General features: G+C 40.4%; 1 protein-coding gene and 2 long non-coding RNA genes across 6 annotated transcripts; 1 reads left to right on the top strand and 2 right to left on the bottom strand.

The window, feature by feature from the left end:
• Positions 1-133028: 133028 nt before the first annotated feature.
• LOC120406197 lies at positions 133029-146365 on the bottom strand. The gene is made up of 3 exons (XR_005599135.1): positions 146290-146365; positions 136889-137013; positions 133029-133095 (listed from the first exon to the last, which is right to left on the bottom strand). It is a non-coding gene; the product is annotated as an uncharacterized LOC120406197 (long non-coding RNA).
• Positions 146366-149957: 3592 nt separating this feature from the next.
• Positions 149958-540666, top strand: PCDH7 (protocadherin 7). Its single transcript, XM_039542047.1, has 3 exons — positions 149958-153113; positions 326083-326299; positions 536360-540666. Exons 1-3 carry the CDS (start codon positions 149958-149960, stop codon positions 536737-536739), a joined length of 3753 nt encoding a protein of 1250 aa, XP_039397981.1. The 3' UTR covers positions 536740-540666.
• Positions 363133-372047, bottom strand: LOC120406195. 4 transcript variants are annotated; one of them, XR_005599131.1, is made up of 4 exons: positions 371954-372047; positions 370750-370796; positions 370401-370530; positions 363133-363851 (listed from the first exon to the last, which is right to left on the bottom strand). It is a non-coding gene; the product is annotated as an uncharacterized LOC120406195 (long non-coding RNA). The 4 variants fall into 4 exon arrangements; XR_005599132.1 differs by lacking the exon at positions 371954-372047 and adding an exon at positions 371793-371930; XR_005599133.1 differs by lacking the exon at positions 370750-370796 and having other exon boundaries at positions 371954-372034.
• Positions 540667-576716: the final 36050 nt, after the last annotated feature.

Raw genomic sequence — 576716 nt, 5'->3', positions numbered from 1 at the left:
TCCCATCCCATATTCATGATCAGGGCCCCACTTGTTTTGGCTGTAGCTTCCTCCTTAAGAAATCACCACTCAGGATCATTTGCCTCTTTCTTTGAGGTGGCTCATTTTCATTCCATTCTTCTTGACCATAGGTCAAGTTTCTATCTGTCTTTTGCCTGTGCTTCACCTCCTCTCCTCCTCAAGGGCAATACATGTATTGTTGGAGACTCACTTGAAAGTCTTCATAGACATTTACTTTTTTCTCTTTTTGCTGTTTCTAGTTGCCACATTTTTCTATATCTTTCCTTGCTCTCCTGTTACTATTCTGTGTTCCTTCCTTATGCAACATCTGATTTTGATTCCTTGGTTTCTCTTGGACATGAGTTTGTCACCCTTTCACATCTACACACTGCACCCTGACACGGAAGCTGTGGATACTGGCCACAGAGACTCTGCAGAGCACATGGTAGAGTCCTCTTGCATAGGAGTTTTCCCTGATATCACAGGAGCAGGTAATTTAGGTTTCTTGTTTGCTTAATACAGGTAGTTCTGAATTCCTACTGTTGTGAGACTAGACCAGCTATCATTTGGAAATGGCTTTTGTAACATACAGTAAATTTCAGTCTTGGATTTGACACTTCTCTACTCAATAAATATAGTGCTCACGGCAAACTTTACAACAGTTAAATAAAAGGTTTGTTCAGTAACTTTGTACTTAGGATCTCCATAGGTTCATTAATTTGCAAGATTAGATACAGTTACAGACAGTAAATGTATAAAGGAGAGAATTTAAACTCTCCTTCCTGATAGTATTTCATCCCCCCTAGAACATATCTGAGACACATATCATGCCATCTTTGATTGAATTATGCAGCCTGGTTCAGAATGGTACCTTCTGGCCTTACTCTCACTACAGCTAAATTGCATGTCCTTCATTAAATCCTCCCCAAATCTGATGTAGTGCTTAAAACAACATATTCCATTTATTAATTTCCTTTCTTGGGCTTTTCCAGTTATCTTTTGAATTTATTCTTAATTAAAATTAAATAAATCTCTTCCAGTCTACAATACTTATCTCTTATCTGTAAGGATTTCATATATGAAGCCAGTACACAATATGCAAGAGACCCTGCACTGCAGATAAGAGATCAGTAATATGGACCAAAGAGGGAAATTCTGCCTCAAGTACACAACAAACAAGTACAGCAATAATAATAATAAAAAAACATGCTTAAGAAAATAACCCGTGATTTCAGATACCTGGAGACATTAAAAATTCCCAGGAACTGGATTCACCAAACATATTTTTCTTCTAATCTTTTTTATTTTTCAAGACATAAATAGGTTATAAAAAAAGACCCTAAAATACATGTATATGAATGTTAGTCACCAAATGTAAACACCTTTCTATTAAATTCAGACAGAAAGAATTCACTGTAGGGGATGGCTGTAGACAAGCTATCAAAGTGAGTTTTAGATTTCAATAAAACCTTGATAGCCTTAAAAAGTCAACACAGCAGCTTTCCATAGACTGACCACTGTTTCCATATTTAAAAGAAGAAAATAAACATTTAATAAATCATTTGGAAAAGAAAAATTGAAATAAGCATCACAAAAACCAACTGGCAATGGCATTTTTCTTTATAAAATGCATAATTATGACTGCACTTAGTTGAGACAAAGTGCATTATGCAGGATTCCAGCAGTTCTGTTATATGTACTTGTCCAAGTTCCAGTCTCAGATCACAGTAGGTAAAACATTAGGGGAAAATGTTTAAACATTTAAAACTTAAACTGTAGGGAAATATTTTGTTTGGGGGAGGAAGCATATTCTTTATAAACTGTAGATATCCTCGTTGGTGATGAAGAATATTGTTCTAGCAAATAAAATATGCAATGGCTCTCATCAGAATAAACAAATATATCATTTGAATTTGTTTGTATTGCACCAATATTAGGACAAGAAGCAATGGGCTTAAATTGCAGCAAGGGAGTTTTAGGTTGGACATTAGAAAAACTTCCTAACTGTCAGGGTGGTTAAGCACTGGAATGAATTGCCTAGGAAAGTTGTGGAAACTCCATCATTGGAGATTTTTAAAAACAAGTTAGACAAACACCTGTCAGGGATGGTCTAGATAATATTTAGTCCTGCCATGAGTGTAGGGACCTGGACTAGATGACCTCTCAAGGTCCCTTCCAGTCCTATGATTCTATATTGCAAAGGTATAGAACTTAAATGATCTGATTGTTGAGGCTTGATCCCGGGGTGTGTGATCTAGATAGACAATATATATACACATATGTGCATGCACATGTATGTGCATCCATCTGAAAATGCTGGCACTTATTTGTAACAACCTGCATAATTCATTAATGACTTTGCCATGTCTGAGTATTGCAGCTGTACCAAGCTCATGTTGATAAAAGCCTTCTATTACATCATAATATACTCTGCATATGCCACATAGATAACAGGAAACACATTTTAAGAATAATATAAAGAATTGTAACCATTCTTAAAGGTTTTGCATGCCTCTTCCTGTAAATCCAGACACATTGATTACCATGAGTCTAAATGTAGCTTTCGTAGCTTTTCTGTACTTAAAAATGTCATGATTTTAAAGTTCAAAATCTTACACCACTTCTGGGTCAGAAGTGAGTGCTGGAATCCATTGAGAAGCTGGCAATTTTCCATTTCCAGCCCTCTGATGACACAAGATAACTGACTTTAAAATCATGATAATTTTATGTATAGAAAAGATATCTCTGATACAGGATATTCTAGGCCTAGGGCACATGCAATGTTCATACAATTATAGAATCGTAGGACAGGAAGAGACCTCAAGAGATCATCTAGTCCAGTCCCCTGCACTCATGGCAGGACTAAGTATTATCTAGACCAGGGATCAGCAACCTTTGGCACTTGGCCCGCCAGAGTAAGCCCCCTGGCGGGCGAGGCCGGGCTGGTTTGTTTACCTGCCACTTCCGCAGGTTCGGCCGATCGCAGCTCCCACTGGCCCTAGTTCGCCGGTTCAGGCCAATGGGGGCTGCGGAAAGTGGCACGGGCCGACGGATGTGCTGGCGGCTGCTTCCCACAGCCCCCATTGGCCTGGGACGGTGAACCACAGACAGTGGGAGCTGCAATTGGCTGAACCTTCAGATGCAGCAGGTAAACAAACCAGCCCAGCTCGCCAGGGTCCTACCCTGGTGGGCTGCATGCCAAAGGTTGCCGATCCCTGATCTAGATCATCCCTGACAGGTGTTTGTTTAACCTGCTCTTAAAAATCTCCAACAATGTAGATTTTACAACATCCCTAGGCAATTTATTCCAGTGCTTAAACCACCCTGACAGTCAGGAAGCTTTACCTAATGTCCAATCTAACCGCCCTTGCTGAAGTTTAAGCCCATTGCTTCTTGTCCTGTCCTCAGAGGTTAAGGAGAACAATTTTTCTCTCTTCTCCTTGTAACAATCTTTTATGTACCTGAAAACTTATCATATCCCCTCTCAGTCTTCTCTTCTCCAGACTAAACAAACCCAATTTTTTCAACCTTCCCTCATAGGTCATGTTTTCTTGACCTTTAATCAGTTTTGTTGTTCTTCTCTGGACTTTCTCAAATTTGTCCACATCTTTCCTGATATGTGGCATCCAGAAATGGACAAAATACTCCAGTTGAATCATAATCAGTGCGGAGTACAGCTAGGGTGACCAGACAGCAACTGTGAAAAATCAGGATGGAGGTGGAGGGTAATAGGAGCCTATATATGAAAAAGACCCAACAATCAGGACTGTCCCTATAAAATCGGGACATCTGGTCACCCTAAGTACAGTGGAAGAATTATTTCTCATGTTTTGCTTACAACATTCCTGTTAATATATCCCAGAATGATGTATGTGTTTTTTGAAACAGTGTTATACTGTTGACTCATATTTAGCTTGCGATCCACTATGACCCCCAGATCCCTTTCCACAGTACTCCTTCCTATGCATTTTGGGGGAAGGAGGAGGAAACATTTCTCTTGCTGGCTTATTTAACAAAATGGTCTGTGCCACTTGATCAGGAATTCTGAGCCAGCAGCACAGGGGGTGTCAATGTCACTGTGCCAAGGTAGTGAAACTTTCAGCCCCCCCCCCCAGCACTGCTTCCTCAGCTCTTCTGTTCCCCCAGACAATCTGGGAATATTCCTTACACTATATTTTCTAGTGTTCTTTTCCAGTCCAGTTTTAAATGTTCTTTTCCAGTCCAGTTTTTTTTCCACTCCAGTTTAGAAGGGAGGGTAAGAAATTCCTTTTCATCCTTTGTGCACACAGCCTCCTCTGGGTAAATTGAATCTTTTCCCACACTCTGCAATTAAGCATGTTAATTACCTCCTTTACTGATACAAAAATTGTGTTCTGAACGTTTTGGGTTAATGGGTCAGTGGAGTGTTGAGCAGGTGGGGAGAGAAGAAGGGGAAGCACAGAGGACATAGAAAGCCTCTTCCTGTCATGTAAGCATCCAGCATATCTTCCTGGTTAACAAAAATATCCTCAGTGGTATGCAAAACGAATGTGCTAGAGTGTGTAGCTCATACCCAGGGCATGGGGAAAGTGAAAAAAAGTTGAATCTAGCCCCAAAGCCTGCATAAGAAGCTATCACCAACAAGTGCTGATGACAGCAAGCTAGTATGATCAGAGGAGCTGCAAAGGGATGCCTGTTCTGCATCCTTCCAGTGATTTGCTGTACAGAATCCTGCTGGGCACCAGCGTTTCTTTGACAGAGGATGCACCTGTCAGTGGCTTTGCTCATCTTTGCTGCACTGGCAAGATCTGACCCATAGTCCTGTAATGTTATTCATTGAAGGAACATATTCAGTACATGATGCTTTTTAAGCAGCTTTAATTATATTGATTTTTTTAAAGAATGTTTCTTTTCTAAACATTTACAATTATATGATGCCCTTTATGGTCCATAGATAATTTATTTGCTAAGCAGATAATCTTGTATTGTTATCCTGTATCCTTGTATTGTTATCCTCTATAAGAACTCCATGTCTAAATACCACAGGAGCTAGCTATTGTCAGTTATAAGAGACCCTACTCAGGATGACATTTCTGATCAAAGCTACAGTTTTAGTAGTGCTCTGCTGGCACAAGGGACTCCCTCGTATTGAATATCAGCGTGGCTATAATCACAACACATATTCAGAAGGCTGTAAGTTAACATCAAATGCTGGCTGCGTATTTGATTAGGGATGTCACTGAGTCTCATGAGTTTCTAAGAGGTGCACCAATGCATTAAATCTCAGTCACTTGAACAGCGCTGGCATATGCAGGACAAACTCCTGCTAGCACTAAACAGGGTGCTAGCTTGCATAAACTCTTGAGGTATGGATGTAAGAATCTGATACGAAAAACATATTCCATATAATTCTCTTTCCGTAATTTTCTTCCTCACACAGAGAAACTACCCTTACTGAGGCCCAGAACAGATAAGGAAGAGAATCTAGTGAAAAGGAAAAAAGTCCAAAGAAGCAATTAATTCCTGGAAGAAGCTTTCTTATTTTTCAGCAGGGGAGGAAGCATGTTCTGTGCCTAAAGCATAAGAAAGCTGAATTCTATTCCTCACTCAGCCATAGACTCCTTATATGACCTTGAGAGAGTTACTCAAGGATTCTGTGCCTCAATTTCCCCATATATATAGGCAGTGATAATATATGCCTATATCTTAGGAGTGTTGCAAGGCTAAATTAATTACTATTTGTATAGTGTTTTGAAAAATTCAGATGGGAAATATTATAGATGTGCAATTTACCATTTCAAAATTACTATCTCAGATGCCATGTTATGATTAAAAAACAAAAGAAAAAATAGAAGGTATTTAATGGTCACCCCTCCGTTTTCCACATAGCAGAGGAAATGCAGACAATGGACAAAATGCTTATTTAAGACTGTCAATCTAGTTTCAGTATTCTGCTCTCCCTGCATGTGTGAACATCTCCTATGCTGCCCTGCGTGGATAGTTTTTCCTTACTTTGGAAGGCCAGGTCACATGTAATGGAGAAACCGTTACCTAGATGCAAGACTTCAGGGTAATTATGTAATTATGTACAGGCTAACAAAATTCCTGACAAATCTTAAGGAATGTTCATCTGGGGTAACATTTGGAGTTTATTGAAAAATTCAAAGGGCAAAAATATAATGAAATGCTTAAACATGCTGTGGCTCACACAAGTTACTCTCACCAACCCCTCCAAGCCCTGATCCTGCTAGCAATAAGCGGTCTGATTCATCATTGCTCTGCAAAACAGAATGGTAATATTTGAAACCCACTTTGCACTGTTGTAAATGGCTATACAAGGTGTAGGACAATGATAAATCAGGCCCAGAGTGAATGGGAGTTATTTACTTCAATGGCAGCAAGACTGTGGTCATCATGACAACATTATAAAAAATGCACAGGAGAGAATCAAACGCTCCTATGGGCGTTATAGGACAGAAAGCCAATGGAATTACACAGATGTACCTCAGAGTTTTAGGCTAACATCCAGATAAGGTTATGTCTATGCAGGTGTACAGACCTGAGTACTGGAACATGCACAGTTTCCCATTCCTGCATTCAGTGTCCACATTATGCTGTGCTGGACACAGGTATAATGCTGTGTACAGATGTGCACTCACATCCACATTGATGCTGTTGTTATAAGATGTTAGTGCTTCAGGGTGGAATCCCAGGGTTTTCTACGGATAGGGAGACAGTCTAGGAATGACTTTGCTGCATGTTGTTGGTACTGCCCCCCATACATTTGCTGATGGCAGTTCCTGATCATGTTGACCCTCACTGTTATTCCCTGCAAAAGTGGATGCAACACGTGGAGTCATGGGATGATGAACTGGTTATACTCCTGCTCTTTATTGCAGGACAAATGTTTATGCAGTGGAGTAGGTGATCAGTGAGATGCTGGATGGAATTTGGGCAGAACTTTGACACATCAAAGATATCTGACCTTGAGAGTCAATAACAATTCATTCAGCTCACATGGTACAGAGATGGTGAATGCCAGTATTGACATGGTATGTCCCTGGGTGGACCATTGCTTCTGGTGCAGGATAACCAGCATGCTTTGGTGGGATCACAATGTTTTGGAAACCTGGAATGACCACCCATGGTTTCAGAACTTCCAAATGAGGTTCCAAATGAGGCAACTTCATGGAGTTGCATGAGGAGTTTGTACCAAACCTCTAGTGCCAGAACATTCAATTCAGGGAAGCCTGATCAGTTCAGAAGTGGATGGCTATTGCTCTATGGAAGCTAGCTACACAGACTGCTATCAGTGCATTGCATACCACTGTGGGGTTAGAAAGGCTACTGTCAGCATCATGGTCATGCAAGTTTGTGAGGCAATTAACACTGATCTACCCATGGGTGGTTATCATAGGAAAAGTTCCAGAAATAACAGCTAGATTTGAGAGGATGAAGTTACCAATCTGTGTGGGCCATCACTGGTTCCTACATCCTAATATTTTGCCCACCAAAAGGGGCAAGTGAGTATGTGAACCAAAAATGTTACTAACCCTTTGTTCTGAAAGGCTTGATGGACCACAGAGGTAGATTCATGAGTACAAATGTGGGAAACACAGGAAAGGTTCATGATGGTAGTGTGCAGAGGAGATCAAGATTGTACTTGAAGGCAACAGAAGGGACTTTATTCCCCAGAAAATGATATTGTTCTGTATAGTGGTCTGTAAAACTGGTATTTTGGGGGACCACACCTAGCTGCTCCTAGTTTGGCTCATGAAACTGTACCCAGACAACAATGACCCTCAAAAAAGGGAATTAAATTACAAGCTCTGTAACTGCAGAATGGTCATGGAGTGGGCATTTAGCAATCTCATTGTTTCTACCTACACACTCATCTAGATGTCAGTGTGCCAAACATTGTTTGTACAGTTGTCACCTGCTGTGCACTTCAGAGCATTTCTGAGTGTCATGGGGAGAGCTTCCATCCCAAATGGGCTCAGGACAAGTCTGTTTTACAAACTTTGAACTGGCAATCAGATCCCACCCATGTGCACCTGGTCCTGGTTCCCAGATGGCAAAGGAAATAAGGGAAGTCATATGTGCATACATCTTGGCACTGAGGGAGGCAGCAGGTGACACCTGCCTGTACAGCTGCTGGAAATACACATAAAGACACAACAGCCCCACAAGTATGTGCCACATAGTTTTGTGAGGGTTGTGTTTAACTGTTCATTGTCACCCATGCTAACCCCACTTCACAGTTGTTATACAGCCCTAATCCCTACTATGGTTGAAAATTATTATGGTTCAGTAAGCCTCCCCATTAGAGAATGCTCCTGATCACTATGATGTGCCTGCTGCTCCATCACTGGATCAATATCTCTGTCTGATGGAGAGACCACTGCTCCCATGTCCTGAGAAATTCAAACTGCTCTGGGTTTCTCCTGTCCATTCCTGTGAGCAGCTAGTCCTGGGTCCTTCTCCATCTGCCCCTGATGTCTCTGGTGTGTTGCTGCACCCCCCACCCCGGCAGAATGGTTTCCCTCTTGGGAGCTGAAGGTCCTGCCAGTTCAAAGGGAAGAGTAGCATTATGTATTTTTTCCTGTGGAAGAAACATAACTTTGCTGAAGATGGCCACAATTTTGATACTTGTCACCATTCCAGGAATGGGACTGTTTATCTTTGGTTCTCAGCCAAGTTTTGCAGCCCATAAAGAAGGAGCAGGGGCTGCTAATAATAAGATACATTAATTGATATTTTTAAAAATTCAAAATGCAGTTTTCATTTTCAATGGAAAAGAAAAGTGGCTTTCCAGTCCTGTGTAGGAGATCTAGCAGAAACATCTCTCTGGCATAGATTGCTGATGATCACCCTTCTACATACCGCTGAACGGAGGGGTTTGATCAGTTATGAAGGTGGACAAAACAGCTTTGCACTGCTACTCAACCTCAAGTCCCAGCGGGAGTTTCTACTACACCTGAAATTTGCTGAAATATGCTTACAGGACTAGGAAGCAATTTGACTGGAAATTGACTACACTGTCAGCTAGTATACAGAGCTTCTGTGAAAAGGGATATGTGAATCATGAACACCGCCCACCCAACCTGACTCCCGGTATTACCAGAAAATCTTGCTCCTGTGCCTGATTAACATGAGTGAAATGGACAGAAAAAGAAAGATGCTGCAGTTTCAGATTGGCACCACAAGTCCCCATCTGTCCATTGTAAAGGGACACTGCACTGTGTTTATTGAACCACCAGAATGGATCTTCTCCATGCCCATTCCCCCCAGCATATGCAGCATGGCTCAGTACAGGGAGCGGCCAGATACCAGGGTCAGAAATAATTTTGTAATCTTCCAAGGGAGAAAGGTCTGCTGTGATTAACTTTTTCTCACACAACCAAAATGGTCTACAACTCTGTTGTGTTCCCTTCCCCATTCCACACTTACTCACCTCCCTCCACCTGCAACATCCACCCCCATTCTGTGCAGCTCTTGTTTGTAAGGGGACAGGAAGATTGTGAATACGGGGTGTGAGAAGCACTGAAACTATGAAATCTTCCATGGGACAACGGACAGCTGTTACTAAGATTAGATAACCAACTATAGGTAAGTTTTTTACAACCATCCCAACCCAACAGGGAACTTTCTAACCCAGCCCATCCCTAAGTCTGTGTGGTGCTGGGAGCATCGCTGCCTGACTGCTGGCCAAGAAATGCACAGATGCTGGGACATAATGGTTTTTCATAAATAATTTGTTTCGAAGACATAGCTTTAGCCTTATGCACAACAGTGGTTCATCAGAAATCAATAGGTGATTTATACCTTTGTCTTGCTTAGGAACCATTTCAGGGTGAAGCAGAGTCAGATCTGGATGGAAGTAGGGAAGTTGGATGGGTTTGATAAGGGGATGATGCATGATGCACTGACTTCAGCACTGCAGTTCAAACTGCCAGAGACAGAGCAATGCATAGAATGTTATCCAGGGAGGAAAAGTCAGTTCACCCTACTTCAGGCAATCTTAAAATCAGGAATTTAGCATGAGAGCAAGATGGGATACTGGTGGGGAGTCTTCTGTAACTTACTAGCCTCAGATTCTGGTTTGTGCCGCAGTGGAGCTTCCTCCTTGGGTTTGTTGGCAGAGCTTCCTCACCTGGTTCCTCCACACAGAGGTACAGAATCACATGCTCTTTGTCCTCTGGGTATCCCTTACCATCACCTTTGCCTCCTTGCCCTGGACCTCATCAGCATCCCATTGGAAAACAAAGCTGGTAGGGTTAAAGAGGGGCTTCTGAGCCAGTTCAGGGCTCTGTACTGGAAGTCCTTGACAGCAACTAGTCAAGCTCCTTGTAGAAAGGACAGTTACAAAAAGCTCTCTCAGAGCAACTCTTGGAGCATTTTGTCCTCCTGTATTGTGTGTTCCTGGCACTGGACCGAAGTCCACTCAATCCTAACCTGCTCCAGCATCCAGGAAATTTTCTGATACAGGTGAAAATTCCTGCTATTCCAGGTGAAGTTCTGGAGGACAGTATATCTTGATCGGCACCCTGATGTGATTAATCGGGCCAGGTGGCTGCTTTTGGAGCAAGATTCAGGTTCACCTGTATTGATGCGTAAAAAGTGCAGTAGAAAGTTGTTCTGAAGTGGTCAGCACAGCTCACTATTACCAGTGTAAACGAGGGGAAAGGAACATTTATAGATCAGGTATGTCCACACTTCAAATTGGTACAGGCATGGGGCCATGCCATAACCTAAGATGTATTTATCCAGATCCCTCCAGTGTACTAGCTTATTCACCTCTACTCCTCTTCAGACACATGCTTCTGGGGTTTAGGCGTGAAAAATAGAAGGCTTATGGCACAAGAATGCACACAGACACATGTTTAGTCACTAGTGTAGATGTATCCTAAGGAAAGTGTTAGAAGCTGTCACTCCTATATTATTTGCTTGTTACTGATTGTTAACTAAAGTGGACCAACCTCATTGGTGTTTAAAATAATGAAGGGCCAGATTGCAGCAATACTGATATGTATGCCACTCCAGTCACTTTTGCAGTATCTCTGTCTAAAAACAAGGGTGACTTTTTGGACACAGGGAAGTCAATGACAAAACTCCCCAAAAGTTAAAATAAGTATTTTCGTCCTCACCAACTCCACCTCAAGAACAGTTTGAGGAACTTTGCCAAAACATTCTTTTTAAAAAAAAATCTTTAAAAAATAACAAGTATGGAAAAATTTCAGACTCCAAAATCAATGTTTGAGAACGTTATGAGCATATGAAAATTGGAGTTCCATTTGAAACTATTTTGCAGACTTTACTACTGAGAATGCTACCGTGAACCTGCTATAGTCTTAGCCATTTTATACTTGTTGTTAGTAGGTCTGTTTCAAATCAGAGCTTATTTACCATTGCAAGCAACTTGGTGGTGTGAAACAACCCTCACCTTATAGCAGAATACCAGAAGAAAACATTTAATTCTTTTGGGAAATGTGCAAAACATATATTTTAAAAAAAAGGTATAGATGTGTGTGTGAGTGTAAATGCTTCTTTACCCAATAGATTGCAACTCTGCCTCAGGTTTAAAAAAAAAGTACATGTATTACCTTCCATATAAGAATGGTTTTCTAGCTTCTGTCAGTTTCTTGTGCCTTTTCTAAAGGCAAGAAATTCAAGTATGATCACTGCACAGATTTGTCTTTTTTTTTCCTTTCCAGCAGTGTGAGTGTTAAGCATGGATTTTCACTTTTAAGGCTTTTGGCAGTTTGTGTCACAGCTTCTAACCATAGTTTGTTTTTTCTTTTATTTAATTATTTGGAGGAAGGAGGTAACTCAGAAATTGTAGCGTCTCCTTGAAAGCATCAGTCTTTCAATTCCTAGCAAGCAATCACAGGGTAGCCATTTATTTTCTGAGTGCTACAGGTCAATTCTTAAGCCCCTGGAGTGCTAAAGAAAAAATAAAAAGCATAGTTGGTTCTTGTACAGCAAAAATTGAACATTTTCTTTTTTGACAGCAAGGTTTTTAAATGGATCTAAAGTTTTTGGTGTTTCAGCATTAAACTGTTTGGGCCTGATTCTCAGGCTATGTCTACACTTAAAATGCTACAGCTGCAAAGCCACAGCGCTTCAGTGTATGCACTCACTACAGTGAATGGACGGGTTCTCTCATTGCTGTAGTTAATTCACCTCCCGTAGAAGTGGTAACTAGGTCAACATAAGAAGTCTACCATTGACCTAGTGCTGTCCAGGCTGGGGGTCGGTCAGTGTAACTAAGCCTCTCAGATGGGTGGATTTTTCACAACCCTGAGAGATGCAGCTATACTAATGTAAGTGTGCAGGGTGAATCAACCCTCAGCTCTAGTCTACACTAGGGTGGGGGATCGATCAAAGTTACGCAACTTCAGCTATGTGAATAACGTACTGATGTACTTAGATCGACTTAGATAGACTTACTGTGGTCTCTTCACCACGGTGAGTCGACTGCTGCCACTCCCCCATCAACTGCCTGCGCCTCTTGTGGCTCTGGAGTACAGGAGTCGACAGGAGAGGGCTCAGGGGTCGATTTATCACAACTAGACTAGGCTGGATCGATCGCTAAGTTACACTACCCTAAGTTACACTAAGGTCCCTATGCACTGCAGGCAGCCTACACAATATAAACTCTAACAGCTGGTGTGAAATATCCTGCATCAATCTTACTCCTGGCCCCCAGAGACAGCTCAAGGATGCAGCCAGAATGCACTACACTATAGCTATTCTGTATTTCCCATGTTCCTATGGCCCTATGAAACAGAGCACAGGTTAGGGGAACACTGAGGCTGGTCTTACTTACATGAGGTGCTGGCTAGTCCCAAAATTCTACAGTCCTAGAAGATAGAGAGGGAACAAGTGATTTAAAGCCATATTTTAAAGTTCCAGCCCTCACTAACTCATTCATCCTCCTATTCCTTTCTGTCTGCTCTGTATGAAAAAAAGTTGGTATCACTGACCACTTACACTATAAGACCTGCAGGAGACCAGTTTTTAAACAGCGGTGGAGAAGAATGCTCCTGGAGCCACCAGGCAAACCCAGAACATCCCTCTACCCCCTTTTCTGCAAGCTTAATTTGGACTATCCTGCCTTCCAGCTTCTCCATTCCCCTCTCCTCTTCAGAGGATTGTAGTAAAATATATGAAAATAAAAAAATTACTTTAAAGGTGCACATTCTTATTCTTTTTCTCCTTCCAGTTCTCTATTCATATATTTTATTCTCTGCTAAGGTAGTATTTTCCCTTTATTTCACTCTTTCCATCTCTTACTTTATTTTCCTAGCACGCTTTCTTGCTGTCTCTCTCTCTCTCATTGTTCTGCTTCCCCATGTTATTCTTCCTCTGCCCCTCTTCTGTCTAGTTATTTCAAACATGTCTATTAACATGGTTTCTAAGTTACACAAATCTCAATCTTTCTCTTCCTCTCTCCCCTTCAGTAGCTTTATTTCACCAGTCATCTCTCTTTTTTCAGCCATGTGTGCGTATGTTTCCCAATCCTTTTCTGCATTCTCCCACACCCTTTGCAGGTTGCGTACATTCCTCTTTTCTTTTCCCCAGCCCCTGTGTATGTGTGTTGTTCCTTTCTTGTCACTCACCATTCATGTGATTCTCTCTCTGCTCTCCCACCTCTCTTTGTCAGTCTGACCAGCACCTTTCACAAGACACCTTTTTAAAAAAAAATGCACTTCAGCATCACAACTCCTGCTAGTTGCCATGGTTGCTGCCTGCAGCCTTAATAAACTTTTTAAAGTGCTTTGAAAAGTGCACTAAAAGGCTGTCTGGGGCAAGCTGCCAGCTGGAAGGATATTGTAAGATACTGCACTTGCTCACTAGGTGTTTCCCATAATATCTATCCAGCTGGCTGCCGGCCCTGCTAGACAGGGGCCTCCAGAGGGCACAGCAGTACTTCTTTCTGACAAATTTAACAGCACCCTAGGGGCATGCGGACCCCAGGGGAAGTATTTTACACACTTTCTTCAAGACCGGAATTCCAAAATTTGGCAGAAAAACTACACAATAGCCAAATGCAAGGATGTTGTGAGTGCAGAATCTTGCCATTTTTCTACAAAAATCTTGAAAAGTGAGTCACGATTTTCTCACATCCCTAGTACCATAGCAGAACATTATCACATCTGCAGGTGCAGCACACCAGACACTTAAATATAAACCGGGTGCTGCTTGCCTGAGTTAGGAACATTGGACCTTAATGAAGGTCCTTAACAGACCCCAGCCAGCGTATAAAGTTCTAACTGGGATGCATGTCCATGGAGTAAGGCAAATATTTGGCTTAAAGTGTTCTGTGTTTAAACACAAAAGGAAGAGATTTTCAAAATTGTCCAAGTTACACAGGAGCACAAGTCCTGTTGAAAATAAATGGGACTTACGCTTGTAAGTCACTTAGCATGTTTTCAAAATCTCACTCCAAAACTAAAAGGAGGACTGACATTGGCCAGCTTTTCTGTGCATTCTCACAGTTCTTGATTGCCTTCAGAGTAGAATTCATGACACAAGAGATAGCTTCTTAGGGTAAGACTTTTCATAGGTTCCAATTCAGGACTGGTCCTACTCTATAAGCAGAACATATGACTGGCTGGAGCAGTAGAAGGAAATCAGTCTCCTACTGAGCACCTCCCTCCTACAGGCTGGTGGAGGCAGAAGTCTTGGTCCTGACTGGTTGAGAAGCTGGCTGCTCTAGGAGTAAGGAGCTCGTGGATGGACCAACCCACCAAAACCTGAAGTGTAAATTATTGAATGCTTACAACAAAGTGCTTGTATATGGTATTTATAGTATAAAACAATTCACTGACTAGTTCTGAATAGCTAATAAACTCAAGAAAGTTACCAATTCAACTAGATTTAGGACTCAAAATCTTCAATAAATTAATATCCTCCCCCTTTACATTTGCTACTCATAATGATTCCATTCTGAATCAGATGTACAGCCAGACAACTTTTTTGCTTTTTTTAATACTTATTTCCATCACTGATTCTTTATGTCAGAGCCAGCCTTAGCTCCCCCTCCCCCAAGTATAAACGATTTCTGTCCGCCATGCACTGGTCTAAGGTTTCTAAGGAGAGGTAGAGAGAGATTATTTGTGAGGAGGATATACTCTGAATTTAACACCATTATTTATATGTACATGTAGGTTCTCTGTGGCCTTGATCATGCAATGCATTGCACATCGGCAAAACCTTGCACCTACCAGAATCCAGAAAAAATCACGTGGGGTTCATGTGACTGCAGAGGTTCACCTGTGCAAAACACCTTGCAAACTTGGTGCCTAAGTGTTCCCAAGCCACTGACTGCAGAAAGTGGAGTACATCTGTTTGCTCTTTTCTACCTTAACATCTTCAACGGTATGTTCTCAAGGGAAAAGGAACTAGAAACTTACATCAGAAAGGAAAAAAAACAGAAATCAAAAGCTGAGAATGTATATATACTCAGGGCCAGATCCTGCAACTGGACTAGTGCAGGTATAGCAGGGCCACCCAATTAGATCTAGTTGCAGGATCAAGTTCCCCAGATCATGATGCCTGTGGCTGCCAGCCCAAAGGTGTCCAAACCCTGCCTCTGTGTGATGTATTATGACATCTTCATTTTATTTCAAAGAAGCTTTTTTCCTGCTTGTTACTATTGGACAGTCACATATTTTGTAGCTTCTGTAGAGCCAGGGCAAGCAGGGAGCATGCCTTAGCCCCACTGCACCACAGCTCGAACTTTTAACCGCCCAGTCAGAGCTACCGGAGTCCCTTTTCAACCTAGCATTCTGATCGAAAACCAGATGCCTGGCAACTCTGACTCAGAATAGCTCTCTCTTCTGTGGCTGTTGAATAAAGATTGGGTGTTACTTTCATTGTGGCCGGTAACCTGCCCATTTTTCAGTGAGAATGCAGGCTAAACCATCCAAGTACTGGTAGTCCTCCAGTGCCTTCCCACAATTTCCCTCTTCGTGCCCAGAAAGCAGACAGATTCTCCCACAATTCACGTGAAAGAATCACAGAGCAGCTCAGCTTGCTGCAGCACAAAGAACCAAGGGATCTGCCCACAGAAGTCCTAATGATGCACACATGTGAATGCAGCACCAGTAAGCACACAGTACCCAGGGTATAACAATGCAGTGTGGCTGCCCACAAATCTGGGCTAAGCTAACCTGGCTGTCAGTCACCTGTGTTAACCCTGCAGCAAAGAAATACCCATACTTATTTATTTATAAATATGAAACAATGTCTTAGAAACATCAGGACATGTACACTGTTAGTCTATGTGACCACCTATCCTTACCACTGTTACCCTTGTCCTCCCTCCCCCATTCTCCCTCCTGTTTGTTGCACCCATCCTGTTTTATATTAGATTTTAAACTCTGTGGAGCAGAGACTGTGCCCTGATCCTGACTGGAGCCTCAGCCCAGCTGTCTGTGGGGCACTAACTGTTGAGGGATCTAGGCACTGCATGAGCACTGTAAATAAAGACACTGGGGTGATTCAACAAAAGAAGTAGTGAACACTCTTTATTAAATCAGCCTAAACACAGGGTGCAGGCACAAAAGTGGGAGAGCCTGCGCTCACTCTGTGAGAGATGGTCATCACTCTACTACAATACAAATAGTAATAAGTGCTATGGAGAGGTTTCAGATATCTGGTGATTCTCTTTCAAGGTGCAGGTAAATGCATCTCACATTACGGGATTTCTCTCTCTCTCTCTCTCCCTGCTGTATGGATACTGTATGGATCCATTGAATGGACTGTGTATGGGGAAGAGAGGAGGAGGGAAAATGTATGTGAATAGGATGTTAACAGACTGTCACATTTCCAAGGAGTGACCCAATTAGTCAGCATCTCTAAGCACTTATTTTGTACAAAACTGTGAGAAAGGACACCACTGGTGCACATCTTCTCCTAGTCCTGAGTACTGCAGGGTGAGGTAGAAAGATCATAGGCCAAAAATAAGAGTCCTCCTCCTTACCTGACTGTTTTGTGTCACAGCATTACCCTGGGGCTTGCCAAGCATGGGGACAGGCATTGCACCTGTGCGCAGAATCAGAAAAAAGCAATCTTGAATATGTATCAAACTCCTGAGTTAATTCTCTGATGGGCTCTGTGTTTATAATTCTTTAATATAAAATAAAAGAAGAAAGGATTCTTTCCTAAAACCAACAGAGCCAGAAATGCTTTACTGGCAGAATGTGCTACAAAGAATAATGATTGTATATATCAGCTTCCTTAAAAAACACATCTGAAGCTGTGAGTCTAAAATGATGAACAAATCAAAGAATAATGTTATAAATCATGCAGACTAAGCAACAAATTATGTCTAATAACCAATACCAAAATAATTCTCCCACCCATATCATCAGGCAGAAGGGAGAAAATGTCTATCAGTGTCAGAACATAGATTCTGTAACAATAGAGCTTATTGAGGCAATCTGTATGGGTACTTTTCATCTTCACTATGTTGCATAGTTTTACACTAATTATAGGCAGATTAACTTAAAACAAGTCAGTTAAGGTTTAATAAATTATTAACGATGGTTCTTTCAGGCAGTCTCTTTTTCTATGATTGATTATCATCTTATACCCACATTTCTATTTATTCAACCATTAAAATTATATATTAAATGTACTTTAATCTCTTTGCTTATTAATGTGCATGTCCTCACACCTAAACATTCATTTAATGTTGACTCTATTTCATTCATTTCAGAAGAATTTTTGAGTAGATATTTTCAGGGAGTTGATAATATTGCTACAGTACATCTATTATAGATATAAATCTATATAATTATAGTTTTCTCACATAGCAAATACTGTAAAGTTGAGAAGGGGGTTTCATACTAATTCCCCTTTTTCTGTTGTTTATAACTTTCTCAAAATGATTTTTTTTGTTTAAATATTTCCATGTTTGTTTTTAACCTTAAGGTTGGGGAGGGAGTTAATGGAAAAGGAGGGAAAAGGGTGAGCTAAATCTGTGTAGCTATTTTGGAGTTATGGGAAGGTGATCTAAAAAAAAGTCTCACTTTTTGTTTTAGCTTCTTATAACTGAAAAATGGCAGAAGCCACAGTTATCAACATTAAACTAGGCGTAGTTATAGGAAGGAAAGATGGATTTAGTATTTTTAAAGTAATGACGATTTTAAAAATGTTTGCTGTGCATTGAATGAGATATGGGTCCTGTGTGGGAAAAACACTACAACCCATATGATCATGTAATTAAAGACTATGATAAGTGCATATGCACAGGCATTAAGGCTGTCATTTCTTAATGTTTGATTTTTTTCAACCCATATGTTAAAAGAATGTTAAGGTTGCAAAGTCAAGCACTCAATAGTTAAGAAATAGTTCAACCTTAATTCTGCACTGTTGTGTGCATACATTATAGTATGGCACCTGTCTGTCTCAAAAGATGATGTGTAAGTGCCAAAACAGTTCAGTTACTGCATGTCCTGCTGCAGCATCACAAGTGGCTAAAAGTCCAATTCTCAAGCAACAGTCCTTGCCATGGTTAACACAGGTGAAAAGCACAGGGACAGAAGATGAAGCTACACACTACTAGCACTTGAGACCTGCTGCTTCTCTTTCCTCTTTGCTCTCTTCACTTTCCTGTCTCTCACCCACATCTCTTCAGCCTCTTTGAATCCCTGGCCCAGAGAAGACTTCCAGTTTGTCTGTTGCTATCTGCATCATCCCAGTTTGTGGTGTTCATGTTGCAAGTTTTCAAGTCCCTCTTCCAAACATCCTTGAAGGTTGGTCCAGTAGCCTCAGAGCATCCAGAAGTTCTCCATACAGGAGATCTTTTGGAATGTGTCCATCGTCCATCCAGTGCAGGTAACCAAGCCAATAGAGACATCTGTGTTTGAGAAATAGTGATTAGACTTGGTAATTTCATTTTCTCAAGTTCTTTGATGTCAAGGACTTTGGTTTCTCACTTGGGTTTTAGATTACAGTGAAGATAGCAGATGTAGGCAGTCTAGGTCTTGCCACCATACACCAGTGTGCTCAAAACACATGTCTGATAGACCCATATATTGGAGTTCAGTGTCAGTTTCCTGTTATCCCACACACACTTGGTCACTTAGCTGAATGCGGTAGCTGCCTTTCCAATGCAAGAATTAAGCTTATCATCCAGAGATATGTTATCCAATGCAGTTGGTCCTAGATAGCAGAACTTGCACACAATGTCTAGTGTGGTGCTAGCTATTAAAACTTCTGGTGCAATGTACACACCATGTTCTATAACAGGGGTGGGCAACCTATGGCACGCGTGCCGAAGGCGGCACACGAGCTGATTTTCAATGGCACTCACACTGCCCGGGTCCTGGACACTAGTCTGGGGGATCTGCATTTTAATTTAATTTTAAATTAAGATTCTTAAACATTTTTAAAACCTTATTTACTTACATACAACAATAGTTTAGTTATATATTATACATTTATAGAAAGAGACCTTCTAAAAACATTAAAATGTATTACTGGCACGCGAAACCTTAAATTAGAGTGAATAAATGAAGACTCGGCACACCACTTCTGAAAGGTTGCCGATCCCTGTTCTATAATCATTACCTGCTTTAAACTGATGGTTGATCCAAATTCAGTAATACTGATCATAATATAATGAAATTTGACATCTTTGTAGCTGGAGAAATGCCAACAAAACTCAACACCATAGCATTTCACTTCAAAAAGGGGAACTGCACAAAAATGAGGAAGCTAATAAAATGGAAATTAAAAGGAACAGTCACAAGGGTGAAATGCCTGCAAGCTGCATGGAGACTATTTAAAAAAAATGCTAGAGACTCAAACCCTATTTACCCCAAATTAAAAAGAAAAAAAAACCCAGAAAGAACAATAAAAGTAACCATAAAAATACCACCATAGCTAAACAAAAGAGTAAAAGAGGCAGTTAGAGGCAAAAAGGCATTCTTTAAATCTGAAAGTCAAATCCTAATGAGGAAAATAGGAGGAGCATAAATGCTGGCAAGTCTAATGTAAAAGTATAATAAGCAACTAAATAAAGACACAAAAATTAACAGCAAAAAATTAAATCCATCAGAAGCAGGAAAACAGCCAGTTAGTGGGGCCACTGGACAACTGATGAGCTAAAGGAGCACCAAGGGATGTTGCAAAGGCCAAAAGTATAACTGGGTTCAAAAAGGAATTAGATAAGTTTATCGAGGATAGATCGATCAATGGCTATAAGCCAAGATGGTCAAGGCTGCAGCCCCATATTCCACATGTCCCTAAACCTCCAACTGTCTGAAGCTGGTTCTGGACAACAGGAGATGGATCACAGAAAATTGCCCCATTCTGTTCATTCCCTCTGAAGCATCTGGCACTGGCCACTATTGGAAAGACAGTATACTGGGTCAGATGGACCATTGGTTTGACCCAGTATGGCCATTCTTATGCCCAGATAATGAACTGATCTATTTTATTGATGTTTTTTTCCTTCTAATATGATGTCACTCCTCCTCACGTGAGTTTCAATGATTTTTTTGTTTATTTATTTAGGTGCAATTGATTTTGAGCCCTGTTTGGTCTGCTTTTTTTGCAAATCACACAATGGCATATTATCAGCAAAGTGTAGGTCTTCTAGGCATTTGCCATCCAGCCATGCTATCCCAGTGTTTGTATTGCTAATGTACCTCTTCATTATCTAGTCTATTGCAATGCCAAACAACAGTAGAGAGAGATTTCAGTCCTATTTCACACTAGTTTCCACACTGAATCACTCTATTACCTGGTTGTTCACTCTCACAGTGCACTTTGCATCACTGTACACAGCCTTGATGATGTTGATAACTTTAGCTGTAATTCCATAATGCTGAAGAATGTTTAACAATGTATGCCTATGCAGTCTATCAAATGCATTTTGGAAAATCAACAAAATTGATAAAGGGAGGCTGCCATTCTATACATTCTTCTATGATGGTCCTTAATGTGCATGTTTGAGCTACATAGGATCTCTTGGCCTTGAATTCAGCCTGTTCTTTCCTAAGCTTTGCATCTACTGCCTCTTTAATACCATGCAGTGTCATACTGTGACAGTACCCTGTTGTACAACCTGAAATTGGGATACCACTGTGCCCCCTTAACTCTCCAGCCTGGGCTGTCTCTCATGATGGTTTGCTAGTGTCAAGCAGCAAACCCCTCCAGATGCTATCACTCAGCCACCAGCTAAACACACCCAGCTAAATTGCATGAATGCTCTCTAAGCCACTCATGAACTATACAGAGGGAGACACCAGAAAATTCCCCCAGCCCCTAGTCTTGCGCCCCAGAAATGTACCATCTTACACTGATCAAGATCTTTTTTTGAACATTGCAAGCTCATTAATTAGTTCACCACTTCACCAAAGGATAGTGGATATGCACCAGCCTTTGTAATCTGAGCAGATTCCCCAAGCACTTTATAGACAAACTTGCTGGTAAGGATAAACCATTAAAATAAGTTTGTTTAACTACAGAAAGATAGATTTTAAGTGATTATAAGTGGTGGGCATAAAGGTTAGAGATAGTTACCTAAGAAATAAAAAAATAAACACACATTCTAAATCCTAAATTTTATCAGACACAGTAAGATTTGAATCAAGCAGCTTTTCTCACTCCACTGGATGTTGTAGGTAGGTTACAGTTTTTAATACACAGGCTGAATTCCCTTCTCAGCCTGGAACCAATCTCCTCAGTTCAAAGCCTTTGTCTTCCCAATGTTCTTGTTGCCTTTAGAGTAGGTGGGAGAGGAGATTAGGTGGCCTCATCATGGCACTGTCCCTTATTTTATACTCTCAATTCATGTGCTAGGAAAGATACTGGCCCAGACATGTCCTGGTGGGCCTTGCTGAGACACAGTGTTGAGCAATCCCCTTTGTGTGGTGGTTGTGCAACTGAGTCATAGAGTTGAAGTGTGTCTTGCATTTTCCTGTACTGGCACGGATGGAGGCTGAACATTGCATTAAATGAACCACTGCGCTAATACAACACAACAGTTTCTATGTTTTTATATGGGAAAACGGTTAAAGTGTCAGTTGCTGTTATCCTGTTCCAAGACCAACAGATTGCATCACAGAGAAATTTTGAAGTCAGGTAGTACACTTTTCGTGCAGGAGAAAAAGGGACTTCTTTGTCTCTACTGTTTAGTCTTTCCCTGTGGAACTGATCAATGTAATGGTTATCTGTGGTTAATTGGAATTATCAGGCTGTGATCGATTGGAATTATTAGTGAACTTTCACTTTCAGTCGCTAGATTTGAATGTCCAGGGACTGGGCTGTTTCATTGGGCAGCCTTAAACTCTGGAATTTACTTCCCCTTTTGGTCCAACAGTGCCTGAATTTACTGATCACTGGGTCATGAAGTGCATTGTCTCTGTTGACTTGAGGCTGCATGGTATGAAGTGTTGATGGTGTGCTATATTTATGTCTATACCTGGAGATTTGGGTCTGAGTTAATTAATATTTGACGTTTGTAAACTATTTTTGTATATTCCTCAAAGAAATTGTGCACTTATGTCAAGAGGTGGTAAATTAAAAACAAAAAAACCAAAAAAGAAATGCTAAACTAACATGAGTTTTTGCATTTAATACACTGTAAATCCACATTCTGCATTTACCAGCAGCCTCAGCAGAAAGACTAAGAACTTTAGGGCACTGAAACTCAACTCATTCAACCACAGAAACAGAAGTGATGTCACATTGGGAGGAAGACTACACTTGCACTTCAAAGCACTGCTGCGGCAGCGCTTTGAAGCGCTAAGTGTAGTCAAAGCGCCAGCGCTGGGAGAGAGCTCTCCCAGGGCTGTCCGTACTCCACCTCCCTGTGGGGAATAACGTACAGTGCTGGGAGCCGCGCTCCCAGCGCTGGGGCTTTGACCACACTGACGCTTTGCAGCGCCGCAATTTGCAGCGCTGGAGAGGGTGTGTTTTCACACCCTGCTGCAGCGCTGCAAATTTGCAAGTGTAGCCAAGGCCTAAGGAATCCTGCACTGCCTCAAGGCATATTGTACCTCTTTTGTTGGGAAAACAAAAATCCTCACTCTTTAGGGCCAGCAGTTCAAGACTCTTTGGGTAGCATAGCCATCACATAAATAGTTCAAAGTGCATTCATAAAGTAATTTTGGTGTCCAATGAAACATTGTTGCTTACATAAAAATCATGAATTCTTTTACACCTCAGGCACTTATAGTACTTCTATAACTAGTTCAAACAAATAAAATAAGAAGCTGGAAAGCCATAAAATGGGTATCTTGTGATATAAAATGGATGAACCTGGTAATTCATGTGCACAAATCTGGAGGGTGTTGGGAAATCTGTTGCAATGTGGACCTAATCCAAAGCCTACTGAAGTCTACGGGAAGATTTAATTGATTTCAGTGGGCTTTGGAGCACACATCAGATGATCAAACTATATCTAAATTCCAAAAAAACCCATATTTCCCTATTCTACAGTCACATGACAGATGCTTTCCATTTATGTTTTTATTATAGTATATAATGTATTTATGTGATTTATTGATATGATAATTTTGGCGTACACAGTGTTGGGTAACAGTAGGAATGTGCCAAACAAATAACAGGTCATTGACCCAATAAGCTTAGAGTCTAAACATGCACAAGGAAAACACAAGCCATCAAAAAGTTGATATTTGCTAACTGTTAACACCTTATCACCATGGATATCTCCTCTTCTAAGGAAAGGGAAAACTGTACTAACTGTTGGTTGAGTCTTCACATTTTTAATGCAGCCACTTTACAGTACAAACCACCGGCATTGGAAGGAACACAAAAAAATGTATGTATGTCGGAGGGAGTGCCAAGCAATCAAATCTGAGTGGCGTTGTGACCCCATGCATCAGCTAACAATGCCACTCACACAAATTTGGCCTATCCAACCATCTATTATGCCAGCAGGGAAAATGCTCTACTGTTACACACACACACACACACTGCTCTGTCCTTACACCCCTTGTCTCTGAGCTTTCAATAGTCCTTACTCCTTAAATCAGACAGTTTCATGCCACCTTCCATGGTGGCCAATAGGGGAACCCAGGCCCTCCTTCTACTCAGGGTTCCAATCCAGAGACCCTGTAGAGAACAACTACAGTCTGCTTCCTCAGAGTCTTGTTGGCTGTTTCTCCCCATAACATTTCATACCTTAGCCTGTTTCTAGGCTTTCTTCCGAAGCCTTTCCAACTCTGGCAGAAAGCAATGTCTCCAAGGAGCAGGGAGAGATTAACTCTCCTGTGGGCCTGGGGCTATTAGGCTATTAGGTTTTGTGGGGACCCTGTATACAAGTCTTTTTCCCAATTTAAACAATTTAAACAAAATGATCACAATTATGGCATCAAGGCTATTAATGCTATACTAAACTTGCCTTTTAATTAACATAAATCCATTAACATAAATCTGTGGTTACATTTGAGTCTTAAAACATGTAGCATATAGTTAAGTTAATTCAAAATAGCCTATTTCTTACCTTAGAATAGCTGGTATATTAGTTTCTGTGAGGGAGTTTGGGTGCAGGAGGGGGCTCCAAGCTGGGGCAGAGTGTTGGGGTGCAGGAGAGGGTGAGGGGTGCAGGCTCTGGGAGGGAGTTTGGTGCAGGAGGGGATTCTGACCTGGGGCATGAGGTTGGGGTGCAGGATGGGATACGAGGTGCAGGCTCCAGATGGGAGGCACTTACCACAGATGGCTCCTGGCCAGCAGTGCAGCAGGACTCAGGCAGGCTGCCTGTGTGCCACCATAGCCCCACGCCACTCCTGGAAGTGGCCGGCTGCTGGCACGTCTCTGCATGCCCCTGCGGTGAGGGGGACAGCGTGCCCATGCCCACAAGTGCTGCCCCCTCAGCTCCCATTGGCTGGTTCCTGGCCAATGGGAGCTGTGCGGATGATACTGGGAGCTGGGGCAGCGTGCGGAGCCTCCACTCCAGCCCACCGACAGGGGCTGAAGAGACATGCCAGCAGCCGACCGCTTCCAGGAGCAGCATGGGGTCAGGGCATTCAGGCAGCCTGCCTGTGTCCTGCTGTGCCGCTGGACTTTTAGCAGCCTAGAGATTGTGATCGACTGGTAGAGGCTCCAGGATCAACCAGTCAATCACGATAAACGGGTTGGTGACCACTGATTGTATATAATTATGGATTTATTTTTGCAGCCCTGGACTACAGACCCTAAAGCCTGCATTAACCCAGCCCTGCCAAGGAAGTCCAGTTCCTGCCCTTTAATCAAGACTCATCATAGGATATCATTCCCACTGTGTGCCTTCTCAGGGTCTTACCTGGCCTTTCGCCAGTGTGCCGCTCTTGGGAGATGATCCCAAGACCTACTCTTCCTCTCCCCCCTCTCAAGGCTTCCAACCCTCCTTCTGTCCTGAAGCCCAGCTCCTCCCGGGCTGGGTCTCATCCATTAGCCTTACACACACACGCATGCACACATACACACGTACGCACACACTACAGTTGCCATCACGTGTCCTAATTGAGCTCTCCGGTTCCTTTAGCCCTATCAGTGAGGTATTTAAACTCCATCACAGCATTTTATTTACTTTAAATTAGTGTTATACACTGTTGTATTGGATAACTGCTCTAATAGTTGACATTATTTTAAAGTCCCTCAATGACATCATAGGTATGAAAAATGTGACTATAGTATTTCACTGGCTGGCAAAGGGGTTGGTTTTAGTAATGTGAATATATATATATATAATATATATATAATATATATATATAATATATATATAATATATATATATAACAACATATGTTTCAGACACAATACCTGTGAGATATAACTTTATAGATAGTCACACAAACAATTCTTGCTTTATCTAGAGTTTGATTTAGTTGCTAGAAAAAGTATGTCTTTCCAGCAATAAAATCAGTTCTAATGTGGCACAATAGCACAATATAAAAAATAAAATTGGAGTAAAGTGTGTCTCAGGGCACCATATTCATTCAAATTTAGTTAAGATACATTCCTAGCCTGTGGTAACATAGGGCTTGTTTGCAAGAAATGTAACTCATAAACAGCTGTATCAAAACTATCACATACAATGCATTTCAGTAATATATAGTGAGTTTGTTTTAAACAGTTTCAGAATATTTTAGAGGAATATTTCTTTATATTTATATATATTTGATGGAATATCTCTTTTAGTGTTGTATCAATAGAAAGCGCTTCTGGTAATACTCTAAATGATTCACAGTACAGCGTATTTATTGGTTGTAAAAGTATGTTCAAGGGATTAACTTTACAACCTTAATGGAACAATAATTTAGAGGCTGCTCAAACCTAGGAAATAATTCATAGCTTGAGCCAGATTAAAGCAACAATTGATATTGAGAACACTTGGCAAAATCCCAGAACAGTTACTGATTGCAGATATCTGGAAGAGATCATGCCAATGTTTGTGGGAACAAACATAAAACAATGGTGGTTTTCTTTTCTACATCTACTAAAATGTACAAATGTTTGAGTCCACAAAACCCTGTAGTGATTTTAACTTTATCAAGTGTATAGTGACTATATAAACCTATATAACAGAGTTATAAATAACACTCAATTTGTCATAGATACAGACGGCAAGATCCTTATCTTGTGTAAATATTTCTAGTACAATAGATTTCATTGGCGTTATACTAATTTATGCCAGCTGGGGACCTGGCCCATTCAATATCTAATATTTATATTGTTTCTAATCTGGCAATAGATGGAAATAGTATTATCACTTAGAGCTTCATGGTATAGAAAATGCACATCGAGAAAGTGTAACAAAACAGCTGAGTGTATTCAAATATAATGAGCATCTTTTAGATTAATCCACTGATCCAAGGAGTCCCACCTTCTCCTCTCCACATGCCTATAGGAAGAGGGAAAATGGGGAGGCAATCATTACAGGGACCTGAGGATTTTCTTTCTCCTGCTGGCCCAGAAAAAGCCTCTCTACACCCATTGTTTCATGTTGTGTGTGTGTGTGTATATCTTCCTTCTGTATTTTCCCCTACATGCATCCGATGAAGTGAGCTGTAGCCCACAAAAGCTTATGCTACAATAAATTTGCTAGTCTCTAAGGTGCCACAAGTACTCCTATTCTTTTTGCGGATACAGACTAACATGGCGACTACTCTGAAACTTCTCTACTCTGAGTCTAGGAAGGGGTGGGCATTAAATTAAAAATGCTGGAAAATTTGGGGTCTTTGCAACTACAGAGAACTAGACATTCCTATAATGATAAAATAATTCATACACAACCAACACTGTCATGAGGCTATTATAATACTAAGAAGTTTCATATATAGTACCTTTCATAAAATATTTGAAGTCAGAGGTGGAAAGGATCAGTTAGATCATCAAACCCATCCTCTGCCCATGAAGAATTGTTCCTTGTATTCTTAAACTGTATTTAAAGGGTGGGGAATCCCTAAAAAGATAAACAAATTAGACTGACCTATCTATTCTATTATCTATCAAGGTACTTACACCTTTCTCATCACCACTGCATCTGACAGCTTCACCATTTATTACTGAGCGTATCCTCTTAACACCCCTCTGTGTTAGAAAGCTGCTATTATCTCTGTTTTACAGATGGAAAACTGAGGCATGGCGAGATTAAGGTCCTGATCCTGCAAATGGATCCGTGCAGGCATACTCCCCTTCACCGAAGTCACACAGCATGTTGGCACAAAGGGCTGCCCTCCAGGAGGCAGGTGTAGACTTAGGCTCTAACAATGGGATTTTCAAAAGCACCTAGCACCCACTGAAAGGTCATACAAGAAGTGTGTAGCAGAGCAGGGAACCGAACCCAGATCTCTGGGTGTGTCTACACCAGGGCTGAATGGTTAATGTCCAGGTCAAGCAGATATACTCACACTTCTTTTGATCAAGCAGTGCACTAAAAATAGCAGTGGAGCAGCAGCACAAGTAGTGGGATGGGCTAGCTACCTCGAGTACATAGCTAGGATCTCAGACAGGATCATACTCAGGGTCAGCCAGCCCACCTGCCGCTTGCGCTGCCACAGCTACACATCAATTTTTAGAACATTACCTTGATCAGAGCTAGCACAGGTATGTCTCCTCAAACGGGTAATTGTAATGTCCAGCTCCAGTGTAGACATACCCTAAGTCTTACTCCAGTGCCTTAAACACAAGATATTTCACTGCCAAGAAGGATTTACTAATATTCAGCTTATATTTTCTTTTTCTTAATTTCATTTCATTACACTTTCTTCTGTCACTGTGTACTACACTAAATTATTCCTTTCCTTGATATTTACATCTCTCAAATATTTGTAGCCTGTTACTTTATCCTGCCCTGAATCAATCTGAGCCAATCTATATATATTTAGCTCTTTCTTTGTAAATCAGTTTGAACTCTTTCCAGTTTGTTAATATATTTCTTGTTGTGCAGTGTCCAGCCCTGAATGCAGTATTTCAGCTACAGTCATACCAGGGCATAACAAAAAAGGACAGTTACCTCCCTGATTATTAACATGAGAACAAATTCTTTGGTGTCTTCCTGCCCCTTTGCATAGGCTATGTCACATATATGAAAGCTGTAAGGATCCTCCAGGGGAATTCCTCTCATTGTAGGGGGCCTTCCAACAAGTGTATAGCCGGCTACAAGCCATCCCACCCTACTAGGAGTCTATACAGATCCCTGAACATGGAGTGCATGTTAGCAGAGACCTCAGAACTACTTTCATCTGCACCAGAGAATGAAACAGACAGCAACACCACCATAGCTCATTGTCTGCCCTCTCAGTCCCTTTCTCAAGCTCAGCTCCAGAGCAAGGATGAATCAGGACCAAGGATTCACATACAGCCCAATATTCCATGGGCTTTTTGCAGCTCTTTCACACTGCAAATTCTTTCTCCTCAAAGCACTTTATAAACACTAACTAATTTGTCTTAATGACATTCCCGTGAGATAGGCAAATTATCTCCATGTAACAGACAAACTGAGCCAGAGAGGACAAATGCCACAAAGGAAGTCAGTAGAAGAGTTTGGATTGACACTCCAGAGTTCCTGGCTCCATGTCCTGCATGTAGACTTCTGAAGCACATCTCTCTGTGATTTATTATGTAAAAAAAAATTCAATAAAAATTGAATTACGATAAATAAATAACATGCTTTTATTTTCTGACACTAATTCACCACCTGTTGTAAAACAGAAAGAAAGCCTTGATGCAATTGAGTAAGTGCTGGGAAGCACTGATTTATTCAGTGATATTAACAAGGTAATTCAAAAGTTAACCTATGTTATCGCTTTTAGCAGTAATACAAAGTATTAATCATGGTAAAGGCTCCTCCTGTTGTGTGAGCTGCCCAAGGACACTAGGAAATGAACTCTTATTTGTCTGCTAAATAGACTTAGAATACTCTGCAGACTCATGCTTTCTGCCTAGGTTGGGTAGGTACTCTGCCTCAGCCCCCATTCGGGATAGGGAGTGTGATGGAGGTAGCAATTCCCTGCCTGAATTTCTACATCTCTGAGACTGGTGCAAAGAGAAAATCTCCCTCTCTGAATTGTCTATCAAACATCCATGTGCATGGAGATGCCAGACACACTTGGACAGGCCAGGGCAATTAGGGGTTTGTGGAACTCAGTTGGAGCCCCAATAGAGGAGCACCCACATACAGCTGGTCAGAACTTTTTAATTTTTTCTTTTGAAAAAGGCTTAAACAAACATGCTGGTATTTTACTAGCTGATAAAGTGGTTAAGATATTTTGAAATTGAAAAATGTGCCCAAAAAATGTTCATGAAAAAGTTTGAAAATGTTCCATGATCATTTTCTGACTAGCTCTAGCACATCTCGGCCTCTCTCTCTAATGTCCTCTCCTGGATGCCTTGTTTCCCACTTAAACCTGAAATGACCAAAAATCAAAATAATAGTTTTTCCTCCTATCCCTTCTCCATATTTCTCATGCTGCCACCATTGAACCATCTCCATATTCTTTGTTACCTGGCGACTGCCTTTCACTGCTTTCTTTCCTTTGTCCTACATATCTAGACTGTGTTCAAATCTTGCTACTTCTTCCTAGACATTTCTATGACCTTATCTATGTTCGTGCAGTCTGGACCCACCCCATGAGGTAGGAGGTTGAAATTTCTGTATCAGTGTGTCAAGATAAAGAGCAACCCCATATTCTGAATTATTTGTTGGATATGTACTATTCCTAGTCTGGATATGGGGATCTTTGGAGTTTAATCTCAATTATGAATTTACTGTAAACATAGATGGACATTTGGAGATGAACTACATCTGTGTCTATTTCAGAGAGATGACTGTTGCATTTATTGTTGTTGCTTTTTAATAGTTGCTGACTCTGTTGTAATGTATCTCCTGCAACTAGAAATAGGTTACAAAGATAGATAAGCTTTGGAACAATGGGATATATGCTTTAAAAATACATCACTACTACGTTATTTCACATTACATTCTGTTGAGGAAAATAAAAACATTAAAAATAGAGCCACTTCCTTCTCTCTCTGTACTGAGTCTGCTTCCAATTTGGATTTGTGTGTGTTTAATGATAGTATGACAGAAAAGAATTTGCTGTGGACTCAGTGGAAATGCCTTACCCTTAGCTTGTATTACTTCTTTGCTACTAATTTACTAAAGCCCCGTGTTTCTTTATTTCCCACCTGGAATCAGCTGCAGTATGTGCATATACATCAAATACAATGACAAAGAGGTATTCCTGTTGGGCTAAACAAACACTAGGAATTTAATTTTGTCCTTGCTCTCAGATAAATTTGTTTCCAACAAAACTTAAGTACAGTAGAAACCCAGAGTTATGAACATCTTGGGAATGGAGGTTGTTCGTAATTCTGAAATGTTCATAATTCTGGAAAAAATGTTATGGTTGTTCTTTCAAACGTTGCAAAGTACAGAAACAATTTCCTTACCTGGTCAAATCTTTTTTTTAAACTTTCCCTTTATGTTTAAGTAGTTTACACTTAACACAGTAGTATACTGTATTTTTTTTTTGGTCTCTCCTGCTGCCTGATTACATATTTCCTGTTCCAAATGAGGTGTGTGGTTGACCAGTCTCTTCCTAACTCTGGTATTCATATGTCTGAGGTTCTACTGCAATATTAGGATAGCAGGAATCTGTCACAGTATCCTTTTGTACTAAAACAGAAACACCAATGTACTAAAAAAACTGTTTACAATTGCAAGGAATATGAACATTAGCTACTGTCCAATAGGGTTGCAGGACAGCAAGAATGAAAACATACCTGGATCAGCTTTACAAACCATACACCCATGTGGGATTTTAATTAGGAAGATAATTACTGGTTAACAACTACAGACAAATCTGATAAAATAGCATTTTTTCATGCTACATGACAGTGAACATTTTGCTTTCTGATTTAGACAAAAAGATTCTTAAGCCAGAATAGAAGCCATCCTTGATCTAGGGAAGAACTCTTTGACAATATTCATGAATCTTGGAATCACTGACCACAAATAACTTAAATTGATTCACAGAATGCAGTAGCACAAGTGTACAGGTTTAACAGAGAGGAGGAGAGAAGATACTCTAGAAATAGGAGATGATTTCCAGTAATAATAGAGAATGCGGTAATAGAGAAGGGCCTTGCTAACTTGTCTGAGTAAGGTTACTTGAATAGGAGAGACTATGCAAATTTGATTATATAATGTTATTAAGGGAGTAACTAGCATATGACAGTGCTTGTGTTAAGTCTCTGAGCATACTCAGTGTGAACTAGATATTTTCAGACAGTGACCAGATGTAGACTGAGCGATGTTCTCATGCAGCTAATAAAGAGATGATTTTTCTTTTCTGCCAAACCCCAGACTTCTGAGGCATTACAAGTGCCTTTCTCCTCTTAATCGTGTGGAAATAAAATTGATAACCTCAGCAAAGGTGGTTTGCCTACACCAGCAAAAAAACTCTACAAATTGACCATGGGCTTTGCATTTTCTCTTCCGGAAATATACCATATGCAGCTGATGCTAAAAGGACTTGGAAGTGCTATAAGCAGTTTCTTGAGTGTTTCAGAGACTTGTGATGGCACAAGGGTGGCACTCAGATGCCCTAATAATGTGTGCATTATGAGCACCTGAAGAGTACATGATAATTTTCCACACTGTTCTCCCACTCTTTTTTTGCTTAATAACTGCACTTGCATTCTCTCCAGGTGTACACGAGAAAATCTCAATACTGGTATCAAAGGGGTTAAAAATTGAGCTTTTTTTGTCCTAATCTAGAAGTAATCCTACTCAGGTGGTCTAAAAGAACAACTCCTGCCAAGGCATGCAGATAGGTATAATGAAAGCAACATTACATTGAAGCAGACTAGGGAATGGAGCATAGGCTGTTGAAATAATAGTGCAGGGAGCATGATAATCAGCTGAAGATAAAGTAGCTTAAACGGAAAGCACTGCATTAGGACTCCTGCAATTATGAAACAAGGGGATGGAGTCAGAATATATTGCCTTTTTAAAAAGTCATTTGGAGAGAAAGCTGCTTCTATAGTTTCACTTTAAGGTACTTAAATGGAAGCAAACAGGTAAAGATTAAAGTGCTACAAAAATTGGAAAAGGGGAAAAGAAAATGGTGTGGCATCATTTTCTCCTTCCCTCCCTTTCCTGATGCAAATTGTCCAATTGTTTTGTAAGGTCTTCAGGTCAAGGACCTATGTCTGTAAAGCAGCAATCACACTTTCAGGAATCCTATGCAAATCCCCCCCAAAATGACTTTGTTAAAGTTGCTAGACTGTATATCCCAAACCGTAAAGATGAAATCTGGCCCCACTGAAGTTAATGGCAAAGGTCTGATTTCAATGAGACCAGGATTTCACTTCAACTATATAAGCCTTATTTAAATAAGGGATTCATTACATATTTTCCCTGCAGATGTTAGTAAGTAATTTTTCCATAAAAGTTAATTTGTCCTCTGAAGAGTTTTGCATAATTTGGAGACTAAATTCAAACATGGTTTAACTAGTCACCTTAACTATTGACACTCATAATGATAATAAATGCAAACCCTTGTGTCATTAGTTTCAGCCTATCACTGATTGAGTGTGCAAAGCTCAGAAAGCTACTTTGCCTCAGCATTTCCATCTATAGAATGGGGCTGATAAGTTACCTAGCAAGTAGTAGTGTTGTGAAAATTAATGTTTGCCCTGTACTTTGAACATATAAGTTGTTGATAAAGGGTTATTACTGATTTTGGTCGTGCTGCTTAAGAACCATAACTATGTTTATTTCAGATTTGAGGGTTGGTTCTTAATCTCTATAGCTGAGCTAGCCTATAATTTAGCTATCCCAAATGTCTTTATTTTCAGTTTCTCAGTCTTCCCAGGCAGGTCTTCCTGTAGTCAACTGGAATGAAAAGTTCAACTAGCCTGATCCTGCAAACTGCTGAGTGCTCTCAACTCCCATTAATTTGAATAATCTTTAGAAGAAGCAGGAGTTACAAGGCTGCTGCTCTTCCTAGGCACAAGAGTTTAGGAGGGACATAAGAATGGCCATACTTTGTCAGACCAGTGGTCCCATCTTGTCCAATATCCTGTCTTCCAGTAGTGGCAGGTGTCAGATGCTTCATAGGGAATAAACAAAACAGGGCCATTATGGAGTGATCCATTCCCTGTTGTCCAGTCCCAGCTTTGGGCAGTTAGAGGTTTAGGGACACCCAGAGCATAGGTGTCCATCTAAGCTAATAGCCATTGATGGACCTATCCTCTATGAACCTAATTCTTTTTTGAACCCAGTTATGTTTTTGGCCTTTACAACAACCCCCACCAATGAGTACCACCGGCTGATTGTGCACAATGTGAAGAAGTAGTTCCTTATGTTTGTTTTAAATTTGCTGTCCATTAATTGCATCAGGTAACCCCTGGTTTTTGTGTTATGTGAGGGGTAAGTAACACTTCCTTATTCACTTTCTCCACACAATGCATGATTTTATAGACCTCTATTATACCCTCAAAAACACACACACACAACAATGAGGAGTCCAGTGGCACCTTAAAGACTAACAGTTTTATTTGGGCATAAACTTTCATGGGTAAAAATCCTAACTTCTTCAGATGCATCCCTCCCTTACTTGTCTCTTTTCTAAGGTGAACAGTGTTTTTAATATCTCCTCATATGAATTCTGTACTATAGCCCTAATCATTTTTGTTGCCCTTCCCTGTACTTTTTCCAATTCTAATATATCTCTTTTGAGATGAAGTGACCAGAACTGAGTGCAGTATTCAAGGTGTGGGCATTCTTTGGATTTATATAGTAACATTATGATATTTTCTGTCTTATTATCTATCCCTTTCTTAATGGTACCTAGCATTCTGTCAGCTTGTTTCACTCTTCTGCACATTGAGTGTATGTTTTCAAAGAACTGTCCACAATGATTCCAAGATCTCTGTCTTCAGTGGTAATGCCATTTTAGATGCATCATTTCATATGTATGGTTGGGATTATGTTTTCAAGTGTGCATTACTTTGCTTTTATCAACACTGAACTCCATCTGATATTTTGTTGCCAGCCATCCAGTTTTGTGAGATCCCTTTGGAACTCTTCAGTCAGCTTTGGACTAAACTATTGTGTAATTTTGTATCATCTGAAAATGTTGCCACCTCACAGTTTTACCATTATCCAGATCATTTATGAATATGTTGAACAGCACTGGTCCCAGTACAGATCCTTGAGGGAACCTCTCTGCACTGTGAAAACACTGTTTATTCCTAATATTTGTTTCCTCCATGTTAACCAGTTACTGATCCGTGAGAGGATCTTCCCTCTTATCCCATGACTACTTAGTTTGCTGAAGAGCCTTTGGTGGGATCTTGTCAAGGGCTCTCTGAAAATCCATATACACTATATTGACTGGATCATCCTTGTCCACTGTCGGGTTACATCATCCCTATGCTGCCTTGGTGGAAAGTTACAGCAGCAGGACAACAAGAATAGAGGAGTTAGATAAAGTTGTTATGAGAAAGTTGAGAGCTAGCCCCTGGGAGACAGACGCCAGGTGGCCTAACTGGGATCAGATAAGTTGCATGGGAAATGGGAAACCAGTAAGCAAAGGGCCATGCATGTGAAAAGTGTGTGTATCAGACAAAGAACCAATCAGCAGCAATGTAATGTTGGTGTGTCTGACGTTTGCTAATATGGAGAAGCCTATATAATATGATGCATTGTAAATAATAAATGATTCAGCTTGCAATCATATTGGTTGTTGTGCTTTATCCGGCCCGCATGCAACGCAACAAATGGTGACCCCGACGTGATTCGTATCGAATGAAAGTGTCGGTGGCCTGACCCAGGCGGAGGAGCCTGAGCCCAGAGGCGGGGAGTGCTTATCCGACGTGACTCGTATCGAGTGATGATAGTGTCGGGAGCCTGAGCCCAGAGGCGAACGGCCAGGAGCCTGAGCCCAGAGGCGGGCAGCTGGGAGCCGCGGCGGGGAGTGCTTGAGAAGCCCCCGGACCCTGACGTGACTCATATCGAATGATGATAGTGTCGGGAGCCTGAGCCCAGAGGCGAACGGCCAGGAGCCTGAGCCCAGAGGCGAGCGGAGGAGCTGCAGCGGGGAGTGCTGGAGAAGCCCCCGGGCGTCCGAAAAGAGAGACGCACCTGAGCCCTGAGGAGAGCGGCTATAAGCCGCGGAGGAGAAGAGCGGCTATGAGCCGCGGTGGAGAAGGGCAGAGCAGCTAACGTGAGTACCGCTGTATCAGCTGAAGAAAAGATAACACAGAAGCTTTATTTGCACATTATGAACCGACAGGGGGAAAAGATTTCCCCTGCTGCACTGATTTACTCATTAAGAAGAGAGGGGGAGTTGGGGAGGCTCCTCCTGACCGGCCTTCGGGCACAGGACGAGGAGGTGCTCCGCTGCAAGCGAGCCCTGGACGGGAAAACTTTGGAGTGCATGGCACAGGCAGAGGCTCGTGAGCAGGCAGAGGCTCGTGAGGAGGTGCTCCGCTGGAAGCGAGCCCTGGACGGGAAAATTTTGGAGTGCACGGCGCAGGCAGAGGCTCGTGCCGTGGCCCCGGAGGTCGCTCGGACCTACAAGCAAGTAAGTTGTTTTGGCAGAGTAAAAGTTAACTCTGTGATTGCTAGAGGGAATAGCAGTTGAATTTTGCAAAGTTGCTAAAGAGTAAAGTTTTGGTGTTTTTGAAATGTTTGTAAATACATTTAGGTAAAGATATTAGTTTGTAATTGTTTGGCTATGAATAATTTTGTTGTATTAGCTGAAGAATGTATATAGTGCTATGTAATTGTAATTGTATTAGGCTTAAGGGCATATAAGTGGTGATTTTTTTTTTTTAGTGTTTAAAAGCAGAAGTTAATAGTAAGAACCCTTAAATTGTGGATAGCTTTGAATTTAGAAGTAAGCCAGGATGCAATTGTATTACTGTAAATGATTTAATTGATGAAGTGATTTCCCTGTTTTGTACGCCTTGTGCTATGAAGTTTGGAGAGGTTTATTGGATTTTTTTTTTTTTTAAGAAAAGAGGGGGAGATGTCGGGTTACATCATCCCTATGCTGCCTTGGTGGAAAGTTACAGCAGCAGGACAACAAGAATAGAGGAGTTAGATAAAGTTGTTATGAGAAAGTTGAGAGCTAGCCCCTGGGAGACAGACGCCAGGTGGCCTAACTGGGATCAGATAAGTTGCATGGGAAATGGGAAACCAGTAAGCAAAGGGCCATGCATGTGAAAAGTGTGTGTATCAGACAAAGAACCAATCAGCAGCAATGTAATGTTGGTGTGTCTGACGTTTGCTAATATGGAGAAGCCTATATAATATGATGCATTGTAAATAATAAATGATTCAGCTTGCAATCATATTGGTTGTTGTGCTTTATCCGGCCCGCATGCAACGCAACAGTCCACATGCTAGTTGACTCCCTCAGAGAATTCGAATAAATTGATGAGACATTATTTCCTTTTACAAAAGTTGTGTTGACTCTTTCCCAAAATATAGTATTCATCTCTATATCAGATAGTTCTGTTCTTTACTATAGTTTCAACCAATGGGCCTGGTACTGAAGTTAGGCTTACTGACCAGTAATTGCCAGTATTGCCTCTGGAGTTTTTTTTTAAATGGCATTACTTTAGCTACCCTCCAGCCATCTGGTATGGAGGCTGATTTAATCAATAGGTTACATACTACAGTTAGTAGTTCTGCAATTTCATATTTGAGTTCTGTCAGAACTCTTAGGTGAATACCATCTGGTCCTGGTGACCTACTAGTCTTTAATTTATCAGTTTGTTTCAAAACCTCTTCTATTGACATCTCAATCTGGGACAGTTCTTCAGGCTCAGATGTGGGAACCTTCCTCACATCCTCTGCAGTGAAGACCCAGTGCAAATAAGTAATTTAGCTTCTCCACAATAACCTTGTCTTCTTTGAGTGCTCCTTGAGCATCTCAATCATCCCGTACCCCCACTGATTGTTTGGAAGACTTCCTGCTTCTGATGTACTTTAAAAAAAATGCTCTTAGTTTATGTCTTTTGCTAGTTGCTCTTCTAATTCTTTTTTGGCTTGCCTTATTATAATTTTACACTCAACTTTCCAGAGATTATGCTCCTATTTTCCTCACTCAGATTTGACTTCTAATTTTTAAAGGACATCCGTTGCCCCTAAGTATCTCTTTTACTCTTTGGGTTAGCTATTGTGGCATAAATTTAATTACATTATGGTCACTGTTACTGAGTGATTCAGCTACATTCACCTCATAGACCACATCCAGTGCTCCATTTAGGACAAATCAAGAATTGCCTCCTCCCATTTGGATTCCAGGAATAGCTACTCCAAGAAGCAATCATTAATAGTGTCTAGAAATTTTCTCTCTTCATACCATCCTCAGGTGACATGTACCCAGTCAATATGGGAAGAGTTGAAATCCACCATTATTATTGGGTTTTCTGTTTTTGTAGCCTCTCTAATCTCCCTAAACATTTTACAGTCACCATCACCATCCTGGTCAGGTGGTCGATAGTATATTCCTACTGCTATACTCTTATTATTCAAGCATGGAATTTGAATAGGAGGAGGAGAGTTGAAGAAGAGACTTTGACTGTCATTCCACAGCCACCTGACTAAACTAGTGCTCTTGTCCAAAAATAAGATGTGGCAAGAGCCAATAGGAGACAGGTGCACAGGAACCTTGTACAGGGATGACCAAGGTTTGGGCCTAGGAGCCTGGATTATCTTAATCCATCACTGATCTCCTGGAAAGCCTTTTCTGGCATTAGAACTATATAGATCTAGTAGAGGTTTAAAGCTGCTCCCCCTAACAGAAGTTGGAAGGAAGGAAGGAAGGCAGGCTATGGTTCCCCTACCTTCCTTCTCTAGGGTGAATCTCTTCTCTGGCACATGTACCATCAGGTATAAGTAGTGTGATATACAACCCTTGTGGTTGTAGGCCAATACATGCCTCGATGTGTACATACATTATACTTTCTGTAGAGGAGCAGACTCACCCCTGCGGCGCCTCCTGCTGGTTGTCCTCAGGAATTAGCTCAATTCAGCTCTGGAGCGCCCTCTGAAGGTCAGTGATGTGCCTGTCCTCTGGCCCCCATGTCCCTCTCTGGACTCAGTGCCCTTTTACCTGGGGTGCTGCCCCCTGGCAGTAACCCCTCAGTCTTAAGGTCTCCCCTCCCCAGGGAACCCCCCACACACACACTATCCCCATCTCACTTCAGTATATGGCTACTGCCAGTCATCATCTAGCCCCCTGCGCCCTGGGGCAGACTGTAGTATCAGCCTACTCATCACTGGCAAGGTGGGGGGGGGGGCTGGACCTGCTGCCTTGGCCTATCCCTGGGCTGCCCTCTGCAACCCCCAGTACCTGTTAGCCCAATGCTCGGCCACAGCCTGGGGCTTTCCTAGGCCAGAGTTCCCCAGCTCCTCTGCCTTTCCCCAGCCCTGCTCCACTCAGGTACTTTGTCTCCAACTCCCTGCAGCGAGGCCCTTCTCCCTCTACAGGCAGAGGGAGACTCCTGTCTGCCCCTGGCTTCTCTGCCTTTATAGGGCCAGCTGAGTCTGTTTGGGGCGTGGCCCCAGCTGCAGCCACTTCCCCCAATCAGCCCAGCCTAAAGGCTGCTTTCTCCAGCCACAGCCCCCTCCCAGGGCTGTTTTTACCTCTTCAGGGCAGGAGCGGGGATCCACCCCACTATACTTTCCAAAGAGAAAACGACCAGACATTGAACAGGCCAACATCATTATATTTCACTAGATCTGAGATTCAAAAGACTGGGTCTGGACCCTTCTTTGTGGTCCATAGTATGAAATATTTTTACACCCATGCAATGGTGAAGGCTGGATATTGAGAAGGGAAGGAGAATCACAAGAAGATCTTTCTCTTATGAACTAGTCCACATAGTGAAAATACTGTAAAGTTCCTGTAGTCAATCATTTTCCCACTAAGACTTGGAAATAACCATAGCCATTTGCTGTATGGTGTTTGATGACAGAACATTATCTTTTTCTGAGGCAGCTTGAAAACGTCAAATCCTAATACTTTATTTTCATCTCTTCATATCTGAATACATCCATTTTCAGCTTCATTGCGCCAAACTCACAAGCTTCATTAGGATATAACAACCTTCATAAAAAACTTTTCCTCCTCACAGCCTTCTGTCAATTAAATTGCAAGCAAAGCAAAGGAGAATTAGATTGAATATGTGTTCAGCAATCAAATGCTGTCTCACACATGTATAAAGAATGAATGAAACCACTGAGATCTCATGAAATGGTAGCCCCTGTGCCAAGTGGCAGCAGATTTGTGGGCTTTGCAAGTGGTTTGATTTCTGGGTGGAAGAGAAATGGTGAATTGTGACAAAGCTCAGGATGTAATTTATTCACTTACAAGTTGTACAGAAGTACTGTTTATCTTCAGTAAGTGTCCAAAAGTGCATATAGACAATTCCATTTCTAGAAACACCATCTAAAAGACCACTTGGTCAAATCCTATTATATAGAAAACATGTCTTTTTCCATTTCCCTTGCTTTTAACCTCTTTACTTTTAGCACACTGCCTGTTCCTTTTTCCTGTTTTTGCCTGGTGTATCTCACTTTGGCCACATAGAGCATGTGTTCCAAAAATTAAGCATGAACTAATTCAAGGGGAAGGGATTGCTCAGTGGTTTGAGCATTAGTCTGCTAAACCCAGGATTGTGAGTTCAATCCTCTAGGGGGCCAGTTAGGGATCTGGGGCAAAAATTGGTCCTGCTAATGAAGGCAGGGGGCTGGACTCAATGACCTTTCAAGGTCCCTTCCAGTTCTAGGCAATTGGTATATCTCCTATTATTATAGGCAGGCCTGAGCATTAAGTCTCCTTTTGTGCAAGTGCCATGAAATGCAAAAGATCCTCAGACAGGTTAGACTTCACTCAGCATGTACTACAGTTAATTCTTCTTTAAATCCCCATCCAGACAAATGAGACACATACCCCCACCTCCCCAGAATTTCCTTAATAACTATCTGGATGCATAGATTCCAAGGCGAGAAGGGACCATTTTGATAACCTAGTCTGATCTCTTGGATAAGCACAGGCTATAAAATTTCCCCCAAATAATTGCTAGAGCATATCTTTTTTAAAAAAACATCCAATCTTGATTTAAAAAATTGTCAGTGATGGAGAATGCACCATGACTGATGGTAAAATGTCCAAGTGGTTAATTACCCTCACTGTCAAAAAATTAGAATTTATTTGCAGTCTGAATGTATGTAGTTTCAGCTTCTTGCCACTAGATTATGTTATACCTTTCTTTTCTAGCTTGAAAACCCATTCTTAAACACTTGTTGCCCATGTACCCCTTAACCTGCTCTTTGTTAAACTAAATAGATACATTTAAAGGATCTCAAACATTATAAGGCAGGTTTACTAATCATTTGATCATTCTTGTGGCTCTTTTCAAAATTCTCTCCAATTTAATAACATTCTTCTTGAATTGTGGACACCAGAACTGGACATGGCATTCCAGCAGCAGTCATGCTAGTGCACAGAGGTAAAATAATCTTTCTACTCCTACTCAAGAATGCATATTGTTTGCTTGTGCCCAACTTACTAAATGATCCAGATTGCTCTGAATCAATGACCTGTCCTTATTTACTCCCCCCCCCCAATTTTTATGTCATCTGCAAACTTTGTCAGTGACGATTTTATGTTTACTTCCAACTCACTGATAAAAAAAAATGTTATATGGCATAGTGCCAATCCCTGCAGGACCAAACACACCTGCTCAATGATTCCCCGTTTACAGTTATGTTTTGAGATGTGTCAGTTAGATAGTTTTTAATTCATTTAATAATGTGCCGTATTAACTTTGTACTGTTCTAGTTTTCTTTTTTAATTAAAATGTCAGGCAATACCAAGTCAAATACATTACAGATGTCTAGGTATATTACATCAATATTATTACTTTTATGAAACTTGTTGTAACGGAGCACTGTATCTACCTCACACTGACCCAGCGGGGGTTAACTGTACATTGTGCAAGAGGCCATGCCCCCTCGGCCCTGCTGGGCAGGCTCAATCTGGAGACAGGATATAAAAGGGAGTGGCCCGACTCATATTGGTGGAGGAGAGCAGATGTAACTTGCAGGCTCCTGTCAGGGAGTTGCTGATGTCACAGACCATAGAGGCCAAGCCAATGGGATCAACAATAGAACCCCCACTGACCCTGGAGGATGAGAGTGAGCTGGAAGGCTGAAACCCCAGGAGAACTGACAGAACAGGAACCAAGGGTAGGAAGCGACCCAGGGAACATGACTGTTAAAATAGGAAACCAAGTCAAACCACAGATTATCAGTTTCATAGGCCCTGAATCGGGACCCAGTAGAAAAGGGTGGGCCTGGGTCCCCGTACCACTGCAGGGTGTGGGCACTGCTCAAGGACTCTGGCCATTAAGCCATGTGGCCCTGAGAGCTAGGGCAACCCCAGGGACTCTTGCCTCTAAGCCAAACTGCCCTGAGAACAAGGGCAGTTCCAAGGACTCTGGCTGCTAGGCCAGGCTGCCCTGCTTTATAAGCTAGGAAAGCCACATGTACTCTAGCTACTTAACCCCCCCTCCTTATTTGTCACATGTTAACATGACACCCCATAATGAGATGCATCTACCCTGTGACAGGCACTCACTTCATGCTAACCATGGAAGGGTGAATAGAAGCAAGGGAGGCCAGTTAGCCATAAGCTGCACCTGGAGGGGAGCTACTATAGAATGAGCTTTAATTGAATATAAAGCTCACCTGGGCAGAAACAACCAGGGCTTCTATAAACCCAGGGAGCTGGCAATGGAGGGACAGCTGTAGTGAGGAAGCTTTAGTCTTGCTCCCTGATACAAACTGGCTGTGGGGGGAGTAGGAGAAGTAGTATTTTACTAATACCTCTCTACCAAGAAAGCTAACAAAACTGAAATAGTGCTGATTGAGGTGGTTGCTTGCTTCACCTTTGAATATCCTTTTTTTCTCATTGTGTCCTGACACTTAACATGGAACAAAAAAATGCCCAAAAAAATGAGAACTGAAAGTTACAATCTGGTGTTCTTCAGCCTTCCTCAGCACCCACATTTCACTTTTGTACCACAGAGATTTTATACATCCACAGCCTTAGAGCAAGCTAGATGTCACAATGTCCCTGCAGAGCCTCTGAAAAGCCTGAAGCATGGCAGCAACTTCTGCTATACGAGTGTCCACATCTTTTAAGCATCGTTCAGCACTGTCTATGATGCTGCCCAAGTATTTGAGAGTTACCATGTGCTCAGTGCCCCATCTGGACAGATTAACACTAAACGGTTTCTAATCTGGGGCTGGTGGCTGTTTGATGGATTTTGTTTTCACTGGCCTAATAACCTGACCAATGCATGCTGATTCTTTCCTGACCAGATTGTCCAACAGCTGCAGAAATTCACCAACTGAGCCAACAAGACAATGTCATCAACACATTAGAGATCTCAAAGAAGAATAGTATTCAATTCAACACCACCAACAACTGTTTCCTCAAACTTTTCTATCAGTGCTGATATAACATAGTTATGCCAAACTCCCATGGAGATAGAAAACCAGGTTCTGCATCTGCCGTTGACTTCAACTTGGGTTTCTATTGTAGTATAGAGCTCTTCTATCAATGACACTATCTTCCCAGAGATGCTGAATCATCTCATCAGATCCTAAAAATGTGTGATGGACTGAATCAAATTATGATGGAAGTTTATAATAAGGCTGCGCACAGCTAGTTACATTCAGCCATCTTCTCAAAAAGATGTCTCAAGATAAAGATCTGGCCAACAGTGGGATGTCCAGGTCTAAAGCTGCAGTATTCTAGCCTTTCCCATTAAGTGCATTGTTGAATTGAGATATTAACATGGAGGCAAAGACAACAGCATAATGTCTCTATAGTGGCAACATTCAGCCTTATCACCCTTTGTGGGCAGAGGTCCTTCCTTCAGTCATCACAGACAATAATAGTGTGCCAGATGGTCTGGAAAAGTCTATGCAGCCAATCACAAGATCTTGTATTCCCATACAAGTACCTTTGAATCTGTATGTACCCAATAATTTACAGCAGAGTTCAGGTTTTTGGCTGAATCACTGCAGTGCAGAGAGTACAACAATAACTTCACCTGTCTTCAGCAGCTCAGGGGTGATGTTACAAACCTCTTGTGCCTTCCCAGGCTTCAGGTTATGGACTGTGATCCATATCTCTCTCTGGTTAAAGGAAGGTGACTCTTGGAATTTCCTTCCCCTCGTCCATTTGTAGAGGGAATGCAGATGGAGGACAATTGAGAAGTGTCTTGAAATGGCCTTCCTATTGACGCACTGGCAATGCAATGCACTGGCAATGCAATGCACTGGCAATGCAATGGCGACTGATCTTGACTGATCTTGAAGATTAGGGATGACAGCATTAGCCACATTCTTTACTGGACAAGCTGGTGCCTCCTTCACCCACGAACACTGCAAAAAGCTAAAAAGAGGATAAAGTGCTTGTGCCAGGTGGCAGCCTGTTCTAAACTGGCTGCTTGAGTCTACCACCAGGATTAGTTATCTACCTTACACAATGACTGGATGACGGTCTAAAGTCAACTGGGGGGAAATGAAACATCAGTTTATAATACGTCAATGGGCTTAAGCAGTTCAGAAGAGAAAGCTGCCCCATAGCTTCCTTGTAGTAAGAGCTTTTGGTTACATTGGTCTAATTTTGGCTAGAGATGTGCTTGAATCAGCAAAAGCTGATGATCAGTGTCAAGTTCAGCACCTCTACGAACTTGAACTTCTATGACTGTTGGCCACAAATGATTGTTAATGAGGACATAATTAATGTGTTCTAGTGAAGCCATTTGGGCTGTACCAGATCTGCTGGTGAATGTTTACATGACAAAAGAGCATAGGGAGGACATATGTCCAGCTGAAATCCAGACAGTCCTAGTTTTGTGGAGCACTGTCCCTGTCCAGTAGGGACTTAGGGCTGGACATGGGTTTGTCTGGTGAAAATAAGAGGAGGAGACTGTGGATTCAGGAGAAGCCAGTGGAGGCAGAAGTGGGGATGATGCTTGTGTGTGGAGTGGAGCAGGGCAGGCATATCCTGTATTCTGGGAATGCACCACTGGCTACCTTAGAACAAGTCAGCTATCATGATGTCATTGACAGCTGCAAATTCCAGCCTGTTCCTGTTCTTCGGCCCAATACTAAACATTAAGCATTTGTGCCCAGTTGTCATTATCCTTTTCTAAGTGGACATTAAACTCAGCTCCAGGTTCAATATGTTTGCATCATGATGGTGATTTTACTGAAGCTGACCACCTGCAACAGTCTAGTCAATTGTCCTTTTAGCTGAAACAGCCAAGAGTTTCACTAAGGTGAAACCAACCAATAAAACCTTGTAACAGGGACATTCCACTATCCTGGTGGCAAATGTAACATTTATTTCTGGAACATTTAAATAGTGTCCGCAAAAGCTAAAGCCATCCTCCTCATCAGGCAGTTGAAAAGACTGAACATTGATTTCTGTGCTTTATTTGAAGTGTGCTAGCCAAGAAATGGTGAAAGAGTTGGGGATCAGATATTTTTATTCTCAGGCCATCCCAAAGGGTTGCTCCAGCAAGGAGTGGCCATTGTACTTTCACCTCGTGCCCAACAGGCATTACATAGTTGGCTGATGATTAATGAATGACTTATCAATGCCCGATTCTGTACTGGCTGTGGGCATCTTATCACTGTTGGCCTTACTGTTGGTGGGGCCATGCATTATGTGGCTAAAGATAGAAAGACTGCAGTTGCTGGTAAAAATTGTAATGAAACTCTAAAAAGACAAGTCATCATGAGCTACTATTTACTCTGCACATTAAAGAAAACTTGAGTGAAAATATGGCTGAAAGAATATTGAGTAGACCTTGAGTAAGTCTTGTATTCTGAAATAGGTGAGAAAACAACTCATGGAATCATAGGCTTCATGGGCAAATCTTCAGCTGGTGTAAACTGGCATAAATCCCACTTTTACAATGGAGCTATGCCAATTTGCTGAGGATCTGACCCACATGTGTTTGCTTTTTTTACATCTATTCTAGATATTTCTAGAACACCCATCCCCATTGCATGGGAGTGTTATGTGTAGTAATTAAGATTTACATAGGTGTCTGTAGTGGACTCTGTTGTGGATTTCATGACACCAACGTTAATCAATTTTTGCTTACTGTGGGCCTAATTCTGCCACCGAACCCCCAGGCACAGGGAGCAGTACCCATTTACATAAGTAGTCCAACAGTGTGAATAATGGTTGCAAAATTAAAACCTGTGTCTATGTTGCTGTTGTAATTCCCTCTCATCAGTTAGTCCAATGTCTTTTACAAAAGTCTTGCAGCATTCACTGAAAACAGTCTCAGGCAGAATAGCTGCACATTTTACACAAAGCAGAATTGTCCCCATTTGTACAATTGATAGCATTGTATCTAGTCCAGTTGGGAAATGTATTGAATTGGGAATATTCCCAGGATGTTTGACTTACCATTCAGCCAGTTTCCCCTTTTTAATATCCTTAATTCTAATTATAACCCATTTTAATATGCTAAATAATTCCTCTCCCTCCTTGGTGTTTGTCTTAAAATATTTGTAGACTGTTATCATATATATCCCCTTCGCTGTTGTTTAGCTAAGCTATGCATATGTAACTCATTTAATCTTTACACACAAGTCAACCCCTCCAGCTACCTAGCCATTTCTGCTGCTCTTCTCTGAATTCCTTTCAAATTGTTGCTCTTTATAGAAAAGAGGGGCCCAGAATGAAACAATATTCCCAATGCAGTTGCAGCAGATCTATATTTACTGGACTATGACCTCTAACCTCCTTGTCCTATGATGCTCTTTGCATAGCTTTTTTTACTACCATATCACAATGAAAACTGGAAAGGTGCCCTGTGGCTATGACAGATTTGAGTGAGTGACATTGCAACCAGATGCATGGGGTGCAGCACCATTCAGGATTGCATTGACCATGCCACTCACTGAAATTTGGACAGGTGCGGGGTCAGGCAGGAGGTGGGTATAGCCTATATTTGGCTAGGTGAAATATAGGTATAAGTCAATAATGCAATGATTCTACAAGCATCAAGGCCTGAAAAATAGCTTAGCCAAACTAATTAAGGCATAAGGCCCAAAAAGCCTTAAGCATAAGTAGCTAACCTACTGTAACCCTAAGTCATAAGCTATCACAAGATAGAATGCTGTAATAAAGCAACTGTGAACAAGTAACCATGAGATGCTAGTTTATAGAAGCTTGGTATATTTTTAGTTAGAGACATCAGCAGATGTCTGACCACAAGGATGCCATGGTAACTAATTGACGTATATGTGAATAAACTTGAGGTAAAACAATTAACTACCTATGGGAGAAAGGCACCCCAAGGGTGAGGAACTACAAATAAGGAAGAGGGGCTGAAACCTCTACCGAATATGCATTAGCATAGTGGCATCAGCATAACACATTATAAAAGTTGTACCCAGCCTGTGTGCTTCGAGAGGGAGAGATATAACTCTTGGGAGAGGCCAGGATGATGACCAATGGTGATGGGAATGATGAGGAAGATAACTAAAACTTCAGGTTGTTTTGCAAGGGACGGGGTAAGTATATGGATGTTCTGCTCATTCTCTATTATCTTTGCCTGCCTTGCTGAGTCGGAGTGTTTATGAATTTGCTAATTGTGTTAATGAAATAATTATAAATAGATTTCCTAAGTGTGAGTGTTGCAACCATGCTAACTGGGGCTCCAAACTGAACAGTAATTCTGATAATACTGGGCCTGATCTTGGACAAAAGACTACCACACTTCAGAACGCTAAATTGAACTAAATCAGTATATAATCAAGAGATAAGGCATCATGGGCAAATCTATGCTCCCCTTAAAATGGTTCTTGAGCTCCAGGACCCAAGACTAATATGAGAATGTAGTCACATATACATGGAAAATCCACGTGGATGTGAAAGTTTCAAATAACTGCGATCAGTGCAGTTCCTATCTATTTTACATACTTCATGGCCTCCCGTTACTCTAGTATCTAAGTACCTCACATACTATTGTATTTATCCTCACAACATCCTTGTGAGGTAGGAAATACTATTTCCTCCATTTTGCAGATGGGGAACGGAGGGACAAAAGGCTAACGCCCAGATCTTTTCCTCAAAGATATTTAGGCACCTAATCCCATTGTTTTCAATAGGAATTAAGCACCTTAATACCGTTCAGGAGTCAGGCCAAGTTCACATACTAAGACTATATTAGAGCAGGGACTTGAATATGGATCTCACAAGCCCTAAATGAGTGTGTTAACCACAGGACAATCCTTCCTCTATGTAAATCTACAGAAGGAAGGAGGAGTCAATATACAGAGGCTGTGTGTTTGGGGGGAGGGGGTGATGATTATGGGAACATGGCAGGTGCATGGCCCATGGCTCTGTGACAGAGTTTTTAAATTTTATGAGTTATAAAACAACTAGTTGAGCATGATATGATGGGGCGGAGACCCACAAACAGCTTGGTTCAACGAAGCTAATGCTTTCTCCATTCTGTTGGGATTCTGTGAGAGAATAAAATAGTAAATAACGAAAATTGGTAGTTATAATTCATTTGAGAAAACCTGTTATAGTGGCCCTCACCAAATAATGTTTGGGGGTGGGGGAAGACGTGTAGTTCCCTTATTGATGAGAAACACATTATGAGATGTAAAACAAAGAATAGGTATACACAATCAACTTTGAGCATGGAAAGAGGTTAATAGTGGGTGGCACAAGGATACAGACTAGCGTCAGTATGTTAACTTATTAATACAGGGCTCAACCATGACATTTTGGCAGAGCTCTGCACGGGGGGGCAATGTGGAGCTGCAATATCCCAGAGGAAATCACAATGTTTCCCTGTACTCTGTGGCATGCAGGGGACTAGGTGCACCATAGTGAGTATTGCCTGGGTCTTAACAGGTCATGAACTGCACCCATATAACAGCTAGGAAAGTGGTGAGTTGTGTTTACAGATCCTGATGTGAAATTTCCTTAAATTTTTGTATCTGTATTGCCTGCCCCACACTGTGCCCTACTTTTCTCTCTCTCATATTTTCGACTGTAAAATATTTGGGGCAGCAACTGTTGTTTTTCTATGTTTGTACAGGGCCTGGCACAAGGGGGTCCCAATCTGGTTGACCTCTAGGTGTTATTGCAGTTTGAATGCTAAATAATAATAAAGACAATAATACATAAACTCCAGCCTGCTCTACCCTGAATGGAGTAGAGGGGCATCTACTAATTTTCTCTCTGGCTCCTTGGGGGATGTGCTGTGTACACTTAGGGGAGAAGATAGTGTACACCCATGTAAAGACCAGACACATCATTCGGCCAGACTGTGCCCTCTCCCTTGACATTGTACATGCAACCTAAGGAATGCTGTGGGTCACAGAAACATAGTCCTTCTTTCTGTTCTCCTATGTAAAACATCAAATCACTTGATACTTAAGTTCTTCATCCATGATCCCTGTATATATTAAATATATGTTCAAGTGCAATAGCATTTGTTACTGTTTCAATCAATTTAAAGTGATTTTAGGAACATTACACATCTCCAGTTGAGCACCCACCACCAACACATCCTTGGAATGCAAATTTTAGTGTGAAAGAGCAGATATGAGGTATTTTTGAAATCATAATTTTCAAAATTATTCATCACAATACTACAGATTCACTGAGTTGCAAAGAGTGTTCAGAGCAGTGTGTAGAACTGAGGCAGTCAGCCTACATCATTACATTACTGTTTTGCATGATGCTTCTTTGGCCACAACTCTCACTGAAAAGCAGAACGCTGCTTTAAACTAGCAGTGGGAGAAATCAAAAGAGTTCAACTTAGGATTTTGGTTCCTGCTCTTCACCATAAAGTTCAGCAAAACTGAGGGGAGAGGAACCTACACTTGAGGGAGGCTAGAAATGAAGGTTTTAAGATATAGCATTACAAGCAAGGTTAAATGTGAGGGGACAGTGGTGGGAAAAGCCACTCTTCAACTGTGATTTTTCAAGAGAGCTTTGTACTCAACTTCCTTTGAATCATATTAGAAGTTGGATGCCTAGCCAGACACTCCAGCTGGTAGGAACTGGAGCAGCCAAGAGCAGAGATTGCTACACTGGGAAGAGCAGGTAAAATGGAGCGCCGCTGGGCCCACCACTTTCCCCAGCACCCTTCTGGACCGGAACTTTGCAGAGAATACCCCCCACACTTGGAGCACTAGGACCCAGGTGGTCTCCCCCATCCCCACTATGTGGTCTTGGAGGAAGAAGTGCAGAGGATCTACCCAGAGACTCCAGAAGGCAGAAGTAAAATGCATCCAAAGCAGAGTTGTCCAGATATTCCAGTAGAAGTTCTGACTTTCTCTGCCCTGTGCCAACTGGCTGTTTGCTCCAACCCTCTCTCTTCACCCCAGCCTCACTCCACATCTTACTTTCTTCTCTCCCGGCCCTGTCCTACTCCCCCCAGTCTTTTCCATTTAGTTGATCTCCCAACTAATCCCTCCCCAAACGAATTATTGTTGAACAAACATGCGGTTTGCCACCATCACATTGTTCACTCTGCTTGTGTGTTAGAAACATTCTCTGACTCTGTCTGTTATGTCTATTTAGACAATATTGTCTTATTGTTTCCTTGTACTCCCTCATCTGTCTGTATCCATCTGTTATCTTGTGTTTTATACTTAGATTGTAAGTCATTTGGGACAAGGGTTGCCTGTTTATTCTGTGTTTGTATAGTATCTAACATAGGGGTGTGGGATAGTATCTCACAATAGGGAGGAAGGATAGCTCAGTGGTTTGAGCATTAGCCTGCTAAACTCACACTTGTGAGTTCAATTCTTTAGGGGGCCACTTAGGGATCTAGGGCAAAAATCAGTACTTGGTCCTGCTAGTGAAGATAGGGGGCTGGACTTGATGACCTTTCAAGGTCCCTTCCAGTTCTAGGAGATAGGTATATCTCCAATCATTTTTTTTTAGGGGTTCTTGTCCATGACTGGGACTTCTAGGCACTATGATAATATAAATATGTCCCTGTGGCTCCTTTGCAAATCCGAGCCTCCATGCATATCACTGTACAGAAGATGTATAGCTCCACCAAACTTATTTCTATTTTTCAGTGCTACTACCCAGAAATATCTGTCATGTATTTCCAATATAAATATATTACATAAAAGCTACAAGGGTGTCCTGTGCCATGAAATGAGTATCTCCTGCTCACAGATGATGGGTTTGTTGTTGTGGTGGGTTTTGTGAACTCTGAGGACTGTCACACACCATCTACAATCCTACAAAGCTGGCTACTTGGGCTATCAAGCAATTAAAAAAATTAATTGTGATTAATCATGTGATTAATCACACTGCTAATTAATAATAGAATACCATTTATTTAAATATTTTTGGATGTTTTCTACATTTTCAAATACAGAAATCAATGACAACACAGAATATAAAGTGTATTTTTTATTACAAATATTTACAATAAAAACTGATATTTTTCAATTCACCTAATACACGTACTGTAGTGCAATCTCTTTATCATGAAAGGTGAACTTACAAATGTAGAATTATGTAAAAAAAACTGCATTCAAAAGCAAAACAATGTAAAACTGTAGCACCTACAAGTCCACTCAGTCCTACTTCTTGTTCAGCCAATCGCTAAGACAAACAAGTTTGTTTACATTTGCGGGAGATAATGCTGCCCACTTCTTTTTTACAATCTCACCAGAAAATAAGAACAGGCATTTGCATGGCACTTTTGTATCAGGCGTTGCAAGATATTTAGGTGCCAGATGCGCTAAAGATTTATATGTCACTTCATGCTTCAACCACCATTCCAGATGACATAAGTTCATGCTGATGACAAATTCTGCTCAGTAATGGTCCAAAGCAGTGTGGCCTGACACATGTTCATTTTCATCATCTGAGTCAGATCCCACCAGCAGAAGGTTGATTTTCTTTTTTGGTGGTTCAGGTTCTGTAGTTTCTGCATCGGAGTGTTGCTCTTTTAAGACGTCCAAAAGCATGCTTCACACCTCGTCTCTCTCAAATTTTGGAAGGCATTTCAAATTCTTAAACCTTGGGTCAAGTTCTGTAGCTATCTTTAGAAATCTCACATTGGTACCTTCTTTGCATTTTGTCAATTCTGCAGTGCAAGTATTCTTAAAACAAACAATATGTGCTGGGTTATCATCCAAGACTGCTATAACCTGAAATATATGGCAGAATGCAGATAAAACAGAGAAGGAGACATACAATTCTCCCTCAAGGAGTTCAGTCACAAGTTATTTAACACATTTTTTTAATGAGCGTCATCAGTATGGAAGCATGACCTCTGGAATGGTGGCTGAAGCATACGAATGTTTAGCATATCTGGCCTGTAAACACCTTACAATTCTGGCTACAAAAGTGCCATGTGAATGTCTGTTCTCACTTTCAGGTCACATTGTAAATGTGGGGGTAGCATATCTCCCATAAATTTAAACAAACTTGTTTCTCTTAGTGATTGGTTGAACAAGAAGTAGGACTGAATGGACTTGTCACTTTAAAGTTTTGAATTGCACTCAAAACCAAAACAATAAGGAACAAAAAAAATCTACATTTGTAAGTTGCACTTTCATGAAAAAGAGATTGCACTACAGTATTTGTATGAAGTGAATTGAAAAATACTATTTCTTTTGGTTATCATTTTTACAGTGCAAATATTTATAATAAAAATAAATATAAAGTGAGCACTTTACACTTTGTATTCTATGTTGTAATTGAAATCAATATATTTGAAAATGTAGAAAACAGCCAAAAATATTTAATAAAATTCAATTGCTATTCTAATAACAGTGCGATTAAAACTGCAATTAATTGCAATTAATTTTTTTAATCAGAATCAATTTGAGTTAATTACATGAGTTAACTAATCAACAGCCCTACTGTCTACATAGGTAACTATGCACTTGGGATGGGATTCCATAAGTCTCTTATCTTTCCACTTCCCCCATGGCCAATCTTCTGTTTCTGCCAGCACTTAAGAGATAGCATACCAGTTTTATCAAAGTGAATACTTTTGAATGCATGTTACTTGCCTTATTGAGGGGATCACTTACCATTTGATCACTGAGAGGCTTTTGTAATTGGGAGATGGTCAGGGTGGGGTGGGTTGCTCGTCAATGAAGGAGAGCGGAAAGGTTCACGAGGATGGGCAGCTTGTCAGTGGGGAAAACTAGCAAATAGACAGCTGGGAGTATCATAGCTCTTGTCCATGAGGAAATTATTTGGCAACTGGGAAAGAGAGTCTAGGCCATTTGTCATAAGTGAAAGACTCTTCTAAGCGAGCTATTATTTTGTGTTTGTCCTTCTCCCGAAGCCCATATTAGGGTTTCTGTCAAAAACACGATCATTTAGATAAGTGCAACCAATTTTAGTGACCTCTCCACCAATTCCTTCCTATTCTGCTTGTCCTTTTAAGTGTAGAGGTAGGACTAATACATTCTCAATCATAGCCAGCAACCCAACATATTAAAGTAGTTGCACCAGTATATAGGTAGATTGTTCCACAACTAGCTCAGTCATCTTTTTATCCATTTACTGGATGTGGTCCCAGTGCAGGGCTCTTTGCCTTCAGCTTCTTCAGGTGGTCAACCTTCTCTCCTCTCTTCTGCATATCTTTTACCAGTGTGACATTGCCATTTTTCATACACAAACGTGTACCCTCTTTGCTCACACAAGCCTCAGATTTGAATTAAATAGTATGTTCGCCATAAATGAGTGACATTTGCATCCAACCAAGTGGGTATTCACCCACAAAAGCTCATGCTCCAATACATTTGTTAGTATATAAGGTGCCACAGAACTCTTTGCCGATTTTACATAAATGAGTAGTATCTGATATGCTCACAACATCATGCCTAGCAGTGATTAAAATTAATATGAGCATTAAGGCTCATGCAAAGGTTCTTATTTTCTTGGAGGAGAAAAAAAAGAAGCAGCACTTAAATAAAGGACTATTTGAAAAGGGCATGATTTGTATAATAATGTAAGTATTCTCAAGTGGCTGATTTGACTGCAAGAAAGATTATACAATAGTTCATCTGTTATAATACAAACCTCTTCCTTTTCATATAGTCTAGTTTTAAAAAAAAATCTAGTTTCTGATCAGCAATATCCTGGCGTTCACATTTAAAATAAATTGCATTTGTGCTAGTTCCTAAAGGTTCAGATTCCATCATGCTTAATAGTTTTGTTTTTTTCCCTAAATCTAGCTAACCAAAATCCCAAAGAACTGTTTTCAGAAAAGTTTGCAGTATCTTTAGTCAAACAACTAAAGCTTGTTTATAGTTCAGCCTCCTGATAGCATTATTCTCAAAGGATATTCAGTATGAATCAATACAGTATGGCAGAGGTTCTCAGCTTATGGGTATGACCCTGAAGTTTTTGTGGGCTTGTGAGGGTGCTCCCTATTACCTGATGTCACCTTTCAGGATGCTACTAAACTGCATTCTTTGATCTCTGTATGCTATTAGACTGTGCAAGTGGAAAGCCAATTGCAGGAGGTAATCACAGTACAAACTACCACAGACTGGCCCAGCACCTTCATGGTACTGCAGAACTTTCCCCAACCTAACACTGTAACTTAAACATATTACACACAGAGGAAACAGACACATGGAGTTCCACCACCATCACAGCAGCGTGGAAGTGCTAGGACCTAGCCTGTCCAATTTAGACAGAAAGGATAGACAGAAAGAGAAAGTGAAAGTGTGTGTGTGAATAGAGCTCCACTCCAAACAGGAGTCTTTTGAAGTCATTGCAACTAACACAGAAAGTCTTGAGACATGGTGTCAGAAGTAGAAAGAAAAAAGTGATTAAATCTTGGATCAAGAGGGGAAAAAGTGTTAAGACACAATATAAAGAGCTGCAGAAGAAGCCAATTGTAGGCACAAGTTAGTAGTCCTTCAGAACCCAGGAACTATGCTACACATTTCTAGGCAACATCTTCTGGCATCTTATCTATTAGCTAATTACTTACAAAGACAAAAGATTTGAGAAAAACAGCAATACATAACTGTCATGGGGTCCCACCCTAGAGCGACACCCCCACATCAACAGAAGCAACTCACCAGCCAGCACACAGTAGTGGCTGGGTGTGGGGCTGCTGGACCTTCCCCTTGGTCACCTCCTCTTTTTGGCTGCCTCCATCTGGGTCTTCTGAGACCTAGTGCTACAAATGGGTCATTTAAAAGTCCAGTCCCAATCTGAGGTATTCAAGTCCAGCTGTAATTTGTCAGGCCACAGGTTGGCTTCCCTTACTGGCCTCTTCCAAGTCCCTTTAGCCAACTTCCTACACAGCAGTGATTCTAAATCAAACAGAATCACACATTCATTTTGCAGAGCTGCAGGTCTCAGGGTCCCTCAGTAGAATTCCAAAATTATAAACAACCCTAACCACTACCAAAACTTCTTTCTCCCCTCTCTGGTTTTGAGTTTCTCAGCCTTTTGGGCTTGGTCAGCGTTCTTCCCAGTTCAGGCAACTCTCCCAGCCCCCTTCCTGGAGGTAGGCTTGCACTTCAAATGGTTTCACCTTTAACAGGAATAACCAGCTCTCCTCCCTCAGAGGTGAATTGTGAATTATCCAGCTGCAGGGTCTTACACAGATTCCCTCAACTAGCCCCTCTTCCCAATTAATCCTGTGGCTCACTGCACTCAGCTGACCAGCATTACACTGCTGATGTCTGCCTTGCTATGAGGGAAAAGGCAATATTTATGCTAGTCCCCCTTTCCCAGATCATCCCCAATTGGTTGAGTGAGAGAGGAGCCTTGCCCCAACCCTCTCTGAAAGGCTCCTGGCTCCAGAGCCTTAGAGCGATTGGATTTTTCTCCCAAGCACCACTTATTCCCATAACCACTTCCTGTCTATCAGTATCCCCTATATAATTGAAAGGGTGTATATAATCACCTTTCAAAACATTAAAGGGCCATGCTGATCAAGGGGTTGGCTGATCACTAGGCACCAAGTATCCTTAAGGGCAGACTACTGGAGTTGGGGGATGATTTTGCTATGCTTTAACATTAGATTTTAAACAAAAGTTTGTCTACCAAGTAACAAAATCATAGTTAGTGTGAGGCAGGTGGATTATTAACAGGCTCAGTAGAAACAAATGGCCAGATTCTGAACTCCATTATACTGGGTTAAGTTCAAATTAACCTCACTAACACCTATAGCATTACTCTGGTGCAACTGGCCATATCTTCATCTGGTGTAAATCAATGTATCCAGTTTATACCATCTGAGGATCTGGTTTAGAATATGGTCCAAAGGTTCAGATTTAAGTCAGACCACAATAGTTGCAGCAAGAGTGTATATTCAGTCAATGGCGATACGTATTCAGTGCATTAGGCCTCTATGTTCTTTGCTGTCATACTCATAGATTCATAGATTTCAAGGCCAGAAGGGATCACTGTGATCAAGTCTGACCTCCTTTATAACACAGGCTATAGAACTTCCCCGCAATAATTCCTAGAGCAGATCTTTTTAGAAAAACATCCAACCTTGATTTAAAAATTGTCAATGGTGCCAAATTCACCATGACCCTTGGTAAATTTATCTTTGGTAAATTATTCCATTGTTAAACATTTTCATCATATTACCATTCTGAATTTGTCTAGCTTATACTTCAAGCCATTGGACAGTATTAACTTTCTCTGCTAAATTGAAAAGTCCATTCTTAAATATTTGTTCCGCATGTAGGTACTAACAGACTGAAATCTGTCACTGTAAGGCAGGTTTTCTAATCCTTTAATCATTCTCATGATCTTCTCTGAACCCTCTCCAGTTTGTCCACATCCTTGAATTGTGGACACCAGCAGTCCAGCAGGGGTCACACTAGTGCCAAATATAGAGGAAAAATAACCTCTCTACTCCTACTTGAGATTCTCCTATTTATGCATCCCAGGATTGCATTAGGTCTTTTGGCCACAGCATCAAACCAGGAGCTCATCATCAGTTGATTCTCCACCATGACCTCCAAATGTTTTTCAGAGTCACTGATTAAAAGGATTGAGAACCCCCACCTTGTAAGTATGGCCTGCGTTCTTAGATATATAGTTCCTAGATATATAGTTTTTAATTTACGCATATTGTTTACTTGCACCCATCTTACCAAGTGAATCAGCTTGCTTAGTATTAGTGACCCTATCCTCTTCATCATTTATCATTACCCCAGTTTTAGGATCATCTGCAAACATTATCAGTCATGTTTTTGTGTTTTCTTCCAGGTCATTGATAAAATTATTAAATTGCATAGGTTTAAGAACAGAGACCTGTGCAATCTCACTAGAAACACACTTGCTCAGTGATGATTTCCCATTTACAATTACACTTTGAGACCTATCAGTTAGCCAGCTTTTAATCCATTTAATATGTGCCCTGTTAATTTTATATTGGTTATGCTTTTTTAATCAAAATGTTGTGTGGTTCCAAATCAAACCCTTTACGGAAGTCTCAGTATATTACATAAACACTATTATTTTTATCAACCAATCTTGTAATTTCAGCAAAAAGAGTCATCAAGTTAAATTATATTAAATTACAGCAGATTGTTCAACTACTTTTTCAAATTGTTATAACACATACAGTGCCAGAAGTAAAGGGGGAAGGAACAGAATGAAAACAAAATATTCACAGGTATTTTAAAATGATCTTATGAAAAGCAAAATAAATTGTGGTTCATGCACTAAGTGATTCACTAGTAATTTGAGTACAGCAGTTTTTCATTCACTAGACTGCAAATCAGTGTCTGCAATTAAAAATATGTGATCTGTGCTGAATAATTCCCTTTCATCCCCTAGTTCTTCAAACAATGTTCTTCATGTTCATTGTTATACAAATTAAACAATATCCCTGCTGGCAAATTCTTTTATTTTCTAATCGTCTCTCTTGTTCTAACTTTTTTCTTTTAAATAACCAGGCATTTCTCAGTAATGTAAGTGGGGAAAAGCTTCATCTTTGACTTTGGGTATTGAAAGAGCTTCTGCTCAGTACAGGAAAGTGAGAAACAGATAGTCAGCAAGGTGTCAGTCTTCTGCTGATAGGCACAAGGAACAAGATTCTGTTACTCTCCCTTTTACGCCAAAACTTTTACTCGAAACATTGATGCAATGAGACCTCACATAAAGTAAGGGATAACTTAGCATGAGTAAGGGTGGAAGAATTGAGCTTTTAGTAAAGAGCCATATCTTCCTAATGGTGAAATTTGCTCCCAGAACAAAGCCTGAGTAACTGGATTTTGTGGGGCTACTCTGGGTTTTGATGAGACCATGAAACCAACATGGTTCAAGCCAGGGCCGGCTCCAGGTTTTCTGCCGCCCCAAGTGGCAAAAAAAAAAAAAAAAAAAGCCACAGCAGCGTGATTGCGCTGCTCCACTCTACGGCAGCAAATTGGCAGCAGTTCCTTCGCTCTGAGAGGGACTGAGGGACCCGCCGCCGAACTGCCGTCAAAGACTCGGATGTGCCGTTCCCTAGTATTGGCCACCCCAAGCACCTGCTTCTTTAGCTGGTTCCTGGAGCCGGCCCTGGTTCAAGCTGTGGTCAAGGAGCAGGGCTGTATACCAGGCTGGAACAGCAACCACAGTCCCTCTGTGACCCTATCCAGGATTTTAGGGCCATTGGGTCTGCACAAGTGACGATGCAGTAGTCCCCAGTGGCCTCCCCAATGGCCTCCTTTGATCCAGCCTCTTTAGGTCTAATTAACAGGACCCCTCTTTGGAATGGAAGTTATACAGAGGCTTCTCTCCAGGTCTGTTCTGGTTATTCTACTGCCTGCATGGAGAATTGATGATTAGCTTAATGATGCAGAGAGCTTTGCAAGGGTACAGAGAATCCTTCTAGTTTGAACTCCAACATAACACAGGACACTGGATTTCAGTCAGTAATTCCTGCTCAAACAGAAGTTATGCACTTGAGGCACCAGCATATATTTTAGAAACACAGCCATCTTGATTAAAGACTTAATATGATGGAGAACACCATGTCTCTTGGTAAGTTGTTCCAATGGTCAATTACAGCCACTGCAAAATATTTGCACCTTACTTCTATTTGGAATTTGTCTAACTTCAGCTTCCAACTATTAGATCTTGTTGTGTCTCTGTCCGCTAGATTAGCAAACCCTATCTTCTCCCAGTTCTTCTTCATATGGCTGATGTAGATATACAGCAGTGGTCACCAACTGGTTGATCACGATCTCTGGTGGCGCTGTGTGGCTGCTGCTAAGACAGGCTCCCTGCCTAACTTGGCTACACACGCCACTCCCAGAAGTTGCCAGCGTGGCCCAGCAGCCCTGGGGGTAGGAATTGGGAGCTGTGGCCAATGGGAGCTATGGGGGTGGTGCTTGCAAGGAGGAGCAGTGTGTGTTAGGAGACCTCCTACCCCCGGGGCTGCTGGGCCGCGCTGGCCACTTCTGGGAGTGGCATGTGTAGCCAAGTTAGGCAGGGAGCCTGTCTTAGCAGCAGCCACACTGTGCCACCGGAGATTGTGATCCCCACAGGGGTGTGTTGGCCCCTTCTGGGAGCAGCATAGGGCCGGGGTAAACAGGAAGCCTGCATTAGCGGCAGCCACACTCCATCACCAACCAGGAGCTGCCGGAGGTAAGTGCTGCCTGGTGGGAGGCCACACCCCAGTCCTGAGCCCGCACCCCCTCCTGCACCCTGAACTCCCTCCTTCACCCCAAGCCCCAGTCCTGATTCCCCTCCCAGAGCCAGCACCCTGTACCCCCTCCTGCACCCCAACACTCTGCCCCAGTCCAGAGACCCCTTCTGCACCCAAACTCCCTCAAAAAGCTTGCGCCCCTCACCCCTCCTGCACCCCAACCCCAGGCCCCAGGCCCAGCCCAGAGCCCGCATCCCGAACTCCAACCTCCTACCACAGCCCAGTTAAAGTGAGTGAGGGTGGGGGAGAGCAAGTGACAGAGAGACAGGGGGAAGGACTGAAAAGGTTGGGGCTTTGAGGAAGGGGCAAGGCCTCAAAAAAGGGGTGGAGTAGATCCTGGGTTGCCCTTAAATTCAAAAAGTGATCTTGAGTATAAAAAGGTTGGAGACCACTGATGTACACAACAACTATAAAATTTTACATTTAGATGAGCCAGATAATTGCGTCAAGAGTAGCAGAGTGTGTCGCTGTGATACCTCCTTCATATTTGTGAATTGGGCATCAAGTCATTATGTGTTTCATGTTCTGTTCTGGGTAGCCACAGTTGCATGCTGGAGAGTTTTACTTTTCCATTTGTGCATCAAGTATACACATCTCCCATGGTTTGTGCGGATGTGATTTAGGGTTGCCCATAAGCTTCGCAGAAGATCAAAGCCAGGGATCTTCCTCATCGGGGCTTTCACAAGGTGTTTGTGACTTCTTGTGAGCACCATTTGGCTTTCCAAGCTTCATCACAGGTTGAAGTCACATTGTCGAAGGTTAAGCATGTGGGTTGAAAAGGGCTTGCATGACTTCAAGTGATACTGAGCTTTGTCATTGAGGTCCTAGTGGATGGGAAGACATTCGTTTTCCTTGATTCACTGGACTTCCTGGAGAGTTGCAGCATTGTGGTGAATGGATGAGGGAGTCATGTGAGACAGCATGGGCAGCCAGGGTGTTGGGATCAACTTGAGGGTTTAGCTGAATATAAACAAGTCAAGTGTGGCTACTTCTGGTCCATACCAGTGCACAGTACTCGACTATGGAGTACACAAGAGCCATCACTGATGTCTATAGCACTGATGCTGATGCTCCCCAGCTTGTGCCTGCCAACGTATGGCCTAGGTTGGCCATTGTGTTTGTCTTGGCAGCTACCTTCTTCAGGCGGAAGTGGAAGGTTAGCGTGTGGTCCAGCTTCACTACAAGATAACTCAGGGTATGTCCATACTTACCGCCAGGTCGATGGGTAGCGTTCGACTTCTCGGAGTTCAAACTATCGCGTCTAATCTAGACGTGATAGTTCGAACTCCGAATGCGCTCCCGTCGACTCCGGAACTCCACCACCGTGAACGGTGCCGTGGACTTCGATCCCACGGCGTCTGGACAGGTAAGAAGTTCGAACTAAGGTAGTTCGACTTCAGCTACGCTATTCAGCGTAGCTGAAGTCACGTACCTTAGTTCGACCCCCCACCCTAGTGTAGACCAGGCCTCAGAGTGGGGTCATGTTGCACACTGTTGCCGCAGAAGGTCACTTTCAGGATCAGCATTCCTGTTATCAGGATGGAATGCAGTGACTGCTTTGTGGGGGTTTGTCTTGAGTCTCCATTTCCTTAAATATTCTTTCATGGTGTTTAGGTTCCCATTCAAGGTGGACTTGATGTCATTGAAGGTGGCTGCTTGTGTTGCCAAGGCAAAGCCATCTGCATATGCAAATTTGCACAACTTCATTGGTGGCATATCGCTCATGTAGACTTTGAAAACTGTTGGTGTGAGTACTTAGCCTTGTGGCAATCTGTTGTTGAGGAGCCAGGATAAGCTGACTTTGTCACCCAAATGGACACGTAGCCACCTATTGCTTAGCATCATCCATAGCAGGCATAGTGTTTTGAGGAAAAGGATGATTATTGCAGGCTTCATCATCAGGCCTTTAATCCAGACTGTGTCATGGGCCAATGACAGACCTACAAAAGCTGTGCTGGTCTTGGATTTCTTCTTGAATCCAGCCTCAATGTGCACTGCAAGGGCCAAAATGTTGTCACAGCAACTGTGTTTAGGCCAAAATCCCACTTGTTCTTTGGCACTCAATGAGAGAGCTGATTCTCCGGAGGATGACACATTCCAAAAGTTTGTAGGTTGTACACAGGAGTGATATCAGCCTATAGCTTCTCAGGTTGTCAGTCGGTTTGCCCAGTTTGAGTATGGCAATGACAATCACCTCCTGCAATGCTTTTGGAATGCATCCGGATTCCATGGTTTTGGTGTACAGTTTCACCAGCCACTGGAGTCCCTTAGGGCCTAGCTGATTAAGAAATTCCGGGGGGATTCCATCTCCACCAGCAACCTTCCCTTTCTTTATAATGGCTAAATCCTCCTTTACTTCATCAGTGCTGAGGTCTTGTGGGGCGACTGAGGTCATTGTCCAGTGTAATTGATGATGGATCTCTTGCTTGGTGTTTTTATCAAGTGATCCTTTTGTGCTCTCCACCAATTAGATTAGAATACTCTACTGAAAGAGGAAGAGATGAAACATGTACTTAAACTACACAAGGCAAAATTCAATTCTTTTTGTGAAATACCTTCTGTTTTTTGGCTTAGGCTCATAGCAGAAGAAGTCTTTTCTTTGTTGCAGCAGGGGAGGAACGGGAGTCTCAGTCCAACCTCTGATCAAACTCCAGTTACCACATATTTATATGAATAAAACCTCATCTCACCCACATAACAGAGATTTACTGGAGGGGGAATGTTCAGTGAACCTGTGAATGTGGTTAAGAAAATTTGACTAGGGAGGCTAGAATATCAAAAGGTCCCTAATATTAATATCAATAGTTTGACAGGTCTTGTTTTTTATATAAGAACTGCAAAGACAAAAGTGAACAAAAAATATTTGAAACGCTTGCTGGAATTTTTTCCAGGAAACAAACAGTAGAAATCCCAAATACAATTCTGCTCTTTGTTACTCATGCAATAAATGTACTGAACAAGAATTTGTCCCCTTCGTAGAGTGTTTCTCTTTTTGCTCACAGATCTGCAAAGCATTGAGGATACTGATAAGTGGTAATGAAATGTAGGGCCAAATGCTGATGTACATATCTGACCGTATAAACCAACACTGGACTATGGGACTCTCTCTTGTTGAAGCCATTCCACTTTAATTACATAATTGAATAATTGGGCCAAAGAAAGAGTGAGAATAACTTTATACTCCAGTAGTCAGGGGACTTTCCTGAGAAGTGGGAAATCCCTTTTTCTCATGAGGCAGGGGCAGAACTGAACCAGTGTCTCCCACATCCTAGGTGAGTACCTTTTCAGTGGGCTAAGTGTTATAATGGAAGCTTCCTCCTGCTTAGGGTGACCAGAGGTCCCAATTTTATAGGGACAGTCCCGATTTTTGGGTCTATTTCTTATATAGGCTCCTATTACCCCCACCCCCTGTCCCAATTTTTCACATTTACTGTTTGGTCACCCTACTCCTGCTGTTGTTTTGTGTGGAATTAGGTGCCTGCTGCCCTCCTTCCCACAAAATCAACGTAGGTTCTAAGACATCTCATTCCAGGAGAGGGGTTCCTGGCTGTGTATCACAAGCAGAAATAGGCACCCCCTGTAGCCTGACTTAGGCACTGAACACCATGGTAGGAGAAAGGCTTAGGACATAGCCTGTTTGTCAGCATCTGCCATGGGCTAGCTTAGGCAACTGCCTACCTAAGATATGTCTACACAGCAATTAAACACCCGCAGCTGGCCCAGGTCAGCTGACTCAGTCTCATGGGTCTCAGACTGCAGGTCTGTGAAATTCCTGGGTAAATATGGGACCCACTGAGGGGGGAGGGTCCGAGAGCTTGCACTCCACCCCAGGCCCAAACAGCTACACAGCAATTTTTAGCCCTGCAGCCCAAGCCACGCGAGCCTGAATCAGCTGAATTGGTCCAGCTGTGGCCATGCTGCAAGTCTTTTATTCCAGCGTAGAAGTATATGTAGAGTGCTGATTTTTGTGGATCCTATTCACAGGCACCTATATCTCCCCATTCATTGCACAGGGAACCTAAGTGTCTAACTCAGACTCCATGGATCCCATTATTGTTCCAGTGATTTTTTTAGGTGCCTAAAAGTTAGACATTGCAATGTCTAAGTCCCTTCATAGGTCTCCACCTCTGATCTTAACACACTAATTAGCTCCCTGCATGTCAGGACTATAGAAATTACAATGATTGTCAGCCACTAACTGCTGATTTGGGGAAATATTCAAATGCATACAAGGCCTGGGACTACTGCATTGACCTTAATGGAGTCTTTACAGATTTACACCAGTGTAGCTGAAATCAGAATGGTCTTTCTTTGGAATTTGTACTAAATTAAGGAATTACAGAATTAAAGTATATATAATAGAAATCATTTTTATTTACTGGATTCTATTCAAGTATGTTTGCATTATCATTATTTATTAAAAGGAGAAACTATCCAAAATTCTAGGCACCCAGGCAATAATTTCAAAAACAAAAATTAAATTACTCACAACAGAAATGGACCCAGTACTTCCTCATTGGTTTTTGTCAACCAGGAATGACATTGATCCAAATTTCCCACAGGTAGTGGGACAAAGCACACTCAAAGATCCTCTGTCAATGTCACTGGACTAAAATGAACATCTAACATTTGTCCTCTCAAGATCTCTTTCCACAACTAGGGAAATCTTATATTATGCTTATTATATATCATATAATCTGGAAACTGTGAATAAAATTTTATTTATGTGCTTAATAATAAAATAATAATAATAAATAGAGATATTATAGAAGTTGGAAAGACCAGCCAATTTGTACATGATGCATAACAATTTAAGAGGCATTACAGTTGTATCAAGCCAATTCACTTGTATGTGAATTTCAGACATGTACTAGACCAGCAATCACTAACCCATTCATTTGTAGTGATACAAGTCAAGGCTGGATAGTAATTATATTTGTCTGTGTTTACATATATTCTGTTAGAAGTTTATTAATGTAACCTGTCAAGGTTCCTTCCCCCACTCTGAACTTTAGGGTACAGATGTGGGGACCTGCATGGACACTTCTAAGCTTAATTACCAGCATAGATCTGGTCTGGCTGCCACCACCCCCAAGCACTCCCTTCACTGGGTAGCCTGGAGAAACTTCACCAATTTCCTGGTGAACACAGATCCAAACCCCTTGGATCTTAAAACAAGGATAAATTAGCCATCCTCTCTCCTTTCTCCCACCAACTCCTGGTGGATCCAGATCCAACCCCCTTGGATCTAAAAACAAGGAAAAATCAAGCAGGTGTCAGGTGTGAACTTCTTAACCCTTACAGGTAAAAGAGGCATTAACCCTTAACTATCTGTTTATGACATAACCAAATTAGCTTTTAGATGCTAAATGTTTTTCATGTCTTAATTGGACCTGTTTGCCTAGATGGGATCCAAGGGCTGGAATGCCTAAAGGGGACTGTGTTTGGCTTCTGGATTAACCAGAGTGGTAATACAGAATCTCTTTTGTTACTAGCATGGTGAATCTAATTATAGAATAAACCACCACATTTGGGGATTGTCTGCCCTCTTACAGTCTACCCTGAATGTGGCATTTTCAGTGTGGCCCATCCAGGCACCCAGTCACAATCTATATGGTACATTGCCAGGAAGTAGATGCCATATACTTCATCTAAACATTAAATTCCTTTTACTCAGAGTTTTGAGTATTGCTAACTTATTAAAAAATAATATCCAGTTCTTCAGTAGTCAGATAAGTAACAGAAACAATTTTTCTCCATCCAATATTAATGAATGGTAAAATAATGCAAACTGCTACAGTTTGGTTGAAAAGTATTTTTTTAAATCCATGCCAAGGCAAACCACTAGAAGCAATTATTTTCTAGGTCTTATAAGTATCTGATTGCTTGCAGCCTCATATCTCCAGATGTCTGTAATTATCCATAATAATTTGTTAGTTCATTTGATTAATTCAGAAAGGGCTTCTGCCTCTCCTTGTATGAAACATATAATGGTATGGACCTCTATTACCTACCACATTGTACTAATTGCTGAATTTCATTTTATTTAACAGTGTAAAGACATTTGAAGGTTCAGTAAAGAGATTAACTCTCACAGTCCAAAGACAGAATAATTAGTCTTGCAAATTAACTCCCCCCCCATGAGCAAAGAACCCTTATAATTTATGGTCAGTTTATATACAAAAGTTGACAGACTCTTCCACCCCAATCTGAGGATGTTTGCAGCAGCTAATACCATTTATCTGAATTTTAAATACAAAATGATTTCACTGAGACCACAGAACCTATTAAACATTCCATTCAAAAATAACTATGATTTATGGGAGGTCTTGTTAGGAGTATAATTCATAGTGAGAAATATATACACGCAATATAGCACATGGTGAAATTATATACATGATATAATTAAATACATATACATCATACTGAAATATTTATGGCTACAAACACATTAGTAGAAGGTGTTTTAGATGCTGATGCCAGGGTTATAAGCAACCTTATGGACTCTGTAATAAGGGACTCTGTATACATTATTTATAAATGGTATCTTAATATAAAGTATTATCAAGAAATTGCTGTAGACTTGTGGAAATCATAAATAGAGCTGGGTGGGTACATTCTGATGAAACATTTTTTTTCCTCAGAATTTGACAATTTGTCAAAATCTATACATATGTCAGAAATTGTTTGACTTTGAAAACTTCTGACAGAACCCTGCCTACCAGGTTCCTGACTCCCCGTGAGCCTGCCAGGCAGGCAGTCTAGGACCCAGTGCTTCCCAGTTTCCAGCCTCCCTGTGTCCCTGTCAGCCATTAGGCTAGCCGCCATGGAGGTGGTGACCCTGGAGGCTGCACAGAGAAATGGCATGATTGTTGTCAATTTCACTGTTGCCCACCACTGAATAGCAGTGATTAAACTGGACAGACTCTTGTTAACTTGACAACTCCATTAGATCCCTTTGTAAACCACAGCATTAATTATCTGCTAAATGTTGGTCCAGCTTTGCAGGGAGCTTCCCCACTTAGCTAGCTGTCTCCTAAATATCTCAGCTGAGGATGCATTGGATGGGGAAAAAAGTCATCCAGCCACAAGCTGATACCAGCAGAAAGAAGAAAGAACATTTGCCCAAGTTTGGATAGAAAAGAGAGATGGTGCCCCAGGAATTCATATAAAAATTTCAAAGTGTTTTGCAAATGTAGATAAATATTATCCTAATTTTACAGATGAAGGAATGTAGGGACAGAGAGTAAGGCCATAATTCAGCAATGCACTTAAGTATGTGGTCAAACTTTACTGCTGTGCTAAAGCACAGCCTAAATAACTTGCCCAAGACCAAAAAAAGAAATCATGAATAAAACTCAACAATTCTGATTCCAAGTTCTCTGCACTAGCCACTAAACACCTTACCTTCCAAGGTTTCTACAAGCTTATAGTAGGGTATTAGCTCTATTCTTGTCTTTAAAGGATATGCATTTCTTTTCTGAAGAAATCACATCTGATTGCACTTTGTTCATTCATTACACAATTTATACTGTTTCTGAAAGCAAGTCTTAGCCAGTGACGCTTTCAGTTCTTACCTTTGTAAACAACACTGTGGTTGTAATGCATGTCAGAAGGTTCAAACCACTTCAATACTCAAACTACTTCGGATAAAATGATCTAATAATTGAATGTCATCCAGGGCTATGATTTCTAAAGTGATTTGTAAAAATGATTTTTGATGAGTTAGGGGGTGTTTAGAGAAATCATATTCAGAAGGAAGTTGTTCAGGTGAAATGTTAACAACGTAGATTTTGACCTGGCTTTTTCTGATCTCATGAATTCCATATGTGAGTAAAAAGCACATTTGTATTATCTGGGGGGAGTGGAGCAATCGTTTCAAATGCTTGATGCTTAACACTTTCTAAAGACAGTGAAAATTATCATTTTTTAAATTTATTTATTTTTGAATTAAAAGAAGATGATTTTATTTGCTAGGCTAAGAACTCGTTCTAAGCCTAAATGCTGATAGTTCTTGCAAACATAAAACAGATTTTATATGCCACCACATCTAGATTAACATGGTAGCAAACATGTTTCTAAACTAATCCTTCTTTACAGCAGGCAGTATAGTCCAGTAGATAGGACAGTGGTTTCATCACTGACTTACTGGATGAGGTTGGGCAAGTCACTTCACCTCTGTGTGCATTGGTTCCTCCATCTGGAAAATGGGGGAGCTATTCAAGTGATTTTCCAAAAGGGAATGCCCTGTTAGATTAAAACAAAGACAAAAAAATTGAAAGAGGTCCAGCAGCTATGCATTACTTTCTTCAAACAGATTTAATAATGTAGCAGTGAACTTTGCTATGGAAAAATCTGCCTAGGTATATAAATATGGCTGTCTTCACTGCTTTTGTAAAGCATGCTGCTTATTTTATGTATGACTTACAACCCTTATTTTATAATAATTGTTCTTCCTCTGAATCCTTTGCATCACTTTCTTTCTGCAATGATGAAAACTACTACAAATACCAGTGATGAAATGCAATGCTTCTAATCATATACAATTTTTCCCATGTGATGACAACGACGTGTAAACATGTAAACATAGAAATAGCTCACTAGGAACTAAATTGCCAAGGTATATGTATAGCATATTCAAGTCAAGGAAAGCGGATCTGTGATAGTTTTCCTTTACTGGAGATGATTATCAGCTAAACAAAGAGTTATCCAACACTCTGTTTAATTTCCAAGACAGCCTTCTTTCAGACACATTTGTGTTTCAAAGACAAATTTCTGGCTGGCCCAGCAGTCTAAAGGCAATATAATGTACTGGAAGGAAAGATAGCTGCTATCTTGTTTACTATCAGATTTGGAGGTTCTCTCTTGTTGGCAAACTGGTGCTGGGAAAACTATAAAGTCACACCCTGGTGGAGAAGAGTGACTATTCTTGCTCTCCAGAAAACAGTCTGATGGATGAAAGGACAGAAACTGAAATGTTCTGAAAGCAACCAAATCCAGCCCTCCTTCTCTGTAGAGAGGATCCCAGCAATATGGTGCCTTTAGGAAGGGTAAAGCAAACAGAGGAGGTGGAGGGTGTTGTCCATCACTCTCTCAGAGGTGCCAAGAGAAATATCAGTTGAGTGGAGGTGGCACAATATCACTAGCCTAATCACCCGGGTATGTCTACACTGCCCGCTGGATTGTCAGGTAGTGATCGATCTATTGGGGATCGATTTATCATGTCTAGTGTAGACACGATGAAATCGATCCCCGATCGCTCTGCCGTCGACTCCGGAACTCCACCACAGCAAGAGGCAGAAGCGGAGTCGATGGAGGAGTGGCAGCGGTCGACTCGCCGCCGTCCTCACGGCCAGGTAAATCAACCTAAGATACGCCGACTTCAGCTACGCTATTCGCTATTTGCGTAGCTGAAGTTGCATATCTTAGGTCAACTCCCGCCCCCCAGTGTAGACCTAGCCTAACTACTGTACTTTAGGTGACAGCAATAAGCTATGATGGGGTATACATTAGGATGTTATTGGCATACACCATTATTGCACTGGGAGTACCAAGGCAGAACACCAACAGCTGACAATGCACTTCTCATGGCTTATTATCATTGAGTAATAGTGCCTTAAAAAGTTAGAATTTTCATTTCAATTATAAAAAAATTCTAATTTCTTTTTAGAGATCAGTTTTGTGAGGCCTATGACATATCCTTCTACTATGAAAAGTAATCCCTGAGTCAGGATCTTGACTGATATGTGAGGAGAACCAAACACTAGCCCAGAAGAGATGGTATATAACTAGGACTCCCCAGACATGTGTCCTGGGCCTGGACAAACACACACTAAATCAGAGAATAGGTATTTATAAATTTTTCCTCTTATGTTTTGAATATATTTCTCTGCTTACTTTTTTTCTGGCCCTTCGTCTCTTGTTTTAAGGTTTCATTTACTATACAGGCCCTGTCCCATTGCTTCTCTAAATCGCAGCATCCTGATTCCCCTTGTGACCCAGCAGGCAATTTCTCTTTTAAATACTAAATTTGGAATATTGAATGAATTCCTTGATTTTATAGATAGATAGAGATATAAAATTTAAAATTTGGTACTATAATGGAAGATTGTATCTCTCCTTTAAGAAGGTACCAGGGATGAACCTGGACATAAGACCAATGAGCTTTACTTTATTCCTAGGTAAAAGGCATTGAAACCGTTGTTAAAAATTAAATTATAAACCTCCTACATTAACTTGATCTGAGAGGGACAAACCCACGTGGCTTCTGTAAAGTCATTCACCAGAGGCTTTTAAGGAAATTTAGTGGTCATGGCTTGAGAACTGAAGTACTGTAATGGATTAGAAACTGGCTAAAAGATAGAAAACAAAGAGTAGGAATAAATGATCAATTTTCAGCATGAGAAAAAGTTAACAGGGTGCCCCAGGGTTCTGCACTAGGACTGCTTTTGTTTAATATATTCACTAATGATCTTAAAAAGAAGGTAAAGAGCTAGGTAGCAACATTTGCCAATGGCACCAAATTATTTGGGTTAGTTAAGTCTAGAGAAAGTTGTGAGAAACTTTAGAGAAAACTAATAAAGGTTGGTGGCTAGTATGGTGACATGAAATTCAGCATTGACAAATGCTGGGTTCTAATTTCATCAAGAGAAAAAGATGTAGCTATCACTATGGACTGTTCAATGAAAATTTCTGCTCAATGTGCAATGGTGGTTAAACAAACAAAATGGTAGTAGGATGTATAAAGATGGAGTAACCAGAAGTATTTCAGGTGAGGACATGCCAGATAGACAGATAGATATGGCATGTCCTCACCTGAAATACTTCTGGTTACTCCATCTCAAAAAATGATATCACAGAAAAAAAAGAGAGGTTCAATTTTCTGACTAAGATTTGGGTGGGTCTCTGTGAGAAACAGAGTTTAGAAGTCAGGAAGCTGGATTAGGCAGGGTTGGGAAATGGAAGTTGATGATGAGTATTGACAAATCCACTGGCTTTACATAGCATATGACAGTCAAGAGTACATGTATGTTTTCTTTTCAACTACAAGACTTTCAAAGTTGCCTGTGTCCAGTCTATGATGATGTATTTAGTTTTGAATTTGTGGTGCCTATAGTTGTTTACCTAAGGGCTGGGAAATAAAAATGAGATTTGCAGTCAAGTTCAAGTTCAAAAAGTGCATGATTTTTAATTATTTTATCTGGAAAAATTAGTAGCTATGAAAACAAAACAAAAATGTCAGAAAATAATGAAGAGTGATTTTGTAAAATTTGGAGACTAAATTCAGCATAGTGTGAAATAGAGGATATTAATCTTGCTGTAAGTAAAACGCTGAATACACCTTAACTTTTGCAGTTGCTACTGATGCTCCCTTTTAAATATAAATACATATAACATAATGTGTGTGTATATATAAGTGTGCAGTTATGAGTTTTGTAGCATGATCTTCTGCACTTTATCCTCTGAAGATATTAGCCTACAGGTGTCTGTTTATCTGCTCCAATTAATTGGTTATTACATAAGTGTGAGTGAAGAGAATTATTAATTGTATTGATTGCTGATTGGCTGTTTGATCTGGCTATTGTTCTTAAGTGGAAGCAATTAAACTACAGTCAGCTATAACCTTTCATGTTTTAAAGCTTCTGCTATTGCTAGCCATTTTTAGAGTCTATTACTGTAGTTCATCCAATGGGAGATATGCATTGTGCATTATTAGCTTATCCTAAACAACACTGTGAAAAATTGCATTAATGAGAAGCATGTAGGAATGATAAAGAAAATCACTACAGACTTCAAATAGGACAGGTTAAAAAAAGTCTTTTATTGGTATATAAAGGAACATTGCACATGTTTTGCTCAGATCAAGAGTCTGAAAGTTCATGTGAGGAAAAGTGTTTCTCAACATGAGTAAATTGCAAAATTTATATTTTTTGAGATTTTTAATTACCAGTGGTATCGCTGAGCTTGTTGATCATTTGTCAAACTCCCCAATTTCTGGAAGAATATTCCACATTTGGGCCACTATCTCCTAGATCACTTCTCAATCATGGATCACACAGTATTCATCATCTGTGTCCTCTGCTCACTGCATTGACTCCCCATAGAATATAGGGTCAAGATCATGGTCTAATTGACCATGGTCTATTTTCAATGTTTCTAAATAACCTCCTTTCACTGCTCTGGCACAATAGAATAGTCTCTAGCTAGTGTGAAATCTATTTGCATAGGAGAGAGAATATTTTCTGGTCCAAGGTTGTGGAACTCACATACACAGAAACTAAGAATTACCTCAAATTTCACTACTTTCTCTTCCTAGTGCAAAGCTCACTACTTTAATTCATCCTTCACAAATAAAAGCTCATAAAACATAATTTAAACTCCCTCTACATTTTCCCACGGAGGAAAGGAATGGAGAAGAAACCACATATGAGAGAGGCTAGTCACATTGCTTTATGCATCCCTGAAAAGAATTCAGATAACATGGTGTGACAGTGTGCACTCATCACTTGTGAGTGATGCCTGTCGGGTGGGTGTGAACCTGCACTCTCTTTCTCTCTTCACAGTGCCCCCTGTTGGCTGTTGCCCTCATCAGGTGAATCTTCAGTGACAGCTCTCTGGCTAAGTCAAACAAAATCTAAAATGGATGAACCCCTTCTGGGGTAACACAGTCCAACAAATGGTTGGCCATTTCCAGGGTCTTCAGCCCCATCTCTGGGCCTATTTAAATTCTAGCCCCTTTCTTGGACTTTTAGTGCTGAGTTTTATCCCCTTCTTGGGGGTTAGGCCACTTCTCCAGTAGCCAGTGGAGGGGCCCGGGCCTGCCCACCACTCCAAGTCTCAACCCAGAGACCCTATGGAGAGCAGTCACATATTACTTCCTCTACTTGGTTTTTGCTGCTATTCCATGGGCCACTTCCCACTCAGTCCTATCACCTTCACCCTGACCTCAGGCCTGAATTTCTTAAATCCTCTCCCTCCTTGATGCATGCAAGTACCTCCAGAATCTTCCTTCTGGTTCTCTTCTTGAGCACCTGTGACCAGCCATAGGCACTGATCCTTACTCCTCTGGTCCCAGCCAGAAACTGCCCAGCTTGCCCCTGCAGAGCCTTTTATCTGAGCCTACTGTGCTGTGATTGGCTGCTTCTCTGCAGTCTTTCTAGGCAGGGATGCAGAACCTACCCTCACTGCTCCTTTTCTGGGGCAGGGTGTGATAGGACTGTGAAGCCTCCAGCAGGGGGCCTTAAAGGGCCTGATACATCCCATCCCACATGGTGACGGGTGTGATATAAGAATCTGAATATAACATTATTCACTAGAATGCTAGCCATTTTCCCTTTGTGGCCTGCTGCACGTGTAAAGAACCTCATGTAGACAGAAACTTGTCAGTGAGTGTAATGTCTGTAGAATAAATATTTGTTCCAAACACATAAATAAATAGCTGGCAACTTGGCTGGAAAGCAGGGCACTTTCTGTAACTGGGCCAGGGCCGGCTCCAGACCCCAGCGCGGCAAGCACGCGCGGGGGGCGACCCTTTCCCGCGGGGGCGGCAGATTGGGCCGGCTGACCTGCCGCAGGCATGACTGCGGGAGGTCCACCGGAGCCCCGGGAGGACCGGACCTGCCGCAGGCATGACTGCGGATGGTTCGCTGGTCCCGCGGCTCGGCTGGACCTCCCGCAGGCATGACTGCGGCAGCTCAACCGCAGCCGCCGGACCAGCGAACCGTCCACAGCTGCGGGAGGTCCAGCCGAGCCGCGCGACCAGCGGACCCTCTGCAGTCATGCCCGCGGGAGGTCCGCTGCTCCCGCAGCTCCGGGGCGCCTCCCGCGCATGACTGCTTGAGGCGGCCAAAAAGGTAGAGCTGCCCCTGAACTGGGCTATGTCTTATTTTCATAAATTCATAATTTCCAAGGCCAGAAGAGATCATTGTAATAATCTAATCTGACGTCCTGTACAACATGGGCATAGAACTTCCCCCAAACAATTCCTAGAACACATTTTTTAGAAATACATCCAATCTTGATTTAAAAATTGCCAGTGATGGAGAATCCACCACGACTCCTAGTAATTTTTTCCAGTGGTTAATTACCCTCAGTGTGAAACATTTTCCATGTTAAAGAAAACCTTTTCCTTATGGCTTAGAATTATGCTACTACTTCTCACCTTCCTGGTCAGTTCTTTTCAATTTCTTGTGGAATGTGAATGAGCCAGTCTTGCCAATTATTTCCTTTTCTTTTTTCCAAAGATTTAATTTACTAACATGTATCCAGTTAGAAAGTGCTACCCTTCCCTTGCTGTACATCAGTGGCAGTGTTAATGTTATCTTTATACTGGGTTCATTCTTCTTTTTTTTCCCCTTAAAAGATATTGATGTCCACTGTGTGACAGCACCTGACTTAAGCATTCAGTGTTGGTAATGATTTCCTTAGAGGCCATATTAGATGGGTAGAGAGGGGAAAACCAAACCAGCTATCAGATTCTAATGAACGCAGATTAGTGTAACATCTACCTTGTCTATTTTTTACTTGTTTCTGTATCCATGCATAACATTCCTCTGGCCCAAAAGTTACTCAAGCATACAAGTACAGTTCCAATAAGCTGCGTCTTCTTTCTGCAGCTGATGTTGTGGCAAATTGTTCTCCTGTTGCTGCAGCCACTTAGACAGGACTTTTCTTAGCTTTCTTAGAGTGACTAAAGTAGCCAGAGATTGTGTGCACCATTTCTAGCATTACAATCCTCAGGTTAAGGTGCAGGATTTCAGTGATAATAACCAAGTTTAAGCCATTTGCGGAGCATGATACCTATGGCCTACTATCAAAAATGATATTATCTAACAGCTCTTTCAATTTGTACAGCAGGTCCTTTGCTCTTGTTTCACTTTTACTTTGCTGTTGGCACTGAATTTTTAAGATCCTTTTTTAAAAATCTTCTTTTATAATAGGCATCAACTATAATTCAACTTGTACATGTACTAAACCCTATTCCCATAGGAGAACTTTTGAGAGACTTCAAGAATGCCAGACTCCACAAAAGCACCTGTCTGTGTACCTGCAGGCTGCAGCAATATCAGTTCATATTTCACCTTCAGTACTACAGAGACTGGTAGAAGTTTTGAGCAAAGTGGAAGCAAAATTGGATGCTACAGTGAATGATATTTGATATCTAGTTACACTAACAGCTTTTTATTATTCACATTGCATTTGTTTAGTTTTGTATTTTTCATTTGTTTTAATGATCTGCACAAGGAAATAGGCAGAGTTAGAGTTAAAGGATAGGCAGAGAAGTAATTTAGGTATGTCAGAGAAGAAGTTAGTACTAAGAGCCAGTAACAGACACAGCAACACTAAGCACACTTGCGAAATATGTATTGGTATGGCAAGGATTGGTTGGATGAGATGCTTAGTACGTAGCCAGAGAGGGGTTTTGGTCTGTGGTTCAAATCCAGCTCCGGTTGGTAATCAAACTCATTATCTGATGGTTTATTTGAAAGGAGTGGGTTGTTTCAGTCTTCTTCTTACTGGGCAGGTATCCACACTACTAAAATCATCTCCACAGTGTGGCACCAATAGACACTATTGGCACTCTGATGAATGAAGCCAAGGACTGAATAAGCTTGAAGACTGAATTACCTAGGGTTGACCATTTCAAGTTAGGGATAAACCATATAAGTGGGGGAAAGTTAAGAAACTTAGAAAAATATTATATGATTCTGAACCATCTAGCTATGCATATTCCTACCTTGTTCTTATTACTATAACTCTCATCCTTTCTCCTCCTCCTTCATTATATGCACTTTTTTGTCTTATCTTGAATGAAATGATAAGCTATTCAGAGCCGAGACCTTCTCTGATGTCCCGATTGTGGCTTCTAGGCACTAATGCTATACAAATATTAACTAATAGGTATTTCTACATCCAATTTACAAATTATCTAACTAATCATAGTAAATACTAAAAATAATGCTGTTGCACTGCTTTGTAGACATTGTCCTTCAGTTTCAGATTGGCTCCTTCCAAAAGTATCTTAAAAATCCTAACATGATCAGACAACAGCCTCATAGATAGAAAACACCAAACGTGATGTAAAAAGCTAATCAGGTTCAGTGCATATAGTGACTACAACAAGGAAATGAGGAGAAATATTTTCTTTATTTCAGGATATTTTGATGGTAACAGCTTGGTGGTGCATCTGACACAGTTTTGGACTCTGAAGTCAAAGGCAAATACCAAAACAAAACCATAGTTGGCAAGACTTTGACACTTGACCATAATGGTCTCTTGTTGGAGAAGCAGAAAGGACAGTAACAAAATAGGCTTAGAAAATGAATTGACCTCATCCGTATGGGTGCTTGCTTCCAGGCAGAGCTGAAGCACATTGCCTCCATTAATGTACTTGCTGCTTAACAAATAAAGACAAAACTATTTCCCCCCAGAGAAAAAATATATTTTTTCTATCTCTATTTCCTTTCCATGCTACTCTGCAATACTAGATAAACAGGATATATATAAATCAGTGGTATGCCTTTACCTGGAATACTTGCTGGCATTCTGGTCATCCTGTGTAAAAGAAGGATTTAGAAGAAACAGATGGGATTCATAAATGGGTGATGATAAGAATGGAGAGATACTGAAAGAATTGGTATTATGTACCCCAGAGAGGCAATAAATAATAGAGAACATGATAAGAGTATACAAAATAGCATATGGTATAGAAAAAGTTGGTTAGGACATTCAATACAATGGAAAGGTGGCAAATTTAATAATCTGTGGAACTCATTGCCACAAGATATAGTTGAGGTCAAAGATTTAATGCATTTAAAAAAAAATTGACTTTTATATGGATAATAAGACAACACAGATTTATAATAGCAAAAGTGCAATAAACAAGAGTGTTAGAAGGGAAATGAACCCTCATGCTTCAGGGCATAAACCAGCCTCTAATTAATAGGAATTAAGAACACACTGTGATGCACTGAACGCCCACCCTTCTGGGGTGCCACTGGATGTGCTGGGGTCCCACTGAGCCCACCTTCCCAACCAGCCTGGGCTCCCCCTACTTCATGCTGCTGGGTAAAGCTCTCAAGCCCCTTTCCAGCACACACAAGTAGGGACACACCCTCCTGTAGAATCACACAGAGTCTGCTATCAGCTCTGTGTGGGAGGACTCAGCTATGGGATTGCCCTGCACTCCTGTCACACACCCTCTGGATTGTAAACCCAAATTATATTTTCTTTGGCCATATAGAGATCTATGTAGTGTAAACTCATGAAAATCGCTCCCTCCCTCATTGCGGAGGAAGATATGCACAACTTTTTACCCCCCTGCCCCATTTATGAATTGCATAAACTGCATTTTGGAATAAACAAAGAACAAGTTTATTAATTACAAAAGATAAATTTTAAGTGACTATAAGAGATAGCACACATAACAAAGCAAATTTCTGAGCAAATAAAACAAAACACACAAACTAAGCTTAATACACTAAGGGATACTAGCTAGAAATAATTATTTCTCACTCTAAATGTTGTTTCAAGCAGGTTGCAGAGTTTCTTGAAGATAAACTACACTGCTTAAAGCTTAGAGCTCCAGAGATTCTTTTAACAGGCTGATCTGTCTCACCTGGTCTCAGCTCCCTGCCCCCTTCCCCAGCTTAGTTTCTTTACTTCTTCAGCTGTTTTCAGCAGTCTTCCTTCTTGGGCAGGGAGGCAATGGAGAAGAGGCTCAATTAATTCACTCCCCAGCCTTAAATAGAATTTACATATGGCAGGAGCCTTTGTTTCCCAGTCTGACCCCCCACCTCCCTTTTTTAATGGAAAAATACTGGAAGCCCAAGATGAGGGTCTAGTACAAGGTGACATGATCATATGATTCTGCAGTGTCAAAGCAGCAACCCAGGAAACATATCAGGAAGGTGGAGATAAGTATCTTCAAGCTCTTATTGTTCTTCCTAATCTATTCAGGCTGATTGCCTACTGTCTGGTGGGCATTTCCCAGATGCAAATACTTTTGTAATTGTTAGTCATTATTCCTAACTTCAGATACAGAAATGATACATGCATACAAATTGGATAATTACATTGAGGAAAATCATAAGCTTTCCAGTGGTACCCCACATGACCCCTCTTGCTTAAAACATGTCATAGTTATGCCATATTCATATCATAACAATATTTCTATCAAGAATATGGGGTGCAGCATCACAGATACTTCCTTTGTAGGCAGATTATTCAATAGCTGCCTTCTGCAAGGTTTTTTGTGCCTTCCTCTCAAGTAGCTGGGAGCAGGCCCTGTCAGTGACAGGATACTGGACTAAATCCAGTCTGGTGATTCCTATGTTCCTAAAGCCAACATTCATTATCCCTTGGGTTTGGAGTGCTTTTTGGTCCTTTCCCATTCCCTAATTACTGTATTCCATCAGCTCATCTATGAAATTCTTTTGAAACCAACAATTAAACAAAATTCCTAGAAGACAATCTTAGTGTTATGATTATGAAAATTGCCAATTACATTTGAAATTTTCTACATCTTAAATAGACTATGAACCCTGGAGTATTTCTTTTCTGAGATCTCCTGTTCTGTCTCTCAAGTGGGGGAGAACAATCAGATGGAAATGTGTCAGCATGTGGTGTGCCAAAAGAGTTTTCGGCTCTTTGTGAAGAAACCTTTTTTTTTTTCCCTTAAGAGGGTCACTGTGTTTCAACATACAGCTAAACAATCCAACTCCACTGGATGTGAAGAACCTGTTAGTTTGGACTAATGCTGGAGTACTAAAGACTGGGAGTCATTGATTCATAAAGGGCAAGGTTGTACATGGCCCTTTTTTGTGATGTGCAGGGAGTGAGGAGAATGCAAAAATTCTCCCCCATCTCCTTACAAGAGTTCGGCAACCCCTGTGCTCCCTCCAGTGTAGGAATTGCTCCCTCCCAGCTCCAAGGAAGCACAAACCAACATGAAGGAGGTACATAGGAAAAGGGTGGAACTGTCAGAGAGCAGAGGGGGAGAAGGCATGTGACTTCCCCTTCCATGCCTCGAATCAGCGTGTAGTGATCAATCTATCGGGGATCGATTTATTGCATCTAGTGTAGACATGATAAAATCGATCCCCAATCACTCTGACGTCAACTCTGGAATGCCACCGCGGCGAGAGGCAGAAGTGGAGTCGACGGGGGAGCAGAAGTGGTCAACTCGTCACCATCCTCAAGGCCAGGTAAATCAACCTAAGATGTGCCGACTTCAGCTACGCCATTCATGTAGCTGAGTTGCGTATCTTAGGTTGACACCCCTTCCCCCCCAATGTAGACCTAGCCTAAGTCAGTGTAGCTAAGTAACACCTCATAGCAGGTAGAAACTGGTCAGGAACTTGTTCTGAAGTAAAGTTCACAAGGACCTGAAGAAGAGATTGGATGAGGCCTTTGAAATCTCTTTTTGACAGTGGAATATGTATAAAAGGAGAGGATGAGGAAAGAATGTTGTCATGGAGGAAAGAAGGCACTTCTATTTATTTCTTTATTTATTCTTTACTGGCCTCCCTAATGGCTGTGGCAGAAACTTCTCTCTCTTCAGGTAAAAATAAATAAATAAATAAATAAATTTCCCTTCTCAAATCATTAAATGAGCACTTCTTGAAAGGTCTGCTCCTGACAGAATAGCCAGGCCAAGAATACTAAAAACCACAAATACTACCCAACGTGAAAAGCAATGCTCTATGCCACTTCTGGAAACTGAATGGAGACTTCGGAGCCAAGAAATTTGACATATTGATTTTTGTGACATTATTGACATGAACTGTGACCGTATAAATCATTGTTGCAACCAGGTCCTATGGTTGTACCAGGTCTTGTACAGAGGAGGTCAAATGGGGTGTCTATGGAAAGGGTGTAGTTTGCTAGTTATGATTGTGCTGTCTGTATTTGTGTATCAGTTTTGTATTTGAAGTTATGAATATTGGCTATGCACTTGTGTCTCAATGTGTTTGATTCTAAGTAGCCTCAGTGGAGCATTTGGTCAGCTTCTTGAGAAAGGACTATTCTGAGTAAATGCCCAATCAAGAAACACTTAACTGACAATGGACTTTGAGAGACGCCAGTCCACATCTCTAAGGTGCCACAAGTACCCCTGTTCTTTTTGCAGATACAGACTAACATGGCTGCTACTCTAAATCAACCTCTGAGTTTTCCTGGGAACATTCACTTGCAAAAAGCTGAATCATTCATGGACATGTGACTTGTCTGGTGGCTACAAACTCCATCTTGTTGCTGTGACTTTGCACAGAAGAACAAAGGGGTTTCTGCCTGCAACAGAGAGAATATAAAAGGCCCTGAAAGCCTCTCCATTTTGTCTTCAGCTGGCTTAAGAGATGGCCTCTCCACCCCAAAGAAATACCTGAAAGGAAGTGGAACAAAGGACAGTAACTACAGGGGTGTGAGTGATTGCTGGACCCAGACTAGGAAGGAGTCCAGTCTGTGAAAGAAGCTTATTAGAATGTCTCTAGGGGTGAGATTTGATCTGTAATCAGTTTCTTAATGTATTAGGCTTGCATGTTTTGTTTTATTTTGCTTCGTAACTCACTTTGTTCTGTCTGTTATTACTTGGAACCACTTAAATACTACTTTTTATATTTAATAAAATCACTTTTTTGCTTATTAATTAACCCAGAGTAAGTAATCAATACCTTGGAGAGCAAACAGCTGTGCATCTCTCTCTGTCAGTGTTATTGAGGGCAGACAATTTATGAGTTTACCTTGTATAAGCTTTATACAAAGTAAAATGGATTTATTTGGGGTTTTGCTCCCATTGGGACCTGAGTATCTGGGTGCTGGAGACAGGAACACCTGCTAAGTGGTTTTTAGTTCAAGCCTGCAGCTTTGGAGGACATGGTTCAAACCTGGGTCTGTGTTTGCAGCAGGCTAGCATGTCTGGTTTAACAAGACAGGGTTCTGAAATACCAAGCTGGTGGGGAAAACAGGTTTAGAGGTAGTCTCAGCAAATCAGGTGTCAGTCCCAAGGGGGTCTCTGTGACCCAACCCATCACAATTTTATTTCTCCTTTGCTAATTAAGTCTCCCAGTAAGCAGGTTGGTGCAGGGAATGCTAAAGATCATAGCTGGATAGAAAGCTAAATTATGTTACTTTTTTTACAACAAATTAATGAATGATTACATGGGGTTACATAGTAACAAGTTATATACACTTTTACTCAAAATGACAAAATGTGTCAGTCTTTGTCATTCCAATGAGCTATTCTCAAAATGATTAAAATGAAATTAAAACCCTTGTGAATGATCATGTTTAAAAACAAATCCATTAATCTTTCCTTTGTTTTCCCACAGTATTTATTTGCTATTTAGACAGCATTTCCCTCCTTCCCTACGCAAGGACCTGCTCTGATGGCTGGCCTGGAGGAGCCCAAGGGCATAGGAAAGTAGTTGTCACCAAGCACTGAAGCTGCTAATAGCCCTTGTTCAGGGCACACAAAGGAGGGGAGAAGCTCTTTGCAGCAAACCTTAGTCACTCCACAAAGGCCAAGGACAATCTGTACTTAATTAACATACCTCACAAGGATGTTGTGAGGATTAAAGTAGTGTTATCTTCATTCTATTCTACAGTAATTTAATGAAAGACTACAGAGCAGGTGAATAGCTGACAGAGCTGGGATCAGAGCTCAGTGATTCCTCCTGGCTTCCTGCTCAATGCACTGGGGAGTGCTGTGTTTCAACAGTTTTTTGTACAGTGTTCATCACTGTATCAGAGCAGCTGTAGACTCAGCTCCCTCCTTATTTTAACAAAGATTTCCTCAACTGCTGCTGCCTATCATCTTCAGTATCAAGCAATTAAATTATAATGAATTTGTCATGGCACAGTCAATTCCAGGGCAACAAAGATGTCATAAGTACTGAATTATTACAAGTGGGTGCCACCTATTATTAAGGTTGTCCTACACTTCCCATTATAAGACCTTATTTTCATTTGCTTATAACTTTGCTAACCTTTAACTGCTTGGGCTGAAATTTTCCATGATGGATATCTGTCTCAGCAATTTTTTTGTATTTCAGACAAAAAAGCATCAGTCCTTTCAAGAAGGGTAGTGAAAAATACATTGGTATGCCTATATTGAAATAAAATTGTTGACCTATTATTTTAGAAGCTTTAGCACCCCCAGGTTTTGGAGGATGGACTTGAAATTTGGGAGAAGGATGGCCGTTTTATCATAGATGGGCCTTTCTCTATTCCTGTGAAAATCTGCCCATATTTACCTAAGTTATAAACCTTTGAAAAATTATAGTTTGCACATGCTCAGTACAGATTTTCTAGAAATTAATTGCTAAAAACTTCATAGACTGAACAGGACTTTCCCTCTAATTGCACCTGTGGCTTCTGTTGGCCAGGCTGGAGCCACACACAGTAACTGAGGACAGGTAGCATGTCTATCCTATGCTCGCAATGCTCCCTTACTAAGCGTGAAAGGGGAAACTACCTAATTCAACTGCAGAGGGGACAAGAGCTGGACCTAAGGCAGATGGTGAATAGATTGGGAAAGAAGTATGGGGTTAGGAGCGGGAGACTGGGACTGGAGGCAATAGAGGCCTGGAGAGATTAAACAGGGAACATAAAGAAGGGAGAGATTGAGACAGGGGTAGGAATCCAGAAAGTAAGACTATGATTGGCCAGGGAGACTGAGTCTGGGATGAGAAGCTTGAGGAGTCAAGACTGAACTGGCAAGGGAGAAGAATGGGAGTGAGCTGAGTAGGGTGACCATACAGCAAGTGTGAAAAATTGGAATGGGGGTGGGGGGTAAGAGACTTCTATATAAGAAAAAGCCTCAAATATTAGGACTGTCCCTATAAAATCGGGACATCTGGTCATCCTAGAGCCAAGAAGTCAGGGGAGGGGAAGAGACAGGACTGAGACAGGGACAGGTTAGAGGGTTTGGGGCAGAGAGGTCATGCTTGAGGGGGGAAAAGGCAGAAAGACTCAGTACTCACTAAAGCATACATGCCTACAGAGTCTGGAATGGAACCCAAATTCCTGCACATCACCATTCCTCTGCTTTCAGCAATGTCTGTGAAGCCTACTGGCAAAGTACTCCAGCCCCCTCTGGTGCTGGCCCACAAGGAGAATGACAACTTACTTCTGCTATAAGTTACTACATTAGCTCAAGTGATGGAGGTCTGTGTGGTGGATCTAAAGATTCCAACCATGCTGATGACCCATGTGAGTGTCAATATGACGACACATGACGGAATTTCTGTGTTTTTTTTCCAATATCCTTTTTTTAAAAAATCAGGAAATTACACACACATAACTACACGGAAAGATCATTCTCAAGGTTGCAAAGTCAAGCATAATAGTATGTGATCAAGCAAAATAGTTTGTAACAATTATCTCATAATACATACACACAAGGGAGTGGAATTAAGGTTGCTCAGACAACTTTTCTGGTATTTCTTGACTTCTGAGTGCTTGATTTTACAACCTTAGTAATAATTGTTCATTTTGTTTGTGTAACTGAAAAAGTTGTAAAGGAGAAAATTTCTATACAGATACAGAGTGCCTTCAGTATTTAAAATACTGTAGCAATAAAGAGAGCTAAAGAAAACTGCATATATAAAAAGTTGCTTTACATTTAAATATTATATTTTTCAAAGTTTGCCTGAGTGGGAAAGTTCCTTTTTTAGCATGAAAGCCATTAATATAATTAGCATTAACCTCTTAAAGGTATTTTCAAGTTGTTTACAAATGTCAGAACTAATGCCACATTCTTACTTATTTAATGTCACTTTCCTGAAGTATCATTCCGGTTTAATTCTTTTCACTTTGGAATTTTCTTCTTTCCAGAAGGTTATTAGAATTGTTCTTGCTACAGTAAGCCCAAATCATTGACATGATTTAGGCACCTATCTGCCTCTTTAGACACCTAAGACCACCATTTAGATACCACTGACATTTTCAAAGCTTCCACCCAGCTGTCACCTAACCCTGTAGATCCTAAGTCCTCCAGATGCCCAAGTTTCCACTGGTCAGCATTCACAAAGCTGCCTAATACACTGATGCCACCCCACAGCTAACAGGTCACTTAGAGACCTAACTCGAGCAGAAGCCCTGGATGCTCTGAAGTGAGATTCTCAAAATAAGCAGGGAAATGCCTCTCATTAGTGATGCCTGATCTCTCTGCATGCTCTGACCACACCTAATACCTACCACACTCCATAGCAGGCCACTGATAGGTGGAGTAAGAGCACAGCACTGCACAAAAGACAGCTGGGAGCACAGGGAAATATAGAGCAAGAAAGAGGTATTGAGCAGGAGAGATGGGTTTGACTGATCTGGCTTAGCTGTCTAACTCCAGAAGAGGATTCATGGCTAAGGATCCTGAGTGGAGGGATGTTCCTATCTCTGGTCCATCAGTCAGGTGCACCTGAGCAGCCAGGTAGGTACCTGGGGTCCTCTCCTCTCTCTGCTCTTGTCCTTAGCATTACACTCCCGGCTAGTTTAAGTGGGTATCCTCAGTTTGCTGGTTTCTGAGGATCACTTTCTTAGGAAGAGTTAGGGAAAGAAACTCCCTATGTGTTGGATGCGGAACCTGGGCACTTAGTTCAGGGCTGAGGACACCACTAAGTGGCAGGCCACGTCCGGGCTAGACATTGCAACACTGAGCAGAACAAGACCTAAGTACCTTTGAGGGCCTGGGCCCTAGTATCTCTCACTTAAATTTCTTAATTAAAATTAAATTAAATTTGATAACAAAATTCACTACAATTTGCAGACTTCAGTGCTTGTTGTGAAATAGAAGGTGTCACAGCATCCAGACAGGTTTCTGCCTTTTCACCCTGTGCTCTGTCCTCATACCTTCTTCTGCTGTTTCATCCTTATGCTTTATTTTACAGTGCCACCATGCAGTCCCCTTTATCCCCCCAACAGTTATCCCCTTTCCAACCCATTCCATGGTCTCTTGAGGCCCCTTTCCTGTGGTGAGGAGATAGAGCTGTAGCCTCCTGTCCCCTCCCAGGCTAGCCTCCTGACTGAGTTTGGTTCAGGGCTTTTATAGCCCTCCCAGCCTTCAGCCCAGCTGTCACTGCTTAGCTCAGTCTATTGCAGTGAGCCATCCCTCCTTAAGGCCCGCAGCTGGGCTCCCTGCTGTGTGCTTTGCACCTCTGCCCCGGCCTCTCTGCCTGAAAGCAGGGCTTAGCCAGAATTTTAGCAGGGCAGTTAAGGGATTTTACCCCTGCCCTGCCACAGAGGGGTTTGGAGAAGCAAGGAGTTATTCACCCTGGGGGCTAGAGAAGATAGGGCTAAGTGCTCAGCTTAAAAATCTATTGGCTTAGAAGGGCTATTGTCATCACAATGTTAGATTTATTTCCACATGCCAGCTGATAAACATTATATTATCAACAGCCCTTGCATTTTAGCTCTGCTCAGCTTTTGTTCCTTCCCTTGCTTCTGCCCAAGTGTTTCTGAGCATAGTACAGAGTTATTTAATAACAGTGCTCTCAGACACTGTGGCAAGGCAGCTCACAATACTATGTTAAAATCTGGTAAGCACCAACATACTATTGTGTAAGAAGCAATGGACACATTTAATTTGGACTGGGGTGATTGATTTACAAGACACAAATGTCAACATCTTTGCAGATATATGCTCTCTCTTCTTTTTGTAGTCAATGGGAAGGGTGAGTGAGAGAGCTAGAGCAAAATCTGGCACTGTGGGTCAAATTCACAGCCAATACCTATGCCTCAATATAATAAAGGACAGATTCTTCCCTTCCCACCCACCCCCGCAGCAAGAAGGTGAAAATTGCATTTCCCTGAACTAGAGCAGGCTGTTGCACTCAGAGGGGAGTCACTTTCAAGGTAAGATGCATTTCATTTAGGAGCATGCAGCATTAATCTTCACCAGAGGTTCCACAGGAGCAGCCCAACTTGAGGCTGCACCGGTGATGCACTGATTCAGCATCTTTCTTGGCCATGTCCTTCTCCCCAGCTTGTACTCACCCTGGTAGATGGAAGATCACAAGTCTTTGGAGGCATTTTCTCCTTCCTCTGCTGCGTGGGTCATGGGTCACTGGATATATCTCATCAAATCAGTTCCCTCTCACTGCAAGGGCCTAGGTCCTTCCTGTTCTCTGCCTGCGGCACCAATAGTTTAGCTTCCAAAGGGCTGTAATACTTTGGTCTAATTCAAGTTGTTGGCCTTGCAGGGGTGGCTGGGTGGGGCTTGGTGGTATGTAATGTACAGGAGGTCAAACTAGATGATCTGCTGGTCTCTTCTGGACTTAAACTCTTTGTTGTAACCTTGTACCTGCTGTTACCAGGGGCCCCCTCTCCCTGCACAGGCGTGGAATGAATCTGGTCCTAAGTCTGTATGTGAAATGTTACCCATTATTCAATTTTTATCTTTGCTCATAATTATTTGTGTTCAATAATGTTAACAAAAGAGATATTTCTACATGCATTAAGAAAATCCTGGCTTATTCTTGGCTGTAAACAGCAGGCCTGCTGACATGGAGGGGCAAAAGGGGCAATTGCCCAGGGGCCAGGCAATTTAAAATGGCCCGGGGCCCCCAACCACCACTGCTGCCACAGTAGCAGCAGTGGCAGCTGGGAGCCCCGGGCCCTTTTAAATTGCCCAGGCTCCAGGGCTCCTAGGCATAAGCCCCACAGTGCCTCCTGCCAACGTCGGGCCCCACCAGTCAGCTCATCCCCGTCCCCCCCAGTGCCTCCCACATGCCGCTGTCAGCTGTTTGGCAGTGTACTGGAGGTGCTGGGGAGAGGTAGAGGAGTGGGAGTGGGAAGAGGTGAGGCGGGGGCAGGCCTGGGCGATGCATGGCCCAGATGCCAGAAGTGGAAGGGGTGGGACCAGTCACTTCCAGCCACTGAGACCCTGCTCTGCAGCCCTGCCCAGCACCTGCCTGAGAGAGCCTGGTTGGGGAAGTGACTTCCGCTCCTTGCCCCAGCTTGGGTATCGGGGTCCCTGGCAGCCAAGCTGGGTGGAGAGCACAAGCCGCCTCCTCCCCGCCAGTCTCTCTTAGGCAGCTGCTGGGCAGGGCTGCAGAGCAGCGACTGGGAGAGGGCCAGCATTAAAAACGGCTCCCTCCTGCTCCCCACCAGGGCTCCTGCCCGCCAGGGAGAGTGGCAGAATGTGCCGGTGGGGGGCAGGCGCAGTGGGAGAACAAAGTGCCCCACCTCACTGCAGGTAACATGGGGCGGGGAGAGTGTGGTGGCCCTGGGCTGGGCATGGGTGTGAGGGACACCTGACCTGCCTTTTAGATCGTGCCCCACACACACACTATGTAAAGTTGGTGAGACTCTGATATTATAATAGGAAGACCAATAAATAAATATAAATAAAAATCTGAGATGGCCCAAACCAAGTCTCAAGACTTTAGGAAAGTTCCCATCTGAATCCAGGACCAGGGCCAAAATTACTTTCTTAAGTGCTAACATTGCTCTTAGAAACCATCAGTAGTTGTTCCCCTTCATTTGGGAGGTGTAATCTAGTATGGCACACCCCAATCTATTTGTATATATTATAAAGCAACATTCACTTTACAAGGTGCTGCCCAGAAAGGACGTACCTTAGGACATTGTAATAGTAAAGGCATAAGCAGTTTTCTTGTGTTTTTCCCAAATTCATCCAAAGATGAGAGATTCAGTATTTTTTTTGTCATGACACATTCAGTTTAATATCTTCAGGTGTGGTGGAGTCTGGTGTCTTATTATTTAATATTATAATCATTGTTGTTTATTATTGTATTATAATAGTATCCACAGACCCCAGTAAAGGTTATTCCCCCTTGAACTGGCACTGCACAAACACACCCGTGAGCAGTCTAAGGCCCAGATACTGCTAGCTTCTCAGAGTGAACAAACCCTTGCCCTTGTGCTCAGCCCTTTGACAGATTACATAGAAGTCCACCTGTACAGAGCAGCTTTAGACTGGATTCTACATCAAGACAAGATGCAACAAGTAGGTGTAACAGACAATTGGAGACCATGCACAGTGGGAAGAACAAAGATACAAGAGATAGGAACACATGGCTATGTTAGTTTGTGATAACAGGTTTTATGACAAAATAATATTTTGTCAAATATAAATCAGAAATATTCATGACATCAGTAATCCCTACTGGCTTCCTGCCTAACCTCTATCAGCTGGCAATTTGACCTGGCAATCACAATTAAATTGTCTTAATATTTTCATTAAGAACCCAGACTTCAGATGGATATTTTTACCTTTCTGATATGTTTCTAGCTTACTTTCAAGCCTGTACTAGAGACTTTTTACTTATTTAGGATATTAGCTAATTTAGACAAAGTATGTTGGTTTTTTGCAGTGCTTTCTTAGTCTAATTTCTGCCTGATTTCCCCTAAACAGCTCCTTATTTGTCAGTATCTATCAAATTCATGGCAATCTATATTATAATTGCAGTTTTTGACAGTTTGTGTTGCTCTATTTGCTAACATGACTCATACCCTTAAGTCTCAACTAGTTGTACCATGTGAAGAGAACCTTTAGTTCCCACAACCTGCAAAGATCCAAAAGCGGTCAAAAAAACAAAGAAAGGTGGGTTTGAAATATTTTTGTAGCCAAACTTCATATGTTAGAATCATAGAATATTAGGATTAGAAAAGACCTCAGGAGGTCATCTAGTCAAATCCCCTGCTCAAAGCAGGACAAACATCAATTAAATCATCCCACCCAGGGCTTTGTCAAGCCAGGCCTTAAAAACCTCCAAGGTTATCACTTCCCTAGGTAACTCATTCCAGTGCTTCACCACCTTCCTAGTGAAATAGTATTTCCTAATATCCAACCTAGACTTCCCCCACTGCAACTTGAGACTGTTGCTCCTTGTTCTGTCATCTGCCACCACTGAGAACAGCCAAGCTCCATCCTCTTTGGAACCCTACTTCTAGTAGTTGAAAACTACTATCAAATCCCCCTCTCACTCTTCTCTTCTGCAGACTAAATAAACCCAGTTCCCTCAGCCTCTCCTCATAAATCATGTGCCCCAGCCATCTAATCATTTTCATTACCCTCTGCTGGACTCTTCCCAATTTGCCCACATCCCTTCTGTAGTTGGGGGACCAAAACTGGACACAATACTCCAGGTGTGGCCTCACCAGTGCCGAATAGAAGGGAATAATCACCCTCAATCTGCTGACAGTTCTTCTACTAATACTGCCCAATATGCCATTGGCTTTCTTTGGCAACAAGGGCACACTGCTGACTCATATCCAGCTTCTCATCCACTGTAATCCCCACGTCCTTTTCTGCAGAACTGCTGCTTAGCCAGTCGGTCCCCAGCCTGTTGCGGTGCATGGGATTCTTCCTTCCTAAGTGCAGGACTGTGCACTTTTCCTTGTTGAACCTCATCAGATTTCTTTTGGCCCAAACCTACAATTTGTCTAGGTCACTCTGTACCCTATCCCTACCCTGCAGCTTATCTACATCTCCCCCATACTTTAGTGTCATCTGCAAACTTGCTGACGGTGCAATTCATCCCATCAGGCCCTGATCTTGCAGATAAACATGTCCTTAACATTATGCATGTGAGTAATCCTGTTGACTTCAGTGAAACTACTCAAATGAGTAAAGGTTAGCTTATGTGGTATGATATGCAGTATTGGGACCTTACTGTTTACCCTAGTGGAGTTAAAATCATCTCTCTTCGTGGATAGAGCAATCATAGCAGTTTTCTGGGCTTTAGGAGATATGCATCTTGCTTCTGCTTGTGATCATTTGGCTTTTCTTCAGTCATTTATGAATTGTCATATCATTGTTTGACACAGGTAGCATAGACATAGAGGTTAGGAAGATCCATATCTTCCTATTTAAAAGGAACTTGACTTTCTGAGAAATCCTAGGTTACTCACTGTCCGTATAAAGTTCAGTTCATTTGAAGATAAAATCAGGATCATCTAGTGGGTTCATGGGTGTTGATGCTGTTTTCATTTTCAACCTATTCACCTTTCTACATAGTATAAGAACTCTCTATGTTTCCATCTATCTATAGACTTCCATGAAGTTTCTAAATAAGCAAATTATTCTTATTTGATTCAGATGTTAAAATTAGTAACAAACTTTCATGCAGATATACTTCCTAATAACATTAATTTGCTATCATAAATGTATAATGAGATACATCAGCATGGTCATAACAATCCTAATTTTCCAAGCATGGAAAACAATTTGTAAAAATATGTATCATTAACTAATTCATTTTACAGTTGGTAAAGTGAATGTTATGGAAGACTTTTAGTTGTACAGTATCAGAAAAATGTTTTGTAAAGGATAAAACAATATATAAATTGCATCTAATTATTTTAGTACAATATATATCACTCTTGACTTTAAATGCTTGTATCTATAGACATATTAAGCCTGTACAAAGTGCACATCACTTTGTAGATTGCTGGATCCATTTTTAAAAAAAATTAAAAGCAAAGTTTTTCAGGCCTAAATAGTGAAATTAACTGATTATTAAGAACGATTACTTAAATATAAATGTGTATTTTTTTTTAGCTTACCAGTTTGCCTTGATAAATATTAAACAACATAAATTGAGTTCTGTCTTGAGGTTGACCTAAGCCCACAAAAACAATAAAATTCAGAGCAGAGACATTTGGGTGCGTAATGCATACAAACAAAATATTTTAAAGGACTGTTTTATATGCTTTCTTAAGAACATTTTTAGAGGTGCATTTTAAAAGTGGCACCTTTGGAACTTTTAAACAGACCTTTTCTACAATGAAGCCATTACAGTATTAATGTGAATAGGTATGTACAAATGTTGTTTTGGAAGTTACTTTACAAAAAATAGACATTTTTAAAAAGTAATAATTCAGCCATTTTTTAATACTAAAGGGGCCTACAACCAGTTCCTCAAAGATATTTAGGTGCTTCTCTGCATACTGCATAAATATCTTTGAGGAGTGGGAATCTAGTCTGCAACATGGAATAGGACCAGTGAATATTCATTAAAGAAAATATTTGGCTTCCAGTTATGGGACTCTGCAACTATATTGACTATAACTAATCAACTGTTGAAATAGCCAGTTTTTTATTTGTTTTTTTTAAATTATTTTACTTTTTTTTTTTAGTTCATACTTTCGAATATCTTACCAAGTTTAAAGGAGGAGTGAAATTTGTAGTTTCCTGACACTAAAGAGTCTCTAAAGGAATGGCTAGCACAGCCATAACTATAATGGTACTAACATGCTCCACTGTCAAGTGTTAATTATTTTTATTCACACCTGGTTCACAACTGATTTTAAAAAACCCTATTAAGGCCTGCCTTTGAAGACCTTATTATTGACATGTTTGTAGCTGTTGTTGGTTTGTTTAGTGTTTTTGTTTGTTTTTTTTCAAATTAGCACATTTTGTGTGAAAACCAAAAGGAAAAAAGAAAAAAACAGCTGCCATGTCTGAGTGCCTTGTGTTCCTCAAAACACCATGACTGGTGTAGAGAAAATAAATAAGGAAATGCTATTTACTCCTTCTCATAAAACAAGAACTAGGGGTCACCAAATGAAATTAACAGGCAGCAGATTTAAAACAAACAAAAGGAAGTATTTTTTCACACAATGCACAGTCAACCTGTGGAACTTTTGGCCAGAGGATGTTGCGAAGACCAAAGACTATAACAGGGTTCAAAAAAGAACTAGATAAATTCGTGGAGGATAGGTTCACCAATGGCTATTAGCCAGGATGGGCAGGGATGGTGTCCCTAGCCTCTGTTTGCCAGAAGCTGGGAATGAGAGACAGGGAATGGATTCTATTCATTCCCTCTGGGGCACCTGGCATTGGCCACTGTTGGAAGACAGGATACTGGGCTTGATGGACGTTTGATCTGACCTAGTATGGCTGTTCTTATGTTCTTATGTCCTTATTCAGTTAAAGACAATCTGGTTGAGGTGTTTTTTATAGACGTGTACATACTAGAATCTAGCAAGCCTGATGAGAGGGACTGGATACTGCCTATGACAGTGAATGGAACAATTATTCCATTGAAACTGGACATAGGAGATCAGGTTAATATTTTGTCTGAATAAGATTATGAGAGACTAAAAATAAGACCAAAACTGGGACCAACAAAAGTAAAAGTTACTGGTTATTCTGGAACAAATGTACCAGTGAAGGGGAGGTGCATTGCTAGCATCAGCAATAAAAACACCATGTACAGGCTCCTGTTCCTGTAGTGCCAAAAGAAGTGACACAATTCTAGGTTTGGCTGAATATGATAAACTCAGTCTGGTAAAATGGGTGCTCTCACTACAAGATCCCACTCAACCTGGATATGAGGTACCCTTTGGGGAATATCATGACCTCTTTCATAGGTTGGGTTTCTTGCAGGGTGAACATAGAATCCAGCTAACAAGTAGGCCCCTCCAGTTATCCATCCATGTAGAAAGATGCTATTTGCACTGCATGATAAACTCAAGGCTGAGCTTGGAAGGATGGAAGAAATGCGAGTAATACAAAAAAATTGAGGAGCCAACAGAATGGGTGAGCTCTCTAGTTATCAGAAAAGTAGCGGCCAGCTATGCATATACTTAGATCCCAGAGACCTCAACAAGCCTATAAAAAGAGAACATTTCAAACTTCCAATCAGAAAAGAGATTATGCTCAGATTGCAAATGCTCAATATTTCATTAATTTGGATGCATCCTTCATTTTTGGCAGCTAAAATTAACTGTAGAAAGCTCAAAGCTATGTACATTTAATACCCAATTTGGAAGATATAGGTTCTTACACTTACCCTTCAGCATAGCTTCAGCCCCAGAAGTGTACCACAAAACCATACATAGGATCTATAAATATATCAATGGTGTTGACACCTCAATGGATGACATCATCATCTGGGACTCAGCAAAAGAGGAGCATGATCATAGATGTCAGGAACTCCTGGATTCAACTAGAGCTGCAAACCTCAAACTAAATAGGGAGAACTGTGTTTTAGGGGTTACAGAACTGACTTTTGCTGGGGACATTATTTCCAATGAAGGTGTAAAAACCGATAAGAGGAAGATTTCAGCCACTGAAATGATGCAGTCAAAGAAAGATGTTCAACAATTCCTGGGAATGGTTAATTATCTTGGAAAATTCATACCTAATCTATCTACCAAAGCAGCAGCTTTGAGAAAACTCCTAGAGAATAAAAATAAATGGTACTGGGATGCAGAACTGGAGAAATCATGGTAAGATTTAAAACAACAACTGATACAAGAGCCAATGTTGAAGTTCTATGCACCAGGAAGACTTATTACAATCTCAGCAGATGTTTCACAGTCTGGGTTAGGTGCAGTGATTTTTACATAAGCATAAAGATTGTTGGCAACCGGTGGCATTTGCATCCAAATCACTGATTGAGGCAGAAACCAGATATGCACAGATCAAAAAGGAGCTTTTAGAAATATTGTTTGCTTATGAGAGATTTAATCAGTATATTTATGGACAGACAGTGGAAGTTCAAACAGACTACAAGCCCCTGATAGCATTATTTAGCAAACCGCAAAATGACCTTAAAGATTCAAAGAACGATGCTAAACATGCAAAAGTATGATTTGTTTGTGACTTACATGCCCAGTAAATTCATGTGCACTGCAGATGCACTTTCCAGGGCAGTGGCTTCCACGAAACCAGAGAAGACTTTAGAAACAGAGCTGCAAGCCTATGTAGATCTGATTGTGAAGTCAATTCCCATAGGTAACAGGAAACTGCAACAAATAAGAGAGGAAACAGACAACGATGAATCATTGGGAATCCTTAAAGAACTGATAATTAAAGAGTGGCCTAAAGAAATAAGCAGTTTCTGTCCAAGTATAAGAGACAATTGGAACTGCAAACTTGAACTTACTGTGATAGATGGGGTGATTTTCAAGGACAGTAAGGTTGTAATTCCAATGAGCCTCCAAAAAGAAATGCTACAGAAGATCTACGAGGGTCATTTAGGAATTGAGAAGTGCAAACAACGAGCACAAGAGCTGCTGTATTGTCTGCAGATCTATTACAACATTACTAATGTGGTACGAAACTACTTTTCATGCTTGAAATGCAAACCATACCAACAGGCAGAGCCACTGAGATCTCATCCAGTTCCTCAAAAGCCTTATGAGAAGGTAGGCACTGTTTTATTTACAATCAAGGGATTAGTTAATAGTCACAAATTATTATTCTCTGCATCCAAAAATTTGCACACTGCACAGTATTAATAGCAAGATACATCATAAGACTGATACATCACAAAACATCAAGTCCAAATTACCCCCAATCAAATGGACTTGTAGAAAGGTCTATACAGACAGTAAAGAACCACATGAAAAAGACTTTTTACAGTGAGGGTAATTTGTATAAAACATTACTGGTTTACCGAAGTACACCCCTGGAGAATGCTTTTCTCCAGCTCAGCTGGTAATGGGTTGAGAATTTAATGCATGTGTTATTAGATAGGTGTTAGCTGCTTTATGTATGTGTATATGAGTTAATTTGTTTTTCTCTTAAGAGGGAATTTGTAGAGATTAACATTTAGAGATGCTCCCTCCTGAGGGACATTATTATGAACACACGAATTTGGAGATGTGCCCTGAACGCAGGGATTGGGAACACCACATGGTTGTGTGCAGCAGTTCACAAGAGACGCTCTCCAGTTTGTTTTTATTGACGTTTTATTCCTTTCTCATTCACTGATTTGTTATTTAATGAGCCTCAATCAGTGATTTGGATGCAAATGCCACCGTTTGCCAACAATCTTCATGCTTTACAGTGGAGGTGTACACACTACAATGCTCCTCCAGCTGACAAAACTCTCCTGTTTTGTTGACAAAATAAAACCATCTTGAAGAGAGGCATAGAGTTTTCGCAGTAAAGTTAGATCAACAGAGTGTCTATGTGACACTGTGCTTGGTTATGTCACCATAAATAACTTCCAAAAGGTGTCCCACAATGCCCATTGTGACTCTGGTCAGCAGTTTGAACACTGCTACACAGACAGCTGCCCCTTCCTCCTTAAAGGACCAGGATTTTTTGAAATTCCACTTCCTGTTTGCTCAGTGTGGAGTGCTCACATCTCATCTTCCTAGTGACCATGGCAGCTCCATGCAGCAAACACACTCCCACTTTGAGCACACCAGAGTTATTGGATTCATACAGTCTGTGGAAGAGGAAGCTGTGCAGTCCCAGCTCTGCTCCAGCTGTAGGAACTTCAAAACATACAGTCAGATTTCTCATGGCATGTTGGATAAGGACTACGAATAGCACATGTATCAGTGCTTTGAGAAGATAAAGGAACTGAGACAGGTGTACCAGAAGGTAAGGGAGTCATACCATCGCTCTGATGCTGTACTGAAGACGTGCCACTTCTATAAGAAGTTGGATGCCATCCTCTGCAGCAATGCCACCTCCACCAACAACAGACCCACGGATACTTTCGGGGGGCTGGAGACAGTGGACTCAACCCTGAGGATGAAGCTGTGGACGAGGAAGTGGAGTTGAAGGATGAGATGGGACAGGCAATGAGGTCATCCGGTACCGTGAGCCAGGACCTCTTCTTGACCCTGGAGGGTTCAAGCCAGCACTCCATCTCTGGCACGCATGATGCAGCTCTGGTAAGTGCTCATTTTGAGTTTGTGCTGCTTGGTTACATGAAGCAGAACTGTCCTTTGCTTTGTTATATGCTAGAAGTGGGTTAAGGGATAGAAATGTACAAGACTAGCTCTGCTTGTGTCTACTTCATATTCCCCTGTGCAGCTACACAGTGGGGGCCCTGCGGAACAGAGTGTTAATGCATACTGAGATTTCATGGGAATCCTCCAGAGAGATCTCTAGGAAACTTTCCTGGAGGTACTTGCCAATCGTCTGCAAAAGGTTGCTTGGCAGAGCTGCGTTGTTCCTTCCCCCATTGTAGGAAAATTTCCCATGCTAGTCGGCAATCATTTGTGCAGGGACCAAGTGGGACACAGGTGAGCAGCATAGGGACCCTGTCCCACCCCTTCCATCCCTCCACCCCCCAGCTGAATTCACCATGTTTAAGGCATTCGTCAATCTGTGTGCTTGCCAAAAGACAGTGAGAAAGAGGTGTATTTTACTATTATGATTTGATGCTGTCAGTGCACTAACAATCATGCTACTGTTTATTGTTTGTTGTGCTTCTGCAGATGTGGCCTTCAGGGGAACCCCCTTCATACCAGAAGAGCACCTCCACCAGATAAGGAAGTGACCAAGGAGGAGCAAGGAGGACATGTTTCCAGAGGTGCTCCAATCCTCTGATGCTGCAGAACAAGAACACAGAGCATGGAGAGAGACAGTTAATGAAAAATGTAAAATAACTAGGCAGAAGAGGAAACAGGGTCAAGAGAAAATTTTAGTGGGCCAGGAGCAGATGATAAAAGTGATGGGGGAGCAACCAGATATGCTGAAGTCTGTAATCATGCTGCAGGCAGAATACATGCATGCTCACCTCTCCCCCTCCCCCTGCAGCCCATACAGAACTGCTTCCCAGGCCCCCTCAAACTCCTCCCACACTGCTGGAATAGCCATGGTATCTGGCTGCTCATACTCAGCCACCAAGTGATCTGCCTCCACATGCCACCCCCTGGGGAAACTTTTCACCCTTAAACTCACAAATACTGTGCAATGCACAGCAGGCTGCTATGACCATGGGAATATTTTTCTCATTTAGGTCTAACCTGCCATAAAGGCAGCACCAGCAAGCTTTTAATCTGCCAAATGCACATGCAATGGTCATTCTTCACCTGCTCAGCCTGTTGAAGTGCTCCTTGCTGCTGTCAGGTTTCCTGTGCAAGGCTTTATTAGCCATGGGAGTAAGGGGTACGCTGGGACTCCCAGGATCACTATAGGCATTTCAAAATCTCCCACTGGAATCTTCTAGTCTGGAAAGAAAGTCTCTGCTTGTGGCTTTCTGTACAGGCCAGTGTTCCTGAAGATGTGTGTGTCATGCATCTTCCCGGACCACCCCAAGTTGATATCAGTGAAATGACCTTGGTCAGCCACAAGCACCTGCAATACCATAAAGTACCCCTGTTATATTGATTTATTCCATCGCAAGTCTTAACTCTGTAGTGTAGACACAGGTTCAGTCACAGATACAGACACATACCAGAAACACGCACACGCAGCAGTGAAACCTTCTCTCTCCCATTGCATTCCTCTGCATTAAGTCATAGGAGCTGCTAATACTTTGTGAAAATGATACAAAATCACAGAAAGTCACATTCTTCCAATACTGAACAAGAAGCCTGATTGGAAGAAGGAAAAAAAAATGTCTCTAATGCTACTCTGTCTCTCTGCTTCAATGCAGAGATTCTGCACAGAATGTTCCCCAGCTCCTCCTGCCTCATTTCCTGCTACAGCTTTAAAGAAACTTACCTTACAAGTAGCAACACAGAAGGATAATTCTGGTAGCTAGCTCACTCTCAGGTGTTGTCTTTATGCTTTTTTTCTCCCCACTTTTCCAACTAACTGAGGTGTTTGTACATGTATTCTCCAAAGACGACTTTCTAAGCACACTGCCACACTCAAAGGAGATCAGAAGTATCTCTACACCTCTTGACCTATAGAATTTTTTCTTTTGCATTCCCAGTCTCTCCTCAGGATCAAGAATATGGAGGATGGGCACATAGCTCCTTTTTTTAATAACTGTACATATTAGAACTTAATGTCAAAGGGTACCTACAAGATCACCTGAAGTTCTGTGATGAGGACCTTGGTGGACAACTCCACTTCTCTAGTCCAATGAAACTTTCTACAACAAGAAAGTGTGTTTGTGTGGGAAAGCTTTCTATGGGACCAGAATAAGGCTGGAACAAACTTCTTTACAGTCTAAGAACCATCACAAACATCACCACTTTCCATTACAAGCACAAGGCATACTTCTTCAAATAAACACAAACAAATGAAATCCGTATGCAATCTCAACCCAGGGCAGAGGAAGATAGAAAGAAGGAACCACAAATGGCAGATGCTAATCACGTAACATAATGCACTACTGTAAAGCACTCTGATACCAATGAGTCTGAATGCAGCCACTCATGTGTTTAAAGTTATACATGTGCTTAATTACCTTGCTGAACCAAGACCATAATAAATCACTGTCTTTCACATTGACCTTTACAAAAATACTTTCAAAAGATGAACTAGCAAATTAGAATTTCCTGCACTGAAAGCCCATACTGCTGCTTAAAAATCAAAGCTATTTTCTTCTTTTTGTTTTGCATTCAATGGTTATATGATTTCTAAAAGAAAGCTCATTTTTAAACGTCATGGCTTTTAACACAAGAATGATATTTGAAATCACCAAAAATTGAACTGGAAGCTAAAATGTCTGCATTACAGTAAACATCTTTGTTTATTATTAAATAAAATAGAAAATATATCTTTTCTAATGCTGAAGACTTTATTCATGATATTAGACTACAAAATAAGCCCAACCAAATCTCTGTTTCTGTTCTTCAGTCTAGATTAGGTTGCAGGCAAGAACAAAGAAATATAGTCCAATTTCTAGGTATCATCAGGCCATGAGCACCATGAGATTAAGCATTTTTTGTGGTTCAAAATTGTACTGAGGTAGTGGGTTTTCTGTAAATGATTTTTTTTCCTGTCTGTAGCCAAGTGCCAGTAGCCTTGCACAGCCTTAGAGCCAAGAAATGATGCACAGCTTGCATAATCCTGTAAGTGCTATCTCTACTTCAGGATGTCCCTCCTGTGATATTTAAGTGCCAAAAAAAGATGATCTGCAAAGTGAAGACAAGTACATAAGAGTTCCTGAGTATCTGAGACTGCCAAGAAGACAAATTGTTTTTGTAGTAGGTGCCATTAATACCACTTCCACTTGGAAATCAAAATGAATGCAACATGAGAATGCAGTCTGCTTGTAAGGCAAGCCTATGGCAGACAATGACATTGTTGGCAACTGAAGCACAAAGGAGTAAATTGTGTAAAGCCCTCCTGGTTGTGAAGATAACTGATTCAGTGTTATTAAAGAGAGCTGCATCCATGGCTGGATTAAGTTTTACAAATACATAGACACACACACAAGTACTTCAAAGTGCACAGCAAGAGTCCAATCCTTATAACACAGCACTTTTACCCACATTTTTAAAGGCAGGCATCTCAGTTATTGGCATTCACAATAGCAGGCAGAAGTAGATGTCTCCATTATTGGCATTCAGGACAGTAACTGAGACTCAAATATGTTACTTACATATTCAGAACTTGTAGCCTTTTTCTTGCGCAACATCCTTTCAAATGAATGGAATGTCAGGTTGCAACAAGTACATCCTGCTCCAGCGGATAACTGCCTCAGCTTGATGTGTCTGATACAAGTGTCAGCTGTGAAATGGTTAATGTGGAATGTAAAAACTTCATATTCCTCTTAGAATTTTATGTCATTTATGATTTTTTACTGATTTTGTTAAATGTTAATCACAACATTCATGCATATTTAATAGTGATTAAGATCCAAACCCTCCAGTCTTTACTCAAACGTCTTTAGAAGTTTTGCCTGAATGAGGCCTGCACAAATCAACTCCTTTCTCTCTTATTTGTTTTGTTGTAAGGAGCCCATATTACTCTTTATAAATTGCATTAGCATTGCTGTTGTTTCAACTGGTCTGGCTGCAACTGGAAAAGGATTCTATATAGCCACTGTTTACATTCAGAAGTTATCTTCACAGCCAGGAAGGCTAGAAATTTCAGGTTTGATCCTGTAGATTTTCCTACTGCCAAACTCCCTATTCAAGGATCAGATCCTGTGTTTTTTATTTTAAATTGCAAGCTTACCCTCAAGCTGTGGTTGTTCACCACCGTCGAAAATCAGGCTGTTTATTTAGACATCCAAGTTTGAAATTGTTGGCCTTGCATTGGGGAGGTGGAGGACCAATAAAATCTGCAAAAAGACCCTGACCCCACAAAATTTGCAAATTTTTGACATACAGTGATTGCTTTTGTCCCTACTTATAATTTCTTCAGTTGCTTCCATCTCTACTCCCAGAAATAGCAATAATAATTATATTCTCTTCTTTAGTTCCTAGGATCTCAAAGCATTTGAGAAACTTTAATTAGCTAAACTGTGTACATGCCTGGGAGGAGGGTATGTGTGTGACATCCTGTAACCCGTCTGTAGCCCATGTTCACCACTTCTGTATGGTTATGATATGTTTTGTATAAATATGCCTTGTGGCATATCAACTGAAAACACGAGATCTACTGAACGTTGATGTGCTGTTAATGTGTGTGTATCATCATTGTATAGGGAGTTATGAGATTTTGCTATATGTTTGTTATTGAAACATGTTGTGAGTCTGGGGAATACCCACAGACTAGGTACTTAGAAATAACAAAATGACTGTAAAACAAAGACTTTGCATGTCATCCCTGAAGATGCTTCAAATATCATGTACACAAAAGGTATGAGAAAGAAATTTACAGTTCACCTGAAAGATGCTTTGAATCTCCCATACACCATAGATTGATTGTCTGCACACCATTGAGAGGAAGGGGGTATTCCTCAAGGAGAGGAGGAGGGTATAAAATAAGAGACAATGGTTTCCTCATGACCTTTCCTCCCCCCGATTTCTACACATGTTGGCAAGAGCATTTGGAAGACAAAAGGAACCATCATTGAATAGTGTGGGGGTGGTCTCAGGCTGAAAGGAGACAGCCTATGAAATGTATTGCAAATTATGGTAAGACAACCTATTTTGCTTTTAGAACTATTAGCCATGGTAAAGTTTAGAAATTGGATTGTGATTTTATCATTTTATTTCTTTTTGTAACTAATTCTGATTTCTATGCTTTTATCACTTATAATCACTTAAAATCTATCTTTCTCTAGTTAATAAACTTGTTTTAATATTTTATCTCAACCAGTGTGTTTTGACTGAAGTGTCTTGGAGAATCCCTACTCAGGTTAACAAAGGCTGTAGCATGATAATTTCCTTTGATGAAATGATGAAATAATTGATCCATTTTCTCCAATCAAGGGGGTCTCAAGCAATGTAAAACACACATTTCTGGGATGCAAGGATGGGCTGAAGAATTTGCAGGTGTTACCCTGCATACAGTTCCTGAGTAGCTGGGAAAGCATTCATGTAACTTTGCTGGGTATTTCTTTGCGTGAGCAAAACCTGAAAAGGCTGCTTTTCACTAGCAGAGCAGTGTAAGAGACACTCTGGGCTGGGAATTAAGGGGATACCTCTGTTCAAAAGTCCAGCTAGTACCCTGAAGGATGTCACAACGTATACTTTCTCTGTTTCATAGATGATAACATTTAAGCAGAGGCAATAACTGACTTGCCCAAAGTCATAGAGCAAATTTGCAGTACCGTAAGATAGAACCCAGCCCTCCTGATTTTCAGTCCTGTATTTTAACAACTAGATCAAGCATTACATAGTAAAACTTGGTGTGGCATAAATGATACAACAAATACACAAAAATAGTGCACTGTTGCTTTATACAGATTAGAATGTGCCTTTCCTGAGTGGTTTTCTGGGTCTTGAAGCAAAAAACCATTTTCTCTTTGTTTCTAATGGATAAATGTCTGAGAAGCCAGAGAGGAGGATGTTGTAGTAGTTGAGAGAAGAAATAATCAAGGCTAAGACAAAGGTCTTCATACTGGGGATGGATCACATGGCTTATGCTAAGAAGGAAAGACAGAAATTGGGTTTAAATTAAAATTACAGGATCCATCTTTGTCATCAACAATCCCACTACTTCCCTGCTGAAATAAATAGAGTTAAATATATGTAAATTAGGTTAGAATATGTGGTCCTTAAGATCACATCTTAGTGTTTGATCTCCAGACATGTTTGGTAAAATCATTGGCCAGGATTTCACTCTTTTTTTTATTATATTTTCTTGGAGTAATATTTCTCTCAGTAAGCTCAGCAGAAGTAGTGTTACAGTAGAGGCGGGGCGGAGCGGGGAACGTAAGGGAACCAGACAGTCACTTCACTGTCAGGAAAAAAACCACTGTACATCCTCCTCCTTGAAAGAAAGTCCAGCTGTAACTTCATATTGCTGCATACTCAGTAGCTAGAATTACACAGTCGACACAATGATATATTTTAATTTCAAGTACATGACTGCATGGCCTCCCACAGTAGCTCAGTTCTTGGGGAAAAATGTCAGAAATAAGAGATATAGATGAGTAAATATTAGAAGAGTGGATGGAGGATGCCTTAGCAGCAACTTCATCAGTGACACCATAACTTCCAACATTTAAGAGTAAAAAAAATTAATTTTGCTAATATTGGCGAGTATAGCAACTGTGTGATTCCAGGGATGCTAAGTTAGCAAACAATCTCTTTTTTTAAAATGAGAGGCAAAGCCCTCACTGGAAAACATACTAAAAATTCAACTCAACATATGCAATTTCCTAGAATAAAAGATTTAAATTTAGTTATTGGAATCTGTGGCATTGTCTAAACTAGGATTTAAAGGTATGTAGTTAGAATGTGTTACCTAACCAGTTCTAACTAACATACCAGAGAACTTGGCAGTCTATACTTTAACACAACATTTCTCAAACTGGGGTTCGCGGACCCTGGAAGTCCCCGAGGGTCCTCCAGGGGCTCCATGGGGCCTGGTGATCAACTCTTCCCTCTCCCTTTCTCAACTCCCTCCCTCCCTCCCAGCATCTCCCAGAATCAGGCTCTATCTCCCGGAAGCTACTGAAGCCAAACTGGGAGATTTTAGGCGCTAAAAGTCTGGTGGAACTCCCTATGTGCCCTGGCTACACTACGCTCCTAGAAGCAGCCAGCATGTCCCTGCAGCCCCTGGGAGGCGGGGGGAAGAAGGGCAGGGGGTCTCTGTGCACGTCCCCTGCCCCGAGCACTGACTCTGCAGCTCTCATTGGCCGGGAACTGTGGCCAATGGGAGCTGCAGAGGTGGTGCCTGTGGGCAGGGGCAGCGCAAGAAAACCCCCTAGCCCCCTTGCCTAGGAGCCACTGCCAGACAGATGTGCTGGTCACATTCAGGAGCTGCCCAAGGTAAGCACCCCTGGCAGAAGCCTGCACCCCTCACCCCCTCCCACACTCCAACTCCCTGCCCCAACCCAGAGCATGCACCCAAAGTCCCTCCCAGAGTCTGCATCCCACACCCAGTTCTGCACCCAAACTCCCTCCCAACACCTGCACCCACTCCCACTCCCAATCTCCCTCCCAAAGCCTGCACCTCGCATCCCCTTCTACACCCCAACCCTCTGCCCCAGCCTGGTGAAAGTGAGTGAGTGTGGGGGAGAGCGAGCGATGGAGGGAGGGGGGGATGGAGTGAGCGGGGGCGGGGCCTTGAAGAAGAGGCGGGGCAGAGGTGTGATCTCTGGGAAGGGATGGGGAAGGGCAAGGGCTGAGTGGGGTGCTTGGGGGTCCCCAAAATTTTTAAATCAAAATGGGGGTCCTCAGTTTTCTAAAATTTGAGAACCGCTGTTTTAACATATGCTAAATTGGTTTTAAATCCTGGGCTCTCCCATGGCCTTTAACTCAACTAGTTTAGCACATGTTGAATGCAATGTGCTTTTTCAAACATGTTAGTTAGAATGTGTTGGTTAACAACTCACCTTTTATCCTAGTCTACACAAGGCCTGTGAATCTCCGGACAGGTAGATAAGGGGACTAGATAGATGGCACTGAAAAACAGATAATTTTCCTGAGGTAACTGGAACAAGCCACACAAAACATAAAGGTATTAAAACCTATCTCATAGAACTGGAAGGGACCTTGAAAGGTCATTGAGTCCAATCCCCTGCCTTCACAACAGGACCAAGTACTGTCCCTGATAGATCTTTGCCCCAGATCCCTAAATTGCCCTCTCAAGGATTGAATTAACAATCCTGGGTTTAGCAGGCCAATGCTCAAACCTCCCCCCCCACCTGGGTATAAGTCAAGTGTATATAATACCTGTTCTTCACCCTTATTACTTGCCTCTTTGAAGAAAATAAATAGACTCACCTCACACCACAGCACCAAATTGCACAACTAAGGACAGGCAGCTACAGGAGATTTCTGGTTTTTTCATCTGGCACCTGGGAAATCAAGTTGAGGTAGGTGGGGGACCAGTAGCCAGAAAATAAATGAAGGCTGCAAAGGTGTGATGTTGATGATATTCAGCTTACTCCTTCTTTGCAGACTGCAGTAGAAAGAGGTATTAAGTTGATCAGTGGAGACTGCTACGGCAGTATGGCCAGGGATGCACCATATGTGGTTTGAGGAAGTAGTCCCATGATGGCCAACACAAATTGCATATGGGACTGTGTGTGAGAGCAGAGGTTCTCAGTGGTTTAGAGACTGGGCAGGGGAGGACAATTGGGAGCAGCAGACACCAGACTGTTGTACAGTGTTGTCTGAGCACCTGCCTGACTCATGGCAGCACACTGGAGAGGAGCAGCAGAGATGTCCATCAATGTGCACATGCCCCCAAAGTGAAACAGACAAGCAGTGGGAGCCATGCTGGTGTTACCCCAAAAATGGATTTTGGGACACTGCTATAACACCCTGCCTATCGCCCCCTTAGTCTGTTCTTCCTGAGGTAAAAGTTTCCTGGGTTGTTAAGGAAACACTAAAAGACCCAGATATAGCCTTCCAATAAAGTAATTGACAAAAGCAGCATTTCTTCCAAAACAAAGTATCTTTTATTAAAGTAACTAATAATCTCCATTCTTCTTCTTGGTAGTCCATCGATCCGATGATGACAAATCTGTGCAGATCATCTATTGTTGGTCTCATGGTGTGCCCTCTGATGACTGTACAAGCCAATTCTAGAGGTGCACATTTTGCTGCAGATGATACATGGGAAGTTCGCGGTCAGTGGATTGTGCGCTGCTGGTGCTCTGTGACATCGTTCGCGTGCCTCTTGTAGACGCCGGCAGCAGTCTTCCTCAAAGGCGATGCAGGTATTTCTAACTGTTGCACACCACTGTGTTCTGTCGCTAGCGGCGTCCTCAAGGTCCCTAGGTTTGATACTGCTGTACTGCAGATTGGCTTTGATGGTGTCCTTGTAATGTTTCCATGGACGACCTATATGCTGGATGCCCTGGGAGAGCTTACCATACAGAAGCTGGCGGGGGATTCTGTTGGCATCCATGCGGCTGACATGACCGGTCCAACGTAGCTGTGACTTCATGATCATCATTTCGATGCTTGTCATCTGGGCTCTCTTGAGGACCTCGAGATTGGGCACTTTGTCTTGCCAGTGGATCTTCATGATGTTGCGGAGGCAGCGCATGTGGAATGCTTCAAGCTGCTTGATGTGACACCTATATAGTGTCCATGTTTCGCACCCGTACAAAAGAGATGAGAGCTCTGTACACAAGCAGTTTTGTTGACATCTGGATGTTGTGGTGGTTTAAAACTTTGACACGCAGACAGCCAAGTGCCTGGCTTGCTTTGGATATTCGTGTGTTGATCTCATTATCCAGTGATCCATCACTGGATATGACACTACCCAGGTATTTAAAGTTCTCCACTACTTTAAGCTGAGTGCCATCAATGGAGATACTCAGGACAGAAGCATTTGATCCAGGTGCAGGTTGATGAAGAACTTCTGTCTTTTCGAGGCTGATAGTCCGAAGAGTTGCGAGGCCTCAGCAAACTTGTTGACAATGTGCTGAAGATCATTTTCAGTGTGAGCCATGAGGGCACAGTCGTCGGCAAAGAGTGCCTCAAGAAGGAGTTTCTGCACTGTCTTAGTCTTTGCATTCAGGCGACAGAGGTCAAAAAGTGAATCATCGTGCCGGTATTTCAAGTATATACCTCGGTCCAGATCTTTCATTGCATGGTTAAGGACGCATGCAAAGAACAGGTTAAATAGGACAGGAGCGAGAACACATCCTTGTTTCACGCCATTGGTGATGTTGAAGGGGGCTGATGTGGCTCCATCAGACAATACTTCGCCTGTCATGCTGTCATGAAAAAGGCATATAATCTGGACAAATTTTCTTGGGCAGCCAAGTCGTGTTAGAATGGTCCAAAGGGCATCCCTGTTGATGGTATCAAACGCCTTTGTCAGATCTATGAAGACAGCATACAGGTGCATATTCTGTTCAATGCACTTCTCTTGTATTTGTCTGACAGCAAACACCATGTCGACTGTGCTCCGGCCAGGTCGGAAACCACATTGACTTTCAGGTAGATTTGCCTCGGAAATACTGGCTATTAGGCGGTTCAAGATGATGTGGGCAATGATCTTCCCGCCAACGGAGAGGAGGGATATGCCTCTATAGTTTCCACATTCTACTTTGCTGCCTTTGTTCTTGAAAAGAGAGACAATAGTAGCGTCGCGGAGGTCCTGTGGTATGTTTTCGTCCTCCCAGATGCTGATGATCACGCTGTGAAATGCTGCTAGTGCTGCTGGACCTGCTGCTTTGTATATCTCTGCTGGTATCCCATCTTTTCCAGGAGCTTTTCCTGAACTCATCTGGCTAACAGCTTTCTTAATCTCATCTATAGTGGGCAGAAAGTCAAGCTCTGTCAGAGCAGGTTGTTGTGGAATTTCGAGGACATTATTATTCATGGTTGATGGTCTATTGAGAAGGTTGCTAAAGTGTTCTCGCCATCTTTCATTGATGCCTTCTTTATCTTTAATCAGCGTTGTGTTGTCTGATGAGAGCAATGGGGTGGTCTTTGGTTTAGAAGGTCCATAGACAGTCTTAATAGCACTGAAGAACATCTTTGAGTTGTGACTGTCAGCATAGTGCTCAATTTCTTTGGCTTTGCTCTCCCACCAGTTGTCTTGTATCTGACGGAGGTCTTTCTGTGTTTTGCTCTGAAGGTACTTGAAATGGTCCCGTTTAGAGACTGAGGAGGGTTCATTCTGCCATTCGATAAAGGCTTTTCTCTTTACTTCCAGTGCTGAGCATATTTCTTCTTGGTTCTCAACAAACCAATCCTGATGTGTTCTTTTCTTTGGTCCAAGAGATGTTATTGCTGTGTCAGTCACTATCTGCTTGAACTGGTCCCACTTTTCGGTTACAGTACTGATCAATTGTCCGTGGGATGTCAGTTTGTCATCAAGACTCCTCTGGAAATTGTTGAAACACTGAGCATCCTTCAGTTTGGCTATGTTGAAAGCAGGTCGCACATGCTTAGGGCGTTTGTGCCGAGAGGGAGCGATGTGAAGTTGAAGAGACATCCTGACTAATCTGTGATCTGTCCAGCACTCTGCGCCTTGCATTACTCTGGTGATCAGTACGTCTCAGATGTCTCGCCTTCTGACAATGGAATAATCTATCAGATGCCACTGTTTGGACCTACGGTGCATCCATGTCGTTTTGTATTTGTCCGCTTGTTGGAACAGAGTGTTGGTTATGGTCAGGTCATTTTCAGAACAAAGGCTCAAAAGGAGTAGTCCATTGCTGTTAATTTTGCCTACACCATGTGGCCCGGTTACTCCTTTCCAGTTCTCGCTGTCAGCCCCAACTCGGGCATTGAAATTTCCAAGTAGGAGTAGTTTGTCTGTTACAGGTGTGGCCTTGATCAGTCTGTCGAGATCTTCATAGTATTGTTCCTTTGAGTTGTCAGAGAATGTTAGAGTGGGTGCATATGCACTGATGATGGTGGCATGACGTTTGGCATTTACTGGGAAGCGTAGTTTCAGCAATCTTTCATTGATACCCACTGGAAGGTCTGGGAGTTGATGCATCAATGAGGTTTTTATTGCCAGACCAACTCCATGTATTCTGTCCTCTGTCTCACTCTTACCCTTCCAGAAGAAGGTGTAACCACTTCCTGGTTCGCTCAACGAACCTTCCCCAGGCAATCTTGTTTCACTTAATGCCGCTATATCGATGTTGTAGCGGGCTAGTTCTCGAGCAATGAGAGCTGTCCTTCTCTCAGGTCTTGCAACAGCTTCTCGATCCATGAGGGTACGAACATTCCATACACCAATGGTAAGTTTCCTCAAATTTTTATTTTGGTTTCGGCCGCAGGTTGGGTTAAACTGCCAGCCGCAGCTTGCTGGCCAGTTGTTGTAGGGCAGGAAATTTTTAGGCCACCTTTTCTAGGCCCCTCCCTAACTAGGGTGAGCAGTGCTGTCCTGAAGAGGGCTGCTCAGACATCTGGGATGCTGCCGGGCAACTCTGCTGCCCCAGGTACAGAGCTGGATGACCACAGGCTGCCTGCGTGCAGTGGTAACCTCCACCTGTCGCTTTTCCCCTCCCCCATCGCCGCAGGACTTGGGTGGTATGATGATGATGTTTGATGATTTGCACAGAACCTGTGCGTGAAAGCTTTTTAAGTGGTAGAGCCGTGTTTCCAGGAGCACGTGAAGACCTCTGAACAGTATAAAGGGTGGAATAAATATGTTCTGAAAGTGCTTGTTCTGAGCGGAACACTCTCTCGACCTTAGAAGCCAGACACTATAAGAGATCGACTAATTCAATCACTGGAAGATTTTAGGAAATTCAAAGGGCCTTTTGGAACAATACATATAAAGTGACTTTACTAGGATTTCCTGGGTGGTGTAAGGAGAATGCAAATGATCCACTTTGAATCCACCCTTTTGAAGCTATGCCCCAGTGAGGAAAATCCATTGTTTACTAATTGATCTGGAGTTTCGTCATGACTGGTAACTTCTTTGGTTGCAGTGGATGGCCTTGACATCTTTCATGCCTCGTCAAGCCCTTTGCTGTCCACAAAGCGTTGCAGAACCATCTTCTTGGCCGTTGGATCTTAGTGATCTCTTTCACCCAGTCCGCCGGAGCTGACGTTGCATGCAGGGTAGGCATATCCCTAATTCACTGACGGTTCGAGTCCCATCAGTTACACTCACCTGGCTTAGCCGCCCTGTCGAAGCCGTTGCCCGGGGTGTGGCCACTGCGCATGCTAATCCTAAACAAGGCACAAAATCCCTGACACCAATCCCATATTGCACATTAAAGAGCATTCAAACTACAATAGCATATAAGTCAAATGATTCTAAGCGAAGCAATTTGGTACAAGTGCCCAGTTTGCAAAAAAATCTCTGACAGCAGTTCTTAAATTATACTTTAAGTTTTACATAAATAAAATACAATTAAAACACACACATATACTCCAAGTATACACATATATAATATTATACTAAATTATACTACACTAAAAATCATATAAAACATTACAATCTTACATTTTTAATCCATTGGTATGCCTTTAAAATCACTGTTGCTGCTTTGTAAATCTTTGCTCACTGTTGCTGTTCAGCTCCTGGTTAGTCAGCTTTGCTGTGCTCTGGTTTCTTCTGTCTCTCTGACACAGCTTTTCTTATTTCTTTCCATCCGCTTTCTCTTTGCTGGTTTCCAGTTCCCTGTCTTCTCCCAATCTAATCTCTCTCTCTCTTTCCAATCCAGATCTTCTCCATCTGCAAATCTTCCTGCTGGCAGCTGGCTTTTTATGCTGCACTCTGACTCTCTCTTAATATACCTTTCTATTCTTAGAAGCAATAGCGTCATTCGTACATGCTCAGTATTAACCATTACTTCAGAATTATCATTGACAGTTCTGACCTTTAGAACAAGTTGTGACTGGTATGAGTGGGCTACAACCAGCTAGATGGTCAGTTAACTGACCTCTCTGTCACTCCTTACTGCACATGCTCAGTAGCCACCAATATTGCACATGGTTACTGCTGTCATTTACCTCAGAGCTGTGATTTTGCCGACCCACACACACATATACTTGGCTCTTTGCCAGGGTACCATTTTTAGAAATCCTGGGTTTTCACTGAGTATTCTCAGGGTCTGGAGCATTCATCTCAAGGTGGAGTGACTTTTGCTTATTCAGAATAAAGATTAGAAAAGCAAAATGGAGACTGGCGAATTTCTCTAGTAATACTGGGGTCCATCTCATTAGTAATTGCCCATTTGTTCACTATGTCATTCTGATAAGCCTTAGAAATAATGTGTATATGTCATGTATCATGGGTAAATTGCTCCTTCTGAGACCCTGTTCCAGTTCTCCGTGTACACCCCTTTCAAGTGTCAGGCCTGTGTCTCCACTTATCTTTGGGTGAGACCCTGCTACTTAATTGCTCTCTGACTAAGTCTCCAGGTTATACCCCTGCCTGTCTGCCAAATGTGATACCTAGCAGCAAGGGCGGTAGTTATAATAGGCCAGAGTAGGCTAAGATTGCCCTGGCACAGCTGTGGCCACCGGACGCTGGTTGCAGGTTTGGCGGGGGAAGTTTTTGGTTATTATTATGCCCCATGCAGGCTCCGGAGTGGCTGAGGAGGCAGTATTTGCTATTCAACTTCCTGGGTTCATCACTAATCTCCCTGGACTCCAGGTTCTCAGCTTTGGCAAAACAGCTATGTAACTATGGGTGGGACCAAGGCATTTCCTCTTCACAGCTATTAACTTGGCCATTGTGTTTGTTAGGATGTTCCTTATCTAGGCTATTATGTTGCCTTTCCCCTGCTTGGTTCCCTTAACAGCCTCATTTTCATCTAACTCCATAAAAAGCAACCCATCATAAACACACAAAGGCAAGCACAATATTCATAAAAATAAATCAGTTATTTCTCAGTTCTTCACATCCTGGAAATGGGAAAACATTCTAGCTATAATAAAGCATTTATTAATGTTAACAATAACTTCTTTAATTTATGCCAGTGATAATTACAATTAACTGAAAACAAATAACCATACAAAGGTAAACTATTACATAATTTATTCTACTTCATTAAAAAGATTTTCTCAAGAAAAAAGACTCATACAAACAATTATTAGTGCAATGAATAGGTCTCAGTTTTAATTAAACAGTGATGAGCCAGTATAACTGGAAGATAATTACATATCTTGATTAATATAGCACAATTAAATATAGTTAAGCTCATATGGCAGGGAAATATTTTATTGTGCATATCTCTAAGCATAAAACATTGTGCTTACTCACAGTATAACATATGTATTTTGTACCTGGACTGTAGTCCACATAAAAGAAGGCAAACTACCTTTAGAAGTTTTAGTAAAGTTTTAAAAAATATATTAAAATAAATTAAAGCATCAACATTATGTACATGCATATTTCCAGGGTAGAAGTAAATATTATAATACAAATAACTACAGATAATGTTATTCTGCTAAGCTCTGAATTCAGGAATCTTTGTTTCCTGGTAATGACTGGTATCAGTTAAATAAAAGCCAAGCAAGGGATGACAATAGAAAACTTTCTTGTTCAGTTTTCTGTTTTTCAAAGATATGCAAAGCAACTGTCATGTGCTGTTTTAAAACTGGACATAACTAGACACAATACATTTTGGGCCAAACTCTGCCACCTTTGCTTATGTTGAGTAGGACTTTACTCCACACGTAGGCCCATTGACTTCAGCTAAACTACACATGGAAAAAGGTACTAATGAATGTAAGAATGGCAGAAATGATCTATCGATGTCATACTCACCACCTAATATCTGAATGCCTTTTCCCATCCCAAGTACGTCACTGTACAGATTCCACATCCAATTTCTCCTGAATTTTCTATTTAGGGATTGATATTGATCCCTGGTGAGGACCTACAGAATAGATTTTTAAAGGCTCTTCCTATGAGCTCTTTTTTCCTTTTAACTACCATTAATAAAAGGAAATTAGTATAGAAAAAATTCATTAATGTTGTTTTAATGGTTTGACTTTAACCCAAGAAAGTAAGAAAATTCAGTTATAAGGCTTCCAATTAATCTTTAACTTATAACATAAAAGCATTGATCTCTAGCCTTTGCAACTCTGCAATTACTGAGGCACAGGGGAATGTGCTGTGGACAGAACTAAAGTCTTAATCCTAAATGTGTTTGGCTTTGTTGAGTTTATCAGAGCCTTACAATTTAACATAATTTCTGTATGTGTTAGAAACATATGTGTTCTTGACCCACTTTGAAAAACAACCATCAATGAAATACTGGTTGAATAAATCATTCAAGAGCTCTGTAAAAATTGCTTCTCATGAGAACTGTTTTCTATTGAAGTTCACACCATTTGGTTTAGTTTCTCCATTACTTTTTACGTGCATTGCATTAAAGATACTTGTTTGTCTGAGCATTAGCTTTAGAACTTGTTCCCATTATTTCATACTGAAAATGTGTATTGTAAACCTGAAAAGCAAAATATATTTGTATTTATATATATACACTTTTAATCACACTTGCTATATGAAAATACCATAAGAACTGACTCTTTATACTGTGTACAAATAGTAACGTAAATCTAATAAAAACTGAACACAGATAATCCCCCTACAGAGTCGACAGAATTTTATCTGGGAACAAAAGTCCACACTAGTGGGTCCCCTTGAAGGATCAGAGCCTAATATAGTTTTATATGTGTACAGCTTAATTAGATTTTCTTTATGAACATGTAATATTAGAAAAATGCAAAGACTTGTTGAGACTGAAGCCTCATTTTACTACACTCTGTAAAAAACATAGTGAGAGACAGTCCTTGCCTCTAAGGCCTGATCTACACTGGTGGTATGGTAGCAATCTAAGTTACACAACTTCAGCTATGTGAATAACGTAGCTGAAGTCAATGTACTTAGATCTACTTACCGCGGTGTCTTCTCTGCGATAGGTCAACTGCTGATGCTCCCCCGTCGACTCCGCCTACACTTCTCACTCCAGTGGAGTAACGGAATTGACAGGAAAGCATTCAGCGGTCGATTTATCACGTCTTCACTAGACGCGATAAATCGACCCCCGCTGGATCGATCACTCCAGAGGTAAATGTAGACATGCCCTAAGAGTTTACAATCTAAATAGACATGGCAAAGGGTCGGAGGTGAAAAAAGGAACAAAAAGGTGAAGTAAATTGTCTGAGGTTGCACAGCAGGTTAGAGGCTAAACAGGGAATCAAACCTATGTCTTTTGGCACACTAGCCTGTGCCCTAGACCACACTGCCTTTTATGGGCATATGCTATTATAGAAGTTTATTTGATATATGTGAAATATTACACAGACACACACACACAGAGTGAGCTTTGGCTGCTTGACAGCTAGTCTAGTATTTGGATACAGCATAAAGATTTTCTTCGTATGTAATCTGCCTCCAGTAGTTAAGGTTGAAAAGAGACCTCCACTCTGGAGTAAAAGTCCATGTCTGAGAAACCTTTTCAAGACTGGGGTGTCATTTACCTTTTCTTTTATGTGGATAGAAAAATAATTTTTAGGAATTCACCTACTCCTTGTTTATAGCCTTTGGAGATCCCTGTAAAAAGAATGTCTGTCTATGTGGATTAGGCTATGTCTAAGCCATAGTGATAGTACTTCAGAGCCTTAGGACTCATGAGCTAAAGGAGTGTCATTTAGTATAACTTTGTAATGTTTCTATTTTATTTTTGTAGGAATGCTACCTTCATTGCTATACAGATTTGTTTATTACGCCCTCAACTTGATATATAGATCTGTTGCTAAATCTTCCAGGGCATTCCTGCAACGTTTGATTAATTAGAGCTCCTGAGTTCAGCACTGCTTTCTAGAAGGTTCTAAAGCATACCCTAAAAGTACGAATATGCAGAGACAATACATTTGAACTAAGTTACAAGGCTATAACCTTCATTTGTCACAAGCTATAATTCACAAACACACACACATACATACACACACATCAATATAAATATAATCAGGGCCGCCCAGAGGATTCCGGGGGCCCCGGGTCTTCGGCGGCAGGGGGCCCTTCCGTTCCGGGACCCGCCGCCGAAGTGCCCCGAAGACCCGCGGCGGGAACCCCCCGCCACCGAATTACCGCCGAAGCGGGACCCGCCGCTGAAGTGCAGCCCGGTCTTTGGCGGTAATTCGGCGGCGGGGGGCCCCCACCGCGGGTCTTCGGGGCACTTCGGCGGCGGGTCCCGGAACGGAAGGGCCCCCCGCTGCCGAATTAGCGCCGAAGAACGGGCTGTGCTTCGGCGGCGGCGGCCCCCGCTTCCCCCCTGTCCCGCCCCGCCCCCGGCTCCCTCCTCACCCGGAGTTTCAGCGCCTCGCCGGAACAGCCGCAGTGTGTGGCCGGCGGGGCCTGAGCTCCGTCCCGCTCAGAGCCGCGTGGGGGGGGGCAGGGCTGGGAGCTCCATGCCAAGCGGAGGGAGCCGAGCTCAGCCCAGAGCTCCCAGCCCCGCCCCCTGACGACGCAGCTCGGGGCGGGGCGGGGCGGGGTTCAGGGGCCCCGGCGGAGACTTGGCGCTTGATGCACTGAGGCTCCAGGAGAGGGGCGGAGGCGGGAGCCCCCGCTGTTGTCTTGGGGGCCCCTGCGGAGCCCGGGGCCCGGGGCAAATTGCCCCCTTTGCCCCCCCCTCTGGGCGGCCCTGAATATAATTGTTCTAATTTTTCTAAAATATCACATCTTGAGATTTTGTTTAGAAAAAGCACTTACCACTCAATGCCTGATTTATGTCACATGCCTTGAAAATAAATATACATGGGAAAAATGTAATAATTGCTAATTATATGATACATAATATTTGTTCATAAAAGCCAGCTGTGCTTTTATGTCAGACAAATGCTATGTCTTTAAAATTCAACTGACATTTTTAGGATTACATGTATTCTGGGGAAATAAACTTTAAGCCCAAAATGGTTAACTGATTTTTCCTCTACAGAGATACAGCAATCCAAACAGAGTGTACTAAAGTCAGAAGGGTAGCTAGTTGGGATTTTCAAAAGTACTCAGTGTTGGCCAAACTCTTATCCCATTGAATCAATACTATTAATAACATTGACTTCAGTAGGAACAGAATTAGACCAATGGTGAGAATTTTTGAAATCCACTCTCTGTGTTTTGCTGCCTATTTGTGCAACAAAGGGTATAATCAGGCTGACACCTCGACATTTTTGTTAGATAAGAACATGATGCTTGATCTTTGGAACTAAATATTAGAAGTTCATGCTGTTCACTTAATAGAAAATCAGGTAAATAAGCCAGAAAGGGTACATGGTGCAGAAAAAATTAAATTAAATATAAAAAATTAAAATTATCAGGCATAAGACTTTGCTATTAACCTTGATTTAATGAAGCTGTGCCTTGAGAAGGGCCTCTAACATGCGTCAATTATTTCAACATTAGTTGAGTATGTTTCATAGAAGAAGTAGCCCTTTTTAGAGGGTTTTTTTTTCAGTGCTCAGTAGAATCCAAAATGTATTTGCCACCCAAGCTATGGAAAATTATTACTGATGGGGCTCAATACTTCCCATTATACAACCCTGTTTTCAATTGTTTATAACTTTTCCAAACTCTAACCATTTGGGATGAAATTTCCCATGTTGGGTGTCAGCCTCAGGCTGAATTTTGTCAGAAAATTTCAGAAACATTGGTTTAGTTGTTTTCAGGAATGAGGTGAGGGAAAAAGCACGATAAAAAAAATCTTTAGCTCTTTTCTTTTAAATGTTTTTGGTCTCCCTCCTTTGGAACAAAGACCTAAAATTTGTCCTTTGTGTCTGAGAGGTGCCTTTGCTGTCCCTGTGAAAATCTGCCCTAATTTGGCCAAATCAGGCAGGGATCCCACAGATAATAGGCTCCTTTATTAAACAACCCTAATTCATCTCCGGAGCAGATCCATCCTGTGCACTGAAAGAAGTAGGGGTCCTGCAGAAGAAACAGTATGTGATCATACAATGAAAGACTGTATCATAATGCATACATACAAGTTGTCTAATTAAGGTTTCATTGGCAATCTGAATTCTGGCATTTCCTAATTATAGAGTGCTTGACTTCGCAACCTTAATAATGTTCTTACACCATATTTTTGTGTGCAATTTAAATATGGAGAGAGGCCATATTAAGATAGAGTATGATCAAGTGTTAACAATAAAAAGCATTTTTTCTATTTTTGGCATGCTCTATTATAAAGCAAATTTTGTAGTAAAATCATGCAGCTTTGTTATAAATTATGACATACGAGATATCCACTGTAAACCATTATGAACTAGTTGGCTCAAATTAATCTCCAACGTAACTCCCTGGGTTTCAGTGGACATAAGAACATAAGAATGGCCATACTGGGTCAGACCAAAGGTTCAGTTAGCCCAGTATCCTGTCTTCCAACAGTGGCCAATCCAGGTGCCCCAGAGGGAATGAACAGAATAGGCAATCATCAAGTGACTCATCCCCTGTCACTCATTCCCAGCTTTTGAAAAACAGGGGCTAGGGCATGGATGGGCAAACTTTTTGGCATCGGGTTTCAGAAATTGTATGGAGGGCCGGTTAGGGGAGGCCAGGCCTGGCCTGGCCCCCTCCTCCTATCTGATCCCCCCCACCGCTTCTCGCCCCCTGGCACTCCCCCCAGGGACTCCTGCCCCAGCCAACCCCCACCAGTTCCCTGATAGCCCCCCCGGGACCCCTACCCCATCCACCCCCCCTGCTCCCTGTCCCCTGACTGCCCCCGGATGCCCCACCCTGACTGTCCCCACCGCCCCATCCAACCCTCCTCTCATTCCTGACTGCCCCTGGGACCCCTGCCCCATCCAACCACCCAGTCTTTCTGTCCCCTGACACCCCCCAGAATCCCTGCCCCTGACTGCCCCCAGACGCCCCCCTCCAACCCCTCTCTCCTTCCTGACTGCCCCCCCAGGACCTCTGCCCCCATTCAACCCCACTCTTCCCCGCCCTCTAACTGCTCTGCCCCTATCCACCCCGCCCCTGACCACTCAACAAAACTCTTCTGCCCTCTATCCAAACCCCCCTGCTCCCTGTCCCCTTACCACACTGCCTGGAGCACCAGTGGCTGGCGGCGCTACAGCTGCACCACCCAGAGCACCGGGACAGACAGCTGCGCTGCCTGGCTGGAGCCAGCCATACCACAGCGCAGCATGGAGCACCGGGTGAGGCCAAGACTCTGCAGCTGCGCTGCCCAGCAAGAGTGCACAGCTGCGCCACCCACAGCATTGCTCCAGTGGTGAAGTGAGCGAGCTGAGGCTGCGGGGGAGGGGGAACAGCAGGGGAGGGTCTGGTAGCTAGCCTCGCAGGCCAGGAGCTCAGGGGCTGGGCAGGAGGGTCCTGTGGGCCGTAGTGTGCCCACCTCTGGGCTAGGGACACCATCCCTGCCCATCCTGGCTAACAGCCATTGATCCACCTATCCTCCATGAATTTATCTAGTTCTTTTTTGAACCCTGTTCTGGTCTTTGCCTTCACAACCTCCTTTGGCCAAAAGTTCCACAGGTTGACTGTGCATTGTGTGAAGAAATACTTCCTTTTGTTTGTTTTAAATCTGCTGCCTATTAATTTCATTTGCTGACCCCTAGTTCTTGTGTTATGAGAAGGAGTAAATAGCATTTCCTTATTTATTTTCTCTACACCAGTCATGATTTTATAGACTGCAATCATATGCCCCCTTAATCATCTCTTTTCCAAGCTGAAAAGTCCCAGTCTTATAAATCTCTCCTCAGATGGAAGCTGTTCCATACCCCTAATTATTTTTGTTGCCCTTTTCTGAACCTTTTCCAACTCCAATATATCTTTTTTGAGATGGGGCAACCATATCTGCATGCAGTATTCAAGATATGGGTGTACCACGGATTTATATAGAGGCAATATGATATTTGATATGATATGATATTTTCTGGAGAATAACTAGGAATAGTATCTGACCTTACATGTTTAAATGAAAACTGCATAACTAACTCATTTAGGCCAAAACTTGCTCTTGCACCCTTATGACATGAATTGAGGTGAAGCAGAGTGTTAGAAGTTAACTGATGGGGTTCTGAGCCATGCTGCTTATTCAGGGTAACATGGCTCAGGAGTTTAGGGGAGCTCACTCTACAATGTCCCCTATTGCTGCTTGATAAAATGTGCAGAGTGCACTGCCCCAACATTTGTTGAACCGTGACAGCATGTGTGCAGGAGGGTCAGTTGTCTTGTCAAGAGGTATATGTCCCCTCAGCATTGCAAAGTACCTTAGTCAGGCATAGAACCTCGTACTAAAGGGGTAGCACTAAATCATGCCTAGTCCTGTTCTCTTAGAGGTGAATTGAAAGGAAGACGTTCTCTGCACCATCTTCTCCAGACAGGGCAGAATTTTGCTATTATTTGCTAATTCTGTCATCAGTGAGTGCCAACACTTTTGCCCTAGAGTTATATTCATCTCAAAGAAAAAATAGTGGCCACTGTGAATGCCATTTTAGCCCTGATTTTGAGCTTCCTGAGATTAAAAAGAGAGCGGTCTTGAGTAACAAGAATTAGCAGTGCTGGCACCAGAATTCACTTCACCTGATGTCATCCCTTCAGTACCTAAGTGAGTAGAGTTAGTAGCACTCTTACTTTAAACTGCAGTGATGAAACAGAAAAGGCTCCTGCTCAAGATAATGACCCCCTCAAAGAAAGATAACCTCACAATAAAACCAATGACATTTGTTTGCCTATTCTGCCAGTTGTAATGAAATATGCCATTATTACCTGATTTTAGATTATGAGGAATACTGTTTAGGTAATATTTACTTCTTTTGGAAAGCTTATCAGGTACATAATGAGATAAACAAGAGGTTTGTCTTTTGTGGCTGCTGCAAACTTCCTGCATGCAACAAATTCCCTTTTGTCTTTTTCAAAGTCATATACCAAGGAAAATACTACTTTCTGACTCCATTAGAGTGTGAGCATATGATTCAACTTCCAAAGCTGAAGCCATAAATATGGGGTTCATTTAGTATTAAGAAAGAAAGAAAGAAAGAAAGAAAGAAAGAAATTGCACAGGGTTACCAACTCTGAAGCAGTGAAAAAAAGGACAAATGTGAGATATACACATCATAATATATACCAGCAAAATTACTGGAGGATATAGAATACAGAAGGAAAATTATGTTGCCTCCCTCCAAGCAAAACCCTGATTTTTCATAACTCATAAGAAAAAGAATTGCATCAGTGATCCCTTCCTTTCTCTGCTTTTCAGAGAACTGGTCATCAGAAATGTTGCAGCAATTTTCTATTTGCAAGCTATATATTAGTGCTGTGTGAAATAGTCACTCCTAAAGGGAAAAGATTCAAAAGTTCCTCCTTTTTAATTTCATGGAGCTTCCAACATTAGAGTTAGTCAAAGATTTCTTTTGTCCACTGAAATGCACAGAAGAAGAATATATTTCTTATACACATTCAGAATTTTCTTTTGACCTTAGAGAAGTTTTGAACATAGACATAGATTCCTTTTAGAAAACTACTTTTTTCCTCTCCCAGATAAAAACTGATTTTGACTTTCAGGAAGGAAGACAGATTGCTGAACTAACTGGTCAGAACACAGATGTTATTCTTCAAAATCAGAAAGCCCTCTGGGGAACCCTGGGATGCATTTTGCATTAATTTCAGGGTTTTTTTTAAAGAAAACTAAGAAAAGAAACATGATAGGCATTAAAGGCCTGATCCAAAGCCTCTTGAAATCAATGAGATCAAGCCCTAAACCACTTTGAAAAGGAAATAAAAGAAGAACAGAAGAAAATGAAAGGAAACAAAAAATAAAGTTTAACAGTTGGTTGTAAAGATATTTTGGACCAAAAAACTAGCTCATTGGTGGAGAGGGGTTTGTCTCTATAAAACAAGACAGTCAAATAATCCATTAGCATGAAAGAAGGAGGATAGGGGTGACAGAGAGAGTGAGGATGAAAGACTGAATGAAGGATTCTAGAATAGACTTGGGGAAAAACAGGAGAATTTCAATGCATATTGTAATAGCTTCTGGCCATCTACTTGCTCACCTGCATATGACTCCCCAGTGTGCATATATATTTCCATGCTTTCACTTTGATGCAGTATCTGGTCCTCTGTTTGATAAGGAAATACATTAGAGATCCAATTAAAAAGGGAGGCATATTCCTCTGTCATTCCTATACCATCGAGTCAGCAAAGAAAATGAATGAATGAAAAAAGTGTCAGCAGTAAACAATATTTTATTAAATATTTCTCCTTGACAGTAATTTAAATATGCACCTTTTTTAATAAAAACGAAACCTGCAGAGTTCTACTTTATCATGCAGTAAGTTCCAAACTTAATAGATAAATAAAAGTTATGTACCTGAGTTATATATAAATTTAAATTAAATATTATATATATGTATTAATGCTCCAAAGTGACCTAAATGCTCTTGAAAATCTCACCTAATATTTCATTGCTGTTGTTAACAACAAATGTGAGGTGGAAAGTGTGTTTCACTGGAGTACAGCCAACTCTGATAATAGCTATTGCACTTTCTTTGAAAAAAAATCTACTCCTGTTAAAAAAAAAAAGCCAAATGTTAGCATGTCTGACAATGAAGAGCTACAGGATACAGCCAGTTCCCTGCTGCCATATAAACCTTCATCACATGCCTGACTTATGCCCCTAAAATGTGTAAAAATGTACACAAAAGTCACAATAACAACTTACTAGGAGATTGATTGCTTGAAATGTAAGCTGAGAATGGGAAATGGCTTTTTATTATCCCTCAGGGCTAGATATTAACCTTAAAATCAAGCTTGAGGAGGGGACAATGCTGCCCCAAGAGCAGGGCAGGAATCAGACTGACTCTGCCTGTAAGCCTGCACTTCAGTTAAACACCTGTGGATGGCCCATATCAGCTGATTCAGGCTCCAGTGAGGGGCTGTAAAATTGTAGTGACTGTAGATGTTTGGGCTTTGGGCTGGAGCCCAGGCTCTATGACCCCACAAGAAAGGAGGGTACCAGAGCCCAGGCTCCAGCCTGAGCCCAAATGTTTACACTACAATGTTACTGCCCCCACAGCCCAGGCTCCACAAGACTGAGACAGCGGGTGTTTAACTGAAGTATAGACATACCATGAGTATCACAATCAGCTTCCTGCTTCCCTATTTCTCCCTTTTGCTAATTCAGTTTACTTTACCCTCTGCTCTGGTGAACATGTTGGGTGGGAGGCAGAGCCAAGCCCTCTGTCTTCCCCCTTCCTCCTTTAGGCTCTGGTGTTGTCGGCAGCCTGGTCCGAGGAGTAGGGGGATCTCTATTTCCCTTACCCATTGTATGGGCACAAAGCCAGGCTCTCACAACTGAGCAGGAACTAATTTATAATTTTGACATTTGGGTATGTGACCCTGTCTTCCATATGCACAGCAGTAGCCATTACTACAAGATGACACAAATGTGTATCAAATATTTTTGAGGGGGAGGAGGGATGATATTATACTGGATTACCTGAGAATACCTGTAATTGATCACTAACAGCCAGACTGTGGCAGGAGCTGTGTACCTGTACAGGGGGTAATGTCCCCTCATGGCCTCCACTGACCTTAGGTTTGGGTCTGTAGTGATAAGCTGGTGGTGCATATCCACTACTATCCTCCCTTTCCCAAAACAGTGCATAAGAGGGGTGGGGATGATAATGTTGGCTAGGAGCAAATTATTATGCTTCTGTGGTAACTGGCGTGGCCCACAATATGATGTCCCATACCCAGGGCTTATGGTAAAACTACAATTTAGCCCTAAATCATACTAGATACTGTGATGGAGCAAGGCCGGATGGCTACAGGAAAGTATTGAGGAGCAGGTATGTTAGCTCCAGGCTAAGCAAATCCCTAGGACCATGGGAACCAAAATGGCAGTTGCTCCAGGCTAATCAAGGCACCTGGGGCCAATTAAGAACTTTCTAGAAGGTACCGGAGAGAGCTACATTAATTGGAGCACCTGCAGCCAATCAGGACAGGCTAATCAAGGCACCTGGTATAAAAAGGGGAGCTCACGCCAGTCTAGGGAGGAGGAGCCAGAGGAAAGAAGTGTGCATGAGGAGCTGAGAGTAAGAGACACAAGGAACTAAGAACTGAGAGGGGGTACTACTGGAGGATTGAGGAAAACACCATACAATCAAGCAGCATCAGACACCAGGAGGATCCTGTGGTGAGGATAAAGAAGGTGTTTGAAGGAGGCTATGGGGAAGTAGCCCAGTGAGCTGTAGCGGTCAAGCAGCAGTTACAAGTAGCACTATAGAGACTGCTGCAATTCACAGGGCCCTGGGCTGGAACCCGGAGTAGAGGGTGGGCCCGGGTTCCCCCCTAGCCCTGCTACTCCTAATCAGACATAGGAGTAGTTGATCCAATCTATGGGTTTCATCCAAGGGGAAAACCACTGAGGGGAAGAAATCTGCCAATAAGCACAGGACTACTAGAGGAGAGGAGGAACTTTGCCACAATACACAAAGGAGGGCAGAGTTAACATTATTGTTACAATCCTAACTTCTGAGTGCAACCATAACATTCTTTTAATGTTATCTTTTGTATGAAATTTCCTGTTATTGTTTTAAAGAAAATTAAACCACAAATTCCATCAGGTACAACTGTTTATAATCAATAGAGCAGAAACCCTGTTTCTTTCTCTATTTACTTTTGCTCTTTGAATAAAAAGAGACAGGACTTGAAGTCCTGTCTCCTACCCAGTGCATATTTACTTATGGTATGAACTACTTCTCTACATACGTTCAGCCTTCCCTAGACACCTTCACATTTTGTATAGAAATTGGAAACACGCCCTATAAACACTTTCTATAAACTTCCCTAACATGTCCATGAATGTGCACTGTCTGTGGAACATTGACAAACAGATACTTGATCATAGTTAAAAAGACAATGTGAATACATAAAATATGTGTTTGGAACCTTTTCTTTTTAACTTTCACAGGTCACAATTAGTTCTTACGAAACCCCCAGAAAAGCACATTACCACCTAGAGACTACATACCTGCAGTGCTTCAGGATTCACAGAGACAAATGTTGAGACATTATTTTGTTCAAAATATGTATATTCAGGAGAAATGCATTTTCTCTCTATATATATCTTCATTTTTTAAAATGGCTGAACTAATTTTGCTCAAACTTTTATTTAAAAAAAATCTCCTGGACTGAAAACAAATGTGCTCAGTTTCAACCTGAAAGGTAAACCATTGAGAAAGCTTCAGAGTTGGCAATACTTCCTTTCTTTCTGTGAGAACAGAAACACCCATGAAACTGAACTCCTTAACTATAGGTGCCACAATGTGCCATCAAATTATTTTATTGGCTCTATTTTTTTTCTCTCTCTTTTTTTATAATATTTAGCTTTTTTCTTACTGAGTCAATAGCCTCATATCTAATGGGAACTTTATACTTTTTCTAGCCACAGTGCTAGTTACTAATCAAGATGATATTTGACTAACAATAGGATTTTGATTAGTGGTTAGTAAGAGTTACTCTACCAAAGTTCTGTTTTCACTTTCCAAAATACTGTTTTTCATGTACTTTTATGTTTGCTTGTATGCATGTAAGTAGCATACTGTACTTTGCAATCAAGAGAACAAAAGAAAATCAAAGAAATGCCCATCTTACTCAGTGTGGCTTTTTCAATTTTTATGTTACACATATCTCCCACTATGGTTCTGATTGATAGATTTTGAACCTAAGATTGACAGCATGTAGGATGTAATCAGTAGGAAGAAGAGTGGAGTGTTCAGCTTACAGAAGAGTAGCCTGCCTGCACAATAGCACTAGGAGTTGTCACAGTTGCCTGCCTGTTAGTGCACTTGAATGAGAAAATGATAAACAGTGGCTGTGAAACAGACCCAAAAAAGTGATGTCAGTGCTGCCTTTTTTAAATTATGACTTGCAATGTGGGTTCCTGCCTTCAGGAGCTTGATTTCTTAGCTTTAATGTTGCATTAAATGCTAGTTTCTTACATGAGATGGGTGGGTAGATAGGGATGGAGAGACAACATTGTTATGGCTTCTGAGCAGGCAAGTTTAGGCCACAAGAGTGGATTTTTTCCTTGCTGGGAAAGAAACAAGTTAGAGCTACATTGTTCTTGCTCAATTCCTAAGCAAGGGACAACATACACTTAAGCTGCTCTCAGAATACACTAACAGCTTGCCTACACTCACAGTGGCACTGAAAGATGTACATATGTAAACCAATTGTATTTAAATTGAAATAGAACACAGACTTGCACCAAAATAACTAAGGATGTGCATTGCAACCAGTTTAGTTATTTCAGTTCCTCTGTGTATAGACAAGCCCCAGAAAACAGACTGTGATTCAAGCCACATTTTGCTCCCCAGTACTCTCCCTTGCTCCATGTGAGAAAGTATTCTGTGCCAGCTCTGTACCTAAAGCCGATTATTTCTTCTGTTGCACCTGTTCAGCTGGAGAGAAAGCAAAAACTCCATTCATTCCCTGCCACCTGTGTCGGAGTGGGAGTGACAGTCCCACAGAAGCTGTTTTCTTTCCATTCTACTCATTGCAATATAGGCAGGAAGCACAAGAAGCAAAGGTGCAACCCCTGACTTCCTGGAATGGATGCACAGCCAGGATCACAATCTGTCCCTTAATGAAGTGACACATTGTAATATAATGTAATTTATTAATAGACATGTGTACAGGCTTGAACAGGGATATCATAGAATAAAACCAGAAGGCATTTACCCTAATCCACAATTGAAGCATGCCACTTTCAGAACTCCAGCAACCATGTGTGTACTATATATCTGTAAGACCCCAGTGCCCAAGCCACCTATTCACATGGGTTTTGCTGCTTTCAAATACAAACAGAAGTGCACCTGAATTCAGATTATTAGTTATCAGTTATTATATTTTATTTTTATCTTTACAGCTCCCAAAAATGTCCCTAGGCACTTTACAGAATAAATAGGCTAAATCCCTGTCCCAAAGAATTTACAATCTGATTTTAGATATGATATGGCAAGTCCAAATTTAAAAAAATAAAAAATAAAAGACAATAAATAAGGGTGTGATATCAGGCTGCCAAAGTAAGATTAAGGTTAGGCATGTGCATGGATATCAGGAATTCAGGGGTAAACCTCTGCACTTAAAACAAGGCTCCAGTGTCTGCTTTGATAGCATATCAAGTTTGGAGGCACCATTTGTTGTCTATGGATAAGTGAATTTATTACGGAGAGGTCATTCAGTCCAGTCCCCTGCACCCATGGCACAACTAAGTATTATCTAGAGTAGACCATCCTTGACAGGTGTGTTTGTTTAACCCACTCTTACAAATCTGCAATGATAGAGATTCCACAACCTCTTTAGGCAATTTATTCCAGTGCTTAACTACCCTGGCAGTCAAAGTTTTTTCCTAATGTCCAACTTAAACATCTCTTGCTGCTCATTTAAGCCCATTGCTTCTTGTCCAATTGTCAGAGGTTCACAAGAATAATTTTTCTCTGTCCTCCTCATAACAACCTTTTATGTATTTGAAAACTGTTATCATGTCCCCTCTCAGTCTTCTCTTCTCTAGACTAAATGAACCCAATGTTTTCAATCTTCCCTCAAAGTCATGTTTTCTATAGTCACCTTATAGACTAACAGACATATTGGAGCATGAGCTTTCATGGGTGAATATGGCAAGTCCAAATTTAAAAAAATAAAAAATAAAAGACAAATAAGGGTGTGATACCAGGCTGCCAAAATAAGATTAAGGTTAGGCATGTGCATGGATATCAGGAATTCAAGGGTAAACCTCTGCACTTAAAACGACCTGCATCTGATGAAGTGGGTATTCACCCACGAAAGCTCATGCTCCAATACATCTGTTAGTCTAAAAGGTGCCACAGGACAATTTGCTGCTTTTACAGACTAACACGGCTACCCCTCTGATACTATCTCTGACATGAAATTCTATGTTAGTCAGTAGTATTAATCTGATATGATAGCAATATTGATATCACTTTTAAAAAGTATAGTTGATTTTAAACATTGACAGTTGAGCCATTCCATTATTATGATTAATATTTTATAAGTGGCCATGGCAGATTACTTCACATTATGAACTAAGGGCAAATTTCTGCTCTCTGATTTGCAAGCTGGATTTCAACTCTGTTATTGATCACTGACAGAAGATCCATGTATGAAGTTTGTGTGGGAACTCCTTGTTAAAATATTTGCAGTGCATCATTACTGCCAATTCCCTCATGTAGTCTCAACAAGTTTGTCTACTGTCAATAAATCATGAGCAATCTGGAGCACTTAGAAAAATCCCATAAGGCACTGTGTTCTTCTGAGTCTAGAAAACCTTTGATTGCATGAAATTCAAAGTCTACCAGACCTGCTAAATTGTTTTGCACCATATGCACTAAGAACTGACCTCAGTGAATTGTTGCTTAACTGTTGTTGGAACCAGTTGGTTGCCAGTGTACACAGGACAGTTCAACAAATTTTTGAAAATGTGAATTCTACCACAAAACCAATCACCCTTGGTGTCAAAAAACATTTTCTCCTGTCTTCCCTGGCAGCTAAACCCTGATTCGGGAGGACCAGTTGCTGACAGTTGTTGTCAGTAAGAGGACAATTTCCAAGCAAAGATAGGGTTTCAGATGGATTTTGTGGGATATTAGAGAAGATAAGTACTGATGTGGTGATTTATTTTTTCCACATTGCTTTGCCCATTCAGTTTGAAACAGCTGATTTGCAAATGTCTGATAAATGTTGGTTGTAATGAAAATACGTACAGACTTGTAAAGTTGAACTATAATGTGACTGTTGGATGCTGCTATATTATCAATGTTACTCAGCACTACAGGCAACACTGGTAAATTCTCAGCTACAAGCGAAATAGGTTTTGTGTTTCAACAAACTTCTTATCTGGTATAGCAGCTCACATCTCTAAAACTTCCTTCCTTGTCAGGAAGCTCTTTCCAATGGTTTCAAAAGCACTGACTTTGTTCAATGGGGTGTTATCAGTTCCCTTCCAATCCTGTCACAGAGGATGCCTGGAGAATAGACTAATTTCCTACTTATCTGACTACTGTTTTTTGCAAAGACTCTGAAGTGTAATCTATTTTGAGGCTAATCCTTTAGTTTAATTCTCTATTTATGGGCATAGCCAAAGAGGGAGACGTAGCAAAATAGCAATCTAACCCCCTTGCACCGAGGGACAGAGGAAGAGACATACCCAGAGCATGCAGATTTCATCTACATTCTCTTTGATACTTAGATTCTTCTGACACTGTTATTAGGAGTTTGTCAGCATTTTCATCAGAAACTTTGATTTTCAAGACTTTTTTATTGCATAGGCTGGTGACAAAGCTTTTGACTTCAATGGGAAGTTGATCCATATTCCCTGCTCCAGTCTGGCAGATTTAAAAAATCTCTTGCCTCTGCCTTTGCGCCACCTATCTTCACTGTTATGAAATGCCATGAATCAAAACACAGCTCATGTCTGTCAATGTAAATTCAGTATGAAAGTGCGCTAGCAGCCCCATCAGCCGCTGCAATGTGCAATGTAGGGGAAATGGGTTAGACCAGACTTCTGAGCTACAGCTCAGAGGAGAACACCTTTGGGGTTTTGAAGCACTGCTTCAATGTCTGCTTGCCTTGGCTTTAGTCATACTTTCCAGCCTTGGTAAAGCACTTGGAGATATTTGGAATAAATGTACTTTATAAGGGTTAGATTGAGACTTGGGTGACATGCTTGCGCAGAGGAGAAAGGGTGAGTAAGAACCAAACTACCAACACCGCACATTGATAAAACAGTGAGCAGGAGTAAGTAGATGCTACACACCATCTGACACTCTCTCACCAAAGCAGATAGGTGGGGAGGAGTAGAGATGATAGGGCCTTGGTTACATCCCTGTTCACTGTCCAGCATGGCTGAGCCAGTGCAAGAGTGGGATGGAGGGTTGCAATCTGCTGCTGGCATAGGTCAGTAGGAAATTTCTATCTGCTTTAAGGCAAAGGGCAAACAGAGTATTGACTGAGGCTTCCTAGAGCCACAATTCCTTCCCTGGGATGCCCCTAGTGTGGAGGAGCTACTCACCTTCCTTTACTAGGGATGTGTCCGAGAGAGACAATGTACAGTAGAACCTCAGAGTTACGAACACCAGAATTACGAACTGATGGACCTCATTTGGAACCAGAAGTATGCAATCAGGCAGCAGAGACCAAAAAAAAAAAAATACTGTACAGTATTGTGTTAAACATAAACTACTAAGCAAATAAAGGGAAAGTTTAAAAAAAATGATCTGACAAGGTAAAAGGAAACTGTTTCTGTGCTTGTTTCATTTAAATTAAGATGGTTAAAAGCAGCATTTTTCTTCTGCACAGTAAAGTTGCAAAGCTGTATTAAGTCAATGCTCAGTTGTAAACTTTTGAAAGAACAGCCATAATGTTTTGTTAAGAGATACGAACATTTCAGAGTTAGGAACAAACTCCATTCTTGAGGTGTTCGTAATTCTGAAGTTCTACTATAGCCCTAAATAAGCAGTTATCTGTGTTTTTGAAATGACACTGTTTCTCTAGAGGAGGAATTATGAAAATCTATATAGAATGAATAGAAATGCTTCAGAGTATTTTTTGAATCAATAAAAAGTATTTTTTACTTATTAAAACATTTCCCTGCAAAGCTGAATTGCTAGATGCAAGCAAAATTGAACATGAACAAAAGGAGTAATTTACCAGACTTGTTTCACTGTCTGAATGAAAAGATGCAAAAAGTAAACAGTGTGTGTGCACATATGTGTATGTCTTAATCTAAAGAATCCTTAGTAACACAGGGAAGGATTATCTTTAAATGTGATTTTTATCTTTAGTGCCCCTTTTCATTTGCATCTTTATAATGTGCTTCCACTTTGCAGTTTTACATAAAACAGCTGTTGAAAGGTGTTAATTTATTTCATATATCTTAATTCTAGGAATGTTTTGTTTCTACAATTTTTATGTATATTTTATAGGGTCTCTAAAGTTAGGCTTCTACATTTATATGTAGGCACCTAAACAAAAATGGACTGATTTTCAGAAGGTCTGAGCACTGTAGAGTTAAGAGGAGAGGCAATGGTAAAGACATTTTAAAATTGTAATAATCCATTGGAAAACATGTAGTTGGACACTGATCAAATCATGCAAGCAACAAGATGGATTTAGCAATTCTTTAAAATTTCATATTTATAGCATAATCCTTCAGTGCAAGCAACTTAAAATCCTTGCCAAATCACTCTTTTAGCAGCTGAATAGACTATGAAAAAGGTGTCTCATTAATGCAGAATGTATGATTCTCAACATTTATTTTTTACTATGACAAAAGTACCAAAGTAAAAGAAGATTCCCAAGTAATACATGGTAGTCTGTGATACAAAAATAGGCAAAGTGGTGAAATATGTATGTGCCAGATGGCTATGTTTGTCAAGTACCGATGAGAGTATGTCATAATTCCATTCTTCATTTCACTCTTTATTACATGACAGAGAGGCACCAAAACAGAATGCATGGGAACTCAGTGCCTTACTGAAGAAATCTGAAGGTTCATATGATATTAACAAGCAAGGCTGCTCCAATAATACTATGAAGAATATAGTATAAAAAGATAAACAGAGAAGCCCTTCCAGAGTATTTAATATTTCAAATCAATACTTCAAAGACAAGAGCCAATGATCCTTCTGATACTCAGAAAATGCTTTCTTCTGTATAAGAAAAAGAGAGAGAGAATTCGTAATGGCATGTTCACTAATTCCTACTACCAGACTTCCTTTTTCCCCAGTAGCACTAGTTAATTTCTACAAAGCTAATATATCAAATAGTAGTTATGATTCAGACCACAGAAGATGAATAGCCATGCCAATCAGCTGCTATTTTCTGTTATTTTTGATGGAGATAAACTTTCTGAGGAGACTTTTGGAAAAGGTGGTGATGACTGGACAAAACAAGAAACAAGCTAGAGGTTTTGGCAAAAGTATGGGAAAAGACAAAGTCAAAAACGTATGTTGGAAATTATCAGATGTGTAATCACAAAGCCAACACTGAGGTTCTTACTGTATCGGAGGACACACAAATAAGAGGCTTTGAAAACAATACCCACCTCTTTGAAGAACAAGCTTCAGTAGAAAAGGGTCTCCTGGTGTTATATCTGATTTTCTTAGTAGTAACAGAGAAACATTTCAAAATGGAAAAGTCAGAACTATTCTAAACCTAAAGGGCTGAACAAATATTTGAGAAGTGATAGATTTTGTCACTCGGATTGTCTTCAATAAAACACAAGGTATATGACAGGGTTGGACGAGGCAGGAGAGGCTGTGTGTGAGAGAGAGTTCAGGGGTGGCAGTGGAAATTTTGTGCATCCACACGAGGTGGTAGAAATTTGAAGTTTGGCAGGGACATAGTTCCTAGGTCACAGATGTTCTTTTTGATGGTCCTGTGAAAAATGGCTCTGAACGAGTTATATAAGGTTCCGAACTGACGATTGTGCATATACATGGCTTTTTTTCACATAACACACTAATGATTTGCTAGTGTTCCATTGGCAATGCAAATGCTACCTATGTAAGAGGAGTAAAAATTCCCTTTTAAGCTGTCACCATTCTATTGCAGTTGCACTGCATTCCTAAGCAAGTGGAATGGAATTTCATTTTTAATTTGTAGGTGCATGTGAAATATGATCTGATGTGTGTGGAATGAAGGGGCTGCAAAGGAACTCTGTTTCCTTTCATATAATATACAAAGGTTCTTGTGGAATGAGACAAAGTAGTTGAGGGAATGAAGCTGTAGCACTCATGCCTTATTCATTCTAGAAGTTGAACTGTGTGTAATAAACGAAGCACATATGCACAGGAGCCTTCTCATTTCATCTAGGGTTTATGTACTGCACAGTGTACAAAGCATAAGGTCACAAACTTAGCAGTGAGGATAAATATATTGAACAGCTGTCTCATTCACTGAGCACTGTCTCTCAGAGTTAAGAATGTGCATTGAATTAGCAGGCATCCTGTGGAAGAAAAAGTATGTAATCGTTTAATTAAAGACTGTATCAAAAGGCAAACACACAAGGGGCTGAATTAAAATCGTGGGGCATTTCTTGACCTATGAGTGCTTCACTTGGAAACCTTAATGTTGTTTTCATGTTATGGGATTTTTGAATTGTTTGGTTTTTTGAAATGGATACATTACACTTTCTGCCAATAGAAATGAAAATCCTGATACCTATCTGAACTGGGGACTCTTATTTTTATAACAAGTATTGTATATGGTATTTCATAAGGATAAGGTGGCATTACAGAAAACAGCATTATTTATGTCTAAGGTCCAAGAATTAGTTTTCCTTTCATTTTATAAAAATCCCTCACATAAAAAGGAGATAACTTGAAACTAGTTAGATGTCTAGAGAGCTGCCAGAATTTACCTCAAAGGAACCAAAAATCAGCAGCATTATTCATCTCTCTTCATCCATGTTGTAGGGAAAGAAAGCCTATACGATCTAGAGAGCAAAGCAGATCAGGAGACGCATATAAATCAAGAGAAGTTGCTCCACCTCATGGGAATAAAACCTACTCTACTAGGGTAACTGCATCTTTATGCTGTGCTTGACATGAAGGGCATGTGAGTTGGATATAGAAAAATATCAGGCAACATGTTTGACAACCACTATAAGCTAGACATATTGCCTTCTTTGGGTAGAAATATTCTCTGAACTCTCTTAGAAGGCTGAAAGCTAGCTCCCCTCCCCCCACCACACACAAAAATTGTGTTTTAATAGTATTTAAAGGAATAGTTTTATTTCCTCCATAGAATTACTGTAATCCTCACTGCTAATATTATCCCTCTAGTGATGATTTGCAGACATGTTTTGGAAAGAGAAAATTTATCTGTGCTTGTTAATTTCTTTTCTTGGAGAAAGCTTTGTCCACTAATTTACCCCATCTGGAGAATTAGTTTTGGGTCATTGGATGCTTCATATAAAAATTCCTAATTATATTCAGATTAGAACTTCTGATTCAGTTTACCAATACATACTAACCTACAGTATTAATGAATTACATCTCAGAGAAAAGTGAATGTTCTGGGGAAAGTTATCAGTTTCTAAAAACACAAATGCAGATAAATTGAGAACTGGGCATTTCCAAACCTTGACTTAAAAATGGTTTGTTTCCAGGTACTATTTAAGTGTATTAAATAGTGACAGTGTGTTTGCATTAAGATGAACTCATGAAGCACAACTAATAGTGATGCAGGTTTTGAAAGGGTTAATGTACTAACCCTGTATGCCAAAACATTTTCACCTGTTTCAGTTATGCTATGTTGTTCACTGTCATTATGATTTCCAAGTATGGTTTGTACATAGTGTGTGTATTTTCAGATAAATGACTTTTCTTGATTTTGTCTGAAATACATGGAGTAATATTAATGGATGCTATATATGTATCTAAGCTGGTAGAAAAAAGTATGATATATGGTATTTAAGAAATGGTATGTGATTGATTATGTAATTAAAGAATGTGTCCAAATGCACCCACATGAGGGTCAGCGTTAAGGCTGCGCATAAATTTTGGTGTTTATGGCATTTTAGTGTATTTAGCATTGCATGAATGTAGATCTTTTGCATTTCATATTCAAGGGTTTTCTTAATGAAAAAAGAAGGATGAGAGTGGGAAGGGACATAAACCTTCAAAGAAGTCCTCATGGCTTTGAATTTCTGTTGGTTTGTACTCAGGATGCTGCATAACAGTGTGGGGAAGGGAATGTTTATACAATGACACCAGTGCAAGCCTCTGCTCTTCAGAAGCACCTCAGGACTTTGTGACAATGGCTGGGCACAATTTTTCAACCAAAACTTTTTTCAGCCAAAAATGCAGATTTGGATTGACCAAAATATTTTGTGAATTTTAGAGAGCTGCCAAAACAAAGCTGTCAGAAACCAAACCAAACCAAAAAATTCTAAAAAAAAAAATAAAACATTTCATTTGAGCAATTTTGAAGTTTAATATTTTGACTTTTTATTCAAAATGATTTTTCTCTTTGAACTTCAGTTCAATTTTATTTTTTTAAAAGGTTAAAAATATTCAAACAAATCAAAACATATTGTTTCAGGTTGAACTAAATGTTTTATGTGACCTGAAATTAATTAATTACTTTATGTATTTCTTTATTTCTTTATTTTACTTTTTTGGTTTACTGGATCATTTCCATTCCAGATCAACCCCAAACTATTTTTGTTAATGTTCTGGTTCAGCCACTGAACCAAAAAAAAAAAATCAGTTATTTACATAGCTCTATTTGTGATGTCTTAACACAGCCAATGCAGCTTCAGTTTTTGAGGTCTGATCTGAAAAATCTACACATAAATCTACAGTGATATCAGTGTTTCCATCTTGATGAAGGTATGAGCCAACTCTGCCTTGATTTAAATCACTGGCTCAGGGAAAGTAAACATTTCCACTATGTTTAGATTAGTAAACCACTCCCTCCAGCAGAGCCTGAAAGCTCCATTCCTGCTGCGGGTACCTTCTTTTTCAATTTCCTTTTAAATCAGCTTCTCTCTCTATAGAAAATATGCAGCCAAATATTCCTCCCCACTAAATAAGAATGGTAAAGTGCAAATAATTATTAAGATCTGTTAGTGGAAGAAGCGGGAATAGAATTTAGAGACTTCAAGCCTAATTCGCATTCCCTGAGGCTAAGGGAGAATTACGGAAAACGAGGCTTCTTCTTCCAGGCACCCACTATAATAATTACACAAGAAGATTCCTTTCAGGAATATTTTTGATAATACTATTTCTTTGTTTGGCAATGTCAAGATAGAAGCATCTTTTTTAAAAAATGGAAGAAATAAGAAACTAGTTTATATTTTATGCATCTTAAGGTCTAGATCCATATAAAAAATTCACCACGTTTACTGTACCATCTGGTTGATTTGAAGGGGGAAGGGGAATTACTGAAACTAAGAAATCCAGTGAGACAACCTGTCTCAAACTAGCACAACTACTTTCTGAATTACTTGTGTTGTCACTCTAATGATGAGATTTGAAATAAGCTCTATTGTGATCAGAAATCTGATTTTTTTATCTCAATCAGTGGGAAGTGTAAGAGGTTTGCTATATTCTGTATTCAATACTATCTTTCCCAACAAAATTTGTTACAACTTTAGTGCATCAGGAATAAAAAGAAAAAGAAAGTGACAGAGGAAACTCTCACCAAAGCAGCTGTTTCTGATCATTCATACTTAGCACACAAAGCTATTCATCTTCAAGAGGTTTTGGCACAACCTAGAAAACATTATAAAGCATTAGATACAGAAGCAGTTTAGTGACTTCATCATATTTTATATTTTCTTCCTTCTTTTTCATTATCAGAGATATTTGTATTAATATGTAAACTATGTGGCCTGAAGCTATAAAGGGTAAGCAGCTCACCATCTGTTGGTGAACAGGGGAAGGAGTGGATCAGAACTCTAGAGGGAAAGGATCTTTCTGCCACCAACTTCTGGTGAACAGGAATAAGAATGGCCATGAGCTTGCTAAGCTGATTACCTAGAATGCCAGATAAACAGAAGCTCTATAGGGAAGGAACTCTCTACCACCACCTACTGGAGAACAGGGGGAAATATGACTACAGAGAGTATTCGTGTGCATAAGTTTTCCACTCAGAAAGCCTCCAAGTGACACTTTTGCATCTCAACAGAACTGTACATGACCTCCAAATTGGTGAGGTAATAAAGTCTATTGTTTTGCATTTCCCGGATGGCAGAACCATCATTCTCACAGGGTCCATCTGAAAGTTCTCTTCTGTTAAAATATATTTTAAAATTACTGTATTGTATTCAGTGTGCTCTGCCCATTTTAAGAGCATTGTTGAAACTGAACTGAGAGTTAGCTCAGGTGGTGTTAAACCTACTTTCTTTGGGGAAGGGAAATGAAAGGTGCTGCAGGAGGTGAACACAGCATTGTGGGGTGGAGTTGGGAGGACCAGGTGCAATTCTGCAGCTGTAATGCCTGTTGTTCCTATATTGCATGAGTGTGCAGTGAACCAGTACAGGCTCCAGGAAGATGATCTCACAGTGGTACTGCCAAGGCCTGTGGAGTGTCAACAGCTTTTTTGTGTGTGGACATGTGTGTCAGTCCTCAGTTGCAGTCAAAATACACTTAGCTTAACTGGGTGGAAAGGCTCAACGGAGAATTCATCTCACTTTTGCATATCAGTGATCCTGGGGCTGGCAGGGTACCATCCTGACCACCATCATAATTTAGGACACCCTCAAGGATGCTGCGAATTATATCCGACAGCCAGGAATGTTCCAACAGCCAGCGATAGCTGAAGCACAGTGGTATTCTGGATGTAGCTCCTTTCTCTTACCTATACTCCTACCCCGGAGCCTCTGAGGGCAGTTCTGGGCCACCTAGCTATCTCAGGGAAGATCCACTAGGTTACTAGCTTCCTTGTGCTACCAAGCAGCATAAAGCAGATGGAATGGTGCCAAGGACCTGGTACAAAGATTCACTGTGGGTGCTGAAACCTGCAATGACTTTTATTTCTAGTGCAAATAGTCCACTGGTGTATTCCTCTTCTCCTACTCCAATACCCACCCTCTGCCATATTTCTCTTCTCCTACTCCAATACCCACCCTCTGCCAGCCTCTTTCACTGTGTTGTACCTTTTGCCTCCTCCTCTTTGTTTCAGTCTCTTCCATTTTTTTGTTTGAGCCCCCCCACCCTTCTTTTTGTGTGTGTGTGAGGGGGGGCTGTCTTTGAGGATCCTCATTTAGTTCCTTCCTCACTTCTACATCCCACAACACTGTAACCCTCCCACTGATTGAGAATGGCTGGGACCTGGCTCCTTTCATAAACTGTCAATTACTAGTAGTTGAGTTGGCCAGAAGGGGTGTCTAGAGAGCAATGCTTCCCCTTACTGGGTAAGTGTACCCCCCAGAGTTCCTAGCCCCTGCTCATTCAGGGAATGAGGGACTGAAACAAGTTGTACAGTTTCACCTTCTTTTGTCACTCTTCTTTTTCCCCTGCTCTTTTGCTTCCTCCTACTCCCCAGGATTGCATCTGTGCTGCTATTTCTGAGCATAGCCCTTCCCAGATCCTAGCTACAGATTGAAACTGATGCAATTCTTGTCGATCTCAGTATAATCCCTTGTTGGGAAAGTGCTAGGTGGTATAGGCCAGACACATATGTGATGCTTTGCCAGCTACAGTGTCTGGTGAGAATTTAAATATCATCACAGTACTCTCCCGTCAGCAGTGGAGGACTGTACTGTGTATTTCCCCAGGAACAGCAGCAGAGTGAAATTGCTGAACCATCAGTTGCTTTCTGCTCTGACTGATTCTGGCTAAGCACTAAGAGCGGGAGCTGAGGTGTAATTCTCCAAGAGAGGTATTAATAAGACAATATGAGGGTACGTAATGAAGAAAATATGAGATTTAAACCCCTTTATAAACAGCACTGTCTTTAAATAGAATATTCTTCAAGTCTACCGCTAGGCACCAGAGGGTTTTAAAGTCTTGCAACCATATTCATTAACCACATTAAAGTGCAAGAAGGTCTCATGATTTTATACGACATTTTTAACATGTATAACCAGTTGGCTCTAGAATGCCTTTAAAATAGTATTTGGGAGTTTTTCTAAAGACTGGAGGGCTCTACTTAGAGACAGAAGAGAGGGAACAAGGCCTTCTCAAGAGGAAGCAGGATATCATAATCCAGCGGGCTTCTTGCCTTACTATAAATGTACAGCAAATCTGACAGGTTGGTTCTCTCTCACATCCTTATTTAAAATGGAAATGTGTCCCTTTTTAGGCATCTATGCTTTTTCAATGTACAGACGTCTCAATTCTTGGTAAATCAACTGTGAGAGCAGGGTGTTTTTAGAAACTGTAGTTTTCAGTCAGCAACTGGAATCTGAGCATTTTACAAGGGGGTCAAGAGTAGCAATTGAAAAGCTTTTTTTCCTCAGAAAGAAGAAAGGATTGTTTTAAAGCAGTGTTTTGTGACTGGTTAGTCCCAGGTTTAATCTAGAAGTCAGAGTTTTTCTAGTCAGCGACTCAGGTCTCACAGAGAACCCGAGTTATGATTTCAATGGGACTACTTGCATGGTCAATAAGCAGTGACCACTACTCACATGAGAAAAGGTTTGCAGGTTCAGAACTTTAACTTTCAACTTGCCTGAAGAAAAGTAAAGATGCTTTCACCCTTGAGTGGGCTCAAATGGAGGGTAGAAGCAGATTACCCCTACTTACTAGTTAAAAACAAAGCTGTTTATAATGAGTTACTGAGCATATATTAAATGTACATATTCTAGTCAGACTCCAGTTGCTGAATGACTACAAACTGGAGAGCTCTAAAAGAAGACAATGAAGGAACGTAAATGTATAGTCTAGACTCAGCTACCCAGTCCCCACATTTGCAGTACCCAGGCCTCATCCCTCACCCTTCTAAACAATCCTTAAAACCTGCAGCAAACTCTAGTACCCTACTATTTAATATATCCCTCACAGCACTCCCTCAACCTTCCACCCAGCATCTCTCCACCTTCAGCATTGCTCACCCCTCAGCATGGAGTACATTCCCAACAGCACCACCCAGGTCCCCATGACTTAGTATAATATACCAAATCCTGCAGTTGCTACTCACCACCCTCCATCCATCAGCCCCACAGTGCTGTTTCTTGCTGTTACCACATCCAGCAATGGATTGTTGGGTGCAGCCACAAAGAATAGTGACAGTGGAGTCAAGGCCAGTTCATTTTGGGAGAAGATTGAAAATCCCTGGGCCAGAGTGAAAAGTGCAATAGCTCTTCCATTCCAGTGTTCCTCTCCCACTCTTGTCTTTGTGCCTTTCTCAGTACAGTACCCTTTGCTTGAAATTCACTTCATGCTCTGGTCTGCCACACCACCATCGTCATCTTCACACTCCCTCCTCCAAATCACAATTCTTCTGTGAAACCTATAAACCCTAGGCATTCCCCTTAAGAAACCGTATCGTACATTTAGTAAAAAGTGTATAAAACACCAAAACCCTTGAACGTCTATGTCACCTATTAAAGCTCATTGGATTTACCTTTATCTTCTGTTTTCCCCTCCTCCAGTCCTTGTATCCACAATTGCATCTCAGTTTAGATTTTTATACCCTTTAGGGCAGGGATCCTGTCTTTCATCCGTCTATTAAGCACTATGGATTGTAAGCTAAATAAATAATTACAAACACAAAAATACATTAAAAGATGCCCAGTCATCCATAATTCTGGTATTTCTTTTGAGTGATTGACTTTGCAATAATAATGTTCTTTTAACATAGTTTTATGTGGAAGCGCCTAAGGTTGTTTTTTTTAAACATACTGAAAAAACAGAAATTCTATCATATGTCATCGTATTGATATCCATGTTTATCATCAACAGTGCTGGAAATTTTAGATCCACCACACAGATCTCTGCTATTTGAACTAATGGCGTACCTGACAGTAATAGTGGGTCATCATCCAAATGGAGAGCAGCACTTTTACAGTGGGTTTCACAAATGTTTGATGACAGACAAGAAATGGTGAAATTAAGGAATTGTTGGTTTCATTCCAGACTGTGGAGGTCAGTGAGCTCTAGTGGGCAGAGTCTTCTGTCTGTTCCTCCCACCATAACCTCTTTTGCCCCCTCCCTTCCAAACTGTCCTTGTCCCGGTCTCTCTTCTCCTGATTTCTGGTCCCAGAAATATTCTTGAACCCTACCCGGTGCCAGTCACCACCTCACAGGTTTCTCATGCCCAGTAAGTCCTAGTCTCTCATCACATTCCCATTTCCTATTTACATGCCCAGCCATCCCCAATTTCCCCCCTCCTGGCTTCAATATCTCTCTTTCCCCCTCCGTAGCCTCCAGACATCTCCCCTCACCTGTTTCCCTCCCTCCACTGGCTTTCAGTTCCAACCTCCATCACTGGGCTTCTTGTTTTCCCCTTCCCCAGCTACTTCACCCTTTATCCAATCACTCCCAGTTCTTTCCCTGAACACTGGCTCCTCAAGTTCTTCCCCTGTCCCCTAGTTCTTATTCAGTCTCCTCACCCAGACAGCCTCAATCTCCCCCCAGGCTCCACATCCAACCTGTCTCCCCCCATGTGTGACTTCCAATCCCCCGTTTCCAGTTCCCAGTCTTAGTATCCTTGTCCAACCAATCTCAGTCTCCTCACCCACAACTCCCAGCTCCAGTTTCCTTATCCCCCACAACCAGCCTCTGTCCTAGTCTCATCCCCCAGACTCCTTGTCCCAACCTACTCTTCCCATTTCCTCCTCCCCGTCTTTTGTCCCCTCGTCATTCAGATCAGGAAATTAGGCAGTTTCCTCCTCTGCGCTGCCTGAGCCCAGCTGAGGGAGGGGATGGGGGGGGTGTCATAGAGTGTACAGGAGAGATAGGATCTCTTCTCACAGTTTAGGTCCCTGGACCCAACCCTGCCTGCAACATGTCAGAACTACAATTGCAGAGAAAGTCCTTACCAGCTCCGGAATGGGCTGACCCACTGTGGATAGAATCTTTGGGGAATATAGCTACTAAAATCTAAGACTTCTCTACAGAGCATGTGTAAACTGAGATTTTTTCAAAGACTTATAAATTTGTCACGTTTGGATGGATTTTAAAGACACACCCTTTTATGCTAAATAATTGAGAATGGAACCTCCTTCTCTCACTCACACAATTGTGTCTTGGACTAATTTCCATCTTGGTTCTTCTCTTGCCTTAGCATGAAAACCTGTGCATCTTCTCCGTGCATTCAGCCTCATCCTTTCTGCTAGTGACCCCTCCCTCATTGTTTTAGTTGATCTTTGCCATTTTGGATAATTCTGTCCTCCTTAAATGCCATAGCTATGCATCTTTCTCTCCTCCCTTCCCTTCTGTTTCAACCTACCTAATCATTGACATTCTCTAGAGATATTACTTCCCTTTTGCCAAGACCCCTCTTCTTTTGATCCTGAAGTTGCCCTCTGTCTACCTACCATCTCTCTCACACTCCTTTTCTGCTTGTGAAGCACTTAGTTGTGAAAGTAATGGATACTGCATACGGTAGGTAGCTACTCTCAGTGAATGCACATCTTGGGTCTTAGTCAATGGACAATGATGCTACCAGGGCAATGGGCTGGCTTTATAAAGGCATCCTTGAAGCAAATAAATGTCATCCCAATAGAAAAATCATAAAGTAATGTTTATACTCCAAATGATTTAATTTTATTTATTTTATTAAAATTAACTTCATTTATTGTTTTCAGGTTTGTGATTGTGATCATCCTGCAAGCTTTGTCTATCATTCAGTCACTGTGGGCCTGGTGCAAAGCCCATTGAAGTCAATGGAAAGACTCCCACTGACTTGCATGGGCTTTGAATCAGACCCCAAATCCTTACGTATCAACTAGCGGCTGTGATCTTCCTATTTTATTACATTGCATGTCTCCTTTCTTCATGGTCTTACAATGCAAAGAGAGGTGTACACCTTTGGTAGCTCTGTGTGTTCTTGAAAGCACATAGATTGCAGTTATGTCCTGCCTGGTCCTGGATGATTTTTAATTTGTTGAAGAGCAGCTCACACAATGAACACACAGGAAGATATGTCAGCCTTCTATCAGAAAAAGAAAAATGTGTAAACTTATCAGTAAGTATCTCTCTTCCTCTGGATATATTGTAGGTCGTAAACACTATGTACAGTATTTATTACTGTTGAAGTGTGCTATAAAAGTAACTGAGGGATGAGTCCCAGACAATTTGGAAATAAGTTAATAGAGAGTTAAACCAGACATTTTAAAGTGTGTGCACCTGTGCAGGGGAAAGAGGGAAGGAGGAATGGAGGTAGTAGGGGACTCATTCAAGGATTTTTTTGTACATTTACAATCCACTCAGCATAAGGGGCAATGTATAACTCCCCCATGGGCCTACCCTTTTGGCTCTGACCCATAATGATCCCGCAATTGGAATTTTGATAGCAGGGGGATAGGGTGACCAGATGTCCTGATTTTATAGGGACAATCGTGCTTTTTGGGTCTTTTTTCTTATATAGGCTCCTATTATCCCCCACCCGCTGTCCCGATTTTTCACATTTGCTCTCTGGTCACCCTACAGGGGGAACACCTCCCAGAGCTGCAGGGGCAGCAGCCTTGAGCCTCCTTCTTTCCCAAGAGCAGCAGCAGTGACCCTCTCACCCTCATGGAGAGGCAAAAGTGGCAGTCAGGGAGTCCAGTACTTACCTCAGTAACCAGAGTGAATCTATTTGGGTGAGTGGGATGGGCCTGCTGCACTTTTTTCTTGACATACACAGAATCCTATTTCAGGGTGCTATTGGCAGGGCCCCTCACTACTTCTGGGTGTAGTTTATACCCAACTGGGATGAATGGGGGAGTTCACCCCTCAGAGCTATTGTATCTATTGTCTGCAGACTTGGGCAGATGTCACTACATCATTTACACTGAGACCATTTTTTCAAACTTTTCTTCTTAACCACAATGGCTAGAAATTTACTTCATTTCAAATTAAAGCTGAGATTCTGATCAAATCACTTGGGAACTTTGGGTCCCAGGCATAGGGTTATGCTTTAATCAGGCCTTGAATAGGGGCAGAACCAGGGTCCCTCCCACTCCCTGCCCCCCTCTCTCTATCTTGTGTCCTTGCATACCTGTTAATAGCCAGTGCCATCAGGTGAGTTGCCCTTGCTCTCCCTATTGTTTGCAGTCACATTCTGATTAGGGCCAAACACAGGAGTAAGGTCAGGACCTTACTCTCCCTTATTCCACTGCATGGCTAAATAACGGTTCTGACAATCTAGTCCTTAATGGTTCTAATATTGGAGTTCCCATATGAACAGTGAAGCAGAATATAGGGTTATAAGATACATAGTAAAGTAGTTTTGATCACTGAAGACCGCAGCCAAGCTGTCTAAGAAGCAATTAACAATTTGGCCTTACTTGAACTTTTTTCTCTTGTTGTCATATTTGCTTTCTTAATTTACAGCAAGAAAAGTATGTTCATATTTCCCTTATTTCAGCGGGAGAGCAATAATTATTTTTGACAGGTGAACTACAATATTTTTGTAAAGAGAAAGCGAAGGGAGACCCCTAAAGTTCCCAAATAAGTAAGGGAAAAATAGGTGTAGGCCTAAAAATAAAATAAGAGCACAGCCAATAACACATATTGAAGAGACCATTCACAGGAGAGTGGAGTCCAGCAAACATAGTATATAAACTGGCTGTCTGTAACAGCATTAGAATTTTAAAATCAAAGTCCCCCTTTCCCCCCTCTCTGTAGAGATGCTATCTTTTTGGGGATATTTTTTCTTCTATCCAACAGGCAACAGACACAGTGGATTCAGGCAGACATGCCAAATCTTTTGCTGCCATCCTGAATTATATTGATCGTAAATTAAGCACCGCATGGGATACAACAGGACATCAGACAAGAAGTTTTATGATATGCCAGTCTAATTTGAAACAAACAAAGAAAAACTTCAACTCACAGCAAAACTATTTGCAGCCTCTCAAGAAGACAATAAAATTATGGAATACAAAACTGAAAGCCTTGGACATACATTAGGTTGAGAAGCCCTGCAGCGGGAGTAGAGACAAACGATCTTACAGTGTTTGTGTTCGATTCTGGATGTAAAAGATAGCTGGTAGAAATGTCACTTGAGAATAACGTTATTGCAATAAGACTGGAACAATCATAGTAACGTCTTCTGTTTCCCCTCAGGTTTCCTGGTGCAGGACTTTTCTTTGTGCACAGAGCTCTTCTGAACCCCAATTTGCTCTGAACTTTCCTTGGACTGACCCTCTTTGCACTGTTGGCCTTTCCAACTGTTCATCAATTAAAGAGGAAAAGTCTCCTAGATGCTTCCTCACTAAATTCTCCATCCTGCTCCCTATTTTTTTTCTTTCTGAGGCAGCTTGTTCTGTCCCCATTCACTCTTCTACATACTAGACTGGCACTGATAGTCTTCTACATGGGAGCCACAAAGAACAACTGCACTCTAACATTTTCTGCCATGCTAAGAAATGTTATTGGTTCTAGTGGCATTCTCCATTTAAGGATAGGAAATATTTCTCAAACCAGTAGAAACTTTAAAAATATTTTTTTAAATCAATTGTGACCATTATATATATATATATATTTAGTGGAATAAAGATCTCCAAAGAGAGATCTTAAAGAGAACACATGATATCTTAAGCAAGCATAGCAGTGGAAGACAGTGTGGGCTAATGGATAGAACAGTGGAGTGACACAGGAGATATGGGTTTTATTCCCTGCTTTGCCTCTGGCTTTCTGGGTGACCTTGGGCAAATCACTTCAGCTCTGTCTTTCTCATGGGCATAATGATACTTATCTCCTTTGTAAAATGCTTTGAAATCTACTGATGAAAATGATGTCTAATTTCTAGATATTATTATAATTACTAATTTACAAGAAGATCCATGCCAAAAATTAGGATATGGACCCGCAGTATGACGATCATCTTAATACTTTCAGACATTAGTGGTATGGTCACAGGCAGAAAACTTCAAAATATTGCCTGGAAAAAAAAAACAGTTCCTCCTCCCTTCAAACAAACTCCCCTAGCCTTGCTCACCCCAAGAAGTCCCAATGAAGTTAATGGGCAGGGCCTTACCAAATTCACGGCTATGAAAAATGTGTCATGGACTGTGAAATCTGGTCTCCCGCAATGAAATCTGATCTTTAGTGTGCTTTTATCCTATACTATACAGTTTTCACGGGGGAGACCAGTGTTTCTCAAACTAGGGGTCCTGCCCAAAAGGGAGTTGCAGGGAGGTTACAAGATTATTTTAGGGAGGTCATGGTATTGCCTTCTGCGCTGCCTTCAGAGCTTGGCAGCCAGAGACCGGCGACTGTTGGCCGGGCGCCCAGCTCTGAAAGCAGTGCCCCACTAGCAGCACAGAAGTAAGGATCACATCCTTACTCCTGCACTGCCACTGGCTCTGCCTTCAGAGCTGGACTCTCGGCCAACAGCCACCACTCTCTAGCTGCCCAGCTCTGAAGGCAGTACTGCCGTCAGCAGCAGCACAGAAGTAAGGGTACCAGTACCTCAACTCCCCCTCCCCAATAACTTTGTGACCCCCCCCCCAAATCCTTTTTGGGTCAGGACCCCTACAATTACAACACCATGACATTTCAGATTTAAATAGCTGAAATAATGAAATTTACTATTTTTAAAATCCATGTTAAATTGACCAAAATGGACCGTGAATTTGGTAGGGCCCTATTAATGGGACTACATATGTGGGTCAGTCATGCAATATTTTGCCCATAATATACCTTTTGTATTGGCATCATTTTTTAAGGAAACATAGAATCCTAAACTCAAGCCTCAATGAGCAAGTGAAAGAAGTGAATTGATTTTTAAACATTTGAAAATGCATTTGTAATTGATATGTTTGCACCTGTAGTATGTTACAATTTGTGATCTTACACAATTATTTATTTTGTCATTTACAAAAGCTTTGTTAGATAATCCTGGATTCTGAGACAGCAGGGGAAAATCATCAGAATGTATCTGACTTTAAAAAAATTCAGAGTGCTCAGCTGTTGTTTTACTCCAATATCTTTAGGATACCGATGCACATTTCTGTCACCTACTTAAAAAAATATTCCAAATGTTGAATAGTGCTAGTAAATTGAATGGTTATGAGTTCTTGTGAAAATCCACATTCTAAAAAAAATTGACAATGAAAAGCATAATATATTTACTTACAAATAAGGAAACTCCTTTGACTGCTATAAATGCCATGCAAATCATTATAACATGATCAAGTAATTTTGAAACTTTAATATTAATTTCTGACTGATAAGATCACTATCATAGCAACATACGTCAGATTATTTCATCAAAGGACCTACATTATCTAAGTTCTTTCCAAAAATGACAGCAACACTGTGAAGTATTCCTATGGTAGTGGTATTAGCATATATGCAAACTGTCCCCATTTATTATTTTTATGAAAAAATTACCTTTTTTCATTCTGTTTCTCCAAAATTATATTTTAGTCTCTGATATTTTATTTGAATCCTACTTTGTTTATCTCCTTGATATGTCCTTATGATTTATTTCATATGTAGAGTACTAATAATTCTGAAATCTCTTCCAGTTTTGACATGGAGATACTTATAGGTTTGCATCACTCTAATTTGTCCTCTTCAATGTCCTTTTCCTATAACTTATTTTGGATTTCCAGGAATGGAAATGTAGTTTAATTATAAATAAGAATATAAAATTATGGGCCAAATTCAGCCCTTGCAACTCCAGTGAAGTCAATGGGGTGCATAAGAAGTGTAAATCAAGGCAAAATCTGGCCCACTACGTAAACCCATTTACATTAAAAAAAAAAAAAAAAAAAAAAAGCTTTTACTAATGGCCTTGAGATTTTAAAGTAAATCTACCTATATCTCTTGCAGCCTAGCTAAACAAACTAGACTTCCTTTTTTTCAAATAGGCACATTTCATTGTCTCTCTATGGATGATATTTTAAAACCAATACTATATGGAAAGATTTTTATTTAGAAAATTATCTTCAGGCTAAATCACTGTGATTTGTAAAGAATAATAATATGAACTGTCAAAATCTTGCTAAACACAAATAGACTGGGAAACCACATTTTGCTAAATGTTATTCTAAATCTCAAAGCAACCCCTATAAATCTGAAATTCAGAAAGGGCAATGGGATCATCCCTGGATGAAAACCATTTTTTATTCCTTTTAATAAGACAAGTTCAAATGTTGTCCTAGGGATGTAAAGTTTTAATTAAACACTTACACAGTTTAACTACAGCTACCTATTCCCTGTTGCCAACAACCAACAATTATTGTTCTATCTAGTAATATTTGTTTAACCCTAGTCTTTCCAGAATATAACAAACAATGGTAGAGAATTGTCTGATTTAAACAAGCTGCTTTATGTTTGGCTAGTGCCCAATTAAATAGCCAAGAAAGCAAGCAATTATAAGCTGTTTAAAAGGAAATCACTGGTTTCCTTATTTAAATTCTTAAGTTTTTACTGTCCATCACAAAGGCTATTATTGCAATGAATAATTTAATCACTTCTGTCTATTACATGTCACTATACTGCAAACATGGTTTCAAGGCTGTGAAAGACACTGGCAAGTGTCAGCATTTGTTCCAACCCAACCCAACTAAGCTCCTAGTATATTCACTTTAACAAACTAAGGAAGCTTTGGCAGGGGAAGAGGGTGTTGAAGGGAGGTGGGAGACCAGGACAAACATGAAAAAAAAATCAGCAAGACACTTTTAAAAGATGAAAGGTCAACACAGATTTGGTGCCGTTGTGGTGTCATTTCATCTGTTTGTCCCTTGGTGGAGTTCTTGAGTCAGTTTCTCCTTTCCCGTCAAACTGCTTTAACTGCTTTATATTTTTCCCTAGAATTGGCTATCATGTTTACTGTATTTAACCTTTTCCTTATATTATTGTGACTATGCCACCTCCTTTCAGTGAAAACCCACCTGAGATTCTGCCTTCAGGACCTACTTTATTTTCCGGATACTGCCTCCCCCCCCCCCTTGATTTAGTCTCTTTTCTTCGAGACTGGACTCCATTACTGATCCTAAATGCTATTTTCCAGTGTGACATCGACATTCCCGAACTGCAAAAAAACAAATTGTGCTGGGGAGGGAGGAGGAGGAAAATAGCCAACTCCAGCGGAGAGTTGGTAGGCACGAAAGATGAAATCGGGCTCCGCCGAGAAATTGCAATAAGCTAAAGATTCATTATATTTGCATATTTACCAAAGGACTTTAACTATTCTAATCAACAGATACAATTACACAATCTGTAAGCTACCGCAGAGGGAACCCTGGAGCTGCAGGGGAGAGGAGAGAAAAGCCCAGTGATGGCGTTAAAGGGATTTCCCGTGCATAATAAAGGCTAGAAATGTCAGATGGACGTTAGTCCCCACACAAGCTCCCTTCTCGCCAGTATGATGAGATGTTCCCTTTAAAGACACAAGCTCTCAGTTGCTTCTTTGAGTGCGGTCGCCAGCCTCTTGGGCTATTTTATTAATTGCAGCCCATGACACGTGCGATCCCACTTCCCTAGACTCAACCCCCAAATGTGTCGCGGCGGGGGGGGGGAGGGCTCCCTCGCTCATCAGTCTTGGCCAAAGGGGCAAATCTCCACCGCCTGAACTAGCCGGCTCGGTCCTGCGGAGAGTGAGGCAGTGGCCACAAGTGGTGGGGACCTAACGCTACCGAGCTGGGGTACGAGACGGGGAGCGGAAGCAAGGGGCTCCGATTCCTTCTCCCCCCAGACAAACGGGCAGCACACACAACGTGGACCCGACTTCCTTCTCCTCGCCGCGTAGCCAGGGCACGGCGCCCAAAGGCAGCGCTGCCCATCCACCATGCAGAGCACGTCAGATCCATTTCCCACGCCGCCCGCCCGCCTAGGGGAGAGAAGGGGGTGGGGGGGGGCTGTTACCTCTGCTCCGAAAGAGGAACCAATCCGCTGTGAAGGACGCTGCGCTCCCGAGCAGGCAGGCATTGCACACTCGGAGACATTGCACGTGAAGGGGGAGGAGAGAGCGTGGGGGGATAATACACCCGGGGGGGCGGGGGTGCGCGCGCGCGCGCATGGGGCAGGTTGCACAGGGCAAGAGAAAGAACCCGCTTATTCGTTTGAAACGCGCTCCCCAGCAAACCAGACCGCGGTAGCAGTGTGCCCATGAGACACGATGCGGTGGGAGGGAGAGGCTGTGCTGTGCAAATGTTTCCACACACAGGAAGCCGAGTAAAGTTTATGGCGGGGAGGTTAAAAGCTTTTTCGCCTCACCCCTCCCACAAGGGAACGCGTTAAGTTTTCCGGACGCGTTGAAAAGCAGGGAGGGAGGCAGCGGCTGGAGCGAGGGATGGAAATGTGTAGCATGTGCAGGGACCAGTGCAATGCAGCATGCCGCCGGTATTCCTATTGGCATGGCGGGATTAGTGCGGACAAGATTCCTCTTCCCGGACAGCGAGGGGGAATTTCGAGACAGTCAAGTTGCTTGGCAAACATAATGGGGATTTCGTATTAATCCCACTTAACCCTATGCGAAGATGCCGAGCTCCTGGAGCCCCCTCCTGCAGCCCGGACTGCGGCGGTGAAAACTGAGCCTGCGCCAAACTGGGCTTTCTAGCTGATGCTGCAGATATAAAGCTGAGCAGTTCCTGGCATCAGCACAGCAGGAGGAGGAGTCTCAGAGCTGGGCCAGCCAGTGAGCGACGCAGGAGCTGTAGCATCCACTTACACAGGAGAAAGAGTCCTCTTTAGCCCTGGCACGGCAGGGAGTGGGGAACACTCAGGCACTCATTCCCCAGCTCACACGCCGCAGATACACACACTGTCTCTGGGGGTGCCTACAGTTCGCACAGGCAAGAGGTGGAAACCTCGCTTTCTCCTCCCCACATGAAATAGACAGCAAGCTAGACTCATTGTGATCATTGCTCTGAATCATATGAGCACATCCGGCTGCTTTAGCATAAATGTGTCATCAGTATAAAGAAAGACGTTTGGGCATATTTGTCTTCATGTTTTTATTTAAAATTAAATACCTCGGGGGTTTGTTCTCCTGAACGTGTGTGCAGGACTGGGAAAGCAGGATTCCCCACTTCCTGCCCCATGCATGCCCTGGTCCGTCCTCTCCCACCAGCCTGAGTCTCCCTCCCTGCTTTGTTGAATGCGAATGGAAGGGACAGGTCTGAGAGTCAGACATCAACCAAAAGAGCAGAGGCATGCAAATGCCATGGGCAATTAAGTGGCACAAAGTCAAAAGAAGGAGAAAGTGAACTAGAGACGCAAGGATAAGCAAAGTTGTGTCGAGGTCTTTCACATTAAAGTTGATTTCTTACTTACCCAGGTAGGCGACACTACGTTTTAGCAATCACTGAAGCAGCAAGTCCCTATTCAGAAATAAATCTATTACTTCTACTTACATGTGTTTATTCTCCTAACCCTCCCCCACCCTTCCCACACACATTCTCTCTTTCTCTGAGGGTCCATTTTCCCAAGAAACACACAGACGCCGTTGAAGATGTGCATTCAAATCACTGAAAGAGGCACAATAAAGACAAAACCCCCAGCACTGGGGAACAGACCAGCGAAATCCTGAGATCTCTAACGCACTCCCCTTTCCTCCCTGGAGTTTGATCCTGTTACAGTCACTGCAGCTCATCATCTAGCTAGAAAAGCACCAGCGGACAGAAAAGGTGCGAATCTATGCAAAATGAATTGTTTGACCAACATGATGCCACAAAATGCCGTCCCCAGCGCACGGAGGGACTCTAAAATAAGAGGAAGAATAACAATTTGCTTAACGATAATTGATCATTGAAGAGTCAGAAGGTGGTTGTGGTGGTGGCGGCTTGAAGGGGAGGAAATCACGGGAGACCATGGGTTAGAGAGAGCAACAGCATCAGCCAAGGATGGGTTTGAAGACTGGGCTGGTGTTTTGCGATCAGCAGCTATCCCACTTGCAGCAGCAGAGGGTAAGGCTGGGCTTTCTGGAGTGCAGCGCTTGGCTCGTCCTCCCTCCCTCCCTCTCTCGGCGTGTGTAGCGCAGGCGGCTCTGCTGCTGCAGCGTCAGGGAAGAGCCGCCGAGAGAGGCTCCAGCAGCTCCCACCACTTTGGGCAAACTTGCTGGTTTACTGCTTTTTTCCGAGTGGGAAGCGGCGCCTCAGTTGCCATTCAACATTTTAAAGCACAAGCCGCTTTGCTGTGAAAGCGCCTGAACCACACTTCTCTGAAAGGCACAAGAGGGGAGGCACAACTGCAGATTTCACCCGCCGAGGCGGTGGGGTTCAGAGGAAACAATTGACTGGTATTATTTTCTTTGCAAAGAGGACTGCATTTTTATAAATCGCAAAGCGGTTCGTCCCCCCTCCCCTTTGCCATTCCGCTTATATGGATGTAATTCAGAATCTGTTAATTCACGTGGGGGATCCAGTTACATCTCGTTCTGCTCCGGGTATATTAACGAGAGAGCAAAGCAATAATCGCCTTTGGACACATAGCCTTGTTGCTAACCTTTGAACTGAAAGGATCAAGTTCAGATCTGGTTACCTGCATTGGGACGGAAAGGAAGAGAGAGAGAGAGAGAGAGAGAGAGACTGCAATCTCATTTGTGAATCGCTCTCACAGTGCTGCAGATCCAGATTGCTATAACACATGCAGTGCAAATGCAGGTAAGGCACACACACAAACTGCGGATGCAAAAACAAACTTGGGACTGTTTTGTGTGTGTGTATGTGCATTGCTCCAGCTTTGGAAATTCTGGGCAAACGGCTTCTGCAGTTTTTGTATCGTTGCTTTGTGACTAATGACCTTGCGCAGAGTTATTTAAAAAAATCCTCTACGGAGAAAGAACTGAACATTTTAGGCGATCTGTGAAGATGGATTTGGGTGCTTTTCTGCTAACCGAAGGGGATTTTCTGTGGACTGCTCTGTGATATAAGGGGTTCTCGCCTACCCACTGTACAGCTACCGCTATTATTGGGGATTTTTTTGTATTTTTCTTTGTTTTTTATTTTATTTTTAATCAGTTATTTAATTGTATTTTTTGCCCATTGCTAAGAGGATTGGGAGTTTTCCGGACACAACCCCTTTGAATGAGACGATTCACATTTTTTTCCCGTGTGCGTGCAGAGTGGGGAAAGAAAAGAGCTAATACCCTAGTCGTAAACGGCTGAGAGACAGAGGGAGAAGAGTGTGAATTGTACTTAACTCTAGGAGCGAAGAAGACGACCTGGGGAGGGGAGGGGGGGCTTCGAATAGCACCGCGCTGCTCCTGCTTTTATTACAAACCTTGCAAAGTGATTACAGTAAATCCAGAGAGGAGGAGGAGGAGGAAAATCCCGTCCTATCTGTTGAGCTGAATCTTTAAAAAGCAAAATACACTGTCCCATGAACTGTAAGCATATTGCAACTGGAAGGAAGGGAGGAGAAGAGCCAACACCAGGGTTTTGCTCACCGATTGCACCAGTTATGAGACAATAAGTTTCCCGGAAGAGAAGGATTTTATAATTGATCATCCGCACGCTGAGCATTTTTGTTGGCTTGTCAGGGGAGTTGGTGGGAGAGAGGAGGGGGGTTTTGGTGCGAAGAAGATGAGGAAGATGCGGACTCTCTTTGGCTTTGTGCATTGCTGCTGCTGCTGCTTCTTGCTCCTGCTGCCTCCTCCACTCTGGGTCAGCCTGGCCGCGGCCAAGCAGCTGCTGAGGTACCGGCTGGCCGAGGAAGGACCTGCCGACATCCGCATAGGCAACGTGGCTTCGGACCTGGGCATCGTAACGGGCTCTGGAGAGGTGACATTCAGCCTGGAGTCGGGCTCCGACTACCTGAAGATCGATAACATGACCGGGGAGCTGAGCACCACTGAGCGGCGCATAGACCGCGAGAAGCTGCCGCAGTGCCAGATGATCTTCGATGAGAACGAGTGCTTCCTGGACTTCGAGGTCTCGGTAATCGGCCCTTCGCAGAGCTGGGTGGACCTCTTCGAGGGCCGGGTCATCATCCTGGACATCAACGACAACACCCCCACCTTCCCCTCGCCTGTCCTCACCCTTACCGTGGAGGAGAACCGGCCCGTAGGGACCCTCTATCTGCTCCCCACTGCCACCGACAGAGACTTCGGTCGCAACGGCATCGAGCGCTACGAGCTGCTGCAGGAGCCCGGCGGCGACGGGGGCAGACGCGGAGGAGGGGGGTCGGCTTCTGCGGCTGAGAGCGCCCTCTACCCCGGCGGCAGTAAGAGGAGGCAGGAGCCGGACGGGGCGGCCCGCAGCAGCGTGTTCGAGCTGCAGGTGGCCGACACCCCTGACGGGGAGAAGCAGCCGCAGCTGATTGTCAAGGGGGCGCTGGACCGAGAGCAGAGGGACTCCTATGAACTGAGCCTGAGGGTGCGGGACGGCGGCGACCCGGCCCGCTCCTCCCAGGCCATCCTGAGGGTGCTGATCACCGACGTGAACGACAACAGCCCCCGCTTTGAGAAGAGCGTTTACGAGGCGGACCTGGCGGAGAACAGCAGCCCCGGGACCCCCATCCTGCAGCTGCGGGCCGCCGACCTGGACGTGGGGGTGAACGGGCAGATCGAGTACGTCTTCGGGGCCGCCACCGAGTCGGTGCGGCGCCTGCTGCGGCTGGACGAGACCTCGGGCTGGCTCAGCGTCTTGCACCGCATCGACCGGGAGGAGGTGAACCAGCTCCGCTTCACCGTCATGGCCCGGGACCGGGGCCAGCCGCCCAAGACCGACAAGGCCACGGTGGTGCTGAACATCCGCGACGAGAATGACAACGTGCCCACCATCGACATCCGCAAGATCGGCCGCATCCCACTGCGGGACGGGGTGGCCAGCGTGGCCGAGGACGTGCTGGTGGACACCCCCATCGCCCTGGTGCAGGTGTCCGACCGCGACCAGGGCGAGAACGGGGTGGTGACCTGCACGGTGGTAGGGGACGTGCCCTTCCAGCTCAAGCCGGCCAGCGAGGGCGAGGGGGAGCCTCAGAACAAGCGCAAGTACTTCCTGCACACCTCGGCCCCGCTCGACTACGAGGCCGTCCGTGACTACAACGTGGTGATCGTGGCCGTGGACTCGGGCAGCCCCAGCCTGTCCAGCAACAACTCGCTGCTGGTGCGGGTGGCGGACACCAACGACAACCCGCCGGTGTTCGGCCAGGCCGTGCTGGAGGTCTCCTTCCCGGAGAACAACTCGCCTGGGGAGAGGGTGGCCACGGTGGCGGCCACGGACGCGGACAGCGGCAAGAACGCCGAGATCTTCTACTCGCTGGAGCCCTCGCCCCTCTCCTCGGAGGCGCCCGGCGGCATCTTCAGCATCGACCCGGACTCCGGGGACGTGCTGGTGCAGGCGGTGCTGGACCGCGAGCAGCGCGACACCTACGAGTTCCAGGTGACGGCCCGGGACAAGGGGGTGCCGGCCCTGCAGGGCTCCACCACGGTGGTGGTGCGGGTGGCCGACCGCAACGACAACGAGCCGCGCTTCATGCAGGACGTGTTCACCTTCTACGTGAAGGAGAACCTGCAGCCCAACAGCCCCGTGGGCATGGTGACAGTGATGGACGCCGACCGGGGCCGCAACGCCGAGCTCAGCCTCTCCATCCAGCCCGGGGAGCAGGACCAGGCCGCCGGCATCTTCTCCATCGAGAACGACACCGGCACCATCTACTCCACCGTCTCCTTCGACCGGGAGCAGCAGACCAGCTACACCTTCAAGGTCAAGGCGGTGGACGGAGGGGAGCCGCCCCGCTCGGCCACCGCCACCGTCTCCCTCTTCGTGATGGACGAGAACGACAACCCGCCCGCCGTCACTTTCCCCAGCAACAGCTCCTACACCGTGCTGCCCCCGTCCAGCAACCTGCGCACTGTGGTGGCCACCGTGCTGGCCACCGACGCGGACACGGGCCTCAACGCCGACCTCAACTTCAGCATCATCGGGGGCAACCCCTTCAAGCTCTTCGAGATCGACCCGGCCAGCGGCGTGGTGTCGCTGGTGGGCAAGCTGGCCCCCAAGCACTATGGCCTGCACCGCCTGGTGGTGCAGGTGAACGACAGCGGCCAGCCGCCCCAGTCCACCACCGCCTTGCTCCACGTCTTCGTCAACGAGAGCCTCTCCAACGCCACCGTGGTGGAGAGCCAGGTGGCCCGCAGCCTGCACACGCCCCTGGCCCAGGACATCGCCGGCGACCCCAGCTACGAGCTGAGCAAGCAGCGGCTCAGCATCGTCATCGGGGTGGTGGCCGGCATCATGACGGTGATCCTGCTCATCCTGGTGGTGGTCATGGCCCGGTACTGCCGCTCCAAGCGCAAGCACGGCTACGAGGCGGGCAAGAAAGACCACGAGGACTTCTTCACCCCGCAGCAGCACGACAAGGCCAAGAAGCCCAAGAAGGACAAGAAAGGCAAGAAGGGCAAGCAGCCCCTCTACAGCAGCATCGTCACCGTGGAGGCCTCCAAGCCCAACGGGCAGCGCTACGACAGCGTCAACGAGAAGCTCTCCGACAGCCCCAGCATGGGCCGGTACCGCTCGGTCAACGGCGGCCCGGGCAGCCCGGACCTGGCCAGGCATTACAAATCCAGCTCGCCGCTGCCCACTGTCCAGCTTCACCCGCAGTCCCCCACCGCCGGGAAAAAGCACCAGGCCGTGCAGGAACTGCCCCCGGCCAATACTTTTGTGGGGGCAGGAGACAACATCTCCATTGGATCGGACCACTGCTCCGAGTACAGCTGTCAGGCCAGCAGCAAGTACAGCAAGCAGGTAAGGGTGCTGGGGTCACCCCCTAACCACTTCCACACAGCTAGCCCTCCCATCCCCAGCAAGTAGCTGTGGGAGCTGGGGACCCTCCCTGTTACACACAGACAGGGGCAGCGCTCTAGCCAGCACCAGGTATTGTAAGCGAAGGAGAGAGTCAGTCAGGGGATCCCCTTTGTACTCTTCCGTACTCCTCCCTGCAGGCAGCCAGTGTAGCCAGCGGCAAGTACAGCTGGCAAGTAAGGAAACCAAAGATACCCCAATCTCCTCCCTCACTACACACAGCCCGCCAGCTAAGTGGCAGTAAGTAATGAGCAGATAGAGGAGTCGGGGACTCCCCACTAAAATTACTCCTCCTCCTATGCTTCACAAACACAGGAGGCAGCCGGTAGAAAACACTGTATAGGTCATGAGAGTGAGGGCAGAGGGCCCCCTCCCTCCAAGCCAGCAATCGAGTAAACCCCTAGAAGGGAATCTGAGACCTCCTTATCAGCCCCCAGCACACATATCCAGCTAACAACCAGAACAACGTGAGAGCTGCAGACATCCTCCCCCTCACCACACAGTCTTCAAGCCACAGATAACCAGCCGGTAGTAAGCACAACAAGCAGGTAAGGGAAACAGACACATCCCCATTATCCACTGCCACCACCACCCACATATACTCAGCCAGCCACTAGAGTCCCTTTGAAACAGGCAGCCATCGTGTCTTTCTTTCAGAGGGAGGTGCATCCACTAGACAACAAGGTTCCATTGAGAGAGTGAATTCTTTCCTGCCACCCAGGCAGCAGGGTACTACTGAGAGAGGGAGCTGTCCTCTGACTTCATTCACACTCTCTATGGCTTTGTGTATATATGTGTATGAATTTGCAGCCACCATGTTTAAAGGTTGTGGGATCTAATTATGGGTAATTCATTAAGATTCAGATCTCTCTATAATATATGTGCCTGATTGTGATCCCACTTATATATTTTTCTTTATACCACTAGTACCATTAATTTCAGAAGACTGACTCTTGATAAGTGAAAGTGAGCTCAGAATTGGCCCCTACTTCTATAATAGTTTAACTGGTTTGGAGGATATTAGGTAATGTTTTCACCTCTATTAAATTCATAAGCCCCCAATTGTGCCACCCTCAATCACACTGAGTAGTATCTGAATGTCAGTAGTGGTGGTACTGACTTCTGTGGTATCACCAACTCAGTAAAATATTTCTGAACTTAAGGGTGATACAAGTGACTGATTCTGATCTTAGTTACATTGATGTAAATCAGTCATTGAAGTCAATGGAGTTCTGCCAGTATAAAAGGAAGATGCCAGTGTAATACCTGGCACCAAATTGGTGTAACATAGTGGAGAATCAGGCCATTATAATAATTCAAACCTATATTTTTATTTTATAAAGCATATGTTGAATTTTGAGCTGAGATCATTTTCCTTGACTTACTTTGTTGGGAGTTTATATGCTGAGAAAAATGTTTTGCAGTTGGTACTGTCATTGGGGGGGGGGGGGGGGAGGGGAGGATCTGTTTAAGATGAACATGATGAAAGTTTTCTCAACTACTATGCACATTATGCATGATACTATAGATAAATGAATGCAGATTCATGCAAATATGGTGCCAAGTCTGGAACATGGAAAATCTGTCAAATTTGACAAAAATGCTTTCTTTCCCACTTATTAACATGCAGATATGGTACACAACTACATGTTTATACTTTGAGATGTCTGTTGGTGTACTGAAATTGACTTTTATAATATGCAACCAGTATTTGCATTCTGCATGGTGGAATAATATATTGTAAGTAGAAGTGAGTTTCACGAGCCATTCATTCTTTCAGCTGAGTTACAAAACTGATGTGATTGATGTAATATTTGTTAATATTTTTGTGTATGTTGTTTTACCAGTCATACTAATGTTTTACAGAACATTTGACATAGTAGTTTCTTGGCAAAACATTTCTTTAACTTTCTCCCAGGGAGACCATTATAAATTTACTTTTGAAAATATTGTCTATATAAAATGTAAAATACTATAAAAGTTCACAAGCTTCCATCCACTAAGGTTTATTAAACACATAGTAGATGATGCCTTTTTAGTGATCATTATGCCAACACATGAAGTATAATCCATGCTAATCAGATACTAAATCTTTCTTGCTGCCAGAATTCATCTCAAAATATGAATTAAAGACTGTCAAAAGTATAATTTGTTTTTAGTGAAAAAAATGGCTTGTGTGTGTTAAATGTAGGAATTGGTAAGAGATTAGACTATACAAATGACTACTTGTGCTGATAAGTGCTTTCTTTGAGGTTATTGTGCAAAAATATATTGATTGTATCTTGTTTAGTAAATTATTTAGAATATTTTCCCAGGAAATATTTTTGATGTACAATACATTACGAGATGTCCTTGGAGAAGAAAATAGCTTACTACACTTTTACATACAACAATCAAAGTGGAAGGAACACATCAAGAAAAAACTCTTAATTTATCTAGTTTAAAACAGCTCCCTTCCCCCCAACCCCATGTCTCAGTTAAAGTCCGACAGCTTTTTGTGATAGTAGTTTGGTTATAAAGCTCAATATAATTGAGTAATTTATGGGTGATATTTTAATGTTTTAACACAGGATTTATTTAAAATATACTAAAAAGTTGACATTACTCAACATTTTGGTTTAATATCTTTATAAGTATTGTAACTGAAGTTTTCTTTGGATAAAATAAATAGCTTCTCAGAATGGTCAGCATACACACACACACACAAACATGCATATAAATTAAAGACAGGACAGTGGGCATTGACTCAGAGGACAGTAAGAATAATGTTAAATAAAAGCCTACAGGATAGATTTTTTTGGCAGACTATTTCTGTTACAGCCATCCTATGGGCACTTGCTAACTTGCTGCTGAGTGACATTTATGTGCTCTTGTGCTTTTATTTTTTTAAATTTTATTTTAACATAATAATGAGTATATAAGGTGGAGGTTTATATAAATAACCTGAACTTTTCATATCTCAAACATTAAAATTTGAGCATTGACTGACTCACCACAGTAGGTATTCATATTCTTGAACACTTAAACCAGGTGATATTCATGCTCAGTATCTTGTTTAGAAGGAAAGGTGACACATTTAGAAATCAGCTACTATCAAATAGTATTAATTTTATCATAGTTTAATTGTACATGCAAGGTAAAACAAGTGGAATATTAGCATGCATATTACAGCAAGAGATTAGCTGAAACTTGCATGTCTTTCCTCCTTTACTCATTGACAGTTGCCTTTATTCCATGGAGAGATTAGAAAGTGCATAAAGTTTTAAAGACAAGTAAATAGACAAACCAGGAAGTGCCCTTCCTGAAGTAGATGAGGGTGATATCCATTATCCATTAAGGTAATTAGACTTGGTAATTGATACATCTTCATACCCACAATATTGTTGTCAGGGGAAAGGTCTCCATTTACAGTACCAAATGGTGTGCTCAAGTTAGTACACAGGTAATGTTTTTCTATTCTGATTTCGTGTTGTGGTGTCTTTTTTTTCTTTAAGGCAATATATATTTAGTTTTAGAGTTTAGTACCTCATCCTTAGTTCTTCAGGGCATTTTGTTTGGTGCAGTACCATATGAGACACTATAAACCTCAAAAATCAACAACAACAAAAACACCACTTGGCATAAGTATTAAAAATAATAGATTTTAAAACTAAATTTTGTATTGGATACACTACTTACTTTTAATAAAGTTTAGTTAGATATTAAAGCATTAGACACATCATATTTAACCTTCACTTTACAACAAATCTCTATGTTTCCCCCCTGAATTACCTTAAAGGAGCTTCTTTCAAGGCTGTTCTTGTCTTATTAATATGAAGTTTCTGTCCAAAATTGTATATTATTTTAGACCCTGATTTAGCAGTCCATCCCTATTCAGCAAAACACTTAACCATATGCTTAACTTTAAGCAAATGCTTAAGTCCCATTATCTTCAGTGGGATTTAAACATTTGCCTAAAATTAAGCATATGCATAAGTGCTTTGATGAACAGGCCTGGATTTAGGCAAGTGCTTTGCTCAATCGGGACCTGATGACCTGATCTTCAAGGTGCTAAACACTTGAAGAGATGATGTGAGATGATGAACAACACCCTTAACTTCCAGCAAAGACAATAGATGTTAAGGCAGCTCAGCACATCACAGAAGCAATCAGCAGCTTGGAGGATTGGCTCCCTAATCATAATTGTAAACTAGAAGTAATAATTGTCTATTATGCAGTATCGCTTGTCAATTAATCTTTGTAAGTTATATTCCACTTTGCTTTATAATGCAAAATAATAGAGAGACACATGAAAAAAAGATATTTGGGCAGATTTCATCCACTGATGGCATGCATGTGAGATTTTCTTGTTAACCTCTGCTAGAGGTCCCCCCCACTTTTTTTTGTTTGGTCTGTTGATGTCCACTGGTTTCTCTTTTATTTGCTATGCAGAGATGATGTCTGAAGAATGGGATCTTTAAAATATTCTGGATGCTTTTTCAAATAAATATATGTCACCTTCAGTGTGATTAGAAAGAGCTATGTAAGAATCTGTGAATGCCATTATCCCTTTGCTTGAGGTACATTGTTGCCTATCCAATTCTATAATCCTTTATGAATTACCCTCATGCTTTTGCTATTTGGAAAATGTGCTGCTTAGTGAACAAAACTGTTATCACACCTAAGTGTGGTGACAAGCCTACCTAGTTGCATCTCTATAACAATACAATTTTTAGAAATTAATTTTTAAAAAATCTTCTGAGTATGCTATTCAGTTAATCGGTTTACACAGGTATGGTACATTAACAGTCTCTTGGATTGTGGAAACATTGTATATGGCTGGTTATCATATATGTGAGTTGTAACTATAAATTAAAGTATCCATTCTCCCATCAGTATGTAGGTGTAACTCCTGTTGAAGTTAATGAGAGGTTATGCCTGGTGCATCAAGGAGCAGTCAATCTTAAATGTACAGTTTAAGCAGCCACGCAAACATCCTCTTTCTTCATAATAATGTATGTAAAACAGTTTATAAAAATACAGACTAATCCCCAAGAGTAAAGTTGGTCATGATTTGTGCCTTGACTAATTTTTTTGAGCCTAATCAATGTTTTTAAAAAATCTTACTAGCACTAGCTCAATGTAGAAAAGAAGTGTGGCGCTTTGGGATGAGGTGTAACATTTTAACATTTAACATGGATACAGTTTGGAGAGAAGTTTCTAAAAGCATAGGTAAATGTTCTGTCTTCAGTTTGCAAAATAGTAAATATTCTACAGTTGATTTTAGAAATGGCCCATATTTGTCACGTAGTAACAAATCATTTTGGAAACAGGGACTAATTAAACATGGTGATACATCTTTTGAAGTTTTTATTAGCTCTACTTAACACAATGTGTTCAATTAACAAGTAAAGGCTTTATTTTCCTGTTCAGTGAAATCCTCATGTCCTGTGTGCAAAAAGCTAATTTACTACAACAATCATCCCTCACTCCAAAGGGATGGAATCTGAGTAGAGGTGGAGTGTCATGCTTTGAAGGACTAAAGAATGCCTATTGTTGAGGGCAGGCGGGAAATCAGGCATCTTCAAAGGGATAGGATGTGATTTACTAACTTCGACAGCTCCCTGACTGTATGTATGGATATTTGTCTAGACCAGTAAGACATTCAGCAATTTGATTATTGCTGCATCAGTCTTTGTATCATGACCCACTGATACAAACATTCTCAGAACTCGTATTTCCATTTCCTTCCTGAGCATATTCAAATACTCCAAAAATTAAATATCTGAATTAAAGAAATATATATATATATATATATATATATATATATATATATATATATATATATATATATATATATATATATATATATATATATATATGGATAATATATAATGATTGGGTTGGAGAATATTGGTCCTTATACACTTGTGATACTGAAGCATATATATATATATATATATATATATATATATATATATATATAAATGGTTATTCTTTTCTGCCTGCTTAGATACCTTGTGCCCCAATATTTATTGCAGGTTTGACTGACTAGTATTTTTGCAGACAAACTTCTGTCCTGAAATGACAGGCAAATTTCCATGTAAATTTGATTGGTGGAAGTTTTAGAATGTTTGTGCGGTTAACTTTTCAGCGCATTGCCCTTAAATAGAAAACTTGGCCATGATTTGGTTTTGCAGTAAAACATAATCATAAATCATCACACTTCAGAGTTCAAATCTTGTTTGATATTTTCCTTGTTAGCTAATTACCTAAATCCTTTAGAAGCACTCTAAATTCTTTACTATAATTAGTTTAAACATGTCATGTTATTTTCTTTTACTTATGGAAATACTTAAAGTACATCTTTGTTACACATATTTGAGAAATACAGTTCAGCATCTTACAGCCAGGCTTCTAAAGCATGTTTTCAGAACTTCTGTTTATAGTAAATGTTAAGGAATTGTTAAAGCTGCAAAATGAATTCCCTGTATTCATTCTTAGAATGGGTAAAATATATTGCATATAAATTACAACATAACCTTCTCCATATCTTTTTACTGTTTCATACGCTAACAAAGGAGTTTGTATGTCATATGTCTGGGAGATGTGCTCAGTATCCTTTTTATTTGGCTTGATTTCTCTTATCTAAGCGAGAGATTCGGTTGTCCCTAGTTATATCATGTTTTGTACGTTTGTAGTGTTACTCTAAATGTTGCATTCTGCAAATATTTTGAAATGACATTATTAAACTCAGTCTTAATTATCACCCACATTAATGAATTAATATCTAAAAGGAAACAAAAATTTACATTGCATAATATCTCTTTTGAACCAAAAGATAGTAAGAGAAAAATTCCAACTTTTACACAGTAAAGTGTAAGTAAATGTAAGTGACACCCTAATATTTATTGACCATGCCACGCAAGGTGACTTGCAAAAGTAAATTACCCAATTCATATATCTTTACCAATATGTGCTGAATGCCCCCAATAACCAGTATAAGAAGGGCATTCAGAGTGTTATTATGCAAAAATATCTTTATTTTCGCTTTCAGATTGATCCCACAATGCCCATTCCTATGTTGCTTTGTTAACTTCCACTCTGACCTGATACCTTAACATGTACTATGTTGGTATGTCATATATACCACAGAACCAGTCTTGGGGTTTGTTACTATTTTTATGATTTTTGAAATTTTCAAAATTATTTAAAACCAAATACCATAATATGTAAATGTACAGCCTGCGACATGCTGGAGGTCAGATAAAATTATCAAAATGAGCCCTTCTGACCTTAAAAATCTGAATATAAAAGAAATTTGGAAAAACACTCTACATATGAAAAAAAAACCACAATACTTACTTACACATCCCTACTGTGATGGGGCAGCTGCAGGTGCAGGAACCAGTGTGTTTCTGAAGTCGCTATTGTATCAGTGTGATGGCATATCAGATTGGAGGAGAGCCAGCTGAGAGTGGTGGGGATGGATATAATGAGAATTTCATGAATGAAAGAAAATAAAGTAAGCTTTAAGGTATTTTGTGTTCTTGGTTCCTCTCTCAGCCTGGGAGAAATTCAGCAAATATTGGTAACAGAATTTTGTACTTTACTTTTGTAGGCCACTTATAAGTATCAAAAATCCAAAACCACATTCAGTACCGAAGTGCCAGTTCAGCGGGCTACTTAAACATGTTCCTAACTTTAAATATGTGAGTAGTCACAAGCACTTTACTGAATCAGGGACCAAATTCTTGTGTTACACCAGTGCAAGTTCAGGGAAGCTGACTGATTGCATAGTTGTACTTGAGAGTAGAGTTTGTCCCACACTTTTCAGAAAACAGGAGACATAATTTAATGCAAGATGTATACACTGAATAACCAGAGTTCCTTAAAAAGTTCAGTATTTTTTCCCTAAGGGGGAAAAAAAACAACCAACCAACCAACCAAACACCTGGAACCAGTAAAATCTTATGGATTCTTGACATTGGCTATGCAGTCTTGTTTGAACAGAACTGGGCTTTTGAGTCAGATTCAGAACAGAGAAGTTTAGAAAATTATCTGATTTCTTTTTCATTGTTTACATCCTTTAAACCGATCATTTTCCCACTCAGAAACTTGTTCTACTGCCATCCTTACATTAACTTGTACAGATATTGTTGTGGCATGACTTCCAATGCATAATTTTATTATTCTCACAAAGGATCACAAATAGTACACTAATTATTATCTTATAAATGAAAATTAGGAGCTCAAAACGAGCATTTTATACTTATTTTTTCCTAAAACTCAACTTGGTCTATCCTGACACTGGCAAGCATAATCTATTATGTAGTAAGATTTTATTTTATTGGCACTTATTCAACAACTCAAAAAGAAATACCTCAAAACCTCATCTTTTACATGATTAATGGTTTAGAACCTTGACTGTGTTGTTCAATATTACTTGCCTGACTATAGTGAGCAGGATTTGGCCCTATATCAAATGCAAAATGCAGAACCATTGTTGTAACAATATTCCCAGAAAAAGCAGCAAAGAGTCCTGTGGCATATTATAGACTAACAGATGTATTGGAGCATGTATTCACCCACGAAAGCTCATGCTCCAATACGTCTGTTAGTCTATAAGGTGCCACAGGACTCTTCGCTGCTTTTACAGATCCAGACTAACACGGCTACCCCTCTGATATTCCCAGAGTTATGTTTCTTGGTTCAGGAGAGTATAACTCCATTCTTAAGTATGTTCTTGATCGTACTAATGGGCAATGCTGGCTATATATGCTCAGACATCTTTGTTAAATCTACTGGGCAGTCCGTTGTGCGTATTTGATCATGCAGTTGTGTGCTGTCCCCTATAGTGCATACAAATGAGACAGATTTGACCTAAAATGCTTGCCTACTTTTGAAATTAAAACTTTGCCACCCAGTTGAGGTCATGCATGTTGATTGACCAAATCTGGCCTAGGCAAATCTATGTAATTTACTAAGTTTAAAATTCTAATTCTGTATGCTATTTCTCATTGAAATCTATGTCTCCTAAAATGAATATTAAAAACAAAAATGGAAACATAACTAATGAAGCAATAGCAGGTGCAAATATAATAGACATTTAATTAAATTGTTCTTTTTTCAGTGTTTTCATTATAATAGTGTCAGTTAATATTTTATTATTTTTACCTCCCCTAATCTTTATTTTTTGCTGCTTTTAACATGCATTTGGCTTGATTCTCTGGAGGGTTACTCCAGTTTTATGCTAGTGCAAGTCCATTACTTTCAGTGGCGTTACATGGACATAAAATTTGAATAATACAGTGGTGAATAAAGCTCCTGATCTCCCTCTATGTGCACTAAAGAGGTTGTAGTGACATTGTGTGTATGTACTTCATTATATCAAAAAAAGGAGATTTTAGTTGATGTGAAAACAAAATCATTGATTCTTTATGAATATATAATTATGTTACAGTTGCCTTATGAGTTTACCAAAAGGCAGTAATTGATTCCTTTGAAATAAAAGTTATTTTTTCTCCAAGTAATTTTGTGAATTCTTCTTCAGTGGGAATAATTGTACTGGAAATTGCAAGACCTCTATTTAATTACAGGTCACTACATGCTCAACCAATGAACTTTCCATTCTGATCTTGGGATATAACTGTTTTACAGATTTAGAAAACTCATTCATAAGACTGATTTGAATATGTACTTGCAATTTCATTCTGCTGCCTGCCATCTAAGGGACTGAATCTGCCACCTTTACTCACATTGAGTAATGTTTTACTTCACAAGTAGTTCTATTGAAATAAACTAGATTATTCATAGAACAGGTAATGCTTAGTGTACATAAGGATGACAAAACTGGGTTCGAAATTAAGCAGCATCCATTTTCTTTGTGGCTTTGAACCATCAGCAATTTTTTTCAGCAATTATAAAACATACTGTGCATCTTGTAACTTAACAATTAATACACAGAGACAAAGGGGATGATTCTGATTTCATGTACATCAATAACTCACTTGAACAGGTGTAAAACAAGTAGAAGTGAGATCAGAACCATTCCTACTTATTCTTCTTTATACTTCTTGGCCTTTATGAGAGCTATGAGTTGGGGATCCTACTCATGTTTAAGTTAATAACAAAACTCTCAGTGACTGATGAGAGCAGGATCAGATACCACTGGTTTATTTCACTGCTATGAAACACCAGGATATACCCTTGTTACTCTTTGACTTCAGGGGAGTTATTAGCCATAAAGCTGTAGTTACACAGTGGTACATCAGGTCCCACATTTATAATTTGTTTGCATTTTTGTAAACAAAAAAGGGTATTATTTGAATGACTATATGATATGTTTGTCCTTTACTATATTGAATTTAGAAAAAGATGACTTGGAGGAACTCATATTTAGTCTACTAATAAGGAAAACAAATAAGATTAACTGTGCTTGCAAAACTATGATAATTCTAAATATATATTTATTAAATATGATTTAAAAGTATGCTTTTTCTAGCACTAGTTTTTCTTTTGTGTGGAGGAAAAGATAAAGAGCAATATGAAATTCCCTGCATGTAAAACAGATTGAACAGATTTACTTAGCCTGCTTATTCAGAGTATTGCAAAATAGATTTTGACTTGTGTGGTATTCAACAGGGAATGGGTTTTGTGATATTCCGTTGGCTGTGCAGATTTTGCTGAATGTACTGATAATTCATCTTGAACATTTTAACACTGAAATTCAGGGTACTTCCATAGAAATCTAGTGTGCTGAATTTAGAGTGTATGTTTTTACTTGTTCTTCATTAAGTATAGAAAGTGACTGAAATCTTCAAGTTAAATGGTAACCTTCCTGGAGAATTAATGTTACATAAATATAAAAGGGCTAGTTAAAGCTTCCCTCTACCAAATGTTTCTAAAAAGCTTTATGTATTTATAAGACTTCATGATCTACTATTGATGCAAATTACTAGGGATAAAAGAAAATCCATCTGTTATCAAAGAAAAAAAATAAATGAAATAAGTCCAAGGATTTGAAAGACTTAACATTAAGAACTAGGAATTCATACTTTGTGATGGGTTTATAGTAATTGACAGAAGAAAAGACTTCTTTTAGCATTCACAAAGTTTTTTTCTTCCAACTAAGGGAAAATGACTTTGCTATAAAAGCCTCTCTTATAACATATCCTGTTTCATTTTATAATTTTGTATGCTCTACTAAAGAATCTCAATTAAAATTTGACCTAACACCATTTCATGTAGCGTTGGGAATTATTAGTTTTGTTATTACTACCCTTACATCTAATCAAATTGTCCGTAGCTAAATAAATAGCATTTCATCAAGAGACACCGGTTTCCAATCTACTAGGATTCAGATTACCAGCATGAGAATGTATCTAAGGCTAGTGTCTTCAATCTGCAACTAATTGTGCACTGATAATGGTATTGCCCACAGGCAGTTCTCTTTTGCTGTCTTGATAAATGATAGATTTTTCTGTGAGTTAATGTTAAAATCAGATGGAGACATATTATAGTGCAGTTACTACTCTTAACCTTTCTTCTTTGCTAATTTGAAATATGCACCATTTGGAGAGATCTATGTATTTAATTTCCTTAAGAATAATCTCAGGAAAAATAATAATAATTTAAAAAAGAATCATACTCACATTAAAATAGAGCTAGTTTTGTAGAAAACTTGTATTGTTAAAAAATATGACATGTATGCAGAGTCCCTTGCCAAGATTTCTGGGAACAGAAGTGGGTAGCCAACAGATGAGCTCAAATTGAACCATAAAACTTAGCGCGCTGTTAGCCTATAGTAGCACATATTTGTTATTGTTACCCTCTTTCTTCCTTCCTTTTCCCTCCTACTAGTTGTCAGTCACTTGTTAAGTTTTGTCTTAGACTGTATTATAAACTGTACAGGGCAGGGACTATATATAACATTTTTACTCATGAATCTCAAAGCACTTTACAAAAGAGGGTTTGTGTAAGTCCTAGCACAAGGGTAATAATAGTAATCTGCAAAATGAGGAAAATTTTAATGTTTTAAAAATTATTAGTATATTTGTATTATCGTACCACCTTGGATCCCTTGTAATGGACCAGGACCCCATTGTGCTAGGTGCTGTACAAACATAGAACATGTTAGATATGAATGGTAGCTATGAGAGAAGCTTTTAAAGAAGGGAATGAATAAAGGTTAAAAAGCCTAGTGGGGCAACCACTGTTTTGGGAATTGAAAGAAGGCTTTGCTATGATCCATGTAATTTTGTTCCTGCAAAATGATTCCAACAGTTTGAAATCTATTCTTCACCTTACTGGTTACATGTGAACAGCTCTTCGCTTTTGCACTAAAGCAAGTGGGAATTGTTCGCTGTCACAAATAATAAATAACAAGAGTACCCAATCTGCACAGCATGGAAGTGATAAAAACACATGCTTATGAGTGCTTGAGATTTCACAGCTATTAATTTTGAACTTTTTGATTGCAGTTCTGTTTTACAAGAATAGATGCTGTTAGGGCTGCAGTACACCGTGACAGTGAGAAATTATGACAACATGCATTTATCATTATGAACCTGATCTATTCTGTCTAAGAGGGGATAAGATAGTGTCCCTAGAGCCAAACTCATAAAATGTTTCTCACCTTTATTGCATGTTTAACTCTTTTTAATACTAATAGTTGTTAAAATGTTTCATAGCACTGGCTAATATTAAGTACTAATTTATTCTAAGGCGGATTACTTTGTACATGGTGAACATGTGTAACTCATCAGTGTTAATGGGAGCTGTATGTATACACTGAGGGCCCCCAAGTATAAGTGTCCTGTATGCTATTGCATATACAACTTGTTCTCTCATTCACATGGTCATAGAAGATACTCTGTCGCCTGGTTAAAACCCCTCATAATGCATTTTTGGGAAGAAAAAAATAATGGACCTAAAAGGACTGTGTTCAAGCTGAAAAAAGTGTTACATTGTAACTTTAGTAAAAGACACCTTAAAATTTTAACCAGTACAATACATGATGTCTCTAAAAAGTGTAATTTCCAAATACAGAGGTATTATTAAAGTATTGTAGCTAATTTTATTTTCCAGTCTATGACATGCAGTATTTACTTCACAATATAGAGCATGAATTTAGCAATCCAAATTTTATTTTATGGACCCCTTGTGGACAATGCTATTAAATATGAGTAAGGCTATGTTTCTTTCATGGAGGTCACGGAAATCATGGATTCCATGAGCTCTGTGACTTCCACAGTGGCTGTGTGGCTGACTTCAGGGCCACCCAATCAGCTGGCCCTGAGCAGTGGTCCTGGGGGCGTCTTCGGGGAGTGCCTGAGCAGCAGTCCTGGGGGCTGCCCCGGAGTTAGCTGTACCAGCCACTGCTCTGGCAGCCCCGGGCACCTGGCTCCAAGGACCATGCAAGCAGTGGCCAGTGTGGCCGGTCCCAAGGACTGCCCAAACAGCAGTCCTGGGGAGGGGGGCAGACCCAGGGAGCATCTGAGCAGTAGCCCGGGGCCAGCCGCACCAGCTACTGCTCGGGCGGCCCAGGCAGTTGGCTCCAGGGACCACCGGAACAGTGGCTGGTGTGGGTGGCTCCAAGGAGCGCCAAAGCAGCACTCCTGGGGGTACCCTGGGGACTGCCAGAGCTGTGGTGGTCTGAGTGCAGCTGGAGCAGCAGTCATGGGGTAGTTGGAGTAGTGGTCCCAGGGTGGCTGGAGCCATGGTCCCGGGATGCCTGGAGGCCGTCCGGAGAGTGGTCCTGGGAGCAGCCGCCAGGGGGCACTCAACCCTCAGTGGCCCCCAGTGGGGGCCCGAGAAGTAGAGATTTTTGGTCAAAGTCATGGGCAGGTCACCAGCCATGAATTTTTATTTATTGCACGTGACCTGCCCATGACTTTTACAAAAAATACCTGTGACCAGGGGCGGCTCTACAAATCACGCTGCCCCAAGCAGCGCGGGAGCGCCGCGCCGCCCTTCCCAGTCCCGCGGGCGGGTCCCTCCCTTCTCGGCGGCATCCTGGGAGGGGGCTTTTCTCTGGAGCTTCTCCGCGCCCGCGGCAGGCCGCGGGGGGTCGGAGGAGCCCGGACCGGGACCTGCCATGCCTGCCGCCGCGCTGCGAGCGGGAAAGGAGAGAAGACGACCCCGACCCCCCGCAGCAGGCGGCAGGTCCCCGCCCGCCGCCCGACCCGCGCCCGCATGCTGCCGCGCGCAGCCACACCGCAGCCCTCCCCCCCTCCCCCCGCCCCCCCCCCGCCGGCGCGCTGCCCGCTGCTGGCCCCGCCGCCCCCCTGCCTGTGACTAAATCTTAGCCTTAAATATGAGTAATTCCTGAAGCTTTCCCTGTACTGTGAAACATCAGGAATCTGAATTCTGATCATCTATGGTATTTTCATACAGGGTATGATAGCACAGTCTTTACACAGACAAAACTGCCAGTGACTTCAATAAGAAATTATCCAAAGTAAAGATAATTGGCTTGGGCCATTAGAAAATGTCAGCGGTAGGTTGAGGAAATAATGAAATGGATAAGACAACAGCAGCCATTTCTTTTCAACTTATTACAATACAAAAAGAGGTAATTATTTTACTTAAAATAACTTTATTGTTTATTTTCAATTTAAATACCAAAAAATAAAATAATACCTGTGAATCTTAGTTACATTACAACAATTACAGTTAGAATCACAACAGATCCCTAACAGCATTAACATAATCATTCAGATAGGTACTCAGTCAGCTAACCACCTACACGAAGCTCCTTTCCTCCCTTTTGTTGTTCCAGGAAGCATACCCTCTGCCTCCTCCAAAACCCCTATCAAGCCGTGGTATATTTTTCAGCATGCTCAGAATGTCATCAAATTCAGATTCCTCTGGACTAAGGGTAACAAATTCAAAAGTCCTTGAGCCCTCACAGACAAGACTCTCCCAGCAGTTACCTCTCTTTTATAATGAGGGGGGATTCACCTGGAGCTCCTCTGCTCCTGTGGCAGCATGGTGCCTGGAGAGAGGTAATCCCACAGGTAGGCCATCCTCAAGCCATTTAGGGCCTTAAATGGCCAACACCTTAAACCCTGCCCAGAGACCAATAGAAACACCATGCAGATCCTGGAGCAGTGGTTTTACGTACTCTCAGTGAGATGTCCTGCTCAATATGTGAGCTGCTGTGCTCTGCATCAGTTTCAGTTTCTGAATGGTTTTAAGGTGTAGCTGTTACCCAGGGTTCTTTAAACCCAAAGCTCTTGGTAACTTTTACTCTGTGCGAGGAGGTGTCAGGAAATAAATCAGGGGAGACACAGCCGTCCAACCGATAGATGGCTGGCACAAACAGGACAACACAAGAGTGCTTTCACTTAAAGCTAAACTTTACTAGTCTCAAGCACTTACACACGTATACAACAAGATTAGTAAAACACTCCCAACCCTTGATAATTACCAAAGCTGAGTGTGGCTTTCGAGTGACACAGCGCTACCAGTGGGGAACACAAGATGCATCCAGAGGGGGAGACGAGTCCTGAAGAGTCCCCAAATGAGTCCCACTGTCTCAAGCTTTTTCCCCTTATTTATACATTAGTAATAGAATGGCATGTCCATTAAAGTAACCTTGTTAAGTAAGCATTTCAAAGATCAAGCAAGAGGTTCCTTCTGATTATTGATTAACCAGGTGTGGGTTTTTCCAGAGCCTGCAGCCTTGAGACCCCAATAGACATTCCTGGGGCACATCCTGCTCTTCTAAAATGTATCAGCAACTTCAACACAATTCTTATCAGGAAGGACACGGGGTCAAGCTGCCCTTTCTGTGGCAGCCAAAACTCTCTCCCCTCCTGCCTTGGTCAAGCTGAGATTGCTGAATGGCCAATTTACACTTGCTGAGTAGGCCGCCTTTAACAATAAGCTATAGTGGTTTCAAGCACTTTACTGGTTTGCCAAAGTCTCCCTGTACAGAGCCACCTGTAGAACATATTGCGATAGTCTGATCTTGAGGTTAAAAAGGAACAATGTCATAGAAAAAGAGAAGTCCAAGTTATATTAGTCAAATTTTTGTTCTTAATAGTTTTTTTCTATGGTAGAAAGTTGCAGATATTTATTTTCTCTTCCAGGGGAAAAATCTAGCATTTTAGCAAGAATTTTCTTAAAGATAAAAAGGAGAGCAGTTAGAGAGAGTTCAGTCCCCCCCAATAAATTGCTACAAACTCCAAAGGAAAGGTGGGGTTTGCTTTTTTTTAAAAAAATAATAATTCCAGCATTGTAGTTTTTGGCCAGGTCTTTTATTAAACATTTGGGAAAAATATTTTTGGCAGGTGGGGGGACTTAGGAGAAAATGATTTTTCTTTACCTTCCTTTTCTTCAAAAGCAATATATACTAAACAGGCCAGGAGATATAGATAGGAAATTTGCATCTTTTTGTGCTTTCATGATTGCCTGAATTTTTGTAAGCTTATATTTGGAAAGATTTGAAAGAATTCTTACACAAGGCATAGACTAGCAACTAGTATGAAGAAATGAAGACAATATAACATAAAGAAAACCTAAGATGGAAACAATTGTATCCAAAGATTTTTCTCATTCTCAGTTTCTTTATTTAAACACAAAGATTCTGATTAAATAAATCCATCTGGTGAGCCTTAAAATAATCACTGTATGTTGCTTTTATGGAAAGCTGTTTCAAGAACCAGATACATTGAACATTGCTGTAAGGTTTGTGTTTGGAGGGAAATATTTTTCTAGTGATGCAGTAGAACAGAGATCAAAAGCATAGTACTCATATATAGGGGAATCTTGACCTCTTGTGGCATTTCCAATGTACCCTTGGATTCTTCAGTATCTATGTATGTCAGTCCCAGGTCTTCATGGCCTGAATTTTTGGTCTCTCTTTCCCCAGTGACATCCTGAAGGTTTTTACACTTTAACTCCAGACTTCATTCTTCCCACCAAACAGGTTTAGTTTTCGCACTATCTCACTGGGAGGCAGATGTCAGTGAGCACCAAGCAACCAAGCGATAAGAAAATTTTGAACACTGAACGTTTTTCAAACTTCATTCTCTCTGCTGGATTGTGGAAAATGTTGGAAGCTCAGCAGTAGTGGACTCATTTTTTTTTTAACCCGAGGCTTCTTTGAAACACTAGGTATTTGAAGCTTCATAAGCAAAAGATAAGACAGAGAGAGCAGAAAAATGCTTCAGTTGCAGAGTTTCCCTAATATGTAACACTGCAATGTCCTTATGTCTTTATGCCCTTTTGGACCTTGATTTCCTATAGAGGAATCCGTCCTTTGTCATAATAATGGCAGAAAGAGTCTCAAATTCAAGCTGATTCTGTAACTGTGGATCCACATCAGGAGTTAAAATGAGAATCAGTCTAGCACACACCTGTGTCTGACCTAACTTGTAGAAAGTAAACAATGGAAATGTCAGTATTATAACTAATCCTCTGGTTTTCATGAACCTTTTTCTTCCAAAAAAGGCTTAAGCATTTCAGACCTAAATGAAATAGTACTCCTCGTCCCTACCCAGCCATAATGCAAGAGTGAGGAGTCCTTTTTTGTGAGAGGCTTAGACAGAGAGTTTTTGTATAATTGGCAGTGAAGGGGAAAAATGAGGCAAAGAAGACCTCTGCATGCTCTTTGTAAGGAAAGCAAAATATCTCTTTATGCATTAATGACCCCCATCTATATTTAGACTCAGGTTTCTGGCATAATTTTAAAGAGGGGAAGGGAAGCTAGAAGATATTTAGGATATAGTAGGAGCTCAAGTAGGAAATATTTAGAAAGTTAATTGCTTGGGAAGTCTTGTATAAATATCTGGCTTCAATAGGAGTTGTAGATGCACATTATATTACAAAATTTGTATGACAAAGTTAAATTTTTTAGTATAGAATTACTTGATGCCAAGTTGAAGGTATAAGGAGGATTTTGAGGATAAGGAATATATGGAGGAAGGAAAGAAAGCAGAGTAGGATCATCAGCCTTAAGAGTTTAACAGGAAACAAAAGAAGTACTAGCTAATATATTGAACACAGCTGGTCAAACAACTGAGAGAGCCTGTGTCTTTCCTATAGTTCAATTCCAGCTCCTCTGATGTAATACTATTGTGCCTGTCCTTGCATTCTATATATCTTTTGAAAGATCATTTGAACCAATTCCCAAAATATGGTTGCTTTAACATGGTGTTGGAAAGGAATTAATTAACATTATTGTTGAAACCACATTAATCTGTTGTTAAAATATATTGTGATTTATGTTGAGCATGAACAAACCACATGGGAAAGGAAGCATGGTCCAGTGATTAGGGTGCTAGCCTAGGAGTTAGAAGATTTACATTCAAGTCCCTTCTCTAGCAATCCCCAGTTTGACTTTGGGAAAATTACTTAGCCTCTCTGTAAAACAAGGATCTGTAAAAACTTACGTACCTCATCGGGGTGTTGTGATGTTCTCTAGTACTACAATGATGTAGTACTCTGTGAGTACCTAAGATAGGCAGATATTCCTTTGTCTTCATTATCTTTTAAGGGAAGTTAAATAGCTTTAAGAAGTCTCATTTGGAAGCAAACTGAAAATAAATTGGAGTTAATGGAAGTCTGCCTTTCCCAAGTCTGTTTCCTAAGAACACTGAAGAAAAAAGTGATATTAAAATCTTACAGCTCCATAATGGTGCCTTGTATATTGTAGATCACTCAGACAGAACAACAGGCATCTCTGTGTGGTCCAAAACAAATATATTTTCTATCAATACAAGGTTTAGGGCAAAAAGATATAGAATTAGTGGCCACATTTTCCAGCATTGTACCCTACAGAATTTATTTGCAGCCTGAAAATACTAACTGGCAGTTCTGCAACTTGAATAATAACAAAAAACATTTAAGTACTAGTGACTACATGACATGTGAGTTTGTGATTTCAGTAGCTGTTAGGTAGTATTGTCTTCCTATCTCTTATAACTGGAGAAAAAGCAACTTACAAGATCAAGAAGGGGAAAACCAGCATCACACTCGTTAAACCATTTAGGGCTAGGTTGCCACAAATCTTTACTACCCTACTCAGTACTGCTTAGTTTGTGACACTGGCTGCAGTAAGGCGACCATGTGCTTGCCCAATATACTCTGTTAAAAGCAAGTGAGTGAAGAAGGGAGTGGGTTGTGGGAGGAGCACTGGTTTATCCCATCTCTTTACCAGCCAGGGTAGCTGAGTGGATGTACAGGAGGAGTAAACTGCTCCATGAAAGGGGATGAAATAATTTACTCCCTCCCCAGAGCTGGGGGGAGCAGCAGAGCAATTGTGATTCTCTATTCATTCTCTTCTGTGCTTCCGGGAGTCAGGCAGCTGTGCATTTCCCTTACCCAGGATAGGTTGTAAAATTACAGTTTAGCACACTGAGATTTGAGAGATTTTTGATCAGATTATGAGTTCTGTTTTATTCCAGATTTACATGAGTGACTTTGATGAAGTCAATTTATATTTAATATAAATACATATCATTTTACATGTTTACAATGGTGTAACTGAAGTCAGAAGTGTTACTGAGATTTACAGTAGCATAACAGTTGTTGTTGTTGTTTTAAGGATTCCATATAAGGTTCCTTTAAAATATTTTGTTAAGACATGGGACTATTGAAAGATCCTATATATGAATTTTGGGTTGGTAACAATGGTAAAAATGAGATACATAAGTCAGATATGGATTTGAATTAAGGGCTCGATTTAAAAGGTATTTGGGCATCTAAAGATTCAGCTAGGCATATGTGGGATTTTGAGAAGTGCCTGGGATTTGAATGGGAGTTGACATAGGTGCTTCTAAAAATTCCACTAGGTGCCCATCTGCATCCTTAGACACCTAATGATCTTTAAACATCTAGCCCTATATTTTTAATATGCAGCATAATCTACATTTCATAACCAAAAGCTATCTACTTCTTTTACACTTTTCTTGTCTACTGAAGTAGGTAGTAATTGATGAGTCTTAGAATAGGAGTTTTTATAGTGGATTGATAGTGTCACAATAGTTAAGTTTGTACTAGAACTTCCATTTTAACATGGGTGGAAAATGCCTATACAGAATTCTGTGGCTTCTGTCCCATGAGACCAGCTGGGGTTGCAGAACTGCTCCAGTTTGGCCTGGCCCCCCAATGGTGGGACTGGACAAGCCAAATTCATGTGAATGGTGTTATGACCTGGTGCAGGGGGGTTGCAGTACCACTCACTCAAATTTGGTCTGGCCAGCCCCCTGTAATCATGATGAAATGGTGGCTGGGCCAAACCTGAGTGGTGTGGCAACCCTGTGCACCATGTCTCAACTCCCAGAGCAGGGAGCTGAGCCCAGCTACCTTATGGGACTGGAACCGCAGAAGCTGCCATTGCTGGGTAAGTGGATAAGAGACTCTGCAACCACACCCCCAATGAAGTCTTCCTACCACCCCTAAGTGCAGGATCCAATCTCCTTCTGTCCCTTATGAGGGAGTGTCTCCAAATCACAATCTTTCATAAACACATCTCTACATCTTGCCTCTTAAAGAAAAATGAATTACTCTTAAATACATATACATATATATAAACTGTTAACAAGTGTTTAGTAACACATACATTAAATTTGCAACCCATCTAGTACATTTCCATAAATCCAGTGTGTCACTACCTAGAGAGGAGAGGTTACTAGAGCATCACTCTCAATAGAGCCTTTAGCACTCACTTTCCTCAAACATCCCTTCTCCAGGCAGGTTAGCAAGTCTCTATGGGTCTTTCAGGACATTTTTAGTCTCCCACTCTGATCTTCTCAGTATCAGCCTTTCACTAGAGTCTGAGTTGTTCTCTTGTTCCTTGTCAGTTTTCTCCTTTGTGCGTTGATGATAAAGAATCAGCCAGATGTGAAATGCTATAGTCCACCTCAGCTGTCAATGTTTTGGAACTTTCTGGGATTACTTATAGATCCCCTCGATCCCTGGTCTGTCTGGACTACATAAGTCCTTGATTACAGCTGTTCTTTAATGGTACCCTTTTGGTCCCAAGTATTAGAAGTGTGATTCATCAGGCACACTCTATAACCTGGGTTAAGAGATGGGAGATCACAAGCCCTTTTGTTAGAATAATATTTCTGTTTCTGATTTTCTTGCATCTTCCATATGATTGCATTGTTATAAGTTTTCAGTAGGTTACCATTAATTGGTAAATTAGATCTGATCCTTCTTCCCATTAAGAGTTGAGGTAGAGAAAAGCCATTCTCCATGGGTGTACAATAAAGGTTTTACAAATCACACCCACTATCAAAAGTCTTTTTCATAAAGTTTCTTTGCTGTCCGTATAGACCTTTCCACATTTACATTTGATTGAGGATAATTTGGACTTTGTTTTGTGATGAAAATCCCAATCTATGGCTAATTGCCTAAAATCTGCATTGGAAAAACCCAGCCTATTATCGCCAAAGGCATCATCTGGAATTCCATATCTGGAGAAGATTCCCTTCATGCCAGCTATCAGTGACTTACTGTTAGTACTGTGCAGTGTGCAAATTTCTGGATACAGAATATAATAGTCTGTGACTATTAAGTAATCCTTTGATTGCCAGGTAAATAAGTCAGTACCTACCTTCTCATAAGGCCTTTGTGGAACTGGATTAGGTCTCAGTGGCTCTGCCTGTTGGCATGGCTTGTATTTCAAGCATGAAAAGCTGTTTCCTACCACATTAGTGATGTCTTGATTGATCCGCGGCAAATACAGCACCTCTCGTGCTTGTTGTTTGCACTTCTCAATTCCTAAATGACCCTCATGGATCTCCTGTAGCATTTCTTTTTGGAGGCTCATTGGAATTACAACCTTACTGCACTTGAAAATTGCCCCATTGATCACAGTAAGTTCATGTCTGCAGTTCCAATTGTCTTATACTTGGACAGCAACTGCTTATTTCTTCAGGCCACCTTTTAATTATCAGTTCTTTAAGGATTCCCAACGATTAATCTTCTCCATTTCCTCTCTTATTTGTTGCAGTTTCCTGTTAGCTATGAGAATTGACTTTACAATCAGATGTACGTATACTTGCATCTCTGCCTTTAAAGTCTTCTCTGGCTCCATGGGAGCCACTGCTCTGGAAAGTGCATCTGCAGTGAATATGAATTTTCTGGGTGTGTAGGTCACAGCCAAATCATAATTTTACAGATTTAGCATCATTCTTTGAATCCTTAAGGTGTAGACATTTAGTGGTTTTCTTCATAACATTATCCGGGGCTTGTCGTCCATTTCAACTTCCACTGGCTGTCCATAAATATAATGATTGAATCTCACACAGGCAAACAATAATCCTAAAAGCTCCTTCTCGATCTGTGCATATCTGGTTTCTGCCTCAGTCAGTGATTTGGATGCCTATGTCACTGGTTGCAACAACCCTCATGCTTCTGTAAAATCACTGCACCTAACCCAGACTGTGAAGCATTTGCTGAAATTTTAATAGGCCTTCCTGGTGCATAAAACTTCAACACTGGCTCTTGTATCAATTGTTTTAAACCTTCCCATGATTCCTCCTGTTCGTCACCTCACTACTTAAGGCTAAGATTTTGTCACCGTTATTTTTTAGTAAAAGTCACGGACAAGTCATGGATAATAAACAAAAATGGACGGAAGCCCCTGTTCCTGACTTTTACTAAAAATAACGGTGACAAAATGGTGTGTGTGTGTGTGTGTGGTGGGGGATCCAGCACCCACTGCTACTGCGGCTCTGAGGTCCCCCAGGTGCCTGTAGTGGCTCAGAGATCCAGAGTCCTCCCACTGACTGTGGTGTCTGAGTGCTGGGGTTCCCACCACCACCTGCGGCATCTGGGAGCTGCAGGGTCTCCCTGCTGTCTGTGGCATCTCAGAGTTGTGTGAGGCCCCCACTTCAGCTTGGAGCTCTGGGCTGGTGGCTGAGAGCTGTAGGGGGCCCACACCACTGATGGCTGCTGAGAGCTCCATGGTCCCCACTGCCTGTGGCAGCTGGGAGCTCCGGGCCCCACTGGCTGACAGCTCCAGCCCCGCTGCCCCTGGCTGAAGTTGAAAATGTCACTGAGATCTCTGGAAGTCATGGCACCTTTCTACATGGATGGATAACTTGAGGGACCTGTTTGTTTATACAGATTGTATGTTTACCTTGCAAACAATCTAACCCTGGAAAAAGGTCATGTTATTCCCCAAAGAGTGCCTTATAGCAAGGTTCAGTATGATATCGTAGTGAGAGCACCAGTTTAGTTTCTCACATGCAGCTAGGCCTAGAATCGGGATTACCTCCTTTGGCTCTAAAATGGACAGGAGCCTGTATATGGTGTTTTTATGGTTGATGCTAGCAATGCATCTCCCCTTCACTGGTAACTCATAACCTTTATTTTTGTTGGTCCTAGTTTTGGTTTTATTTTCGGTCTTTCGTAAAATTTGTTCAGGCAGAATATTAGCCTGAGCTCCTGTGCCCAGTTTCAGTGAAATAATTATTCCTTTCCCTGTCATTCTCATCAGGCTTGGTAGATTTCAATAAGTCTGTGAAAAACTCCTCAGCCATATTGTCTTTAACTGAATGCATTTGAATTTTCTGTATTTGGGATCTGCAGCATTTTGCAAAATAATTATTTCGCCCATATTTATGATAGACTTTCCCAAAGTCCACACACTGTTTGGGGCCACACTGTGATGCACACCTTCCATGTGACTGTCTGTACCCAGCAGTGGCTTTTATAGCAAGTGGTTCCACTTTTTGATGTGGCCTATTCTGGCCAAAAAAAAAAAATTGTACTAAGGACATGAATAACCCCTTCTGGTTAATTCAGCAGTTTGCTGGCTTCTGTTTTTACGGTTTCTGTTGCCCTGCATATTTGGAGAGCTTTTTCTAAAGTTAAATCTCCTTCACAAAGCGCTCTCTCACTTAACACATTGTCTTTAATGCCACAGATGATCCTCTGCCAGCTCACCGAAGTCACAGGTTTTACCAAGTTTCCTAAATTCTGTGACATATTGCTCTATGGTTTCATTAGTTTTTTGCATGCATGTAAAAAAAAAAAGTCTCTCAAAGGTCTTATTCATTTTTGGCATGCAATGTTACTCAAATGTAGTTAGTATTTTATTTAACTTCATGCTTTCACATTCGTCAAACTTAAAGTAGTTATAGATATCCAATGCTTCCTCCCCAACAATATGCAAAAAAGATTGATGATTTCACTTTATCATTTTTCTCCTCTGCCCCTATGGCTGCTAAAAACAATTCAAATCTCTGAATATTTTCCAGTTATCTTCAACATTGCCTGACAAATGCAGACTGGAAGGAGGTTGCAACACATCCATTTTTGGCATCACTCCCCTCTTCCCCCCTTAAGCTAGTCAAGCTACTATTGTGCTCACCAAACATGCAAAACCCTCTGTGCCTGGTATTCCATGTGCTTCTCTGGTGCCTCTCTTTGTGTCCGCTTTGCAAACAGAGGAGTTAACTTCAAAATCACTGCAATTTCCTTCTCATTCAACCCCTCTCACGCTCTTTAGTAATCTTGGGGTTAATTAAATAAAAAAAACAGTGAATGAGAAAGGAATAAAACTGTAATAAAACAAATTGGAAAGCTTCTATGGTGACCGGCTGCACAAATTCACGTGGTGTTCCCAACCCAGGCCTCCAGGGCCATCTCCAAATTCCCACACTCACAACATTATCCCTTATGAGGGAGCATCTCCAAATCACAATCTTTCATAAACATATCTCTACAATATCCATGCTTCTAAATTCAGTTAGTGGAATTGTTTAGATACCATACAGATGTCAAAAGAAACCTATAAAAGGTCTTTACCCTATTTCTATGGGAAGTAATATGAAGTGAAAAGTAGTCTGTGTATAACTGACTCTGTTGTGTGGTAGCACAATATAACCTTTGCTATGATTCCAGCAGATCTCTATATATTCTGTGACTTTTTTAAGGACTGCTTCCTGTGTTGAAGTTTCACCATCTTTAAAAATAAGTTAATTTGTTTGAGAAAATATTAAGTTAACTGAAACCACAAATCTAGTTAATCACAATATTCAAAGCTTTCATTTGGGAAATGTTATCCAGTCTCCTGATTGGTGAATAACCACCAAGTCTTTTGGAGTGGCAGAAATCAAGGGGTGGATCAGAGGAAATGAGCAGCACACATAAGTGGAGTTTTCAATGAGAATGGAAATACATTGGGCATATTTGCAGTGTGCATGAATACGCTGGGCTGCCCCAATGGGGCCAAAGAGGCATGTCAGGAGTTTTAATGGAGTTTTAAGGAGTGCAGGAACCTTTTTATAGAGCCTCATTGGAGCTTTTAGATCTAATGCGAGTGCTGATGGGTTTCGATAAAGGGAGCATGGAAGCTGATATGTGGTTAGGGCAGCGTGGGAGAGCACTGAGTATGGCTGCATAAAAAATGAGATTCCATATCAGGAGAGTCCCTACAGGGCAATGTAGTAACATGTGGAGTTTCTACAGTTCCAACAGTCCTTACAAGGGTGCTAGACAGATCTTTTTCAATGCTTAGCCAGACAGTCATAGCGATTGATCACCAGTTGGTCCATTCCTGCGCAACCGCAAAGGCTTGACGGCCTGAGAGTCCAACTTCCGAACAGACTTGATGAACCACGTAATAGGGGATCTGCCTCTGGGCCGCCTCAACCCCTTGGTTGGTGGAATTTTATCCCGGATGTTACAAGTCACCCGGAGAACGGCATTCGCTGGAACGTCCTGTAGCATCCTTGCGACATGTCCGAAAAGTGTAAGGCGCCACCTACAGACAATGGCCCCGGTAGTCTGTAGACCCGAATGATCATACACATCTGCATTACAGATGAAGTCATTCCACAGAGGCACAAAGCATCTGTAAGGGGAATGGCTGAATGGCATAGAGCCAGTTAGTAACTCTACACCTTCTTAGCCTGTGGGCTGGCTTAACTGATGAGGCCAGGGAAAAAGTGGTTCAACTGGACTAGTTCCCAGAGAAAGTTAGAGTAGCCTCATACTGCTCTAACCTACACCTGGCTGCCTGTTACCATAAGGTTCATTTTGGTTGCTGTGGGTCACTGAAGCATAGCTGTTGCTGTAACAAACTGGGGCCTGGACACATGCAGCCACAAGATCAGAAGAATTTAAAGGTGGTTAAAAGCCACCTTGCCCCTCCCTCTGGTCCTGTTGTTTGCTCATTTTGGACAGGGTAGAAAATCTGAATATTTTTATCTCCCTTTTAGCAAAATATTTAAAACAAATGAACTGAGTTCATCTGTAAACTAGTTGATATAGAGTCTTTAGTCTACTACAAATAAAAGGCATTCATAGTAAGTGCAGGATTGAGCTCTAATATCATTTATAAACACCAAGTATCACATGATATATTATAAAACTGTGAAAGTTGGCTTTTTCAGTGCTTGAAAAACTGCTTTTCCAGTGACTGACAGTTGTTTCCCATGCTAAGGTGATTTCCTTGTACAATCACTGATTTATTTTGAGTCTTTTTAATTTTTTTTTAAATGCATGGTAATTTTGTAAAACTGTATTACAATAAGTTTTATATTTAATTTGTTTAAAGGTAAAAAAACAGGGCTTTGGAGCAGAGGCTGGAGCTGGAGCGCGGAGCGCGGAGCAGCTCCGGAGCAGTGGAGCTGCAGGTTTTTGCCTGGAGCTGGAGCGCAGCCAGAGCACAGCTCCAAAGCCCTGAAAAAAAAGATGCCAGGTATTTGTCTCTGAGAGCATAAGATCACATAACAAGAGAATATATTATTGTGAGATTTAGTAGCCTCTAATTCAAATAAAGTACATTTGCATATGTTATTATCCACTTAGAGCAGTAAGAAAAATAGCTGTCATGGGGTAAGCTATTCACTGATGTTGTACCTCCTTATGGCCATGTCTGGAGATTAGCTCTCAACCAGTCTGACATATCCTTCTTTGATTACTTACCCCTTCTCATCCTCTCCCCTCCCCTGGTCTCTCTGGACTTGAGTGTTCTGTCTTTGTGACTCAAGGTATTCGCTCTTTGTGGCTTGGTCTTCTAGCCACGTCACTATAGCTTTCCCAAGGTTACAAAGTCCTTCTGGACAAACTGTCTAAGTCAGTCTTCTGCTCCACCACCCAGACTGTGCCACTTCCCCAGTAGCTGATAGGGAAAACTAGTCCTGCCCACTACTCCAGGTTCCATCCCAGAGACCCTATTTCTTGCAAACATGGTCTGCTTGCCAGTCGCTATCTCCCTGGACTTCTTCCTACCTTTCTTCATTATCTTCTGGCCCAATCCTGGGTGGAACCTCCTTTGTTCCCTGGGCCTATTTCACCCTGTCTTGGGTTCTTGTCAGAGTTTGTAGGGAGTGACTGCAGAGCTTCCTGCAGCCTCTTTTTACTACCAACTTTCCCTCTTTATGCCTATCCAAACTCCTTCCCCAGCTGGGCTTCATCAGCCATTAGGCCTTATCAGTCCTGACTCTCCTTCAGGTGCAGCCTATCACAGGATTAAATGGCCCTTTTTTTCTACTCAAGCCTCATGTGGGGTAGATACCTCTGCATAATAGTATACTGTGTCTATTCTGCAACAGTGTATTATTTTCACTCACCTGTTTTCATATTTTGCAAAGCTTATATTTTTCATGAGGGACGACATGTCAAATGTGAAACCTTTGAAGAAAACAGTCATTAAGCTTCCTTTAAATTAAAAAAACAAACAAACAAAAACCTCCAAACCAAAACAAAATAAGAACAAAACCTAAAACTTTGTAAATTGAGAACAAGCATGAGAAATTTAAACCCAAGAAGTATTTTAGAGGGAAAAGCGTGTAGCTGAAAAGTGGTGCAAGTACATTCTCAACTATAGCTCTTAGTATCATGATCACTGGTGCAATGTATATTACATTAGCATATTCAGAAACTGTTTAATAATATAGCTGTGAAAGTGAAACTTGCCTGGTTTTATAATTCCAGAGAAAGGATATGACATACAATTTTTTCCTGTAATTTTGTAAAGAAACTTGGGAAGGGTGTGTGTGTGTGTGCACACATATGTGCACACAGGCATGCTTTTTAAAACTAGAGGCCCATAAACTCATGTTCCCCACATACAGTATATATTTTGGTTGACTCAAAGTGTGTTTGTGGCCAATGGAAATTTTTTCAGATGTGTAATCTGCCAGGGACCAACAAATTCTGTAATTCGGTGCATATAACATTCATCGTGACCACTGCATAGTGATTTTTTCCATTGGTTACTAGTAGCGTAATCTCAATACAATAAATTAAAATAATTCATTACATTACTAGCAGCTATTGAGAGATGACAGTCTTTGATGTTGCTTCCTTGGTTTACATTTTTAGAGACCAGAACTCTTGCTGACCTACATAAGGAGAATTTTCAATGTAAGCAATATAACTATATTAGCCATTTTATTCACCTATTGTGAAAAGATCGGAAGAATCTCATAGCTACATTATTTAAGTATCACTCTGTTGGCTATCAAAAGTGATCAGTATTCATGTGATATACTCAGGAGTATCCCATTCTTCTCCAGGAATCTCAGCAGACAGAGCCCAGTAGCAGAGAATAGCAAATACGGTATCTGTGATAAGGCGTTACAAATGTCAGCAGAGTCTCCTTGTAAGTTATCTCATCCCCAGAGGATGTGAGACAAGTTAGTATATTACTTGTTGCATCTCCAGCATTTATCATCTGATGAGACCTACTTGAGGATAATCTTTATACATTCTGTGTGGTGTTATATAATACAGTGTCTATTTAGAATTTTATTCTGATACTATCTAGGTAGAAGAGAACTATAAATTTTCTTAATGTTTATTTCAAGTATTCTAAATCAGTGAGATCTGAAACTGTTTCCATTTTGTCTGAAATTTCTGTTCCTATAGATTAGACCCATTTCCTTAATCTATTTATAGGATTATGAAAAACTATGTTCATTTTAATAAAAATAAGAGACTATGCATATATTTGATACCAAAACATATGTAAATGTATGTGAAATATATGCAAATGAGGAGTATTCACTGTGTATGCAAATTAGGTGTGGTCCGTAGGCTACTGGTAAGTATTTAGCAAATGCAGCATTTATTGCTGCAAAGTTTGGACATCCATTTCTTTTATTGGAGGAAAGGAAATTAATTATTTTTCATTTTGTGTTTGCTTATAATGTTCTTTTTTTCAAAGGAGATTTATACTGCTTTTTTGAGGCAAAAAGACATTTTGATAGATTATTTAAATTAATTTATTCACCTAACATAAGAAAGGCCATACTGAATCAGACCAATGGTCTGTCTAGCTCAGTTTCCTGTCTTCCTATAATTACCTGTACTAGATGTTTCAGAGTGAATGAACAGAACAGGGTAATTAGTGAGTGATCCATCCCCTGTTGTCCAGTCCCAGCTTCTGGCAGATGAAAGTATAGGGACACCCAGAGCAAGAGCATGTGATTGTGTTCCTGGCCATCTTGGCTAATAGCCATTGATGGACCTGTCCTCCATACATTTATCTTTTTTTTTTTTTCTGAACCCAGTTACACATTTGGCCTTCATAACCTCCCATGGCAAGGGGACATAAGTTGGCTGTGCACGTTTTGTTTCCTTTAAACGTGCTGCCCATTAATTTCATACTAACTTTGGATATACGTACACGAGTTTATTAAGCTGTGAAAAGTTTCTTTTAGAGATTATTTCCTCATTTAAGACTTGATTTAGGTGAATACATAAGCATACACTTAACCTGAAGCCCATTGACTACAGGACTAATCACATGCTTAAAATTAGGCATATGCAAAGTACTTACTAATTTGTGGCCTAAATTTCATAGTATGTAATTTAAAAAATAGTGACTGAAATGTGTAAAAAAAAGTTTCTAAAAATAAGCCCCATGAATCCTTAGCTATCATTTTAAGTTTGTTGCAGTCCATTCTGAATGTTGTTAATGTATTAAAGAACCTCTCTTTTAAAAAGGAGGAAGATTTAAGGCTGCATGCAAAAATGTGCATGTACACACACACCTTATTTCTGTATAGAATTAATGCAACTGCACATGTACATCAGGTATCTGCATGTTCAGTTGGTTGTTTGCATGCACAAATATCTGATTTGTGCACACATTTGTGGTAATCATGTTTGAAAATTAGGCATGCAGCTGTGTGCATACTATTGCATGTGGCCCTAGGCTTCTGCTCATTTTAATTTCAGACCTCAAATATTTTAAAAAAAACCACCGTGCCAACTTGGTATACTGTAGGAAGAGTTATTTTTATCTGAAGTGAGGTTGACTTTCTGATACTGTAAGAACTAAAAAAAATCTGGTTGTATTTAAAATCTTTCTAATACAAATTTCTTCATGCTCTTTGCTATACTTCTCTGATAACCAGGCTATACACCATCAAGGATTTTCCCCTATTATTGCTATATAAATATTAAACAAAATCTCATGGGAAGAAGCATTTCCGCTAAACATTTGAAAGCACTTTTGTGGGGATAGTATCAATAGAATTATGGGCTCAAATTCTACTCTCAGTTATACATATTGTGGCAGAGCTCTGACCTTGCTCCTGTGGGTCCTGCGCTTCTAGGCAGTTTATGCTTAGCCTCAGTGGCTCACTGTGACCCTCCACGTAGCCCTTGTCTCTCTAGGGCCAGGGTTACAGTCTACTGAGCCCTTTTCATCATAGGCTGCAAGGAGGTTGGTGAGAGAACTCCCACAGTCTCTGTTCAGCCTCCTGTCCTGACAGGGACCTGACTTCCCCTTCCAGGAGCTGTTCCTGTAGTGGTGGGTTGGGGGGAACCCGGGCCCGCCCTCTACTCCGGGTTCCAGCCCAGGGACCCTAATGGTAGCTCCTTTAACAATGTTTTAGGGTGTCTTCAGTAACCAGCCCTTCAGTCGCATTTCCTCTCCTCTGCCTGACTGGAGTGAGCCCTTTTTATAGTAACAGCAGGGCCTTAATTAGAGTCAGGTGGTCACATTAACTGAATGGCCTCACCTGACTCTTTACAGGTTAATTAGAGTCAGGTGTTCTCATTAGCCTGGAGCAGCCCCTGCTCTGGTCAGTCAGGGAACAGAAAACTGTTAATCCAGTGGCCAGTATATCTGCCTTCAGCTATTCTGCTGTACCCAACTGTCCTGAGTCTATCACAATATGTAAACTTCATTTCAGCATGTTACCCTAGGTTTATGCCTATGTAAACTGAAGCAGTAGTTGCACCATTATGTCTTCACCATATATCGCTTCGGATTGCTAACTCAAACATTTTTTGATTTAACTGTGAAACTTAAACTCCTTACAATAGTTGTTGGAACTCCCTTGGCTCAGAATGATTATGGGTTCCACAATTACCTAAAGCCACCACTCAGTAAAGTATTGATAGCTAGCTATCAGCAGGCACAGACTATGTTCGGTGAACCCCAGAAAATTCTGGCATTGTACAATTCTTAAAGACCATTGTTCACTTCTTGAGGCAAGGATTGCAATTTCCCATTGCAATAAGCTACTAAAAATGTATTAGGGCTAACAGTGGGAACTCTGGAAAGGCTTTTGTTAACCTCTTGATGCTAGAGATCCTCATTAAAATGTGCTAATGCAGATACAAAAACTCTGGAGTGGTCAGTATCAAGGGATAAAATACCACAACTGTGAACATCATGGTTTGGTGCATGCTTAAATGATGGAGAGGAAAGTACTGCACATTTTCTTAAGTGCAAAAAAGCACCTAAACACCATTCTCACATGCATGGATAACTCCCAGATTGTTGAAGGAATATTATTGAAGTTTCTAAAAAAAAATAATCTTATGGGACAAGGTCAAGTATGAGAAGTTTTAGCACCAAAAATAAACTATTTGAGAATTTAATAAGAAGTAGATATTTTAGAAAGGAAGTGCCATTTCAACCTTTACTATAACTTACTAAACTCATATATATATACACACATATATGAATGATGTGGATTATTCCTTCTATAAAAAATGTCACAGTGAAATTACTGTAGCATGTTATTCCCAGGCCTTTGTTACTGAAATTCAAATTCTCCTGGTATCAATCGGTCCTTATTATCAATTTAAATGATTAGGATCGATTAAAACATGGTGTAATGCTTGAAAAAAATGCATCAGGTGTGAGTTGCTATTAGCTTTTAATATGGTTCATTAGAATAAGTCCTGAAATGAGTTTAGCTTCCTACAAGACGTGATGCTAAACAGATAAGTCATCTATCAAATGGCTTGGAAGATGGTTGTCATATTGCAACTGCAGTAGTGATGTGAGCAGAAATGCATCACTTCATTCTTTTTTCTATGTGGAAAATATGATGTATTGATTAATTTCAAATTGTTTGGGATCTGAGGTGTTTTGTGCTTGTAAAAGTTATGAATTAAAGGCCATAAAATATAAGCTTTTAATATGAATGAAATTCTCATACAGTGTAGGAACTATTAGTCTGAAACAATAAATCTTGTCAAGCTCAAGGTACTCTTGTGGCTGTAAAAATGAAGGTCACACGATAATACTGTCCTGGGAAGTGTGTAAGACATTTAAAAAGATTGATTGTAGTGAGTACTGCACCTAAATATCTTTTCAGGAATCCTAATATTTTTGAGGTTTTCAGTCTTAACTCCATTTTGTCTTTAATTACAGTAGATTATTTTTGCCACCTTATTATTTCATTAATCGATTTGGAAGGTTGTTTCCAATTAGATTGGTTTGCTAGGTGGATTATCATGTTTTTTCCCCCCTAATTATTAAGTTTATATTTTTGGAAACTAATGTTAATGGCAATACTTAATAGTTATACAGGACTTCACAGCTTCAAAGTAGGGTAAAAAAACTGGACCAAATTAAATGTTATGGCTGCTTTGAATCACAGAAGTCTGCCTCAAAAATGAATAGAGGGCCTAATCTTACACTCAGTGAAGTCATTGGGCATTTTATCATCGAGTTTATAGGCAGTGGGATCAACCCATAATTAACAATTCAGCATGAGCTCAGAGAAAGTTGTCTATGGCTGCATCCACCTAATCAGGACCATAAAAGATGAACCAGATGTTTCCTTTTTGTAATGCTCACTAGATTAACCTCGAGTGCATTTTTCTTTTCAATTTGCTCAACGAGTGCGGATAGCTGCTACAGCATGGGATAATATAATCTACAAGCAAATAGTTGTTTCTGAAATTATATCAAATCTCTTTTTGTCTGACTCTTTTGTAACAGAATTCTTGGAAGATTCTGAAAGAGATGCAGTTAGTCAGAGAAACGTATAGCAATCATATACAATTTAGCTAGAAGACAAAGAGAAACATTTTGTACCTTATTTTGAACAGCCAATATGATGATACCTTAGAATGTCAACTTGTTCTCTGCATCCTTGGAAGAGTCTACGCTAGAGTCAGGCAGCTAGATCATTTTCTACTAGATGTGAATATTTGACCTTTCAGAGAATGGACTATTCAGTCATCCTAGAATGAGCACTGTTTTATCCCTTGTGCACGCAATGGTCTAATTTGAGGAACCTGAAATGGTTGTCATTACTTGCCATTTTAAACAGCAGCTTCTAGTTCACAGCACGAATGATATATTGTATTTTATGGTAGATATTTTTAGGTGTTTTTAATCTTAGTAATTATGCTCTTCTCTAGAAAAATGTGTTGTAACATTAAACATTGGGTATCATACCAAAGAGCTATTTTTTGTGTGGTTCCAATCAATTGAAAAGTGTTGAAGTTTGCTCTATGTCTTTGTGGATAGCACTGCCTACTAGCCTATGTAATACCCACTGTTGGGAGTCAACACATACTCCTTTTGGGTTGCTGGAAATATTATAAAGCCAATAATCTAATCATACTTCTTGGATAAGATGCAGAGTTTCATGCTCTTTTGCATCTCTTTCATGGTATATTATGAACAGTAGTTAAGGTTGTGAGCCAAATCAGCTGGCTGCAGATTGTATTGGTGGCAGTAGTTCATGGGATAGACAGGGGGTAATGGAAATATCTGGTGAAAGAGTAGTGAAAGCCAAACTATGCCCAATTGGTCTGGCTTTCTCTGTGTTATAATCACTACCTTGGGGAGATATATAACCTCATGGCAGATATGCTTGTTAGAATTGATGACTTAAGGTAAAAAACAACACTAAGATATCAAAGGCCCTTTTAAAATAACAATACTACTAATAATATTAATAATATTATTAATAACTGTCAGGGTTCCCTCCCCGTGCTGAACTCTAAGGTACAGACGTGGGGACCCGCATGAAAGACCCCCTAGGCTTATTTCTATTAGCTTAGGTTAAAAACTCCCCAGGGCACAAATCCTTCCTTGCACCTTGGATTAGGTAACGCTTCCACCATCAAGTAATTTAAACAAACATTTAGGGAGGGCCACTTGGAGCCCTACCTTCCCCAAATATCTGCCAAAGCCCCCTTTTCCTGGGCAGGCTTGAGAACAATCCCCCTTTCTTGGGGAGGCTTGAGAATATATCCTCACCAATTGGTACACATACCCAAACCCTTGGATCTTAAAACAATGAAAAATCAATTAGGTTCTTAAAAGAAGAATTTTAATTAAAGAAAAAAGGTGAACGGAGTACCTCTGTAAGATTAGAATGGAAGATAATCTCACAGGCAATCAGATTCAAAACACAGAGGGTTTCTCTCTGGGCTAAACTTTAAAGTTACAAAAAGAAAACCAGCAATAGCCTCCCTCTCAGCACAGAGAAAATTCACAAGTGAAAATAAAAGTAAATCTAATGCATTTCCTTGCTAAATACTTACTAACTGTATAGGAGTTGGATTGCTTGCTTCTTTGATCTTGCTCCGGCCAAAGCCACACGGAACAGACAGAACAAAAGCCCCCCCCACCCCAATTTGAAAGTATCTTGTCCCCTTATTGGTCCTTTGGATCAGGTGCCAGCCAGGTACTTGAGCTTCTTAACCCTTTACAGGTAAGAGTATTTGGTGCCTCTGACCAGGAGAGATTTTACAGTACTGTATACAGGAAGGTTATTACCCTTCCCTTTATATTTATGACAATAATAAAGAATAATAAGAATTAATAAAAAGATACAAATGGTACTGATCTTTGTTAAGAGCTGAGTGGTGAACCTTTTCATCATACATTGATTTCTTATGTTCTGGTTATATGGTACAACAGTATCTTTAGCTTTCTCCATTAGTGTTTCCGATTCAGAGTTTTCACCTTTAGTTACTGGTTAGTCTCTACCTGACGGTAATACAACTATTGTTAAAAAATCCCTTTAAATGAACAGATCTGCTTACAGATAATGGCTATTAACCAAAGCAGACTAGGTTAGTGAAGCAATTAAATAAAAAAGAGAGCAGATTGGGTTGTGCGGATGGCAACTTGGGTGAGTTGCCCAACTAAAATACTGTCTGGGGTCCTAAATGTGTACGTGGGCAGCTAACTCCCCTTTATAGCCTCCTGTCTGTTGTAGACTAAGGCCTGGTCTACACTAAGCGTTTAAACTGATTTTAGGAGCGTAAAACCGATTTAACGCCACACCTGTCCACACTGAGAGGCCCTTTATATCGATATAAAGGGCTCTTTAAATCTATTTCTGTACTCCTCCCTAACGAGAGGAGTAGCGCTAGTATCGGAATTACCATATCGGATTAGGGTTAGTGTGGCCGCAGATCGACGGTATTGACCTCCGGGTGGTATCCCACAGTGCACCACTGACCACTCTGGACAGCAATCTGAACTCGGATGCAGTGGCCAGGTAGACAGGAAAAGCCCCGCGAACTTTTGAATATTTCCTGTTTGCCCAGCGTGGAGCTCCGATCAGCACGTGTGGCGATGCAGTTAAAAATCAAAATAAAGAAAGAGCTCCAGCATGGACCATTCAGATGTGATTGCTGTAAGGGCAGGCAAATCTGTTCTATCAGCGCTCCGTTACAGAAGACGAAATTCAAAATCATTTTTAAAAAATCTCCAGACAGACGCTATAGCAGGGACTCAGCGCACTGCTGCGTGACAAGCGTAACAGAAAGCCAAAGAATCAAATGGACGCTCATGGACTGGAGGACTCAAGCTATCCCACAGTTCCTGCAGTCTCCGAAAAGCATTTGCATTCTTGGCTGAGCTCCAAATGCTTCATGGGTCAAACACAGTGTCCGCGGTGGGTCAGGGCATAGCTCGGCAATTTACGCACCCCCCACCCACCCCCAGAAGTGAAAGGGAAAACAATCCTCTCTTGACTCTTTTACATGTCACCCTATCTTTACTGAATGCTGCAGATAGACGGGATGCTGCAGCACTCAACACCAACATCCTTGCTCCCCCCCCCCCCCCCCGCCATGGGTGGCTGATGGTGCAATATGACTGATATCCATCGTCATCATCAGCCTATTGGCACATGGGGCAGTGTAAAAGGACTGGTAACCATGCCAACTAGCATCAGCTAGGTCGATCAAGGGCACCTGCTTCTAATTTTTCCTGGTAGATGGTGCAGTATGGCTGGTAACCGTCTTCATCATAGCAACAGGGGGCTGAGCTCCATCAGCCCCGACCCTTCATGTTTAAAGAAAAGATTCAATTGCCCCTGGACTAGCAGTGGGATGCTGGGCACCTCTTCTCCACACTGCTAAATGTCCTGTCTGGACTATCATAGCAGCTGGAGGCTGCCTTCCACTCATTTCTCACTAACAAGTCACTGTGTCTTATTCCTGCATTCTTTATTACTTCATCACACAAGTTGGGGGACAATGCTACGGTAGCCCAGGAAGGCTGGGGGAAGAACGGAATCAACAGGTGGGGTTGTTGCAGGAGCACCCCCTATGAATAGCATACAGCTCATAATTTCTGCAGGATCTGACACAGAGCAGCTGTGCTCTCTGGTTCTATGATACAGTGGTTCTCTAGTACACTTGCCCATATTCTAGGCAGAACTGATTCTATTTTTAAATACCAAAAAGGAGGGATTGACTCAGGGAGTCATTCCCAATTTTGGCTTTTGCGCCCCTGGCTGATCTCAGCCAGGGGCACTTACGACAGCAGCAAATGGTACAGTGCAAAAGGACTGGTAACTATGATCATCTTATTACCAATTTATGGTATGGTACAGTATGGCTGGTAACCATCTCTGCTGTCATGCAAAAGCAAAAGCATGCTGCTGTGTAGCGCTGCTGAATCGCCTCTGTCAGCGGCATCTAGTACACATACGGTGACAGTCACAAAAGGCAAAACAGGCTCCATGATTGCCATGCTATGGCATCTGCCAGGGCAATCCAGGGAAAAAAGGCGCGAAATGCTTGTCTGCCGTTGCTTTCCCAGAGGAAGGAGTGACTGACGACATTTACCCAGAACCACCCGCAACAATGATTTTTGCCCCATCAGGCACTGGGATCTCAACCCGGAAATTCCAAGGGGCGGGGGAGGCTGCGGGAACTATGGGATAGCTACGGGATAGCTACCCACAGTGCAACGCTCCAGAAATCGACGCTAGCCTCGGACCGGGGATGCACACCACCGATTTAATGTGTTTAGTGTGGCTGCGCACACTTGATTTTATACAATCTGTTTTGCTAAACTGGTTTATGTAAAATCGGAATAATCCCGTAGTGTAGACGTACCCTAAGGGTGTCCATTAATCTGCAACTCCTCTAGACTTCTGCTGCTGTCAGGAAGGGAGAAGGAAAAGGGTTTCACTACTCTGTCTTTCCACCAGCCTTATTGGAGCCTACGGATAACCCCAGTGCCTGCCTGCCTGCCTTTGCTGATGTTCAAGCAGGGAATGGCAGCATAGCAGAGTATAACTTCTGATATGATTTTAGCAATGCTATTTGTAGCACCAGAGGCACTGGATTTGTGTCTGCAACACTGCATTATACGTTCAGACCCCAATCCTGCAAACCCTTACACATGTGATTGACTCTAAAACTTCAGTGAAGCTCCGCAGATGCTTGAAGTGAAGCACATCCTTTTTTTTTTTTTTTTCAGGCCCTAATTCAAATTTACATTTGGAAAGTAATCTTTACAGCCACATTGGCTAGAAATGTAAGTTTTTATTTTGCTTTTTAAATAAGTGCTGAACATCTGCAGAAATTGATGGCTTAGTCTTCCAAACTCAGGAAAAGCTTCCCACTGAATGTTATTGCGTAGGTGGGTGGATTTTTCAAGTCCTATGTATAAGATTTACAAAACAGCTTTATTTTTGCAAATGAAACCCAAACATATAAATGTTACATTTCTGTACCTTCTTTGTTATTTCCTGAGGATAAATACAGCCAGTAATATTATAACTCTTTTACTTTTTTGTAGTTCATTATATGCTGAAATAACATAGCTGTGATTTGTTCAAGAAAAAATGAAAATATCTGCTTTGTTTCTTCAGGGGAAATGCTTACAATTTTCTGCATAATGGTCATTTTCAAAGTTATTTACTCTTTTAGCCTTGCTACGTGATATGACTGCTTATATTGATTGTTTTTATTTTTATTCCAGTTGATTGCACAAAGCCCCCTGCTTTTATTATAATGGAATATTTGCAAATCAATGGAAGCTGTTAAATTAAAATGACTTACCCCCAGAGGACATTCAAAGACCAAAGAAAATATAATTTTGCAGGGGAAAAACTTTAGTCTTTGGCTTCTTGCTATCATAGTACTGCTATCATGTACTATGACTTGTTTGAGGGTCATTCTAAAAGCCCCTTTGCTCTGGAAATATAAGTCAAACTGAAATTAGAAGTCACAGAGAATAAAATAAAATAAAATAAAATAAAATAAAATAATAATAAATAATAATATAATAACAATATAATAAATTAATAATAATATCTGCAAAATAAGCTTTGTTCTGCCTAATAATTCAGAGCTTGATTTTCAGGAGATCCACATACTGACAACTCCCAGTGAAATCAGTGAAAACAGTGGCTGTTCAATGTCTCTGAAGATGTGGTCCTAAGGATGAATCCTGGTCCATCTTTGATCACTGCCTGAGCAAGTGGACTGTGGAGAAAGGGAGAATACATACTTCCTTCCATGGCTGCAGTAGCCCTCACAGAGACTGTGCATCCCCTATGTATAGGGGAGTTTGGCCAGTGGATCTGCACAGACACAAATATTGCCTGAGGAAGGTATTTCAAAGTGCCCTGAGGGATAATTTGTTATAGCAATCTAATGAGAAGTAGGGAGGAGAACCTAGAATTATTCCACAGTCATCAGATTTTGAGACCAATTTCACATTAATCCTGTGATGCCAAAATCCTTCCTTTCTATTGATTGAAGAAGGAGTTGACTGTGCCGGAGTGGCTTCTTAGTATGCCAGTGCTGTTGCTTGGGGAGGAGAAGGTGAGTGCAGATTCCTGGCCACAGCCCAGCTGTCTGTCAAGGTTCCAGGACATGTTCCTTTTCACTTCTGTTTGCTCTCTTCACTCTTGTTCATTTTCACAAAATCATGAAACAAGCAATGGTAAAATCTTGGGATCTGCTGATTTAAATATACTTGGGGATCCCTGGCTGGTATTCCCGAGTTGGAAATGATTGTCTCAGTATTTGTAATGACACACTTCATGAAGGTTTTTTTTTTAATTTAATTTACACAGCAAAAGCTGTTTTTATCCAGACACTTGAATTCACCATATAAAGCAGAAAAACTGCTCCAGAATTCCTGTTATGTAGATACATTTTATTTATAAAGTAAAAGCTTGAAATGAAAACAAGATATACATTGTAGTTGAAATCCAGAACATAGTGCCTCGCCTAAGTAACCAAATAGGCAGAATAACTTCTATAGGCTTCTAGCCAGCCCCATTCCCCATGTTGATGATGAGGGTGATGAAGGATCTTCAAAGAACCAGCTCCTCTGATCCTACCTTTGCCTCCTCTCTGGTCATGCTTTTCTGCTCATCACGCTCAGGGTACTCCCACAGAACTGAGTTCCATGCCTGATGGAAAATGCACAGCCCTTGCATGGACTCCCTACAGCCAGATCCCTCACTAGCTGCAGATAGAGGAGACTGCATTTGTCCATGTTTGAATAAACACAGTAAGTCAAATCCTATGGTCTGTACTTAGTTCTTTCTGATTTAAATGGGAAATTAGACCACAGGATTTGACTCAGTGCTAGGTCTGAAGCATTGATGGATGGACTTGGGGAAGCTTGGGTGCAACTGAATCATAATTCCCACTCAAGAGTCTGACAAAATTCTAATATTTAACACGTGAAATTCAACACTTTCTGAATCAGCAAATACATCTTTGAGATGGTAAAATATAGGATAAAATAGGGTTATTCATCTGGTTTGAGTGCAAATGTGAGTGAATGTGGAGGCCTGAGAATAAGAAAATAGAAGGAGGATCAGTCTACCTTGGGTGAGGGAAATGGATGTCAGTGTATTTTTAAATCCAGGTTTACAAGGTGTACAAGATCCAGTCCATACACTGCATTTTTTTTTCAGGAGGTTATTTTCTTGGATTTTCTGAACTTGTAGAACCAAATCCAAAAGTGATTTATGAAATCCAAACCTGAGGGAAACTAAACAGGTGTAACATAGAGCTTCTTCCTGTCTCAGAATACTCACTCCACTTTTCTTAGATACAGACTCACACCCACTTAACATCCCTTTATACATCAAGATCACGTCTGAATTTGGCTGACTGAGTCTAAAGGAGTGGAATTTGATGTAACACACACTGATAACCTGGAAGAAAGAAGCATATCAGGAAAAACTGTAAGGTATAAGTTGGTGTAAGTGAAGATAGGCCAGCCCTTAATTAAATTTTCTTACACCTTTTGTTGGCTTCTTGGTGTATAGGTCCCCCTCAGTTAAATTCCCATAAAAGTATTAACACCCAGTAACTAATGTGTAACATAAATCATCTTGCATATCATCTTGAATTCAACCTTTAATATTTCTGTTTCATTCAGATCATATAAAAGCACAGTAATCTGATGGGTTCTAGTTTTAGTTATAACTGTTTGGCCAAATGTAGTTTTAAATTCATGTTACTTTACAACCCAGAAACTGTTATATTTTAATTTATCTCAATTTAGAATTTTTTAAAAGGTATCTTATATCCAAACTTAAAATTATTCAGGGCTCTCCAAAGTCTTTAGTCTTTAAAATACAGGACTCTTTCCCTAAATAAATGAGGGATCCATAAAAAATTCTAAATGCTTTTATAGTAGAGGCCTTGTTGAAGAGTTCAAAGAATCCCATGGGTGTTTAAAGAAATTATCCTTTTACAATCTTCAGTCTGTTTAATTAGAACCTCTTTGTTCATGTTTTGTGAGAAAGTCTCTCTGTCAGCCTAGGGTTAAACCATTAATGAAAAGGGTATGTTAATTAAACAACTTGTATATTTCTAATTGGCAAAAAATATCCTAACTCTCCTGAGACTTACAACAGAGCAGAGCGACGTCTGCTAAGAGACACCAGTGGATTGGAAAGAGACGTCATAGAAAATATTAGAGTGTCTTGGGGAAATAGAAGTAATGAAAATCGTGTGTACTGAATGTTGCAAAGAGGGTAAACGACGTGGATATCCACATTCTCAAGAGCCCTCACATTATTTACACAAAGCAAGAGTGATATCAGAGTTACAACTGAAGTCCAATATTCGGAAACTATGATGCAAACAGTAAGAAATTGGCTGTGATGCTTGAAATTTTCAGTTTGCATTGCAGCATGTGGAAACAATACCTATCGCTCCTTCTCTTTTCCTTCCTTCTTGTTTGCTGTGGCGAAAAATTGATTGAAAGAAAAACAGACCTGGGCTATGAAAGAAGCTTCTGGATATGATGCATTGATTCACATAGTAAAGTGACAACATTACATCTGTTGTGTGAGTTTTCTTCATTGACAACTTCTTTAATGTATTAATAGAAGGCCTGATGATTTTCCACTCAATTTAGGTAATGATACATGAGTGTAAAGTTGAAGTTTCATTAAGATATTGTGCTGCAAGAAGTGCTAGCATTGAAAATTCTGTTATGTTGATGAACTTCTGTGAAACCCACTTATCATATTACTTAGTATAGTAGGAGTCTAAAGGAAAGAAAAATACTTACAAAATTCTACGTGTCCCCATAAGGTTGTAGAAAAAAAATTAATATAGAACATAGATAATGTTTACATTACACATGCTTTTAAAAAAATCTTTCAGTGGTTATCATGAAATATCAAAACTAACGTGTTTTTTTACTGAAATATTAAAGTGCCCATTTAGGAAGTCCCTTTTATAAATACTTAAAATTATGCTGAAGTGTCAGCTTTCTTCTGTATAATTTAGCTATTTATTAGCAGACGTCGTAGTAAACTAATACAAACTGAAATTCTTAGAAACCTAGATTTGATATTCAGTTTGGTTCACTTCTTTATAAATGTTAGTCCACAACATTCAATTGCCACTGAAATAAATAACATACAATATAATTTCATATACATTTGTTACAGGTGCTCAGCACCTCCCAGGATTTGGCCTCTATACACTTCGCTTGCCAGGTCACATGATAAATGCCATTTTTTCTAGCACAGCTTGCTAGATACTTTGCTATGCTTTGCTATATTGCTAAAGGTATATTTTTTATTATTAACTGAGAATAAATTAAACTGATCTAGGGTAATATCCTTTAGATGTGAACTTTTACATAATAGACTCCTTTGGTTTGGCATTTTAGGTTTTATGTCCCAGACGTGCTATTAACATGTTAGCTGGATACATTTTGATAACAACTTGGGATATCTTTAGCTTACATGCTTCTTGTCCAGTTTCAGTAAATTCTGTCTTTAAATGAGTGCCAACTTGCATGTAATCTAGCTATTAGTAATTCCCAAAGTACTAGCTATGTGCTTGTAAGCGTCTGCAGTAAGTGTCTGAACAGCATTGTTTAGCCTTAGGGTTTATACGAGGGACCTAATACTGCTCTCTTTACTAACATGAGTAGTTCCACTGACTTTAGTATCACTAGCTTTGTGAGTAAGGTGAACAACATTTTGATAAATCATTATTAAGATGCAAGGGAGAAAATGAATCTAAAAATACATGATATTATCAGAAAACATGGCTAAGCAATCAGGGCTGAATTAAGTCTCTTACAAAGCCAAGCTGGGCTGTGGAGGGAGAAAGGCACATTATGCTTCCTGGAAATGTCAGGGTGGGGAGTGTGTTCAGCTTATGGACTTGCTGCACTTTAGAAAAGAGATAGTCAGAGCCCTCATGTTGGCATAAAGAAATGCTGAATCGATATTGATGCACTTCCCTATTTGTGTTTCAATATCATTGACAATCTCAGGAATCAGGTTGGTTCATTAATATCTAGCCATTGGTGGCTGGTTGGTTCTGCGGCAGCAGAACACAAAATATTGTGAAGGTCCATCAGCTGAACAATATGAGATACACTAGACACTCTGAGGAGAAGGAATGGAGGAAATTAGTTTCTTACTTGAAATTTTTGTTTCTCATAGTAGGTTTCTCTGTTCTTGCACTGGTTTCTGGTGTTCTGCTCAAGTAAATCCTTTGCATGCAACTACTGTGTGCAGTGAAAGGATGCTTGGGCTTTTGACAAAACAATAGGAGAAAAATTGGCTGATTCAAATGAAAATTTGTATTTTTCTTGGACACCCAATCACAGGGAGACCTGAAAGCTGGCTGGTCTGGGAAAATGTGCAAGAACTCTGGGTTTGCTGACTCTCCTTGAAGAGATAATAGTTCAGGGAAAGGTGAGCTTTGGGGAACATAGTGAAGAGAGAAACCTCTGAATTGGGCTTGAAGGGGAATTGTTCCACTGTCTGTCTGACTGCAGGCCTTTCCTAGGCAACCGTGTTAAGTTACTGATAAATGTATTGATGCAAACATCGATTGGTGTTTGAAGCCTTAGATGTTACACCTTTGAGAGGTGAGGGTTGAGGGCTTAACTTTCAGGAAACTAAGTTTAAACCTTAAGGAAAACCATCTAATAAGAATTACAGGATATAGGGATATGGTCTGGTGACAGCACCAAGAAAAACAAATTTTCCAAATGAACAAGTATGAACAAGTAATCAAAACTCGTATTGATTTCAGGAGAAACTTCACTAAATCGCGATAATACCCATGCCAAGGTAGATTTGTTCTCTAAGGTTCCAGGTTTCTTTTGGCTTTGGGAAGATTAAGGCGAAAATATGAACCTTAGTGAAGAAAGTTTTTGGTCAAAGGACCTATTTGTACATTGCATATTGACATCTGAATCATTCTGGGAAACCAGGGTCTCAAAGAGCCAGTAAGAATAATCAGTTTGACTTGTCCAGATTTATTTTTCGGACACATTGGTTATCAATGGGAACCCAAAAAGGGTGTATCCTCAAGGCAGGTCTGTAAAAATGAGAAAGTATCCACCCTTGTCTTTCCAGTTGTGAATGCCAAGAGCAAAAACATCAGACTTTCTTGTTGGTCTATATAACAATCAGGTCCACCTAGCGCACAAATCATGCAATCTGTTCAGAGATCTCATTCTTTGTTCTAATTTTTCTGGTCTACATCAGACAATTTAGGGTCAGTGTTTAAGGTTCATCACAGGTTCTCTTGGTGACAATGAAGAGTTTTGAATACTATCCCCTAACTTCTTTTTTGGAAGGTACACAAATAACAATCTCTGAACACAGAATTGAACATACTGAGTTTAGTATTGTTTAGTTCTTGTCCAGATCTTGAGATGCAGGGGATTCAAGGAAAGCTACAGCGGAACAGTTGTGAAACTCTGACAGGCCTTATTATATTATTTTTTTACTCTTTCTATCAGTTGTGGGTACTGTTGGGTTGGGAAGATTATGTTGTGTGTGTGTCAAAAAAGTCAGCTAGCTCCTCCTTCCTTTTAGAATATGTTGCAGCATTGTTTTATTGAGGTCTGAGGCAGGGCTGGATTTCCAGTTAGGCACAGTAGGCATGTGCCTAGGGACACTGGCATTTTAGGGGTGCCTAAAATTTAAAAGTGGGTTATAAGTTTCATTTTTTATGGAAAACACAAAGGTCAGCTGTAGGTGGGAGGAGGAGAGGAAGGTGGGGCTGAAGATGCTGTGCCTAGGGGTGCGTAAGGTGTAAATCTGTCTCTCGTCTGAGGAATGCTTCAGAGTTTGCTCTTGGCATGCCTAAATGCAGTAGCTAAATGATATCACAAGTTGCCTGGATGAGGTTACCTTTGGAAGGTTCAGTGTTCAGGTTTTGGGGCAATATGTTTCTTTGTGCTAGAGTAATTTGTTTACTTGTTTGTTTAGTTTACTTTTGTATTTATAGATTCCTTCTTGGAGGAAGACTTGGCCTTTTTGAGGTGCTTTTTGTGATGGATCACTGGGCTTGGGAGGAGGAGCTATCAAAGGAAGTTACTGAGAGAATGCTGGCCCAGGGGTAGCCTAGAAGTTGTGGGTGTGCAGCTGCATGTGGTAGGTGGTCAGTATCTAGGTAATCTAATGACTGGTGCTTTATAAATACCAAAAATATATAGAGTTGGAAACCAGTCTGAACACTTCTGAGGTGCCCTTCTTGCTGTCCTAGTGTGAAATAATGCATCTGAACAACTTTGACCTTTATTTTGATTCCTATGCTGCATTGAATGTAACTTGAACTAAATCTTTTATTTGTCTAAGGCTATTTCCTGCTTAGTAAGGAACTTGAAATTGATTTTAACTTGACACTTTTCTTCTCTGAAGTAATATAAAATCTTTGTCTAATAAATGTATACCAAGGCTTTGTGGGCCATCAGAGTACCATGACATTCCAGTGTATTGATTTTGCAGTGTTAAAGGCTGACGGATTTGGTGTTAACGGGCCATTAGAGAATTGGGATTCGAATTGTACCCCATAAGCTGAACTGAGTTTCCTGTAACATGACAGGCTTTCTAAAGCAGTAATTGTAGTCTAATGTAATTCCTTGTGTGCAAACTTGGAAGATTAATTTAAACAAGTTTCTGTCTAATCATGCACACAAAAAAATGTGGAATGGTTAGAAAAGTATTAAGAAATCTATGAAAAAAATTTATATTGACCCGAAACAGGGACATTTGAAAATTTGCTTTAAAACTATTGTTTGTACACACTCTCAACATAGTTTAATTTTCTTCTTAAATATGATACATCATTTCTATTATCCATTAAAAGCTAAAATAAGATACATTTATTTTATCTGAAAAATATAGCTATTGTTGTGGTAAGAGTTCCTGACTTTTGGACAATGTAGGTCACTTTAACACACTGTATTTCTTTATTTTTTCTTAGTTTTTGCTGCTTTTCATTCTTACTGTATTTTTTTGCATGCATCCAACGAAGTGGGTATTCTATTCACCCATGAAAGCTCATGCTCCAATACGTCTATTAGTCTATAAGGTGCCACAGGACTCTTTGCTGCTTTTACAGATCCAGACTAACACAGCTACCCCTCTGATACTTGTATTTTTTCGAGTTCTGATACATGCAGCAAAGCATGGCCAAAGGTTTACAAGTGTAATACTGTAGCAATGTTGTGTTACCCTACAAAGCATCATCAGTTGACAAATAAAGTATAATAACAACCACAGATGTGGACTAGAGAGAAGTACTAATGGTCATATTTCATTGTACTCTTCTTCCATTGAACTGTTATTTTTCAGTTTAATGACCTTATAGTGGATGCATTGAAAATAACATTTTGATTATATGATTATTATGTAGAAAAATTCAAGGAGCTAAGTCCAACTGTATCTTTGGAAACTAATCATAGGGGTACTAGATTTATGGACTTATAACCAATCTATCATAGTCAGCTTTTAATTTATTTTTGAACGTTCTTGCTATTTTGTGTGCTTGAATAAGAGTCTGACCAGTAAAGGAGTATAGAAAGCATTTTATAATATATGTTTGCTCTGTTTTCTAACAACATAAGTATTTTGCTTAAGCAGATTTGCTAGGAAGTGACAGCTCTGAAAAATTGGACACAGTGGTTGCTGGAAGCATTTCAGTTCTAGGCAATCTAAATAGTGCAGAAGGGGAAAATGAAATATCACCGTATTTTAAAGATGACAGTTTTGTCAAAGATTTCTTTCCACTCTTCAGCTTAAAACAAATGGAGTAAATCAAGTATATCTATTTAAAATGTGTGTGCACTCATTGGGGAAAGCGCCACCTTTTAGATGCTTTCCTGCAGAGAACACCAATGATAAAGTTGACTTAATAAATGTAAAACAGAGTGTGAAGAATATAATTCTCCCAGTTTAATTACTAGTTCAAAACAGTTTCAGATCATAACAAGATTTCATAGAACATAGGTATATCTTGAGGACATGAGTAAAGTTGGAGAGATTAGACTACAGCTCACTATATTATTTTGCACACACCTATATAGCTGCTCAGAAGTTAGGATTTTTATGTCTAATAAATGTTCAATTAAATTCTCATAACCTAGAAATAACTACATGATATTAATGAACAAAAAAAGAAACATACTTCATTTTTTATTCTGGGATTTCTCTGCCAGGACCCCCTTCCATTTAGCAGTGTGAGAAGATCAGGATAGTTATGACTCCATGACACCTGTTCATGGCCCTCCAGGGGACTGAAAACCTCCAGATCAATAGATTTTTCTAGAGTATATTGTGTATGCATATTCATGTCTAGATATTTTTTATTCAGTGACTTGGCCTGCTTTGGACAGGCTGCAGTTTTCCTCTCACTGGTAGCAATAGGCAGGGGGAGGGCAGCCAGCCAAATTGAAATACCTCCATATGTCTCAGTGGCTTTTATTTCACTCTTTCTCAGCTCCACAGTTTGACTCCTGCCTCACAGTAGTATAGAACTGGGAAGGTGACCTGTAAGGCCCACTTGTATCCATCATCTTGAATTTTACCATGCAGCATGGATTCAGGCTCAAAGGCTTTAGAAAAGCCTAACCTTAAAAAGAAAAAAAAATAACACATTATTCATGCTGCAACATATATCTTCCCTCTTTTACTGCAGATAATGTTTGCTCATACTGTAATTCTTGCCATTCTTGCCATCAAAAGGGGCAGCAGCTGCTCTTGAAATAATGTCTGTCATGCCTGCTGCAGACCCCAGCCTTTTCTGATAGACGGGAAATGAGTAACTGCCATATGAAATGTGGATTCAGATAGGGGAGAGGCCAATGGAAGTGTCCATCTTTCTGCCCTCTTGTTTGCAGTACTTGCCTAAATAAATCAACCCTACTTGGTAGCAGAGTCTAAAGCCAAGAGTTTTTCATTCTCCCCTCCCTAAACACATCACTAAAATATAGTCAAGGATACTCTCATTGCCTTCCTCCTGTTTCCAGAGATTTGTTTGCTCATCTTAAACCCAGTAGGGACCACCAAAAATTCCAGAGCCTTGACTTTTTAAAGTCCTTCTCATTTTTGTCTATACATCTAGTTTCTCAGATTGGTCTTTGGAAGAAGGAGAGGTTTCCTCAGAGTCTGAGATTGAGATCTGTCCCTTGGATCCAGCCAGGAGTGTGCCTCAGGAAAACTGGACGTATCTGTTCAGAAATGTTTTTCTGCTATGTAACTTGCAGGCTCTTAGGAAAAGGGAGAATACAAAGGTCTTCCTCAGTTCTTAGGATTTGGGAACTGAGAGAGATGCTGTTCTAGGGAGTGCCTGTCCTGTAGTGCTCCCTGCTGAGCAATACAGGAACTTCTGCCTCAGTTTCCCTTCTCTTGGGGCCCTTGAAGAACTCCACACAGTCAATATAGCTGTTGACAAAATTCCCATGCTGGCTTCTACTTTTTAAATACAAATAAACTGGAACTAAAGTCTCTCTCCTTGGGTTCAGGGGTTACACAGCTCTACTCTTTTGGGCCTGCAGTTCTCAGTCCTGGCCTTCCAGGCCTGTAGTATCTCCCCTTGACTCTAGGGTTAGACAGCTTTCCTCCTTAGGGTTTGTGGTTCTCAATTCTGGGTGTTCCTCTACCTTAGAAGAGCTTCTTTCTGTGAGCACCCGCTTCTACTGACACTTGATGGTCTTTTGTCAGGTGCTTGTTATCCAATTAACTGCCTAGATGGACTGCTTAAATTAGGTGGCCATAGGTAGCTTGAGTTCAGACTCACCTTAAATGGGCCAGCAACCTAATGACAGAAGCCATCCTGTCCATCCCGCATTGGCCTGATGCCAAACTGGCTTCCTATAACTGCACAGCAGCTAAACAAGCTTTCAAAGGATTTTTCTGAGAAATGGCTTAATTGCCCTAAAGAGGATTCTGTTATGTCTAACTCTGAAGAAGTGGACTTGGAACTCCATTCTAAAAACAGCCAGTGGTCACCTCCCAGATAGGACGAGTGGAAGCTACACTAGCAGAACTGTGTATGGTTTTCGTTACATGTCTTTGCCAAGCTTACAGTTTGTGCTACCTGCAGATAATGGGTTGTTTAGAGCAGAAGCAGTGGTATAATAGAGTCCTCCTTTTATGGTGAAGGTTCTCAAGTCATTTTATTTATTTGAGGAATATCTAGCTATCATTCAGACTGAAAATGATGCGCTGGTCATGCAGGAATGGAAATTCTTAGATGTTATTTCTTTTTTCAGTATTCCAATTTGTGATTACCCACTCTCAGAAGGCTCAGTTCAGAATTGTTAGTTCAGATTTTCAGTTAGTTTGCTCCAATCAGTTACCTGGATTTGGAGGGGAGGGGATATTTATTTAGTTAGTTAGTTGTTTATTCCTTTTACCAGTTGATGCAATAATCCACAAAGTTAAACCTCTAAAACTGGCATGTTGGTATTTCCGGAATAAATACAAGATATGCTTCAGCTCTGGAAAGATCAATTGAGAGGAAGTTGCAGCTGAAGAGAGGTCAGAAATAGGGTTCTTAAGATACTACTATAGCAACTGCTTACCAGTTAGTCAGGAAAGGAGGAGTATCTTTTCAGTTGCAAAATGATGTACTATGATGCAAAAAATCAGTCAAAGGGCTCAAGTTTCTAAATTTTGTATCCATGATTATTTTCTGTGGCATTTTACAGTTGGAAAGAGAGAAGCTAAATAAATATTTAGAATTAAGTCACCTAGCAAACTTGGTTATTGACTCAATGTGCCCAGTCAGCATATAGCATATGCTTAGTGTGCATGTGTCTCTGTCAAGGCTTTCCTTTTATTTTGAAAATAAGCAATAAAAACATATTTTAATTATTGTATTTTATTCATCAATATATCTACCAACATATTCTTAAGCTAGTGTAGTACTGAGTATCGCTAGTGATAAGCGTACTGAATATGGATACTAGTATACAAATAAAACTGATTTTGCCTCCTTGGCCTAGATTGAAATAGGCATTTCCATAGTAGATGAATATTTCTGGTATTTGTAAATCTGAAACATTGCCAAAGGAGCTGGAAATGTCTGGTGATACATATAAGGAGTTACCTCCGGGCACTTAACTCTCATATACATTTAAAATTGATTATTGATTCCAAAATAAATATTATGTTATTCCATCAGAAAGAAAGATGCTTTTCTTTCATGTGTCAATTGAGATTGTAAACTTAAGTCATCATTCCCCTGCAGGAAATCTGTATGTAATTTAACTTTTTATGAAGGTGATGAGTATCTTAGGTGAGATGCTAAGCACCTAAAATATGTATCATATAATGTCTTAGATGTTTGGTCATAATTTTACATATACCTAGGTTGACCAGATATCCTGATTTTATAGGGACAGTCCTGATTTGTTGGGGCTTTGTCTTATATAGGTGCCTATAACCCCCACCCCCATCCCAATTTTTCACACTTGCTTTTGTCTGGTCACCCTACATATACCATAACTGTTAGCAAACATCATTATTTAATCACATCGGGGTTAATCTAAATGGATGCCCAAGAAACTAAAGGTGAATTCATTAACTACCCTTGTTTTCCTTTCCTTCTTGTTTTTTATTTATTCTGGATCATAACATTTGCTCTGTTTCCATTAACAAAAAAATGAGTAGAGAACAATTATTTGCAGCACATAACATCCATGTGATAATTTGAAAGACTTTAATTAAACCAATATATATCAGTGGGCTTATAAGACAAATAGTACCTGGTAAACTTTTATTTGTTAAGAAACACCATATCACTTATTGATTAAGAACTTCAACACATGCCACTTATTTTAAAGCACAAGATTTATAGTTTCTTTGAACAATGAGACATATATTCAAAATCCCTTTTGCATTGAACATAATTTTTGAGAAAATTATTAGTTGTAAAATATAAAGGTCAAACTGGTTTGCCTTGCGAATACAATAATTTCTCTGTTAAACCTCCTGCATATTACTTCACAAATATATAGCAAGGATATAAGGAACAAAATGTGCATTGGGAAAGTTAATTAATTTATCCTCACAACACCTCTGTGTGAGAGGCAAATTTAAGGATACTCACTCAGATGAATACTGAGTCACAGAGAAGTTATGAGTTCCTTATAATTCCTTCGACTGCAAATCAGTGGTAGATTTAGGAGGAACTTAAAAGCCTAGATCCAGTTCCTTGGTCTATACACTAGACTGCATTGATCTTTAAGAAAATATCATTTCTTGAATCTTTAGTTACTTATGACCATATTGTTCTTGATCTATGCACACAGTGAGAATCTGCTTATATCAGGGGACACGTACTGTAGCTGTTAATTCTTGCACATCCTTTAAAAATTGGCATTTCCATTTGTGAGACAGTTATCCATTCAATGCATTGCTGTGTCTCCTATGCCCGTGAAATGAGAGGTAATGCTTTATAGTATATCGAAAACAACAGCTGTATCATCCTTGTCTTGGCACTTCACTAGCCTATTTGCAAATAAATTTACAGAACATCTAGTTTCATGAATAATGTCTTTCTCGCAAAATCACTTCTCTAGCAATCTCTGGTGACCTTGAGTGTGTAAATGAAGATTGTAGTGAGCAAAGAATTTAATTGACAGACAAAATTCCTTGGAGTTTTAAGTTATCCAGTTAGCAATAAATTCCATGAAAAATGACAGAACACATGTTTTGGCAGTTCTAATGCCTTTTAAAAATACAGTTGCATTACCAAATATATAAATTTCAGTTCCATCTTAGTTTTTGCACACTTTAGATTTGGAAATCTTGTCTTGTTTCAGGTTCTTTTGTTTCAGTCTCACTTAGAGATAGACAATGGCTTGATAAACCACTGCTATGCTAGTGGGATATTAGTGGCATAGAACAATTGGCACTTTGTCCAGAGAATACAAACAGGCAGGACATGGGTGAACATACTCCCTTTAACATCATATAGTGAATATTCACCCAGCAGTGACCCTGGAGGCTGGCGTGAAACAGGAGCGGCTCTAGGAATTTGGCCGCCCCACGCACGCCGGTCCCGCGGCTCCGGGGGACCTCTTGCAGACGTGCCTGCGGAGGGTCCACTAGTCCCGTGGCTCCGGTGGAAGGTCCGCCAGAGCCGCCTGCCGCCCTGCTGGCAAAACGCCGCCCCAAGCGCGTGCTTGGCGCGCTGGGGTCTGGAGCCGGCCCTGGCGTGAAAAGGTCGGGGGACTATGGTCACATTTCATACCCTTGTGTTGAACTGTAATTCCTTCATTGTACTTCCAGAGCATAAGAGGTAGGATTTTGCATTCCTTGGAATCTGCTACAGCAGGTATGACAAGGGGGAATGGCTCCTTTCACCATTCCCTTGTACATCCACACAAGAGAAGCCAAAAATATGGTTTGATTATCCTACTTAGCTCACTCTCTTATTTCTTGTGGCATTGGCTTTCGTCACCTGCAGGTAGTTCAAACAATTAGTTGCTTTAGCTGTACCTAGAGCCATCTTGATTCTATATGTTGTTTACAGAGAAGCACAAACCTCTCAGTATGGATGATTACAGTTTCAGAGGCATATAAGGCCATCGGTGCTTGTTGTTCATTTCCCCTTATTCTTGTCAGGCATTTTATTTCGTTGGGATATGAATGCTGGCCAGTATTGTTACAGTTTTCAACAAAGACCATGGGATTGGAGTCTGAAGAATATAAGGAAGATGTGTTACATTTGTAGCATTTTTCATTCTTATTATATTCTTTATGAGACAAGATTAATATTTGTACTGTTTTCTACTGCAGTTTTTGTTACCAGGGAGGGGTGACAGAATTTTAATGTACATATTATGTAAGCATAAATATATCAGTGAGCTCTAGTCTCACCTTCCCAATAGAATCTAGTTGGGTTAGTGTGTTATTCCACTCCGACTTGCATTGGAGAAATTATAACAAGGTAAATTGCTTACAGTAAATCAATGTATATAAAATGAAAACAGAGAACAATACTGTGATAATTCTCTGTTGTCATACCGATAGTTCTTGTAATTGATTCTTATTACATTTTAAAGTTTGTGATGTTTACATACTTTACAAATGTTTCCGTTTGCCTTCTCTGTTTGCAAATTATAGATTCCGTCTCCATTCCCACCCCTACCCCCATGCTGGAGGCAACTTTCTAAGTGAGAATACTTTTTAAAGTTGTTAATTACAATCTAAGGTTAATGAGTTTATTTACCCTTATAATCTGGAATGTTGTCTTAGTCAACTAACAACTTGAACATCTGGGTCTAAATAATCGGTTATTGATTTTCATGTAGAGTAATTAGGGATTCTGTTTGTTTGTTTGTTGGGTGTTTTTGATTGTTTTGTTTATGTCTTCCTCTATTATTATAAAACCTGGTTTCTGTAGGCATGCTTAATTTTTCACTACAAAATTTTGACCTGTAATGTTAGAGTGGCCAGGTGCCTGGTTTTCCACTGGAGAGTGTGATCAAAACAAGAATTTGACAGTATCTGGTCAGATCTACTGCGTGGACATCCAAAGTCAAGTCAAGTTACTGTGGGAGGTGTGGAGGTGGCAGGTCATCATCCATGCCAGCCCTTACTCAGCCAGGGCCACCTCCTATCTGTGTCAAGTGGCTGCAGCTCAGAGCCGCAGCTCCACAGGCGAGGTTCTCTTGACCTTGAGGGGGATAAGGGGAAAAGCACTGAGAGATGTGGGGAGGGGGAAATAGGAGCAAATGGGGACAGGGCCTTGGGGAAGGGGTGGGTCTCAAGGGCAGGGACAGGGCCTAGGGGAAGAGGCAGGACAGGGGTGGGGCCCTTGGGAAGAAGTGGGGCACGGGCAGGGTCTCAGAGGGGGAAGAGGTGGGATCGGAGAGGTTCTGGCACTCTTCCTGGAGTGTCCAGGTTTTAAATATGAAATTGGCAACCCTAAATGGATAATTTCGTTATCCCATGAGGATGACAAAGTTCACTTTAGAGCAATGTCACTCAGGTTCTAGCCACTCTCTTTAGAATATATGTATAGCATGAAGAATGCGTCCTGTTTCATTCCACACTATTGCAAAGTGTGACTCAAGGTGAATGACAGCAGACAGTGATCCTGATCCTGTGAGACGCTGAGTGCCTCCTCAGAGGTGCTAAGCATATGAAACTTGTGTAGAGTTCATAGGGTGTGGATGGTGCTCAGAAACTTCTGTTGGACACTTGGAATTAGGCCTAGTGTGATCAGGAAGTGAATAATAAAGGAGAGCATGAACAGGGATTGAATGATATTTAAATGTCCCTTTCAAGGAATATTAATCTTTCCCTTTTTATACTCTCATTTAAAGTTGAATTTTAGAGATAATTAACTTGATTACCTTTCACTTAACCAGTGTAAATCAGGAATAACTACATCAAAGTCAATTGGCCAGATACTCATTGGTGTAAATCAGCATTAAGTATAAAATGCTGATTTCAAACAGCTGGGAATAGAATCATAGAATCATAGAATCTCAGAGTTGGAAGGGACCTCAGGAGGTCATCTAGTCCAAACCCTACTCAATGCAGGACGATTTCCCAACTAATTCATCCCTAGGTAACCCATTCCAGTGCTTCACCACCCCCCCAGTGAAAAAGTTTTTCCTAATATCCAACCTAAACCTCCCCCACTGCAACTTGAGACCATTGCTCCTTGTTGTGTCATCAGGTACCACTGAGAACTGTCGAGATCCTTCCTCTTTGGACCCCTCTTTCAGGTAGTTGAAAGCAACTATCAAATCCCCCCTCATTCTTCTCTTCTGCAGACTCAACAATCCCAGTTCCCTCAGCCTCTCCTCATAAGTCATGTGCTCCAGCCCCCTAATCATTTTTGTTGCCCTCCGCTGGACTCTTTCCAATTTCTCCACATCCTTCTTGTAGTGTGGGGCCCAAAACTGGACACAGTACTCCAGATGAGACCTCACCAATGTTAAATAGATGGGAATGAGCACGTCCCTCAATCTGCTGGCAATGCCCCTACTTATACAGCCCAAAATGCTGTTAGCCTTCTGGGCAACAAAGGCACACTGTTGACTCATATCCAGTTTCTTGTCCACTATAACCTCTAGGTCCTTTTCTGCAGAACTGCTGCCTAGCCATTCTGTCCCTAGTCTGTAGCAGTGCATGGGATTCTTCTGTCCTAAGTGCAGGACTCTGCACTTGTCCGTGTTGAACCTCATCAGGTTTCTTTTGGCCCAATCCTCTAATTTGTCTAGGTCCCTCTGTATCCTATCCCTACCCTCCAGCATATCTACCACTCCTCCCAGTTTAATGTCATCTGCAAACTTGCTGAGAGTGCAGTCCACGCCAGCCTCCAAATCATTAAGGAAGATATTGAACAAAACTGGCCCCAGGACCGACCCTTGGGGCACTCTGTTTGATACCGGCTGCCAACTAGACATGGAGCCATTGATTACTACCCGTTGAGCCTGATGATCTAGCCAGCTTTCTATCCACCTTATAGTCCATTCATCCAGTCTATACTTCTTTAACTTGCTGGCAGGAATACTGTGGGAGACCGTATCAAAAGCTTTGCTAAAGTCAAGGAATAACAAATCCACTGATTTCCCCTCATCCACAGAGCCAGTTATCTCCTCATAGAAGGCAATTAGGTTAGTCAGGCATGACTTGCCCTTGGTGAATCCATGCTGACTGTTCCTGATCACTTTCCTCTCCTCTAAGTGCTTCAGAACTGATTCCTTGAGGACCTGCTCCATGATTTTTCCAAGGACTGAGGTTTAAACAAGTTTAAATGAGAGGACAATCAACCCCAACTAATGTTGAAGCTCTGTACCATACTCATAGTATCTCACTCTTTTGTATTTTTCTTTAAAAAACAACATTGTTTATTTATTTATTTAAGGTGTTTTAACAAGTTTACAAATATTTGACATGTAAATATCAGAAACAAAATATTAATTGCAACGGTTAGTTTTTGTTTAAAGAGACATTGTACAGGAATGCAGTCATCAGATCTTTCCATATAACCCGGTGTTACCATATAGCAAAGTGAGCATCATTACAACACCTACAATAAGTCATTTCTAGTTATGTTATTAAATTGAATGAAATCTCTATATACATGTATTTAGCTGATCAGGCATGTCTATCAAATATTAATATTAAAAATCTTTAAGGTTTTTTATTTTTTTCGACATCATCAGTAAGAGTATTAATATATTTTATTATATAAAACTGAGTGGTTGGGGTCCAGCAGCCGGAGCCCCACCACATGGGGCTGACAGCCTGAGCCCCACTGCCTGGGGCTGAAACATCAGTTTCCCATATTCCTGTGTGTGTGCTGGTGGTTTGGATAATCCGGAGAGCTGGAGGCTTGGATAAACGTTTCCTACTGTATATATCACCATTTTTCATATCCTGTTTGCTCTTACGGTTGTAAACTGCATGTGTAGTTGTATGTATTGCAGAATTTTATAAGTATGCTTGCAGCATTTTGTGGCATATGACAGAACATACATCACAAGCTACATTTTTGTCTGATACTTGCTTTAGTGATCAACAATGAGTGTGCCATGACTTCACTTAGAGCTATCACCCTGCATGCTACAAAATTCTGTAGTTCTTTTTTACATTTTAAATAATATTCATTGTTGTTAATAATCATTTTTGATAGTGCTTGAGCACCCCAATCAGGGGTCAGAGCCACATTGTACTAGGTTCTGAGCAAGCAAATTACACAAAGACAAACTGTCCCAAATTACTCACAAGGAATTATTTAGATAATACGCAACTGGTGAATAAAGTAACATGGGCGGAGTAGGTAGGTAGAGAGGTCAAGGTAACAGTAAAGAAATGTGTGCTTGCATAAATTAATAGTTCCATGGATTTAGTAGTCATGTGTGGTTGCCAGCTATCTATAATCTATTTCTGTTAAATTGTATTCTGTTACATATTCTGTTATGAAACAATTATATGAAATAGACCTATACTTCTAACCTATTCAAGTTGGTAGAAATGCTCACATGCCAGTTGCAACCCATATTCCTGATAGAGTGAGTCCAGCCTTGCAGAGAGCCATAAGGGTCTTGTTCTCACACAGAGCAGTCACTCTAATGGTTGCTTTGCATGCATCTGTCTGGTTGTAGACAGAGCTGATTGAACCTTGGGCACTCTTTGCTGTTCTCAATATATGTGACCTCCCATACTGAGAAATGTGGAAGATTGGGAGACAATAACATTCACTTCCCAGAAACTGTAAGAGAGGGAGACTCCCTAGGCCACTGTGAGCAGAGAAGAGAGAGGAAGCGCAGTTTCCCCCACTTCCGTGAAGGAGGAGAAGAGAGAGAGAGAGAGAGAATGGAGTTTCCTAATCTTTCCTAGCAGTCATTAGAGGGGCTGGAGGAGAGGGGTTGAACTCTCCACTATGGCTTTGTTCCTGGAACCTTTTGAAGGTCCCATGAGGACCCATCTTTACTCTCATTATTTGTTTCATGGGTTTGGCTAGTGGATTCATGGTAAAAAAAAAATAAGCCCTGCTTTTATTTTTATCTTGCACTGAATTATAGTTTGATGACTTTTTTTTTAAATTGAAGAATATCATTAACATAAAACACATCTGTCACAGATGAAAAACACTCTGCATGTGCAAGAGTGTATTCAGTTCATTTTTATGGATCTCCAGTTCTCCAGAGAATCTTACAAATGCACGATACTCAATTTTGTGTTTGCATCTTGGAGTTAACTGAAAGGTTCTTAAAATCACAAGTAGGCAGAGAGATCCCTTCTGATTACACATTGGAGGAGACTGAAATGCTTTGCTCATTCCAGCAGACACATGAAATATTTTGTGCTCAAAAAATGTAGCACAACTACATATATTCCATGTGAATACATAAATAACTGATGGGTAAGGATGACGCTTCCTACTTCTGGGGAAAACCATGCCCTTTTGATATATCTCTGTTTTGGAAAGTCCTGTATTTTTGCCCATAGATGACACCTCTGACGTGGGGGAAACAGCACAAAGAAACATGCTTGATAACTGGACTAATGGCAGTGAAGGGTCTTACTGAGACATTGTAAATATATTGCTGCTGAAACCAAGGCAGAATGTTTTGCATGCTTGTCCCAGATGGCTTCCTGTGAGAAGATCACATTTAGATTGGGGAACAGACGTTACTTATTTGAGGACATTTGGCAGCTTTTTATGGATTATCCTCATAAAGCAAATGTTGCTTCTTATACATACTTGATATTGTTGTCTTGTACTTGTGTAAATTGGGACTAACCTTGCATTATGTGGTGGATCCGGAAGAGTTCCACAATCCATCAACATGATGGAGAATAAGGAACAAGCAGTGATGGGTGCAAATGAGGAAATAATGGTAATTAATAAAATAAACAAACATTCAGAAAATTACCTTATAAAACCTAACTGCCCTTTTTGTGTAACAGTCTTGTACATGACAGCATTGCAGTATTTTCATGAAGATGCATTGTTCTTGAATAATATTTTAAGAGCTGTTCTTGAACAACGCATTGGAAAGCTGCTTTCTTTTAGCATTAGGCATGAATGTCTTTTTACTGCATCATTTATCTCATCAACATATTGATCACAGCACTTCAAGAAAACCATTAATGCTTCATTTTCTTTATGTCCATCCTGTAGTATAATAGTGATACTTAAGAGCCAGCACTTTCACAGTGGTTTACATGTTCACAGCATTGTACTAACAGCATCCCAGGATATTGCTGCTTTTCAGACTTTGTCTTGTACCACTGCTTTTTTTTTCCCCTGTAAGAGTCCCATTCTAGATTTTGCTAATCTAAGACAACTGGTATTATTAAGTTAATCATTTAGGGAGAACTGTGTTTGTCACTGATACTTGGAAGATTCATATTGTTTCTTGTTCCATGACGAAGCGTGTTCAATGACAACAACAACTAAGGATATGAAGGAAACAGATTTTAGTATATTTCTCCTATCATTCGCCATAAAACCAACCTAATACTGGACTTTGTGCACTTGATTTAAATTGCCAATGTATTGGTAAATAGAATGCAAATTGTTATAACTGTTTTCATTGTGATATAGTTGTCTTATGAAATATGCTTGGACCTAATGGAGAGAAGAGGATTCTCTCTGCTCAGGTGTAAAATCCATGCTATAGGGTTAGGTTAGCTAAGCCCTGCTCACATCCCGGTAAGCAGACATATATTTTTGTATTTTTTGTAGGTGGATACAGTGCAGACTACGCAGCCCCCTGGCCACATTGAGGAATCGTGTAAAATGAATGTATGTGCTCGTAAGTGAAACATTTATAAATAAAGCTCCAACTTTAATGTATGTTGGATCATAAAACATGTAAAACCTGCTTACTGTCATATTAAGAAATCGATTCCCAGGGGGCAGGGTGACTGCAGAACTGAGAAGATGTGCAAAACAAAGTTCTTTTTTAAAAATAAAAATGAAAACCTGAGAACTTTAGTATTCAAAACAGATAAACAAACATTGTCCAAACAAGAGATTCAAATTACCTCTTGGATGTATTTAGAAAGGCACTGAACTGATTCAAGATTCCAAAACTGAAAAAAAGAAGGGATGTGAGAAAGGTTTTGTAAGCTGAAATCATCATCCATCGAGGAACAGGATCAAATACCTTCTTACTTAGGAGTATGAAATGGAGGACACAACGTTTTCCCCTTCAATCTGTGTTTGAGAGGACAGACATTTTGAAACTGAATTTGATCAGATTATTGCTTCAGTTAATAACTGGGAGAGGAGTGCGGATGGGATTGAATTTTCAATGCTTGACGTAAGCAATCAGTTATATGTAGAGAAAAAAAAACCTTGAGCATGTGCTAGATGAACAAAGAACATGGAAACTATACCTCAGAATTGAATTCTTGGAAAACCAGACACAGTCTCATCATTTAGAAACCTGGAGCTACTTGAGGAGTTGAGAAGACTCAGACTCTTTGGATTTTGCTGAAAAATGACTTCATCAGGCATTTAAAGTAGATATGCAGAAGAAACCAAAATCTGTTAAATGGTCCTATCACAGAACTTAGAAATCAGCCATCAACCTGCATATAGAAAATTTGTACTTTAATTAATAAACATAGGCTAATCCAAATGGATAAGAAACTCTTAAGTATTGAATATGAAAGACCTCTCCTTGATTTGAATAAGTGTACAAAGAAAGGCTTTTCATTTTGATTAAATAAAAACTGCATGATAGGGAGATCCCCTTTGCATTTCTAGTCCCTATTAAGATAAATATATCAAATTAAAAAAAGGCTATATTTTTTGGTACCCAAGAGATTAAAAAAAATATTGGGACACCACCAAGTTAGTGCATTGATTTATGTCTTTTAGAGGATGAAGAGGCTGAATACTCTGTTCCTAAGTAATATTTCATTCATATAACCCATCTTCACCACAAATAACAGAAAACAGGGATATTTAAGTATTAATGAATGTTTCAAAATGTTTGCTTAACTCTAAGGTGTAACTTTGACTTTTTCGAATGTCTGGTCTAAATCTGGTGCAGTTGTATGCGGAAACTATGTTGTATTCAGTAATAAATGGTACATATATTCTAGCTCTTGCTTTCACAATATGCCTTTTCTGATATTGAATTACAAAGCTAAAGATCACATTTTCCCTTTTGATTGCTATGCATTTAGCTCCAAATTATATCACCCTTCATGTTTGTCTTTTAGGAACTGGTGATCTGCCTCTTTCTCCACCTGTAGTCAATTTCAAGTGGTAGAATTTATGATTTGGGAGAGGTTTTGACCTCTTTATTGTATTAAGAATATATTATCAAACTTCAAAGTCTGTAAACTTCTACTGTATTGATTTTCTTCTGTGAGCAAAATCAATAGGCAAAATTAAAATAAAAAAAATCAATTTCTTCATTTTTGAATTGCTTCATATTTTTATATACATATTTTGTTTATTTAACCTTGAAGCTTTTTTTGTGAACTCATTGATATGGAAACACAACAAAAGCTTAAAGTAATGCTGAATAAAACGTACTGATGCAAATAAGTGAAATACAAAGGGAAATATATGGTTCTTTTATCTGGGAAGAAGAAAGATAAATGCTGAGGACCTGTGACCAGATTCTGATTTCTGATATAGCACTGTAAGTCTGGAATAACTCTGATGACCCCACTGGAATTATGCTGGATTTACACCACTATATCTGAGTTCAGAATTTGATCTTTGGTGTTTAATGCTCTTCTGTTTTTCTAGTCTTAATTTTGTGCTCAGGAACAATTACCAGCAGAGGAGTTTTGAAGAAATATTGCACAACTGTAATTTTCAGATTCACAGTGTTTAGCAGCTAAGTGCCTCACAAGGAATAAAACCACTTTTATTTTTGCCTCCTGCTACCACTCCAATGGGGAAAGGTCAGCAAAACAGTGGGAGGCCAAATGAAGGAAGATTTTTTCCCTGTAAGACATCAACTTGCAAGACACTGTGAATTTCAGAATTACAAGTGATACAGCTTTTTTTACAACTGCTCCTTTCCTTTTTGCCTCCTACTGCTGCTTCATTGTTGGATAATGTCTTTTTCTTGTCAGAATGAGCAAGCAAGAGCTTATTTGTGACAAGTGAAATTCCACTTTCTACCTAGTATTGTTGCAGATGGAGGAAAAAAGAGCTTGGTTTATACCTATCTAATTTTCTAGCTTTTGAGGGTTTCAGTTAGGGCTTTTAAAGCCAAATCTAATCTGCCTTGTACACATGAGTAATCCAGTTGATGCCAATGGGACTACTTGTATGAGTAAAGTGAACACGATGTAGCTATACATACCATTTTATTTGTATATTTATTTTCGCCTCAGGCCATACCATTGAGGAAAAATAAGTGTCACTAACAGGTTGCCAGACAAGTTGGGATACACCATTGCTACAGACATTCAAAAGTAGGATAGATAAGCCACTAGTGGGGATGATACGGGAAGTTGTGTTTGGTGGGGAAGTCAGGTTGGCTAGCAAAAGATTTATTTCATGTCCCTACTAGCTATCATTCTATGGACCTTATTCTGCCCTTAGTCCACAGAGACAATCCCATTGATGCCAAAGGCAATTCTTTGTGTGACTCAAGAAAAAAAAAATGTCCTTAAGTGTAATAGTCACTTTGCCAAGTCATCCATCAAACCTAAACTAAAGAGTTAAATGAGACAGAACACCACCAATTAGACTGAATTTTAGCCTAGAAATGAACAACATAATTTAATTTAAAAAAAACTGTGAAAGTTAATTAAATATCTGAAAAGCTCATATTGAGATTTATCTGGTTTATTAAAAAGTCTCTGTCCCAAACCTTATTACAAGCTCCATTGTTGGATGGAGGAAGGCACATAAGCATAGAGGCTTGGTTCAGCCACTCATCACTTCAACCCACCACTGATTTTACTTTGGAAATTATATGGTATACTACGTTTTGCTGAGCTAGTAAATAGCTTTTCAATCTCTCATGCAGGAGCTACATTTATGCAAGATATACTTGTTATGCCTGCTTATGAGCTCAACATTATCTCTCTTCTCTAGAGGAGAATAACTTGAACCTATTGTGCCATGACACTGACATTATATTTGACTTTTGACATTGCATTTAGGGAACATTTTCCATTACATGAATAACTATTTCCAGTTTCTACACAATTCTAAAAGTTAAAGGGTAACTTGCAAATATGAAAAGTCCCTAAAATTACCACATTAATAGTATAGTACTGTATATGATGGATGCCCCAAATTACCCTGTGTTAAACTATCAACATGCCTACACAATTTCAGTGTTTAAAATTAAGCCATTTATTTCAGATAGAATAGATCAGAAAATATCTGAAATCACAATCAAATTACATCATACATTGGTTTATGATACTAGCATTGGGTTTTCCTTTGATCTGCAGCTCCCAGAGACAGAACCAGACCTATCAATCATAGGAAAGACATTTGGCTACCAGTTCAGCCTCCTGGCATTTTCAGCTCATGCTTTTTGGACCTTCTGCAGTCTTGAGCTGCCAAACATGAGGAAACAGTTAAGTTTTCAGATTTGGCTTAAAATTCATTTCCCTTAAGCATTTTCTTCCCCTATCAGAGTAGTTTTCTATGTTTAAAACACCCTCAGTTTAACCTAATAACACCATGATGAATGCCAAGTTTTAGCCAGCTAAAATTGAAACAAAAAGGGTAAAAAAAAGTTTTATGAAATTCATGCCATTAATTTTTTATCTATAACCTCAAAGAATAAAAATCCATAGAGGTTTTTAAGTCCTGGCTTGACAAAGCCTTGGCTGGGATGATTTAGTTGGTGTTGATCCTGTTTGAGCAGGGGATTGGACAAGATGACCTCCTGAGGTCTCTTGCAACCCTAATATTCTATGATTATATGATATTGAGATATACAGCAGTGCACAGACAATCCAGGAAGTTTTTGGAAAGTGTAGGGAACAATTTTCTGGTGCAAGGGCTGGAGGAACCAACTTGAGGCAGAGCTCTTCTAGACCTGCTGCTAACAAACCGGGAAGAGTTAGTAGGGGAAGCAAAAGTGGGTGGGACAGTGGGGAGGCAGTGACCATGAGATGGTCGAGTTCAGGATCCTGATACAAGGAAGAAAGGAGAGCAGCAGAATACGGACCCTGGACTTCAGAAAAGCAGACTTTGACTCCCTCAGGGAACTGATGGGCAGGATCCTCTGGGAGAATAACATGAGGGGGAAAGGAGTCCAGGAGAGCTGGCTGTATTTTAAAGAATCCTTATTGAAGTTGCAGGAACAAACCATCCCGATGTGTAGAAAGAACAGTAAATACAGCAGGAGACCAGCTTGGCTTAACAGTGAAATCCTTGCTGACATTAAATGCAAAAAAAAGAAGCTTACAAGAAGTGGAAGATTGAACAAATGACCAGGGAGGAGTATAAAAATATTGCTCAGGCATGCAGGAGTGAAATCAGGAAGGCCAAATCATACTCGGAGTTGCAGCTAGTAAGAGATGTTTAGAGTAACAAGAAGGGTTTCTTCAGGTATGTTAGCAACAAGAAGGTGGTCAAGGAAAGTGTGGGCCCCTTACTGAATGAGGTAGGCAACCCAGTGACAGAGGATGTGGAAAAAGCTAATGTACTCAATGCTTTTTTGCCTCTGTCTTCACGAACAAAGTCAGCTCCCAGACTGCTGCACTGGGCAGCACCTAGTATGGGGAGGAGGTGACCAGCCCTCTGTGGAGAAAGAAGTGGTTCGGGACTATTTAGAAAAACTGTACGAGCACAAGTCCATGGGGCCGGATGCTCTGCATCTGAGGGTGCTAAAAGAGTTGGTGGATGTGATTGCAGAGCCATTGGCCATTATCTTTGAAAACTCATGGCGATCGGGGGAAGGTCCTGGATAATTGGAAAAAGGCTAATGTAGTGCCCATCTTCAAAAAAGGGAAGAAAGAGGATCCGGGGAACTACTGGCCAGTCAGCCTCCCCTCAGTCCCTGGAAAAATCATGGAGCAGGTTCTCAAGGAATCCATTCTGAAGCACTTAGAGGAGAGGAAAATGATCAGGAACAGTCAGCATGGATTCACCAAGGGCAAGTCATGCCTGACTAACCTAATTTCTTCTATGAGGAGATAACTGGGTCTGTGGATGAGGGGAAATCAGTGGATGTATTATTCCTTGACTTTAGCAAAGCTTTTGATACGGTCTCCCACAGTATTCTTGCTGGCAAGAATGGGCTATAAGGTGGATAGAAAGCTGGCTAGATCATTGGGCTCAACGGGTAGTGATCAATGGCTCCATGTCTAGTTGGCAGCCGGTTTCAAGCGGAGTGCCCCAAGGGTCGGTCCTGGGGCCAGTTTTGTTCAATATCTTCCTTAAGGATTTGGAGGCTGGCGTGGACTGCACTCTCAGCAAGTTTGCAGATGACACTAAACTGGGAGGAGTGGTAGATACGCTGGAGCGTAGAGATAGGATACAGAAGGGCCTAGGGGGGGATTTGATAGCTGCTTTCAACTACCTGAAAGAGGGTTCCAAAGAGGAAGGATCTAGACAGTTCTCAGTGGTACAGATGACAGAACAAGGAGCAATGGTCTCAAGTTGCAGTGGGGGAGGTTTAGGTTGGATATTAGGAAAATCTTTTTCACTAGGAGGGTGGTGAAGCACTGGAATGGGTTACCTAGGGAGGTGGTAGAATCTCCTTCCTTTGAGGTTTTTAAGGTCAGTCTTGACAAAGCCCTGGCTGGGATGATTTATTTGGGAATTGGTCCTACTTTGAGCAGGGGGTTGGACTAGATGACCTCCTGAGGTCCCTTCCAACTCTGATATTCTATGATTCTATGTTTGTTTTGTATTCTACTATTAATAATAACCAGTTACCATATAACTTTTTCATTTTTCAAAGTGCTTTAAAATATCCACTGTTTAATCCTCACAGCAACTATTTGATGCAGGCAAGTATTTCAGATGGCGAAAATGAGACAAAGGTATTAAGTATTTTTCTAAAGTTAGAGGGGAATCAACGTCAGATCTGAAATTAGTAGTTTCTGGGCACCACTCTTGTACACAGACCACATCACTTTCTTGCTGATAAAGCACAACATACTGGTAGTTACTAAAGGCCAAGGACACAACTGTTAATGAAATATAGCAATTCAAACTGAAAAATTACCAGGTACCAGTATAAACTGTGTTTTATGATAAAGCTGAATGGCATCCACCATGTGCCCTAGATGTAGATGTAGACAAATTAGAGATTGGGCCAAAGGAAAGCTGATGAGTTCAACAAAGACAAGGGCAGAGTCCTGCAGTTAGGATGAAAGAATCACATGCACCGCTAGAGGCTGGGGATCGACTGGCTAAGCAGCAGTTCTGCAGAAAAGTACCCCGGGATTACAGTGGACGAGAAGCTGGATATGAGTCAACAGTGTGCCCTCATTGCCAAGAAGGCTAATGGCATATTGGGCTGTATTAGTAGGAGTGTTGCCAGCAGATCAAGAGAAGTGATTATTCCCCTCTATTTGACACTGGTGAGGCCACATCTGGAGTATTGCATCCAGTTTTGGGGCCCCCACTACAGAAAGAATGTGGACAAATTTGAGAGAGTCCAAGAAAGGGCAATGAAAATGATCAGGGGGCTGGTGCACATGATTTACAAGGAGAGGCTGAGGGAACTGGGCTTGTTTAGTCTGCAGAAGAGAAGAATGAGGGGGGATTTGATAGCAGTCTTCAACTACCTGAAGGGAGGTCCCAAGGAGGATGGAGCTCAGCTGTTCTCAGTGGTGGCAGATGACAGAACAAGAAGCAATGGTCTCAATTTGCAGTGGGGGAGGTCTAGGTTGGATATTAGGAAACACTATTTCACTAGGGGGGTGGTGAAGCACTGGATGGGTTACCTAGGGAGGTGGTAGAATCTCCATCCTTATTGGTTTTTAAGGAGCGGCTTGACAAAGCCCTGGCTGGGATATTTAAGTTGGTGTTGGTCCTGCTTTGAGCAGGGGTTGGACTAGATGACCTCCTGAGGTCTCTTCCAACCCTAATCTTCTATGATTCTATGGTTCTATGATTCTATATTAACATAGAAATGATGTCCATTTTCAAATCAACATTCGGGGGTGGGTGATAGGAACAACTCAGGGTATCAACAAGGAAACAGGAGTAGCCACAGATCATATTGGTAACCTCTTTTAAGGCCTCCCAGCATCTGACTGTATGTGTACATGATTTTCCTGCCATCCTCTTGGTGCATCCATTCAGGGTACATGGAAAGGCAATCTGGTCACCATGGTCAACTTTCCACTCAAGGAAGTATTGGAGAAGCGGGCAATGAGAGAAGGACAGGCCTGATGCAAACAACCGTCTTAGACTTCCTGGAACCTTTCCTTAGGTTACAACAGGGATCAGCAACCTTTGGTACGTGGCCTGCCAGGATAGGCACCCTGGCGGGCCAGGCCGGTTTGTTTACCTGCTACGTCCACAGGTTTGGCCGATCACAGCTCCCACTGGCCACAGTTCACTGCTACAGGCCAATCGGGGCTGCGGGAAGCGGCGCAGGCCAAGGGATGTGCTGGCCGCCATTTCCCACCGCCCCCATTGGCCTGGAGCGGCTAACTGTGGCCAGTGGGAGCTGCGATCAGCCGAACCTGTGGACGCGGCAGGTAAACAAACTGGCCCGGCCTGCCAGGTGCTTACCCAGGCCAGCCGCATGCCAAAGGTTGCCGATCCCTCGGTTACAGCAACATCAATCCCTTCCGAGGGGAGATTTTCATTTTACTGTATGAACTATTGTCATAAACAGATAGTTAAGGGTTAAGGTCTCTTTTACCTGTAAAGGGTTAACATGCAGTACCTGATGACCACCTGACCAGAGGACCAATCAGAGACATGATAATTTCAAATCTCTGTGGAGGGAAGCCTTTGTCTGTGTTCTTTGTTAGAGTGTGCTCTTTTTGGATCTAAGAGAGGCCAGTCATGTCTCCAAGTTCTCCTGGAGTAGTTCCTACTATTTAATAGTGAGTATTAATTAGAAAGGCGGATTAGTCTTATAATTTGATTTCTACAATTGCAAATGTAGAAATCAAATTATAATACTAATCCGCCTTTCTCACTATTGAATAGTAGGAACTACTCCAGGAGAACTTGGAGACATGACTGGCCTCTCTTAGATCCAAAAAGAGCACACTCTAACAAAGAACACAGACAAAGGCTTCCCTCCACAGAGATTTGAAATTATCTTGTCTCTGATTGGTCCTCTGGTCAGGTGGTCATCAGGTACTGCATGTTAATCCTTTACAGGTAAAAGAGACCTTAACCCTTAACTATCTGTTTTTGACAACTATGTACTTGAAGCAACAGGTGAATAGGAACTATAGAAATGCAGCTGAAATAACGTAATTCCTTTATGAATATATGTTTCATCCAGCCAAGCTGGTCTTAAAGGATCACTTGATCAACACACAAATTAATTGACTTCCTCAAATGATTTGTATATCAAATAACATTGTAGGAAATATTTTACACAAAGGATTACTCTGAAACCATGTGTAAATGAAAGCAAAGAAAAACAATAGCAAAACTAAGAGAGGCAATATCTTTTGTGCTTTAATGCCATAGAAAAGTTTATTTACAAAAAAGGCTTACCAAGAAAATCCAGCATTTTAGTGGGAACATTCTTTGAGAAAGCCTAACATGTGAAATGTGTATGTGAGAAAATGTTTTATATTTCATATATCATTTCATTTAAATAAAACTTATTATGTCATATCATCAATTTTATTTGGTTTAATCATTAGTTTACATGTTTCCCATGTGCTGTGTTTATGTTCAGGAAGGGGCAAGATGTGAAATTGGCTTATGGAACAAAAAAAGCCTTTATTTAATGTTAAACTGTATGAGGGCAAAAATTGACAGCAAATAATCTTACTTCATGTACACTGAATGGACAAATTAAGACTAGATTTTTATTTTAGATACAGCTGTGAGCAGGGGGTGTTATGTAAGCTACACATTTTTGGAGTAGCTCTTTAGGCTTTGTGAGTCAGAGATACACCTCTGCATCATGATTTCCCTCCTGCTTTTTCTTCTGGCTCCTAAAGGGGTAGTCATTACTATACATTTGTATAGGCTCATGAGTGGTGGGGAGTGGTTCAGGCCAAAGAGTAGAGGGTGTGGCCCCACCTTATCTGCCCACTCCCAGCCATCTGCTCTGGAGAATGAGTAAATGGGCGAGTAACTGCGCTTAGTCATATAAGCCTTTGGACTTAAGATCTAGGTAGATCTACATAAAGAGTTATATCTTTGTGCAGTCTTGTCATCTGAGTCATAGTCTAGCCATTTGTTTTATTAGTGATTGAACCTAAAAAAATGTTTTTAAAAAGTTCCTGTTGAAAGTTTAACATCACTTAACATGATTCATGTTCCTCAACTTGAAATATCTTACTTCATTAACTTGGAGCCACTGATGAATATCAAAAGATAAAGCATGTTCTCATTTTACTAGCATCAGAATGTGAAGACGTATGGTGTTGTGTTTACAGACACAGGGCTGGGAATCAGGAGATCTGGATTCTATTCCTGACTCTGCCACCAATACCCACTGTGATCTTGTGCAAGTCCTCTTTTTGTGGTACAGTTTTCCCATCTATAAAATGGAGAATAACAACACTTCCCCACCTCTAAGGGATTGTGAGTGTCAATCCATTACTTTTTGTGAGGTGTTATGGTAACAAGGGCCATGGAAATGCCTATAAATAAATAAATAAAATAATAATATAGTTTTTTTATATCCACAGTAAAGGCTTCATTTAAACTGAGGGAGATTATTGAGTCAAGTCTCACTGGCTTTCAGAGCAGGTCCTAGTTTGCTTAACATCTATAAACTGCTTCCTGGCCTAATTATTTGAAGGAATAATACTCATGTTGTCGTTATGTAGATGATACAGTGATGTATACACTTTCATCCAAGGCTGTTGTACTGTTAAATGCTATATTTAAGACAAATAGTTATAGATTGGTCACTTTTTTCCAGCAATTTATTATTAGCGAAGAATCTGAAAGTTATATTTTTCGCTAATCTCAAAGATGGGAGGTGTATTTATTTATTTATATATGAGTTTTTAGAGCTTGTGAAAGTTGATGGAATTGACAACACTACAGGCTGAAGTCTTCCTGCAAAAAGAGAAAAAGTTCAGTAGGGAAGTAGTTAATTTATTCTTATTATTGAAGTGTTGATTATACACTCAGTGCTGTATGAGCCACAAACACAGTCTTTGCCCTGAGAAGCTGACATTCTAAAAGACAGACCAGCCACACTAGGGGATCCAGAGGTGGGTGTTTAATTAGAATTAAAACATAATTCTGTCTTACTTTCCTCTCTTTTGAAATATTGATTGGAGAAGACATTTGGCTCATGGCAGTTATTGGTTGCAGGGATTGTGGAAGAAATGGGTCTCTAGTACGTATTAGAATAAGCAGAATGAGATGTTTGGTGCACTGGGGTTAGGAGTTCATGACATGTACAGGTGGAATAAAGGTAGAAAGCCTCAAGGTGGGAGTGAGAAAAAGACACAAACAGTGTGGTGAAGAGTGCCCATAGTATCTCATGCCTTGCTCTGCATCAAATGAGAAATTACTGTTGTTGGTTTCTTAGAGGATGGGATTGCATGATAAAATCTAAGGTAAGGAACTTAGGAGTTGGATTCAATTCATTGTCTGAAATATATTGTCTATGCATCTGATTCAGGTCCTGACCCTGCAAAGATTTGTACCTATGATTATCTGTGCACATTAGAATAATACTATTGAAGTCATAGTTAAGCGTATGTATCTGTCTTTGCAGGGTGGGGCCATAGACTGTAAACTTGCTGGGACGTTGATAACTGTCACTAAATAATGAATAATATATAAATAATAAAAATATCAAGGTTCAATATCAATAACAGCTACATTATTAAAGCAGCAGGTTTTCACTTAAGGAATATAGTATGGTTTCAGAATATGGTATTAGATTTTAACTACACTGAATATTTAACTTCATGATGTTTTACGTCATGTGTGGAGTACTGCAATGCAGTCTTCCTTTGTTTGCTTTGTTTGAATCATTCTCACTGATAACCACACAAATTTTGACTCCATTGAAAACGTGTGATCATAGTACAATGATTTTTGTCAAATTTGCACTATTTCTATATTTTTCAACATTGCAAGTTTTAGATGAAATGGCTCCTGAGTGCTCATGAGACTGAATTTTTGGCAATAATTATAACATCAGGATGAAGGATTGCTTTCCAAACACACGGCTTAGAACTGCAGGAGGTCAGGCATTAATGTCAAGGCCCCTATTTTATGGAATTCTGTGATCAAAGAAGATGATAAATTTGCAAGGTTTAGAAGAAGATTGAAAACTTTTGAAATGCACAGAGTGTAATAATTGTCTAAAGCTCCTTCAGTTATTTCTGATCTCTGCTATATAAGTATCGATAGTTAGATTTCAGTGTTACCATTTACATCAGTAAAATAAATATTGTACTCTTGGCATCTTCAGTTACCCTATGCTCTCTTTAAATATGTAATGTAAAATATTGTAGTTTAGTATATAGAGCAGGAGAATGGGAATCTGGAATCCTGTGTTACATTTCTAATGATGACATTGAATTGCTGTGTAATCTGGGACAAGTCACCTGAGCTTTTTGTGCCTCGATTAATCCAGTTATAAAATGTATATAAAATATTTTCTTACCTCCCAAGGCATTGTCAGGATTAATTAAATAGGAACAATTCATGCTACTTTTGAAGTCAGTAGAAGTTTTGCCATTCAAGATTAGGCCCTTAATATATGCAAAGCTCTTAGACATTATTCTTCTAAAAATATGGAGAGCTTTTGCATTTCAGAGTTCAATAATGTGAATCTAAAGCTACAGCACAATAAATGCTGATTTGTCATTTATTAGGAAGAAGGGAAATGGTACAGCATGGCTGAAAAAATGGTAACCATTTTAGTTTTGTCTTACTTATCAGAAACCTGGTAAAACCCACTTCCATTGCTGATTCATGTACTGAGTTCAATCGTAGTGAATCTCCAACAAAGAGTTTGTATTAGACCATACCAGATGGTGATTAAAATAGCAACTGCAGTGTAAATAGGATATATGTTTAGGGTGGGATTTTCAAAGAATGCTCAGCATTGGTCTAACTCTGAGTTAATACCATCCTTTTGAAAATACCATCCTTAAATACCAGTACCATGCAGCAGATATACAGATGGCCATCTATATCCGCTGATAACCACAGTCTGATTTGTGCAAGTGTGAATTCAGGCAGCAGGTGGGGAGGTTCTGGACATCTGTATCATCCCTCTTGCCTGTCATTCTGTCCCTCAGAGTCCGTACAGCCGCCATGGTGGCTTCCCAGCATGGCATATCCAGGCGAGAAATGGCAATTGGAATTCTAGTCCCAGGCAGAGACATCAGTGGCTGGCACCTGATACTGAATTCCCCACTCACTACGTGTATTTTATTTTTCTGTATATCAGCAGACTTTTTAATGTGCGTGTACCTAAAAAATCAGTGTATGCTTTCAAAATTTCATTGTACCTTTATGTATTACTGCATTTTATTTTAGGCTTCAGAAGATAGTAATACTTATTCCAAATCGTAAGCTATCAGAAAAATGTATTTAATATTTTTTTTAAAGAAAAACAACAGGAAAATCAATTTATCAGTGGATCTTAATAAGAAATCTTTTTATATTCAATTTTAAAATGCATTATATTCTGTTGAAGAAATTTGGAATTGGTATAACTGGAAGGCTGCCAATCAGCTTTCCCTCATCTATGATCTTATTCAAATTAGTACTGTGATATCAGATACCTGCAATATCATAAGTAGCTCTAGCCCTTCCATAATCTATTCTAAATAGGAAAAAAAATGTTATCCATATGGTAACCTGGAGGAGCAATCTTGAATTATTTCTAGGCCAAGATCGATAATATAGCTGAGATTTACCTATCGCCTCAGTCGTGAATAGTTTTAAATCCAAATACTTCGTAAATCCAAAACCGCAGTTCTTGAGCAGGGCCAGCCTCCCATTCAGCAGTGTACACGTTGACCTACTTGGAGTTTAGAACATTTGAAACTTTTAATCATGAGGCAATGGTTTGGAGCATTATGGGTTAGAATAGGAGAGGATATGGATTAGAGTCTGATCCAAACCTCATTAAGTAAATAGAATAGCTCCCCATTGATTTCTCTGTGCTTTGTATCAGTCTGGTAAAGTCGTAGTATGGTAAACTAATTAGTAATGTAGCTGACACTGTGTAAATATTAGATAGGGATATATATATAAGGAGAGGGTAACCACTGTTTTCGGGAATGATGCTACAGACCCATTCTTTCATGTTTTGACATTAAACTATTAGGAGACAAACACAATATATTCTGCATTTTTGACTGAATTTCAGGTTTTCACTAATTAAAATTTCAGCTAGTTTCTAGGAGACCTAAATGAAAAGTGTAATCATATCAAAAGGAAAATTCATTTAAATCTTTGGAGAGGTCAAATCAATGTCTGAAACCATCAGCGTGATAAAAAAATACCAAACCTGCTGCTGTCCCTGAATGAGCCATGAGGAGTAATATGCCTTAGGGTATTCATAATTTTGAATCTACTTTGTGGCTACTGATATGTTACTATATTATGCTGTCAAGGGACTACCGTAGCTGCTGAAAAGGGAATGTACTTTTTGTTGCAACAAAAAAAGCAAGTTACTCAGTAGATCTAATGACAGGAATGCAGATCTTCTAATAGCTGATTGCCAGGGTCAACTGTTGGGTCCTCCGTAACACAGAATTCCAATCAGGCTGTGTGCAGTCTTCTTTATTACAAAGAGAGGATGACATTGCTTGTCAGAAACTGCTATCTGCCAGCATGTTGAATGTACTTTTCTATAGCTGTATTAAAAAGTAATGACAATAGTCATGAAAATATTGTGCTATAAAAGACATAAAACCTCCTCGTATTACATTTCTTCTTTGTAGGTTGCTAGCAGTTGAAAATAACATGAAGAAATGAAATGGTTTAAACTATTTTGTTAATGTCAGTAGATTTCCCAAAGATATCTCTATATCTCACTTCAAAGGGTTGATTTGACTATTTTTATTATTGTATAACAATTGCATTACTTTTCTTAGAGCAATATATTTGATTTGGATAATATAATGGACTTCCAGAGAGGACTTTCAGAAACACCATTATTTTTTGCTCATTTTGTATTAAATAAGTACTAGCCTGTATGTGGGGGTTAATGTATGCATACCATTTGGATCTTACTTAGTGTCATTATGTAATTCACAGATGTTTTATTATTCATAGTACTGTGCATTCATAGCTTTCTGTTCACTGTTGTGCAAAAGCTAATGAGGGAGAGTCTGTGTAAGTCTTTTGCTGGGCTTTTACGCTGGTCAAACTCTTATTCAGTTAATTTAAGCTGCAAATAGTGGGATATGGTAAACTTTACTGGATATGTCACTGTTTGACAGATGCAGTAGAAAGAAAATAAATATACATATTCTGATAATTTTGATATTTATGTTTCATAGTTATAAATTACACTTTTGTAGGATAAAAAGCCAAGAGCCAGACTTTCCACTGAATTCCAGCTTGTGTAGTAATTTGCCCCTGTGTGAAGTGGTTGTATAACACCATCAGATCAAAATGGTAATTTTTTTACGCCCACTTTGCATAGGTTGAAATGACGGTAGTGGAGAATCAAGCTCCAAGAATTAGAACTTAACCGAGGTATAGTGAGAGTTCTTTATATGTCCTATTTTTGATTTTGCATTAAGACAGATGAGATAAATTTTCTGCATCCAGTTTACTGAGTCTGCAACAGATCAGTAGTGGAGCATCATTCTGGAAGAAAGAGGAAAATAATGTTTGAGGCTGCAGAACGTCTGTTAGTCTATAAGGTGCCACAGGATTCTTTGTTGTTTGAGGCTGTAAATTGATTTATCATTTTCTATTAATATAAGAAATATGGGGTCTTAGTAATGCTGTAATTCCACTGAGAGAATCATAAGGAGCAAAGCTAGAGTGATTTGTTAATGTCACCAGAACACAGATGGAATTGCATATATATGTAGATAGACAGATAGATAGATAGATAGAAACTGAAGCTATTAACACAAGATGATTAAAATTCTTGCCCTCTTCATATTTTGCTTTCTTGCCTTTCTGTCTCTTTTCCTCCCCACCCCGATTTCATTCTTCATCCCGTATGTTTCTGGTTCAACTTGTCACCTCACCACCACTCTGGCTTTGTCTTTTGGATTTTGGAATCATGCACATTCCAATATTTAATATTTATTACTTTCTTATCTGTTGCCACTTTCTTATATTCTATTTTATACCACTTTGTTATTATGGCACGAAGTACTATATAATAATAAGGATATTAACACTCATTTTAAAAATAAAAGTGTATTATAAACTTTAGCGTCCAACACGTTAGAGATTTTGGGTTTGCTACAGACCCTGGATAGTGAGTTCAGTGAATTACAGTTCAGTCTTTGGTCCCCCTTTTGCTCCAGGGGGGAAGTAACTTGCACCAGACCTTTGCCTAGTGCAGATTAATTCTGTCTCTGTACTAAGCCATCTGTGCTGGCTCATGTCTTGGGGGCTGTTGGATTGAAGTCTCTGTCCACTCACCATCCCTGACCTGTAACTGAGGATGAGTCGGAGTCCCAAAGAGGCTGCAGTCCCATGCCAGGCTGAGACCTTTGATGAAGGAGCCCATGCAGGGGAGTGTCTCATACCCCTTAATCAATCTGGTTCGAACGTGAACAAAAGATGGCCATAACAGTCTTTTAAATATAATACTTTTCCCAAAGGAGTTTGTGGAAATATGTTTTTCAGTTAATCGTATTCATATTGCCATTATATTAGTTGATATGTTGTTTTAGTAACTGCAAATCACTTTCAATTTAATCTTAATCTTTCTTTGAAATACCTGTGGGAGAGTGACAGAAAGCCTAGGAAAGACTGACACTAGTGTGAATTCTGTCACATTTCTGGAAACGGAGATACCCATCAAATTGAAGAGGAGGAAGGGTTATCAGCCTATGGACCAGGTAGGGGTGAAGCCTTCCAGTTCTGATGGGTTCACAGGAAAAGGAGCCCACGGTTCCAGGGAGGAGCTTTTCTGCCACTCAGGACTCCTCATAACAGCAGCTGGAGCTGTGTTTTCATTGACAGCTCCCCATCAAGTGCACAGAAGCAGCTGTAGTGTGGACCCAGAAGAAGTTAACACTTCTGACAAGCAATATTAAACTCTGGGTTGCTCGGATGAGCTGGGTGAGCTGGGAATGATAGAGTAATGTGGGCAACTCCTCCCCCCTTTCCTCAAAATTTCCTAGAACACCAAACTCATGGAGCTTAAGCAGGGTCCCAAACACTAGGGAATGATACCCCTTCTGAGGCCACAAATTGCTGTATCAGAATAGGGTTCCCACTGCTCACAGAATAGCGACTTCTTTCCAACGATATTCTGTGTATTTATATAGATATAAAAATCACAAGCACTGAGTGAGTCAAAATGCATAGTGAGCTTAGGGAATCACAGTTTGGTCTTTAGTTCCCCCTTTGCTCCTGGCCATTGTCTGCTGCAGATTAATTTCCCCTCTGTACTTAGTCATCTGTGCTCCCAGGTGTGCTGGGGTTTACTACAGTGAAATCTTGCCCACTCGACATCCCTGATGAGGATACATATGTGTGTATACACATACACACACAAATATATTTGTGTGTGTGCTCAAACATGTACTCGAGCCCAGGTTAGTATCTCAGAATGGAACTAGAGTACCAAAGAGCAAGCGGGCGGGGCCCTAGCCTGTGTGGCGTACAAGAATTTTTCATGTATGACCCTTGCTTGCCATGGATCCCAAGGGGATCTGCAGGGTGTTGGGGCAGACTTTCTAGCCTTTACTACAGGAACTCAAACCCTGCCCTCCCAATGGAATGCTTCAGGGTAGTCTCTTCATGGTAGTCCTCATGGGTATTTCTTCATAAAGACTTCCCTATGGGGGTCTGTTAAGCGGGGGATTATTATTTAGCCCATGATTGTTATTATTGGTTTTGGGGTAACAGGAGCTTTGGGTTGTTTGTTCCTTTTTTTTTCTCATTTATGTAGCAAAGATTCACTGTGAAGGAATTTTAGGTTTTGGAAGGGGCCCATGTCAAGGTAAGCAATGTCAGCTACCTTTCCATCTGTCTTAGGTAGTACAGTCAGTGATATTTTTGGTGACGTCATTGCTCGAGGACTGTGTGTTTGGTGGGTTCAGATACATGTGTACAGGATCCTATATGACTGCACAAATGGCCTCACTAAAGTCATTACTGACAAAAGTTGTCCTAATCCATTGGCTGCATTTTGCCTGACAGAGCTTGAGGCGGTAGGTAAGTCATAAATACGTATTAGTGGATATGGAACCACAAAATCCTAATTTTCTAGTAAGAAAATGCCCTTGTCCAAATTAGATTGTGGCCTTTCTATGTATAACAAGGTGGGAGTTCAATTAGGTGGGAGTATCCTATATAAGCTCTCGTTACAAATCTTCTTCTAAAAATAGTAAAACCATCATTTGCTATCAGTCAAGCTTCACATGAACTCATTATTGGCTAAATATGTCAAGCTACCTTTGTGCTTACAAATCATCATTCATTCCATGGTGGCAGTTTATGAAAAATTTTACATCAGTAATATATTCAATTAAGATAACTCCTTGGAAGAAATTTTCCATGTGTATTAATATACTGCCAACCACAGAACAGCCTTGATTATCCAAATGTCATGGGGACATTGAATGAGTTTGGATAATCAAGCTTTTGCATAGTCAAAGGTATTTCCAGTGTAATGAATAGCTATGGGGGCCATGCCCCAGTTTTGGTAACAGGGAGATTGGGTATAATTGCAATTTTGCTATGCACAGCATGTAGTTTAGATGCACAGGGGGGTCACACTGTCTTGTGTATGAGAAATGGAGGATGGTACATCTAGATTTAAAAAGCAATGCATCATATTTGTTTGATTTTTATTACAAATTGAGATTACAAATTGAGACCAAGAGATTGCTGGGGAAAAGGCATTTTCCCCTAACGGGCCCTTGCACTTTCCCAGCTGTCAGTCCACTCTGGTTCTGTTGCTAGGGGGAAACTGGTTGACACTCCGTTACTGTTATTCAGCCAGAAATGCACCATCCTATCCCCAGGCAGGAACATCAGAAGAGGCTTGTCCATCTATGATGCTCACACTGCCATCTACAGCATTGGTGGTGCAGTTATATATTAGGCCTCTAATTCTGTGCTCATGCAAGCAGCAGATTCAGGATTTGGCCCCAATGAATAAAAATAATAAACAGGAGAGCAAGATAGACTCTATACCAGTGGTTCCCAAACTTATTCCGCCGCTTGTGCAGGGAAAGCCCCCGGCGGACCGGGCCAGTTTGTTTACCTGCTGCGTCCGCAGGTTCAGCCGATCGATTAGCCTGGAATGGCGAACCACAGCTAGTGGGAGCCGCGATCAGCCGAACCTGCGGACGCGGCAGGTAAACAAACCAGCCCGGTCTGCCAGGGGCCTTCCCTGCACAAGCGGCAGAACAAGTTTGGGAACCACTTCTCTAAACAGTGTCCACAAGATAAATGCATAAAGCAAAATAGCTTGGGCGTGGCTTTCTGTAAAATACAAATTTAAAAGAAGCAATCTGTCTTTCTCCAGCGCCTCCTTTAACAGACTGAGGGTGAAAAACTTGTTCTTGCTTCTTAATTAATTTATCATATCCTATTGTAGAGGATTAATGTGTGACAACTGTCTTTCATTTTGGGTTCTTTCTTTCCTCTCATGTAGAGAACATTCAGAGGCAGGAACGTAAGAGAAAGAACAGGTGGAGGTATGGGAAAGATGGAACAGAACTTGAGACAGGGCTGCTCACTCTCAAATTGGAAAAGGAAGTACTAAGAAAAAAGTAGAAGTAAAGAATAGGCTGAGAGTTCTGCGGGATGGGGCATTTCAGGCAATACACAAAAGGGGTCAGGTAGCTAGAAGTCTAAATGACATCAGTAATAGCCCAAAATATTTGTGACAATGAAACCATGGATGTTTGAGATTAAACTGAAAGTGAAGCCTGTAAAGTCAAGATGCCACTTACATTTAAGTTCCCAAAAGGAACTTTTTCTAGCCGAAAACAATCACTACAAGATGCAAACTACACCTCTACCCCAATATAACGCAATAAAGCAGCGCTCCGGGGGAGGGGGGGAGGACTACGCACTCCGGTGGATCAAATCAAGTTCAATATAACGTGGTTTCACCTATAATGCGGTAAGATTTTTTGGCTCCCGAGGACAGCATTATATCGAGGTAGAGGTGTACTTAGAAGCTAAGCTTCCTAAAGCACAAAAGATCTTTTGAAATTTGTGTTTTATACCTCACCTAGGAAGCATGTCACTATTTTGCTTCTGTGTAACAACATCTCTAATATGTGTTAAATTAAAAATATAGGATAATAGAGGCCCTGGAAGGAAGACAAAGCTATAATTCACTTGAGCTCTGTTGGTGACATAAGCAGTAAGAGTATCACTCTGTTGTGTTTCTGAAATCACTGGAGTCATTTATTGTAGTTTTAAAACATTAACAGCTGTCGCTGATGCTTGAGTGGAATAATTACTAGGTGCTGACATTTAAGTATCATATTTGTATGTAAAGTAAATAAGGTTTTTAAAATGTTTAAGAAGCTTCATTTAAAATTAAATTAAAAAGCAGAGCCCCCCGGACCGGTGGCCAGGACCTGGGCAGTGTGAGTGCCACTGAAAATCAGCTCGCGTGCTGCCTTTGGCACACGTGCCATAGGTTGCCTACCCCTGCTTTATATCTTACATATAATACAGGTCATTCTCTTAGTAATAATGTGGATTATTGCCCTGTGAAATAGCATGGGATGTCCTCCCTAAGCATGTTTGCCAAGCCACCTCCCTCTCCTTATTTAAGTCTCTTCTGGAAGGTCAGTCCTGCCACAGCACTTCTGGGAAGTGAGTTTCAACACCTCCAGGATGACTGAGATACAGTGTGATCGTCTTGTCCTTCATCCACTTTTAAAAATAAAAACCTTTTCCTGACCCTCACTTCTTGTCATAACTTATGGCCAAATTCACTTCCAGTATAAATGAGCTCCATAGAATTCACTTGTCTACTCCAGCAGAGATTTTGGCCCTTCATTGTTAAAAGCCTTTTGGGCATGGGATGTGTTTATTTCCTTCTTTGAAGTGCCTAGCACACTTTTAGGTGTTCACATGATAGTAATAGCTGTATTTGAGTTTGGGCTGATTTTTTTCTGTTGAACATTGCCTGGTGCGGTACTGGATGAGAAAAATTGAAGCCAAGGGCTTACAACACTGGAGACGGTGTTTGGCTAAAATCAGAGATGTGATAAGCATATATTTTTATTACTAAGTTATTTAAGTTGATCACGGGGTAATTATAGTAATGGATTTAGTGATTTATAGTTTTGCTTTGGGACACACACATGCCCTCTTTTGCTTTTTATTTCTTTTGGGATCCATACTAGAGCTGGTCTGGATTTTTTTGTCAAAACACTTTCTCATTGGAAAATGCCAGTTTGTCAAAACCAGAATGGAATTTCCAGTCCAAACGAGATAGAAACTCTCTCCCAGAAGATCCACTATCTCTTGGTTATGACAATCACTTGATGTAGGAGATAGAGTCCAAGTCCCTACTCCGGACTTGACTCTCAGGTTCCCACATCCCAGGTGAGTGCCCCAACCACTCTACTTTAGAGCCAGTTTCATGTTGTCTCTCAGTCTCTTTTGTTAGAGCTGTTCCACCTCGTATAAATAATTAAATATTAACTGGGCCAGGAAAAGATGTTAACTCTTCTGCCCACTGGGCACTTATTGGGGATATAGGAAACTCAGAGTCAAGTCTGAATCAGGAAGACCAGGAATTTACCTCTTAAGTGAATGCCTTGATTACCAGGCTATTGGCTATTCTGGGATGGTTCTCCATGAAAAATTTGGAAAGGTCTCAGTTTGGTTCCAATGCAGAACAAAAACAAATCCTGAATTTTTTTTCCAAAACTGAATTCTTGTTTTCTAACCAGCCCTATCCACACAACTCCTGCAGCAGTTCTGAAGAGATTCTATCACAGCTCCCCATTGCATAGTGAATGAAAGCGGGGGAGATGGTGTCCCTTCAGCATGTCCCAAATGTAGGGGTCTGGGAGGTCAGTGGTAACAGACTAAGAGGAACTTGTTCCCCATGCAAGTTAGGTCTAGGAAAACCATTGGAGGACTCACAAATGTTGATATCACCTTTCTTTTGTCAATACTGGCCATAATTCAGATGTATTTTTTCACCCCAAAATTAGCTGTGACAAAGTAACTGCCCTAAGTATTATGAATCATTTACGTTTTGAGACTCAAAGGAATTAATATTTGTAGTTTAGTTTAAAAAATTGATGTACACTTTAAAAGAAATGGTAACTAGAACATCCTCACAGTTCTTATGATGAAACATTCCTTGTTCACTACCTACATGACAGCTCTGGCAATGTTATAAATCTTTCTAACCTTCTCATCCCAATTTAGCTGTACTTGTGAGGATATTTGTTAAGGGCATCTTAAGCATAATAGAAAACAACGATGCTAAGCAATAAAACAAATATGACAAGTACCAGTTTTTAACTACATGGATTTGGAAAGGATTTATACTGTATATCAAAGGGCACCCTTTCTGTGCCTGTTTGCTGTTCAAGTATCAGAGGGGTAGCCGTGTTAGTCTGGATCTGTAAAAGCAGCAAAGAATCCTGTGGCACCTTATAGACTAACAGACGTTTTAGAGCATGAGCTTTTGTGGGTGAATCCGACGAAGAGCTCATGCTCTAAAACGTCTGTTAGTCTATAAGGTGCCACAGGATTCTTTGCTGCTTTTGCTGTTCAAGACAGTCACCTCTGACTTCCTTAGGATGCCAGAATTGCTCAGCTTTCTTTCAGAGCTCTTAGATCCTAGAAATGTACACAACACTACTCTGGAATAGTTACAAAATGCAGAAGTTTAGCCATGTTGCTATCTATAGGTGCTCAAAATGTTTGGCAATTGGACCAGTGCAGGAATCTAGTGATACAGAGGAGTATCAGTCTCATTCTTTCTGTTCTGAACCAGCAGGGAATGCTGTGGAGATAACACAAAGCTTCCGGAAATGGGGGGTGGACAGTGCCTTCTGTAGTTCTTTAGTGACCCCTATAATAACACACGAAAGCAGTGGTTTTGATTGATCTGGAGAGACCCCTAGTTAGCCCCTCCCCTCATTGTTCTGATGTTAGGCTTTAAAGAAAAAGGAGATGGGGGGGTATATGTTTTGTTTTTTCTTTGTTTTTAAAGTAGTATGGACAGTAAAGGGAATTGAGAGTTTGAGGGGGGTGGGGAACCTTCTGCCCCACTGAGAAAAAAAATAAAGTTTAGTACTGGAAGTATATTATTGTGAAAATGAGGAAGTGGTTTCTGATTTCTTAGATAGTCATTATGTGCTTATGTAAAAGGGAAAAAAATCTCATTAACAGCTCAAGTGAAGGTGAAATGGAGCGAGCACAGTCCCACTGTCTTTTCACAGTTTAGTCCACTTGCAGGTTTTGGTTTATTGCTTTGCTATTCAGGCCTTGTTTATTCTGAATTTTAAAATCCATCCATCTTCAAAAGAAAGGGTAAGAATTTAAACAGGCATTTAGAGAAGCTTGCACTAGTCTCCTCTCCACTGTTGATTGGCATGGTGAGGGGCAAAGAAGCAGAAAACTAGTTCAAAGGGCCTTTAACTCCTGGGCCAGGGGAAGCGGAGCATTTGCAGCATGCTCCCACTAAGTCTACAGAAGCCCCTCTGTGTGAACACCTCATAATTGAGGCTCCGTGTGCCTGAGGGGAAGGTACACTGCCAGGGAGCAGCCTTTCTACACAGCATGCTACCCTAGCAACCTGACAGAGTTCCAGCAGAAATCTGTGTGGGAGTCAATGCTGATCTTTGCAGCATTAACTCTTTTTAAAGAGGGGATTGTGTGCAGCTGCTGTGGGGCAGCTCATGCAGCATGGCTCCCGAGTGAGATACATAGGAAAAGTACCAAATTTCACCATATCTCCTTATATGCCACATGTTTGCAAGGCTGCACTTCTGTTCCATCTACATAGATGCAAACCCCCTTGCCTTTGGGAAGAATGTGACAGCAGTACACAGGCTTATATTCATTGATGTGCCTTTGGCCTGTCAGTCATCTTTCACCTCAGTGGTATGTAGGCTCTGAATATGTGTTTTTTCACAGGTGCACAGGATATGCCCTTTGCTCATGAATTTCCCCAATTACCATGTTAGCCCCTTTCCCCTGCAATGTCCATGTTTAAGCATATTTAGATATTGGTCATGGCCTGAAAAGTTTAGTGCTTCTTATCTTGTGCGTATGCGAATCTCAGTCAGGATTTCACTTGTGCTAACCAGTTATGCAGGGCCAGAGCGCAAGGGAAGAGTGTACAAGGAGCCTATCCTGGGGTGGCCTGCACAAGGACCTGACACAGTTGCTGAGAGCAGGCTCTGTTGCTTCAGTGCATCCCAGTGGGGATGAGTAGGGGTGATGAGTAGCAGAACCATGGCCCTAGTCCATCAATAGCCCTGTTACTCTAAATGTGTAGGAGGGGAGAAAGAAGGAAAGAGGTAGGCTGCACCATTCTAAAGGAGGGTTGGTACAGCCTGTGCAGTCTTTCAGCACACTGAGCCACTTGAGAAGGGATTCATGGCACAATTTCTGCCTGAGGTCCCCAGGGAGTAGCATGGCTCCATGCACAATTTGGCCCTTTGTAGTAAATTGCTAGTTAATTAGGACATTTTCAGGAAGGACTCAAAGATAAAAATGTCTTAGAAATAAATAATGTATTGCCTCAGAACTATTTCATTATGTCAAAAACCACTCTGTGATAACTTTATTAATTAATGGAGAAAAGGCAGCTGGTATATGGCACATACAGTGTTTGTCCACAATCCTGATAAAATAAATCTGCAAATTCCTGATATTAATCATCAATTACATTAGTAGAATAAAGAAAACAATGAAATATGATTCTGGACTAAACCAATTTTTAGAGGAATAAGCTTCACAAACCCTAAAAGAGAGAAATTGCATTCAGTTAAGATTCTGGCTTTTGTACCTATTTAACATGGATTTAGTATGAAGAAAAGTTGAGGGCATCTCAGTGAAAGGTGTTATTTTTCCCTCTGTTGGCATGTAAAGGCTGAGAATTTTATCAATGGATCCCAATCAGAACCCTTCTGAATTCTTTCCTTAGCTTTACCAAGGGCTAATTCTTAAAGGAAAATATTTGGCTACTTTCCATTTGGCTCTTGTCCTCTGTTAGGTTTTCTAGACTGTTTCTGCATAAAATTAAGCTTGTTTACAGTTCAACACCCTTCCTCCTTTCTTCGTTGTATATTGAGCAATTATCTACCACTACATAGCAAAGGGAAACTCAAGAGTGAAAAGGGCTAGCATCAGCTGAATAGTGGGCTAACGGGGGTGCAATCAAAATTTTCCAGTGGAAGAGTGTAATAGTCATAGCAATTTCCTGCAATGTTTTTGGGAGATCTTACTGTATTAATTTTATGTATCATTGGGGAGCAGGTGTTGTATGTAATTCCATGGAGGAGGAATTAAGAACAGTGGGGGAGTGATTAGGCAAATTTACAGAGCTTGTAACACCTCTAGAGAGCTATCTGGAGAAAGGTGTGGAAATACTGTTTCATTCTGGATTCTTCAGAGACCAACAGACAAAGAAAGGAATTTTGGTTAAATAACCTGAGTTAAAACTGACTCAGACTCTTCTTTCTGATCTGGCAAATGGACTGGACCTTCTGTCCAATGGGGAGGGGGAAAATTCTGAGGGAAGGGTTGGAAGTACTGACAACTTCCATAGCCTGAGGTTGGAATTGAGATGACCTCTGGTAAGCTTTTCAGCATGTTTGTAGGTTCTTTTATTGATTACATATGCTCTGGTGCCTGGAACCGCCCCTGAGTGTAGGCAGGGAACAGTGCAGCCTGGGAAAACTCTGGTCATGAGGAAGAGAGATCCTCAGTTGGTCTCTCCCAATAGCAATGACGGCTAAGGAGCCAGGTGGGTGCAATTTCCCTGAACTGTGACTGGGACCCCAGAGTTCTCCCTCCCCTACCCATTGAAAAGCTCTCTCCCCTGTACTCTCTCCCTGCACCCAGACTCCCCCGCTGTATCTGCACTGAGACCAATGCTCTTCCCCCTGTACTTAGCTTCACACATACTCCCTTCCTGCTGCTCCAGCCCCATCCCTGTGCTCTTCCCCCCCACATTGCCCTGCACTCAGTCTTGAGCTGTCCCCCCTGCACCTAGCCCTGCAGTCTCCTTGCCCCACCCCTAGTCTGAGCGCTTACCCAGAAGAGCACCATCTCCACCCGTGGCCAGGCAGTTCTGAGAGCCACAGACCCCATCCTCCTTCTGTGTCTTTGCTTCCTCAGGAAGCATCAAAAGCCCAGATCCAATTAGGGTGACCAGACGTCCCAATAAAATTGGGACTGTCCTGATATTTAGGTGTTTGTCCCATGTCTCGACCGATCTTTGGTCGGGACGCAGTTTGTCCCAAGATTTCGTTCTGCTGGCAGCACTCGCCTATTTATTTATTTATTTATTTATTTATTGCTGCTCTGCTGGCAGCACTCAACTTCCACCCCACCCCCGCTGCTCCACCGGCAGCACTCGCCCTTTTTTTTTCTTCCTCTGCCGGCGGACCCCCCCCCATGTGTCCCGATATTTTCTCCCTCTCACCTGGTCACCCTAGATCCAATCCTCTCATGCTCCTGGGTGTTGGGGGTTCCTGGTGCCCAGGGGTGCTGGAAGGACTACAAAGGTGGGGGGAGCAGGTGCACAGGGTCGTGAGAGGAGCAATTAGACCAGATATAGACTCATAGAATCATAGGACTAGAAGAGACTTTGAGGGGTCATCTAGTCCAGTCAGCTGCACTTGTGGCAGGTCTAAGTATTGTCTAGACCATCCCTGACAGATGTTTGTCTAACCTGCTCTTAAAAATCTCCAACAATGGAGATTTCACAGCCTCCCTTGGCAATTTATTCTAGTGCTTAACCATTCTGACAGGAAGTTTTTCCTAACGTCCAAATTAAAACGTCCTTGCTGCAGTTTATGCCCATTGCATTTTGTTCAATCCTCAGAGGTTAAGAAGAACAATTTTTCTTCCTCCTCCTTGTAAACTGTTGTCATGTACCCTCTCCATCTTCTCTTCTCCAGACTAAGCAAACCCATTTTTTTTCAATCGTCCCTCATAGGTCATGTTTTCTAGACCTTTAATCATTTTTGTTGCTCTTCTTTGGACTCTTTCCAATTTGTCCACATCTTTCCTGAAATGTGGCACCAGAACAGGACACAATACTCCAGTTGAGGCCTAATCAGCATGGAGTAGAGCAGAAATAATTACTTTGCATGCCTTGCTTACAATATTCCTTCTTATACATCCCAGAATGATGTTTGCTTTTTTTTTTAACAACAGTATTACACTGTTGACTCATATTTAGCTTGTGATCCACTATGACCCCCAAATCCCTTTCTACATTACTCCTTCCTAAGCAGTCATTTCCCATTTTGTATGTGTGCAATTGATTGTTCCTTCCTAAGTGGAGTGATTTGCATTTGTCCTTATTGAATTTCACCATACTTACTTCAGACCATTTTCCAGTTTGTCCCAATCATTTTGAATTTTAATGCTGTCCTCCAAAGCACTTGCAACCCCTCCCAGCTTGGTATAATCCACAAACTTTGTACATGTACTCTCTATGCCATTATCTAAATCATAGATGAAGATATTGAACAGAACCAGACCAAGAATGAGTGAGTGGCATCGTGATTTTGTGCACTGGGTCACAGCACATCTCAGGTTCTAACCTGCTTCTGTTATGACAGAGGGGCAGCCAAGCCAAACTTCTAGCTATGATCAGGGACCAACTGTGGGGCAGGGCCCCCCACCTTTATTGCACCCACAGCTAACACTAAGGAGCACATTGTGAAAGACCTTTGCCTCGGTGTGCTGGGGTAATTGGATACACATGGCTCCTTCCTGTCTTGTGCATCTGCACAAAATCCCCTTCAAATAACAGTTCTTGTACTCCCTCTACTTTGGGCGTATAGGGCTGCTTATTCCTGGTTGGAAGAAATTTGGGAAGAGAAGGAGCTGTTCATATTGTGAATGTCACTTATGGGGGAATGGCTTTCTCAAAGCAGTCTTTGCAACATTTCCTAAAGAATGTCAGACTCTAGATTTGACTGATCTGCTCTGGAAGATAATTAATAGTATTATCTAAACTTCTCTAGTGCTTTATATTTTCAAAGAACTGTACATGCATTAACTAATGAATCCTCAAATCATCCCTGTGTTGTAGATGAGTATTATTTTTCTCATTTTACACATTGATACATTTGTTGATTTGTCCAATGTCACAACAGCTAGTTAGAGGCAGAGCCCACTGTTGGAAATCACTAGTTCTTGGCATCCCATCCTTATGTCATTCAGCAAGACCACCCAATGGCCTTCATTACCAATATAGAATATTTACATAAATTAATAGAAGTCCATGTAAACGACTGTCCTCACAACTGTTTATTTTCACTATTTGGGTATTTAAAATTATCCACAACATTTTCTCTCTGAAATTTAAGATTTCATGGATGGTGCCCAAATGAAATTTACACTAATGAGGTATTATGAAAGGACTTTTGATTATGTGGCATTCATCAGCAATTAATTGCCACTATTATTCACCCCATGTAAAGAATCTAAAGCAGATAACTAGTAAAAACATCACTGATGCTGCTTAAAATGGTTGTTGCCCTTCACAAATAAAAGATACAATTAAGGAATTATTCATGTCACTCCTGGAACATGGAAGATATCATTTATCTCTTTTTCCTTCCCTGATCCCTTTAGCCATACCAGATGACTAGAATCATCAACTTGTCTTATGCGTCTATAGTAGTATCCTGTTTTCAAAATTAATACAGCAGTTTAATATTAAAGGTATATACTCTCTGTCTTTGGAATGGATAGCCATTTTGTCATTCATGATGGGAATCATGCCCTTAACCCCATGAACATATTCTTTTTCTTTGTTGTCTATTTCTTTAACCAGGCATTGCCACTTTTATGTTTTGATACTCAAGGGAGTATAATGTTTTACACTCCTCTCTAGTCACCTTTTTTAGACTGAGTGAATTGTTGCTTTTTCTCTGTTTCCTTCAGCCAAATATCTCACTTGGATATGGTGAATGATCATCTGCAAACAAATTCCATTTCCCTTCTCAACTCAGATCTTGTGTTTGCAGCTATATACTAGAACAGTGGTTTTCAACCTGTGTCTAACATTTCTAAAGGTGTCCACACCTCCATTCGAAATTTTTTGAGTCCGCAAATGGAACACAACTGTACTAGAACTTTGGTGTTCTCTTTGAACTTATTCTTTCCATGTTCGCTGTATCAGAAAAAACTACCTGTAACCACATTTAATATTCCATTTCTCATAATATCTTCAACCTTGTCTTCATTTTCTCTCATCTGAACTACACATTCCCTTATGCTAGCCTGTATGGAATTTTGCTTCCCATCTGCTCACAAACATCAAAGGTTACTGATATGTCAACATCCACCTTATCCTCAAACATATCCACTGGATCCCCATTCCAACTTCCAAACATTGTCAAGACTTCCATAGATTTAGTTTAGCCTGCTTCACAGACCTTGACTCTCTTTATCCCCTTCCAGCTCCTCTAGAACCTACCCCTGTCCCTCCTACAAAGTCATGCTGACTATGTATAGTGCTCGCTCCTAAGAACATAAGAACATAAGAACATAAGAAAGGCTGTACCGGGTCAGACCAAAGGTCCATCTAGCCCAGTATCTGTCTACCGACAGTGGCCAATGCCAGGTGCCCCTGAGGGAGTGAACCTAACAGGCAATGATCAAGTGATCTCTCTCCTGCCATCCATCTCCATCCTCTGACGAACAGAGGCTAAGGACACCATTCTTACCCATCCTGGCTAATAGCCAATTATGGACTTAGCCACCATGAATTTATCCAGTCCCCTTTTAAACATTGTTATAGTCCTAGCCTTCACAACCTCCTCAGGTAAGGAGTTCCACAAGTTGACTGTGCGCTGCATGAAGAAGAACTTCCTTTTATTTGTTTTAAACCTGCTGCCTATTAATTTCATTTGGTGACCCCTAGTTCTTGTATTATGGGAATAAGTAAATAACTTTTCCTTATCCACTTTCTCAACATCACTCATGATTTTATATACCTCTATCATGTCCCCCCTTAGTCTCCTCTTTTCCAAACTGAAGAGTCCTAGCCTCTTTAATCTTTCCTCATATGGGACCCTCTCTAAACCCCTAATCATTTTAGTTGCTCTTTTCTGAACCTTTTCTAGTGCTAGAATATCTTTTTTGAGGTGAGGAGACCACATCTGTACACAGTATTCGAGATGTGGGCGTACCATGGATTTATATAAGGGCAATAATATAATCTCAGTCTTATTCTCTATCCCCTTTTTAATTATTCCTAACATCCTGTTTGCTTTTTTGACCGCCTCTGCACACTGCATGGACATCTTCAGAGAACTATCCACGATAACTCCAAGATCTTTTTCCTGACTCGTTGTAGCTAAATTAGCCCCCATCATGTTGTATGTATAGTTGGGGTTATTTTTTCCAATGTGCATTACTTTACATTTATCCACATTAAATTTCATTTGCCATTTTGTTGCCCAATCACTTAGTTTTGTGAGATCTTTTTGAAGTTCTTCACAATCTGCTTTGGTCTTAACTATCTTGAGTAGTTTAGTGTCATCTGCAAACTTTGCCACCTCACTGTTTACCTCTTTCTCCAGATCATTTATGAATAAATTGAATAGGATTGGTCCTAGGACTGACCCTTGGGGAACACCACTAGTTACCCCTCTCCATTCTGAGAATTTACCATTAATTCCTACCCTTTGTTCCCTGTCCTTTAACCAGTTCTCAATCCATGAAAGGACCTTTCCTTTTATCCCATGACAGCTTAATTTATGTAAGAGCTTTTGGTGAGGGACCTTGTCAAAGGCTTTCTGGAAATCTAAGTACACTATGTCCACCGGATCCCCTTGTCCACATGTTTGTTGACCCTTCAAAGAACTCTAATAGATTAGTAAGACACGATTTCCCTTTACAGAAACCATGTTGACTATTGCTCAAGAGTTTATGTTTTTCTATGTGTCTGACAATTTTATTCTTTACTATTGTTTCAACTAATTTGCCCAGTACCGACGTTAGACTTACCGGTCTGTAATTGCCAGGATCACCCCTAGAGCCCTTTTTAAATATTGGCGTTACATTAGCTAACTTCCAGTCATTGGGTACCAAAGCCGATTTAAAGGACAGGTTACAAACCTTGGTTAATAGTTCCGCAACTTCACATTTGAGTTCTTTCAGAACTCTTGGGTGAATGCCATCTGGTCCCGGTGACTTGTTAATGTTGAGTTTATCAATTAATTCCAAAACCTCCTCTAGTGACACTTCAATCTGTGACAGTTCCTCAGATTTGTCACCTACAAAAGCCAGCTCAGGTTTGGGAATCTCCCTAACATCCTCAGCCGTGAAGACTGAAGCAAAAAATCCATTTAGTTTCTCCGCAATGACTTTATCATCTTTAAGCGCTCCTTTTGTATTTTCATCGTCAAGGGGCCCCACTGGTTGTTTTGCAGGCTTCCTGCTTCTGATGTACTTAAAAAACATTTTGTTATTACCTTTGGAGTTTTTGGCTAGCCGTTCTTCAAACTCCTCTTTGGCTTTTCTTATTACACTCTTGCACTTAAGTTGGCAGTGTTTGTGCTCCTTTCTATTTGCCTCACTGGGATTTGACTTCCACTTTTTAAAGGAAGTCTTTTTATCTCTGACTGCTTCTTTTACATGGTTGTTAAGCCATGGTGGCTCTTTTTTTAGTTCTTTTACTGTTTTTCTTAATTTGGGGTATACATTGAAGTTGGGCCTCTATTATGGTGTCTTTAAAAAGGGCCCACGCAACTTGCAGGGATTTCACTTTAGTCACTGTACCTTTTAACTTTTGTCTAACTAACCCCCTCATTTTTGTATAGTTCCCCCTTTTGAAATTAAAGGCCACAGTGTTGGGCAGTTGAGATGTTCTTCCCACCACAGGGATGTTGAATGCTATTGTATTATGGTCACTATTTCCAAGCGGTCCTGCTATAGTTACCTCTTGGACCAGCTCCTGCGCTCCACTCAGGATTAAATCTAGAGTCGCCTCTCCTTGTGGGTTCCGTACCAGCTGCTACATGAAGCAGTCATTTCAAGTATCGAGAAATTTTATCTCTGCATTTCGTCCTGAAGTGAAATGTTCCCAGTCAATATGGGGATAATTGAAATCCCCCACTATTATTGGGTTCTTAATTTTGATAGCCTCTCTAATTTCCCTTAGCATTTCATCATCACTATTACTGTCCTGGTCAGGTGGTCGATAATAGATCCCTACTGTTATATTTTTACTAGAGCATGAAATTTCTATCCATAGAGACTCTATGGAACCTGTGGATTCGCTTAAGATTTTTACTTCATTTGAATCTACACTTTCTTTAACATATAGTGCCACTCCTCCCCCTGCACGGCCTGTTCTGTCCTTCTGATATATTTTGTACCCCGGAATGATTGTGTCCCATTGATTGGTCTCAGTCCACCAGGTTTCTGTGATGCCTATTATATCTATATCCTCCTTTATCACAAGACACTCTAGTTCACCCATCTTATTATTTAGACTTCTGGCATTTGTGTACAAGCACTTTAAAAACTTGTCCCTATTTATTAGCCTGCCTTTTTCTGATGTGCCAGATTCTTTTTTATGTGACTGTTTATCATCTGATCTGGCCCTTACATTATACTTCTCATTCCTCTGCTCCTGACTATAACCCAGAGATTCTCTATCATCAGACTCTCCCCTAAGAGAAGTCTGTGTCCGATCCACACGCTCCTCTGCAGCAGTCGGCTTTCCCCCATCTCCTAGTTTAAAAACTGCTCTACAACCTTTTTAATATTTAGTGCCAGCAGTCTGGTTCCACTTTGGTTTAGGTGGAGCCCATCTCTCCTGTATAGGCTTCTCCCATCCCAGAAGTTTCCCCAGTTCTCCTGAAGCTCTGGCTGTGTGAAACTGCCTTTCTTTTTCAGGGGGGACACCAGACCTGTTTTGTCAAACTTAATAATAAAAAAAATTATTGTTTTGTTGACAGACCCTGGTCGTCAGCCGGCGGGATTGAACCCCGGCCCTCTCGAGCTAAATGCATGACCCTCTACTGCATGAGCTAAAAACTGTATCCACCTTAGTTAAGGCTGTAGAGCAAACCCATTAATCTCTCTCTAAGTGGTCTTGGTGCCACTAGATGGGATGGAATGGAATGCCACACCCAGAAAGTGTGTGGGTTACATATGCCTTTTCACGTCTCACTACCTCTTTCATAGGACTTGTTTTATATAATTTTACACTAAATACAGGGCAGCCTGCAATTTTATGTTATTAATTATTTTAATGCAGTTGGAGGTGCAGTTTTATGAAAGGTATACTGAAATTAAATCGGTATTGCTTTGTCCCCATCTCTATCTGTCTTGTATGGTGATAGGATTCACAAAAGTATGTAGCAAATTTTTACTATAGCAGCGGACCCCCAAGCTGACCTCTAATATTTCCCAGAGGTGCTCAACTCCAGCCCATGCCCCCACTCCACCTCTTACCCCAAGGCCCCACCCCACCCCACCCCCACTCCACCCCTGCCCCTCCTCTTCCCTGCCTCTTTCCACCCCTCCCCAAAGTGTGCCCTGTCCCCTCTCCTTCCCAGCGGCTCCTGCACACTGCTGAACAGCTGTTCGGTGGCATGCAGGAGGCACTGGGAGGGAGGACTCGTGGACCCCTGTAGTGCTCTCATGGACCCCGAGGGGGTCTGCGGACCCCAGTTTGAGAACCACTGTACTATATTACTTTTCAATCCAAAACAGATTTAGTTGGGACATTTGTGTGACACCACAAATGTCATCTTTTGACAGGAAGCCCCTCCACTTTGATAGCCCTGCTACATGTATTTTTTACATTTGTTCATGTCTCTCCATACTTATGTTTCAGAACAGAAAACTGAAGCAGGGAAAAGGATAAAGGGACAGAGTTCAAGACCATTTTCTGTAGCAAAGGGTACTAATACAACTTAGGAATATATGGTTACCAAGTTATGGTGTGGTATGCCCACAGCACTCTTAGGAAGGCAAGCCAATGGCAAAATAAATAAATAAATAACTCGAAATGGAGTCAAGGTGACTGAGCCAAAACACAAATCATATATGTTAGTAAAGGAGTTAGTAAATAGGCTGCTGGTTTGTAATCTTGGCTGACTCTTTTACTGGGTGCAGACTTTTCGCAGGGTGTGGAAGAAAAAATAGGATAGCAAATATAGATTTAGAATAATACCCTTATTGTATCTGTAGCAGGATTGTGTCAAGCATGGGACAAAAACAAAAGCCCATTAGAGAACCAGTTTGCAATTACAGTCACAGCAGCCAAGAACTACCAGAAGTTTGACAATGCATATTTGACCATCACAAGAGATTCAGAAATGTGTTTTTGGCAGATTCTTGACAGGCATTTACAGCAAACCTGTCACTTTTCCTGTAAGACTATAGCGGTGTTTATGACTCAGTATCAGAAAGACATTCCTTGACATCTGATATCTCTGTTCTCCTTTCTCATGCTTATTTCATTCCAACTCATACCATCCATGTGGCCCATCTTACATACACTGGAAAGCAGAGAAGGGAAAGACTTGTAGCAAGAGATTTGAGATTTTTCAGGCAATCTGCGTTGTAATATATTGTGATCTATAGACACTACACTGTTGTGTATGTTTCAGTTAGTAACACTCTTCTCTGTGGTTTGGAAGGTTGATTCTTTTTTTTATACCTGGACTCAGCTGCCTAATGATGAAACTGTAGTGCAGAACTATAGGTGTGTTGCCCCATGAGAAGTGTAGCAGTTCATTACATGGTGACCTGTTACACTGAGAACCCTTCTGGTTTATCCCAGTTTAGGTGGAAGCCAAGGGTCCCATGTCACTTTTCAAGAAGATTTATGATTAATCCTGGTGCCTTAACAGTATTCCCTCTCTTAAAAGACATGCTTGTGCCCAGGGCTAGCTATTGTTGAGCACCCATTTATTGAGTGTCATATATAATTTTTCCCTCCACTGTTACAGGCAGCTAATTCATTGCTTTTCACTGTACTTTAGGATATTTTGAGCATTAAGATGCTATTTTAAAAATTTTTTATTGTACTGTATTCTACTTTTCAATTGTTACCAGCTTGTTTGGATTGGGGCAGGGGAAGGTGGACTAAAGGTCCAATTACACACCTCAGAGATGGGTAATATTTCCACTGATATCAAAAAGTAAGCCAATCCCTCTCCAAGGTTCCTAGCACACAGGGGGAGTGAAGCAAATACTCACCAGCAACTACACACCACACAACAAAAACACCAACCCAGGAACCAAACCTTGCAACAAACCCCGGTGCCAACTCTGTCCACATATCTATTCAAGGGACACCATTTTAGGATCTAATCACATCAGCCACACCATCAGGGGCTTGTTCACCTGAACATCTACCAATGTGATATCTGCCATCATGTGCCAGAAATGCCCTTCTGCCATGTACATTGGCCAAACCAGACAGTCTCTATGCAAAAGAATAAATGGACATGAATCTGATATCAGGAATCATAACATTAATAAACCAGTAGGAGAACACTTCAGTCACTCAATAACAGACCTAAAAGTGGCAATTCTTCAACAAAAAGACTTCAAAAACAGACTCCAAGGTGAAACTGCAGAACTGGAATTAATTTGCAAACTGGACACCATCAGATTAGGCCTGAATAAAGACTGGGAGTGGTTGGGTCATTACAAAACCTAAACCTATTTTCCCCAATACCAATTTCTCCTTACTGTTACTCACACCTTCTTGTCAACTGTCTGAAATGGACCACTCTCATTACCACTTCAAAAGTTATCTTTCCTCCTTTGGTATCCTACTGTTAAGTGAATTGTCTTGTTAGACTGACCTCACACTTGGTAAGGCGACTCCCATCCTTTCATGTATTTATACCTGCACCTGTATTTTCCACTTCATGCATCTGATGAAGTGGGTTCTAGCCCATGAAAGCTTATGCCCAAATACATTTGTTAGTCTGTAAGGTGCAACAAGGATTCCTCATTGTTTTAGCACCAACTCTGCTGCCTGCTTTCCTGAGTTTGACCAGATACACAGGCCATTGCTAAGGGGAGGCAGGCCCCTGCTGCAGTTGTAATCCAGTAGACCCATGGAGGGAGTAGTCCCTGTGGTCCCTTGTTTTTTGTCATTGTGGAGAGGGAAGAGGGTGAAGTTTCTTACGCTTTGTAGTTATCTCTATACAAACTCCATGCAAGGATCAGTTCTCTCCCTCCTTGCTGGTGAGTGATGGTAAACAAAATAAAGAATTAAGTCATCTAAGGGCAAGAACAAGGCTAATTATGTGGCTTGGCTAGAGGCTGAGTTGATCTAAAAGTTTGCTGAGAAAGGCCTGAATAATTAAATTTTAACAGTTAAGAAATTGAATTTACTTTTATTCCCAATAATAGATATTACATGCAAGTGGACAGATATTTCCCATTTAACTTGAGGCCTGATTTGTAGCCTGCTATTGCCTTCCATGGGCTTTGAATCAGACCCTGAATGTGCAGGAATAACATTAAAGATTGTGTTCTGTGGCTTTGATCCAGAAAAACACTTAATCCTGCATTTAACTTTAAGCACTGAGTAATCCCATTGACTTCAGTGGAACTGTTCACTTGCTTAAATTCAGCACATTCTTAACTACTGGTGCCTTACTTATTTTTATAAACTGCTGAATTACAGGGAAATGAATGATCTTATTTCTTAAACTGAGTAAACATGCACATATTAAATTCTCTAATTGTCATAAATTTAATCAAAACTTTAATTAGAAAACAAAAATGTGGTAATGAAACAGCGAAGTTAATAAATACAGCACGAATGGTGAAGACTAATTGTAATATTATGAAAATAAAATGCTGTTTTACATTGATAAATCTTTCCTCCACTGTACATAACTTAAATAAACATTGGGATAGGTGTGTAATGATTAGTTTTTGTTTATCCTCTGGGTTTCACACATTAAAATGTAAATTCCTTCAGAATAGTCTTTAGTCTGTAAAAAGAAGCTGATTTTTTGCAGTAAATTGTACAATGAAAGTTTGACCCAAATCAAAAAGGAAGAGTGTAAAATGCTTCCTGTTTAAGTAAGGATATACGTTGGAATATTATTTTGAGGATTTGGAATTGTAATAACAGATATGCAGATTTTACTAAAGAGACATAAACTACATTGTTAAAGGGGTAGTGACATGGATCTCAGTTTCAAGGAGAACATGAGCCATTGAAATTTGCAAGAAGATTAAGCAAGAAGAATTAATACTTAATTTAACATGTACTGAAAAGCTCCTTGCTTCATCAAGTCTACATTAATTTTCCTGCAGCTATGCTTTCCTACATATCCTGAGAAAATATCTTCCAACCACACTGATTCCTACCACCTCCTCATTTAATCACAGTCTCCTTTAGTTCATTTTACCCTTCATTGCATTTTTGTGTGTGTGAAATACAGTAGTAGCTTCATCTACTCTCCCCCTTCTGCTCTGAAAATACTGGTGCTTCTGCTTTTTCGCACCTATGATATCCTTTGCCTGATCAAGAAACTCTCCTTTTCTATGTTAGATTTTCACTTGAAATCAGACAGTTTGCAATTGCTTATGTTCATCACAGTAGAGTTGGCTTCTCTTTTAGTTTATGAGCTTAGAAACCACTGTGAAAATGAGTCACGGCTATTTTCAATATTTGAGGGATTTTTTTTTAAATTGAGTATATAGATGTATAGAAAAAAGCAATATAGCATTTATACTTGCACTCATACTTACGGTTGAGCACATATGTGTGGGTCTGTGCATGTGTATACATCTAGAGGTCATCTTTTAGTAACATTATAGTTAAGGTTGTAAAACATTTTAAGTAATGATGACACATTCTCATGACTTTCCATTCTTGGTTTCTGTCCTAAGATTTTTTTTCAAGTTCGAGAAAAAAATTCTTCAGTTATTTTTATGTTTTGTGACAGTGAGGAAAAATATGTGGTATTTTTAGGGTTTTTTCAGCAGAAATGTTGAATGAAAAACGAATAGAACTCACTCGATATTCTTTTTTTTTTTAAGGAAAGTGTCATTTTTAATGTTTACTTTTGGAAACAATTTTACTTGATTTGCATGTAAATGGGAAGCTCTGTTTTCCACAAAATGTTCACCCAGAAGAAATCCTCAAATACATGACCCTTAGTGAGGTCTGGCTAATTTTAGAGCTTAGATTTTGAATAGGAATATATTCTAGATCCTTCTTTTGATCATAAGGAGTTTGTGTGTCATTAAGAGCAAAATTCACCCCTGTGCAGAGGGCTCACCAAGGGCTATGCACAGTTTGAGTTCCACTTAAGCCCTTAAAATATGAATTATTTTATTGTCCTTGGCCTATGCTCCCCACTCAGCCCTCTAAACAAGATGCAGAGGAAGAGTCGGGGAAACTGTTAAATGTGAATAATAATTGATGGAGATGAGTAAAGCAGGGGTTTGTTGTGCTGATATATTTCCTATCACAGAAGCTTAAGAGTGGAATTTTCAAAAGTGCCCAGCTGAACTGCAATTGACATCAGTGGGAGTTTTACCATTGATTTCAGTGAGGGTTGAGTAACACCAATGCTTTTGAAAATCCTCAGTTAAGAACTTATTAAAATCAAATTTTGTCATATGAGGGAAGAAATGATCATGGACAAGGAACAATGGCTCCATTCCTTTTCATGGCTGACCCTTATGCCAGGAAAGTCAATGAGACTTTATCAATTGACTTCAATGGGCATAGGATATGGGCCCATAACAATATGTGTGTGGCACGTGTGTCTTGAGAGAGTTGTTGGAAAAGTCATTATATAAAGATGAGATTGTGATCTGGTAAAGTATCCCATGCTGAAGACATTTTTCTAGATTTATGATTCTTCTGAAGGAAACACTGATGTTCTACTTAACTGTGCAAACAGAATTTATTCAACAGTCAGGATGAGATCTTTGGATTCATTGCAGATAAAACAGAAAACCAACATTTTCTCTATCACCAAAGTCCAGAAAATAAAAGTGAATGGTCAAACCCTTAATTTTTTTCATACCTTAATATGTCCCATATGAATATGAGTGTATTGTCTTAGCATTGTCCACAATATTTAAAACAAGAAATAATAAACATCTGTATGTTTGCTGCTGAAAGAAAGCACACCTGTGCCTAACAAAGAGATTGTTTAAAAACAAGAGTTCATTCTGAGATGTCATACTACTCCTAAAAGCTGCCATGGTCAATGAGACATTTATTTATCTGTTCCATACATATGGAGTATGTAAGTTACACTAGTCAAGGGGATTTAGCAGCTTACACTCCCAATGTTATAAAACATTTTAAAGAATTGTTCATATATCAGCTATTTTCTTATGCATGTTGGTTCTTCACACCTTTACTATTATTATTATCCCTCAGTGTTACATCATGGGGATTTTTTTTATTCACAAATAACCTTCACAGCATAAGCATAAAAAAGGGGAAAGCAACTGTCTAAAATTTATCCCCATTAGTCACTAATATATGCTTACCACAAATTGTTTTGGGTAGTGAGGAGTTCTGTTAAGCTCTCTGCAGAGATCCTTCATTTTAGGTGCTCAAAGGCACTTCTTTTCCTTTGACTTCCCTTAAAATTCTCACAATGCCTAAAAGTGCTGTCTTCTGGAAGTACTGATTGTGATGTCTTCTTCTCCTCACATGCTCTTGATATGCTCATTCAAACCTTTAAGGCAGGGGTCGGCAACCTCTGGCACGCAGCTCGCCAGGGTTAGCACCCTCGTGGGCCGTGCCAGTTTGTTTACCTGCCGCATTGGCAGGTTCAGCTGAACACGGCTCCCACTGACCATGGTTCACTGTCCCAGGCCAATGGGGGAGGCAGGAAGCAGTGCATGCGAGGGATGTGCTGACCACGGCTTCCCGCCGCCCCCATTGGCTTGGAGCGTCAAACCACGGCCAGTGGGAGCTGTGATCGGCCGAACCTGGGGCTAGTTTTGTTCAACATCTTAATTAATGATCTGGACGATGGGATGGATTGCACCCTCAGCAAGTTTGCGGATGACACTAAGTTGGGGGGAGAGGTAAATATGCTGGAGGTTAGGGATAGGGCCATTTTAACTTAACAAGCACCCCCCTATTTGTTCCATCATGTACCAACTTACAGTTTCTCTCCTTGGAAATTGGATCCCACTTATGATACCAATGTTGTCCCTTTCTGACCCAATAAGCTAGTGAAAGTTTGGGGGATGTTCCAGCTAGAGGTAGAAATTGATGGAATCTAGTGTTTTCTTTGATGCAGTTGAGTTTAATTACAAGGAATGTACAAAGTCCTGTGTCTCTGAATGCAGAAGGAACCAAAAATCACAAGGAACAGTTTCTTAGTGTAACCTCTTCAGTTACCACCAAACCCCAACGCTCTCTCTCTGTATAGCTTTTTCCAAAGTCACGCTATGCTCACAGGCTCCTCTTTCTTGCCTTTTCTTGGCTTTGTCTACATTGCACTTTCACCAGTAAAACTTTTGTTGTTCAGGGGTGTGAAAAAAACACACACCTCTAATGACAAAAGTTTTACTGACAAAAAGAGCCGGTGTGGACAGCGCTTTGTTGGTGGGAGAGCTCTCCTGCCAACAAGGAGCAGCTACTCTGTGCACCTTTTAGAGGCATGGCTGTAGCCACATAGCTGTGTTGCTAAAAGGTGCATAGTGTAGACATAGCCCTTCTCTCTCTCTCTCTTCTTGCCTGTTCTCAGTTGCTATGTTTTCTCTTTTCCTCCAACCCCTGACACTCCCCTACCCCAAAACAATACTTAGCCAAAAGCTCATAGGTGGGTTCATGCAATTGTTTTGTTTTAGCTGGGGACTTATAGCTGTGTTAACTGAAGGGTGAGTTCACACCTATCAGTCTCAATGGGGTTTTAACTCAACCGAGAATAAGGTTTCACCCACCTCCTATTATTAATTATTATTATTATTATTACTACACCAAATCATAGACCAGAGCCCCGTTATGCTAAGCACTATACAAAGAAGCATCTTGTGGATGTGTATCCCAAAATTTGATCTGGAAAAACAAAGATCAGTCAGGTGAATTATGTTATGAATTGTAACATAAAGTTTCTTACCATGCTATAGGTGATGTCATGACTTAGTAAAGTAAGGGAACCAAAACAATAATAAACAAAACAAAACAAAAGACAATGAAGAGGCTGTTAGTTTAGTTTCTTCTGTAGTGCCCCTCTTGTAAAGTTTGTCCAAAAGAGATTTTATAAATGTGAGGCCATTTCTGGTAGTGGACATTGTTCTCTTAGTGGACTGAAAGAAAGGTTAATTATTTTCCAAATGAATAGGTTACTCTTATCTATTTGGTTTAGATAATTAACTGATGGTGAATGCAAGTTTGTAAAAGGTAAGTAGCTGCTGTTTGGTTTGTCATATGTAAACTAAAGAAAATATGAATGAACAAAAGTAAATGATCTTTCCAAGTATTATGAAATTCCATAAATTGAAGTAGCTGTAATTCAATTACTTAAAGAAGCCAGTTGAAGATTCTTTATTTTTGTCATGTCTTTTAACCCGTTAACTTAAAGAGTGGTTTGAGACCTGCAGATTAATAAAAATGACTATTTAAATTCATGCTAAATCCCCCAGTCTCTGTATTTCACCCTAGCCATTGTACACCTCTTCTCTGGGAGTAGATTATCTAGCCATACAGGGTTTAACAAGCAAAGTTGTTAATTAAAGTTAAGTTACAGTAACACTTCGCTATCCAATAAAAAACAATTTCACTAATAAAGTTAACCAAACCCTTGTTAGCCCTAACATACAGCTTTATCGCAACAACTGAAACTAGGGGTTTGGTGGTGGCATCTTCTTGCAGAGAAGTAGTGGAGTTTGGGGGCAAAGACTGAACTGATGAATTCTTGCTTGAACTTTCGCTCATTGCTAGTCCTTTAGGATGGCAATAACCTGAATAATATATACTGTATTTGAATCTTTTTTGCATCGTATTTGAATGTTTCATCTTCACAGATTTCCTGAATGGTCAGGGAAAATAAAAATGATTAATTTAATATTTACATGTTTTTACCCATCAAAAGATATATATGTGATTTTCCCAGACTGATAATTCTTTTCTAGAGCTGGCTTGGGTGAATGCTAAGTGACATATGAAGCCAATCAAAATGTGGATCAAGGCCTTGTGCTGTATTGTATGATTAAACAATTTTATATGCCAATGTTTTGTAACAGAATTTGGAAAGATAGACAATATACTGATCAGGGGCGGCTCTAGCAATTTCGCTGCCCCAAGCACGGCGGCACGCTGCGGGGGGCACTCTGGCGGTTGCCTGCGGATGCTCCACCGGAGCCGCGGGACCAGCGGACCCTCCGCAGGCACGTCTGCAGGAGGTCCACCGGAGCCGCCTGCCGCCCTCCCGGCATGCCACCCCAAGCGCGTGCTTGGCGCGCTGGGGTCTGGAGCTGGCCCTGCCACTGATTCATAACACAAGCGCTATACTATATTGTCTTTAGATGAAAAGAAAATTATCTCAGCTATTAAAATAATGTATAGCAAAATTCTCCCACTCAGGTCCATGCACCAAAACTTGGTTCTGTAATTCTGCCCTTTTTATATGAGCAGAAGTTTCCATGGGTGTGCAGAACATCCAGTCAAGATATGCAATGCGGATCTGAGTGGCAAATGTTGCCAAATGCCATTTGTCATTAGTGCTTTTATAAAGAATGTTAAATTAAGTGTATTAGTTGAAATAGTAACTCAGCAGTATATTTTTGGAATTCTCTTGGGGCTCTGATGATGTTGGGGTGGAGTATATGATTAATTAAGTGCAGATGACTTAGTGGCTGCATGATAGCTTAAGAACGTTAGAGGAAATTGAAATAGGCAAAGTAAAAATAGAATTCTTTGACATTTTTTAAACTAAGGACTAGTGAAATGATTCATCTTCAAATTGTATGTCCCTACCATTAAGTGGATGAGGGTGTTATGTTATCATTGTTTCATGTATAATTAGGTTAATGTTGGTTACAAAATCTTTTGCTTTGGTTAACACTGATCATTTAATTCTCCACACATAAAAAAGCCCTTTACTAGAAAAAGTCAGTTGTACAATACATTGTTTTAAATATTCTGTACTATTAAGTAGTTTTTAAACCACCTTGAATACATTTATTATGTGGCATGAAAAAGCAGATGCACAGCTATTCTTAACTAACTCTTAACTATGACCAATGTGCTTATTGAGTCATATACTGTTCTAAAAAAGAATCCCTTGTGTGTTTGGCCTCACAGCTCTTGGTCAAAAGTATTTTTGTTCTTTCATGTACATATCAAGGTGAAAAGAACAGGAGTACTTGTGGCACCTTAGAGACTAACAAATTTATTTGAGCGTAAGCTTTCGTGGGCTACAGCCCACTTCATCGGATGCATGCAGTGGAAAATACAGTAGGAAGATATACTGTGTGCATCCGATGAAGTGGGCTGTAGCCCACGAAAGCTTATGCTCAAATAAATTTGTTAGTCTCTAAGGTGCCACAAGTACTCCTGTTCTTTTTGCGGATACAGACTAACACGGCTGCTACTCTGAAACCTGTCATATTGAGGTGAGCAGCTCTTGTCTGCAGCTCTTCAGCAACTGTGAGTGAAACATGATTTTACAAAAAGCAGGAGAGATTTTCTTCCTATGAAATCAAAAGTGAAGTTTTTACATTTTAGCTGTCTTGAAGGACTATTTCCAGTTCTCTCTCGACCTTTGATTGTACTAACCATTTAATGTAGTTGTACTAACAATACAGTATGACAACAATATATTCTTTACAACAGGCTTCCTTGTGCCCAGCTCTGCTCGGTTGTGCAGTAGTGGAATGGGGCTAAGGGTGTGAGGATGCTTTTCCCATCTTGCAACTTTGCATGGAGGCTGGATACTCATGCCTGGTTAATACACAGACTTAGTACTGGTATATCTATTTTGGTTAGGGATGTGATGATTTTTTTAACTGACATAGGTATGCTAAAACATACTCTAGTGTGGCTTCAGTTATACTAGTCTGAAGGGAGCCTATATCACTATAATTTATTCCCCATCACATGTGGGTATATGCTATACTGGTATTGCACTTGAATACCAGTATAACTGGACCTCCTGCTTTTACTATCCTGCCATAGTGAAAGAGATACAAACTTTTGTGTGTAGACAAGGCCAGAGTCTTTATGCACAAGGAGCGGGAAAACCTTAATCTATATAGCACCCTGCTTCCCCTCCACACTGGCCAGCCAAGGCAGCCCTAAGCAAGGGCTGGAGAGGATGCTGCACCCTTAGAAAGTTGGCTTAGCAGCTTCGTTCCCCCAAGAAAGTCCATTGGAGCAGTGGACCTTTTCATCACTCCTAAGGCAAGTGTGCAGCTGAAGAGCCACAATTGAACCCATGACATTCAGTTTCTCAGAGACTGGTTTAAAATCATTATAAACCATCATTAACTTCATTAAAGGATTAATAACACGGTAGCCGTTCTCTTAATTACATTCTGCCAATTTGTATTTCTTTTGTGGTGGGTGTTGAAAATGTAAAAGTTAAAAACCACGAACATTTATTTTGGTAAAAAATAACAAGAATGAGTGAAAAGCGGAGTCTCCGTGGTGAGCTGTTCATGTCAGCTGCATCATGGGATGTGTACTTGTGTGTTTATATAACCCCGTTCATTCTGAAGGAGCCCATAGCACTTTATGGATTATAGCCTAAATGATCCTCGGACTAGCACAATCAGCACAGTACAAAATGATGGGTGCAAACATGTGTGGAGTTCTCATGTCATTCTCCTCTTTCTGGATTAAATGCAAACTGGTGCTAAGAGTCTGCACCAGACCTATACACAACTTAAATCACACTTAAGTCCTCAAGGACTTGTTTTGAACTTTTTAACAGGGATGAATTTCACCATCCATCAGGTGCAGGCATGGGGGGTGGGAGGGCAAGCTAGGGGACCCCCACGCTCCCAAATCTCCATATGTTCCTGATGCCTAGGAAGGAGGAAGCATCAGGACGGCTTGCCGCCCGGATGAACTTCTCTGCCCCCACCGCTAGAGCTGCAGCCTACTGCTTCTCCTTCCCTGCTTCTGGAGTCCTAGGTATTGTCTTTGCCTCCAGCCCCTGACTCATCACAACGGGCGTCTGCAAAGCAGGCAGCAGCACTGGGACTCCAGCAGTAGGGAAGGAGAAGCAGCAGGCTGCAGCTGTAGGGGTCGGGGGAGGAGGAGCACAGCTAGGAGCCAGCCTCCAGTACTGCTTCCTCCGTGCCCGGGCTGCAGGGGCGTCCCAAGAAATGTGGGAGGGGGTGTCACACAAGCTTTGTTTAAGGTGCTCCTCCAAAAATATTCAAATTTAAATTCTTGTGCACTTCTCTCCATATTTAACTTCTGATTTTGCATAAGTGATAGCAAATTGGCAGGAAAAGTGTTTGAAGTTTGACAACAGTTCCATGCATGGTGAATATCTCATCAATAGGTTCACTCTGCAGTCCACACTCAGAAAAGGCAAAAAGAAGTGCATGGCAAGTTATGCTATTCTTTCCCTGCAGCCACATGCAGCCACATGCCACAGCACCAGTTCAGAAGCATATCTTCATACTGCACATTTTATGCAGATGGCAACAACAGGATTTAGCCTTCATATACAATAGTATTTATATATTGAGATGCTTCTAATTAGCAGAAAATTGGGAGGACACATTAAGGCCATGGCTACACTTGCAAATTTGCAGCGCTGCAGCAGGGTGTGAAAACACACCCTCTCCAGCGCTGCAAATTGCGGCGCTGCAAAGCGCCAGTGTGGTCAAAGCCCCAGCGCTGGGAGCGCGGCTCCCAGCGCTGTACGTTATTCCCCACAGGGAGGTGGAGTACGGACAGCGCTGGGAGAGCTCTCTCCCAGCGCTGGCGCTTTGACTACACTTAGCGCTTCAAAGCCCTGCCGCGGCAGCGCTGCCATGGCAGCGCTTTGAAGTGCAAGTGTAGCCACAGCTTAAGTCTTTGTAAAGCATGAGGTGCTAATAACTGTGATTCATACTTTCATAGGGCTTGTCTACACTACAGGACTATTTCGAATCTACTTAAGTCGAATTGTGGATTCGATTCGAATAATAATGTATTTTGTGTATCCATACTAAATACACAAATTCGAACTATTCACACACATTCACGGGACCGACTTTAGGCGTGGAAAGCTTGCACTGAGCCCACAGTTCCACCCTTCCCGCGCCCCCCCATTGGGTGGAATTGTGGGATTTGCATGCATGCTGGGGAAAATGTGTCGTGTCGCAATCCCGTCGCCTCCCCTCCCTCTCTTCTCCGGCGCGAAAAAAATCTGTTCGCGTCTCTCTCTGGTCGGTTACACAGCGCGACGCCACAGCACAGCACGCATGCGATCCCCGCTGCACGCATCACCTGCACACTGGGCGCGCTCAACTCCTCCGCACCCACCTCTTCACCTTCAGTCAGATGAGTCAGATGCTGAGAAAGGCTCGGAGGAGAGTGGAGCAGAGGAAAGCAGGGTCTCTCTCTCTCAGAAGACAGGGGACAGTGGAGAGGGGGGGTGCAATGGGGCAAAGTTCATGGTGGGTCATGGTGTGGCAAACAAGCAACAAGCACAGGAAACAAGCACGCACTGGTGGGACACTGACAGTGGACACAGGAGGATGACACAGTGGCTGCGCTGCGACTTTCCTTTGACTGTGTGACTTTTCCTTGAACTGTGTGACTTGCTGCTGCCCTGAGCGCCCAGCCCCAGGACTGGCGAGAAGGAGCAGCCATGGCCATCTGAGCGAGTGGCCCCCTCGCCAAACTTGCCGCCGCGCCCACCAGCGGTCCAGCGAACCACAACCGCCGTGGGTGGGCATGTCATGTTCTGGGATTGCTGTCATTCAAGTAGCCAAAATGCGCAATCGTCTCTCAACTGCTTCACTGTCGGGTCATGTCGGTCATGTGGGTCATGAATGGATGGGATGGCGATGGGATCCTGCCCTGGGGTGGGTAGGGGGCACTCCTCATCCACCACCAGGCCACAGCCCACCAGCCCAAGGGCTGCTTAACTTCAGGGGACGCTTTCTGGAAACTGTGCAAGACGCTTTACCAACATCAGGGGACGGGCGGTGGGTGGGCGTTCAAGGCGGGCGTGCTGTGTTCAGGAGAACTGTTCTGTTCAGTGTTCAGGAGGCAGGCACTGTTTAGAGGCCACACAAAAATAATACTTTCTTCCCAGGTGACAAATGCCACATCCTAATGCCACCCGCCATCAGTCGGCGGCCCCCCCTGCCTCTGACAGGCCTAGAAGCCCTGGCGCCGCAACCAAAGAACTGGAACACTCTTCAACTACGTGGTGGCTCTTGCTGGTGGGTGGTGGACCTGTGGTGGTCGGACGGAGCAAGGACCTTACTGGACCTCTCCGACAAGATAAAAAAGAATATCCCCGTAAGCGAATATCGCTGCTTGCTGTGTGCTCCACAATCTGAGTGCAAGCAAGCGCTGAGGTTTGCTGAGGTTGGGGAGGAGGCCGCTTTTGAGAGAATTGGCTGCTCGCCTGGCCATCTGCAGACTGAGAGCGCATCGCAGCGGAGGCGTATCAGCGAGGGGGGGTCATCAGAGCAGGCTAACAGAGCAGGGTAACCTCATGCCAGAGACTTTCTTTTAAAGAGAGGATGATCATACCATTTTTTCCCCACTCAAGTTTTTTTTTTTAAACTTAAGGACATGTTTTAAATTTAAATTTTTCTTTTTATTTTGAATTTGCATTTGAATTTGAATTTTGAAACATTTGCACATTGGGGTTTTGTGCAGGTTGGTGCTGGTGGGTGTGTGCTGAAGGGGGTGGGGGTGGGTGGGGTGGGGGGGGGGGAAGAGGGGTTAGGGGTTACCATGGGGGTGGGGGGTTTGGGCGGGGGGGGGGGGGGGGGGGTGGGAGTCTATTTTGGGGGAGGGGATGAGGAGGATCGTTTGGGGGGGGCTCAGGGCACAGGAGTGAGCCTGCATGTCAAGGATGCCTGCCACCAGGGCATCCTGCACAACACACCACCTGGCACAGAGACCTGCACAACCATACCACACACACCTCAAGCCACACAGACATGATACACCACAGCAGACCCTGGTGCACTGTGACTGAGCAGTTGACCCTGCACACAAGTCTGTGCAGCACCCCTGCACACCAGCATTACAGAACAACAGACCACACAGCAGACACCCAACCAACAACAGACACCAGAAACATGACACCAGAAACAGTCAAGTAACACAGTAAAGCTTTAAACTTTTTTAATGATGCTGTGAAATGTAATAGTGTGAACTTGTAGTTGGGACTGTAAAGAAAGAAAAGAAGAGCTTGTACAAATGTACAGCAGCGACAGCATGCTTCAACCCCTTCGTGTGTCCGCGGTGTCAGGGACAGTTCTCAGACCCCTACCGCCTGGGTCTTGTCACTTTGGGTGAGGGGGGGGGGACTGCTGGGCGTTGGAGCGGCTTGGAGCGGTCTTGCAGGAGGCTCTCCCTGGCTCTCTCTCCCCCAGAACATCGCTAAGGCGCGCCAGCCGTCCGTCTCCCGCCCATCCCAAGCCGCCTTCCAGTCGCTCCCTGTGCGTGCCCTGCCGCACCTGCCTCCGCTCCTCTCCCTCCTGCGTCTGCTGACTGGCTGTCGCCTCGCTCTGGAGCTCTGCCTGCGCCTCTCCTGCTGGAGCTGGCCTTCCTGGAACATGCAGATCTGGTCTTTTTCTTTTTCGGCGCAATCCGGGCAGGAGCCGTGGATGGCGGAAGCGGGCAGTCGGGAAGGAGAGAGGATGAACATGTGTGATGTGATGATGATGGTGAAAAACCAAGACAGTACAAAGTCACAGAGTTAGTCAGACACAGTCCCAGATTTAGTCCAAGTCTCAGGAAACCAAGAGACTGAGAGCTCAGAGATCTCAGAGAATATTGCAGATTAGCTCATTGGCGCTCCAAGATAGCGAGAGCGCATCTGAGAGAAGTCCCTAGTAGCCTCCTGTGCTGAGCTGTAAGTGAACAAAGTAGAAGTGCTTATCAGTTAGTTGCTTAGCTGTGCTCCTGCTGGCTGCTGCACTGGAAGCAATGTGCAAAGCAAGCAGATGGCGCAGCGCTGTGCATCTCCGCAAAAGCTGAGGCATGCCACAAGTGGCTCTTTTGCTCAAATGTGATATGCAGTAAAACCCCTGCATTCTTAAAAAAAAGTAAATGCAAAGTAAAACTGTTTGCGAGTAAAAAATTCTTGCAAAAAGTAAAGTCTAATATGCAGTAAAAAGTATGCAAGTAAAAAAGTCTATTCTGCACATTCTTAAAAATAATGCAATAACAACAGTACCACTCACATTACACTAAAGAGATGCAGCACTTACACAGACATCACCACAGGGCGTGTCAGGGCGCACAGAGAGAGATGTTTTGTTGGATGTGCAGAGACCAGCACCAAGTCCCCCTCCTGCTCGCGATGTGCGCGTCACCCCCCTGCCCTCGGAGGGAACCCCTGAAGCAGATAAGCAGGCTTTTAGCAGCACCTCTCTTTCACCCTTTTCTCCAGAACTTTTTTGGCTGCTCTCTGAGAGCTTTTTGAAATATCCTTTTGAAATATTTTGTGTTTATATTTGATTTTTTTTGCTTTTTGTTTGTTTTTTGTTTTTTTAGTTTTTTATTTAAAAATAGTTATTTAGTTTTATAAATTTTTTCCTAAATCCTGTTGTATAAAAAATCAAATTTTCCCTGTTTGTATCCTTCCCCTGATTCCGTGTCTGGGATCTCTGTGGTGGGGCTGGCGGGGCGGTTTCTGTGAGGGGGAAGTGGTGAGAAAGGATCTGGCTGTCCGTCAGGCGGGAGGAGAGTCCTGGGGAGCCTGCGGGAGTGGGTTCTAAACCCTCATCATCCCCACCTCGCACAGACTAAAGGTGGAGGCACCCATGGCACTACTCCAGTCTCGGGGTGGGGTCCACTGGTACTGGTGGGGCAAAGCTGAGCCTTTTAGAATGGCATGCAGTGGCTTGTCTCTTTCTGTCGGCACTTTGTTGCTGGCGGTCCGCTCCGGTCTCACTTTTGGCTTTTTTTGCCAGGTCTGTTCGCTTTCCTGCACTTTCATTGCCTTTGAGCCTTTCGGCTGTGTCGCTTCAGCTTGTTCTTCGCGCCTTCTCTTCAGTCTGCTTGGAGGCGCTCAGCTTCTGATCAGACTCCTCAGCTCCGCTATCCTGGAGCGATGGACCACAGAGTCTCCTGGGTCTGCCCGGCTCTATTCTGGGATGCTCTGGGATTGCCGCTGGCTGAAAGAGGATTGGCTCTTCTGCCGCGCAACCAGAAGGGCTGGCTGCAGCGATGCAGAACCAGAACGCAGAAAAGAGCTTCAAGACAGAAAAGTGTGCTTCAAAGGCCGTCAAGTGGCTTGTGGAGCGTCCAACTGAGGACCAAGCTGGCCTAGCATCCGTGCATGGCCAGCTGCTGATAGCTAAAGGATGCTGTACTCCATTAAGCTTAATTTAGACAAGTGATTCTGCTAAGAGCGCAAGTGCGAGAATTAAATTCGAAGTCCTGTGGGTGAATAAAGTTGGCGGTTTGTAGTAGTTAGTCTAGATACTACCAAAATTGTTGTCCTAGTTCAGTAGTGGCCATAGATTCCAAGGCCAGAAGGGACCATTGTGATAATCTAGTCTGACTTCCTGTGTAACACAGACCTAGAACTTTCCCAAAATAATTAATAGAACATATATTTTAGAAGAACATCCAATCTTGAATTAAGAAGGAGAATCCACCACATTGGCAAATTGTTCCAGTGGTTAATTACCCTCACTGTCATCAATTTATGCCTTATTTCCCATTTGAATTTATCTAGATTCAACTTCCAGCCATTGAATTGTGTTATATCTTTCTCTACTAGGTTGAAGATCCCATTCTTAAATAGTTATTACCTATGTAGATGCTTATAGTCTGTAACCAAGTAACCCCCTTAACCTTCTCTTTGTTAAGCTAAATAGATTGAACTCCTTGACTCTGTCCGTAATAAGAAATACTTTTGAATCCTTTATTTGTTCTCGTGTCTCTTCTTTGAACCCTCTCCAATTTATCAATATCCTTCTTGAATTCTGGGCACCAGAACTGAATGCGGTATTCCAGCAGCAGTCGCACTGATTGTAGAGAGTTGGCCTGAGGGTAGGCTCAGCGGTGGGAGCATCTGCATTTCTGCCTGCAAAATTCCTAAGTTCCATTGAGCTAAAGTTCTCTGGCATCTCCATTTTCTGCTTAGCAGGCCAGCTTTGGGAAAGCCATAAGTTCATGTCATCCCCTTTCTGTCTGTCCCTGCAGGATCAGAACCTCACTCTTGGAAATCACAGGAGCAGAGCAGTCACTCTAAAAAACATGAGGTAATTAACTGAATAACTGGTAGCATTGATTAACAGGAGTTAGGTAAATCTGGGTGGCTTGTGATCCTTCAGTAGAACACTTTATTTAACGAAATGATATACAAAGCATATCTGTTGATACATCAGAGAAATGCAGACACCCCTGTAGTGAAAGGTGACCTTTATAAAACCATGTGCAATAAGATTGCATAACTGTATGACACAAAAAGTATATATCTCATCAATAGGACCACAGTTGAAACAACAGGGGGAATTTGGGCACACAGAATATAATTACCACATATTGGACTACACTGGAATACATCTTATATATTCCACATGTACCCAACACAAACATACACATTCCCCTGTTTACCTTCCTATGTGACATAGCATGCAAAACAAGGGCCTGATCCTGCAAGCCTTGCTGAGGAGAGTAGTTTTTCTTCACACAAGTAGCTCCTTTGACTTCAATAAGTCTATCTACATGAGAAAAGATTTTTCGTGTGAGTAACATGCCCCAGATTCTAAAGATCACTTTTTAGTTCTACAAAGTGCTACTTAAAGGAAACATGTGATGCCTTTGTTCAGGATGACTCAATTATCTGATCCAGGTTATAGCTCATTACTTGTCTGTAAGGCTAAAATAAAGAGGATACTATAAAAGGTAAAGAGGGTAAAGAGGAAGGCTCACAGATGTGCATGACCCAGCTCTTTGAAATATGCTTACAATTGCTGCTCTTTATGAATGTGGCTCATGTGGCAGTTTTTTCTTTATGTCATGAAACTTTCATGACAAATAATCCCCATTAATGGACATAGTGCAATCTGCGGTTGACTCACATGTTGTAATGATTGTGAACTTCTGGCAGGTGGCAAAAGAAGGGAAAACATGTGCACAACATTGCAATGTCTAGGTACATCTTGTTGAAATAGTTGCTGAATACTAATGTAACAAGAATAGAAAACCTGCGCAAGATGACATGTGTATCCAAGAGGCCTCACTCACAGATTTATGAGCCATTCTCTGATGTTCAGATTTTATTAACTGATAAATTAAGAAATATATATACTGATGATTTAAACAAAAATCACTTTAAAACATTCCATCAACTGTTGATAAGAATGGCTGAAATTTAAAACTATTAGGAATATATAGTACACCTTGGATTACAGCATCAGCTTTATAAATCTGTCTCATAAATGTAGCTCCTCACCTAGGGCCTGATGCATTGCCCACTGAAGTCAGTTGAAATACTCCCATAGATGTCAATGGGCAATGGATCAGGCCCTTGCTTTATGACCAGTTCTGATTAATTAAAGTCTTTGTAGTAAGGCCATAGTACCATCATAAGCATTACATTTGCAAAGAGCAGGAAGTTAGACATTTAGAATGCTGGCATCTCATATTTCTTAGCTTCATTTGATAGAAATTAATGACTCAAATCAGAGCTCTGCTAACTAAGTGATGAAGTCACAAGTTCTGAATGTTTTCTGTTGTTATTTTTTTCTGTGGTGCCACAGAACATGTAAGTGTAAAATTACATGGGATATATCATTAAGTTATTTGTACAGCAGCAATTTTGCATGGAAAAAATGTGTTCATAGAAAAAGTTCAGTTTGGATCCTGTTTCCCATTTTACCAGATAATGCAGTTCATCCTGAATGACTTAGGAATATAGGACTGGAAGGGACCTCCTGGGTCACTGAGTCCAGTCCCCTGCTGTCTCAGGCAACCACATCATATAATCCCATTCATAAATTTATCAAACTCCATCTTAAAATAGTTAGTTTTTTTGCCCCAGGGTAATGCACTAAAATGCCTAGAGTCCTTCCTGGAGGGAATCACCCAAAAGAGTAGTGATGGGAAACTGCATCTCTACCACTCAATTGTGGAGTTCCAGAAAAACCAATTCTTTTTACATCTGCATGCAACCACTAGATGATCTGGTCTGACAAAATGGACACGATCACAAGTGCCAGTGATATGCAGGTGATACACTGAACTACCTATCCTTCACTACATGCACCACACCACTACCAGCAAGATGGTCTTGTGCTTGTATGTGATCAGCTGTTGGATGAAGAACAGGTGGCTGAAGCTGAACCCAAGTAAGAAAGAGGTGATGCTGGTGGGTAGTGGTAAGTATTCTGAAGAGCTTGCAGACATGGTGATGTCTCTGCTGGTTGAAGATGCACACCCACAATTAGTCATTTTAGTCCATGCTCTAGGAGTACTATCATATAGTAGCATCTGAGAGCAAATCTCTCTACCATCTCATCTTGGCTAGGAAACTCTGTCCTGTTCTGGTGGATGAAGACCTGTCCTCAATTATTTGTGCCTCATCACCTCTCAGAGAGCTGGATTACAACAATGCAACATACTTGGGCACGAAGCCTTCAGCATTTAGGACCAAAGTCCACAGCGCATCTCCTCAGCAACACAAGCTACTGTGAAAATATCAAACTTGTCTTCTGCTCTCTACACAGACTTCCTATAGACTATTGAATCAAGCTCAGGGTTTCATTCCTTTTCTTCAAAGCGCTCCATGGCCTGGGCTCAGAATCATAGTTGACAACTATACTCCTCTGTCACAATGGAATGCTCTACATTAGGAGTGCAACTCGTTTGTACAGGAGACAGAATTTTTTCTGGGCGTGGTCCAAGACAGTGTAATGAACTCCCTCGGGAACTAACGGCTTCAAGTGTAAGGCACATTTCTGACCTGCATTTTCTAATATAATCACAGAACAAGAGGGGATGTGTATGTGTGAGTATGTGTCTGTTACAGTACCAAAATAAGACACTTCACTGCACAAGCTTCCCCCCTGGGGAGAGGATGAGAGAACAAACAGCACATGATAGATGTGTGTAGTCACGTGCCTTAACACACTACTGAAGGGCACTCAGATACTACTGTGATGAGCACGATATAAAAACCTATATAGAATAGAATAGAATAGAATAGAACTGCTTGTTAGCATAGCACAGGCATTCTCAGAAGATTTCAAATTCCCAGTGTTTCTGGACAGACTCCCAGTTTTAGAAAGAGACAAGTTGACCCTCACTTTGCCAGTGGTAGCAAAAGCCTTTAATCATAGTGTGGAAAATTAATTCTCAGTAAAAGCATCTGGATGCTTTTCATGCCTTGTAGTCATCTTGATGTGCAGTGCTTTGAATCTCACTTGCAGACTCTATCATATACTGAAGTTAAAAAAACCCAGAAACCTGCTGCCATCAGCAGAAGACAAGCAATGCCTCACTGGAAATTAGTTTCAAACTGAAAATTAATACAATGACTGGTAGAGCTACAGCATGTGGTATGTACAGAGAATTAAAAAGAGGAAATTGCTCTTTCTACTGAGCAAACTTCTTGGCATATTTTTATTCATGCATTTGATAACTCTGTTATCCTTGCTGTGTTCTGCCTCTAAAGCTTTTCCAGCTATAATATGCATGTACTCTGTTTTTTCTTTCATTGTGAAGACTCTGTCCTTTGGTATCTTTCATAGTTTGACATGTGGCAGTAATGGTTCTATTAGCGGCACTGCATCTGCTGAGCTTGCTGTTTTCAGTGAGCATGTCGTCACCAGTGCCTTTCTTCAGTTTCCTTATTAGCATGTGCCCTTTACTGATTCTGCAGGAGCCTTCACCTAGAATTAAACATTTTCTGCTAGACCTGTCCTTACTCTGTGCAAAATGATTACAGTCCATTTTGCCCCTCTCTTGCTGATAGCCCGATGCCACTGAGATTACAATAAAAATTGTTTCAGTTCTAAATATGATACTAGCTTGGTGAAATGAGTATTTGATAATAGGATATGTTGGAATAACTATCTTTTAATACTCAGAAACTGATGAAGATCTCTTGAAAAAAACTATGGGTATTTACTATACTGATCATATCAACTGTGCTGTAATGGTCATAATAACCATAATAGTGGAAAATATAAAGCATTTAAAGTACCTGATTGCACCATTAAGATTGTTAATATCATATACGGCATCATTGTTCTTTAGAAATTACAAAAATAATGTAATAGAAGAGTAAATGATCTCAAATTCTTTATATTTAATTGTGCATATAATATATTTTGTATTTCAATTAATTGTCCTTCAGTTTTTCCTAATGTAATGGCTTCTCCGTCCTTAAATATTATCAGATGCAAAACAAATATGCTAAATGTGGTAATAGGTGCCCACTTTTTAAAGCAGAACCTCCATGGATAGTTCTCATTGTGATAATGATGTGGCTAAAGTAAACATTTTCTTTCTTTTTGGGAGTAACTTCCCTTCCTCTCATCCATGTCCCATCCAGTTCAACATTCAAAGGCCTCACACTACATTACCTTTCATCCTGCCTGTAAGAGCCAGATGTAGCTTTCAGCAGGGTAGTGTAGACTCTTCAGCCTTAACCTATTGTGTTTTCCATCACATACAAAGCTTTCTTTTCCTACTGCTACAGATTGACTCTGAGCATAACTTTATATGCAAACTTTGCATTTTCAGGTATCATCTGTCCCTATACAATGCCCTGAGCACTTCCATGTGTTTCTCATGACTTCTCTTCCTGGTTCTGCCACTAACCTCCTGTGTGACCCTGGATAAGTCATTTCCCCTCCCACACTTTTCCTTATCTATTTAGAGTATAAGTTCCTCAGAGAAGGAGGCACTATTTCTTATGTAAGGCCAGCACCTTGCACAATGGGGCTCAGATCTAGATTGGAGCCTCTAGGCAATGATGGAAAACAAATAATAAAAAGATTCACAGCACAGATGGGTGTACTGTAACAGCAAATGCATAACTTCTGTTTGCCTGGGACACATTAAACCACCCAGGAGCAGGATACCAGTTAGTACTCCTAGGCTATCTGGGTGGTGATAGGAATATAGGCAGTATCTTGCTTCTGGGTGGAAGGCTAAATGATAGTTAAGCCCTCTGTCTCAGTATAGTCTTGAAAAACCTGCTGCCTGTTCTACAAAGCTGATGCATTTTGCCTTTATTGAACACATTAGTGTGCCTGACCCGGCGCTCATGCTAGTGTAAATCAGGAGTAGCCCTATTTAAGTCAAACCAGTGCAACTGAGATCTGGCCTCTTATTTCTACTGAATGGCACTTTACAGATGTAAGAAGAAAAATACCCTGCCATGAAGAATTTACTGTATAAGCATATCAGCACAATTACTAATCTATAGTTTATAAAACTCTTTACATTGCTAAGCCTTCAGGGGTGCCTTCCTCTAGCATTCAGCTGTTATTTTTTTAATGATTTACACATGCATGCAGCATGCAACAGCACAAGAAAAGATAGATCACTGTCACATTAAAATTTGCATGCCTGCTTCATAAAAATTGTATGCCTCGTTTACATGGAATTGTCAGTTACAAAAAAAAATCTCTTTTGTGGGGCATCTATCCTTCTATCCCACTGCAGCATATGCACGGTGCATGAAACAAAGACGGATGTCAGGTTGGATGAATTCCCATAAATTATTGACAGACAGGCTGAAAGTATTTTAAGTCATTATGCTGAAAATCTCTGGAATACTTGAGACATTTTTCATACCTTCATGTAGCTCAGGGTTTCTCAAACAGGGGTCACCGTCTGTGTAGGGAAAGCCCCTGGCAGGCCGGGCCGGTTTGTTTACCTGCCCTGTCTGCAGGTCCGGCCGATCGCGGCTCCCACTGGCCGCGGTTTGCTGCTCTGGGCCAATGGGAGCTCCTGGAAGCGGCGGCCAGTATGCCCTTCGGCCCACACCGCTTCCAGCAGCTCCCATTGGCCTGGAGCTGTGATCCAGGGCCAGTGGGAGTCGCGATCAGCCGGACCTGCGTACGGGGCAGGTAAACAAACCGGCCCAGCCTGCCAGGGGCTTTCCGTATACAAACGGCGACCCCTGTTTGAGAAATCCTGATCTTTATGAACTGCATTGTACCAAATAAACTCCTTGATTCAGAAGTCCATATAGGCTCCCCAAAACCTCAGAATGGAGCCAGGAGTCACCCAGTCAAGGGATTGGTGGACAATCTTTTCCTCTTCCTCATTAATGTATAATACTGTAAATCTGCATTAATGACTACTTTAATAGGTAATAACTGGCAACTTTAAGTATTTCCAAGGTTTTCAATGTTTTTTTGCAATCTTTCATTAAAGTCTAAATTGCTGATTTTTGCTGTGTGTTTAGATGATTGCTTACATAAATGTACAACCACTGTTCATGTACAGTGAAATGAGTGTAAGAGCTAGATAAAAACCCAACCCTCCAAAACATTAGACTTGTTTATGCCAAGCAGACAGTACTCATTCATGAATACTCTAGGATGTGGGCAGGATTAAGAAGATTACTTATTTAGAAAATTACTACAAATAATATGTGTGTATATATTTATATATTTTTGTTTAGTTTTTCTTTGTCTCCAGTTCTTCCTGTCATTCTGTGTGACTGCCAGCACACAGTACTTGTCCTCTGTCCAGCTGGTTAATGGTGGTGTCAGCCCACTCTTGGATTGGCCACAGTTGGCACTGTAAGAAAGGGTCTTCACTAGAGATGAAATGTTTGATTTCTGAGTTTATACACCCAATCAAAGAAACACTAGTCCTGAAGTCTGTTCAGACTCCCAAAGCAAACCTTTCTTGGAGATGCAAAAAAACAACAACCAAAAAACAATAAAAATGGTTATGGTAGCTCATCTATTCAGGACTTTCACTCAGTCATTTTGCATCAATTCTCTAGCTCTCTCCTGTACTGTCAGTAAAAAAAGAAAATAGACATTAATGTAGAGTAAAATGTTTTAAAAGAGCATTACAGTTGCCATTTAAAATTACATCTCTGCTTATTATACCTCCTGTTTTTCTTTTAAAATACAGCCAAAAATGAAAAAGTGCATATGATGTATTGGAGCGTGTACTTCTTTATAGCTTGCATACTTTATGATGTGACAGTTGCTCCATTGACTTTACCTTATTTATTGAACAGCAAAGTAAACAGGTTAATATATCATTTTAGTACATCCACCCAATCAGAATTTCTCCTGGCTATGGGTGTGAGAATCTCCTTTTTATATAAACAAAAAAACCCCAAAAACCTATGCACAGAGTGCTTCACGCATAAAAAATAATGAGAGGAAAATGTGTTCAATGTCATTTAAAAAAATAAACAAATGAAAACGAAACTGCAAATGATTTATAATACACCAATAGCTTTTGTGTCTGTTGTCTGTTAAAGAAGTTTATCTCACGTCTGCTACATGTGATTGAGTATACTAAGAATTGTATGAAATTATTTCTTCCCTGGAGAAGGTTTATCCTTGTTCATTTATTTGATTCTTTAGTGTTGCTGTACTCTGTTAAACAGCAGCCACATACCAATCTAGCAGATTTGCAACCACAAAGATTTTCATCCCTAACAAAATGTGCATGCAAATATTAGCATTTAGAAGGAACATCTTCAGTTTCTGTGTCTTAAGACTGGGCAGGGCACTTTAGAATATATTTAGAGACCTAAATAAAATTGTATGATTTTCAGAGATGCTGACCACCCACATCTCCCACTGAATTGAATAGGAGCTGTTAAGTGTTAAGTTGTTGAGTGTTAAGCAGTCTGGAAAATCAGATAATGTATTTAGATGCATTGACTTTAATGGCATGATGAATAAGCTCCTAAAACTAAGAAAAAATATTTTAAAAAGTTGTCTGCTATTTTGGTGAAATGTTAAAAAAATTATATGGATGTCAGAATGGGATTTGGTAGATTGCAAAAAGAAAAAGAAAATTATTTTTTCATTTGGATAAAAATGATAGATATTAGTGTTCCATTTCTCTATTTCTCTGGGAAAACACAAAAAGTTTGGTCCAAATCCTGTTCTTTTGTATAGTAAAAGTCAAAGTGGTTGCACTGAACAATTACCAGCATCATTTGGTTCATTTTGTATGTGAATGTGCACGTGATGATGAATGAATGCAAGGTCCTTCACAGTTCTTCTCTTCCCCCTTGAGCTGCTCTTGTCTTTTACCACATAGCTTCCGGCCTCCTCTGCCACACCAGTTTTATCCACCTATTTGTTAGCTTCTCCTGGCAACATCTCCATGTATTCTTCTGCAGTGTCCTCAGTGCAAGGAATGTCCTACATAAACTCCTTCAGATTCCTTCCTAAAACCTACATCTGCTGCACTCACTATGACATGTCAACCGACAAATAAAGGCTTGAGGGACAGTTGGCACTTACTTTACCCATTTCTAATTATAAATAATAATACTAACAAATGCCAAATGTATACATGTATACCTTGATATCCATATATACAATTGTACATGTATACATGTATGTACAATTGTATATATTCAATTGCATAATTCTCTCCCACCCTTTGCATTTCACTTTTCATTTTAGGCCTCTGTTCTGCAGTATGATTCATAAAGGTGGACATTTGTACCCTCGTGAGGCTCATTTGACTTTGGTGGGGCTCCACATGGATAGAAGAGCTCATCCAGGCAAATCAGATTGCAGAACTGGGTCCTGAGATTGTACACTTGTTTGGGCAGGAACTGTGACTACATTTATATTTGTAGAGTACCTAGCACAACGGGGTTCCAATCAAGATATGGGCTTCTGAGCATTGCCGTGATATTAAATAATAATAGTCAGGGATCCTAGAAATCCATTTGCCTCAGAAAAATGCGGAAAAACACTGAATTTTCATTTTTACAGGGACTCTTTAGTTTTTATATTTTGTGAAAAATAAGAACATACACAGTAGAATCCCAGTTATCCAATGTAATTGGGACTGGGGCCAGTTTGGATAATCAAAAATTCGGATAATCAGGAGAATGGGCGGGGCTCCTGCTGTCAGCCCCGGGTGGCTTGGCTCGGGCTTCCAGCTTAAAAATTGTAAATATATCAATATAACATTGTGTTCAACTGATTCTTATATATATTGTGGCTAGGGAAACTAAAGTTCAGTCTTTCATTTTAATTGCGGGGAAAACATGGATTAGGTATGTGATTATCTTTGCAAATACTTGTGAATGATGTACATGATGTTCACAGTTATTTGTGAGTGCAGAAAGAGAAGGCCAGATAGCAAAAATATAGCCCTTAGGGTCCATAGAGTAGAAGTCTGATTCTGCTTTCATTCACTCTGATAAAAGGCCCCAATCCTGCAAATGCTTATGTGTGTGCTTAATTTTGTGCAGGTGGGGGATTCATTAAACTCAATGGGAGTATTCACCTCTAGGTGGTTAGCATGTGTGCAGCCCTGGGACCTAAGTAAGAAGTAACTCAGCTGAATTGCACTAGTGTAAAACTGGAGTCAGAATAGAATCACGCTCTAAAGATTTAATTCTGACCTAAAATATGTGGCTGTGCCTCACTGTGGATCTTGAAAAATATGTTATTTCACTTATGTTACTTGGAATGTTAAAATTTTGGTGCTATTATTTTATAATGTCCTTTTCTACCTCAAAACATGATAAAAAGACATTTTATCATTTGAATTTTGTAGTTACCTAAACTCTGCAATGATCCATGTTCTTAACCACAGAAGATGGGATTCCCCCCTCTACATGATAAATTCATGCTATTAAAAAGATACAATAACATGTATACAATATACAATCAGCATAACTGTATAAATTAACACACTAAGGAGTGGGTCACAAATTGGCCACTTGATATTAAATTTTAAGAATAACATATATTTCTATCCGCTTTGTAAATGACACAAATAACAAATAACGTTCAGTGGTATTCAAAAATCCATATTCTTATAATATTTTCTGTATATAAAGCACATTCTACATCCTGTAGTACTCTTCACCATCATGTTATAGGAAGTAAAATGCAGAGGGAAGGAAACGCTAATAGTGCTGAGCTATTAATACAAGAAATACCAGTGTATAAGTGCACATAATTAGCAGGTCTTTTCGATTATAGAGCTTGTTCAGCAGCAGAGTAGCAGCTTGATGGCTACACTGTGTCTATGGGTGACAGTATTGGCACTAGTACGAACAAGTCTATATACATGAGAAAGCAAAGATGAAAAGATAATTTATTCATACATTTTTGTAGGTTCGATTTTAAAGTTGTTGTAAACCTGCAAAGAACATATAATTTTAATAGGTCTCATTTTGCCTATAAGGAAATAATAATAAATAAGATGCAGAAGGCAAAGATTAAAACCAAAAGATAAATTACCACAGAAATTGTGAATTGTCATTTCTGCTCTCAGCTCCACATTTCATTTTTTTGCTAGAATATCGTTTTCACTGTGAAGGCAGTCATATTGCTTTGTAAATCTGCTGATTCATAAATAAAAGGACTTATTTCAGCTGATTATTATTTCAGCTGTTCAACTACTCTGTACCTTAATATGTTGAAGTTACCCAAAGGGCCAAATTTTGCTCTTAATTACACTGGTATAAATGCAATGTCATTCTACTGATTCTAGAGAAGAATTTGGCCTTAAGCTAACAATTTACAATATTTAGCATTGAAATGAAGTGGCTTAATATGTGATGACTGTTCAGATGCTGGCTAGTTTCCTGTTGCCTCAGTGTATGCAAACATATCAGTTTATATTCTCTTCTGTGTGGATAGCTCCTATTGGTGTATGTTAGTACAACTTATGAACATTGAGGGGAGAACATACCTCCATTTACATGTGGATTTTTTCATAGTAACATCTTGCATAATTTATAGACACTGAAAATGTTCATTTTTTTGTACTATGTAAGTTGGAATTTGAAAGGAAATTTGATAGAATCTGACTGGAAAGTTTCAAATATTAATGTCCAAAGGGATTTGAACCTTCTTTCTGCAGGTTGCAAGGATGCAGTAAATCACTTTGTTGTAACATGCTCACATCATCTGAAGATTGTATTATCTGCTTGCTTAAACCACTAGTGTTATAGTCAAACTGATTAATATGACCCATTTTTATTGTTGTGTCTTTGAATAACCATCAAATGGACTCAGTGCTTTACTTCAATATCTGAGCTTACTGTTTCTTGGAGCTGATTGTAGCTGACATGCTCTAGGCACACTGAGTTCATCTGCGTAAGCACAGTAGGACATACTTGGCTCCTTGACATAAATATAAAACCTTTAAACAATAGAAAACCAGTTTTCAGTTTAATCTGTATCACAGAGAGACAGACAGATCGAATGCATTGGAAATGTTGATAATGAATCTGCGGTGCTCTCAAAAGAGAATGGACAATTGTGTGGTAGGTAAAGATGAGCAGAAAGCAAAGAGCATAAAAAGAAAACAAAAATGCCAGCGGGAACTTTACATTCATCTTGATTAGGTGGATTTAAAAATAATTGAAATGCTGTTGTTACTGGTGGCCACCTGCAATGTAAAGTAATGCCCTTATGGCTTCCTACCAAGGTCATTGGATGCATTGCTGGCCTGTCTGGTTTGACATCAGATAATATCAAGAAGAGACAGGCATGCAGAGCTGGAGAAAGCAATTAATGTAAGATAGTTTATCGTCAGTGGAAGGTTTTTAAGATTGACATTCAGTATATTTAAACAGGAGGGAGGAGTAGCTGGCTAACCTTTAAAATATGTGCTTTAACTATTCCATTTTATCTTTAAGTGTTTCATTCTTTAAAAGCTTTGGAAGTGTGTAAACAAATATATTTAACATTTTTTAAACTTGAATAGTTGAATGGGCTAATAAAGAAGAGGATAAAGCAGAAAATAATTGGTAAAGTCTGTGTCACAAGACTGTTTTTCAAAATGTGTTTATATTTTGTAAATAATTATTTAGAAAGTTTTCTCTTTTGTTTTGCTTAGTTACATACTTAATGATTTCCTTTGTTTTTTTTTAATTCTACAAATTGTAAGATATTTCCAAAACATAGAATTTGTTTCCAAATAGTTTTAGTATATGTGACTTCTACTTATGACCTGATTCACTCAAAATTTTCCTCCTTGATCCGTAGGCTCCTGGAATTGCAGCAACTTAGTTCAATTCAGAGTTGAATGTAAATAATTATAGAGAAAATGTAAAACTATTTAACTTTCACTTTCATCTGCCAATATCTCCAATATATATGATACACCAACTCATACTCCCAAAAACTTGCATCCATGTCCTAACTGGAAATTTGCAGTCTCTTTTATGTGTCATCTCTGAATTTGTCCAGTTGAGTAAAGAAATCCAAATGAGGGTAAATTGGCTTAGATAAACAAAAAAATTATTTAATTTCTCATTAAGAAAAATAAAATGTAGTCAGAATGGAGGAATGCAGCAAGAAATGGAGAAAAAAAAACAGAAGGAGAATTTCAGCTAAAATAAATCCACATCCTACTACTTTAACTGACAACTTCTTAAACTTTCTGGTTCCCAAAGAAGTAGGTCACAACAGCTTAGTCTCCCTGGGGTAGATCCTCAGCTGCTATAAATTGGTGTAGCTTCATTAACTTCAGCTGAGCTTTACAGTTTACACCAGCTGAGAATGTGAGTTTAAATTCTTCGCAATTACTTGAAAATAATTCAGTGCATCATCAATATCTTTCTTTTAGAAATCAAAAGAGGAAGAGTTAAAACAGAAAGATTAAAATCTCATGAAAAAAACAAAGTTTCCAAATAAAAAATTATTGTCAATGGTCTTTCACAGCTGGCTACTTTTCTTGGACCTACTGGCTGACTTCCTCCTGAGATATATTGAGATGCTCTAGAAATTGCAGCTTTTTTTCCCAATTCAGTCCTACCTAGTTGCAGAAGTATGGGGGAGGGGCAGGGGAGGAGAGGGGGTGACTAACCCAATATTAAAATACAGTAAAAATGTGGGGCCTAATTCTGACACCCTTCCTCGTGTTTAATCTCTATATGAAATTCTATTGGTTTCATTAGGGAATTACTATTTGAAAAGTAACAGTCTGCAGGTGATGGCAGATTTTTGACATATCAAAGATCAATAAGAGACTAAAAATAAATGGAAAATCTAGGAACAAATATTTCACTTACTTATTTAGATTTTGGTCTTAAAGAAAAACCATACCAAAGGGCACCCATGGCGTGTTCTGAATAGCCTAGACATATATTAAAAAACACAGTGTCAGAGTCACAAGCCATAAAACTGCAAAAAGCAGTTCTCCTCCCTCCCAGTTTACCACACCCCAGTTGTGTCACCCATACAACTTAAAAGTTCCAGCATACTTTCCCATGAGGCAGACAGTTTACCCTTTACTGTCTCAGCCTGCCACTAGTACAGACTCAAACAGATGGACTCTGGGGCAGATTAGGGCTATTGCAGAGTTGGCAGAGGAGCGCTTTCCAGAGAAAAGCTCCCTCACAGAAAATGCTTTGCCAGAAGCCCTCCCCACCCCTTTCTAAGTAGAGTAATCACACGTGAGGGTATCTGATGGTCTCAACTGTGGTCATATGAATTTTCTAGACAAATGCTGACCACAACTCATCAGCATTTTGTAAAAAGGTGTCTTCTGTATCACCGACTCAAGACATTGGTTTGTTAGGTATCTCAAAATGTGGGTTCATCCTTTGATAATGACCTATCAGCCTCTATACTTTGATTACAACCAGCTGCTTTTTGATGAAAATTAATGAATTGTTCTTTTTTTTTTCTTGCTCGGTATTATTTCATATTATTTCCATGTGTTATAATGTTGAGCACGAATGATTAATTGATTGTAACAATAAACATTTTTACAGTCATTTGTATTATTCACTAGAATACCATTGAGTCTGTTGATTAGCTGCATGCTTTCCAAATGGTTTTTCTACCCATTCTGCAATCTATATTCAATCGAAATGTGTCCTAATTCAGGCCCAGCAATTGGCAAAAATTTGCTATATGTTTGCTAATTAAATCCAACATTGTTTGACAATTTGAGACTCAGATCCTGCACAGACTTACATAGGTGATTAATACTGTGCATTTGTATGTAGCCATCCTGAACTTAGTCAGCTGCTCACAGTGTAGAAAGTTTAGCATGTGTGTAAGTCTTTGAAGGATTGAGGCCTAAATCTATACCGATCTTCTTTTGACCTGATGCTTGCACAGGCTTATGTGTCTGACACTGGTAATATGGGGAAAGTAATTGTAAAACCTTATTGGAGTCCAATAGATATAGATATATAGATACACAGACACACACACATATACTACACTTTTGGGTATCTCTTACGTCCCATAATCATCAAAACAAACCATAAAACAACAGCATCAGATTGCCAAAATAATAAAGTTAGAAAGCCTGGAAGTGCCATTACACTAAAAGCCATCCCATATCTTGGTCCACACACAACCCACTGTTATTTGTAATGCCTTCAAAAGGTTTGACTAGAAAGCTTAAACTCTTTAGCACTTTTTAAAGATATAGTTATTGTATTTCTCCTTGCACATACTAAATTACGAATTATAAAGTAGATTCTGAGTTCAAAGAAGTAAAATGCCAATAATTTTGCTATTGCATGCTTTAAAGGCATAGGCTCACATTGTTGAAAATGGTGCTTTGTGCTTAGTTTTAAAAAAAATCAGTGATGGAGTGGTGAGGTACTGTAAATTGTTGAGAAACAATCATTCTCAATGGTACTGTAACCCATGACTGATGAGTATGGCACTCTGTCCCCCTCTAGTGTCTGCTAGACCAGCTAAAGCAGTGATCCACAAACTTTTTACCTGGTTCCCTCCCTTTACCCCATCCGCACCACACACCTGCTGGGGACAGGAGCGGGGCTGCGGCTCCTGCATGGATTGGTATAAGGGGACCGAGGCTGGGGCCATAGCTGAGGGTGGATGCTGAGCCCTGGGCATGGGGCTAGCAGTCGAGAGAAGAGCCCCGATCACAGGGCCAGCAGCTGGAACCCTGGGCACAGGGCCAGGAGAAGAGCCCTGGGTGCAGGGCCAGAAGCTGGGGCCAGGAGCAGAGCCCCGGGTGCAGGGCTGGCACCCAGGACCCCATGTGTGGGTTCAGTGGTAGAGCCCCAAGCGCAGGGCTGGGAGCCCGGTCCAGCATCTGGGGCTGGGGCCGGGACAGGAGCAGAGCTGGGTGGCACTCCCTTTCTGCCCCCCATGGGGCCTGACCTGGGCCCCAGCTGCTCCCCCTGAATGGTCCTCCGTAGCCCTCTATGGGGCATACCCCACAGATTGCGGACCTCTGAGTAGAGATTGATGAGTCTGCTGTCGCACTGGCTAAGAGAGAGGTGTGTTTAGCTCATGGAGTAGTGGCTCATGCGTTAAGCTCCAGAGGTCCTAGGTTTGATACTAGCTGCCTACAAGTGGGAACTCATCAGGCATATCAAATGGGAACTCTCTGAAGTTTAAGATGCACTTCTCAGCTAGGGGAAGTATGTAATCCATGCCTGCTTGTTTTGGCACTCTGTCCCCCTCTAGTGGCAGCCAGACCATTCTAGGGATTGATGAGTCTGCTACAGCCTTGGCTGAGAGAGCTCTGTATTTTAATTCACACAGTAGAAGTTCATGTGTTAAGCTCCAGAGGTTCTAGGTTTGATCCCGGCTGATGAAGTCCGGGGTCTATTGGTGTTACACTATCACAGTAAAAAACTTAAAACACAGAACCCAATGTGAGAATTTTTATTAAATGTAGAACTAGAGTTCAAATAATGAAATGAACTGTCTGACATTCTCCTGGCAGTAGGTGGAAATAAAGGAAACAAGCTAGGGACAAATCATGCCAGGGTTGGTGGCGTGAAAGGTTGGAGAAACAGTGGCCGGTACATCTTATGTTACAGGAACCCTGCAGTACCTATACTGATTATTCATGGCATGCCTAAGAGCTGCACTGTGCAGTCCACTTCACTCTCCCTCTGAGCAGGAGCAAAGTGCACACAGTTAGTGCTTCTTGTTCACTCCAGTATATGTGCTAGCTATCTGGACAGCTGCAGATACCTCCTGAAATGCAGATCATAGGTAAGATTCTCAGCTGGTGTAAATTGGTATAGTTCTATTAAGGTCAATGAAAGTGCCCTGATTTACACCAGTTAAAAATCTAGCTCCATATTTCTTAACATGGGAATTTTGGGCCAGCACATTACCTAGTCCTTTTTCCTAGCATATCCTAAGTGCTGTGGAGATATCCTGCCCTGCTGTCTGCGTGGGGAGGAGAGGTTTTCTGTGCCTCTACGTTCCCACCCACCTCACACTCAGCACATTAGAAGGCAGGATTTCTCTCATACAATATCCATTAGCCTCTTGGTGCATTGTCTTGAACAAGTCTGGAATTTTCAAAGGAGGATACGAGAATTAGATGCTCAGATCTCATTGAATTTCAACTCTCTTCTTCTTTGAAATTCCCAGCTCAAATTCCACTGGCTTCAGTGGAAAAGAATTTGCTCCTCGATCACAGGGTCAGATAATGAAATTTATTCATCTTATCCTCTTCTTTATTTTCCCCTCCCTACATATGATCTTGGCGGTAAATTTGTAGTTTACTGCTATTATTGTTAAATCAGATCCACTTGGGTGGTTGATTATATTCTCTCTCTTATGTGATTTGTTTGAGGAATCTTTTATTTTCCTTCAGCACGACCCGTTTCTTGCACTTCTGTTATGGAGTCCATCAACACTGAAAGCAAAAATTCTAAGAGAAAGTGCTTCTACTTTGCTAGAAAATGTTTCTTGCCATATAAACTCCAATATTATGGAATTAGATTCCTCTACACCTCATGTTGACCTGGACTGGGGATCATATTGGGAATCAAAATGTGGTGGCTCTCAAGTTATGCCTATTAGCCTAAAATCTACCCACTGTCTGAGCGTAACTAGATGTTTGTCCTAAAACCATCAACATCAATAATTTTGATATATATGGCCATATTTTCATAAAGGAAATTAGGGATCCATATGCATTTTGTAAGCTTATTTTTGGGCGGGCAATTACCACCGCTGGTAATTTGTGCATTTAATAGATATATTATATCCATTAGCTCAGGCAAATTTACAAATGCAGGCATGCCATTGGGTATGCAGAAATGTTCATGGAACTCAAGTATCACTGTATGAAAATGAAATTGTATCCATAAGGCTTCACAGTTAAAACCACACTTAAAAGAACAGGCAGAGTTCATACCTTTCTTACAGAATTTTTGTGGTCTGTGTGCCTGCTCAGTTATAAGAAAAGCAGAATAAGAAGCATCTCTGTACTTGAAACATAATTAAAAATCAATAATAAATCCTGCAGAAACTGCTGCAGGTACTAGAAAAATGCTGGTACAATTTCATTTCAATCCCTGGAATAGCAGAATCTTTTGCTTCCTTCACAACACAACAGGATGTACTTGCAGGCATCTTTACAGGTGGCAAAGAAGGAACAGAAACCAACCCTGTCACAAAGGAGCTCTTCTGTTTACATAAAAGGAGTAGAATTGTAAAAAGAGATCCAGTAGATCTAATACTCATTTTGTGTTCTCTTCCATTAAAAGATCGAAAATCTAAGCTCTTGAACATATACATCAAGAAGGCTCTATGGCATGATATAGACATTTGTTCTTGAATTCAGATTCTTAAACGAGGGAGTGTGAGTCATTTGTTATCTGGAAAGGAAGCAGAGCCATTTGACTTCCAGGTCCTAGAAGTCATCATGCTGATAAACAAGATGCAACTGGGAACTGCATTGCAATCATGAGAATGCTGAAGCAGAACACACTGTATATAATGATTACTCAGAATGATTTTTTTTAACTGGATGCGAAGTTGGAAGATAGACAAACTTGTTTTTCTTTAAGAATAATTTATGTCTGCTCAGTCCTCTAGGAATTCTGGAAGAACGTATTTTTGATACAATCAGCATCAGCACAGAACATAACATTTAGTCATGCAGCCAAAGAAAGTGTATCAGCATGCTTATAGTCAATAAACAAGAAGTCCAAGGCTAGCAATTATCAGTCTGTGTGGTGACCCCCAAAGGGTTCCCTCTCAGGTAAAAGGGTAGGTGGTTGCAAGTTTACTCTCATTGTTGTTCTCAGTCTTCTGCTAATGTGGATTTGCCTAGTCACATACAGTTTTTCTTAAATAGAAGAAGTGCATGATAAACCGTTACGTTGATTGCCACAGCTTCTCCTTTGAAATTCCTTAGAATGTAGCAGCTCATTTGAAACACATCAGTGATTCTAGTGTCCATCTGAGGCGGATTAATTGAAATGAAAAAATCATGTCCAAAACAATTTACCTTTCCATTCAGGGGAAACTTTTCTTTGGGTAATTCTGGAGAAGGAAACAGAAACAAAAGTGACCTTTGTATAGTACCCAATTTTTTAAAAATATTTTTCTTCCTGTTCCTTTTTTTTTTGGTTGGTTAAGAAACAAAGGTTTTATGGGCTCCATCCAGCTTCTTCCACACATGTGAGGGAACCCCGTGCTCCCACCTCTGTGCACCCAGAATTCTTTCTGCTGCCTTCTGCCTGCTTTTGACGATGTCTCCACCACAACTCCAGGCTATAGTGAACGATGTGTGTTTGCAGTTAGTCCCTAGATGTGATCAAGTGTAAGTAGCAGGGGACCAATATCTATGTGGCCATGTGCAGCCTTTGCCTGACCCATACATTAGGATCAGTGTATGTAAAGTGATGTGCTGATGGTACCTGATGTGACTTCCTGTTTGGACCCAAGCTATATCTTGAATGTTTTGAAAAACTATGTTTTGGACGAATGGTTTCAGAGATTTAGAGGCCACAGTTTCAGCTGGCTCTGTATAGCAAGCTGATATGCTTCTTGATGATGAATATAAAGTCAGTGTTGGTTGTAATAATGACCTCCTCCAAAATCTAAACACTGTACATACCAATTTTACTTGCATTCAGCATCTAATTTGGTCTCATCTCTACATCTACTCATTATCTCTTCTTTTTTTCTCCTTTTCCTAATTAATAAGTAAATCCATTTTTTCGTGTTTGAATATTGGTCACATCACAGCAGAATTTTCAGAGGCCTTCATGATTAATAGCTAACTTTGAGTATTTAGCAGCTGATCTTCCAGTGATTGGCCACACACCATCCATCCATCTTCTTGCTGGTTGTCTGTTACTGTCATGACCCTCTACCATTCCTTCCATAATAACTTGCTCAAGGTTTTTTCCTATGCCTGATGTGACTAAAGTACATATGTTTGCATCTGTTGATTTCCAACATCATGGTCTGCTTTGCTCCAATAATATATCTAACATAGGCATTTGTCCCTTTTTTTTTTCATTGAGGAGATACACAAGAGTCTTGGCCAGCACCACATTTCCAAAGATTCAATTTTGTTCTTATCAGCAGCATTAACTTTCCACAATTTACATCTATAAATTACTATAAGAATATTAGGCGTCATGCATTTTGAGGTGCCACAATTTACCACATTTCTTTAAGGGTGGTCATAGCTCAGCGAGCCATATCTAGTCTTATTATTATTTCTTTGGAATGGCTTCCTTGGTTGGATTATATGATCCCAGATAATTAAATTAATCATGATGCCCACTTTCATCCTGTTTTTGTTAGTCGTGTCAATGTACATGCATTTTACTTTAGTTGCATTAAGGAATAATCCATATTCCTCACTAGCTGTTTTTATAGTTTTTACAAACATGTGGACAAGGGTGATCCAGTGGATATAGTGTGCTTTTTTTCAGAAAGCCTTTGAGAAGGGCACTCATCAAAGGCTCTTAAGCAAAGTAAACAGTCATGAGATAAGAGGGAAGGTCCTCTCATGGGTCACTAACTGTATAAAAGACAGAAAACAAAGGGTAGGAATAAATGGTCAGTTTTCATAATGGAGAGAGGTAAATAGTAGTCTTGTCCTGGAATCTGAACTGGACTAGTGCTGGTCCATATATTCATAAATGATCTGGAAAATGGGATAAACCGTTATGTGGCAAAATTTGCAGATGATACAAAATTACCCAAAATAGTTAAATCTAAAACAGATTGTGAAGAGTTAGAAAGGGATCTCACAAAATCGGGTGATCGGGCAACAAAATGGCAGATGAAATTCACTGTTGATAAATACAAAGTAATTCACATTACTTTGGGAAACATAATCCCAATTATACATATAAAGTGACGGGATCTAAATTAGATGTTACCACTCAGGAAGGAGATCTCGGAGTCATTGTGGATAGTTCTTTGAAAACATCCACTCAATGTGTAGTGGCACTCAAAACAAAACAAAACAAAAAAAACCCCAAAACAAAACAAAAAACCCTGAATGTTAGGAACTATAAAGAAAGGGTTAGAGAAAAAGATAAAAAATATCATAATGCACTATATAAATCCATGGAATGCCCACACCTTGAATACTATATCCTCTAAAAATATATTAGAATTGGAAAAGATACAGAGAAGGACAACACAAATGATTAAATGTATGAAATAGTTTTCAGATGTGGAGAAATTAAAAAAAACTGTGACTTTTCAGATGGAAAAGAGATGACTAAGAAGGAATACGCTTGAGGTCTATAAGATCATCACTGGTGGGAGAAAGTAAATAAGGAAGTCTTATTTACTCCTTCACATAAGACAAGAACCATGCATCATCCAATGAAATTAATAAGTAGCGGGTTTAAAACAAACCAAAGGAAGTACTTCTTCACACTCAGTCAACTGGTGGAACTCATAGCCAGGTGATGTTGTGAAGGCCAAAACTATTATCTGAGTGCCCCCAGCTTCTGGAAATCAGAAGCTGGGAGTGGATGACAGGGGGTGGATCACTCAACAATTGCCTGTTCTGTTCATTCCCTCTGAAGCACCTTGCATTGGTTACTGTCAGAAAACAGGATACTGGGCTAGATGGATCATTGGCCTGACCTAATGTGGGCATTCTTAAGTTAGACTCCAGTATTTCTTGCATTCCATCAATGGAATATATATAGATTCATATATTCATTAATAAATGAGTAATAGGTGTTATAAGTATATTATACATATGAGTAGTATGTGGCATATGATTGACACATCAGGTGTGTATAAATGGTTTGTGCTTATTACCTGTTGACCTAATGGACTCTATAACAATCAATTAACCATTTATTAAACCAGCTATTAATAATTTGTTATCCCCAGTAAAATATTTATAAATAGAGTCTTAATTTAAAGTGGGACTTTATAATCAAATATTTGACAGTACTTTCGCCCTTAATTCCAGTAATGTAACATATTCTTTTAGTATTTAATAGCATATCAATTTCATATAATGTCTCATTTGCCTCTCACATGGGAGCTTTCTGACATCCGTACCAGAGATAGGGTTGAGGAGAACCAGAATTCTTTCTTCAAGTAACTTCATAGACACATGACTTCTTAGGTTTCAGTTGTGCCATTCAGGTGCTGCCTTGCATTAACAGTGATATGGAGCCTCATTCTTTCAAGAGGAATTTGGAAAGGAATAGTGTTTCATGGATGCATGATCCTCCCCAGCTGCACCACCTGTTTCTTTTCTCTAGCCCAATCTATGAATCAGTATCAAGAATTATCATAGCCACGGCTCCACTTCCACCTTTCTGCTTCCCATCCCATGAGGCATACAGGGTTGCTGAAATCTCCTAAGCATTTCATGATGGTTCTGGCCTCCACGGGCTAAAAGACTGGGGGAGATGTAGGCTGCTGGGACCTGTTATGCACAGGTGGCTCCTATGTGGTCTTCTGGTAAACCTTGAACTCCACCTGCTGTTTTGCTGCTGCATATGTTGCTCCTTTGAGGAACTCTCAGGAGGGAGCCCATCTGCATGGTTCTTTTCATGGTCTGAACAATGTATGCTAATATCCAGGACTCAGGAAATTTGCCTTCTTGCAACAAACTCAATCGAAAACTTGTGAGCTATATTGTAGACAAATAGTCCTCTTTGCATAGCAAAGAAGTAGTAGATTTTTAAATGAAATCTAAAGACCATAGCTCAGCTTTTTACTAGAGAGGTGAAATGGCTTGTGAAAGAGAATGGTTTGAAAAATGAGATATATTTTTCCTGAAATTTCAAAATTTGATTTTTTTTACCAGCTCAGTGTGAGTCAGGTTTGGATGATTTAGTTTGGAGACTGTCATAAAACAATCACAAGGATCCTCTATTTTTGTAGAGTTGCACTAGTAACAAGAAGGCAGAAGTGGGGAGTGGGGCAGTGATGAGTTAGGGGTTGTGAAGTTTTTAGTGCTTTACTATGAGGATAGTAAGAGGCATATAAAGGGGAAAATAATGAGAAAAGCAGTTGGCTCTATTTGGAAAAGGTTTTATTAAAACGTTTGACAAAGCAGCAAAGAATCCTGTGGCACCTTATAGACTAACAGATGTTTTGCAGCATGAGCTTTCGTGGGTGAATACCCACTTCGTCGGATGCAAGTTTGACAAATTTGTTCATACTTGTCAGTCTTATGGTTATGTTGATTTTCTCCTTATTTTCACATGTGCATAATGATAAACCCCTCCACTATTTAAAGAACTGTGCTACCTTATCTTTTTTTGCTTTGTAATTTCTCCTCAGTTGGCACGAGAAGAGTATAGAAAACAAATCAAAGTAAACAAAAGGAAAGAGTCTCTTACAACTTGCTCAAAGTACAAGCAGTAGCTTACAATGTAGTTGGAAATAAATGCTTTAGTTCAGGTCTTTCTTTTCAGAGCTATGTTAAGACATGTCTAAAAGCTGAGTGCATAATCCAGCAGCAGCATTTAAGACAGTAGAGATAAGGTCTGTCAGCAGTTCCATTTATAACCCACCTCTGTCCCTCCACAGCCTTTTAAAAGCATTTTTGAATTGATTTTTAGGTATTTTAACAGCAACAGCATATCCCTGGTTACACAGAACATAAAAATAAAATTAAAACTTAATATGGTAGGTGATAAGTGAACAGTCCTTTGAACTTTGCAGTATAGTGCCTTTGCTCTTAAGGTTTTAATAAGAGTCTTCTTAAACAGCTCTACATTTACAAAACACCAGAGGCCTGGCAAATGCATGGAAAACTTTATTCGGGGTTAAAACATTTCAGTTGAAACTGTGCATTTAATAACTTGGTTATATATGCCTTGAGGTTTCTTTCTTTTCCTTCTTTTTCAACCATAGAGAGTTGGGTAAAACTGAGGATGAGCTGTCTGAGGGTTGGTGTAGTTTAGAGCAGCCCCAGGAATGTTATAAACTATGCTGAGCTGTTTATCGCCTTCACTGAGCCATCTGCCAACCAGGATTTCCTGATGTGCACTGAAGCTTTGGCCACCCGTCCTAGGTCTAGAAAACATTTCCAGCATGCCCCTATGCCATGGGCTGGGAGGAGGGCAGTAAGATTCAGCAGTGCAAAGGGACTGGAGCTGGGATCAGGAATAAGCCCAAGAAGTTTTAAGGGAGGGGAAAAATGATTAAGTTAAGAAAAAATCATAAGGATTGAAAGGTGTTGAAAACGTTCAATTCCCGTTGAGCTGGATTCTGGTCTTGCTTTCACTGGTGTAATTCAGGAGTAATTATTAAAGTGGATGAAGTTACACTGGTGTGAAAATAATGTAAATTAGGTCAAGATCATGTCCCCATATCATCAATAGGACATAGTTTTAAAATATGAATTAGGCAAGCTAATAGTCTACAATATGATTGGAATCCTTTTAGTATCTTCCATGAAAAAAAGTGGCTATACTAATATATACTAATTTGGTTTTTAGAAAACTCACTGATATTCTTTAGTCTTTTTTATGTGAGTTGTCACTGCACTAGGTATTTGAAGCTGGCTACGATAACATTCAGATTTGCAGAAATTATAGATAATTTAAATTAGATGGCAATAAACTGAACACCTATAACTGGTTTACCACTGAGAAGTCTATTATTTCCCATAGTCACAAACGTAGTTTTCCTTGGAGGTAACACTGAAGTGCCCGTTATTCGTACACAGCTGACATTATAACTATTGCCATAAACCTGAGTTGGAATGCGGAGTAGTAACCTTGTTAACTAAAGAGGTAATAAAAATATCACTTGCAGGTGAAATATATATTTTATATGTATCACTTCTTGGTATTTAATGTTGCTTTGCTCATTGCAACAAAAATGCTAAAAATGGTATTTCTGTCTGTAGAAGGACTGTGGTAGTCTGCATTTTTATTTTGACTTTCCTGCCATTTATATTTTTTTAAATGCTACTGATAATATACCAAGTGTTTTCTGCTAATACATATCAGAATCTTTGGAGTTTTGATTAAGCTTCATGTTGGTTTTTTTTAGCAGTACTTGAGAAATCGGAGATGAAGGTAAATGTTTACACAGGAGGCATTTGCATAAAATGGGTGAGAAAGTAATCATTCCAGATGTGGGGAGGAATTCTAAAGGATTAGAAGCCTCTGAATGGTGAAGGGAATATGTCTTCCATCATCACTGTTTCATCTAATCAGCTCCAATTCTGACACATTTCTGAGAGTATTTGAAGTACCAAACTTACTGTGAGTACAGCAAATGCAGAGTATACAGAAAAGTGTCATGCTAAAAGAACTGAGGTGATCAGTTAGATCAGTGTTACCGGTGAGAGCAAGAATAACACAGAAGGGCAAAGACTCTGCTTGTAGTCAAGACATTTGACTCAATATCTGGTATTTTTTCCTGCTCCTAGTTAAAAACAAACAAAAAAAACCCCAACCAACCACAAACCCACAATACTAACAAAGAACTAACAAATCTTTGGTAATTCAGCCACATTGCAAGAGTACACCTATATTTTTCTAAAGTCCCCTGGGTTTTAATACCTATAAAATCAGATTGTTGTCATATTTTTAAATTTATAGTCTTTAACTTTTTAAATAGATATTGGATAAGAGTGCTTTTAGAAGCACAGGTTTTAAAAGTCAATAAAGTTGAGTTTTATTTTATTTATTTTGAGGAAAAAATCCTTCTTTCTTTGATATTCTTTGTGGGCCAATCCTTCAAGGATACACTGAGAACCCCCTATGATGTCCTAAATGTCCATATCTCCTAGAGATTATTTTTATTTTAACTTACATGGAGCCATATATATGCATGACATTTTACTAAACAAATAGAGGGCAAAATCCTAGAGCCATTGAAGTCAATGGCAAGCCTCGTATTCTCTTCAGCAGACCCAAGATTTCACCAAGAGTTCCTGCACCAAAGATCTTAGAATCAAAGGCCCAGTTGTACATTGAGATCCATGCAGGTGGACAGACTGCTGTGCCCTCCTGAGACCCCATAGACTTCAGTCCAGCTCTGTGGGACTGTAGCAGTGCACCGTGCAAATCACAATGCAGGATCAGAGCCAGGGTTAAGACAAGAATAACAGGAGAAGACAACAGAAGAGGGAAGTGGGGGTAAGAGCGATGATATTATGATCACAGGATTGCTCGAGAGATTGATACAGGCATTCTGTGTCCAATGTAGATCTGGTTGGGAATTTTTTGACAAAACTTGTTTTGTCAGAAAATGCTGATTGGTCAAAAATGAAATTGTGGAAATGGGTCGTTTTCAATGACTTTCCCAATTAAAAAAGTTTGTGAAAGCAAAAGATTCAGAACTGTCAGAATGTCCTGTTTTGACATTTTAGAAACAAGAAGTTTAATTTTTTAAAATAACTTTTTGTTTAGAAACTTTAGCTAATCTAGTCTGTTTTTTAAATAAAAAATTCAAAATCAAAACAAAGTATTTCAGAATTATTAAACAAAACATCCTGATTGATCCAATCTGATTTTTTTTTCAGATTAATTGTTTGCAAAAGTTTTATGATAAGAAAGTATTTTGATATCTCAAAAATTGTCATGGGACAAGAAAATTATTTCCCTCCCAATTGGTGGTCAATAAAATTTGAGGACATATAACACCTTAAAAGAGGCATTCAGTCTCAGCACCCCATGAGATCCTACCAATAGGTATATGGAGAAAAACACCAGAATCATACCATCTTTCATAAAAATAATCAAAGCACATGCAGTTTACTGAGAAAGAAATCTGTTCTTCCCCTTGCATATTTGAGGAAATAGATTCCTCAGCGACTAGTTTAATCACATTTAAAAGCAACTATACATTTAAATAAACCCTTTAACTTTGCTCTAATTAACATTTCAAGGTAAAAGGAAATGTGATCATTGTAAATAATAATCCCATGTAGATTTTCTATTTTCATGTTATATTCTTACAGAATTGTGTAAAGTAGTAGAATTTATTTAAAATGTGCTGACATTAGTAAAGACCCTGATATAGTGAACTGCAATTTACACCTGCCTTCAACTTATAATAAAAGATTTAATAATGGTAAATGTCCACAAATCACTCAGCCACTTTGCCCTTTCCATATGTGCTGATGAAGTATTTTGCTTGGCTGCCTGTGCATATGCAGCAGTATTGCAGGGTAATGGAAACTCTAATTTAATCAACTTGTCTTAGTATAAGTACGACATAAATCAAAGTATATTGCTCAGATAATGCTTTCTAAAGATTTTTGATTTGTCATGGTCAGAGCAAAACACCCAGCCTGGTTCATTTCCCCATGTATCCCTTTGCTTACTCCGATTATTTTTACAGTTGCCTTTTGTCCATTTCTTCTAGCCCAAAGTGCAGATAGCAGTGTGACTAACATTTTTTTTTTCTGGCCAGTGCATAGTGCTTCTATTTCCAACCAACCAACAATACCTTTCTCCCGGAAGAGTGAGCACTTTCACTCTCCAGTATCCTTAATTGTCAGTGGAATGAGCCCTTCCTGGATGTTGATTCATTTGTAACCTACACGTACCACACCACGGTGTAGGCACCAAATGGGACTATATATTAATACACTTTTAATTGCTTTTAATCCTCTAAATAGGATGAGCTTTAGCTCCATGGTATTTGGATTATGTTGGTAAACTTGGGTATGCATCAAAGTGAGCTGCAGTGATAGGAGATCTTTAGAGCTAATCCTCCTGCCTTTCTAGTTAAAAACTAGGGAAAGGGTAATTTATTATTCACCCATTCATCCTGAATAAGTCAGAAGCAAGAAACTTTAGAATCTTTCATTTGAGACTCTGAAGACAGTGAGGAGATTAAATCTACCCTGAGCTGTAATCATCTGGACAGCCCCTGCCATCAGTAGAATATCAGAACTGTCAGCATTATTAATGTTAGGGACATAGGCCGGATAATCACCATCTGAAAACAGTGACAAGTAATTTTGTTTAAATGTGGAGTAAAAACTTTATATAGTTTTAAAATACTTTTGTGTGTATGAATTTATTCCTTTAGTTCCCATGTTGCAGAACTATAAATTATTATTATAAGTATAATTATTTAATTAATATTCCCATCTCAATTTGACTTTTTTATTTTTGTTATTATTATCAGTCGTACTGGCACTTATATCATGGTAATGGGTACACTAGATAGATATTTTCATTATTTTAAAATCTTTTAATTTTTTTAAAAATCTATAATAGCCCTTTGTAATTTTGAAACTGATATTTGTTTTCTTATTGAAATTGTTTTTCTTCTATATGTGTCTCCCCCGGTTTTGTCATTGTGCTACCAGGTTGTTTATGAGCGTTACCATACTAGCTTGACTAGTGACTATTTGTTAATACTAAAAAAAAAATCACTGAAGGAAACAACAGCAGTGCACAAAATCAGTTAAATGGACTTTGCAAGTAGGTATGTGAAAAAAATATATAGATCAATTTTTGTTCTTAGCAACTGTGACAACATTCCATTTCAAGCACCAGAAATTATATTGGTGTGACGTTCAAGACTTGCAGTTTTAATTCTTTGGTCAGTGCCAAAATACAATTTCTGGTTCAAGGGATTGGTCACTGTTTTAATGTCTGAGAACTTAAGAGCCATCAGGGATATAAACAGATTACCATTATGTATAAAATTGATTTCTATCCTGATGTTTCATGAAATGTCATTACATCTCATTATTCTGATTACCTTCAGACCCTTTCCCTCCATGTCTATTTTGAGTGGATTTTAGTGGCTATTTTGAGAGCTGTTATAATTATATACCACCTGAAAACTTAGAACTGGAGCTATCAAGTGGGTATGAGAAGAGAGGATTCCTATAATAATGCTGAGGTGGAGTGGGAAAGAATGAGTAAGACCACAGTCAGAATAACTTGATTTCAGAACAGTTGTTTCACCAAATGTATCAGTTTTTCTATCTTTTGATAATGAGCACATAAAACACTTGTTAATCATTTCACAAACATGCAAAAAAGTGACTGTACCACCACTGTGACTTGTGCCTGCAGCTGACAAACTGTTAAGTATCTCATGCTACTGATTTCATAATTCATGTTTTCATTAGGTAAAGTAGAGAAAATATTGGACTTGAACTTGGATGGGGGAAGGGCGAAGAGTCTAGTATTTTATGCATTTTAATTGTGCCATTTCAGCCCTTTTTGAACAGGAAAAGAGAAACTGCTTATGATTTGAGCAGGTGTAGGGAACTCAACATTTCCTAAGTGAGGGAATCCCTGTGAAGATAAAAAATATCCACTTCTTAAATGTTTGTGAACTGACTGAAGTTTTGCGTTGCTGATACTCAGAGACACAGCAAAAACCTGTGGGGGAAAATGGTTCATTAATGAACACTCACATTTTAAGCCTTTATATTTCATATCCTGCCAGAACTTAAACAAATAAAAAAATGGATAATTTGCACACATATTTTTGGGAGAAGAAATTTTTTCCAAGTACTAATTCTGCATTAGTGACCAAAGAGAAACATTATTGGTCCCTGCTTTAATTTAAGAAAAAATGTTTGGCATGTAGAATTAAGGATGTGGTAAATGCCTAGAGGCAATATTACTAACTTAATACTAGTAGTTCAGACCCATTTCTCAGATCATAGAGCTGCATGGGAAAGATGCAATTCTATTGAAGAACAAACTAGGCTGGGTCTTAGTATAATTGAATCTTGGGACTCTTCTTTAATCCAGCCCCCGATGTGCAATACAAAACAAGAAATACTGAACATTAGCAATGTTGCAGCTTCTTTTTAAATTGGTAAAGCTCGGTAGGGTGTGTGATTATTTCTTAATAATCATGCGCCTAAGGTGCATGATGAATCACAGGGTGAAGCCAAATGTTTTCAGACACGCTAATCATGCAGTTGTGTATAAAACAGGTGTTAAGATACCAAGGAGACTCTTATTGAAATTATTACATAAGTAATTAAAACACCCCCACAAAAATTCTGCTGTTTGTTAATCTTTAAAACTTTATTAGACTCAAGGTGACATTCCAAACTGTAGTCTAATATCTGAGCAGATGTCATGTCAAAATAAGTGGTTTTGATTGATTCCTTTATTAAAGCCATTATAAAATCCTTCTTAAAAATAAAATTAAGCAATTTCAATTTTTCACATCTCAATCAGTGGAGAACAGATGTGATATTAAGTAAAAGTGGTTGAAATTTTTCCAACAGAATATTTTTCCTTTCATAAATACCATTTTGATTAAATCAAAATGCATTGTGGAAAGGTGTCAATGTTGATTAAACTTTCTTTTGAAGAACCAAACCGAACCATTTTAATTATTATTGGAAGAATTTTTCATTTTGAAAGACCTTTTTTCATTTCATTTTAAAATAGATTTTTATTCTTTTTAAAGTTGAAATTGGAATGAAAAGTTTAGATTTTGTTTAAATTGAATGTTCTGACTGACCCATGAAATAAAAACAAAACAAAAAAATGCACAGGAAATGTCAATATATTTTCTTTACCTTTGATTCAGAATTGAATCAAATTTTGAGTTTTGACCAGCTCTATTGTTGAGTCAACATGTAGGTTGCAAAGTAGAAAGAATGAGGTTAATACTATAGACTGAAATAAGAAAACAAGAGTGGAGGTGATATTTCAGCAGAAGTCTCTTCTCTCTCATTGACAAAATAATCTTTTCCTGTCACTGTTTATTTTAATAGTCCAATGGCATGCCCTTTTAACATTGTTTTCCTTAAGCCTGTAAATAGATAGTGACTTTGAATATTATAAACTGACTAATTTCAAAACATCAGTTTTATGAAGTGTTTTTCTGCTCCTCTGCAGATGTTAAGACAGATGTCATGGGTTGGTCCAAGAGTAACATCACTTAACAAGCTAGGGCTTCAGGCTGTCAAGAGAAATTTGAGGCCCCAGTACATCATGTTTTCTGGGACCCCTCCCTCGTCCATTTCACTTTATTTACACAGACATTATAGATGTTTTGGGGGGCCTGGGTCTAATTCCCTCACCTCCTTCCTGCCCTCTCATCTCATTAGCCAGTACCCCTGCTCTTCCTTTCTGTGCAAAAGCCTTCCTGCTGCTGTTCACTTTCAGCATTGTTGCAGCTGTCACTGATAAACATCCTGGTGCAGGCCAGAGAAAGAGCATGCCTGAGAGCACCCCCACAGAGTAATGCAAGAAAATGATGTCCTCACTGTACTACATGAAGTAGAAAATACAACTGAGTATCAACTAAACAGTGAAACGGAGTATATATAAATTGCTCTAAAGAAATGAAAAGTCAGTGCTGTTTTTATTTATCAGTCTCAAGCGGCAAATGCAGCTAGGGGACCAAATGTATGCATAAAAACAGTTCAAATAGAGTTTTTATTTCTTACTTCATATTCTCCAGCTATACTTATTTTAATGGTGAAGTACCTCTCATTCAGTGCTGATACAGAGTACATTAGTAAATGCACCAGTTTTTCAGTGCCCTCTGTCCTTCTCCCGAAGCTCCCTCTGGGACCCCACACAGAGGCTTTCTCACACATATACAACTATTTTCTGGTATCAGAATTTTAAATTGTATATTCAAGATTGCACTGGCTGAGGTTAATAACCATGCCCCCTAAACCCCTAAGAGGCACTCGCTTGTTCACTTAACAGAGGCGCCTCACCCCCTGGAAGTACCAATTGCTGTACTTACTCAGTGCTCACTACACTCAGGCCTGGTCTACATTACGTGTTTATACCGAATTTAGCAGCGTTAAACTGATTTAACCCTGCACCCGTCCACACAACGAAGCCCTTTATATCAATATAAAGGGCTCTTAAAACCGATTTCTGTACTCCTCCCCGACGAGGGGAGTAGCGCTGAAATCGGTATTGCCATGTCGGATTAGGGTTAGTGTGGCCGCAATTCGATGGTTTTGGCCTCCGGGCGGTATCCCACAGTGCACCATTGTGACCGCCCTGGAAAATGATCTGAACTCAGATGCACTGGCCAGGTAGACAGGAAAAGCCCCGCAAACTTTTGAATTTCATTTCCTGTTTGCCCAGCATGGAGCACTGATCAGCACGGGTGGCCATGCAGTCCCAAATCCAAAAAGAGCTCCAGCATGGACCATACGGGAGATACTGGATCTGATCGCTGTATGGGGAGACAAATCTGTTCTATCAGAGCTCCGTTACAGAAGATGAAATGACAAAGCATTTGAAAAAATCTCCAGGCTATGATAGACAGAGGCCACAGCAGGGACTCAACACAGTGCTATGTGACAAGCATAATGGAAAGCCAAAGAATCAAATGGACGCTCATGGAGGGAGGGAGGGGGGACTGAGGACTCGAGCTATCCCACAATTCCTGCAGTCTCCGAAAAGCATTTGCATTCTTGGCTGAGCTCCCAATGCCTGAAGGGTCAAAAACATTGTCGCCAGTGGTTCAGGGAATATGTCAAAGAAAAGGGAAAAAAATCGTTTCTCGCCTCTTTTCAATGTCACCGTATGTCTACTGGATGCTGCTGGTAGACGGGGTGCTGCAGCGCAAACAGCAGCATCCTCTCCCCTCCCCGGTGGCAGACGGTATGGTACAATATGACTGATAGCCGTCCTCGTCATCATCCTGTGAGTGCTCCTGGCTGGCCTCAGTTAGGTCGGCTGGGGGCACCTGGGCAAAAATGGGAATGACTCCCGGTCATTCCCTTCTTTAAGCTTTGTGTCCTGGAGATTCAGTCCTGGCAGATGGTGCAATAGAGCTGGTAACCGTCCTCATCATAGCAGCTGGAGGCTGAGCTCTTCTCCCCCCACTTTCATGTCTAATGGAGATTCTGGACTATCATAGCAGCGGGAGGCTGTGCTCCTCTCCCCCCTACCCTTTAATGAGTAATGGAGATGTCCTGCCTGGAATATCATAGCAGCTGGAGGCTGCCTCCCCCTTATTTTATCTCACTAAAAAGTCAGTGTTCCTTATTCCTGCATTCTTTATTACTTCATCACACAAATGGAGGGATAACTGCCACGCTAGCCCAGGAGGGGTGTGGGAGGAGGGATGCAATGGGTGGAGTTGTTGCAGGGGCACCCCCTAGAATGGCATGCAGCTCATCATTTCTGCGGGCTATCTGGGGCTCTGACCCGGAGCGGCTATGCTCTCTGGTTCTCTAGTAGACTTGCCCCATATTCTAGGCAGGACTGACTCTATTTTTAGACAAAACAGAAAGAAGAGAATGACCTGGGAAGTCATTCCCATTTTTGTCCATGTGCCCCCGGCTGACCTCAGCCGTACCATGCTGTACCATGACAGCAGCAGACGGTACAATATGACTGGTAACAGTCATCACCAATTTCCAAAGCAGCAGACAGTGCAGTAGGGCTGGTAACCGTCTCCGCTACCTTGCAAAGGCAAATGAATGCTGCTGTGTAGCACTGCAGTACCACGTCTGTCAGCAGCATCCAGTACACATACGGTGACAGTGAAAAAAGGCTAAATGGGCTCTATGGTTACCATGCTATGGCATCTGCCAGGGCAATCCAGAGGAAAAGGGCGCAAAATGATTGTCTGCTGTTGCTTTCATGGAGGAAGGATTGAGTGACAACATTTACCCAGTATCACCCGTGACACTGTTTTTGCTCCATCATGCATTGTGATCTCAACCCAGAATTCCAATGGGCGAGGGAGGCTGCGGGAACTATGGGATAGCTATGGGATAGCTACCCACAGTGCAACGCTCCGGAAATCGACGCTAGCCTCAGTACATGGACGCACACCACCGAATTAATGTGCTTAGTGTGGCCACGTGCACTCGACTTTATACAATCTGTTTTAAAAACCTGGTTTCTGTAAAATTGGAATAATCCCGTAGTGTAGACATACCCTCAGTGAAGTACACTGCTCCTATTTCTCTCTTTCTCAGATGCTGGAGAATGTGTCATTGCAGACTCAGGCCACAGAGCTATGAGAGGTTTACGTCCAATTTACAATGGCTTTAAGAGACAGCTGTCTCTGACTGGGAAGAGCATGCACTGCTATGAGCTTGCTATGGAACTGAATTGTAGGAATTTTCAACTCAGCTTTTTTTTTAAATCCAGAGCTTAGAATTAGATTGACGCATAGGCATAGTTATGGACCAATCAAACCCCAGTCACTGCCCAGTTTGGGACAGTTTCAAAAGTGAATAAAGAACTTGAGATAGAGAAGCACGCACACAGACTGACAGCCACAGAGAGCTTTACTTTGACAGTATCTCTGTTTCATCAGTGGGAGTTGAGCATGCACAGCACCTCATCTTGCAAGACAGGGCCATATCTAACTCTGTGGACTAAAATGTGCTTGCTGGGTACAGCCCAGAGTAAGAAGTGGTCCCATTTACCTATGAGGCCAGCTTTGTGGAAGAAGATTGGTGAATTAAGGATGTGGATGGAACTAGAACCTTGCTGGCTCCTCACTCCTTTGGAGCACCATATAACACCCTTGGGAGTAGGAGTGGAACAGTCCCTAAGCATCTTTTAGTCCATATAAGGGCCACACAAAGAGGTGTGGAGAGACATCTTTTGTCTGCTCCTCCTACATTGCATACACATGTTGGGACCAAACATGTTTAACATGATACCCTCTAATCTCTTACAAGGGAGACTATGTTTATGCAGCAGATGAAGAACCTTTTTCTAGATTAAGATCCTGATTTTGACCTCATTGTCACCATTTTCACACTACTGTAATTTGGAAATCAATGAAGTTACTCCTGATTTACACCAGTGTGAGATCAGAATCAGTCCCTAGATAGACTCTGGCACTATGTTCTTTTTCTGACAGCATCCTGAAACTACACCCACAAAGGGATAACTTTTTTTTTTACTATAATTAACGGAGCCCCCACCAGAGCAGGAAAAGCAATGTTCTTTAGCTTTCTAAGGAAGCCCACAATCAGCAGTGAAGCTAACCTAGTGATGTCGGTGCAGCATGATGTCCTCTTATGGTGCATGAATTAAAGTGAATTGTAGCATTCCATGTTGTTATAAAAGATCCATATAATGCCTAGAGCTGCTGTTAACTAGTTCTTAAGTTAGTTATAAAGAACAAAGCTCAGTAATATATGGTACTTTATTCATTTATTTTGTCAAGTATACTTTTATGGCAAAGGAAATTCCAAACTATAGCATGCCCTTCAAAAACATCAGGTACTGCCCAGTGTGTGGATATGCAAATAACATATCTGGTTTATTTACTGCAGCATAGCTAGGCTTAAAAAAGGGCTACATCTTGAAACACTGGACAGTAAACATGCTGCAGGGCATAAACCTTAAGAAACGCGTCCATGCTGCCTATTTAAATGATGGCAACAGAGTACTATCTGCTTACAAGGTAATAACAGTATGCTAGCAAAATGGGATCTGGTTATTACTGAGATAACCGGGAGCACCCTCAAGTTATTGGATAAAATATTCAGTGACTTTTCAGCCTAGGCCCCATATAAATGGGACATAGGCTCCCAAGTCAGGTAGGCACTTTGAAAATGTTAGCACATTTCAATATGATAATAGGTATCTTCTCATTCTTACACTCTGCTTGGCTCCTGGGAATCCGTCTTCTGTGATTGCTTATTGTCCTCAGAACTCCCCATCATTCTGATGACAACAATCAATGTCTGAACTGCTAACCAACCTGCCCGCCTAACCCCAATTTTCTCTTCTCACAATACCTCTCTTTTCCTCTTGAGGGAGAAGTAATCTCTCCCTCCCCTATCAAATTTAATGCATTAAAAAAATAAATGATATGTAATACCTGTGCTTAGGTGGAAGTTTCAGGCCCAGGATTGGGCCAAACATTGAGATGGCCATGTGGACAGATGGATGGGGTTTTCTGAGAGGAGTAGGCAGTCAGAGCAGAGGGATAATCATACATGTATGATTATTGAGAAATAGGAGTACACTCATTATTCAGATTATATGCCCTCAACCAACAGCAGTGCAGAGATTTGCATAAGTGAAAAATTAGTATACCCTTATGGGATAGTAACTACAGCAACCATTTGCTTTGACTACGAGGATTCAGAAAGAATATAATTCATTGAGCTTTGCCTGTTTGTGCTTTTCTCTTGAGCATGTTTAGATGTATGTATACAAAGACATGCTTGGGTATTTTAAAATACATTGTGTATCTGCTGTCTGCAGAATCAACTATTTGGTTACTCATTTATCACATCACTGGCAAGGTTTTGTAAATACCTTGGATTTGGCATATTTATTAAGCATCCTCTAGCAAGACAAACAATATAATAAACATAAACAAAAGCCAATAAACGGATGAGTGCTTGCTACTGGCTAGAGCCCTGATTTTTAGTTGCTCTGCTCCCCTCCCACAGCTTCCCCAGGGAAAGAATACTGGCTTCACATTACCCTGGTTTTATTACTGTCCCAGTCCGTCCTGTTCCATCTCCCTATCAATCACAGGGAGATAAGGGAGCAATATTTGCTTTACAGAGAGTGCAACCACCCTCTGTATCCCAGCTGTGCTTATTTTACTTTCCAGCCCAGGCTTGCTACATCACGTCTGTCTGATCAAGAATATGTTCTGCAAATGGTCAAAAAAATTATTTAAAAAAAAAGTCAAGAAACCCTTTTGCTAAAATTAGGATCTGTAACAATACCATTGGAGGCAATTTATTTTGTTGGGGATTTTTTGAACTGAAGCAAATGGCTTTTTGTGGGTTTTATCAGGAAATAGGCCATATTAGAAGCTTACACATATTGAAACAAAGGCCATTTAGCCAAAGTAAGGTCAGTTATTTCCTAATAAGATTTTGCACTGATACATAGCTCTTTTATCAGAGGATCTCAAAATGCTTTACGAAAACAAATGAACTAAGCCAAACCACAATCTCCTCAGATTTTACATCCATTTTATAGAGGAATAAAATAAGGCATGATGATTTGCTGAAGTTCAAACAGGGTAAGGTGATCTGCTCAATATCAAACAGCAAGTCAATGATGCAGCTGGGAGTTCTAAAGACCCCAGGAGTTCTAAATCTCAGTCCCTTGCTCTGATTGCTTTTATTATTACATCTACTTACAAAGGGCCTATCACCATAACATCTGGGTATCATTTACATAATGAAAATGATAACAGATAGTATTTTCATAAAGTAAGAGGGAAAAAAACACTCTGCCTCTATCCACTTCATTGAATTCAATTAATTGAAAAAGACCGGACCTATAGGGACAACCAAATAGGGCACCAGCTGCCAAACCATATTTGACTTCCATCACACTCTACAGTTGGCACTATTCAGGCTCTGCTTGAACTCAAGGGCACATTCTAAAGCTAAGATTTTACGTCTGAAGATATCATATGCATGGCTCCCATGAGTTCATCTCCAAGAAATAACAGCCAAAGTCTCTCCAATGTTTCCAACAACAATTTTAGTAGTTAGGGCAAGTAGTCTCTAAGATAACCCATTAGAGTGTTACAGATAATAATCAAGACCTTAAATTCTATCTGGAAGTGAACTGGCATCCAGTGAAAACTATAGAGCATGGGTATAATCTCAAAATATCCATCTTAAAAAAAAGGTGAGAAATCACTTTCTGTGATTTCCAACAACAGCCCAATACAGCCCACTCCAATAGTTTAGACTAGAGGTAACAAACAAATTTCTTCAGAATGTGTTGAGATCTGAGTTTGAGAATTAAGAACGCAAATTGTTGGCCTGATGAAAATAAAGGAAGGAAAGTTGGTGTTAAAGAGCAGGGGAGGGAAACTTAACTGTACATGGGCTGAACTGGATCTTATTAAGTATATTGTATATCAGGAGTAGTTGGACTCTGAAAAATGTAAACAAATAGAGTGGGATTTTCAAAAGCACTTAAATTCCAGTGACTTTCCATGTGTCTTGTCCTCCTAACTCCCTCAGGTGCTTTTTGAAAATCCCACCCGTCATCTCTACCTGCTCTGTTGTTGTTAGATATACATTGGGGACAACTTTAGATAACACTGTTCATGCTTAGTGCTATTCAGGTAATGAAATGACTGTGAATCCATTATGCTTTGGAAAATCAGAATGAGGCATTGTGCCATGTAAGGTCAAAATGTTGATCTATGGTCTGGATGGAATAATATGCAGAAATAGAAACCCTGTTCATAGCCAGGTTTGGATAAGAAACTTGTCCAAAAATCCAAGATATCAGTCAAGGTATAATTATCCTTGGGATGCACACACATCCACCAGAAATTTTGTCTGAATGAAGCATAGTCTTAGAATTTGGCCTTCACTATGCGAGTTTAGACAAACTCTACTTGTAATGTCATAGTGATATGTCCTTCACCTTCAGTTCTTATTTGTAATGTGTTGTTGGCATAGACTTCCATATGACAAACAGTGAACAGATTATTTCAATGATGACATGCAGTATTGCAGAGATTATGTCAGTGTTGATTTTACATATTTATTGTACTGTCGCTGGCCAGATGTTTACATATGTTCTTGCTCCAACTTTCAAGAAGATAAATAGCAAATGAGAATCATGGAAATCAGTAATATCCCCTTTGTCTTGGGCTTTGAGGCTCATTGCAGACTATACCAATTACTTGAGTTATCTAAAATACTAGAACATTGACCTTCCGGAGCATCTTCCATCTGAGCATCTCAAAGTTGTTTGCAAACATTAATAAAATCAGCTGTACCATCTCAGCTGTACCATACCATAGCAAGGTGAAAAAGTATTATCCCCATTTTGAATATGCAGAAATTGAGACACAGATAATTCAAAGATTTGCCCAAGGCAACACAATAAATTTATGGTGAGCCAGAAATACAAGCCAGATCTTCCAACCCACAGTTTTTTCTTTAAACCTCCTACCTTCTTATCAGAACAATACAATACTAATGGATATAATACTTTACATGCACTTTATAATACTTTACCTTCAATTATTTGTCAACTGAAATCTGAATTATGCACCTTCTTCATCTAGTACATTTTACAGAATAGTTTTAAAATGTTGCAAAGATTCTGCTTCTTCGAAGGGATGAAGTAAAGAATTCAATAAAATGTCTGTGTATCTCTAAACCTAGTCACTCACTGTTATGAATTAAGTCTGAGAGATATACACAGAGTACATAAAAGTTCATAATGTACAGTATATGCCATAGTTTTACATATCAAATAACCAAGAAACACGCTATGAGTAATGATATGTTAATATGTTAACATAAAATATAACAAATTGGATAAAACCACATTGCTTAGCCAATATGAAGGTAACAGGATAAAGTCATTGAACTTTAGTTGGACAGTTCACCCATATTTATTTAAAAGTAACTCCAATTGTTGAATCCTTTTTGTTCATTATAAAGTTCTTGAATTTTTCATAATTTGCAAAGAAAATTCTGTATGCAGAAGCCTGTTTTCCCACATCTGCACAGATTTTCTGTTTCATTTGTCCTGAACTGAAAAGAGAGAGAGACATCTTTTCCCACCACTTCTCTTGCTTATCTTCAAGAATTTGGAAACAGCTCAAATGTAAATATTTATCCTGTGAAAGTAACAGACACAAAACTGATTCAGTGCTAAATAATTTTGCTGGCCAGATGGCATAGTGGCAGCAAAGAAAGCAGCGAAATGGGAGAACTACATATAATTCTGGACTTTGCAATATGGGGTGGCTAATGGCAGGGGTGGCTCTAGGATTTGCGCCGCCCCAAGCAAGGCGGCACGCTGCGGGGGGGCGCTCTGGCGGTCGCCGGTCATGCAGCTCCGGTGGACCTCCTGCAGACGTGCCTGCGGAGGGTCCGGTGGTCCCGCGGCTCCGGTGGACCTCCCGCAGGCATGCCTGCGGATGCTCCACCGAAGCCGCGGGACCAGCGGACCCTCCGCAGGCACGTCTGCGGGAGGTCCACCGGAGCCGCCTGCCGCCCTCCCGCAGGACGCCGCCCCAAGCACGCGCTTGGCGCGCTGGGGTCTGGAGCCGGCCCTGGCTAATGGTGAGATTGATACTTCTTTATTTTCAGAGGGCATTGACCAGAAAAATCTCTTGCGAAGGCTGCTAAGACACACAGTATCTTATCCAACAACATTCAATATTCTCTGCGACCATCACAGTGTTGTTCCCCATTATGTAGCCTGGCATGAGAGGAGAAAAACATCTTGGTCTAAGTAGAACAGAATCTCAGAATCAGATCGCAGGGCTACACTAATTGATACCAGCTGAGAATTGGCCCATAATCTGTAACCTTAGTTACTTAAAATATTTTTTCAAATGGTAACACTATATCTGTGAAAGTTACAAATGTGATAAGATGTAGGCTTCAGACATCCATCTGTCTGAAGGGACAGGACAGGTGCATTATAGGAGTAAGCATGTGCCATTCCCATCCTTATGTTCTCCCCAAAAGTTAACATACTTAGAGTAGGGTCAAAACCCACCCTTTCCTGGGGTTCGGTTTTTTTTTGTTAACAAAACAGCAACATAGGCTTCAGCCCAAGTCTTCTCCTCAGGCTTTGACTGTTCCTAGGGCCTTTCCCTGTGAGAAGTGCTCAGCCCCAGACATAAGATTCCTCTGTCCATAGTACCATTCTCATTTCCCTTCTATATGCGGTGAAGATGAAAGAGATATACCTGCCATGGTGAATCAGAAGGAATCAATATGTCACAGTAGGACTCCAACACCTGCTAACAGGGTGATTCACCAGCAGATCCCAGCTCCCTGTCACACTGGGTAGTATGTAATATCTGTCTCTAATAGTTATGTAGCCATAATTTTTGTTTTTTTATTTTTTAAGATTGAGTCATCCTGTAATAGAGTTCAACAGCCTAATTGGTAACCTCATGAAAACAAGGATTTAGGATGAAAATGATGACACATCATATATTTGTGTAAATAGCACCACTCAACTATTATTATTTATCTGTATTATGCTTTGCACTGAACACAGAACTAAAAGCCCCAAAGAGTTTACAATATGTCTTTTGATGCTTTCTGTACCTCAAAAATTAAAGTAAGTCCAGTAGAAGCCATTGCATTAGAAATAATGAAGGAAGGATCTGTTTGATTCTCAACTTTTAATCAGCATTGGTGGATGGGGCGAAAGTATATTACATGCCCTTGTGATATTTCTTAACAGTAGTGCAGATGCAGATTTATTATCACATGGATAGTTTTAAAGTCTAACAACTTACTACATCAAAATTATTTGGTGTTTGATTATAAGCATGAGTAGTTACTTGAGGGAATTCTGTGCCAAAAAGTAAAAAAAAAAAAAATTCTGCAAAATTATGAAAAAAAATTTCGTGAATAAATAATTGAAGAGGCTGCAGCATGGCAGTGTGGAGAACAGATCACTGGCTGCATGGAGGTTGGAGATCACCCAGCAGCTCCCCGCCCCCCACCCCCTAGGATACAGACTCAGTGGTGAAGCTGCACCTGACTCTAACATAGCGCAAGGGTTGAGCCTTCCCCAGAAACACCCTGTGGCTCTGTGCCAGGTGCACCAGGTGTGGACAGGCAGGCTCATCTCAGAAGGATCCAAGAGTAGAGGGCCTTAGTGTGGGGGATCCAGGTGTGGGGTAAAAGGGTTCTGTGTGGGGCAATCTGGGTGTGCACAACTCCGTGGGGGATCTGGATGCACAGGGAGCTCATTGGTGGACTCTAGGGTCGGGGCAATGGGACTGTGCAGGGGGGTCCAGATGAAGATGGTTGAGGCTCAGCAGGAGGGGTCTGGATGTGGGGAGATGGGGCTTGCAAGGGGTCTGGGTGTGGGGGGCTTAATGGGGAGAGTCCAGGTGCTGAGGGAGTGGGGGGTGGAGGTTTGGGAGAAGGGGCTCATTAGAGTGGTCCAGATGCAGGGGGTGGGGTGTTGGAGTGGGGGTTTCATGGGCCTGCTGCTACTCAGGGGACCCCACATGCCAGGATCCCACTACCCCCCCATTCCTGTTTGCTCTTCTCTTCCCTATCCCCTCCCTCTTCGTCTCCTCACTGTCCCTTCCCTCTGTCCTCTCCCCTCACTCCCATATCCCCCTCCCCTGCCCTATCCCATCCCCTTTCCCCTCTTTCTCTTTCCCACCCTACCTTGCCCTGACCCATCCCTTCCCTTTGCTTCCCCATCATTTTCTGTGAGGAACTAAAGAAATCTGCAGGGGGACATGAATTCTGTGTGTGCAAAGTGTCGCAGAATTCCCCCAGGATTGATTAGTGAGTCCACTGAATCACACTCAGAGCATGAATCCTCTAAACATATTTTAAATGAATATTTGAAAGAGTGCATAAAAAGGATGGAATCACTTGTCAGTGCTGACTACTATGCATCACATATCAATCACTGTATACTTCTGTAGACCTGTGTTTTTTTTCCGGGAAATGCATCAGGCTTAAGTTTTTCTTTTCCCCGTGACCTTGAAACTTACCCATCTGATCTGTTGCTATAGAACTGAGGAATGTGTATTAAAGTTTATGGATGTGTCTGAAAAGTTTCTCAAATGTGTTCATGAGCAAAGTTGATAATGTGTTTATGGTCAAAATGTCTACAAACATATGATTGACAGTGATGGTTTCTGAATGCTTTATGATCATGAAAATATAGTCTTTGATTAACAATAATGTGAATTCGTCCTTCAACAGACACATAACGCCAACTGAATCATAAATCATTCACTATCTATGGTATTCGTTTGAGGCATGCAATTAAAGCCAAACTATATTAAGCTTAGAATATTTTTTGCTACTACTTTATTTTCAGAATGTTTCAAAGAGATTAAAGGAACATGAGCTGTAGCCAATGAATAGCCACTTATTCTTGACAACCAAATTACAGCTACCTTTCTTACAAAACAGTGCCTAAGAAGTCACCATAAATACTGGTCATCATTTATCTATATGTTTAAAGGGTCTATTTTCCAATCCTTGTACAGGAACTTTTGCATCAGACTGTAATTAATATCAATCAGATGTGATCCATAAATCTTTCATTCATCAGTAGGAGAACAAACCCTACATATAGTTCAACATTGTCAACAGCAACATTGCTATGTATTGGTGGGTATTTAATACTAAAGCTTTCCTTTTTAAATGTATGCATTGTATGATGATGTTTATATTGCATGTGCTGTCATAATTTCTTGTTTGAGCCAGGGCAATTTTTCATTCTTATCAATTTTAGAGTATGTCAATTATCCTCATTAGTTGGTTGTCAGCATTAACCTTCTACGTGTGGAAAAAATCCTACCAGGTTTTGATTATGAAGACTTTCGTCTTCTACAGTAATTTTAGATCATCCTACTTATTCCCCATAAACCATTCTTGGGTGTTTAAACACGAAAATACATGTATACTGACATTCTTTTTTCTTTATCATTTGCCTTTAGCTACATAATATCTTCATTAATTAAACATTTATGCCAATTTTTTAGGCCAGATTTTCAGAAAGGTGGCCTCCCTTTTGCAGGCACAAGACATGTAGTGAGAGATACAAGTGCTCTCTGATTTGGACTGTAAAAATGTAGGTGAAGCTGCACCTACTAAAAATAGAAGGGCCATAGGGCTTTACAGATTAGGGGTGTGCAAAGCCCCTGCTGTTTATTTTTATATCAAATTAACAACCTGCCTAAGAAGTCCAGTTTATATTATGGCAAGTTGAAGCATGATAAGGTTGAAACATTAATGGGCAAACATACAGGAATGCTTTTAGTATAAAATATAAGCAAATGAAACTTTACCTTTATACACTATTATCATTAGCCTCTTGTAAACAGAAAATGTGATGCTATTCTGTTACTTTGGGAAATCCTCCAACTCAGTTACAAATTTACAAGTTAAGGATTTCAGCCAGTCAGACTCTCATAGATTTTGATAAACAATCCTGAAATCATTATTGTCACGGGATGTCTCTTGTCAGTTATATTCTACTTTTGTTGTACAGGCTACTTTCTTAAGCAATTATTCCTCTTTTAACCCAGTTCTGAAATAAAGGTTTGCTTTCTTAGCAGCCCTCAAACAGTTATTCAGCTAAGCGATTCCCCTCAAAGTGACATCAGTGGAAAATGCAAGAAAAACAGAACTTTGAAATCTTCATGAGAAAAGGGAAAAAACAACACGAAGTCACCAGGACTTGCTTGTGACCAGCACCTTGGAAAATGAGGCCATAATTGCCTAAATATGAAGTTAGGTCTCTAATTTAGATGCTCATGTTTGAAAAAAATTGGTCTTAATTGTTTATAGATTTGGAAAGTACATGAAATTGGCTTCTTTTGAGATATTTGAAACTGCTCATCAAAAGTATATATTGTCTTGTACACTCATTCACATGAACATTCTCCCATAAAGACACTGTAATTTCTAATATGTTTACAATTATATTTTACGGGGTTTTCATCGTTGTAAATCAATGTGAAAAATCAAGTTAGGAAAACAAAAATGATACTTTTTTGGGGGGTGTCTTTTTCTCCAAAGGATTGTCTGTCTAGATAGGGATCCTGAGAATCCAGTGTCCAGACTCAGAACCAAATCCATGATTTTTTCCATAGCTACTCCTCAATCATCTCCTCCTTTAAGTGCCTCCTCAAAACACATTTCTTCCAATGAAGCTATACTTACTAGTTCTCAGGGAAATGTTCTCACAACCCCTATTCTAAAGAAATAAAATTATGGAACATTACATAAGCTATACTTCTATGTTCATTCAAGCTTTTTTCATGATCATAATGATCATGATTATTATAATACCTTATGTTTCAGAAGAAAATGAAAACAAACCATAACTGGATAATATTTAGGGCTGTACATGTAGACATTTTTTTGTTCCTGGCATGTTCTGAAGAATGAGATATGACTACTTTTACTATTTTAGCTCAGATAGCTACAAATGTTATCGATGCTCATAAAATGATCTGTCTCCTTTAAAAAAACAAAACAACAACAAAAAACCTGTTTAACTTGATATATTTAAGTTTTGCATATTTGAGAAATATTTTCATAATTAAAAGTAAACAAACATGGAAGACTAGATGATTCAGAAAACTAGTAGCCTTTAACCTCTTGTTCCTCAGCCTAGGTTGATAGTGAAAAATAATCACTGCTATCTGAGGATTGTTCATTAAATTGTTTGGTATTGCTAGACCACCAGAGAGTAGAATCTATTTATCTGTCTATCTAACTATCTATCTGTATACCTGCTTCAACAGATCCTGCTCTACAGACTGTGTAAACACTGAGGCCCAGATTTTTGAAGGTATTTAGGCATTGCACAATGCATAAGTGATTTAGTGGCATTAGCCACTGTCGGTAGACAGATACTGGGCTAGATGGACCTTTGGTCTGACCTGGTACGGCCGTTCTTATGTTCTTATGTAGGAGCCTAATCTAATTTTCAAATGGGATGCAGGCACTTGGAACTCTAAGTTCTATAGACTGTTGATGGAGTTTAGACTTCTAAGTGCCTAGAGCTCTTTTGAAAATGAGATTTAGGCTCCTAAGTCAGTTAGATGTTGAAACACTGAGAAAAGCAGTGCTTAAATACCTTAACAAATCTGACTGTATATTGAAAATAATTACTAAAACAAAACAAACAAAAAACAAAATAGTGTAGAAAGTGAAATCAAGCATAAGGTGAGACTCAAGAATCAAACAGCTTTGTTGCAACGTACATATCAATAATTCAATTCTTTATTGATGCTTTATTTTTTTTCGAGGTCATCTAATGCACCCTACATTAAACACTGTGCTCTAATGGCAAGGGTATTCAAAATGTCTCATCTGATCTCAGCAGCAAGAATGTTTTTCATTACAGAGAAGATGAGGTGCTCCATAGGTCATTACTTCTTGCCCTCAATAAAGTATTTAACAATTTAATTGCAAGGTTGTTTTTTTTGTTTTGGGGATTTTTTGGGGTGTGTGGGTTTTCTTTTCTTTTCTTTTCTTTTCTTTTCTTTTCTGTGATAAGTGAGAGCCAGTAAAAACTAGTTATATTTCCGGTAACTTTTTGGCAGAGATATGTGTGTCTATGAGTATTTGGTTTACACTTCAGCTGTACACTTTTGGCAATGCTAAGTTTCGATCTTGTAAAGAGCTAATGCAAACTTACACCCTCCAGAGACCTATTGATTTCAGTGGGACTCTGTACAGATGTAAAGATATGCATTGACGTATTCTTTTACAGAACCAGAGCCCAACTAATGCTACACAAAATATAAAAGAAGTATGTTTTAAATATTGTTGAGTGTATGCCAAATTCTATCTACTGGGTAGTGTTCTGCAACACTACTCAGAGCAATCTCGTATTTTCTATAGATATATGACAGAATAATGGTCAGATGGTGTAAACTGATGTAGCTCCATTGAGTTCATTGTAATTAATTAATTGCTATATTCCCACACCCTATTCTAAAGAGAAATCGTGTGTGTCTCCTTATGCTATTTAGAGCCTCAGAGTTACAACTAGACCCCTGTGGCCCACTGTGGCAGTCAGGGATCACCAAAAAACAAAAACACTCCATCCACACCACCTTCCCCCCATGAATTGGCTGTGATAAATTGTGGTGGCATTGAGCCAGATGTGCCAGTTCCAATCTACCTGGGGATTCCTCTTCTCAAAGGGAATCCCCAGCCATTCACTTAGGTTAGACCTAACTCTGCTGTGTACCTCCAGGATGGCACACATCTTACTTATCAGGGCTTCTCTGTCTCTGAGACCTGAAACACAGTATCCCATAAAACACTCTTCCACAACTGTCTGTGACAGCTTTTAGTGCTAACTACTAACATATGGTTATGGTGATGATGAAGAATGAGTGACTTAGCATGACGATTCAGCAGTATTTTTAATAAGTTCATATTTTCTGTATAATGGTGGACTATTTGTTTATGCAGGTTTTCATTATGATATTTCTAAGATACAAGAGATACAACCCTGCATTCAGGACTGCATGTGAATTAATTTGGAGTCACTGGCCCGATTCTTCTGCCAGTACTCACCTTGAGCCATGGTCAGGAATTTTAATTTCAAATCCATTTTCTCCTTACCGTGTCTTTTGTCCACTACATAGCTTGTGGCTTTAATATCCTTCTGACCAGTTTTTACAGACCAACCTCCCCATTAGTGTATGCCAGCTCCCTCCCAGTCTTTCAGAAAACTCTTTAAAATCATTATAGATCTAGCTAGGTGGGTTTCAGCTATAATGATTATTCAGCATACTTCCTGTTTGTTAGTGAACTAACTGTATTGAATCCATTGTGCCTTTAGGCTATAGATTCTTTGCTTCAGGGAACTCTGCTACTTGTTCATTTCATTTCAACTGATGTCCAGTGCTGTTTCATTATATAAAAGTTAATAATTGAAGACACAGAAAAAATATTCTGCCGGCCAAATGGAAGAGAACAAAATTGTTCTCATGTTCTCAAAATTCACATTTCCAGGCTTTTACAAGTGTATAATATAAACCATTTATATATAATATTATACACTTGTATATATATGTTTTGAGAGTATATAATCTGCACAAAATTAAGAACACGATACAAGCATTAAACCATTTTCACATGCAGATAATTTTATTGATCGATCGATCAATAGATAGATAGATAGATTCTCTCACATCATTACTATGCAAAAAACAAAAACAAAAAAAACCAGTTTTGCTCAAGATCAGTGGTTATTAAAATTCCAACAGAATTTGACCAGTTCTGGACCATTGTATCAGTGCAGTCTTGTATGTTTTCTTTCTTGTACAAAACACAACAGTAAATACAATTTTAAAATTAATTGATAAAGCAACTTTGAAAATTACAGCAAGGTAAGTAGGTGGAGTTCCCTGCCCTATTCTGAATAGAAACTATACACCCTGAGCTTCTAAATGGCTGAACAGCCTCTGCACAAGCCAGGAAGGCTACACACGGATGACAAAGTAACAAAACAGTTCATGTGGTCTGGGGAGCACAAAGATTGATCACCCCTACAAACTATCTTGGAAAACAGGACTCAAAAAGTGGAGGAAAGTAGACAGGGACATGACTTTGCCCCCAATTCCACACTGCAGAGTGAGACTGGCACACTGGGATATGCAAGCTACTGCATCTTAATGATTGCACAAAGATCAGCATTAAGAGATATTTTGCTTAGCTGAGGCAAAATTTGTGTAGTGGCTACATACATGCAGCTGTGGTTTAAAAGCTATAATCTAGCTCACTGTATTTAGTCCAGATTTACCTCATTTTTGGGATTTGGCTTTATTGGTAATTCAATTAATAAAAATAAAAACATAAATGTCAACCTACTGATAAGCCTTTCCCTAAGCTTAATGGTTCCCCTCAGAGATCTTTTCTGTAGTAGACATAAGGGGTGAGATCTTTACCCTTGCTCCAGCCCTTTTACAGTGATTAAAAGAGCCAGAACAGCTTAAAGAGACACTAAAACCCCATGTCTGGCCAGGGGAGGGTTGCATTATGGAAAACAGTCATAAAGCTGTCTTCTTAGGATCCCTTCACAAGCCCCAGTGTAGGGGGCGTGCTGGGTGCAGGACTAAAAGGTGGGACTGGCTTATCAGGGCCCGGGTTTGCACTACACAGTGCACATAACAGCACACAGGGCAGCCTGGGGAGTGGCTTCCATAACGTAAACAGGTCACCTGGGGTGCTCCTTTTAGAGGCATAGCCCAGTATCCCACCCTAGTTCCTTCAGCCGAAAAATCCACTCCCACCTGCTTTATTCCCAAGGTGGAGTTACTAAACCACTTCTGCCAAAATGATTCAGAGCAATATATCAGCATCTCACTGCAGGGCGACAGGGTGAGTCAACTTAACAAAAGAGCTTTGCCACTTTGTTACATGCATCTTAGAATTTATTTTTGGGTTTTGTTTTTTTTTTCAGCTGCACTGTATAAACTTTAATGCATGATTTTTTTTTTTTGGCAAGAACTAATTTATGTTGCTGTTAATGTGATGCTGTGGGAAGTTACTAATCCAGAGTATGCAGAGTAGGTTTTCCTGTCTTAATACTGAGTTCAATTAACATAAATATGGATGTAGAGTGGAAAATTGGATGAAATAGTATAAATTAGTAGAGGGGAACATATCCAGCATAAAACATTGGAATGGGTTACCTAGGGAGATGGTGAAATCTCCTTCCCTAGAGGTTTTTAAGGTCAGGATTGATGAAGCCCTGGCTGGGATGATTTAGTTGGGGATTGGTCCTGCTTTGAGCACTGCTGTCATTTACTGACACTTTCTTGTACCTTATATTTGGTGAATGCAGAAAACAGAATTCTGTGGGACGGGGCTACATGTATACAAAGGAGATGCAAGGGCTATTTATGTCTTTCAGCCTCTTCCCACCTGCTTGCACACTCTTTCACAAGCAGCTAGGATTTGGCTGCATGGAGGAGCTAAAATAGTAGTTAGGGCAGAACTGGTGCATATGATTTATTCACAGCCATATTGACCCCCTTCATGGAAAAATGAGTGGAAAGAGATAACTTACTCCAAAATAATCCATGGGTCAGAATACAGAAAACTCATCATATTTTTCTTTCACAATCACAGGTGTGTATCTCAGAAAACTCTAGGGTGAAATCTAATGTATATGAAGAGTGGCAGTCTGTAAACCTCCTAGCTCGTTCCCAGCTCAATCATTTTCTGTATTGCCATTAGCGTTCACTACCCCTTTTACAAGGGAGTTAGAAGCCACAGAGCAGAGTTTAATGCTGCATTTCCCATTTACTGCATAATTCACCAGTTTATTAGGGGAACATCCCAGTCTCAGCTCAATCCAGTTTCTGTCTGGCTATGCCCACGAGTTTGTTTGGAGCTCCCTTTTTCCCTGGAGGCAGCTATGCCTTGGTGGGGGAAGGTAGCAGATCTTCTGTATGTGTCCAGCCCTATCTGAAAGTGATGACCATATTTTTCTCCTTTTCACACAATGGAGTGGAAAAGCACAAGGCCCTAGACTTTCAAAGGATTTTTGTTATGAAAAATCAGAAAAGGCTACTAAGGATTGGTTAACACACAGTGAGGGGGAAAGTCCTATTATGAATTGAAAACTGGTAAGGAGTTAGAGCAGGACTAAATGGCCAAATGTCAGCACAGAAAGAGGTCAAGACTAATAAATAGATTAGTACTAGGATCAGTGTTTAATATAGTTATTAAATTATATAATGGATCAAGGATGGAAATGAAGTAGAATTTTTTCCCCAAGGACACATAATGTAGGCTACACTGTTAGAGATAGGAACTCCAGAAGACCTAGACACATATAGCCCATTAGACAAGACAATGGTTGCATACAAGTGCAAGGTAATCCACACTGAAAAGAACAATTTAAATTACCCATATGCATTGATGGTTTCTCAACTAGTTGTAACCACTCAGGAAAAACGATGTAGGCATAACTGAGGAAAGTCTAAAAGTAAAGTTTTAGTCTCTACGATAAAGGGAATAGTGACTAATATGGAAAATATTGTAGTGCCATTTATATAAATGAACGTATCCTCATCACCTGGGATGCTACATTTGGTCACCTCATCTAAAAAAGATTGGAAAGAAATAAAAAAATATGTTCAGATGAATTCAGTGAAAATGATTGGAAGGATATGTGGGCAGTGGGAGTGGATTCTGTACAAGGAGCTGAAGAAAATACTAGATTCGGTGAAATTTCACTTCCCTACACAAAAATCTTAGCACAGCTTCATCTGAAAAGGAAAAGGAGAAATATGATAAAGGTGCATGAAATGTTATAGAATTGATATAAAAATATATGCCCTCTGCTTCGTTGTGTGCCTCTTTTCTGCTGCTGCTGTCATAGGACTGTCATAAAACAAAAAAGTTGCTTGAGCTGGAGACAGATCTACTTAACATCCATTTTGTGGTTCTTTTTCTGCTCCCCAACTTCCCTCATGTGTCTCTTGCTTTTCTAGCCAGCTGTCAGAACTCTTTAAAAGTGTTTGTCTCTCATCTGTTCCTGGAGACCACCCTCCTGGCTGCATCTAGGCATGTCTGGCAGCTGAGAGTCCTCTCTTTGCTCACTCAGCATACTCTCTGTTTCCCAGTTCTTCTCCTGGCACCAACTCAATATCTGCATCTCACTACAAAGCTGGGGAAATTGAGGGGGTGCCATGAGCAGAGAGCATATTTAGTGGTTAGGTGATAGTGATGCCAAATGGCAGCAATAAGCCCCCTACTCATCTGTAATTGGTTGCAGGAGTGAGGGAAAAGAAAGTTGTAAGGCCTAAGAAAAGAGAGAAGGAGAGAGAAAGGGGCTTCAGGTCCTCCAGGCTGAGGGAAAAACATGTCAAATAATGGGAAAGAGAAAGGTGATTCTCAGGAACTTGTATGGGGCAAAAGGAGGAGGAATCAGGAGAGAAGGAGGACTTTGTGGTTAGACAACATGGGTAGGGACCGTGCTGGCTAGGATGGCTGCAGAGTGTGTGGTTTGAATTCCTTTCTGGTGATATTTCAGCAAAGTGAAAGCTCACTGACCTATTCTCCACTAATCCTCAACTGTTGTAATTCTCATAAAATACCGGCTATGGCTACACCATGCGAGCACAGATTTAATAGCAGGGACTGTAGCGAGTTGCTGGATTATTAAGACTTCTTCTTCTTTTTTTTTTTTTTTTACAAAATATACTACAGTATGTTTACTAGTACATTATGAAGTATGAGCATAAATAATTAAAATGGAATCGTCATTGTCAACATCAATGAACAAATGTAACAGCTTTGCTTTTATTGTGCTTATTCACTTAGGAGCAGTCCAGCCACCAGAGTCTGCACTGCAGGGCCATATAGACAAGCCTTGAGTTTCTTTCTGATATAGTGTCTTTATAGGGTCTTATTACCATTTTATTCAACCATTGTATGCAATCTTCATTTGTTAATGATTGTAGCTAATAATCAAGGACTTTATTCTTGTCAAAGTATTTCTCTTCTCTTTTTTTCTGTTGAAGTACTTCTCTAAGGTGTTACAGGCTTCTCATTGAAAAATAATGCCTGTTTAATTTGCCAGTTGTGCATTAAACACAACAATAGGAATTTAGAATGATAGAAATGTGTGACTGTAAGGGGAAACAAAGAGTTGTGTGGGTTGAATGCATTCACGCAGAATAGTAATTGTTCATTAATATTTTGTTTGTTAGTCTTTTAACAAGCTGCTAGCAATTAAGATAGAATACAATGAAAAGTATAATGGCATGTTTTGTCAAAAATCCAGTGCTTAAAGAAACACCTTGAATTTGCGTGATTAGTTGATGTTACTGTTCTTCCACTCTGCAGATCTGTCCCATACACATATCAATGTCATTATATTTATCTCACTAGCATTTGACATTGATTGACTCTCTGAGACTAGTGGTGATTTTCTCATAATATCTTCATCTAGCTTTAGAGCATCATTTTCAAGTATCTGTGGTTGGATAAACACCAACAGCAGTGGAAGTAATGAAGATAAGTAAAACACCAAGGAAAGTGAGCAATAATTATTTTAGTACGGTGATGGTAATGGCTGCTGTTGTCACTGAATTTAAGTGATACTAAATTTCAGTGTCAGTATCACTGTGGTTGTCTGAATTCCTACCCCTCCTTGTTAGGTCTTATGGAAAAGCAAGGAAAGTAAGAGCTGCTGTGATGTCAACCAGTGCTGCTGCCTGAGTGCAGTTCTGATGCTGCAGACTTCATGGGCCTGATTCTTGACTGCCTCATACCTTGGGCCCAAAGGTATTTGTGTAAATAAGGAGTAATGCTGGTATAGAAGTGATGTAAGTTAGGGAATAATCAGTGCTCTTGTGTAGTCTGATACACCTTGGCAAAATGGGCTACATCCCGGGCTGCATCCCAGTTGTGCTTGGGGAATCTTGAGGAGTGTGAGCAAAGGTGCCTTAAACCTCTTTAGTGCCCCTCTTCCCAATCTTGGGATTGTCCAGCCACCAGATTGGTCCACAGGGTAAAGCTGAGAAGTGAATTTATTTGACGAAGTTCCTCCAGAAACCAGACAGGCTTCCAATAATCAGGCTTCCAATAGCCTGCCAGCCACATTATCTATATCTATGTCTATCATATATGCATATAAAGATTATTCCCTGACTTACACCAGTTTTACACCAACATTACTCCATATTTACACAAATACATTAAGGCCCAAGATATATATATATATATAATGCCTCCTCCCCCAGATCCTGGTGTACAATTGCAGTTGAGAGAGGGGTTCTGTAACAGCAAAGGTTTGGTGATTCATCTCTGAATTACCTGGATCTCAATTAAATATAGAAGGGACTCATTCATCCAGCCTTCCATTACAGTACAGGCACAGCTGAACAGGAACTTGAATCACATTGGAGTAAAAACAGTTAGTAATAATTGCTGTGCAGAGACTAGGAAAGTGGCTGAAAGGGCACAGTCCATAAATAATGTAGAGATACCAGGAAACACAATATTTTTCTCTGCTACAAATAATAAGGAGGTACCAATTAGTCCATACTTTCAAAAATACAATAGTGTTAAAAAAGGAGAATACTGGGTTTACTCTATTAAAATTTAAAGAAAGTGCACTCTGCACACTCCAAATTGAGACCCATCTGTATATCCAAAGAGTGTTCTGGAGACCTAACTAGTGAGAAACCCAAGGCACAGAAACAATTCTTGATCTTACTCACAACACAGAATTAAAATGGAAAAGGGAGTTTTCAAAAACAGTCACCAATTCAGATTGAAAAACTCATTGGCAGACATCTTTGTGCAAGGGAATCTTGCAATAGAAGGAAAACCGGGGAGAAAAAAATATACTGGGGATTTTAGAGGACAATTTTGTGTTATAATGGAAAGCATGTGTCAAGCTTAAGTATGATGCAGCTATTACTTTTGCTTTATCTTTCTGCCTAATCTGCCTGTATATACATCCAAAGTGCTGGTAACTGAAATTAGGGTTGGCCATCCCTCAGAAGGTAAAAGTATTAATGTGATTTAATTTTCTTGGTCATATAGGGAATAATTTATCTCAGTCAGTGATGGAGTGGAGGAGAGAGGAGAAGCATGGTTAATGAGACTAAGGAGTAACAGGAAAGAATTCATTATATAACTTGTGGGCAAATTTGAAGGAGGGTTGCAGGGGTTCCCCTTGTGAGCAGACACAGTCGATGGCAGAGTTATCAATATCCATGCCCTGTTAGCAGAGCATGTGGGGGAGAGCAATGTGTGAGCCACGGGTGAGGAGGACCATTAGCAGACACAACTGCATTCCATTTACTGAGTTGCAGTAGCAGTAAGAATTTTTGGGGGTATGGAAGAAATGCTGAGCAGCAACCAGTGGGATTGGTTGGGTCTGGAGCAGCTTTATCATTTTGATTCACAATACTAGAATCACTGGGCATTGGAAATGGTACAGCTAAAACATAAAAGCCCTTAATGATATGTTGCCATGTTTGCCAAGCATTTGGAGACCTCTTGTGTCAATTTGCCTGTGTAATCTCATTATAAATGTATCAGGAGCAACTCCATAATTAAGGATATATTTATTTTTTTCCAGGTATAAATCCCCTTGATAGGCATTGTAATAAAAATTAGTGATCAAAAATTTATCTAGGACAAAGTTTTAGTTTTTACAGGGTTAAAACTGACTCCTTTATGTGATATTTCAACAATATGTCCACTGTTTTTTTTCCCCCTCAGTCATTTTAATTTACAAATGTTTTTGTTTTAAAACTTCAAAGTTTAGGTAGATCTAGATCTAAGCAAGGACTCCAGCTTAAATTAATGTATATGAAATGAAGTTATGAGCTTTATTTGTCATAAATATCCTTATCTGCTCCACTGCAGCTGATGCATAGATACTGTTCTTGAAGATTGTGTCAATGTGGATGCCACAGTTGGAGCTGGCACTGGTTCCCCAACAGAAAGAAGATTGATGTGAGAGGAAGTCAAACATGGCTCCTACCATAGAGAGGCACCACCCCATAGAGAGAAAAAAATATCACTTCGCCAGGGATAGGGAGTTTAAGTCCTTTGCTAAGAGAGTAGTGCTAGGCAAATAGACACAACCAGCATTGATAACAATGAAGGCACCTGCACTGACCATGGTACTGATTACAAGACCAAAGTATGCTCTCACAGAACCATTGAGATCCTCTCTGGGGACATCATCTGTACCAATGCAACATTACGCTTGGAATCACATAAAGACATCCTTCCTTGGCAGTGCCATTTAGAGAATACTACACCTCATCACTCGTCCTACTCCTCTGTCACTGGACTACTCCAAAAAGAGATGCCTTACTGTTACCATCTGAGCGTGATCCTAGAGATCCCTCTTGTATGGTGTCAGTATGAAAGATGCAGGAATAGCACTGGGCTGACCAGTTGCAACCAAGCTAGTAATTGCATATCCTGACACCCTGCCCAGAGTGGCTCTACTAGGAACTGTCATTTCAAATGTCCTGCAGATCCTTCTCCTTTATACTGAGGAAGAGGAGGAGATTGGGCTCTACAGTGGTATCAGTACCCAGATCACAAATTCCTGAGCAAATGGTCAGTGCCCAAAAACTGGGTGGAACAACAGCACCTTCATTCTCCGCAAAGGAGTTATCATTGACATCTGATGAGATGGTGACACCAGCCTTGGCACCAGCATTTGATAACTTCAACGCATTCCAGGATCTCCTAACTGACATAGCAGAGACCCTGGATATCCAAACAATGGTCATACAAGGGAAATCACTCAAACTCTTTGACATCCCAACAGCACCAGTCTGGCCAGAATTGTAATTCTGATCAATGAAGGCATACTGGAAACAGCCAAGGGGCTCTGGCAAACCCCAGCTGCCATCCAGCCTACATCTTAAAGGGTAGAGAAGCAGTATCAGGTGCCTTCATAAAACTTTGAGCACTTTTATTCCCACCCAAACCCAGGATCATTAATAGTTTCAACAGTCACATTCAGTGCCAAGAGAAAAGATGCTTCACACACACAGCTTTTCCAGGATAATGCTTTATATATATATATATATATATATCTATATATATATATATATATATATATATATATATAGGCAGGACCAAATCTTTCAGACTGTCACCATGTCTTTTTACTGACTTAGCCAATAGTCTTAAAGGTCTTAAAGGCTTCAGAAATGTGCCTGTATAAGAAATCTGTACATTGGCTACGTAGAGTGACTCATTGACCTTTGTCAGACACTATGTCTTGGACTTACTTGCCTGATCAGATGCCAAGTTCAGGAGAGTAGTTGTACAATCACTGTTTGACTGATGCAGCTGGAACTCCTCATTCCCAACATCCCGAGGGGCTACTGCTTGCCAGTCACTTACAGTGGAGTCCACATTGACGAATACTCGAAGAAGAAAGAACACTTATTTACCCAACAGCAACTGTGATTCTTTGAGGTGTTATAGTCAGTGTGAACCTCATGACATGCCCTTCATCCCTACTTCCCAGAGCCCTCAGCTACCATGGGCTTCAAATTATGAGGGAACTGAGGGAGGCTTGGGGCCACTCTGCCCTTTATGCCCTTGCAGAAAAGCATGAGGAGAATAGGGTGCAAGTGCAATCCTGACAGACAGTGCTATTACAAAATATCTGATCTTGCATGCACGAGGCACATATGTCCCTACAATGGGTGCCACACTGACTACATCTCAAAGGACTGCAGTTACTATTGTAGGATAGTAACCGGTCTTTCATAATATGTTGACATCTGAGAGCTGATAAATTGATATCGTTGATCAGAGTTTAAGGAATGTATAAAGTGAATTTCCATGTCAGTAATATCATTAATCAAATATATTTACTGAAAGGGTCATAATATATGTAAGTCAACATACATTCCTATTCATTTCCAGTACTCTTTAAAAAAAATGATGGACATTCTACAGTTTTGTGTTGTGCATGAAGGTCAACTATATCTGCAGCCTTAATTCCAAATGCCCCCAGTTAAAGACAGTCAGGTTTTTTCAAAGTAAGTAAAGATGTAATACTTTGGGTTTTTTTAGGATTAGTAGTGTCCTGATCCAGTAGTATACAGATTATACTATCCCAGTTATATGGTGCTTGGCATTTTGTTGTTGATTATTATAAGGGCCATGGTGAACAACATATATATGTCCAGAATTTTCTGTTTTTAATGTGTATTGAATTAATCAATATCAATATTCCTTAATTGTTCTGATAGCAAACATATTGCCATCAATGTCTGTTTCTTTTTATCAGGGCAGTACAGGCCATGATCTTACTCCATGAGGCAAGATACATTGAACATTTTTAATACATTTGACTGTGAAGATTCTTAGAAGTCATGCAATATAGAGTTCAGAATTCTAATGTCTGCATTGTCTCTAAACGTGGAGTAAATGCTGCAAAGTACCAATTAACTTGCACATCATTCTTGGAGAAAGGATTTTGCCAGAATTATATCGCATTCATTTAAAGTCAGTGGAATGGGCTAAATGGGCTGTACTGAACTGAATATTATGTGTGTTAATTTTGTGTCAGATAATTCCTACTCAGACTAGCACTAGAGAAAAATGGCAACATTAAAAGCTGAATGTGTTTTAAAATGTTAACTTTTAATAATTCACAGAAGTTCCATCACATTTTTAAATGTAGAGAATAAATAGTAATAACCATGCTCAGGGCTTTCAACCTTTTCCATACCACATTCCTCTTTTTCATTTCCCCTTGGATCTCCTCTCTGTCTGTCGGGACCTACCTGGGAAATTTAACAATATGAGAAGGGCAGGGGGGTCTCAAATCCCTGACATCTATTCACATCTTCTAGTTGGAGAATGCCTCACATCTCATTAAAGGCATCACTCTACAAGACCCCAAAACCTATAAGCAATAATTTAAATGAAAAAAAAAGGAATTTTCATTTTTAAAGTAATAATCGGATTATTCCGGATCTTGTGATAGGGCAAAATCAGCATGGGTGGAATTTAATTGACACAACCTGACCCCAAAGAAGTGGTGCTAGCTGGAAAGGGAGGATACACTGATTCGTCATACCTCTGAATAGGCTTTCATGTTTTAAAGCAGAACCTCTAGGAGTGGGTGGCAATGAAAACATTTGGGATTGAATGTCCAGTGGGGGAATTGCAAAGAAGTTGCCTCAAATTGGTATTTCAGTGACTTCTTCTGCCTAGTGGTAAACAGAAAAAGTGTGTGTGGCAAGGAGTTTGGGGGAAGCGGGCAAAAATCACAAAGCACACCTCTTGCACTACATTCTTGATTTACCATAACCTTATTCATACCCTACAATTATCGATGGTCTGAGCTGTGGCTGAGTAGTTCCATGGTGGAACCTGGGATGAACCATGGTCTTTGCATTTTAGGGCCAGATCCTGAAAAGTGGTGAGCATCTCTGTGAGGTTCAGAACATCACCAACTTCAACTAACTTGTAATTGTAGTTAGCACCTTGTAGGAAGGATCAGACCTTTAGTGTATTTCTACACTGCAGCAGAGAGCGTACTTCCTAGCATGAGTAGACAGATGCACTCTAGCTAGCATGCTAAAAATATCAGTGTAGCTGGGATAGCATGGGCAGTGGCTCAGGCTAACTGCATGAGTACGTACCATGGGCATCTGGGCAAAGTTGTACTAATGCATTAGACTGAGCTGCTGCCTGTGCTACGCCTGGCTACACTGCCATGTTTAGTGTGCTAGCTACAGCAAAGCTAGCATATGTCTGTTTACTCATGCTGGGAAGCATGCTCCCAGCTGCAGTTAGGGTGATCAGATGTCCCGATTTTATAGGGACAGGCCCAATTTTTGGGTCTTTTTCTTATATAGGCTCCTATTACACCCTACCTCCGTCCTGATTTTTCACATTTGCTGTCTGGTCACCTTACCTGCAGTGCAGATGTTCCCTTATTTGTTATGGGCCCTGATCTGATCACCCAGTCTCTCTTGCAGATAACTCCTGGCTTGATAGATTATATCCATTTTGCAGAACAGCATCTAAGTCTGAATCCAGATTTTTTTTGTGGGTAGGGGTATGTAGTTGGGTCACCATGTAGGCACACTTTTCTGCATAGTGCCAGAATTTATTATTATTTATTTGTAATGCGGTAACACCTAGGAACCTCAGACTTGGACCAGGACCCCATTGTAATAAGTACTGTACAAACACAGAGCATGATGATCCCTGCCTCAAAGACCTTCTAGTCTAAGTAATGAGCTGAGAGGACATCTAAGGAGATTCGTAAAACAGTTGTGCAGTCAGGGAGAATTTAGCTAATACATGCGACCATCACTCCTTGAACCCTACTCCAGACAAAGCCTTTAACAGAACCGTAAGACCTAGCCTCACATCTCTGTATGCTAACCATCATGCACCAGTTTATCAGCTGGTGCAAATCAGCAAAACTCCATGGCAATTAAAATGAATGGAGTTGCATCAGTTTACATCATCTGGAGTTCTCCCTACCCTTTGCAGTTTTCTGTACCTGTATATATGTGTCTTGTCTCTACTTGTTACTGTGTTGTCTTTTATATGTTTCACTGTTTACTGTGGGAGTGAATATGAGTTATCCCTGCTTGTCTGATATCTCACATTATAGGATGCTTGCACTGCAGCATGTTACAATACACATTTGTCAAGGGAGAATGTAACCATCAGACTTGCATATTTATATATTATCTCAACTGGGAAGCAGAATACATTCCTCTTGCCAAAAAACAGCTGCATATATATGTCTTATGTACACATGCTGTTCTGATTAAAAACAAAGCTTCTTCCCTTCCTGTCTTAAAGTTGGGGTATTTTTTTAGAATACTATTTACAATAGTTTCAGGCATTCACTTTTATAGCATATTCTGCCACATGAACATGAGGTTAAGGGGAGCGTTGGCTAGGACAGATACACTGCACCTCAGCCACACAGCAGGCAAGATAACGGAATGTCTTCCTTTTTCTGTGTTCATGTAATATGGACGCTATCCTGCTTCCACTGAGCAGAGTTTTATCACTTATTTCAGCAGGAACAGGATTGCAACCTTTTTCTTCATTTGGGGAGTTAGGTAGGGAAAATACATTTCTCTTCAATCTTCCTCTGGTAAGTTTTCTGTATGAACTGGTGGATTTAGCCAATGTGAGGTCTATGCAGTGATCTTCTGTGACTCAGACTGCAGAGCTCTCGAGTCATTGATCACACCAAATTGCTCACAGCTATTCTGTACCTTTAGTATTGTGTCACATATCACCACTCTTCACCAGGACTGGAATTTAGAATGCCTCTTCTCCCCACCCACCCTGGCGGAAGCACATTCAATGTCTCTCTGTGGGGGTGGCACTCATCCCAGGTTACATTTACTTACTGTGTAGAGGTTATACATATTCTACTCTAAAACGCTGCTATTTTGCTGCACTCCTTCTAAGGCAGAATGAAAGTCACAATACAAAAGAAATGTGCTGTGCAGCACTGGTTCAGATGCTCTCCACTGCATTGCTCAGTTGCTCCTGCCATCCTCTCTAAACATAATAACTCACCTGTGTAAGTGTAATGTTGTCATTATAAATGAAAATATAAATAGCAGTTCAAGGGGGAAGGAGAAAAGTTAAGAAGTATCATGTTACAGAATATGTAAACATTGAGTGACTTCCTACTTTTCAGTTCAGTGTGTCAGCCCTGCTTCAAAGCTAGAAATGAGAGGGGTTGAGTTATTTAAAAATAACTGCAGTGGTATCATCTTATAACTAAGTTGCTTTTCCTGTCACAGAGCAACCACAAAGTAAAGAAATAACTATAGCAACCATGTCAGAAGAGTGGAAATAGCCTGTGAGTTCTGTCAATGTAATGAGAATAGTGATCTTTACTGGACTTACTTATTCTTAACTTTCCATATAGTTACACACTTGTGTTTGAGAGTATTCTTAAATTATCTGAAAAAAAGTCATGGTAGAGAAAAATGGCAGATTATCAAGAAGACATATCTGTGGCATCCATTTAAAATTCTTTAAATTCCAATGGAGTGACAAAATGCAGTGAGTAGAAGTGGCTCTCTCCAGTACTAAAGATAACATGATAGCTAGTTACTGAGCTCTAAAACTATAAGGACAAAGGACTTTCCCATTACTTAAATACAAGGCATATGTGAACATATGCATATGTGTGTAAACTTTCAATAGCAAATAACACAATATGTAATCTAACCTATGACATGGAATACAAATGATCCAAACATCTCACAGTTCTGAATATTAAGGGTCTTATTCTACCCTACTGTTTTAAAACACCTGGGAAGGGCTCTAAAATTCCTATGAGGTTCAACAAGCTGATTTGCTGCAGAATGTTCCATTTAAGGAGGAGGGGCTTCTGGTCTTATGGTGTGGCAAGGGATATAACCATCACAGTCAATCTTGCTGAGGTTCCTTAGCGGAAAAGAAGCTTAGATCACACGGGGCCAGGGTCCCTGCACAGAACCTCTAACCCTCTCTATTGCTGTCTGTCCCCTTTTATCACTTTAGTAGCATTGGCTCTCCACATCTTTTGTGGTTTATTTGCCCCATTTTGCACTGTTTACACTTACCTTTCTTCTCCTCATAGTGGACGTACTGTAGAGCCATGAATAAAACTGAAATACCGTCACTCTATAGCAACAAACATAAGCAAACTTTAAAGTATGAAGATTTAGCATGACAATACCACAGGTCTGTTAACCTCAATTTTTTCCTTATATTTACAGCAACAATCAAGTTTATAACCTGTGCAGATTTACTTGTTCCAGGAGTTTTTGTTTATTAGTTTATATCCATAATGCTACCTAGTTACCAACCCATTGAACATTAGCACTTAAATATTGCTTTACACCTTCCAAGCATACCTCAGTCAAACAAAGGGACCCATCTTTAAACCCGTGTGGAGGATTGTAGTTTTTGTTAGTATTCATGTTTGCACAGTGCTTTGAAAATCCAAAGTGATAATGTCATTATGATTGTTAAAATGACAGCAAGGTGAAATTATATATACATTTTAGATTGCAACAAAACCAGGGGCGGCTCTATGTTTTTTGCCGCTCCAAGCATGTGCCTGGGGCGGCAAGCCACGGGGGGCAGCCTGCCGGTCGCTGTGAGGGCGGCAGGCAGGTGGCTTTCAGCGGCGTTTCTGCAGGAGGTCCGCTGGTAACGTGGTTTCGGCGGCACGCCTGCAAGAGGTCCACCAGTGCTGCGCCATCAGCGTCCGTGCTGCCAAATTGCCGCCGAAGCCATGGGAGCGATGGACCTCCTGCAGGCGCGCCACTGAAAGACACTTGTCTGCTGCCCTCACAGCAACCAGCAGGCCGCCCCCCGGGGCTTGCCGCCCCAGGCATGTGCTTGGAGTGCTGGTGCCTGGAGCCGCCCCTGAACAAAACCTGTAACACCAGAAAACTAGACTATATTTTAACTTCTAATCTGTTTGCACATGACACTTGTTTATTAGTGTATATCAGTAAAACAAGTGTCATGTGCAAATAGATTAGAGATTAAACTATAGTCTAGTTTTCTAGTGTTATAGGTTTTGTTGCAACCTAAAAATACAGTTTATTAATAGTAAATCAAATGTATTATTATTGTTTGTTATTACTGATACAATATTTCAAAAATCCAATGTCTATTAACTTTAATTAAAATGAACTGCAATGTGTAGCATGTTTCAATGGGAGGTAGACACCTAGCTTTTTTTTTTTTTTTTAATTCCCAGTCTACATTTAAGTGTCTTCTAAATGTTGAGAGTAGAACTCACCCACTTCTTGGAATACTCTTGAGTGTCAGAGTTCAGTATGTAAACTTTTATAGTGACAATTATTTCTTCTGTAATATCTGACATTTTGAATGAACACAAATCCATAATAATCAATTTGAATGGTCCCAGTGGAAGCATCTGGTTTCAGCTGTGCCAGTGGTACTTTAAAGGCTTTATAAAGTCAGCTGGCAGCATACCCAATCTCCAGGCATTAAATTTTATGGCAAAAGAGCTAAGAGAGACTGAACATTTCTATTTCCTGTTATCTTTCTTACGTGGATGGGCTTCCAAAACCACAGACAATGATTTTAAAAAGGTCTATGTGTGTGTTAGTGTTACCAGCAGCTACGACATAATTCAAATTTGATCATTTATCTTGTAAATCTTGTATAGTTTCTCTCTTACCTGATATAGGTTTTTTTAAACAGATTTATTGCCAGACTGAGTGAAGGTACTTGATAGTGTTGCAAACTGAAAAATCCATGACATTCCTAATGCAATGTCAAAGACTACAAATTGTTTATTTTAAATTAGGCAAAACGTCAAAGTTTTATGTTCAATTAGTCAACATTAAGATAGTTGTATATTTTAAGTCATGTTTTGAGAATCACTTGTTCAAAGACCAAACTTTTCAGTGACATTCAGAATCTTTTCTCTTGCAGCCATTTCGTAGAGTGACGTTTTCTGTTGTGAGTCAGCCTCAGGACCCACATCAAGGGTCATTGCAGAGTTGCTATGACAGCGGTCTGGAGGAGTCAGAAACACCAAGCAGTAAGAGTTCATCAGGGCCAAGACTGGGTGCCCTTCCACTCCCAGAGGACAACTACGAAAGGACTACGCCGGATGGCAGTGTTGGTGAGGCAGAGCATATGGAAAATGGTAGGGGCAAACACAACATTCACACACATAATCACACTAGTGAGCCATAATAAGTAGACTTGTGGAAAGGTCAGTCCAAAATAATAAAATAAAATAGCTTAAATTATGACTATTTTATTTTAAACGGTAAAATTTGTTAAAATGCAGCTATACAAAATAATGGAACATAACCATACAAATAAAATCAACAGCTTTTTTAACATTATTTTAAAACTACATTGCTGAAACAGTTAAATAATTAAAAAAAAATCAGTGCAGGGGCTGGCTTCAAGGAAATTAAATTGCATACACAATGCTTTTTGTTTTTTTTTTAACAAAAGGAATTGATAAGGAACATGTGTTCTCTTTTCTACTTCCATTTTTTTTGTCATACAATCATTGCTTATGACATTTTCCTGAAATTGAATTTGTGCAGCATCAGCATAAAGAAAATAGGAATTAAAAATCTCCTTCTAGAGTCTTCGCTTCCCCCCAATATTATGCAACGTGTTTTCAAAACAATATTGAGGTTTCTACTCCATGTTGAATTATTTAGAAAAGGAAATCACGGTTTGATTTTTTCCTCCATGGTATATTGTGGAAAATACTTTTAGAACATATAATTTAAATTAAGGATTTTTTATATATATGGGGATGGGGTGGGGAATGCATCCTGATTTGCAGTATGAGTAATTCTTCAGCAATTGCAAAATTATGGTAATTAAATACTTAATAGTTTGCAATTTTCTTTTGTGTCTACAATTAGAAAATAGTGGACTTTAAAATACTTTTCTATAATAGATCTTAAATAATTTACTGTTCCACACTTATTGACCCTTATCTAAAGCTCTTTGAAGTCAATGTGCATTGACTTCAGTGAGCTTTGGGTAATGCCCTTAAACTATATAGTAGATTACTTCATGTCAAAGATTACCGCATGTCAAAGAGTACATAGTGCTGACGTGTGAAATGAGGAGTTTGCTAATCAAGTTTGTATAATTGTGTTTGTGAGGAGGATGGAGTCTCATCAGCTCCTCAAACCCAGTATAGATTTTGTTTGGCTTTGTGCATGACTTTAGCTTCTTTCAAAGGCTTAGATCAGCAGTTAAAATTGTTCTTGTTTTATTCCTAAAATAGACATATTGACCCAATAAAAATAGATCATGCTCTGTGGTCAGGAAATTGACAAATCTAATGTATATGAGGAAGAAGCACTGCAGCAGTCTGCATTTGCTGAAGGTTTGCATTTCAGCAATGCATGACTATTTCAAGTCATACAGAATAATGCCCCCCCCCCCCCCAGTGGAAATAATAATTATCCTAATTTCAGTTATCATTTTCCCATTTATATATGTGTGTGTATTAAAATTTATTTTTAGGAGATAGAAAAAAGTGAAAGCTGTGGGGAGCCTGCTTCCTAAATTGTTATTTATTTTTATTTTTGTTAATTTAAGGGTGAAAATTAGTGCTTAGGAAAATGAGGCTAAAGCACTGGCTATATCCAGGTAGATACAGTGCAATGAAGGCAAGTATTCTTGAGATTTAATTGAATAAGTTCATAGTTCTTCTGAAACTGTCTGAGGCACAATATGTATAAAGCAATATAGAAACACGGAATCTTGGATGAACTGTAGGACTATGATTTATCCTACCCTGCTCGTCAGTAGATAATAAAAGTGGTCTTATCCAAATTTATTCTCAGAAATTCCAACATAGAGTGGACTCTAGTTTGCTTAAATTTTGGAAATTGTGGGGCAATTACCATTATACTATATTAATTGTTAAACTTTAAAATGAAATTAAAAGGAGGACAAAGTAACTTTTCTTTGTTAGGATTACATACTTACCCTTTGAAATTAGACAGATTTCAGAATAAGTAGAAGCACAACCAGATCAAACTACTAAATATACTTATTATGCCATGAGCACCTCCAAAACAAGAGTAGCATAATAGAAGTCTCAAATGGTATAATGCAAGGATTACAGACAGTAAGGGAGATTTTTTGTCATATTCACAAAATCTTGAACTGAACCCTGTGAAAAGTGGGTGACATTGTGATGAAAATTATACTCTACTGACTTTTGAATTCTGCTGTCACTTTTTAAAACAGGATTTAGACAGTGGCATGTCATCTGCCTCCAGTAATTTTTGTTAGCATTAGTCAATAGGTGATGACAGAACAAGATGCAATGCACTTTTGGTCCTCTATAAATGTAGCATTTGACATTTGAGTGAGTGTTTTCTCTGATCCAAATTTTAAGATGACTTGTCTAGCTATATAGAACAATTGTATTGCTCAAATTCTGGTAATTTAATCTTCAATATTAATGGATCATTCTGACATAAATAGAATTGGAATTGAAACCTGTCAGGTATTCATTTGTCATATTTAATTGGAATCTCAGTAATCTGCAGTGTTTTGGTTGGTTAGGTTTTAATCAGGATTTGTATTGGATTTTCATTTGGATTTTCCATGGAAACAGCACTTTGAAAGCTATCTTAGTTTTTAATTGTTATTACTTTAAATATTTACCATTTAATTTCAACCGGTGCGAAACAATGCAGTTATAACTAATTACTTTGGATTTACTTTTATTTTAAAGTTTGAGGAGATAATTTTCAGCACAGTAATGTAAAACCTTCTGATACCTTTGATGCATTCTCTGTGCAAGATAGGAACACTAATGAAAACAAGGTGCCTTTCATGTTTCAGCAAGTGAAAGAAGGCTGAATCTACTGCAACTAGAGTAAACACCGGTAATGAAATGCAACTTCCCAAATTTGTTGGTTAGATGTCTCTTTCTACTTTTTTTGGGTTAGCATAAAACAATAGCGCAAGTAGGTTGGTTTTCTTTATAATACACTGTACACTATATTACCAGCCTACATGAATGTCAGATGTAGATTGAGGTTTGGTTTGCATTATTAGCTGTGGTGAGCGGGGTGGGGTGGAAGAAATGTTAGCAGACAGGCTGTGAAAATGCAGTATGAAAAGATTTGCTAATTTGTAAGATCTGGAGAACCAGAAATAACTTCTGAGTCTTTCCCCCTGCCCTTGCAGCTTTCCTTACAAGGAAACCCTACTCATTTGTGCAATTTTGTCTAATACACATCAATTGTTTCTCTAATGTGGTCATTAAAAAGGCATTATTTTAACAGAAGTTGCACACTGCTTTTCTCAAGAGGACATATTATTTTTCTTTACATCTTGATTTTTATATTGTAAATATAGGCATTGTCATACTGGATAAGATTCCTGGTCTATCAAGCACAATATTCTGTTTCTCACAGTAACCAGTAAGTACCAGATACTTCATAGGTATGTACAAGAAACCACAATAGAAAATTGTGGAATAACTTTCTCTTCTGACCTCTGTTAGGCTGGTCTACATTAGAAAATTAGATTGGTTTAAGTACATCTGTCAGGGGTGTGAAAAATCCACACCCCCTGAGCAATGTACTTTAGCTGACCTAACTCCCTGTGTTAGGTAAGTGCTAGGAAAAAAGAAGATTTTTTCTGTCAACCTAGGCACCACCTCTTAGGGAGGTGTATTACCTATGCGGATGGGAGAACCCCTCCCATCAGTTTAGGTAGTGTCTACACTGTAGCTTTTTAAGTGAAGACAAGCCCTTAGGTAGTGTTCTGCTTATGCTCTGAATCATGAAGGTTTATATTTTCTAAAAGTTTATTCATCCTATCTCATTTAATTACAACTATTGTCACTGTGCATACATGCAATTTTATGAATTCTACTAAATTATTGGCTTCAGTGATCTCTTGTGGCAGTATGTTCCACAAGTTAATTATCAGTTCTGTAAAAAACTATTCATTTTTATCAATTTTATATTTGTTTTCTTTAAACCACACTGAATATCCCATTGTTCTTGTATTATGAGAGAGAGTAAATAAAAGTGCTCAATTTTCTATCCTTATTTTTATAGCTTTATCATGTGGCTTCATATTTATTTCTTCTCTCAACTACATTCACAGCCTTTCCAACCTTTCCTCATAGATAAAGTCTTGTTGTGCATCTACTAACTTTTGTTGCCTGTCTCTGAACTTTAATGTTTTAGATGCTAGATGTTTTCTGAGATAGGGGTGACCAGAACTGAACACAGTATTCCAGGTGAGGGCATCACAACATTTTCAGTATTATTTTCTATCCAATTTTTTACACATGCTGTCATTAGGGCAATGTTTTTCATTGACATGTCTGTAATGATGCCCGTATCTTTTTCCATGGGGCTAATTTAGAACCTGACAGTCTGTATGATTAGTTCAAATAAATCCTTCTGATGTGCACAACCCTGCTTCTGTAAACAAAACATTTAATCTTTCATCTTGTTGTCTATTCAAATAGCTTTGTTAGGCCCATCTGAAGTTCCTCACAGTCCTCTCTAGGCGCAATTAAACAAAATAATTTATATTTATATACATTTATAATTTACTTACCAGTATATATATATATATATATATTTATTTGTAGCACCTTTCATCCAAGGCCAAGGAAGCAAAGTTCAACCATTCATTCAGTCTCATGGCAAGCTTTTCAGAGAACAGCTGTGGCCCACTAGGCTCAGCATAGAACTGGGATTCAAGAGATTTAAGTTCTGTTTCTGTCTCTATCACTGGCTTAATCAAGTCACTCAAACTCCTTGTGTCTCATTGCCAAACCTGTAAAGGTTGGAGAATAGGGATCAGCTGCTTTTATAAAGGGCTTGGATATCTGTAGATGAAAATAAAATAAATTATTTATATATCCATCATTTTAAAGAAGAGGGAAACCAAAGCAAAGGAAGTTTAAGTGACTAGCCTAGGGTTCACAGGAAGTGAGTGTCAGAGCATGGAATAGAACTCAGAATTCCTGATCCTCATTGCTGTCTTACAGTCACTAGACAATTTTCTCCCTCCTAAAAGACAGCAGTAGTTAAATATACTCCAATCAACAGAAAAAATAGCTAAAGGACAAGAAAGAAAAATGGTATTGTCCAGTTCTAGCAATGTGATTTGATTACTGCATTATTTTACCTATGGCAGTTTCAACTTTAGTCCTTAGGTATCAAACGGGTTGTGCAAAATTCAAGATCCATGCTACCAGAGCAAGAGGGGCTAGTTGTGTATCAGATAAGCAGCCATTTTTTCCCCATATGAAGTGTTAGGAGATTTCAGGTTATTAGAAAATAAATACTAAGTGCAATCTAGCTTTGTTCATTTAGGGCCCAGTCTGCCATACTTTTTTTTGTAAAGCGTTACTCAGCTTCATGGAGTAGGGTAATAAATATGAGTAAAGGTAGGAGAATGTAGCCACACACAGTTTTACATTATTCAGAGGATATTGTTTTTTAGGAACATTAACCCATTGCAGGCCCAAAGTTAAGTATCTTTTATATAAACATTACCAAGCAGAAACTCATGGGGTTGTTCCTAAGAGCAGCTGAACATTTGTACATTTTTTGCACTTTTCTTCTCAGACTACTAAAGTATTTAAAAAAACCCCAACCAACTAACCAAACAAACAAAAAACCTGCATAAATGATCATGTTGACATTTCATTTAATTGCTTGAGAAAGAATTTTCATTATTGCTTCTGAAAAATGCTGCATGCAGTTATTCACATAGATGAACTCCTGACCCAGCTGATCCTATCATCCTGCCACAAGTGATATTTGGATCACAATTACACCTTCTGTGGTGGAATAAGCCTAGAGACAGTTAATTCTGAGAATGAGCTATTCTGAGACTTGTAAAAGGACAGCCAGATATCTGAGCAAAAGAGAAGATAGTTCAGTTCACATGATAGAATACATAAAAGTCTTTGGTGAAAAGGTCTCAAAGTGGCACCAGCCCCTGACAGAATAATAGATGCAAAATCTGCAGCTGTCTCTCCACATCTATAATGATCAATACCCCCCACAACCCACCCTTCAAGATATATGCTCCCTACAAGATGTGGTGTACCTCATCCAATGCATTAAATGCCCAGATAACAACTGTGTGAGTGAAACCAGACAATCACTATGCTTTGAAATGAATTCACACAGAATAATAATAAAAGACAAAAACACTGAACACTTTTCACAAAATGGTCACTCCATATCTAACCTCTCAGTCCTCATCCTCAAAGGAAACCAGCACAATACGTTCAAAAGACAAGCCTGGGAGCTTAAATTCATAACTTTGCTAGACACTAAAAATCATGGTTTACAGTTTATTACAACCATCTACAATCCCCTAACCCCACTGTTTTGTCTATGACTGCAGGGGTATTAATGGGCCACTTTACCTTAAATGGCCCCTTAGAATATGTGTTAATTACTTTTGCGAAACTATCTGTTCCACCTTGTAATTAGCTGTGACACTCTGCGTACCTTCCCCAGATCTGAAGAAGAGCTCTGCATAGCTAAACTTGCCTCTTTCACCAACAGCAGCTGGACCAATACAATATATTACCTCACTCACCTTGTCTCTCCATTATACTAGTGACATCCTACTCCCAATGGGTCCATTTGTGAGTAGATTTTTTACCCTATTATCTCCTTTCCTTATTTAAAAAAATCTTTAGAATTGTTTCCCTTCTACAGCTGATGCTTCTGTGAGTTTCTCCACTGTATACCAGATAGTGATATATCACATGCTATCCAACCAACAGATAATACTTCATATATAAGCATGGTAGCACTTTAATATTCAAAGCTATATAGTGATTGCTCTGAAATAGTTTATTGTTAGTATTTTGCACCAGAAATTAGGCAGGTATATCTTGCTTGCTTGCTGCTAATAGCTCTTGTTCAGGGATATTACAGAACAATAGTTTATTCCATGTACAGTATTGTATTAGTAGAGAAAAAATGTCAACAAGATAAGATGGTTTTAGGACCTGTGTAACTCATACAGGACTATTATTATTTATTTTTATATCTAGTGCTATGTGTTTTCATTGTACTTTATATACATAGAAAAAGATACAGGACCAAATACAGCCTTGCAGTGCGTGGTGATCATTATCATTAAACCCAACTAGGGATGCTGGAACAATTTGTATAAGTAGGGGTGCTGAAAGCCACTGAACCAAATGGTAAACACTGTATATGATGGAAATCACTTCAAGCCAGGGGGTGCATTAGTACCCCCAGGCCCCTAGGTCCGGAACCTATGAACCCACCAGGAGTGGACTGTACATGGCTCTCACCCTGTTGACTAGTTATTTTTTAGTTATACTTCTTTGAGTCAGTCTCCAGAAATAGAAATATCGCTTGTGCACTGACCATTGGTAGAATGTACTTCTGAGTGTCAAAATACCATGTAAAGTGCTTTTGGATCAGTCATGGTTTTGGGTTCTTATAGAGTGCATGATGGGGTCTGCTATGATAAAAAAAAAAAGATCAGTATTACTGAATTTTAAATCCACATTCATACCTATAGCATTGTTTTAACTGGAGGTAACACTCCTCTCTTTTTGGTACTTTCTGTCTATTTCTGTCCCATTTTATTTACATTAGCTTCCTTTTGTGGCTCACAAAGGAGCAGAACATTTGTCCTTTCCTTTTACATTTAAATTATGAAAAAAAAAATTCTCTTCTTTCCCTGTAAGCCTCTACTCTCTCAAAAAGAAAAAAAATATGTACAGCAATCACTGTACTGTGCTTATAAAAGAATAGTACTATTAATGTCAAGTAATTCTTAGCTCCTGGTTCACTACTCTTTAGCCTCTTTTTTATCCTTTGAAGACAAAAGACAGCCCTTTTGCATCAGAGCTTCATATTATTACTGCATCCATTGCAGCAAAAAGACAGAACAAAGCTATGTGTATCCTTTGTGTATTCCCGTAATCTCTGTGTGTGTGTGTGTGTGTGTGTATGTGTATGTGTGTGTGTGTGCAACTGAGATCTAGAGAGAGATCTTCTAAAATACCACTTATTTAGAATAATTTAAAATCTTTTGTCCTGCGTGAAAGAGACAATAATTTATATAATCTGCATTATCCATGACTATCAAATCAGTTTACAGATGTAACTATTAATAGTCCAAACTGAGAGATGCAGAAACTCAGTACCACAAGATTAAGTGACTTGTCCGGCATCATACAGCAAGTTGGTGCTTGAGCGAAGAATTGACCCCGAAGTGAAATCCGGGCCCTATTGAAGTCAATGAGAGTTTTGCAATTGACTTCATTCAGGGCTAGGATTTCACCAAATATCTCCTGAGTCCCAGTGTCCTGCACCAACAGCTAGTCCATGCTGCCTCTGACTAATGCAGATTGCATAACTCCCTTTGATGTTATTCTGAGCTCTGAACATGGATTGAAGGCAGAATATTGTCCTATTTCAAGACTGAAGGGAGAAGGAACTTCTTATTTGTCTGAAGAATAATTAGCAAGCCTTGCATCTAGTCTAGGTTTTCTCCAGTGATGAGTCTAATGCAGACAGTAAACAGAAATGTATTTTCCCTGAATTCACTGCACTCCATTCAGCATGGTCTATTTTATTGAGTCTTCCTCAGTTGTTTGAGTATTTGTATTTGATGACTGTTTTTGCAGTTTCCTGGACAACGTTAGGTCTTTCAGCTCTTTCTAATCTACAAATATAATGAAGTTCCAAAAGAAATCCTTTACAATGGGCAAATCTTCTCCATTTCAGTCACAAACGAGTTTTGTTCTCCCCTGCTGGCTACCAATTCCCATTTTTACTTTTTCACAGAAGCATGTACACCCCCTCCCCCATCTGAAATACGTAATTAGTTTTATCTCTTGCATATAGGTACAATGGCTTTGTTTTTGGGTACTTTATCAGCAGGATTTTTCTTTTTCCTCACGGAACAAAGATAGATAAAAGTAATAGAAGAAATCATACTTTGTTTGTGTGGGCTCATGTAATAGTTATATGCACTTAAACACAATCTGTTGGAAATGTTTAAGTACATGCAGGTTCAATTACTTGACCAGTTATGCATGCAACTGTCAATTTGGGGCATTCAATAGGTACATCTTTTTGAAAATGTACTCTTTGATTTTTTTTTTTGCTATGCAGTACAATGTATTGTACTTGATGGTTATAAAATACAATACATTGTACTGCATAGCGAAAAAAAAAATCAAAGAGTCCATTTTCAAAAAGATGTACCTATTGAATGCCCCAAATTGACAGTTGCATGCATAACTGGTCAAATAATTGAACCTGCATGTACTTTAACATTTCCAACAGATTGTGTTTAAGTGCATATAACTATTACACACATAAATTAGAAACTATTAACTATTAAGTTAATAGTTTCTATTAAGTAATAGAACTTCAAAAAGATCTCACAAAACTAAGTGATTGGCCAACAAAATGGCAAATGAAATTTAATGTGGATAAATGTAAAGTAATGCACATTGGAAAAAATAACCCCAACTATACATACAATATGATGGGGACTAATTTAGCTACAACGAGTAAGGAAAAATATCTTGGAGTCATCGTGGACAGTTCTCTGAAGATGTCCACGCAGTGTGCAGAGGCAGTCAAAAAAGCAAACAGGATGTTAGGAATCATTAAAAAGGGGATAGAGAATAAGACTGAGAATATATTATTGCCCTTATATAAATCCATGGTACGCCCACATCTCAAATACTGTGTACAGATGTGGTCTCCTCACCTCAAAAAAGATATTCTAGCACTAGAAAAGGTTCAGAAAAGGACAACTAAAATGATTAGGGGTTTGGAGAGGGTCCCATACGAGGAAAGATTAAAGAGGCTAGGACTCTTCAGCTTGGAAAAGAGAAGACTAAGAGAGGATATGATAGAGGTATATAAAATGATGAGTGATGTTGAGAAAGTGGATAAGGAAAAGTTATTTACTTATTCCCATAATACAAGAACTAGGGGTCACCAAATGAAATTAATAGGCAGCAGGTTTAAAACAAATAAAAGGAAGTTCTTCTTCACGCAGCGCACAGTCAACTTGTGGAACTCCTTACCTGAGGAGGTTGTGAAGGCTAGGACTATAACAATGTTTAAAAGGGAACTGGATAAATTCATGGTGGCTAAGTCCATAATTGGCTATTAGCCAGGATGGGTAAGAATGGTGTCCCTAGCCTCTGTTCATCAGAGGATGGAGATGGATGGCAGGAGAGAGATCACTTGATCATTGCGTGTCAGGTTCACTCTCTCTGGGGCACCTTGCATTGGCCACTGTCGGTAGACAGATACTGGGCTAGGTGGACCTTTGGTCTGACCCGGTACGGCCGTTCTTATGTTCTTATATTATGTTCTTAATTACAAAATAGTACAAAACTATTAAGTATGATCATGGAAGGAGGCATCTTTTTTTAATAATCATTATTATTACTACTATTTGTAATTATCATTAATCAAGATTAAGGCTCCTATTTAGTTGGTGTGTACAAATATATAAGGCGATGTAATTATTGACCTGAATTATTTACATGCAAATACATGTTCAGCTTTATTAGATGTTGTACTTGCATATACATTTTGTTTGTTTGTTTTTTGCAAAGTGCTTTGTTTTTAACTCTTTGTTCTTAATTCCTTCAAATAAATGTACTTTTTTTTTTAAAGGAAGTACTTTGTATTAAAGTTTTACAAAATTACAAGTCAGTCATCAAAAACAACCGCTGTGACAAAGTACATAAAACATACAAGAAAAAAACAGAGCCCAATCTAGCATTTCTATCTCATCTCAAACTTCCGTTGCAGTTATTGAGAATTGTAACTGTGAAACAAAGGCAGCATCAGACCTATTATGTGCAAAAAAAAAAGAAGTAGAAGTTCTATTACAGAACAATGGAACTCAGGCTTACCAAAAAAATATAATTATAATAAACAACTTCTTTCCTTTTTTGATTCAATAACAAATACTTATTCCAGTACAAACACATTGTTCCCTTGGAAAGAGAGGTACTCAGATTCAAATTATAGTGTACAATCCAAAAAATTCAAAAAGACTGCCAAAAATGCCCATATAAATCCCAACAAACTTGTATGTTTTCATCATATATACTGAAAGAAATGAGAAAAGAAAAGATATTAGTATTGTGCTAACAAGTTATACATAGCCTCATGGGTTTAATTTTTTACTCTTTCTGAGGAACAAGTCTGAAGGATGTTTCACAAACAAGATACAATTAATGTATAAAGAGCTGTCTTTTGTGGATGGAAATCTTCCTAATTTTTTTACAGGTGATTAACATGTTGCTGTCAGTATTAAACATAGGTTTTTTATTGCTTCTAATTTTACTTTTAGTGTATGTCATGATTACAAGGCAGGTTGCACTTTAGACCCTTTTTGGCCTTCTCGAGTGCCCCTTCAGGTGACTGGTTTTCTATCTTCACTCCTCTCTGAGTGGAACCAGATGATCCTACCATTCAGATTGGGTCTCTGGGCTAGAGCACCCCTGTTTACCAACTGTGATAACATAACAGTTCCAGCTGTGTTTGGCACTTGTATGCCCTTTTCATAGAATCATAGAATATTAGGGTTGGAAGAGACTTCAGGAAGTCATCTAGTCCAACCTCCTGGTCAAAGCAGGACCAATACCAACTAAAACATCCCAGCCAAGGCTTTGTCAAGCCGGGCCTTAAAAACCTCTAGGGATGGAGATTCCGCCACTTCCCTAGGTAACCAATTCCATTTCCTGTGACCAGTGGCTGAATAAAGTGGTTCAAAAACAATTTATTCAAAATAAAGTATTATTTATTCACTCAAAGACACACAGCGTTCAGAGAAGTGAGTTAAACAACAATAGGCCTACATGCTTGGGTCTTACTTAAGCTTTGTTCTTTCCTTTCACCCTTTTCCCCTCAGGTCAGACATCCTTATAATTGGCCTGGTTGATACAGACATCCCCCACAGCATACAGGGACTCATCTCTGGCCACAGTTGCCCACTCAGCCCTCTTTCCTCTCTAGGCAAGGGTCTTTAGTGCTTTAGTGTTTTACTGTCCCTTTGATCCTGGACTTGGACTGGGAAAAATAAACCTGCTAGCCTGGCTGGAGACCAGGCGGTAGGTATTTTCCACTTAATAGCTCCCCCATTATTCCCTTAAGGATCCTTGGTGTTGTCTCTGGAGGTACCTTATCTCTGTCATTGTTTCATTTACTGTTTGTTCCCTCTTCCTCCCCACCCCAACAGCCTCCTTTGATTTAACTGCATACAGTCAGGAAGGATCATTCTCCATAGTGTTAAAGGCCAATTTTCCATGAGGAAAGGCAAGACTGAGTCTATAGAAAGAAATGTGCATACTAATGAGTTTTTGAGGTTGATCAGTGTACAGTTATGAACACATCTTTCTCTTGTGACTTTTGAAACTCTGTTTATATTTTGAAATACAACTGGGCATCTCTGTTATCAGTCTAATGTATCTGTCTGTTTATATGGACCACTTCACTCTAAGAGTAGTCTACCCTGCCATAAAATCCCCAGGGCAGTGAGTCTCAGAGCCCTGATCAGCTGACTCAGAGTCACAGGACTTACTCTATAAACAGCAGTCTAAACATACCTGCTCAGGATGGAGCCCAGACTCTGAGACCCACCTCTGTCTCTGAGTTTCAGACCTCAGGCTCCAGCCCAAGCAGAAATGTTTACACTGTTATTTTTAGCCCTGTTGGGTGAGCTCCTCAGTTACTCAGGCTCTGAGACTTGCTGCTGTGGGTCTTGTTTTGCAGTGAAGGTATACCTTAATTATCTGAACACATGTCTAGAATTAAAATAAGTAATAAAACAATTCCCCTCTCTTGCTTCACCACCTATGGATGTAAAACCTTGAAGAATTTTTTTTTTTAGGCATTTTATGGCTGTGGTAGGTATGCAGTAATCACCTATATACACTGATTGCACAAGACCCATACTAGATTCCATAAGATTTGCTAGGAATTATACTAAATATCTGAGAGTAGGATCAAGTCCCCCCATAGGTAAAGTTTAAATGAAAATACCCAAACAAAGTCAACTTGGTTTAATCAAAATAAATTAAAAAAAATGGATTGTAGGCCAAACCTGTTAGTCCTTCTCTGTGTACAGTTCTCAGCAAAATCAAAGGCTGTTCTTTGGAAGGACAAAACTACTATGGGGTGAGAGATTATTCTTATATTCCAATAGTACCACAACATGCCTTCAGAAGTCAAATTCTATTATGAAATAAACAGTTACAGCTCATTCAACTTAGAACATGCTATTAGAATTAAATTTGTATCAATAAGTGAATTAATTCATGTTCTAAAAGAGCTGGTTATTCTTAAATGGATTCTTAGAGTTATGAAAAACCCATTGACAATTCTCAGTGAACACCAGAAAATAGGCACGTAGATATATAATGTAGGTCTATGCCCTTTACCCCATGGAAAATAATTGAAACTAGGTCATATCGCTGAATATGTGGCAAAACAAAAAACAAACAAACAAACAGAAGAAGAAGTAGAAGACCATGAAGAAGAAAAATGTGAAGCCAGTGGAGGGGAGTTGCAATAATTAAGGAGTTATCTTATTTTAATGGTTGCCTGGTCCTTCAAAACTAAACAAACATACCCATACTGGTTTTCCCAACTTGCTTGTCTTAACCTGTTGGTTTTTTTTTTGCTATATCTAACAAACAAATCAACCCTAAAGAGCCCTGCAGGGGCACTTGTTCTTTTACTGAGCAATCTGTTATATTTCATCAGCAAGGGAAGTGAAATCAAAGTGAATCATATCTAAACTTTCATGTAAACAAGCCATAAGACAAGGTTGTATTGAAGCATTTTTTTTCCTATGAGGTAATGGCTTATTTGTTTTCTTGATCAAATGATTCTTCTTTGGGTTTTTTTGTTTTTTTTTAGATTTGTTACTGTGCTATAAAGACGAATGGTGTCCATGGAGAACACCTTGTAGAGCCGCTTTTTTTTTAAATTAAGTCGCCAGAAAGCAAAAGTACACAGTACTTGTATAGTGTTGTATTATTCAGAAATGTCTTTAAAACGCCCCAGCTGCACTGTGGTTTGTTGTATGACAGAGGGTTAATTGTTTTCACAATTAGGGGCATTTTCCCCTTCCATGAGTGCTTATTGCTCCTTTGAAAGGGAGACTATTTCCCTTTTTGTTAGAGCGAAATGACATTTATATGCTCATGAAATGTTAATGTAATGTCTGCATGTGGAGTTTAACAGCACAAGCTTGCTTTAAGATGGGATGGCAATGAGATCTGATGCAATAATCCCACTCACTGCTGTTAGCTAATAGCACACCTGACCCTTCTGTTCCCTCATCATGCAGATTATTTTATTAAGCTACTTAAAAATAACATTTATGGTATATCATATGAAATATTAATTTTACTTATATATGTTGCTTTTTAATCTTCTTGCTGGTTGACCCCAACCATATCTGCTGCATTCCATCATTTGTGATGAGATTCCTTTTATGTTCTCATGTTCTGATATATTTGGTACATGTGACAGCTCTGGAAATTTATTTTGCCTGGTGTAACTGATAGGCATCTTCCGTGTGGGAGCATGAGGTAGTGGTAAAGAGATTAATGATATATCTGATTTATTTTGAGGTGGGAGGATGGAAAATGGACATGCAGAAGATTTTTTTTATGCATAAATGTTGTAAGAAGGTGATCAATAAAAGGCTCCAAGAATTAAATTTTTTATGGTGGTGACTAAATCCATGCTTAAGATGCTGTACTTGGTTCAGTTTTAAAAGTATGGTCACTGACAGTTTCTAATAGCATGATAGCAGAAATAACGTAAGGACTTGTAAAGCAAGTATAAGAAGGAAACTATTGTCTCTCTCAAGGGTAGGATTGTGACCAACCCATTTGGCAGTTGGCTAGGCTGCCCTTTTACTCACCTGCATGAACTACCGACATTGTGGGTCACAATGCTGAGTGGGAAAGGAGCGTCAGTGCAGCCCTGATTTCTCCCTATCAGTCCCGTGTACAGGTAGATGGGGAGTGAGCAGGCAGGGGAGGTGGATGGGCTGAGCTTTGGTTCCACCAGCGCAAAGCACTGGCCAGTACAGATTAGCTGACATGGAGAAGATGCTAGGAATAGGCCGGATTATTTTTTATCCTGAAACAAGAGGGAAACTAGGAGGGGCACTGGGACTCTACAACTATGATATTACATGACAACCCTTATGCAAGACAGATTGAAAAATTACAATCTATCTCACAGCTAGGACATGGCCTGTTCTCAGTTCTTTATGTAGATATCACCAAAAAGACAAAAAAAGAAAAGGTCTAGATTCTTTCCTGTGCCAGGATACCCTGTATGTATGTTTTGGAAGGGGGTGAGGGCACATTATGCCTTTCCCCGGCATAGGTGTGTAAAGGGAGAAAGCGAAATGGGTTTTCATCACCCCCTTTTGCCTATTCACAATTGCAGACCTTGAATTTAGAGAACTAAAGGACAGCATAAAGGAGCAGGAATGGGACTGGGCCATGGCCAACCTCAATGGGGAGCAGAGTGAGTTGGAAGTAAAGGGGAGCAAATACTAGACCTTTATACAGGGCAATGTAAAGGACTCCAGACTCCATCCTGCAACTGTGTGCCATGCCAACCCCAGTGAGGGCTATTCTTTAAAGGCAGAGCTTACTTGCCAGAAGCAGAGATACAGAAACCTTTCACATAGCTAGCTCTAAGCACCCAGTTATAAATGGGAGAATACAATAAAACTCATGTTGCCCCATAGGTGCATATAAGTGAATATTTTTTCTTACTCGCTTTTCTCTTCAAAGAGCAAAATTTTGCCTTTAGCTTTTACAGGTGAATTATTTCCCATGAATTATTTCTCGTGCCATGAATTATAAGTAGCAACATTTAGTTGTAAGCATAAAAGACCTTATCCTAAAGTTTCTAGATTAATGTTATGTTTTTGGACTCTCTCAACAAATGTGCTAAAACTATTTTATAGACAGTTTATCTCTAGCCAGTGTTTTTGTTTTTCCTGCTGTTTTCTAACAGGGCTTTTGGAATATGCCTTGTTATAGAGGATCTATATAAGTGACCTGTACTGGCAAGATTTATTTATTTCAATGAAGATAAGTTTTAAGAAAATTGAATCTAGTCCAGGTCAGAAGTGATCGAAAGTCATTACTTTCTGTTGGCTGCTGAGCAGTCTGTGTAAAATAAGTTAGTGATCTGAGAGCAGTATCTACTGGACCAGTGCTTACCTCACCAATGGTGCTAACTAGCATCCTGGTTGAAAGCATCATCAAAGAGGCTAAGGAATGAGGACCTGGTTCAAAGTCCATTAAGCCCTAAATGGGCATGATGACTGAAAGAGTTGCTCCAGGCAGGTTTAAGGCACTTTAACAGGACAGAAACTTGCATTTCTGCTACTCATGCTGTTTAATCTGGGGATAGAGGAATTATATCTGCTCTCAATCTGGCACTATTCTTTGCTAAAAACATTAGAATGCTCACGTTGCATTCAATATGAACACTAAGGGTATGTCTACACTACAAGAGTAGTTCGATTTAACTTAGGTCGAATTTGTGGATTCGACCTTATGAATTCGAATTTGTGTATCCACACTAAGGACACTAATTCGACTTTGTGAGTCCACACTAACGGGGCAAGCGTTGACATTGGAAGCGGTGCATTCTGGGCAGCTATCCCACAGTTCCCGCAGTCCCCGCTTCCCATTGGAATGCTGGGTAGAGCCCCCAATGCCTGCTGGGGGAAAAATGTGTCGAGGGTGGTTTTGGGTAACTGTCGTCATTCAACCGTCACTCCTGCCCTCTCTCCCTGAAAGCGCCGGCGGGAAATCTGTTACCGCACCCTATACAGGTGCCCTGGACAGTGACAAGGAGCTCTTCAACTACCGGCTGAGCAAGTGCAGAATGGTGGTGGAGTGTGCTTTCGGACGTCTCAAGGGGAGATGGAGGAGCTTACTGACTCACTAGGATCTCAGCGAAACCAATATCCCCATTGTTATTGCAGCTTGCTGTGTGCTACACAATCTCTGTGAGAGCAAGGGGGAGACCTTTATGACGGGATGGGAGGTTGAGGCAAATCGCCTGGCTGCTGATTACGCTCAGCCGGACACCCGTGCGATTAGAAGAGCCCAGAGGGAAGCGATGTGCATCCGGGAGGCTTTGAAAGCTAGGTTCCTCAGAGAGCAGGGTAACCTATGACTGTCCAGTCTCTTTACAGAGAAGCTGAACCTGCCCCTGTTTCAGTTACTATTCACTTTTTTCTGCGGTTACATACCCCGTTCACCAGGTTTCCCCCCTTCCAACAGATGTTTAAAAATAAAGTTATTGGAACATTTTTAATTCACAAAAAAAACAGCAGTACTTGTGGCACCTTAAAGACTAACAAATTTATTTAAGCATGAGCTTTCGTGCTGTAGCTCACAAAAGTTCATGCTTAAATAAATTTGTTAGTCTTTAAGGTGCCACAAGTACTCCTGTTTTTTTTGCGGATACAGACTAACACGGCTGCTACTCTGAACCCTTAATTAACAAAGTTTTCTTTACTAATGAATTCGCGTTAAAGGGTTCAAACAGGGACGCAGACTGTGGTGGGTACGGTGTGCAGTGATGTACAGACCGCTTCTACACTCGAGGACTGACAGGCTCCTGCTCCTACAGCAGTCTCTGGGGGGAGGACGGTTACAGGAGGGTGTGCAGGAAGGGGTGGGTTTGCAGGAAGGGGTGAGGGGTGTGTGGAAGGGTGAGTAGGTGTAGGGGGATGATGGCTCTGGCTGGGGCTCAGGGCATCGGAGAGGTTCATGGCTAGGGTGGAAGGGCATGGTAAGGACAGCCTGCCTTGCCATTTGTGGATGCCAGGTGCTCGGACCCTGGGGCAGCATACACCTCCCAGACTGACCTGGGGCAGCAGACACCTCCCAGACTGACCCGGGTGCCTAGTGACTGCACTCTGTGTGTGACCTGCTGTTGATCCTGCCCCCATGTCTGTACCCTGGTAATGGTGGCTGTCCTATGCAATTAACAAACCCCTATCTCCCCTTCACACAAAGTCTTCTGCAAAGAAACATGATGGAAACAGTAATGAACAGCAAACTATTTTTAATACTCAACTACACAGTTGGGGGATGAAACTGGGATTTGGGATTGGGTGAGCCAGGAAGGGAAGCAATTCTCATACTTTAGGGAATGAGAGCTGTTTGGTACATGAGCGCTCTGCTGGGGTGGAGTGACAGTTTTCACGGCCCCTAGCGCCCCTCCTTCTTGTGATTTTGGGTGGGGGGGGGACAGGACTTTGTGGCGGGGGAAGGCGGTTGCAAATACAGTGCAGGGGGGCTCTCTGCTACTACCTGCGGTCCTGCAGAACATCCACAAGGCGCCAGAGCATGTCCGTTTGCTCCCTCATTAGTCCAAGCAGCGTTTGAGTCGCCCGCTGGTCTTCCTGTCGCCACCTGTCCTCCCGTTCGCAGTGTGAGCGCTGCTGCTGAGAGAGGGTCTCCCTCCACTGGCTCTGCTGGGCCACCTCGGCTCTGGAGCAGGCCATCAGTTCAGCGAACATCTCGTCCCGAGTCTTTTTCTTTCGCCGCCTAATGTGCGCCAGCCTCTGTGAGGGGGATGCCGGGGCAGTTTGGGAAAGAGCCGCAGCTGTGTGATGGGAAAAAGGAAGTGATTTCCTTGCAAAGATACATGTTTGCGAACACTGAACACAGTCTACTCAGTTTCTGTGAACAAGACCATACAGGGCACCTATCTCATGTGCTCTCAGGACAAGTTCGAATTTTCGGCATTTGCTTTCATTGCCTGGGGTCTTGCACTGGAGATCGGACAAGCGGGGCAGGACAGCAGAATCCGTGTTGCAGCCAGGCCTGGTAAGCCGTAAACTTTAGGCTGCTTAACAGTTAATGGATAGCAGTGCCCTCCTGCTGCAGGCAATCTGGAAAGCATAAAGTCTGACCCTGTTCCAGCCCCTTGCGGCTGTCCCCGGGAAAGATCCCTGTATGCTTTTCCTCTGAAGCCTCCACCATGTGGCTGTTAAACGACGGTCATTGTTATGCAAAGGAAAAGTCAAGCATTCACAATAGTAACATTACAGTAATTCCCCTAATTAGATGCAGCAGTCACCGAGCGAGATCACCCTGAGGCGGGTCACTAGGAGAGACAGAGAGCGCATGCTGCGTGAATCCCTGCACAGACCAAGGCCCTATGCTGCCATGCTGGTCGAGGCAATGCTCCCACTGTACCTCAGGATGGCCTGGTGCGGAAGAGTGTGCTTCCACGGAGCACCCAATAAGGCACCTCTCCCCAGGAACCTCCTGCGGAGGCTTTTTGAGTACCTCTACGAGATCTTCGTGGAACTGTCCCAAGAGGATTTCTGTTCGATCCCTATGTATTGACCTTCTTTTCATATAGTTTTTATTCCTGTTTTTTTAAAAATAAATGTTTACATGTTTATAGCACTTACCGACTGATCCTTCCCCTGATTCAGAGTCCGGGTTAACGGCCGGGGAGGGTTGGTAGGGGATCTCTGTGAGGCTGATGAAGAGATCCTGGCTGTCAGGGAAAGCAGTATTGTAAGCGCTGTCGCCTGCCTCGTCCTCCACAAACCCTTCCTCAACTTCCCCATCCGCGAACATCACCGAGAAACTGCCCGTCGACACTATCCCATCCTCAGAGTCCACGGTCACTGGTGGGGCAGTGGTGGCAGACCCACCGAGAATGGCATGCAGTGCCTCGTAGAAGCGGCATGTCTGGGGCTGGGCTCTGGAGCGTCCATTTGCCGCTTTGATTTTTTGGTAGCCTTGTCTCAGGTCCTTGATTTTCACACGGCACAGCGTTGCATCCCGGCTGTATCCTCTGAGTGCCATGGCTTTGGAGACCTTCTCGTAGGTCTTTGCATTCCGTTTTTTGGAGTGCAGCTCCGAAAGCACAGACTCATCGCCCCACACAGCGATCAGATCCAAGACTTCCCGGTCAGTCCATGCTGGGGCCCTCTTTCTACTCTGAGATTGCATGGACTCCTCTGCTGGAGAGCTCTGCATCGCTGCCAGTGCTGCTGAGCTCGCCCTGATGTCCAACCAGGAATTGAGATTCAAACTGGCCAGACAGGAAAAGGAATTCAAATTTTCCTGGGGCTTTTCCTGTATGGCTGATCAGAACATCTGAGCTCGGACTGCTGTCCAGAGCGTCAACACAGTGGTGCACTGTGGGATAGCTCCCGGAGCTACTAAGTTCGATTTGCATCCACACCTAGCCTAATTCGACATAGCCATGTTGAATTTAGCGCTACTCCCTTCGTCGGGGTGGAGTACCGAATTTGAACTAAAGAGCCCTCTAGGTCGAACTAATTAGCATCCTGGTGTGGACGGTTGCACGGTTAAATCGAATTAACGCTGCTAAATTCGACATAAACTCCTAGTGTAGACCAGGCCTAAATGAAACAAGCTTTACTAAGAGAATCACAGTTATAAAAAGTGGAAAAGAACTATTAGATCATATTCTGGCCTTTTTCATAGAAAGATTGTTGCCTATACGCATATAAGTATATTTTCTATTGTTTTCACCACTGTAGTTTTAAACCTTTCAAGATCTACTACTTCAGATCTCTTCACAGATTCATCAGGTATGTCTACACTGCAATTAGATACCCGTGGCTGTCCTATGCGGGGTGACTCGGGCTTGCTGTGCTAAGTCTAAGGGGCTATTTAATGCAGTATAGAGGTTCCAGATCAGGCTGCAGCCCAAGCTGTGGGACCCTTCTCGCAGGGTCTTAGAGTCCAGGTTCCAGTCAGTCCTGAGTCAGAACATCTACACCACAATTAAACAGCCCCTTAGCCAAAGCCCCAGGAGCCTGAAACAGCTGGCATGGGCCAGCCATGGGTTTTTAATTGCAGTGTAGACATACCCGTAAACTCATAGACTTTAAGGCCAGAAGGAATCATCATGATCATCTAGTCTGTCCTCTTGAACATTGCAGGCCGCAGAACCTCACTACCCATTCCTGTAATAAACCCATAATCTCTGCCTGAGTTACTGTAGTCCTCCAATCATGATTTAAAGACTTCAAATTACAAAGAATCCAGCATTTACTCTAGTTTAAATCTGCAAATAACCCAGGCTATGCTGCAGAGAAAGGTAAATATCTCTGGTCTCTGCCAATCTGACCTAGTGAAAAATTCCCTCACGACACCAAATATAGTGATTGGTTGTACCCTTAGCATTTGGACAAGACTGACCACCCAGATACGTGGGAAATAATTCTCTGTAGTAACTCAGAGCCCTCCCCATCTAATGTCCAATCTCTGGCCGTTAGGGATATTTGGTACTAGCAGTCACTAGATGGGCCACTTGCCACTGTAGGCAACCCCTCCATAAACTTATCAAGCCCAGTCTTAAAGCCAGTTAGTTTTTTTTGCCTCCACTGCTCCCCTTAGAAGGTTGTTCTAGAACTTCACTCCTCTGATGGCCAGAAACCTTAATGTAATTTCAAGTCTAAACTTGCTGATGAACAGTTTATATCCATTTGTTGTTGTGTCAACATTGGCACTTAATTTAAATTACCCTCTGGTATTTATCCCTCTGATTTATTTCTAGAGAGCAAGCATATCTCCCCTCAGCCCTCATTTAGTTAGGTTAAATAAGCCAAGTTCTTTGAGTCTTCTCTTGTAAGATAGGTTTTCCATTCCTCTGATTATCCTAGTAGCTCTTCTCAGCACCTGTTCCAGTTTGAATTAATCTTTCTTAAACATGGGAGAACAGAATTGCACATGGTATTCCAGATGAGGTCCTTGCACTTTAAACTATTAAATTTCATCCCATTTCTATTACTCCAGTTTTCAAGGTCATCTGGATCTTCTTGTAAGATATTCTAGTCCTCATCCGTACTGGCAGTGAAAACTGAGGGAAAGTATTTGTTTAGGTGTTGGACCATGCCTAGACTATCCTTAATCTCCACCCCATCCTCAGTGCTTAGCTGTCCCACTTCTTCTTTCTTTGTTTTTTTTATTAATTATTATTATTATTTATATGACTATAGAACCTTTTATTGTTAGTTTACTGTTGTTCCAACTTTGCTTAGATTTTAGGAGTTCTCACTTTTTCCTTACACTTTCTGACCCCTCCCAAGAGGTAGCTTTCTTTACTGATCCATCCTATCTTCCATTCCTTGTGAACTTTGTGTTTTTTCTTAATCACCTGTCTGAGAAACTTGCTCATCCAGTTCAGTCTGCAACCCTCCCTTGCAATTTTTTTCCCTTTCTTTAAATTCCAGCTTCATGTATATTCTGCAACTTTGACTTAAAGTAATTCCAAGCCTCCTCTACATTTAGATCCTTGAATTTTTCAGTCCAATCCGCTTCCCTAACTGAAATCCCTTAATTTTTTAAAGTTTTCCCTTTTGAAATCAAGTACCCTAGTTCCAGACCTATTTTTGTTTTCCCTTCCATGTAGTTTAAACTGAATTAGCTCATGATCACTCAAACAAACGTTCTCTACAATCAATTCTTCTATGAGGTCCTCACTACTCACCAGTATTAAATCTGAACTGGCGTCACTTCTTGTTGGTTCAGTGACAATTTGGTGAAGAAATCAGTCAACTATCACATTCAGGAGTATCTGGGTCCTAGTATTATTAGTAGCACTTGTTTTCCAATCTTTGTCTCAAAGTTAAAGTCTCCCATAATCACACAATTCCTGACAGTATTTATTTAATTAAAAATATTAAAGAGGTCTCTTCAGATCCAAACTGGATGCTAGGGTTCTGTAGCATACCCCAACCACTATCCCAGTGGAACCTCTGTTTCTTTCTTCCTCAAATGATTTTGACATAAACAGATTCTGTTTTATCCATTCCATCACTTCTAATTTCTTTACAGGCTACCTCATCATTAATGTACAATGCTATTCCACCACCTTTACCTTTATTTTTGTCTTTCCTGAACAGCACATAGCCTTCAACTGCACTCCAATCACGACTATTATTCCACCATTTTCTGTTATCCTTATAATATCCAGTTTCACTTCCTGCACAGGTAATTCCAGTTCCATTTTGTTACCCACACTCCCTGCATGGCTATACAGACATCTTAGCTGTTTCTATTTGGCTTCACCCAGATTCCTCCATTGATTGGGTACAATCATTCTATTGCCTATTTGTCACTAACTTTCCTCTTGCTGTCCATTCTCCTACCCTCTGTTCCTTTCTCTTTTACTTTCCTCCTGCTTAGAATCAGAATATTAGAATCAGGTGTGGAGATTACATGAGCATTTCTCAACCAACTCCCTCTAATTCCTAGTTTAAAGCTCTTTTAATCAGTGTCTATTTAATCAAGTCTATTTCCGTCCTTACTCAGGTGGAGTCCTTCTCATGAGAACAGTCCTTTGTCCGTGAATGCATCCTAGTTGTCAAACATCCCAAAAGCCCCCTTATAGTACAACTGCTTGATCATCATATTCTTGTCTTGCCTTCACTCTCCTCCTCTATGGACAGGTAGACCTGCCTCTTCCTGTTGATTTTGCAGCCTTCTTTCTTCTGTTCTTTCTGGCTGTCTTTTCTTGTCTTTTGTTCTGCCTTGCAATCTTCTGCAAGTCACCCTCTATTCTCCTGGTGCTCTGAAGTCTGTCTGTCTCCATTTACTCTTCCTCTCATCTTGTAGGACCAGCTACTCTTCTTTTCCTTGCCCTCCCACCTTCTGTTACTTCCCGCTGCACCCCTTCTTCATTTTCCAACTCAGCTCTATTTCTCCTTCACTAACAGGTCTTTTTCTCTGCCTGATTCTCATAGTCACATGCTTCCACTAGGCACTTTCCTCATCCAGCAGTCTACCCTACTCCAGTCCAGCTTACATCTATGAGTCTTGAGTTTTCCCTTCAGCATCCTCTTGCATTCCCTCCATCATCTGCTTGAATCCCCTTTGAAATTCAACCATAGTTTCTACCCGCAACTCTAAACCTCAGATCTTCTCTTTCATCAGCTCTATCAGGCAGCACTTCATACAAATGGAGCTCTTTGTGGGTACTCGCTCAAGGATAATATACATCCTGCAGCTTCCATATCCAGTCATCTTCATTGTCTCTTCCATTTCTTGGGTCACTACTACTGCTGCCTGTGTAGCTTTCATAGCCTGCCCTCCTAAGCTACTGTTAAGGGGAAACACACACACATTAAACAAATACAAAATACCACTTGCTCCCTCCCCAAATTCCTTTAACTCAAACTCTCCTGTGTTCAGGCCTGTTTGCAGGCTCCATTTTTCTTTTGGGGAAAAGTGTTGCGATACGGAAAATATTGATATTTTATAGAAGTTGAGCTTAGGGGTGTTTGCATGCTGCTCCTGAAAATGAATAAAATTGTCCTCTACCAGTGCAGAATTGCATCATGGAACCAAAAGAAGAAAAGGAAGAAAATTAAAACATTTTTTCTCTCTTCTCCTTGTAGATAAACTCTTAGTCCTGCAATGTAGTCACTGTTTTTCTATCCTAGATTTGAAGTTAGATGTCCTTTGATATCTTCATAGTTGCTGTTTAATCATGCAGACAACTCAGTGTTACACAGTGCAGGGCATTTTCACCTACCTTGACTAAGTGTTCTATCATGTATAGACCTTTTCTGCCCTGGAAATAAGAGCATGTGAATGGAAATATTAATTTTAAGTTAAAAAAATAAAATAAAAAGAAATGAGGATTCTGTATGAAAAGAAGCTATTCAGTAGGAACAAGATGGTTGCAGAAATAGAATAAAATCATGTCTTAATTTAAAATGGTCAGCAAACAATTAATCAATGATTTATCATCAACTTTGGTTGCCAAATATGAATCTTTATAAGAAATTCTGGGGAGGGGATCATGCTGACACAGCTAAAAATACATCACTTTCACCTTAGAGTCCAGCTTCTGCAACTTTAATATGTGTCCATTTCAATATTTAGTCTGAATAAGAAAATGTTAGAAATCAAATAGAGATTATCTGGACCTCCAGTTCTTTAGGAGGTGGATTACTTGGCATTGTCCTGAGGGAAATGATTGAGGACAGTTCTTTTTGAAAAGAGGAAAGTACATATATTGGACCAAACCTCACCTGCAATTTCTATTGAGAACTTCAGTGAGACTACTTATTCAGTAGATCAGGAGTAGGCAACCTATGGCACACATGCCAAAGGCGGCACGCGAGCTGATTTTCAATGACATTCACACTGCCCAGGTCCTGGATGGTCTAGGGGGCTCTGCATTTTAATTTAATTTTAAATGAAGTTTCTTAAACATTTTAAAAACCTTATTTACTTTAAATACAATACAGCAATAGTTTAGTTATACATTATAGACTTAGAGAAAGAGACCTTCTAAAAACATTAAAATGTATTACTGAAACGCAAAAACTTAAATTAGAGTGAATAAATGAAGACTCGGCAAACCACTTCTGAAAAGTTGCCGACCCCTGCAGTAGATCAAGCAGGATTGCGTCCATGCTAAGCCATAGTTTTGCCAGGAGATCCCTTTTCTTCTAACAAGTTTTAGGTTAGCACTTGTGCAACAAATTTACAAAAGTTTCAGGCTACTCAGTGAGATCAGCAGCCTAACTAATAAACCAATCTCCTGCCCTTTGCTGAGTTTAACCGTGCCCTGGACCCCCAGGAGGCACAGTGAGTTTCAAGACACTCTGAATAAGCATGTGGATTTCAGAGCACTTAATAAAACTTGCTGTTAAACAGTAAGCTAGTCTCAACCTTAACTATCATGGTGCCATCACCCCATTAAAATACAGGTCATTTTGCTTGATGATTTGATTGCTTAAGGGGTGTAATTAGACTTTTTGTTATGAAAGAAGAAATAGCTAAGGCTGTGATTAAGACAATGGTGACTCATCCTTGTAGGTGTTTTGACAATATATATATTTTTGCAGCCTTCAGATAAAAATGTCAGTTTGTTCTGTTAGAGTACTGAGTGTGATTTTAAATCAAGAAGAAGGACATCATATAATGTATTAGTTAAGATGCATCCAAGTGCTCCTGAAAACTAGCCTTCCTTTTCAGTTTGGGTTTTAATAAGTCTAAAAATCCCAGGTCTGCTGCAGGCATTTCAGAAATGTATATTAACCAACATAGCTGCAGGGTTTTTTTTAATTATTTTTTTAATTGTTACATAAAATAAAAGAAACCACTAAAGATAATTATATGACAACAGTATAATTATCAATGTGCAAATGACTTAAACAATGAAACTTTATGGCATTAATTATAATAAATGAGAATCTTTAGCTGAAGAAAAGAACATTTTATATTTATACTGGGATTGTAGCTAACATTTTTTCCCTACAATAATGTTTAAAAGTGTCATAAATCTAGCATTTTAAATTATTTACATGCTACAACCAATTAAAGGTTAAGTTCAGCCAGTAAAATGTAATCACAGTTTACAACTGAAAAAAATCATGTTTAATTAATTGCTTCATTATGCAAACTTTTTTTTTTTTTGGTAAGAGAAACTTTCAACAGTTTTAAATAAGTGGGTATTTTCATGGTGGTAATATATCAAAAATTAGGTTTTCACTCTCTGATGACTTTTATGTCACATTGAATTAAATGGGCCAAATTCAGTTCTCCTTTACATGAATACACTAGGCCCTGAACTTACAAACACTTGCATACATGCTTAATTTTATATTGATTTCAGTGTAACTGTTCACAGTTCTATAGTTAAACGTGTGGGTAAGTGTTTGCAGGAATGGGGCCTAATAAAGAAAGTGGGGCTGCACATATATAACTGAAAGAAAATGTGGTCTTAAATGTATATTTTTACCTGCAAATATTGGCTCTTGGAATTTTGCTGTCCCCAGAAAGATCATCCAGGTTGATATTCTGCTTTTGGAATGTGCCAGCTCCTGGCTCTTTATTTCTGGTAAAAAATGCAGAATATTTTGTGTAAAGATTAATTTTTTTGAAAAAGTCTGGCCACTATGTAAGTTGATCATAACTAGCAACAATTCCTTGTGAAAAACTTCAGGCAAAGTTTGCAATATTTTTTGACCAGTTCAACACTGCATATAGGGTTGCCCACCCTCCAGGATTGGTTGGGAGTCTACCAGAATTGGCATCAATCTCCCAGTGACTATTAAAAGCAATTTGGGAGGTTTTAATAGGTATAGTGCAATTAATTACATTATGTCATGTTGGGGGAAAAAATCTCCCAGAATAGCTTCAGTCAGAGTTGGCAACCCTAGCTGCAAAACAAGACATGGAGAAATAAAATAAATAAATAAATAAATAAATACATAAGATTTGACTACATCTCTCCAACAGTGCACTCTGTACATGGAGCAGAGAAAATATTCCTTCCTGTTGCACTTGGGATTTGGGGTGTGTTTGATTTTTAGCCTTATGTAAGAAGATTTTATAGTCAACATTTGCTCACATGACATTAAAGGAAATTACTTCGCTTGAAGCGTAATAAATGGCAAAATATTCAGGTATTCAATCTCTTGTGAATGTTGCCAAAATCTTATGATGATAATGTATTGTACAGTTTATTAACCTGGCAAGGATACAAAAAACAGAGCTGCAGCATCACTCTGTGGGATAAATAGTTATATATCAGAGCTAGGTAACTGGGTTGTAACAAAATGACATAAAAATATTTATTATATGAAAATACATAAAAAAATCCTAGATTGTCCTACTTTGTATAAAACATATAAAAAGTAAAACCTCAAATCTGTAACTAATGAGAATGGTGGTGGCTTTAGTTGGTTATGCTCATTATTCTCTTAATAAGTACAGAAATCAGAACTATTGCATATAAATTAGAGGCAGAAAAAAAAACTAGGTCATCTGGCTCATTCCTGTGCTGTTGTCAGATTGTTCCTTATTGTATAATAACTATCCACTAAGTGACACATGTTCATTTTCTGATTTTACAGGTCTCATGTTTGTGTTGTTAAACTATAGGGTCACTTATATGAGCAAATTATAGGTCTATTTATCGTATTGATTTATAGATTATTGCCTGTGTAAATCTTTTATCTCATCCTTCCATTCTCCCCCAGAAGAAGTGAGAATTCTTCCCATTTGTTTTAGCTTTTGGTTTGTCTATTAAAATTTTATTTGGAGTTTCTAGGGGCTATTTAAACTCCCATTCTTACTTTTTGTGGGCATGTATGTTTTATGCCTGAATTTGGCCCTTACTGGGAAAAGGCAGGAGAAGGAGATTCAAACACTACCAAAACTTCAAAGTATTTAAAATCCAAAATACTGGACCTGCATCTGCTCTCTACTTTTATTATGAGCTGCATCCAAGCCCCCTGTGAAATATAGATCAAAATTTAGTAGACTGAGCTGATCTCTATGTTAATATTCATAGGCCAGGTTTTCAGAATCATTGTAGCTCTAGTGAAGTAAAAGTTTGGTAACATTAGATATTCATACCTTTAAAATTATTAAACTTATCTGCAACTTAGCTTTATTCTTTTAATATCTTAATCAGAGCTGCAAAACAAACTAAGATTTTAGCTCCAATCTGAGTTACAGTAACCCAAATATGACCTGAGTCTGAGATAGGCAAGCCATTGCAGTCCTTCCTCTTTCCCAAACTCAGAGTGATCCAAAACATTGTTTCCAAGTAGTCTGAAATCAAGACTTCTCAAAACTCTGAATGCCACACCATCACAAACCAACCCTTTTCAAAAGTGAAGTTGTCCATAGCATAAATAAGTTTACCCTGAACTATTGGAGTACATGATTTATATGTTGTATATGTGTACATTTATGTGGCAGTGGAAATAATTTCTATCAGACAGGCAGAAATTTAAAAATCTAAATAGAACATATGTTTTCCAAGTCTAGAAGTAACAATCTTTTGAGTTAACAATGTAGAAATAACTAACAGTGACTTAAGTCAGAAGAGCATTCCTTCCACCCTTTGGATTTGAGATCTAACTGAATCAGCAGGCAACATTCTTCTGTGGTTCATGTAATGCAGCACTAGCTGTAAATCTTTGTAAATACAAAAACAGAAAGTGAACAAGAAAAAGAGAATCTTTAATCAGTGTTTAATTTGTAAGATTTTATCATATTTTAAGTATTTATTTTGTTACAATTAAGTGCCATTCCTGCAACATGTGTTGTCATCACAAAACAACCATTACAATGATAACTAGCTGACGCTGAAAGTCTCTGCAGAGTGACAAATATGGGAATAGACAGGATAACCCTTGAGGTTGTACATCCAAAACACAGTGTAGGCCTAATAGCCATAATAATGGGTCAAGGTGCAGAGTCTTTCATTGAATCTGGTTCTGTTTTTTCTTGAAGGCAGGTAGTGTAGTGTTGTCTACCGATTTTCCCCTTTACATATTTTTTTCCTTCATTTCCAGCAGTTGCCACCTCCACACTTGATGCCACCATTCCTGGGGACTGGTTTATTAATAAAATAAAGTAATTCCAAAATAACACTATGTGAACCCTCACAGCCCAAGCCTGGGCATGGTGGATGCCGCTGCTGGTTCTCTGCCCTCAGAATCTATCCCAGACTTTGGGCCCTGTCAGAAAGTTATTCTCACTTCACTTACATTCAATATAGAGTCTAATAGTCCATAATTGTCCCAAAGAGTCATCAATAGTTAACCTGAAGGCCTCTGCAGGATTCCAGAACCTACTAACAGGGAAAGAAAATGAGAGAATCCTGCTGCTATCTTAGATCTCCCCATCTCTAGTTTTTGTCCTGAATAATGGATGAAAAATTCCTTTCCTTTCACAGGTGTGTGTGTGGGGCGGGAAGAGGAGGCAGTGTCTCTCAGAGTAATGTAGGTAGCCTTTCCCTCTACTTCCTTAAGACCAAACACACCACCCAGCTCCCAAGCACATTTAATCATGACGAGTGCAGGAGCAAATTTCACAGTGTTGCTCCTGAACCAGGGCTTCCTGCACAAAAATAAATTGTACTGTTAGCGCAACCCAAGACCTCATTCAAAAATGACAACAACCAAGGTGATGCTTCACACTAGAAAGAATGAAAATTTATCTTTAGCAAATTGCCTTGTAAAGATACACATGACTTTTCAGGATACATGGATAATGCAGCCTGTACATTTGGTCTATTACCTGAATATTTATATCTTACCCTTTATAGAGTTTCTCATTGCATTAATTAATTATTAATTATTATTCTTATTGTCATTAATAGTAGTGGTATTAATAAAAAAACAGTTATCACAGTCTAGGGCAACTGCATCTGTGTTCCCCTTATGTGGTACCTCAAGGGCATGCACTCCAAGCTCCTGGCCACTCAGCCATCTTCTCTGTTGGGCAGAGACCCATATTTCTCTCTCTCCTGATCAGGGTTTTTGCAGGCTTTACAATTCCCTGTCTACATTTAGATTGTCCCAATAAGCCAGGCTGCCTAAGCAGGCCAGCACCTGTGCTTTGCTTCCTCTCTGAAGGCTGTGAATAGCTGTAATTGCCAGCAGTTACAAGTTATCACACAATTTTTTCTAAGCAAGTGCATTAATCCTTAAGGTGAAAACATGACAGAGAAAACATATGAAAAATAATAAAAACCTACACATATACTAAACAGCTTACCAGAGATCACCCCAACTGGAACTTCAGGCTCTGGTAAGTGTCAGTCCTTCAAAACCCACAACTGAGTTTTCCCCATAGATCAATTTCATAACTGCCTCAGAACCAGAACCACCATGAATTGTTCAGTCTTTCCTTTATATAGCTTGGGCCTTTGATGTCCAGTGACCAAGAAAGGTAATCAGCAGATAAAGAACCTCTCCTCAGGGCATAGCTTCAAAAGGCTTAGTTTCTGCATTACTAGAAGTGAGGAATTTGTGTTAACTTCTCCCTAGGTATTTCCCAGGAAATCCACTTCACATATAATCCCCCAAAAGTCCATTTTTGTATGGCATAATGTTCAATATAGTCCATTGATCATCCAGGCCTTATCTCACATTTCTTCCGTTAGAGAGGTTATATATAATCCAAGATCACAGTAATACGTAATGTTTGCATTTCATGCTATGGACACCCAAAGATATTTAAACTTAATTCAATGAGGTTTTTGAAGGATATTGTCATATCTGTCTCAATACTTCTATGTGAAAGAGAGCCAAATGCAAAGATACACATTTAACTACAAGGAATACAGGCCATACCTACAGAATAGGGGACTGTATCCTGGGCGACAGTGACTGCAAAGGATTTAGGGCTCATAGTGGACAAGCAACTCAACATGAGTTCTCAGTGCATTGCTGTGACAAAAAGGGCTAATGGGATTATTGGATGTATAAACTGTAGAATAGTGAGTGGAGGTGATTTTACCCCAGTTTATGTCGTTGGTGGGACTGATATTAGAATACTTCACCCAATTCTTCACCCACATTTTTAAAAGGCTGTTGAAAAATTGGAGTGGGTGCAGAAAAGAACCACAAAATGATTCAAGGGCTGGAGAAAGTGCCTTATAGTGAGAGACTTAAAGAGCTCAATCTGCTTAGCATATAAAAAAAAGAGGTCTGAAAGTTACTTTATTACAGAGCACAAGGAAAAAAGACAAGGTACTAAAGGATTCTTTAATTTACTGTAGAAAAGCATAACAGAAACCAATGGTTGGAAGCTGAAGCCAGACAGATTCAAATTAGAAACAGATTTGAACAATTAGAGTGATTAAGCATTGGAACAAACTTCCAGGAGAAGAGGTGGATAAACCTCTTCAGATCTTCACATCATGACTGGATGCCTTTCTGGAAGACATGCTTTAGTCAAACACAAGTTAGTGGGCTCAATACAGGGGTAACACAGTGAAATTTAGTGGCCTGTGATATACAGGTGATCAGAGTAGATGAACTAGTGGTTCTTTCTGGCCTTAAACTCTATGAAGCTATAGATCCATACTTAGGTCTCCATTGTACATGGAGCTATACACACATATTCATGTCAATATCTGACAAATAGTGTTTCCATTTCACTTTTTATTGATATGTAATCATTTCTCTACAGTAATTAAAGTTGAGATCACCCCATTGCTTCCATGAGGAGATCTAAGTGCATCACTGCTACAAAGGCTAGAAGGAAGTGTGATGTGGTTCCATGACGTCATCCAGCCCCTCCTCTGACCCCATGGATGCCACTCCCCAGTTGATCTGTGGGAATGAGTGCCATGTGTGGACGGAGTGGCCCCTAAGTATTCTTATATGTTTAAAGGATTAATTTTCAGTTCAAACAGCATTTTTGAGCATTGCTATAATCAAATATGCTGTTTGAATAGAAAATGAAGCTTTTAAACATTAAAATATAGCTGCAGAGGCGTACTCCACCTTAGGAGTAAATCCAAAATGGCGACTAGAAACCCTACTATTACTCTTAACGCTTAAAATGTTTGTGTTTAGATCAAACAGGATACACAATGGTCATATTTAAATGCTAGCCTTTTAACAACAGTAATCATACTTTGGCATCTGAAATAACTCATATTGATGACTACTAGTAAATGCTGACTAATAATGACCACAGGATGCTTTAAGTAACACTGCAATGCAACCAGTGCTCTGTAAGCTATGATCCAGTATGCTATTCAAACTGGAGATAAACGTTGTAAATACTGCAGAGCAACAATTTGGATTCTTTCTGGTCCTGTGGCACATCCAAAATGGACATACGTTGTTCAGATTGACGGTGTAACCTTTGATTTATCTGTTCCCAATTAAATGGTTAAAATAAAGAATAAAACCACAATGAATTCTTTAAGGTTCAAGCCTCCAGGGCAGATACGGATAATTTAATTTAGCGGAGGACTGTGAATGACATAATGAATGATAAAAATTAAAGACTTTACTTAATATAAAATAGTTAGTTAAGCAAACAGGCATTACACTATGACCTTACATGACAGTGATACTCACATTCGAAGATGAAATGATACATTTAAGTATGATTGGTCCATAAATGAGGAGAATGAGTAACACAGTGGTTTTCCAACTGTTTTTTTCATTTGCAGACCCCTAAAAAATTTTGAATGGAATCCTTTGGAAATCTTTGGAAATCTTAGACATAGTATGTGCCCCGCCCCAGGTCCATGTATCACAGGTTGAAAACCACTATTCTATGGTAATGACAACCTTTCATGGACCCCTGAGACATAGTTTGTGAATCCCCAGATGTCCACAGAGCACTAGTTGAAAATCACTGCTGTAATAATACCTTAGTGGTGAATGGGTGCGCCTAATCTAAAATTAACATGCTACCTTTTTTATAATCAATTGCAATCATGTTCCTTCATAAATTAACATTAAATCCACCTTTTTTACCATAATTTTAAAATTTCTATTTATTAACTATTTAACAGGAAGCATCATCTTAATTAGTATCTGTGTAAATGCCATACTTATAACTATCAATATAAGTAGCATTTTCCAAAACATTAACATTTTATCTAAAACACTTGTAAAAACCTGTTAGGACAAAAACATGTTTACAGCACGACCTGGGGTTATGTCCTAACTTATCTTAAACTTCCCTCTGCGTTATCTCACTTCATTTATTCATGTTTTACCAGGCCCTGCTTGACTATCGTCAAACTATTTTTAAGGAATAGATTTTTGGTCCTACTTAAATTTCAGCATTTCTTTGTAAACATAAATACATCATTTCTGTAAGCTACAACAGTATCCAGGATTGCAATGGGTGAGTTCCACTCCCAAAGATTTTTACAGTTACCCATTTCTCTGCTTCCAAATGGAAGACGGTCACTCAAAGTCATCTCGCACACATGCATTTTTAATTTGGCAATCACTGCATTTTCTGTTTTGTTTGGCAAATGTAAAAAATCAAGATACTTTGAAAAGAAGTCTGCCAAGAGTAGACATGAATATATACTAAGGTTTAGAAAAAACGCAGCTACTTTCTTGTAGCTAAGTAATCTGGTGGGGACAGATTATGGTTCTGATTATTGGAACAATATATTTGATATATCTCCTGCTTTCTAGTATGTTGTTTTATATCTTAGCCATGCTGCCCCACTACATTAAAGCTCAAATTTTCAAAGATAGACTAGATTTGGGGTTCTTCAGTAGGTGTGTGAAACTTTCCTTAGGGCATGGTTTATAAAGATGCAGAACATCCACACACCATTCCTTTCACTTGGGATTGTGAAAATCATCAATTTTGAAATTCAGACCCTAGCTTTCTAAAGATAAGCACCAAAGGAAAAAAAAAACAAAACAACAACAACGAAGAAAAAAAAAAAAGAACCAGTTTAGAGCCCACTTTTGGAAATGTATCCCTTTCTGGTTCATCCTTTTTCTCCTTCTTGAATGCTCTGATATAATATAAATACGCATTTCACCACATCATGACTGTTCTATCACCTGTCCTTAACATTCCTTATTGTGAGGAGAGCGTCTGTAACAAGCCCATTATGTCTGCACCTTTGTGATTGACTTGTATATTTCTACATTGTTTCTTGGTAGGTATAAGCTCTGTAGAGCTTGCATTTCAGTTTCATTTAATATGCCCTCTTCTACAGCCTATGAAGCAAATCTCTGCAAATCCTGAGGTGGCCTCAATGGCATAAACAACCTTCTCATCAATGAATTAATAATTTGGTTCTCAAGGGTGTTGTGCTATCTCTCTGCAGAAAATGTCTGCAGTTACCATGTCTCTAACAAGCATATGTTTAACTGAGTTTCCCAAATTTTCTTCTGTAGCTAGGTTAATTTATACTATTGTGTTTCGTTAAAATCAAGTATAATATATTCTGCGTGAACCATTCAAGGGCCAGGCACAATTTGGCCCATAGTAAATACAAAATGTCTTTTTTTTTACTCTGGTTATGCTCTTAATAATCAGTGATATCATTGTCTTTTAACACAAAGCAGTGTGTTGGCTGCAGTGAATCAGGATTTTAGTGAGTCAATTGCCAATGGATTATGTCAAAAGATTGTCCAGTTAGTTATACAAGTTCCCTCTGAGTGAAGTTTATTGTTGGAGGCATTCATTGATGTTTGGAAGCTGAATAATTTCCACAGAGATCGTGTCACTTTTGTTGGGTTTCCACTGATAAAAACAATAAGACAATGCCAAGGTTGGTGTTGCCAGTAATTATTGCTACTCCCTCTTCCTTAAAAGTATAATTTCTTCTTATTCTTATTTAGTATATATAATTATTACTGAAAGACTAAACATAACAAAAAAGCTGGTTATTTTACAAAAGATACTAATCTAGTGGAAGTCTCAGAGTTCAGCATTATACTGTGGCTCTTAAGTAACAATACATAATAATAAAATCCTTCTGCTGATACAAGAATAATCAGGTTGATGCTATTCAGAGTGACTTACCATTTCCTCTGGCCTCGTGCCTAAATCTAGTCACTCAAGACTAAGACATCTGAGTATAGAACATCATACCAGATGTTTGACTAAGCTTATCTTATAAGGCTAGAAGTCATTATAGATTTCATATCCCCAGTTAAAGTAGCCAAGTTCTATTTTCTTTTTCTTCTACAATATTTTAGTACCTACAGTTGATGGGGTGTATGTTTCTAACCATTTTTAATTAACAATATATAATCAAGTCAATTATATAGACTTCATAAGGTACATACTGTTGTTTTACCCCTCATATCACACAAATTTGCTTAATTTGTTTGATAAATAGTGCTAGACATTTCTCTCATAAATCAAGCAAATATGTTTATACCAGTGTGTACTCTTATGTTAAAATTTATAAAATGTATCAGATATGAGGGGATGAAAATAGAAAGAAGAAATGACACAAATTAAGAATCTATACTTATTCTTGTTTCTATTTTTTTTTTAAATCCTAGAAAAATTGGACACATGTTAAAGTTGCCTTCAGGCAGCCTTAACTGGTACGACCTGCACTTCCTCAGCAGGTCACCCTAGGTCTCACTGACCTTGGCAGCATTACAGCCATCAGATTTTTACATGGATGAACTGTTTTTGAACAATTTCTCCAGTGTATTAGGCACAACATGCTTTTCTTCAACATCAGACATGCATATCTTGTCTTTCTGTCTAATTCAGGGGTGGGCAAACTTTTTGGCCCGAGGGCCACATTGGGGTTGCAAAACTGTATGGAAGGTGGGTAGGGAAGGCTGTGCCTCCCCAAACAGCCCCTTCCCACTTCCCACTGCCTGACTGCCCCCCTCAGAACCTTCGACCCATCCAGCCCCCCGGCTCCTTGTCCCCTAATGGCCCCCTACCAGGACCCCGGCCCCTAACCAACCCCCGGGAACCCACCCCCTATCCAACCCCCCTGCTCTCAGTAACCCAACCCCTATCCACACCCCTGCCCCCTAACAGGCCCCCGAGGACCCCACACCTATCCAACACCTCCTATTCCCCATCCCTGACCGCCTCCCCTCCCCCGCAGAACCTCCACCCCCTGGTCCCTGTCCCCGACTACCCCCTTAACGCTCCCTTAAAGCAGCCCAGCCTTGGGCTTCCACCCAGACAGCCAAATCAAATATGATGAGGATTACTGAAAATATTGTTCCTCATATAAAAAGTTCTAGCAATCCCAAAGTATCAGACACATTGCCCACCAGATCAATAAATATTTCAGATCTCACCCAAGCATATGTTTACAGCTAATTCTTATTAACTAAACTACCCCCCCGTGGCCCCCCACCCCTTATCCAATCCCCCCCCCGGCCTCCTTACCATGCCGCTCAGAGCAGCATGTCCGGCAGACGTGCCGCCAAGCCAGAGCTAGACACACTGCCGCTCTGCTCAGCAGGAGCTCACAGCCCTGCCGCCCAAAGTGCTCCCAGCCGGGAGCTCAAGGGCCGGGCAGGACAGTCCCACGGGCTGAATGTGGCCTGCGAGCTGTAATTTGCTCACCTCTGGTCTAGTTGCTTTTTCAGCAAATGAATTTATTTTGGCTTTTGCAATGAATTTCCAATTTTCCATTAATGTTTGAATTGCCTGTATGTTATCTCAGGGTAATGATGAAGTACAAGATCATGCTCCACACTTTTCTAATTGTTGCTGTTTTTTTAAACCATCTCAATCAAAACTTTAGTCTAACAGGGTTATTGGCAGTGTACTTTACTCCTGCAATAACTATGTTGATTTTGAAGGATTGATTTTCATTATTCACAACACTGTAAGTAAAAACCAAAACAAACAATCCTCCCGCCTCAACCCTAGAGTGTTTCCTCTTGGTCTCTCTCCCTAATGACAATTGGAAGGGACACTTCAGGGAAAGCATCTTTTAGGCATCTGAAGTGGCAACATTAAGACAACCAAGTCATTGAATTCTTCCCAACATTTTCCCCTACCTTTTGATAATAACAGAATTTATATGTTCCACATTAAAGGACTAATTCTGCCATGCCTTCATACAGTGCACATACATCTAAGCATGACCGGGGTGAGGGCCAGACAAAAATGCAAGAACTGCTCCATCCTAATTCCCTAGGGGATGCCTACTGCCCCAAAGGGGGTGAGAATTGGAGGACAGGCAGGCCATGTCTCTGCGTCCTCATTCACTGGTCTGCATAGATCTCTGTATATGTACAAAGCTTCATTTCATAAAGGGGTGTAGCTGTGGTTTCACTCCTTCTCCCAGGAGGTCAGGAAGCTTTATGCATACACTGGTGCTCCTCCTGGGATCAGGTGACTCTGCTCTGCTCCAAATGCAGGTTGGATTCTCCGATGTTCAGTCCAGACCATAGGTACAGTGCATTAAAAAGAGAAAAATGGGGGAAAAAAGTGAGAAAATCCTACTAACATTGTCTAAACAAAACACTGTTATTGTGCTTTATTACACAGACCAATATTAAGTCTTGGCAACAACTGTCCAAGTGTACATAAAGTTCATAGACTTTGTAAAATTCCATACAGAAGCCTATTTGCTGGAACACAAGGAGTTAGTAAATTCTAATCTTCATCTAATCCATCAGTTTGTCCACATATGCCAATAAAACCTCTTTTGAAGATTAAAACAACACAAAACGTTCAGAGTTGTAGCCAGTAAAACATATTGTTTATCCTCCTAAGTTGTTAAAAATTTGGCAGGGAAAAATTGCTGAACCACTACCAATTTTGGCAAATCCTTCCTTAAGAAGTCTGAGTGTCTATCTCCTAGCTTTATTTCCCTAGCCACACCAGGAAACATTAACACTTGGTGACCTGAAAAAAAACTAAACTTTTCTGTGTGTTTTAAAAATCTGTTTCAAGCCCTAGAATGATCATTTACAAATACTGATGGTAGTAATAATAAAAACAACACAAAACCGCACAGCAAAAAATCCCAGAAAGCATGAATAAATCAGTCTATTTTCTGATCCCTCTTGCACTGATAGTTTCCAGATGCCTTGCTACGGGTTAGAACCAAGGATTCAAATGTCACATTTAAATGCTCTTCTTGTGAAATAGGCAGAGTAATAATTCATTGATCTTCTTCAAACACCTTCTTTCAGCCCAACACACTAGAGTTTGAGGACCTAGATTTATTTTCCAGAACATCCAGCCTCCAAAGTGTAACATTATCTTGAATTACTGTGACATTACTGACATTGGGCGAGCCCTCCTATTCCAGTCCAGTTGCACCCTAGTTTGGTGTAATGAGGAGGGCAAGGCTGCCGCTAGGGCTTATAAATGAGAGAGCTACAGGCAAGAGTGATTTCAGAATTAAGAGAGAAAGTTCAGAACCAAGAACCCAGTGAGAAAGCTCAGAAGAGCAGAGCTGATTTGAGAGCTTCACGAGTTTGATTTGAAAGCCCCTGAAGGGGGAAGTAGTGAGTAGTGGAGTCAAATCAGGCTAATAAAAGTGGAAGGCAGTTGGGTGATCACCTACAAACCTTCTCAGGCCAGAGATCCATGGCCAGAGAGGGCCAAAGGATGAAAACAGTAGAGGGAGATGCTGTTTGGTTCTCTGTGCTAGAAAGCTAAAGCTGGAGGGTCAGAGAGGGCTGGGGTATGATGGACTGGTGAACTTGCTGTTGTCTCTGGGTAGGAGCTAGAACCAGGCCTGAGGAGGAAAGAGGGCAGAAAACCATCCCAGCTAGAGAGGCTGGGGTGAGGAGTGGTGAGAGATGCCAGAGCCTTACTGAAGAGCTGGAGTTTAGCAAGATCTGCCAGGGCTGTGCTGGAGTGCTGGAGCATGGTGAGCAACACTGGAGCTGTACCTGGTGTTGATGGAATTTGGGGAATTGAAAGAGTGAATGCACTGTTTGGACTGTGTTGGGGAACAATGGATTATGGTCATGGGATTCTTGTAATAAATTAACCCTTCCAGGACTTCTTGTATGTGAAGAACTTGCATGGAATTACCAGGGTCTCTGGAAGAAAAGGGAAACCAAGGCAGGCATACCAGGCATGCCATGGCCTGCCACAGGAGGGTGCCACCATATCACATAAGAAAGAGAAAGGTAATTGGCCTCTGAGAAGACGGGAACAGGGAGTTTCGAGAGGGAGTTTGGAAGGGGAATGGGTAGGGGGCGAGATACACTTGCCATTCTTTAAATTAAACTATAATTAAAACTTCTTGATTTAAACAAAAACCCTATCATTAATCCAGGTAGCTGTAGGAAAGAATGCAGGCAGAAGCCCAGCAGCAGAGTGGGGGCTATCATGTTTATTGCGCTCAGTGTAGCATGTATCATTACCTGCCCTGTGGGAGGGTGTCATATGTGTGCATTCAGTGCAACGAATTCCGAGCCCTCAGAGACTGAATACAGGCTTTGGAGGCCAGGGTGGTGGAACTGGAGAAACTAAGGGAGGCAGAGAGGTTTGTTGATGAGGCTTTTGGGACACTGTAGATGTGTCCCACTTCCGGTCAGACAGCCTCTGTGCTGTTAAGGAGGATGAAAGGCTCAGGGAAGGAGAGCAGTCAACGGAAGCAGAGGGAAACCTTCCCACAGTTGGGACCCTCGTTCCAGATGATGGGTATCCTCTCGCACTGTGGTTACCTCTCCAGGGGAGGGAACTCCAGTCATTAGGAAAAGGCAGGTGTTAGTAATGGGAGGTTTGATCATTAGAAACATAGATAGCTGGGTTTGTGATGACCGGGAGAACCGTATGATGACTTGCCTGTCTGGTGCAAAGGTTGCGGATCTCTCGAGGCATCTAGATAGACTTATGTGTAGTACTGGGGAGGAGCCAGTGATTGTGGTAAACTTAGGTACCCATGATTATAGGGAAGGGTGGGAGAAACATCCTGGAGGCCAAATTTAGGCTGCTAGGAAAGAGACTGAAATCCAGGACCTCTCTGGTGGTGTTCTCAGAAATGCTTCCAATTCCACATGCAGGGCCAGGTAGGCAGGCAGGCAGAGCTTCAGAGTCTCAATGCGTGGATGAGACGATGGTATAGGGAAGAGGGGGTTAGATTTATTAGGAACTGGGGAAACTTTTGGGATGAGGGAGCCTATACAGGAAGGATGAGCTCCACCTAAACCACAGTGGATCCAGACTGCTGGCACTTAACATTAAAAGGATTGCAGAGCAGTTTTTAAACTAAGCATTGTGGGAGCATGTGAATCGGACAGAGACTTCTCTTAGAGGAGAGTCTATTGACAGAAATTCTCTAGGTTTTAGTCAGGAGGAGAGGATGGAAGAGAATAAAGTATGGGCCAGATCAGATGAGAAACATTCACATAAAAAAGAATCTGACACATCAGAAAAGGGCAGACAAATAAACAGTGACAAGTTTTTAAAGAGCTTGTACACAAATGCTAGAATTCTAAATAATAAGATGGGTGAACTAGAGTGCCTCATGTTAAAGGAGGATATTGATATCATTGGCATCACAGAAACCTGGTGGAGTAAGGACAATCAATGGGACACAATCATTCCGGGGTACAAAATATATCAGGACAGAACAGATCATGGTGGGGTGGAAGTGGCACTATATGTGAAAGAAAAGGTAGAATCAAATGAAGTAAAAAGCTTAAATGAATCCACATGTTCCATAGAATCTCTATGGATAGCAATTCCATGCTCTAATAAGAATATAACATTAGGGATCTATTATCGACCACCTGACCAGGACAGTGATAGTGACGGTGAAATGCTAAGGGAGATTAGTGAGGCTATCAAAATAAAGAACTCAGTAATAGTGGGGGATTTCAATTATCCCTATATTGACTGGGTACATGTCACCTCAGGAAGAAATGCAGAGACAAAATTTCGATACTTGAAATGACTGCTTCTCGGAGCAGCTGGTACAGCACCCCACAAGAGGAGAGGCAATTCTTGATTTAGTCCTGAGTGGAGCACAGGATCTGGTCCAAAAGATAACTTTAACAGGAAAGTGACCATAATATAATAATATTTAACATTCCTGTGGTGGGAAGAACACCTCAACAGCCCAACACTGTAGTATTTAATTTCGGAAAGGGGAACTATGCAAAAATGAGGAGGTTAGTTCAACAGAAATTAAGAGGTATCGTGACTAGAGTGAAATCCCCGGAAGCTGCATGGATACTTTTCAAAGACACTATAATAGAGGCCCAACTTAAATGTATACCCCAAATTTAAAAAAACACACTAAAAGAATTAAAAAAGAGCCACCTTGGCTTAACAGCCATGTAAAAGAAGCAGTGAGAAATAAAAAGGCATCTTTTAACAAGTGGAAGTCAAATCCTACTGAGGTAAATAGAAAGGAGCATAAACACTGCCAAATTAAGTGTAAAAATGTAATAAGAAAAGCCAAAAAGGAGTCTGAAGAACAGCTAGCCAAAAACACAAAAGATAATTACTAAATATTTTTTAAGTACATCAGAAGCAGGAAGCCTGCGAAACAACCAGTGGGGCTCCTGGACGATTGAGATACAAAAGGAGCACTTAAAGATGAGAAAGTCATTGCAGAGAAATTAAATGAATTCTTTGCTTCAGTCTTCAAAGCTGAGGATGTTAGGGAGATTCCCAAACCTGGGCCATCCTTTGTAGGTGACAAATCTGAGGAATTGTCACAGATTGAAGTATCATTAGAGGATGTTTTGGAATTAATTGATAAACTTAACAGTAACAAGTCACCAGGACCAGATGGCATTCACCCAAGAGTTCTGAAAGAACTCAAATGTGAAATTGCTGAATTATTAACTATGGTTTGTAACCTGTCCTTTAAATCAGCTTCTGTACCCAATGACTGGAAGATAGCTAATGTAACCCCAATATTTAAAAAGGGCTCTAGAGGTGATCCCAGCAATTACAGATTGGTAAATCTAACGCCAGTACCAGGCAAATTAGTTGAAACAATAGTAAAGAAAAAAAAAATGTCAGACACATAGAAGAACATAAGTCGTTGGGCAAAAGTCAACATGGTTTTTTGTAAAGGGAAATCATGTCTTACTAATCTATTAGAGTTCTTTGAAGGGGTCAACAAACATGTGGACAGGGGGATCCAGTAGACTTAGTGTACTTAGATTTCCAGAAAGCCTTTGACAAGGTCCCTAAACAAAGGCTCTTACATAAATTAAGTTGTCATGGGATAAGAGGAAAGATCCTTTCATGACAGGGAACAAAGGGTAGGAATAAATGGTAAATTTTCAGAATGGAGAGGGGTAACTAGTGGTGTTCCCCAAGGATCAGTCCTTGGACCAATCCTATTCAACTTATTCATAAATGATCTGGAGAAAGGGGTAAACAGGTGGCTAAGTTTGCAGATGATACTAAAATGCTCAAGATAGTTAAGACCAAAGAAGACTGTGAAGAACTTCAAAGAGATCTCACAAAACTAAGTGATTGGGCAGCAAAATGGCAAATGAAATTTAATGTGGATAAATGTAAAGTAATGCACTCTGGAAAAAATAACCCCAACTATACATACAATATAATAGGGGCTAATTTAGCTACAATTAAACAGGAAAGAGATCTTGGAATCATGGATAGTTCTCTGAAGATATCCACGCAGCATGCAGTGGCAGTCAAAAAAGCAAACAGGATGTTATGAATCATTAAAAAACAGATAGAGAATAAGACAGAGAATATCTTATTGCCCTTATATAAATCAGTGGTACACCCACATCTTGAATACTGCATACAGATGTGGTCTCCTCATCTCAAAAAAGATATACTGGCATTAGAAAAGGTTCAGAGAAGGGTAACTAAAATGATTAGGGATTTGGAATGCGTCCCATATGAGGAGAGATTAAAGACAGTAGGACCTTTCAGCTTGGAAAAGAGGAGACTAAGGGGGGATATGATAGAGGTATATAAAATCGTGAGTGGTGTGACAAAAGTGAATAAGGAAAAGTTATTTACTTGTTCCCATAATATAGGAACTAGGGATCACCAAATGAAATTAATGGGCAGCAGGTTTAAAACAAATAAAAGGAAGTTCTTCACAAAGCACACAGTCAACCTGTGGAAATCCTTGCCTGAGGAGGCTGTGAAGGCTAGGACTATAACAGGGTTTAAAAGAGAATTGGATAAATTCATGGAGGTTAAGTCCATTAATGGCTATTAGCCAGGGTGGGTAAGGAATGGTGTTCCTAGCCTCTGTTTGTCAGAGGGTGGAGATGGATGGCAGGAGAGAGATCACTTGATCATTACGTGTTACCCTCACTCCCTCTGTGGCACCTGGCATTGGCCCCTGTCGGTAGACAGGATACTGGGCTGAATGGACCTTTGGTCTGACCCAGTATGGCTATTCTTATGTTCTTAAATCTGAGTGCCTGAAAGAGGGAAATTGAGGCAGGGAGCGGACTGCAGGGCCACCCCTGAGGCCACGAGGGGGCACATTGGAAGTGGTCACACTGGCATCCTGCAACTCTACAAATCAGTTTTAGCATGATCTTTAAAGAGGCTGTATGACCAGTCTCAGCTAATGCAGAGTTTAATCTAAATAGCATAGATAAACGAATGAGTTAGAGTCTTAGGTTTCAAAAGGTAATATAGGCTTCTATAATTAGCAAGCTCTATTTGTCCTTTAAGGCTAACTAAGGCTAAGCAGCTGGGGGTCTCTTCATTATGCCTAGATACACCTTGCCTCCCAGAGTCCAAGCAGCACAGAGATCTGTTGTTCCTTTGGTTTGAGGTTTTTAATCTTCCTCCTGCCAGTGGGGGAACTGCCTACGGAAGCCCTGTCTCTAAATACCCCCTTCTGGGACCAACATCTCCAGTGGGCTGGGTGAGACTCACTAACAGAGAGGACTTAAGCAGAGTCTTTACCATTAATTTTACTATAGCTAAGCAGTGCCAGTGCAATCTGAAAAAGGATTCTTTTGTTTGTTTATTTTTACTCTAGAATACTCACATATTTTTACTCACAGAGAGGCTCTCATGGGAGTAGGAGATGAGAGGCCAGTGCATATTGATTATCCAGTCCTCAAGTCCTTCCTACACTGAGAGTGCTGGAGGAAAAAGCCCAAATAGTATGCTAATATCTACAGAGCAAAAAAGAAAGCAAATAAACATCCTGAATGTGCTTTTAGATTTACTGACACTAAAATGGGAGAAAAATATTCTATCATTTCTTTTTTTCATTACTCTGTTAGTTGTAATGGTTAATTAAAAAAAACAAACATATTTGAGTGCAATCAAAATTTATAAAAGTAGATTTTCTGAAACCTTCACACTCTGGAAACTACTGCTTATAAACTTACAATTTGATATTAAAGATGTTAGATCTCACTATCCAGAACTGGAGACTCTATACAAATAAAAATTAAATATCAGACCATAGGACTGAACTTAAGGAAATGTTGTAAAAAAGAGTAAAACATGTTACAAGATCAGTATAAATCCTTCAAACCGATAGGTGCAGCATAACACTTAGTTTTTTAATCCAGGCCAAATCATTTTAGAGCAGAGAAATGAATTTTACAATCACATTGCATACATATGTATCTCACAGGAATGCTAGATGAAATATCACCTGATTTTACTAAGGAATACTTAGAATATTTTTCAGAACCCTTCTGTTTTTGAAGGTGTACAATATGTACTGTATTATAAAACAATTAAATTAATCATTCCAAACAGAACAAGACATACTAATATTTTAAGCAATTCTTATTTTCCCTAAAGAGAGATTACTTCATTTTGTGGAATATGCACTTGCAAATGTAATGTACAAGCAATTAAAAAAAATCTGCAAAGATTTTGAATGGCAGCCAATAGCTGTTAAACAAACATCTTTACAGAACACCAATTAGGTGGTGTAGGGTAAAAAGAAAGATGTTAAAAAATAATTTGTCTGAATTTGGCTATTCCACTTCATTTCGGCAACCCATACATTTTAGCATTGCAGAAATCACAGCTTTTTTTTTTTAAAAGTAATCTAGGGAAAGATTTTTCAAAGTCACAAAGAGGAATTAGTCACCCATCTCTCACTGAAATTTTAGAAGTACTTAGAAGCCTAACTCCTATTTATTTCAATGGGAATTAGGCACCTAGTACCTTTAAAAATCTGGTCCTTTGTGCCCTGAGTATCTTCTTCCAAAATGCCATATTGCAACACCCTTCCTCTCCCTGAGTAGTAGCTGAGGTCCAGATCCACAAAGGGATTAGGCACTTAAAGCCTAATTTTAGGCATTACTGTGATTTATAAAATCCTGTTCGGCTGCTGCCTAACTCTGTCACCACTTAAACTCACTTGGTGCCTACATTTCTGTTGTAAAAGTTCCCTACTTGCCTAACTTCCTACCTTAGGCAGGTGACTAGGTGCCTGTCTCAAACCCTGAGCCTCACTGCAATCTACAAACCAGGGGAAGATCTGTTAGCCATGCTTTGAGTATGCCCAACTCCTCACAAAATGACCTGTGGGAAAGGAAAAGGTGCTTCCCTTCCACCTAGTGGTTAGCGTACCTGAGATGAGGGAGACCCTGGTTTAGCTCAGCCCTCTTCCTGATGAGAAGAAGGGATTTGAACATGGATTTCCCATCTCTCTACTGAAGATCCTAACCACTAGAGTATGGATTAGTCTGATATGGAGCTCTTGTTGAATGCCTTCCACCTTAATTAAATAATTACATCTTCAGTTAGACCAAACACAAACTAAGAATCACGTTATACTCCAGTGGTTAGGGCATGCACCTAAAAGGTAGGAAACAAAAGTTCAAATCTCTTCTCCTCATCTGTTAGAGAGGGGGAATTTAATCTGGGATTTATGCATCTCAAGTGAGGAGTCTAATCACTGGGATAAATGTTCCTAGAGAGGCTGCCTTCCCACACCTTGTATGGATTTAGGCGGATTCCTAACATGTTCTTTCAAACAATGGTTTAATGCCTAAGCTGCCTGACTCCAGCAGCAGGGTTCCCAGCTGTAGATCCGAAGCAGAGAAAAGCACCTTTCTACAGCCCAGACTTAAGCACTGAACTCTGTCAAAGGGGCAAGGCTTAGGACAGAACCCTCTGGGTGGTATCTCCTACCAGCTAGTTTAGTCAGCAAACTGCCTACGTGGTGGCTTGTGTGGACACCATTCTCAGGTTGCCTATCTCTCCCCATTCATTGTATAGGGAGCATAGGCACCTAACTCAGACTTTGTGGATCCCATTCTTGATTCAGTGACTTTCTAGGCACATAAAAGTTCGGCATGGTGATGCTCAGCATTGCAATGCTTAAGTCTCTTTGCAGATTCAGGCCTTTCTCTATAAGTGGCTACTATTAAACACAGATAAAGATACCTAGCCAGCTCTAAATGATTATAAGGAGCGCTAATTATTTAGTAACTTTAAAAAATATATTTTTTTATTTGACAGGGTTCTTTTTAAATACAGTATTGTTTCATTAATGTTCCACACTACATATTTAATATCTTTCCACTAGAAATTTAAAATAATTGAAAAATATTTAGAATAATCCACCTAAAATACTTTCTCTGTGTCAGTGATATAGCAGTCGCTGAAAGACCATCACATTCAGGAAACCACAAAATTGTGTTTTGGTATACAAGACTTAACCATATAATACTTCCTGGAAGTTCCGTGACCCCCTACTCTTTGAATCACCACAAAAATAAATGTGCTTTGAAATTTTGTCTCTATATTTAACATATGATAAGAGCTCACCATCCTGTTTCTTTTTTATTGTAAAGTGTTCTTATTAGCTGTTTAAAAATGTCAAGAACTGTTCACTTGTCCTTTACAATGCCTACTCTTACTCATCGAGCTCAGGAGCAATGTTTGTAATGTCAGAAAGAGATAAAACAAGAAACAGGAGCATTGTTTAATTCTTCTTTAACATGACACTTAAAAGTCTTAGGTTTAAACTTTAAATCCTCTTCAAAATTTTAGAGGCTTCAATAATGTCTACAATTTTGCACAACCAAAATTGTGCACTCAGGTATTTCCATTTAAAAACAAGTCAAATTACATCCACAAAAGGCACTTTAACAAAAAAGTCAATAATCTCTTTGTTAGTAATGTGACTGCCATTCCATTGTTTATTGTTTCCAGCAGATCCAAGATGTGTTCTGTACAGAAACCCTTTTACTCATCTGGCACATTGATTGCTGTTTACATGTATAGTTAGTAATGTGAAATTCAGGAGAGGAAAAAGAAGGACTTTCATTAGTGACTCTATCATCCTTATCTTCTTCAGTCACATCACCTGCTGATTTTTCAGTAATGTGGATTGAAGCTCAGATGAGTGGCTCTTCTTCACTGTGTACTCCAGCTCCTCACAAACTGTTAAAGCATCATCAGCTGCAGCATATTAAGCAGCAGGTGGTGCATCAGCTTTTCACTGAAGAAAGTCATCTGGTTGCTGCAGTGCAGATTCTTCGTCATCAGAAGGAATTTTCATAGATGTCAGCATTGCTTATTGAAAACCCACACACAGAGTTAATGAACCAGGTTTCAATTGTCAGGGCCTCTACTACATTGGAATTTGCTTCTGTCCATTGATGCTGTCCAGCATCAATCAGGTTATGTTTTACCAGAAGAGTTGCTCTATTAACAGTGTCCATACTGGCTACCAGTAAGCTCAACAGACTTTGAAAAAAATATTTTAAGTAGGGCTGTCAATTAATTGCAGTTAATTCATGCAATTAACAAAAAAAATTTTAATTAATCACACTGTTAAACAATAGAATACCAATTGAAATGTATTAAATATTTTCAGATGTTTTTCTACATTTTCAAATATATTGATTTTTATTACAATGCAGAATACAAAGTGTACAGTGCTCACTTTATATTATTTTTATTACAAATATTTGCACTGTAAAAATGATAAACAAAATAGTATTTTTCAATTCATCTCATACAAGTACTATAGTGCAATCTCTTTATCATGAAAGTGCAGCTTACAAATGTAGATATTTTTGTTACATAACTGCTCTCAAAAACAAAACAATGTAAAACTTTACAGCCTACAAATCCACTCAGTCCTACTTGTTCAACCAATCACTAAGACAAACAAGTTTGTTTATACTTACAGGAGATAATGCTTCCTGCTTCTTATTTACAATGTCACCTGAAAGTGAGAACAGGCATTTGCATGGCTCTTTTGTAGCTGGTATTGCAAGGTATTTATGTGCCAGATATGCTAAACTTTTGTATGCCCCTTCATGCTTTGGCCACCATTCCAGAGGACATGCTTCCATGCAGATGATGCTTGTTAAAAAATAATGTGTTAATTAAATTTGTGACTGAAGTCCTTGGGGGAGAAGTGTATGTCTTTGGCTCTGTTTTACCCGCATTCTGCCATATATTTCATGTTATAGCAGTCTTGGATGATGACCCAGCACGTTTGTTTTAAGAACACTTTCATAGCTAATGTGACAAAATGCAAAGAAGATACCAATGTGAGATTTATAAAACTAGCTACAGCACTCAACCCAAGGTTTAAGTATCAGAAGTGCCTTCCAAAATCTGAGAGGGACGAGGGGTGGAGCATGCTTTCAGAAGTCTTAAAAGAGCAACACTCAGATGCGGAAACTATAAAACCCAAACCATCAAAAAGAAAATCAACCTTCTGCTGGTGGCATCTTACTCAGATGATGAAAATGAATATGCATCGGTCTGCTCTTTATTGAGCAGAACCCATCATCATCATGGACGCATGTCCTATGGAATGGTGACTGAAGATGAAGGAACACAGGAATCTTTAGCGCATCTGTCAAGTAAATATCTTGCAATGCCAGCTAACACAGTGCCATGCAAATGCCTGTTCTCGCTTTCAGGTGATGTAAACAAGAAGCGGGCAGCAGTATCTCCTGCAAAGTGTAATCAGGTTTGTTTGTCTGAGTGATTGGCTGAAGTAGGATTCTGTGGACTTGTAGACACTAGAGTTTTACGTTGTTTTATTTTTCACTTCCGTTATTTTTTGTACATAATTCTACATTTGTATGTTCAACTTTCATTTCTTTTTTGTTTTTTTTACAGTGCAAATATTTGTAATAAAAAATAAATATAAAGTGAGCACTATACACATTGTATTCTGTGTTGTAATTTAAATCAATATATTTGAAAATGTAGAAAATATCCAAAAATATTTAAATATATGGTATTCCATTATTGTTTAACAACGCCATTAATCGTGATTAATTTTTTTAATCGCACGATCAATCGCAATTAATTTTTTTAGTCACTTGACAGCCCTAATTTTAAGTATCTTTATTATCTCAGCATCCATTGGTTAAAAATAGGAAAAACAGCTTACTGGTAGCCTCTCCAGTTTCACATTTGAAGAAGACACGTCGGCAAGAGTGGAGAACTGTCATAAGCAGGTTCACATACTTTGTGTAGAGTAATTAATGGTTTAGCCAAATTAAGGTTTCCCTCAATTTTTTAACATGCCATTCTAGCTTTCTTACTGTATTTTTCACATAACTAGTACATTTTGAAGTACTGCAGAAAACTCAACATTTCATGATCTTTCTAATGACCAACAGCTTTCCCTGCTGCCCAGTCTTGCTACCACATGGTAGCATAGTTATATACATCCTTTGGTCAAGTTTCTATTCTTGGCTTTGTTTTTGTCTCCCAAAAGCAAGTTTTGGCTCAACCATGGTATAAAGTCCTGTAACATCATATTCCATATGTTCTCAGGCTGATATCCAAACAGAATTAGGAAGTCTTTCCTTTCAATAGATGATGGTCTCTTCAAATATATTTTGAGCCTCACTTGACAGTTTTGGTATGATAATAGGGTATAATTTTCAAGAGAACTCCACATTGACCTTAGTCTGCTCCTATTGAGGGCAGTGTGAGTTTTTACCATTAACGTCACTGGGGAGCAGTGTTAGGCCAAGAATGAGTGTTTCTGAAAAGCTCATATATACCTCTTCACGCAGTTATCAGTCTTGATGACTGAAAACATGACTGGGAAATTTATGAGGAATTCTGATAATAATCAGGAATAATGGGAGGAAATTTAGAAAAGGATAGTTCGGGGTGACTCAGGGCCAGCCATATGGGTGGACGACATGGGTAACAGCCTAGGGTGCCATGGTTGGGCGGGGGGTGCACCATGGCCAAGATGCTGCAGAAGAGCCATGCCCACCCAGGAGGTGGAAATAAAGGGAACTGTGGGACAGGATCCAGGCGCTCACACACATCCTTTCTCTGTAATCCCAGCAACATGACACCTGCAGTACTTAAAGGGCACCAAAGAAAGTTGCCCAGGGTGCCATTTTCCACAAGGTCGGCCCTGGGATAACTACTAGTGAGATTTCTTTGCCACTCAACTTATCCAGAGCACCTGGTCCATTTCTGGGAGAACACTTCATACAGTTCTTTGGAATCTAAGAAACCAGTTCAACTCTGGACTCATTACTGAGGTTTTTATAGAACATAAGAATGGCCATAGTGGGTCAGAACAAAGGTCCATTTAGCCCAGTGTCCTGTCTTCCAACAGTGGCCAATGCCAGGTGCACCAGAGGGAATGAACAGAAGAGGTAATTATCAAGTGATCCATCCCCTGTCACCCATTCCCAGCTTCTGGCAAACAGATCTTAGGGACACCATCCTTAATCCTAACCCTAACCCTGGCTAATAGCCATTGATGGACCTATCCTCCATGAACTTATCTAGTTCTTTTTTGAACCCTGTTAAACTATACTTGAGTTGATCAGACTTAGGTGTAGGCAGTGCATACAGGGTGTACCAGATATCCAATGTACATGATCATGAATCAGCTTATATACACATTTACACTCAATATTATTGTTTAATATATCATGATTGGTTACTATTTTCTGTAACCCATCCCAGTTCAGATTATGAAATGTCCACAAGCTGCAAAGTATGCTAGTAAGCAAGCTTATCATACATTACTGTTCTATTTCTTTATCTGTTAACTATGTTATTTACAAGTTTACTTGTGAGTTTAGGCTTTGTCCATTGTTAACCTCTGTTTCCCTACTTCTGTTTTCTTTTATGCAAGGACTATTGCTACCAGGACATTTTTCTTATTAGTGAAAACACATGAAATAGTTTTCTGACAGAAGAGGTGGAAGCTTCATAGTTTGTCATATTTCAGTCTAGATGTGACAAAGCACTACTGAGTGTGTATACAATAAGGCACAATTGTCTACTGATAGGGAGATGGATTATCTAGTAATAGATCCTTTCCACAGCTATGTTATGATATTTTGAAAACCACACAGTAATATTCTTCATCTGAATATTTAAAACTACAAAGCAATCCAACTTTTAAGTTTCTTGCTACAGTTGCTTGTGTTGCTAGAACACTACATATGAGGGAACACCTCTTAGGTCCCCCCCCCACACACATATCTGAAGGTCTAGCTTAAAAAAAAACATATTTGGGCGGAAAACACAAGTAAAAGCTGTAGGTTTGTCACCTAGGTTTCTCCTGCTGGGCATGTGCTCAGTGCTTCACTGTCCAGACACCTAAGCCTCAGCAGGATCCTCAAACCAGGTAGAAATATGTATTTTCTTGCCTATCTGACATATGGGGCCTGATCTGGCAGCTGGATAAGGGCCCATATGAAATCTGGCCAAAGGAGGAGATGGTGGTGGTGACTCCCTTATAACTTTTAGCCTAGTGGTCAAAGCACTCACCTGACGTGTGAGATCCAGATTCAGGCCCCTGCTATTCCTGATAGGGAAAAAGGATCTTCTGAGCAGTGGGACATGCATGTTCAATCCTAACCACTTAAACAGTCATTGAGCAGAGAGAGGAAGAATAAATGATTTTATAGGTGGTGTCATTTTATAGGTGGTCTACCTCATTTGGGAGGTAGAAAACCCAGGGTCCCCGCCCCGCTGCTCCACTGACTATTTAAGTATTTATACATCAGAATTTCTTCTTACTATAATTATTACCATATTAAGCATACTTTTCAATTTAAGCATTGGATTTCTTGTTTTATAGAAATGGCAGATGTTCAGTTTTCCTTTAATCTGAGCAACAATCCTTCCTTCAGTTACATGAACTCTTAGGACATTAAATCTTGATCATAAAACTCCTTGTTGCTAATGGATCTGCCAGCTGACTAGCTGTATTTTTGGTAATTTGATTACTTCTAATGTAAGTCATAGACTCTTATGGGTTTATTCTTAAAAGACACAGTTCTATAGTAAAGAAAAGAAGCCATATATGAAAATTACATTTCTATATTCTGCTATATAAAAAACAATCAAGTATGGAATTTGAGTTGACCTTCCCATTAACCTTTAGCTGGAATAGAAACAGAGCTAAAAGTGATCATCATAATATACAACTAGTTTCAAATATCTGTATAATTAATCTTAAATTTACCATAACTTAAAAAAACCTCAACAATGTTCATACAGATTCCCTCTAATATAGTTCATTGACTTCAAATGGGTGAAGATCAGACTGTTTTCCCAGGTGACTGAGATTGGATTTAGATGTTTAACTTTAAAAAAACAACCTCCAAAATGTTGGCCCTGATAAACCAATTCTGATAATAAGGAAAGGCCAAAGTCAAAAAACCTCAAGCTAGCATTCACCTGCTAATCACAGCCACCTGTTCTAACACCCAGTAAAAGCTCAGTCCCTGGGAGAATTCCTTCCTATTAATCACACTGCATTATCTGGCCATCTGTTATAGCTGCCAGAGAAACAGCAGTCCCTTTGGTGGCCATTATTAACAGATTTTGCACTTTATATTTTACTTGCTGCCATGTTCCACCCACCCCTCATCCTCAAAAAATAAGTCCTAATAACCCAGCAGTTATTCTGAGATGGCTGATCTGCTTGACTAGAACATACCAGGTGGGTGTTTGCTACATGGGGGAAACCCTAATTTTTTCTTTAATTTTGACTAGTGTTTCCAAACTTCTAAGTTAATAAAGAGAATGGGGTTGATTTATGCCCACTGGGAGAGAAGGGTGAAAACTGTGCATATAGGCTATATTTCTGCTGGCTCAACTTCCAGACAAAGTGTTCAGTCAATATATCCCCCCAGGTGGCTTGACAGTACCCCATTGTTCTTGGGAAGCACTACTTCTTTTGTGTCTGCCTGGCTGTTGGCAAACTCAAAGAAAGTGGGGGTTATAGGCAACTTGTACAAACATAATGCTTTATTGGATGAACTTCCTATCACTCAGCAACCTATACTGTGGTATATGTTGGAATATCCCAAGGCAGATCTGGCCTAATATATAAACATTGGCCCATATTAATCCTTGGTGCAACTATGTGGCTTTTTTAGTGCTATTGCAAGGCTGTGCCTCTAAATAGCACTACAACAATAGGGTCCTTATCTGCATATTTGTTACCCCAGAATAACTTTCTAGTATTGGGACTATTAATAGCTTCATCTGCACTGTCATATTGTGACATAAAAAAAGTGAAGTAAATGGACAACATCAGGGGAAGAAAAGAGTTATATAATTGTGCTACATGTTTTGTCTGTCTAATGGATTTTCACTCCCAGACCCCCCTAAATTAAGCAACTGGGATTTGCCATGTGTTGGAAATGAATCATCAGTGGCATGCATACAGCTGTACTGTATTTCTCTTACACACACTAGTCTGTATTTGCCAGCTGGACAGTCAGCAGATAGACTTTGGGGCAGACCACCCACAATGGCTGCACAGATAAAGAGAATCCAGAAATATGCTAATCCTTTCTTTTTATAAATGCAACTGTTCACTCTCATCTTTTGAGCTCTGAGGTGGAGAAACAAATCAAGAATGTTTTACACAGTAATTATTTAAAAAATGTACATTCTTAAGAGTGGATGTGGTAGCCAGGATTCTTCAGTATCTCATAGTATCTTTGCAACAGCACTGAGTATGGGAAATTCAAGTGGAGAACTGCTTGTTTGTTTGTTTTTTGTCTTAGCGCATCACAACTGACTCCTCAGTTAGTAATGCACTAAAAGGAGCCTTCTGGATGCTTTGAGAACCATCATATTGAAACATTTTATTCCTAATAGAGAGAGGCACGTTACATCTGACTTTAGTTACAACACTTGAAGTATCTTGATTTCTCCAAAGTAATTACTGAAGTCAATGTCCATAACTGAGATGAGAATCCAGCTCACCACGTTTGTCTGGTCTCCTCCCACTAAACTTATCATAAAGCCCAAGCAATAATAATTATAAGCAATTTTGCACTTAAGTAATTCCTTTCCTTCTATTTGGAGATCACGTAGTCCATCTCCTTGCTTGGAAATATTATCCCCCTACAATGTGTTTTCTATTTTTCCATTCAGTCTACTTTTAAATCTCTCCAATGGAATTTAGTATCTTCTCATTGGAAACAATTCAGTCTTATTCACTTTATTTTTAGGAAGCCTTTTCTAATATTGAGGCAGATCTTCAGCTGGTGGAGTTATGCCAGTTTACACCAGCAGATTATCTAATCCATTTAAGTCTTCATTTTATTGTCTTAGTTTTGATCCCATTGTTTTTATTTTCATTGTTCCATGCTAAATAATTCTTGTCCTTCCTTGGTATTCACATAGTTTAAATATTGCTACACAGTTATAGTGTGTCCCTTTAGCCATCATCTAGCCTAGTTATATATGTTTAGTTCTTTTAAACCCTTGCTATAAATCATTCCTTCTAGCCCTGAAATCGTTTCTGGTGCTCTTGCCTGCACTCCCTCTACAGACATTTGTCTATTTGTGCTAGTGAGAGTCATAAGTGAATGCAGAGTTCCTGATTGCAAATTCATCAGTCAGATAAAGAAGTACTAGTCTCACCTGGCTCTCTGACATGATACCTTTGTATATCCACCCCCAAATCACACTGACTGTTTTTTCCCCCTGCCATAATGCATTGCAAAGTCATACCTAATTTGCTCCCCATTGTTACCCCAGATGTTTTATGGCATAATTTCTTTCCAGATTTTTCCTTTCTTTTGAATATCTTTCTTTGATTTCTTTTTCCCTCAGATATATTACTTTGCATTTTTTTCAAGCTGGATCTTATTTTGTGATTTTCTGCCCATATGTCTAATCTTTCTAAATCCATGTGAATTACTTCACCTGTCCTTATTGGCCCTCTCAGCACTTCTCAATTTAGTATCATTTGTTGTTGCTATTAATATGTGGTCTTCTGCTTTGTTCAGATCTTATACAAAGATATTAAGAACTGACCCAAGACTAGTTCTTGTAGCACCCCACTGGACACTTCACTTTAACTCAAAACAGGACAGGTAACAATATCCTCTTTGTACTATGGCTCTGCATTTGGATAACAAGGAGATACGGAGAGATTCCTGCATCATGTTCTTGTCATTTTGGAAATTTTCAAAAAAAGGTCACTTAATGGTTTTTTAAAGAAAGACTCATTATTGAACTACTGAATCTAGATCAAATGTGAGATCAGGAGACATCATTAAAGGTCATTTGTGCTAATATATATTTAAATTCCAGATGGTACCTTAAAAGCAACAAAGAATCCTGTGGCACCTTATAGACTAACAGACGTTTTGCAGCATGAGCTTTCGTGGGTGAATACCCACTTCTTCGGATGCAAGATGGTACCTTGTAGTTGTTACAAATCAGGGATGAAGAATATTCTAAATCCAAGCAGAGATTTGTCATAATACATGCTAAAAATCCTTGTTTATAAATTAGTTTTCTGTGTACTTTCTCTGGCAGTCGGTGGATAATGCCATACAACTGTGCCAAATGCCAAATATTTAGAAATCAGCAAATTAACCTCATCACACCATCTACCACCCAGTAATTGATTACTTGTGGTGAAGAGTGGTGGTGTCCAATCTGTTTCACTCTGCTCTTTTTGAACGCTATATAACACATGACCACGGGCACAGTTCAAATTCAAACAGCCACATTAATCAGAGAATGTTGAGATGACACCTTATTTCAGCTGTTGGGTTAGTGATGGTCAGTTGTTAGGTTAATACTAAGTGGTGCTGGTGGCTTGTGCTATACTGGAGGTCAGACTAGCTGATCTTGTGATCCCATCTAGCCTTAAACTTTGACTCTTGTTTAAATAGAATAATTCATGTAACACTTTGTACAGGATTATTGCCAAATCCTATAAACTCTTACTCATTCAAACAGGTCTCCATTGTGCTAAGTTCTCGATTTCGCTTATTCCTAATTTACATACTAACCCAACAGCTAAAATGAGACCCAAGTGTTACTATTCACAGGAGATTAGGCTACTATGCGCCACAGGCAAAGACTAGAAGGGACCAAGGTGCACTAAATGCCCAAAGCCGCTGCAATGGAAGGGAAATGATTAAGTGAGAGAAACTCAGATAATCATGGCAAGTAGGCTACACAGACATGATCTGGAGGAAGGTAATCACCCCCCATGGTCACTGCCAAGCCTACCTGGGGGAAAAATTTCTTCCTGATCCCACATATTGTGATCTGCTAAAATTCAGTAAGAAGGTGAAAACTGGATGGCAGACAGTGTAGTGAATCATTGTTAAGCAGAAAGCTGCAGACATTATCATTCTTTAAATATTCTAGTAAGGCCAGAAGTGGAATCTAAGCAGCTGAATGGCCATATTTTATCTTTTGTCAAATAAGAAAATACAAGAATGATTATATCAAGTCCGTCAGTATTACAAGTTTCAATACTGGAAAATATAGAAATGAGGTTGCATACCACAGGGTTTTGCTGATCTGAATTCAAGCTGAAGATCTGATAGTGGCAGACCCAAACATTCATAAATCATGCCATGATTCTTCTGTCACACTTTGAAACCTTATATAATTTGCATATGAGCAGCAATAAATAAAAATGTGATATAGCATTTCAGCAGCTGATCGATGAAGTCACACCACACATTGTTGCAATAGTCTTTTTTATACAAATTACATGGTAGCGAACTAGAGTATGCTATTCCTATCACATAGGAATGCACAACTCTTTTATCTCACATGATTCGTTTTCACATTCAGCATTAGCTAACCAAACCGATAACAGTGCATCTTTGCTCAGAGATGAGATAACATTAGCAGCTTAGAGGAAGTGATTCCAGTCCAATAAGTATAGCAGGTTGAACAGCTAGCATAGAACAAAGAACATGGTTTCATTAATCTATTGAAAATTATGTAAAGGAGTTTCCTCTACATCATTCCACAATAGTGGGATTCTTTAGATTATAATCCATTTTCTACTGAAGTACTTAGTTCCAGAGTATACATTAAACTTGCTTTGTTTGCAAAACATAGCACCAACAGAAAATAGTTCATCCCTACTTTCAGAAGTATGATAAAGTCAAAAGAATTGACACTCCAATTTCTAAAACACAGATTTTCTATGGAATGGAATGTTATAGGTTATACCTGGTATAATATAGGAATCAGCATATAACAATGACATCACACTTTTCCGAAAGGTAAATATCAAAGCAGTTTTACAATTGTCAAATAACACTGAAGGTCCTGTGTGGGAAAGAAACCATGAGATTTGTCCACAAGGAGGGGTTTTTCAGGGTAATTGGCTCATGTAGGTAAGTCTTTGAAAAATACAAATGTTGCCTTCATTATCAGATTTGTAAAGGACATTGCATAACAATCAGCACTGGCAACACCACATTATTTCTCTTTTCCCAAAGCCTGCACAGCTAAAGGTATTTTGCCAACCACTGAAAATGCTTCATTCCTGCAGGGAAGAAGCAGGATTCTGCAAAGTGACTGGAACACATTCTGGCCTCCTGCTGCTAAGGGTTCCATCAAGAGTCTTAAGAAACTGGTCGTTCAGAACAAGCATTAGTAAGACACTTACCAGATCATTTTCATGTAATAGGAGGCAGTGGATTAGGGGATTACTAGCAAGTGTTTGACTATTATTGATTTACATGACTAGGGCCAAGTATGCATATGTGGCACTTAGAACAATGTGGAACTATCAGGTGAGAGTTTATAGGGGCTGAATAAAGTTTTGATTTAAAGTTCTCTCAAAATATTTATTACAGTATTTTTTAAATTATTATTCATGCTTAAACACACAATATTTCTCAATCCTAATGAAACCAGAAAAAAGGATTCTATATTCACATGGATGTAATGAATGTTACATATGTATATTAAAGACTAGATTTGTTAAGTCCATTAATGGCTATTAGCCAGGATGGGTAAGGAATGGTGTCCCTAGCCTCTGTTTGTCAGAGGGTAGAGAAGGATGGCAGGAGAGAAATCACTTGATCATTCCCTGTTAGGTTCACTCCCTCTGGGGCACCTGGCATTGGCCCCTGTCTGTAGACAGGATACTGGGCTAGATGGACCTTTGGTCTGACCCAGTAGGGCCATTCTTATGTAAAGGTATTTAGGTGCCTATAGATACGGATAGGTTGCTAGCTGCTTTCGAAAAGTAAGCACCTAATTTACTGCCTGCCTTGGAAGTTTTGGCACCTAGGGGAATTTTCAATCTCTATCTTCAGGCACCTAAAAACCCTTAAAAATCTGCATCTAAACCCATCAAGAGGGAGAACTTTCCCAGCCTCCTTATAAGTCCCATTTCCAACTAGCCATTTTGTCATAAATAGCCTCCCCTCTCACGCACACATTTCCTAGATTAGTTGTGCAGCTGAGGCTATGTACTGATATCAGCTTGTGATGTTCTAGTGAAATGAAATCAATGGAATCTATAAAAATGTGCTCCATTGCTGTGTTAGGCAGTTACTCTTCTTGAATCCACAATGTGTCATTAATAGACCTGTTTCATGCACCTTAGAGACTAGTATTTGATTCCTAGTTCTACAGTGGAATACCAATAGCTTTGTGCGTGTATATGTGGGTGTGTGTGCTCACGCTTTCTGCAAGTGCCCAGATGCAAGGATTCCAACAGATAAGTCTCTTCTATGTAGGAGTAACATCAAATGTAAGGAATTCAGGTAGTCCTGAGCAAGATCAATGATGTTAGGTGTTAAAAGTTTGGTTTTCACAAGACTATAATATGTGTGGGAGTTTTTTGTTTTTGTTTGTTTTTAATTGCATTGCAGTTGTAATAGATACTGATATGAAAGAGAGTTATGGCAAGGAACTATTGAAACACAACTGAAAGTATTCATTACCTTTGATCAGCCAATTATATTTAATTGTCTAGCATTCTGAATGCTCTGAACCTATATTGCCATAACATCTTCTTATATCATGCAAACTGGATTTGGCCATGTCCAGTATTTAATTTAATTTTCTTAAGAACTTCATTTCTTAAAAAAAGAGTTAATGTTACATTTAGAGTGTGTGTGTGTGTGTGTGTGTGTGTGTGTGTGTGTGTGTGTGTGTGTGTGTGTGTGTGTGAACAGATGTAGCCTTTTTTCCTGAAGACTGAAGTTCAAACATGTCTGAGCGTTGATAATCAATAGAATATATAACATTTATATCAGCATTTGCATTTTCAAAATGCTATATAAATTTTCTTGTTTTCACACGTGAAGTGATTTTGGGCATAAATATTTCTAAGTGGACATATCCACCTCTTCTACCCATCATGCAATTTGACCCCACTCCTGCTAACAACCATGTAGTTTGATATAATTTTGCAGTCTTTGCTCAGGCGAGGTACCAATATAGACAGCGACTTTTGTGTAGATCAGGACGGAGTAATATTAACAGAATTCTATGGGATTATACAGTGTACTTTCCTTGATCTAGCCAGTGTTGTCTCATTTTCATGAGTATTTTAAATCCCCAAATTAGCTCTAAATATGTATGATGTTTAAATAAATAATTAAAAAAAAAGGCCAAAAGTATATTGGTTACTGGGAGTATTGGAAAACACTCCCAGTAACCCTTCACATTACCTCTAGAGCAAACTACCAGTGAATTTTAGTTCAAAAGTTAAAGCAGCATAAATTGTGTTCAAACTAGAGATGGTTGAAATGCTTTTTTTTTTAAAGTAGTTTCTTTCAACAATATTTTAATTTCTTTAGAAAATTCCAGATTTTGAAAAAAAAAAGATGGTGGTTCTTGAAGTTTTATTTTTTTTCAGTTTTTATTAAAAGAATTTTGGATTTGTTTTTATCTTTTTCATTTGTTTTGAACTTTTTTATATAAATATTTATTTTCTAACCAGCTCTAAGTCATACTATTACCAGATAATATACACTAGTTGTTCTTCCTCCCTCCCCAGATGTGTAGCAGCGCATATAGTGAAAGGCATGACTGAACCCTCAAATGCTTACATTCTGGCACAAGCTGCCTTTACAGCTATTGCTACTAATATTTCTAGCTTTATTCCCAGTTCTTAAGAACAAAAGATTAAAATACTTTAATGCTACAATGCACGGAAGCCTTAGACATTTAGAGAAGATTTTTGCAGTCTATATACACAATTAAGTAGGTCAATAGTTTGTATACTATATGTTTACACTTTTATTTATTGTTATATTTGACAGCTCATAACCTCCAGTAACTGTAGATGACTCTGTTTATAAATATAAATGGTCTAATAAAATCAAGTAGTTGTAATCAGTATGCATTCCATGTGGAACTATAGCAAAACTGACATTTTGAAATATTTAATTGCGTATTCAAAAGTGCTAGTGGATATGCCATAGCTTGAATAAGATCCTGAAACCAATTAATGTGGCTTCATTTATCAAACATGGTAGAGCTGTTATAAATACTACTAATAACTTCATAACAATATATTTCCATTTGTCTGTAGATACAAAATACTGCATGGTTACATTATAGTCCTCAAGTACAAAAAATGTTTCTTAGGCTTGATTCAACAAAAATGCAGCTATTTTCCATACTCAGGAAGCTACCAGGAAGCTGCAAAAGCCTCCAAAATACTTTCCTTATCTTTACATGGCCCACCAAAGAAAATAAACATACACTAGTAATATCAGATAAGAGTATATATTTTTCCTCTTGATACTGACCTTTCATAACACTGAAATGGAGGGTAAAGTCAGGCATTGATATTAAAGTTCTAAAATATATAAAATGTAGACCTTTGATAGTGCTTTATTTTTGTTACTAGAAAGCACAAAAAGACAGTTGGCCAAATTCTGCTCTCATTTTAGCAGTTTAAGGGCCCGATTTAAACACTCAAAGTCAAAGGAAAGGCTACCATTGACTTCTTTAGACAGGTACTAAATCTGGGATAATTTCACTGATCTGAATGCTTTGGCCAAGAACCTCTAGTACATTTTAGAATTGCACATAGAGTTATAGATTTGCTGCAATATTTTAATTGCTGCATCCTGAAATGTAAATCATAGATCCTTTTTAGCCACTTAAGGCCTGATTGTGTCTCCCTTACACTGCACACGTAGTTACTACACAAATAGACCCAGTGATTTCAGGGAGTTGTAAGATACTGTTCAAATGAGAAAAGGTGTTAGGATCTGTTCCTCTATTACTATGCATTGTAAAAGGGGAATCTAGTTTTATCATTTGCCTCTTAGGACATATGCAATACAAAATGTCCCAACATTTCCAAAGCAGCCTCTAATTTAGATATCCTCCATTAGTGGAGGCCTCCATTTTTGGCCAGTTTAAGGTTCCCTGGATCTGACTTTCAAAAGTGCTAAGCACTCCCAATTCCAGCTGAAATCAATGGCGACTGAGAGATTTTTTTTTTGAAAATCAGGCCAAGATATCTCAAGCTGGCCAAAAATTTAGGCTCTAAAAATCAGAGGCCTTAAAATGTTGGCTTCTAAATAGGTAGGGATCTGATGGTACCCTTCTAAAACCCTTAAGTGTTGCCAATTTACTTTAAATTCATACCATGTGGGAAAAGAACATTTAAAACAGTCCTTGTCGGTGGATGAAAGTGGGAAGACAGATAGCAACATGTAATAAGACTTGTGAACAAAATATAAATATAAAAAGGTGAGATTATATCAACCACTGTGTATTATTCAAAACCATACAGCATTCAGACCACTCACGACACACCATAGATAATAAAAATATATATTTACCTTTGATAACGTTTCAGCTTTAGGTAATATTAAACACTCAAGTGCGAACTAGATTGAAACAGTGTTCCCAGTGAAAGGGAAACCTAACATTTTCCATATGCACTGTCATATTCCATCCCTTTTCTAATATTCATATTTCATTAACATTCAGTATTTGATTAACCTAGGCATGAGTTTTAAAAAAAACGAACAAAAATAAAATACTTCTAATTTGTTCCAATATTTACTATCTATCTAATACTTGATAAGCCTAGGCCATCTTGATTTTAAAAAAAGCAAATTCAAAGCGGCAAATAATAAATCAAAAATCTTGATGATTTGTTTTAATATTTGATATAGAATTGTCATGAAGGGTGGGTTACTTACTGACATGGGGAGTTGGGAATTTGCAACACTAACAACTAGTGCAGCTTTGATTATTACAATACTAGAATTTAGTGTTGGGAAATCCCACCCTTGTTGCCAGGCATTTAAGATAACAGATGAGACTGGGAATGGAAGAACTCAGTTTATCCAAAGGCTATTGACTGCAGCAGTAGTGTTAATGCATGCATATCTGCAATACTCATGAATTAATTTAGTCAAGTCACAGCCTTTCCCAGGAAAACTTTTTTCAGAAGTTACACTGATACTTTTCTTGAAAAACAATTGCTGCTGTTGGTTTTTTTTTTTTAATTATGTTTTATTGGACAGTTTTAGATTTTTCCTTTTTTTTTTTTTAAACTTAGCAATTCTGAAGTATTAGAGGTTAACATACTGTATGACTAGCAAATATATTTTCTAGTACTTAGTAGGCAAGATTATTGCAAATTACAATATATATTGTTTTATGAAGTTCTTTTATTAAATGCTTAGAGACATAATGACTCCTATGGAAATCAAGCATGCATCTGTTACAAAAACTTGAACATGGGTGCTGTTTCAGTAAATTTTGTTTGAAGTACTGAACCATAAACTTTTGACATTTCACTAAATCAGAATGTTATACTAGTATTTAGCAGGGAATTGAGTGTTTGATAGTCACTAATGAAATATTTACTCCTTTTCCTTCATCCCTGTAGACTTTTGCTTATCATGGTTGAATTTTATTAGTATGTAGTCCAGAACAGGTCAATGTATTATTCCTTAGTCATAGCTGCAGTAATATCTTTCACTTCTAGCAGTGGCTCTCAACCTTTCGAGATTACTGTACCTCTTTCCGGAGTCTGATTTGTCTTGTGTACCCCAAGTTTCACCTCACTTAAAAACTACAAAATCAGACATAAAAATAGTGTCAGCACACTATTACTAAAAATTGACTTACTTTCTCATTTTCCCATATAATTATAAAATAAATCAATTGGAATATAAATATTGTACTTACATTTCAGTTTATAGAGCAATATAAACAAGTCATTGTCTGAAATTTTAGTTTGTACTGACTTTGCTAGTGTGTTTTATGTAGCCTGTTGTAAAACATGGCAAATATCTAGATGAGTTGATGTACCCCCTGGAAGACCTTTGTGTAACCCCTAGTTGAGAACCACTGACTTTAGTATAGTATAGTATACCTTCAGCAGTTCATGCCTTTGGTCTGAATTATACAGAAATATTGTATGTTTTTAATATGCTTGTAAATGTGAATGCTAACTAAATTTTACAGGTGCTGCTACCAGACTTGCCAACTCTCCTGATTTTATCACGAGTCTCACAGTATTTGATGTGTGCACTCTTTGTGTTTTTTTTCTTTTTAGTTGGCTTTTCTGTTCATTGTCAGGATTGTTGGTATTAAATGTGCACATTTTTCCTAAGGAATCCATCTCCTGTTACTTTAAAAGGGGCAAAAGCCATGCTGCTTTTGTCAAGATGGCTTCCATTTCACTACAGTCTTTACATGAGGAAGTGCTGCCGTCCTGAGTCATTATGCCCACCATCTCCCAATGTTTCCAGTGAGACTGAAGCCAGGATGCCTTCAGGAAAATGGCCCTACTATCCAAAAGGGTGTGGGACAGGAAACTCTGAGGACACAGGAGTATATGGGGAGAGGAGCCTGAGAGGGTTAGGGGAATTAGCATGGAAACTAAGGTGAGTTCAGAGAGAGAATGGATGCTGGGATGAGAATGTGGGATACAGAAGAAATTGAAGGCTTGGGGGAAAAGCAGGATGCAAGACAGACTGAAGGGGTTAAAAAAAGACTGAGGTGGGGCGGGAGAAGACAATAGCATAGGGATAGGAGACTATAAGAGAAATGCTGGAAAAAATGTGGGATTTGGTGAACATAAGGGTTGAGTTGGAGACAGGAGAACATGTAGGAGAATGTGAGTGGGTTGAGCAATAGACTGTATTGGGTACAGAGAGAGACGTGAGGGGCCAGATTCTGTCCTCCATGGCCCCCTGATGTTGTTTCTACATCATATAAGGCCTGTAAAGAGGCAACAGTGACTCACAGGCAGCAAGGGGGTATAGGACCAATGAAGGAAGCCTTATTCGGCCCCTGGCATAGGATGGCAATTTTTTTCACATGCATACTTAAGATTGAAATTTGAAGTGTTCTCACACAGGTAGAGGGCAGGCATTTCACCCTAAGGACTAAACCCCCCCACCCCTAAAAACCTAACTTTTAAATGTCTAGAAAATCACAGAAAAACACTATGATGCACAAAGCCTGAATTAAGGTCCTAGCCTCCTTATACAATTAATGGTTGGTGACATTGCCTGAGAATGGGATCCACAAATGTCAGGGGAGCTGCCTATGCTAGCCAATGGGAGACACCAACCAGAGGGGTGTGTACTAAGCCCCAAACCTATCTCATAAATAAGAGCCTACTTCCAGGCTGCCGAGTGGTGTGATCAATGAATGGAAATTGTCAACTTGGAGTTAAGTGCCTATCTTGCTCCCCACAAAAGGGGCAGAGTGGGGAGGAGGTGGTGATGTTGCCCACTTTATAACGTTTAGCCCAGTGGTTATAGCACTCACCTGGGATGTTGGTGACCCAGGTTCAACTCCCCCATCTCTGCTAGAGTGGGAGAAGGAAGTTCCCCTGTTCAAATCCTAACTCTCAGGAGAGTGTGTGCTAATCTTTGAGTTATGAGATATTCTGATGAGAGGCTCTCTCAATCTTCTACTGAAGCTGTTTCACTATGGATTAATAATGCAAATGAGATTGGAGCAAGGAGGACACATCCTGGATTCTCACCTGCCAGATTGGTGAGCTAACCACTGGGCTACAGAGTCATGAGTTCTCTCTCTCTCACCCAGTGATGGTGCCACTGTAGATTGTCATTGGATGGGGCGGGAGGAATGATTCTGTAGTCCAGTGGTTAGGGCATCCACATTGGGGTGGGTGCTCTCCATTCTCCCCCTTTGGCAGACATGGGCAGGGGGGAATTGAACTTTGGTCTCCTATATCTGAGGTGAGTGCTCTAACCACCAAGCAAAAAGTGCCAAGTTGGATACCACTGTCGTCTCCTCCTCTATTTGGATTTTGAATTTGACCCAATCCAGTCAGTGGCCTGTGAGCATACCTGCTGGATCAGGGCCCATACACAAGGTGGGTGGCCAAATGCCTAAGTTTCCCTAGTTCATGAATTGCTCTGGGGATTAAGCAGGAGATAGGCATCCAGATACCTAGAGAAAAGCAGCAGTGTGCAAGCCCAAGGAACTAAAATTAAGCATGTCGGAACTTTTACAGTGGAAAGTTAGCCACTGAATGAGTTTAGGCACCTACAGCTGGGCAGGAGTTTCGTGAATCACAGTGATATTATGCCTGGGGACAGAGGTACCTGTGTCTGGAGTTTAGATCCATAAGTTTGTTTGTGGCTCATACCCTTAGCCAAAAGGAGCATGATCAGTGATAGTTAGCATGGGTTCTTAAACATATTATGCCATAAGTCTTAAGTGCATTTTTCGCCAGTGACTGGTTGGTGGACAAAGTCAATGTAGTGAGTTTAATTTCTTTAGACTTTAGTAACATTTCAGCCAGACCTACGTGGAAACAACCTAGAAATTAGAAAGGAGTTGGCTGCCTAAGAATTCTGCACTGTGGATACCAAATTAGCTGATGTGCTGTAAGTAAAGAATTACTATAATTTTGCTTTGGATGTGAGTTAACAGGTTGGACTCTTCTATATTAATAAGTTTCTGATCATTATATCAGATGTTCTGTAATTCAAGTAAAGAATAAAGAAAACAGTGATGTGAAAAATCTGTTTTCCTATAAAGTCTTCAGTTAAAACAGGAAAAAAATAATGAAATCTCTCTTCAGAGAGGGGGAATGGGTAGTATATATCTCTAGCAGAAGCTTCTTAAATATGATAGACAGGTGTACTAGCCAAGGAATTCTCCTCTAGGGCCCCAGTATCCATTGCTGCAGACTGTTTCCTGAGCTCTAGTAATCAAGCATGAAAGGAAAGAGAAAGATGCTGAGTCTTCTTTTTCAGCATCTCTCCTCCCTTGGGTAACAACCTTCTAAGATAGAAATAAATTTTCCAGTGTACACGCCAGCCCCTTTTTTTGTACATTTTTTGGGACCTACAGAAGGCAAAAAAAAGATGATTCTCATCACTATCTGCAGCTGGCATTAAGAAAGGAAAAGAAATTAAAGTGATTGAAAAAGAGCTTGGAACTAAAAATTTTGCAGCTATGATGCTGAATGTTTAATCTGCTATGCTTGTATGCTTTTCAGAGAATAGGCTGCATTAAAGCTTTGTTGCTTAAGAAAAGGAATTAGTAACTCTGTCTCCCAATTCAGCTTTTGAAATAAAATTAAATTTCAAAGCTACCCAAACCTTTTCTGGAGAGCAATTGAGTGCCATGGCTGATCTGAAGGAGGAAGACTGCCTCTATTAGGTATTTCATCACTAGAAGAGTTTTGGCAACCAAAATAAAATGTGATAACCCTGTATCATCTTCTGCCAGACTGGCAACCAAGATATACAGGTGCCTGGGTTGCTGTTAAGTTTTATTTTTGCCTAAACAGTTACACTGACTAGTGATTAAGTTGAATGTACAGCTGTTCCCTGAAAATGACAGTAAAAAATGCCATTGTGAGCTTGCAAATTTACTGCCAATGATTCCCATATTGAATAGCCTCAGTTTATAATTAGAATATTTTTTATTCCTAACTGCCCGGCCTGAAAACTTGGTCTGGGCTCTTTTGTTCTTATCCTACAGGATGAATTATATGCACCTGTGCAAACCCATTAGTTTTGAAACTATGTCCTTGCTAACACATGTTCAACATCTGTGACTCAATGGGGTTACTCGGGTGTAACTGATTGTAGTACATAGTTCTGTTAATGCTTAAAAAACCCCACAAAATCCAGCTAATTCTCTCTTAGCTATGTTTGCCCTGTAGGGCTAATAGGAGTAAATAGTAATGAAACCCTATATGACAAAAATAAGTTATGACTTCACTGCACAGTTAAACTTGGATGATTGGCACCTGGGTTAGCCTAGCTCAGATATGAGCACTTCCACAGCAAAGCCATAGGTATGTTACCCTGTCCTTACTCTTTCTGCATTTGCCTGTATATGTCCTATGGTACTTTGAGTTGAGACACTTCTGAATTGCTCAGAACTGCACTTTCAGCAGTAGTATATGGATCTGAAGCCTTGTGTAACCCTCACTTTCTATTATAAAAAATCAAGGGCTTTTTTGTAGTAGTAGAAAAAAAGCAGACATCCTTAAACACTTCAGTTTCTGCTATCACAGCATAAAACAAGAGTGTACATCTGAAAGAAGAGGTAGGGTGTACATTTGTACTGCAAATATTAGAAAGGACCTTGAGCATTACAATTTTGGGAGGGTTCAGTTCTGTTGCTTCAGCCCCTTCTAACCTTGCAGACTAGCAGTAAAATTCAGATCTGTGTCCAGATTCTGAAACCACCTATCCCACACAGGACTCTAAGGGTATGTCCACAGTGAGAAGCAAAACCTGTAACAGCATCTTTCAGAGCCCGGGACAATTGACTTGTGCTCGTGGGATTAGGGTTGCAAGGCTAAAAATAGCAGTGTAAATGTTTGGGCTTGGGCTGGAGCAACCCAAGCCCTGCGAGTCTGAGTCAATTGACCCGGGCTCCAAGCTATTGGTTTGTCTTCACAGTATAGATATACCCAAAACCGTCAAGGATTTTTGAACGTGAGATTTTTGGTTCAGGTCCACCTTTAGTTGCATTAATGTGCAAATTGGATGTATTAATAGTAGATCTTTTCAATATAATTAGTGGTTTTGAGTGCCCAGCTTAGGACCTCTTGAAGTGTTTCTAAAGATTGTAGAACGTGTTGGGTATCCATCCTTTTTAAACCCAGTCCTCTTTAAGTTGCCTCAGGTTGGGCAACCAAAAGCAGAGGTACCCAAATCACTAGTTGCTCTTGAAAATCCTAGCCTGTATCTAGTTTGTATTCTGGATTACAGATTTGTTTTAGCAAAAGAGTTTACAAAAATGGTTAAGGCCATTAATTAAAATTCTTCTAAAGGGAAAAAAATCATGAAAGATAAAAGGAGGGAGAAAAGAGTGAAAGATTTCAGGAATTAATAAGTGTGTGTGGAGGGGGTGGGGTGTTGTTAGGGGGCGGGAGAACCAGAAGTAAACAGAAATAATTTAAATGTGTATACAAAATTGTAGAGCTGAAGTACTGTTAACATTTCATTTACTATTTTATTTTTACTGTTTAGCTGAATCGATATGTTGTATAGAGTCAATCCTCTTTCTACAAAAATGTTTGAAAAATAAACAAAACACTTGATGTTTATAATGAAGGTCTGTAGTACCTTACCATCCACCTCTGCATGGGCATTCCTTAGCGATTGAAGTACTGCACAAGTGGTTGAAACCATACAATTCACTTGAACTGCATACTAGAGACTCCAGAATGTCCTGTTTACATGATACTGTGTGTAGATTAATGAATTACATGTTAGTATTGAGACTGGCACTATATAACAACTATTAATGATTTGCAGATACAAGTATTTTGTACACTGATCAAACTGCAGGTAACACCAGTGTATCTATACCATCAAATCCTCCTAATATAGACCTAGCCTATATGGCAAAAGAATACTTTTGGCAGTGTCATTTACACCAGTTCTCCAAATGAAATAAGCTATACTGTCAACACATTTCATTAACTGCAGTGAAACTAGGGCTGTAAATGATTTGGGCACATTTTAATGATTGTGAAAGGTGAAACAATGGTAGAGTTAACCGGGCAGGAGTGGTATCTTCTCTTTTAGTGAACCTTATTTTAAACCTATAATATTCATACTCTTTACAGTTCTCTGAAATTGAAAATAAGGGCTTTGTATGGTAACACTGTGATATGAATAGATGTATATCAGGTGATAGTTTGAAATTACCAAACTCAATGTCATGTGCTTCCTAAGCCAAATTTGAACCCTGGAGAAGAAAGACTTCCTGTTAATACAAGAAGTGGCTTTGCAGCTTTATCTCAAAAGTATGTAACTTCAAAAAACAAATATTTTCAATCCTTAATGGTTATGTTTTTTGTTTTAGATTTATTTTTGTTAGGGAGTCAAGTGTTAAGTAATTTTCATCTCTAGCACCTCTGTGTTCAACTTTCACATCCATGATTGTGTAAGAAATAACCCAGGCTAGGCCATGGGTTTGTGAGATAATTGCTTCTCAATGCTTGAATATGCACAGTAAGAGCCTTTAGTAGTTTGTTTTAAATTGTATTTTTTCAGTGGTTTTTTTTTATTTTTTCATTCATATTAAAAAAAAAATCCTTGAACTTCAAGACTATATCATTTTAGAGCTTTTAGTGAAACTGGCATGTTCAGACTGAGCTTGATGTGGTTCTGCATACAGTAAATGCTTATTTAAAAATGAAAATGTCTTGTGTAAAAAAAGATTCAGTGGAACTACAACATCTATTCTTTGTGCACAAGACATTCCAGGGTACCAAGAGTCTTCAGGCTCCGAGGGATGTGGGAACCCACAGACAAAAACTAGAGAGTCAAACCATTAAAAATTTTAGTTCAGTTACAGTTTGGGTTCATTAATGTTCCCTAATGTCTGAACCAGAACTAAACTGGGGAGTTAACTTATAATGATGGTTCGGTAAGTGGTTCAACCTGTTTGAATCGGTTCAGATACATTTCCTTCAGATTAATGCCACACAGTAACATGCTTGCATTGTATCTCCCTAGCAAAAGAATACAATGATAAATATGTCTTTCACTGTAGAAACATTTATTTTTTAAACAAATTATTTACATGCACTAGTAGATCATGTTTCTGAACTCCTATCAGTCATGTTTGACCACTGAGTTGGAGCAATTACTCAGCAGGCAGAGTCCTCTACCTAGGTGTAACAGCCAGAAGAACCAGCAAGAAACCTTCTCTCCCCCTCTTCCCTGTCGTCTCATGTCCTCCAGTGGCTTCCTGGGAATTGTAGTCTCTTCTCCTCTCTCTAGGGTTGGAGCAGAGAGGCCATTTCTCAGCATCCCCAAAAGACCTTCCTTCAGCACCTGATTATTGAACCTGTTATTTTGAACCGATTACTTGTTTTTGGTTTTTTGGCTTCAGTTCAGACTCAGTGCTACTGAGAGGTTTTCGGTTTGGATTCAATTGCAGTTCACTCAAAAAAACCATCTCTAGGTTCAGGTTCAGTTCGACTCCCTGACATACACCAAAGGTCATAAGTAAGGCTATGATTTAGTCACTGTTGTTTTTAGTAAAAGTCATGGATCTGTCTATGACTTACTAAAAATACCTGTGACTAAATCGGGAGGGGTGGGTGGAGGGGAAAGGCTTCCAGGGGGCCACTGCTGAGGGAGAGGCATCCAGGACCTGTGGCAGCAGACTGTAGCTGCTCTGGCTGCCCACCTGGGGACCGCTGACAGGGGCCGCCCAAATAGTGGCTGCTGTGGCTGTCCCAGGGGCCATCTGAGCAGCGGCCCTGGGCGCCCCTGGAATCAGCCACACTGACCACTGCAAAAGTCACAAGTTCACAGCAAGTCACGGAATCCGTGACTACTACGACCTCCGTGACAGAAACGAAGCCCTAGGCATAAGATGTTAAGATGGATGGAAAATTATGGTGCACCATAGCAGAGCCGTGTCGTCTTCCATCACCCTAAACAAAAGTATTTCTTTTTACATGAAAACCTTGCATCTAGGATTAGTCTGTCTCTAAGCATGTCTTTTTTTTTTTTGTCTTTTCATTAATAAGAGATGCTGACGTATGAAAATGGGTTTGTAAATAGTGGAAGATAGGTGGCTGTTTAATTGCTTTAAACCTAGCCATACCCTTATTTATATAGAAAGATAATGAAAGCACTCAAGGTCCTTATAATGCATTGATGTCTGTACAGTACCTGACAGTATCTGACAGTTACAGTATTATGGATAGGGTTGAACCTTATTGTGGGTTGACTCAAAACCTCATTGAAACTCATGAGTGAGTGTGCTTTTTCTCTTAAGGTTGTTGTAAGAGACAGTTAAGGGTCCACACCTAAAACAAGGTCTAGTAGTGTCTGTGCAGAAAAGGTGGAGGATTTGACAGGTCTTTGTCTCACCAGATGGGTGTATGCGAGAACATGGAAAGCAGCTGCCTGTAGGCACAGTGTGAGCTTAGGAAAAGCCTAGAGAGAAGTTGTGGGTGCTGGGTGAAAGAAGCTTGGGCCTGTAAACTAAGAAACAATCAGTTTTTACTTTTCTCCCAAGTTCACATAACCAAAACTTTGATGAAATCTTGTTTATTTATAAGGCACATACAAAGAAAATACCAGACTACATCAATTTCTGTCCCAGCTGGAACATCCCTGGAGCCCTGAACTTTGACCAGCTGCTCAGGTCAAAAAGGGGTAACAGTATTGTTTGCTCTCTGTGTGAGTGAGCAAAAAACTCTGAACACTAGGAGAAGTTATAGACTAGGGGTCAGCAACCTTTCAGAAGTGGTGTGCCGAGTCTTCATTTATTCACTCTAATATAAGGTTTCCCGTGCCAGCAATACGTTTTAACGTTTGTAGAACATCTCTTTCTATAAGTCTATAATATATAACTAAACTATTGTTGTATGTAAAGTAAATAAGGTTTATTAAATGTTTAAGAAGCTTCATTTAAAATTAAATTAAAATGCAGAGCCCCCTGAACCGGTGGCCAGGACCCAGGCAGTGTGATTGCCACTGAAAATCATCTCGTATGCCACCTTCGGCACTTGTGCCATAGGTTGCCTACCCCTGTTATAGACCATATAATAAAATAAGTTGAGATAAAACACAGATGCTGTCCAGGTATAGCAGTGTTTAATTAAATAAGAGAGTTTATTTTCTTCTTTGAACTGTACGGTCTGCTTTGTACAGGCAGATTGCAGGCGTTATTAAAGTGGCATCCCTTCACCTTTTCAGGTGCTCAAAAAGGTGGTTTTTTCCACATGAAAGTATGCAGTCAACAGGGAGAGTCTGCACACGCTTTTGCTGGAGATAGTGGTTCTCTGGCTCCTTTCAATCTTTTAGTGTGATACTCCTTGTCAACTACGATGAGTTATTTCCAGAAAGTTGAAAACTGTGTCTGTAAATATAAATCTCAGTTGAATAATGCAATTCACTTGGTTTAACTTTTTATAACTATATATTTAGATGTAGAATAATCTTAATATTGAAAGATGGTTTTTAAAATATAAATATTTGACAATAAAATGAAGATATTTAAACAGGATGCTTATACATGGAACTTATTCTATATCATATTGTTTACATGATTGTTTATATTTTTACTATGAATATGACTTAACCAGAGCTGGGAAAACAGTTTGATTATTGTATACTCTTGGACATAACTATATGGGCTATTAATTGATGGAGAGGCCCAAAATAATCATATTTGTAATCCCGAAATGCAATGAGATAAATACTGGCATTGTATTTATCTAATGTATGCACATTTTATACATAATTAGCTTTATTTTTTTTAAGTGTTGAATTTATCTTTTCTTCTCTCTAATATTTCATGGGAATGCTTTAGAGTTTATTGCCAGATAAAATAAAATGAAAAATATCTACAAATATGAAATTTGAAAAAAGAAATATCTTCCAGTATTTTCCAGTCTTTTTTTTTTTAATTCTTTGACATGATTGCTTCTATAACAATGTGTAGCAGTAGGTTGTAATTGTGGAATTCTACAAATTGTTTGTGGGGAGAAACATAGCTTAAAAATACCCTCAGTGAATTGTTCTTTCTTTATTACATTTCTTAGTGCTATTATTACAGAAAATGGTGTGCCAACATCAGGATATAGCACGCCTTACCTCATTGGGCAAGCTGCAGTGATATCTTGTATGTTCCACCATACAATAGGCACACGGGAACAATTCTGGCTCCTAGAAGGGAACCATGAGGTGCAATAGTTTATGACCAAAGCTTAGCTTCCACTATTCCAATAGAATTGATGCTGCAAAGGCTGCCCTCTTTGACTGAGATGCCAACAGATTTGCTGAATTCTCCAGGACAGCATTTAAGCTTAATGTTAAACATGTTCTTGCTGAGGTGGGGCTTTAGATCATGAATCTTAACACAGGTGAGATTCATGCTTTACCTGGGATCACACGATAGACCTACAGCTACTATATTCACTCCCCCAAACTACTCTTGCTTTTACACACAGAAATAATCTGGATGGGCAGTTGTGTAGATGTCAACCACTACCTAGAATACAAAGGCAAAATTACTGTGTATAAAAGAACATATTGATTTGTGCCATTTTGTGGATAAACTCCAAACAGAATAAGCATTTGGTCCACAAACAAACTTGTATTATATTACTATGCACAATATAGGTTTTCAAACAATAATACTGGCTCATTTCTATAAAAAAAATCCTGCTTTTACTGAGTTTAAGGTGATATAAGTAGAAGCTTAAAATGGTGGTTATATCTTAAAATACAATATAATTAAATATTTTGCTGCTTATTTATCAACTGTGACACTTAATGAAGATAATACTAATTAAAGCTAGATGTAGGCAGTGATTTTGTTTTCTCATTGTTAAAGAATTGATTCTTTTGAAGATTTGATATAGTAAGTTAAGAAGTTAATGATATTGATGCATTTTAAAACATCTAATTTAAATTGCAATTCCAAATACAATTGTGATAGTATTGAATGTTATGGGGAAAAAGACTCCTGAAGAACTAACATAGTGCACAAAACCCTAGAGACAAACGTTGCCATTTTATAATTCCTTTTGAAATAATTTGTGTCTATATAATTTCAGCTACAGGGTCTGATACTGCTCCTATTGATTCAATAGCAAAACTCCCATTGGCTTCAATGGGGAATGATCAAAACCGCAGGCAAGAATTCTCCTCTTTGGTCCACACTCTTGATATCCTATTCACAGAGCAGGCCTATGTACTTGTTTACCACATGGAACTCCCATTAACTCAATACAAGTTCTGTGCAGTGAATAAGTGCAATATTTGTGAGAGAGACCTGCGTTGTAGATTATAGATCAAAGTGTGGATTAGAGAGGAGAAATTTGTCTCCTAATTCTTAAGATACATAAGGAAAACTATTTCACAAATTTGAATTGTATATAGCATTATGTGTCTGCATCTGGCATGATGTCTTAAATACATCAGAATTAGCAGCAGCGTTTTCATAATTCTGTTTGGATTAGATTAGATAATTGAGAAGTGACTGTAGATTTCTCGAGTTATTAAGGAAGACACCTAGAGTCTCCTGCTAACATGAAACTAAATAACTCATCAATAATAACCAGTACTTTAAAATTTTAATTTTATATATAAAAGGGATGACAACGGAACATACCTAGCACATTTTATGAATATTTTTTTGTAATCCACCTCCTTTAACCCTATGTAGTGTTTGCTGTCATTCATTGTATTGCGTTTTAAATTTAGATTGTAAACTCTTCAGGGCAGGGATCATGCCTTTTTTTTAAGTACTGGAAAGTGCACTTTGGGTGCTATATGAATCATTAACACTGTTTTGGGTGCTACAGAATCTTGTGCTCTTTCATTTGGAATTGGATATGAAATAGAAATGTCATTGATAGAGGAAAAAGACAGGTTAGAAAGTATTATGAGTGATAAGTCCTTTTTCTTGATATCAGCCACTACTTCTCAAGAACAGAACTTATTACAGTAATAAATATTCCCTTTAGCTGTGAGAGATTCCTCTCCGTCCTGCTTATAATTGACCAGTGCTGGTTTGCTTACACTCAGAGAGGGTTCAATTTTCATTGTACCCTTTAACATGACTGATGTTACGGGGCAGTTATGAAAGTGTAAATGTGATGTGCCCAAGGATCAGATTAGGGAATAGGACATTTTTCTGACTACTCTTGAAGCTTTAATTCTAACAAAGCTACAATTCAGAACCATGATGTGATTTGATGATTTCAAACTGTATGTCATAAAAATACTTTCATTAAGAATACGGAGCCAGCTGGACATGCAAGCGTGAGAGGGAGAAGTTGGCATAGATTTGGGAATACCATTTGATCATGCTGACTTGCTTAACAAAGTAGAGAATTGTGATATATGTGATGGGTGTTGTGTTTCTATGGCAAGCCATTTTGTATATCTGTGGTATTTCCAAATTCGGTATATGCTGTCTGTGAAACAGATGGGGAATGGTATAAACAACTATAAACTGTGAACGTGTCTGGACAAGGACCCCTTTAACACCATGTGTATTAAACTGCCCCCTGGGAACAACAGACTAGCTTAAAAGCTTGATAGTAAAGTCATTAAACTGATGGCTAAGGATGCTAGCTTCAAGAAGGTGAGATAGTGCTTAATGGCACCTAGAGGAATGTGGGAAGAATGCTAAATCTTCTCTTCAATACTTAAGCAAGTTGGCAGATGAGTCACCTAAAGGCAGAGACAGTCTCTATGTTGCAGGCCTGGTTGCTAGATAAGGGAACTCAGACACATTATCTGAATGCAGAGCAAAACGAGACAGGTTAGCTGAGAGAGTGGAACAGTCTTGGTTGAACCAAACATTTTATGATTTATTATTTCTACACAAACTTTATCAGGACCAGTAGAGAACTTCAAATCTGTGTGCTGAGATGTGTGGGAGCTTTAGACTGTGCTTAAAGTTTTATGTTTTACATTCATTTTCACTGATTATCTCTAGTTTCTCTTTTGAACACACTTCTTTTTATTTAAGATAACTTGGAATTATTAAATAACTCCAGTTTAATAGCTATGAGATGTTGGAGGAAATGTAAACAATCCTTGGATTTCATCCTGGGTTTTCAGTCTCACACTCAGACGAGAGGATCTTATCTCACAAGGTGCTGTCGTCATTCTTGCTGCAGTCAGACAGAAACACAGAAGAGCCTAAATAACAAGGAGGAAAGCCAGGCTGCAAGAGAACAGGTGACAGAAATCCACTTTATAGAAGTGGTTGCTGATATTTTGGGAGCACATGAGACTGAGAGGGAGATCAGAGAAACTGGCATCTAATGTCTTTCTCTTCACCTTGACTTCTGATGTCACGTTATTCACAAAGCTATCAGTTACTGAGAACCCAACTAAAATGTTGAAAGCTCTGACATACAGGGGAGTCCACATCCCATACTGAGCCAGACTAGGATCTGGATGTCACATTCTGGAGTGCAATCCATACCAGTGAGGGGTTGTCACCACCACTTCTGCAACCCTGAGTGTCTTATAGTGCTTTGCTGTTCTAGCTTCCAACCAGGGCTGCTAACAAACAGCCTCATGGCATGCAGGTCACACATGGATTGTATCTGTGTACAGCTACAGCCCTGGTTCAGCAGCGCTGACTCCAGCAACATGGCAGCAACACTCCAGTCACCATATGGCTTCCACCAGCCTTGGTTACTACTCAGAGTGACCCTGAAACACTCCTAGTCCCAATTTTTCCCAAAATATGTGTTCTGCATGTCCAGCCCTGTCCTTGCCAGTTCTGATATTAAAGGTCTGCTGTCCCTCTAATGCAGGGGTCAGCAATCTTTCAGAAGTGGTGTGCCGAGTCTTCATTTATTCACTCTAATTTAATGTGTTGAGTGCCAGTAATATATTTTAATGTTTTTAGAAGATCTCTTTCTATAAGTCTATAATATGTAACTAAACTATTGTATGTAAAGTAAATAAGGTTTTTAAAATGTTTAAGATGCTTCATTTAAAAATTAAATTAAAATGCAGAGCCCCTGGACCGGTGGCCAGGACCCGGGCAGTGTGAGTGCCACTGAAAATCAGCTCGTGTTCCACCTTCGGCACACATACCATAGGTTGCCTACCCCTGCTGTAACGGGTCAGTATTCAACAGTTTGCTACTTTAACTGGAGTTACCAAACAGTTCAGTTTAAACACAACACTGGATTAGTTTAGATTAAAAATAAAACAATTTTCTCTCCAAAGAGAGGTTTTAAGTGAGTACAAGTATAAGGTATTAAAGTGAGAAATAGTTACAAGAGAAATAAAGATAAAATGCTTTCTAGCAACTAAAGCGTAACAGGTTAGACTTGATTCAAAATAAAATCCTTACCACAGGTTCCCAGCAACATGGCTGACCAAATTCTCAGGTAAGGACCTTTCCCCAAATCAAAGGACGAGACACAAGCACAGATACACACACACACGCGCACGCACATACCTCAAAACCTTATGATTTTCTTCCCTGTTTTTGTTTTATAGTCCAGTTAACTTTTGAAGTGAATTCTTTTGTGGGTTATCCCAAAGAAGAGTTTTCTTCAAACAGTAAAGGAGGCAACATGGAGTCTAGTGGTGAAGGAGTCTCCTAGATTTTCTCACCTGTGTTTGCTGAAATGCAAACTTGCTTTGTCTCCTACCATCTCCTTTTCCATCTGTCCTGAGGACTTTCTTTACTACTTATATGTAAAATGAGGTAAACACACTTCTTTATTCAGGATACTTCTGCTTGGGCAGAGCTATATGGTTTTGAACCTGTGCTAAGAACATCATACAGGGGATTTCATACATTTACATATAATATTGCTACATATATTTCACCATGATATTATTGACCAGCAAAATATTAGCTTTCAAATGATACCTCACAAGGCATATTTTGTACAAAGATTATTGGTGTGAATACAGGGGTGTGTCTGAACAATGGAATTTCCTGGAGTGTGAGCATTTGAAAGTGTTTGGTGATGAGGTGCTCCCAGGGCCCAGCACAGCTAGAATCTGAACCCTGAATTAATCTACATGTCATCTGCCCATAATGTGCCAATCATGGTAGTATCTAGACATGATATACAACAGTGATTCTCAAAGCTGGTCTGCCACTTGTTTAGGGAAAGCCCCTGGCAGTCCGGGCCAGTTTGTTTACCTGCCGCATTCGCAGATTCAGCCAATCGCGGCTCCTACTGGCCTTGGATCGCCACTCCAGGCCAATGGGGGCTGCGGGAAGGGCGGCAAGCACATCCCTCAGCCCGCGCCACTTCCCACAGCCCCCATTGGCCTGGAGCGGTGAACTGCAACCTGTGGGAGCCACGATCGGCTGAACCTGAGGACACAGCAGGTAAACAAACTGGCCCGGACTGCCAGGGATTCCCAGAACAAGCGGCGGCCCGACTTTGAGAAGCACAATATACAACACAAAGGCTAATATTTTTTATATCAAAATATATAATCTACACACACAGACACCCAAGATGTTGCTGAGCCATTCAGCAGTCATGATTATTCTTAAATAAGAAAAGGTACTCATGACATGAGTGCTATTTAATACTCTTCACTATACTCTTCCATCTCTAGAAAGGCAGAACAAATATTTTATAAGCCATTTGTCCTTTTATTTGAAAAGAGGTGTGCTACAGTAGTAACACTTACACAGGCCATTTGGCCAATACACGGGATTCAAAGACGCAAAGGATTTCCATTTCTGTCAAGCGATCCCTTTAGCAATCAGTGTTACTCTTAACAGGAATTGATACATAAACTAATTTTTCCTGTTGTATTCTCCAGTCGCTGTAGAAATCTAAAGGTATGTTTGTCTAGTAGGTCAGTTTTGCCTAGAAAGTCATCTCAAAATATTTTGATGTATGCATTCCTCCAATCAGTGAAGCAGACTTCTGTTTGTACCATTGCATATGGATTTCCTCTATATATTTTTTAAATTGCAACTTTTTCCATTCTTCTTGAGGTCTACTATAATTTAAATAGTACTTGTTGAGTTAGTCTCTCTTAGATCTACAGTAGGCTTTTTAAAATTGTTTCAACATGAATATCTCATCTAGGGACAAAGGTTTTTGCTTTTGTCTACTAGATTTGGGTCAACTTTTGAATACGCAAATACAAGTCTGCTTTTGACTTCATTGATTTCGTTGAGATGACAATATTCTCATGACATACCAGAAAGAGCACAAAAACTTGTGCTTGTGTGTAATAAAATTATGCTGGGCAAATGCGGTCTTGTTCTTATGATGACTAGCTTTGAGTAGCTTGAGTTTTAATTTCTTTCAGTGTATTGCCTCTTCCAGCAATCTGAAGCTGTTCTTTTGATATGTTATTTATGGAGTTAACTGTTTGGCAGACTTTCCCACCAATGGAATTTAGCTTGTGGTGACAGTGGTATGAACACCTGCTCCAGTAAAGCATAAACATTAGAGTTTTCCTTTAGGTAACTTCCTTTCCCTATGGGGTAAGCTTTCCAGAAAGGGACCACTACCCTATTTCAGCCCACCAGAGAAATTTTAATTATTGTGGTGGAAATTATAATATAATTAAAATAATACCAAACCTTGTTATCTGGACCTTGTAGTAGTGTATTTAAGTATGCTGAGCCAACTTAAACAAAATAATGTAGACTGCCATGCTAAGAAGATCTTGTGTTTTTGTGCCTCAACTTTAGATTTAAGCAGCTTTCAATTTATGAGCATTATGCTGCTGGTATTGTGTATTTCTATATAGCCCTGGATGAAACAAAATTTTGATTAGAGATATTGTTTGCTATGGGCTCAATTGTGCCTTAAAAACGAAAGCCTGCATTGGGTTGATGGTGTTACTTCCACCAGTGGAATCTGCAGGTAGCTTGTGACTGAGACAGACATGACTCCTGAAGCTGTACGGGAGGGCACTTTCTGTGTTTCCTTTTAGCCAGGGCACAATTTCCTCCCTGCTCCCTTTGGGGTGACTAGTGGCATTAATCAGAGGCAGTCCTTGCACTTAAGGGAGCTGAAGAACTACAATTGTGTTCAGATATTGCAATTCCATGCAGTATCTTTGGGGACTGTTGTATTAAATGTATGAATGGTTTGTTTATTATTGGGTTCTACTCCATGGGGAAGGGTTACCACAGCTAATTGGTTACCTCTGGGAAGCTTTTTAGCATATGAATAATATATTTTTGTTTTTATATCTTTTCTGTAGTGCTTTAACTTTAAGAATAAATGTGCTTGCTTAGAAGGAACTGTGTGGTAATGTCACTGTTGGCAATCCACTGTCCATAGCCCACTGAGAGAGAGCCAAGCACAGGCCTTAGGCAGATTAGCTTGCTGGGGATATCTGTGTAAAGCAGGGCACTGTGCAGCTTTAAACCCTCCCGTCAGGACGGAGTGGGACAAATATCCCTGCCCAGAGACAGGTAATGGTAGGAGACCTGAAGTCTGACAGCGAACTCCTGTAGTGGACCATGGCGGAGGTACAAGTGCAATTACCCTGAAAGCATGACCATGCCTACAAAAACCTGCGAGATTGTGTAAACCCCCCCCCACCTTATGGGTGTGCTGCTCTGTCCCCCTCTAGTGGCACTGAGACCACTTAGCAATTAATGAGTCCGCTACAGCCTGAGCTAAGAGCCATGAAGCTTTTAGCTCATAAAGTAGAGACTCATGCATTTAGCTCCAGAGGTCCCAGGTTTTATCCTGCCTGCCGCCGACTGGGGCTGTCAGTGTTACAATTGCAGCTCCTTGTGCCCCTTCCACAGGGCCTGACACAATCTGTCCCTATCAGTATTTTAAGGCACAATGAACTACTTACTGATCATTCATAATGTGTCAGATTGTCAGCTGATGAAATTTCATCATCATTTGACTTCAGTAATGCTATTCAGATTTACACCGGTTGAGAATCTGTCTCTCTGTATTTCTGAAAAATCCTTAAAATCACACTAGTTGGTTGGTGGAAAGGTGAAGCCCTGAGTAGTTTTGGAGAGACATTCCTTTCACTATCTCAATATTAGTTTGCAAAGATATCATTGAACCTATTGGTTCATAAGCAGCCTCTCTCTTTTCTATCCCAACTATTAATGGATTAAACTTGAACATAACTAACTATATTCATTTATACTATATATTCTATATTAAATAATAAAATAATGATGCAAATAAGCATTCATTATATTTAGATTTGATATAGCTTATGCTGTAACAGGGAAAACTACCATCAGTTGTGATTACATAACTTTTTATTTCCAACCCATCTCCCCCTATCCTGCTCATCTTTCTACAGCACCAATTACCTTGGTATCTAACCTGTGAACAGGTCCATCATTTTAGTTTAACTCCTCAATCCTTCCAAAATTCATTGGTGTCCTAGGCTGATCTGAACAATATCAGTTAATCTCATAACTCTGGACAGGGGATTGGCAGCAAACTCTAGCAATTGCATAAACTCTAGCTGTCAGAGCAATACAACTGTATATTACAGTGGGTGGTTCTTGGGTTTTCCATCTATGTTACATGGCACAGAGAAGGTCTGCACATAAACACAAACAGTGAGCAAAGAGCTTGTGGGAGGTAGCAGAAGGAGAAGTTTATTAAAGCAGAATACAGAAACTCTGCATAGGAGTGAGGATAAAAAAAGTGACTAAATTCTTTAAAACAAAACAATACCCTAAGATGTTTACACAGTTCTGTGTTTAAAGTTTCATTTCTGATTTTGTAGCTTTAGAATTTTTCATTTTTGCTGTTTTTCCCCCCTCTTCCGCTCTGTGCATTTAAAGCATTTTTGTTATGCCCTTAATTGATTATACAGCACATTGGCAGCATGGTTCCTTTGGGAAGCACAAATACGATTGCACCATATTTTATAAGCACTTCTCAAACTGGTGAGTTTTTCAAATGGCCAGCAGTGGATGAGAGCCCAGAAAATGCTGAACATTTACACCAATTTTTGCCCTTCTTAATACATGGGGGGGGGAGCGGGCAGTGCACATGTTTCTAGAAAATGAAGGAAAATCTTATTATGACTAAGATTTGTGTTAGAATATTGTTGCGTTCTCTTCTGTTCCCTACTTCCCCTGTCACTCCAGACTTCTTTTCCCTCAGGCTGTAGCACTGTTACACTGTGTCTGACCTTGTTCCTGATCATGCTACTCTCTGCAATAATTCTCAGGAAATAAACTGGCATGGTTTTACTAATCTTACCTCCACACTCTGCAGAGGTGGTGCATCCTGATCAATTCAGTTTTGCACAGTTCACTGCAGCTAATGCCACTAGACAAAAATTGCTTTATTTTTTAAATTCCTCCTAGTTGATGTCTCTTCTCACAATTTCAAATTCTTCTGTCTTTTTTTTTCTCCTCTTGTCTCTGAGTTTTTAGCTTTATTCATTCAGTCTTGATTCTGACTGAGTTTATTGCTGTAATGTGCTTCTGTCATGCAGATAATATCCTGTACTGGTTAACGTACATTGCCATTATCATTAGCATGTGTCACACTCTGCAGCCCTCTTGCATTCATTTACTAACTGTATTAATCAATTAATAATCAAGTGATTGCTATAAATGATAAAGCAAAGTAACAACAAAAATAAATTACATAGTCATGTCTCTTTTAAGAATATATTAGAACCACACAAATTATGCAGTTACTACAAAAATATGTAATTATAAATTGAAGGAAAAGCATTATGCTATTTGGTGTACCTTTCTTTGATTATTGAAGAGATTCCCAGAGATAGAGTATAAATATTTGATTTTTTTTTTTTTTAGAAAGTTGCAGCTTAAGGTCAATTCATAATTTGTGTGCACAGAAACAGTAGGAAGAGTATACAAACTGGCCATTTGTTTGTACTCATAAATGCCCAGTTTGTGTGTGCAATTGTGGTAATTATTTGTGCAAATGTATTCAGAGTTGGGCCTTGATGTTATGAAAATGAGACCCAAAATAACCAAATTGTGTTAATAAATGGAAAAGTTATGTAATCCAAATGACACACTGTCTGATCGAGTTCAGTTGCTGTCTACTGAGGACTCCTGGATCAATTCAGAAAATAAGTTTCCCATTTCATAGCACAGGTTTTTTTGTGTCATCTTTCTCAGAAGTACCTTTTATATCGATATACTAGATGCAAATGCATATATATGTAACCTATACTCTGGTGATATTCATGGAGGAAAATGCATTTATCATACTCCTTGACCTGCTTCACCTGCATTCTGACCAATAATTCATCTGCACTGGGACCGACTAATGCTCCAAACTGCATCTAATAGCTGCCAATAAAAACAAACAAACAAATCCTGAGGTTGTCTCTGCATATTACTGTGACAGAAGGTCCAGGAGCTATCGATAATGTGTACTTCATGGCAAGGGAGAATTGAAACCAAAGACTTTAAACAAAGACCTGGATAAACTGGTTCCAGCCAGACACCAGGAACTGTGGATGGCTGGTACTAGTTTGGTAGCTAGGCATCAAAAGGCAGCTAATAATTGTTAATGGGCTATCTTTTCCTCATTGGACCATTTCCTGATGCGTAAAGAGTGTACCTGCTCCCAGACCCCGTGTGTGTTGGGGCAGGGGGGAGGCAGGGAGAGAGAGAGAAAAGAACCGTATTTGGAAAAATGGGATGTGCTGAGTTTGGTTGATGGGAAATAATAAACACATTATTATTAGGAGATAAGCTAGAGATCTATCTGTATGCAGTGGTGAGAGGCTTTCACTCTGACTAGGGTAGGTCTAGGGTGACCAGACAGCAAGTGTGAAAAATCGGGACTGGGATGGGGGGTAATAAGCACTTATATAAGACAAAGCCCCAAATATCGAGACTGTCCCCATAAAATCAGGACATCTGGTCACCCTAGGTAGGTCAGAGACTAGACTTGCTTTTTAGAAATATTAGATTTTCCTTTATTCTCTGTTGCTAAGCTAAGGCAAAGCAAAAACTGAAATTTGCCAAGTATTTGATTAGATATGTTATGGGAGCCATTCATTTTATACGATTCCCTCTTTACTTTTTAGTAAATAATATTGCATGACTCATATCAGAGGGGTAGCCGTGTTTGTCACTTTTTACAGATCCAGACTGAGTCCTGTGGCACCTTATAGACTAACAGATGTATTGGAGCATCAGCTTTGTGGGTGAATACCCACTTCGTCAGATGCATGTGGTGGAAATTTCCAGAGGCAGCTCAGGATTAAACAGACTGTGAATGGCCAGCCAACTACAAAAGCAGTTTCTCCTCCTTTGGTGTTCACACCTCAACTGCTAGAAGAAGGCCTCATCCTCCCTGATTGAACTAACCTCATTATCTCTAGACTGATTCTTGCCTGCATATTTATACCTGCCTCTGGAAATTTCCACCACATACATCTGATGAAGTGGGTATTCACCCACAAAGCTTATGCTCCAATACGTCTGTTAGTCTATACGGTGCCACAGGACTCTTTGTCGCTTATTGCATGACTGTTTCTCACACACTGCCTCTAAGAAGAACAAAATCCTGCAGCAAAAAGAGAGATACAGAGAGCAAAAAGAATTTCTGGAGCCTACTCCCACCACATGCCAACACACACACAGTCTCAGACAAAAGAGCATGGGTAGAGGTTTCCTCTCTCAGTGATGTGTGTTGTATAGGGCTATGGCTGGTGCACATAAGGGGAGAAGTCGAACAACCCAAGGAAGAGACATGAGTACAAGGGGGTGAAGGTGGTAATTTCCTCATGGATCTGGGACACATATGCCAGAGAAATTAGCTTCAGGAACCTTTACAAAAGCAGTGCTTCTTGGGAGGCCTCATGAGTGCCCTCTCATAGATATGATTATCTGTGGCTAAAATTAGAAAAGGACAGTGCTGCTCCTTTTCACCCTTAGTTCCTTACTTTCTGTGGTTAGCTGCTAGCATTGGGACCTTCTCTCCATACCCAGATTGCATGTTTGTTTATTTCTGAACCCCTCCCTCTTCATTTGCTGTGGTTTAGTCTAGTTCATTTTCAGGCATATTTTCTGTAACATAAATTCTAGGACTGGCTTGAATTTTAGGTCTACAATGGCTGATCCAGGTCTCAAACCCCAGAGAAAAAGGCTGTGTATAAATGATAGAATGTCAGGGCTGGAAGGGACCTCAGGAGGTCATCTAGTCCAACCCTGTGCTCAAGACGGGGCCAATCCCAGACAGATTTTTGCTCCAGATCCCCACGTGGTCCCCTCAAGGATTGAACTCATAATGCTGGGTTTAGCGGGCCAATGCTCAAAGCACTGAGCTATCCCTCCCTCAAAAGCAGCTTTCTCTTGGTTTCATGGAGGAGCTGGATCACACATTAATAATAGGAGATATATCTATCTCCTAGAACTGGAAGGGACCTTGAAAGGTCATTGAGTCCAGCCTCCTGCCTTCACTAGCAGGACCAAGTACTGATTTTTGCCCCAGATCCCTAAGTGGCCCCCTCAAGGATTGAATTCACAACCCTGGGTTTAGGAGGCCAGCGCTCAAACCACTGAGCTATCCCCCCCTAATGTGTGGTATCTCTCTACAATTCCTGTTATCAGATCTACACAACCGCTGTTTGATGTGTCTCAGGAAAAGCAAGTGAGGGATTATTGTTAGATATTCCAAAACTTTACATTTCAAGCCCAAATGGACAGTTGTGTATGGCCTTTCTCATCATGTTGTTCTTGTGAACCACAACTGCAGATCCACTGCCAATTTAGGCTCATTCTCCTGAAAGGAGAGGAGATCTTCAAAGCCTCCCAAATCAGGGAAACAGAAGGTCTCGGTGCCAGAGCTCCAGTTACCAACATTTCCGACTATGCTGGACTTCAGTCTGTTACTGGATCAGAAACCTTTTCTTATTGAGAAAATACAGTAACGCCTCACTTAAAGTCATCCCGCTTAACGTTGTTTCGTTGTTACGTTGCTGATCAGTTAGGGAACATATTCATTTAAAGTTGTGCAATGCTCCACTCTTATGTTGTTTGGCTGTCTGCTTTCTCCACAGCTGGCAGTCTCCTATGCCTCCTGCCCACCTGCAGACCCTGCGGATCAACGCCTTCCCCCTCCTCCCTCCGCCTCCTGCCTGTGGCAATCAGCTGGCTTGCGGCGTTTTGGAGGCGGGGGGAGGAGTGAGGACTCGGTGCGCAGGCTCCCTCTGCCTCTCAAATGTGGCAAGCCAGCTGATTGCCCTGGGCAAGAGGGAGGGGGGAGGACTCAGGGCTGGCTCTAACATTTTTGCTGCCCCAAGCGAAAACAAAGAGCCCCGCCCCCCCCAAAGCGTCGCGCGCCCCGCCCCAAAGCATCGCGCCGCCCGCCTGCCCCCAAAGCGTCGCGCCACCGAGCACTGCACTGCACCGCCCAAGTCCTTGCCCCAGCCGAGTGCCGTGCCGCTGAAGCCTGCCCCAGCCGAGCGCCGTGCCGCCCAAGCCCCGCCTCCCCCCCAGCGCCGCCCGGCCGAACCAAAAAAAAACAAAAACAAACCCCGATCGCTGCCCCGTCCCAAGGTGCCGCCCCAAGCATGTGCTTGGTAGGCTGGTGTCTGGAGCCGGCCCTGCATGGACTTAGGTGCTTAAAGTTAAACTTGCTTAAATGCTGTGCTGGATAAGGGGTTGTTTAAACATTCTGTAAAAATATATTCCATTAAATTCTATATTTTTTTAATAATTGCCATAATACTCCATCAGTTCTGATCACATTAAATTATGTAAGACTATTAGAAAAAGTGCAGGAGTGAGGAAGAAGCCTTTGGGGAGGGAAAGGAAGCAGAATTGCATCTGGAAAAAATGTTCTGTGAGTTCAGGCATTATATCCCAACTTAAGGTCACTTTTTCAGCCATGAAACAGGCCATGGTGATGGAACAATGAGTCAATTCAAATGACAGTTTTCCATTATGAAGCTCAACTGAAGAGTTGTATGTGTATACAGATGCATACAGAGACAAAATATTCAATGTAAGAAATTAATCAAGAAGGCATTAGGAGAAATGTGCCATGCTTCTGAAAAGCAGTACCATATTTAGCTGGTATGCTTTGATTCAATGTGCCCTTTTAAACTTGCACTTTATTTGGAACTTTGGTAGCTAGTTTTACCATCAGTACTGTATTCCTCTGACTTCTGACAACTGGACCAGTGGCATGTTTGTAAATGACAAGAAAATTACCTTGGGCAAGAAACTGTGTGGTGCATAACCTTTCTGCTAAGTGCAGCTGATTTTCCCCCACCCTTCTCATTAAGAACTCAGTAATAACATTTAGGACACACCTGCATGGGGAGGATGATGCAGAGAAATGAGGGAGCTGCAGTTCTGACTGAAGTTCTGCACAAATAGGGTGACCAGATGACAAGAACAAAATTTTGGGATACATGTGGGGATTGCCGCCGAAGCAAAAAAAAAGTCCGGAGTGCCGGCGCCGAAGGGAGGAGAAAAAAAAATCTGTAATGCTGCCGCCAAAGCACAAAAAAACCCAAAAAACAAATGGAGTGCATAATATCGGGACCAATGGTGTCCTGACCATACATCAGTCGGGATGTGGGACAAACACCTAAATATCAGGACAGTCGCAATTTTATCGGGACATCTAGTCACCCTATGCACAGATCTTGTGCAGAACATTATCTCTAAGGCAGGCTCCTTAATGGCTGTTCCCATCCCATGATACACTTCGTCACTTGATCAGGTCCAGGCAGAATCTGGCCCTAAATTAATTAGATATCTCCATAGCTACCCATGTGTTGAATGAGTAAATATAAAATAATCAGGACAACGTTTCAATCGATGGGACACCTTGCAGAATATATTACTCATTCATCATGTGTAAAGGTGGTAAAAACTACCCTGTTTTAAATAGGCAGACCTGAATAAAGAGTTTAGCCCCTGGGGTGGGAGTGTGGTGAATTGGTGTGTTGGTTTTTGGCAGCAAGTGTCTGAAACACACAGAAAACAATGATATGTAACTTACTATTTCCTCTTTCATCTGTTTCCCAATAACTATGCACATCTCACCACTGCATATTCAACTCTTGAGTACATTTCTGAAGAAGAGCTCTGTGTCAGCTCAAAAGCTTGTCTCCCCGCCAACAGGAGTTGGTCCAATAAAAGATATTACTTCACCCACCCTGTCTCTTTAACATCCCAGAAGAATCAGTTAGTCATAAAAGTTAGATCAAGATTATGGGAACTAAAGTTAACATGCTGATCACTAATGGATATAGTTCTTAGTTTGGTCTGCTTTGCTGACTGCTGAAAAACACAGGCGAACTGGCCTATACCCCGATCTCTTATCACTTACATCGGTGAAGGTAGTGATGTTTTTCCCCAATGTGAGACTAGTATGAGTTGAGAATTGAACCCATGGTCTCCATTTCACTGAAAAAAGAGCCAGACCCTCATTTGCATTGGTGTATATCCTGCTTAGCACCATTTATTACTGACGTTTCTCCAGGTAGGATCACCTGCACCTCCTACATTGGAGCATAAGTGCCCATTGGGTTCTGTAGAGGCAGTGAGGACTGCTGCCATATAGTACTTATCAGTGTTGCTTGCAATCAGTGGCATAGCCAGGTTCTAAGTGCAGGGGGAGCAAACATAAAAAAGATGCCGCCCCCCCCAGCTCCTCCGCCGGCCGCTTCACGCCACCCCCCCATCGGCTCCTCCGGCCGCACCGCATCCGCCCCCCCCCCCCCGGCTTCTCTGGCCACGCTGTGGCCATGCTGTGCCTCCCCTCCCAGACACCCTGCTCATTGCATCCATGCTTACCTGGCTGCCCAGGTGCCTCTGATGAGCTATCTTCTCCTCCCCCACAGCGCCAGGGCACCCAGCTCCTGCTGGTTCCCGCTGAGTCTGGCGCGACCTAGGAGCCAGCTCCTCACGGGGAACGGAGACCAAGCCCCGCCCACTTGCCAGGGGCAGAATGCAGCGCCCCGCATGCCACCCGTTTACCAGGGTGGCAAACAACACTGAAGCGTGTCTTTACCTTGAGGTGCCCACGCTCCGTCCGTCCAGCGCTGGCGGGAGAGCGGGAACAGGGAGGAGAGGAAGGCAGCTGCAGCTAATCCCCTGTTTGTGGCCAGGCTTCCCGTAGCAACCGTGCAGGGAGCGCTTGCCCCACATGGCAGTGCGCAGCCCTCCTAACCAGGCGCGGGCGGCTGCACTGGAGTCCTGCAACATGCCGGCTCTGGCTGCGCCCATGGAGAGGAGCTGGGAGGGAGACTCGCCGCTTGCACACCCCCACCCGTGTATGCACGTTGGTGCTGCTGGGGAGAGGGGGAGGAGGCTGGAGGCCCGCGCTCCCTTGCCCACCCACCACAGCGGTCGTTGCAGCCCTCGCTGCTGCTGGCCCCTGCACCTGTGAAGCAGCCGGTACATCCCCTTGCGGGCGGTGCTGCTCAGGGGGCACTTTGCACCCCACCGCCCGGAGAGTCGGAGCAGCAGCAGCACCTGTGCCCGGGCAGCGGCAGCGCCTCCTCCCCTCTCTCACTTTCTTCTTCTGCACTCTGAGCTGGGCGCCCCACTGCAGCCCCTCCACACCGCGAAGCCGCCGGCACTCTGCCTAGTGCCGGAATATCTAGAGCTGCCGCCACAGCAGCTTCCCCACTTCTACCGCTGAGCTGAGCCGCGCTGCACTGCGCAGGGACCCAGAGCTCCGGCAGCTCCCAGACACCCTGCTCAGGTGCCGCTTTTGAAAAATGTGCTGAGGGGAAGCAGCTGCTTCCCCTGCACTCAGCTAGCTACACTGCTGCTTGTAATGTATTTTGTACCATCCTCCTTTCAAACTAAACAATTACAGTAAAGCAACGAGACTAAAGCATTATTATTGTTACTAGAAGAGCCCACTTTGAGGGTGTGTGTGTATTGGTTTCCTTTTCTGGGTATTTTGTTACTGCTCTGGGAGAAAATATTTAATGTACACAAATGCTGACTTGAATAATGCCTTGCACAAATTACAGATGTTGACCATGTCCATTAGAGATGCTAAGAGTGGAATTTTAGCCATCCAGAGGACTTTCCAAGGTTGGGGATAAGAGTATAAGGGGAAACTTCCTCTTCCATCCCTTCTACCTTGCTAAGTTCCACCATGTTCTAGGGCATGGCACTTGTGATGAAGAACTGTGTTCTCTGTATCCCTCAGTTATACTGTAGAAACATAGGTTACTTCACAAAAATGGATTTCAGACCTTGTATGATCCTTAAAAGATCCTGGTCTGAACAGATCAAACAATATTCCTCAGCAAAAATTAATACTCAGCAAGGGTCTTGAGCACCTTCTGTGAAATATTCAGCATTTTGTCTCTAGTTTCAGCTTAATGGGAATTAAACATGCTATGCATCTTTCAGGAAATGATCATCTCACTGTAACAGGTCCTTAAATCTCATCTGCATAAAGCAGAATGTTTTGGTTCAGATCCCCATCTGTTGAAAATCAGTGGTTATCTCTTAACATCAAGATCTGTTTTTATAAAATTATATGAATAATAAAAATAGGATTTTTAAAATGTATCTCCTTTTGAGCATTAAAATGTCAGTGTCTCAGTCGTTTTCCCTTGCCACTTTTGAGCCCTAGTTTAAGAGACTAGCCATGGATGGACTGCTTTCATATCTCAGGAACTATTGAAGTTAATAGGGTTTTCAGAATTGTTAGTGAGATCAGAATTTAGCCTAGCTGTGCACAGATGAAAAGAAAACTCAAAATATTAAAGCACAAAAATTGGAACCTAGCAAATACCTAACCCCCCTCAAAAAAAAAGATATCTGCAGCCCGTGTATATTTTCTTTAAGAAAGTCAATCAGTTACTTCATGTTTTAAGGTATGTTGTTATTTCTTAAGATAGAATATAGCAGAATAATTTGTTTTAACCCAATGGGCTCTGAGTAGAAAAGAGGAGCTCTAAAAGAAGCACTGCTTAAAAAACTTTCTGGAAGCATTATTTAATAACATTTTTTCTGCTACTAAGCTCTTTGGAGCAGAAACATTGCCACCTTTGGTGTTTTGTAAAGTGGGCACAACTGGAAAACAATATTAATTAAATGCAGTAGTATTTCTTATTTGAATTACAGTTGCACTTACAGGCTGCAGGAGTTCAGGGCCCAAGTGTGCGAGGGACTGGAAAAATATACAGTAAAAGATATTCTCTGAATTAAAGAGATTTCAATCTAAGTCATCCTCGTTCACACTGAGTATTGCATTACTCTATGTTGTTACTGGTAGTAAGGCATCATTCAGTGGGAGTAAGAGGATCAAAATCTGGCCCCCAAAAAACCCTGTGCCAAAGAAACTAAAGAAAATTAAACTTTATCTGGAAATTTCTTAAATACATGTAGAAATCTGTAAAATATGGAATGTATAATATATATGGAATGTTATACATTCCAAGTGTGTGTGTAAATATAAAAATATTATATATTCTGTACATGCACACTCTTAGCGATCTATAAAATGTCTGTACATGCTATATTAGCATTGGAAGGATCATAAATCAGAAAAAAATGCCATACTTTTTTTTTCTTGGGAAAGAGCCTCCCTCAGCATAATGAACAACTTTATATCATTCTATATGTGGGTGTTCATATGTTTCAGTATGTGTATGTGATTAGTCCTATGTGCAACTGGTAAATGACAATAGTACTGAACAAAATCTTTTATAAATAATAGCTCTAACCTCATGCCCCGTCTCTTGTTGTCAGCAAATTGGAATGCATAAACTCTATAAAACTACCATTTGCTTTGTCACGCAAATGAGTAAAGACTAGCTGTTCTGGATTCTGGTCTGCACATCGTGATCAGACAGTGCCTAGGACAGTTGTTGTGCAATAGCCCCAAAGCAAAAAACTTAGTGTGGCTCAATTGCACATACCACAACCATAAAAAGGCAGCTATTCATTGAAGTCTGCACCCAACCCTTTTAGTAATTATTTCCCTTCTTCATATTATCTGGCACACACACTACGTGCACAAGACATAATGTGTCTCCTTCCTCCACCATCGTGTTCAGCTTTAAACAGTGATAAACATAAACATGGATATGTGTAATATTAGAAATCAGATGTATATCATAGCTTAAATTTGGAATGTGGTAAGTAAGGGGATCTGGTAGGGACTGAGGATGTGAGTGTGAGAAACATGATGTGGAGAAGAACTGTGAGGGCACAAGAGGGAGAACAGGGGTAGTCTTTGATGGAAAGAGAAGGGTGGAAGTATTGGGGGCAGGGACAATTGAGAGGAGTTGGGAAATTGTGTAGGGGTATGAGGCATAATCAGGGAACTCCTGTTCATTGATGTGAGGGGTTATGACCAGGAAGAGGGTGCTGGTTAAGAGAGCCTGGTCTAGTGTTGGTCTGGAATGGGTGGGAGAGCCCAGTGGTTCTGCAACATATCAGTGCTTGGGAAACCCTCCCAGTATTGGAGCCTCTGTTCCCTGACACAACTTGATGTGCTGCTCCCTTGGTGGAGAGACACTTGATTCACCTCGTGCTGCTACTTGAAACACCAGGGAGCTAAAACTACAGTGCTGCAGATGCATTATATCTACAGACACCCTCTGACCTAGCTTGCTGCATAAAAGTCTCTGCTTTTCTTTAGCCCTTTCCCACATGCATATCATTGCTCAACCCCTTATGCTCTGCAAGTCCCATTCACTTGGTCTGTCTCTCTCGATAGCTACTCATGCCCGATAAGCCTCCCAGATCACATATCTTCCCCACAGCATGCTTCCAGCTGCCCTGTTGCCCTGTCTGCATACTTGGCTCCTATGTTTTATGCTAAGAGCAAAACTGCTGAGTCTCGGACGCTGGCTGCAGTTCTGGAAAACAGAAGTTGTTGCTGGAACAGGGCTGCTTTTTTAAAGCTATTAATATTAGCATATTTTAAAAAGGAATCAGGAATAAGTGAAAAATCTCTTGTGGGTTTTATTTTATTTTTTTTAATTTTCAAATGTGGCTAACATCTGAGGAGTTAGCAGAATGGGTGTAAACTTTGGAGATTGGGTTCCCTAACAAAATAGCCACTGTACTCACAATGGAGGTATGGAGGAAACAGCATAATTTCAAAAGGGAGCAGCATTTTCACTGCGACCAAAAAAAAAAGTAAATATTTGCTTTAAAAATCCTATAGAAAATTCAGTTGCCATATGAAATTTGGAGACTATTCAACCATTAAATTGTGAAACTGAGGGATTTTAGGGCCTGATCCAACTCCCATTGAGTCTTTCCATAGCCTTTAACAGGAACTGAATCATGTGTGCTATTTATTATTTACATGATAAGACTTCCAAGCAGGTGAGTATTTTTCCAGTGCAAAGAACATCCTTGTTTGTTTAGTAGTGTCTCAATAGGACCAAATCCAACCCTGACATAAGGAGGTTAAATGGTCATTAAAAGGTAAAATTGACCCTTAACCAATTATAGAACACTTTCCAGCTTCAAAGCATTGTTCAAGCATTAATGATAGTCAATAATCCTTGGTACTTATGTTGTAATGTTGTGTGGAGGATGGAAGTTCTATTTTGCAAAGGATTTTTAGATTCCTATATTTGGCTTTATTCTAAATCAGAGTGAAAACCAAAAAATTTTGGTTAAGTCATGGCAAAGAAAAATTCAGATTGTTTGTTTTTTTATTTATTTAGGGTTGTTTGAAATACATCTTTGAGACAAAGCATCAAAGAGTCCTGTGGCACCTTATAGACTAACAGATGTATTGGAGCATGAGCTTTCGTGGATGAATACCCACTTCGTCAGATGTACCCACGAAAGCTCATGCTCCAATACATCTGTTAGTGTATAAGGTGCCACAGGACTCTTTGATGCTTTTACAGATCCAGACTAACACGTCTAAAAGATCAGAGGGGTAGCCAAAATATGCTTCCGTTTTTATTTTTTCATTTTTTGTACATTATAACACAATTACAAAAACGGCTCATTTCAAAACAAAAATATTGAAATGCTTCATTCCAACACTGTCAGAACAAGACAAGAGTTTTTAATTCCAATGAAATCATCCCAATTTGCCAAAGCATTTCTATTTCAATGAATCAACATATTCTGATGGAATATAGTTCCATCAAAGTTTCTCCAGCTCTATTACACTGAGGGTGTTTCATCTTTAAATCCCTTTACAAATTATTATTCATAGTAATTATTGTTAATGTTATTAAATACTTAGCACTTACAAGGAGTTTTACAAATGTGGCTGTGCTTTATTCTGTAAAACAAGTGACTTGCTCAAGTTTGCACAGTGATGCAGTGGCAGAGGTGAATTGGAACCCATTACACTGTAGTGTAGAAAGATGTATGTGCCAAAATATATAATAAGAGTAATGTTGCTCTTATAAAAGAATGCCTTGATAATTTTTGGAGACATGTTCATGTCAAAAATAGTGTGTGTAAGAGTGTCAGTCTGGCTTCATCAAGGGGATTACTAATGCTTAAAATTAGGTACATGGTTAAGGAACTTGCTGAATCAGGGCTGATATGTCATTCTTATTATACTTAAGGAAGGACCCAAACCCTATTGAATTCAATGAAATGGAGTAACTCCAATTGACTCTAGTGAGCTTTGAATCAGAACATTTACTGTTTTTCCATCAAATGATCTCAAGCACATAAACAAGGAATTAAATCTCACAGCTCCCTGTGAAGTAGAGAAGTATTACCCTCATTTTAAGAAGGAAAACTGAGCCTGTACGTTTCAAACTTGGTTGTCTAAAGTAAGTGGCCTGTGTTATCAGTGGTGCTGGATCTGTCTGTTTCAAGATTAGCTGCATGTTTACTCCACTTCCATCCCCTTTTGAGCATCTTTTGAGGTCACCCATTTAAGGATTCAGGCTCACAGCTGTCACCTCTCTTGGGCAGAGACCCAAGTCTCTCTCCCTCCAGACCAGGGGTTCAGGCTTGCAGTCCTTCTGCACCTCACTGTGATTTTCCCCTGCAGGTCTGTTCTGGGTCCATCACCTGTAGGAAGTATCGCTGATACCAATATGAGAAACAACAAATAAAAGTAACCATTTGCAAAGACTATCACCCTCACCCCTACTCTCAAACTAGTATAAGTGTCACTAATATAAGGATTACAGTTAAACCGTGGGGGGCCTTTTAGTAAAATCATTATGTCGTTAACATTTAACCAGTTACTGAAAAAGAATGTGACATATAATTTCTTTGTCTTCAAATTAATGGAAACAAATTGGAAACATTATTTATACTGCTTTAGTCAAAGTGAGCTGGAGATATTTCAGCACAGTAACCATAATATTTCAGGTTTATCTGCTGGATATAAACTCTCACTTTTAGAACAAAAGATCACAGCCCAGGACATTTTTGAGACAAAAAACAAATCTTGTTTTTGTTGCTTTAGGATTTAATTTTTTTAACATAAACCAAAGCCCTTTTGTTTAGTCAGCATCTCTTTCAGAGAGGCAGTGTGTGGTGATGCAGAATTCTGTTTGTCAGTTGGAGAGATGGTTAAAAGAGAAGAAAACTGGCTTAGGCTTAGTTCCTGCATGTTAACACTTCTGACCACATTGGACACTTGGAAAGACACTTGGAGTAAGCCACATGTACCATAGTAGATGTATAGCAATTATGTAAAGTCTTCTGAATTTTGTGATGAATTAATATTAAAAGAAAAAATATTCTGTAAGCAAATAAACAGCCCTTTATATAATGCATCTTTGTACTTATTTTTCGTTTCCTTACAGTCTGGGATAAATACAATAGAAGTTGCCAAAATACTGAATTTCAAAACAATGACTAGTTTTTTCACAGTAACTTTTTTTTCCAAATCTCTTCATACTGGTATTTTATTATTCTATAATATGTACCTTGGGGGTTATATAAATAAAGTTATATGCCATACAAATGAATAAAGGGGAAGTTCCTGCCCCAGAGAGTTTGCATTGTATGTTTATGTATGGCACAATGATGCAGACAAAGTGAATAGGAAAATATTGGGAGGACAAGGAATAAAATAAATCATATGGGCCCTGATTCAACAAGGTACTTGGGCACATGTCTAAGTTTAAATATAAGAATATTCATATTGGCTTTTATAGGCACTTATACTACTCATAAACACCTTACTGAGGCTACAGTTGTTTTTTTTTTAAATATATATAATATTATTTACTCTGTTACTTATGTTTTTAAAAATGCATTCCTTAAAGGTTGCTTGTGAGGGCATGTTGCTTTATTTGTTGATTATGAGTAGTTAAGGAGGAGCAGTTGTGTTCTATTGGAGAAATCACATGGCTTTCTTAACCTTCCGTTAAATTGTTGAGTGCTGTTCTCTCCGTTCTGCTGATCTGCCTCTGTGACTTGAACTTTGCTCCTAGAACCTGTGGGGCAGAGCAGTAGTCGGAAGAATGACCCTCTGATTGGTATTCAGCTTTAAGTCCTGCCCAGGTACTTCTGACAGAACGGGGAGTGGGTCCTAGATGAAGCTCACTCAACAGTAATCCAGCTCCACAGAGAGTCTTGTTTAACTGCTGGACTGTCACAAATAGTGCAGACCAGCAATAATTCATGCAGCGCCAAGTGAATTTGACTGATTCCAAGCGCTTTTCCCGTGCTGCTGCTAACTTTTCAACACAAGGGGGTGACTTCATTTTTCTTACTAATATCATGAAACAAAGTTTTGTGTCTGACTGATTGATTGAAAAAAACACTAATACAGTTTAAAAATTACAAATTTCATCCTGGGTTTACTTATGAATCAGAAAGCTGATTTTACAAAAAATCTGAAGCAATATCTATGATCTGAGCCTGTTCAACAATTATTTCAAAAATAACCATTTTCACTGAACAAAATATTTGCTGTTTCAGATCTGATGGCTTATGTTGTACTAAGCATTCACCTTTGTATTTTAGTGTCATATGCTTGCGCCCTTACTAGAAGAACATTTCTAATGACTTTAATGAGAGTTTTGCTCCTGTAAGTACAGTAGAATTTGGCTCTTAGATTTAGACATCTAACATTTTGCAGCTGATTCTGCAAATTGTAGTTCATTAGACACAAAAATGTGTTCAACATGCAGAGACAGGTATTTTAAGAAAAAATAAAAACGTATTCCATAACAAGAAACTTATCAAAGATTATTTTAGTTTGCTTAGATTTCATCTCTGTACCATCTGATATCAGAAACCTAATCCAGGTCACATAGAATTTCATCGGAGAAAAATATACCTATATTGTTCAGGATACATTCAGTGGCATATAAGATTTATTTAAAACTTTATATGAACTCTTTGTAAAAGCAGACAGTGGGTTTGCACATCCAAGACATCGAGCTGCATCACCTCAATAGCAGCAACGCCTCAATTTCTACAAAATTGTACTGGAGGACTAGCTTTAGCCAGCTTGTGATCTGCTGAGGCATAAATACTTTTGCATAGGAAGTTAGTAGTTGTAGTTCAGTGAACACATTGCCACCCAAAGGAAGTTGTCTAATACTGTGTAAATATTTGGTGTTCTTTCCATATAGCTCAGATAGTAGTTACTACTGAACTAAGCATGACTTAATATCACTGTAAATTGTTGATATGTATGAAAAATAGGATTTTTCACAGGGTCTTTGTAGTTGATATTCAACATATTTGGCAGCTCTATTTTGGCCAAGTGGCATCCTGACAATTGAGAAGTCTTAGTATCGTTGCACATTTAATATGTATTTATTGTAAGTCAGTTTCATGCCAGCTGCTGCAGGCTGCTTGTGATTTATTCTAGAGAGATCTGTTACGTTTTTATACAGGATCTTGCATAGATGTAGGTACACAGATAAACATATGCTATCCTAAGCATATACAGTCCTTGCTTTCCAAAAGGAAACCTCATTGTCTTCAGTCCATATTTCCTGTTACTGCTCAAATACTAACCTGGTAACTGCAGTAGCTGACTAAGGAGAATCAGAAAAGCTTGAGAATGACTGCAACAGTTTTGATCTAATTTTAAAATAATTATTCTGAAATTACTGTTGAGGAATGTCATTCCTCATAATTGCTTCTATGTGACTGTGAGGCTCTGTTGCTGTTGTATTGATATGGCTTTGAATTGTTTGTACAATATTACTGTGCTTAAAGGCACTGCTGAAGTGGTATAAAGGACCTTGAAGCAGCATCTAATCAGTAACATCACATCCCTTTTTATTTTGTACTTATCACAATAATTACAAAGCACAGTCACTTTGGAATTGCTGCTGATGTTCTTAAGGCATTCACCCCTCAGTCATTCTGCTTGCTCCTCAGAGCAGAGTTGAAGAGCAGTGTTACAGGGAAGCTCTTTGAAGCAGCAAAGTTGAAGCATAGTGAAATGTTGCACAGTAATGTAGTGGTACACAGGCTAGCAGCCTTTTCTTTAGGAATGGGCAATGGAATTCTGGATACTCTTTTAACTGGGCAATATATCTAATTGTTGGAAACACTGACTGTGTCCCTGAGCAGAGCAAGCCTGAATGTTTTTCCCATAGCATGATCTGTGCCACAACCAAGAAAACATGAAGATTGATTTCCACAGGCCAATCATAAATTGAGATTCAAAAATTCTCAACTTGAGTATACATTTGGTATCCCATTAGCATTTCTGAACTGATGCAGGAGATGGGTGAAACTATATAATGTCCCTGGAGCCCAGACATTAAGGGCTCCATTACCCCTTTAATATGTGTGAGTCTGATTTTTCAAACCCAGGGTGTGATGGATATTTGCTTCAGAAAGAAAAATAAGAACACAAATTTTATCTTTGTGCCGAGTTAAAATTTAAGAGAAAAAATCCTGGAATTAAAAAAAAAAAAAAGTGGAATAATAGGGGTAGGGGGTAGTCTTACCATCAAGATTCATGTACATGGATCTGTCCTGCATTACATGTGTGTGCCCATGCACATGGACCTTACAAATGTCATCTGACCCTTTGTCACCTCCAGATTAGACTATTGCAGTATGCTCTATATGGGGTGTCATAGGTCTCACCCCCACTTATAGCTGTTGGGTTCACAAGATGGAGACCTGCATGGATCCTTCTAAACTTAAATCCTAGTTTAGATCTGGTAAAAGCTGCCACCATGTCATAGGTCTCACCCCCACTTGGAGCTGTTGGGTTCACAAGATGGGGACCTTCATTGACTCCCCTAAACTAAAATCCTAGTTTAGATCTGGTAAAAGCTGCCACCACCCAATAATGTACGTGTATTGGGACACAGTCCTTCCCCAAAATCCTTGGGGATCCCAAGAGCCCCAAATCCATGGAGTTCTTACACCTAGGAGAAATAAAACATTCCCCCCTGCTTCCTCCCCTCTCCCTTTTCCTAGGAGAGATACCAGGATCCAACTACAGAGGGATGCCTCCCTCCTCCCCTTTCCCTGAGAATTCACCCAAGGAAAGATCAACCAAGTCCTTAACAGAAAAAATTTATTAAAGAATAAAAAGAAAGTAACTGTCTCTGTAACCAAGATGGAACAATACACAGGGTCTAAACTTATCAATCTCTGGAGAGAATTCCCCCTCCTTTCTTTCTCAGTAAAAGCAATAACAGTACAGAATTAAAGAAATTCTATAGCAAAACACAGAATTGCAAATACAGAAATAAAAGTATAAGAATACTAGTTCCTTGCTAATACTCACTAGCTTGAATAGAAGAATTTATTGCAGAAACCTGGGAGGACTTGATTAAGATGTCTGGACTCCCTCAACTCCCAAGAGAGACTCTCTAAAAAACAAAAGAACAGAAAAAAAACTTCCCTCCACAGGGATTTGAAAATATCTTGTCCCTGATTGGTCCTCTGGTCAGGTGTTCACAGGTACTGCCTGTTAACCCTTTACAGGTAGAAAAAACCCTTAACCCTTAACTAACTGTTTGACATGGGGCTACATCTTGCATCTATGAGAAACTGAAGTGGGTGCAGAATTTGACAGCTTGTTCATTACAGAGTACATCTTGCTAGAAGCATATGGTACCCTTTCTTTTGGATCAGCACTGGCTACCTATCAAGTACCAGGTAGAATATAAGGCAGTAGTCTTGGCCTATAAATCCTTAAATCACAGAGGACTTACTTACCTGACAGGCCATCTGTCTCCTCCTGCCATAGTGTCACATCTGAGATTAGCAGGGCATCTGAGCTTTAACTCCATTCATATAAAAAAGAAAGGTAGCTGATGTGATGTTCTCCATGACAGTCCAGGAGCTTTGAAATTCACTCCCTACCTTGGTGCAAAACAGTCCTGCTCTAGCAATCTTCAGGACATGCTAAAATAAACCTTTTTCTGTCCTAAATTGGAGAGAGACAGAGGACTATGGTGGGAGATCATAAAAATCAGTGATATGGTTTTAGCCCGGGTGATAAGGTTTATATTAATTGTTATCTTAAGGGAGTTTCCTGGTATGGTCTATTTGGTATTTCTAAACTGTATTAAGGAGCACCTACAATAATGGACAGGTTCTCCTTTACATGGACTTATGAAATGTTGAATGTGCCTTTGTTGTTCAATGAAGTAATGCTGTCACTGAATGCTGTCACATTTATACTTAAAATTATCATTTCTAATTTAATTAGAATATTCCCCTCCCCCCAGCACTAGTACTTTGGTGATGCCAAAAATATGAAAAACTGCTGTTTGGAAATAATATTATTCCTAAAACACATATATACTTCCTAAAATGTGTGTGTGCATGTGTGTGCAAATTTATTTATATATAAAAGGTAGTCGTGTTGAAATTATTTTTTCCTTTTTGCACATTTGCATGTACCCAGATGCTTCACAAAACAACAAACAGGAAAACAGAAACCTTAAACTGACAGTGATAAAAATAGCTAATATAAATGCATAAGGAAAAAAAGTTACATTTTAGGATTGTCATCATGCATATCACATTATGTAGCAAACATTACTTCATTAACGTTTCTGAGAATTGCTGGTTTTCACATGATCTCGTAAACAACTGTAATACCAAATACAGGTAGCTGTCAAATGACGTGATTTAACATATGTTGCACTACTGTTACATTTCTATCCAGAGTTCAGGGAATTTTATTCCCACTGGAAAACAATGCCAGTGGCAGACACCGTGAGCCAAATTCATCTCTGGTGTAAGCCTTTTGATGTCAATGGAGTTAAATCAGAAATAGAGTTGGCCCTATGCCTTGAAAATGTTTCTTAATGAAATATATTTTGTGGGTAGCCTCGTTTGCACAGTAAAAAGGAAGGGAAAAGTGTTTACATGTTAATCCTTTTGAAACCATCATATATTTGCCTTGCAATTAGATAGAAAAGATTAGTTAATTCTTCAGAGAGCAGTATTTTTTTTTCATATTTAGATATCTCCGAAGTACTGCTGATCAGTTCAGTATTCAGATTATATCAAAATTTGATAATTGTAGTGATCATAAGTATCAATGAATATTCCATGATAGCATTATTGCTTTGAACAACAAAGGTGCATTCATAACTGTGTGCTGTAGCCAGTACTGATTAGCCATTCAACTTCACCTAGGTACACTCTCTGTTTGCAGCAGCTTTTTATTCAGGTGTCCTTGAGGGATTAGTTGAAATATTTCAATTTTGTCTTTGTTGCATGAAGAAAGCAACTCCCCAACTATATTTACTGTATATAACCAAATTATACTTTTGATAACATGAATTTTCAAATGAGATCCTGTAGTACCTGTTCTGTAAAACTACAATAGGTATTGAATTAAAATAATTTAAGTGCTAAATATATATTGTGCACTTATTCAATTTTTTATCATGTGTGAACGTGCTAACAAACTGACAGTGATTTTTTTTTCCAGTAAGAAGTATGATGTGTCAGTTTCACACTTAGGGAAGAAACAGACGCTAACATAACCACTAGAAGTCTACTTTTGTGTTGCAAATTAATCTGGCTAAGAAAAGTTTGATGGAATTCACTCTTTATCACAGTGTGATATTGTTATAACAAAGCTTTTTCTGAAGAGATGGTATTAAATATATTTATAGAATTGCAGAAATTTAGGACTGAGGGGACCTTGAGAGTCCCCTGCACTTAGAGAGGGCCAAATATACCTAAACCATCCCTGACAGTTTGTCTAACCTGTTCTCACAAACCTCCAGTGATGGGGATTCCACAACCTCCTGTGAAAACTTATTCCAGTGCTTAACTATACTTGTAGTTTGAAAGGTGTTTTTTTCCCCTAATATCTAACCAAAATCTTCCTTGCTGCAGAGGCGGTCAAAAAAGCAAACAGGATGTTAGGAATCATTAAAAAAGGATAGAATAAGAAGATGAGAATATATTTATTATCCTTATATAAAATCCACATGCCCCCATCATCTCTACTACTGTGTGTAGATGTGGTCTCCTCAAAAAAAAAATATATTAGTAGAAAAAGGAAAAGAAAGAGAAAAAAACAAAATGATTAGGGGGTTTAGAAACGGGTCAGATATGAGGAAAGAGAAAGGGCTAGGCTAGTTCAGTTTGGAAAGAGAGAGGGGGACATGAAGAGGGATATATAAATATATGTGTGATGTTGAAAGTGGATAGGAAAAAGTTATTTACTTATTCCCATAATACAAAACTAGGGTCACAACTCAAAAATAAATGAAATTAATAGGGGGCAAAAAAAAAAAAAAGAAGTTCTTCACAGTTCTGGTCAACTTGTCAACTTCCTAACTACCTGAGGAGGGAGGCTGTGAGGGAGGGACTAATTAAAAAAAAGGGGAAAAAAATAAATGGCTAAGGGATAACATATGGGGCTATTAGCCAGGATGGATATGATGAATGTGGTCCTAGCTGCCTCTGAGGATGGAGATGTGGATGGAGAGGATGAGAGAGATCACTCATGTCAGATTCTGTTAGATTCCTCCTCAGGGGGCACATGGCATTGGCACTGTCCTGGAGCAGCCACTGGGATGAGATGGACCTTGGGGTAAGGCCTTTCTTATATTCTCTTATGTTCTTATGTTCTTAAGCTGATTACTACTTGACCTACCTTCAGTGGGAATAGAAAATTTATAATATCTTATGTCTGAAGGCTGTTACTGGTTCACTCTTCAGTCATCTTTTCTCAGTACTAAGTATAAGGTATTTTTGGTTTTTTTTTAACCTTTCCTAATAGGTAATGTTTTCTAGATCTTTAAGTTAAATCTTGTACTCTCTCCAATTTATCCACATCTTTTTTTGAAGTGTAGTGCCCCAAATTTGACACACTACAGCAGCTGAGGCCTCACCAGTGCCCAGTAAAATGAAACAATTACCTCCTGTGTCTACATTATACCATTCCCGTTAATGTACCCAGAATATTAACCTTTTTTGCAACTGCATTATGTTGACTTCCATTCAAATTGTGAGCAATTATATCCCTCAGATCCTTTTCAGAAGTACTACTGCCTAGAAACTTTATTTCCCATTTTATAGTAGTGTATTTGATTTTTCCTGCCTAGGTGTAATTCTTTGCACCTGTCTTTATTGAATTTCATTTGCTGATTTCAGACCAGTTCTCCAATTTCTCAAAGGCATTTTGAATGCTAATCCTGTCCCCCAAGGTGCTTGCAACCCCTCCCTGCTTGGTGTTGTCTGCAAATTTTATAAGCATACTCTCCACTTCATTATCCAAGACATTCGTGAAAATATTGAATCGTACTGTACACAGAACAGACCCCTGCGGTACGCCACTGAATACATTTCCCTCTTCTCCTCCCCCCCCAGTTTGACAGCAAACTATTGATAACTGCTTTTTGAGTACAGTCTATCAAGCAGTTGTGCACCCCACCTGATAGTAATTTAATCTAGACCACATTTCTCTAGCTTCATTAAGAGAAAGGTATGTGAGACTGTCAACAGCCTTACTAAAATCCAGATGTATCACATCTACAGTTTCTTCCCATGTACTACACCAGCAACCCTGTCAATGAAGGAACTTAGATTATATATGAAAGCCTTGTATAGTGTGGGTGGAAAACACCTTTCTCCCTTAATCAAATTAGCTTAACTGAACTAGTTAAATGGTGTTTTCAAAACAAGTTTATATCAACACCAGTGTAGATACAGTTTAATGCTGTAAACTCAATCTAGCAGGTTGAGAGACCATATTTTCCTTAGTTCTTATGTATTGAAATGTTACTTGAAAGTTAACTGTGAGACCTTTTAAACAAAAGAATGAGACCGTAGACAAATAACAATGCAACCAAACTGAAGCTTCAGTTAACTCTTTTTTTTTTTTTTCTACTTGGGACCTTTTTGTGCTTGTGACACTACAGAGTTTATAGGACAAAGTAAAACATACCAAAGCAAAAATGATTTCTTCTTTGCATTGAGTCAACAGTGTTTGTTAGGGGGGAAAGGACATTCCTATAACTAATACATTAATACAATACTAATACACAAATCTAGTAAGTAGACTCTTTCTATTGTCCAGAGGATAAAAAGTAGCAATGTTATATTTATTCATGTATTTTGTAAAATAAGGTTCATTCGAGGACTTAACTACAGGAGGACAATAGGCAGGTCAGGATAATTCTATTTTTCCATTTTAACCATTTCAGTTTCTTCTGCGATCTTTTTCCTGTTGATTTTTTAGTTTTGTTTCCTGAAATGTGTTGAAAACCTCTTGCATAATTTAATTATGCCAGACAGTGCTGTTAAGGGCATATTAGTAGACCAATACTTACAAAAGAGAACAAAATAAGAGCAGCCAAATGTCAGGGGCAAGATTGTTGTTTTTACAATCTATCCTATGCATGGAGCAGCATGTCGTTGCACTGCTCTGGAAACAGACCACAAAGCAGGATTCAAAGTCATGACCTGCCTCCCATATTCCCCCTGCTCTTTGGGAGCATACCTTGTGCCAACCCTATGCCTAGCACAGTGTACATAAGAACGGCCAGACTGGGTCAGACCAGTGGTCTATCTAGCCCAGTATCCTGTTTTCCGACAGCAGCTAATACCAGGTGCCCCAGAGGGAATGAACAGAACAGAACAATCATCAAGTGATCCATTCCCTGTTGCCCATTCCTAGCTTCTCACAAATAGAAGCTAGGGAGACCATCCCTGCCCATCCTGGCTAATAGCCATAGATGGACTTATCCTGCATGAATCTTAGTTCATTTTTTAACCTTGTTATAGTCTTGACCTTCATGAGTACCTGCTGTGCCAGTGAAGTTACACTGCCTGGTGTGTTGGAAGATATCTGGTTCCCTGTCCTTTCCTACCTACTCCCCTCCCATCTGCATGGGAAATGTTGAGGCTGCACTCCCTTCTGTGCTTCAACCTATATACAGTAAAAGCTGCTTATCCAGCACTTCACCAACTAGAAAGCTCTAGAAACTGGCATATCTCATCTTCATTGAAAGTTGATTTATAGTCCGGTTGGTGCGGGCTGGCAGGGGGATGGGGCACGGGCAGGGATGCAGAGTGCGGGCTCTGGGAGGGAGTTTGGGTGTGGAAGGGGGCTCAGGGCAGTAGGTTGGGGCACAGGAGAGGGTGTGAGGTTCCAGATCTGGGGGGCACTGACCTCAGGCGGCTCCCTGCAAGTGGCAACCTGTCCCAGATGCTCCTGGGCAGAGGAGCAGCAGGCAGCTCTGCGCACTGCCTCTGGCTATACGCACTGTCCCCGCAGCTCCCATTGGCTGCAGTTCCCGGCCAACGGGAGCTGGGCAGTCAGGGAGCCAGTGCTCTGGGCAGGGCGAGGCAGCGTGCAGAGCAGTCTGCTATGCCTCCGTCTAGGAGCAGCTGGGACAGGTTGCTGCTTGCAGGTAGCAGCCCAAGGTGAGCACCCCTGGATTTGACACCTCGAGCCCCCTCCCACGCCCCAACCACGAGCCCCACACCCAAACTCCCTCCCTCTTAGTTAAATGTCATTTTTCAGTTACTGGCACCCCCCTCCCCATTCCTCCAACATGCCGGATAAAACAGCTTTTACTATAGTATGTAAAGCTAGCATAGGGGGAGTGAAAGGATTCCTTACACAGATTTATTGCTCTAAATGGGCATGCCACAGTCTAGTCCTGTGATGCAAGTGAAATATACAACAGAAAAGATGATTTAATCCTATCCTCTTTGAAAACAATAATACTAGAGTATCAGAGGGGTAGTCGTGTTAGTCTAGACCTTTAAAAGTGGCAAAGAGTTCTGTGGCACCTTATAGACTAACAAATGTATTGGAGTATGAGCTTTCGTGGGTGAATACCCACTTGGTTGGATGCATGCATAAGATGCCACAGAACTGTTTGCCAATAATGCTAGAATACCTTTTAAAGAGAGAGTTGTTTTGAAAGATATTGGATTTTTTATCATTCTGCTTTTTGTATTTTTTAACATCTACCTTGAAACATAATATATATAAGTACTATTATTTAACTCCGCCTACCCAAACATCCATACCGATAAGGTACCAATGTATTAGATAGGGAAACACTAATTCCTGCCATTTCTTTTAAACTGCATGTACAGTACAAAGCAGTGGGGGATAGTGAAAAATAGCAAGGCACTCATTAAAATGTGGAATTCAGGAAGCAGACGGTAAATATTTCATACAAATGGAGTCACAAAAGTAGGATCAACACCATCAGGTATCTAACAATATTTAGTTTTTCTGAAAAAATATACTCTGTAATTTATTCTGTACTACTTTGCAGTAAAAGACATTTTATCATTTGAGTTTTGTATGCTAGCTTTACTGCAGAGAAATGGAATACTGTTTATTCTAGCATAGCATGAAACAGTGGGACGCTGAACAGATGTACAGAAAATTGAGCAAATTCCTATGTCACCTGCATTACTGTCCCTGTGGTTGGATCTGAAGCTTGAACAGACTCTTGTAGATTTAATTTACTTTGAAAGCTGCTTCTTCCCAGAACAGCTAATTAGAGAGGATGGCAGAAGTTTAGTTCTTTGTCACAGGTGCTGCTGCTTTCCATAAGTAGTTTAATGGGATGCATCCCTTCTTTTATCACTGCATGTGACTAAGATCTGATGTAACAACATTAGAGCACCTTGTTTTTTAAACATGTACTATAAAAGCTAACAAGTGATTTTTATATAGCACAACCTTTCAGCCAGAAGGATCCCAAAGTACTTCTCATACTCGACAAACTCACTTCCAGCTGTGGACTAGATCCTGCCCTCTGATGCATTCATGTGCTATGGGGGCAGGAGACAGCAAGCTAGCCTGTGTGTCACAATCAGCAGTATATGAAGTGGAGAATATAGTACACGGAAAACTGCAGAGGGATTTTTAAATGAGTGGAATGTAAATTACACACTGGAAGTTTTTCAGAACACCAGGTTTTAACAAACTGGTCTTCTGGAAAGTGTTGTTATATTTTTAATGCCCACAATTGGTCAGCATCAGGTTTTTACATCATGTGGGAAATATGAAATCTACAGCAGCATTGTGACTGCTAGAAACATGTTGGGGCACTTGTTCAGTCATCACTCAGTGAGAATTGTGCCAGTTACTGAATCACTAGCACCACTTCATGAAACATACAGTCTTTCTTTGGAAGTCTCCCACACTGGGGCTAACAAAGCCTTACCTGGCTCTTAAATTATAAAATCAGACGGGATAGCAGCTCAAGGCTGTATAACTGCAGGCATCCAGTAGGAAAACACGGAGGGGGGAGAAACCAAAAATGTTCCTTGAGTTATATAACTTCTTCCCATTTGAAGTGGCTAGCACATTAAAAAGAACAATTGAAAAATATCTCTGAACATTTCACTTTATTCCAATTACTTATGGCTCAGCATCAGTAATTTAGAAGCTAATTTGATTAGTAATGAACTTTATCTGTTGGTAAAAGAGACAACAAACAGTATTACAATACTACTACTAGTTTCAGTGCCTCAGACGCAGGGTCTGAATAGTGCTTATCCCTGACATTATTCAGACTGATGAATATTAAACGTATTGATCTTAGAGCGATGGAACACAAGATCTAATAGGTTAAAATGCAATGCCATGCAGCTAAGGACTAACAGGTTAAAGGTGTTTGGGTGTTGAACTTTTCTTCATACGAACTGTAACAGGTAGCCAGGGTGCAAATAGTATGCCTGTTAAATGAAATTGCTTTTTATAGGTGGGTTTGGGGTAGCATGCAAATAGGAGGTATGGGAAACACCCCCCACCCCCCCTTTTTTTCCCCCTGTGCATCTAACTGATGGCACACAGGACTGAACACTATCAGAACTGCACAACTATGAATTCTCTTTATTGCAGAATTATATGCAGATATTTCCTCCCAGAAAACTAAAGCTTCTTGCAGTAGGTTTCCTGCTGGTGTTGATCTCACCTTTGTGACTAAGTGTGTATTAAATTTTTAGCTGCTGCTCTATAATTTCACACTTTAATGACTTCCTTGCTACTGTACTTTTTAATAACCACCACTGCTGTGTATATACAATTTAACAGGAGTATCTAGTTCTGTGGCTCCAGGTACTAAGGGTCAAGCTACAGTTTACTAGTATATACTATATATACATTTTTTTAATCTATGGGACTATAGGGTTTAAAAATATTATTTGTTTATAAGTGTAGGTCAGATTCACACCTAACTTCCATGTTAAAGTTCTTAAAACAAACAAAGGGGTACTTGCTGCATTTCTGACATAGCATGTGAGAATACATGGGATTGTCAGGTGGTGGTTGTTTTTTCTTCTTAAAAACAGTGGATGTTCAAAATACAATAAGACCATATCCTTGTCCCCCTAGTTCAATATAAACTAGTAGAACCCAATCCTACAATTTACAATATGCAGGCAGACTTCAGTGGGCCTCCATAGAGCTTCCGTTTTTCTCTTGTACTGAGCAGAATTCGGAGTTTGTGTGTGGAATTCCTCCCACCCCTTGCAATCCTGAGGTATGTAGAAGGAGGGTTGTATGTTGCAATGGAGAACTTTCTTATGATTTGTTTTCCATTTCTTTAGAGTAAATTTTAATTAATATATGTGCAGCTCAATTCAAGAATCAGGCCCTAGCTTCTTACACAGGCTTCTCTTGCTCAGAGGCCTTTTCAGGAAAAAATTCTGACTTCAATATTGCATGAGGCCATGGAAATCAGTTTTTTCAGTGTTTTCTCAGTGTAGAAACCAGATTAGTTTTTTGGCTGACTTGGTTGTAAGAATGCTAAGTATCTGTGCAAAAGGACACAGCCTAAATTTTCAAAAGTAACTAATGTCTTTGGGTGCCCAATTAAAGGAACCCAACATTCAGGAAGCGCTGAGGATCTGCCCTTTAAAAATCAGACTGCTTTTAAGGTATTTAAATTTGAGCACCCCCAAAACCAAAATATTAATGGTGACTTCTGAAAATATAGGTCTCTGCAGCACCATTCACCCTCTTCCCCCACCCCCAAATCCTTGTTGCCATTGCACATGAAGGAGCATGATATGCTGGGGACTCTCTACCCCCTGCCATTTCCAAAAAGTGTAGTCTAGGACTGCATTAATAGCAGGTGTGAGGAGTCCCCTCTGTGTTGGTCAGCACCTTCTTGAGAGGGATCCCAGGGGCAACCATGGGCAGGGGAGTCCTGTCCATTCAGGGCTATTAGAAACTCCTGTGTTAGGAAGCTTGGAAAGTTCAGAGGGCTCTGGAGCCTAAGCTGTGCAGCAGACCCTCCATAGGGATTTGTATGCAGTAGTAGATCTTCCCGGTTACTCTGTATCCAGGGGGCAAACTCCTTACTCATTTGCAGAACAAATCCTTGCACATCCATTCTGTCAAAACCCTATGTTTTCAAAACGTGGACCTAAAGTTCTCCATCTGTGGAGCTCTGTCACTGGTAGTAATATTGGAGATTGTAGACAGAGCTGTCTCTTGTTTTGTATGGACAACATTTAGCACAATGGAGCCCCACTCTTGACTTGGACTTCTAAGTGCTACTTTAATACAAATAATACTAACTACGGTGGTAAGATTAGTGATGCTTATAACTTCCTCACAAGCAGGATTTAAAGAGGATTGGAGTTAGTGTTTCAATGTTATTTTTCTTCACTCAGACTTCTCCGACTTGGAGCAATTTAAGGAGCACGCTCCTTGTTTAGCATGTCGAAATCCAGTCACTACTAATTACTGTGGTTGCAATTTCCAACCTGACAAGTGAAAATCAAACCACAGTCTCTTGAGTGCTGTAGGTTGTACAACAAGCCCTTATTGTGGAGAATCCAAAGGCAGAGAGAGAATATTATGTCAGTTAAAGCATCTATTAACCTGGAAATAAGTACGTTTTTAACATGGGTAATAGTCCCAAAATATGTTACAATTTTAGCTCACGTTCACTTGGTGTACTATAAGTAGCCCTCTTCCCCACCCCCAAAAAAGACCAAATAATCTGTTAGTGTTTTTATGTCTTTTATATGTGATTAGTATGCTCAGTCTTGTTTAAGAAACAGGCATGTCAAGCTTCAATTTTATAATATTTTTAAAGTTATAATGTGGCCTTATGACTTGTCACTTTTAACTGAAATATGTTTGAACATGAATAAACAAATATCTAGTAAACCCCCACACCCACCAAAAAAGGCAGAGCAACTGCCCTTCCATTCATGGAATAGGGATTGTGTGTGAGAGTTGTGGCTCAATGGGGGACAAAAAGCAACAATGGGAATGGGAAAATTAATCAAAAAGGTAATCATGTGCATCCAGGCTGTGTTCCCTCTGCAGTCAGACTCTAGTTTTCCTGATCAACAGAGCAACACATACATATGGGGCACTGATGATCCAATCAGCTGTGTAGGCCTCTGCATTCTGAATTCTTGAGGAGTCTTGCAGCTTTTGATTTTTAAAGGAAGTGCGGGTTATTTTCCTTTTTTCTTTTCTTTTCTCTCTTTTGTCTATAGATGATTATGTGAGACAGGAGATGGAGACTGCTGGTAATGTCTGGTCTTGTTAATCAGAAGGTGATTAATTAAAATAATAGCTGTCAAAAGTAGACATTACAAAGCTGACTACACCCATACTAAGATTAAAGGATCTATTCTTCTCTTGGCACGCTATTATTATTTTTAATATAAGTTATGTACATGTCAGGGGGTGAATAGATTCCCCCCACTCCTCAAGCATGTCTGATAAATAGCAACAGCAAACAATATACCCACTTTTCAATGGGGGGGGGGGGAAACCAGTGCCGCTTTGTCTGTGTTTTGGGAGACTGGGGGAGAGACCCCTCATTCCTTTTAGCGAAGCCTGGAGACTTTTCACTTTGCATGGTGGTTGTGCCTATAATAAACGAGAGAGAGAGAAATATCTGGATATTTGTATGATACTAAAATCCAGTTTCTGGTCTCATTTACTCTAGTGTAACTCGAGACTAATGCCATTGATTTTACTGGCATGACTTCGAAGTTACAATGGTGTAATTGAGAATAGAACTTTATATCTTGATCACTTTAGTACTTGCAGATTAATGAACTATTCCCGGAAGTGGGCTAGCAGTGACATACTGAGATTAAAGACCTTTTTTCAAATATGAAAATTTCTGCTGTAAATGGACAGTTACTATTACTGCATTGCATATGAAATGAAGCTAAAGATATTCCTCAGAACATTTTATAGTAACTGTTTTCATCACTAATTACCGAAAAAATGTTTATGCATCAGGATAGAGCATAGATTAGTGCATTGATAAGAGCAATGATCCACCTCTTAAACTCTGGTATGTGTACCCCTCACTCATCCTTCAAAACTAGCCAGCCACCACCACAATCTGTCCTTTACCCTCTTGACAATAAAATTTGTTTCCTGTTTCAAACTGACTTTCTCCTTTTGGTAAACTGTACTTACTGTGAGCAATCCTTGCCCGTATTCCTAATAACATGGTTGCCTTTTATTTTCTGTCTCTTCATCCTCTTCTGTCTTAGGTGCATTTTTCTGGCATTGTTATTGTTAGTTAATTGCAGGTAATGTAGTACTCTTAGTATGTGACTATGCTGAAAATGGTGATTGCACCATTGTATAGGGGGTTTATGACCTATTACTGAGATGCTATTCTTTACTTTTGGGTCAAAGTAAGTCAGCTAGTCTTCTTGGCCAACTGTAACATAAGAGCCTGCTACAGACTAGGGACCGAACGGCTAGACAGCAGTTAATCAGAAAAGGACTTAGGGGTTACAGTGGACAAGAAGCTGGATATGAGTCGAAAGTGTGCCCTTGTTGCCAAGAAGGCTAAGGGCATTTGGGACTGTATAAGTAGGGGCATTGCCAGCAGATCGAGGGACATGATAGTTCCCCTCTATTCAACATTGGTGAGGCCTCATCTAGAGTACTTTGTCCAGTTTTGGGCCCCACACTACAAGAAGGATGTGGAAAAATTGGAAGGAGTCCAGTGGAGGGCAACAAAAATGATTAGGGGTCTGGAGCACATGACTTATGAGGAGAGGCTGAGGGAACTGGGATTGTTTAGTCTGCAGAAGAGAAGAATGAGGGGGAATTTGATAGCTGCTTTCAACTAGCTGAAAGGGGGTTCCAAAGAGGATGGATTTAGACTGTTCTCAGTAGTAGCAGATGACACAACAAGGAGTAATGGTCTCAAGTTGCAATGGGGGAGATTTAGGTTGGATATTAGGAAAAACTTTTTCACTGGGAGGGTGGTGAAGCACTGGAATCGGTTACCTAGGGAGGTGGTGGAATCTCCATCCTTAGAGATTTTTAAGGTCAGGCTTGACAAAGCTCTGGCTGGGATGATTTAGTTGGGGACCTGCTTTGAGCAGGGGGTTGGACTAGATGACCTCCTGAGGTCCCTTCCAACCCTGATATTCTATGAGTTTGCATATTAATTATGGTGTTGAGGATATACTGTAAATTATGCTCTCTTGATTAGGCTATTGGCATATTGTGCCAGATTTTCAAAGGTATTTAGGTACTGAAGGATGCAGATAAGCACTTAAGTGCTTTCAGAAACTTGACTAGGTACTTAACTCCCATAGATTTAAATGGGAGTTAGGTGTCTGGGCAATTCTGAAGGAACAAGTTCCTAAAACCCCCATTCAAATCAGTGGTAGTTAAGCATCTAAGTATTCTTGAAAATCTCACTGGGTGCCTATTTGCATCTTTAGGCACTTCAATACCTTTGGAAATCTGGCCCACTGTCTGTACTATCATGTTGATAGGATGAAGGTAAAAGCTTTATAGAATCTTTGGAGATACTTACCAGTGTCCACAGGGTTAATACTCTAACTTGAAGATAATCAAATCTTTGGCTTTCCAGCTTTTTGTAATAGTGCAGTATGAAACTTAAATTGAAGAAGGAAAGTGCATACACATTGATGAAATACTTTGGCTGCTAGGTCTCTTCTTATTCCATAAAATATCTACATCATGAGGAAGTGAGCTTCCTCTACAGACATGTTTCTCTTTTTCTGGAGATGATAAAATGGGTACTCTTGAATTATAAAGTCACTTTGTGTATTTTTGCAATTTGTGGTCACTAACTAAATAATTATTTCTCAGTGTAAAACAGACAAGCCTATTATAGTACTAATCTATAGGAGGTTGTGTGGATCAGGAGTCAGGAGACTTCAGTTCTCTTCCTGGCTGTGCTGTGTGATCTTAACTAAGTCCTTTCACCTTTTCATGCCTGTGTTTCTCCTATCTCCTTTTGACTATCTTCTCTATTGTTTGTGAGCTTTTCAAGGCCAGGGCCGGCTCTGGCTTTTTTGCCGCCCCAAGCAAACAAAAAAATTGTGGGGGGCGCAGAGCGGCAAAGCAAAAAAAACACCTGCAGGGCAGCCGGAGCAGCAAAGCATGCGCTCGTGCGCACGCACACACACACACACACACACACACACACACACACACACACACACACACACACACACACACACACCTGTGGGGCGGCTGGAGCTGCAAAGCAGGGGGAAAAAACCCTGTGGGGCAGCCAGACTGGCAAAGCAGGAAAAAAAACCAAAAACCCTGCAGGGCAGCCAGAGCCAGGGTGCAGGGGGACTCGCTGTGCTGCAGGCGTGCAGCAGAGTGAGTGTGCACCCGGTCTAGCGGGGGGAGAAAGAGAAGGGGTTAGCCAGGGCTTCAGGGGGGCGCTCGCCACGCGGCCCCTCCCACCACGCTGCCTGCAAGGAGGGCTCTGCGCTGCTCCGGTCAGCTGGGAGGGAAGGACACGGATTGCCCTGCCGAGTTTGCTGCAGGGCACTCCCCTCCTCCATGCCGCCGCCCACTACAGGGTGGCCACAGTGGCGAACCAAAAAGAAAAAGGGAAAAAAAAGGGCGTCCAGAATGCCGCCCCTTGGAATCTGCCGCCCCAAGCACGAGCTTGCTTGGCTGGTGCCTGTAGCCGGCCCTGTTCAAGGCACAGGCTGACTCTCATTGTTTGTGCTCGGCATTGTACAATCTGACATCAGTCTTGTTTAGAGTGTGTAGGTGTTACCATAGTATAAATCAGTAATCAGAAATATATGTTGAGTTCTCTATGCCTCTGGATATCATCATTTGCCCATGTGCCAAGGTCAATGTGCAACTGACTTGAATATTTCCTATCCCCAAGTCTTTATAAATTGTTTCCATAATCATCACTACCCACCTTCATAAAATAACTTTGATTACAAAGACCAAAGAAAGACTTTCTGTGTTTTATGAGAGAGATTATAATCTCTTTGAATGTTTGCCGACTGTTGCAGTACAAAGGTAACAAATATTCTAATACCTGGAAACTGAATCCATACTTAATTTTGCCACTTGAGTGCATAAGTTGTATTGGAAAAATGCATGATAAACAGTGAACTTCTGAATTACTAAACAATTGTCTTCATTTTATTATAAATATTTCTGTAAGAATATAAAATTAGTTTCTCTTTTCAAATAAACCTGAAAGTAAAATTATTAATACCAGCTGTAAAACAGAGTATCCCCACTAGCATTGTTTGTTGTGAATAAAATACCTGTCAATAAAATTCAGTTTTTCACTATTGATAATAGAAACAATAGCAAATATTTGAAAAATCATGGATTTGTATATAGTGGAGGGGAATTTCATGCTACTATAATATAGCATAATTCTTTCTTTTCTGATCACCGGTGCTTCCTGTTGCGAGGTGCCAACACAGCTTTAATATTATTTAGCATTTATTGGAAATGAGGAGATGTTCATAAAAGAATTAATCTTTATTTGGATCTCTTTGTTACAAATTCCTTTACATGGATCTGTTAACAGCTTTCATTGCTGCTTTATATCTACAATCTTAATAGGTCTACACAAGTAGAGTGACTATCCTCTTACATGTACATACAGATACACTGACTGACTCCATCTAAGAACAGTTGCACAATTCTAAAACTTACTGGAACATGCACACAGTAGTAATAGTCACTTGGCATGCCTGTCTCTTTATCTAATTCTTGCTCCTCCAGCAGTTGAGTCGATTCATTGTCATCACACCCTACTGTGAGATTGACAGCTTCAAGACCCATGTGCAAAATGCTGGAATGTTAGCTTCTATTTGCAGCACTATTGGTTTGCTTAGCTCTATTTTTTCTGCCTAGTTTCTTTTTTTTTCCTTTTTTTTTTTTTTTGAGGGGGGCGGGAGAGTGGCTTTTTTTCAGATTCTATTGCTCTCTGTATCTTTGGGACTGATGTAAGTTCAGCCTGTTTCAGGGGTAACTTGTCACTTTTTGGATGATGTTTCCTTTTGACTCACATAAGATAGTGAGGAAAATGTGCTTCTTGTTATATACTGCAGAGTAAAATGCAAAACTTCTGTGTTTTCTTCAGGTCTGGGGTGTGTGTGTGTGTGTGTGCGTGCGTGCACGCGCATGCTCCTCTCCATGCACTGCTCCTTGAGATTTCTTAAAATGATACAAGTGTTATGTTCCAATTGTGATAACATAAAAAACATACCTCTGACAAATATATTTACTCTTCTTTTATCATCCACAAATGCACATAATTTCTAGGAAACTAGAGACCTAAATCAGGAAATATTATCAGACTATAGTTCACCTTAGTTAAGATAAAGAATTCCTAATGAATGTAACTAATAGCACTCACTATTTTACAATAAGGGATTTATGACTCGTCCTCAGGCTTGATGCCAGTAAGAATCTTTCCATGCCAGTACACTACAAGACTAATTTGCTGTGATTATCAGGGAATTACTTTGTCAGACTTCATGTTCACTTATGCAAGGACAGACCTGTTAATTCCAACTCATTTACTTTTTATGGAATGAAAGGTGAATTCAACGAAAGTGGTCAGAAGCCTCAAGCTTTTCATAGTAACAGTTGATGTTGGTTGTACACTCAGGAGGGTAAAGCACCACATCTACACTTCAAAAAATGTCAGAGTGCTTAATACATCAAGCCAAGACATTACTGCACTTTGGCAAAGGAAACGCACGTAGCCAAGTACACGCTGAACTCCTCAGCCAAAGGACGTAGCAAAAACATTAAATCAGAAGGTTGTCTTAACAAAGTATCTTCTACAAACATCAGTGCAAGAGGACAGAGTATTTCTTGAGAATTGTGAAGACGTAGGTACAGAGAAAAGACATCTGAATGCACGATGTAAGATTCAGAACAAAGCCATGGGTTTACAGAAGAAAGAAAACATGAATAAATTAAAAGGGGACAATTCAAATATCTGCTAAGTTCAGAATTCTGGATGTCAGTAGATGAATTCCAGCTGAAGCGATGATGGGTTATTAGTAGGTGATATTGGAGTTTTAAATATTGATCTATCTAGCCCATTTCTTTTTGAAATGATACTGCCTAACATCCATGTCCAGTACAATCTAACTATTCAATTTCCTGTATTTTATACCTGATCTCTTTCAAACCATCCTATTTTTAAAACATGCAGTCTTCTGAACCAAGTAGAAAAGTCAAATTACAATTATATCCTGCTGAAGCCTCTATAACCATGTACATTAAATCAACACAACTATTTATATGATGCGGAATATTTTTATGGTCTTCAACTTTAATTAACACTCCACCATGAGAACATATATTTCTTCAAGTACTTGGGACAACTAAAACTCAAATTCATCCTTTTCTTAAGTTTGATTCCAGTGTTTAATAGAAGCTCGGTAAACAGCAATATCCTCTATGTTCACTGGAGATTTAACACTAGACTACAGCTTACAAATAGGGATCCATGTTTTACAATTAATCCTTACCCTCAGTTTACTAATCAAGTAGGCACCTGGATTTTAACACGCAAATCAAAGAAGGGAACCTCACCAGAATTTCTGAAGTTTGTACTTTTTTTTTTAATCACATTAAAATATAAAAGGAAATTTAACACCCCCTGCAATACCACCATTTATCTTAATATGTAGTAATTTACTTTTATTCTTCTGGCATATTGCATTCTGCTGTCCAGAATGCAAACTGAAGATCATGTACATATAAGCAGGATCTTTGGTTTCTGGGTGAGCTTGTCATATGCAGGTGTTGATCTGAGGATGAAGTCCGGATCAGAGTAGAACTGCTCCTTGCTTTCTTCTGTGCTGGTCAGTGTAGGTGCATAAGCACTGATGACAGTGGCATGCTGTAAAGGATTCAGGGAGGAATTGGCATTTCATGAGCCATTCATTCAGGCCAACAGGGAAGTCAGGAAGTTCTTTCAGGAAAGATGTTCTAATTTCAAATCCAACTCCATGGATTCTGACTTGATCCTCTACTTTTCCTTTCCAAAAGAAAGTCTAGTTGCCTCTTACCTCATTGATGGAACCCTCTCCTGTGAGTCTAGTGTCACTTAGTGCTGCAATATCAATAATATTGTAGCACAGGGGTAGGCAACCTATGGCATGGGTGCCGAAGGCACCACGCGAGCTGATTTTCAGTGGCACTCACACTGCCCGGGTCCTGGCCACCGGTCTGAGGGGCTCTGCATTTTAATTTAATTTTAAATGAAGTTTCTTAAACATTTTAAAAACCTTATTTTCTTTACATACAACAACAGTTTAGTTATATATTCTAGACTTTTATAGAAAGAGATCTTCTAAAAATGTTAAAATGTATTACCGGCACACAGAACCTTAAATTAGAGTGAATAAATGAAGACTCGGCCCACGACTTCTGAAAGGTTGCCGACCCCTGTTGTAGCAGGTGAGTTGTCTGGAGACAAAAGCTGTTCTTCTCTCAGGCCTTTGTGCATCATCTCCGTCCGTAAGGGTGCAGATTGTCCATGCTCCAAGAAGGAGTCTCTTCTTCTTTATTGTTTTTTCAACGGCTGTAGGATGATCTGCCAACCATGGTAATCTGGCCAGATATTATGGGGCAGGCAATGTTTAGGGCACCTTTCTAGCCCCCTCTCTCAAAGAGTGAGCAGTGCTATCCAGAAAAGGGCTGCTGAGTCACCTAATGTGCTGCCAAACTTCTCCACTGCCCCAGGAATGGAACTGAACAGCCACTAGTCCCAAGGCCACCTATGCGCAGGACTGTGGTTACGATGGCCAGTGGTCATCTCCACCTGTCACTTTACCATGTCCCCATCACTGCAGGACTTGGATTAATGATGTTATGATTGGTGAGATTTGATAAGATGTTAATGGGATGAGATTTGTGAGGAAAACTTGCGTGGGCAACTATTGAGAGAAAATTGCACAGGGGCAGTCCCACTCTCTTGGTGATAGAAGCCTAATTCCAGCGGCATGAAGAATTGTTATGGCTAAGGGGACCAGGACATCTTCAGTGCCTTGTCATGCTCTCAGCAGCACACTGCTGAACCACCTTCATGTCTGTTGAATCACAAACTGATATCCTCCATCCACTCTGCCGGAACAGTCTTTGCATGCTAGAGAAAGGCAATTTCCCTATCTTACTGAGGGTAAAAGACCCATCAGCCTCCCTCACCTGGTTTAGCCCGTTTGTCAAAGTGGTTTGACCGCTGTCACATGCAAACAGCTACTTGGAGCCACAGGTGAGAGCTGGGTGTAGGTGGGGACCAAAGCGAACTACTCCCTAAGGAGCATGATGTGTTCCTCCAACAGAGGTACTACCTCTCCCTAAATCCCTCCATACACATGTAGAGAGCCAATATAACATAAGAAATATGAGTCCTCATACTGAAAACAGTAGGGTTACAAATATTTGAAGGATGTAAACACTAAGGATGGACAGGAATTGTGCATATAGGACAGTTTATATGTACTATGTGAGTATATCTTCTAAAAATGAGATGAAATTAAGATGGAGAAATTTAGTCAAGTGAATCACATATAACTTCTTACTGAGACAGAGGTGGAGGAAGAAGGGAGTTTACAGAACAGGAGTGAAAGTTCCTATGATGGAAAACAATGACAAAAAAGAGGCTTTTGAGAAGGTATTTGAAGAAGGAAAGTGAATGTTCCTGGCACAGAGGAAGCAGCAAAGAATCCTGTGGCACCTTATAGACTAACAGACGTTTTGCAGCATGAGCTTTCATGGGTGAATACTCACTTCTTAAGCTTGCACCCGAAGAAGTAGGTATTCACCCACGAAAGCTCATGCTGCAAAACGTCTGTTAGTCTATAAGGTGCCACAGGATTCTTTGCTGCTTCTACAGAACCAGAGTAACACGGCTACCCCTCTGATACCTGGCACAGAGGAAGAGGGATGCAGGGAGAAGCATAAAAATGGTACATGGGCAAAGAGAGTAAGGAGGAGTCAAAAGCAGCAGCTGGTAAGAAGAAGAGTGCGGGAAGTTTGAGAGGTGAAAGGAGGTGAGATGAGTCATAGGCAAGGGAATTGTTGGGCAGGGTTTTAAAAGTAGTGAACTAGGGGAAGGATTTGCGAAGAGGTGAGTGAATGATGGGTAAGAGGCTAGCACTGGATGTTCTAGTGTTAACTTGACAAACCTGTTTAAAAATGTTACCATGAACCCAGTCAGTTACTTTTTAGTTTGAATTTCTTGATATTGTGAAAAAGCCGTGGTGTATAACAAGATCTTGTACTGAATCAATAGCCTATAATATTGCATGAATGGCATAAAAGAATTCTGAACAAATTAGTAGCAGCATTGAGTATCTAAAGATATTTAAAAACAAACAAACCCCCCACCCACAACCTGGTAAGCACAAAGATGTGCTTAAAATTGAAAGACACATGTTTGTTCCCAATATATTGCACACAGTTCAGAATCATTTCCTCTGGAATGGTGTCAAGGACAACAACTGCATAGATTGTTTGTTTGCTTTGTAGTGGTCACCTATGGAAATTGATGTTTTAATTTAAATGCAGACAATTTTCTTTCAAAATAGATGTGAAAAGACTTTTTTTCTACCTCTTTCCCTTTATTACCTGTCTTCTGTTAATCTTGCATTTCACAACCATTTACTGCGGTTGTGAGCAAACTTTGGCCCATGGCCCACATGCAGCCCATCAGGGTAATCCACTGTCAGGCCGCCAAGCAGTTTGTTTCCGTTTGCATGCCTGCCCACAGCTCCCAGTGGCCATGGTTCGCTGTTCCCAGCCAATGGGAGCTGCAGGAAGCGGCATGGGCCACAGGGACATGCTCGCTGCTGCTTCCCGCAGCTCCCATTGGCCAGGAACGGAGAACCGTGGCCACTGGGAGCTGCGGGCAGCCATGCAAAGGTAAACAAACTGTCTGGAGGTCCAACAGCAGATTAATCTGACAGGCTGCGTGTGGCCTGCTGGCCACAAGTTACTCACCAGTGCTTTACTGGATTTAACATATACATAATAAGCACTTTCTTTTTTTTGTTAGTCAGTCATCTTTACTCAATAGCCTGTTACGTTAAGTACCTTTACCATTAGGTGGCAGAATGGTGACATATATACTTAATCCTAACACTTTTGTATATCACATTGACATTTGTCCTCATCCACAACTATTTCACATTTGTGGACAATATATACCTTCAAGTCAGCAGCACTGCTATGGGTACCCACATGGCCCCACGGTATGCCAACATTTTTATGGCTGACTTAGAACAACGCTTCCTTAGCCTCGTCCCCTAATGCCCCTACTCTACTTGCGCTACATTGATGACATCTTCATCATCTGGAGCCATGGAAAAGAAGCCCTCGAAGAATTCCACCATGATTTTAACAATTTCCATCCCATCATCAGCCTCAGCCTAGACCAATCCAGACAAGCGGTCCATTTCCTAGACACTACTGTGCTAATATGCGATGGTCACATAAACACCACCCTATACCAGAAACCTACTGACCGCTATACTTACCTACATGCCTCCAGCTTCCATTCAGGACAGCCAAGCTCTAAGATACAACCGCATTTACTCCAATCCCTCAGACAGAGACAAACACCTACAAGATCTCTATCAAGCATTCTTAAAACTACAATACCCACCTACTGAAGTGAAAAAACAGATTGACAGAGCGAAAGAGTACCTAGAAGTCAACTACTACAGGACAGACCCAACAAAGAAAATAACAGAACGCCACTAGCCGTCACCTTCAGCCCCAACTAAAACCTCTCCAGAGCATCATCAAAGCTCTACAACCTATCCTGAAAGATGATCCCTCACTCTCACAGATCTTGGGAGACAGACCAGTCCTCACTTACAGACAGCCCCCTAACCTGAAGCAAATATTCACCATCAACCGCACACCATACAACATAGACACTAACACAGGAACCTATTCTTGCAACAAAGCCTGATGCCAACTCTGTCCACATACCTATTCAAGTGACACCATCATAGGACCTAATCACATCAGCCATGCCATCAGAGGCTTATTCAGCTGTACATCTACCAATGTGATATATGCCATCATGTGCCAGCAATGCCCGTCTGCCATATACATTGGCCAAACCGGACAGTCTCTATGCAAAAGAATAAATGGACACAAATCTGACATCATGAATCATAACATTAAAAAACCAGTGGGAGAACACTTCAACCTCTCTAAACACTCAGTGACAGACTTGAAGGTGGCAATTTTACAACAAAAAAACAGACTCCAAAGAGAGACTACTGAACTTGAATTAACATGCTAATTAGATACAATTAACTTAGGTTTGAACAGAGACTGGGAATGGGTGGGCCATTACACTAATTGAATCTATTTCCCCATGTTAAGTATCTTCACACCTTCTATGGGTCATCTCGATTTATCACTTCAAAAGTTTTTTTTTCTCCTGCTGATGATAGCTCATCTCAATTGATTGGCCTCTTACAGTTGGTATGGCTACTTCCACCTTTTCATGTTCTCTGTATATATAAATATATTCTTGCTGTATGTTCCAGTCTATGCATCCGATGAAGTGGGCTGTAGCCCACGAAAGCTTATGCTCAAATAAATTTGTAAAAGCAGCGAAGAGTCTTGTGGCACCTTATAGACTAACATATGTTTTGGAGCATGAGCTTTCGTGGGTGAATACCCACTTCTTTTACAGATCCAGACTAACACGGCTACCCCTCTGATACTCAAATAAATTTGTTAGTCTCTAAGGGTGCCACAAATACTTCTGTTCTTTTTATTAGAAATAACAGCTTTGTAATATGTAGATAACTTCTTTATTTATTTTTCCTTTTTACAGGGTGTCTTTCACTTGTAATAGAAATACAAGTGAGCACCAAACATTGTAATACTACACTTTTTAAAAATTGTGGCAAATATCCTGCCATAACAATTGGCTTAACACACACAAGACTAGTAAAATTTTTATTGCTTAGCTATTGTGATATCAATAATCAGATTACATAGGAAATTGAGTGCATACTGACTGGCTGCATCTATGTTCTGTGAATATCATTATTTATCTATCTGTGAGCCAATCAGATAGTATATGCAAATCTTAGCTTCCTGATTGGATTATCAGAGTAATATACTTTAGCAATAAAAAAACAACAGTACATTCTTGGTGTATGGTTTGAGTGTTTTTGTAAGTACCTGTTTAAAAAATGTTCATATCTTATTTCCAGAGATTCTTCATGTTTATCACAGTGGAAGTTATCTATTAATTGCTGCCTTATATTAGCATTTAAACCAGAACATCTCTGAACAAAGAGAACCCAATTTTTTTTTAGTCTTAGGACTTTGTGTAGAATATCAGTCTTCCTTAGCAAATAGTATGCCCATGACATTTGGATTTACTTGAATTTAGTTCACTTAGATTTAGGGGTTCTATTCTATTATAGTCTATAATTTACTAGAATAAGCACATGTATTAGATTTGGGTAATACTTCTATTGTCTTATTGATTTAGTCTATTTTATTATCTTCAATTTCAGATTACAGATTCTGATTTGAATGCTATTGCATCTATTTTGGGTTCTCCTTCTGTATTTCATATTCCTTAACATCTTGTAAATTGTTTTTGCCTTTTTCCTGTTTATTAGATGTCATCTATATTGTGTCCATCTTTTACCTTCAGATATTTCAATTATATGTTCTTTGCTGTAGCTGTTTTCCATTTGCCATCTCAGCTTTGTGCACAGTCACCTATTTTTAACTTCAAAAGTACTTTTGCTGATTTGTCATAATGTAGTTTTCGATTTTTATCTGCCTGCTTTTACTTGATCCGTGGCTGCTACCTGTGTAGCATTAGCGGCTGTTTTGGACCACAGTGACTTGATTTTCAGTTGCTTGTTTTATTAGTACTTAAAATGGTGAGCTACCTTCTATTACTGTAGGAGTATATCTGTGTTCTTTGATTCTGAAATACAGAACATCTTTCCCATTTCCCCCTTCTGTTTCTCCTTTAAGCAGTTTGTACTCCTGGTTTGTTTTACTAAATCACTTACTTGCCATTTGATACAGTATATTTCAATTCCCACTCTCATGCAAACCTTAGGGATTCTTTTAAGTTGAAATCCTCCCATCTGATCCATATTTTGGATCAGAGATAAGTAGTCAATTCAACTTCTTATCTCCATTACAGCAGCAAAATGTAGCTTCTCAAGATGCTTCCATGGTAGAAATAAAGAACTCTACAGTCCTCATGTCATCTGTGTATAATAAAGGAAGGTGCGTAGCCAATAGAAGAGCTTATTTTAGTGTCCTTAAGGACCAAAATAAATGGATTAAACTATATTGAAATCTGTTCAAATGAAGATACATTTTGTCCTGATTGATAGGTTAACTAATAAAAAGTAGCAGTCTCTTCAGATGTAGCTATGTAAATACATATACATCTACTAATGTACAGCTCCCCAAACAAACATTAACAAAGTAATTGTTTGTAGACCTTATCTGGAACATGGGGTTTCCAGCAACTAAAAATATTAAAGTTGTATGAAAATTATAATCTTGCTGTCATGTTACCCATGCAAAACTAGAGGAATGTACAGATCATTAAGAAATTACCAAACACTTGCCTAACTTATTTGACTCTGCTTTTCAATATTGTTATCTATTTAAAATATAATTCTCACTGAAGTGTCAAATAGGAAAATAGTCTGGTAGCACATATGAAAGCAAATCTTATTTTATACAAAATAAGAATATTTTACAGTAATAACCAAAATACACTTCATCTTAAAAATAAAGTTACTACCAGGTTTTGCACCCTAGGCTAATGAGCGAAATTACATAACCATTAATGTTAATTCTGCCACACATTTGGTAAATGTTACATACGTATCTGTGAAATAAACAGTATGGTGATGTTTGCATACATTACATTAACCAGGTTGTACTTTATCACAGTTATCAGTGACATGGAACTACCATAAACTATGTGTAACTATCCTTTCACTTTCCTCGTGTGCATGTTAATATCACATGCAACCTATCCATTACCTTTTCATGCCACAACACACGTGAAACATTTTAGGAGTTCTTAGGTTTGTACTCATGTGGTATAGCCTGGTTAGTATTTCAAGAGTGCAACTGCATGTTTACACAATTTGCTTTGAAATTGAACCTCTTGGCAACGTCCACCATGACTTCAGCTGAGGAGTTATGGCACACAATATTTGGCATCTCCATATGATGTAGACCATATCTGGAAAATATTTTTTGGGTTAATTTGTCATGGAACAATCTGTTAAATTCAATTAATAGTTGTCGCCTTAATCTTCCAGGACAAATATAAATAATCTTAAGAAAATATTAGCCTCAAGATGTCAGTTTGTCTGTGAGTGAGAGGATAACTAAGGGACACATCCTCAGCTGGTGTAAACTGTCATGACTCTATTGAAGCCATTGGAACTATGACCGTTTGCACCAGCTGAAGATATGCTCCTAAAGGAAGACTTTGTTGTACACAAGCCAGAGTAAATCACCCTCAGAACCAAGAATGTGTGTAAATTGAGCTCCGGGTGTGGGACTAGTTAGAGGGTTAATCTCAAACCATATGCGCAGAGGGTAGCTAAGGACACTCTCTCTTTAATCTGAAGAGACGGCAAAGGAGGCCTGGCATCTGCTGCCCTGCTCATGTACAAGGAGCTGCAGACAGCTGTGCGATTCGCCTTTAGATGCCCCAGATCAGGAAAGTCTTTATCTTAAAATGTATTTTCTGATCTGGTCTCTCATCATGAACTACGGTATATGCCCTGCTTTGATGGTCTGGATTTTTATGTTAGACACATTACATTGTTGTTCTTGATTATTAATGAGTTTTATGCTATTTCTACAGTCCAATTTCTATTCCATGTAAACAGCTCTGTTCACAGAATCTGACATGATTCATCTGGTATTTCTTTGTCAGTTTCTGGCTTAATCTCATGTAGTTTGTGGTTCCTCCATTTAACATTTTTAACTAGCATTTTTAACTCATTTTTTTTTTAACATTTGGTATCTGTGGGATTTTCATTAATGTTCACTACGTGTTCTCCTAGTTCCAGATTTATAGTCTTTTAGTTGTGGTGTTGGCTCTGAGTGTACGTTTATGCTTTCTAAAATTCACACTGTTTTGTGTGTCTGTAGTAGCACACACTTTCCTTTCATATTATAGGTATGTGTCCACTTTAGGCAGAAATTACTTTTCCCTCATGGAAGCCTGTGGACATTTTTGTCATGCATTAAAACAGTCTTCTGAGATAACATTTTTCATATAGTCTTAGAAATAAGTGATAGAATGACTGTTTTTAAGTAAATTAGGGACTTGATCTTGTGAGACTTCAAGATCTCCTGTGGAGTGTTGAGTACACAAAGCTCCAGCTGAACTCAGATGAGTTGCTCATAACTTCACAATATCAACCGTCAAGTCTTTCCTTCTTCTTGTGCAGTATTTTCCCTATAGTATTTTTTCTACTCCTTTTGTCTGTCTGGTTGTAAATGTCCCAAACAGTGTTCTTCCACAGATGTCTTAGGGCTGGTCCACACTAAGAAGCGGGGTCGAACTAGGGTACGCAAATTCAGCTACGTGAATAGCGTAGCTGAATTCGAAGTACCCTAGTTCGAACTACTCACCCATCCAGACGCCGCGGAATCGAAGTCCGCGGCTCCAAGGTCGACTCCGCCACCGCCTTTTGCAGTGGTGGAGTACCGGAGTTCGAACTATCGCTTCCGGAGTTCGAACTAGCGCGTCCAGATTAGACGCAATAGTTCGAACTCCGAGAAGTCAAACTCACCGCGTCGACCCGGCTCGTAAGTGTAGACTAGCCCTTAGTCAACTTTCCTGCATTCTGTGTCTGCTCTCAGCTTTGCTATGTTGATCGTTGCATCTAGATTCACAGGGCAGGGATTACATGACTAAACCATATTGCAATACATAGATGTATTTTTTTTAATTTTGTATCAGTAATATCTCTCAAATACTGTACTATGGCATGCATGCTCGACTTCTTAATAGCACAGGACTGCACCTACATGACATGAGAAGTATTTTCTAGCAGCTCATACTATCTGGCTCAGTTTTGGATTCTGACTAGCGTTTATTCACTTACTCACAATATGCAGTTTCAATACTTGTTTTTATTTACCTGCTCTGGGTTATGATCTCTTTTCAATAGAACTTGCTGTATAATTTACTAGTTAGAGTTTTCAAAGGTTGTTTTTCAGTATTGGCTGCCTTGAACAGGAGAGCTATATTGTGCTCCTGTAACAATCATGGTCTTGTCTTATCAATTATTTGTCCCTCTAGAATTTTATTATGAACTGTGCCCTCTGCAAGATGTTCATGCTTGGAGGCTTTAGAGATTAATAGCTAGTTTTTTACAAATTGATCAACTGTTTATTCAGAATTTTGTCTGGAGGTGCTCAACCTAAATGGCTCTTTGGAGAGAGGGCAGGGGAGAGTGGAGGAGAGCAATAATACTCAACCAACTTGATTTTTTGTTAAAAACTTAATTGATTTAACTTTTCTAATATCAGATGGAAATGAACCTATAAACCAAAGCTAGTGCTCAGAATGCAAACAGTGCAAATCTATGCAAACCAGATTGGTTTTGTTTTGTTTTTTAAATAAATACTCATCAAAGCTCTAAATTAAGGCCTCTTCATATAGTGGCTTGTTGCTCATCAGTAGGTGACAAAATACTAGTTAAATGTCTTATCAGGTGGCATAACTATCTGTTTTGATTACTATCAGTTTTGTTGTATTTGCATGTATGCTATGCAACTTCCAGTGTAATTTGCATGAAAGTCATCTTCAATAGAAGAGACAAATGAGTAACATTTAGAGCCCTAAAGTAGTAGGGTTACCAGATGTCCTGTTTTTAAAGGAACGGTCCTGTTTTTGGGGACTTTTTCTTGTATAGACACCTATTACCCTCCACCCCATCCCGTTTTTTTCACATTTGCTATCTGGTAACCCTAAAAGTAGCAAATTTGGGTTTATCAAATTTAGTTAATATTTTTTGCCACTAGTGGCAAGTAAATATTATGAATGTGATCTGAGAATTAGTTAGTTACTATTTGTTTGATGGTAGAATATTCCAAACATTGCTAAAGGTTTTTAGTCTATATTAATATGGGGCAGGCAAGAGATTCATCAGTGACTGATGTGAATTTGAGTTCTTAATTGTGACCATAGGCACCAGCTTTCTCCAGTACCGGTGGGTGCCGCGCATCCCCTCTCCTTTACTCGCCCCTGGCCCGGCCCGGACTCCACCCTTTCCATGCCCTTGGCCCCGCTCCCATTCCAACCCCATCCCCCAAGTCCCCACCCTAACTCCGCCCCCTCTCTGCCCCTATTGAAGCTCTTCCCCAAATCCCCACCCCGGCCCCACCTCTTCCCCCTGCATGCTGCATTTCCCCTCTTCCCCCCTCCCTCCCTGCCCCGCGAATCAGCTGTTTTGGGGCGCAAACACTGGGAGGGAGGTGGGAGAAGCAGGACATGGCAGTGCGATCATGGAGGAGGTGGAGGCAGAGGTAAGCTGGAGCAGGGGGGCCAGGCACTGCCGATGGGTGCTGAGAACCTACCAATTTTTTTTCCATGAGTGCTCCAGCCCTGGAGCACCCAGGGAGTCGGTGCCTATGCTTGTGACTGTTAAGATGTATAATCTTTTGTGGAACAGTCCTGGTTTTGAAGGACTTCCTGGGCATTAGTGTGTCAAATATGGATCTAGACTGTTCTCAGTGGTAGAAGATGACAGAACAAGGAGTAATGGTCTCAAGTTGCAGAGGGGGAGGTTTAGGTTGGACATTAGGAAAAACTTTTTCACTAGTAGGGTGGTGAAGCACTGGAATGGGTTACCTAGGGAGGTGGTGGAATCTCCTTCCTTAGAGGTTTTTAAGGTCAGGCTTGACAAAGCCCTTGCTGGGATGATTTAGTTGGGTTTGGTCCTGCTTTAAGCAGGGGGTTAGACTAGATGACCTCCTGAGGTCCCTTCCAACCCTGAGATTCTATGATTGTATGAAATATCTTTGAAACCAATGCATCATGTTTGAATGACAGTATGATGATGCAGAGGCCAAGTGCTAAGAATAATTTGTTCTGATCTTTTCAAGGTATCATCCCAGATCTTACTCCTCAAACATGCACTCCTTTTTCCTCCCACTACATTCATTGCAGTTTGCCTGTCTGCTAAGGTTCACAATATAATAAGTACTTTCTAATAACCAACAGAGAATGCTTCCCTTGAATACATAGACTACATCTGTACACAGGCCACATCTATACTTGAAGCTGGGAGTGTGAATATCCGCTTGAGTAGAAATATGCTAGTGCACTAAAAATAGTACAGAAGCTGTGGTAGCATGAGCAGCAGCATGGGCTAGCTGCCCCAAGTATGTACCCACAAGGTCTGGGGGGGGGTGTACTTGGGGCATCTAGGCTGTGATGCTGCTTGCTGCTACTCATGCTACCACGAGTATTACCCTGCCATACTATTATTAGTGCTACAGCTTGATGAGAGCTAGCATGAGTATTTCTACACGAGTTGAGAATCACCGTGGCCACTGCAGGGAGCCCTGGGCACTTTTTTAAATCTCCTCTGGAACCCTGCCACCCCTGGGGTAGAGGTGGCAGGGCTCCAGCGGTGATTTAAAGGGCCTGGGGCTTCCCGCAGTGGCCGGAGCTCTGGGCCCTTTAAATCCCCGCCCGAGCCTGGCTGCCAGAGCTCTGGTGGTGATTTAAAGGGCCCGGAGCTCCCTGCAACGACTGGAGTCCTGGGCCCTTTAAATCACCGCCGGAGAAGCCGGTCAAGTTTGGCACGGTATACTGGCTCTTGCTGGTACGCCGTACCATACCGTACTGGCTTACTTTCACCTTTGGTCACTCTTAATATTCATTACTATAAGTGAGATGGGAATCAGGCCTTTGGTCTGCAAATTTGGTTTTGTAAAGTGAAGTTATGAGCAAACTCAAGGCCATGGAGGAAATAATAATTTATTATGACTGCATAATTTTGTAATATCTCAGTTTTAAATTGAAGTGGTTAAAACAAAGTCATCATGCTGCAGTCTAATAAAGCCAAAGGCACAGAGGTTATTACATTCTTAGAAGTGTGATCCCAAATCAAGCAGTTCTTTTAGAAAGGTCTCATCTGCTCACCGTCTCTTATTCTGTGTTTTGTGTAACACCTAGTACAATTGGACCCTATCCAAATTGGAGACAGATGCTCCCGTAACACGGATGATAACTAAATAAATGTTGCCATTGACTTCAGTGGCAAAAGGGTCATCCAAAATATTTTCAAACATCTTGTCAGTTTTCTCTTTGCCATAAATGTAGAAACTAGCAAAATACTAATAACTAAAAGATGAGAGTCAAATTTTGCTGGGGCTCTCGAAAGCCTGTCCCTTAGTGCTGTATCAACAACTGCTTTTTATAAATGTAGTCCTCATATTATGAGCTTCAATACCAATGAAAATCAATAAAAACAATTTCCATCGACATTCATGATCTGCTCTTTTCTGGAGCTGTTTTATGAAAATGCCGAAGGACCCAGACAATATGGGATGTTATTTGCCCTCTGGCTTAAACATATGACACCTAATTTCTTCTACATTTTAAATGTCTTTGATGCCAGGCTTTGAGTGCATACCATATAGGAAACACTCATATTCAGTCTTTTATGGTAAAGATTTCAGGACACCAACAGCTGGTGCTGATCTTTGTGACATAGATATAAGGCTATTGAGCTCTGGGTCAGAGGAGCCAAAAATGAGGTTAAATCAGACCCCACATGCTTCCTAGGCTTTTAGAGTTCATTTGTGTGACTTTCTGAAGGGAGACAGATATACTATTATAAGAGAAAAATAGAGGCGTCCGCCTGTATTAGCTGCAGTCATTTGCTAGCCTGCACAGCAGAAAAACATGTTGAAAAGCGTTTATTGGAGGTGAACCCATAAAACACCATCAAGGTGTTTTCCATAATTGTGTCAAGTATCAGAGGGGTAGCCGTGTTAGTCTGGTTCTGTAGAAGCAGCAAAGAATCCTGTGGCACCTTATAGACTAACAGACATTTTGCAGCATGAGCTTTCGTGGGGGAATACCCACTTCTTCGGATGACTTGCATCCGAAGAAGTGGGTATTCACCCACGAAAGCTCATGCTGCAAAACGTCTGTTAGTCTATAAGGTGCCACAGGATTCTTTGCTGCTTCCATAATTGTAAAACACATTTTCTTTAGTATTATTATTCATGATAAATCTTTTGAAGTCTGATGCTGAAATCTGTTACTGATGATTTTTCCCTCGTGTCATGTGCACACTTCGGTTATCATGGTGGTTTCCCCCTGTTCTTCCCCAACCAAGGTACCAGAATCATTGAATTCAAGGAATTTAATAGAAAAATCAGCAGTAGAATACTTTGAGGGCAGCAGAAAAGGGAATTAATTGGTTTTTGCAATAAAATAAATGAGAGCTCACATGTTGAGTCTACCAACTGGAGTCTCTCTTTTAAAGCAGTCAGTATGTCAAAGAAGCTAGAAATTTGACTTTTGCCACTTCCTGTAATTTTATACTTGTACAATAACCATGCTGTATATTGGTCATAAATGTTTGCTCTGCATACCAGATTCAAGCTATTGTGTTTTGTGGTTAGTCGTCATACTATCCGGAAGAGCTGTCTTATGAAGCAGGATAAACAGCAACTTAGTGATATGCCTGGGGTGAGGGTCGGGAAAGAGTTTGAACTAGACAGAGGTTGACAAGAATGTGAAGGAATGTACCGTCAGCTTGGGAGAAGAATTCATTCATTGAGCTCACTCAGTCACATGAAACACCTCTTGCTGAGCAGCTGTATTTGCTCTAACATGCAGGATTGCTCAATAAGGAAGATTGAACAGTAAAAGAAAGAACTGACATTGTATAAAGAGATTCCGAGAATGTATTGGGCCAAATTTTGTGATATTTCCTGTAGGGAACCGGAAATTTAAAACATAGCAACATTTGGTCTTATTAAAGTTGTTACAGAAACCTTATGTTACCTGGGAGTTTTTTTAATAATAAAACTAAAGTAATTGCCTAAAGCTCATATAAAATGTGGATATTATGAAAAGTTGTATAACTTTAAAAAAATATTCTATATAATATAGATGATTTTACTGTTAATTCTTTCCATTTTTAGAAAGGTACAAATTGGCCTTTTCCCATCTTTTTTCCAAGAAAATATTGCAATATTCATTACCAAAGGTTTCAAATCTTTACTTGAACTAGCTGAGTTCTCTTTTGAATAGTTGGAAATAAGTGAAAAGTAAATATTAACCCTATGTAAGGTTGTCACTAATTATTTTTTTGTTTAAAACCTGTGTGTGTGTGTGTGGGTGCATACATACATGCATATAGTGTTTTAATTCAGCAAATCTTTAAAATGAATAAACAATGAGTTATATTGTATCTAGTAAGAGAAAATAATTCCTGCAGATTACAAGAGTCACACTTTCTAGTGTTGGTAGAAGTACTAATTTACAGAGGTTCCATCCTCTGGTGCTGTGCAGTGAGAACAGTAAGTCACAAGATTTCATTGACACCTTAGTGGGAAACATTACACAGGCTATGAAAATTTTCAAGATTTCTATGGGGATTCTTTACAGTAAATGTCATCTTTTTCTTGACAGTTACATCAAATGTGTAATAGAAGTGTAAGCCTACAAGAAGAGAAATGAAGCTGCCATTGAGGGTAGTGCTATTTGATATAAGAAAAGAATGCTGGAACACAGCTCCAAGGTGGAAGGGAAGAAGGCTACATGCTTATCATAAATTAATATTCCTGCCCACAACTGCTCCAGGATGTTTCTTTTTCCTGCCATATTATACATGATGATTCTTTTCTTTCCCAAACAAATCTGGGAAAGCCACAAGAATGGAGGAGGAGGAGGAGTTCCTTAGTGAGGTTTGGGAATGGGGCTGTCATGAATCTGCCCATGGTAGTGCTCCTTTCTGGCTATATGGGAAGTGTAAGTACAGGAGTCCAGTTACCCCCTCACGCTAGCAGCTGTTCATGGGTGTCTTTTTAGCAGGCCACCATTCAGCCCAAGGCCTTTCGATTGTCTCGACCCTCTCAGGGTCCCAGATGAAACCGTAAAATAGCCCGCAATCAGCAAATGGGCTTACACAAAAGAAAGGTAAAGAAAAACTTGTAGGCAGCTCCCACCAGGATATGGGTATCTCGTACGTCAGAGGAGCCCTGAGAGTGTCTCTGTTCCCTTCAGTGCCCCTCCTCCCCAGGATTCTGGTGCAGGTCTAAGTCCCTTTTTTTCCCATTCAGCTCTGGGGTTCTGTGCCCTCCACCTGGGAGGGCAGGAGTTCTACAGGCTGTCAATCTTCTCTTGAGGGCTGGAGAAGCTCAGTCTGTTCCCTTCCCAGGATTTCCCTCATGTGAGAGGAGTTCCTCCTTTTACCTCCTCCTCTAGTCCCGGCATGAGTTGCAGATGCCGTGGGGTGGAGCCACTCCAGTCCAAAGAAGATCCTTAATCTCTTCCATGTTAGTGTGGGGTTAATGAGCCCCATGACAGGCTGGGTGGGCCACAGCAGGGTTGTGCTGGGAGCAGGATCAGAGGATCTGCCTCTACATGAATCTCCCATTCTTTCCCTCTCCTTTCCCCTAAGTCTGTCCTGTTGATTTTACCTACTTATGCATTTGAGGGGATGGGAGATGTCAAAATACTTAAACTTGCTCTTCCCTTCTCCCCTAATTCTATTACTTTTCCTATACTGTCATTGAGATGTGCAGATAGATACAAAGGAAGTGAGGGCAGCATTCTGCTTTGCCATATTCCCTTTCACAGGGACCCACCAAAGTTTGTGTTTTTGTTTTGTTTTTACAAATTTGCTCCTCTTCATTGCACAACATAGGGAAGAAAACAGATCTTTGTTGTTTTTACTCCACCCAGGCAATCCTCAGGGGTCTGGATCTGCTGCTTTTAGCAGAATAATACAAAGCAGCCTGAGCAAGAGCCAGGATCTCACCAACTTTATCCAACAGAGTGTAAATGACTGTACAAAAATTCAAGGCAGTGTAAGATAGGGACTGCAAGAGGCTGTAACAGTCTATTATACAGAACTCCCTCCAGTTGTGCAGTTGTTTGTTTCTTGTTGCTACATGTAGCACTTACTGTATTTATAGACTTAATTGTTTCTTTAAAAAATTTATGGATTGGGTGCCATATTTAATTGTGAAATTAACACACTATTTTTAAAACATAAGGGTACTAATATTTACATAGTTCTGATGCTACATGGAAAACATGGTGCTTTAAGCATAAATACTTTATTGAAAATAAATAATTTACTGAACAAAATCCACCTTGTCTCCTAGATAAAGTATGAGGAGAGCAAAATATTAAGGGCAGAATTTTCAGAAAGGCCTAGCACATATGCTCCGAGCTAGATTTTCAGAAAAGCTTAACTTCAATACAGACACCAAAATAAGTGGCTAATAAGTAGGTTGGGTAATGAGCTCTTTAGAAAATCTATCCATAAGTGTCCCAATGAAAACTGCACTGTGCTGAGCACTTCTGAAGTGGCCCCATAGGTGTAATCTGCATCTTTGAATGAGAGAGACTTATAAATTGTGTGTGTTTAAAGCTTCTATATGAGGGAAGATCAGAGGGGAAAGTTATGATTAGAGCTGGCTGGAAAAGTTATTTTCTATGAACATTCTTGAAAAATGATTTTGTTTGTTTAAAAATATCATTTTCAAAACCCAGAAAGCTTTCGGTTTAAATTTTGAAAGAAACAAAGAAAATTTGTTTTGAAAACAGATTTTTTTAAAAAAAAGCAGAAACTAGCTGTTGTGATAATGGATATCTCATGTGACAAGCTCTTCTAAAATTTTGCTTTCCATTGCTCCTGGCTATATTAGTTTATAAATCTGTGTCTTTTGCTAATTTCATATGATTAAAGCAATGGTTTAGCAACCCCCTGCCTTTAACTAGTTTGCTTGCATTTGTATTTTTATTACCTGATTGATAGAAAAAGTCAAATCTGCATTGGTTGATGTTCAGCTTTAGCTCATGAGGTTCCAGGGTCTTTGTCAAACAACAAAAATAAGATAATATGGAAAGCAGGATTCAAAAATATGTAAGGGGTACTGTTTGTGTGGTGTATGCTTTCTGATAGTACAAATCATGAATTATATGTCAGGTAAATGATGTAGCCACTATCACGGCAGCAATGTCTGGAGACCTCAAGTGCATCCATCCACCAGCAAGATTAGTAAGAGAGCAGTTTGTGAGTGGTGGTGGTGGTGTAGTTATTTAGTTAGTGGCTTTCTTCCCTCTGACAGTGACAGTACTGATCTACTGTGATCTTAGAGAATACCAGGCATTGGAGTTGCAGTCTTTCATATGAAAATCCTGAGGACTTTGGGGCATTAAGGACCCTGACACCTGGTTCACCACTGTGTGTTATTGGACTCGACCACTAACTTCAAAGTAGCAAATTGATGTTAATGGCACAAGCATAAAAATAAAGTATTAGAGTGGGGAATCACGCCCCTGGTTACACTTTATGCAAAATAGGAGTGTTAGTTTCAGCATCTTAGTCTAATTCTAATTGGGGTAATTATACTTTACCTACTTAGTTTCCTTCTACAATTTCTGTTGGATATTTCAGGTAAATGGTGTATTTAATTGGTTATTCTACAATACTCTTCACTCTTGTGTAGATGGTTGTGCTTCACTGGTGAGAAAAGCTGTATATAAATCCCATCTATAGTGCAGAATGGGAAGCAGCATTTGTTCACATGAGTGTCCAGTGAAGGCAACAATCCATCTTTGCAGGCCAGGGTGTTGAAAATAGGGTTGGCATATCATGTTGCAGGTCACTTTTTCCAGCAGAAGCATCATGCTTTCTTGCTGTTGCTGTTGCTTGCTGTTGATGACTGTCTCTAAATTCACCAGATTGCACGTCAGCCATGCCTTTCATCCAATAAACATATCTTGGCAATTTTGCAAACCACCTTTTGTAAGGCAGAAGTAGCTGCCAGATCACCTTGTACTTAAAGTCAGGATGTTGGCTGCCCACCGCCCACCTACTCTATGCGCAATGTCACTTGTATTCAGAATATTTGCTTCTTTTTTCTGTCTGACATGTCTGTGCAAAGGTGGGAGTTAGCTTATGGTTTATAAAGCACTCTAGGTTCCTTTAGGCTGAAAAGTGCTGTGTATTAGAAAAATACAGAGCTAGATTAAAAAAGCATATGAGTATTTACTGTAGAGAAAATGTGTAAAATCTGAACCCAAACATTAAACTACTTTGAAATATGGTTACAAAATAGACAAAATAATGGAAAGGTTGCTACTGTCTTTTGCCAATTAAAAAAAAAAAAGGGGTGTGTGTTTGTGGATTTTTCTTTTACTATAGCCTCTAAAACAAAGATATGTTTGCTTAAAACATAGCCTATGCATGTACTGACTGAATGAGCTACAACTATATCAAAGGTCCAGTCTGACTCTCTGATTCTTGGTATTCTTTAGCATTAATTTAGCTGGTAGGGTGACAAGTATCAGAGGGGCCGTGTTAGTCTGGATCTGTAAAAGCAGCAAAGAGTCCTGTGGCACCTTATAGACTAACAGACGTTTTGGAGCATGAACTTTCGTGGGTGAATACCCACTTCGTCGGATGCATGTAGTGGACATTTCCAGGGGCAGGTATATATATGCAAGCAGGAAGCAGGCTAGAGATAACGAGGTTAGTTCAGTCAGGGAGGATGAGGCCCTCTTCTAGCAGCTGAGGTGTGAAAGCCAAGGGAGGAGAAACTGGTTTTGTAGTTGGCAAGCAATTCACAGTCTTTGTTTAATCCTGAGCTGATGGTGTCAAATTTGCAGATGAACTGAAGCTCAGCAGTTTCTCTTCGAAGTCTGGTCCTGAAGTTTTTTTGCTGCAGGATGGCCAGCGTAAGATCTGCTATTGTGTGGCCAGAGAGGTTGAAGTGTTCTCCTACAGGTTTTTGTATATTGCCATTCCTAATATCTGATTTGTGTCCATTTATCCTTTTCTGTAGAGACTGTCCAGTTTGGCCGATGTACATAGCAGAGGGGCATTGCTGGCATATGATGGCATATATTACATTGGTGGACGTGCAGGTGAATGAACTGGTGATGGTGTGGCTGATCTGGTTAGGTCCTGTGATGGTGTCACTGGTGTAGATATGTGGGCAGAGTTGGCATTGAGGTTTGTTGCATGGATTGGTTCCTGAGTTAGAGTTACTATGGTGCGGTGTGCAGTTACTGGTGAGAATATGTTTCAGGTTGGCAGGTTGTCTGTGGGTGAGGACTGGCCTGACACCCAAGGCCTGTGAAAGTGTGGGATCATTGTCCAGGATGGGTTGTAGATCCCTGATGATGCGTTGGAGGGGTTTTAGCTGGGGACTGTATGTGATGGCCAGTGGAGTCCTGTTGGTTTATTTCTTGGGTTTGTCTTGCAGTAGGAGGCTTCTGGGTACATGTCTGGCTCTGTTGATCTGTTTCCTTATTTCCTCGTGTGGGTATTGTAGTTTTGAGAATGCTTGGTGGAGATTTTGTAGGTGTTGGTCTCTGTCTGAGGGGTTAGACCAGATGCGGTTGTAAACTGCAAAACCAGTTTCTCCTCCCTTGGTTTTCACACCTCAGCTGCTAGAAGAGGGCTTCATCCTCCCTGATTGAACTAACCTCATTATCTCCAGCCTGCTTCTTGCTTGCATATATATACCTGCCCCTGGAAATTTCCACTACATGCATCCGACGAAGTGGGTATTCACCCACGAAAGCTCATGCTCCAAAACGTCTGTTAGTCTATAAGGTGCCACAGGACTCTTTGCTACTTCTGGTAGGGTGAGTAATTGTTCTGTCACACTAACCAAATAAATCACCAATGTAATATTTCAGCTGTTTCATTAAAGCAAAATGACCTTAAGTATTTATACGAACACCTGGCAATTAACGCTTTTCAAACAAGTTGTGGAATGTTGATAGTATTCATTAATCTGGCAAGATCCAATACCCAGGGTGCCTTTCTGTGTAAATTAGGAGTCAATGCAGAATGTTCTACTCCATTAATAGAAAGGAATTGTTTGAGTTTCACACTGATGTTTTAAAGGGCATTGTCCACGTAGTTGTTTCTGATACGGTTATAGCATGCGTACACATTTGCCATAGTATAATTTGCAGGGTATTTTATTGCATTGACATGCTAATATATATTCCTGATTCATGGTTTGCTCTTCCTTTTTTTAAAATGTTGTTTATATATTTTAGAGAACCTTCAGCAATAGCTAAGGTATGTTAAAACATTTCTATTATTGGCTGGAAAATATTGTAATAATGTATCCTCAGCATATTAATTCAAATGTCACAATATTTAAGCTAGTTGATACCAGGGAATGACAATTTTGGAAAAAATATGCAATTTTTTTTATCTGTGTCCTGAATTCAGAGGTCCTGTAGGTGTTACTCAATAAGCAAAGAAAGACGCACCAAACAGTATTCCTTCCATGTGATTGCAAACTTGACTTAAAAGAAACATAAACAATGGAAATTATGTAACGTTTAGCTGACTCTCTATTAAATGCTACAGCTGTCTCCTAGCCTGCCTTTCCTCTCTGAAAGAGAAACCTACTTTTATTGAAGCAAGAGAGCAGAAGCCTTACTTGCCCTTATTTGCTTTTAGAGATTTGCTCTGTCAGGTTGATAAATGGACTTTGACAGAAGCAAAGGTAATTCAAAGCCTGATCCCAGGTAGAATGGTTTTTTAACAAATTCCCACAGAACCCTCTTCCTCCAAGCCCCCTATTTCGTGCTGGAAAAATTACAGAAAATGTTTAGCATTAATCCACTCTGAGTCAGTTATTCAGCCAATATTGGAGACACACTCAGCTCTCTGTGGAATTGTATTTTAATTATATCAACTAGGTGTAAGTGTTTTTTTGTTAGTTACTAACAAGATGATATATTGATTATCTGAAATTAAATTTGCATAGGTGTGAAGGAAAATCAATTATTCAGTATGACAAGAGATGAATTTTATAGCACAAAGTACTATACAGTATTTGTAAATAACCACTGATCAATTATAAGTCTCGCACTGTGCACATCCTTGACAACACGATTCCATAATTACTTTTTAGAGCCAGAGAAAACAGCCCAGAGATTTCAAGAATCTGAGTAAATCATGCTCCTTTATGCTCTGCAATTGACAGTCTACCATCAGTTTATTAGGAATTAAAGAATATGATAGACCTCCAGGGTTAATTCAATTTATTGTTGTTGTCACGCTTACTAGTTCATCCTGAGGTCAGAGTTAGTCCATTTGTATGTGTGCATCGTTTCCTGTTACCCTTCCTAGTTCTAAGACTCTGTCTCAGTTACATTTGCAATAGCAGGTAATTTTTTTTAATTGCATTTCATGCTTATGAACATTTCCACTTGTCAGACAGTCTTTGCAGTTCAAAACCAAATAACATTAATGAGGAAATAATCAACACTGTTAATTTTGAAAACGTCAATGCAGAGTTAGTTATGCTCAGTATTATGACTTCTTTTACGTTAGCTCATGCAAATAATAACCAAATCTTTCTAAACTTCTCTGGTATTTATTGCCTAATTTATTCTTCCTGTCATAATCAACAAAGTCAGTTTGCTTTATCTGGGAGTCTTTGCTATAAATAGATGTTTTATTCTTAAAATAAAATAAAATCTTTTTTTTTTTTAATTTTTATGGCCCAATTGTACTTACTGAAGTCAGTGGCGAAACTCCTATATACTTAAATGGAAGCGGGATTAAATATAAAATTTTAAATGTAGAAAATAGACTTTGGACATAATTATACTATGGCAAATGTGTACGCATGCAGTGTCTAAAGTCTATTTTATATATTTAAAGATTGCAAGTCCTAAAATCTTTGCTGTGAATAGATGTTGAACTCTTAAATATTTGTTTTGACATCACTGGTATTTGATGCTGACAATGAGTGATTATGGTCTGACAGAAATAACACATATCAGAAATGTTAAAAAGGAGGAAGTACTATTTGCTTTTATGAATTTATGCAATTAAAATTTTTTGTTACCTTCCTTGTATATAGCACTCGGATACTATGGTGAAACGACCTGTATAAGTGCATAGATAAACTATATTAGATTAGGTAGATGCAAATGGTTACCATAATATAGCCCAGTTAGCCTGACATTAATCCCATGGCAAATCATTAGAATAACTACAGTAGAACCTCAGTCTGATGGAAAAACAGAGTTACAAACTAAACCAATCAACCGCACACCTTATTTGGAACCTGACGTATGTAATCAGGCAGCAGAGACCCAACCCCCCTCCCCACCCACCCACACAAATACTGTACAGTAAATTACTGTGTTAAATGTAAACTACTAAAAAAAGGGAAGTTTTTAAAAAAATTGACAAGTAAGGAAACTTTCTGTGCTTGTTTTATATAAATTAAGATGCTGCTTTTAACCATTTTTCTTCTGCAGAACAAAGTTTCAAAGCTGTATTAAGTCAATTTTCAGTTGTAAACTTTTGAAAGAACAGTCATAATATTTTGTTCAGAGTTGCAAACATTTCAGAGTTATGGACAACCTCCATTACTGAGGAGCTTATAACTCTCAAGTTTTACTGTACCTAGAAACATGGGGAAATGTCCATCACTTGAAGTCTTTGAGGTACGATGTAGTATTGATTTAAACAGAAATTTGATGCAGAGATTAGTGACTGAGGTTCTTTGGTTTGTGTTACACAGGAAGTCACGTTATATTATCATCATGGTCCCTTATGGACTTAATCTGTGACTTTGGAGGCAAATGCAAAGGAGAGCTACATAGTTTTGTGAGGTATGCAAGCACTTGAAAAACCAGAGATCCTGACTCTGCAGGAAAAGAGTGGTCAAGCTTACTTTCTCTTGTCCACCAACATCCAGAATATTGTAAAGGAACTTCTAACCTCCATTCTTCATTATTCCCTTTCATGGAATGGTACTTGTACTATATGTCTCAGTGTATGTCTGATTTCCACACGCACCCTTCCATCTGCCCCCATACATGTTGTCTTTGCTGGTGCTGCACTGCATAGAAGAGTACTTAGTAGAAGGGATCAGGAGTGGTGTGCAGGAGGAGGGCAGCCACCATTCCTATGCCCTACATGGGAGAAGCAGCAAATCCCCCAGGCTCCTAGGAACTGCAAATATAAGATCTCCAGTGAGTCCAGACCAAGACATGGAATATACTCTCAAGCTGCTCACCGTATTCCATATGAGGGAGGCTTGGAAAATAACCGCTATTTTTGTTAATTGCAGATGTTTTGAAGGTATGGTAGCCACCCGTATCTTCTTTAGATAATACCATGGCTTTAAAATTCTTCTCTATCTGACTAAAAGTCAGAAAACTAAGGAAGAACACACACAGAGTATCAAACATTTCACATAGCCTGATCGCAGCTACCACTGTCTGTGGAATATGCCCTATATTATGTATTCTGTGATTTGGCATCTGGAAGTCAATAGTTTAGTCTCTGACTAATTGATGACTGTGTCTTATACTTGGATTTCTGAGAGTTCTTGGTCTTAAATTTTAGGAAAGGGAAAATATTTATCATGTTGATTAGAAGCATGGTAATACTTGTAAACATTTTATATTCCATTAAGTTTTCAGAAGTAAATATACATATAAAAAATTTGGAGGTCATGGTGGATAATCAGCTGAACATGAGCTCCCACTTGTGACACTGCTGCCAAAAGAGCAAATGCAATCCTGGGATGACTAAACAGGAGACTCTCAAGTAAGAGTAGAGAAATGTTTACCTCTATATTCTGTATTCGTGTGGCCACTTTAGAAACACTGTGTCCAGTTTTGGTGCCCACAGTTCAATTTATCAACATCCTTCTTGGAAAGGGTTCAGAGAAGAGTCACAAAAATGCTTAAAGGGTTACAAAGCCTCTAGGGATAGAGTCAAAGAGCTCAATCTTATTTAGCTTAAAAAATAGAAGGTAAAAAGGTGACTTGATTACAGTCTATCTACATGGGGGAACAGATATTTAATAATGGGCTCTTCAGTCTAGCAGAAAAAGCTATAAGAGTATCCAATGGCGGGAAGTGGAAGCTAGACAAATTCAGACTGGAAGTGAAGCACAAAATTTTAACAGTGAAAGTATTACCCATTAGAACAATATACCAATGGTCATGGTGGATTCTCCATCGCTGACTACTTTAAAATCAAGATTGGATGCTGCTCTAAAAGATATGCTCTAGGAATTATTTTTGTTAATTTCTATGATTTGTATTAAACAGGAGGTCAGATTAGATGTTCACAATTGTCCCTTAGAATCTATGAATAGACATAGTGAAGGGTGGCAGAACCATATTCTTTGGAACATGACGGATCACAACTCAAAGTTGCAGAGCAAAGGATGCTAATTTGCAGACTGTTTTGTTTGATTTCTTATCAAAATCATTTCACATTACTGCTGTTAATCTTGCTTTCCAAAGCAATCTTTCCAAAGCAATTCTGATGTCTCAGAAGAAATAATTATGTAAACAGGTAAAGAATTTGTGAATCACATTATTCATAGTAACGTTTACTTTATTGACTCTTTTTAAAAATTATTCCCCAAAATACGTAAATAAATGTTAACATATGGATTCATGCTTCATCTAGCAAGATTTAAACTTTTTTATCAAGGATTCAATTTTTGACCATTTGATATACCATTGGAATTGGATTGGATTTCCATTGTAGTACAATGTATAAAAATGCACTAGAAAAAAAGAGGACAATATTGTTTTTTTCTAGTGCATTTTTATGCATTGCACACCATTTTTTATATATAAAAATATATAAAATCCTACACACTTGTTGGCTGTCTTTGGATGGTTGATTCATTTTCTAAATGATCAAAAAATAACTAACTATAAAAATTATGGGGCTATTGCAACAGGAGACAAGGAATAAACAGTTGTCTCCCAGAAATATACAGTATCCAAGGGAAATGCAAAATGAGTAGTCATTCCCTTCAAGCAGTTTTTGTTGTGATTCAGTTGTGAACGTAAACAATCTGCATGTAAGTAAAGGGGCTTGTTATTGATCTTGTTCTTGTCAAGAGATGTTTTTCCACACTTAGGAGTATTTACTTCTCTCCCGCAGAGTTTGATGTGCTTTTATTGAGAAAAACAGTAAAGTCAATCCGGGTCTTTCTGATTCTGCTAAATATTTTTTATTTCAATATGAAGTTTAAGAAAGAAGCCCTTATTGCCATAAAATATTTTATTTTTGGAGGGAATGAATTAGCCTTTTGATTCTTCTGTGGTGCAATATGCCATAAAATCAGTTGAAAGTGGAAGGCAATGGGAATTTCAAGAGTATTACAATAGAGTATTTTCCTTGTAAGAATGGATTTGTAACTAGCTTTTGAGTCTTGCTATGATGTAGGCCTGTGATACTCAGGCTTAATATCACTTTGTTTTGTTAATGACAATCGGTACTTTACAAGTGACTCTGTGCTTTCGTAGATGGAATTGACCGTGCATAACCTTTGAAGAAGGGGCTTATTGACTGTGGTGGTCTTAGCCATAGAATCTATATCCATATATAGCTTAGCTGTATTAAAGGAAGTTAGGAAACAAAGCAGTAGAAGCAACAAAAACTACATTCTACATCAGTTAATAAATGTAGGGTTGCTTTGAGAGCCAAGAGCTTGTAAGAGGAGGAGAATGCCTTCAATGTTTGAGTGCTGTGGAGGTGGGAGAGTCTGTGTACCTTTGTAAACATCATAATGCTGTCTCAGTGCTAGAGAAAATGCCTTGGGCAGTGTCACTTGCTACATCTGTGTTACAGGTGTAGTGTGACTGGCTGGTGTATGGAGAGGAGACCCCTTCTGTTGAATACAGTGCCAGTGGCAGGGTGAACTTTGAAGGGTGATTTATGTGTAACTTCTCATTCCTCCCCTTTGAAAAAACCTGCTCCTGCAATCCTGACACAGGCAAAACGTCTACTGAAGCCGGTTCACCAAACTGCACTGAATGTTTTCCATACATCCAAAAGGGAATTGCTTGCCTTACTCTCCAGTTGCCCAGAGAGTAGATTTGGTCTAAAATGGCGCTTTCTTCCAATTACTGAATTCACTACTCATTTACATTCACACTTTATAATCTATAGATCTGCGTCAGCCTTCTACTATTTCTTATATTCATGCTTTTCCCATTAGTGCACGTGACATGGGCATAACTCTCCTCTATAAACTATTTTACTCTAACTCTGTTTCCCTGTGATCCCAATAAAAGAGAGAACTTATGCATTAAATATATGTATATCTAAGTGTGACTATGTTTGCACAGAAGAGCTATATATCTGAATGCATTTGGTTTGTCTTTAAATATACAGCTCCATACTGTTTATCTGTTTGTTTCTCTATCTCACAGCATATTCTCACCTCTCTATCTCACCCTCACCATTTACATTTTCTGACTGGTATTTGCATCCTGTTTATAAAAGTGATTCACTGTCCCCTCACGATAACTTGCAGTTTACTCATGCAGAGATTTAAATTAGAGTCACTGTAAAATGTTCTGACAAATATATAGGCAATTACTAGATGTGTGTGTTAATTATGCAATAACCCCAAAGTAGATTGAAAGAATAAACAAGGTGAAAAAAACAAATACTCTGTGTCAAAGGATAAAAATTATTCAGTATGGAGTTCCTTTCTGAGCCTATTTTGCCTGATTTTTAGTTGTTTAGAGCAGTATGTTGAAGACCTTGTCTGCATAGAGATTAGAATGTCTACTATACTGTTATTAGTACCTAGAAGGGGAATAACCATAAAGCATATCCGTGTTCTGATAGCTTGAGATCTCCTTGTTGTACAGTTGTTAACATCACTGTTGTAGATTCCCTTGATATGTGTTTAAATTACAGTAATTAACCTTGTGTCCAGGATATCAGATTTTTAACTTCTTGTGGGGAAAATTGTTCCCCAAAAGGGATTATTTTTATACTTTGTTTAATTGGCTTTTGTGGCTTCTCAGCATAAGGAAGGGGAACAGATGAACGGGGAGTGTGTCATGCTTTCGAAAATAGGGGAAAAAAATTAACCCTGAAAATATCTTTTTATTTATTTATTTATTAAAAGGCGACAGTAACTCTGCTCTCCCTGGTGTCAGATTGATAAAAGGTGGGGTCTGTGTTTTAAATTACGTTGAGCAAGGGCTTTAGAATGTGGCTCAGTACTAAGTGACTACACTTTGCACTCACAAAGACCTTTTAAATCCTCAGCTAAAGAGGACTAATAAAGTTGGAGTAAAATAACTGTCAGTTTTACAGATGGGGAAACTGAGGCAATGATCAGTGATGTGCCCAACTGGAGTTCCTGCAGAAAGTCATTGACTCTTCATTCACTGCTATACCACACAAGAATTATACAGGGTACTTTTCAATATGATGGATAGAAATTAGGCTTATATATTCAGCTATTACTCTCTCTGCCCTAAATCACAGTATCCTGAGAGGATTTAGTGCAATGAACCATTTAGGCTAAGGTTTTCAAAGCCACCAAAGGGATTGAGATGTCCAATTCCCATTAAAATTAACAGGGATTCAGCATCCAAATCCCCTAGGCGGCTTTGAAAATCTCGGCCTTGAATTAAACTACCTTTTTGTCTGCAGAATGAATCTATCCACTTTAACACTTAGTTGGGAAAAGCTGCAGCTATTCCTGAAAATCAGACACGATATATCTATAAAATCTACATGTGGTGGTGACAAATGTCATCTACGGTGCACAATGGATGTTATCATGAATAAAGTCACTAAGAAAGGAAATACATCTCTCCCCTCTCTCTTTTGTTGTTGAAATAACTTGCACCAGGAAAGGTAAGACTGGAATCAGTTTGGAGAAGTGTCAGTGAACCTAGTGAACTTCAGCCACTTCAGAGAGAGTGTCATTTATTGTGTTAAAAGCTGCGGTTGTATTCTACAGGGCCGGCTCTAGGCACCAGCATTCCAAGCATGTGCTTGGGGCGGCACTTTTCAAGGGGCGGCATTCCTTTGCTTGTTTGGTTGGTTTGTTTGTTTCGCTTCAGTGGCGTCACTCACCCGCCCCCCCATTTTTTAATCTTTTTAAAAACCTGGAGCCAGTTGGTATTCTAAACAACTAATTTACAAGGGTAAAGAAGTGTTGGAGAGGGTAGGGTGTCAACACAAATAGGAACAGGCTCCACAGAGCCATAACCCTGGAACAAGTTCAGATCTCTCCTAATAATGAATGTACATTATGATATTGTCTGTGCAGGCAAAATGGCCAGGAAACATACATGAAAAGGGGAGGCTGACAACATACAGACCCTCTTCATATCAAGATGAAATGTAGGCAACAAATATTTTGGAAAATGAAAGCATGCTACCAAAACTGAAGAGGAATTGGCAGTACAGAAATAATGCAATCAAGAGTTTCAGTTCTGCAGAACCAATAGAGAATTTTGAATGATAGGCATTTACTGACATTTCTAAAGCAGCCAGCCATGACTCCTTCTCTTCCCCGCCCCTGCTCACACACATACTGTTTTAAAGTCAGTAGACAGACTGCCTGTAACCTCCACTTCTCCCATGCAACCAATCCCACGCTACACCGCAGACATGGGGGGGAGGGGCTTTCTGCAGAGTGAGGATGTCATGGAGGCATAGAATATTATTTTATGGGAAAATTACTCTCAAAACTTTATACTGAATAGAACTATGAAATAAAAACTATTGATTAAGAGCTAACTGGTCATACAGTAGGCTCTTTCATACTATAGTGATGATCACAGTATAAATGTTTTAGACAAGTAGATAGGTCTAGTCCCTCCCTTTACCAGTGCAGTAATGTTCCCTACTGTGTGATGACTAGTATTCTTCCCAGTTCTGCTGAAAAAGTCCCAATCAAAAGTCGTCTTTTTTTTTTCCTCCTTTGGGTGGTTATTCCACTTTGTAGGAGATCTTAGGAAAACTATTCCATCAGTAATAATGTATTAGTACTACACAGTGCAGCGGATTAAAACCTACAGAAATTCATGTCACAAATATAGCTAACTGTAATAAGCCAATATGTTTCTTCCAAAGAATAAGTACTGGAATCCTTTAGCAAGTGTAAGCCTATTTATTATTTTAAATAGCACAACAGCATAATGTCATGGACTAAGAAAGTGTTAGGGATCTGGCATGAAATGTTAATGTAAAAATATGAATTCATGATTATATTTGAAGCTTATATATCTTTGACTGTCTCCAAAATTGGTTACACAACTGTAATTTTCTAGTTTGACACATTCCTGATACAGTATGAATTTCATTGAAATCTATTGCTTATATTTACTGAAAAAGTATAGGTATAAAGAGGTGTTTTTTAACTTGTCCACTTTTTAAAATGTTGCCCTATGTAATATGGTCTAATACAGGGGTCCCCAAAGCTGTGCCCGTGGGTGCCATGGCGTCTAAGTGCGCCTGCGTACTGGCCGGCAGTTGAGCATCCACCAAAATGCCGCCAACAAGCTGCGTCATCCAGAGGCGTCGCCGCCGAAATGCCGCCAATTTTCAGTGCCAACGACCGGACTGTTAAGTCCCATTGGCGATGCTGCCCGGCTAAGGCAGGCTAGTTCCTACCTGTTCTGACACTGCGCTGTGCCCCGGAAGCAGCCAGCAGCAGGTCCAGCTTCTAGATGGGGGGCCACAGGGTTCCTCGTGATGCCTCCAACCCGAGCATTGGTTCCCGGCCAATGGGAGCTGGGGGGGACGGTGCCTATGGGCGAGAGCTGTGCAGAGCTGCTTGCGCGCCTCTGCCTAGAAGCCAGACCTGCTGCTGGCTGCTTCCAGAGTGCAGCACAGTCCACAGTGCCAGGACAAGCGGGAAAGCTGCCTCTGCACCCCAGATGCACTGCTGAGCGTGAGCCGCCAGAGGTAAGCCCATGCCCCATGCCCCAATCCCCTGCCCCAGCCCTGCGCCCCCCCTCAAACCCAGAGCCCCCTCCTTCACCCCAAATCCCTTATCCCTGGCCCTACCCCAGAGCCTGCACCCCTAGCCCAGAGTCCTGACCCCACTCTCGCACCCCAGCTCGAAGCCCCCTCCCACACCCAGGGGCAGCTGTATGTATTTTGCTGCTCCAAGCACAACAGGCAGGTGGCTTTCGGCGGTGCGCCTGTGGGAGGTCTGCCAGTCCCGCGCCTTCAGTGTCCTTGCTGCCGAATTACTACTGAAGCCACGGGACCAGCGGACTTCCCGCAGGCATGCCGCTGAAGGCCGCCTGACTGCCACTCCCCGCGGCTTGCCGCCCCAGGCACGCGCTTGGCATGGTGGTGCCTGGAGCCACCCCTGCCCACATCCTGAACCCCTGATTCCCAGCCCTACCCTGCATCCCTCACTCCTGCACCCCAACCCTCTGCCCCAGCTCTGAGTCCCTCCCACACACCAAACCCCTCATGCCCAGCTCTGTTGTGTCATGGGCATCAACATTTTTCTTCAACTGGGTCACCAGAAAAAAAGTTTGAAAACCACTGGTCTAATGCATGTTATGTGTAACTTTACAATATGGTATCATTTAAGGGCCTGATCCTGAAGAGTACCTTAACTCACGATATCTTTGGAATAATTTACAAAGATTCATGCTGGATTCTCCATCACTGACAAATTTTAAATCAAGATTGGATGTTGTTCTAAAACAGTGGTGGACAACCTGTGGGCTGCACATGGCCTGTTAGGGTAATCTGCTGGCAGGCCACAAGACAGTTTGTTTACATGCACTGTCTGCAGGCACAGCCACCCACAGCTCCCAGTGGCCACATTTCACTGTTCCTGGCCAATGGGAGCCGTGGAAAGTGACACGGACTGCAGGGACATGCTGGCTGTCGCTTCCTGCAGCAACCATTGGCCGAGAACGGTGAACTGCAGCCCCTCGGAGCTGCAGGCAGCTGTGCATGCGGACGGTCAATGTAAACAAACTTTCTTGCAGCCTGCCAGCGGATTACCCTGACAGGCCATAGGTTGCGCTACTGTGCTAGGTGCTGTACAAACACAGAACAAAGAGTCAATGTCCTAAAGCACTCATAACCTAAATAAAGACTTGCATTTAATGTTGGGTGTTGCAGACTTGAAGTTTTTGAAGACATCCATTCCATTAGGAGAAAACTCTCTCTCCAAGATCATATTACAATTCTCACAAATCTGGACTATATTTTAAATTTCATCTTCTGAGTCTATTAGAAAAAAGACAAATTAAATTCCTACAATGACCACATCCTTCCCTTTCAATTCTCCCACTGAAAGTTAGAAATGCTGACCATTTTAAGATCTGGTATTGCTTACATCTCTAATTTCCCATTCCAGTTCTCTGTCCTGTGGACACAGAGTAATGGAGATATTTAAAACTCTTAGGCCTGCGTCTCCACTGCCTTGCACATTGTGCGGTTCAAAGTGGGAGTAAAATTTTACCATCTTGATTTGGTAACATTTTACACCCATTTTGTACAGGTGTAAAAGGCTATACACAGTGCAAGACAAAGGAGAACCTGGCCCTTCACTTGTAATTTTATTACAGTTCTCCTGTCAAATAAGTATCTCAAAGCAGAGTAGACTTTGCAGCTCTGAATCTGGAGTCCTCCAGTTTGCTTTCTATGAAATTCAGTGATAATGTAACCCTAGTCATGATTTCATTTCAGCCAGATTCTTTTGGCATCTCCCCACTGGTTAAATTGTAAAAATGGGGAGAGGGGGAGAGAACACAACAAGAATACTATTTTTGTTGTATAGTTTACAATCTGAATCCAATTTTGACAGAGATGTCTTGTCTGATGAGGTCTAGAACTTTGACTTGAAACTACTTTTGTGATTCCAATGAACATGTTGGAGACGGGTTGCAGTGCTCTTAGACTCTCCAGTCTCTGTTTAATCCTGTTGAAACATTTAGAGTGTCACAAGCAGGGGCGGCTCTAGGCACCAGCAAAACAAGCTGGTGCCTAGGGCGGCAAAATCTAAGGCCCCCCGCTGCCAGGGGGGGAGGCGGGAGGCTGTGCCTGCGGACCGTCATGCCTGCGGGAGAGGTCCACCCGAGCCGACGACGGACTGGCCGCGCGCATGACATGACGGCGCGGGGCGGCGGCCGCCTCGGCTGCTCCGCTCTCGCAGGCATGCAGCTCACCAGCGCCCCGCCGGCCCGCCGACCCCGCCCGCAGCCCAGCCGAGGTCCACAGCCCAGCCAGCGGACCACAGCAGTCATGCAGTCTCATGTCGGGAGCTCGCGCGACTCCGACCGCGACTCGCCTCGCCTCGCGATGACTGCTTGGGGCGGCCAGGTCACAAGATGTCTCCTTTGAATGTCAAGATTAAGAATGTAATCCTCTAAATTTTGGCCAGCACACAGATCATTTATGATTCCCTCTTTTTTTTGTTTGTTTTTGCTTTTATAGCAAGAGCCAGCCTTTTCACTTTCAAATTTCAAAGAAAACTTGTAGTGGTAACTGACATCAAGTGATTCTGTTGATGCTGACAGAGTGTATGTATTTGAGGAAGAGTATCAAATAAATAGTATCAAACATAGGGAAATGTCCTCTTTCTGCATTATGTAGAACAGGGGTTGGCAACCTCTGGCCCGCAGCTCATCAGGGTAAACACCCTGGCAAACCGGGCCAGTTTGTTTACCTGCCACATCGGCAGGTTCCACAGACCGTGGCTCCCACTGGCCGCAGTTTGCCATCCTAGGCCAATGGGGGCGGTGGGAAGCAGCGCGGGCGAGGGATATGCTGGCCGCGGCTTCCCGCTATCCCCATTGGCCTGCAATGGTGAACCGCGGCCAGTAGGAGCTGCAGTCCGCCGAACCTGCCAACTAGCCACATGCCAGAGGTTGTCGACCCCTGATGTAGAAGATGAATAGACTCCTGAAACACTGACAATTACTGAAGAATGTCAGGAAACTTCTTATACTGTCATATATTGTATTAGCTCATGTATGTTATAACAGGGGTCACCTACTCAGTGAAGACCTTCCTGCATTGTGAAGCATGCCAACTATAATTATTGCCAACAGGCCCTCTCAGAGCTCCAGAGAGGCCCAGGCCACTTCCAGCTTTTGAGGTCCCTAGCCATAATAAAAAAGTGACCAAAAAAAAAAGTATTTTTTTCACATCTCTTATTTGCTTAAATCTGCAGCTCTAAGCTGAGAGAATTCGTCACACTTTGATCCAATGGGATGCGCATAAAAACAAGTTGCAAAACTTATCAAATGCCAAAAAGTTAACAAGTGTCTAAATTTGAGGCCCCTTTTGAGCTTGAGGGCCAGGCCAAATGGCCCTCCTATGCCCCCCCCCCATTGGCCCTGATTTCCAACCACTTTCTTTTTCTGTGCTCTGTTGTTGCTGTTCAAAACTACAGATGTGACATCTATGGCTGCGAAGAGCTTGAAGCAGCTGAGGAGGAGACAAACAAACTACCTTTCTACTTCCCAGTCCTGGGCCATTCTGCATCAGGATAGCCCTGTTGCACAAATTAGAGCAACCTTAAGACTTCTGCAATTTGCACTGGATGACCACGGGCATCATAGTCTCTATAGTTGTCACCTAGCACAGCAGAGTTCTGATCCATGACTGGGGTTCTCAGGCACTACTGCATTATAAACAATAATAGTTGTGCCTCTGAAGTGATCAGTGGCTGAAGTCATAATAGTAACATTTCATGACACTTAGTTATTTTAGTTATTATTTGTATTGCAGGAGTGCCTCGGGGCCCCAAATTAAAATGGAAACCCGACAGTGCTAGACATGTACAAACACATAGCAAAAATACAATCCTTACCCTAAAGAGCTAGTGTATGATCCTGGCCTTCATTTCTATAACACATTCACAGATGATGCTTTGGCTTCATCTTCTCCAGGATACACATGGGGAAGAGGACCAACTCTGATGTCACATATGCTTTGAAAGAAAATACCTTCATGTTTTAAAAGAAAAAAGCTGTCAAAAACCAGTGCAGTCAGTACTGAAGATAAAGCTTGAATCACACAAGGTAGAAACTGGTATCTGACTGGCAATGGTGGTTGGTATGGTTCAAGGATGTACAGTATTAGCTTTGTTTAAAAAAAAATCTCTAGCTATGTAACGGCTTGTTGAATGGAAGGAAAAAATTATATAATATACACTTCTACATGAAGCCTATCGACTTATTCATCACTGCTGTCCAGATCTGCAGACAGGAAGAAAAAACTTCCACAGTCTGATTTTGAGGATTAAAAGTTCAGTTGGTGCAAATGCCTATTATGTGACATACAGAAGTGCAAGTGTTTGGGTGTTTTCTGTTGAGGAGCCCACATGTGTTAATTCTATAAAAGTTCTGTATTTTTACCACTGTTTCACAGTGTTATTGATTATTTAAATAATTGATAGGTTTATGCTTTCATCTCTGAAAGATCCAGCAACTGTGCATAGCCTTCAAACCTTGTTCTGAGCTTCAGCATTCACAAAAGGTGAGAGAGAACACAAGGAAGAATATATATTTGATCTACATTAACTTGTTGGCTAGGAGGTGATTGACAGAGAGAAAGATTAAATGCTCAGATATGCTCTGAGAAACCAAAATAAGTATACAGCCAAGACTGCCATCTGTTGAATATGAAATGCTTAGATCAAGACATTTCAGATACACTTCCCCAAACAGCAGGGACAGTCTTTCTGGAAACAGAATCACAACAGGGTAGAGAAGCAGTAAGGCAGAAAGAAGTGAAAGACTTTTCATTGAATTGTAGGGAACAAGTGAGTTTATTCATATTCTGGACCTTGATGAACTATATTGTTTATACACTGCAGGACCTGAATAGGACTTTGTAAGCAGGCTGTGAATTACTCTGTTAGATTTATAAACTAAATAAGTGTCAACATCTTGTATGATTTTTCATTCTCTATTCAGGGCACAATCCTGAGCTGGACTCTACATAGCTTGAGCAAAGGCAAACGTGGCTTTTCACCATCTTTATGTCCCCAGCCTCAGAGATTGTTTCATTTCTATTTGATCCCATGTTGCTCTTAAACTAGAGGATATTTGCTTGGTATAGAGACACCCCAGCCACATTATCTTTCTTCAGGCACCTCCCTAAACTGTACAGCAGGAAATAAAGTGATGTGGGAGCCAGTACAGAGGGCCTTTACCACCTACATTGGAAGAATCAGCAGTTGGGATAGCAGTACAACTGCTTGGCAATGCCAGAAGGAACTGAGGATCTGCCCCTCGCTTTGGCTCCTTGTAGTAGGATCTACTGCCACTTTCTGCCTCAGAAGCTTCCCCTTTATGACTGGGGGAGGGAAACCTGCCATGCCCTGCTACTGTGTGTTTGGTTGTTTGTTTTTTTTGCTGCTTCAGGGCTTCTTATACTCCACACAGTCCAAATGAAATTAAATATTACCCACATGGGGTCCAGTTTATTCAGTTCTCAGGTCCCCTGGCCCCTCAGCTCCAGTTCTATGTCTTTCTCCTGATGATCCAGAATAATACAAATCCTGTGTTCAAAACAGAACACAAGCTCTGAGTCCTCATCCCAGTTTCAGCTGGGCACAGCCCTCTCCCTCCCCGTGTCTCTCTCTCTCTCTCTACACCACCTACCTACCTGTTTGTGTCCTTCTGTGTACAGGCTTTACCACTGGTGCTTTCTCTGCTGCTGACTCGGGAGCCTTTTTACTCTTCCAGGCATATCCACTGTTGCCTGGACTCCTCCCTTTCCTGCAGCATCCCACTGCTTTTATACTGGAATCACCAGATCCCTCTCAGGTAAAGCTCATTCTGTAATGAGGGTTGGGTAGCCCCAATCTTCAAGTCATTTGGGGATAAGCCATACTGTTACATCCCTATCTAAGAAAGAACTTAAGCATATAAGGAGGAAGAATTTAATCAGAATTTAAATGTGAATGATGATTGGGAATTGGTTTTAGAAAACTTTATTAGATGCCAAAAAAGCCATCATCAAGAAAGAGAGAGCTGCTTCAAAGACCAGCTTAGTTTAGAGTGAAAGCAAAGACTGGTATTTTTTAAAAAGTGGAAGAAAGAGGAAATTAATAGTAATCAATATAAATCAGAACCTAGGAATTGTACAAAAATTAAAGGAAATAAAGAACCAAAGGAGAAATCTGTAGTCCATAGACTTAAGGACAGTAAAAAGGAGGGTGTGCTTTTATTATTATTACTTTATTATTTTATTTTTAAAGTATAATAAGAACAAAAAGTATCCTAACTATATGGTATTGGTCTGTTACTAGGTGGAAATGGAACACTTACCAATAACAATGCAGAAAAGGCAGAAGTGTTCAATAAATATTTCTGTTCTGTATTTGAGGGAAAAAAACAGATGTTGTAGTCATATTATATGATACCATTCTTTCCACTCCATTAGTATCTCAGGAGGATGTTAAATGAGCCATTAAAGTTAGCTGTTTTGAACCAGGCAGGTTCAAATAACTTGCATTCAAGAGCTATAAAAGAACTGGCTGAGGGGCTCACTGGACCAGTAGGGGGCATGTGTGTGTATGTATGTTTTCAATGAGTCTAGGAACACTGGGGAAATTGCAAAAAAGTGGAGAAAACTAATATTGTGCCAATACTTACAGGGTGACCAAGGTACTTTTAGACCTGTCGGCCTGACTTCCATTTTGGGCGAGATAATGGAGTGGCTGATATGGGACTCCATTCATAAAGAGTTAGGGGAGGATAATATAATTAATACCAATCAACATGGGTTCATGAAAAATTGATTCTTTCAGACTAACTTGAGATCCGTTTTTGATGCGATTACAAGTTTGGTTGATTAAGGGAATAATGTTGATGTAATGTACTTAGACTTCTATAAGGCACGTGACTTGGTAATGCATGACATTTTGATTAAAGAACTAGAAAGATATAAAATTAATATGACACACACTAAAAGCTGGCTAGGCTAAAAACTGAAAAATTGGGGAGAGTAGTAAATAATGAAGAAGACAGGTCACCGATAAAGTTAACTGGATTGTTTTGCAAGTTCGGTGCAAGAAAAAAAAAATAGAGTGAGAGACCTATCTCATAGAGCTGGAAGGTCATTGAGTCCAGCCCCCTGCTTTCACTAGGCAGAACCAAGTACTGATTTTGCTCTAGATCTCTAAGTGGCCCTTTCAAGGATTGAACTCATAGGCTTGGGTTTATGAGACTAATGCTCAAACCACTGAGCTATCCCTCCCATTAACAATGGGTATTTTAATACAGCTAAGTGTAAATATATAAATCTAGGAATGAAGCATGTAGGCCATACTTATAGGATAAGAAAGGCCATACTGGGTCAAACCAAAGGTCCATCAAGCCCAGTATCCTGTCATTCGACAGTGGCCAATGCTAGGCGCCCCAGAAGGAATGAACAGAACAGATAATCATCAAATGATCCATCCCCTGTCGCCCATTCCCAGCTTCTGGCAAACAGAGGCTAGGGACACCATCCCTGCCCATCCTGGTTAAGAGCCATTGATGGACCTATCCTCAATGAACTTATCTAGTTCTTTTTTGAACCCTGTTATAGTCTGGGCCTTCACAACATCCTCTGGCAAAGAGTTCCACAGGGTGACTATGCATTGTGTGAAAAAATATTTCCTTTTGTGTGCTTTAAACCTGATCTCCCCCCCCATTAGTCATCTCTTTTCCAAGCTGAGAAGTCCAAGTCTTATTAATCTCTCCTCATACGGAAGCTGTTCCATACCCCTAATTATTTTTGCTGTTCTTTTCTGAACCTTTTCCAATTCCAATATATCTGTTTTGAGATGGGGAGACCACATCTGCATGCAGTATCCAAGATGTGGGTGAACCATGGATTTAAATAGAGGCAATATGATATTTTGTGTCTTATCTATCCCTTTCTTAATGATTCCCAACGTTGTTAGCTTTTTTGACTGCCTCTGCACATTGAGAGGATGTTTTCAGAGAACTATCCACAACGACTCCAAGATCTTTCTTGAGTGGTAAAAGCTAATTTAGACCCCGTTATTTTATATCTATACTAAGGATTGTTTTCCAATGTGCATTACTTTGCATTTATCAACATAATTTTCATCTGCCATTTCGTTACCCAGTCTTGAGAGATCCTTTTGTAGCTCTTCACAGTCTGAGTTGGACTTAACTATCTTGAGTAGTTTTGTATCATCTGAAAATTTTGCCGCCTCACTGTTTACCCCTTTTCCCAGGTCATTTATGAATATGTTGAATTGGACTGGTCCCAGTACAGACTCCTGGGGGACACCACTATTTACCTTTATCCATTCTGAAAACTGACCATTTATTCCAACCCTTTGTTTTCTATCTATGAGAGAACCTTCCCTCTTATCCCATGACTGCTTCCTTTGCTTAAGAGCCTTTGAGGGACCTTGTCTAAGGATTTCTGAAAATCTAAATATACTATATCCACTAGATCCCTCTTGTCCACATGCTTGTTGATGCCCTCAAAGAATCTAGTAGATTGGTGAGGCATGATTTCCCTTTACAAAAAGCATGTTGACTATTGCCCAACAAATTATGTTCATCTATGTGTTTGACAATTTTGTTCTTTACTATAGTTTCAACCTGTTCACCCGGTACTGAAGTGATGCTTACTGACCTGTAATTGCCAGGGTCACCTCTAGAGCCCCTTTAAAAAAATTGACATCACATTAGCTATCCTCCAGTCATTTGATACAGAAACTGATTTAAATGATAGGTTACAGATGACAATTAGTAGTTCTGAAGGAACTCAAATGTGAAATTGCAGAACTCTTGGGTGAATACCATCTGGTCCTGGTGACTTATTACTGTTTAGTTTATCAATTTTTTCCAAAACCTCCTCTAACACCTCAGTCTGGGACAGTTCCTCAGACTTGTCATCTAAAAAGAATAACTCAGGTTTGTGAATCACCCTTACATCCTCAACCATGAAGACCGACGCAAAGAATTCATTTAGTTTCTCCGCAATGGCCTTATCCTAGAGTGCTCCTTTAGCATTTTGATTGTCCAGTGGTCCCACTGGTTGTTTAGCAGGCTTTCTGCTTCTGATGTACTTAAAAAGATTTTTGCTATTACTTTTGGAGTCTTTGGCTAGCTGTTCTTCAGTTTCTTTTGTGGCCTTCCTAATTATGATTATGTTTTTACTCTTCATTTGCCAGAGTTTATGCTTCTTTTCTATTTTCCTCACTAGGATTTAACTTCCACTTTTAAAGAACATAAGAACATAAGAAAGGCCGTACCGGGTCAGACCAAAGGTCCATCTAGCCCAGTATCTGTCTACCGACAGTGGCCAATGCCAGGTGCCCCTGAGGGAGTGAACCTACAGGCAAATGATCATCTCTCCTCTCCTGCCATCCATCTCCCCTCTCTGACAATGATAGAGGGGACACCCAGGGCAGCTCTAGGCAGCCAGCGGGCCGCCGCGGCATTGGGGGGCGGCATGGGGCGGCGAGCATTTGGCTCGGTGGAGCTCGCGGCGCCTGCGCCTGGGGGGACTCGGGGAGGACGACACCTGCCCTGCCGCCCATGCCTGCCGCGGCGGTCCCCCGCCTTCCCCGCGCTCGGTTCGCAGGCGCAGCGCCGCGGCGCGCAGGCGGGCTCTGGCGGCGGCTGGCTGGGGCGCTGGCGGGGCGCCCGGGAGCCACAGCCCAGGATGCCCGCCCCCCCCCGGGAGCGAGGGAAGAGGAGGGGGGCGGCGGCGCAGGGGGCGCGAGGCGCCGGCGCCTACTTGGCTGCTGGGCCCTAGGCTTGCCTGAGGGCCCCTCCTGACACCATTCTTACCCATCCATTTATATAGCAGCCATTTATGGTATCCACCATCATTTTTATACAGTCCTTATTTAAACATTGTTCACAACCTCCTCAGGACAACCTTTGGATGTAGTGTGTGTGTGAAGAAGAAGTTGTGTTTGTTTGTTTTTTATCCCTTTTTTTATTTTTTAACCTTTTTTTTTAGTTTTTTATTTATATCTTGTAGTAAAGTTATTATATATCCACTTTTCCAACTTCACTTTTCATACTCATATCATCATCATCATGATTTCTACTTTCTTCTCTTTCCCCCCTTTCCTCTCTCTTCTTTCCTAGCCTCTCTAGCTTCTTTCTCTCTCCATCCTTTCCCCCTCTTTTTACCCCTCATTTTTTTTGCTCTTTTTTTCTGCTTTTTTCTAGTCTTTTGATAGTTTTTGAGGTGAGGAGACCACATCTGTACACATCTATATATTATATGTGATATGATATATTATATATAATATAAATAAATATATCTTCTTCTTCTCTTCTATAACATCCCGTTTGCTTTTTTGACCGCCTCTGCACACTGCGAGGATGCCTTTTGCCTCTCACTGCTTCTTTTACTTTGTTGTTGAGCCACGGTGGCTCTTTTTTGGTTCTCTTACCATGTTTTTGTTTTGTTTTGTTTTTTAAATTGGCGTATACATGTAAGTTCAGCCTCTATTACGGTGTCTTTAAAAAGTTTCCATGCAGCTTGCAGGGATTTTACTTTTGGTGCTGCACCTTTTCATTTCGGTTTCACTAACATCCTCATTTTTGTCTATTTCCTCTTTCTGAAATTAAATGCTACAGTGTTGGGCTGCTGTGGTGTTTTCTCCATCACAGGGATGTTAACTTTAATTAAATTATGGTCACTATTACCAAGTGGTCCAGCTATGTTCACCTCTTGGACCTGATCCTGTGCTCCACTTAAGACTAAATCAAGAATTGCCTCTCCTCTTGTGGGTTCCAGGACGAGCTGCTCCAAGAAGCAGTCATTTAAGGTGTCAAGAAACTTTATCTCTGCATTCCTTTCTGAGGTGATATGTACCCAGTTCATATGGGGATAATTGAAATCCTTTATTATTATTGAGTTTTTTATTTTAATAGCCTCTCTAATCTCCTTGTGTATTTCACAGTCACTAGCATCATCCTGGTCAGGTGGTCTGTAATACATCTGTACTACTATATTCTTATTATTCAAGCATGGGGGATTTATCCTGTGAAGTAGTGACCAAAAAAGATTTGGGGGTAGTGGTGGATAATCAGCAGAGCACGAGCTCTCAGTGCAGCTCTGTGGTGAAAAGAACTAGTATGATTCCTGGATACATAAATGGGTTTCTGAGTAGGAGTAGAATTATTTTACCTCTGTATTTGGCACTGGTGCAACTGCTGCTGGAATACTGTGTCCAGTTCTTGAATTGCGGACACTAGAAGGATGTTGATAAATTGGAAAGGGTTCAGGGAAGAGCCACAAGAATGATTTAAAGACTAGAAAACCTGCTTTATCTGGAAGAGCTCCATCTGTTTTGCTTCACAAAGAGAAGGTTAAGGGGTGACTTGATTGCAATCTATAAGTACCTACATGGTGAATAAATATTTGATAATGGTCCCTTCAGAAAGGTATAATGTAATCCAATGATTTGAAATTAAAACTGGACAAATTCTACCTGGAAATAATGTGTAAATTAACAGTGAGGTTAATTAACAATTTGAACTATTTACCAAGGATCATAGTGGAGTCTCCATTACTGGCAACTTGTAAATCAAGATTGAATGATTGTTTATTCTGAAAGATTTGCTCTAGAAATTATTTTGGAGAAGTTTTATGACAAGTGTTATACAGAAAATCAGACTAATTGGTCCCCTTTGGCACTGGAATCTATTATTCACTTTTAAGCATGAGTAGTCCTATTGACTTCAGTAGGATCAGCATGTGCTTTATCTGACCAGGACCTATATTTCCTTATTAGATTAGGAATTGACAGTGAATTAAAGGGACACTCTCTCAATTTAATTTGGTCCAAAATATAATTTTTGTAAAAACAAGCTTCTGCAAAACCAAAAACCAATAGAAATGTCCTCCCCCATACACACATGTTCTTATATCCTGGTGAATGCAGTTAGTTTTTAAAAACCAATTGTTGCCTGAAATTTTTGAAACTGTAAAAATGAAATGGCTCAGAAACAAAAGTGAAACTGACTGCACGGATTTTCATTTTCCAAGATGGGAGAAATCAGTAGTGCCAAATCCAGGCATATTAAATGTATTGCAGTGCTGTATCTGAAGGGAATCAAGGTCTGTTTTCCCACTTCCTCTTAGCTACCAAGTTTCCTCTTTTCTCTTGGTCTTCACCCCCTTTACTTTTTGCTATTTTTGTAGTTTTCTAAAGTGTTCTTATTTGCTACTGTAAAGCTTCTTTCTGTAGTGTCTACTAGTACCTGTACTGTAGAATCACCTTCTGTGTTTTGTGTTAAGTGATTGATAGCTGGAGATGCTGCTTGCAGTGCTGCCAATTCTGGAGAATCGAAGATGAGTGGAGTAGAAGTTTCTGGAGCAGAAACTGCAGAAAGGCTCTATTTTTAAACAATAGCACTCTAGAAAATTAGACTGAAATTTGGGGAATGGATAACTTATCCCCCTATCTTCGTGGTTGATGTTTGTTGTAAGAAATATGCTCCATTGTAGTCAGTTCTGCTGCTTCATACAGGTAAAGTTCAGGTGAGGCCAAAAGCCAACAGTTTTTATATTTGGGACTCTCCACAAATTACGTAACACATGTTCTGGTGATTTTTTTTTTTTGTTTCAAGATTTACCAACTCCTTTGTAATACTGAAACAAACACACAAAATTGAGGACCTCCCCACCCCCTAATACATAATTTATGGACCACCCCTTTGAAATAAAAATTCTGCAAGAGAAGGTTTACTGTTTTCTCATGATAAAAGGTTTCCCTGTTTCCAGTTGTGTGTGTGTGTCGCATTTTCGGCAACCTAGAAACACAGTAGCGTGGATGCTGTCTGCTTTACTTGAAACGTAATTCTAGTGGCAGGTTTTAGACTAATATTAATGGGATCTGAAGTCCTCTGTTTATCCACATAACAGATACAGAGACAATGACCACACTGCATTTTAAGTGGGGGTGGAGGAGGCATGTGGCTGGGGTAGACTGCTGGAGGAGCGGGGGACAAGAGAGGCATGGAAATTGCTGCAGAAGCAGAATGGGGTCAGCATGGTAATGCTGTCTTATCCCCCAGGGACCAAAAGAGAAGCGAGTTGATAAAGTACAAGCTTGGCAGGAGCAGCCCCTTTTCCCCCAGAGCAGCAAAGGGGTCATTAGGAGATGTTGGGGAACCCAGCTGGGGGGGGAGGGGGGAAGCCAAGCTAACTACTGGTCCCTCCATATGGTGTAAGTCCAGTGCAGATACTCCCTAAGAAGAGGATATGGTGATCAGATAAATGGTTTGGTAAAGGATTTAAAGAATGTGTCTGTTAAAGGAGCAAAACATGGGGGAGAGGGGTGCCTATGACTGGGAGCCAACCCACTTGCTTTATAGCCCATCCTAACCCTCATTCCAGGGAAGATGGGATGACAAGGTCCCACCTGTAGGTTGGCTGGGGACCAAGATGGCAAAGGCAGAGCAGTAGCTGACGGAAGCCCTGAGGTAGATATTGAAATGGTCATGAGTTCCCTGTACTGTACACTTTTTTTTAATCTACTAGGTACTCCCAGGAATCTAATAATAAAGTTGTGGCCTATTTAAACCATGTCTAGCATCTCCTGTCCTTCTTCCAATATAGCCAATATAGCAAAGTTCTCCAAATGCTGTCATACCAGCATTTTTTAACCTGTTTCTAGGGCCAAAACAAGAAAGCCAATGGAGCTCTGCCTACACTGCAGGAGTGGGCAAGCCTCCCAGCCCAGGTAGACAGACTCTCACTAATGGGGCTGGAGCTAGCAAACTAAAAATAGCAATGTGAATATTGGCTGTTGCAGCTTGGGCTGCTTTTGAAGCTGTCAAGCATGTGTGGCTATGGGAGCTAGGAGACTTGCTTCCAGCTGCAGCATAGACCTACCCTGAGTGCCAATTGTAGTTTTGGTGTTTGTGACGCAAGTATTTAATTTAGTTCCCTCTGAGGACAAAGAAATCTAATTAATTTCACATAGGTCACCAAGTGGCCATCTAGGAGTGTGCTTTGTGGAGAACTGTGCAACTCTCTTAAAACTTGCAAAAAGCAAAATGTATCTGCTATATTTTTAGTGAATCAGCCACTTACTAAGAATTTTGAAACATAAATTATAGTAGACAATATGACCTGAAGGGGCATAAATTATGGTGTTAAATAAAGGTTTTTGTGTTTTGGTGTTCGGAGGTTTTTTTGTTTGCTTGTTTTTACATTTACTCTCTCAAGTTATACACTTTTCTTCTTTGTAAAGTCAATTGAAGCAGGTTTGCAGTTTATTCCAGGTTTTTTGTCATGGAAAATTAGTCAGAAATATCCATGACTGCTACTTGTTTACTTTTGTTAAATGAATTCCAATAATCCATTGCCCTTCTGTGTTTGAAAAGCTGACTTTACAATAGCATTCATTTTACTTTATTGACCAGGAAGTGGACAACTCCCAGTATATAATTAGAATAATTTTCCTTACCTGGGACTTTTTTCATATTTTAAGACACACAATCCAATCCAGGATTAAACATAGTGCTGACTGTTATGAATAGGGGGACAGTACAGTAGTTACAGCTGGAGCAGAAATTGCACTAAGATGAATTTTTAAACAATAGCATAATAAGCTAGATGGAAATGTGGGAAGGGGATATTTAAGGCCTCTGAAATCACTGAGTACTCAGTTTAAGCGCTACCATTGGTTGTAGTTGCAGGATTATCCTCTGAGCATGAGAATTGGGCTGTCAGTTTACAACCTGTGCTTCTTTGGCGAAATCCTCAACTGGCATAAATTAATGAAACTCTGTCAACTGTAATGAATCTAGGTCAATTTATACTAGCTGAGGTTCGGGCCCCTTGTGCCAAAAAGGGTTCCCGATCACTTCTTTGGCACTACTGCACTTGAGTGTAATTTTCCTGTAAAAGAGTCTTCTGATCTTATTTTTAACAGTGTAAAGCTACAGTTACTCTACTGAATACATTGGAGCTGAAATTTATACTTGTGTAACTGAGATCTGGTCCAAAATGATCTCATCTTTTTATTCAAAAATATATATTAAAACTGTTATAATGTATTTTGATTCATCATTGCACTTTATTATACATTATATTCTGTAACACAATTTAGGGCAAAGTGAGCAAATTCTGTTTTGCAAGAAGAAAAGACCTTAGTCCCTTGAGAGATGCTTAACTGGTAGGTCAAATTACTTCTGATATTACAAATATCTGAGTATGACACAGCTGACTCCATGTTTTGTATATTTCACATCATCATAACTGCACTGCTTCTTCCCCCTGCCTAAAAAATCCTTTAAGGTATTTATGTGGCCAGGTCAGTGCAATGTGCAGTCTGGCAGAAGACCTAGGTTTAGGAATGATTACTCAACTCCAACCCTCAGATCAGTGGTAGTGCTACAATCTCTAAAATGTACACAGCCCTTAACAACCTGGAAACAGGGTCCAGGAACTCTTTCTACATTTTAATCTACAAGGAAAAAATAACCCTGCTTGGATACAACATATTGTACCATAGTAGTATGTCTATTAATTAGTTGTATATTCCTGGTACTGCGAAAATATAAAACAGTCTCTAGTTTTCATCTTCCATTTTGGCATGCGTTGCACCGGCCTTCCCTTCAGGTGGCTTTAGCAGTCTTCTTGGGCAGATAGGCCACGGAGAGCAGGAATCCCATTTGCCTTCCTCCCAACCCTTAAATAGGATTTACATAAGGCAGGAATCCTTTGTTTCCCAAACTCAACCATGCTTCCCTTTCAGTGGAAAGTTACAAGAACTCCCAGGTAATGTTTAGTATCGGGTGACAAGACCACCTGACCTAGTAGAGTCACAGTTTCTTCCCCGGATGCCTCCCAGGAGGGAGAGAGATAAGTATCTTCATGGTTTTTTTGTTCCTTCCTGATGGTTCATCGAATTTGATAGCCTGTCGTCTGATGTCTTCCCAATACACACCCAGTTGTAATGGTTACATAGTCCATATTCCTAACTTCAGATACAGAAATGATACATGTGTATAAATTGGATAATCACATTCAGTAAATTATAACCTTTCCAATAATATCTTATAAGACCCATCTTGCATATTGTACATCTCAGTTATGTCATATCCATATCAAAAGCATATTTCCATAAAGAATATGGAATGCAATGTCACAGGCACCAACAAAAGTGAGAGGAGAGTCTGGCTCTAATGGGTCAGATCCTTGTGTAAAACAGCATAGATCTATTGCAGTCCATGGAGCTACACCAATGTACACCAGCTTCAGATCTGACTATTAATTTAAACGTGCAGTTTCCTATGTATGTTATCACCTCCCTTGGGTAAGACGTTCATCTGGACCAATGTTAATCATTCAATTCATTTAGGTGCATTGTTCCAGGGTGTCTTTTCCCCCTAGAATCTGTTTGTACATGGCCTCGTTACATCTTGTCACTAAGGCCTGCAGGCATTCATCTTAAGCCTGCAGATGGGTTGTGACCCACTAGCAGAAGTATTCTGTACCAGCCCCAGTGACAGTTACATGTAAACAAATTCATAAAAAAAATCAATTGAGAGTGCATAATGCATTGCTTACCTTATTTTCAATATGTTTTTTCTTATAATAAATATTTTAATTCTGCATTCCTGGTAGTCTGATTTTGGGAGGAGTGTGCAGGAATGATTCTTAATTCATTGTTTGAATGTGGCTGGTACCCTTGGCTTAACTAGCAGATGTTACTACATCTCATACTGGAGAGAGGGACTAAAAAGCCATGTGAATACAAGACGAAAACAGGATTTAAAAAATTAAACCATGAGCATGAAAAAGTTAATTATCATTTAGAATAATCTGATATCCTGTTTGGGTTCCATATAAACATTATTTTTCAGAATCTTATTAAATTTTGTTCATTGCCTTCCCCATTTTATGAAAACTGCAGAACAGAAATCAATATTAAGCTTTTCTGTATATGGAATAGATGTTCTTTATTTTAATTATTCTGGGCCTCATTCATTCATTCCCATGAGTATTTTTACAATAATTTTTTGGTGCCTATAAGAGATGTTGAAGGTTTTTTTTAATAAAATGTATTTTTGTTTTGTTTTGTTTTTTGTCTCTCCACTCTGCCCCTCTAGGAGGGGTAATAAAAAATCTCAGTTAGTCACATGGCCTCCCCTAGACAAAAATAGACATTGGAACAAGATATAGGTTTTCTCTGCACAATGCCCAGTTCTCAACATAGAATATCTTTATTCAGTAGTTTGTTCCACAGGAACTATGGTACATAACATTCTGTCAAATGAATCACTCTTCTACAGAGTTTCTCAAACTGGGGTTGCCGCTCGTGTAGGGAAAACCCCTGCAGGCTGGGCCAGTTTGTTTACCTGCCCCGTCCACAGGTCCGGCTGATCCCGTCACCCACTGGCTGTGGTTCACCGCTGCAGGCCAATGGGAATTGTTGGAAGTGGCAGCCAGTATGTCCCTCAGCCTGTGCCGCTTCCAGCAGCCCCCATTGGCCCGGAGCAGCGAACCACGGCCAGTGGGAGCTGCGATCGGCCAGACCTGCGAACGGGGCAGGTAAACAAATCAGCCCAGCCTTCCAGGGGCTTTCCCTACACAAGCGGCGACCCCAGTTTGAGAAACACTGCTCTTCTAGAACAAGGAGACTGCTCTTGATAAAGTTAATTGTTTAGTATATCAGCCTCAAGATTTGTCATCTTAAAACAGAACCACAATAAATCTGTTAAAATAGTGATATCAGATTTTAATAAATTAAAAGAAATGATGGGGGGAAATGGGATTTCCACAGGTGGTTTAAGTAAAATTTTCTACCAATATTGTTTTCACATAAGTTTGAAATTCTTGATAGCAGTATCCTTTGGGGCTGCCTATGTATCTTTCCTATCCCCTCAGTGTCCCACACCAGAAGCTATTTCTGAGGTCTGTAGGCAGAGAGCAGGCAGACAATGGTATCCATTGCAATTCTCATGATACCCTTTCCAGGAAACATTTTAAATCTATTTTAACTTTTTTTTTTATTTAAATGACTGTTAGGAAAGGTTTGACAAGTTGTTGTCCGCACAGAGTTTTTCCCACATTGAGGTGGATTTCATCCTTTGGCTTTAGGAAGGCAGAAGTCAAGGCCAGCTTTTAGCTATGTCCTTCCTCTGATGGCATCATGTTTGTGATGGACAAGTACAATTGTGCCTATTCAGGCTGCAACCCAGAGGTTGCAGCTCTGTGTTCTGCATCTTCTCCAGGTTGGGCAAGCCATCTCCAGCACTGTGTGTTGTCCTTCAGTCTACAGTCTCATATGGCCCCCAGCATCTTATCATCATGTTGATCACTTGATGATTATCTGTTCCGTTCATTCCCTATGAAGCACCTGGCGTTAGCCACTGTTGGAAAACAGGTTACTGGGCCAGGTGGTCTCACCCAGTATGGCCATTCTTATTTTCTTATCTTTGAACTAAGCCTGCGTCACTCCCCCGTTCCAAGTATCTGGGGAATTACATTTTGAGGTCTCTCTCAGTCCATTGAGTTTAGGTTCAGCATATAGGTTCTGAAGCTTCTCCTCCTGAGACTCAATGCCTAGGGACTCCATAATGTTAAAGCATAAGGCAGACTCTTAACTTGAAGGGTGGCTTAGAATGTCCTAAAGTTGTTTGACTGTTTAGTCTCACCCCCTTAAGTCTGGCACTGAAGATAAGAAGGAGTAGGCTTCACTATCAAATGGCTCATCGTCCACATAGCAGAGGCCTCAGGGCAGAACTGAGGTGCCTTTGAGTGATTCTGCTCTCTGGTACCACAATTCTTCATCAAAGTTGAGAAAGGAGAAGCAGAGCCATAAATTCTATCCTACCCAAGACTGTGCCTAGTATGATAGTATCACAACTTCAGTGTTGTCTATTGTAGTCTATCTAGTTTCTTATACTGCACCTATTAACACAGTATTTGATTCCTAGGCATACTTTTAAACAGCATGGCTTCAGACTTTCAGTGTGGGGGAGCACAAATCAGGACTCCTGTAACTGTTAGTTAGGTGTGTTGGAGAAAAACAGAGTTCTCACTCGCTGGTTGGGTGTAGCAAATTCAGATACTTTATTATCTCTAGCAATTGTGTGCAGGGGCAGCTCTAGGAATGTTGCCGCCCCAAGCATGGCAGGCAGGCTGCCTCCCGCGACGTGCCTGCGGATGGTCCACTGGTCCCGCGGCTTCAGCGGACCTCCCGCAGGCGTACCTGCGGGAGGTCCTCCTAAGCTGCGGGACCAGCGGACCCTCCACAGGCAAACCGTGGAGGCAGCCTGCCTGCCGCCCTTGCGGCGCCAGCAGAGCGCCCCCCGCGGCTTGCCGCCCCAAGCATGCACTTGGCGTGCTGGGGCCTGGAGCTGCCCCTGATTGCGTGGAGGGAGAGAGCTAAACAGGTCTCTCCCTGACAAACAATTACAGCAAGCATTTATACCTTTTGTTACAAACAATAATGTGCAAAGCTGCATTTTGTTTATACATAGGTCATCCTGATATCTTATTTTTCTCACCAATTTAAACTATAATCTACATTCCATACTTATCTAACTCAAGACTGCAACAATTTCTCACACAGTTCTTTCCCACTCACCTCACACAATCCTCGCTTCTACAAATCTCACGTTATTAGGGTTACAGCTTAGCCTGACAATTGCTCACAGAGGGGACTGTTTGCATTGAAATTCCCTTCAAATCCCTGTCAGTTCTTTCTCTACTTCCACAGGTGAGACTGTTCAAGTCTGTATCCTTTGTGTATAACATCTGCTTATTAATCACCTAAAGTGGCACCTTGAATGGAAAAAACAGTGCATGACATAGTAGCAGTGATTCTTGAAGATGATTGCTGGTCTGAAGCCACACTCACCTTCCTTCCACACTATTTCAGAATCCTATTTTATGCTCTTGATTTAGTAGAGAAAACCCAGTGGCAGCCGGAAAGCTGAGCACCCTTATGTATCACCAGGAAGGCAGGGGGCATGAGGTAACAGGTGGAATATATGTGTAGCCCCAATAGACACTGCTATTAGGGTTGCCAGGTGTCCGTTTTTTTACTGGAATATCCAGTCAGAAAGGGACCCTGGCAGCTCTTAGCAGCCCAATCAATGGTGCTGACCAAATTCTGATTGTTCCTGCCTGCCCTGGCTCTGTGAGGCTCCCAGAAGCAGCCAGCACATCCAGCTCTTAGGCGCAGGGGTGGCCACAAGGGCTCCACATGCTGCCTCCTTTCCAAGCACTAGCTCCGTAGCTCCCATTGGCTGGGAACCACAGCATCCATGGAGCCAGGATTTCACTCAGAGTAAAAGAAGCTAGCAGTCCCAAAGACATTACCATCTATAATCAATAAAAAAATAATTTTTAAAAGCCAATTTTAGGAACAAATTCTCTTTATCAACACGAAGTTTGAGTAATCAGGTTTTCTGCGAGTGCAGTGCATAAAGGCTGCAGAAGAAAAATCCAATTCCCCAACCAAGGCACAAGGCTGAAATATGGTCTTTCCTGCTTTGAAATCATTTATTCCCTATGATCTGAACCATTGACATATGGTTTTGGAATGTCTCAATCAACATATTCAGTTCCACCAAGACCATCACTTTGCAAGTGGTTAAATGATAAAGGGACCTTCTATGGGCCCTGTGCACCTGAACAAATTTTATCCCACTATATCCTGGTGCTCAGACAAAGCACAGTTGTAAAGAATGTATATGAGGGCTGAGACACAAAATCAAGACATCTTCTTTTCCCTAGGGTATCATTTGCTTTCTGAGTTCTTATTCTCTGAGATGGTGATAGAAACATGTGTACAGTCCTATAATTATCATTGTATTCAACAACTGGGGAGCATAGCATACTGAAGTTTCTATGTTTTGATGTTAGAGATAGAAATTGTTATTACTAAAAGCTTAAAAAATAGAGCAATCTGTGCCTTTTCTTCATTTACTAATACATATGCTTGGCTGAATTGGACTGCTTTGTCTTAATGGGAGCTTGAACCTACATGTGTCTGCAAAAATAAAATAAAATAAAATTTGCCTTCCCTTTTTGAGATGCACAGTGCTGCATTCTTAATTCCCAAAGATATCACTGAGCCATCAGAAATGCTATTCCCCTTTTTTAAACCATGAAGATTATATTTAAATGTTTCAAGTAAAGCTTTTGTAACCATTAAAACTTGCACCTCCTTAAGCTAGAGAAAGAAAGGAAAGGTGAGTGAAAGAGTCCCAAATGAAAAGAGGCAGAAGGGGAAATTTAATTTTCAGGTAGGGGTTAGGTAAGTTTCAGGATTTGAACTTGCTTGATTAGTCAACAGTTACTAGTGATATCTTGATTCTTGTCTCCCTCTCCAGTTCAGCAAGTTTTGTGGGAGAGGGGAATCTGCAGTCATACTTCATTTCCTTCACTATCTGATCATCCATAAAAAGGTGGGGAGAGGAATCGTAAGAGCAAGTCCCTAGAGAAAGTGGAGTGCTTCGCTAAACCTGGGTTCTAGCTGTAATGAGAGAAAAGTGACAAGATCTCTCCAGAGATTTTCAGTGAAGGAGAAGATGTAGAGACAGTGATGCTTATGGTAAAGACACAGACAGACTTAAAAAATATATCAACTGTAGGCCGCCCTATCCTTTACTTTGTACCCATTCCTGACCATTGTTGTCAAGGGACTGGATAGGAAAAGTAGAGTATGGGACAACAGAAATGTATGTTTTGAAATATGCTTTATTGGCATCTGCTATTCAGAATGTGGAGGTTGAGAACACAGATTGTTACATAGCTGCCACAAGTCCTTAAACAGACATACCAGAGGAAGCTGCTTTTTCCGGTAGGGAAGAACAGCAGGTCAGGTCAATGATTAAAGGCTTTGTAAGCTCACAGCTAGTGGAGAAGAGCTGAGAATCATCGGTGTTCTTTATTTCTAGGATGTGCAATTGCACAACTAAGCAGCAGGCAAAGAGATGGTCAGAAAGGGTGGCACACAGGCAAAGTCAGCCTGATCATCTAGGTCAAAATTTTCTAACCTGCAAACCCCACATTCAATTTAACGTTTCACAAGAAAAAAAGGTTTCAACCTGAAGATACTTGTAGTGGCTCAATACTGAAGGATGAATTATCAAAGGAGCAAAGAGAAGCCACAAGATGAGTTAGTCTGAAAATAATTTGGGAGACAAGGTAAACAAAACACCTACATGACTGAAAAGCACCTATGTCTATTTGATGACTGGGGAATGAGTTACTTTTGCTACATGAAATTTTTAGGAGTAATTCATTATTTTTGTGATATGTAGTTTAAGATGAACTAAAGGATACTCTGCAGTCCACTAGCTACCAAAATCCTGAATTAAATCCTCTTCAGTTCCTTTTAAAGGCATCTGTAGAGCTGAACAGTAAATTAGCTAAGAATCCTACCATGGACCTTGAAATCACAGCTGGAAAACAATGCATTTCAGAGCTTGGCAGCTGGATCCTGTCCTTACAAAATATAGCCTATAAATGGTCAGTGAAAGATGCTGGCTTTAATGCTGAAATGCATTAAGAATAAGGACAAAATAGAGTAAGATCAATACCACCAGTAGCAGAAGAATGCAGTGCCAAGTTGGGATGAGAATTAAAGTCAAGTGCCAATGTGCCTTGTAATTCTGTTGCTGTTTTGAAAAGACAAAGATGGAAGTTTGTACAATAGTTGCATAGTTGGGTAAATCAGATCACCGAAGAGTGGTGTGATTTCTAACCTACACTAACATGCTGCACCTTAATTTGTCCACATAGACTCTGCTGATGCACACTAAAGGCTTCCTAGTGTGGTTTTGCATAATGCTAACACTAGGGTCACTGTAGTGAACACCAGCACAGTCTACATGGACCAATTAATGCACAGCACAATTGTGCGCATTACAGATCACACCCCTGTAGTCTGCATTACTCCACCATGTATTAACTGGTAAGGTAAATAAAAATAATAAAGTGCATGTGTAAGAACACTGAGGCTTTGGCAGAAACAATAAATTATGTAGATTTCAGCCAAAGCTTCAGCAATAAAGCAGCTCTGTTAAGCAGCCTCATTGTTCTTCCCTTTTTTTTAATGATTGGAGCTCAATTCAAGTTGCACAACACACAAACTATTTTGAGGTATTATGGATTTAGTGGGGTGGGAAAGGAGGGTTTGCCCATCTACTCAGAAATCGACATTCCCTAAGCATGCTATACATTTTTACTTCCCTCAGTAGGGGTGCACTGAAGTGTATCTAATTTTTTCAGTCATCTCATTAGATTTCAGTAGCTTTTTTTGTACTATATTTTGTGTCCTGTAATCAACAAAGAACTAAAATATAGTACAGTAACTCCTCGCTTAACATTGCAGTTATGTTTCTGAAAAATGCTACTTTAAGTGAAATGATGTTAAGCAAATCCAATTTCCCCATAAAAATTAATGTAAATGGGGGGAGGGGGAGGTGTACGTTCCAGGGAATTTTTTCACCAGACAAAAGACATTATATACATATACAGTATAAGTTTTAAATTTTAAACAAACAATTTAATACTGTACTCACCGATGATGATTGTGAAGCTTGTTTGAGGCGAGGGTGTAGCAGGGCGGGGCATGAGGTGTTGCCCCACTCCTCCCACCCGGCGTTCCAGACAGGGACACGGGGGCTTGCCCCACCCCGCACGCACGGCATTCCAACCGGGAAGCGGGCAAGCACCGGGTGGGAGGAATGGGGCGAGCCAAACAACCTTATAACAGAACATTGTGCAACTTTAAACAAGTATGTTCTCTAATAGATCAGCAACCTAATAACGAAACAGTGTTAACCGGGGCGACTTTAAGTGAGGAGTTACTGTATTAGAAAATTTTTTAATTATTTAAAAGTCCTTTAGAAATAAAGCCCGGTACTGCTAGAGTTTGAGGCCCTTTGAGGCCCACTGAAGGACAGCAGTCCACACAAACTAATACGAAGTTGACAGTGCTTTAAAAAATGTCAAAGGACACTTCACTAAGTAAGCTGGGGTAGGGCAGAGGGAGGGAGTTTGAGACAACTGGCCACTGCCCTCAGCCACTGAAGAGTAATGTCAGTGGAAGCTGAGGGTTCTCAGTGCCTCCCGGGAGGCGTCAGAACCTCACAAGATTGGGACTGCAAAGACCTATGTCAATAAAAATCATTGCTTGCACTGAAGAGAGTAAGGAAGGAGTGGGCTTGCCTGAATTGATTAAGCTCCTCCCCCTCTCTAGGTGCTGGCTGCTATACCATCTTTTGCCAGGAACTATTTTTATCTTGGCTCATAAAGATATTTATGAAAAACAAATACTCTACCTTAGAATTTACCACGTATCTATCATGTCAGATAGTTTAAAAAAATGGGAACCTGTTTTGCACTGCACCACTATTTCATTGAATTTCCCTAGTGTAAGGGAATATCTGGTAATGCAGATATTGGTGTAGGCTCTTAAACCACACCCCAATAGCTGCTTCTGTGTGGGCATGGCTATGACATGCCTAACTAAGTCCACCCTTGCTGCTGTTTAATTATCTTGGGGCTGTTAGTAGTCAGTGCATATTTAAAAAAAAAAAAAGTCAGGCAGCAATTATGCCTGGGGACCAACTCTGTACTCAGTAACCCCAGGACTGAGGGAGTGCAAAGGTGAGTTTCATGCCAACTTTGCCCTACTTGGGACTTGCAGCATGTGCTACTCAGCCATGTCCAAAGGTCTGACCCTTTATCTCTCTTCTCTTATGCAAATTACTCATTATACACTGGATAAAGTAGTAGATAATGGTGGCTCAGGCATAATTTAACTCGAATATTGAAAGCTCTTAATTAGGGCCATCATAATGGACAGTTACAGAAAATAATAACCCTGGGGTAATGGGAAAATTTCTGATGTGGATTAAAATCTTGTAAAATGGTGTTTGAAAAGACAAACATAAATAAAAGGAAAGAAAAAAATAGGGAAATGTTTTTCAAAAGGGAGTGACTCATTCCTAAAAACTATGACTTTTACAATTTACAGTTGAAGTGGGGGTGGGGGGTGTGACGCTGATGAAGTTTGCTGCTGACCCTAAATTGCTCCCATTATTCAAATCTCCAGATTAATTTAATTACATTGTAGATGGGTGGCTAGAGGAATAGTGGGATTTATTTATTCTGTCATGTCATTCAATGCAAAAGAAGAAGTACTTTACTATGATGATGAGGGCCATGTAAGAACATGAATAGAATAAGAAAGGGGAAAACCTAAGTATATTTTGTCAGAAGCTAGAACTGTTAGAATTAACTTGATTGATGGTCTTAGAATTATGGAGGTCAGAACAAAACATCTGTCTCTCATTTCACTTTGTCCCAATATATGAAAACAAAGATGACACCTGAAAGAAAGTAGTAAGTATAGACAATATATTTGTAACTACTTGTAATTTTCTAGACGAAAGTGTTGTTTTTTTTCTTTGTGTTCTCTATATTTACAAGAACGAATCAATCATTACAATGCACATGCATGTAGTAATTTGAACTTCAGTAGTCAAACTACTCGGTATGTTTGGTGAAAAATGAGAAATAGAAATATCAGTTCAGAGCTTGGATAAGAAACACACATTCACTGAAGCAATGAAGCTGTGCTTGCTTCCACCAAGTCCAAATATGGCCTTCAGTTAGTAAACTAAGATAATACAAATTGTTTTTGGCCAAATAAATATGTCCTTTTCCTTTTCTGTCTATGTAGCTCCTGAATATAAAGACTTTCCCCTTAACTCCATGACAGTAGAAAATGGGTATGTAACTTCCAGATGGAATGTTTGTTTCAACACTGATTGATCGGCACAGCTTCCTACCGGAATATTTGCATCAGTAAAATTAATTTTACTCACTATACCTGTGCTGGCAGCAATGAATTATAGTTTTAAGTCACAAATACCTGTGAAAATTGCTACAGATGAGAGAAGGAAAAAATTGCATGTTCTGGCCTTCCCCAGATGTTTCAATGTTCACTATCAGGTAGCACTAATTCCTTTTTTCCTGCCTAATTCTCATTTGTATGAAAATCCAGAAAAAAATGAAAGTACTGTATTAGCTGTACTGGAAAAAATGTTAAGTCAATTATACTACTGCAAGATTTATAAGAACTAAAGTGAGTTTAAATTTGAATTGTCAAAGGAAATTTTACATGCATTAACCACTCAGTAAAATCCATCATATGTATTTAATTATGTACTGGGTTTTGAACCACCATCTGCAAAGCAGCGTAAAAAGTGGTTTTTTTTCTTAAACTACTGTTCATAGGCATTGCTGTAAATTATACATGTAAAATACTCTGTTTTAAAGTTGAGGTCTCTCCAAAAAAAAACCCTGCTGTGCATATATTTTTATTCCTCTCCTGGCAACGCATAGTGTAGTAAGATAAACTTTCCCTGTTAATGTTCAGCTAGATGGGTGTTGCCAGTCATTTAAGGAAATGTTTCATATTTAAAAATGTTTAATAGATGCAGAAAAGTATAATTTTGATTCTAAAAATTAGATAAATCAGAAATGAGGTTTTTAACCCTCTTTTTGCAAGGAAAAACGAATATGGTCTGATTTTAATAACCTGAATATTAAACAACAATTAGTGTGAAGCAAGGAGAATCTTATTATTGCTTCATAAGTATTATCTGTCAATCTAATCAATAACATTTGTTCTTAAATATACTTTTCATTTGTCTTCAACTGCCTCCGTTTGCCTACATACTCCCTTGCAGGTTCCAGGAAATCTTTCTGGTCTCTAAAAATAATCTGCAACATAAATAAAACTCAACCAGCATGTTAGATTCCTTCGTGTGCATGTATCTGATATGTCCCTCTATGTGCAGGTCTTATCCCGCTGCTCTCTATAATGTGAATTCTTGTGAGCAGGCCGGGTACTGCAGTGTGTGTGTGGATTCTGCTGTTTAGAATCCTGTTCTCCTCCAATTTATGTCACAGCAAATCTCCCATTCAGTTGAAAGGGGAGGTAGATCATGTCCTTGCAGACTGGGCATCACTGTATGTTTCAAATTAATACTCTGCCTGCTCTGAGAAGAGGAACAGAAAGGCAGAGTAGTGAGACAGCCACCAAATAAAGCTGACAGACTAACTGTAGGCCTCCCAACGGTGATAGCGGTCCTTTAGACATTTTGAGATTAGTTGATTAATGTTCAGACCGTGAAACAGTAAATTAATGTTGATTTTGGGCCTCCCAAATCATAGGCAGGTACAATGCAAACTCATCCACAACAGATAGACCCAAATATACACAGCTCACTTTCTGAACAAGCTGTTTTGTTTGCCTGGATTTCTTAGGGTAGAAATAGTCAAATAAACCTAGCTGTCCATTATGGTACCTTTTTGTGTATGGGTTCACTGGGGATTAAGCTAAGAAAATTATGTCCAGTTGTATAGTTGGGTTTTTTCCCTGTGTTCTCTGAGGATTAAATTAAGAGAAGAAGACAGGCTTGCTTTTTCTACTAAAGGCAAATGATGTATCATTAAACTTTTGTGGTTCCCGGTCCTTCTCCTTGCTGATCTCGTTTATCGTCCCAATGTTCCTATACAAGAAAACATTACTATCTCTGAATAAAATATATTACTGTGCATTCTGTCTTTGCAAAGCATTTTAAGCAGCTATTATTATGATTTAATTTGCAGGACTTCTGTGCTTAATAAGCTTTCTGTTTTAAATCCAAGCTCTGAGCTTTCTAAGAGCTACGTGGTCTACATGTTAACTCTTTGCAAATAGCATCTGAATAACAGGCAGGGACACACATTAGGAGCTGCCAGAATTGTGTTTGTTGTGGCTGCCCCGTTAGCTGATGCTTGAACAGCTTGAAGTAGAAGCGTATTGATCGATTAGTGCCAGCTCAAACAAGAAGTATGCCAACCTGAAGGGGCGTTAAGGATGAATGCAGAAATGGGCTGTAAGAAGTGTGCATTTGTGGTGATGGAGGGGCAGGACAAAGCCATTTAATATGCAGGCATGAAACAAATGTTTGGTTGTGATGAATTTAGTTCACAAATACAGTAGCAGGTTGTTAGTTTCAGGGTATGACAGTCAGATTATAGTACTCTGCTTTACATTATTTTATGGATCTTATACAAAGGCGTTGCTGTACAAAATAAATTGTTTTCATACATGCATTTGTAAAACATGGCATGTTTATAAAATGTTGATAAGATTAAAATATAAATGTTTCTTTTGCATTAGATTTTTCCCCCAGTAGAGCTAAAAATAGTGATGATCTATTGTGAACGCATTAGGCCAAATTCATCCCTGCTGTAAACTTTGTTGCTTTAAGTGGAGTTACAGCAGTAGCAGTACTGAATGTGGACTACAGCCTCCAACATCCTTTATGTATGCGGAAAAAATCACTCTAATTAGGAAGAATGTTTAGATGCCAACTGTGGAGAACTTTTAATGGCATTTGTCTCCACAGTGCATTGTTGTGTTGGGAAACTACATGTCTCTTTCTTTTTTTTCTTTTTCTTTGTTTTTTTCATTCTGTCTTTCTTTGCCTCTAAGAAAAACAACCAGTTACTTTTTACTCAGAGCACTTGAATTTAATCAAACATTATTCAGTAGAGAAGGCAAAATGTTATATTGTTTAGAGCAGAAAAAAGAATTAAACAAGGAAATTGCCTCTCCCCCCAAAAAAGTTAGGATCTTTTGGTGCAATATCCTTGACTCTGTTTGTGCATCTACTAACATTACTTGGGTAACATGCCTTTCATAACTAAACATCGGTAGTAAACAAGTGATGACATGAATGTAGAAATGGTATAATGTGGCTTGTAGGCTAAGTGGTTATTGAAATAGATCTCATATTTGTATTTTTCTTTTCCACATAAATTAACAGGAAAAAAGTATTACAGAATATATGATGAAAGATCTATTAGCTTGCATACAAACTGTTTTATAGCAGCATTGTTCAGCTCAGATAGGGGGAAATGGCATATAATGACACAGGGAAAGTTAGTTTTTATAATTGCCTTTGATGGTATGGAGAAAAAAATGTTAATTTCCCCCCTCAGAGAGAATATCAGTCCTATTGATAAGAGATGCCAACAGATGATTCCTCAGGGTCAAGTGCTATTGAATTGCCCAACTCTGATTGTTTCCTAACTTCACCTATATTCTTCAAGTCTTTGAAAGTATTTGAATGTCCTAAGCAGTACTAGATCAATTCGTAAACCCTTCTGCTTGGTTAATGCAGTGTGGTGCTGTGGCAAAGTTGGAATTGTCTGTAATATTTAGGGGGTGCCAAAGTATTAACACTGCTCCTGGAGCCACACAAGAGGCGTAAAGTGTGTGTATGTATATATGTATATAACCTTGATGTCTGGGAGGAATGAATACAGTCATTTAAAGAACTAGCTCAAATCAACGGAGGGTCCAGCAAGTTGGAGAGATACCCCAATGACTGAAAAATCAACACGTAACAGCAGGAAACCCTATCAGGCAGAGCTTGGGAACTGAGGTGGGGAACAAGATGTCAGGTGACTGAAAGAAAGGGCTTTTTGGAGGGACTTAGGAGACTGGGAGAGACAAGAGGGGACAAGCAGTAGTTGTCTGGCAGGAGTCTAGCTTGGCTGGATTCACTGCAGAGAGCCATAGAAAGAAGCAGGGATCGCTAATGCCGAAGACCTAGTCTGAGCCTTAGAGGCCACAAGCCTGCCCCTGTGGAACTGTGTGGCGCCTTGGGGCCTGGTACACTAAAGGGGTCACTCCCAGGAGACTGGTTTCAGCTGGTGCATAGACTAGACTCTGTGACTCCATGACAGGTGCAGTGCAGTCAGTTCTGTTTCAGCTATGGTTACGATTTTGGAAGGATAGAAACATGTTCCCGAAATGGTAAAATAGAGAAACTGCATTACTTGTATATAGGGAATGTAGACAAAATATATACTGGGCTGGCCTATATAACTGGTTAGTAACTTCTCATAGACAGGTTTTCTGTTGGCTTTAATATCATAGTATAGCAGAGGTGTGCCTCAAAATGCAGTAGAGAGCATACAAAAATTCTCTGGTTTATGTTGCTTATGTCAAAAAGAAGAAGTCTGACCTGGGTTTCCCTTTGATCCTTTACCCAAAATGTAACTTATCAATTTTGATTTAAAAGTGACTTTGATTTGTCCTGAAGTGTAAGATCCAATGGGCTTAGGCTCTGAAAGTCACTTAGGAGCTTTCAAAAAAATTTACCCAATAATATTAAAAGGAAAAGCTCATTAAAATGCTACATTGAGGCAAGTAAAATTTGTCATGAAATACCTTACTCTCCCAACTTGCCACACGTAGGGTTAATTATTATCACAATTATTTATTTTATAGCACTTGAAAGTGTGCTATACTTTATATAAACCATAAAAAGATTCTCTAGAAGAATAGACACTCTAATGATTAAATATGATACGAATGTGGGTAACAAATACTAAGAGAGCAGGATAGAGTGACATAACACAAAGGTTACTTGGCTTACATGTGCACTTAGTGGTAAAGCTCTTTTTAATGTGTAAAAATAAAGGATAAAAGGAAATGTTCACTGATTTAACTGGAGCTCCTGGAAGAAGTGAGTTTTCAGGAGGGATTTAAATGGGGTTAGGTGAGTGGTTTGATAGAATGGAATAGGAAAGGCAATGGATGTCTAGGGTCAACAAATATAAAAGTGGGATGAGGTTGTGAGAGACAAACAATGGCATTGTTGGGGGAGAGGACAAGGTGTGGACAACATAGTAAGAGGCCTGGTAGGACAAATAGGGAGAGGGTAAAGTTTATGTGAATCCTTGAATGTGAAGACAAAAGGTATTCTATATAACTTTTGTACCATATTTATATTGGATACAGGAGAGCTGTCCTCTTCTAACGTTGTTATTGTAAAGCAAGATTTTGGGTAATTGTCAGATCAGGGTTTTCTAGTGCTTTGAAGTTTTGGGGTTTTTAGCTACAGGGGATACTAAGCACAGGATTTATGATAGTCAGCACAGTTAGTGGCTGCTATTTCTGAGACAGATGGGCTAGGCAAAATACTTGACCCTACTCACAAGTCTCTAAATGCCCCTGGGTACTTTAGTTTCACCAAATTGGCCTTGACCCAATTCCCTATAAGAGGACAAAATTAACAGTGAGCTGTTAGTAATTAACTCAACAAGAAATAGCTGTGGATTAAAGTAGAGGACTAGTGGGTATAAGCAATGTGATAGAATTTCTTTTCACAATACATAGCTGGAATGTGGAACAAAGGTAGAAGACAGTGTCTAAAGCAAGTAGCATCATTCATAAAGGAATTGGTCTTATTTCAGAATTCAAATGGGGTCCATTCCCTAGAGAGATTGCTGGAGTATGATTGTGCTGTGATTTCACTTTATGTAACCCTGGTACAATAAGAAAAAGATCTGTTAATAGTTAGTTATTGAACACGTTTTCAAAACCATGTAATATCATCCCCAAATGGCATGACATATTTGTTTTATTTCTGCTAAACCACTTTTCATTTATTTAATAAAATACTGACATTATAATGAATTAGTTCAAGTAAATGAATTAGTGAAAGTTCTGGATGCTTAAATATGCATTCTGAAGGATATTACTACACTAATGCCTCAAAAATTTGAAGAGTTAAAGCAAGTTATGATACTTTGCAGTGTAATTTCTGTCTAGTGATTGAGCAGACTGATCTGAAATATAAAATTAAGATCAACCTATCCAGACTGCTCTAATTGTCTTGTAACTCATGTTCAATCATGCTGGTTAGTGAGATATTGATTAGTGTTGAGACAAGTGAGGAACAGAATAAGAGGGGCATAAATGTGAAAGGAATAGGAGAATAGGCACTTTGCATGATGTGTATCAATCATGTTGGGGTCTCATTCAGATTACCTTTTGGAGACTTGGAACAAATTCACGGGATTGGTACATCAAATAAAAGAGTTGGTCAATCAAATGGGTAGCATTTTGTGTTGCTTGTATTTATAAGTGACTGCAGCCCTTATTTGCTTATAGCTATCACATCTTAGAAACCTATGGAAAGGTTTCATTTGTGCAATTATGGAAACTAGTGGACTTGAAATGCAGCTAGAAACAAAATGGAGAGCCTTGCTGTTCAAGCTGACAGATCTATAATCAGCTGTCATCTCACATTTACTTTCAAAGACTTTAATAAAATGTATTGAATATTTTGACAGAAAATTAGAAGGCTCTGGACATCATACTATTAATCTGGTGAGAACAAGGTGTTAATGTGTGAAGATTTAATCATTTAAAGAGCAAGGATATTTATTAGTACTGTATTTTTTTCAACTGTATATTTTTAAACCTTTCTTTATTGAAATGGTGGCAAAGATGTCACACCAATATCTTTAGGTTCCCATCTCAGATATTTACTTAAATTTTCAGCTCAATTTTTAGTAAGTGCTTTTGAACTTAATGTGTCATCAACAGAAAATAACCACCCTGCACTTTAAGTGGGGGGTGGGGGTCCTCTGGCTGGCCAGGAGAAGAGGCAATTCTTTCTGGCTTGGGGGAGGAGGAGGCGAGAAGTAAAACTGACTCACCACCTAGGAATGAGGGGTTTAAAAAGGTCAGCCTGTCTTAAAGGGAGGATCGTTTCCCCAGGGGGTTGCCACTTGTGTCATAAAGCAGCTGTAGACCCTGCCATGCCCCAAGTAAAACCAGGCATTTTGGCCTGAGCAGTGGTTTGATTTTGAGTGACACCAAAATAAGTGGCTGTGGGTAGCAATAGTGCAGTGATGCTCAGACTTTTGTACTTGTGACCCCTTTCACACAGTAAGCTTCTGAGTGTGGCCCCACTGATAAATTAAAACCACTTTTTTATATATTTAACACCATTATAAATTCTGGAGGCAAAGCAGGGCTTGGAGTGGAGGCTGACAGCTCGTGACCCCCCCATGTAATAACCTAGCAACCCCCTGAGGGGTCCCGACCCCCAGTTTGAGAACCCCTGTAATAGTGAGAGCCCTGGGCACATGGTAATAAGGGATCTAAAGTATTTGGGCAGGACCTAAAACTCTCATCACAACATTTGAGGATGTGTTTGTGTGAGAAATAGTCAGATTTGAACACAGAGCTCTTTGCCCTAATCCTAGTATGCTGTATTTGAGTTACTTTGCCATCTAATCCCCATATTCAGGAGTGTAACTGTTGCAAGTAAATTACCCTAAAACACCATATCCTTTGTCTATGCAACTGCTTTCTCTCACAACAAGGGAATAACCCTTATCTTCTTACTGACTGTGCACAAGCTAGGACATTTTAATTGTACCTCTTAGTTTGATGTTACAATCCAAGATTAAAAAATAAACTATTTTTAAAAGGTCAATATTTAAGGTCAGGATTTTTGTTATAATAGAGACTTAATAATGGGAACTGTCATAAATATTCCGTTGCCTGAAATGTGCTTGTACAGGTATAAGAATGTGAAAATTAAAAGTTCTGCCTGCCATTGTTATCCTAGTAGAGTTTAAGAAAAATACACTTTGATTTTGAGAAGTTAAGTATTTATGATACTAAATCACCATGACTATTCATACATAAATAAGCAGGTCTGAAAATGTCAGATATTCTCTGAATCTGTTCTCTGTATCTAAATATTTCCACAGAAGTGTCTCTCTCTACTTTGGGTGTGCAGTATGAAGTCTGCTTCACCTACACTTGCCTCATATTTTTCAGGCTCTATGTATTTTTGGCTGTGCCAGCAGACTGACAACTCAAAGTACATTTTAGTTATGAGTCAGGCTTTAGAAATGTGCCCGTATCCCAACAGACATGTCTTCCTCAAAGTTCAAATTGTAGTTTAAAAATGAATAGAAATGAGTTCTGTTTTACCAATAAAAGATTAATGTTTTCCTACCAAATTTAAGATTGCTCAGTCCTCTGCAATTGCTAATAGAGAGCAATGCAGTTTTCATGACTTTCATAAAGAGCTGCATTTTGAAATAGGTATTTTTTACCTTCAGCAATGCTTTATACATGGCTGCTACATTCTGTGAGGTCTCAATCCAAAATGTCTTCTAAAGCATATGAAGCAGTGCCCTTTGATGTTTATAGGGTTTAAAATAAATTGTTCAATTCTCTCTAGAATTGCTTCGTGTGGAGATGATCCTCATAATTAAAAGAGCAACTAGAATAGAATTGAAATGCAAGTATTTCGATGAATTGAATACCTGGTGGATTGTCTTGAAATAAACTGACCTATAGTTATTACTGATATTTCCCTTTCTAACCAGGATTTGCATAACTACATAGAATTAGCTCATCTGTATTCCTTTTTTGAAAACAGAGAACATTTAGCATGAAGGAGGTAATTATATTATTTGGGATAATAGTCAGGTTTACTGTCTGGGATAGCTATTGAGAACACTACATAAATTTCATTATAATTGCTTAGATCCTGTTTAGATTAAAGCAGATTTCCTTTTAAACTTGTGTTAATGCTTTCTGTTGTTATTTTTTTTTAATAAGTAGGCATAATTTTATAAGCATGAATGCCTCTTATGTTCATTTTAACCTTCTGTTATCCTTTTATTTAAAAAAAAAGTGAAAAGCTTAATTGATAATATACAAGTTAAACAGAAGGAATATGTTCAGAGAGGAATAGTTTACTATGTGTAGTATAGGACTGAAAGTGACTATTTTGTTTTAATGTACTCTTACTGTTTCAGAGAAGGCAACTATTGAAGGTCAATAGTGATTACTGAAATAAAACTCCATATACAGGGAATTCCAACTGCACCTTTATTTTCTGTGTAGGCCCATATATGATCCTTTATTTAGTTAATCCCTGTCCACATTCAGGTAGGCACAAAACCTGTAACTTACATTTTGAATAGGATGTATATTTTGCAATCTGATTCTTGTGGGAAAGAGAAGGGAACCCAAATGCCTGATCCAGTTGGCATTAATTCCATGGCATATTTTTCATGACTAGAACATAAGTTGATAGACATTTTATATATGTAACATTGCTCCATGGTTAAGGTGGCCGCTGATTATAAGCTTCATTGTACCAGCTTTCAAAACTGAGAGGTCAGGCTTGTAGGCAAGGTCTGATGAACTTCCTTTGGTTCATCAGAATGGGAGTCAATGGTGGTGAACTACAGAGGAGGTTCACCAGATAGGGAAGGTATCACAGGGCAGAGCTGGTATCTCCACTCCTAAGATAGCTTCAGCTCTTGGAGTACCACTCTTCCTGCTCTGTCCAGGTTCACTTGTCTCTGGTGTGAGTACCTCTACTTCCAGTCTGCATTCCGTGGCTTTCTAATATTTGCTTGTTTTGTCTTTTGACTGTATACTGGTAAAGCACATGTTGGGGAGTGAGTCAAATATGGTAGCAACCTTAGCTCCAGTTTTAACACAGATTTTTGTCTGGTGAAGATATGTCATAATCTTGAAAATTGTGACCTCATGTGCACCTCTACCTCGATATAACACTGTCCTCAGGAGCCAAAAAATCTTACCATGTTATATCCAAATTCGTGTTATTTCGGGTCATGTTATATCGAGGTAGCAGTGTATATGAATGTTGTTGTTGATCCATCACTTTGTTCAGGAAGTTTAGAATTTCAGAGTTTTATAAAGCTTCATCTCCCTTGTTCATAGTAGCCAAAATTTAAATAATAAATAAATAAATAAAAATCCAAGAGACTCAGCCCTGTATTCTTTACATACCCCAAATTCCCAGTTGAAGACATCGGGGCCAATTCTGATCTCACATACACCAGTTCTAGTGTGTGAAACTCCCCATCGGAGTTACTGATGTTACTTCTGATTTCTGCATCTTTACATTGGTGAGATACAAATCAGACCTCAGTGAATGCGTAAATAATGCAAGATCAGGCCCTGGGTAACCAAAATATTTGTGCTTTTTAGAAATGTAAATGGGAAGTTTGAATTTACTAGACTTCTAAACCTTGAGCACTAATGAATTAGTGAATCTTATCAAAGCTGTGCCTTAGGTATGTATTTACTCTCCCAGAAAGACAGATTAGGTCAGCCCTGCACCAGTGAGAAAGTGTCTCAGACCTTTATAAATAGATTCTTTGCTAAATTCTCTGATTATAGTTGGTCCATAGAGCTGAAGCCTTAAAAATGTCAGAATGCATTTAAAAAGCTGCTTTACCCACAGAATTAAAGCAGAGGTTCCTGCAGTTAAATTCATATAAAACAAGAAATGTTAATCTAGAACACCTATCAGTAGAGAAAATATGATACTTAATTTTTGTAATGTCAACAAGCAATGTGATTTTTTTCAAAACCTGAATTTTATATAAATCTTAATACAAATAGTCACCCTTACATAATTAAAAAATATGAGTAGAGAATTATTAGAATAGTTCTATCTACAGCATAAGGTTCCTAAGTAGTTAGAACAACAAAATAGCTGTCTCAAACAGAAGATGTGATCATTATCCTAAAAACAATTTCATATATAGCAAGGGTATTTTTTATATTGAGTTTTGAACAGATGGCAAAATAAAATACATTAAATCCATGGAATCACTGTTAGTGACAGACCAAAAATCCTTTTAATCTGTTGAAACTTAATTGGTGCAGTGTCTCTCCAATTACTTTTATATTTGTGTTTTTAGAACATGGCATCAGTCATAAAAGTGAAGAAGTCTTGTTTCATTAATCTGTCTTTGGACACAGTATCCAGTGTTTTATAAGAGAAGCAATCATACATATTCCAGCAAATGATCTCAGTGTAGAGTTAGGGATTTAAATAATTTAAAGATAAGAGTTAAGCAAATGTTTATTATCATTTGACAATTATTTGGCTGGTAGTTGCACTCTGCTAATGTTATCTGCAGGTAGATCGTGGATGTGCACTCAATATAACAAATCCAGGGGCTAAGACATTCATATTACGTATTATATGATATTATGAAGTGCTGAAATATGCCAAAGATATGATAGTGGACTTTATCTGGGGATGATTGACATCAGAAAGAAATGCGTAGCAAACCAGAGTAAAATTCACCCTATTAAGTCTGATCCCTTAAAGGAAAATAAAGAAGATCTGTCTTTCATAGACTTTGCTTGAAGCATGAAAATTGTTAAAGGGCATCCTAATTTAGCCAGTTCACAAAGCTATCTGTGATGGCAGGAAAAGATTCTTCCTTGAAATGGATGCTTCATTCTTTTTCTCCCAGTAGCTATTCAGAGTCTTTTTTTCTATTTATATTCATTATTGTTGCTGTAAGAACAGTGCTGTTTTTCATTACTTCATTGGCATGAGATGTGCTGATTCAGCTTTACTGTCAGTTCTGACCTCTTTCTCTCCCTCCCCCATTTTCAATGACTAAAAACAGCGGTAAACAGAAATAGGAATCATCACGACATGCTTATGCAGCAGCACAAAATAAGTTTAACAACACTCAAGGCACACAAAGTTGTGGTGTGTGGTATAAATTTGGTAGGGGACTGCATGAGATCATTTTGTTGTTTATGACACTACCATGCAGCCACTGAGTTTTCATATACCTGAAGTGTAAGTAAGGGATATAAGAGTAAACAGAAATAATCCAATGAAAAATAAAGATTCTCAAGACTCCATCTGAAACATTAGCCTGAAGAGCAGAACCAAATGAATTTTACATCAATAGTGATATGATCAATTTAGTATTTCTAAATTGTAAAAGGTTTTGATGGTGATATGTGAAGCTTTCCCCTACCCCCACAAAAATACCTAGATATTTTCTAGGTATCTGATACTTTGCATTACCAAGCAGTCTCTCTGGTTTCAAAAGTTTATACATTATCCATAAATATTTTTTTTCTGTGTCTCCTCTGTGTGGCATTGGTCTGATGCTAATTGTGAGCTGTGATCTCAAGATAGGAAGATGAAGTATCTAATTATATTCATTATAATATACTACCAAATTATTCTGTAAAAATGCATTTAATTTTTCAAATGGTTTGCTTTTGAAATATTCATACTTAAGATCAAAAGTATTTTTAAAGCATCTCATTGGGAGTCACTTGATTTAATTGGACTGGGAAAGCAGCTTGAAATACAAATTCCAACAACCCAAATCCAATCATCTGCCATCCTCTACTATGGATTGTGATTTTATTCAACCTCACACTAAACAGATGAGTGATGAGATGGCTTGTCTGGGTCTGACTTAGTAGATTGCTCTCCGAGGTGATTTGCTTACAAGGGGGCACTTAGTATGGTTGACAACTCTCACCGCTACTTGTTACTATACATTGGTACAGATACCTCTGAGGACTGTGACCTATTTGTTACAGGCAGTTAAGGGAATTGTAAAAGAACTTCAAAACAACACATTCCTGGAATATCAAATGGCTCAAGCAGTTGATAATTGGACATAGTCTTTTGTCTCTAGGTCACTGCTTCAAATCTGAAGTAGGTTGGTACAGACCAGCAGTTGTACCATCTGATGACTATTCAGTGATTTATAGGAAATATACTGATCACTGTCCGATGCTTAATATAAAGGCGTCTATAGTCACAAGAATTACTACCCCAACAGCCACCTTTAATGACTCTCTCTTAAAGGAGAATCAGAGACTGAAACAATGACGGCAGGAACTGAATTATCCTTTCCTTCCTCAATATGATCATTTTTAGAAGAGCTCATTTTGAGGTCTGGGAGGCTGGCTGAAGAGAGATGACAGAAGAATGATTCCTGTTTTAAAATGTGTTTACTGTGAGGTGGGAGTTATGTGATGAGTGGATGAACAGAGATGAGTGACTAACAGATGAGAGTTTAAATTGTTGGAGTCAATTACAGATTATGTCCCCTTTGAAATTATGTGCAATATAGTGGAATTTAAAATGTGTATCATGCAATTTGAAGGTATGCTAATTGAGACTGCTAGTTAACAGGGAACTAGATAGCAAGTTAAAGATAACTTGGACTCACTTGTGGACAAAATACCAATAAACCTAATTATATGGGCTAAAATCTAATTATTTTCACAGGGTGTGATTCAAATTGGAGGCAGTGCTACTAATCAATCAGTATATTTTATCTGCTTCCATTAAAGATACTGCAGTTATGAGATTTGTCATGCAATCGGGGAGAGGGGGAAGTGAAAACAGAAAAAGAAAGTATCCAAAAATGTTTCTGTTGAGACTGATTGTAAGCCCCCTGTATAAAAGAGTATTAAAGATGGTTAGCGACATTGATAATCCAAAATTATATCCTGAATGACAGTTAGACTTGTATGCATAAATCATGCCCCAATATGCACAACTGGGACCAAGTTCATGTAAAATAATAATAATAATAATAAATCATAGATTAGGGTTGAAAGGGACCTCAGGAGGTCATCTAGTCCAACCCCCTGCTCAAAGCAGGACCAACCCCAACTAAATCATCCCAGCCAGGGCTTTGTCAAGCCTGGCTTTAAAAACCTCTAAAGATGGAGATTCCACCACCTCCCTAGGTAACCCATTCCGGTGCTAAATTTCCTATGCCCTTGATGCTAAGTATTTTAGTATTTTTTTTCTTTCAGTAAATGGGGGGATATTTAATATGTTTTCTCTATTTCTCTTTTTTTAAAAAAACTGTTTTAATCTACATTAGTAAGGTTTTATTTTTCCGATAATTAGAAGTGTCAGGTTCAAAGCAAACCAAAACCTGTAATACCCACACACTTCTGTCTGTCCTAGTCACAATCTTTTTCTTCCCTCTTTTGCTTCATTATGTCCCTATTCATGACCTAAACATGATCTCTTAACCTTAATTCTTTGGATCTCCTAGTTCAGATATAGGCTCTTAAAAGAAACCTAGCTACTCTGCTAGCACTGCTGAACACTGCAGCTGAGCTATGGTGGATCAAGAGTGTCAGATTTGGCATAATCAAGAGGAGAATTTAATTTCTGATGTTATACTTAAAACAAGTCACTAATATCTTTAGTACCCCTTAACAGCTACAGTTTAAAAACTATTTAAATATGTTAACATACAATATTTCATTCTTTTATGGTATTCTAGTAGATATGATTACTTCTCTTCCACAGAGTATTTTTTCTTGCACTGCAAAGGGAGCCATCTTGAAAATTATCCAGTTGAAAATATTTCGTGAACTGCACTGGAATCAGATTGACACATAAATTAGTACTGGCAAGAGATTACTTGAAGGGGAAATGAAGGGGAATATGCAAGACATGAGCCGATAACAACTTCTTGGGAGTGGAGAGCAATGGTCACTAACCTTAGGGTGACCAGACGTCCCGATTTTATCGGGACTGTCCCGATATTTGCTTGTTTGTCCCGCGTCCCGACCAATGTTAGGTCGGGACACTGGACAAACAAGCAAAGGCTCCGGAGCCCGAAGGGCTCGCGCCCTCTCCTGCCCCGACTCCGCCCCTTCCTTCCCCCATAGGATCCTTCCCCAAATCCTCGCTCCCATCCCCACCCCCTCACTGCCCCATTGTCTCTCTCCCCAAATCCCCGCCTCTTTCCAAGCATGCCATGCCCAGGAGACTCAGGGGAGTGCGGGGCCGGGGTGAGTGTGAGTCTGGCCTGGCCCCGAGCAGGCAGGACTCAGGCGCGGTACCTGAAGGGAGAGTAGGGGGGTGGCCCGTGGGGCTAGGTGGCGGCTGTTCTCCCCACCTGGGCAGGGGACTCGGGAGCAGCCGCTGCTGCAGCTCCCACTGCTGCGGGGGGAGGAAGTGGCCAAGCACGTGGCGCTCGGCGGCTGCGGCTTTGGTGCCCGGGCCCGAACCCCCCGAGCCCGGGCCTGCTGCTGGGCAGCGCGCACACTGCGCTCAGCCCCTGGCCAGTCGCGTCTGGGCTGGCTGCCCGGCTGGTGCAATCCCGTGGCGGAGGCATCGGCAGCCCAGTCCCGTTCGTTCCCCTGCAGGACCCGAGCGGGATGCAGGGGGCTAGGGCCTGCTGCCCCCACTCCGAGGCCGCCCGCAGGATTGCACCAGCTGGGCAGCCAGCCCAGACGCGAGTGGCCAGGGGCTGGGTATGCGCAGCGTGCGCGCTGGGTCCCCGCAGCAGGCCCGGGCTCGGGGGGTTCGTGGGCGCCAGAGCCGCAGCTGCCGAGCTTGGCCAGCGGCCGCTTCCTCCCCCCGCGGCAGTGGGAGCTGCAGCAGCGGCTGCTCCAGAGTCCTGCTGCCCAGGTGGGGAGAACAGCCACTGCCTGGCCCCGCAGGCCACCCCGTACTCTCCCTCCAGATACCGCTTCTGAGTCCTGCCTGCTCGGGGCCAGGCTGGACTCACACTCACCCCGGCCCCGTGCTCCCCTGAGTCTCCCGGGCCTCCCTCCAGTGCTTGCGGAGGGAGGAGGAATCGGGGGTGGGGGATTTTTTTTTTTGCTCTGCCGCCATTTTTTCCCCCTCTGCCCCCGCCCCGCCCCCCCGCGTCCCGATATTTGACCTGGGTGATCTGGTCACCCTAACTAACCTAGACAATAAAGCTGTCCAAAGTGTGTATGCTACACTTCTTGAGAGATCAGGGAAAGTCATCAGTTGAAGCAGAATGGATTCCTCTGTGCTTGTGTGTGTGTGATTTTTTTTAGTGACCCATAAAGTAGAGGGCTTATGCCACCACTCTTCTGTGAAGTTCAAGATAAAACATATACATTACTAACTTTTTACATATTTATTAGTCTACATATAAGACAGAGGGGAGGTGCTCAATTTTTTCATTTTTCTCAGTCCCAACTCTATTTCTCCTTTTTGTGTAGGGAATATCTTTCTCACTGGTAACTATAGGTCTGGAAGGGACATTGAGAGGTTTATTCTGCACTGAGGCAGGACCAAGTATACCTAGATCATTCCTGATAGGTGTTTGGAGGTTTTTTAAGAAAAAGTTGGACAATGACAGGGACTCCACAATCTCTGTTGGAAGCCTATTACAGTGATTAGCTATACTTATAGTTAGAAAGTTTTTTTCCTAAAATCTAACCTAAATCGCCATTGTTGCTGATTACTTCTTGTTCTATCTTCAGTGGACCTGGAGTACAATTTATCACTGTCTGCTTTATAATAGCCCTTAACATATTTGGAAACTGTTACCAGATTTCCCTCCCCGCCCCAGTCTTCTTTTTTCAAGATTAAACTTGCCCAGCTTTTTAACCCTTCCTCATAATCAGGTTTTGTAAACCTTTTATCATTTTTGGTGCTGTCCTCTGAACTCTCTCTAATTTGTCCACATATTTCCTAAATGTGGAGCCAAAAACTGGACACAATATTTCATCTGAGGCCTCATCAGTGCCAAGTAGAGTGGACAATTCCTTCCATAGTCTTCTCCATGACACTCCTGTTAATATACCTGAGAATGACATTAGCCTTTTTCTGTTGAAAAAAGGCAAGAAACCTCCAAAAAACCCTTACAGGTGTCCAGTCTACTTGGAGATGAGGGATGGTCCAAAGATTAGGATGTTAGCAAGAGAGTTGAGTTCTATTCCCATTTCTGCCACAGACTTCTAATATGCCTTTTGCAAGTTCCCCATCTGTACAATGGGGATAATAACACTTTCCCTATATCACAGGGTATTATGAGGTTAAATACATTAAAGGTTGTGAGGCATTCAGATTCTGTAGTAATGAGGACCGTGTAAGTACCACAGCTAGACCCCATCAGAGTCCCACACTGCCCCTTACAGTCACCAGAAGTTGCAGCCTGCTTTCTGTTTTTGTTTGGGTTTTTTCCTCCTGCCTTCTGTTTTTGTCTCAACAGATTAATCTAAATACTTTTTCCATTAGCCTATCTGCCCTATATTTTGAACCCAGCTCCTGTAACATTGTATCTTTTCCTTTTTCCTGTTATGTAACAATTTGATACTCTCTCTCTTTCTCGGATATATTTTGCAGGTGGCAATAACCCTTTGAGCCATTTTTATGGGTATGCTACAGCCTGTCTACTGAACATGAGTAAGGGGAATTAGTGTTGTGCTTAATACTTAATTACTAATGGACTGTAACCCAGATGAATCTGCCATAAGTCGGTAACCATGCTGAGCTGATGTTTGTAATTAATCCACATGCTGTAATCTGTACACAAGATGAAAATCAATAAAAAGCTAATGACAAAACCCCTTTCAATGGAGTATAAATCAAAGGAAGAGATTCATTGTCTTTTTCTATTTGACTTTCCCATTTTGTGAGGTGTGAAGATTTTTCCACGTTATTTTTTTTTGTAGTAAAAACTGTCACCTTAGTAACAAAATAAAAATTCTTAAATTATAAAACTACTGAGAGGCCGAAAATCCTTTCATGGATCTCTGTACTTTGGGGCAGTAAATTTGGGGCTAGATTCCATCTTTGGTAGGAAGAGGCACGCTAGAGGAGATGCAGTAGGGCTGAGCTTTGGCTTCAGACCTCAGGAGGAATTCTGGCTATTCAGCAGAATTCCCTTTTGGGCCTTCAGGGAGTGCATGCCAGAGCAAAGGCTCTGCCACACTTGGAGATAATTAACTTGCCTGCACCTTATCACTTCTTTTCCCATTTCAAACAGCTACACACAGGGCACTAGCAGGGAGCAGGATCTGCACTCCACAGTCATATTTTGGTTTATCCCTTCATGGGGGCAAAAGAAGAAAGGGTCATCTTTGTGTCCTTCTCTTTGTGCATCCACCCAAGGTCAACCTTTAATAATCTATCTGGAGCCTTAGTTTCATCACCACACATAACTTAATCACTGTTGGCCCAAACTTTGCCGACCTAAAGCCCTCTGTAATTTAAATGGCATATATAGCATTCATCTTTTTCTGTCCAAACAAGTTGCTCTCTCTTACCAAGTATGTGTCTCAGTCCATTTCTATTGACATCCTTTGGTGGTGGTGGTATAATTATTATTTATTAGTTATCAACTTCTGACTAAGTTGTATAGAGAGGCAAGGTGGATGAGGTAATATCTTTTTTTTGGACCAACTTCTGTTGGGGGCAGGTGAGGGGGCAGGCTTTCAAGCTACACAGAGCTCTTCTTCCAGACTGGAAGAAGAGCTCTGTGTAGCTCAAGAGCTTGTCTTTCTCACCAAAAGAAGTTGGTCCAATAAGATATTACTTCACCCACCTTGTCTCTCTAATAACCGGGGACCAATAATTACAACACTGCATATATAAATTGTATAGACACAATTTCCCACATGGTGTAGCACTGAGAATGGGAATATTTCCATTTATGCATCAGTTTCATGACTTGTTTGTTTTTTGTCTTGTCTATCATGCTTAATAATGATCAGTATCATCTTTTTTTATGTAATGTAATCAAATTCCTTTCGGACAAGCTATTGTCAAATAATTACATTAAAACACTGTTAAGCTTGAGGAATTGCTTTTTTTTTTTTTTTGTATTACTTATCCTGATAGTATGTGTATAGCATAAGAGACATTCTCTTTTACTGACCTCATAGATAATGTATGGCTAGTATTCTTTTTCAGTTTACCATATACCAGTGCTCTACCTAAAACCTGACCATAATTTTGAATACATCTGATCATACTAAATCCCTATGTAAATTTTTGAGACACACAGGTATATCATGGGCAGATAATTAGGCCTCTATCTTACTGGACAGGATTTCACGCAATTAAATGAAGCTTCTTAACATGGCATAAAGGCTAAATGAATCCCTTAGGTCATTGCTAGTTTTCATTCTGCAAGGCAACTTTTTCTTGACAGTTACTTACAAAGACAAGTAGTCTCAAGATATTTGTTTTCCCCTTCAAATTCTCATGCTGAGCCCTGCATTATTTAGAGGATCATTAGTTTGCAGAGCATGGAGAGGTTTATTAACCCACAACCCACACCTATTTGAAGGTAATTTTAATACACATTAACAGGGATTCAGCACACTTTTTGTGTAAGATCGTTTGGACTAAACTATGTCTTGTAACAAAAATAAAATAAAATTTGACACAGTCCACCCAAGGGATGAGTTAGAAATGCTTCTGTTGGGAAATAATTGCTACTATTTTTAATATGTCTGTTGTATAATATTTTAGTCCTTACACGCAAGAATAGCTTAGGATCTAAATAGTCCAGCAACAGGGAAATGAGTTGCTGTGCAATGTAAAATTATTTCAAATGTTTTACTTTTAGCAAAGAAGTGTTTGTGAGCAGATAATCAGTAGAATGAATGTCAGCTAGTAAGGATAGAAACTATCTTCAGAAGATGCAACATGCTGAAAAATGTAGAAGAAAGAATACAATATTCTCCCTCAAAGCCAATCTGTAATGCTTTTTAATGATTTTACCATGATCTGTTGTTTTACTGTTGCAATCCTTATCCACAGTCATACAAGTATCAGGTCTATTATGAAAGGGCACTTACACTATTTTATTCTTCATTGTAAAATCTCCCTAAACTCTGAATTTTACATTCCGCGAAACTAGAATTTAAAGTCTACCTAGAGTATTTGTTAAAGCATTTAAGCATAGGTTAAACTTACAACATAGTTAGCATACAACTTTGTTGCTTTAACTACCTCCCTATCTATACAGCTGTCTCACATAGTAAATGTTTTTAAAATATCTTTAAATCTGTATCTCCACCTTTAATCTACCTGCCAGTAGAGGCTGCATAAACCAAAAAAAATACACAGAGGCCCTAATTCTATGAAGTGCTGAGCATCTCCAAGCAAGAATTGAGGATACTCATCACCTTCCACGATTTGGCCTTCAATCACTAAATGGAAATGCTGGCTTTGTTATTGTACATTATGTCTACTGGCTCTATCTGTAGAGCATCACTGAGAGAAATCATAGAATCATAGAATCTCAGGGTTGGAAGGGAACTCAGGAGGTCATCTAGTCCAACCCCCTGCTCAAAGCAGGACCAAACCCAACTAAATCATCCCAGCCAGGGCTTTGTCAAGCCTGACCTTAAAAACCTCTAAAGAAGGAGATTCCACTACCTCCTAGGTAACCCATTCCAGTTCTTCACCACCCTACTAGTGAAAAAGTTTTTCCTAATGTCCAACCTAAACCTCCCCCTCTGCAACTTGAGACCATTACTCCTTGTTCTGTCATCTTCTACCACTGAGAACAGTCTAGATCCATCCTCTTTGGAACCCCCTTTCAGGTAGTTGAAAGCAGCTATCAAATCCCGCCTCATTCTTCTCTTCTGCAGCCTAAACAATCCCAGTTCCCTCAGCCTCTCCTCATAAGTCATGTGCTCCAGCCCCCTAATCATTTTTGTTGCCCTCCGCTGGACTCTCTCCAATTTATCTACATCCTTATTGTAGTGTGGGGCCCAAAACTGGACACAGTACTCCAAATGAGGCCTCACCAGTGCTGAGTAGAGGGGAATGATCACATCCCTCGATCTGCTGGAAATGCCCCTACTTATACAACCCAAAATGCCATTAGCCTTCTTGGCAATAAGGGCACACTGTTGACTCATATTCAGCTTTTCGTCCACTGTAACCCCTAGGTCCTTTTCTGAAGAACTGCTGCCCAGCCATTCGGTCCCTAGTCTGTAACAGTGCATGGGATTCTTCCGTCCTAAGTGCAGGACTCTGCACTTGTCCTTGTTGAACCTCATCAGATTTCTTTTGGCCCAATCCTCTAATTTGTCTAGGTCCCTCTGTATCCTATCCCTACCCTCCAGCGTATCAACCACTCCTCCCAGTTTAGTGTCATCTGCAAACTTGCTAAGGGTGCAGTCCACACCATCCTCCAGATTGTTAATGAAGATATTGAATAAAACCAGCCTCAGCACCAACCCTTGGGGCACTCCACTTGATACCCGCTGCCAACTAGACATGGAACCATTGATCACTACCCGTTGAGCCCGACCATCTAGCCAGTTTTCTATCCACCTTACCGTCCATTCATCCAGCCCAGACTTCTTTAACTTGCTGGCAAGAATACTGTGGGAGACTGTATCAAAAGCTTTGCTAAAGTCCAGAAATAGCACATCCACTGCTTTCCCCTCATCCACAGAGCCGGTTATCTCATCATAGAAGGCAATTAGGTTAGTCAGGCATGACTTGCCCTTGGTGAATCCATGCTGACTGTTCCCGATCACTTTCCCCTCCTTTAAGTGGTTCAGGATTGATTCCTTGAGGACCTGTTCCATGATTTTTCCAAGGACTGAGGTGAGGCTGACTGGCCTGTAGTTCCCTGGATCTTCCTTCTTCCCTTTTTTAAAGATGGGCACTACATTAGCTTTTTTCCAGTCGTCCGGGACCTCCCCCAATCGCCATGATTTTTCAAAGATAATGGCCAATGGCTCTGCAATCTCATCGGCCAACTCCTTTAGCACCCTCGGATGCAGCGCATCCGGCCCCATGGACTTGTGCTTGTCCAGCTTTCCTAAATAGTCCCGAACTACTTCTTTCTCCACAGAGAGCTGGTCACCTCCTCCCCATACCGTGCTGCAGAGTGCAGCTGTCTGGGAGCTGACCTTGTCTGTGAAGACAGAGGCAAAAAAAGCATTGAGTACACTAGCTTTCTCCACATCCTCTGTCACTAGGTTCCCTCCCTCATTCAGCAAGGGGCCCACACTTTCCTTGACTTTCTTCCTGTTGCTAACATACCTAAAGAAATCCTTCTTGTTACTCCTAACATCTCCGGCTAGCTGCAACTCCAAGTGTGATTTGGCCTTCCTAATTTCACACCTGCATGCCTGAGCAATACTTTTATACTCCTCCCTGGTTATTTGTCCAATCTTCCACTTCTTGTAAGCTGTTTTTTTGTGTTTAAGAGGAGCAAGGATTTCACTGTTAAGCCAAGCTGGTCGCCTGCCATATTTACTTTTCTTCCTACACATCGGGATGGTTTGTTCCTGCAACCTCAATAAGGTTTCTTTAAAATACAGCCAGCTTTCCTCGACTCCTTTCCCCGTCATGTTATTCTCCCAGGGGACCTTGCCCATCAGTTCCCTGAGGGAGTCAGTCTGCTTTTCTGAAGTCCAGGGTCTCTGTTCTACTGCTTTCCTTTTTTCCTTGTGTCAGGATCCTGAACTCGACCATCTCATGGTCACTGCCTCCCAGGTTCCCATCCACTATTGCTTCCTCTACTATTTCTTCCCTGTTTGTGAGCAGCAGGTCAAGAAGAGCTTTTCCCCTAGTTGGTTCCTCCAGCACTTGCACCAGGAAATTGTCCCCTACACTTTCCAGAAACTTCCTGGATTGTCTGTGCACCGCTGTATTGCTCTCCCAGCAGATATCAGGGTGATTAAAGTCACCCATGAGAACCAGGGCCTGTGATCTAGCAACTTCTGTTAGTTGCTGGAAGAAAGCCTTGCCCACCTCATCCCCCTGGTCTGGTGGTCTGTAGCAGACTCCCACCACGACATTACCCTTGTTGTTCATACTTCTAAATTTAATCCAGAGACTCTCAGGTTTTTCTGCAGTTTCATACTGGAGCTCTGAGCAGTCATACTGCTCTCTTACATACAACACAACTCCCCCACCTTTTCTGCCCTGCCTATCCTTCCTGAACAGTTTATATCCATCCATGACAGTACTCCAATCATGTGAGTTATCCCACCAAGTCTCTGTTATTCCAATTACATCATAATTCCCTGACTGTGCCAGGACTTCTAGTTCTCCCTGCTTGTTCCCCAGGCTTCTTGCATTTGTGTATAGGCACTTAAGATAACTCGCTGATTGTTGCTTTCTCCCCTCTTGCAGTCTCCTGCTTGTGCTTCCTCCCGGTATCCCACTTACCTCGGGGCTTTGGTCTCCTTCCCCCGGTGAATCTAGTTTAAAGGGAAGAGAAAAGTTGCTTTCATATGCAAAGAGCTTTAGAATAGCTGGCAGAACAAACAGGGTGTGGGATTTTTGTGCATGTGCATACACGCCCATGCCAAGAATGTTTTTTCCCTCCCAAGGTGCAGGGCTAGAAAAGAAATTTTAAAGCATTAGTATGAAGAAATTAAATGAACAGGAAGCATGTCCTGTAGTTGGGACAAGGTAACACTATCTGCTGGTCACACTCTATTCCCTTCAATTTGCTGAAGTCCCATCATTTTGATATGATGGTCAAGGAAATGATGTTGACTTTTGAGTCCTGATTGAGACTTTTCTTAAACCTGCTTCAGGAAGGATGACATTCTAATTGCACCAATGAATTGTTTCAGCCCAGACTTTAAGCACAGACACATTTTACTGAATAATCTAAATGTATGTAATTTGACACAGTGACAGATTAATACTTAAGCATTAGACCAGCAGAACAATTAGATAGCTAAAATGTGTCCTACATCTTAATGTCTATATGACTTCAGGAAGTCATGTTAAGTCCTACTTTTCTGAAAGATCGGTCACCACTTTAGTGATATAAATAAATCAGACTATGAAAGGATTTAACTGGATTGCAAATAGATTTAACAATTACCCTTAATTCTAGAAAATTTAAAATCTAGGGAATTACTTTAAATTCTAGATGCTATATTAAACTGAGTGTATTTAGTCCATTGTTATCACTGACATTAGTACTTCTTAGTTTTTAACTCATTTTAAATTTTGTTAACAGGAATGAAATACCAAAGTCTGAGCTACAGTGGAAATATTTAAGAAAAAACGTGATATTGCTCTTCCACAGTGTTTATGTAGAATTAGGTTTCAGGTATGCACAATACTGTATACAAGTAGTATTAGGTTGTCTGCTGACCACAGATGTTTGTTTGGCCTCAACAGTGCAGAAAAGGCCCTTTTTACCCTTTAGTTAAACAATAAACTGTACTGTGCTAATATAAATAATATTTAAGTTATTCTCCCTGAGTAATTATGGATGCAATTGTAAGGGGCTAGTAAGAACACTAATTTAGAAAACACACATTTTCTGTATTCATCCCCTAATTAGATGAACAGCTGCAGAAAATGTTACATAACATGCTACGAGACGATTGTGTCTGAATTTTTAAAAAATAGCTAAAGCCATGATTTTATTACTTTAGTAATGGTTCTTTGGTTACCTAAGAAGGAAGTACCTCTAAATCTAATGTCAAGTAAATGAATGAAGACTGATACTTCCTGTAAGACAGAGAAAGCTGTGCTAAAATGCCGAATAAATAAAACTAGAACAAATGTATATTAAAAAGTACATATTTAAGGATTATTCACTCTGTTACACCAGTGGTACACTCTTGTAACTTTATGGACTTCAGTAGCATTACTCCTGATTTGGAGTGAGTGAGAGCAAAATCAGACCTTAGCTGATAAATGAGGCTGTTAAGTAGAGTGGAGTAGTTGGAACTCAGCTAGAGGATAGTATAAATTATTAATGCTGGGCCCTGAGGACATTTTGCTTAACATTACTGGCCTTTTGTTTCTGTTGTTTCTCTATTTATTTATTTGACTAACTCATGTCTTAAATGTTGGATACAAGGGGTTTTTAAACTGATGTGTACTGGGCTTTTTAGTGCAATGTTTAGTAGTACAGAATTTTAGCCTAAATGTCATTCTAAAATGTCCTTTTAGATTATTGATTATTTTGCTGATCACTTATTTAATAAAGTAGCTACATCTTTCTAATACTATTTACAGTACTTGAAAAAGAGGCTTTACTAATTTGCAGTAATCATACACAGTTGGCCAAATCTGATCAATTCTCATTGGCTGTTATCTGAAAGTAGTTTTATTGCAGGCCCAAATGATCATTTGCCCATAAAAGGACTCTTTTATGCGCCCCTGCCACATGAGAAGGGAGAGGGACTCAGCCTTGCAGAATCCGTTGGAAGGTGCATCATGGGGGCAAGGTTTGTGCTGGGGTAGAAAGTAGAGACTAGATGGGCTAAAAGAAGGCAGGGTTGGGAGGGCACAAACATTATCATCAGTCAGCACTGTGGAAATGTCCCAGAAAAGGTTACAAACTGTAATCTTATTCTTTTCTGCAGAGAGAGCACCTATCCCCCAAACCATGAATAAGGGGAGATTTCCTTCCCAGAGACAGGTTGCCCCCACTTCCAGGGTGCCACCTGATGTACTGGAGTACCACTGAGCCCGCCTGTTCCACCAGTCTGAGCTCCCTCACCCTGCCCTGATAAGCCAGACCATCAAGCCTTCTCTAGCACTCACACAGGTAGGAAGACACTCAGTTGCAGAAAGACACAGACACTGACATCAGAACTGCATGGGAAGGAATTGCCCAGCACTCAAGTACACTCCCCCCTGGACAATAAACCCAAAATTGTTTTGTCTTGCACTGCACAGAGAACTGTACAGCGTAAGCTAATTTAAATTTGCCCTCTCCCTCAATGTGGAGAGAGAGATGCACTGCTTTTTGCCCCTCCCCCCAGTTATGAATTACACAAACTGGGTTTAAAACAAAAACAAATTTATTAAATACAAGAGGTAGATCTTAAGTGATTAAACCAACAGATGAAAGCAGATTACCTTAGAAAATAAACAAAAATTGTAAACTGAGTTTAACACACTAGATAGGTAGGATATAAATTAGCAAATCCTTACTCTGAGTGATAAACAGTCTGGCAGACTCTTAAGGCCTTGGTTTTCCCAGGTTTTCAGTCACAGGCTAAAGATCCTTTTAGACTGGCACCATCACTTCCCACAATTCAGTCCTTGCCCCTTAGGTGTTTCCAGGTGTGTTATTGCAGGAAGAGTGAGGAACCCCCAGGATGTCATTGTCTCCCTTTTATAGCTTCTTCTCACTTGCTGGAAAGCTCTTTTGCTAAGACCTGGGTCAAACAGTTCCCATTGTGTGGTGCTATCTCTGAGAGGTTTCTGTTGTACACAGTTCCTGGGGTAATCCTTGTGCTTATGTGCATTTCCTTAATAAGCCATTAACATGATTTGGCCTTTTTACTGTTGTACTTGAAACCTCACAACATGTTTCAGTAACACATGCATAGCCAAACTTCATAACTTCACATATGACAATAACACATACAACGAGATATTGATGTCTAGCAGATGAAGACTTTTAGAATGATACCTCATAAAACATACTCTGTACAAAACATATCCTAATTACATGACAGTGATGAATATTGGGGTATCAGGGTGTCACAATAGGCATTACTGTGTTGTAGCAGACCCACAATCTAGTTACTGGTACCTAACACCTTTTTCCTAAAGTGCAAAAATCCTTGTACTGAACAATATGGGAAAGTGTCTTCCTAACCCTTTGCAGTTAATGATTGGTTTATGCTCACACAAATGCTCATGCTTCTAACTGTGATGGTCTCATCCATATAAACATGTAGGGTGAGATTTTTCAAAAGTACATAAGAGAACTTGGTGCATAATTTCCATTGACTTTCAGTGAAAGATGGGTACCTAATTCCCTCAGAGGATTTTGAAAATCCCATACCTTATCCTTTTTTCAATCCTGCTAAGATCTGGAACTCAGTGATACCTTGTGGCAATGAGTTTCCCAGGTTAATTATGCATTGGGTAGGAAATATTTTTTCATCACTTTTAAATGTGTTGCTTTTGATATGTTCCTTTCATTTTGTATTACAAGAAGGAAATAATTTGCTATCCGATATTTTATATCCTTCTCTCATACCTCCTTCCTGAACTACACAGTCTTAATCATTTCAGTCTTTCTTCACATATAAGCCATGCCATGCTCCAAATCATTTCATTAATTTATTTATTAAACACTTAAAAGGACCTTGGGATTTGGCACAATATGTATGAAATGATCTTAGTCCAAAAGCAATTAATGTATATTATTACTGTGGAGCAGTTTGCATGTCTCAAACAGCAGATTTGTGTTTGACTTTATTCAGGAAGACTGCTTTAGAGATGGCATGCGCTATCTCTACAGTACATGAGAATGCCACATTCAGAATGACAGCAGTCCAAGCCTTGGGGCAGTAAATGCTTCTTGAGATATGTTCAATTGCTGTTTAACTGTGTTTAGCCTAAGGTGCAGAGAAAGAAGTCGCTGATGCTTTCAAAAGTGTTTAAGTATTTTAATAGTGTCTCGGCATGTCAGAAAATGCCATAGTACTGACTGAGGTGCAGCTCACTGAATTGCTGCAATTAGGAGGTAGGGATTTCCAAGGCAGTAATGCTGTGACAACCATATATTTGCTCAGTTTTCTTAAGTGTAGCAGTATACCATGCATCATCTCAGTTACATTCTGCATTGTTTTTTCTCTGGTAATATACAGTAGTTGATTCTTCTTTTATGGTTTATACACGAGACTTTACTATGAAACTACGTACCTGGGCTCTTGTTTAATTACACAAGCTTGGTATACTATCATTTATTATTATAATATGCATCTCAGGTTGCAATATATTTATGCAAGGTGGGTAAGGAACATATGTTGCAGGGAAGTGTAAGGTGAGGAAAGGGAATGGAGGTGGACAAAAATATATATCTTGAGCCAAGCTCAAACTCACCATACTGTCAATGAGAAAGAGCAAGGAAGAAACTGGCTGCTCTTTTTATGGCTTTCTGGAAACACTGCAAGGACATAATTTATAGGACCTTGACAGCTGGAACTACAGAGTGGTGTAAAGGGATGTGCTCATGCAGGGGAGGCAGAATAATCTGCATGCTCATCCTCTGATATTCCCTTACATGGCAGCGACCACTGCTCATAACTCCACATGATTACATGATTCCTACTTTAGATATTATGGGCTTAATGGTGTTATTTAGACAAGCCCTGTGTTGGGACTAGTGCAGAGCCAACTTCTCTCGGAAGAGCTCTGGGGTAAGATTTGTGCCTCAAGAAGCACAGACTTTCCCCCAGCATCCCAACACACAGTGGGTGTGCACAAGCTGTACTATACCTTTTGTGCAGCTGTGGGGATAAGAAAGCAATGACTCCATGCATTTTTGGGTGATTTACACCTCCAGGAGCAGGTGTAACTAGTGTATGTGGACCCTCGAGTCCAGGAACTGTGACTGTGCCAGCATTTTTGTGTGGTGTGTAAGAGAAGGGTGGGCTCCAAAGAACAATCCGGATTTATCTGGTGAGAAAACCGGACTATGACTCAGAAGACCTGAGTTCTATTCCTACCTCTGGTGCTGGCCCACTTGGTGACCTTGAGCAGGTAATTTTGCCTGCCTTTATGACTCTGTTTCCCCATCTGTAAAATGGGGATAATGAAATTGACTTCCTTTGTAAAGTGCTCTGAGATCTACTGACGAAAAGAGCTTTAAGAGCTAGGGATTCTTAATATGATGCTGTCTGTGAACACAAAGCTACATAGGAAGTGATTGTGTGGGAATGGTATGTCTATAGGGATGTCCACAATCTGAATAGGTGTACATATTAATGGTACTTCTGCAGTGTGTGTATCTGTGTGTTTAAAAGGAGGGTGGGATTACAGTCTGAGCTACTTGATTGTGGTGTGTGGGGTTTATACCACTTTGTTTATGCTTGCCAGAGTTTACTGCTCCATGGATGTTAACCTCCTAGAAAAAAAAACAGAACAAAACAAAAAACAATAAAACAAATGATGCAGTTCTATCTTAATGTGAATCACACTTTCTCTCTGCAGTGTTAGGTGCCTTGGTTTCCTGATAATAAGCAATCCTTCTAGCCCTAAAGCAACAGCCATCCACAATCTCATAAACATATACATGCATATAAATAACCTCCCTTATTTGCATACTCTTATACAAAGGAATCACAGAAAACACAAGACAGGCATTTAAAAAAATAACTCTGAAATTCAACAAAATTTAAAAAATGTAATCAATAATTACATACATGATTATTATGGGTGTTGCTTTAGGGTGCACATCAGAGCCCTCACCTAATTTAGATTCTATAAATCAGTGTGCCCCATATTTTTCAAACCCTCCCTTTAATGAAAATAACACTAACTATGTCCCCCTTAACACCTCAATATGTTGTTATATATCATCATTTTATGCATCATATGTGGCATCTCCCTCCCCCAAATGGTCCTATGCACCCCTCCCCACACCTGCACACAGAGAAACTGTGGTGTAGCTTTCCACAATATATTTCATCTTTTTGCATATGCTTTGAAGAGTAGTAAAATTGTTTCTATTAGCATTTAATGTATTATTATTAACAGCTGAGTTATCACCTGCTGAAATGAAGGGGACAGTTCACAGCTCAAAGCTATTGTTTTAGGCTCTCAGAAAACTCAAGCAGATGACATACATCATGTACGCTGGCTTCCTGTTTTTAAGGTTTTCTTTACAATCGTGGCAGCTAGAGACCTTCCCCCTTCACAACAACTCTCCCCCTCCACCCTCAAAGTGAGATTGCAAAACAATTGACAGACCTGTTTGTGCATGCCTGGCTGGTCCTACACACACACAACCCCTCAAATGGCACACCTTACATTTTGGAAAACACTCCTGTAAAAGTATCAACAGCACGTCATACAAAAAGGTGATATTTTAAAAATACCAAGTGTAGTCAGTGGGGAGAATTCAAACTATAGGAAAGATATGTCTTCCTGTGTTTCCTGCCCAAAGTGATGGGGACCAGGATGATCCTAAGAGATTGGGGAAGAGAACCTAAATTTTTATACTTTGTGTTATAGGCAAGGAGAGAAGAGACAAAGAACAGTCAAGTGGGCTAGAAACTGAGCCACACGGTTATACATGTCCTGCCCAATGCCTCATCTATCTCACTTTTTGTGATGTACTGCCGTGCTATGTGCATCAGCAGATGCACGAGTTGGATAATCTCCTTTTTTCAGTGCAGTTTCCTCTAGGTTGGAAAATAATAAGTAACAACATGCTGCAGTTTAGACTTGGGCACTAATGCTTCATGTAGAAGTGGAATATTGGACATTTTCTGGTCTCTTGCAGCCCAGGTACTCACGCATATTTCCAACCTCCATAAAGCAGAAAGAATAAGTGCTAGTATTATTTTATTTGTAACCTGGTAGTTGCCACAACATATGCTAGATGCTTTGCAAACATTGCCCTAAAGAAGTTAGTTTCAGTCCAAGATGTGGCTTCTAAATTTAGGCACTCAAGTAAGTGATCTGGTTGTCTAAAACTGCAAAATTTCCAGAAGCTTCCACTGAACTTAATGGAAACTGTTGAGTGCCCAAGAATTTTTTGAAATGTGACTGCTTTTTTTAGATGCCTAAACCTGGACACAGTAGCCCAACTTTAGGTATCTGGTTTTAAAATGTCTATGCTAAGAAGACAAGTGATATGTAAAGGTGAAAGACTATCTGCAGTGTATGGGAGGATATGGAATAGAGATACTGTTCTTTTTTATTTAAAAAAAAGTGGGATTAAAATGAGTAGTGTATGTACAAAATAAAAACTATAACAATAATAAGAAAATCTATACAAGGAGGAATACTGTCCCATAAGGATCATTCTCTTACTCATTAGCACAGTGATAGATTTTTTTATCATTGACATTTTAAAGCATCTGGTTGAGTCAAAGGATATGTCTGCAGTGCAAAAGAGGACCTTCAGCAGGAAGTCTTGGGGCCTGGCTCAGCTGATTCAGGCTCACGCTACAGGGCTAAAAATAACAATGTAGATGTTCAGGTTTGGGTTGGAGCCTGGGCTTTGATGGAAGAGGATCTCTGAGCCTGGGCTCCAGCCTGAGCCCAAACGTTGACACTGCTAGCTTTGTTCCATAGTACAAGGCCAAGTTAATTGACACCGGCTTTGAGATTCACTGCCACAGGTTTTTAATTTTGGGGAAGGGGGGTGGCTCAGTGTTAGATGTACCTATGGAGTTTTAAGATATGGGACTATGATAGAAATCTGGTTTAGTCTTTCTTGATGATTTATCTACCAACTGTGATGACAAATACTGCAATATGTCTTATCCGATTAGGCTTGTCAGTTAGTAGTGTGGTCTCCACTGAAGGGTTTAATTTTAAAATGAGTTCTTTATTTAAAACATTGTCTCATTGCTGCAGATGTGTTTGGATGTGGATTATGCTGCAGGTAAAACAACTTTTATTTAAATGTAAAAAGTAGAAATTAGTCTCATCTGGGAGCTAGCAGCTCTTGATTATGAAGAGATAAAAATGTAAGATCACTGCATTTCAATCTGGACCCGAAATCAGTAGGAATAGTATTAATTACTTGGTAGGTGAAATAATTTTATGCGGTGGGTTATATGGAATATAAGGTTAATGCACTTCATAAAGAAGAAAAATATTCCTGAAATGCAGCATAATGTTGGACACCTTTGATATGCCACATTACAGCAGCTAAATAAACAAGGCTCAATTTCAACAAAGTATTTAAACAACTTTAAACACATAACTAATCCTATCCCTATTTAGCAAGGGTGGGATTTTGATAAGCACTCAGAATTGTCCTAGCTCTACTGCCATTGACACCTACAGTGCTTTTGAAAATTCCACCCCAAAGTACTCCAGCAAATGCTTAACTTTTAACATAAGTGTAGTTCCATCCAATGGGCGTATTTGTCTGCTTAAAGTTCAAGCACAGGCTTGAATGCATTGCTGGTGAGGAGGCAATTGGAGGACAACCACAGTATCCTTATGCAATCAATTCTACTTGAAAGGAGAGCTAGCCAAAAGAATAGTTTTCAAATTACTGTATCATTATATCTCACTGTAACTTTCTGGATTTAGTAGCAAGTATCATGGTTTCAGAATGAAGAAATTGAAAACAAACTTTGCATTTGTCTGAAAGGGAGGAAGGGTTGCAATGGAGTGCCAAACAATGTCTACTTATGTTGGCAGACACTTTATGACTTCAGTGGGCATTGGATCAGGCCCTATCTGATATATTAAGGAAAAAACAATAACCTAAAATGTGCCAGTTTATTCCTGGGGAAATGCTGCGCCACTGTGCATGTGCATAATTAATAAGCCAGGCATATTTTTAATTTTCTGAACAGAAAAAAGCTCCCACTGGAAAGTTTGTTGCAGTTCCACCTTTTGCCCACCAGAGGGTGCAAGGGAAGAGAGCGCCTGCCTTTTTCACAGCGCTCATCGGGCCAGATCAGGAGACAGGGGCTACGGGCAGACAGACAGTGTGGGGCTGCTGGGGGGTCAGACAGGGGCTCATTAGGGCTAGTGAGGGAGGACAGACTGGGGCAGGGTGTGCTGGTGCAGGGCCACATGGTGATGGGGGAGCAGGTACAAGGCCACATAGGGAGAGGAGGTGGCTGAGTTGGGGCACAGAGACACATGGGGATGGGGGAGAATTTTCAATGTTTTGGCTCAGAATTCCCCAGGAGTAAGTAGTTGATTCAAAATAATTGAAACTATGCTTTTACTTATTTATACTGCCATGTTAAATGCAAACCAATCAAATACTGCCATTCAGTAGATATTTAAAACCGTTGTAATAGTAATTCAAATAATATGATTATTTTGAATGGTCATTGATTTTGTAATTCATTTTCAAACAGAGACTTTATTAGGGGAAAAGATAAGTAGGAATGAGTTTTGCCTTGTTCTAAATAAAAAATAAGATGATTTGCCTGCTTAAAAATCAGTATTATATGGGCCTCAGTAATAAATTATTATGCTTGCTGCTTACCTTTAGGGAGTGTGAGAGTAATTCTATGCTAACCATGATGAACAGTGCAGTTTTCCTGTTATAGTCTCTGCATTCTGTATACAACTTCCAGGCCACAGTAGTTTAAGAATTGATAGGCTGACAAATGACAATATTTCTGTTATCCATCACCAAAGAAGAAAACTGTGAGAGTCATAGCTGAGCCTAAATTCAAAAGTCTTTGAAAAGCAAAAATAAAAAAGTAACCCTAACTTATTGTCAAGTACAGATGAGTAACCATGGTTGACCAATCTAGGATCCAATCCTGTTCTTATTGAAGTCAGTGGGATATTGAAACATTAAACAGTATACAACATTATTTTAATTAGAGAATCCTATACAGTGTAAAATATTCATGAACTGAATTTATAGTAGATCTCATGAAAATCTTGACACTTATGGCTAGATTCACAAGGGGACGTAAGTGTTGCAATGTCTAACTTTTTGGCACTGAGAAAATCACTGGGATTCACAAACCTTAAGTGTTCAGGCTTCCTATACACTGAGTGGAGGGAGATAAGTGTCTAAGAATGGGATTCACAAAAGTCAGCATGATAGGCAGCTCCCTGCCTCAGCTAGCCACTGGGAGAAGGGTGTGTTCTCAGCCTTAACCCACTCAGGAGTTCAGTGCCTAAAATCCAGGCTGGAGGGAGGTGCCTATTGATGTTTCAGATTCTCGGTGATGCTTTAATAAGGAAAATCACCATCATCCTTTATAACCTTTAGCTTAGTGGTTAGGATAATCACTTGAGATGTGGGAGACCACAGGTTCAAATTCCCCCTTTGCCTGACTGGGAGAAAGGATTTGAACATCTCTCAGGTAAGCACTCTTAATTGCTGAGTTATGGGATATTCTGATGTGGAGCTCTCAGTCTCGCCTGTTGAAGCTTTATATAAATAGTCACTGGGACAGACAGAACAAGAGAGAGCACATGCATGAGAGTGACTCAAACATAGTGATTACAGCACTCATCCAGGATGTGGGCAACCCAGGACCCAGTCCCCCTGTTCCAAGGATTCTGTAATTATTTATACAATGTGGAACAGCTGCAACTAGGGTGACCAGATGTTGCAATTTTATAGGGAAGTCCCGATTTTTGGTTCTTTTTCTTATATAGGCTCCTATTACCCCCCACCCCCTGTCCTGATTTTTCATACTTGCTGTCTGATCACCCTAGCTTCAACAGGAGAGACTGAGATCTACATTAGAATACCCTATAACTAGGTTTGGAAGAATTAGATTTTTATCAGTAAATCCAGGTAAACATCAATTTCATCATACACATACAAACCAACAACAACATTTCTATCAATAATTGAAATTTGCAGATAGGCAAAGTAAAAAAAATGTTGCTGGAAAATTTATTAGAGTTTGATTTAAGGATATTTACTTTGTATATTTTGACTTATGTTGACAATTTGTATGTTAGTGGTTATAAAACTGTAATTTTTTTAATCAACATCTACTCTCATTAAATAGTCTGACCCTCTCCTATTGACCCCCACATAATTTCCTGAACCTGAACATTGAAATAGATAAAAATCTGTAAAATAAACACCAATATTATCTGTCTAAATATAAAAATCAAATTCTGCCAAGCTAATGCATATCCCTGTGGTAAGGACACTCCCCTGAGTTAGGAGACTCCTGTTCAACTCTCTTATTAGGTATAAGGGGTATGTGAACCAGGGGTCTCTTACATCCCAGGTGAGTATCCAAACCACTGGGCTAAAGGTTTTATGGGAGGCTTCCCTCCTGAGCTATTTTGGGTACAATTAAGTTGCCTCTGAGCCCACCTACAAAATCAAGCCCCATAGGCAAGTTAGGCAGAGGAACTCCTCTCTTTCCCCAGTTTAAGAATCACACCGGGGCGTGGGTGGGAGACTGGTATCCCGATGCCTAATTTAAGGCAGCAATGTGCATGTTCAGAAGCAGGAACATAAGCACCTAAGGAAGTTTTACCGCAAGAATATAGGTACCATGTGAGTTTAGGCACTTGCAGGATCCAGAGGCAGTTTAGTGGAGGTTTTATGAATACATGTGATACCTAAATCCCTCTGTGAATCTAGCCCTTAGTGCTCTATGATAGTTAATTGTAAGATGGTACAGTCTTTTCAGTATTCCTTATGGGGAATTCCACAGGTAATCTTCCTCAGGTAAGCGTCACGGTGGGGTAAACATGAAGGGTGGGATTTCCAAAAGCATTGACTGTTGGCATAACTCTGCTTCCATTGAAATTGTGGACTGAGTCGATTTTTTTTCCATTGACTGATGAGTGCAGATTTAAGACAACACTAAGCACCTGTGAAAATCCCACCCCAAGATCTTACTCACTGCAAATCTTTTCATACAACTGGGGAGGAAAATGGTTAGTTATAATAGAAATGAAAGTTAATTTATGTAGGGTTCTTTTTGATTCATTAAACTGCAAAGCAATAAATATTTCCCAATGGGATTTGATAATAATCAAAAAGATCATAGGGCAAACAAATGTTAAGAAGAAGGTGAAATGGGGTAAAATGTAATTAATCTGAAACTATTAAATGATATAATAATATTAAGATAAAAACTGTGTATAACCTACCTATTGACATAAGACCAGATTTTGCCACTCTTCCTCATGCTGAGTAGTACCTTACTTGAATTAGACTAATAGTAACTGGGATTGCTCACAGAGTAGAGTACTATTCGATGTAAACCAGGGTATCAGAATTTTGCCCAATTTTTGGAACATACTTTTCTAATTTCAGTTGCAATTATGTAAATATCAAAATAATTTAACAATATCTGCCTCTAACAGGCTGCAGTCCTGAGCCCTGTCTGAACCAAAAGCCCAGCTGATTTCAGTGAGCGGCCTGCATGTATAATAGCTGAAAGATTTTTTGCTTCAGAGGTCAAGAACTGCAGCATTCCCCACAGCACATTGTAGTCACAAAACATTTTCCTTTCAGACAACACTTCAGCAGTCAGGTTCCTACATGAACACACACACCTTTGACTGTACATATTAGACTGAAAAAGGGGGGTTGCATGCACTTATCCATTACTGTTATTAATTTGCTTTTTACATGTCCAGGTACTTACAGCTTGGGCCCTAATCCTCAGAGGTATTTAGGCACCTAAATGTCTTTGAGGGTCTGGGCCCTAGGCCCCAATCCTGAGAAGATTTATGCACATGGCTTAACTTTTTATATCCACAAAACCCTGGTGATGGCAACAGGACTTCTCGCACACAGAATGTGCATAAGCGTTTGGAGGATCAGGGCCTTAGATTCTATTAATAAGATACTGAAGTGTCAGCAAAGAATCCTGTGGCACCTTATAGACTAACAGATGTTTTGCAGCATGAGCTTTTGTGTGTGATGCATTCACTTCTTCATCATCACAGAGTAGTAATTAGCTCAAATGCTGCAAAAACATCATCTGTCTATAAACAGCCTTTGCATTTTCTGCTAAAGAGAAACAGAGACTAACCCTCACCCCTCTGATACTGAAGTGTGTTTCACAAAGAATCCAGAAGAAAGGTTTTGTGTTTAAATCCGTTAAAGAAAATGGGCAGCACAAAATGAGGCATCTAGCTGATTATGGCAGTGTGGGTATCCAGTCAAGTTATGATTCACAAGCTAATTGGTACCAAAAGTTGTTAAATATTCTGCCTAAAATAATATCATATGTCAAGAAGTGCCTTTGTTCCCACACATATGTATTATTAAAGTTAACATGCGGTTCAGTGATTTTTACCTTTAAAGATTTTGTCAATGCAAAACCTTTAAAAAATATTTTCTTTTAAAAGTTCGTTAATCACATTGAGGAAGGGAAGACATTTTCAGTTTATTTTTAAAAAGGAAATTCTCCTCTGTTTTCAGACTCGAGGCCTCTACCAGATGTAGCCCTGACGGGGAAATGTACTCGAGAGTGTGATGAATTTGGTCACTCGGACTCCTGCTGGATGCCAGTTCGCACTTCGCCTGAAAGGAAGCAGAAGAGCCAGCCAAAACTCTCCACCTTCATGCCCGTTGATGAACGGGGCAGTCAGGAAAAGCTGGCCAATGGAGAAGCCTCCCTCATGGGTGATCGCAACAGAAACCTCCTGAACAAAAAGTTGACCTCATCCTATGAGACCTTCAACGCAGCTAGCTTCAGCAAAAATGAGGAAGCCAATCCAGAGGATATCCCCCTTACACAGACAGGGGAATACAAGCCATCTCCTGTCAATACTCTAACTAGAAGAGAAGTTTACCTGTAGGTTATAAAGAAGCCACAACAAGGTTCATTCATGTATAAGAAGGAAAAGGGGCAAAAAATCTTAAAATCAAAACAGTTTAGCACGAAAAAAGGGGGGGGGGAAAGAGGGGGCCACCAAAGAGACAAAAGCTTTGCCTGCCACTTCTGCCTCCATATCAGGCATTTAATTATATAGTCTGCCTGACTATACTGTACAATGTAGAAACCATTGTTGTTACTTGCATGTCTAATCCCCCTCACTGATTTTTATTTTCTTAAATTTCTGGTTGCAAATTGCTTTCATGGTAACAAGCCTGATTAAAAGAACACAACACAATGTGGTTACCCCTCTGCTGAAGCATGATTTAAGCCACTCTGATTTTGTTTGATTGTCATCTGGCTTGTTAAGGATAACAGGTCAGGGAAAATATACTCCAAGCATATCATCTGTATATTGCTGATCCCCATCAGGGATGATCCTTTAGAAACCGTACAACTATAGAGGTAAATATAAAGGGATGACCATTAATAGGCACTTTGTGAAGATCACAGCTTTAATATTCTCACCTGAGGCTTGAAGCAAGAGAATTATACTCAGCCTGAGACTGCAGTCCAAAAGATGGCATATTTCCCTATGAATCATGAACTCTGGGTTCTGTTTTATCCATAGAATGAACTCTCTATCGGCTTACTTCAGCATAACAAAATTAATGTCATATGTACCGTAGCATACTAATGATAAACTGTTAAACTCATGTTATTTTGGACAAAACGTATATCTAGTTGGGATGATCATAGTAACTAAAAAGGCCAAAGATCGCACTATGGATCAGGGGAATTGCTAAATATTTGGTCTTGGCTTAGAAATCTAGTGTACCCACAAACCATAGGCATGCACACACAAATACACATTCAATTACATTTTGCACAGCAGCATAGTCCACAAGCCCAGATGACCTACTACTACTTCAATGGATTTTAGTAGAATGCCCAAAGGAACTGCTAAGATGTTTGCAGATAATGTTATAACAACATACGGCATCTGCTGTATGATATGACACTGCCAGTTCCAGGGAATATTTTCCAAAAGGCTATAAAAAAAGAATCGGAGGCTGTGTTGATGTCACCCAGAACACTTTTGGGGGAAGGTGGATGGGGGTGGGAAATGGTGTGATGCAATGACAAGAGTATATTGCAAGTCGCATAAAATTTCTTCTTTTCACAGTGCAAGGTATGCTTGCTAAATCTTTTGTCATCAATGTTGCAGATTACCAATTGCATTTGTCAAAGGTATGATGCAGGTTTTCTTGAAACACAAGTGCATTAAAACAGTCCTGTGCAATATGAAACAATGTCAAGACTCAACACACTTAAGAAGGGTAACAAACGGTCAGACTGACGTGAACATTGATGTGATACTTTACACGGTAGATTGAGAGAAGTCACAGGGAATCCAAACTAATCGTGATAGCAAAGAGCTATGGCCAGTGACGATTCTCACAGTATGCACTTCTTAAAGGGAATAGGAAACAAAACAGGTTTTTGTGCAATAAAAGCAACAAAATGTGCAGAACTTGAGCTAGTTGCTTCGTAGCTGATGATGTAGTAATAATTGAATACTGAATTCAGACATTCAGATGAAAATGACAATCAGTCAACACAGTGCGGACAGTTTGAGAAGGCTGCAAACATTCAAATCCTTGGGGGTTTAACCTGGCATTAGGGCATGGCTAGATGGCTGTCTAGTAGACTGTAGTCACAATGTAGCTTTGGGTAGTTTCTTCCTTTTGAAGAATTACATAGAAAATATAACATTAAGCAGCCTGAAATATAGGTTGATAAATCAGTACAACTCATCACGACATTTACTTTTCAAATTCTCTTCTCTATATAGAGGGGTGCCCTTTTTGGCCATTACATTCCCCTCTTAAGTTTAGTTTTTCTTTTTGATGCTAGTTTGTGTGTAGAAGTTATGATGAATGGAGACATGTTATGAAGGAAAAATATTAAAACAAAGATTAATAATTGAACTTTTTTACATTTAATTATTTAAATTATGGAGAGATGCAAATTAGTACTTTATGATGAGACTGTAAAGAGCAGTTACTGCATTGTATAATCTGTAAGTACCTGTTAAGGAAAAAAAAAAGATTCTAAAGATGCTTATGTACTGTATACACAATTTTATTGCACGCTTCAACAGAATACAGAATTGCATAACAGATGTTCAACAAAACTTTTTTTCTTTAATAGGAACTTTTTATTTTAATACTACAGTTGAAAACCACTAGATGACTTGTTTAAATATATCTTTAAACCCTTTGTCTAAAAAGCTAATAATACAGGTCATACAAGACCTTCAGATTAAATGGATCAGCAGTCACTCACCTGTTTTTGCACCACATAAGGCAGTCATGCCATTGTCATTTACTTGTGAGCAACTCCTTAGAACTAAAATGGGTGTGAAAAGAATAATAAAAAAAAATCAATGTACTTTAAATATTCACAGTACTTCTAGTAGAACTACCTGTCATAACATGTCAATTACTATTATGACCTGGCATGACACAGAAATAAATTTTGTGTTTGTAGTTTTTTTCATTTGAAATAGGTTTATCTGGTGCCACTCCATATATAGAGTGCTTTTGTAAAAATAAACACATAAAACAAAATGACGTAAAAAAAATTTAGAGCGAATGCAAAATATGCAACTGTGCCTTTTATACCTGTTGTTATAGTAGAAAGGTGATTGGGTTGGGCACTGAGGGGCAATGGGCTATTCCCAACTTTTTTGAACCTGTATATTGATCCCTGTTTATTTTCTGATAAATTATAAATAATATATTTAAAAAAATGCCTTCTGCCAAACTCAGATATTGGACCAGTCTTAAGTATCTTTGATTATGAAAACCAGATTGTAGCTTAGGTATGTGCTGCTTTTTTGTTTTCCTTCCAATCTACTGCCTGGAAGACTACAGTATAGATTACAATAGATAAATATCATATAGTTATTTAGCAAGGTGTCATAAGTTCATTTTGCCAGGAAAATTGATGATTTAGTGTCTCTTAATTGCTTTTAGCTGCCATTTCATTTTGGTTGTACAGTATAAAAAATGTCCTTTTTTTCCTTCCATGGGAAACTCCAATGAACTTTGCATGTATTTTACATTAGGACACATTTATAGATGATGCATAACTATATAACTTTATATGTATTAGAGAAGTCTGTAGCTTCAGTCTAAAATCTAATGCTCCCTCTGAACCTCCAGATCTACTATATTATTCAATATGGTTTCTGACTGGCCTGCTGCCTGAGTTTCAGAAAAAAACCAAGGTAGACATTATTTTTATGTGAGGAAGAACTAAAACGGGATCGAAGATGCTTGGCTGAAAGGCTATCCTAGGAAGTTATCAAGTAGTAAATGTAGAGCAAGGCCAAATGAATCTGCCATAAATACAGCTGTTGCTAAAAGGCTTTTAAGGAACTTGAACAACAAAGCAGTTTCTTATGTTATCTCAGTTATAAATATACAGTGTTTCCTTAAGAAATGAAAGAGAGTAGAGGACAACAGTAGAAATTAATGTAGGCCAGCAATTAAACTGAGCTGCTGCCTGAAGAGCATAACACATGGAAGAAGGCATCATTTTCCAGCTACCTGGGGTACACTTTCAGACAACTTTTTTTCCTAAATTTTAAAGCACTTGCATTCAGTGTGGTACGATCTGTTTTGTAATATTAATCATTGACTATTGTTCTGCAACTTGGATGTTGATAGTGAAGCAGAGAACAATTTATCATTGTTTATTATGAGTCACTATGCACGCACCTATGCTAAACATGGCAAAATGTATTAAACGCTAGTCCACCTCTATTTATGAAATATTTTACATAATTTAATTTGCTTTTGTACAGTTTTATGTAAATAAATTGCTTGTCATTTTTGTCTCTGCAAATTAAAAATATAACATGTTCAAATGGTTGCCTATTTGCCAGCGTACTTTCTCTGACAGGTTATTTCACTTTGGTAGGAAGACAGTGAACAAATTCACAGGCTAGTTTGAGCAGAACATTCAGATCTATTTCATGCATGATAAAAAAAAAAAAAGAAAAGAAAAGAATGCTGCTCTGGTAACTGGCCACTTCAGCTGGCAATGTAACTGTGGCATTACTTTTCTCTGTAGTGAAGTACACTATGGATTAGTTACATTCCGCACTTCAAGTTCTGACTACTACTTGGCCTGTTTTAACTGGAGAAGTGAAATATTTGGCATGGTAGTACTTCTTTCCCATTAACGTTGAAAGTGACCTGTCTTTTTAAAGCATTTAGAAAATGTTTACATTCAAGTGGGGGGAAAAAAAAACCTAAGTAAAAGTACAGCTGTGTTTATTCATACAATAAAAAAGCAATTTACTCCTTGGGGGTAAAAAGGCATGTCTAGTTCTCCTTTTTTAAAAAAAAGTTCAGTAGTATTAACAATTAGGATGAAATGTCTGATCAGAAAGGATGCAGTGCCAGGGCTCTTACAAGGTTTTGCAGAGCAGTATGTAATAGTGCATGCAGCTGCTTCCCATGTCTGAACCAGGTCCTTCCATCTCCGCATACTCACTTGGGATCACAAACAATGCATTCAAGAAGGGAGAGCAGAAAAGTGAGAAGAAGCTGATCTTGTAGCTACCAGGATCAAACAATCTGTGGTTCAAACAAAGATATAGGTCCGAACTCTCCTCTCCCCCATTTTATTTTTGACCAATGCATCTCCCAACTATTTAACTAAAAAGTGTGCTTATGTACCAGACTGAGAGGCGAATTAGTCCCTTTCTATTTTTCCTCTTTTTATTTTTCTGCCTTTGATCCTACAATACAGAAACATTGTGATTTTTTTTAAACCATGTGCTGAAATTTTCCTATAAATATAATATTGCAAGGGAGAGCTTGCTAAATGTTGCTGTGGAGTTCCATTGAACAATACAAAAAGTCAGATAAATCCCATTACCTTAGCTGCAGAATAGGCTTTGAGATTTTAAAAGTCTAAATTGACTAGTACTCATAAGTTTTATGGCTCATGTTGTGATTATCGACCTCTGAGATGGTACTTTCCCTAACCTTGCCTTATCTCTTCAAGTGCATATGTCAAGGAGGCGTCTTCCTTTTAGCACAGATCTAAAATTTGTGTGTCTGTGGCAAGATTTCAAACCTTAAACTGACCCTAAGTTTCCTGAGTGGCTAGTCATAACCCCCTCCAGAGGCATCATTTTAATGAGTAGCTTCAATCAGTTTTTCATGTTTACTTTATACTAATTCTGTATACAAGGCATGACCTTCTGTTTGTTTTGTCTTTTATTTTCACTCTTCTTTACAAACTGCATCTAGGAAGGTGATTAAAGCAAGAAAAAATAAATTTCCGGATCTGCAAGAAATGGTAAGAGATGAGAATGTGAAATGGAGAAAATAAACAATTTATACTCCCCTTTAACCCTGGCTTCATTTCTCCCTCTTGCTTTGCAGTAAAATGTAAATCTTGTGCAGTGACTGAATTTAATATGAGTGACCTAGGCAGAAGTAATTTTATGTCTTTACTGAGCTTTCTGTGGGAGTGTGTAGAAGATGCTTAATAGTTCATAAATGTGCAAGCTTGTAGTGATGGATGAATCAAAACCAAAATTATGCCAAAGGCATAAAGGTTTAGTTTGTCTAGTGAAACACACTATGATCTCAGACTGTTCATAAGAAGGGGAGAGGGAAGGTACACTTGATACTGAGGAAAAATTGCTTGCAATGCTATGGTAATATGCATCAAATAACCAGGAAAATTGTTAAAGCAAGATGTTCAGTACTTGTGCACACAGAGAGGGAAAAAAATTGAGCCTGAGCCAGTAACGCGGAAGGAATATGCAATCATGGGTTACAACTGGAAGAAATTTGTTGTTCATCATGGATACGTTAGCATCTCAAATTTATTTAAAAACCTTGAAACAAAATTGATACGCCTGTGCTATAAACTACTTATCTACTATGGACCTCCCTAATTACCAGTAGAAAAACCTTTCTAAACAGGATCCAAGGAATGGGGAAAGAAGTGGCTTTTTCCTATCTTTGGTTGCCCTCATCATAGAGGCAGCCACAGGCTAATGTAGCCCCCAAAGTGCAAGTTGTAGTAATCTTAGTGCTGCTGTAACTTGCACTGCCTGCAACAGTTTCCTTAGAAGCCAAAGATTTCCAGAGCAAAAGCAACTCCAGTGCTGTTCTCCTGACCCTGCAATATCCTGTATAATAGGGAATGACCAAGAGCAGGTACCATAAAGCCCCTACGCAAGGGAAGTTCTCAATAAGCCATTTAACCCAGCTTTCCAGAAGGGACAGAGCAGGGCTAAAGGTCCAACATTCGATGTGGGCACTCCGCTTGATACGAGCTGCCAACTAGACACAGAGCCATTGATCACAACCTGTTGAGTTTGATGATCTAGCCAGCTTTCTATCCACCTTATCATGGGTGGCAAGTTTGTAGAAATTTTGGTGGTGCCCAGAACCTGCCCCCCAACTCCGCCCCCCTAAACTCCGCCCCCACCTGCCTAAGGCTCTGGGAAGGGGTTTGTGCGGGGGGAGGTCTAGGGTGCAGATCCTGGGCTGGGGATTAGGGTGCAGGAGGGGTGAAGGGTGCAGGCTTTGAGACGGAGTTTGGGTGCAGGCTCTGGGCTGGGCATGGGGGCATAGGAAGGGGTGAGGGGTGCAGGCTCTGGGAGGGAGTTTGGGGGTGGGAAGGGGTGTGTGGGAAGGGGGAGAGGATGCACCCTCTGGGAGGGAGTTTGGGGATAGGAGGGAATGCAGAGGTGAGGGCTGTGGGGCTGAGGATGAGGGATTCATGATGCAGGAGGGGGATCAGGGCTGGGGCTGAGGATTAGGGTGTGAGGGGATGAGAGCTCTGGCTGGTGCTGAGGGGTTCATGAGGCAGGAGGGGGCTCAGGGCAGAGGGTTGGGGTGTGGGGTGAGGGCTGTGGGGCTGAGGATGAGGGGTTCATGCTGCGGGGAGGCTCAGAGCTGGGGCAGAGGATCAGGGTGTGGGGGGATGAGGGTTGGGGCTGAGGATGAGGGATTCATGATGTGGGGGGGGCTCAGGGCTGCGGCAGAGGATTAGGGTGTGGGGGGGATGAGGGGTTTGGGGTGTTGGAGGGGCTCAGGGCTAGGGCCGAAGGGCAGGGTAAGGGACCTGCCCTGCCAATAGGGGAGGGCAGGCACTAGGACCCTGGGGCAGCAGACAGCAATTCTGCCGGGAGCCGCTCTACTCTGGCAGCAGAGCAGGCAGGGGAGAGGCGCACACTGCTTTTTGTCAGGCAGGGACACGGTGCGGACATGCAGGGAGAGGGGTGGCAGGCGGGGGCTGGGACCTGCTCCAGGCAGGGCCGGGGGAGAGACCCAGCTCCAAATATTGCTGGAGCAGGGCACCCAGTCCTGAATATTCCTGGAGCCCAAGCACCGCAAATGTATATAATCTGCCGCCTATGCACCTTATAGTCCATTCATCCAGCCCATACGTCTTTAACTCGCTGGCAAGAATACTGTGGGAGACCGTATCAAAAGCTTTGCTAAAGTCAAGGAATAACATGTCCACTGCTTTCCACAGAGCCAGTATCTCATCATAGAAGGCAATTAGGTTAGTCAGGCATGACTTGCCCTGGGTGAATCCATGCTGACTGTTGCTGATCACTTTCCTTGCCTCAAAATCCTTCAAAATTGATTCCTTGAGGACCTGCTCCATGATTTTTCCAGGGACTGAGGTGAGGCTGACTGGCCAGTAGTCCCCTGGATCCTCCTCCTTCCCTTTTTTAAAGCTGGGCACTCCCTTAGCCTTTTTTCCAGTCATCCAGGACCTCCCCCAATTGCCATGAGTTTTCAAAGACAATGGCCAATGGCTCTGCAATCATATCCGCCAACTCCTTTAGCACCATCGGATGAAGTTCATCCAGCCCCTGGACTCCTTTTCCAGCTTTTCTAAATAGTCCTGAACCACTTCTTTCTCCACAGAGGGCTGGTCACCTCCTCCCCTTACTATGCTGCCCAGTGCAGTAGTCTGGGAGCTGACCTTGTTTGTGAAGACAGAGACAAAAAAAGCATTAAGTGCATTAGCTTTTTCCCCATCGTCTGTCACTAGGTTGCCTCCTGCATTCAGTAAGGGGCCCACACTTTCTTTGACCAACTTCTTGTTGCTGACATACCTGTAGAAACCCTTCTTGTTACTCTTAACATCGCTTGCTATTTGCAACTTCAATTATGATTTGGCCTTCCTGATTTCACTCCTGCATGCCTGAACAATATTTTTATACTCCTTCCTGTCATTTGTCTAAGCTTCCACTTTTTGTAATCTTCTTTTTTTGTGATTAAAATCAGCAAGCTGGTTGCCTGCCATATTTACTATTCTTTCTACACATTGGGATGGTTTGTTCCTGCAACATCAATAAGGATTCTTTAAAATACAGCCAGCTCTCCTGGACTCCTTTCCCCCTCATGTTTTTCTCCTGGGGGATCCTGCCCATCACTTCCCTGAGGGAGTCAAAGTCTGCTTTTCTGAAGTCCAGGGTCCATATTCTGCTGATCTCACTTCTTGCTTTTGTCAGGATTCTGAATTTGACTATCTCGTGGTCACTTCCTCCCAGGTTTCCATTCACTTTTGCTTCCCCTACTAATTCTTCCCTGTTTGTGAGCAGCAGGTCAAGAAGAGCTCTGCCCATAGTTGGTTCCTCCAGCACGTGCACCAGGAAACTGTCCCCTACACTTTCCAAAAACTTCCTGGATTGTCTGTGCAGTGATGTATTGCTCTCCCAGCTGATATCGGGGTGATTGAAGTCCCCCATGAGAACCAGGGCCTCTGATCTAGTAACTTCTGTTAGTTTCCTGAAGAAAGCCTCATCCTCCTCATCCCCCTGGTCTGGTGGTCTATAGCAGACTACCACCACAACATCACCCTTGTTGCTCACACGTCTAAACTTAATCCAGAGATTCTTAGGTTTTTCTGCAGTTTCAGACTGGAGTTCTGAGCAGTCATACTGCTCTCTTATATACAGTGCAACTCCCCCACCTTTTCTGCCCTGTCTGTCCTTCCTGAACAGTTTATATCCATCCATGACAGTACTCCAGTCATGTGAGTTATTCCACCAAGTCTCTGTTATTCCAATCACATCATAATTCCTTGACTGTGCCAGGACTTCCAGTTCTCCCTGCTTGTTTCCCAGACTTCTTGCATTTGTGTATAGGCACTTAATATAACTCACTGATCGTCCTGCTTTCTCAGTATGAGGCAGGAGTCCTTCCCTCATGTGCTTTCCTGCTCATGCTTCCTCCTAGTATCCCACTTCCCCACTTACTTCAGGGCTTTGTTCTCCTACCCCTGGTGAATCTAGTTTAAAGTCCTCCTAGGTTAGCCAGCCTGCTTGCGAAGATGCTCTTCCCTCTCTTCGTTAGGTGGAGCCCGTGTCTGCAGGGCCGGCTCCAGACCCCAGCGCGCCAAGCGTGTGCTTGGGGGCGGCATGCCGCGGGGGGCGCTCTGCCTGTCGCCGGGAGGGCAGCAGGCGGCTCGGGTGGACCTCCCGCAGGCGTGTCTGCGGAGGGTCTGCTGGTCCCGCAGCTCGGGTGGACCTCCCGCAGGCACGCCTGCGGAGGGTCCGCTGGTCCCGCGGCTCGGGTGGACCTCCCGCAGGCATGCCTGCGGATGCTCCACCGGAGCCGCGGGACCAGCGGACCCTCCACAGGCACGTCTGCAGGAGGTCCACCGGAGACGCGGGACCGGCGACCGCCAATGTGCCCCCTGCGGCGTGCCGCCGTGCTTGGGGCGGCGAAATTGCTAGAGCCGCCCCTGCATCGCTGCCTAGCAATCCTCCGTCTTGGAACACCATCCAATGGTCAAAGAATCCATCTATACATTCCAAATAGGTACACTGTGTCCACCTTACTCACATACTTCCTCCTCAGGAATGCACACACTTATACCCTCCCTGCAAACTCTACACACACACACACACACACACACACACACACACACACACACACACACACACACACACACACACTGTCCCCAAGATAATTAAATGTATTCCCCCACCCCACCCCGAGCAATCACAAACTGCCTCTCTATTCCAGCCCCATCCATATTTCTTCCTCTGACAGAGGATAGTGCTGGTGGTCAGAAGTCCTTTACTGGATCTGTTGTTGTTTGTTTTTTAATCAATTGTTTAATTTTTGCAGCTCATTTAAATCTGGGCAGCTGTGTAATCTTTCTGTTGTTTTAGGCTGGTCCTAAATATGATCCAATGTTACGCTGTGTGCTGAAAGTGGAACAACAGCTGATTTTGCATAGCTGACATCTCTGAACCTTCAGCCTGCTCTTGAAATAACCCGGTCCTTTTCCAGCATCAGGAAGGCTGGGAGGAGCCAATGTTCAAGCTAAGGTGGTGCTTTCATACAAATTATCAAAAATGTTCTACAGATTTTAAGGGATTTGGTCAGAGTTAAATAATAAATTGTTGCACAGGGAGAGAAAATAAGAGGCAGAGGCATGGGAGGAAAGACATCTTTTAAGATAAGATTTTAAAAGTACAGTGAGTCAATGACATGCATAGATAAACGAAGGCTCTTTCAGATGGCCGAAGATATAGCGGAAGCCCACCCCACCACCCCTGCAGTGGTAAGATTGTGTTAAGTAGAAAGAGAAGGTGTGTAAGGCTAGATGAGTGGAAGCAGCAGTGCCAGATGACAGGAGAGATTATATTTATCAAGTGTATTGGATCGAGTCTGTGGAGAGTTAAAAAAACCAAGCAAGACACTGCTCAGTGGTACTATAAACAGATGCTTGCTCAAAGACAGTGTTCATGGTGTGCTGAAGGCACAGTAAGGATGAATAAGTGGAGAGCTATGTAGACTGTACAAAATCTGCTTCAGTTTCAATCCAGCCTCATTCTTCATTTCGCTTAATAATTCATTCCCATAAATAGCTGGAATGAATGTAAGAATATTTTAAACACCAGTTGACCTTTTTTTTCCCCACTTGACATCTGCTTTGCTTTCTCCCACCTCATTCTGAAGGAGACATGAGCACCAGAACATTAGGTGATTTCATATTCTTTTCCTGTCTGACCTTTGACTATCTGGCAGGCAGCATGTTCCTATCCTTATTTTTAAGGAGCATTAAATCACCTGATAAGCCCTCAACCACTGCTGTAAAGGTGAATCTGAATATTAAAGGGACACTTACATGTGGGAAAACAAAAACTTGTCCTTAGATTTAAATTAATTTGATGCTGTGCTGATAAATTCAGGATTTTTTTTCAATGCTATTAGAGGGTTGCAAAATCACTGTATGATAAACAGACCATATGCTGCTTGCAACCCTCTAATAGCAAAACTGTGTATTTTTCCTCTCTAATTCCTGCCCCAGTAAAGGAAAGTATAGGAATATCCTGAGTTTCTGTAAAGTTGATGCACAGCCCGTAAACACAAAAAAGAAATAAGTCCAGTTTAAGCCTGCCCACACTTTTTATCTAACACTTTTGTGACATGTGCCTTCCATCACTGAAAGTGTCCCTTTAACATGCAGTAACTTGATTATTCCTATATATAATGGCTAATTAGGGCTTCCATGATGCATTGTAGCAGTTCAGACAGAGAGGAGGCTGTAGGACATCATGGAAGATGTAGTCTTGCCAAGGAGCCTGACTCTCAGGAGAGAATAAGGGAACGAGGTACCCAAATTACAACTCCCACGAGGCACCATAGCAGTTCAGGCAGATAATAGATTAATGGCAAACTGACCCAAAATGAAATGTCTTGATTTGGTTCAACAAACTGGAATGTTTTGATTCAAATTGACTGACCCAAAACTAAATGATTGGCTTAGATTTTTGAGATTGGAAAACATTTTTTTTAAAACACAGTGTAATCAACATTTCCGTTTGGAAAACTCCAGTTTTGTGGAAATCACATGTTCTGTTTAAAAATCCTTTCAGTGGAGAATTCCCAACCAGCTGCACTTGTGCTGTGAAGGGCTATAATTCATGAAGAGCCAATGGGATTCCTACATCCTGGAATGATGGGGTTGTGAGCACTCTACCACTAAAGGTTCCAGCATCATCAGTAGGACAAGCCAATATCCCTGGTACCTCCTAGTGACTGTAAAGATGTGGGATGAGGATAGCTGAAGGCTGCAGGAGAGGTAGGAAAACTGAGCTGAGAAAAATGGCAGGTCAGAAAACTGGAGTAGTGAGCAAACCTCCACCTATTGTCTTAATTCTGTATTGCTTCAAGTTGCTCTTTGTTTGAACATGAGGAGAAAAGGAAGGTGGGAGAAGTGAACTCATTAACACTGTAGGAAATCAAAATGTAGTCAGATGGCACTTTTCATGCAGTGAAGCTTCTCAGCTTTGTGATTAGAGTCTCTGCAGCTATGTTGGGTGTCTTGCTCTGTATTTAAAAATCAGGAAGGCTGTGTAAGCATTTTAACTAGAACTTCACTTTGCATTCTCTGGGAATAAGCAAGAATTTTTTCCTGGAAGAAAAATGTTTTTGCTTTAGAGAAAGCAATTTCTTATTAATAAGATTTAAATTTGGAAGAGATGAGAATCTTTCAGATTAATCTGCATTGCACACTAGTTAGATGCCACATGCTCAAACTATTTTTCTTTTAAAATCTGCTATTTTAAAAGCTACTGCCAAATGGCTATTGTTACATGGACAACCTTTTTAGTGCCCAAGTCTGCTTTCACTAGTACAAATCAGGCGCAAACCACTGAAGTTGTTGGTGTTATGACAGTGTACAACAGAGCAGAGAAGCAAGTACTGTGACGTTTGTCAGGACACTTGATGACAAAGTCAGGGAAATGCAAAGCTAAAGCTGATAGCTCATGTTTAACTTGTCCTGCTATGCCAAGGTACTGTATTGTAGTACATTAGGAATACTAGACCAGTTGCTTAGCCCCTGTATATCAGCATATTCTGTCTCTATCGATATTAATTGGGGGCAGGCGCTCTGGTGAGCTACTCCTGCTGATGATCTGTTTATATACACATGTTCTACTACCCAGACCTATTTAACTTGATGACTTAAAGGACACAGGATCACATTCTGTTCTCAGTCTAAATCCATCTTTATCCCCAACACCCTCACCCACTCTCCTGTTTTGATCCACATGCATTTTGCAGGAATGTAGTATCTGGTCACTTTGAAAAGTGCAGGTGACTGTGTAACGTGCAAGGCAGTGAAGATTCAGGCCCCAGGACTTAAATAAATAAAAGACATCAAAATCAAATAGATTCCAAAAGAAAACAGAGGACTGACTCTGGCCACCTTAGTGGTATTGGAGCCACAGGCTGTTTCTTTGAAATACAGTTGATTTCACCGGTGCCGCTGTTCTGCTGAATTTTAGTTTAAAGGTGCGGGGAAAGGCTTTTTCCTGTCAAGCCCTGAAGTCAGTTTGATTCTTGTTCTAAATTCCTCATGCTATCATTGATAATGCCACCAAGTGTCTATTCCTGTCCCCAGTTAAGTCAATGGGAGTTCTGACAATAACTGCAATAGGGAGAGGAGCAGTCCCTCTCCCCTTCACTCAAACAGCAGAAGGCATTGCATTTGCTGCATGGATATAACTGTTAGTTATGCAGGACAATCACAGGCTCCATTACTCAGCTCTTCAGAGGTAACTTGATTGCACCTCGGGAACCGCCCAACTGCTGTGGAGGCTGCTGTCCTTTCACTACATCCCTTTGTGGAGTGCAATTCACGCTCATTTTCAGGCCCCCCTATGAGGGACTGAAGCTATAGCCCTGTCTCCTCCAGTCCATGCAATGTGGTGAGGCTCCACCCCCTGGCTCCTATTCATTTCATTTGATGACCCCTAGTTCTTGTGTTATGAGAAGTAAATAACACTTCCTTATTTACTCTCTCCACACCCGTCATGATTTTATAGATCACAATCATATCCCCCCTTAGTCATCTCTTTTCCAAGATGAAAAGTCCCCGTTTTATTAATCTCTCCTCATACGGATTCCGTTCCATATCCCTAATCATTTTTGTTGCCCTTTTCTTAACCCTTTTTCCAATTCCAATATATCTGTTTTGAGATGGGGCGACCACATCTACATGCACTATTGAAGATGTGGGTGTAGCATGGATTTATAGAGAGACAATATGATATTTTCTGTCTTGTTATCTATCCCTTTCTTAATGATTCCCAACATTGTTAGCTTTTTTGACTGCCTCTACACATTGAATGGATGTTTTCAGAGAACTATCCACAATGACTCCAAGATCTCGTTTGTCAGTGGTAACAGCTAATTTAGACCCCATCGTTTTATATGTATAGTTGGAATTATGTTTTGCAATGTGCATTACTTTGCATTTATCAATAGTGAATTTCATCTGCCATTTTGTTGCTCAGTCACCCAGTTTTGTGAGACCCTTTTGTAGGTCTTCACGGTCTGCCTAGGACTTAACTGTTTTGAGTAGTTTTCTTAATCGTTTGCAAATTTTGCCACCTCACTGTTTACCCCTTTTTCCAGATCATTTATGAATGTGTTGAATAGGACTGGTTCCAGTACAGACCCCTAGGAGACACTACTATTTACCTTTCTCTATTCTGAAAACTGACCATTTATTTCTACCCTTTGTTTCCTTTTAACCAATCTTTTAACGGGTTACCGATCCATGAGAGGACCTTCCTTCTTATCCCATGTCAGCTTACTTTGCCTAAGAGCCTTGGTGAGGGGCCTAGTCAAAGGCTTTCTGAAAATCTACGAACACTATATCCACTGGATCTCCCTTGTCCACATGCTTGTTGCCACCCTCAAAGAATTCTCGTATATTGGTGAAGCATGATTGCCCTTTACAAAAACCATTTGACTCTTCCCCCAACAAATTATGTTCAGCTATGTATCTGACAATTTTGTTCTTTACTATAGTTTCAACCAATTTGCCAGGTACTGAAGTCAGGCTTGCTGGCCTGTAATTGCTGGGATCACCTCTGGAGACCTTTTAAAAAAAATGGCATTACATTAGCTATCTTCCAGTCATTTAATGACAAGTTACAAATTAGAGTTAGTAGTCCTGCAATTTTACATTTGAGTTCCTTCAGACCTCTTGGGTGAGTACCATCTGGTCCAGGACTTATTTCTGTTTAGTTTATCAATTTATTCCAAAACCTCCTGTAATGACACCTCAATCTGGGACAGTTCCTCAGATTTGTCACCTAAAAAAAATGGATCAGGTTTGGGAATCTCCCTCACCTCCTCAGCCATGAAGACTGATGCAAATTCATTTAGTTTCTCCACAATGGCTTTATTTTCCTTGAGTGCTCCTTTAACATCTTGATCATCCAGTGGCCTCACCGGTTGTTTAGCAGGCTTCCTGCTTCTGATATACTTACTTTTTGAGTCTTTGGCTAGCTGTTCTTCAAATTCTTTTGTGGCCTTCATAATTATGATTATGTTTTTATCCTTCATTTGCCAGAGTTTATGCTTTCTATTTTCCTCACTAGGATTTAACTTCCACTTTTTAAAGGATGCCTTTTTGCCTCTCAGTGCTTCTTTTACTTTGTTGTTGAGCCACGGTCATGCTTTTTTGGATCTCTTACTAAGTTTTTTTTAATTTGGGGTATATGTTTAAATGGAGCCTCTATTTTGGTGTCTTTAAAAAGTTTCCATGCAGCTTGCAGGGATTTTACTTTTTGCACTGTACTTTTTAATTTCTGTTTAACTAGCTTCCTCATTGTAGTTCTCCTTTCTGGAATTAAATGCTATAGTGTTGGGCAGCTGTGGTGTTTTCCCCACCACAGGCATGTTTAAATTTAATTATATTATGGTCACTATTAACAAGCAGTCCAGATATGTTCACCTCTTGGATCAGATCCTGTGCTCCACTTAGGACTAAATCAAGAATTGCCTCTCCTCTTGTGGGTTCCAGGACTATCTGTTCCCAAAAGCAGTGATTTAAGGTGTCAAGAAACTTTATCTTGGCATCCTGTCCTGAGGTGACATGTACCCAGTCAGTATGGGGATATTTGAAATCCCCCATTACTATTGAGTTTTTTATTTGTATAGCCTCTTTAATTTCCCTGAGCATTTCACAGTCACTATCACCATCCTGGTCAGGTGATCAGTAATATGCCCCTACTGCTATATTCTTATTATTAGTGCATGGAATTACTATCCTTAGAGATTCTGTGGTACAGTTTCATTCATTTAAGATTTTTACTTCATTTAATTCTATGCTTTCTTTCACATATTATGCCACTTCCCCACCACACAACCTGTTTTGTCCTTCTGATATATTTTGTACCCTGGTATTACTGTGTCCCACTGATTATCCTCATTCCACCAAGTTTGTGTGATGCCTAATATATCAGTATCCTCATTTAATATGAGGTGCTCTAGTTCACCCATCTTATTATTTAGACTTCTAGAATTTGTATATAAGCACTTTAAAAACTTGTCACTTTTTAGCTCTCTGCCATTACATGATGTAATTGAACAGGACTTTTTTTCATTTGACTGTTTCTCATCAGATCCTACCTGTATTTTATCATCTTCCATCCTCTCCTCCTTACTAGGACATAGAAAATCTCCATTAATAGATCCTCCCCTAAGGTCTGTCTGAACCACTTGCTCCCCGTACCTGTCGGCTTTCTGCCAGCCCTTAGTTTAAAAACTGCTCTACAACCTTTCTAATTTTAAGTGCCAGCAATCTGGTTCCATTTTGGTTTACATTTAGCCCATCCTTCCTGTATGGATTCTCCTCTTCCCCAGTTCCTAATAAATTAAACCTCTCCTCCCTACACAATCTCATGCACACATTGAAAACCTGAAGTTCTACCTGTCTGTCTGGCCCTGCATGTGGAACTGAAAGCATTTCAGATAATGCTACCATAGAGGTCCTGGACTTCAATCTCTTACCTAGCAGCCTAAATGTGGCCTCCAGGACCTCTCTTCTATCTTTTCCTATGTGATTGGTGCCTACATACACCATGACCACTGGCTCTGCCCCAGCACAACACATAAGTCTATCTAGGTATCTTAAGAGATTTGCAACTTTTGCACCAGGCAGGCAAGTCACCATGTGGTTCTCCTGATCTTTGCAAACCCAGCTATCTATATTTCTAATGATCAAATCACCCATTACTAACACCTGTGATATGGAAATATACCTAGCTCATAGAGCTGGAAGGGACTCTGAAAGGTCATCAAGTCCATCCTCCTGCTTTCACTATCAGGACCAAGTACTAATTTTGCCCCAGATCTCCATGTGGCCCCCTCAAGAATTTAACTCGCAACCTTGGGTTTAAGCAGGCTAGTGCTCAAACCACTTAGCTATCCCTCCCCACATCTTACTGTCTCTTACTAATAACTGGAGTTCCCTTCCCAGAGAGGCATCCTCAGTGTGAGAGGATACCACAACATCAGCTGGAAGGAGGGGATCATTTCCCTCTGGTCTAGTTGAACGTTCTCCTTCCCTGAGACTTTCATCCTTCTCAACAGCACAGAGGCTGTCAGACTTGGGGTGGGACCCGGTCTACTGTATCCTGGAAAGTCTCATTTATGTACCTGTCTGTCTCCCTAAACTCCTCCATTTCAGCCACTCTGGTCTCCAAAACATGGTCTCTGAGGGCCAGGAGCTCCTTACACCGAATGTACACATACATCGCCTGCCCATAGGGCAGGTAATCATACATGCTTTGTTGGGTGCAATAAACTTGATAGCCCCCACTCTGTTGCAGGACTTCTGGCTGCATTCTCTTTTTATTCCTGAAGCTCGTTCCTTTACTGAAGTTTTGTTTATACCAAGGAGTGTTTTTGGCTTTAAGTTTAAAGAATGTTAAGTCTATCTCCCCCTCTAAACACTCTTGAAAAACTCCCTTTTTGCCGCTCCTGTTCTCTAGCTCCTGTAGTTGCTTAGGGGTGGGCTTTTTACAGCCCTCGTCTTCCTGAGTAGCCTGGTCCCCTGGTTGAGGATTGATGGGTGCTAAAGGGCTAAGGGGTCAAAGCCTTGTTAAGAAGCTCTCAGCTTTATTATTTATCAATATGCAGTGTTCAGGCACTACTGTATGTTACCAAGAGATGCCTCATCCCAGTGGACTGAGAAAAGCAATTTTCCTTTGACAAATGTTGACAGTTTCCTCTCTTGAACTTTTCCAGGACCTTCCTTGTTTTTGCTTGCTGGCTTTAACGTCACTGCAGAGCTAGTTATCCTCTTGCTCTCAACAGCACTTAAAATACTTTAAAAAGTGCTTCCTGGGGAGAAGAAACAACAGAAGTCAGTGTTGGAGTAATGCTGGGAGGGTTGAAGACACACATGGCAGCAATAACTCTATAGCCTTTTTTCCCCTTCCTTGCAAAGAGATAAAAATACACAGCAACCCATCAGCAGAAGTGGTATCAATTTACTTCAAAGAAAGAAGATACAGTCAGATTTAACACTGGTCCTGAGTAACCATAAGCGCTCACAATAGCTATTTCATTAAAACATGCTATTTATGGACTTTTGAAAGTGTTGATTTGTAACCAAACAGAATGCAATGAGTCTTATGAAGATCAGTTGGCCACATACGCACATACTCAACTTGTACAAGTCAGCATAGCTCTGCTGAAGTCAGTGGAGTGATATAGATTTGCATCAACTGAGGATTTGACAGACAGGGTTCAGATGCTTTTTTGCATTACTGACAACTCCAACTAAATTCCTATTTAAGGACTATAGCAAACAATTGGTTTGTTAGTAGGTTTTTTTTAAAGAAGAGTATGCTCTCCCTGTTATTCTTGAAAATTGGTTTTTGGGCGTGCACACCTTTTTCAATAATGTTTTCAGTACACACAGTCTTAAATGTGTGCCAGTAGCATGTGCTGTCACAACATTAGCAGAAACGTTGCTATGCTCTCTCATGTAAACAATATATTTTTAAAAAAATATATGAACATATATATTAAACCCTATGGGAAGGAACAGGAACCCTTTACACTCACAGCATCAGATCTTCAGCTGATATAAATTGGCCCATCTCCACTGAAGTCAGTTTACCCCAGCTGAGGTTCTAGCCTGTATCATGTTTTATAATCAAGGTGGAGACACGAGGCTTTTTCCAGTATTGGCCCCAAAATCAGGGGTTTGCTTTTTTGGACATGCTGTGCACCTACAGCTCCCACTAAAATCCTTCTACAAACAGCCAGTGCACAGGGGCATTTTTCATCAGTAGAACAATGCAGCTTGCTCTCCAACTTCCGCAGGGTGCAACCAACCCAATCCCCCCTGACTCTGCCTCTCTCCTCCCCATTCCTTTTGCAGCACTGAGGGAGCAATCCCTGCTCTCTGCCAGGTGTAAGATCTGCAACTATAGCAGGTCCTTTTGTGCTTCCCCTGCTCTGTACTTGAGCCAGAACTCATTAACAATCTAGCCCTAAATTAAACAGCTAGAATACAAGCAATTAAGGACCAAGCATAGCTGTAGTTGAAAGAAAGATCAGCAATTGAAATCTAAATGAAAGTTGCCATATCAGACACTAAGGATACTAGGCACTATTTCCATATGCAGGTGCCTAACATTAAGCACTTAAACCTATATTTCAGTACACAATTAAAAGTGACATAGCCTTTAGAAGTGCTGAACAGCAACAGCTCAGATAAAAGTCAGTGGGAGCTGCAGAGGTTCAGCACCTCTGAAAATCTGATTTTTTTAGATGGCATTTGCAAAGGAAGGGAGAACTCAGATGCATGCAGAAACACAACCTGCATGTTCACCCACCTGTGGGTAACTGCATGTGCAAAATGAGCAATTAGGCATGCAAATGGGAAATTAGGCATGCACACCAAATAAGCAGGTTCCTAGCACTATGACAATAATGATTACCTATAGGGAATACGGATTCTTGGCACCAGTTCTTTCCTGGGGCCCTTGAAGTACTGTAAAGTGGCAGCCAGCTATCATCTTTAATTGCATCTTTCACATAGGCACTAGATATAAGCCTTCTAGCCTGCTGTGGTGGGATTGCTGATCTTTGAGTCCCACTGTTGTTTTGTTGTCACTGATTTTCATGTAGCTTCTGATCAGCATTGTCTGTGGCAGGTTTTATAGTCTGCTGTGGCTGATATCTCTGGCCTTTCAGGAGTCTCAGTGTTGTCCGTTAAATGATCTGTAAACCATTTTATGGACACTCCAACTCAGAGAAGTTTTAACAATCCAAATTTCTTTTAATTGCTGTCACATCGTTGAAATATTGTCATTTATAATTTCATTCAGGAAAGGTTGCTTTCCAGACTGCCCTGGATTTGCTTCCCAAGGTCAATTCGCTCGTTCGCATGAATCAAGAAATAGTACTACCATCCATCTAGCCAAATACTAGCAATTTTACTTAATTTTATTTTGTAAATTTTCTTATTCAGTAACATATCAGTATGTGATTATACATTCTAGGAGTCAGCTGAGCTCCAGCCTCTAATTTGCATCTCACCTTGACCAATTTGTATTCTCACTTGTCATGAAACCTGTGATTGGAGTTGAACTTACAAAGACCATTGTTCATGTTGTCAAATCATAAGCACGCCTCCATCTGCATTACCGTGTTATTCATCAACATTTTGGAAACAGCCATTGTTCTCTGCCTTCCTGCAGTCCACCAGTAGGAGTGCAATGACACGTGAAACAAGGCAAGATGAACAGAGCAGGGACGTCGCCATGAAGCCAGTAAGCACCAGACTCTCCAATAAAGAGAAGATACACATTCCCTAGCTTTTAGTTTAATATAGAATTCACCTGAATCTGCGCAGTCTGACCTTTCTGATCCAGCATTACAGCTACTATGTGGTCATTAGTCGCTGGCCTTTATGAAGATCAGCTGATTTTTTGTGTGCTACAGCACTGACAGATAGTTTAAAGGTAATTGTATTAGACCACGGGCAAAGTACATTGCTCCACTTAAACTTTCTTTGACAAAACAGGAATGGTATTTTTGTCGAGGAAAGGATGTGATGTTACAATCTGTTTTTCTGTCGGGCGAGGCAAATATAGAATCCCCATATTACAGCAAATACTTGTCCTAAATATATGCAGTACACTGAAATATCAGACAGTTTAAGAATTATATAACTGGCCACGTTTCTGTAACAGGATCTGCCCAAGGAGTTTATAATCAAAAATTGGGGCACAGGAGATGAAATTAAATACGCTGTAGTTTTGCTGATGAAAACTGAATATTTATTTTTAAAAACTCAGTCAATTTATGAAGAAGAATGCAAGATACAGTAAGGTTGCTTAGAGACTCAATTTTCTTATGTGTAATTGGTAATTTATATACTTTTGATCAGATTTATCTATACAACACATGGAAACCCCTGCATAACTGGACACACATGCAGCTCTCACATATAAAACGTGTTACCTCCCTATTCCACACCCATGTCATCACAGGACATGGATAACAATACACCATGGGGCAGATCCCAGCTACTGTTCTGCTCACAAAGGGGGAAGAAAATGGCCAGATTGTCCCAGCTGGGGAGCTCATCAGTGTGGGCATAAAGCTCGCTTAGATAGCTTCTGTGCCACCCACCACCTAACCTTGGGAGGCAATAACAGGTGATGCAATTCAGACCCGCTCTTGGGATGCACTGATCTCCAGTAGGTCTGGAGCTGGTCAAACTAGCTCCAGGATTACAGAGCTGAAACTGGCTGTTTTTCACCTGCACTCTGAAGAGGCTAGGACTAGCAATGTATCTTGATTTATGCCTGAACATTAGTCACAATTTATATGAGTTTATAACTGCAAAATATTGTAGAGGGGTTTAGAATAAGTTTATCTACCAATTAAATATATTGGGCTTAAACATGTAGGCCATACATAGGGCCCTACCAAATTCACTGTCCATTTTGGTCAATTTCACAGTCGTAGGATTTTAAAAAACGTAAATGTCTTCATTTCAGCTATTTCAATCTGAAATTTCACAGTGTTTAATTGTAGGGGTCCTGACCCAGAAAGGAATTGTGGGGGTGGTTGCGGTACTGCTACCCGTATTTCTGCACTGCTGTTGGCTGTGGCACTGCCTTCAGAGCTGGGCAGCTGGAGTTCAGTGGCTGCTGGCTGGGAGCCCAGCTCTGGAGGCAGAGCCACTGCCGGCAGTAGCGCAGAAGTAAGGATGGAATGGTATGGTAGTGTCACCCTTACTGCTGCGCTGCTGCCTGCAGAGCTGGGCCCTCAGTCAGCAGCCGCCACTCTAAGGCCACCCAACGCTGAAGGCAGCAGTGCAGAAATAAGGATGGATGGCATGATATTTATTTCCACCCTTCCTTCTGCACTGCTGTTGGCAGGGTGCTGCCTTTAGAGTTGGACGCCTGGCCAACAGCCACCCATCTTCAGTCACCCAGTTCTGAAGGCAACGCAGAAGTAATGGTGGCAACCCCCCTAAAATTACTTGACGACCCTGTTTTGGGCCCTGTTTTGGGCTCCTGGCCCTGTTTTGGGCCAGGAGCCCTATCTGAGAAGTGCTGGCCTCCCCCCATGAAATCTGGTCTCTTGTGTGCTTTTACCCTATACTATACAGATTTCATAGTCTGTGATGCATTTTTCATGGCCGTGAATTTGGTAGGGCCCTGTCCATATGTACCATTCTAATCCACTAGGAAATAACCAGTAGGCTATCTTTTGTGTTTTAGGCACTGGGCTTCTTCACAGGGTGAAAGGATTTTACATGGTATCAGTCAGTGCACCATGATCTGATATTTCACAATGTTTGTAGAGAATTGTCATGGGTTGATTGGTTTCTACTCTATTATTCAAAATATAATGATTCCTGTTGGAGGATTGCAGAGTATTATCAAACAGTGATATATAATACGTATGTTTTAAAGGCCTTTTGAAAAATGAGAAAGTATGCAGGAATGAAAACACAATCACTTCACTATGAAATACTGGCATAGATAGAGTATTCAGAATTAACATTGGGAGGTAAATTCAGACATTTTATGCCTCCGAAGAACAGAGCTCAGGAACAAAGTGAAATCATGACCACAAAAATATTCATTGATCAAAATTGCTGGAGGAACATCTCCAGAATCCACACTACACCCAATATTGTTATGTCCATGCCCCACAATCTGTTACATGTTCTACCACAACTAATCAGGCATCATAAGACATATATTTCAATGTACGGCCAGCAAGGAGGACAAAGGTTATTACTTAGTTACTTAGAAACACAGTCAGATAAAATTAAACGACATTTCTGGATCTCTATTTATAAAGTAAGATGAGAATTTGGAGCTATTTTCTGCTTTTTCAGACACTATTAGATAAATGTTCATTTGCATAAAATTATAGTAATCCTTTCCCTGACAACACCTACAGGAAAAAAAAAAAAGTCAGATGACTGAGGTCATATGTGGAATTCTCAGTATTTCTGCTTGTTATAAAGTCTAAAGATGTGGATGAGTTGCCACAGCGCAACACTTTTCAATGTCATTGATCAAATATAAAGTTCTTAGTGAGTTTCTAAGCTCTTAAGAGATGAGAGCTAGCTAGTGAGCATGGAAGCTCATGGAACAGGATTGTAACCATTGTTCAAGATATTGACATTTAACAACATCTAGCTCTCATAAAATTTGGTGGTAAATGTGTGGAACCTCAAATTATAAACTTTGATAGAAGTATAAAAGTGTATCCTCATAGGATAGACACATAGAGTTAAACCCAAGTTCCCCAAGCCTCTGGCTAGCTCCCTAATCACTGAACCATCCTTCTTAGTACTTCTCATGCTGGGAGGTCAGATTAAAGAAAGAATTCAGCCTATCTCCCAGCTTTTGACAGCTGAAGCACAACATTGCATACATATCTCAAATCTTATCTTATTGGAGGGCTGCAGGAAAAAGGAAAATTCAAAATAACCATGTCTGGTTACTGAACCACTGAAAGAGCAGAGCCAGGTAAATCTTTTACGCTTGTAAAGAACACAATTAGAAATTGCAAGAATGATGTAAGGGCAGGCAAAATATTTTCAAGTGAGAGACGATGAAGAAGATTGCTTCAGTGATTCTAAGCTGTAGATACATTTCTAAATTAAACCAGGGAGCTGCTGTGTTTGGTTTGTGTTATTATTATAATTATTTATCACAGTAGTGCCCAGAGGCACCCGTCAGGCTCACAGTGTGTTAAACACTGTACAAAGACACAGTTGTGTACTCTGAGTAGGCATGGAAGGATTAAATTTTTAATAAGTGTTGCTTTCACCATGCACACATGAACAGACAAAAAATATTTCCCACAATAATAAACATAATAACAAACAGGGGACTCTCACATAGGAATAAAGATGTTCATTTTTTCTATATTTGACACTGGTGTGACTGCTGCTGGAATCGTGTGGTCCAGTTCTGGTGCCCACAACTCAAGAAGGATGTTGATAATTGGAGAGGGTTCAGAGAAGAGCCATGCCAATGAGTAAAAGATTAGGAAACCTGCCTTATAGTGATAGACTCAAGGAGCTCAACCTACTGGAATTTTGTTTCACAAAGAGAAGGATAAGGAGAGTCTTGGTTACAGTCTATAAGTATCTACATGGGGAAAAAATATGTAAGAATGGGCTCTTCAATCTAGCAAAGCAAGCACAATCAGGGGCTGGAAGATGCAGTTAGACAAATTCGGACTGGAAACATGAAGTACATTTTTGATAGTGACGGTAATTAACCATAGATTGTGGTGGATTCTCCATCACTGACAATTTTTAACTCAAGATTGGATATTTTCCTAAAAGATATATCCTAGGAATTATTTTTGGGAAACTTCTATGGCCTGTGTCATAAGGAGGTCAGACTGGATAATCACAAAGGTCCCTTCTGGCCTTGGAATCTATGACTCTGTTGTCTTACCTCCACTGTCTGCATAATTTACCACAACTGTGAACGTTAAAATTAATAAAAATACGGAAAAAAATACTTAAAATCCATAATTGTGTACAATTGTGAAACTTTAAATTGAGGAAAAAATGCTTAAAATAAACATTGATGTGATCCATCAAAATTTGTACTTATAAATTTTGCAAAGCCAAACTCAAAGGGAAAGGAAGTTGAGGAGTGTTGCAGAGAAGATTAGATGCCTAACTTTAATGCCCATTAAAGATGCAGGTGCATGCCTCATGACATTTTAAAAAGTATCTAGGCACCTACCTCCCATTGATTCTAAATATAGCTACAGTGGGTTTGTTTTTTTATTATTAATTATTTTATTATATTCACTGAATACTGCAGATGCCCACATTGTTATATTAAAGACATCATAATTTTGAGTTCCATTGAACTAAATTGACATGGGAACAAGTGGATTTTGTTTTTACTTTAAGGCATCTCCAACAAAATTTCATGCTGATTTATACCCAAGTTAGCTTCACTGATATCAACAAGGTTTTAGAAGATGAAACAGTGAGTCCAAAATTTGACCCATAGTATATTTTCAGCAGATACTTAAATAATGTACTCGTAGAAGATACAAGCCAATGACAGCTGAAGTCAGAAACTAATATTTGTGTGTGTTACTAGTTAAGTGAGCAACATTTTCAGTATTAATAAGAGGCACACTCTCACAGCTCAGTAAACTGAAGTTGTATGGAATGAAATATATTAATTACTAAAACTGAAAAATCATTGCTGAGATTAGCCAATCCAGTCTCCCCTCAATTGAGTGGGGGTGGCATAAAGCCAAGACTAGCTCACTGAGAACTGGCTGGTGGCGACATCTTGTCCCTGTCTCTACCTCAAGAGACCTTTTGCTCAAGTGGCATCTGTGACCAAAAGCACCCCTGTATTCACATCCTACAAACTATTGTAATAATCTTTGTACAAAATATGCTTTGTGAGGTATCATCTGAAAACTAATAACTCACTGGTCAATAATATCATGCTGAATATATATATAGCAACATTATATGTAAAGTTACGAAATCCCCCTTTCTGGTGTTCTTAGCACATGTTCAAAAACCACACAGCCCTGCCCAGTCAGAAATATCCTGAATGAAGAAATGGTTATTTCAGTTTACATATAAGTAATAAACAGGGTCCTCAAGCCAGCAGGAAGAAGATATGGTAGGAAACAAAGCAAATTTACATTTCAGCAAACAGGGGCGGCTCTAGAAATGACGCTGCCCCAAGCAGCGCGGAGCGCTGCGCCGCCCTTCTCCGGTCCCGCGGCGGGTCCCCTCTTCCCGCGGCTCCGATTGAGCTCCTGCCGGCATGCCTGCGGCAGGTCCACCGGAGCCCGGGACGAGCGGACCTGCCGCAGTCATGCCTGCGGGAGCTCAACCGGAGCCGCGGGAAGACGGGACCCGCCGCAGTCATGCCTGCGGCAGGTCCGCTCGTTCCGGGCTCCGGTGGACCTGCCGCAGGCATGCCGGCGGGAGCTCAACCGGAGCCAAATGCCGCCCCCCCGGGAAACGGCCGCCCCAAGCGCCTGCTTGGCGCGCTGGGGTCTAGAGCCGCCCCTGTCAGCAAACACAGGTAAGAAGAAAGAACTGGAGCTTCCATCACCACCAGACTCCATGTTGCCTTCTTTACTGTTTGAATACATTTTGCTTGAAGGGGTAATTCTCAGACGACGCCACTTTAAAGGTTACAGGACTATAAAAAAAGGGTACATGATTTGCCCAGAATTATGCAGCAAGTTAGTAACAGAGATGAGACCAGATAGGATTCTTCACTCACACTCCTCTACTCTAATCAGTAGATAGCACTCCCATTCTAATCTACCTGATGTCAGTTCTTTATTTATTCATGACCAAAATTCATTACTATATGACAGCTGTTCAGTGATCTATGCAAGTTAGTTGATAGTTTCCATCCAGTTCCTAGCCTACAGAAATCCATACCACAAAACTGTTACCACTGGCATAAAAAATAACTTGATTAGCTCCAGCTCAACAGAAGGGTTCCTACCTTCATAGCGCATGTCTATTCTGCAACAAGAGAGCCCAATCCTGAACATCCACACTACAATTTTATAGCCCTGCCACCTGAATCCTGTGAGCTCAAGTCAGTTGACCCAGGCCAGCTGGGAGTGTTAAATTACAGTATAGAAATACCCATAGAGTTTAAGGCATAGAGTTTAAGGCATCTAGTCCAGTGGTTCTCAACCAGGGATACATGTAGCCGTAGGGTACTCAGAGGTCTTCCTGGGGGTACATCAACTCATCTAGATATTTGCCTAGTTTTACAAGAGGCTACATAAAAAGCACTAGTGAAATCATTAAAAACGAAAACTTCATACAGAAACTGATTTGTTTATACTGCTCTATATACTAGGTAAGTACAATATTTATATTCCAATTTATTTTATAATTATGTGTTAAAAATGAGAAAGTCAGCAATTTTTGAGTAATAGAAGCTGTGACATTTTTGTATTTTTATGCCTGATTTTGTAAGCAAGTAGTTTTTAATTGAGGTGGAACTTGGGGGCATGCAAGACAAATTAGAGTCCTGAAAAGGGTACAGTAGTCTGGAAAGGTTGAGAGTCACTGATCTAATCTGACCTCTGGTATATCACAAGCTATTAACTTTCACCCAGCTATTCACATGTTGAGTCTAGACTAAAGGTGTAGAAGAGAAAGGTATAACACAGGGATCAGCAACCTTTGGCACGCGACCCGTCAGGGAAATCTGTTGATGGGCCGGGATGGTTTGTTTACCTGCAGCGGCCACAGGTTCAGCTGATTGCAGCTCCCAGTGGCTGCAATTCACTGTTCCAGGCTCATGGGGGATGAGGGAAGCAGTGGTCAGCACATCCCTCGGCTCGCACCACTTCCTGCAGCCCCCATTGGCCTGGAACGGCGAACTGCAACCAGTGGGAGCTGCGATTGGCTGAACTTGCGGCCGCTGCAGGTAAACAAACTGTCCCGACCCATCAGCGGATTTCCCTGACAGACCATGTGCCAAAGGTTGCCGATCCCTGGTATAACATGATCCAAATGCTAGAAGTTGAAGCCAGATAAATTCAGACTGAAAATAAGGTGTAATTTTTTAACTGGGAGAGTAATTACCACTGGGACAACTTACCAGGGGTCATGGTGGATTTTCTATCACTGGCAATTTTTAAATCAAGATTGGATGTTGTTCTAAAACCTATGCTGTAGAAATTATCTTGGGGAAGATCACACTTGTTCCTTCTAGCCTTGGAATCTATGATTGGATGGGCAGTACATTCTCACCCCTTAAAAAAGACTCCAGGGCATATTAGCAGTGGGCAGTATGTGAAAACTGATTTTTTTTCTGTCATATTGATTTATGAATAACTATACAACTTCCTTCCCCAGGATGGTCAGACTGGCATTGAAATGATACTTAAAAAAACCCTTATGGTTACTTCTCAGCACATATGAGCTCCTATGAAAACATTTTGCATATTTAGACTTTTAAAAATAATAATCCTTATGCAATCTTGTGCTCCTAAGGAGCATATACATTAAGTGCTTTTTAGAGGTTGAAACCTCTAACACTTCATTTTCAAAGTATCTAAAAGCAATTAATCCATATCATTAACTTACCAAACCATACTTTATAGATTGAAATGATGCAGTAAATGTTGACAGGTACCCACATGCATAAATATATTTTCCTGTAAAAACTTACACAATTTTTAAAATGACCCTATATATATATATATGGATAAAATAAATTTGGATTTTTGTGTAATATCTTGCATGCCAAGTTTTTGCTTCAAGCAACTACCAGGATCAACTTCCAAACCCTTAAGCATAAAGGTTTATGGAAAGTGCTGACACAGCTGAACATGTGGTTATAATAAAATCAATATTCATTTATGTGCTCTAACTATGTGACAGAGACTGAGTCAATTGAAGTGGACAGCATACCACTGTTTATTAAAGGCTTGGGATGTTGTTTTTTTAAAAATAGTGAAATAGAAATTCTCCAGAAAAATAATCTCTTGTATCATCAAATAAAACACGTTTAATTCACTATAAAATAGTTGTCCAAAGCCAGGAAGCAAGGACATATGGATATTATATATTTCTCGAAATAGCACTGGCATTAACGCACACATTTAGATGCCACAGACCCTCTGAAAGGAATACTCAGATTTAAAGCTTAACGGTTGATGGCAAATAACTGTAGCTTTTCTATATCAACACCCAGTCAGTAAAGGATGGTCTCGTGCATGGGACTGGGTTTCAATTCCCACTTTTGTCATAGACATTCATGGGATCGACAGCAAGTCCCTTAATCTCTTTGTGCTCAGTTCTCCCATATAAATATCAAATTTGCATATTTTACATATAGACATATAAGAGCTGGGTGAAATTTTTCAGACTAATATGTGTTCCCAGAAATGCTGATTTGGGTCAACTAAAACATTTCACGAATTCCTGTCAAATTTGCTGATCTACTTCAGCCAACTAAAAAAAATGTAAATAATAAAATATTTCCAAAAAAGTTAAAAACATTTAAATTCAAAATGCATTTTTGTTTCAAGTTTTTCATTGATTTTATTTTAGAAAAGATTAAAAACATGGAAACAAAATAAAATGTTTAATTTCGGGTCCAACAAAATGTTTCATTCAATTTGAATTTTTGTTTATTTTTGGTGAAAAAAATAAAAAAAACTTTATGTTATGGGTGGACACAAAACAAAGTTTATTTTCAATTATTTGGTTTAGCCACCAAACAACAACAAAACCCACAACAACAACCAGTTATTGTCACAACTCAATGAACAGATATTAGAAAGAGGCAGGTATTAACTTAAGTGACAAGAAAGAAATTCTTTCCCAGTGCCTGCCTCCTAGAGGTTTCCCAAGCTGGTAATTTTTGCTAGCAACTTGTGCCTACCCATTCATCAGCAAGTTCTACATCTAGTGCATAGATATTAGTTTCTCAGTGTTGGAAAAAGCCCCCTCTATTTGTGGGATTGGGATCTGCCTCACTGCCTCTCAATTACACCTAAATTGGGAGAGAGACATTCAAAAAGATTAAACCCAAAAGACTTTATTTCTTGAAGAAGTTGCAACTTCTCCCCTTTGCTCTCTCCATAATGGATTTCTACCTGCCTATGGCTCAGGCCAGTAAATAGGCTGCTGAAACTGCAGAATCATAGTACAGGAACTTCTCACTTAAAGTCATCCTGGTTAATGTTGTTTCGATGTTAAGTTGCTGATCAATTAGGGAACATGCTCGTTTAAAGTTGTGAAATGCTCCCATCTAATGTTGTTTGGCAGCCACCTGTTTTGTCCACTGCTTGCAGGAAGAGCAGCCAGTTGGAGCTAGCCGGTGGGTGGTTGGAACCAGGGTGGACCAGCAGCCCCCTTATCAGCTCTCAACTCCTCTAAGTGCCCTGTGCAGCAGCTGTCCCTCCCCCCACTGCCACGTGCTGCTCCTGCCCTCTATCTTGGAAGTCCAGAGGCTCCAGACTGCTTGCCCCATGCTGCCCAGGGTCCCTATGGACAGCTCTGTCCACCATTAGGGATTTTTTTCCCAAGAACCCCCTGTAACACTTCGTGAACCCCCAGGGGTTCATGAACCCCAGTTTGGGAACCACTGATCTAACCTAAATCTCCCTTACTGCTGTTTGAGCTGGTTACTTTGTGTCCTACCTTCAGGGGACATGGGGAGCAATTGATCACCATCTTCTTCACAGGCACTGACTTTCTGATTTCCCCAGGGGTGCGTGACCCCCACTCCACCCCAGACCCCGTCCCCAAGCCACCACTTTCCCCAAGGCTCCAGCCCGCCACTTTTAGCTCATTCTCCAAGGCTCCACTCCTCCCTGCTTCTTCCCACCCCCACTCTGCCCTGGTCCACTTCTTCCCACCCCTACTCCACCCCTACCCCACCTCTTCTTGTCCAGTTCTGCCCCTCCTCCAAGTGTGCCCCCTTCATTCCATCGATTTCTGTCCCAGCTCCTCCCTTTCCCCTCCAGTGCCTCCTGCCCACTGCTGAACACCTAAGCAGTGGTGGGATGGAGGCACTGGGGGAGTAGGGGGAGCAGCTGATTGGTGGGGCCCGACAGCAGGTGCAGAGCACCCACTATTTTTTTCCATGGATGCTCCAGACCTGGAGCACCGACGGAGTTGGCACCTATGATTCTAACAGCCCTTAACATAGTGGCCTGCAACCTTAACAAATAATAATTGGAGATATACCAATCTCCCAGAACTGGAAGGGACCTTGAAAGATCATCAAGTCCAGCCTCCTGCCTTCACTAGCAGGACCAGTTTTTGCCCCAGATCCCTAAGTGGCCTCCTCAAGGATTGAACTCACAACCCTGGGTTTAGCAGGCCAATGCTTAAACCACTGAGCTATCCCTCCCTTTTTATGCACAAGATCACTTTTTGAATTTAAAATCAACCCAGGATCTCCCCTGCCCTTTCCCCAAGATCCTGCTCCACTTATTCCATTCCCCGCTCCCGCCGTCACTCACTCTCCCCAGCCTCACTTACTTTCACCTGGCTCGGGCAGGGGTGTGGCATGTGGGAGGGGATGCAGGCTCTGACCTGGGGCCAAGGGATTCAAGGTATGTAAGGGGACTCCTGGGGTGCAGGAGTGAGGGGTGCAAGCTCTGGGAGAGAGTTTGGGTGCAGGGGTCATATGGTCACACTGCACCTAATCTCTTAGGAGCCACTGGACATTTCATGAGTTTTACCTTTTATTAGTATCATTTGTGGTTTATAAATCCAAAATCCTTAAGGGGTTGTCACAAATCAGACACGCCATCAGGGGCTCATACACCTGCACATCTACCAACATGATATATGCCATCATGTGCCAGCAATGCCCCTCTGCCATGTACATTGGCCAAACCGGACAGTCTCTGCGCAAAAGAATAAATGGACACAAATCTGACATCAGGAATCATAACATTCAAAAACCAGTGGGAGAACACTTCAACCTCTCTAACCACTCAGTGACAGACTTGAAGGTGGCAATTTTGCAACAAAAAAACTTCAAAAACAGACTCCAAAGATCAGAGGGGTAGCCGTGTTAGTCTGGTTCTGTAGAAGCAGCAAAGAATCCTGTGGCACCTTATAGACTAACAGATGTTTTGCAGCATGAGCTTTCGTGGGTGAATACCCACTTCTTCGGATGCAAGCCAAAGTATTCACCCACGAAAGCTCATGCTGCAAAATGTCTGTTAGTCTATAAGGTGCCACAGGATTCTTTGCTGCTTCAGACTCCAAAGAGAAACTGCTGAATTTGAATTAATATGCAAACTAGATACAATTAACTGTGGCCTAAACAAAGACTGGGAATGGTTGGGTCATTACACCAATTGAATCTATTTCCCTATGTTAAGTTCTCCTCACACCTTCTATGGGCCATCTTAATTATCACTTCAAAAAGTTTTTTCCTCCTGCTAACGATAGCTCATCTCAATTGATTAGACTCTGCCTGTTGGTATGCATACTTCCACCTTTTCATGTTCTCTGTATGTATAAATATCCCCTGTCTGTGTGTTCCATTCTATGCATCCGAAGAAGTGAGCTGTAGCTCACGAAAGCTCATGCTTAAATAAATTTTTTCGTCTTTAAGGTGCCACAAGTACTCCTGTTTTTTTTTCACAAATCAGTGTAACATTCTTAACTGTGGGGTGTGCATTAGCTGAGCCTAGGGCAGAGGGTTGGGGTGCAGGAGTGAGGTGGGGGTGCAAGCTCTGGGAGGGAGTTTTGTTGGAAGAGGGGGTCCAGGCTGGGGCAGAGTGTTGGGGTGCAGGAGAGGGTGAGGGTTGCAGGCTTTGGGAGGGAGTTTGGTGCAGGAGGCGGCTCTGGGCTGATGCTGGGGATTGGGGTGCCCAAGGAGGTGAGGGGGGTGGGCTCCGGGTGGCAGTTTGGGTGCAGAAGGGGGCTCTGGTCTGGAGCAGGGGATGGGGGTGCGAGGTGCCGGCTCCAGCCGGGAGGCGTTTATCACAGGTGGCTGCCTGTCGGCAGTGCAGCAGGGCTCAAGCAGGCTGGCCCCACGCCACTCCCAGATGCATCTGGCTGCTGGCATGTCTCTGCAGCCCCTGGGGGGAAGGGAGATGGTGCTGGGGGTGGGAGCAGCATGCAGAGCTGCCTCTCTCCCCTCCCCTCAGGGGTTGCAGAGAGTTGCTTTACAACTGAAATGATTAGAAATTAGATTTTGCAGCCCATGTAGCAGCGTGAAAGAGATAGAATTTCCCCTCGTCCATCATATACCAAGCAATTTGAGCCCTGGTATACACATAAATAGCACATGGAAAGATAAATCAATTTGTTAAAAAATAATACCTCTTGTAAATGGATATTCATCCATGATTATATACTGTCAGTCAGTTTTGCTTCATTTAACCCAATGTAAATTTGAAATTGCTCCACTTTTAATTATTATGGATTTTCACCTGTTTAATATAGGCAGGGGCGGCTCTAGGCACCAGCAAAACAAGCTGGTGCCTAGGGCGGCCAAATCTAGGGGGCGGCAGGCTGCGCCGGCGGACCTGCCACAGTCATGCCTGCGGGAGGTCCACCGGAGCCCCGGGACGACCGGACCTGCCGCAGGCATGACTGCGGAGGGAGCGCTCGTCCCGCGGCTCGGCTGGACCTCCCGCAGGCATGACTGCGGCAGCTCAAGCGGAGCCGCGGGATCCGCGAACCATCCGCAGCCGCGGGGGGGTCCAGCCAGGCCACGCGGGACCAGCGGACCCTCTGCAGTCATGCCCGCGGGAGGTCCGCTGCTCCCGCGGCTCTGGGGCGCCTCCCGCGCATGACTGCTTGGGGCGGCCAAAACTGTAGAGCCGCCCCTGAATATAGATTAAGAATTTCAAAGATGCCTAAGGAACAGATTTTCATAAAGTATATAGGCCCCTAAGGAGGCACATAGGTGCACTGGAAAATCCCACCAGGCAACTAAACTGGTTAGGAGTCCATCTGCATTTTTGAGGGTCCACAATATCTTTGAAAATCTAACCCTAAGTAACTTAGGATCTAAGGTCCCACTGCGGTCAGAAGCTAACTTTTTGCTATTGGACTGAAATAATTAAGAAATATCCTCCATATCATGACTGAAGTATGTCTAAACAGAAATAATAAGGGCTTTAGCTTAGGCTACTTCCTTTAATATAACCAAAGAGTGATGAGGATAAACACAAACTAAACAGTACTTTAATTATACAGACCTTCCAGGGTAAAATAAAGCTTTTTTTCTTAAGCCCTCCCCCAAAAAGTTACTGTCATGAAAAAACATAATTAATTGACAGGTTTCAGAGTGGTAGCCATGTTAGTCTGTATCAGCAAAAAGAACGAGGCGTCCTTGTGGAACCTTAGAAGCGTTGAATATCTACTTTACATTTCTTGGCAATTGTGCTTCTATAGTCTAACATTGTTAAATAGTGTATTTGAATACCATAGTCATGTGCATTTTACTCAGCTGCTTTTAGTTATGCTAGGGTGGTGAAACAGAAGGGCAGGTTGCAAGCAACATAGCAATTGACAGGAGTCCCAGCAGGTTTTGCTGGCATTAGACATATTGTGTGTGAAAGTGTTGGTTCTTAAACAGCAGATACAAGAGCACAATCAATAGTACAAAAAAAAAAAAGTTGGAAAAATGCAGTCAAAGTTATCTTGCAATTCAGCATTTTGCAGACAAGTACTCAGGGAAGTAGGCTTTCAACTCTAAAATGTTTACCAAACGTCAGCAAGCCCTTCAGAAAATCCTGCTTGCTCTAGGGCTGCAGCTTGCTGTTAGTTACAAGAACTGTAACATTTTGCCCATGGTAAAAAGTGACGTGGTGTAATTATTATTGATTTTATTATTACTACATTGCCTCCAAAATCATTAACATCTGAGGGGGGGGGAAATTGTGCAGTGATTTTTAAAAGCTCAGTCATAATGACATTTCGTAAACACAAAAAAACCCACCGTTCAATTTCTTCACCTTAATACCCTAGACTAAATCCACCCTAGACTTTTTTTCCCTTTTCTGTTTTTGTTGCTAAAGATAGGTTACAATAAAGCTATTTCATTGCCAAATTCAGGATGAAAGGTAAATCATTTGTTACAGTGTTGAGACAATTTCCTTGCAGTTCTCTTAATCATTCTGTAGTCATTACTGTTTTGTTAAAAAGCTCCCTGAACTACGAATGTTGTGAGGAGTATGTTATTGCTAAGACCTGTTATCCATCTGTTGTTTCAGAGAAAGGCTGTATAACATCAGGTGACTATTTACAAATATCTTTGTACAGCTCACTTTTATATTTCTATATTGTTTCCTTTTCAAAATAAAACATCCCTGCATAAAACCATCTCCAAATCTAATGTAATATTAAGTGAAATTTGTAAAAGCAACAAAGAATCCTGTGGCACCTTATAGACTAACAGACGTTCTGCAGCATGAGCTTTCGTGGGTGAATACCCACTTCTTCAGACTTGCATCTGAAGAAGTGGGTATTCACCCACGAAAGCTCATGCTGCAGAACGTCTGTTAGTCTATAAGGTGCCACAGGATTCTTTGTTGCTTTTACAGATCCAGACTAACACGGCTACCCCTCTGATAAGTGAAATTTGTGAATTATGCTTGTGTATGAGCGAGTTTGACAGTCCTAGACACTGTGGGTAATATTTTCAAAAGTACCCATGACCTAGGAGCCTACAGTCCATTTTCAACTTGGGGCTAGATTTTTAGAGGTATCAGGGTTAGGCCCCACAAATGGCCTAGCTGCATCTTTAGGTATCCATGAGTATGTCTACACAACAAAAAAAAGACCCATGGTATCAAGTATTCAAGCCCAGGTTAACTGACTTAGGCCTGGTCTACACTACGCGTTTAAACCGGTTTTAGGAGCGTAAAACCGATTTAACGCCACAACCGTCCACACTAGGAGGCACCTTATATCGATTTTAATGGCTCTTTAAACCAGTTTCTGTACTCCTCCCTAACGAGAGGAGTAACGCTAGTATCAATATTACCATATCGGATTAGGGTTAGTGTGGCCGCTGATCGACAGTATTGGCCTCCGGGCGGTATCCCACAGTGCACCAGTGACCGCTCTGGACAGCATTCTGAACTCGGATGCAGTGGCCAGGTAGACAGGAAAAGCCCCGCGAACTTTTGAATATTTCCTGTTTACCCAGCGTGGAGCTCTGATCAGCACGGGTGGTGATGCAGTTAATCAGTGATCGCTGTAAGGGCAGGCAAATCTGTTCTATCAGCGCTCCGTTACAGAAGACGACATTCAAAATCATTTTTTAAATATCTCCAGACAGATGCCATAGCAGGGACTCAGCGCACTGCTGCGTGACAAGCATAACGGAAAGCCAAAGAATCAAATGGACGCTCATGGACTGGAGGACTCAAGCTATCCCACAGTTCCTGCAGTCTCTGAAAAGCATTTGCATTCTTGGCTGAGCTCCAAATGCTTCTAGGGTCAAAAACAGTGTCCGCGGTGGGTCAGGGCATAGCTCGGCAATTTACGCACCCCCCCACCCACCCCCAGAAGTGAAAGGGAAAACAATCCTCTCTTGACTCTTTTACATGTCACCCTATCTTTAATGAATGCTGCAGATAGACGCGATGGTGCAGCACTCAACACCAACATCCTTGCTCCCCCCACGCTATGGCTGACTGATGGTACAATACGACTGGTATCCGTCCTCGTCATCAGCCTATTGGCAAAAGGGGCAGTGCAAAAGGACTGGTCCTAATTTTTCATGGTAGATGGTGCAATATGGCTGATAACCATCATCGTCATAGAAACAGGGGGCTGAGCTCCATCAGCCCCCACTCTTCATGTGTAAAGAAAAGATTCAAGTGCCCCTGAACTAGCAGAGGGATGCTGGGCTCCTCTCCTACACACTCCTTACTGTCCTGTCTGGACTATCATAGCAGCTGGAGGCTGCCTTCCACTCATATCTCACTAACAAATCACTGTGTCTTATTCCTGCATTCTTTATTACTTCATCACACAAGTGGGGGGACAATGCTACGGTAGCCCAGGAAGGCTGAGGGAAGAACGGAATCAACAGGTGGGGTTGTTGCAGGAGCACCCCCTGTGAATAGCATACAGCGCATAATTTCTGCAGGATCTGACACAGAGCAGCTGTGCTCTTTAGTTCTATGATACAGTGGTTCTCTAGTACACTTGCCCATATTCTAGGCAGGACTGATTCTATTTTTAGATACCAAAAAGGAGGGATTGACTCAGGGAGTCATTCCCAATTTTGGCTTTTGCGCCCCTGGCTAAGAGCAGCCAGGGGCACTTATGACAGCAGCAAATGGAACAGTGCAAAAGGACTGGTAGCCACAATCATCTTATTACCAATTTATGGTATGGTAGATGGTACAATATGGCTGATAACCATCCCTGCTATCATGCAAAAGCAAAAGCATGCTGCTGTGTAGCGCTGCTGAATCGCCTCTGTGAGCGGCATCTAGTACACATACGGTGACAGTCACAAAAGGCTAAACAGGCTCCATGATTGCCATGCTATGGCATCTTCCAGGGCAATCCAGGGAAAAAAGGCATGAAATGCTTGTCTGCCGTTGCTTTCCCAGCGGAAGGAGTGACTGACGACATTTACCCAGAACCACCCGCGACAATGATTTTTGCCGCATCAGGCACTGGGATCTCAACCCGGAAATTCAAAGGGGCGGGGGAGGTGGGGGAGGCTGCGGTAACTATGGGATAGCTACGGAGTAGCTACCCACAGTGCAATGCTCCAGAAATCGACGCTAGCCTCGGACCGTGGACGCACACCACCGATTTAATGTGTTTAGTGTGGCCGCACACACTCGATTTTATAAAATCTGTTTTACAAAACCGGTTTATGCAAATTCGGAATAGTCCCGTAGTGTAGACGTACCCTTAGGCTTGCGCTGCGGAACTAAAAATACCATTATAGATGTTTGGTCTTGGGCTGCCTGTAGCCCAGGCTCTGAAACCCAGCAAGGAGGGAGGGTTTCAGAGTCTAGGCTCCAATTCAAGCCCAAATGTTTACATTGCTACTTTTAGTCCCTCTGGGCCAGCTCCATGAGTCCGCATCAGTTGATCTGGGCTCGGAGACTTGCTGCTGTGGTGTTTGTTTGCTTGCTATGTAGCTATACCATAAACACCTTTAAAAATGTGGCCCTTTGGCTTCTATGTGCATAAGTTACTTTTAAAAATTGGACTTAGGAACCCAAGTCACTTAGGTGTTTTTTTTAATTTTTACCTCATGTGATTTTGTATCCACAGAACAGCACACACAGTGGTAATGCAAACTTTCTGCAGTACTCTGCCAATGTGACAATATCCTGGAGGGACTGCCTCGGAGTGAGAATGTATAGTCCTGCTGGAGTCTTAAAATTCCACCTGTTCTGCAGGGGATTTCCTGCCCTGCAGGATGAATTACATTAATTTAATGAGCTTCTGTTAAAGAAAAGACATTCCTTTCCTGCAGGGCAGATCCAGGATGTCTTTTCAGCTCCCAGCCCATTCAATCTTTGGCTTCTCTGTGGAGATTGCCTTCAAGGGTGACAATTAGTGCTAATTGTGGTGGTGTTCTTTGTGATGGGGACACCTGGTCCATTGGGAACTGGATTGAATTAATCAAACAGCCAGCAGATGGTAACCGATAGTTAAAACTCTTTGACTCTTTTGGCTCAGGTTCTATTTGAAATGGTGACCTAGAGGTGACAAAATCTTAATTATATTGAGATCCTCATGTGTGAATATAAAATGTCACAGAACATCTAAGCTTTGAAACTTGGCATCTTACCCAAAACATAACATTCAAGTAAACCAACTATAGAAAGGGTGTTTTACATTTGTTTGGCAGCTGTCCACATTGTAAATGGAATTGTTTAAATATTTCTGCATTAGCAAATAAATATGATCAGCTCTCCAATTCAGTGCAGTTACATTTTTCTCTTTCATGCCAAACTTTAAATATGTCCTTGGGGTTGTCTGTTGTTCATTTTCCTTTCATTTCCTTGGTTTAATGTCAGTTTCCAAGCTCCTACTTAAATGCTTTGGCTCTGACCTTTGGTCCTGTTGAACTGTGCAGGGGATGGGTCAAAAGTGGCAGCTGGGGGAGAGTGAGCCTTCAATGTAGGTGAGAACAGCTTTGGGAGGGAGGGTGCACTAAATTTTGCTGGCTGGCTAATACTTGAAAGGCTTCCATAAAAACACTGGGGAAAAGTTGTTCTCTCTTGTCACAGAAGGCAGACCAGAGGCAATGGGTTCAAACTACAACATAGCAGATTTAGATTAAATCTCAGGAAAACTTCCTAACTGTAAGAATAATAGGACAATGAAACAGACCGCCTAGGGAGGTTGTGCCTTCATGGGAGGTTTTCAAAAGAAGGCTGGATAGCCATGTGTGTGGTTTAGACACAACAAATCATGCATCTTGGCAGTGGGTTAGACTAGATGACCCTTGTTGTCCCTTCTAACTCTGATTCTATAAAAGCCCTCTGTTTAACTCACAGCCATCTCCAGTCAGCTGTCTGTGGACTACTCAGCAGTCTAGAATAACTGTTGTGCAAAGCACTGTGCCCCAGATACTCAAAAAGTATTTAGGTACCTAACTCCTATTGATGTCAGTGGGAGTTAGGCCCCTAAATACATTTGAGGTGCAGGGCCTTTTCATCAGCAGCATGAACCCTTTACCTCTGGCCTCACCCCAATCTGTCCATTTACTAGGACAGCGAGAAGTGGTGCCACACAGGACTGACCCTGTGACTTTTGCTTTACTTATTTGAGATTCATAAAGGTAAAGTTTTATGATCAACAAAACACAAATTGTCAACATCACGTGTCAAAATGTACAAAGTAAATATCCTTTAAATCCAACTCTAAGAAATTCTCAAGCAGCATGTTTCTTATTTTGCCTATCTGTAAATTTCAGTTATTATCAATGGATTTTTTTCCCAATCAGTTTGTGTGTCTACAGTGAAATCAACATTTACAAATAAAAATCTTATCCTTCCAAGCCTCCCTGAAGGGGCTGGAACAGGGGATAGAATTTGGCTGTCAAAGTATTGATCGGAACTGTATGACAAC

Source organism: Mauremys reevesii, linkage group 5 (genome assembly GCF_016161935.1).
Source record: "Mauremys reevesii isolate NIE-2019 linkage group 5, ASM1616193v1, whole genome shotgun sequence".
NCBI classification, from domain to species: domain Eukaryota; kingdom Metazoa; phylum Chordata; order Testudines; family Geoemydidae; genus Mauremys; species Mauremys reevesii.
The sequence above is the reverse complement of the archived record's forward strand: the minus strand, read 5'-3'. Positions and strand labels throughout refer to the sequence as shown.

Bases quoted from the DNA above. Each gene is read 5' to 3' on its own strand.
- PCDH7 (XM_039542047.1), top strand. From the start codon at position 149,958: ATGCGGACTCTCTTTGGCTTTGTGCATTGCTGCTGCTGCTGCTTCTTG. The intron at 153,114-326,082 runs GTAAGGGTGCTG...TTTCTCTTGCAG, and splicing joins GCAGCAAGTACAGCAAGCAG to CCATTTCGTAGAGTGACGTT. The intron at 326,300-536,359 runs GTAGGGGCAAAC...CTCTGTTTTCAG, and splicing joins GGCAGAGCATATGGAAAATG to ACTCGAGGCCTCTACCAGAT.